This window comes from Ambystoma mexicanum, chromosome 7p (genome assembly GCF_040938575.1).
Source record: "Ambystoma mexicanum isolate Mex_15411 chromosome 7p, UKY_AmexF1_1, whole genome shotgun sequence".
NCBI lineage: Eukaryota > Metazoa > Chordata > Amphibia > Caudata > Ambystomatidae > Ambystoma > Ambystoma mexicanum.
This window is the reverse complement of record NC_090939.1, coordinates 223,253,165-223,829,880: the sequence shown is the minus strand read 5'-3', so window position 1 is coordinate 223,829,880 and position 576,716 is coordinate 223,253,165. Positions and strand designations below refer to the sequence as shown.

General features: G+C 47.2%; 1 protein-coding gene and 1 long non-coding RNA gene across 5 annotated transcripts; one reads left to right on the top strand and one right to left on the bottom strand.

Annotated features, from left to right (window-relative positions):
* The first annotated feature begins 224,512 nt into the window (after positions 1–224,512).
* On the top strand, positions 224,513–565,669 carry LOC138525845 (uncharacterized). 4 transcript variants are annotated; one of them, XR_011283454.1, is made up of 5 exons: positions 224,513–224,614; positions 317,182–317,303; positions 332,929–333,055; positions 564,624–564,819; positions 565,317–565,669. It is a non-coding gene; the product is annotated as an uncharacterized lncRNA (long non-coding RNA). The 4 variants fall into 4 exon arrangements; XR_011283451.1 differs by lacking the exon at positions 224,513–224,614 and adding an exon at positions 280,802–280,902; XR_011283452.1 differs by lacking the exons at positions 224,513–224,614; positions 332,929–333,055 and adding an exon at positions 280,802–280,902.
* Positions 326,263–536,901, bottom strand: PIGP (phosphatidylinositol glycan anchor biosynthesis class P). Its single transcript, XM_069636093.1, has 5 exons — positions 536,805–536,901; positions 492,603–492,699; positions 409,702–409,774; positions 397,792–397,910; positions 326,263–326,748 (listed from the first exon to the last, which is right to left on the bottom strand). The coding sequence occupies exons 2-5, from the start codon at positions 492,682–492,684 to the stop codon at positions 326,636–326,638; spliced, it is 387 nt and encodes a 128-aa protein (XP_069492194.1). The 5' UTR covers positions 492,685–492,699; positions 536,805–536,901; the 3' UTR covers positions 326,263–326,635.
* Positions 565,670–576,716: the final 11,047 nt, after the last annotated feature.

Genomic DNA, 576,716 nt, shown 5'->3' with positions numbered 1-576,716 from the left:
GAGCCTGACGTCACATTAAACACGGGTACACAACACATGCACACACCCCAACACACTTACATGCATGTGTGCATGTCCACCAACTGTCAGAGTGATGAGATCACCATCCATGTCACATCTGGCATTCAGCCTTCTACATGTCAGTGCCACATGCATCCATGTTGCATCACAGTTGCACATGGATTGTCAAATACACACTCATCTCATGCACATGTACACAGTGCAGATACATGCAGCTGGAACCAACATCCATGTGAGACACCACAACCATGCCAACGTACATACATAGTAATTGAAACATGTGTGCTCCCACATCTGCATTTGGCCTGCATGCTTACCCACAAATACACCATCCATGTGTCTCACACATGAGAGGACTCGCATGTGTCAGCCTCACGCCCCTGTACATACACATCCATACATGGACCCACAAAAACACATGTGCAACCTGCACACTACTGGCACACCATGACACGCACAGCGTCCAATCAGTATGCATGTACACTTACCGCTCGACTCCAGACGGGTCTGCCTCTCAAGGACCTGGATGTGGAGCGCTGGGCAAATGCGTTCCAGGACCCTCATTTGGTGGTCTGACAGGTGGCCCTGGTGCCCCTTGGCATCCGCTGCCTTCAAGAGGCGCCGGGCCTTGTCGAGGGTCCTGGACCTGAAGTCCTCCCAGCGCTTCTTGACATGTTTGATGTCGCGGACTGCCACCCCCTCCTCGTTGATGGCAGTCACGATGTCCATCCAGATCCTGGTCCGTCCTTCATAGTCGGCGCGAGAACTTCCAAAGAGGGCATTATACTGCCCCAGGACTTGCTCCACCAGGACACCAACTTCCCTGGCACTGAAGCTGGTGGCCCTCTGCCTCTCTGGCTGGGGGTTACCAGTGGTGCCAGATGGTGGTGTGCCCGACATGGCAACCCCAGAGGCAGGTGTGGGTGGGCAACTGGGTCCTGGGGCTGGGCTGTGGAGCGATGGTATCCCAGTCGGGAGTCTTCAGTTCCAGCAAGGGTGGTCACAACAACTGCACCCCTGCAGATGGATGATGTTCAGGCAGCAAATAGCAGGGCACGTGGGCAGCAGGCAGGCAGGCAGCAGCAGATGGCAGGTGGGAGTGTGCTCGGGGCTCTGGGGGGCAGTAATTCGGCCTTCTGGGCAGGAGCGTGGTCTTCCGTGTGTTGTTGCGTGGCCAGCTTGATACGGAGTGATTTGGCACGTGAAAATCTAGCATGTAATTCGAGGAAAGGCCCTTAGCGCGTAAGCGCGTCTGTGACGTTACGCACGCGGGCATTTTCCTCGTGACGTGGGCATAGTGGCTCATGGCGCGTGAAAAAACTGCACGTCTGCGTGTGAATGCGTGTAATCCGAGGAAAGGGCCTCAACACAGGTGCATGTTCATCGTACACGTCCAAACACGTCCAAAAACTGCACGTCCGAGTGTCAGCTCGTGTAATTGGAGGAAAGGGCCTTAGCGCGTGCACGCGTAAGTGATGTTGTACGTGTGGGCTGCTTTAAAAGGTACGTGTAGGACCCCATTTCCTTGTACGTGCTTTTCGTGGAAAGCGAGTGGGTGAATTCTGTACTTCTTGTCGGTTCACACACAATTACTTCACAGCGTTTCAAGTTCGTACTCCCTGTTACCTCTGACAGCGTTAATTTTTTTTGTTGGGCCTGTTTCCTCAAACAGCGTACAATTCTTCTTTTGATGGGGGTGTTGCCAACGAGCACACGCGCATCTTTTCCACATTCTTTTTCCAGGCAGACGGTGAGTCTCGCACGTATTTACCAACTGTGCTTGCCCCGTGTGTCGCGTACCCCTTCAGAGGTCATTGTAGGCTGTGTGTAACACGCGTACGCTTATTTTTGTGTTCCTGGGTGCCACAGCGTAGTCCGGGTTCATTTTTCCATGCACGTAGTCTACGAGGGGTTGCGTGCATGTTATTTTTTGTTTTTGGGGTGCCTGTGCTTTGCGTGACCTGTCATCTTCCCCCAGGGGTCACAGACAGCCTTGCTAGAGCTCTAGGGTACGATTTCCATCTAGTACCCTACCCTTTCACCCCCAATTGCCCAGGACAATCGTTTACTGCTACTCCCATACGCACAACAACATCAGTGCCATGGTTGGGAGGTGACCAAGCGGTAAGGGAGGCAAAGGTGGCAGACCTGCAAAAGGTGGGTGTGGTGGGCGCGGTAGGGGCGTGGCCAGGATTTGCAGGGTGCCCCTAGACCCCCATGTGTGGAGGACCAATCAGGGACACCCATGCCCCCCCCCCATGGTTGTGGGAAACGTAGCTGACACCATCCAAGCTCAGCCCTTGTTGGACCAGCCCATTGTGGCACCTAAACCAGCACAGGATGACTCCCAGGCTGACTTCCAGGTCAGCAAGTCTAAGCCACGTGTGGTGGTGCAAGTTGGTGTTACCAGGCCACGTGGATCTGGGGCAGCGATGTCATCTGCTGCCCCAAGTAGGCAGGGGGGGGAGGCTGCAGGGGCAGCTGCAGCTCTATCCACCCCAGCTCTGAGTCTCCCAGCCGGGACAGTGTCGGTCCAGGTCCATCAAACTGACGTTGCCCCTGCCAACATCACACTTCAGCCAATGCCTGCACCAAGACCTATGGTCATTGTGCATTCTCATACTCCTAGTACCCAGTCCACCGGCGCTTCTACCCCTACTGACCAGAGCGGCGTAAGCCACTCAGGCTCCGCTCCACCTTTGAAAAAGAGGAAGAAGGGTGCTCTGGCACTACAGGCTGAGACCCCAGACACGGCTACACACTCCGACACGTCAAGGAAGCCTAGCTTTAATGACGCCAAACTTGATGCACTTGTGGCCTATGTGTCGGCACATAGCCGCAAAATGGTGGTGACTGCAGGGTGCAAGACCACACCTGGTCAACGTAGGGCACACTGGCAGACCATCGCGGACCGCATAAGTGCCCTTGGATTTGTGAGGCGCACAGCTGATGATTGCTACAAGCGGTGGAATGACCTGAAACGCAGAGCAAAGAACACGCTGGCCTCAAATCATGCCGCTACTCTGGTGACTGGTGGTGGGTCTCCACCAAAGGACAACAAACTCACTGAACATGAGTCTGTTGCTGGGACCTTCGTCACAGAGGAACAGATCCAAGGTGTGGGAGACCTACCTGATTACGACACATTGTCCGGTGAGTGCCCATGCATGTGTGTGTAATCCATGTGTATGTTGTTTGGGTGACGGGTTCTGATTGAGTGCCAGGTGAGGGTGTGTACTCCTGAGTGTTATGGGTCACCCATGTGCTTCCTCCAATACATTCACATGCCTTTGATTTGGGTATGACAGTATCCCTTCTGCCCACAGCAGCCAATTAGCCCCACATTACTGCTGTTTCCCTTGAACTATCATCTTGCAACAACATTGTTCTGATTTTTTCTGTGTTCATTCAGGCTGATTGTTTAGATCATCCCATTTTTCATATGCTTTTTTCATCCCTAATGCCACATATGTGACATGCTTCTGTCATTGTTTACACCCCACATTGTGCCACATTAGTTACCTGGTTATGTGAATGATTTGACCATTCAGGGCGAGAGACTATTGGCCTGCTGATATTTATTTTTAGGGCCTGTTTGCATGTGGAACATGATAGTTGTTTCCTGTAATGTTGAAGTGACCAACCATTACTGTGTACATCTGCCTACAATCACTGTATTATTGTACACTGGATATGTTGCAGTGTGTGGCACATGCATATTTTGCAACACTATTCTGCATTAATCTTCTCATCATGTCCATGTGACATGGATGTGTGACAGTACTCATTCACTGACATATCGTTGTAGTCGTCTAATTTACCATGGCTATGCTACATGACATCTGTGTGCTGGCATGGGTCATGTATGTGTATTGGACATGCCACTCACAGGCTGATGTGTGATCCCAGTGCTACAGAACATGCTGCGAATGTGTTGCTTTTCCATCTTGGTGTCCTCATTGTCTGCCTTTTTGACTACCCTTCAAACTCATTGACAGTGCATGCATGCCAGGGTTATAGCCATGTGGGAAATGTGTAAACCATGTACAGGATCTCTGTCTTGTCAGGCCTATGTGTGTGCTATGGTGCTCATGCCTCTTTCCATTTCTTGTATTTCATGTTTTTGCAGGTGACGACGCACTTGATGCTGGTGAGGTTCAGGAGATGGTGCAGACCCAGGAGGATTCTCAGCCGCGACGAAGCACCAGTGAGGGACGTGGTGTGGTGGTGGGTGAAAACACTTTGGTACAGCAGACCATACTGTCGAGGGGTGTCTCTGGGTGCAGCTCCCCAGACCTCTATTCAGGTGCTGAGTCGGATGATGAGACTTATGTGCTGTCGCAGGTCAGTGCTTCTGGCAGGGATTCTGTGCTGTCCAACCCACCTGCACCAGGGGTAGAACCCTCTATGGGGATGTCAGTGTTGGTAGGTCCGCCTTTGGCGGTTACGGATGCAGGGTCACACTCCACAGCATCTGATCCTGTTCCTGGGCCAGCAGATCAGAGGGGGAATGCTGTCGTGCAGCCTCAGACAGTGCCAGCACAGCAAGGTGCAGATCGCCTTGCCCCGAACAGGTGTGGTGCCTGCCGACGCGGTAGCCGTGCGCCACCAGGCAATACTGTACGGGAAAACTCCATGTACGGTATGGCATGCCAACAGGCAGCATCAGTAGAAATGATGGCTCAGGCAATGGAGAGGGTGGCCACTTCCATTATCCCCCCTGAAAGGTAGATGGAGCAACAACAGCAGGCAACAGACTCCATTTGCCAATCACACAGGGAAGACATGTTGGCGTCCAACAGGGACCGACGGGTGGCACTGGAGACTCTGCGCGAATCCATATCAATAGAGTCACAGGGCCACAGGGAAGCCCTGAGGGTAGAACTCCATAACCCCAGGCAGAGTCTACTTGAACTTGAGGCTTCCTGAAATGTTAGGGCAGAACAGCAGCTGGAGCAGCCCACACGTTCGCTCTCGGCTGAGCTGCAGGCAACACGTGAGGAGATCCGGGCATCACGTGAGGCCATGCGTGCAGAAGTGCAGGCAACCCGTGAGGTGCTGCATGGGGATCTCCGCACTTTAATCCTCCAGAATCAGACCTTCCAGACCTGCATGCTTGCTGCCATGGAGGACCATACCAGGGCTTTGCGCGGGCTGCCTCCCATAGTGCCAGCACCTCCTGATGCAGCAGCAGAGGGTGAAGAGAGCGACAGCAGTTCTCCCACAATGGCAGAGCCGTGCAGGCCATGAGCCCATGGAGGTATTTTTTTTTTTCACAACATCCACGCAGGTGGGTGTTGGTGTGCACCCTGTCATCGAAACTCCTGGGTGGCCTCCCCCCTTCCTGGCCCCCACATGACCATTTTTGATTCTTTTTTTCTTTTTTTTTACAGTGTGTTGCCTTGTGTGGCTCCCGTGGGCATCCACTGTATTCCGGCTGGGCACATGCAGCTTGTCCTGAGTTTGGGTTAGATGCTTGGGTTCGTGACACACACACCCCTCCTGCTTCCCATTTCTATGGGCTTGCAAAGGGTGTGACCAAGTGACAGTGACTTACACAGTGACATTGGGCTCCCATGAGCTGTGTGGGCAGTCTGTAGTCAATAGTGTGTGGACATCCCTAGTGGGTATTGTTGTTGTATTGTACACTGCATGGTGTATTGATATGTGCTTGTGCATCCATGTCTTCCTCCTAATTTGCAGGTTCCTTCCTCATGTCTTCACAAGGCCGTCTCCTTTGCAGATGGAGTTCATGTTGTATGCAGTACACTGACACATTTGCATGGCAGCAACACTCTACAGTTGGAAGGGTTCGATGTGCTGGCTTATTCAGGTTGTAAGACTACCACTACTTTGACTTAGTACTGTCATGTTTTTGCAATGTTTCATGGTGTGTTGCTGTATTGTGTTGGTGGTAAGTATTTGTTCATGTGTGCTGTTTGTTATTGATTACTGGGAGCATATTGTCTGTGGGCAGTTTCCATTTGGGACAATGCACTTTGTGATACTTGTGTCAGGTCTTGTGCATTGCTTTGTTTGCTTTCACATTGCATGACATGTCATGGTGTGTTGGCTGGCGGAGCTGCGGAGGGATTGGGTGACATGGCGCTGTTTCATGTTGTATTTTGCAAGGGGGTAATCAATTTAGCAGCATAGATGTATGTCTTATAATGACACAGCATTGGTGGTGTTTCGGTAGGTAGGGATGCACACAATGTAACACTTCCAGGTGACCAATCTCAGGCTGGTATGGTTGTGACAGTTGACTGTCCCTTATGTCATCATCATTGATTGTCAGCTGGTATGTGCCAGGGCCGTGTGCACTCCACATAGGTGTGATTTTAGGTGAAGTAATTAGCCACCAGCTGCGTACGGGCTGCCTCACCACGTGCCCTTTCCCCTCCCATGCGCACCGGTCTTGCATGTGGTTGGGGATGTGGGGGCACCACCATGTCCACCCGCAGGCCCCGGCGTGTTGCAACGTTGTGCAGGACACATGCTGCCACTATGATCCTGCACACTACTGGGGGAGCGTATAGCAGCTGCCCCCCAGAGCGGTCAAGGGAGCGAAAGCGTGACTTGAGCACTCCGAATGTGTGCTCCACTATGCCCCGGGTTGCAATATGGGCTGTGTTGTATCTTACCTCGGGTGGTGTCGTGGGGTTCCGAATTGGCGTCATCATGTGGGTGCTCAGAGGGTAGGCACTGTCCCCTGGGGAGGTGGTGATGGGTATCCTTAGTGAGGTTGTAACATTACTCAATATCTGACATGCATGCATGTGCAGTGGCATTTATACTCACCAAGCAGCCATGTATCGCCATGCTGTCCAGCTTCTAGGTCCCGGTTTAGGGTTGACATTCTGTAAATGAAACTGTCATGGGTGGACCCTGGATAGTTGGCATATACTGAGGTGATGATTCCCTTGGCATCACATACTACCTGCATGTTGATGGAATGCCAGTGCTTGCGGTTTCTATAGATGTGCTCCGTTGGCCTGGGGGGACGTAGAGCCACATTGGTGCAATCAATGGCACCTAGCACTTTGGGGAATTGTGCCACCCCGTAGAAATCCTGGACGGCAGCCTGCCTTTCTGCAGGTGTTCTGGGCAGGTATATGTGCCTGCGGACTGATGGGCGTGCAGTCATGATGGCCAACACCTGGTGTAGGCAGCGTGACTACATGGCCTGTGACACCCCCCCCACTATAGCACTTGCCCGCTGAAATGATCCAGTAGCCAAGAAGTGCAGTACATTAAGCACCTTTTCCAGGGGGCTCAGTGCTTGGGAGCACAGGGTGGGTGATGTGAGGTCATCCTCCCACTCACTCACCAGGTCGAGTATTATGTGAGATGGAAACCTGTACCTCCCATACACCTGGTCATCAGGCATCCCAAAAAGGCTGGTTCTGGGTGTAAAAATTCTGGGCCTGACTACCCTCCTCCTCCTGCGGTATCCCACGACCACTGCTGCAAGGAACGGTATATTCATCTTAGCGTCTGAGTTTGTTTGTTGTTTGCGCGCACTTTTATGCTGCGCGGGTCCACGTATGCCTGCTTCCTGCTGGCGTACGTGTTTCCGGATTAGCGCGTCTTTTTTTGGCGCACGCATTAGCCCCGTTCGATTCCATGAATACGTGTTGTAGGCGCGCGTGTGGGCGTTCCGCGCATTTGCCTCCTGTACTTCCCCCGTGACGCCCACATTTTCACGCGTTGTTCCCCATTCCGCGTGTTACGCCCCGTGTTACACCTACTTTTGTTGTGTGTGCTGCGCTATGTGCGCTTTCGCTGTGCACGTAGCGCACACTGTTTGAAGACGTGCGCGCCAACGTGCGCCACGCAGGATTTTAGCGCACATCCATGGAGTTACACGCGCACAGACTTCCATGAATCGCTGTGCACGGGTTTTGCTGCGATTTTTGCACTAGCGCTGCGATTCGCACGCTTTTGCATGCTTGCGCGGAAATTGTCAGCGCACATTAATTCCATGAATCAGCCTGTAAATGTTGACACAAGTAGTACGTTTTAAAAAGTAGACGATTTTTAATTTTAAATCGTAAGTATGAACATATGTAGGTCAAAGGACTGGTTATTTGGAAACATAGGAAAAAAGCACATGTGAAAAAAAGAGTCTTTTTTCTAAGTTGAATCTTATCAATACAGGGGTATGGTGTCCTTAGTTGATTTCACTAAGTCGGTGATAAAGTCCAATCAATGCAAAAGTTATAAAGTCCTTCATTTCTTTCGCTTAGTCTTTAGTTGTTTTCACTAAATCTGTGGTGGATTCCCATCAAATGTGAAATTCTAATGCCCTTAGTTACTTTCACTAGGTCTTGAGATTAGAATCAAAGTTTCAAAAAAGAAGGTTGCAGGTTGGCTAGGGCTTGAAATATCCTTAGTTACTTTCACTAAGTCTTGGTAGTAAGATCAAAGTTTCAAAAAGAAAATTGCAGATTGGCTGTGGCCTGAATTTTTGATGATAGATCCTAGTTCTTGGTTCAAGTATAGTTGACTCTTTGTTTGGTGCGATTCCTTGAGAAAGTAGTCCTATGATGGACTCAACTTATCAATGTGATGCAAAGCAATTCCTCAACACGTGTTTCCCCGCCGCAGGGTCGCGGCGGTTCTTCAGGAGGAGTGTTGGGTAAATTGACACAAATGTTGTCTGAGAGGAAGAAGAGAGAAGGGGTAAGGTTTCGAGGAACATTAAGTCTTGTGCATAGTAATCTTATAGTAGGAACTCTGTGTAGTTTCATAATTACAGAAATGTGGTACTTACAGGTATTGTGGGGTCAAGATTTTGGTTGCTGTGTAATCTGCACACTCAGATGAGGCGTGTGTAAATTGTTGTAAATGGTCTGATCTGAAATAGTAGAAGTGTACATATTTGAAGGTGCCCATGCAGTAGGGTTCTAGAGTATCAAAATACCATATAATATGGTCTTGGATAGAAGGGCTAAAGGTGTATAATAGTTACATTAGAGTACTATGCAGGTGGCTAATGAGAACAATTCTGGGTTGAGCAGAGGGCACACAAAAGTAAATGTGGCTGTACAAAGACTGGTGATGAGCAGTTGAAATAGTGCAGGTGAAAGGCCTTGTGGGCAGTTTATAATGCAAAAAATGGCTGTACTCATCACTATTTGGGAAAATGCAAGATAGAAATGGGCCAAGGTGAAAATAGTTTAACATGATGCTGGGTAGAATGCTGCTTAGTGCTAGGAGATGAGGTCCTTCTTGTTCGATTCCTGCTGCCGTTCACATACGGGCAATCACCAATCAGGACCTAAGATCTCCGCTAGCCAACCATTTTTTGGAATCACACCAACCGACCCAGATCAATCAAATCAAATTCTATGGAATTGTTAAACTCAAACCTGCCCCCCGAGGAGGCAATATGGAACAAAAATTAAGACAACAAGAAGCACGCTGGATCTGTCTAATGGACACCTGCAACACCGGACTTAATGCCGACCAGGAGCTATGTCACTTCTTGTAAAGCCCGTGACTGGTCATATCTACCAACACCAACATCAACCCATTTCTCACAATTCAAGTAACAGCAAAACTTCGACACAATAACAATGTCATACCAGCTCTTCTATTTTTCGGTCTACCACTCATTAACCATTCTCTGTCACTGTTCACGTTCCACCTTTAGCCCTTCTATCCAAGACCATATTATATGGTATATTGATACTCTAGAACCCTACTACATGAGCACCTTCAAATATGTACACTTCTACTCTTTCAGATGAGGCTATTTACAACAACTTACACACGCCTCATCTGAGTGTGCAGATTACACAACAACCAAATTCTTGACTCCACAATACCTGTAAGTACCACATTTATGTAATTATGAAACTACACAGAGTTCCTACTATAAGATTACTATGCACAAGACTTAATGCTCGTCGAAACCTTACCCCTTCTCTCTTCTTCCTCTCAGACAACATTTGTGTCAACTTACCCAACACTCCTCCTGAAGAACCGCCGCGACCCTGCGGCGGGGAAACACGTGTTGAGGAATTGCTTTGCATCACATTGATAAGTTGAGTCCAACATAGGACTACTTACTCAAGGAACTGCACCAAACAAAGAGTCAACTATACTTGAACCAAGGAATTGCTTTGCATCGCATTGATAAGTTGAGTCCATCATAGGACTACTTTCTCAAGGAATCGCACCAAACAAAGAGTCAACTATACTTGAACCAAGAACTAGGAACTATCATCAAAAATTCAGGCCACAGCCAATCAGCAATTTTCTTTTTGAAACTTTGATCTTACTACCAAAACTTAGTGAAAGCAACTAAGGATATTTCAAGCCCTAGCCAACCTGCAATCTCCTTTTTTGAAACCTTGATTCTAATCTCAAGACCTAGTGAAAGTAACTAAGGGCATTAGAATTTCACATTTGATGGGAATCCATCACAGATTTAGTGAAAACAACTAAAGACTAAGCGAAAGCAACAAAGGACTTTATACCTTTTGCATTGATTGGACTTTATCACCGACTTAGTGAAATCAACTAAGGACACCATACCCCATGTATTGATAAGATTCAACTTTGAAAAAAGACTCTTTTTTTCAATGTGCTTTTTTCCTATGTTTCCAAATAAACAGTCCTTTGACCTACATGTGTTCATACTTACGATTTAAAATTAAAAATCGTCTATTTTTTTAAACTGACTACTTGTTTCAACATTTCATTTTGAGAAGCGCGACATGAGGGCCTTTTTTCCCCTCTACTTCATATTACAACTATGCCCAAACACGAATCAATTTTGACAGTTACATGCGCAAGATCATATTTAAAAGATTCTTCATGCTCAATCCACCAGCGAGCAAGCTCACCACCAAACCTTTGGGCAAGACAAAAGTAGCCATTGAAGATCTGAACACACTATTAGATCTGACACATCTTGAATTGGATACTCCTGGAGTTACTATAACCCCAGAATCCATGCTTGATACCTTAAAAATCAATACGGATTGGCCTATTAAAAGCAAACAAAGGAATAAGTCAAAATGTAATCCTTTTGTTCCAACCAGGCAGCCACACACATCGAAGCCTTTCAGGACTTGGTCATTCATGATCTAAAGAAAGCCAGGCTTCAGAGAAGTCGTCAGCCCAATAATCTTTCTAAAAAACAAAGAGCTACAGGCAGACACATAGAAGCCTTTCAGGACTTGGTCATTCATGATCTAAAGAAAGCCAGGCTACAGAGAAGTCGTCAGCCCAATAATCTTTCTAAAAAACAAAGAGCTACCCTGGAGGAACTACAGAATTTTTCTAATTGCATCATCAAGGCCTCTGATAAAGGCCCAAACATTGTTATCCAAAATTCAAACGGATTACATCCATCAAGCAATTGGACAACTCTCAGACACACAGTGTTATATGAAATTGGAGACCGATCTGTCTGCAGCAAAAAGTGCTAAGCTTACCACTCTCCTCAACAAATGGGCTGATATCGGTATTCTTGATGACGATGACTGCTGTTTTCTTGAAAACAAGTTCCTGGTGATGCCCAGTATTTATTTCCTCCAAAAGCTCCACAAAACCATTACTAAACCTCCGGGCAGACCTATTGTGACCCTAAATGGAGCATCCTTGGAAAATGTTTCCAAATATGTGGACGAAACCCTTCTACCCTTGGTCTTTATCCTACCCTAATTTCTTCAAGATACCAAATACTTTCTGAGCAGAATCAATGGTATAACATGGTATAACATGGGAAACAACCTTTATGCTTGCAATGCTGGATGTGGTGTCCTTGTACACTTTGATCCACCATATTGATGGTAAACAAGCATGTGAATATTTTCTTAAGACAAGATCCATGAATTAATTGTCCCATGGTAAGATGATTATTGAGATGATCGACCTATGTCTCACTAATAATGTTTTCCTTTTCAACAGCAATTTTTAAATTCAACATCAAGGAACCGTGATGGAAACGACGTTTACCCCATCCTATCCTAATCTCACCATGGGCTGGTGGGAAAAATGTATTATTTGGACCGATAAGAACAGCCACTGAGAAAATAATACTATGGTTGCACTATATTAATGACTTATTCATCCTGTGGAATGGTAATTAAAACTAATGGATAGAATTCATGCAAATTCTCAACAACAACAAACTGAATTTCAAATTCACAGAAACGCATAGCAGGGAATCAATTGTTTTGTTGAATGTGTTGGTGAAACCTGAACAGGGAGAGATCACCACTCAATTATATCGTAAACCGCCAGCTTGAATTCAGAGCTCTTTGCAAGTAGCAACCATCCGTCCATGCTTAAGTGGCGTATACCTTATGGTGAATTCATTACAATAAGGCGGAACTGCAGTAAACTAGAACGTTTTGACAGAGAATGCAGAATCACAGCCCAGAATTTCCACCATCAAAGGTATCCCAATGCGATTCTTGAACGAGCATACCTAAAAGCACGAGAAATAGATAGAAATCTCGTTCTACATGCAAATTCCAAAATCAGAAAACATGTAGGATAAAAACACCATAAGACTAATTCTTACATATTACGCCCATTCCAACGCCATTCGCCAAATATTACATTGTCATTGGCATGTTCTGGACTTAGACACTAACCTCTCTGAAAATATTGGCGAAAGAGTCAACATAACTTATTAAAATGTCCACCACTTTCAAAGACCTCCTTGTCTCCAGCTATATGTCACCTGAGTGATCTAGGGGACTGGCAATTTGGTTAGACCAGCGACCTACAGGCTTTTACAAATGCACCAAATGCAAGTCTTGTCAGTTCGCACTAAACAAAACGAATTTTGAACATCCAGTCCCTATGAAGAAGATGCAGATTCTGTCTAGAATTTCCTGCAATAAAGATTTTGTAGTGTACATTCTTACATGTTCCTGCAATATTTGGTATGTAGGCACCACTATTTGCAAGCTCAAATTGTGAATTATTCAACACATGAAAGCCATCAAAAACTGTGACCCTGCTTACCCCATGGCCCTCTATTTTAGAGACAAACTTGGCAGCACACTAGACACCTTCAGGTTTTTCGCAGTATGCAGCATCCAGAGACTATGTAGAGGAGGAAATTACAAACTTATGCTGCGGCAATTGGAAATTAAATGTATCCTAGACCTGGAAACGAAGAAACCTAGAGGACACAATCTCGATGAAGAACTTAATACTTTTCTTGGGACATATTGGTTCTCATTAGACCTCCCATTTTTTCCTGTCACCTGACTACTAGTCTCTGACCTTGTCGCATCATTTATCTTATTTTTTCATCGTTCATTCTTTGCTTCTCTGTGCTCTGTGTTTTTTTGTATACTGCCTCGATAGATTTCTATCAGGAATTACATTTAGTACTGCCTTGTTGTTTTTTTTCCCATATTTGTATTTGCATTTGGCTTATGTGTCTTTTAAGGGGAGTTTATTGTTTTTTGGTCAATTTATCTAGAATTCTATTTCTATTTTTACACATATTAACTACCTTACAAGTTTCAATCACTGTTATCAGTGACACATTCAGTCCGGTCCAGCAAGTTACTTTTAGCTGTTCCTCTTTGTGGGCAGAGCGAGTGTGGTCAACCTAATGGGGCCATTATGCTCTATCTGGAAGTGCCATAACTTTTGTTCATATGTGCCTCTTTCTTCTGCCTGCATTACTTACTTGTAGTTTAAATGTAAGCATTATACACCTGAAAGACAGTACATCCTAAAAGATCTTCGATGCATTCTCATATGCTCATTAGCTCTGTCACCTGAAGGCTCTAATCCCTTGCACTATGCACTTTAGTAACCAGCCTTATTCAATCATGTACTGAACTTGATAAAGAACAAATGTTTATGTACTGTATTCCATGAGTAATCAAATTATACTGTGATTGCATTTCTTTTTTTTATAGTTGCAATGTTGGCACTATGCACTTACATCTTATGCACCTTTCACTTTAGCAACAAGCCTCATTGAAACATGTATTGGGTTCGATAAAGGATAACCTTTATGCATTACAACCCATGAGAATTCCAATTATACTGTGGCTGCAATTATTTTCAGTTGTTGTTATGAAGGCACTATGCATTTAGATCTCATGCATCATGCACTTTAGCAACGAGCCTTATTCAATCATGTACTGGATCTGATGAAGTACAAATTCTATACATTACATTCCTTGACGAATCTCATTATTCGTTGATTGCCTCTTTTTTGTCCTTGTTGTTGTTTTGCTTGTTAACTGCAGCACTTTTTAAATTGTCCGAGGGTTGGCCTCATGCCTATTGATTGTGTCCTCTGTTGGTCTAGTCGTAGCCTGAGGAAGCTCACGCATTAGTCTTTAGGAAATTGTGTAATATATACACGAGTAGACTCATTAATGCAACCTGGTCTTAGGCAGTTTTCTGCCTCGTGATTGATCATGACTTGATAACTTGTTTTACTATTAGCGGTTGTATTCTAGAGACATTGGCTCATTACTATGCAGTGCATTATAGCTGTTATAATTATTTAGACCAACTCCTCTTCTTTTGCATTTTGCTAATCAAATTTCTCTTGCTCTCCACTGCCACCCTGTTATTTTTAAGGGTTTGTTTTAGCATTCACTTCCAAGGATTTGCTTTAGTTTCCTGCACATATTGACTGTTTGGTTTCACAGGTGTTTATAAACTTTATTTACTTTTGTCTTTGAAGATTGGCAGCCTCATGTACTTAAATCACTTTGATGAGTATATTTAAGAAATGTACCTAATGCACGCGGTTCATTTTGTCGAAGAGATGAGGCTATATTTAATCCCACGGGTGCTATTGTGCATTGGGCACGCATAAACTAATAAACCAACAAACAGTTTGGTTATCCAACAGTTTACCGCGTTTGGCAACCAATTTTCCCGAATGGCCGTCCCGTTTTCCTAACCCCGTTACAGTCCCATCTGGCAACAACTAACTCCTGGACACTATTTAAAGACCACGCCCATTAGAGTCATAGAATTTCTGCTGCATAGCTTTCGTTTTGTTATTAAATCCGACTTTTACACTGGATGACCCATACGTGAGCAAGCAACCGACTGGTTGTTTTCATTTTTATTCTGTCTTTCATAACGCCTAATAAATTGGCATTTTAAAACTTTAAGGAGCGTCCCCAGTGAGTTTACTTTCCTACATCACACAGGGAGCCTTTTTTGGAGTGCAAATCGCCAGCGCTTGCTTTGGCGTTGTTGCTTTGTTTCTTTTTATATATATATATATATATATATATATATATATATATATATATATATATATATATATATTTATATTCAATGAAAAAACGTTGTTAAAGAGACCTTATGGTTACAAGTAAAACCAAAAAACCTCAGAAATTTGCCAGCTATGGTAAGCTAAGCAACCATTACTCGTGCCACCACCGTGCACTGCTAAGACTAACACCCAGGACATCAAAAATGACATCACAAATGTCATTGATGACAGCACTGATGACATCGCATGTGAAATTAATTTTGATGAAAATTCCCTACAAGGGGTTGTGTTTATAATGTTGGTAACAAGATGTCAGGGGTGATCGGGAGACCTATCATGAACTACTTCATTAATTAAAGAATGTACTAATCTAAACATTGTATTTAAGTGTTGTTAATACAGGAACCTAATCATATATGAACATAGGCAATGACTGCGGCATGCATCATAGAAGTGCAATATTTATAATCTTGTAATTTTGGAAAGTACAATAATGAATGCTACCTTATGCGAGTTCTGAGCAATGTTAAACATATTAGCTAACAATTCAAGACTTACAACACTTTTGCTAGTACAAACAATACATATGAAGAACCACAATGCATACAAATCAAAGGCACATACAGGGAAACTATAGTAAGGCAGAAAGAAACAGCATCATCAGAAAATGTTAATAACATGAAAGTTTATTTTCATGTATACAAATGAAATGTGTGTTTGGGGCCTGTTTATTTGCCCATGTATGTGCACCATCAGCTAAGACTAAACCATATGGACCGTACTTTAAGAACATATGACAAGGTTAACGTCTAGATACAAAACCACCTGGCCTAGATATGTCAGTGAACAAAAACAAGTGGCCCAGCTATGTGATGTCATCAGTGATGTCATCAATGACATTTGTGATGTCATCTTTGATGTCCTGGGTGTTAGTCTTACCAGTGCACGGTGGTGGCGTGAGTTGTGGTTGCTTAGCTTACCATAACCCGTGCATTTCTGAGGTTTTTCGGTTTTACTTGTAACCATAACATCCCTTTAACAAAGTTTTCTCATTGAATTTCATAGGTTTTTATTAGTGCAACTTAACCATAACGTCCCTTTAACAAAGTTTTTTCATTGAATTTCAAAGGTTTTTATCAGTGCAAACTTAACCATAACGTCCCTTTAACAAAGTTTTTTCACTGAATTTCATGGGTTTTTACCAGTGCATGCTATTTTCCTACAACTTACTAATATCATACTTATCCCAATATAGCAACACTTCTGTCCAATTTACAATGTTTCACCTTAAAACTCTGCCATTTCCCACCTTCTAGCATCATTTTTAACTCTTCTATAAATTTATTGCAACCTTCTCCACTGTTTTTGCCTCTGTCGACATCCGCAAATGTCTGATATCATCACAGACCTTCCGGACAGTGCCACGTGACCATGCGCTCGCACGCAGCATGATGACGTGTCTGCTAAGGCATCCGCACTTCGTAATCGGGTCCATGCTTGGAAGACTGTTTGGTACTGCATTTCTCGACTGATCTAGGAACTTTTAAGCTCAAACCGTACACTTGCACAGCTCCTATACCTATACTTACTCATTATCCATTAACAATCTAGTGCAAAGCACATGCTTGGAAGAATATCAGTAAAACTGCTATTTCTCTTAAAAATGGCATCAGATATTACCCTTCCTCCTCCCCAAGAGCAACCACCACCACCACCAGCTGGAGGACGTACACAACAGAAAAAGCGCAGTACTTCCAAAGATAATGAAGAGGACCAAGAAGATGAGGTAGAGGACATGCCTGCCTCTAGCACCCAAAGGTGTGGCAGTTCTTTACCACTGTTGGAAGTGTACCAAAGGCTTAAGATACCAAAGTGAAATGCACAAAGCGGGAACCTGCAGTGCTAAAACATTTTCTTCCTACAGCGGGACGCCTGCGGCATCCCGCTGTAGGAAGGAATTATTTTCCTTCCTACAGCGGGACACCTTGGGCGTCCCGCTGTAGGAAGGACAATCCTTTTCCAAGATTGTCACCATGGAAAGAGTAGGCGGTGCTCCGTACAGAGCACCTCTTCCCTTTTTATGGCTGCCTGCAGAACCCTGTGACCATATTACCATGAACACATTTTCTTTCCCTTTCAAACCTATCCTACTTTCGAATAACTTTACCACATAGCCGGTCCCAGGTGGCCATGGCCACTTTAACACCACACAGGCACATTTGCAAAACCAAGCTTTAATGTCCTTGCCAATGCTCCTCACGAGTTGCTCGAAATCCGCCCATGTTTTGTTTTTTCAAAAGTGTCAAAATGTGTGTACATACAATAGTCATATAACTTAGCCCCCACTTGACAAAATCCAATCAGTCTTTACCCAAACATTGAAGGTTGGGTCAATAATCTTTCTAAAAACCTTTGTCCACATTCGTCAAATAGCAACAAAGTTATAAGCCATCTAAAAATGTTTAGACCCCCCTCTAATTTCGCCCCCTCTTGAGAAAATCCCACCAAACATTAGAAAACCATTTATATCTAGATCCAAAATCGTTTTGCCAAATGTGCAGATTCATCAAATGACACCACATTTATATGCCTTTACAATATTTTGGGCCCCCCCTATAATTTTGCCCCCTCTTGACAGAATCCCACAAAACGTTGCGAAACCATTCAGGATTAGGTCTAGAATAAAATTACATGCAGTTTCATTGAGTGGCGCTAAAGTTATAAGCCATCCAAAAACTGCTTTTCCCCCACCCTGTAATGCAGAAATAGGTACAGATGTCCTAGGACATCTGAAGTGTCCGCGGACATCACAGGACTGCCCCAGGACATCTAGAGTGTTTGCAGACTTTAAGGGTGAAACAACCTGTTTTTTGGCTTCTTATGGCCATATCCCATCCCATCCTCATCCCCACCTCCCCAGAGATTGTTTGTTGAGTTTGACAAGTGCAATGTTGCTTTTTTTTTAATGTTTTGCTGCGCTGTCCGCGGTCCCCAAAAAAGTCAGTGTATCCAACAGGGCAGGCGTTTTCGCAGAAACCGACGCATTTCATGTTTTCTCAGTGGCCTTGATGTCCGTGGACCACGCAAAAGTCAGCAAATTTTTCGGGCCAATCAGAGGCCAGTCCTACGGGCCGATCAGGGAAGTGAGTCCGCGGACCGGACATAGATAGCATTTTTTTGCCTTACGTTTTGGTTGTCTAAAAAGAAACTACTGGATGGATTTACACCAAATTAACAAAAGCACGCTTTCAGGACCAAGCCGCCACTCCTGGCGTATATTTGGTGAAAATCCGTCGAGCGGTTTGGGCTGTAGGCATGAGCAATGTTTTTCCCATTATGTCTATGGGAAAAAAATACATTTTGGGAATACTCCTATAACTTTGCCCCCCCCCCCGGACCAAACCTCACCAAACTCTGCAAAGTAATTCAGAGTGGGCCATATACGTATTTAGCAAAGTTTGGTGAGGATTCGTCTAGGGGGAGCGAAGTTATAAGCCACCCAAAAAGTGCTCTTCCTACGGATTTAGCCACTTAACCAACTTAACCGCGGTAACACTTTTTTGGCGGCTTATAACTACGCTCCCCATGGACGAATTCTCACCAAACTTTGCAATATATGGGGATAAGGGAAGTCCCACAATTTCTTTTTTTCTCATAGACTGAATGGAGAAAAAGATTTGCTCACACCTACAGCCCAAACCGCTGGACGGATTTTCACCAAATTTGCGGCAGGAGCGGCGGCTTGGTCACGAAAGCGTGCTATTGTAAATTTGGTGAAAATCTGTCCAGTAGTTGTTTTAAAAATGACCAAAAAGTGGGTCTAAAAAATTAGTGATATCCGCGGACAGGACACCTATTGGATAATCGGCTAGCGTCATGTCCGCGGACACGCAACGTGTTCGCTGATTGGTTGGGGTGAAGTGTGAGGTGCTTCACATTGTTTCAATGCGCCCGCCATATTGGATCTGTGGCCAGCGCGGCGTGGAAGAGAGTATAAATCCAATTGTGGGGAGTGTGTTGGTGTGTAGGAGTGCTTGGAGAGGGTGGGGAGTAAGAGATGGGTCAAATTATGTATTTGTTTAGGTGTTAGAAGGCCGTGATGTGTTTGCGGTGTCCGCGGTCACCGGGGTTGTCTGCGGACATACTAAACACTGGGCGCACTACTGGCTATTTTACTTTACTATGATTTTGTTTTTTGGTCGTTAGTAGAGCATTGGGTGAAGAGGGTATGTATTGAAGAGTTTGTGCGTGGGTTGTAATTATTATTTTAGAATGTTAATTGAAGTGGATAGGTTTTGAGGTGGATGTGTTATGTTTTTGGGTTGTGGTCATTCGGTAGATGTTTGTTTCTATGGGTGTATTATGCTGCAGTGGTTGTGGCCAGGGCCTAGAGTCTTGGGTGCATGGCCGAAGGCTCATGCTCTTGGGTGCATGGCCGAAGGCTTATGCCTTCGGCCATGCACCCAAGACTCTAGGCCCTGGCCACAACCACTGCAGCATAATACGCCAATGTTGCCAAACATTTTGACTGTGGTATGTGGGCTGCTTAGTGGATATGTTTTAAAAAATGTGAGTACTGATTGGAACTAGTGTAATAGTGTTTATAGGGTAGTGAGATGATGTGTGTTAGTTTGTTTGTTGGATTGTGTTCAGAATGTTGGTATTGAAGACTGTAGGCATTTTGGGTTCTATTTATTGGTAGGTGTTCCTTTGCATGGTTGTTATGTTGCAGTGTTTGAGAGTCCAATCATTATATACTTACTGTTTGACTTTTTGTGGTTGTATGCAGTTTTTTCATGACATGGGTAGTTGGAGCAGACATTGTTTTTCAATCACTGTGATAAAAGAAAAACATTGCATGTTAGTGTAGGTAGTTTATAATGAGTATTGCTTTGGATAGTGGACATTTCTGTAGTTTGTCGACCCTTATAGTGTGTACTTTAGAAGTACTATAGTTCAAACCAGTGTACTGTGCAATTTGCTCAGTTCCTGTGTTTGTTTGTTTATGAAATCATTGGGTCTGTGGGAAAAAAATCCATGCTGGATTAAAAAGAAACCTTTCTACGTTGTGGTACAATATATTTCTTTCATTGATTTCAGTAGGAGGAATTGAATAGGTGTATGGTTTTTGATTTGAGCGTGGTGGCAGTATTGTTGCAATTAGATAGCAGTTGGTGTATTCTATTTGTTTATTTCTTGTTTCATTTTAGTGGTATTCATTTATCTGTTTGCTTGTTACAGAATCTTGGGCAGTTAGATACCTGTTGGCGTATTCTAACTATTCACAGTTTTTAAGTTGAAGTTTTGTTTATGTTCATACTCAGATTAGTTATTACATTTTGGTTTTAAGAATATTAAGTAAGCATTTACAAGATTTGCTGGTAATCTCTGTTTTGGAGTAATGGTAGCATCATTACATTCGAACCACGCACAATTCATTTTTATATATGCAGTGTAGTGACCTGCATTGGTTGTGGCTGCTGCATGGTAGATTATACCTATTGTTGTGAAGGTTTTCTTACCAAGTGATACTTGACCATGTGTGAATCCAGCCAGCGTGCAGTTTTTTTGGTACCATCTGCATTGTAGCGTAAAAGCATTACTATTACATATTTACTATGGGCCTCATTACAAGGATGGCGGAGAACCATGGCGCTATTAGCGCCATGGTTCATGCCGGTAAAATACTGGCACCGCCTTGGCAGAAAGGGGAATTACCGCCCCATTCCAAGGTTGGCGGGGCGGTAATTCCCCCTTCCACCATTGCCCTTCCCCATTCCCATTTCTGCCCCATAGGGCTCAATGGGAATGGGGAAGGTGCTAATTACGGTACTGCAAATTGCGGTACCGTAATTAGCTCCCAGGGTCCCTTTGCGGGTTGGTTTTTAACGCCTGCAAAAAGCAGGCATTAAATCCCCCAACCCGCAATGGGACCTCGTAGTAAGGCGGTAAGGATTTACCGGTACCAGTATTTTACCGGTACCGGTAAATCCTTACCGCCATCCATGTAATGAGGCCCTATGTGTCTGTATTTGTAAGGTGGAGCGATTATCTGAATTGCAGGTAGTACATAATCTGCATTGTTTTGCATTTTGTACAGGTTGCTGAAATGGAATGGATTCACAGTTAGGTATGGATATATATACGAAGCGTTCATTAGGAACTTCTTCTTGTGCTAAATGGCTGCAAAGAGTACATGTATGGTTCCACATGTATGAAATTCTTGTGGATCTTCTTGTGTGTTTATAGTGAATTTGATCATTCCAGCACAGTAGTCCAATTTTGTAAGTGTTGTCAGGATTGTTGGTTGCATTTCTGTGAAGGACTAACATTTGCAAACACAATTGGTATGTCCCGTGTAAGTAAATTTTGTCAATAATTGGTGACAATTGGAATAGAATATTGATTGCGACATTTGCGTAGCAATTTACAGCAGTTGTATTTGAAAATTTGAATGGACCTGACAGTTCTGTGTCCACGCCATCTGTTCAGAGTGCGCGTTGTTTCTTTGAAGAGGTAGTTGAGTTTGTTTGAGCAGTAGATTCTTCTTTCGTTGTGGTCCTTGATGAAGGATTAGCTTCTTTGTTCTTTCTTTGGAGGAATTGCTGTGAGATCCTGCATAATTTGAATCCAAAGTCGTTTTCTTTTACAAAGTTTTGCTTTTTGCGGAACAGGGTAGGTTTTTAGATGGGGGTGTAGAGTGAATGCAGTATATTGTATTCTAGAATGCAAGGAATATCAGCATTTACTTTACTTGCATCAAAGTTGAAATAGTCTGTCAAGTGTACGTAAGCGTGATAGTTCTACATAGCTCATGCCTTCTTTAAAGACTGTGCTACCAATATCTATCAATGCTTTATCTTCTAGGGTAAGACCTTGTGATTTGTGAATGGTGACTGCATATGCTAGAGTTAGAGAATATTGTTCTCTGTGTACATACATGTCTTTGAAAAGAAGGAAGCGGGCTGTTGAGCGTCCTATCCTTTTAACTTCTGATAGTTTGTCAAAGAGAATAATGACAAACTGAATGTTGTCACGTGGGTATGTTTGAAAGCCAACAAGTGTACCAAGTGCTCCATTAACTAGTCTTTGGTCCATGTTAAGGTTACTTTTAAGCAATACTCTAGAGTTTAAAGATCGTTTTAATACTTTCTCCAAACCAGCTGTGTTAGAGATAGAGTTTTCTAAGGTATTTAGCCTTGTTGTGGCTTGTTGAGACATGGGTAGTGTCATACCATGTACGTCCAGTTTGTCTGTGGAGCAAATTTGAAGTATTGGTTGCATTTCTTTTTTTAACATAGTTTCATTAAATTTTGAACAGTTTGCAAGAGTTATTGATATTGATTGATATTGATATTGATATTTTATTTCTATTGCGCTCGTACACAAGTGTTTCAGAGCGCGACAAGGCAAGGGAGGGGAACAGGGGAGAACAAAACAGTGATCTTACTAGGCCCAGTGACATTGAGAACGCGCAAGTGCATGGGAGAGGGGGAGGGGAAAAGTGCATGGAAGGAGGGAGAAGTGGAAAGTGCGAAGCAGAGGAGAAACAGATAAATAACAATAATTAAATAATAAAGGCAACAAACAGTGGTAATGCAGCCAGCAATTTGCAAGTGCTAGGTTTAAGGCAGCAGACAGGGTAGGTCTGATAAGTGCAGGAAGAAAAAGGGGGGGCTGTATGGGTACAGATACAGACCCCAGTACAAGGGGCGGCCCGGAGGCAGTGCGGGAATGTGGCAGGTGAGCAGGTACCTGGACCCGAAGGACAGAGTGTGGCCAGGTGCACAGAGCCAAGAGAGAACAGATCAGCAGGGGAGAGGGGGGGTGAAGGCAGAAGAAAAGAGGAAGGTCTTGAGGTGCTTCCAGAACCGGAGATGGTTCTCCTCAAGTTTTAGAGTGGCAGGAAGGCTATTCCAGAGGGAGGCCCCAGCCGAAGACAGAGATCTACCCCCAGCTCATTTCTTTGAAAAACGACTGACCCTGAGGGAGTTGGCAGTAGAGGAGCGAAGAGCTCAAGAGGGGAGGTATTTGCAGGGGAATAGCTGAAGGTATTTTGTACCCAGGCCCCAGAAAGCCTTGTGGACAATGCAGAGGGTTTTGAATGTAATCATTGCATCCACTGGGAGCCAGTGGGGAGATTTCAGAGCTGGAGAGATACGATCCCAGGGCTTGAGGCCAAGGACAAGTCTTGCAGTCCTGTTCTGGATTAGTTGCAGAGGGCGGAGAGTAGAGGCAGGTAGATTTAGAAAGAGGCTGTTACAATAGTCCAAGCTAGAGAGAACCAGAGCTTGGGATACCATGAGCTCTGGGGGAAGGAGAGGAAAGGCAGAGTGCCTCTGAGGAGGTGCAGTCGGAAATTTGACTTTTTAGAGACCTCCGAGATCTGGGCGGAGAAGGAAAGGATGGAGTCAAAGATGACCCAGAGGTTGGCATCAAGGACATACAGTTTACATTTTTGTGTTCTAATTGTTCCATGACATCAGTAGCACATGAGTTATGGCCGTAGAGTGCATGGATGTGCCGGGTTTTTAATATAGATTGTGCTTCTTGAGAGTACACCAACTCTAATACTTTTTAAAATGTTGGTGTATGTGAGGTCTGCAGACAGACGCATGTTTTTAGTTAATTCTCTGTATTGGAAATGTTGCCAAAGGTTGACATTTCCTATGCTGCCAAGAGTTTTACGGAATCGTTTGTGCCCTAAGGTTTTAAAAATAGGTTCACATTTAACTGGTGTTAATTGAAGAAAATCTCTGAAAACTATAATGTGTTTTCCTCCAAACAGTTCTTCATAGTCTGTTTTCAGTACCTCTTGTAATCTGAGGTGAATGAAGGCCAACATTAGATTGGAAACCATGCTTACGTCATCTATTAGCAGCATTTTCATTTGTTTGAAAACTCTGCGTAGTTCCATTGCAGCTTCTGGAGAAAGTTTGTAATAGTCTAATTTGTTTTGGTGTTCTACTGGAAGGAGTAGGGGGGAGTTACAACAGCGGACAGTTTATTGTTTGTCAATTTTTGGAGGAACTTGCTGATGATTTTGATTAAGAACGTTTTGCCTGAACCAGCTTGACCACTCACGTATAGCAGTATAGGTTTGTAGTCTTGGCAGGTACAATTTTTACTTTCATGTTGCACGCCATGTTCAATTTGTTTTGCTACTTCTTGGGAAATGTTATGCTGCTCATTGTTTAGTTGTGATTTTAGTAGAGCAAAGTCTTCTGTAGATTGCTCATACTGACACATGGCATTTTCTACTTCTGTCATGGCTAATTCTGCATCATTTGCTATTAGTGCTGTGCAAGTGGTTCTTGGCTTCCTGTTACAGGAGGTTGACTACTGTCAGGAGTGTCCACATCTAGTTACGCCTGGAGTTCTTCTTCGTGTTGCTGTTCATTGTGCAACATTGTTTTGTACTGTGTAAAGTTTAGATCTGTTATAGTGCTTTCATTTGCTTTGAAAGAGTCTTCATAGGCGTCATAGGTATCTAGTAAATCTTCTTCTTTTCTCCATGGTTTAAAAAGTTGTAGCAGGCACATGTAATACAGTTCTTTATGTTGAGGAGTTTTTAATGACAATTTGATATGATTAATTAAACTTCATTTGGTAAGTTTCACTAAGCTGCCTTCATCATTTTCCAGTCTGTATCTACCTTTCTTTTCATCTGGTTTAATATTATTTTTGTATGTGAAGTTTTGGGCTTCGTGGTATAGACACATGGTTTCCAAAGTGGTATCCTGTTTGAGTCGTATATGTCTAGTAAATTGTTTTTCAAAATGTCTTGGCTGCTGGGATCATTTGTGGCTATTGTTTCTATGTCTTCATATGATTTGAGAACTCTTTTTCTAGATTTAGCAGGACTAAGATTTAGCCATACTATATTTTCAGATATTCCATACAAGGCAGTACTGGTTAAACGGTCTGCAGCTTCATAGCAGCCACATTCTCTATGGCAGAGCATTTTTATGCCTAAACTGTACAATTTCTGTGATAGTGTTTTGTCATATGATATGTCATCCCAGAGGGCTTGAAGCTCTGTTTGTTCTGCTTTGGTTAAGTAGGCTGTGACATATCGTGCAACTGCATTGGAATTGTCTGCAATGCACTTTATTTGCATTCCATAGGAGGGCAATGATTGCATTGTAATCATTGATGTATTTTGATCCTTCTGTTCTTTCTATGTAATATGTGTTCTTAGGTGATTTACCTTTGACACTATGTCTAACAGAAGACATGAAGTTGTTTACTTGACCTGTTGTTGAAACTGGTCTACGGAAACCAAAGCGGCATTTGGTGTAGTATTTCACCTCATTTTTGTATTTGCGATGACAATACTTCCCACATTTGTGTCTTTGAAATTGTAAAATATGTGCATGAAGGTCAGTATGTGTCGTTTGTGAAGTTATTTCACAAATGACATATTTTTGCATGAACTGCAAAACCATGCCATCACTGTTCTGACCAAATTTAGGAGCATCTTTAATCCACAAAAGCACGTAGATGTGTGGTGCTCCTCTGGATTGGTATTCTTTCTCCAAAAGAAGTGTTCCACTTCTCAGAGGGGAGGAACAGTTTTAATACAAATGAAGTGTAGCATAGCAATGAAGCGATGATGGAAATATCTTGATACATTTACAGGATCTAGAGAGCAGAATTCTCCTGGTGTTTTTATATCTATATTTGTTTTGTTTTTGTTTGCTATGCGTAGGAAATCGTGTAAATCTTTCCATGCATATTCTGTTCAACTTGATGTTACTAACCAAGTGGGTGGACCAAGGTTTATTATCATACAGCGTACATCTCTGTGACGTCGGAACCAGTATTCTTTTGTACCACACATGTTTGCTAAAAGATTTGTAATGCTTGACTGTAAAACCTCATCTTTTTCTTGCACTTTTTGTAGTAATTGCGTAGCTGACATATTTTAAAAATGGGTACCTGATTTCAATGTGTTTGCAACTCTGTAGCATAGAGTTGCTAGTTCACTTTCAAAGAGAAGGTGGAATATGTATTCCACATTTTGAATGAATCTGGGGTCTTCAGAATACATTCGTAAAGAGCGGTATTCTGATGCTGTTATTTGTGTGGGTCTATCATCGTACCTTCCTCCTTTACCAGTAGGAAAGAGTAGAGGAAAGGCACGTGCTTCTATACTTTTTTCCCATATGCTGATTGGAGATCCTTTGGCTGGTCGCATTTGGTAAGTTTCCAGTGCACCATCTATGGTGTCTTTAGAGTGTAATGGGTGAATTGTATAATGGTCTAAAATATTAGATTCTGTAGCAGGATCTAGAAGCTGACCAGTTTCTGATGAGTCTTCAATTATTTCAGTGGTTTCCCTAAGGTTTTCTTCAATATTTATTTCTTTGTAGCATTCATTGTTGTTTTTTAGATATTGCAGGGCTTGTCTAACTTCGTGTAAATCGACTAGTTGCTGCCAATTCAAAAATTTCCAAAAAGTATGCAGATCGTTAGGGACATGGTCGGGGACATGTGCAAGGGTGAACTTTCACAGGAAAATACCTTGGATTGCTAAAAAAGCACTTTTTTAATGTCCGGGGCCCCGGACTGTGTTTGCGAACAAGGACCCATGCTTAGCGTGGGTGCGGTCACATGATGACGTCGCGGACGTGTTTGCGAATGGGACGGGTGTCCGTAGGACACCAAATGCGCGGGGTCGGGTGTATGCATGTTTACGGGGGTTCTACGGATAGTGTTCATGTCCCCGAACTAATTAAAAGTGCGACACACGTGCAGCGGACAGTTACGGACAGGTGCAATGTTCGCAGGACCCATAGGTGTAATACGCATGCGTGCGGGTGTTCTACAAACAGTGTTCAGGTACCCAAACAAATTAAATGTGCGTCACAAATTTGCGGACAAGCGGATGGGCTATGTGTTTTATGGACATATTAATTCTGGTTGTGGACAATGCGAACAGGGGGTATGTTCTTAGGACACCTTATTTTGAATAGTTGGGGACATGTGGATGGATTTAGTGTCCTGCGAACACCCCCATTTTGATTGCGGTCAGTGCAAACAGGTATAGTGTCCTTAGGACACCCCCATTTTGGTTAATTGCGGACATGCAGACATCTTATGTGCCCTAAGGAGACCTCCATTTTGATTGCGGACATTGCGAACAGGCATAGTGTCCTTAGGACACCCCCATTTTGGTTAATTATGGACATCCCGGAAACCCACGCTTTCTGCGGACACCCTCACTGCCTTTTTCTAAAAATAAGACACCGAGAAATATAGTAACAGCACAAATAATATTTTATTATTGTATAAAACTATAAAAATTATGAAAGAGAGGGGGAAGCAGAAATGTATACAAATACAGGGGAATTAAGAGTTTGTACATGTTGGATGGTAGGGGAGGAAGGGATTGACGTCTCATCATAACGTTTTTCTTGCTGGCACGTTTTTGGGGATGGTGGCTGGCACATGGTGAAGGGGTACAGGTACATGTGGGACAGTGATATTTATTTTTTTTCCCTTTATATGGTCCTCCACAAAGTTTTTTAAAAGAATTAAATTTGTCATTAATAGATCAATTTTCTGCTCTACACGCTGCAGATGATTTTCCAAGGTGTCTGTTTCTGTATTATTTTTATTGTCTGTATGGTCTGTTAAAAAAAATGTATATGTTAACTACACATAAAGTAATGGTTATTAATTGGTTTATTTAGAGAAGTGTAGTATCTACCATTAGTATCACTGTTTTCACTCATTTCGTCCCAAGGAAAATGTTCTTCTAGCCATTCCAAAGTACTAGACCTGTCTGTGTAAAAAATTACTTTTAGTGTACCCTAATACAGAAAGTTTATAAATATATGAAATTAATGTAGTGTACTTACCGGTTTCTTTTTAGGTTTTGCTGCTACTGCTGCGTAGGTGTGCTGTTGATTTTTGCTGTGCAGTTTCTGTGAGGTAATTCTGCTGGAGGCATATTTATTTTCTTTTGGTATGTTCCAATATGTTGCATATGCTATGTAATTGGACTGTTGGTGTCTTACATATACAGTCCGCGGACATCCAAATCACTAGCTTGGGACAGGGGGTTCAGTATGTTCTATGTTACATGTATATATAAAGTTAGGAAATCCTACTAAACACCTATCAAATTCATGCTATCTATATCTATATTCAGTGAAAAAACTTTGTTAAAGGGACATTATGGTTAAGTTGTGCTACTAAAAACCTATGAAAATCAGTGAAAAAACTTTGTTAAAGGGACAGTTATGGTAAACTAAGCAACCATAACTCACGCCAACACCGTGCACTGCTAAGACTAACACCCAGGACATTAAAGATGACATCACAAATGTCATTGATGACATCACTGATGACATCACAAGTGCATTTACCTTTCATGAAAAGTCTGTACAAGGGATTCTTATTGTAATGTTGATTAAAAAGAAATTTGTTAAGGATCATTGGAATAAATATCATGAGGTACGTAGTGCATTAAGCACTGCATTGATACAAATAGCATTCTATTATGAAGTTCTTTCCAGTATACTAAGCTACTCATGTAGAAACATAGGCATTGTGTGCAGCAGACATGATAGAGGTGCAATATTAATAATCTTGCCATGTTGAATAGTAAAATGATAAATGCTTTCTTAGTAGAGTTTTGCGTACTGTGAAACATTTAATAAGTAGCTAATAAAACCCACTTACTACATACTTGCATTATTACAGACAAAACACAAAGAGACAACAACACATACAAATAGGAGCATATACAGGGAAAGTGTAGTAAGCAGACATGTTCATAACCTAACTGATTATCTTGATACATAGAAATGATTGCTCTGCTTCAAAGCTTCTACTTCCCTTATGTATAAATATAACATGATGTGACTGGACCCTAAGGAAAGTAGTGTGAGTACAATGTATACAAATATGAGCATATCAAGAGAAAGTACAGTAATAAAAAACAGCAGAACTATCAAAGTGTTGATAACCTTACTGATTATCATCATGCACAGAAAGGATTGCTGTCTTTCAAGCCTGTGTCTTCCCCTATGTATATGTTTTAAATGCTGTGAGCGGACCCTAAGGGAATTACTGTACGAACATATTTGAAGGATAAGTCTACAAATATAGTGCCTTTTGAATTTTTAGTTCTTGACTGTTACTGAAGAAAAACATGTGGCCTAGATATGTCAGTAAAGAAAAAAGAGGGAGCCAGACATGTGATGTCATCAGTGATGTCATCAATGACATTTGTGATGTCATCTTTAATGTCCTGGGTGTTAGTCTTAGCAGTGCATGGTGGTGGCGCGAGTAATGAATGCTTAGCTTACCATAACTGGCGAATTTCTGGGGGTTTTCGGTTTTACTTGTAACCATAACATCCCTTTAACAAAGTTTTTTACTGAATATTGAATATGCCGGACCTAATGAAACATCTCTCGTCTCGGCACGATGTTGCAGGTTTGAAGTTTGAATTCCGTTTTTTCCTGAATTCTGCAAAAATGATAAAAGTCAGTATCACAACATTTTACACACAGTTCTTTACTTCCATAATCTACTATATTCCAACATTTCTGCTCATGACATTTTCTGGGAAGATACCATCACATTTCAGATTATAACTTTAGTTCCCAAAATTGAATGTTTAGGGGAGTAGTCTCAGCAAATCGAGCAATTCATAAGCTTTTCAATGATATTTGGGTTATTTTTCTGCGATGTACGATCTCACGAAAATTTACAATATATGATCCTCAATGTAAATCTATGCCAAAATAATCACATGCCTATGATTATTACCATCAAACAGCACATTTCTCTCCCCATGACTTGTATGCAGGTCTGGCCTCTGGCTTTGCTGACCCAATCCTGCAATTAAGTCAATCAGCATTCTTGCACAGTCAAAGGCCGGGCTAATGGATGATCTGTTTGCTTATCTTGAAAAGCAGAGAAGATTGTCCCACCTCCATGCTCATGGGAAATCCCTTTGGAACAGGCATGTGATCAGTATCTCTGAGCTGACCACAATTTTGGATTTTCGTTTCAAGAATTGTTTAAAGTTGAACCCATTAGGGGCTGGCTCTATGTTGACTCAGCTGTGTACTCTACCACAATAACTCCTCTGTCATGCATAAATACAGTCTCATCTCTGGCCCTGAAACTTCAAAGAGATTGGGCCTCATTATAAGTGTGCCAGTCCGGAAACAACGGTGCTGGTAAGCTTACTGGCACCGTTGTTTCCGGACTGGCGCACTACAATTCTGCGGGCGGGTGCCATCCCGCCCTGCAGGGTCAGACCTGCTGGGCGGGACGGTACCCGACCGCAGAGTTTTCATAGGAGCACTGGCACCGTTAGCAATGGTGACGGTGCTCCTGTGTCCCCATTCCCATAGAGTCCTATTTGTCTCTATGAGAATGGGGGCTAGCAAAATTGCTGGTGCCTGTCTTTCCAGCCGCCGGACTTGGAATATCAGGAAAAGTCAGGTGCTGGTAATTCATTCTGAGTCCAGCGGCAACCCACCGGTAGCACTGGCAGGGTTACCGCCAGACTCGGAATGAGGCCCATTGTCTTTCAGATTGAGAGTAGAGCAGATGCCTGGCATCCATTGAGGGAAGGTGGCTTTGAAGCTCTAATGAAAAGAAACCTGTACTTTACTTTAAATGTCACAATTTAATTCTTTAGATATGAGGTCTGCATAGATATTTGACCTCATTGCATATGCAGTTTTTTCCTGAACCATGCCATCAGTGGAATATAAAATGGGTGATTCACAATTTTTTGGTAAAGGGGATTAGAATCTTTTTGTGAGATTAAAGCAAAAACAAGCACAAAGTGAGCCCAATTTCCTCTCTATCTCCGCTAACAGAGACTGCAGTATTCTGTGTATCAGTTGTAAGCTACAATTAGTCTACACAACACAGCCCATGTCGACTCAGTCTTCTCAATTTGTTAAAACAAAATGTATTCTTTCATCAATTTATCCACATTCATAAAAAACATATTAATCACCTTTATCTTGTCCATATTCCAAATAGCACAACCAAAAAACCTATACCATGTTTAGGAATTTCTCTCTTTCACTTTGAATACGATGGTGGGGTTAGTATGTGACATATATTTATATATACACTGATTGACTATTGAATTGATCCACTATGTATTGATTTGTCAATCATTTTCATTCAATTATTTAATGGAAAAAACAGTCAAAGCTATTTTGTATGACATTTGAGAACACTTATTGTCTTTCTCTGGGATATGTCTACATATGTTTCGGCTGAGTAGATCTATTAGGCACCCTCCCTGGTGTCTATTACTCTTTTTAGCCATCTTCAGGACAGGATATTACTTGTGTGTTGTGTGAAGTCATCACATATGCCCCACTAAGTCTTGCATCGTGGTCACTCTGCTCTATTTGTAAAGTCGGAAATTAGCTTCTGAGTTTATATCGAAGAGATTTTGTCTTTTAGTTTTAGAATGGCTTATTACGCGAAATGCGCTGTTAATTTCTTCATTTGGAAATAAAGCATTTATCCTCCTTTGTCTTTATTTGATCCCACTGGTAGATTATGTGGGTCTGTTAATGTAGGAAAATCGCAGCTGTAGATGGCTGCGCAGGGTGTCTCTCCTTTACACTGATGGCTTTTCGTTAGATTTTTTATTCATCTGGCTTCATCTCCTTGCTTTGTTCGGTTCTTTCTGAACCTGCACGTAGCTCTATCTCGTTTGTCCAAGCTTACGTCTGGACTTCCTGTTTTGCTTACAGCGTTCATCTTTACATCCTGGTATATATATTTCACATAATTCTGTCAATGGAAATTTGTTTTCCCATGTGTTCATTGTTCTAATCGGCAAATGCACCCATTTCTCCATGGCATCTTTCTTTTGGGAAAAGTGCACTTTGGGGAATCAGTCACTTGTATTCAACGTAGGTCTTTAGTTTTGGGCTTTGTCAATCGCATGCAGGGCCCAGTTTGTACTCTTTGTTTTCTATGTAACCAGCATTTTGATGTGTGGCAGTTACGAGTGAAATGCTGCCCTTTTGTCTGCCCCCAGTGTGTTTTCCAATTACAAAAAGGATTCTGCACTCTTATGCCCAACGTGGCTAGAGGCAGTTTATTTGATCCTGGGGCAACTTTAAACCTCATATTTCCCCCTCTGCACTTTTGTTATGGTTACTCATGGGAAAGAACAAGGAAGAGCGGGGTTTTAAATTGTCAATTCTGACGGTAGTCCAGCAGTTTTGGTCAGGCTTCCCTCCATCTTTGGAGTTTCGTTGGTATGAAGGAGCCTCCTTCCTCCTTTCTCTCCTTTTGCCCCCTTTCCTTCATGGTTTCCTGGGTCCTTCTTGGACTCCTCTTCTCCTGTTCCCTGGGCTGGAAGGGAAAGCATTCATGTTTTTAAAGAGAGGAATAAAAAGAGTTGTAAAGTATTTTTGTTTGAATCTTGTTTCCCCGGATAATATTTCAGAACAAACATTGCTTTTTCAGTCACAGACAATATTCACTGACAATCATGAATCATAAATTATCACTTGAATTTAATGACTATTATTTATTTTAGTTCCCATCTGGGGTTTTGATCTTCCCTTTCGTTCCTCAGATGGTTCATTGGCTCTAACTTCAGTGGGCTTGTCAATCACCCTTAAAGCTAGTCTGCGATTAGAGCGTTTTATCGGATTGATATGGACCCATTTCTCTTCTGTCTGTTCTCCTTTTGGGATGCAGGTCCTTTAGGCAACAGGTGAGTTTTTGTCCACAATTTCAAAACGACCACGCCAAGACCGAAGAAATTTCCGTTCCTTGGTCTGGTTTCTCTGGAAATGGTACAGGTAAACCTTGTCACCTGCCTCATATTCCTCTTTTTTGTGGTCTTTAGCCATGGTACGATTTCATTCCTTCAGCTGATTTCTCTAAGTCGCATTAATCATAAGCAAAAGCATGCTGGAGGTGTTTCAATGTACTATCAGTAGTAGACATGTTGATCAGCGTCTGCTCCTGAGTTCTATAGAGCAGATGCTGAGGTAACAGACATTTTATTTGCAGAAGATGGTGTAGACCTAATAGCCATCAGGACAAACGTTGAATATCTCAACTGGGTCCAGAGTCAGCCACAACATCTTCAGTATACTTGCAATTGTCTTATTGTATCTCTCAACCACTCTGCTCGACACCAGGCGGTAGGCGATGTGGAGTTTTTGTTTGACCCCTAATATCTCCCACATCTTGGTCATCACCTCATTGGTAAAATGACTTCCTCTGTCTGACTTAATCCTTTGCGAGAGGCCGAAATGAGAAAAGATGTGGTTGATCACTAGCGCGGCAGCTTTCTCCGCCTTACAATTTGGGGCCGGAACACATTCTACTCACTTTGTAAACAAGCATCTTACAGTCAACATGTACTTGTTTCCTCTAGAGGAGCTGTCAGGAATCAGGGTTGGCAAAGGCGTGGAGTGGGTAAATACGCCTATTGAGACATTATGGGCTGAATTGGATGTGGAAACTACAATTTCCAGCATCCTTGGCGGTTCTGGGTAGTTTGGCTTGTGCACGCCTTGTCAGCTGTAATGCATTGAGAATCAACACAGCTTAAAGGCAGGCAACGGCTACCGGCAGGTGTGGCTTATTGTTTTCATTGTGCGGCGGAAGGCAGACGGCCGCGTTCGACATCAGGAGGTGGAATTTGCGTGCTACAAGAGGCAAGGCACGCTCGTGAGCTTATGCGTTCACTGTGCAGCATGGAGCAGGAGGGGCGCTGAGTCACCGGCAAGACAACGCTTGCAGTTCTTCGTCTGGGAAATCCCTTGGGGCTTCCCAGACTCAAGATAAGTACTCATGAGGGTAATACTGGGCAATATTTGCAAAAACGGCTTGAAGTGATTGTACAGCTATTCCATTTTTGTCTGGGAGGTCCCGAGGGGCCCCCAGATCTAAGATAAGCAACGCCCTCAGTTTCTTGTGTTTAACACGTTGGGAACAAAACTAAGTGTCCTTGTTACGCATGTGGTACACGAACATTCTAAAGCGTGTATTTGGGTCATTCAGGACGTATTGCAGATGGACAAGAACTTTTCACTAGTGAATGAAACTAAGGGAAGTTCCTTCATGTTGTACGTTGCTAACGCTGCCCTACGGGCCATGTGTACTGTTTAATCATTCCAGGACGTTTTCCCTTATGTGTTCATATTGCTTGCTTATGTGTTGTTTCAGTCAGAGTCTGGTGTAAGCATGGTATAGTACACATATTAAGGTGTGCTATTCTGGAGCTAAGTACATGTCAGGAGTACTGGTGAGAAGTAATGTTTGTTAAATGTTAAACAGAGTAGGGTTTTTCCTGGTGCTTCCCTGATCCCATCCACAACAGGAGTTCCTCACCCTCTTTCCGGTTTTCCTAATTTACCCTCCCTATCTACAACCTCTCCCTAACCCCTCTTCCCCCCATTGGCTGCCGTGTGGCGACCTGTTATCTGAATCAGGCGCCTGTGCCAACCACGGTGGGAGGGTCGAGTTCATTCGGCTTCCGTGGTTCGGTGGAGAGTGTCGATCTCTCTTCCATCCAGTGACTGTGACAGGAGCAAATCACTGGCCTGATGAAATCAACTTGCAAATCTGACCAATGTCATTCCCCTTTTTGTAGAGGAGCCCTCTGTGTGGATGAACTTGGCTGAAATGTACACACATGAGACACTCCGTTAGATATATATTGAGGTCCTGGCGCATTTGTGGCCAGTATGCAACCTCTCACAAGATTTCCAATGTTGTGTGAAAACCACTTTAACCAGCAGTGTCCGCGTCATGAGCGTGATTCAACATCAGGCTCTGGAATGCGGTTGGTACCACCCACTGGTCGCATCCAGATAGGGATCTCTGTACCAACAAACCGTCTTGGATTTGAAATATTTTGGAAAACGTAATCAACACCCAGAGATCCTCTTTACCAGTATAATCCGATTCTGTTAAAGGAAAACTCACAGGGTCTTCAATGTGTCGATAGTATTTTCCAAAGATAGGGTCCTCTTTTTGTGCAGTGATCAAATCTGCATCCGGGGAATCTTTACTCCACTGAGCACTTGAGAGTTCACTGTTGGGACAAATTTGAGACCTGGTTACAGTTTTGACTTGGATTTTACCCAGCAGGGATTCCGTATCTATGAAGTCCCCCTGCAGGGCTCCAGTTCTATCCAACAGGTCCGCCAGGTCATTCCCAGCTTTATCCGGATCCTCTATTTTGGAATGGCCTCTTATCTTTTTCCAATGTATGGTCATCCCATTAGAGGTCACCAGATCATCAATCGACTGGATTCGTTTTCCATGCTTTAAGGGTTTGTTAGCACAAAGCATGCCCTAATTCTTCCAGTTTATCAGGTGTTCCACGAACCCATTCCTGACATAGTCTAAGTCAGTGATTATCACCAGTTCTTTGAGTTGGTGGTGTACCGCAGTGAGGATGGCTTGATGAAAGGCCTTTAACTCTGCCACCTGTATACTTCTGGGTCCTATTTTGTAACCGGCAGAGGGCTCCGGGGTATTATTCACCGAGGCATTCCCAATGCCAGCCACTAGTTCTTTTTCCCCGTTATTTCCAACATAAACTGTGATTATCCCCTGACAAGTGTCTTCTTCATACACCTTGTGTGGGGAAGTTAGGTACGCCTCCATATTGTCTTTGGTCCTTAGACTTTCATCCTCGAGACAGTTTTCTTGAGCACAATCATGCATGTCAGCCAATCCTTGCGCTAGAGGGCTCTTGTTGTTTTGGCCATACCTGACCTCCACAGGAAAGCCTTGCATGGACAGAATCCTGGACTTAATTCTGGAATTACTTAAATTCCCTGCCCATATACTCTCCCTTTGTAAATACTGCAAGAATTGATGAGGAGTCTCTAGGATAATGCGCTCCCCATAGATGAACGGTTGGTAGTTTTTCAATGTACATACTGTTGCCAAGGGTGCCTTTTCATAGTCGTTGAATTTTTTTCTCCACAGTGGCTCTTGTGAGAGATAACTTTGTTTGACCTTGTTGTGCTTTTGGTACAACACCGCTGTCAGGCAGGGATCTGAAAACCCTGGCTCTAAGAAGAACTCCTTATTCTTAATGGGGTAAGCCAAACAAGGATCTTGAGAAAGGCTTATTTTCAGTTGTTTAACTGCCTCAGATTGCTCTGGCCCTCACTCCCACTTCACTCCAGCCTTTAATAAATGGACCACGGGTTGAGTGACCTCTGCGTAGTGTTCAATAAACTTTCAACTATAATTAGTGAGTTCAAGAAGGCTTCTCAATTCTCGCAGAGCAGTAAGGTCTTTTAATTTCAATAAGGCTTCCACTTTCTTCGCCTGGGGGTTTAGACCCTCAGGGGGGATTTCGTGCCCTACAAGGTTCACCCTGGTCTTACACCACTGTGCGTTCTGAAAGGACAATTTTGCTCTGTCCTTTTTCAACTGGTCCAAAACATAGTGAATCTCTGCAATATGTTCTTCCACAGTTGAGCTCTTGATCAATACATCATCTACATCGGCCAGGTTTACTCTTTCGCCCCAAATTGGGCATGGCCTTATGCAGGAAGATATTGAACTAATTTCCAGAGTTTATATATTTGAAGGGTGTTCCGGTCCATGTATATTCCTGCCCCCCAAAGGTAAAGGCAAACTTGTATTGGTCTTCTCTATTCACAGGTACCGTTCAGTATCTATTGATCAAATCAATGGCTGTGTACAATTTTGATCCTTGGATCTGTGCCAGCCCTTGATCGATGTAGGGAAGGGGTCATTTTGACATGTGGACCCGTTTGTTCAACTCGCTCAGGTCTGCACTTAGTCTCCATTGCCCATTGGTTTTAGTATTCCCAGTAGTGGGTTGTTAAAGGTACTGTGGATCAGGCGAATTATCCCCCGGGATTCCAAATTCTTAATCTCTGTGAGTGACTCCATGGACGCGTGAGGTAACCAGTATTGTTTTACGAATGCTGGAGCCATCTATGGGGCTGTGGGTATGGTGGTGTCATGCCCGCGCCACTGGCGCACGCATTGGCAACCATCATGGACCACTTGGTACTCATTTATCCTCCTAATCCTCTTTGAACAACTCCTATTCACGCTATTCGGTTGTCTTAATGCTTCCCCTGTAACTACTAACCACGATAACTTTAAGGTCAGTCTTCAGATGGTAGCACCTGGCTTTTCTGCTACACCAGATTCCGAAGTTGTAGAACTGGCTAATGGAACATACCAGTTTCAGGAACAGCTCTTGCGCCTTAAAAGACAAACCCAAGACCTCTATGATGAATTTGTCTATCTGCATTATAAGAATCTAGCAAAGGGACACAATTTACCAGACCATCTGACACTATGTCCAACACCCGACATTCTGTCTTTAGCGTTTAACAGATTAGGGCCTGTACTGGTAACACAGAAAAGGATACAGACTTATACAGAGCAGATGAAAGACCTGAACTTGGCATATACATACCAGTTAAAGCTTGACACCGCTCATTCACTTACTAGCCACAGTAACTCAGGCTGTCCTTCAGATAATGAAGAATGGACTCCTCCAGTGGGCCAGATCGCTCACACGGCCATTACACCAAAGATCAAGTGTAATCATCTGACTGGAGATTCCGCTGAGTCAAAGGATTGTTCCGTTCTTGCCCTTGATGTCGGTCCTTTACTCCCACTTACAGCCTCTACTGAAGTGACCAGATCAGAGATGTACTCTACTTCTATGAACATTGGTACTCCTGACCATGAGTCAGATCCTGAAACATACCCAGTACCTGTCTGGAATCCAACTTTGCCTACTCTCAATACCCCAGATCCATGTATCAACTTGGGCACACAAGACTTTGCAGGCCAGCCTTCGGAAGTTTACCCTTTCCTGGTCCTACATCCACCATGCTACTTGTTACAAGATCTGCAAGCCCAATCTCTGCTGCTCCCCCTGCTAGTACTCCTGAATCTGCTACTGATGCATCATCTCAGATCACTCCTACTGCAGTCGAAGCACCCCCTTCCTCTCTGCCTGCAAGGACAGTACCTGTTGCAAAGCCAGTTAAAAGTTCTCCTATTAAGACTAGAGCTCCAGTAGATCCTGTTGGTGCCTCTGCAGCACCTAAACTACCAGTCACGACGCCATCAGTCTCAGTTGCGTCCCTGTCCGCTGGTGCTCATGTGACACCAATTCTTCCAGATGGTAAAGCATCTGAACTTCCTACTGCCATTCCTGATCTCCCTGCAACTCATGGAGTTCCTGCAACATTTGTTACTCCTGAAGTCTCTGTCGCAAATCTTCATGTTGCTATTGCTGCTTCTGACTATTTGGACGACCGTCCTAGAGCAACCAATTCAGCTGAATCTCTGGTTCCACCTTTCAGCACTGTATCGTTGCCAGTCCTAAGGAAGACCACTTCTTTCAAAGCAATATATGCCATGGAGCCTGCAGCACATCTCCACAGTTCCTCCGTTCATGAACGCACTGTTGGGTTTTGGGTCCCTAAGTAGTTGTCTTTTCTGAATTCTACCTCAAAGGTTCGAAACATTGGTAATGTCTCCTCCCTTCAAGACTCTCACCTTGTAGCATTAAACAGTTTTTGGTGCTTCACGATGTGCCTTTTTGGTATAAGACTCTCTTGCGGTGTGACAGTCCTTGGACGTGCTCTTCTTGTTGGTCAGTCTTCAGGGGGCCTGGAGAGGGGCATGGAGAGGGGCATACTGTCATGCCCGCGCCGCTGGCGCACGCATTGGCAACCATCATGGACCACTTGTTACTCATTTATCCTCCTAATCCTCTTTGAACAACTCCTATTCACGCTTTGGTCTTTTATTTCCATTTACTCAACTTTGGTTCTTTCTTGTTTTATTCAATTAACTACATTTCCCATAATGCACCTGGCTACAGTCCTCAATTCCTGGCTATTGTCATTCATCGTTATTGGGACCACAATCCCCAGAAGCCCTAGCGGTCAGTGCTGCTTCCACCTGCTCAGGACCAAAGAGGGAGGAGGCAGATTGTCTTCAGGTGTGCTGCTCCAGGTGCTGTCAATTAGCCTGCCTCAGAACAAGGCAGGGCTGTATATAAGCAGCTGCCTGCAGGAGCACAGTGTCTTGCATCTTGAGATCTCCCCGCTCCTGTTTTCCTTGACCCTTTACTTTGTATGCTGTTCTGGTTGCTGCATTATCCTGTTTTGATCCAGTGCCCTTTCCGGGCTCCCTGCCTTGCAGCCGATCACGCTCCGCTGCCTTCTACCTACAGCCCTTGTCCTCTGGGCTTCCTACCTTGCAGCCTATTACAGTCTTCTGCAGCCCTCTACAGTCAGCGGCCCTGCTCCTCTGGGCTCACTCCTTGCTGCCCTGCTCTTCTGGGCTCCTTGCCTTGCAGCCTGCCTCACTCCGGCTGCCTACGGTCCTTGTCCTCTGGGCTCCCTGCCCTGCAGCCTGCCTCAATACGGCTGCCTACAGCCGTTTGTCCTCTGGGCTCCCTGCCCTGCAGCCTGCCTCACTCCGGCTGCCTACAGCCCTTGTCCTCTGGGCTCCCTACCTTGCAGCCTGCTCCTCTTTGCTTCCTACAGCCCTTGTCCTCTGGGCTCCTTCCTTGCAGCCTGCTCCCTCTGCTGCCTACAGCCCGTGTCCTCTGGGCTTCTTCCTTGCAGCCTGTCTCCCTCCGCTGCCTACAGCCCTTGTCCTCTGGGATCCCTGCCTTGCGGCTTGTTACACTCCTCTGCCTTACAGCCTGTTTTACACTTATCTGCCTACAGCCCTGCTCCTCTGGGCTCCCTACCTCACGGCCCTATTCTTTTGGACTCCCTGTCTGTCGACTACTACTAATCTCTCTCTGTCCTGTTCTTCTAGACTCCCTGCCTTGCAGCCTACTACAGTCCTCCGCAGTCCACTACAGTTTGCCTGCACCTAGTGCCACTCTTGACTGCAGACCTGCTTCCTAATTTGCAGCCCTTCTGTTTTCCTGACTGCTGCTCCCTTGTTCTCTTCCTTGAGTCCTCTGTACTCCACCTTAGGTTATCTACTTCAGTCTAACTGCCTTTCCTTCATTAACTTCTGCTATATAGCTCATTGACTTCCTTTTCGCTGGATATTTCTGTTCTTGTCTTCTCATGTGTCTTATGTAATACCTTTGTACAGAGCTTGCCTGTTGGTTTCCGGCAGGCAACCTCTGCCCCTTCCCTTGTCGCGTTTTCAGTGTTACAGACACCCACTGCTGTTGTTCCCAGCCATGAGCATACAGTGTGGGCCTCTGTTATAGCAATCTGTGCAGAAGGCTGGAGTTTCCTAAGGTTCGTGGAACACTCTTTCCCATTTCAGCATACACCCCAAGAGGGAATCCAGTTTGTTTGTACCTTTGTATCTTTTGCCCCTTTTGGCTCACAGCTACAGTTTCCTACTCTTCTTTCTTGTTGAACTTCCTGCTGTGTGTGCTTATCTGCTACCTTACTTCAGCACAGCCACCCAACACCTACCTGGGTACCCAGTGCCACTCTTGACAGACTGCCATTCTTGACAGGTGGTTAAATGAACAGATGTACGTCCACATTAATATGAATCTATTGAAAAGATATCCTGAAAGTCCAGGAACACATGTTTCAGCTTCTGTCTTTGTTCCTCAGTCTCACAGGCATCAGTGAGATAAATCCGTCCCTTGACCATCTGCCTGATACCTAGAAAGACCATGGGCTTGGCAATTTCAGTGATATCCTCTAGTTGGGTGGAGAGATCTCTTTTTAGGGTGTTCACCTGGACATGAGGTTCTACGGATTCGAGGAAGTTGTTGTTGACTCTCAATACCATCTCATCTTTCCTGATGTCACACGTTACCTCTTCCACCCCATAAGGGCATGAAGACGGGTAAAGATCTTTTCTGGAGGAATACCGTCACTGAAGTCAAAACAGTTGTTTGGGATTGGTCAGAGTATTTCATTCCCTAAATCAACCGAATAATGTTGGGCATCAACTGCCATTCCAATAGAGGAGTCCGTGCCCAACGTGATACTTTGAGGGGCGCTGTTATCCACCAATATTCTAATGGGGTCGTGTTTTGGATCCACTAAAGGGGTTGGATGTAAATATAAACCTTGTTGTTGGAAGTAAGAGTTCAAGTTTTTATAGGCGTCCTTATATTTGAGGTTCTGTCCCCGCTTAATTTGGAGGGGAATGGTGAATTGTCGAACGTATCCTGGGATGGTGACCTCGTCTCCCACTTGAACTTCAGCCACTTAAGGCAGGAATTGAGCTGACCAGAATGTTCCTTTGGGTTTGTCAAAGCCCATGTGGTTACCCGTCAGTTGTGACAATACTTGCAAATTGATTTAGAATGTCACTACCAAAATAAAAGTCAGAAGGGACATCTCCAAAGACGCAACAATTGTGTTGTCTAATTATGTTGCCAATGGGAATTTGAAGCATAAATTTGATATTTCCAGACCCATTTCTCATTTTTCAATCAATTTAAATGTGGGAATGGTATGATCTTTTTGGGGTTTCCTGAATAACACTTTACTGATGAAGCCCTTTCCATTATGCAGGCATAATCGGGCCCGTACTGGCTCCTCCCCCTCATTTATCTGAATGGGGAAAGACAAGTGTTCACCCTTTTTCTGAATGTTGGTCAGATTTTTGGCTGTTTTTTTAGCTTCCTCTTTCAAGGGATACAGTGCTTCTTCTCATTTTCAACTTGTATACAATGTCACAGTGTTCCTTTGCAGTGTGGACTGCCACTTGGAACTGGGAGGAAGGTTGATTTTAAAGAGTTGAGAAGAGTTCCTTTAAAGACTGGAGGGGGGTATCTGTACTTCTGCCCTCTGTATAGTTGGAGTAGAGGCACAGAGCACCACAGCCAAGGTTCTCTATATGGTAGCGATGGACAAGCAGCCATGGCTTAAGCTGCTCAGGAGGTGATGCAGGCTGGTTCTGAAGTACTCACAGGACTATTTTTGGTCTCACCTCACTCCATTGCCCAAATACTTTTCTTTCCTAATAATTATTTTTACAAATTGAAACACTAGTTGGTTGAGGATGACACAGATCACAAACACTTTAGCCCCACAACATGTACAGTCAAAACACTTTGCCTGGGGTTCACTTTTAATAGCATCTAGCAACTTGGAACATGATAAGATCGTAAGCTCGACACTCTACTTTATATGAAGTTTAATTTAAATAATATGCACCACTTTGCTATTTGCAAAAACACTTTCACACATGCAGCGATCTGTATTTTTATCTCAATGCGCGCTTAGCAATGCTTTACAGTATTGTTTAACTTAATCACATGTAAAAACAGTTTTCACTGGTGCTGTGCTCTTAGCAAAGCTGGCAGTCTATAGCACAACAAACCTTTCAGAACAAAACATTTTATTTGTATTTGGAAACCTTTCTTCCTTCGCCACTATGCAATGCACAATCTCCCTTCTCCCATAGCCACTTTCTTACTTACTGCTGAGATGTACCTTTAAACCACACAAGTATTGAGTTGATCATTTGGAACCCCTCTTCTTTAAGGCAGGCTTCAGGAGAATGAAAAGCAGTAGGCAATTTAATTGTAATGCACCTTTCCCTTTAGGAAATTTTGGGGTTGGCAATGAGAAATAGTCCCCAATTATTTTAACAGACTATGGGCCTCATTCCGAGGTGGGCGGTAAGGGGTTAACGGTGCCGTTAAGGGAGCTGGTGCCGTTAACCCCTTACCGCCGCATTACGAGGTTCTTTAGCGGGTACTGCTAAGGGCAGCTGGTTCTACCAGGTGCCCTTAGTGGGAGCCGCTAATGGACCAGCATGCTAACAATGGACCAGTTATTAACGGGACTTTGTTTTCATGGTCCCCATTCCCATTGAGCCCTATGGGGGCTCGAATGGGAATGGGGATGAATTCCCTGAATGGGGAAATACTGGGTCCTCCAAGGTTGGAATGGCCCGGTAATTCCCCATTCAGGGAACCCGGACCCGGTATGCGGTAAGAGGGTAGCCAGGGCTCTAATACCACCATGGCTACCTCCAACCTCCGGAGGCCCTATGTTTTTTATTCAAACTTGCAGCGCTATTGTTGATTTTGAATTTCAACAAAATCATCCCATGTTAGTTGGCTATATGGGAGTTAATTTAATTATTAGGTAAGAAAATGCTAAGTGTCTGCTTTGTCTGCCCACCCAAACAATAATGGGAAGATGTTAAATCAAACAGATCCCCACAAGACTCGGTTTGGTTGAATTACATAAATATCTCTGGGCTTGCGCTCATGAAAAATGACGTCAAGGCTCAGGTCATCTTTCAGGTACAGGACAAGGACCATCAGAATACATCATCAGTCATGGATATTCTCCAGGCTCATTCCCTCTATTTTGCTGCTGAGAGACAGTCCTCTGGGGCAAGGTAGGAGGTCAACCACCCCAATCTGTCTTTTAAATTACCCATGTCATGTAAACACACCCATCAACCAAATATTTAACAATCACAGACTGATTCTCTAATTGGGACAACATCAGCATGTTCTAATTGCCACGCTTGGAGTGTGACAAATCGCACAGGGTGGTCTAAACCGAGCAAGGCCTGAACTGTGGCAGGGTAAGAATTATCGCACCCGAACATGTAGGTTTTTAGGAGATATGTCAAACAAAAGGCAGCACTTTACAGGACCCCAAAGAGGAAATTGTAAATGTGTACCATAAAACGCCACTACAGGGAATTGGGGAACAGGGAGAGGTTTAAATAAAATCTGATTAGGCTATTCTTTTAATGTGTCATTATTTCCACCCACTCAGAGCCTGTCAGCCTGGCAGATGTCACTAAAACAAGAAGATGTCATGGCATGTTGCCATAAATTGGTCGTAATGAGTAAAAAAACACAGTTGTGACATCGCCTGCTATGTAGCTTTTTCCCTCCACTGGTGCAGCTTGTATGGGACTGACTTGTTTTGTGCATGCCTCTAAAACGTGCTATTTCCTGAAAGCTCAAATACAATAATCAAAATTATGGCCCGAACGTCAATAATACAGGCTACTGTGAAATTTTGTCTGATATATTTTCAGGCCCCTTAATGGTGCAGCATTTTCAGTTCATGGACTCTTTCAGTCTTCGTTCCTGAATTCCCATTCCATGTCCTGCCTGACCGCACAACGTGTAAAACGTGAATGCTTCAGGCAGCCTATACATAGGCGTTCGGGAGATTTGGGGTGCAGAAACTCAGCCGAAAGGACCCCTGAATGCTCACAGTTTCAAAACGTAAGCCATATCCAATTCTGGCACTCTAGAGCCCAATTCCACCAAGGTTTTCAGAATATCCACAAAAGAAGCGTTTACACACAGCGAATATAAACGTTCATCATTTACAAATGCAGTGGTTTTCTTGAACAGTTGGCATGACTGACCATACATGCCAACCTTTTGTAGCACCTGGCAGGGAGATTCTCTCAGAGAAATCGGGAGAATTGAACTTCCCCATTGTTAGACATTTTTTAGGCGGGTGTGATGTCCCGTCCCGGCTCTGCAGCGGCCGGGGACAGGGCGTGTGAGGCCGCTGAGGTAGGCCTCAGTGACGGAGATCCAGCGGGAGCTAAAGAAACACAGACACGCGTAGTTGGGTTCTCTGCGCCGGAACTGCCTCCACTCTGAGGGGGCGGGGCTTTTATTAGATGCCTTGCGTCACTGCATAGCGGGACACAAGGCGGATACAACATTCCTCCTTTATTATAACTTGAACCAAAACAGAACATATAGCATACATTTTTTATTCTCAACAACTACAAACAGGGTGCCCCCCTTTCTTAGGTCATTATGGGGCTCTCTATCACACTTAGTCCTTGAGCCGGGCTGGCAGCTTTGTGGCTTTTCTCAACTCGTATCCCCCAACCCTGGAACTGGGCCCCACTGTTTCTTTGGGTGTCTCACCTTCAGTGTCTGGCTCACCCATTTCTGGTTCACTCCACAGCTCCAAGGTTCTGTCACCTGCTTCGTCTCTGCCATGCGGGCGCTCAGATTCTACGTCACTCGGCAGGCGGTCGTCGTCTTCTTGGGGACAGTCCCCGTCAGTCCACAGGTTTCTTGGCGTGGCCTTGATCCATGACGCATTTCATGTCACATGTCGGTGTACTCTTTGTACTGTTATCATGGTTCCTTGTCTCTTGCTGACGGTCCATGGGGCTGCCTCATAGCGAGTGTCCAACTTGGATTTCGACGGATTCCACAGCATGACCACCTGGTCACCCACACGGTGGTTGGATTGTTTCGCCCTTCTCTTAGCACTCATGTGTGTGTTGGCTCCAGTTCTCTTTTATTCTGTTCGCTCATTGTCAATCCTGTCAGGGCTTCTGCTGGGGTGGTGTGTTATAGATGAATTTATGACTGTGCCGAACATCAGGTCTGCCGGCGGGATGCCAGTCGTGCTGTGAGGTGTGACCCTATAGTTTCGCAGAAAACGATATAGATCGACTTGCCAGGGACTAGCATTGGCCCTTGATAGCCACAGGACCTTATTGAGTGTCCTCATGAAACGTTCCATATCCCCATTTGCCTGTGGCCACCTTGGCATGATGTAGTGGTAGCGTATGTTTAGCTCTTGCAGGTATTACTTGAACTCCTCCCCTTGGAATGGTGGTCCGTTGTCGCTCTTGATTCTTGTGGGCAGTCCATGCATCGCAAACATTTTCTCAATCGTGGAGTTTACAATCTCGACCTCTGGGTATCGTGAATGGTCATCTATGGCCACTAGGAGGTGGAGGCCTTCTTGTAGCTTACAAAAGTCGATGCTTATTGCGTCCCATCTGCCAAGTCCTCGTGCAGCCGATTGGATCGGTTCTGGGTCAGGTGGAGCTCCGGTTATTTGGCATGGTAGACAGATGTTGATCAGTCTTTCAACTTTGTCATCTATCTGTGGGAACCACACTCGATGCCTGATACGAGCTTTTGTCCGTACCATTCCTTGGTGGCCCTCATAGGCTAGTGCCACTATTCTGTCCTGGAGGCTTGGTGGGATGATGATTCGATTTCCCCTGAGTAGTAGCCCCTGTTCCGTGATGGAGAGGTCCTGTCGTATAGTGAACATCCCTGTGAGGAAGTTCTTTGCCTCTGCTGTCCTGTTGTGGGTGTTCCTCAGGAATGACCTCCATTCACCTGATATAATAGTGTCCTTTATCAGGTTGCAAGACGGGTCTTTGTATGTTTCTTCCACAATGTCGTCCAGGCTGACGGCCCTAGGCCTCATGGTTCATACCACCTGGCAGATATGCTCCTCTGTCTCTTCTGCTACCTGAATTTCCTGTGGTGTTGCTGCTCGTGGGTGCCGCGACAGAAAATCTGCCGGATTACCACTTCCCAGATGATATGCCAGTTCAAAATTGTATTGTTGGAGGTGCAATAGCCATTTGGCGATCCTAGCTGGTGGGTGGGAGGATGTGCCCATGAAGATGGGCAGCAATGTTTTGTGATCCGTATATGTTGTGAATTTTCTGCCATACAGGTAGAGATGGAAATGGCGACACCCCCATAGTACGGCTATCGCCTCCTTTTCAATGTGAGAATACCGTTGCTCTGTCAGTGTAAGTGCTCTGGACAAGTATGCGATTGGCCTTTGCTCACCCGCTTTTGTCACCTGTGTGAGAATGGCCCCTAGGCCCACGGGGCTAGCGTCCACATACAGTTCCGTTGGGAGCATGGTGTCATAGTACGCCATTGTGGTGTCTGCAGACAGTGATGCTTTGATGTGTTCGAAAGCTTCTTGGCAAACCTGCCACATTCCCACTTTATGTTGGCCTTGGTAAGTTCTCGAAGGGGTTCCGACAGTGTGGCCAGATTCCGGATAAATCTCCCACAGTACGTGGCCATCCCCAAAAAACTGCGCACTTCAGTTGGCGTGGTGGGTGGATGGGCGGCCTGGATGTCTGCGACCTTCTGGGGGTACGGTGAGATTCCTGTACTGCTGAAAGTGTAGCCAAAGAAGGATATCTTGGTTTTTAAGAATTCACATTTTTCCTTGTGAATGGTTAGTCCTGCCCCTTCTAGTCCATTGAGGAGCATGTGAAGCCTTTTCATGTGTTCTTCTTTGTTCTCACCATGGATCAGGATGTCATCACTGACATTTATCAATATTTGCTGGTTTTGGATTGTGACCTGGCATTTGTGTCTCCTGAGTCTTTTCCTTGGCGTGGCATGTCCGTGATTGAGGGCTGACACAAGGTAGACTTTCCTCCCTTTTTTCCACTGGTCATTAACAGGCTCATGTTGGGCCAGGGTCGTGTCATCACCTTCCTCCTCAGTCGAAGAATTTGTGGTCTCCACTCGTCGGGCACTAGCCTGTTTCTTTTTCTTACCCCCACTCTTTTCTTGGACCATTTGCAGTGTTTGTTGTTGGGCACCTGACGACGGGCACACTTTGGCATAATGGTCCTTCCTGCCACGTGCGCCACATGTGGTCCCCTGTGCCGGGCAATTCCGACGTCCATGTTGCAGTCCTCCGCACCATCCACACTCCATGGGCCCCGGGATTCGAGGCTGCCATCTGGCATGCGTGTAGTTTCCACCAGTCTCATCCCTTGCTGATTGTCGATTGGTGATCTGGGCTACTGTGGCTGTCATGAGGGCTGGCTGTAGGTTTTGGAGTGTGGTGCCCATGTGAGCTGCCCTGGCGTGTGCTAGTTCCCTCTGACGACCCAATTCAAGAATGCATGTTAATGAGATACCTTTTTCACTCAGTACCATCCTTCTCAGTTTCTCTGATTGGATGCCGTTGATGAGCCGCCTCCGAATTTCCATCTCAATGTCAGTGAACTCGGATGATATTGCCAGTTTTCTGATTCGGGTGTGGTAGGCATCTAAGGTCTCCTCTTCCGCTTGAATGGTGGTGCAGAAGATAAATGTCTCGTAATCAGGGTTGAGTTGTGGGAGAAAGTGGGCCGTTAGGGCATCCTTTGCTTGCTGGTAAATGTCCTGGCCATCATCAATGGTTAACGAGGTGAAGATGCGTAGCCCTTCATCCCCCACATTCAACAAAAGGTGCAATCTTATTTTTCTAGCAGTAGTGATGTCCTTACATTCCATCGCCATTTCAAACTTTTGAATCCATTGTTGCCATCTGGGACCAACCGACAACGGATCAGTGTATGGGTCAAAGGGATGTATCATAATTTTTTTTGATCAAAGATTTTATTGGTTTTCAAGGTTAAAACAACATTACATTCATCTCTCTACATTCCAGGGAGGGGTCACGGGAGGGGGAGAGAGGGAGAGGGGGAAGAGAGGGAAGAGGGAGGGGGGAGCAAATGCCAGGGAAAGGTAGTGGTGGGGTGAGAGCAAAACAATCAAAAGAAGAAACAATAGCAATGTCAAACTCAGCTTCATGGACCATGGTCCGACAGACCGTCAAATTTGACATAGGATGACTTCATGACACAGGGTTCTCTTAACAGAGTCAATATTTCCCTTTCGGCTGGTCTCACACAGTCTCAGCGGCTACAGGGTCGCCCTTGGCCTTCAGCTATCCTCCTCCCATCTTCTCCATATTTTCCCCGCCTTTTGCGGGTAACCTTTTGCTTTGTAGACCCGGTGCTCCATTACAGCACATATGTCCATGTCCGTGACCCACTGGTCATAGCTGGGTGTGTGCTCCGAGCCCCACAGTTGTGCAATGTTCCGCCTAAGGACTGCAAACGCAGTTGACCACAGCAGTTTCTCATAGCGGGATAAGTCAGATTCTCCGGAGACCCCCAGAAGCAATTGTTTCGGGCACCTCTATATCGTCTTTCCCAGAACGCTAAACAGTTTATCACAGCATTTCTGCCAGAGCAACTGAATATTACTACACTCCCACAGGATATGAAAAAAGGTACCTTCCTCTTGCTTGCAGCGTAGGCACTTTGTGTCCGCGGCCCTGCCCCAACGGAAGAGTGCCACTCTCGGGTAGTAGGTGCGATGCAGGATCTTCAACTGGACGAGTCGGAGCCTCGAGGAGATGGTGGTTTCACGCGGGTACATCAGGGCCTCCGTCCAGTCCTCCGGAAGGAGTGGACCCACGTCTCGTTCCCACTTTGATTTCAGACTGGATAGTTCCGGTGTCGCGAAGGAAGTTATCACAGTTTACATGGTGGAGATGACCTTCCGCTCTACCCGATCCAGGACTATGTTTTGTTCAAGCAGGGAGCTTTCCGGCAGGTCTTGTGTGATCTGTCGATGGATCGTCCAAGCATGATTCAGCTGCATGTGGTGGAACCTCTCTGTGTCCGGCAGGGAGAACCTCTATTGCATCATCTCGAATGTTGCCAGGTTGTCCTCATGTACCACATCCCCAACGCTAGAAATTCCACACTGGGTCCACTCGGGCCATCTCGGTAGTTTTTGTATTTCGGGAAGGTTGCAATTGTTCCACAACGGTTGGGCCAGTGTTATTTTCCCACCCCACCCCAAGTATCAAAGCGCTTCCTTCCAAACTCTTGTTGTGGGATGCCATATCAGATTTCGGAGGGCGATCCAAGTCTCTGTAGAGGTGCTCTATTGGCTTATTTGAAGTGTTACAGTGGAAGCCCTTGGTGTGTGGGAGGCTCCCGTCGCCATGAAGCATATCGTTTACCACCTCCATCTGGCTGGCCCAGTAGTATCATTGCAGCCTGGGCAGCCCGATCCCCCCTTCCCAGTTTCCGGAGGGTGCATTTGATTTTGTGGAAGTCCCGGTGGTGGATGTACAATGGTGCGTTTTGCAGGATGTATAGGAATTTAGGGAGGGCAATAATTTTGAACAAAGCTGCCCTACCCATCAGCGTCAGTGGCAAGGAGATCCAGTGGCGAGTGTCATCTGCAAATCTTGCTACCAAGGGGGAGAGGTTTAAGGCTGTATATTCAGTAAGGTGCGTTGTGATGTGTATCCCCAGGTATTTGAACTGTTCCTTCTCGATCTGGTAGGGGCCGGTCGCCAGATTCACCAATGAGGTGTCCCCTATAGGGAAGAGGATGGATTTGGACCAGTTCACGCGTAATCCACAGAATGCCTCATATTGGCCCAGCAGTTGCATAACTCTGGGGCAGGAAGTGTTTGGGTCCTTCAGGTAGATGAGTAGGTCATCGGCATAGAGGGATATTCTGTCTTCCCAAGTCTTGAACAACCGAAAGCCCTCCCAGGTCAGATCGTTTTGCAGCAGGATCGCCAGGGGTTCCATCGCAATAGCGAAAATCATGGCCGATAGTGGGCAGCCCTGCCTTTAACCCCTTCCCAGACCGAACAGTTCTGATCGCCAGCCGTTGACCCTGGCCTAGCAACCGGGGATTCATACAGCAGCCTCACCCAACTCATGAAGTTCTCACCGAAGCCCATGCAAAGCATTATGGTCCAGACAGCCTCCCATCTCACCGAATCAAAGGCCTTTTCAAAGTCAATTGCTAACAGGGCTAGTGGCCCCTGTATGCTGTTGGCTCCTTCCAAAGCTAAGATTAGTCTGCGGAGGTTCATGCGAGTTGATCTTTGTTGCATGAAACCGCACTGGTCCGGATGAATCAGGGAGGGAATTACCTCTTGTAGGCAGTCCGCTAAAAGCTTTGCCAGTATTTTAGTCTCAGAGTTGATGAGTGAAATTGGCCTGTACGAGCTACATCTTTCCGGGGGCTTGTCCGGCTTGGGTATCACTACTATCGTTGCTTCTTGGAGATCTGGAGGGAGAATGCCCTTTTCACGTGCATGGAGGTACATTTGTAGTAGCTGAGGGGCTATCACGTTGGTACACACCCTTCTCCATAGCTCCACCGGGAAGCCATTTGGACCAGGGGTTTTACCGGTCTGGAGGCCAGAAATGGCAGCTAGGATCTCATCCTCAGTGATCTCCCGCTCCAACCGTTGCCGCTGCGCCTCATTTAGGGTAGGGGTTTCAATACCGGCCATAAATCGTAGCGTCCATCGGGGCTGTGGATTCACTGTATAACTGCGTAATATTCCACAAAGCCCTGGGTTATTTCCTGGTCCATCACCCTTGCGTTTGATCCGTCTGCTCCGAGTCTCCAGACATGGCTGTGTCCCTGCTCCTTCCTTTCGAGCCATGCCAGCATCTTGCCGGCCTTGTCGCCTGTTTCATGGATCCTTGCTCTCATAGCAGTGTGCGCTTGGCGAGCGTTGTCCATCGCTATGCTTTGCAATCTTTTTTGTGCTAGTAGCAACGTCTGATTAGAGGCCGGCGTAATTTCGTTTACAAGCCCCTCCTCTGCCTGTTTGACATGAAGCTCCGCTTCAAGAATCTTGCTCATGTGCTGCCTCTTTTTTGGCCGCCGTCCATGATATTAGTTTGCCTCTTAGCACCGTTTTATAGGCTTCCCATAGCATTTCAGGGTTTGTTGCCGTCTGTGTGTTTAGCTCAAAGTATGTGTTGGTGGTCTCCTGTAGTCTGTCCACCAGCTCAGGATCTCCCAGATAGTAACTGTTCAGGCGCCAACATGGCGGTGGGATCTTCCGGGACGTTATGAGTAACATTTCCAGCGGAGAGTGGTCAGAGATGCCTCTAGGCAGCATGTTTATTTCCTGTGCCCTAAATAGGTAAGTTGCGGGAGTGAAGAAGTAATCTAATCTGGAGAGCGAGGCATGGGCCCCCGAGTGGAAAGAGTACGCTTTAGTGTTTGGGTGAAGTTCCCTCCATACATCGCACAGGCCGAGTGCGTTGGCGAACGTAGCAAGCCTAGTGGGGACATTGGGGTTCCTGTTCCGTATGGGAGATCTATCCAGGGTTACATTCATGACTTCATTGAAGTCACCACCTAGTATCATGCAGTTGGAGGTACCATTAGCGATTAGCGGGGTAATGTCCTTGAGCAGTGGTTCTAGAAGGGTCGGTGGTGGATAGATAGCTATCAGTGCTTAGGATTGCCCCCATAAGTCGCCCGTCACATATATGTATCAGCCGCCTGTATCATGGGTCACCGTGTAGAGGTGGAGGGGGAGGCTTTTGTGTACTAAGATCATGATGCCTCTTGAGCCCATCGTGAAGCCCGAGTGGAATGTCAGCTTATAATGTGTACGCCTTAATAGGGTACATTCTTTACCTGCGAGATGTGTCTCGGATAGGAACACTATATCAGTCCCCCGTCTGTTCAGAAATTGGCGCACCAGGCGGCGCTTCATTGCATTGCCCAGGCCATTGACGTTCCACGACATGAGCCTCAGTGTTCTGAGAGAATCGGAATTACTACGATACTCTGCCATGTGAGCATGTGTTGGTGGCTGCCCTGATTGTCATCGGCAGCGTTATGCGCCTGTTGGAAATATGCCCGTGGTGTACTGACATCCTTTCTGGCCATGTTCCTCTATTAGTTTGACTGGTCCCTAATGAAGCTGTGCTTAACAAACCCAAAACCCCCCACCCCATACTCGTCCCAACTAGAAGCATCGGTCGCCCGAACAAAGAATCTATGGTGTCAACTGGACACCTAACATGCACTGAACTTGATATCAAATAAAAGTGGCCTTCCCCTAGGTGGGACCGGGGGGAAGGTAATACTCCTCTAAAGGTGGTCCCCGAGGGAGTCTATGCGTATACTACGCTTGGAATTTGTTGCACTCTCGGGGGGGTTCTCCTTTTACAGTAGGGCTTGGGGCATACCGCGGCCGTTACAGGTGGGTATGTGCTGCCTATCATTGTGGGTGTGTGTGTACTGTAGGAAGATCTATGGTCTGACTTGGGTATCTCAGCGTGGCCACAGGATATTGACAGCCATGGTGAAGGGGGGGTTTATTGCCCCCCCCAAGTCTTCCGGTGGGTCCTGCGGTGGTGGTCGTCGGGATTCTCGCTGTTGGTCTGGCAGAGGTCTTCGATTTCTTCCCCTATTTTCGCGGGGGGCAGACCAATCTCCCTCTATGTTTTGCTCGGCCCAGCACTAAGCCTCCTTAGGATCACTAAAATGGACTGTTGTGCCTTTGTGATAAATCTTGAGTTGTGCAGGGAATAGCAGACCGTATTTCACTCCCATCGTGTGTAGTTGCCTTTTCAGGGAGTCGAAGGATTGCCTTGCCCTTTGCACTTCCCTCGTGTAATCCGGGAAAAAGGCGATTTTGGAGCCAATGAACGTGACAGCTCCTTTGGCACGCGCATGTTGCAGTAGGGCGTTGCGGTCTCTGTAATTTAATAATCTTGCTATTACAGTTCATGGGGGGGCGCCAGGCGGTGGTCTGCCCGTGGGTACCTTGTGTGCCCTCTCTATGGAAAAAAACTTGGAAAAGGCATCGGGCTTGTACAGGTCGGAAAGCCATTGTTCTAGAAAAAGTTCCATGCAGGCGTCCTCTGCCTTTTCGGGTATACCCAGGATGCGCATATTGTTGCGTCTGGACCTGCCCTCTGCCTCTTCAATTCTGTCTTCCAGCACCTTCAATTTGGATATCGTGTTATGGAGCTGCTGTTGCATGGGGTTCATCCTGTCCTCCGTGTTGGAAATGCGCTGCTCAGCCTCCCCGGTGCGTGCCGTTCGTTTTTGGAGGTCGTGCCTGAGGAGGGAAACATCCATATTTATTCCATCCATTTTCTGCTCCATGGACGTGCGAGAGTTGGTTATGGCGGCCATGATGTCTTTCAGTGAGATTCCTTGGTCCGTCTCCATGTCATCCGAGGATTGCGGGTGGTGGTCAGTGGGCTGGGATGGAGGAATGGTGTACTGATTCATTCTGCTCTGGGCATGAAGCTTCCTCGGCCAATCCTTCCCCATGGCGCCAAGTCCACCTTATACGCTATATGGGCTGATGTGGGTGCCCGTCCAGCCAGCTTTTGCCTGAGCACCACGCTTCCCGGTGTGCCTTTTGTCTCTTTTACCTTGTTGGTAAGTCACTCCCTTTGTTACCGCTGCGCTCCGGGGGTATGTCCTTGCTGTGCCTCTACTCCTGGGCCGGCGCAGCTCTGTGCCTCTAGGGATCCTTCCTCAGAGCCCTTTGCCGTCGGGTGTGCCCAAGGATGTTCGCCGTCACATCGGGGTATTTCCAGCTCTTGTTACCCCTGAAAACAGGCTTTTTTATAACAGGATGTTAGTGCGGCTGCGGGAGCCGAGCAGACGCACGTCTACTGCATCCCGCGGTTAGCCACGCCCCCGGATGTATCATTATTGATGAGCCACCTTGTGGGCGGGCTTGCGGTGTGGACAGAGACAGGTTTGCGGCAAGTCTAGATGGTGTGCCGGTCCTGGGGGTGGATGTGCCGGTGGCCATGACAGGGCCTCACTTTGCCACTAGCAGGGTCTTCTGCCTCACCTTGGTGTGTTTCTGCGGGGGTCTGTAGACTCCCTTGCGCGTGAGCTCACGTGACGGGCATAGATGGATTCGCCTCCTCCTTCTCAGGTGCTTGAGATGCAGGGTTGCTTAGTCCAGTTGTGACTGCCACGTGTCGGGGCCTTTCAAGCTTAGTGCAGCGTGTCTCTTCTGACCCCACGTTGTCAGGGGATCAATTAGCAGTACTTGTGTCCACGTGTTGGAGATGGCACCTTCTCTCACCAAAAGCGATGAGAAGAAAATGTATTTATTTATTTATTTTTTGGGGTGGGTGGGGTTTTGTGTGACCCCCCCCACCGGGTTTCCAAAAATTGTTTGTTTCGCCGAACGTGGGAAATCAGCTGATGGTGCCTAGTACCCGTACCGTGGTTCTCGCGTCCCTCGTCGCCAGTGTGATGTCCCGTCCCGGCTCTGGGTTCTCTCCCCTGGAACTGCCTCCACTCCTCGGGGTTGGGGCTTTTTTTAGACGCCTTGCGTCATCGCGTAGCGGGATGCAAGACGGATACAACAGCGGGAGGCAATACATTTTACCAACTTTTTTGTTACCAAAATCAAGAGCCTCCCGCCTAAATCGGGAGGGTTGGCATGCATGCGATTGACACCCCGGATTACCACAACCCGAGGTAAATCAAAAACAATCCAATTTCAGAAGGATTACACCTTTGTTGGGTCATTTTATATGTTTGGTTTTCAGCTTCCATGGCCAGATTGGATCCAGGTGCCCACCATATTTTTCGCCTGACCATCCACTTTTCCATGTTACTTTTTTTTTAATTTATTAAAAGAGTTCACTAAGAATCCATGATTGGTGCTCACTGTTGCTGAGGCCTCCACCACTCACTGTATTTAGAATACTTTCTATACGGCACGGGTATTATAGCTCAGCGGCAACGTACTTGTGGACGTCAACCCTGAAGACGACGGAGAGCAACACAGGCTCGAATCGCGGGGCCGCGCTTTGGTATTTAGTGTTTTATAAAAATACAGGAGATGCCTTCTGATGTCGCACCACCAATAGCAGTCCCTTCTGTTTCCCCTGTTCCTGTTCATATCCCTGCAATAGGATCTCACTGCAATACTCCCGGGGCACGCCATCAATACATATGGGTGAACTCGAGGAAATAGTCCTGGTGATATTGTTTTTCTCTAAATACTGTCTCCATGTAAAGAAAACAAACTGGAATGGACACATGGGAATCCGGTTACCAGTCCAGGCCATTAGAATTCACTTGGTGCCACAGTTGTCGCCTCTGATGCTTATAGTGCGTGGGAGGGCTGGGGGTCTCGGTGTTGTGTGAAATTCGGTGCACAAAAGCAGATATGAAAGATGCGTTTATGTCCAGCAACAAGGGTGCAGCCTTGGTGTGGCGACTGCTCATACGGGGTCAACCCGTGGCCTAATGTAACTAATTTGCGTGCCTGCAGTTCTAGCGATTTAAGACTGCTTGCACACAGGTGTTGTTTTTCAAGCAAAGTCAATGTACTCTGTAATATGGGGAACAGAAAATGTAGAGGGAAAATCTAAAAGCTGTGACCATGTTCTACGTACACATGCACCTTGCTTTATTCGATTTGAAACTGCAAGCCGGCCCCTAGGCAGTAAAATACTGAAACATTAATAGCGATGGTGCCACATTTACCTAAATCCTGCTGCCTATTGTTTGCAAATTCAAGATGCCTTGGGCATCTGGTGTTCCAACGATCCCTATAAATGTGATGAAAGACTGAGGTCCGATTCATGGAATTATTTGTGTGGGAAATAGTGGACTTGCCCGCCAAACTGCATTCAAATCTGTGTTGGTTGATACATGGAACCGACTTCATGGGACTTTCTTGGGACTTGCGTGGATTTCGCACAGGCCTGGAACGCCTGTGCGACCTGTCGAGCGCCTTTGGTCGAGACACCACACAGAGCGTGGGCGTGGCTTGCGTAGAGGGCTGGGAAGGGGGTGGGAATCCGAAAATGGCGAAGAAAATGCAAAAAAGTGGGCGTTACGAAGGACGGCCCGCAGGCAGTCACTTGCATGCCCAAATTTGCATCAAACGACACGTATTCATGGAAACACCATAGCAGCCTCTCGGCATAGGAATTGCAGCCCCATACTCATGTCGGGGGCACCCGACGAAATCCAACAGGGGCGGCGATCACGCCGCGGACACAAAGGGTGGGGGTCACCCCACCCGATCCGGATCACCGGATCTCTGCACATGGCCGGGTGTCAACCGGTTTACCACAGCCCCGGCTCTGGGGGCACCCAGGCCAGGGTCGCATTCCCAACCCGCCTCACATGGTTGGGGACCCACTGGGACGGCGTTGCCCGGCAGGGGCACCGTCCAGACGGCGTTGCCCGGCAGGGGCACCATCCTCAAGCTGGGCCCCGTCCTTGGGCCCAGCACACGTGGCGAGGCGCCATCCTGGCGCCAGCACAACACACACACGCAGAGTCAGGTTCACTCTTGACTGCCGAGCCGGAAGCGGCTCGGACCTTTTATTAGGTTGGTCACATGGGTAACCATGTGACCACACAACACCGTGGAATGTACCATGGCTCCTTGCAGGGGTGCCATGCAACAGGAATGGCCATGCAAATCCCTCGATCACTACGCCACCCGAGGGCAGGCGTAAGTACACTTGCGCATAGGGTTCGCAGCCTGGAGGTGGGTTTGCATGTCGAATTTAGGGGTGCGTGTACGGGGTTCCGATCTAACTTAGTGGTGCGCATATGCAGTGTAGCAGGCTGCAGGAACGGTTTAAAGGGGTTCGCATGCAGATTTTCTGAGTTTAGACCAAGTTTTTCATACGCATGTTATCGGGGTGCAGGCAACAGTTACGGGGGACCCTGCACATGGTCACTGAGATCAAATGCAGGCCTGCTTGCGGGGAACTCCACACACTGTTTGAAGGGTGCATGTATGCACTCCCAGGGGAGTGCGCAAAGGTAGATGTTCTGTCTGTTGATGCTTTGCGTGTGGCCGTGTCTGGGGCATTCAGGAGGCCGTGACTTGGGAATACGGTTACTTTGTGCAGTAAATTCCATGAATACACAAGATGCGCATTTTTTATTCTGCACTCATGCTCATGCAGTGTACTTCTCTGAGTACGGCCCTTGGGGGATTTCTGCACACGTTTCCATGAATCGGGCCCTCAGTTGGCTCTGTTGAGATTTTCAAATTTGTGACTACCAGGCCGTACACCGGTCCTCTCAGGGCGTGCATCAACTCAATGAGCTACTTGCTGGATGAAAGGTCCCTGCATGTGCCTCTTTCATAGCCTGCTGAGCAGAGGCCAGTGTCGACTTTCCATGTTAGTTCCACACGAATGTTGGGAAGGAAGCCGGCCGTGATCAACTTTCTTCAAGAACTTTGCTAAGTGGCATAGAAGAACGCTAGAACATTTGATTTTGACGTATGAAAATAAAAATGTGAACATTACAACAGCAAAAAAAGAACGCGAGAACATATCGCCGTGGCCTATACGTCTGCCGCCATCATCAGAGGGCTGCTTCGGCCTCTGATGTGGTTAAGGGTGAATAATGGCCCCCAGCCCCGAAGCTCCCCTTTCCTGCAGCCCTGCCTAGGAGAGAAATATGGAAAAGGGGATTTAAAAACCCCTCGTCAATCACACTGCATAGCACAGTGGCCGTTTCGGGGATAGCTCAAACGTACATGGGGTGGAGTGAACCGTGAAAATTAAATGTGTGGGTTCATGACGGGATAAATGATTTACTGCGGCTGTTTAAAAGGGAGTTCACTGCAGATAGGTCTTTGGGATTTGCAACTCGCAAAGAGCTAAAATGCAAGATTGGTGGTCCTGGAGCAAATGACCCGGTGCTGATGGCAACGTAAAAATACATTTTGGAAGACTCTTCCCACTCCGAGCAGAATGCGTTTAGAGAGCAAACATTATTTCATTAATGTGAAAATAAGTTTGCCGCAAACAAAATAAGAGAGGGAGCTCTTTCTAAAAAGAATACATTTTTGTGTATTTTTTCAGAGGGGCAATGTTTTGCTCTGCAATACTTCAATCATCTGGGGGTGGGGGTCCAGTTCCAAGGTCCTAGCAGATTTAACAAGCCAAATTGTTTTTTTCTGTTTGCATTGGGACGTGATGTTGAAAGCAGAGTATTATCCAGGAGTAAATATCCATGTCACGATAGGGTTTTTTCCCAGACTTCTCCGGGACAGGAGCAACTGGATGTTGGTCAGGACTCTCTCTTTGCCAAGATTTTGTATCTTTGGGTTCGGATTAAGTGATTGTTTTTCCTCATGACGTATATGCTAAGTTTGCCTGGCTCTACATTTGGAGTATGGATCCCAGTGCACTGCCTTCCGACTCTTTCCTCCAGGATTGGTCGGGTTCCCCCCTTTTCGTATGTGTTTCTCCTTTGCCTGGATAGCGAGAGGCCTGATTTCGGTACGCAGGCAGTCGACAACGCTAGTGTTGGCCTTTTTTCGAGGGTGTTTTTCCTAGCCCTCCTGGTGCTGACAGTGGATATTACTCGTTTTGTCGCTCTCACCTGTGGCCTCTCTCCGTCCCGACAAGTTTTTTCTCTTTCAAGCTGACCCTTCAGGGTCTCCTCTCCCTTAGTTATTACAACGTTCATATCTTTCTGGTGCTTCCGGGTGTTTTTTCTCACAACTTCATCTGTGTCATCAAGGACTTCTGGGCAATCTCTGATAAATCAGGGTACCCTTCAGCTCGGAACCGCTGGGTTAGTTGGTGTGTGGCTCAAATTTCAGTTCCGTTTCTCCCTTACAGTAGAGATAGGTAACTTCTGGTGGAGTTGTTTAGAAAGCAACATTACATGTCGCTGAATTCATTTCACTGCCATTATCTCAACGAGACAAGTTGTCGTTAAGGGTGAAGTCAGTGGATAGGAAGTCCTTGGTGCACAGGGCCTTCTAGTACATTGGCAGTAGGGTCCCACTTAAGCTAGGTGTTTTCCCTCTAGGGGGATTAGTCTGTTTTGTCCTTTCTAATGAAGGTTGTCTATGCTATAACTGTTTTCCGAGTAATCTATGTGGGTTTTGTTCCTGTTAAGATATTCTTTCTGGTATCAGAGCATTATATATGGACTATAAAAGGGTCTCTCCTCAGGAGGTAACTTTCTTTATTGCCAGGAGGTGTAGGTGTTTGGTTTCCTCCATCTCTTATCCACGTTTTTTCCAGAGATTTTGATGTATGAGTAATTGAGTGTTTAAAAGATTGTGAATTGAAGTAGAGGCTCTTAGCCTCTTAATACCTCTCAGCTGCTTTTCTTGTGGGAACATTACTGTGGGGTCCCTTGTCCCCCTTTGACTAGATAGAGTAAGTAAATAATGCGAAAAGAGGAATTTAGTTACTCCTTTGGTTCTTCAGTTAAGGTGCTATGGTGTTTAGGACGTTCTCCTGGGGGTGGCCTGGGGGGAAAAATTATCAAAGCAGCTGATTGGTCAAAGGAATCATCATTAAAAGCATTTTATTTTATCACAAATGTATTGATCATGTTGGAGTTAATGTGATGCAAGGGCTTTAAACTGGCATAATATGAAGCCTCCTGTCATGCCATAGAATGGTCAATCCGCCTCACTAACGTGACAGGGGGTTTAGATTCTATTAAAGACAGGAGGCGAGTATTAGCGCACCCACCCACCCTTTTTCTGTTTCTTATTCCACCCACCCTGTTCTATTTCATATTGTTTCAGCTTTCGGGTGAGAGGTCCTATCCAGACGAGTTTCGTCGTAGCTTCAGGTTGCAGAGAGGTTGAGATCCCTCCAGTTTCGATGGATCCTTTTCTCGGCGCTACGCAGTTGGATTGTTGCAATGGGCGTCTGGTGCAAGACAGCTGCAGAAAGAGGAGTTGGGATTAGAGTAAAGGACATATATAGAGAAGGGTCCCTGCTCATTGGTCTCCTGCAGGGCATGACCTGTCCTCCATGATGGATTGGGGAGCTCCCCTTACATTGACATTGAACTCTATTTAGTTCTGTTATTGAAACTTTTTGTTTGTAAACATGTTTTCTTTGCTGCTGTGGTTTCAGAAGTAAAGATTGTAATGCATAATACTCACCTCCTGTCTTTAATAGAATCTAAAGCCCCTGTCACGTTAGTGAGGGGGATTAACCATTCTGTTATCTGAAAATGAAAGAGGACAGTGCAATAAAAGGACAGTGTAGTAGGTCAAGATATCATGCCTCACCACAAGCTGGCACTCCTGTTTCACACTTAGGTGTCAGTAGACCACATCTTTTGGTCACTTGCCAATAGTGCACCCCGATCTCAAGAAGTAATGGATGTGTACAGACAGATTGAGAAGCAGTATGAAAAATAATGTTTGATGTACAAGGCAGATTATTCTGGAGGGACATCATTTTATTTAAGATGAGAAAGGGTGAGCGAGTCCATAGAGAATTAAGGAGCAGCTCTCAGAATAATAGTTACCCAGGGCTCTAAAGTGGGCCAGTGTTTACGGGAAGGCACCATGGAGGGCCTCCAAAAACCAACCCAGAGCTGGAATCTTTTTAATCCTCCACTTATAAACACAGAACAAGTTCAGCCCCTTATGCTAGTAGTTGAGAATTGAAGCCACCTAATGATTTACAAGCTGTGAGGGTAAATCATTCAGAGAAATAAGAAGTAATTTAGTGGAGCTGCTGCTTACACTTTAACATAAAAAACCCTGCAATTACTCAACACATCCTCTAACAGGTCCCCTATGTCTCCCATCTAACAAAACGAAATGGGGGTTACTCCCCAAATAAGCAAAACAGAAAGGTGATGGCTGGAAGATTTCAAATCATTCTCTGGTTGGACTTGTGTTGGTCAGTTGCTGTTTCCAGTCTGTGGCCAGACACTTGCCAGGCACTGGATGTCTACACTTTGGGGTTTAGGACTCGTTCAGATGCTCTGTCTTTTTACAGTTTAGCCCGAGTGATGTATAATAATCCAAGTTGTTGTGTTGGACATCTGCTTACATTCACAGTCATTTGGTAATATGGGCATATACACTGATATTAATGCTACCTGTATTGATCCTTTCTTGTATTAAATGTTTATCATATCACAGTGATATTGTAAGCATATTTTTCTTAGTGTACTGAGGAACAATGCTATGTGATGCCACTTTCTGTTTTGTCAAGGGGGGGAGGCTGTGTGCCATCACTTTCCGTGATGTCACTTGGGGGGGTGGTCAAATGACATCACGGTCATCAGAGGTCAAGTGTCATGGGATGTCACTTCCGCTACCCCTGACATTTTGGTGAAATTACATCTCTGTTCTTCCTCCAAGCTCAGCAGTGGCTCCTCAGTGGCTTCCTGCTTTCAGGCGGCACATTCCAGGCAGACCACGTGCTCTCGACCAGCAGGTGATTCCTTCTCCTGCTTCCAGGCATGGCCCGACCACAGCAGACCTCTTAGGAACGTCTCTCTGACTGCTTTTTTCTGCTTCTGCCGACTGGCTTTACAACTCTCGGGTCCTCCAGGGATGATCTCTATCTCTATCCTGACGTTTCCCTCCTCTTTTAAATGGGTCCTGCCCGATCAAACGTCAGAAAAGACTACACTGTTTGTTCAGGTCTTCATCAGTGCTTTCTATGCTTCTGCACTGCTTCCTCCTCCCAGTACTGATCTTGAGGACTCCTAGTGAGTGAGGTGGTATCTCCCTCATCTCGTTATATAAGGGATGTAGGCCCCTTGAGGAGTCCACACTCTTCCTCGCCCCAGTACTTCCTACCTTACTGGTTTTAAGGCAACAGATAGGAACACTAGGGATGGTGTTGTAGGGGGTTGGTTTAAGGTAAGGTAGGCCATAGGGATACTGCGTTCTCCCCAGGTCTTCACTAATGCCATAGGGGGCGTCCCTCCCCATGAGATCCACCCAATGAGTACCAGCCCCAGGGGTACTATCGGGTAGCGGCCTCACCTCCCTGACCTCATGGGAAGGAGAAAGGGCTCCCTCTTGGGGAGAAGTGACGACTTCCAGGGATTTGTCACAGTGCGTAATACGTTCCGGCAAATTTGTATTGAATTGTATGGTAGTGCGGACACCTGGAGGGGAATTATCGTTTCTGCCAACCAGGGGTCAAGTCCTAAAAATTAAAGTGGGGGACTCATCAACAAATGCAATGGGTTGTGACGTCGCCAGAAATTAGCATATCAAGGTGAAACATGCACATTTCATTAAATTGGCTTTGCATAACCACACAAATTGCACAGGACGAATGACATTTGCCTTTCATAAAATCAACACACACACAAAACCAACAGATGTGTTTTTGAAAACGTTAAAGGGTGTGCATGTTTTAAACTCCAAAAATCAATACAAATGTTTTCCCTGGAACTTGCAGCACCGAAAGGGGACATTTTACCTTTAGTTGATTGTTATTTTCCATCAGGTTATATAGTGCAGCAGTGAAGTGTCTGGCCTACAAATCTGAGGACTGTGGTTGGCTTTAATGCATACATTCAAAGAGGACATTCAATGTTTCTCATTTTAGCTCTGGGGGACTGAGTCCACCCTCTGAAAAAAGTGGGTGGACTCCATCACCCCGCGTGTGCCCTCGACTTGAGCCCTGCTGCCAATCCCATCCTCTCAAGCATATAAATCCACCTGCTTTTTTGCCAACATCTTATTTTGGTGCTAGCGGTAATTGGATTCATATGGAATCCACCCATCTTTAGGACGTGATAAAAGCAGGCGGCTAATTTAGGAATCCATTGTAAATGCTGCCTGCCGTGCGTAAATGACAGGCGGCATATACACTATTTGCACTGCAAAGTGCAAAAAGGAAGTGTGAAGTTTATTTTGACGTTTTTGCACCTCTTTTTTGCAAGTGATGAAAAGTGCATGGAGGAGTCCTAGAGCATCATCGACAATATATCAGTGACAGAGCATAAATCCCTGCCCCTCCAGCCTGCTGCTAGTCTTATGCAACAAGCAGGTTTACACAGGAAACATGTAGTGCATATGATATAGAGGAAAGCACCATGCACACCCAATCCATTAAACGTTGCCAGCAAGGGCCTAGGACAGGTGCTGGGAGGTGAGGCATTGCCAAACGGCTGGTAGTGTAAACACACTGAATTCAGTCCCACTGGCAGTCAAGCTGCTAAGAAGACCACTTGATGACAACATGTCATACCCCGCTGCTCATTCATCCCCCCGAGAGCGCAATTATCCAATCCTTTAATTAACAAATCTCATTGGGGCTCGTTATAAGTTTGGCGGTATTAACAGTGGAAATACCACTGAACAGAATTCCCTTTACTGGTAATTCACCACCTGATTATGGGTGCTTGTTACTCCCCATTTTAACGTCCCATGGAACTCCAGTGAGGAGTGGCAGCTTTACTGCATATTGTAATATCACCAGCATCACGACCACCGAAGTGGAGGTTATTCTTCCACTCCGAAGCAGGTCATTTTCTTGCACTTGGAATCCAAAACCCATAATCAGATGGAGTGGTAAAACTGGCCTCTATGCCGTCTCTGCCTGCTTTTACCACTACCGCCAGACTCGGAATGAAGCCCATTGTTTGCCTTGTTGAAAGAAACGTTTCTTGTTTGAATCAGCTTGTCGGGCCCGAGCCTACTGCCCATTTTCACAGACAAGGAAATAGCACCATAAGACCAGACGCTACTTTTAGTAACCATCCTGTGATCTCTGAATTGTAGGATAATCACTACACTGAGAACCTCTTCTGTAGGGAGCAGTCGACGTTGAGGGGCCGTCCGACACCGCATGTGAGCACAACATAATGTCCTCACCATGGGCAGGAAGAATCATAAAATACGCCATGTGGGGGTCATCACGAGTTTCCCGGTATACTGTCGGTAATTCTGGCGGGGATACCAGGAAACTGACCCTACCATTACTGATGCCTGATATCCCGATATTACTGGGATATTCCGGGTGCCAGCAACAGCTCTAAATCCCAGTGCCAGAAATACCAGCTGTTTTTTGCCAGTGGGGGCCTGATTTACCTGCAGCTAATGGTTGGAAGTAAATCAGCGAACCCCCATCAACAAACATGTAGTTTGCCGGTACGGGGAAATTGCCTGTCACGGAATTACCAGCAATTTTACCAGCAATATTTCTGGACCGGCAAACTTGTAATGAGGGCCGTGGTCTTTGTTTCCTGACCAGTTGGAGAGGTTTCCTAGCCCCATCAAAAGGAGAGCTGTGAAATGGGGTTTCAGGTCCACCCAGGCCAGGTATACAGGGGGCCATTTCAACAAGATGGTTGGGCCCCTCCCTTCTTTCCTACAGTGGAAAACAGTCTGAGGCATACAGTGACAAGGAAATACAGTCATGGGCTGATAGCTGCTGATTATCACGAGTCAGTCAGCCAGCAGGGAGATGAAACACTAAATGCCCATTGAAAAACTATAAATCCTTCTTTGTCAGCGAGTGGCTGATGTGGAAGAACCAGTGTGAAAAGGTAATGAGGTGATAACACTTTTGTATAGCAGGAGGGAAGTGACAGCCCTTGTTAAGACAATCGCTTCAAAAAGCACCCATTTAAAGCCCCAGAACGAAAGTGATATAGACATTAATATATTGCCATGTTATAAAACTGCTGACTGGCAACATGGGGGCAGTTACTGGGGTCCCCACGAGGCTCGAGGCCCCTTTCAATAGAAAAGGTTGAAAGGCACTGGCACAGTCCCTGGGGCCACTTCAATATTCAGCAATGGTTTTTGAGTAAGAGACCAATAAGTTGCTTGTTAGGTCGTTATGGACAATCTCCCAGGTTGTTTTTAACCCCCTATTCTATAGAATGGTGCTGGGCAATCTTCCGGGCCCCGCCTACCAGGTAGCCCCGCCCTCCAACACCCTTGTCATTGCGAATGCCTGAGGAAATAAAAGCAGGTTATCGTAGATCATCGGCCCTGCTCTTCATCACAGTCAAAGTTAACCTGGCAGGTTACTGAGGTGAAACATGACACGGGCTTTTGTGTAATTTATTCAGAACAGATGATGACGTGGAGTCACCTAAATGCGCCGCTTAGGACCCCTGCAACAATGGCTGTAATTACCAGATCAATCCTTGAAGGAAAACAAACGATAAATCGCGTGTCGCAGCATTGATGAAATGCCTGCAAGGCAAAGCTGGCGCAGGTCATTGACGTCAGGTCTCAACACCTGGCATAGCTCAGCTGGACAATACATTGATATACTACCTGGGTGCAGATTTTGACAGTGTGCAACCATTATGCATTTTGGACCCAGCTCCTACAGCAATCCTTTTCCTCCTCCATTTTTCCCACCTCCAGTGTCACTGGAGGTGGAGACAGGATCAGCAGGCATTCGCGGGGGCTTAGCAAAGCCTGTCACCGGTTCACTGACCCAGCAATTATTAATGTGGGAGGCAAACAGGGCATGGAGCCGAGTCCTTTATCCGTTTAGATTACCCCTCGTTCTGTGGGAGAGACACACGGGGGTCCATATGGGAATAGAAACGCCCATGGGTTGATCTAAGGGAACATATTTCCCTAAACCCCTAATTTATAATAAGGAGGAAAGCTGGCGGATTAGCAGGGCTTGACATAACAGAAACTCGACCTGTGGCCTACACATTGACTAAACATTGGCCGCGGAATGACAGATACCCGGGGTTGTGTTTGGGTGAGATCGTGACCTCAGATTCTGGACAGCAGTGCACTCCGATATTTCATGGACCATTCCCGGGGCCACCCCCGGTTTAAATTCGGTGATTTACAGGGCCGTCCAGGCGTCCACGCACATCTCTGGGGGATTAACGTCCGTCTGTACCTGTCGGTCGTTCGCATTACTTATTTGAAGTTGTGTACGTCAGAAGTCAGACCATCCAGTTTGCCCTTTTCATCAGTTTTGCCCAGCCTGCACGCGCTTAAAAATTCCAGACGGCACACAACAGCCATATACGCCAAAGGGAACGGAGTTTTGAGAACGTGTATACGAGCGTCCAAGTGCGACACATGCAAAAGCTACTTATATTTGTATTAAAGGCATGTAATACATTTATAGGGAAAAAAATGGAATAATCTCGGAACACAATGAACACTTTTAATTGACAATTTTATTACGAAGGGTTACAAGAAGAGATAAACAAATTACAACACTCTAACAACGCAGTAAATAGAGTGGCATTATTAGTAGCCCGTCTATTTAGAAAGTGCAGGAATTCGATGTCAAGTTAAGAGACTGATAAACGGAAACTCCTAGGGCCTGATGCACAGAAGTGTTTTATAATGGTGCCATCCCATCGGCAATGCTCTGTGAATCAGGCCCTTAGCCGGTAGCTATAGATGGCAGCAGATGAAGGAATACAGAGGAAGTAAAACAAATCTGCATCACGCATTTGCCACACCCCACAGTCTACAGATCACTCAGGGCCCGATTCATGGAATTTTATGCCCTGTTCAAAGTGACTTTGCACTGCTGAAAGGTGACTTTGCACTTCACACACCCTGATTCATGGAACTGTGCAAAGTGTATTTGTGCAGTGAAAAGTCAGTTTGTGGCCTAATGCCTGAGGCCCCAATGCAGTAAGGGCCATTGCGCAACCGCAAATGATGGTGCGCGTATGCATGTGCACCACATGCAGGAGAACATGGTCATTTGAGATGGAGGGGGGGGGGGGGGTTCCTGATTTACAAAGGAATTTGCTTTCATCTGCAATCCAGGCTGTACAGGCCTTGTCCTGCAGCTGGCCCCATGAACTGAAGAGGAAGGCTCACATCAGGCCAATATAACTGACTCCTGTGTTTATTATCATTAGTATTATTGGGGTATTATTACCAGTATTGGGGTAGCTATTGAGCGCAGATTTGGGAAGCAAAAGAGTGCTTTAGAAATCACAGGGGCAAGGACACAGTGAGGAAAGCAGAGATACAAGGAAGCAGGGAGCTAACATTGGGGGTGGGAGGAGGCAGGCAATTTGGTAGCAAGGGGAGTTTAAACAATGGGGGGCAGATCAGCCGGTCTCAGGTTGGGTGGGGAGAGGAGGGTGTGTGGACCTAGGTGTTAGGGAAGAGCTATTCCTTGAAGAGGACGGTCTTGTGTTCCTTCCTGAAATGTTGAAGCCAGAGGGGCTAGTTGGGTATTGACAGGGAGGAGGTTCCAGAGTCTGGAGGCATTGCCTGAGAAGGCCTGTCTTCTGGTTCTTTCCTTCTTGGGCCGGTGATGTGCGTGGCGCTTACTGGGTGTTCAGTACAAACCTGACTGTGAAGCAACAGAATGGTGCACAAGAAGGAATACAGCTATAGGGTACAATACTATGGATAAATGCATACTTTTAATTAATTTTATTAAAGCGTTTTAATATGTCACGAGCCACGCCACGAGTGGCTGACGAAGCGTTGTTCTAAGATAGATGTGCATAGTAAGGATGATTGTACAGTACAACACATTAACTGGATAAAAAAACAGGCCAGAAAAGCTAAAAGACTAAAAATCACCCAACATTTTCAGAGAAAAGCAATGTCTTCTGTTGCACCCCAAAATGAAGACGAGAAGAGCCAAGCGGGAGGGACACAGGAAAGAAATTAGAAGAGCGAGGAACCGCCACAGAAAATGCCGGTTTAGAAGCCAGTGATGTCCTGACCAGGCAGATCTCTAAATGGCCGAACGCCCTTTGTCGTAGATGGCAAGTCGCCCAGGGGCGCCGTTTCCTCAGCGATATTATGGGGCCGATACCAACTCAAGGCTTGTAAAACTAGACAGACAAGCGTACACGCACTCATGAGCAAAGCATGAACATTGCTGTAATTCTTTTATTTATAACCTTACATAAAGGTTAGAAATTCATTTTCGGCATATCAGGAAGATGTGACTAAGGTCCCACCCACAAAGATATGAACCTGGTTGGTGCTCCACACCGTCAAAGTGTGGGGCACATTCAATATCAAAAGTGAAATTAGGTGCAATGAAGATAAAAATTGGTCGCAATAGGAAAATGATGAAGGATGAAGTCAAACATCTTCGTGTAGAGGGGCATTCATAGAATCTGCCACGAAAGACCGAGACTGCTGTCCTGAATACTCGCAAAATCCCCAAATCAGCACAATAATTCCCAGCAAAGGCGGACCAGCCTGCAGGAATTAGCACGCTGCTGGTGGAGCACTGAGCATCAGAAGAATTACTACTGATTAAAATAACAAATGTTTATTGATAACCGTAGGAAGCCATATCTGTGACATCAAAAGGTGGAAAACATACATTAAGACAATCACTGCAAGCCATGCATCCCATACACGCCTGAATACTGGGACAAAGTCCCATCCATTTGGCTAGAGGATGGGGCTCAGGAGACCATGGTAACCAGGGACCAGCAACTGTCCCATGATCTAGGCCCAGAGGATGGTTCATGCAGAATCACTCAGGCTCCCCAGTCTATCCCTAGATGTTGTAAAGTAATATAGTGTCTTCATAGATGACGCAGAAACCTGGCATGCTACAAAGAGAGGAAGGCGTTATTCTTCGGTTACCGGAGACGTTTCTTCGGAGGCCTTCAGCTTACATAAAGGGCAGGAGAAATCTCCCTCCTGCTGGCTCAGCCGCAAACTGACATACACGTGGAACATTCATTCAAATCCCTCACCCAACCGTCTCTGAGCTCACATGCACACAGCATTCACCAACATTCTATCTCTCACTCCTGATGGCCCGAAGGACAAGCAGAAGGGGACATAGCATCAGCACCTTAGAGAGTCCTCTTCTTGGGGTGAGAAAGGCCCTCAAGTAAATCAAGGAGGCTTTACTATTTTTTACCATTCAGATAGAACTTGTTAATTTTCCTGGAAGGAATGCCACTTAATCCATTCTAAGAACTTTTACAGTTAATGCAGGAGAGAAGGGTATATCCGTCAAACTTAGATTTCAGACAGTGAGCCCCGCACACCATGGGACCGCTACTGCGTGTTTTAGTGTGACACAAGACACAGTGATGGAATGGTTCCAAAAAAGAAAGAAAAATGAATCCAAAATAATAACGTGCACCACAGAGTTATTGGGTTGTGGAGCCACACACAGTCCTGCACAACAATCGCTTACAGCTGTTAAGTTCATAGTCCTGTGGTTAGTGCGCTTATCACATCACTCACACACTAGGGGAACACAAGTGAAATCCCCCAATAATTAAGAGATAGAATGGAAAACTCGCTAAACTTCAAAGAGGAGAGGGTGGAAGACAGAAGATGAGAACAGTACGTGGAGGAGTAGCAAAGAGGAGAAGATCAGAAAGGAGGAGGAAGGGATAACACCAGTGAAGAATGAGGAGTGAAGGTAAAGGAGGATGCGGGAAGCAGAAAGGCAGAGGAAGGGAGAACCCCAGTGATGGGATTAGTTGAGTTGTAGGAGATGAAGAGGGGCAAAGAGCAGGAGGGCGGATAACACCAGTGGTAGGAGGAAGAGTGGAAGTAAAATAAGTACAGAGGCACACAGAGGAGGAGGAGAGGAGCAGAAAGAGGGAAGCAGGAGAACACAAGTGATAAGAGAAGTGGAAATGGAGGCAGTAAAGAGGGGTAGATAGTAATTGAAGAGGAGCTGGAAAAGGAGGGGGGATATCAGAGGAAATTGAGTGCAAGGGAAGGCGCAGTATAAAGGAGGCATAAGGTCCAGAATAATCCAGAGCCTTAATGAGAGAAAGCATTGAACACCAGAAAGGAGGAGGGCGTAAGGGGGCACGATTATAGGAGGAGAGAGTGATGACATCAGAAAAGGAGGAGGAAACAGGGGTGGACTGGGAACCAAAAGAGGCCCTGGAAATAATTTTCAAAGTCGCTTCACACATTTTCAGCAAGGCCAAACCTTTTCCTATGAAAACATTTGGAAATACCACACAAAAGGTGCAGAGGGTGCAGAGTCCTACCGGGTAATCTCCAGGGTTCTCTATAGGTCAGTCCACTCATGGGAGGAAGTGAAGACAAGAGCAGGAAGTTACTATTGTTGCAGGAGAGAAGTACATTTCTGACAAACACCAGAGATTTCAAGCACTGGGCCCCACAATCTGCGGGACCGGTGCCAAAAGTTTTCTTTCCCTGCCCAACAAGCTAACTGGCAAACCTTTGGAATACAGTAAGGGGCCCGCACCACCTTGCCCCCTATTTTGATGTCAACCTCTTCAGTGTATGGAACCGTGGCGGCAGCCCCAGAGAAGCCCTGCCTGTCAAGAGTTTTGCCCAAAAGTGGAAAATCCCCCTCACTGATGCCTGATTTTGTGACACTCGAGTCAACCATGAAAATGAATTGTTTGTTTTCCTATCTCTGCGCCCATCAAGGGTTCCTTGTCAGGGTGAACTGTCATAGATAGAACTGGGCACGCAAGCACTCTCTTTGGGCTGTCCTAGTCTGGATAGGTGTTTGACCCGGGAATGTGAACGGGTTTGTACCCATTATGCTCACCCCTCTGTATGGTACTAAAGTGTCATTCAGAACTTTGCTGGCTGTGTGCATATTGCTGTTTCCATGTTGGGGCTTAAACTGTTGTGTGTATTGTTTCTGCTGGGGCTGTATCTGCTGTGCTTGCGCTCCTGCAAGCTAGGGCCACAGTTGCATATAAGCTTGGTGTATCTCATAGGGGATGGAGGTGATCCTTGGTGCCGGCATCTGTGCAGCCTGCTGAGGTGGGTGGTAGGTGTTATACATGGTATATCCACCCCCTTTGCCTGCTTCCGCCCTCCCTCGCAAAGTGTCCCCACTTCCCGCAATTCCAACACTGGGAGGGAACCATGCCCGCTACACTTGGCCCCATCCCTCCAAAGCCTCCTCGACCTGCCCTAAACCTACCCCTCCCGTGCTGCCTTGTTGTCACTCCTTGGTGGGGTACTATTGTCCTCCTACCCACTGCCCTTGTCCTCTTCTGGCCACATCGCTGCCATCTGGAGCTCCGCGGAAACTTGTGTGCCCCCTGTTACCTCTGTCTATGCCAGCACGGACACCGCCCCTTCTGCAGCTACCTTAGCCAGCTTCTTCTGCAATAGTTTCATCTCATATGCCTGTAGTTGCTGGGCTGCTTCCCTTTCGCGCTTCTTCATTCGCTTGCAATGGTGTATTATTATCGTTTGTATTTCCACCCACCCGTTCACCTCAATGCCTATAATTTTGTCTAGGGCCTTCTGCACTTCCTTCGGTAAACCCTTTTTGACGATGAAATAGATGGTACTGCCAAGAGGCACGCTGCTCCCTTCTCACGACCTTGCTGGACGCATGCTTTCCTGTGTGCGAGGGCCTGTGACTCTTTGGAACAATGGAGGATTTCATAGGCTGTGTGGGACCTGGCTGGAGTGGGGAGAGTTGTTTGCGAGGGACCAAATATTCACGCATCTAATAATATTCGTCTTGCTAGGGCCTACATTCTAAGATGGCTGCCATTTTCCTAAAATGGCGTATGTGTTCCATAGCTCTTCCTAATACATGCATTACAGAGATCGTCCACCCTCCCTTTGTGTGTGCCCACCTCCCCCCTTGATCCCCGAATATGTCTTCTATTGTTTGTGCCTTATTCGGTATTGCCTGGTGGGGTGGGGACACCCTGTCTCCTCCTGAACAACAGTTAGCACCCCGAGTGTCATACCGCACAAAGCCAGACTGCCAGTCGTCGCTGGCCCAAGACATGCAAGCCTGTGATTGCCCACAGCTTACACAAATGAGCTCTGATTCCAGAAAGGGGGGCAAGATCATTATGACAGCAAATATTCATCCAAGATGGTACACCACACCAAAGAGCTCTCAGTTTGCAGAGCCACTCACTGGTCCGCATGAGTCACTTACACCTGGGAAGTTTATTGTTCCAAGTGCACCAATCATAGTGTTCGCTCGCCATGGGAACACAAGTGAAATCTATCCAACAATTAGGAGATCCACAACTAAGCCTGCCAGACTTTATAGAGGAGTGGGGAAGAGGGAGGTTTGTGAGTCAGGAGTTAGAGCAAAGAGGTGAAGGATAGTGTGTGGAGAAGCAACGAGGATGAGAGGAGCAAAAAGGAGCAGGTGGGGGAAAGAACACCAGCTGGTAGATTGGGAGGACTCCAGTGATAGAAGGTGGAGTGGACGTGAAGGAGGTAATGAGCAGCGAAGAAGACGAGATAACAAAAGTGAAAGGATTAGGAGTGGAATTGGAGGTATAAAGAGGGGACGAAATGAAGTAAAGAAGGGCTGTAAAGGAGGCAGACAGAACACCAAAGAGAGTGAAAGGAATGCGTGGTGATTAGGTGTCAGGAAGGCACAAGGCGAGGAGCAAGATTAGTACATCAGAAAGGGGGAGAGGAGGAAAAGGGACATAGATTAGATGAGGCAAGAGTGATAACACCAGAGTAGGAGGAAGAGAAAACACGAGAAAGAGAGGACTGGAGCAGGAGCTCGTTAGAGTGCTGTGCATTGTAAAGAAGGAAAGGAGGTGAGAGGCCAGAGCAGAAAGAGGACGAGGAAAGAGGCACAGCAAATACCTAGCAAGCCCAGGCCCCAGAGATGAGGCACATGCAGAGGGCTTGGCAAAGTGGGGATGTGGGTCTTAGCGGGCGTGGGAGGAACAGGAGATGTGCAGCTCTTGGCTGGCGTGAGAGTGGTTTGAGGAACGCTAAAGGAGACGGCAGTCGAGCAGTTTTGGGAACAGGCTGAGAAGCAGGACCAGCGAGTTTGGTCCTGACACACCTAGATCCAAAAGCGATCTATGGCCAGTCCACCAGAGATACACATTACTGAAACTTTACAGTTGGAAGACATTGGCAGTCTGACAGGCATCAGCAGGTTTCAAACTGGAAATTGTCATGTTGTAATAAGGGCATGTAGCCCTCCCTCATCCTTATGAGGGGAAGGTCCACGTTTGGGTCAGGACAGGGGAAGTGACGTTGGGCTATGGAGGGGGTTGTAAGAAAGGGGAGTTAGTAACGGCTATGCACGCGTGTAATAAAGATTAGTATGTTTCGTACCGGCCTGCGTCCGTGGGATTTGTAAAAGAAGGCCAAAGCCCTGAGCGGTCCTCGGGCTGTGAGGGAAGACTAGACCTTAGGTCTCCCAGAAATCATCACAATTTGATCTGCAAAATTGAGCTTGACAAGTAATGTCACGGTTTATATTTGGCAGAGTAGCTCAGCAAGTTTAGGGCTCTGCACAGACATCTGTGATTGGCCAGCAGGGCACAGATTTGAATCCTACCAGGGCTGATTCTACTTTCTTCATTCAAGGTTGATAAATTGTGCAGCATTAAATTGGGTAAGAATAGAAGCGGTATGCATTTTGGTATTATTATTATTATTGTTAATGAATAAGAACTGGCCCCAGAAGATACTCAATTAGGAAAGGCATCTGCATAGTATCGCACAACATTTGTACAATTATTCTTTGTTGACAGATCATATGTGACTCTCTTTGGTATAGTGATGACATCAGGTAACAGACTCCATCCCCCTGCTGAGAGGGGACACTGCAGTACTGGAAAGTCAGGCTTGCAGTGGCTTTCCCAGAGCCATGAGCTACATGGAGCCGGTACAGGGTGGGAGCCGCAGATTGCCCCTTGAAAGCCAGGCATGTGCCAGAATCTGAGTGATCACACCTGCGAAGTAGAAGTTTCAGAATAAAGTATTACGCCATTGCTCTATTGTGAATACCCGGTCCTTGGTTGCTTGCTACATGCATGAGCAAGAAGAGGCCATCCCATGTGAGAGCACTGTAAGCTTTGGCAATACTTGTGTCATGCAAAATTTGGTGACACATGTCATGGCTGGGGCATCAACAGACAAATTGAGACTCAGGAAATGTGACTTAGACAGGTTTACTTATGGCCAGGGTTTAGGGTGGACTGAACATAAGTGTGGAGGATTTTCAAAGTATCCAGACAGGAACAGTTGCCTCTTGCTTAAGGAGTATAATCTATCCGTCCTTCCCTTGGGCCCCACCCTCCTGACAGGCACAGGAATTCATTTTCAGTCTGTGTGCTTTCAACTATCCCTTTAACTACTTTCTTGTCGTTGCCGAGTAGTTAGTGCCCCAATGTCGGCTGGCACGGGTGTTGGTTTCACAGGTGTCAGTTCCATTCTTCAGACATCAAAAAGCCCTGGGCTCACTGATCGGGGTGTCACGCTCAAGTGAGGCTGCACCAGACCTCCTTAAGCCTGTGTATGGTGGGACACAGGTACCACAATTCTCTTGGCGCATCCTTACACAGTGTTTGCAAGCACTGAGTAGGTTGGGGCCATAGCAGGTGGGTGCCTTTGGTCTCGGTCACCTTCTGTCTCCTGGCCTCCCTTCAGCTGTCCCCTCTCCTCAGCTAGTAACCTTTCCTCTACCACCTCCTCAACAATCTGCAACACTCAGATTATCTCACCCCCCTCATTGCTTCCAGCTCTTTCTTTACATGTCCTCTGTTTTAGGCTCCCTTCTCATTACTTGCCTCTTCCTCTCCTCCTCCTTTCTAGAAGGTACTCTTCTCTTATCCTCCTCCATTCGTTCTGTTTTCACTTCTTTCTCCTTCCTTGCACCTCAATATCTTCACAATCTCCTGCTGAAGTAGAGTTTACCCCACGGGACCCTGTTTGTCAGGGTGGGGGTCCCAGCAGTGACGAGTGAAGCAAACCAGGGACGCAGTGTGCGGAAATCAATAAGCAGAGAGCGGACACACAAGGTCATGAGTTCCCACTCAAGTACCGGGAACCCCAAAAGCTCACATGCAAAATCCTTCTAGCAATAAGGAGTGCAGAGTCCGTTGAAATGCCACAGAGAGATGCCACAGGGTGCAGGGACTGAACAACGTGGAGCAGAGGGTCTGGGTTCAATAAAGAATGTGCGTTCACAAACAGTCACTGGGTTTCATGCTCCCCATTACAAAGATCCCTTCAAGTTCATGGTGATATTCTCCCTTCTCAATCACTCACAGACTTGCGTGTTTGAGTAACCATGCACTTCTTTCTTGGATCTTGAGTCTGTAGGGGAAGGTCCGCCATTCCTCGTCAATGACTCCTGGGAGACCTCTTTGCGTAGGGCCCTGAAGACCTGTGTGCACCCATGCATTAGGCCTCAATAGTGGCAGTGGTAGGGCTGGTTGAGGTGCAAGTGAGCACCAAAGCTTCTACCACAAGGCTGGCCACCTGAGCCTACCCTACTGGTCAGGTTAGTTAGATTTCTCCATCTCATTGTCTTTGGTACTGGTTCTAGTCCATAATAGCCTGTACTCATTTACATCGTCAACTCCTTGCAGTAGTCTCATACCTAAGGGGACCTCTCATACAGTCCCTGACTGTCCTACATCTTTTTCTTCTGAAGTCTTCCCATCCCCCCTCAAGCACTCCCTTGTGCACCCCCTTCTTAAGAAACCCTCTTCCGACCCCTCCTGCCCAGCTAACTATCCCCCAATCTCTATCACTCCCTTCCTGGTCAAGCTCCTGGAGAAACTGGCCATCTCCCAGCTTAATCTCCATGCTGAATCTGTTGGTAGTCTTCATGACCATCAGTCTGGCTTCAGAGCTGCCAGAAGCACGGAAACTGCTCTCCAGAACGTCTGTGAGGACCTGCTCTCAAACTTTGACTCTAACACCCCTTGTGTTCTACTTTTGCTCGACCTCTCTTCTGCCTTTGACACTGTCAACCACACCATCCTGCTCAACCGTCTCCGTGATAACCTGGGTATCACTGGTCAGGCTCTGGCGTGGCTGACCTCCTTCCTCTCCAATCGACCCTCCCAGGTCCAACTCGGTTCCTTCCTCTCTGACATCTTTTTCTCTACCTGTGGTGTCCCCCAGGGATCTAACCTCTCCACCTGGCTGTTCAACCAGTCCCTGGCACTTCTTGCTCACCGCATCGCCGCTCTCTGTCCCAACTTTCAGTGCTATGCGGATGATACCCAGCTCATTTTCAGGCTACCCTCGGCCTCCTCCTCCCCTTCCCTCATCTCCAAATGTCTTTCTGCTATCCAGGAATGGTGTGCCGCCAACGACCTCTGCCTTAATGCCAGTAAGACTGAGATTCTACTTATCGGCACACCCACTCCCTCCTTCCCTGCAGCTCTCTGGCCGGCCTCCCTTGCCCCTCTTCCTGCTCCTACCTGCAATGCAAAAAACCTTGGGATCATCTTCGACTCCACACTCTCCTTCTCTCCTCACATATCTGACGTCTCTATGAAATCACACTACCAGCTACACCTCCTCAGAGATATCCTTCCTTTCCTCTCCTTCCCCCAGAAGCTCACTGTCTCCAGAGCCCTGGTTCTCTCGAAGCTGGACTACTGTAACAGCCTCTATCTAAATCTTCCTGCCTCTAATCTCCGGACTTTGCAACTCATCCAGAACAGGACTGCAAGACTTGTCCTTGGCCTCAAGGCCAGGGACTGTATCTCTCCAGGACTGAAATCGCTACACTGGCTCCCAGTGGCTGCGAGGATTAAGTTCAAAACCCTCTGCATTGTCCACAAGGCCTTCTGGGGCCTTGGGCCAAAATACCTTCAACTCTCTCTTCCTAAATATCTTCCTTCCCGAGCTCTTCGCTCATCCACCTCCAACTACCTCAGGGTCAGCCGCTTCTCCAAGCAATGAGTTGGGGGTAGATCTCTCTTCACAGCAGGGGCCTCCCTCTGGAACAGCCTTCCTGCCTCCCTGAAACTTGAGGAGAACCATCTCCGGTTCCGGAATCACCGCAAAACCTTCCTCTTTGCCTCCGCTTTCTCTCCCTCCCTCCCCTGCTAAAATCACTGAACCTGCACTGAATCTGCAACTGGCCACTCACCGATCTCAGTCCATGGCTCAGCCACTCTTCCCTGCACTGCCTACCTGCACTACGGGACTGTCTCTGTATCCTACAGCCCCTTCTCCCGGCACTTACCTTGCACTTGCCACCAGCTGGCCCTATTATTTATCTTGTATTCTACTAACCATTTACTGCACTCTCCTTGCACTTGCCACCAGCTCGCCCTATTACTTATCTTGTATTCTACTAACCATGTACTGCCCTTCCCCTCTCCCCTTCCCCTTGCACTTTTCCCAGTCCCCCTGCCCTTGCACTTGCACGATCTGAATGACACCTGGCCTAGTAGGATCGCTGTCTGTTCTCCCCTTGTTCCCCCCCTGCCTCGTCGCGCCTTGAAACACTTGTGTATAGGCGCGTTACAAATGCCATATCATATCATATCATTCCTCTATGCTTTGCCACATGTTCAAACCTATACCCCTCATCCACTCACACCAGTCAATTTTAGGATTGGTCAGCTCCTTCCTAACTACGCACCACTGTTTAGCCTCAATTTCTTCCTCCTTTCCTCTTCTTTTCTCTCCTCCCCTAATGTCCTTACTGGCCACCTCCTCGATAACATTCTCCTTTCGTCCATTGAAGTCTTCTCTGGCCCCCTTCTAACTCTTCACATTCTCCTCACTCCTCCTCAAGTTTCTCATCTCCTCTTTTTTCACCTTCACCAGCTCCTCACTCCTTCATTCCTCATGTCAGTCTCCTTATCTGCCTTCGTATACTCCTCCTGGTGTTCTTCTGCACCACCTTCCTGTTCATCTTCACCTCCTCCCAACTTCCTCCTGCTGTTCCTCCTTTCTATCTCTTTTCTTACCTTCACATCTTCTGCACCCCTCATGATATTTCTTCTATCCATCTTCTTGTTCTTCACCTCTGCCTCACCCCTCCTGACAGTGCTAATCTCCTACCCCTTTTCTTTCACCTCCTCCTCATACTTCCTGACACTCCCCTTCTCCACCTCCTTGTTCTTCTTCAACTCCACTCTCTGGCCACTTCTCCCCAACCTCCTTCATCCAGCTCCAACACCGCCCACTCGCAACTTCAACACTCTCCTGTGCCATTCCTATTCCACCACCAAACACAGACTCTCTCTAAAACAGATGTCGTTTTCATACCAGTCAAACACCTTAGTGAAATGTGACATGTATGAAACCACAATTCAAACAACCTTTCCCGAAAACAAGGGCAAGACAATGGGCCTTATTACACGTTTGACCGTAAATTGGTGGTAAATCTGCTGATTCACTGCCAAAATCACTTACCGTTACAACCACTAGGTCCCACGGGGATTTTTGGCTGTTTTACTACTAGCAGTAATTTCCTGTGGTAAATCTGCCGATTATTGGAGGTAAAGAGAAGGATTCACTCCCACTTTACCTTCACACTCCGAATTCGGTGTAGCAGTAAAAGTGGCTGTAATTCCATTAGGGCCAAAAAAGTGGTGCTAACGGAATGACCATTCTTTTTTTATACCCCACACAGCAGAACTCGTAATAAAGCCCAATATATGGAATTGTTTACTTGCCAAAGAATGAGGGAACATTAGGAGTCTGCGATAATAGCGCCACAATTGTTAGTCACATTGCCTGTCCACTTCACATGAAGGGACAGAAGACCTGTATGCTCCTGTGGGAACATGGAAGACACAGGATTTTGAGTAAAAGAATGTGAACGTCCATGTGCAATGGCACATACCTCTCTACTGTACAACAACAGTTTGATATGTGGGTTATCGAGAACTGCGCTTCCGAAACAACGTAGACACATGTATTTGTATTTTGTATTTATTTTATTTATAACGCGCAATCCATCAGGCCCGGAGGCATCAGGGCGCAATTTGTACAAGGTTACAGAAATGCAAATATACAGAAAACATTACATAAATTTACACAGAGGATCTATATACATATATTACAGTGGTTTTGGTGCCGCTAAGTAATAGCATAGGTCAGCAGGTCAGAGTATGTCAGACAGAGGCGCAGAGCCGGCCTTAAAGCTGGTCGAAGAGCCAAGATCTAGTATTGGCTTTGAAAGTGTTAAATGAGTCTTCAGCTCTGATTGTAGAAAGGGAGGGAGTTCCATAACTTGGAGGCTAGGACAGGGAAACTTGAACCCCCTGCCTTTTTCAGTTTAAATCTAGGGATCGCTAGACAGTGGCACTGGGCAGTTCTAAGAGGTCGGGAGGATGAGTGGCGCGACAGCCGACTACCGAGGTTGATCGGGGCTTTATTGGCCAGGCATTTATGCGTAAGGGGGAGTGTTTTGAGTGAAATTCTCTGCTTAACAGGTAGCCACTTTAAATTAGTTCTGGCTTCTGTGATGTGGTGGTTGCGGGAAATGTTTAGGGCGGCACGAATGGCATTGTTTTGGGTGGTTTGGAGTTTATTCAGGTTCTCTTGGCCAGTGCCTAGGTAAAGAGCACTACAGTAATCAATTTTTGCCATGATAAGTGTTCTCGCTAGAGTGACACTGTTAGCCGTGGTGAGGAATGGTCTGCAAGCTGCAATGAGTTTGCACGTGTATGCAGGCGCAGATCTGACAGCATTTGTTTGTCGGGTTAGTGATAGGGTGGCGTCAAGGTAGAAACCTAACGTTTTAGTATGTTTTGAGACTCGAATGTTATTACCGTCTATAGTGAATGACTGATAGGACGGTTCCAGTCTGCTCAGGCATTGTGCAGTGCCCAAGATCAGGAGCTCCGTCTTGTCGTCATTTAGACACAACTGGTGTTGGGCCATCCTGTCAGGACCGGCGGGTGGAAACTATGGAATTGCTGGCGGCATTAATCTATTCAGGGTAGCGCTCTAGTCCTCAACTAACATGGCGGCCTGCACTATAACTTCCGGCTCCACCCCTTCTGCCGGTGCGTTGTATCTGTTTCCTCTTGCTACTTCGCTCGCACTCCTGTGCCTATTCTTGCGTATTTTCTTGTTATTACTCCCGTTCTCTGCATCCCGGGCCTCCGGGATCCCTCTCATCCTGTATCTGTGTTTTCTGTCCTTTCTTACTTATACGGTATCCTGCCGTTATACCGCTGCCCAGTTTCTGTTTGCCTTCTCTCGCTATCTACGCTTTCGTCCTCCTTGCTTGCATTCACGGCGCCTTGCCAGATAAACCCTGCCACTTTAATTTTACACGCGAGCGGCAGTGTTTCTTTTTTTTGTACACGAGCAGCTCTCGCGACTTCCATTTCCATACTTTACTTGCACCCGGCGCCTGTCCGTTCCTACTTGACTTTAGCTTCCTTTTCTTTCGGTGTTTGAGGTTTCTTTACCACAGGTTTTTTCTATTGCATTTCCTGTCAGCTCCAGTGCCTTTCTCCCTGAATTTCTGTTCATACTATCCTTTCCGGTTCCATCATCACTATTGAGTCCTTCTCATCTTGCAGTACTCTAATCATTGCTGGACATTGGTCTTTGGAAGCTACTTTTCATTACCTCCGCAACACACCAGAACCAGCGTTTTTTCTGCCTTCCGGCTTTTTCCCTGGGGCGAGGCTGCCCCCCCTGGGGGTCTCCCTGGGCAGTTTCTCATCTCTGTCACGGTGGCCTCTGGAGGGGCCAGACCTTATTTGCACGAAAGAAAAGGTCGGAAACTAAAGGACAACCAACCCAAGGAAAGGAAGAAGGATAATAAGAAGCTTGAAGCTGCACTTAAGGATCGCACCTCCGAGGATTCAGGTGAGGAGAAGGGGGAGTTTGAACCTGACCCTGACAGCATACAACGCCCAACTCACATTATGGCTTCGTTGGAGCAATACCAAGAACTGGTTGCTGCGATGCCGAATTTAACCGTGGAGGTTCAAGCCTTGAGAACAGAGAATATTGCACTCCGACAACAGGTAGTTCTATGTCGGGATGATTATGGCGACTTGCCAACTATGCCACTCTCCTTTGGAAAGTACAACGGGTGCCCTGGAGGCCTTAAGGACTTTCTAGATGCCTGTAAGGTGTACTTTGTCTTCAGGACCCATGCTTATGATACGGCCAGATCAAGGGTCGGTTTCATCATCGCTAACCTTTCCGGAAACGCATTATCCTGGGTCACACCGTTAGTTACTAATAATGACCCGTCCCTAAATGATTATGACCGTTTTGTTGAGCTGTTCAAGGAAAGGTTTGACAGACCTGAGGTGTTCTACTCCTCCTTGGAAGCCATTCTGGATGTTTGTCAGGGAGACTCTGATCTTCAAACCTACGTTTCCCGCTTCCAGAGACTAGCAGCATGTATCCTTCGGACGCATGTATCCTTTATCGCTTCCGGAACGGGATGCCCTTCGGGACTACTTGAATGCAAATCTACAGAATGGCCTTATCCGAGAATCAAAGTCTTCCTGTAGAGCTTTGTTATTTTTTATCCCCAAAAAGGATTCCGCAGAGTTACGTCCTTGTATAGACTATCGAGGCTTGAATAAGGTTACCATCTGTGACAGATATCCCATGCCACTGATACGGGATATATTAGAAGCCGTACAAGGAGCGGTCTACTTCACGAAGCTCGACCTAAGAGGTGCCTATCACCTATTGCGTATAAGACAAGGAGACGAGTGGAAGACGGCATTCCGCACCCCATTTGGCCTATATGAATATAGAGTGATGCCATTTGGCCTTGTAAACGCTCCAGCAGTATTCCAAAGATACATGGATAAGGTTTTTTCCGATATGTTGTTCATAACGGTGGTGGTTTACCTTGATGACATCTTGATATTTTCCAAGACGCTTTCAGAGCACAGAAGACTCGTCGTGCAGGTGTTGCAGCGCCTTAAGTCCCATCAGCTGCTGATCAAACCGGAAAAGTGTCATTTTGAAGCTACATCAGTATCCTACTTAGGATTCATCCTATCCAAGGAGGGTATAGAGATGGATCCGATCAAGATCAAGGCTATCAGAAGCTGGAAGGAACCTACCAATATAAGGGAGCTACAGAGTTTCCTGGGTTTAGCAAACTTTTATCGAAGATTTATACCCAATTTCTCTAACACTGTGCTTCCATTCACTTCCCTGTTGAAGAAGGGTGTAAGGTCCGTCTTTGATGAGGAACCCAGAAGAGCCTTTATAACCCTCAAGGAATGCTTTTCTAAGGCACCCATAATGGTCCAGCCGGATCCGACTAAATCGTACATTTTGGAAACGGATGCTTCCTTAGGTGCAGTCGGGGCCATCCTACTACAGAAGTCAGAGGACGAGGTGGAACATCCTGTGGCCTATTATTCCAAGACCCTTACTACTAGTGAGCGCAATTATTCAGTACTTGAAAGGGAACTTTTGGCAATCAAGTTGGCATGTCAAGAGTGGCGTCATCTATTGCAAGGGGCCGCTCACAGCTTTGACATCAGAACAGACCATCGTAACCTTCGGGTCTTACAACAAATGGAATGCACTAACGCACGCCACGCCAGGTGGGCCTATTCTTTCCTGCAATATGACTTTAACATCACCTACATTCCGGGAACAGAAAATATGAAGGCAGATGCCTTGTCTCGCAGTCTAGGGGAAAGCTCCGGAACCTACATGGGACACGAATTGGTCTTCCCAGGGCTCAGGATTGTTGCATCCACTCTCTCCTTTCTTCAAGATTTGATACCTCAATATCAAACAGGCTTAGATCTCCCTTCCTCTATCATCCAAGGCAAGGATGGGTTATATTATCATGGAGATGCTTTGTTCATTCCCACCAAAAGACTTCAGACTCTAGTCCTGTCTTGGTGCCACGACTCCCCTTTAACAGGACACCCAGGAGTCAGAAAGACTTACAACCTGCTACGCAGGGGCTTTTGGTGGCCTGCCCTTCGGAACGATGTTTGCCGGTATGCATCTACCTGTTCGGTTTGTGCCTCCAACAAACATCGAACGGGAAGACCGCTAGGACTACTACAGCAAAACTCCTTACCTGAACGCCCCTGGGAACATATTTCCACCGATTTTATCGTGAATCTTCCTCCTTCTGAAGACATGACCGTGATCATGGTAACTGTCGATTCTTTCAGTAAGTTAGCTCACTTCTCCGCTTTCAAGCATGTTCCTTCAGCCTCGAGACAGCGGCAGTATTCCTCCGAGATATAGTCCGCTTACATGGTTTGCCTCGGACAGTGGTTTCAGATCGAGGACCTCAATTTACTTCGAAAGTTTGGGCTTCTCTTTGCCAGTCACTGGGGATTCACAGGGCTCTTTCTTCGGGTTACCATCCTCAGAGTAATGGACAAACCGAGAGATTGAATGCCAGTCTGGAACAGTATCTAAGGTGTTTTGTAGCCCTCAGCAGGGGAATTGGTATCGCTTCCTTCCGCAAGCAGAGTTCGCCTACAACAATGCCCTTCATACATCTATCCAGATGAGTCCTTTTTTTTGTACCTATGGGTATAATCCCCAACATTTGCCCTGGCTCAGTGCCCCTTCCACCAAGATTCCTGCTGTGGACGGAGTTCTGAAGGACTTACATGAGGTACATGAACTTGCGCAGAAAGCGCACCTGGTCAGCCAACAAGCACAAAAGAGATGGGCAGACAAGGGTAGAAGCCCCAACTCTATGTGGCAGGTTGGACAATTGGTCTGGTTGCCTACCCGTTTCCTGCCCAGGTGGGTCCATTCTGGTAAGTTCTCCCCACGGTTCCTCGGGCCTTTCCCCATTGTGCAACAGATCAATCCAGTAGCCTTTAAGCTCAGACTCTCGGACTACCTCAAGAAGGTGCATCCGGTCTTCCATGCCTCCTTACTCAAGGAATATAAGGAGGATCCTTTCCAAAGACCTGTCCACAGGGTACGTGCTCAAGTTAACCCAGCACCTGAAGAATACGAAGTGGCCTATTTGGTTGATTTCCGGTACCGCCGGGGTAGGTTGCAATACCTAGTACATTGGAAGGGTTATCCGTTGGATGAGAGGTCCTGGGAACCAGTGAGCCATATTCATGCACCCCAATTGATAAGGAGATTTCACCACTTTCACCCGAGCAAACCTGGGGGACCCCCGAGGAGAAGGGGATATACTGTCAGGACCGGCGGGTGTAAACTATGGAATTGCTGGCAGCATTAATCTATTCAGGGTAACGCTCTAATCCTCAACTAACATGGCGGCCTGCACTATAACTTCCGGCTCCACCCCTTCTGCCGGTGGGTTGTATCTGTTTCCTCTTGCTACTTCGCTTGCACTCCTGTGCCTATTCTTGCGTATTTTCTTGTTATTACTCCCGTTCTCTGCATCCCGGGCCTCCGGGATCCCTCTCATCCTGTATCTGTGTTTTCGGTCCTTTCTTACTTATACGGTATCCTGCCGTTATACCGTGCCCAGTTTCTGTTTGCCTTCTCTCGCTATCTACGATTTCGTCCTCCTTGCTTGCATTCACGGCGCCTTGCCAGATAAACCCTGCCACTTTAATTTTACACGCGAGCGGCAGTGTTTCTTTTTTTTGTATGCAAGCAGCTCTCGCGACTTCCATTTCCATACTTTACTTGCACCCGGCGCCTGTCCGTTCTTACTTGACTTTAGCTTCCTTTTCTTTCGGTGTTTGAGGTTTCTTTACCACAGGTTTTTTCTATTGCATTTCCTGTTAGCTCCAGTGCCTTTCTCCCTGAATTTCTGTTCATACTATCCTTTCCGGTTCCATCATCACTATTGAGCCCTTCTCATCTTGCAGTACTCTAATCATTGCTGGACATTGATCTTTGGAAGCTACTTTTCATTACCTCCGCAACACACCAGAACCAGGGTTTTTTCTGCCTTCCGGCTTTTTCCCTGGGGCGAGGCTGGCCCCCCTGGGGGTCTCCCTGGGCAGTTTCTCATCTCTGTCACGGTGGCCTCTAGAGGGGCCAGACCTTATTTACACGAAAGAAAAGGTCGGAAACTAAAGGACAACCAACCCAAGGAAAGGAAGAAGGATAATAAGAAGCTTGAAGCTGCAATTAAGGATCGCACCTCCGAGGATTCAGGTGAGGAGAAGGGGGAGTTTGAACCTGACCCTGACACATCCAAGCTTGGATGACCAGGTAGACGTCATTAAGGGCCTTGATGTCAGCTAGATAATCACCAGTGATGGGAATGAGTATCTGGGTGTCGTCCGCATAGTTAGTGTAGGAAACAGTGGTTTCGTGAAAATGTTATAGAGTGTAGGTGACACACAGGATCCCTGAAGTACGCCACAGTGAATTGGGGAAGGGTCAGCGGCTGTGGATGGGGCAAAGACTCTCATCGATCTATTGCTCAAAAAAGATTTGATCCAGGCCGCAGCCGAGGATGAAAAGTTGGCAGCGGAGTGGAGGTGCTTGCAAAAGATCTGGTGGTTGACCAAATCAAATGAGGCTGAAAGGCCGAGAAGTAGTAGCATTGCTAGTTTACCCTGATCCTTTAATACCTCAATTTGGGTTTTAAGGTCAATTAAAGCAGTCTCCGTCCCGTGTCTGGGGCGGAATCCGGATTGTCGTAGACCTAGCAAGTTGTTGGTTTCCAAATAGTTTTGGATCTGATGGTATGCAGCACGGTTTAAGATCTTAAGCAGAAATAGGACAGTGGTGATAGGTCGGAAGTTAGTGGGTATGCTTGGGTCTAGGGATGGTTTTTTAAGCAATGGGATCACCCAAGCGTCCTTCAGATTGTCCGGGACAATACCTGTTTTAAAGGAAGAGTTGATGAAGGCCGTGATGAATGGGGCCAACTCATGCGCTGAGTCCTTGATAATAGGGGCTGGGCACGGGTCACCTTGGCAGGTGGCTGGCTTAATTCTCAGAATTATATTTTCTACCTCTGCAACGGTAAGCGGAGAGAATACAAATGGCATGGTATTGGCAGTGTCTAGAAGGGGGGCCTTGGCAGGGGAATGAGCGCGGTTGTCACGCTTCAGGCTATCCTGCTTATCTTTAATTTTTGCTTGTAGTGTAGATATTTTATTTAGTAAGGCTGCTTGGATGTTGGCACACCATTTACTATCTTTCAAGCACGTGTCTGGGGGGGCAGTTGGAGTTTCAAGCTCTTTTAGGATTTTGAAGAGTTCCTTTGAGTTCGAGTCAGCTTGCATAATACGGTTGTTAAGAGATTCCTTTTTTGCAGTGATGATAGCATCTTTATAAGAGAGTGAGGCTAGAAGGAAACCATCTTTATGCTCATCCGAAGGGTGGCTTTTCCATCGATTTTCGGCACAACGTTTAGCTTTGCAGAGCATTCTTAACTGTGGGGTGAACCATGAATTAAGATGAGCTTGTGGTTTAGCCTTCCTGAGTTTGATAGGTGCTATGGAGTCAATGGCCGTTAGCATTGTTTGGTTGTACGTGTCTGCTAAGGAAGTCGGATCAGAGCATGTGTTGGTGGCTGCATTAAGGGTCGGGAGTAACAATGGGAGGAGTTTTTCCTTAGTTATGTCTTTTTTGCTTCTAGCCGGGAGTGCTGGGGCTAATGGTGACGGAATTCGTGGGGTTGCTTCAATGTTGAAGGTTATGATGTGATGGTCAGACCATAAACAGGGGGTATTGTTAATAACCTTAATATTGCAATTGGAGCCAGCTAACCAGTCAAGTGCTCTACCTTTGATATGTATCTGGACTTTGCTGGTAACCGTGAAGTTGCTCCGTACAATTGTCTACTGCACTTCTGACACTTAAGTCACAGAGCAACACAAATCATGATAGTGGTACAACAGGGCTGTCTGGTCACCACATAGAGGAGTCTGCATTCATAGGATCTATCAATTTACAGGTCACAGATCACTGACATCTCCACAGGATTTTAAATTAGGAACGACTCTCAAAGAGGTCTTGTCTTTTCTTTCTTTCTTTCAATTATCGGAGGCGTGGGCGGACTCACGCAGGCGCTTCCCCATCCTAAAGGATGATGTGCACCAGACCCACCAATCAATACTTAGCTTACATAAACTCACAACACCTCCCACCGCCCCGTCTGCCTCACAAAATCCAACATCACACTGCTCCTCCTCCTGCCTCTCACCCCATCACCTCCCAGCAAAGTCCTCCCACTCAGCTCAGCCACACCTAGCGCAGTCAACCGAACCCTCATCAATTCTCTCTGTTCAACATGTCTCTCACACCTAAGCAAAAAATGTCCCACAGTCTCAGGCACCCCACACACCGCACAGTCCCTCGACTCACGCTTCCCCACTCGAAACAGTCATTCAGCCCCACATGCCCTATCCTCAACCGATTCAGCATCACCTCCTACCCCCTCCTCCATTCCAGACTCCCCGCATCCACCTTCACCGACACTTTTCCACGAACACCAAACATCCACCTGCCCTTCACCCCATTCACCCACCTCTCCTGCCACTCATCCATGACCCGTCTCACCATCACAGCCTTCACCTCATCCACACTCAAAGGCAACCTCACATCAACCGCTCCCCTCCTCATACCCTCACCTGCCGTCAGATCCACCAACTCATTACCCAAAATGCAACTGTGACTGGGGACCCACGCCAACTCCAAATCCATTCCCCCATGCACACACGGATCAATCTTCCTCCTGATATCCAAAATCACATCCTTCCTATCACCATCCCCTGCGACAATCGCCTGCAACCCACTCAATGAATCCGAGAACACCACCACCTTCTCATACCCCAACTCGCACACCCTATCAATCGCCAATGCAATCGCCACCAATTCAGCCGTACAAATAGACACAACATTCGTCAGTCGCCCCACTTTATACTCCCCAGTGTTTTCCAAATAATACGCCATACCCACTCTCCTAGACACAGGATCTTTCGAACCGTCCGTGAACACCTTGCATCCTTCCTTCCCTGCCACATACGCCTGACCCAACGCCTTGATCTCACCGCGCAAACCTCGCTTCTTCGACACCACACTCGCCAATTCTAAACACACCTTTGGAGACCCCATCATCCACCTCGGCCATCTCACCAAATCCATACCCGTCACAGCCAACAACTCGCCTACACCCCACTTCACCCCTTTCTCCCACATATTTAATGCCAAAGTGCCCCCCCTTCCTCCTCCACCGGTCCCTATAGTGGTCAAACCTCCAATTATACTTCAAACATTCACGCACCGGATGAGCCACACTCTTCGCACTGCACTTCACCCACCACCTCATATTCAACGCATCCCTCCTCAACCCCAACGGCATCTCCCCCACAAGCACCTGCACCGCATTCAGTGGCGAGGACCTCATCACACCCGAACACACCCTCAATGCCCTTGCCTGCACCATATCCAACCGCAACTTCTGACTCGCTGTGAAACCCACTGCCACCTGACATCCAAAATCCATCACACTCAAAATCAACCCCAAGCACAAGTCCAAGCAACTCTACCCACACAATAGTGCAGAAAGAATCATCAGCAGAAAACGTGAGCATGTTGGTGCAGCACTTCAGTGTTGTTAAGTTCTGTGGTTATTGTTAACAGGGCTGCAAGGCCTCTTGCAGCGGTAGCCCCATCCCCCCCACAGAGGACACAGAGACACTAGTTGCTCGTCCGGGCTCCACACATGCACTGACGTGCAACCACGGTTACGCCCCGTTTATTGGCGCAGCGGAGTTCCATTACTCTGTCGCGCCTGTCTTAAAGCGTCTGCACCACACTCCTCCTTTTTCATAACAACAACAAAGAGTAATGTGGAACACAATTAAACAGTTCTTTCTTCTTCTTATCCCCTCTGAAAAATAAACACAACTAAACATATCCATAATATCACTGGTGAACATCTTGACATAGCCCTTGCCTCTATGTGTCCAGCACACAGCCATTTAGACAGGAGCGCCTACTTCGGATCATGCATTGAGGGTATCTCCTTCCCCCTCCTCAGCTTGGCCTTCCATCACAAGCTACGCCTAGAACATCTGGTTCTCGGTGGGCACTGTCACCTGCTCCTTCCTCTGGTTCTTCGGCGTTCACATTCCAAGCGTGGCCTTCACCTGGCCACCCTCACCAACTTTTTTCAATAGAATCAAGTTCCTCGTCATTGTGGCGTTCCCATCTGACACGGTCACCATGGACCCCTACACTTCCAACACATCCTTGGGTCGAGGTTAATAGGTCAAAGAAAGTTTCCCTTGCAGATGTCTGTTCCTCACCAGTACCGCATCTCCAGGTGCCAAACGATGTGGTTGTAGGCCCCTAAGGAGGTTTTCATTTTCATTCCTGGCTCTCCTTTTTCTGGAGACCCTCTCATCATCAATTTCCACAGGTGCACCCCTCCCCAGGTCTGGCAACAGACCCCAAAGGACATCTCTTGTACAGCATCTCCAAGGGGCGACACCCATCTAGCAATGGGGCGTCGCTCGGTATTCCCTAAAGAACTAATATAAGGCCCTTCTCAGACACTGGCCCTGTCCATGGGCATTGAGAAATACTTTGTTGAGAGTTTGCATGAAGCGTTCGGCCTCCCCATTTTCCGTTGGCCACACCAGTGATATTTTCCTGTGCTGAATTCTGCTCTCCAGCATGAACTGTCCGAAACTCTCCCCTTGAAATGGCGCTCCATTGTCTGAGCCGATTTCCATCGGGAAACCATATGAGGTGAATTCCTTTTCTAGCACTGGTACAATGTGGTCAAACGCTGTGGATTCCACAAATTCGACTTCCGGATATCTTGTCCACTAATCAATGAACACCATGAAGTGTGTGTCCTTACCAGCAGTTCCAAAGTCAATGTGCATTGTCTCCCATCGGTGGCAACTTCTCGTCATAGATTCGATCCATGGTTCATGTTGCACTGGGGCAACCGCTTGGCACCACACACACCCTGCCATAAATTAGCCAACACATCTTTCCGAATTCGGGAACCACACCTTATGCCTCAGGCATGCCTTAGTTTTGGCTGCACCCTAGTGGCCTTGATGTGCCAATGCAATGACTTGCTGAACTTTGCACGAAGCAATCACCATCTTCGGTCGCCTCAGCAGGAAACCTGAGTCGGAGAAATGTAATTCCTCCCCGACCTTCCACAGTTGCGAGAGCATTGTGCAAGCTTCATGAGTCTTTTTGCTCAGACCTTCCAGGCTTCCCTTCGACTCCCCCTTTTGCAACGCAGCTTGGAGGAGGCGGAAACACTGGTCCTCTTCGGATGCGGTGGCCAGCTCCTGAATGGACATTGCATTTGGAGTAGATGATTCAAGGAGGACTTGACCAAATTCCTCTGCCTCTGCCTCTCCAGTGTAGATGACTTTGTGTCCCCTTATTGGATGCCATGATAGATATTTAGAAGCATTGTTAGCCCCTGGTCTGTAAAGCAGACACACTCCATACTCCAGTAGGGCAAGCATCCATCTCTCGATCCAGGCAAATGGTTTCCATGATGGAACCGTCATAATTGGAACAAGGGGCTTGTGCTCAGTGACTACAGTTACTGGTCTTCCCAGAATGTATAAACAGAAATGTTGGCATCCCCGAAAAACCGCCAGAGCCTCTTGCTCAATTTGAGAGTATCATAGCTCCATCTCCGACAGGGCTCGGCTATCAAACGTCACCGGCTTCATGTTCCCACTTGCATCCTGCTGAGTCAGTACAGCACCCAGACCAAATGGGATTGCATCGACCACAATCTCTGACACCAAAGATGGATCAAAGAATGCCATTCTATTATTTGCTGGAAGGTCCTCCTTCACCTCGTCAAACACAGCCTGTTCCAGCGGGCCCCACTAACATACTGTGTTTTTCTTCGTCAGATTCCTTAGTGGCTCTGACAGGATGGCAAGGTTCCTGATGAATCATCCACAATAAGTCACCATCCACAGGAAGCTGCGTACCTCTGACACTGTCTGTGGAGGTTTTGCCTCTTTAATGTCTTTCACCGTTCCAGCGTCTGGCGACACACCCCCTTTTTGGAAAAAAGAAACCCAAAGAAGTCCATGCTGGTCTTCAAGAACTCGCATTTATCTTTGTGTAGAGTAAGCTCTAGTGATTCTATCCTTTCTAGGGTATAGAACACTTGCCCATGTGTTCCACTTCTGAGCTCACAAACATGAGGATGTTGTCACTAATGTTCAGGACACCATCCAGATCTGCCAAGACTCCTCTGATGATGTTTTGAAAGACTTCTGCCGCAGACTATACCGTAAGACTAAGTTGCTTATAGCGATATAACCCTTTGTGTGTGGTGAACGTGGTAATGTACCTCGAGTCAGGATGGAGCACGACCTGATGATATCCTACCCTCAAGTAAAGCTTGGGGAAAAATGTGGCCCTTGAAGCTCCGCAACAATATAATCGATGGTGGGTGTTACGCTCACCTGGTGTCCACGGGGGCGTTGATCTGAACCGGCCTGATGTTACTTCTTCCAGTGATACACGGAGCGCCGAGATGACGGAGTGGACCGGGCCACCCAGCTAGGTCTGTGTGGCTCGTATGAATACTCTTCTGTAATGCAGAAATGGGGAATTAACCACCTGTGAGGTTTAAGCTTAACCCCACCTTCTCCCCATGAATTACTTTGGGACTCCTTAGATTCTCACCTGATAATCTGGAAAGATGAACTCTCCATCCTGCTTCAAGTGCAGGGGCACGTAGATGACCAGTTGCCTCACTGGTGTGGGAAGTTGGCGAGTTGCAGACGGTGTTGACTCCGTAGAGGTAATAGTTATAAAGAGTTCAAAACGCCTGGAATTCACTCTGTCCAATTCCCCTAGGTTGCCCTTATGGATCTGGAAAGAGCTCACGTGGCAACCAGAGATGTGCAGGTAAGTGTTTATAAAAGCTGTTTCGGAATAAAGAGGGAAGCTTGCTCTAACCTGTGGTCTTTTCCTTTTCAGGCATCCATTCGGAGGAAGATCCGTGGATTGAAGCGTTTACCGCAACCGGGTAAGTCTGTAGCGGAATGTTTCCCCATAGGGGCCGGGGTGCGGCGGAGATGCGGAGGAGGTCGCGCCGACCCGAGATTAGGTGAGTGTCCCCGGTGATCTCAAGTAAGTCTTAATATTTGCCTTTGTTGTCTTAGATAACTCCCTGTTGCTCACCTTATTGTTATTATGTCCATAGGTGATGAAGAGCGGCCGCGAACTGAAGATGCGCGTGATGGAATGCTGAAAATGGCAACAGGTGAGTTCAGCGCGCCGTTGCAGGAGGCGCGGCAAGAGCGTCTAATGGATTCTTTCTTCCAGGTCCAAGTCGGGAAGATGCAGGATTCAGGTGAGTATGAATAAAACTCTTGCTCTAACCTTTCCTTCTGCTTTCTTTGCAGGGTTCAGGAGCTCCGGAGTGTAGACGGGCGTGGCTGAAGACTGGAAGCTGCTACAGGCACGGTGAGCGTTACGCTGCTACTGCAGAATAACGCGAAGCACGTGTGGCTGTCCGGGCGTGGCTTAAATAGCTTTGGAAGAAGTCCCAGGTAAGTATTCTTCCACTGCCCCACCCAGGTAAGAAAATAGTCCCTCATTTGGCTTAGGTCTTCATGCAGCATGGTCTGCATCAGGTGAGTAAGCAGCATGGTCTGCTTTAGGTAAGTTATCATTAATGAGCCTGGCCTATGGCGCCAGGACTGACTTTGTCCTTATGAGCCTGGCGCCAAAGGCGCCAGGACTGCACCCAAACAGCCCCTAACTGGGGCTTTTGGGCATGTTCCAAATGGCGTGATGCCTGCTTCCGGGGCTGCTGGGCCTGGTCTGGTTTCCCGGGGGCAGGCATCATGACAGCACTCCCCCTCAAGGCCCCTCCCAAAGTCGCTCCTCTCCTTGGCCGTGGTTTGTCTGGAAATTCCTGGTGGAACCTCTTCACCAAACGAGGTGCATGCACGTGGTCACTAGGTTCCCAAGACCTTTCCTGCGGACCATAACCTTTCCAGTCAATTAGGTAAAAGAGTTTAGATCTCACTCTTTTTGAGTCCAAAATATTCTTGATTTCGTATTCGGGTTCTCCGTCTATGAGGATAGGTTCAGGTGGGTCGGTTAGCCTAGTTCCCGGTTGCACTGGTTTCAAAAGAGACACGTGGAAGACGGGATGGATTCACATATGAACAGGTAGTTCCAACTCGACAGCCGCCGGGTTAATAATGGCCTTGATGGAGTAAGGCCCCAAATACCTGGGATTAAAGGTCTGTTTTCCTTTGAGAGGAATGTGCTTAGTAGATAACCACACTTGGTCCCCTATCTGGTAGTGTGGTGCTTCTCTTCTAAGCTTATCAGCGTTTTTCTTGTATTTTTCCTTGGCTTTTCGTAAATGTTCTGTTGCTTCCTTAAAGGTTTGAGTAATGACTGTGTGAAGATGATCTACTGCGGGCATCTCTAAATGCTGGGGTGAATCCAAATCCGAGGTTCGAGGATGATGTCCGTATATGGTAAAAAAGGGACTGTGCCCAATTCCTGAGTGTACTGAATTATTGTACGCATATTCAGCGATCCATAGGGTGTCCTTCCAATTGCCTTCAGACTGATGTAGCATACAACGTAAATATTGTTCGAGAGTCTGATTAGTTCTCTCTGTTTGGCCGTCGGTCTGGGGGTGGTGGCTAGTGGAAAGCCTGACATCTATTTGTGCCAGTTGGCAGCATTTTTTCCAGAAATGCGAGATGAATTGACTTCCTTGGTCTGAAATTAACACAGATGGAAAGCCGTGTAGACGAACAATGTTTTCAAGGAATTCCTTGGCCAGGGTTGAGGCTGAGGGTATCCCTTTTAAGGGAATAAAGTGGGCCATTTTAGAAAAAAGGTCCACTATTACTAGGATAGTATTGAAACCGTTACATGGGGGTAGATCCGTGATAAAGTCTAATGACAAGGTGTGCCAAGGAATCGGTGGGATGTCCATAGGCTGTAATAGCCCAGCTGGTTTTCTTTTTTGACTTTTGTTTTGGGCGCAGATGCCACAAGATAGGACAAATGACTTAATATCTTTTCGCCAGGTGGGCCACCAGAATTGTTTCTTGATTTTAGCTTCGGTCTTTGTAATACCGGGGTGTCCCTCTAGTAACGTATCGTGATAATGAGAGATGACTGGTTCTTGTAGTTCTTTTTGTGGCAGAAATAGACGTCCTCGGTAATATGGTAGTTCATTGGTGATGCAGAAATCTGGGCCTTTCTTGGCCCAATCTTGTAAGGCTTGAGGATCAAAGAGCTGCCGGACAATCCCTTGAATGTCTTCCAGTGTCTGTACTGAAGTTATACCAATAATTCTCTGGTCAGGGATTATGGGTACAGGTTTCAGGGTCACTTCAGTCTCTCCTATTCCTATTCGGGATAAGGCGTCCGCTTTACCATTTTTACAACCGGGCCGATAAGTTATTACAAAATCAAATTCGGCAAAAAACAATACCCAACGGAGTTGACGTGAAGACTGGGCTTTGGCTGTTTTTAGATATTGCAAATTTCAATGATCAGTGATAACCGTGATGGTGTGCCTGGCTCCGAGTAGATAGTGTCGCCAAGCTTTGAAGGCGGACTTGATAGCTAACAGCTCCTTATCAGTAATGGCATAGTTTAATTCAGGAGCCGAGAACTTTTTTGACCAAAAGGCCACTGGGTGAATCTGGTTTGTTTCGGGAACTTTTTGAGAAAGGACGGCTCCCATTGCTAAACTGGATGCATCAGTCTCCACTATGTACGGGAGTTCAGGACGTGGGTGTCTTAGGACCGGTGCAGATGTGAATATGGCCTTTAATTCTTGAAAGGCGCTTTCAGCTTCGTCTGTCCATATAAAGCGTTTGTTTTTTCTCAAGAGTGCTGTGATGGGATGAACAATCTGTGAAAAGTCTGGAATAAACCTGCGGTAGAAGTTGGCAAAACCAAGCATGCTCTGTACCCCTTTGACAGAGCTTGGCGAAGGCCATTTGAGAATTGCGTCCACTTTTCTTGTATCCATCCTGATTCCTCCCGGGGTTAAAATGAATCCTAGAAATTCCACTTCAGTGGTGTGGAAAACGCATTTCTCCAATTTGGCATATAGTTTGTACTGGCGTAGCTTTTCTAACACTGCTCGGACGTGCTTGATATGATCAGATTCTGATGAGGAGTATACTAAGATGTCATCAATATAAACGACGACACAAACATCGATAAGTTCTCTGAGGACATCGTTCATGAAGAACTGGAAGGCTGCCGGCGCGTTGCATAATCCAAAAGGCATCACTTGGTACTCAAATAATCCATACTTCGTGCGAAAAGCAGTTTTCCACTCGTCGCCTTCTTTGACACGTACCAAATGATACGCCCCCGGAGGTCTAGTTTAGTATATATGCGGGCTTCTTTTACTTGGTCAAGTAATTCCGGAATTAAAGGCAACGGATACCGATTCTTAATGGTTATTTGGTTCAGTGCGCGATAGTCTATGCACGTTCTGAGGTCGCCTTCCTTTTTTGGTCTGAAGAACAAAGCGGAAGATGCTGGGGATTTAGATGGGCGAATAAAACCGTTAGCAAGGTATTGGTCCAGGTATTGACGTAAATGAAGATTTTCGGGCTCCGTAAGGGCATAGATCCTGCTGCAGGGAGGTTGTGCGCCTGGTATGAGGTCTATTTGACAGTCATATGATCTGTGTGGGGGCAAGGTATATGCCTGTTCTTTTTGGAAGACGTCTTGAAACTCTAGATACTCTGTAGGTAGTTGTATGGTAGCTGGAGTTACTGAAGCCAGGACCGTGTTCTGAGATTTTCTTGGGTACCAGGTGTGCGCACATTCTGGGAAGGTAATTTTCTTCTCTCGCCAATCGATGCTAGGATTATGTTTTTCCAACCAAGGTATCCCCAGTATTACTTGAAACTGCAGAGCCTTGATTAAATCAAACACCAAAGTCTCTCGGTGCCCATCCTGCACCAGCAATGTCATTTCTGTAGTGGAGTGAGTTACGGGGCCTGAGGCAATTTCCGTTCCATCAACTGTGGTAATGACATCTAGAGTGGGTTTCTGGGCGAGAGGCAGGTTCATCCTGGAAGCCAGTTCACTGTCCACGTAGTTTCCTATGGCTCCGCTATCTACGTACGCTTTTACCGCGTGCATCCGAGATGGCTGTTCCGGATCTACGAGGATCATTGGAATGGTGAAATGCGAGGTCTGAGTGTCCTTCTTCGAGCTCGGCAAGCGGACCTCTACGTTTGCCGGGCGGGATCGTTTCCCGAGTCAGAGTTTTTATCCGCAGCCCCCACCACCTTTTTGGGCGGTTTTATGGGGCAGTTCAGCAAAAAATGACCGGAATTCCCGCAATATAGGCATAGCTGCATTTGTCACCTTCTATCTCTTTCTTTCTGAGTTAAGGGTCCTCTCACCCCTCCGATTTGCATGGGTTCTGAAGTCTCTGCCCCCTTGGGGCTGATATGAGTTCTGACCAAGACTCTGTTTTCAAACCTGGCTTTATCAGCCTTCCTATTTTGAAGTCTATGATCAAGTTGGACCACCAAATTTATATATTCCGTACAATCTTGAGGCGGGATCACGATCTGGGCCAAGACATCTTTGAGTTCTCCTCGAAGCCCTCGATGGAACAATGTGATTCTTTTTACTTCTGGCCATTCAGTTTCCACTATTAATCTGTTAAAGGTTGCAATGTAGGAAAGAAGATCCTGATTCCCCTGTCGTAGGGATAAGAGTTCGTTATCCAGGGCCTGACCCTGGGAGTGTCGAGCAAATAGTCTTTCCATGCTTGTTTGAAATCCCTGGAAATCCCGAAGAATGGGGTCATCTTGATTAACTAGAGGAATGGACCAGTCTGCTGCGCTGCCGCTGAGGTATGACAGCACAAAGGCTACCTTGGCTTGATCATTCGGAAAGGCTGCAGGTCTGCATAAGAAGTGTAAGCGGCACTGATTCATGAATACGGCAAACCTTTTTGGGTCTCCGGTAAAACAGGGTTGCTCGATGACACAGGAGCTGGACCTGCCCCGAGGCCAGGCAGTGGCGTTTGCCCAGCTTGGTTTTGCAATAACTGTCTGGCTAGATCATCCGTTCGTTCTTTCGAAACTATCAGCTCCCTCCTAAGGGCATTAGTTTCCTGGCGGGCGGCATGCACTTCAGCCCTTAGCTCCCCTAATAATTGGGCTAATTGATCCGTCTCTGAGGTCTCCATAACGCCCAGGTGGCTTGTTGTGGGTAGGCTTTGCATTCTGTTACGCTCACCTGGTGTCCACGGGGGCGTTCATCTGAACCGGCCTGATGTTACTTCTTCCAGTGATACACGGAGCGCCGAGATGACGGAGTGGACCGGGCCACCGAGCTTGGTCTGTGTGGCTCGTATGAATACTCTTCTGTAATGCAGAAAGGGGGAATTAACCACCTGTGAGGTTTAAGCTTAACCCCACCTTCTCCCCATGAATTACTTTGGGACTCCTTTAGATTCTCACCTGATAATCTGGAAAGATGAACTCTCCATCCTGCTTCAAGTGCAGGGGCGCGCAGATGACCAGTTGCCTCACTGGTGTGGGAAGTTGGCGAGTTGCAGACGGTGTTGACTCCGTAGAGGTAATAGTTATAAAGAGTTCAAAACGTCTGGAATTCACTCTGTCCAATTCCCCTAGGTTGCCCTTATGGATCTGGAAAGAGTTCACGTGGCAACCAGAGATGCACAGGTAAGTGTTTATAAAAGCTGTTTCGGAATAAAGAGGGAAGCTTGCTCTAACCTGTGGTCTTTTCCTTTTCAGGCATCCATTCGGAGGAAGATCCGTGGATTGAAGCGTTTACCGCAACCGGGTAAGTCTGTAGCGGAATGTTTCCCCATAGGGGCCGGGGTGCAGCGGAGATGCGGAGGAGGTCGCGCCGACCCGAGATTAGGTGAGTGTCCCCGGTGATCTCAAGTAAGTCTTAATATTTGCCTTTGTTGTCTTAGATAACTCTCTGTTGCTCACCTTATTGTTATTATGTCCATAGGTGATGAAGAGCGGCCGCGAACTGAAGATGCGCGTGATGGAATGCTGAAAATGGCAACAGGTGAGTTCAGCGCGGCGTTGCAGGAGGCGCGGCAAGAGCGTCTAATGGATTCTTTCTTCCAGGTCCAAGTCGGGAAGATGCAGGATTCAGGTGAGTATGAATAAAACTCTTGCTCTAACCTTTCCTTCTGCTTTCCTTGCAGGGTTCAGGAGCTCCGGAAGTGTAGAAGGGTGTGGCTGAAGACTGGAAGCTGCTGCAGGCACGGTGAGCGTTACGCTGCTACTGCAGAATAACGCGAAGCACGTGTGGCTGTCCGGGCGTGGCTTAAATAGCTTTGGAAGAAGTCCCAGGTAAGTATTCTTCCACTGCCCCACCCAGGTAAGAAAATAGTCCCTGCATTAAAATAGTCCCTCCTAAGCATCATTTGGCTTAGGTCTTCATGCAGCATGGTCTGCATCAGGTGAGTAAGCAGCATGGTCTGCTTTAGGTAAGTTATCAGTAATGAGCCTGGCCTACGGCGCCAGGACTGACCTTGTCCTTATGAGCCTGGCGCCAAAGGCGCCAGGACTGCACCCAAACAGCCCCTAACTGGGGCTTTTGGGCATGCTCCAAATGGCGTGATGCCTGCTTCCGGGGCTGCTGGGCCTGGTCTGGTTTCCCGGGGGCAGGCATCATGACAGTGGGTGTTAGATGTCGTTCCTTTTTGATGGTTTTGTTTGACAAGAGCATTTCAACACAAATCCTGAGTCTGGCTGTTTGGATTTTCTTGCCACCACAATTGGAGACACCCATGGTGTTGGGCTCTCCACCTCACCTTCTCAATGATGTCCAGCTGAACCAACTGATCCAGATCCATGTCCACCTGTTCCCTCAGATGGAATGGGATTCTCCTGTGTTTGAGGGTCACTCGGCGAATCGAGTTGTCAATGTGGAGTCTGTCAGGTTCACCCACCAGTTTTCCAATACCAACAAAGACATCAGAAATCTCTCCAAAACCTTGTGGACATTGTCAACGTAGACGCCATAGGCAAAACTCAAAATGTGCAATGCTTCCACTGCGGCATAGTTCAGTAAGCTTCATCTTCCAGTTCTCGCTCACTCTGTCCTCTTCCTGATGCATCAGAATCACATTTTGAGGACACCTCTGCACAGATGTAGCCATTCTGACTGGACCCCTCTGTACCAACACCGGGACGGGTGCACAACACATACGTGCAAAATGGTTGGGGTTGCCACACCTATCACATGTCCGGCCCTTGGCTGGAAACTCAGTTGCATGAGGAAGACCGTACCCACATTGCAGACATGGTGCAGACGGTTCCAGACCTTTCTCTTTCAGCGGAGTCGTGCTATTTTGCGCCCCTCTAGCACCTTTTGGACACCCTACAGCACATACCTTGTCAATCGTCCATGTTTGTATTGCCGCAACCATTTTGGACACATCTGTGTCTGCCAGCTCATGTGAGCAGCCCATTTCCAGGATTCGCGCCAGGGTTAACCCTGGCTCTCTCAACACATGGCGTCAGATTTTCCAAGAGGCGCACCCCGGAATGAGCGGCTGGCGTATTGTGATCTTTCATTGTCCCATGCACATGTGGATGCTAGCTGTCACAGCCTGCCATGAAATGTGTCCCAAGCCTCATCATCCTTCTGTTTGGCGTTGCACATAACAAACCTCTCATTGTCCAGATTGACGAGCGGCATGAAGTATTCCCCTCAAGGCATTTTTGTCTGCCACATAGGAGTCATTAACTGGTTGTAAAGTCTTGAATATTTTATGAACTGCTGCTCCTGCCGCATGAATTAGAGTCGTCATCTTTGCCTCGTCATTCACCTCCCCAGTCGCTCTGAAATACATCTCCAGACGTTCAATCCACAGGTTCTATCTCGGGTCCAGGCTTGACAGTGCACCAGATACATCAAACTCTGGCATCGGAGGGACCCTTGTTGATGGGGCATCTGTACGCCAACTGGGGCAGCCGTAGCAACTGTTGGAGCATTACCCTGACCCTATCCATGATATTGAATTAGTTCCCCACACAGATGGCCGCAACCCAGCACTACGTGCCGTCACCTATTGGCAGTGGATGATGGGACGCTGCTAGTTATTGAGCCCCCACATTGCTGGCAGACTCCAACGGGTTACAAAAGTCAGAAATGAAGAATCCCCTTTCTTATGTAGGGGCACATGGAAGAGGTAATGTCCCACCACAAGAAAAAAACTCACTCCTCTCCAACACACACCAGAGAGAAGTGTTCGAGATTTTTTCTATTTTTTCTTCTTTTTTTAAATCAAAGATAAATGCACCCAGGGGTGCTCCAAAAATTCCAGAGAAGAGGCGCACGCGCAATCTATAGGGGAGCTGCAACCTCATCTTGTCAGGTTGACTAGGGTGCGTCTCACTGTTGTGCATGCATCGTCTTGGCGGCCAGCAAGTGCTCTGCGTGAGCATCCAAAATCACTGCTGCATGGCCCGAGTACATGGTCTGCCCCAGCGAACTCCTCATTGCCATTGTTATCAGGGCTGCAATGGCTGTCACAGCTGTAGAGCCAGAAACCCCACAGAGGATACAGAGACACTTGTTGGCCGCCGGGGCTCCGCACACGCACCAACGTGCAACCGCAGTTACACCAAATATATTAGCGCAACAGAGTTCCATCACTCCGTGGCGCCCATCCTGGTTGGAATAAACAGGGACCGCATGCGCAGCATACCTGAACGGAAAAAGATGGTGTGAATGAGGTCGTTGTGCCTTCTCTCACTAGATTACAAGGTGGGCCACCATCAGGGCCCAGGTCCTGCCATGCTCCAAAGTCTGATCACATTGCTGTGGGTGACTACCTGGGGGATTCCTGAGGGTGGTGCAACCTTCATGCAAAAGCTCTGTTGCAGTGCACGTCGACGTCAGGTGGAGGTTCACCTCTGGAGTCCTTTTCAACCCTGTGGGATGCTCTACCGGATGCTGAGTTTTTTGGAAGTTTCCTTGGTGCTGCTAAAAGTCAGTGTTGCAGCTCACATGTGCAAAGGTTTGTGCACCCCTTCTGAATACTGCATTGCAAGAGAGACTGGTGCATTTGGCCGAAAGGGGTCCTCAGCAATGGTGCCGTCCGAAATCAGACAATATATTTATTTAATTATTTTATTTAGATTTGTAGAGCGCACTGCAGCCCTTAGGCATCGAGGCGCTATAAGAGGAGCTTCAGAAGGCTTGATTCTGGGTTACATTAATGCTGCCCATGGAAGGTTCTTAGACAGGGTACAAGGTAATACAACATATTTGTGACAGGGTTACATAGTCACTAGCGCTTCAGTAGTCAAAGCAGGTTTAGTACAGACATATCAGTCAAAGAGCAGAGTTTTGATAGCCTTATTGAAGGCCGCATGAGAGTCAATCAGTCTGATGTGCGGTGGTAAGGAGTTCCAGTTGTGAGCAGCCTGAGTAGGGAAGCTGCTTCCGCCTGCACGAATTTTGAGAGTTTTGGGAACAGTGATCATGTTGGTGTAGGGAGTTCTGGATGCCTGGAGGAGAGGTGTTTGGTACACCCTAAATCCTGTGGAGACACCAAAGTATGATCATTCATGAGTGAGAGGGGCACTGGTCTGCCTGATTCATCTTTATGGTTGCCTCAAATAAGAAAAGGCATGGCCCATAGGATTAACGTGCACCTCTCGACCATGGAAGAATGTGATGTGTTAGTTGTTCCATCTAGTCTTGGTCCTCACGGAGCCGTCTGGGTGTAAACTATACTTTGCAGCAACTCGGGAAGAGGATGACAAACAAAAACACCACTCTCCAGTATAAAACTGGTTAAGTCATTTATAAGATATTCACCAGCAGGCAAACCATACAAAGGGTCAACCGAGGCGGTATTAGCTTACTTTAATCCACTACTAAATTGTATTGTATTGTATTTGTTATTTATATAGCGTTCTTTCCCCATTTGTATGGCCTTAATGCGCTTTGTGGCTGGAACTCCCTCGGTGCCCAGAGTCAATGTGTAGGAAGTTCTAAGAGTTTAGATTAAGAGATGCTTGTGTGCATTTGTCACTGTCCTAGGACTTAGGTGGCTGGCTAGGCTCCAGGAAGCAGCCCAGAGGTCAGGCAAATGGGTGGGCGCTGTTGGTGGCTTAGGATAGAGTGATATTGCTGAAGATTCAATGTTTGCCCAGCTTTACCAAATTTTATTTTCATTGGTAGTCGCTGTATGCTAGTGGCAATGGTGCTGAGGTACGGTTTATAGTCATAATGTCGAAAAAAAAATGTCGACAGACAAAAATGTCGAAAAAAAAATGTCGAAAATAATAATGTCGACATCCTATACTTATAATGTAAAAAGTCATTTTTTCGAAAAATAAATGTTGACATTTTTTTTTTGACATTATGACTATAAACCCTTAAAACTATCAACACCTCACCCAACACCCCCTGCCACCCCTCACCCAACACCCCCCTGCCACCCCCCCCACACCCCCCAACCACCCTTTCACCCCTCATACTCAACACATACCAATTATTTATTTATTTATTTATTTATTTATTCAATAAATAAATAACCTAAAAAAGGATCATTTACTATGGGGGGGTCCCCCCCCAACCCCCCCTCACCCCCCTGCCACCCCCCCACACCCCCCCAACCACCCTTTCACCCCTCATACTCAACACATACCAATTATGTATTTATTTATTTATTTATTTATTCAATAACTAAATAAATAAAAATTGTATTTACTATGGGGGGGGGTCCCCCCCCAACCCCCCCTCACCCAACACCCCCCTGCCACCCCCCCACACACCCCCAACCACCCCTCATACTCAACACATCATATATATATTTATTTATTTATTTATGCATACACTAAATTAAATTTCGAAAAAATATCGAAAAATGTCGACATTTTTGTTTGTCGACATTATTGTTTTTCGACATTAATTTGTCGACATTTTGACTGTCGACATTATTGATGTCGACATTATGACTGCACACCCTGAGGTACGTCAGGGTTTTTTGTGTGGACGGCTATGTGCGCAGCTAGACCGGTATGGCATAGCCATAGCTGCATTCTATGGTGCATGGATGGATGGCCATGCCTGCGGCCTGTGTCCACAAATGTGGTGGAAGGAATACATACCGTATGCTTTGATGTAGTTTGGCTGCAGCGTTCTTTTTCTTTGTCCAGTGTGGATGGCATGGTCTCGTTATTCGTGGTCTCTCTGGAGCGAAAGTCTGAGACTTGCCTGGCACAATCTTACAAAAATCAGGCTAAATACGAGGTATGGCTATCTGGTACAATCAGTCTGAATACGAGGTATGGCTATCTGGCACAATCAGGCTAAATACGAGGTATGGCTGTCTGGCACAGTCATGCTAAATGGTATTGGAGACAGGAGATCTGGCACAATCAGGCTGAATACTAGTTATAGCTATCTGGCACAATCAGGCTAAATGCTATTGGAGACAGGAGATATGATAGGGTCAGACAGCCTAATCGGGGACAGTGATTGCTGGTCACTATGTTCAGACCTAATATTCACAATTCTGTCTAGATGTGACACAAGCTAGTATTACAATTGTCTGGATGTGATGCAATGCTAATCTTCACAATTCTATCTAGATGTGACACAAGCTAGTATTACAATTGTCTGGATGTGATGCAATGCTAATCTTCACAATTCTGTCTAGATGTGACACAAGCTAGTATTACAATTGTCTGGATGTGATGCAATGCTAATCTTTACAATTCTGTCTACATGTGACGCAATGCTAATTCTCGCAATTTTGTCTAGATGTGACGCAAGCTAGTATTACAGTTGTCTGGATGTGATGCTTTGCTAATCTTTACAATTCTGTCTACATGTGACGCAATGCTAATCCTCATAATTCTGTCTAGATGTGATGCAAGCTAGTATTACAGTTGTCTGGATGTGACACAATCTAATCTTCACAATTCGGTCTAAATGTGACGCAATTCTAATCTTCACAATTCTTTCTAGATGTGATGCAAGCTAGTTTTACAGTTGTCTGGACGTGATGCAATGCTAATCTTCACAATTCTGTCTAGATGTGACGCAATGCTAATCCTTACAATTCTGTCTAGATGTGACACAAGCTAGTGTTACAGTTGTCTAGATGTGATGCAATGCTAATCGTCACAATTCGCTTATCTGGGTATGACGCATGGCTAAACTTCACCAGGACATAATGTGAATGTCTATATTGAAGGCAGAGCAGAAGTACAAACACCTAGATTGGAGATATGTCAATAGATGGAGAATGCCTAAGTATGGGACACAATAGTGAATAATACCACTGAGCGTTTGTTACACAGCAGTGAAGGGCTATTTTTTACTAGCTGGCTGATTTTGGTATGCTTATGTAGTGTAGGTAATAAGAGAGGCAGGGCTTTTTTTGGAATACCGTGATTGCTGTACACTCCCACCCAGATCACACTTATCTTGTCAGTCGCCGCTGGTTGACGGCTGGCTACTGGCTTCTCAGTCAAACATGGGCAAACATGGTCTGGAGCTGTTGCTTTGGGAGCTGCCCTTTGCCTTGGGGCCCTTAGCCGAAGGGGCTGCATGGGCAGTGGGCTGCCCTAGGGGATGTGGTTAAGAGACTACCTCCTGGAGGGAAACAGCTAATCACGGACACTGGGCAAGAGAGAGGTCACACAGGTGCTGCAGAGAAATGGTAAAAAGTCCAGAAGGCAAGTGGAAATGGCTGCCAGGAACAGGCCAAAAACGGATCACGGTCAATGTACAACTACTCACTGAGCATCATCCAGTCCCTAATGCTGCTTTCCAAGTGGTTTCCTTAAAGGATCCTTCTAGATTGCAGTCCAGAAGACAAGTAGAAATGGCTGTAGGAACAAAGGCAGATACACACCTAACTGTTCCAACCAATTGTAAGAGTGAGGGTGGGTACACAAAGTATCCCAGAAGCAAACAAAACAAAGAATAGATCCCTGGGATTGCACACTCTAGATGCAGGTCAGCTTAGAAAAACTGATTGGGAAGCCACAGAAATACAAGAGAAACCCACCAGAATAGCACACACAAGTCAAAATATTATTGCAAAAAACACACAAACCCCTCCACAGGAGCACATGAAATAGGCCATAAACGGTTTACAATCAATGTAGAACTACGCACTGAGCATCAACCAGCCACTAAGGGTGTGCTCCAAGTGGTTTCCTTAAAGGATCCTTCTAGATTGCAGTCCAGTAGGCAAGTGGATCATTCATTCTGGGAGAAGCCCACCAAGCGGAAGTGGAGTCATTGGATGCACCTTGTTGGATGGAGAAAATATTGTACATGCTCAACTCATCCAGGGATGTTTTTTGGTGAAGCTGAGGAGGCAAATCATCATAGAACCAGGTATAGCCCTAGACAACTTTCTTGGCTGATCCCTTGAACTGGCCAACAAATCTGTGTCACACCAGGATAAAGCTCTAAGACATCTCAATCTGGCAAAGTTAAGGCGTTGGTAAGATCCATGTGAAAGACATCTGTGCAGCCTGGTTGCACACCCCGACCTGTGCAAGCAGAGGATTTGCGCTACTCCTCTGGTGGAACCTTACCCCACTCAGGACGAAACCCACCAGTGAAGGTGCATAATACAACTACAAGTCCAGGATTTTCCAATGGTGTCTGACAAAAAAGCATCAGTAAAAGCCATGGCAGATGCCCACTTCAGGATACTGCACACATGCTGGCCACTGAAACCAAAAAACATCCCTATATTCACCTTTGTAAGTCCCAAACCCACACCCCTGCAAGGGATATTTGTAGCAGGTGTACATCATAGACACAAAACGGTTTAAGCGCAATTCATCATGACCAAAATAAGTATAGATACTCGGCTGGGCTGCAACATAGCAGAGGAACTGCCTGTGGTGAATGCTGCATTTGGAGTGTACTAGGAGGATGTCACCAGCCTCCTCAACCAGCACAAAAGCATGTTCCAAGAAGTAGATGCCTAAAGGTCGAACCTGTAAGCCTGCATATCAACAGCACGATCAATCAGACTGAAACACAGGGAGCATTACATTTTACCTTAGGAGAAATGTTGAACAGGAATTAGACAAGTTAGTATGTGTGGATATCATTGAACGAGTGCCAGGTCCTACACTGTGGGTGTCCCCCATGGTAATTGCCACTAAATTCAAGCAGCTAGGGTCAGTACAAATATGTGTAGAGATGTGATTGCCCAATGGAGTGGTATCCCAGAATGAATAAGACGATATAGTGGCTGACCTATGGGGGTGACGTTCTTTTTAAAACTTGATTTTTAAAATCGATGGAGCGTCACCAAGTAGTGCTATACCCTGCACATAGATAACAATATTTTCTACACATTAAGACCTTTGGCAATACCAGAGCCTCCATCTTTGTATATCTTTGGCTGCCAAAGTGTTTCAGTAGTCCATTAGAAGTGTGCTTGCTGGCCTCACTGGGGTGTTGAAAGTGATGATATCCTTATATGCCCAGTTACAGATGTAGAAATGCCCTTCCAATGTGCTTCAGAGACTATAATATCAGGGTCGGACTCTAAACAGTTCAAAGAGTCAGTTCCTACAGGCTAAGGCTGACTTTTTTAAATATTTGTTACCCTATCCGAACCAAAGCATGGTGCATGGAAATAGACTGCCCTGCATGAAATGGCATGTAAAGACCTGAAGACAACACTCACTGCCAATATCATCATGGCATTCTTCAGCCCTGACTGCACAAATGAACTTGTTGTCAATTCCAGCCTGTTTAGCTTTAGAGTAGTTCTGACTCTGTCAGACCGTAAAACAAATCTGCCTAATATACCATTGGCCTACCCCTAGTGGGCAACCATGCATCAGTCTTAGACAAACTCCTAGGGGGGTGTGGATCACTATGCCCGCCCTGCTTGTGTATCAGAGGGCCTTTGTGCACTGTGTTACTTCTAGATTACTCCTAACAACATACTCCTATCTTACTCCTATGGACACATTAACATAATACACAAAGAAAACACATGAATCGATTAATCATACATAACAATGCATGATGCAAGCACTACTTTTATGCTTTTGGTGCAAATCTACCATGTAATAACTATAAGCCTTACAAGCTTCTAATGCAATCGATCTAATTGCCACACCATTCCTCTCCATTCCACACCATACTTCAATCTCTCTCTCTAAGACAATCCCCCTCAGATTTCCCCTTCTATAGCTTTGTGTGAGTGTCTGCCCTAATTCCCCCATGCACGTGTCTTTTTCAGCAATACTCCCCTTTCCAGCTCTGTGTCTCTCCTTTCCCGCTAACTTCTGCAACAAGTTAGTCAGTGTCAGGGCCAGAGCCAGGCCTCTCTATCAAGATCTGGTCATTCGAACTGCCTAAAGCCTCTGCCAAGCTCATCGATCTCTGCTCCCATCAGAACGTTTCCCCACGCTTCCTCTCTCAAAGTCATCCAAACGTCTCTCCTATGCCACCGCCAAACATCTCTCTCCCATCGAACTCCATCTACATCTAAAAACTTCAATCTCCTCACCTCTGGTTATACTATTAAATGACGTATATATATCCATGGTTACATTAAGCATTCCTTTGTTTCTCTGTGTGTCAGCATTGTATATTTGAGCCGTGCCTAAATGTCTGTGTTGCATGTACTTTACTTTGCAAACACTCCGTGTTCTGGTCAATCACTGCGTGTTCTGTCATCGTGACATTTGTCATCATATCTACTAGCATATCTCCTTCTGTCTGCGAAGCATCCTACCATCTATTTCTCCATTCATATCCATGAAATCCCTCTCTCCTCAGAGAACAGGCCATCTCTCCTCTCCATGCAAAAGCACTCCCTGAAAAGCTCCTCTCCATCTCCAGTGGCTATGCCCCCACCTTTTCTCTCTCCACGAAGCACAGCCAGCCATGCTGATAAGCCTCCTTCACCTTCCCCACTCGGACAAAGTTCATGTTATCTGTCTCTGCTAAGGACATTTTTACGAATATTTGTATACTAACTCATAACAATCTTCGCACTTGCGGCGCGCTTCTGTGTTTCCATTCAGTGGAATGGCTTCATGCTTTCTCTATTCTCGAATGTAGTGCCTAATCCACACTCATTCATACCAAGCACTATACTTAAAGCTCAATGCATATTCTAAGTGCCCACTCAATGCGTACATAATACATAACAACATATATGGATGTGTCTCTACATGGCTCTACATGGTACTTCAAATATAACAGGTCTCATTCTATAAGCAAATGCAAATGGCTACATATATGTGGCAGTCTAATGTGGATAGTCTAATGATGTCACCACTTCAGTACTAATCAGAACTAAACAGGATGCAATGATCGAATGATGGGTAATGATTCCATAACAATGAGTAATGATTCCATAATAATAACAACCCAGGCTTCTCCATTCTATCAGGTTTCACAACTCAACCAGACAAGGCAGGTATAGCTCTCCCCAATGCCTACGAGCACAGACCCTTTACGGCCACTGATCAGAGATAGTCTCAGATTGTGCATGATGCTCTCTCTTTTCTGTGAGGATGCCACCACCAGCATGTATACATCAATGGACAACCAGTAGTAGTGGCTTCTGACCAAAACCACTTGTCCTCGTCATGTTGGGTTCAGCACATTGTCCAACATCCAGTCTTGAGACGTGGCTACTTCAACTACAGGAGTAAAGTGTCACATTGGTGTACAGGTTTGGAACAATTAACCCAGCAGATTTCTTCTCAGGTCTGATGAGCAGGGCAGTTGTGATTTTAGTGCATAGGAACACATTGCTTGCATCACATTAACGGCTATTCAAATATCCACCATGGTAGAACTGGTCAAAGCCTCCTGTCAAGGTGACTGTTTCCAGCTGGTGGCAGCTACAATAAAATGTATGTATATATTTATTTATTTATCGCTTGTTAGGCGCTTATACAGGAAGCAAATACTGTTTCAAAGTGCCCACGGGGCAACAGGAAGGCAACAGGGGATGATAGACAATGTAATTACAAAAATGTTAAATAATTAAATACAACAATATAAGAAGAGACAACGGGGAGGGGAAGATGAACCTACTATGTTTTGTGAGTGTTCAGAACTTGCAAGTGCAGAGGGGAGAGGGGCATGGGATAGGTGATGTGGTGCTCATGTAGAGCAGCATGTGAAGTGCTAGGAAAAACGGTAAGTGCAACATCCAGTAGTGGAGGGTGAGCCGAAGCAAGTGCAGAGGATAGACAGCAGCTGGGATGATAAGAGGTGGGAGGTCAGGGCCCCGAGGATGCATAAGGTCCGTGCACACCAATTTAGCTACTGTGTGACTAGCAGGGGAGAGAGGGAAGGAAGAGGTAAAGAGGAAGGTCTTGAGGCTTTTCAGACCACACAGAGGAACTGCTCAAGACGAAGAGGCAGGGGGAGGCTGGTCCAAAGAAGGGAGCACACTGAGGAAAGCGATCAACCACCTGCCCTCTGTTTAGCAAACCGCTTTACACACAAGGGGTTGGAGCCAGAGGAATGCAGGTGTCTAGAAGGGGAATATTTAGTCAGAAAGAGTTGCAGATAGAGTGGTCCCCAGCCCCAGACAGCCTTGTGGATGATGCAGAGGGATTTGAATTTAGTCCATGCTGCGACCTGGGGGCAGTAAAGACTTTGTAGGGCAGGAGTGATGCGGTCCTTGGGATTGAGGCCAAGGTTAAGTCTTGCTGCCCTATTGTGGATTAGCTGGAGGGGTTGCAGAGTGGACGAAGGTAGATTAAGGAGGAGGCTATTGCAATAGTCAAGCCTAGAGAGAACCAGAGCCTGGGAAACATTGAGTCTCTGGGGGAAGTTGATGAAAGGTAGAATTTCTATCAAAAGGAAAAGCTGAAAGTGGGACTTCTTGGCAATGTCCTGAATGTGAGGGTGGAAGGAGAGAGAGGTGTCGAAGATGACTCAGAGGTTTCTGGCTTCAGAGGAAGGGGGCAGGGGGAGAGCCCATGGAAGAAGGCCAGAGTGAAGGGAAGAGGTTGGGTGCTGGGGTCCCAATAGGAAGGATCTCTGTTTTGCAGGCATTGAGACAGAGATCATTAGAAGTACAACGGGCCTGGATGGCTGAGAGGCAAGGGTGTCTGCAGGAAGTTTGAAGAAGAGTTGTGTGTTATCAGCATAGCACTGGAAGTTGGGGGAGAAGGAGGAAATGAGGCATGCCAGCAGAGTAAGGTAGATGTTAAAGAGCTAAGGTGAAAGAATGGAGCCCTGGGGGATGCCACAGGAGGAGAAGGAAGTAGGTGAGGAGAAGGTGTCCAGTATGACTTTGGAAGAGCGATCCGCTAGGAAGGAGGTCAGCCAGTCCAGTGCCTGCTCCAAGATACCAACAGTGTCATGAAGCCTTTTTATGAGGATGGAATGGTTCACTGTGTCAAATGCAGAAGAGTGATCAAGGAGGATGAGGACAGCAGGGGAGTTGGAATCAAGGGATGCAAGCAGTTCTTCACGGGTGTTCAGAAGAGCAGTTTCTGTGCCTCAGGATGCTCGGAATCCAGATTGATGGTCATGGAGACCGCCAACAAGGTCAGTGTGAAAGTTAAGTTGGGGCAGGGCCAACTTCTCAAGCAGTTTCCCCAGGAAAGGGGTGATGGAGATGGGGCGATAGTTGGCTGGGCAGGAAGGGTCTGCTTAAGTTTATTTAAGGAGGGAGCGCACAAGGGAGTGCTTGAGGGAGAATGGAAAAGACCCAGTAGCAAAGGAGTGGTTACAAAGATCAACAAGAGCAGGGGCGAGAGAGGAAATGTTGTCCTTGATGGTTCTGAATGAGCAAGGGGCAACCTGTTTGAAGGAGACCTTCATGGAGTTGACAACTCTGGTGACTTCTTCCGGAGAGACAGAGGCAAAGGAGGAAAAGGAGGAAGGAGGAGGGCGAGTGGTCGGGGAGGCAGGGGGGAGGGATGGGTTGGAAGAGGGTGTGACAAGGCTGTTCAGTATGTCCTGGGTTTTGGAGGTGAAGTGAGTGGCGAGTGCATTGAAAAGAGTCTGGGAAGGAGTAGGGGCAGAGGATTTTCTTGGCACAAATAGAGTGTGTAATGCCTTTGGATCAGGCGGCATGCTAGTTTGTCAGAGGGTGAACATGAGGTTTACCACTTCCGTTATGCAGCCCTGCACCTACATTTCAGTTCTGACTCGTACCACGTGTTACACTTGGAGGCAGGCTTCAGGCAGATCCTCATGACTGAGGCAAGGATGGGAAGAGTGTTGGTAATGGAGAGATAGAGGTTGCTGAGAGCAGCGTCAGAGGTAGCGTCTGAGTTGGATGGGCAATGGGGAATGAAGGTGGAATTGAAGGCAGCAGCTGACACTTGTTTCTTCGGATGTATGTTTGTGAACGAGGTTGGCAGGGCTTTTGGAGGAGTTGGCACAAGGCCATAGAGACCCAGCTGGGAGGAGATGAGAGTGTGATCAGACCAAGAGAGAGCGGTGACCAGGGGAGATAAGAGAGGGAGGTCGGAGTGGATGATGGCATCTAGCGTGTGTCCGGCAGAGTGGGTTGGACCAAAAAGAAGAATGGAGAGGGATAGAGGGGTCCAGAGGTCAATGAAGAGGGTGAATGCTGTGCACATGTAGTCTAACTGGATGTTAAAGTTATACAGGTATACAGGAGTAGAAGGTTGGAGACGGTTGAGAGTAAGGAGGAATAGAAATCAGACCACTCAGAGAGCATCAGAGAGGAAGCTCCTGGAGCCTGTGAAGCAGCAGTTTGCCGCGGGAAAAGAAATAAAGAAGGTTCAAGTTGCCAGAGGCTCCTGTCGTTATTGCAGGCCTGTGTCTGTTTGTATGCATTTGTGTGCCTGCATTCCCTCTGCATGCTACCCTCTAATGAGGGATACAGTTGAAAGAACCCAGAACAATCGGACAATGGCGACGAAGGTGGGATTTCTCCTTCAAAAATAAGAAGATAAGAAAGCCCTCACAGTGACGCATGTTGCAGATGAGGTTGTGAAGTGGCAGCATAGTCTTTTGGCTTTAGGATTATTCCTGGCATGGCAACAGTTCATTGGTTGACTTTCAGTAAATTGGTTCTTAACAGTGGCAAGGGCTAGGTAATGTTGGTGAGTGACAACATTAAATGGGCTGTATCCCAGGTGATCGTCCTTGTCCGCACAGGGGGAGTCCCTCCCCATGAGGTCCTCCTGAATTAAAACACCTCTAGAGGTTCTATTGGATAGAGGCCTCACTTCCCTATCCTCATGGGAAAGGGCTCCCCCTGGGGTTAAGTGTCAACACCTTGTGAACCATCACATACCCTTCCACTAATGCTGCTAGCTTCCGCCTCTCCCTCTAAAGGGAATCAGGAAAGGAAATCGACATTTTCCTGTTCTTTGCACTGACTGTGCTCTACATGAAAACAAAAAGGCTGGAGATCAAGGAACCAGCGCATTATCCTTGGGGTTGTCTCGTTCCTCAGACTGAGCCATGTGACTGGAGAGTGGTTGGTTATTAATTTGAATTTTCTACCTGTCAGGTAATACTTTAAATAACCCTCCTCCACCCCCACACTTGATTTCTAGGGCTTCAAGTTCGATGGTAGCATAATTTGTTTCCTTTAGGAAGCGTTTCCGATTGATGTATAAAACTGGATGCTCTATCCCGTCTTATTCTTGGGATGAAACGGCTCCTATTCCTACTTTGGAGGCATCCGTCTGAAGGATGAACTCTTTATTGAAATTGAGAACTTTCAGAACAGGCTCGTTGCATAAGATGTATTTCACTGTATTAAAACTAGACTGATCTACCTTTTGCCATTGCAGTTTTTGTGGTTTCAGCTTTTTTCAATTTGTCAGTGAGCAAGATGTTATGGCCGAATAGTTAGGAATAAACCTCTGGTAATACCCAGTAATCCCCGAAAAAACACCCTTAGGTCTCTTTTGGTGTTTGTGGGAGGTGTTTCCTGCCCAGCCCTGATGTTTTCGAATTGGGGTTGGACTAGCCAATTTCCCATGAAAAAGCCTAGATATTTTACTGCAGTCTGTGCTAGATGGCACTTTTTGGGATTAGCGGTAAGGCCGGCTTGCCTTAAAGCGCAGGTGATTTCATACAAGTGAAACAGGTGCTCCCCCCGGGTTTTGCTGTGGATCACAAAATTGTCCAGGTACGCGCCACAGAAGTGGGAAAAGGACTGCAGTATCTGTTAAATCAGCCACTGACAAGTTGCTGTTGCCCCATGAAGGGAAGGACTTTCAAATCAAACATTCCTCTGGAGGTGGAGAAAGACATATTTTGTTTGTCCCAAGAGTGCAGCGGCACCTGCCAATAGCCCTTGGTTAGATGTCTAGATCAATTGTGGAAATATAGACAGCAGGTCCCAGTCTGTTGATGAGGTCATCGATCCGAGGCCTCAGATAGTTGTCAAAATGGGACAGGGTATTCAACTTCTGGAAGTCTATACAAAACCTCCATGACTTATCTGGTTTGGCCACAAGGACTATTGGAGATGACCATGGACTCTGCGATGGTTCAATTATATCAGCGGCTAGCATTCCCCCCCCTCCTCCTGGAGGACAATTTCCTTTCTTGCTTCCAGAATCCAATAAGGCCTCAGACTAATTACTTTGCCTGGGGGTGTGCAAATATAGTGTTTGATGCCTTTCACTCACCCGCGTTCGCTATTAAAGACATTCAATTCCACAATGCAAGAGAGGAAACCGGGGGCGAACAGGTGCAGGGGTCCAAGGTAAGAGGGGAACCAATCAGAGGACTGGTATATGGGGTTTCAGAGGCTGTAACAATGCCCCTGACCTTGTTGCTGTTCCTTCAAAATTCCACTGGATGGATAGATAATGATGTAATTGTTACGCTCACTTGGTATCCACGGGGATGCCACCCAGACCTGGTTGGATGATTTGCACTCTCGAACCCTCTCCCGGTCCCTTGGTAAGGCCTCTGGTTAAAGATGGGTCTGCAATATAGGAGAGCTGGATTCAATACCAGGATACTGTTCCAGGTAAGTTTCGTAGTGTTCTTTCTCTCTCTGCAGGTCCTTGGTTTCAGGTAAGCTTACATCAAAGAACTGGACACGGTGAGTGTTACACTGCCCACATCAGAATAACGCAAAGCATGTTCTGCTGGTTGGGTGCGGTTTAAATAGTCTCAGGTAAAGTAGTCCAGGTAAAATAGTTCCAGACCTGCCTCACCCAAGGTAGTCCACGTAAAGTAGTCCCAGGCCTGCCATACCCAAAAGACTAGACCGCATAGCTCAGTTCCTTGTAACTGAGCTGTGTGTGTGCCTCCATGTTGGCTGAACCCCCCAAGTTAAATAGTCCCAAGTAAATAGTCCCATTCTAATGTTGGTCTTCATGATGGTTATGAGCCTGTCCCCAAAGGCGCCAGGACTGACTCCAAGAGAGTCTTGGATGAGGTTTTAAGGCCTTTGACCTGGCTCTAACTGGAAGGCTGACTTGCCAGTGAGGGCCATGGGCCAGGGTCATGACAGTAATTGAGGGGAGGGACACTTAACGGTCATTATGTTGAGGGTGATGTTCCAGGAAATGTTTTTATCCAATCAGGACATGTAATGCATATGGACCTTTAGGTGACCTATGACAACCCACCAATCATGTATGAGCACATCCTCAAAATGCTAACGACTGACAAATGATGCTAATATGAGATTTCCTTGAATAAATATTACAGCTTTTCTGGGCGGAGTTGAGAATATATTACAGTTCAGGTCCACAGAATTTTTTTTTTTCTCCAAGTCAATTGTTCAATAAAGCTGGGGGGTGTCTTGCACAGTGTGCTCTTCTTTTGGATTACTTGTGTATTTTTCTTGGATCGTCCCTGGTGACTCCATGTCTATATCTGGAGGCCCCAGCGAGATATCCAGTCTTCTCAGGGGAGCGGTGTGGACCGTCGAGACCAGATAAAGTGCACTCATGAGGAGGCCCACCAGATGACTGAGATCCAGAGTTGACTGTCTGATCCTGGGGGGCCAACCGATGGGGGAAGTTCAGGCCGGTGGGGCAAGTGAAAGCTGGTGAGGAGAGACTAAGCACAGAGAGGATTCAGATGTACTAGAGCACATGAGCGAACCAGTGCAGGAAAATAGCAGCAGATTGTCAGTGTTGTTGGTTTTGAAATTATAGATTATTGTATTGAGGTTGAGTTTGATGTAATTTCGGATTTATTAGGAGACCCAAAGCCATAGGAGTGTTGCAAGGAATCTTCTCGTAAGAGGAAATGTGGCGTTGTTTCTTAATTATTTTTTATTTTTTATAAGTGATATGAACGTCATAGTAGTGTTTAAGGGAGCTCTTAATCTTTGCTTTTTTTAATTGAGGAAAGATGAGGTAATTTGTATTTAAAGTGCTGTGAAAATATCTCTCAAGAGAAAAGGCTGTACGCTGTGTAGAGATAAACATGGGGATCTCCTTGGTAGAGGAAGGACAGCAAGACATAGATTTAGAGATATTGGGGGTCATTACGAGTATGCTGGTCTGGAATGAACATGCTGGTAATTCTGTTTACTGGCATGTTTCTGGACCGGCATACTCCATGTTTGTCAATGAAGAGGCCAAAAGCTGGAGGTAACTCAGGCACCCCACTGGCAAAAACCTGCTGGGATTACTGGCGCTGATATTACCGGTGCCTGTAATACCAGCAAACAACCCCACCCCCATTTAGTTCTATGGGTCTCTGCGGAATGGGGCTTAACCAGCCCTTACTGGCACCTGTAATATTCCAGTAATTCCGGCAGATCAGTGCCGGTACAGTAATTCTGTATGCTGGTATCCCACCATATCTACCGGTGGGATACCACCAGACGTGTAATGAGGCACATTGTGTCAGCCCAATGAGTGCGAGCCAAAACCTGTATATAATATTGAAGTGTATGTAAGAATTAGTTGTGGAAGAAGAATATTGTGTTTAGGCGCTTGGATGTAGGGTTGTGTATGAGAGGATGATGTGGGTTAGAAGTGTGGAGTTGGGAGGATACAAAGTGAGTGCATGATGTGTTGAGGTGTTGATGTGTTTTATATTTGTGTCATATTAGTAATATTTTTTGAGCCTTGTACAAGTGAAAAGAATTACGATTGACATTTTTGCCAAAGGTGGGGTCTAAATTGACAACGGGGAGTACACAACTCTGTTAGAGAACTGTTGGAGGACAGCAAAAGGGAGGGGATGGGTATAATTGGAATAATGGAGACTCTTTGGAATTCCTCTGTACTAACCTGCCACAATATCGAGATAGAATAATTAAATATGATTTTGAATGGGTGCAGCACAAAGCAGGGCAATGTTTTAAAGCGTGGCTCAGGGAAGACATATTTGAGAGTGAAATAGTTGAGCACATGAATTCCTAATTATTATCCAAACACAAGGGGAAGACATTACAGAGTAGACAGAGCATTTTGGCCCTGTGGAACATGTTTGAGGAAGAGAATATGCCACCTCCCACCGAAACAAGCACACGTGTAGACCCAGGTGCGGTCCCATCAACCCCGCCCCCATGCCAGCTGTATCGCACTTTCCAACCAGCAGCAGAATATACTAACCCGGGGCGAGTACCTCCAGCGGAGGAGACCGAAAGGGGAATAAGGAAAAGAATGGGAGGTAGTAACACGAGGACCACAGCTATTAAGCCACACAGTCCGGCAGACTTAGTCAAAACCATGTGACTATTAGAAATAGAAGCAGGTGCGCGCCGACAGATAGAGGACATGTTAAAAGAAGCAGAGGAGATAGAAAAGGCAGTGCAGAAAAGGAGGAGGAGGACGCATTGACGTCTGGGAATATTTTGTTTAAATTGTACAGTAAAAAAGTTTCCAGATGCTGACCTCCCATGAGGAGGACCAGCAGATAGTGAAAGGAAAGGAAAGATAGAGGGAGAAGGAACACAATAGCATAAGGGTTTGGTCCCAGACACTCCAGAGTAGGATTGGGATGTTGGCAATCATGAGTACCGCAAAAAGGGGAAAAGGCGTCACAGCCACAGGCACAGTTGCCCCTGTTGCAGAAGGGTCGAGGAGGACCCTAGTATATACCTTGGGCCAGCATGCACAGGCATAATTTGATGCAGAGCTTGCCGTCCCTCACAACAGGGATGGTCAAGCGGATCAATGCTTTAGAAAAGGAAACAGCAGGGATTACTCTGACAGTAGGCGATATGAAGAGTTTATTCGCTGCCATGATGGGCGAACAGGTAGACAAAATTTGGGTGCAGTCAGGATATGATGGGGTAACCCTAAATAGCAATGCACACAGTGGCGTGTCGTTTAATAATTACAGAGCTCACGTGTGGAAGGTATTGCAGACAACGTACCAAGACACTTCAGACATGCAGACAATTTTGACATGCACAATGAAGCACAACAAAGATCCTGTAATATACATCCAACAAATACAAGAGATGTGAACACTAGAACACTAGAAACATGATAATATTTCTGCTTTTTACCACATTTTGATTAGGGAACTTCCCGCAGACGGACAGAAAGCATTGGGGAAGGTGGTAGGGATAGAATAAAAAGGGTGGCCTGAGATACAAGCGCACGTAGGGCACTTTTGTAAAGCCCAGCAAGACAAAGATAAGGGCTCCACAGATAATGCAGTAAAATCTGAAACAAAATTAGTACAGAAAAAGTTGGCTAAACTTAGCCCGGAAGGAGCAGTTAATGAATGTCACACCAGGTCAGCCAGAGCCCACTCAGCAGGTAGGGGGAGCACACATGGGTACAGTGAAGCCACACACATCTATAGGGATTGCCCAGCTACCAATACCTGTAGGATATTGCCAGCCACAAGGTTATTATCCACAGGGGGCAGAGTATGCTCAACCAGGAGGGTTTCCCCATTATGCACAAGGGGGGTATGGTCAGCAGAGTGGAATTTATCAATATGGGAGGGAGTATTCACTGAGAGGAAGGGGGGTGGGATACAGCTATGGAGGAACTAGACCAAGGAGTATATGGCCATGTTTTCTTTGTGTCAGATGGGACACTATACATGGGAATGTAGGAGCATGTCACAGACACCATACAGCCAGGGTGGGCCCCTAGTGTAAGAGACCTCATGCAGACCTCACAGGCACAGATGCAAACACCACAGCAACAGATAAAGCCCATGCAGATACCATATTTTTGAATGTCACAGCAAAGTGTAGTTTCTTAGGTACCGGAGATAGCTACACAAACACAGCAGGGACCCCAGCAGTCACAACCCAATGCCCTACAGGCCCAGGCACAATCACACACCAATACAGTAGGGGGTCATCAATTTGCTAGCACAGAATGTAGTACCCCGCTACACAGGGTTGGCAGTGTTCCTAGGGAACCCCTTTCCATTCCCAGGGTCAACTACGAATACACAATAGGCCAGCCCACAGGGAGCCCTGATGTGCCCAGTCCTTTCGGTAGCTGCAGACGCTGAGGAGGAACCTGAGGTAGCAGTGAAGATAGGCCATTTCTAGTTTTTAGTTGCCCCAGGGGCTACCAAGTCCTGTATTAAGCAGGGTAACATTCCCCTGTCGCACAAAGTAATGGACACGCAGGGATTCTCTGGGGCTATAGCAATGGTTCCTATAACAGAAGAGTTGCTTTTTACCAAAGGCACACAACATATTGTAGCACCCTTGTTATATTCAAAGGACACACCAATCAACATATTAGGCAGAGACATTATGAGCAAATTGAACATGACTATTTCCTTCACAGAGAAGGGCATTGTGTGCGCCACACCAGGTATTTGTTACAAGTGGGTTGCAGCACTCATACAAGCATTTTGTGCACACACCACTCTGTGAGGTGGACCATTGCACCCACAACAATTTTTGTATGGGATACAAGTTTTGCTGGGATGGGTGCCACGGATCAAGGATCACATGTTTCGACTGCCAATAGAATTTTTATTTCGATCAGCAGTACAGAGGGAAATAGTGTCAGTTACCGACATCACCATACACTTAGAAGCAGCACTCACGAGGGAAGACATGGTACTCATACAAGGGACAGATGACAAGGTAACGGAGTGGCACACGGTTTTGTGTATTGACCCAACACAATGTTTGACAGACTTGACAGATGACAAACGTTTTGCGGACTATGAGGAGGAGCGGGAGCTCATATTTCAAATATGCATACCATGCCAGCTGACTGTAGAATACAGAGATGTCTCCCAGAAGACACAAATTATGGGTATCATATCGACACACACACACACACACACATACAAGCAGATTTGAGCAAGGTGCCAGTGAAAATATGGACGAGTGGCCCCCCATGATGTAGGTTTGCTGAAAGGGGAAGGGGCAGTCTGCATAAAGTTAAAAGAAGGAGCAATATTACCCTGGGTAAAACAGCACCCCTTTTGAGAGAGGCAGACGAGGGAATATATGAAATTATATTGGCCCTGTGGCGACAGGATATTATCAAGACTTCAGAATCCCCATGTAAGATGCCCAGCTACCCTTTCAAAAAAGCAAAGGGGGTGTGGAGGATGATCGAGGATCTCTGCCCATTGAAAAACATAGTTGAGGCGGAGTTTCAGGTGGTACCAAATCCATCCACCATCTTGTATAACATCCCCACTGGAGCAGGCGTTTTACAGTGATTGACTAAAAAAACACCTTCTTTCGATTCCATTACCTCCACATTCACAGTATCTCACAGCATTTACCTACTGCGGCACCATGTTCCAACACACCCGTTTACCACAAGAGCATTGCGAATACCAGAGTGTTTTTAGCAGGGTGCTACAAATGGACTTAAATAACTTACAGATGCATAGTACAATGATACAATATGTTGATGATCTTTTGGTGTGCAGAATCCTCCCTACATTGTGTGGCAATGTAGGGAGGATTCGATTACACTTCTCACATTATTGGCAGAAAAGGGATACAAGGTGGACAAGGACAAGCTGCAGTATTGTCAAAAGGAAGAAGTGTATTTAGGACAGATAATATCAGCACAGGGTAGGAGGGACACCCCAGAAAGTACAGCAGCAATACAACACAACCAAACACAGTAAAGGAAATGCAGCAATTCCTAGGATTGGGCAACTATTGTAGGTCGTGGATATTTGATTATTCCACCTACACTAAACCCCTTCTTCAGGGATTGAAGGAAGCACAGAAAGCAAAAGGCCCATTGGTCTGGACCCAGGTGATGATTGATTAATTCAGGGAATTAAAAGAAGCACTTAGCAATGCCCCCGTTCTGGCAACACCAGATTATAAAAAGATGTTTTATTTGCTGGGGCACTTTCAATGTGAACAGTCGCTCGCAGTAGCAGCATTCACAATTCAGAAATCAGCCACAATTACAATGGGATGCACAGTGTTTGCCATATTGAACAAATCAAAATGTACCCTGACCACCCAATGAGCTTCACGGTATGAGGTGTGAGAAACCTGAAGGTGTCTCCCTAGCTAGCCCCAGGGATCTGTCATCCAGGTGGCCAGGACACGGCCATCGCTATTGGATCCAGTTCCTGGGGGTGGACTAGTGAGGAAGGATCACCTGGATGGGGGCGTCCTCTGGGAGTGGGAGTGGGAGACCGATGTGTGAGAAGCGGTATCCCCCTTCCTTCAATACTTCTTCCCCATTTTACCATACACAGGAGTTTTACTTATTTGATGAACGTCTCATGCATTGATGGAAGGAGACATACTATATGTTGATGGGTCATCAATAATTGACCAGGAGACGGGACGGAGGCACACAAGGGTGGTAGTGGTGCACAGTAAAGGGGGAGAGAAATAGTGACCACCCCTGTAGAAAGCGAGACCACAGTTCCAGACACATCATTGTCCATATTACAACTGGACCCTTATTACCTGGGGAGCTGATCAGCCCCAGGTTTCAAGGTCCTTATAAGGTGGTGTTCTGTACTCCTCTCACCATCCGTGTGAAGGAGTTAAGATATTGGGTGCATTTCTCGGATGTCCAAAGAGCACCTGAGACAAGGCAAAGCTCAATCAACAGAGTAAGATAAAGGACCCATGCCAGGGTGGTGTGCAGTGGCACATGCCTGATTTATCTTTTTTATTTCTTTTTTCATTTCTTCATTTTCTATTGTTCTTTAATTTTTTTATCTTTTTTCAATTTTTCATTTTTTGAAGTTCCAGAATCCGGCCAGCCATGGTGGGAAAAGGGTCTCTCCCTCTCTCCTTCCTCTTTCTCTCTCTCACTCTCTCTGTCCCTCTCTTTCACTCGCTTTCTCTCTCTCTTCCTCTCTCTTTATATCTCTCTCTCTCTCTCTTTCTTGATAACCTTTTTTCTCCTCTCTAGGAATAGCAAGGAAGCCTGGCCGACGTGTTCAAACCTCTCTGTCAGGTAGGGATCATGTTAAAAAGAATGTTGTTTGTTCTAGGAATGATATATTATGCTTTTTAAGTATTATATTGTGTTTTGTGTGACACTGGTCATGGTTGTTGGAGTGGATGAAGGTATGTCTGTTATATGGGGTGGCCATATATGGACAGTTGGAAAATAATACTAGTATGACTATGCCTATGATGAAAAAGAATCATAAAATGTCTCACTTTTTGCCGGCCACCCCTGCAAGTTTTCTTAGACGAATAAAACGGGAAGTACGAATGACGTATGATTTATATAAGGGGTTGAGCATTGGCATCATTTCTGTCATTGAGTACCCAGAACCCTCCAATAGCTGGTACTCCGATATGCGCACTGCAGGAAGGAATGTAATCAAACTAATATTGCTGGGGTTGTAGATATGTCAGGTAGGGATGAGTGTGTTACTGTAGAAGTAATGAAAGGGGGGAATGTTGGGAAGGAGTTAGTCCCTACCTGCGTCCCCAGCACTTTAGAATTAGGCAAGACTTCTTTTGACTGCTTCTAGGCACTACAAGGAACCAGGGGGAAGAGGGGTACTGGGACCCCCTTTTCATGCAAATATAATCACACACACAGACAGGGGTAGGCACTAAAAGAAGCCAGTTATTATTTACATACAAGGTGCAAATAACTATTAGCTGAATACATTTGTAAATGTTAAATCATATGTAGTTCTAAACATATGCAAGCAGGCTCTCTGCCGGAAAGAATGCATCGCATGCTAAAATTGGACTGCAGGCTTCGTGGTGTTCGTGCCAGCACTAGCAGCACGACTTCACAGCCGCCTGCTGTCTGTCAAAAGCCCATGCATGCTAAAAGGTGACTTTAACATGCTGAATGCACACAATGCAGAATTATGGAAAAACAAGGTTTTAAGGAGATTTTAAGACCAGATACAAATATGAGTATATTGAGTGGAGTATGAATGAAAATTAGTTATAGAAATGTTTAGTTTTTCCTGGGGCTAGGCCTCAAGGTTTGTAAAAGTCTGCAGGGCTGCAGTGTGCGTCTATGTAAGGTAGCAATATGTAAAGTAGCATGGCCTGACAGAAATCGCTGACAATGAAGAAAGGAAGAATTTGCAGCATCCTTTGTATGGAAGCGGGACGATTTGGGATGAAGCCATGCCCTTATCCAGTGACAGAACTGCAGCAAGCAATAAGTATAAAAGCTCCTGCCTGTCATCATTTAGGCAGGAGAAAGGAACAGAAGAGGGACAGAAGGCCGCTCGGAGAGCAGAGTTTTTTTGCTCCATCCTCATTTCTGTAAATAATAAATTTGTTATCTTTGCAAGATAGACTCTTGGCCTTACTTCCCTAGAGGGGTGTATTTATTCTGGTGTGAGCGTAATTAAGGGATAAACTTATAATTAGGGGTACCCTTATAATTAGGGCTACCTTACACCATGTAGGACATTCGAAAACGCTCCCCCCTTTTCCAACACAAATACTTTTGCAGAACACGAAAGACAACGGAGTAACACCAGAGCCGTTTACCTGACATGTCCCAATACAAAGGTCAGGCAAAGTCAGGCAATTGACGAGAATCACATACACCTGATGACCCTTTCCCTGCCCCACAGGGATAAAAGATAGAGCAAGAGAGCACAGTACGAGCAAGGCAGCCCGCACGACGAGACAGTTCTCCAGACCCAGCAATTCAAGAGGAGGAGAAAGGCGGCGAATATCGAGAGGCTGGCGAGGAGAGAAATGACCTTGCCCTTCTCCACAAAACCCTGCGAAACCTCTGCAGAAGGTATCGTAAGACCGAGGACAGTAGCCCAAGTGTCCTGCAGCAGATGTCAATGGTACACAGAGCATATTGACGCCGATAAGCCGGAGCGAGGGAGGCTCCTGCTTCCATGGTACTGGCCTTGACTCCAGTAGTTAAGAGGAAAGACAAGTGATTCATCACAGTGGTGATTCGAGGGGAGAGCCGATAAGAACCAGGCTGTGATGAATGAAAATTGCAAAGTGGCAAAGAGAGAAAAGTTCAAAGAATTGTAAAATTGTAAAAGGGAGACCAGCTGCAGAAGGGGATCGGCACCAAGTGGGTGCTGCTCCGAGAAACTCTGGTCGATCCCCATCTGAGTGAAACTACAGATACCAGAAGGCCGTAGGAGAATAGCCAAGATAGATAAAAGTGGTCATACAGGAGGTCAAGCAAAATCCCCATACAGTCGAAAGCCTTTTACCTAAGAACTATAAATAAAGCAAGGGAAGTGAATCCTGCCAAATGAGAAAGCAAGGGAAGTGAATTCCGTGAATATTGAAAGTAAAATGTGAATGTGAAGTTGGCAAGAGTGAACCCAGAAGATGGATGCTGACGAGAACGGGGCATGTCTAAAGTCCCAAGAAACAGTCTGTTGACAAGAGTGAACCTGGCTGAGGGATGTCCGCAGCAACTGCTCAAAAAGACATTAAGATTTCTAATTAAAGGAAAAGCCATAGTGAATCCAGAGGTGTCATCCCTCGAAAGAATGCAACCCAGGGGTGAAGAATCCTCAGCCCAAATAAAACCAGTACACAAACTTTCCTTTTGTTGAAGGAACTTTTGTTTTGTTATTTGAATACGTCAGGCCCTCGAAGGCAAGAGACTATCAAGAGAAACAAGAATTGGCCATCGACCAACCTGATAGCTGCAAGCAGAACTGTCATCTCGTGCTGGCAAAGCTCGAGACTGTACTGTGCTCCAAGATCCCACCTTATCCCGTGCTCAAAACGTGAGGAAGGGAGAACCAAGCTACCATATCCTGACATATTATTTGTGAAACCTCCTTTCATTTTCTTGAAAACTATCCCACACCCATTTTGTATTAGTTCTAAGGTTTGGCAATAGATTTCTTAGTATATGCCCTTTTTATTTGACACAATACCACTAGGATTGCCTTATTTTCATTTGATGGTCGACGCTTGCTCCCATCTTAGATTTAGGTTTAGATTAGGCATTTTTCCAACCTGCATACAGTTTAATAAACACCCTTGAACTGTGATCACTTGTGTCTGTCTTTACTGTTGCCACCATGGGTTGTTCACAGAGGTCACTTTGACAAATCCCACTACCCAAATTGTGAAGTGTCATCTTGTGAATCCAGCAACATTCAAAGCACTACCACTGAATGCAGGAGACTACGCGCATGATTGCGCTACATAGATGGGCAAAACGGAAGGGGGCACAGTGGTTCCGAAAGAGCACCTAGAGGAGGGAGATATTGGGCGTCATTACGAGTTTCAAGGCAGCCATGGTGCTCGTAGCACCATGGCTGCCTCCAAATCGGGCTCCTTTACCGGGTTCCCTGAATGGGGAATTACCGGGCCATTCCGAGTTGGGAGGGCCCGGCAATTTCTCCCTCAGGGAACCCGGGCCTGGACCTTTCCCATTCCCATTTGAGCCCCCATAGGGCTCAATGGGAATGGGAGAGGGAGCTAACAACGGGCCGATTACGATTGGCCCGTTGTTAGCTCCCTGGTCCCCTCGCGGGACCTGGTAACGACGCCTGGGTTTACCAGGCGTCCTTACCGGGTCTGCGAGGGGACCTTGTAATCATGCAGAATGGTGTTAACGGGTCCGCATCCATTAGCGGAACCCGTTAACCGATTCCGCACGGGTCGTAATGAGGCCCATACTCTTCATTGATGGGTTGTCAATAATAGATCAGAACACAGGGTGTCGACCTATGGTTGCAGCGATAGTGCTTTACCACAAGGGATAATTTAAGATTGCAGCGCAAATGAGGATGCCAATGCAGTTTTCGGCCCAAGCATCAGAGCTCGTGGCACTAATAACCACAGAGGAAATGTCAGAGGGTCACTGTGTGACCATTTACTCTGACTCTGCGTAGGTCCCGTCCACTGTGCATTCAGGACTAACAAGGTGGAAAAGGAGGGGCTTCAGGAGGAGTGATGGCTCCCAGTACAACATGAATTATTGTCAAGACTGATAGAGGCATTGCCTCTCCTCGCAGCATTAGCAGTGGTGAAATGCACCGCCCATAATAACGGGACAGACATAATTTCCAAAGGGAACGACAGCGCAGATGCTGCGGCCAAAGAAGCAGCGTATATGCCATTGGACACAAGAGAATATATGCCTCACAGCACAAACATAATACCCATGCTTGCACACATGACACGCCCACCCACACCACACACAGAACACTACAACTCTTTGTCCGTGACCCAACTAATATATGTGCAGGGGGGTGCTTCTCCAGAGGAACATGAGCTGTGAACCAGGACAGGTGCTCCTTATCGGCCAAGGTTTTGATATGGCATCAGAATAGCACAGGGAAACCAGTGATGCCCCTGGCACTGCTCCAGATAGCACTGGAACAATTGCATTCCCCAGTGCACACCTTTAAGGAATATGTTGCTGCAGCGATACAAGAGCAATGGTTCACACCCAATATACAGGAGCACGTGACTCAATTTGTGAACAATTGTCTGACGTGTTAGCATTATAATGCGGGTCACACTCTCAAGACAATAAAAGCTACATTACCTCATCCATCAGGACCGGTTAGACATTTGCACATAGTCAATATAGAAATGAAGCCCAGGTCTAATTCTTATTGTGATGTCATTGTAGTTTCACGCCCATTTTCACGCTGACTAGAGGGGGGTTCATGCACTAACAACAATGCCAAATTTGCAGCCACATTTTTAGTGCATGAAGTATTTCCATAGTGGGGAGTATGTAAAGAACTAAGATCCGATAACGGACCACACTTCGCCAATGATTTGTTCAGGGAAATTACATCTTTATTGGGCATCAAACACAAGTTGTGTTCCACGTACCACCGAACAGTGTTGCATAGAGGGCTTTAATGGCCTACTCAATGAGCATGTCGCAAACCTTTGTGACACCTTTGTGACACACTTCACAAAGGCTGGCTTCATTGTTTGCTGCTCGCTTTATTTGCATTATGTAACACGCCTGGCTCTGACCACCATCTCACCCAGCATGAAATAGTTACAGGCAGGAGAATGCATGCGCCTTTCACTCATGCATGTACTATTTCTGATCAGCCCAGCTCTGCGCAGGTTCTGGGGGATGCTTACTGTGAGACAGGCATGGTATGAAGAGATGACACAGACAAGTGAAACACAGTTTGATAACCTTTATTCTCAATGGTCAGGATGGTGTAATGCCTAACTTGCCATAACTCTAAGATGGGAATGTTCCCTAATGGAAAGAAAGGGAAGTCTAAGTCTGTCAGTCCAAAACAAAATTACTGTCTGTGGGCCACATTACAAGTCTGGCGGTAACCCTGCCGGTGCTACCAGCGAGTTGCTAGCAGACTTGTAAAGTTTTAATGGTGCCTGACTTCCCGGTGCCACCGGAAGATTTCAAGTCCAGCAGCCCGGGAAGTCAAGTACCGGTAAAAGGTAAGTCCCCATTCCAATAGAGTCCCATAGGACTCTATGTGAGTGGGGACACGGAAGCACCAGCAGCATTGCTAACAGTGCTGGTGCTTCCGCGACCAGTCTGTCTAACGTGGCCACTGTGCCCGGCAGGGTCAGGCCAGTCAGGTACAGTGACTCTGGCAGGCAGACTCATAGTTTGCTGGTCCGGAAACAAGGGTGCCGGTGAGCTTACTGTCACCCTTCCTTCCAGACGGGCAAACGTATAATGAGGCTCTGTGTCAAAACCTATGCTTTTCCTCACTTCTACAGAATAATAGGGTTAATGGGATTTGGCCAACTCAATATTGTTCAAACTAAAGTTAATGTGACAATGGAGCCTTTCTGCAGCTCCCTTGCCCAAGTTTACGGCACTCAGGATTATAAAGTTCCACAAGTCTCTCAGGTTTCACTTGGCAAAGAAAAGTTAACTTGGCACAAAGTTCACTCTACCTTTTCCTGGAAAGTTCTTTAGGCTTCTCCAGGTCTCCTTTGTGTGAACCCAGAAGCCCTTCAGATCATGCATCTCATTGCTTTCAATTGGGCTCCCCTGGTCGTGGCACAGTTGTCGGACAGCACGGTCAACCCACTACAGGTCACGCAACCAGGTGCCTTACCCTTAGTATAGTTCTCTTTTCCTTATACTGGGGTCTCTGCAGCCACCCTGGATCAATCTCCCGCCTGGTAGCCACCCCAATGCTTATTCTAGGGTCTCTGCGGCCAGCCTCGATAAATCTCCCACCTGGTGGCCACCCCAAACCTTTTCCAATATACTTTGTTTGTTGTCAACACTTTTCTACCAGTTTGGGGGATGTTGCTCCCACTTAATTTTTCACACAGCGCCTGCTTTTAGGATCTCTATTTCGCTCACTTCCCGTGTCTGCGCACAGCTCCACTTTTTACAGACCCTTTCTTTACACAGAGGCATTCCAGAACGTGTAATCATACACGCAACCACTCTGCCACTATGTATCCTTGTAATTCCATTTGTCAATTTCACCCGACACATTTCCAGTCTTACGCCTTTGGGCTGCAATGTTGTATCTTGCTTTCTTACTTCAAGGGATCAGCACGCCTCCTGGCTCCCTTCTTTGGACTTCTCTTCTTTGCTGGAAACGGGCGTTGTTAGCCACGCTTCTCCATGGTGCTTCCTCACACAGACATGAGTCGTCTCTGTGTCCCTGTTTCTTCCAGCTGGTCCTGGGCAGCCAAGGCTCCTCAGCTCTCCTCCGAACTCGCTCTCTTTGCTGATTGCTAGTGTTCCTTTTATACTCCCCTGAAGACTTGATAGGCTGCAGGTGGGCATTGGTTGATTTCAATTGCCTGACCCTTCCTGGCCTTGTTAGTGGGACATGGCCTATGAAGATTTTGATGTGCCTCTATCTGCATCTTCTTCATCCCAGTACCATATTGATGTTTCTCATAGGAAATCTGTACTCGTCTTGATTTCCTCTTCTTCTTCACAGTACTTGAGTGATACTTGGGAAAAAGAAGATTGTGTGTCTTAATATGGTATGCAGTGATGTTATTGAATAGAAAACAAAGAATGCATTTTTAAACTAACACAAAACATCTAAAAAGAAAATAACACATTTTAGAAAACTATATATGTGGTTGGCAATGGGAATAGTAGTTTTAAGGGGTGAGGGAAAAGTATTTTTTAAAAAGGGGGGTTGGGGAGTTCCCCCCAAAAACATAAAAACGAAGTGTTTTTTTAAAAAGATTTCTTTTCTTTGTTCAAAATTCATTCTTTGTTTTATCATTTGATAAAATCACATGTAAACACTTAATACATTCTATGAAGACAGGGGGAGGTTGGGTAGGTCATTGACAAGGAAGGGGGGATACCATGTCTCTGGTCTAGGGGTGTTCTTAGGATAGGAAATTGGTATGGGTCTTTCACTCTGCTACCCTCAGCAAATGAGGTTAACAGGAAAGGAAAAGATTGGTTCTAACAGTAGTTTATGATGTTACAGTTATAGTTAGAAAAAGGGGTTTTATATTCTCTTGCTTTCCTCTGAGAGTGAGTGTTCAACAGAAGATCTTGGAGTAGGGTAGGACATGTGTGATTATGTCCTATGACAGTAGATGGGAGGTACGATGGATCAGGATTAGGAAAAGGAGGATGCCAGATCTCATCTTCAGGCATCCCACTTCCGTTCTTCAAAGACCCTCCATCCCAGTAGTACCCCTTCGCAGACTCAGCCTCGGGGTCGGGATCTGGCAATGTTGCAGACTCAGCCTTGGTTACCTGGGCGGGGGGGTATTAAAGGGGCTAAATGTGAGACGGCATAAGATTTCTCACATTACTAACTCCCTCAAATATATTTCATGACAGTTACAGCCTCGTTAAACTGGCCCACTGCCTCCTCAGGAGAAATAATATCCTCACAGGAGGAAGAGGACTTATTATCACAGCCTCCCCTATGAATTTGCCGGTCCGGAAAGAAGGTGATGGGAACAACATGTACCGGCACCTTTCTGGACCGGCCAACTCCAAGTCTGCTGGTAGGGGCTGTGATCTGCGGTAGGCCTGACCTGCTGATAGGTCAGGCCCCTACCGGCCGACAATTGCTGTAATCAACAGCACTGGTAATACCAGTGATTGCAGCATTCACCATCCCAAGGAGTCCTTTTGGACTCCAATCGGAATGGGAATTTACCAGCGTCCCTGCCGACCTGTAATATCCCAGTAATACCGGGATAGTGGGAGGCGGAGACAGTACGGTAGTCCCCCAGTATCCCGAGGGAATTACTGGCATGATACCGGGGGACTTGTAATGACCTCCCAATTCTTCATAAAGAACTGCACGAGGAAATGGTCTGACCCTAGGTTTGAGGGTCCCTTCACAGTAACCTACTGCACCCCATCCACTGTGAAGGTAAAGGACACATGAGCATGGTTCCATTCATCCGACACCCACAAAGACAAGAGCAACGGCCCCCTCCCAGGAGATGAAGGGAGGAGCGAGACAAGGGGTGTATTGCTGAAATTTCATTGACTTTTTCATCCTCTTGTCGCTTGTTTCAGAGACCTAACATTTCTTTTGCAGCAACACAGAGTGGAGAACTTGCATCAGTACAGAATAGATATAGCAATGTATGTTGGTTAGAATGCATAGACATTTTTCTATTTTGTGTTTTTCCTTTCCTTTGGTTTAAAGTAGAAGGGAGGTCTTTTACCCCCTTTCAGAGTAACAGTAGAGTAACAGGAAATGAAAATATATCAGTATTACGGACAAAGAGGGAAGCATTTAATCCAGGCCAGTTTGTAGACAGCGTGGGGAAGCAGTGTTCCACTGACTCTGATAACGTTTGGTATAAACATATGAGGGCAGTGGGCTGATATACAGCAAATGACACATGTTACGTGTGTTCTCTCATCCCACCCACCACAGGGATCCCGAAGTTCTTCCTCCCACAGGAAGTGCCAGTAGAAATGGCACATTGCCTTATACACCTGGCATTTTGCAAGGTTTGAGGGTTGCTTCAGGGACACAGGGTACAAGCAAAATGGGTGGAGGGGGTAGACCCAATCTATGAGGACAATTTTATAAAGATTAAAAAGATGGCAGAGATAGAAAAAAAAAACATATTGTCCTAGAATATCAAACAGAAGGCCAGAGAAGGGGGAGAAGCTATTTACCACCCAGGGCACTCTATCATGTGTGAATGATATAGGATACCCGTTACCATGGTGCAGGATGCGTCCCCAGCTGCACATAGCGGGCTCAGTGTTCCTCAACCAGCAGTGGATGGAAAGGCTAATATGGTGAAGGGCAGAGGAATTGGAAGGGTTTGCTGAAGAAGTAACAGTGATGATGAATGATAAATGTCACACTATTTGGAATGATCACATCCAGGCCCTCACCTGGATAGATGATGGACAGCAGCCATTACAAATAAAGACACTCACACGATATTCTTTATGTTTCAGATACACGAGAACAAAAGGTTAGATCAAATTGGGAACCAATATTGCCTGCCATAGGACACTTGAGCTGCTGTATATGCGGGCGGAACCGTGGCCCTTTTTTACTATTTCTGGGCCTGTGGATCCCAAGCATATGCCTAATTACCACCGAACTGGAGTAGCCGGTGCTCCTTGGTCATTCAGCTCTACAAAAGGGGTCTATCACCCGTTTTAAGAGTTCTATGAAAGCTGCAGATTTTAGGTCTATGGACACTGCAAATATTGAAGAAGAGATGAATTCATGCTTCACTGCAAATATTGAAGAGGAAAGGCATCCACGCGCCAGACGATTGATGAATTTGCAGAGGAGGAGAAGAAACAATTATTACTGGTCTACAACCACATCAAACTACCCTCATCTGTTTAAATGCGAACCCTAATGCATAGTTTATTGGGAAAAGTTAATAATACTTAAATGCACTATAAGACTAATACATTATAGTCAACTTGTAAAAAGTGTTCAAATACAATTTATTCTGGTCAATCAAAAAACTATAAAACATGTATCACAATGAAGCAGCCCAGGTACCACAATACATACATTTCAAAAAGTGCTGTGCAAGACAATGCTGTGCAATAATGCAAATCTGTGCAAATCAAGTAAGTCAATCAATTATTGAACAATTACAACAGTGTCACATTGTGACATATATGAAAACTGGTGAAAAAGACATTCAACACTTTCTTTCGTAAGGGTCCTATGTATATTGTTATTTCCTGTGTTAATTGACTTGAAACAAATGATGCTGCCCTACATGTTTTCATGTTTTGATCCTTCCTTGTGAGTGCAGGGATCTTCGTCAGGGGCTGAAATCTTTAGCGAGGTGAAAGGAACCTGGAGAAATACCAGTATGCAAGATTAAGGTGAGGCTATTGTATGTACAAAGAATATTACATTTAATGTTCATGAATATAGGAAAGACCTAGAAATGTGTCTTACCTACAATCAGTTTACGTACCGACGCCCATGTAGGGAGCACTTACACTATTATTGTGTGTTGTGTATAACTGGTTATTCAGGCATCATAAAAGAAGGGGGAACAACTGAAAATTGATTTTGTATACAAAATGGAGAAATGAGTGTTAAGATGACACCAGGAAAAGAGTATTCATACTCTCCCTCCAGCCATTTCTAAAATGGATTCCCCTATGTTTCGGCTTTACCTTATGTTTAAGTCTACATGGGAGAAAGAAATAAACAGACGGAACATACTCAGTGTTTGATGGTAATGTAGGGACAAAGTGTCCAAATGTCTGTGAAAAAACAGACTGGAAATTGTTACAATAAATATATGCCCAGTTGTGAGGGCCAATTTTATACTTAATAACACAGGAAAGATGACTGCTATAGAGGTGTCTGGCCGCAGCCAACTCAAGGTATAAGGAGTGCATGTGTGCAGCGGATATTTATAGCAAAGAATTCTTAACCACGGAATCGTGATTGGGAGAGGAAAGCTTGTTAAACCATGGCAGCCATCTTGTTTAAAGAAAGACATTGTTTTATCTGTCACAAGTGGGTGCAATGTTGGACTGGAGCCAAAGTTGTACTAAAGAGACACTGAATGTATGCAAGATGGAGTGCAGAAGCAGTAATGATATTCAAAGTATATATTTAGTGGAGCAAAGGAAAACACTTTAAACATTGAGACTTTAAATAATCCAAATATGCACAAGATTACAATACCATTTTTCCTTATTTTCTTATTTTCTTTTTTGCTAAATGGCCAAGAAAATGCTTGTGAATTTACACAGCAGTTATTGTGCAACAAATTGTAGAAAAACACAGAAGCCAGTACTTTACTTGACACAACTTTCTATATGATTTAAAAAGAAATCACACAAATGTTGTAAATGTGTCATACCTATGGAAATACAACCCCTTCATTGAGCCCATTAGCATGAGATTTAGTTCTATGGTTTAGTCTCTGTTCCAGTCTAAACAGGTGTTGTTCAATGTTATTGCCCTTAAGGTTGGATACAAGAACTGTCTAGGTGAAATCAGTTCCGTTATGTTTGTTTCCAAAAAATTTGACACCAAAGGTAATGTAATGTTTCTATTTTTTATACAACTCTTATGCTCACACATCTTAGTTTTATCCTTGATATAATATAAGTCATTTATATCGCACCTGTACACAAGTGTTTCTAGGCGTGATAGACATCCCTATATACAATACATTGCAGGGGCACACAATAGCATATATTATTCTTGTGTTACAATGCTTTTTGTTGCCAAAGCTTGCTAAGACCCGAGTCAAAGGTAGTGCTGTAATTTGTTTATGAGCCCATAGAGCATTGGTCACATGGAAAATTACAGGTGCAGACTGACTGGACGATATCCCGATGTAATTTTGGCTATTTAATATGACAGCCATATTTATTTACCTCGTTGGTCGCCCCTAGTGTTAAGACTGTTAAGACTGCAGCCAACAGCAAAAGGCTTAAAATAACAAGATATTAACTGTTACAATTGGCAAAAGGGACAAAGAAAGGTCTGAATGCAGTAAAGGAGGAATTAAGGCCATCAAGGTTGGTCGCTCTGCAGAACCGGTACATATTAGATTTATTAACTACCATAGAGGGTGGCGTTTGCACCAAAACAGGGAGCAGCTGCTGCATGTATGTGCCTGCAAATGAAGCCACAAACAGCAGACTGTCAGAAGAAATAGGTGCCTTACATGCCCTCGACGAGACTATGGTGCATGAAACTATCAGAGTGACCAAACACAAATGGTTTGAGAGAATGTTCGCTTTGTATCCACATAGATGTCAGTGCTCATGAAAATGGCAATTTCGATGTTCATATTGGCTCTCGGTGCCTTTTGTGCATGTCAGTTGGGATTGAGGTAGTGTCAAGGGGGCGGGAACAGGGAGAAATACATGATGACAATGGGGACAGACAAACTTAGGGAAGCAATACCATCGACCAGACACATTCAAACATAAACGATTCCCTAAAGTAATATGGTACTGGGGAAGGGCGTTGTGGCCTCAGGGTATACTTTCCATGCCACATTCTGATTTAAAAAATTATGCCGCCCACTAGGTCAATTGTTATGGAAATGGAGGGTACTGGTTCTTGGAATGCACTATGGAAGAATATGCTGCTGCGGGAGGGAGCTTGTGGGAGGGTGTCTCTAGAATTTGGATACCACAAAAGTTGGGCGGGAAGGACACAGAAGTGTCGATCAATACATTGATCAAAGGGGAGAATGTGAATATGCAAATGCGATGCTCCCAAGGGGGCACACATAAAAGATAAAGAAGTAACACAGTAATGGCAAAAATAACTTGAAGGGTGACATTGTGACGCACATATATCACACCTATATTACACCTAGTGTTGCCACGTTAGGGAAAAGGGTGCTACGCAGGGAAGTGCATTGTGTGAACACACAGAACTTATATGTATTTTTAACTAGCAGGTAACTAGGGATAGGTAAGCATGGCTGCCGTAATGAAAAGTACACATGCCGCAATTACAATCTTTTTATATTTAGTGTAAGCGTAACTTAGAAGTGTAAGGAGTTTATGGGTTAGGTATATCAAAAAATACCAGTTTGACCATATTTTAGTAGGCCAAGACCAGACTAGACGGAAGCAATTTTTTAGTGGTTTTGAAAGGGCACAGCTCACAATAGAATTGAAGTTTTGCTGACACTCGCAGAAAATGCTAGATCAGCTAACCAAGGGTGTGACACCAAGAAGTCCACAGTATGTAATTAATTGTTGCAGAAGGAAAGGTTTATCAAGGGAAGCAAACTGCAGCTGAATACCAGGTGCAGTCCCACACAATAATTTGAAAGTCATTGGGCTGGTAGCAAGGGCCACACAGCGAATACAATAGCAAAAGAGAATTAAATAGGGGAAATTCGGTTTCACCAACAGTGTCCTGCACAGTTTTTTGTATCTTGAGCTGGCACGATGCAAGAGAGGGGACAGGGAGTGAACAGGTACAGGTGGTGAGGGAAGAGGGGAACCAATCAGGGGATTTGGGTATGGGATTTCAGTGGCTGTAACAATGGCCCTGGCCTTCTTACTGGTCACTCATAATTCCATAGGGTAGATTCAGTGGGATGCTGTGGCTCACGCTGTCTCCAACAAAGGGGTCCAATCCGCATTGAGGGATTGATCAACTTGTACCTTAGAGGATGCCAATAGCATGTCAGAGTTTCTGCAGGTCAGCAGATAATTGAGGGGAGGGATGCTTAAGAGTCATGACCTCATGAAGAGGTGTTGAGGGTGATGTTCCAGAAAATGTTTTTATCCATTCAGGACATGTGATGTTTATGAACCTATAGGGGTCCCTTAACGACCCACCAATTATGTATTAGCACAACCCCAAAATTGTAACGATTGACAAATTATGCTAATACGAGATTTCTTTGTATACATATTACAGTCCTACAGATAAGGTCCAAGGAGCTGTTTGTTCTCCCAGTCGACTGTTCAATAAAGCTGGGTTTTTTCTTGCACAGTGTGCTCTTCTTTTGGATTACTTTTGTATTTTATTGGGATAGCCGCTGGACGACCCCTGGGCTAGAAGGTTGATGTAGTAGATCTGTGTTTTAAGTCTTCTGTCTCGCTGAGCGACCTTGTAGTTATAGGGACATGTCCTCTCTAATATTTCATAAGGTCCATACCATAGTGAAAACATTTTGTGCTCTGAGGTGGCTGAGAGGACTAACACTTTTTGTTGGATGGAAAAGGATAGTGACACTGCCTTCTTATAATGGATCTTTTGTCTTCCTTGGGCCTTTCCTAGATGTGTTTGGACTACGTCCCTCGTGTGCTCTTTAAGCCTTTGTGCTTTTTGAGCCATAAATAACACTGCCTCTTCCCTTTCTTCCGAGGTCTACCGGGGCAAATCCAGTATATCTCTGGGGTCCGGTCTGTAAAGGAACTCAAAAGGAGAAAACACTAAGGAGGCCTGGTGAGGTTTCTCGTGGCTAAAAGGGCCCAACGGATCATTATGCCCCACTTGCGTCCATTTGCTTCCATCCATTTTTTTCGGAATGTTTTTTAAGGTTGTATTAAAATACTCTACTAAACTGTCTGTCTGAGGATGGTAAACAAAGGTGCATTGGGTTTTTGTCTGCAAGATCTCCTTAACTGCCGCCATCAACTTTGACAAGAATACTGACTTGATCAGTCAATATTTCTCTTGGGAAAAGGTCTCCTGTGACAGAAAAGGGATTAGGTGTTTAAGAATCTGTTGTAAGGTGTTTTTTTAAAATGGGAAGTCTTCCGGATACCGGATTGCATAATCTCGAATTACTAGAATATATGTAGTCCTTAGTTTGGATGTTTCTAATGTTCCCTCTATATCCATGCCAATTCTAGAGAACGGTACCTCTATTATAGGGAGGGGTTGTAATGGTGCAGGTGGAGGGGAGTGTGGAGCTATTTCCTGGCAAAGGGCTATGAAGTTCTTAATGTAAGCGTGAACCCCTGGCCAGTAAAACCTGTTGATAATCTGCCCCTGTGTTTTTGCTGTTCCCAAGTGTCCTGAAGTTAAATGGGCATGCGCCATTTCCAGTGAAATCCTCCTATGACTTCTAGGAACGATAACTGGTGGTTCTCCCCTATAAAGTAGTCCTTGTTTTAGAAAAAAAGTCCAGTTCTTAGAACTTTTTCTCTTCGGGGACTACTTTTAGGAAAAGCTTCTGACACAATAGGAACAGAATAGGAACATTTTGCTGAGCAAAAGCTAGATTGTGAATTATTTCTGTCTCTTCCACAGTGGCTCTCGGGGTTACTGGGGTTACATAGAATAGAAGGAGGTTCTTCATAAGCCTCTCCAAAGCCCTTAGTGCCTCTTTCTGTGAGTTATTGTTCCTCAACCTCTACCGGTTTAGGAAAGAGGGCTGCTTCTAAGATTCCCTGGGCAATTTTCTCCCCGGTTTTCACATGCTAGGTCTGCTTCCCATTATTCTGCATTAATATCTGTGTCGCCTCTATAGTCTTGGTCTGTTACTCCAGCCATTACGTTCAAGCCATATTAAGAGGCTAGACCAGAGTTGGACACTAGGCGGATGTAAGTACCCTTAGGAGGTGACAGAATTAGTTGTGTGGGGTTCAACTGGCATTCTCCTACTTCTATAGAGATATCCTGACTACTGTGCAAATCAAAACCTATATATTCACTAGTAGCTACAATGGCTACAGTGGCACTAGTGGCCTGACTGGTCAGTTTGGAGTCAATTGGAAACACAACAGAGGATCTTGCTTCTTCTTTTCAACCACACTCTGGAATTCAAAGAACAAATGAGTACACACATAGAAAATTCACCTGGCCTCCAGAAACTCCCTGAAAACCTGGCTTTTCAAATAACATCAGCGAGAGAGCACAACATTCTCAGCCAACAGATGCCCACTCTCGGAAGCATTGATCGGACAGAACCCAACTCAGCATTAAATCACACAAACATGCCACAATTCTACACACACCTTTGAAGCCTAGGGCAGTAGGAGGTAGGACTCTTATCAGGTCTGCCTCCCAGCAAACAGCAAAATAGAATCAAACAGGCAATCTCAAGAATGTGCAGTGGGCCAGCACACAAGGCATCTGTCGAGACATACAGGACATTACACTCATTCGATTCGGTCTCCCCTCACCCTTCAACCAAACAGGAACAGCAAGAAGCATTGCTAGTGGAGATAACCAAAGACTTCAACAACACTGGACCAACAGTCCTGAACCAAAAGAGTTCCTCCCCTTCCAACCAACGTTCTTCTTCATCTCTCTCCATCTTACATCATTCACACGGTCAACCCTTGCACACAGCAGCAACTGCCTACAAACACACTACAGTAACTAAGCAATAGACCACTCACTTCTCTAGCACTATCATCCCCCATGCCTGTGGCTAACTAGTCTGGCAGGGCTGACTTCAACTGATCGACCTAAGGCTTCTGGATGAAACACACTCATGGTTCTCTCGGCCAATGCCAACCTAGAATCACACTTGCACTTACGACTCAGGGTATCCCCAGCTTTCAAGTATCACAAAGCTGGATTCGCATCTATCTCTCCCTCTCCCTCTATCTCATGAACTCCCCTCCTCCCCCTTTCATGGAGTGCCACACCCAGTGAGGCCGCCAAAATGCCAGAGGAGTGCTAAACAAAACTCGTAGACATTACATTTGCATAACCATTGGCTAACCAAATAACTCAATTAGATTCAAAGGGCCCAATTCACAAATAAACCAGAAGTCAGTCAGACATACACCTGGAGAGGGATGTTCTATTTACAAATGAAGTTACCCTGGATACCTCGGACTTAAATCTCTTAAATCAGAGTAAGTTAGGCGTATGTCAGAATTACTCTTATGACTTGACTATACCTCTCCAGGTATAAGTGAAGGATAATTAAGACCTACACCCAGCAACTTCTTTCTGAAACAAATCCATTGGAGCTCAATTTCATTAGGGGCTTAGCGCTAATTTTTAAGGCTTTTACCCCTTTCATTAACATCACGCTCCATTTTCGTCCATTTGTATGGCGGAGAGGAGGGGAGGAATGCAAGGCGAGTTTCTACTACCTCCCTTCCTCACTGCCATACAGATGCCCCAACATTTGCACCGGCATGCATTTTGATGCCAGTGCAAATGCTGGGGAACGCGTCGGAGCCTGCCAGCTTTTTGCACCGCATAAAGCAGGCAGACTCCATGGCAGGCAGCGTTTACACTTAAACGCTGCTTACTATGCGTGCATGGCAGGCAGCGTTTACTCATTTGCAAAAACATGTACGCCTTCTTTTGCCCTGCACATTTGCATGGCCACAATTTAGCAGCGGGGAGCCCCCATATGTATGTCTACACCTAACGGCTCCCGGCTCCCAAATACCACACTGGAGCAAAATTAGCTCCAATGTGTTTTTCTTTACAACTGGGTGCAATTAGATGCAACGTAACCTTTCAGACATCTTGAGAGTGGCTGTATGTTAGTTACCGTGCTGTTTGTAAACAAATAAATAAAGAAACGATGTGCTTCTTATACCAACGTGTCTACATAAATTCAAAGTAAGAGTGCGTCCAAACTGTAAGAAAACCCGGAGATGATGTTCATAGTGTATCAGCCACCCTTGGATGACGGACCCCTCGTACCCTCTTTCTTCGCTTTCCATAATGTGACACTCTGAAAAGATGTCCCATGTGTGCCCCGGACCCTAGAGCTGCGCAATGGGCTCCTGCGGGAGGTCAGGTTGGCTGCAATGCGGCTGTTATCTCAAGTTGTTTTGAAGATAGCGTCATCACTCATTCCTCCTCACACAAAATGTGCAAGGTCTGTAAGAAGAGGAGAAACTCGAGGGTAAACTTTAACTTGGAAAGATTCTTTGCTAATTCCAAGCTGGTGAAACAGCAAGCCAGTGTCCTGTAAGGTCGTTCGGGTCGTCTTTCTTTCCAGCATAAAGATGGTGTTGAGGTAATGATAAGCGTGGTACTGTAGTACACCTCCTGACCCCTACAGTTCTTGATGGATCATCCGGAGGTCAGCGCGAGTGCCCGTGGGCCAGGTACCTCAGAGTTCATCTAGGCTCGGACAGGCGCTGAAACAAAGAAACATATGAACTGCTTTTTCTTGGGCTCACCCACATGCATGATAACATTTGAGACCAAAAGGGAGATTTTGAGACGGAAGAAGGGTACATTAAATGTGCCGCTTAAATACAATTCGGGCGAGGACGGATAGAACCTACTAGGCCCATTTCACGCAGTCTCCTGGAAGGGAAGCAGACGACTGGAGCAGAATGCAGATCGCCCATACAGACCTGCTTCCCTAGGATCTGCGTGTGATGGAAGGGGCAGGTTGGGAGCCGGGACAGTCTGATTAGTATAAGAGATCTGGGTGCCGCAATGGTAGGACTACTGGGCTGTGCAGTCCAGTCCTCCATAGAAGACCCGAGCTCCTAACCCAGACAGGTGCTGGGATTGCATTTCATTTTAATATCATAAGGACCAGTGTTCCTCAAGCAAGTACATTTTAACGAGATTATAAGACACCAAGTGGCCCAGTGCCATATAAAGCTCACACGTGGCACAACTCCTTGGTGACCTAAATAGTCTGATTTTATTTTTTTAATTACTGTTGATTTGTAACGAGCCAAGCATGTAAAACAACTCACTTCAGAGGTGGCGGTGAGAAGCAATGAGTGAAGGGGTAGAGCTGGAAAAGGGGCAATAGTTCTGTCACAAGTAGACCCAGGTCTATAACTTAGTTCTTGAATTCCTGCAGTGCTTTATAGTGCAACATGGTTAAGGCTAGAAAACAACATGTCAGGGGGACTAAGGATAAGTATTGGGAGCGTGAAAATTGTGAACAAGGTGGTGGCCTTTCTACTTGAGTTAGTAGATGGTCCATTGGTAGCTTATTCCACAAGCAAGGGTCTTCTGTCCACAGCAGTCTAGTCCTGGCTGGGTTCTGTACTTGCTGTGCCCTACCAACTATTTTGAGAAACACAACGCTTTTTTTAGGTTTAATAAAACCCTGCTAAAGACTCATCTATTCAGCTCAAGTTAAGCCATTGTCTCTTCCTTGACTTAAACTTGAACTCAACCCATGGTTACAGGCACTGAGCACCATGCGGCCCCTAGCATGGCTGTAGTGCACTTTATACATTTCCAAACATAACATAGTAATCTGTGTACAGCAGCATGCCAGGAGGTAGTGGATTGAAAGTGATAATGGCGATATCGCCCATTGTGACAGATTGTACAGGTTTCTAACAGCAGCGCCAAACCTCACTAAAGGGCCTTACTTTGCACCGCCATATTAACTTGGGGAGGGGGCTGTTAGCAACAAATATAGCCCACCATCATGTGTGTTCTCGCCAAATTCTTCGAAGTCTTCTCTTTTCTCCTCCCTTTCTGCGACTCTTGACTCCTTATATACAGTAAACCCATTTTTTCCTACTCAGAAGTCTCCCGAGGCTTGGCTCACCTTCCGAATTCTCGCTCTGTGGCGTAATCTTCGCCGTGCCGAGCGTAACTGGTGCCCTTTTACGGACTCTGTCTCCGGTACCCTCTTCTCTCTTCATTCTGCCGTTGACACTGCTTTTCCCTCTGCCAACAAATCTTACCACACTGACCTTCTTCATCCTTTTTCTTCACATCCTCGTCCTCTCTTCCAAGCTCTTTTCTCATATTCTCTCCCCCCACCCTTCTCCTGATCCCAATCTCTCCTCGTCCCTCTCTTCCAACTACCTGGCCCTGTATTTCTCTTGTAAGGTCACTCTTATCCGTAATACTATTCCACTGCCTTCTTCTTCTCCCTCTTCCTCTTCTCTGCCAATATCTGTGGTGTCTCTGTCCTCCTTCACACCTCTCTCTGATTTCGGCACTGCAGTTTTGTTGGCTAAGGCACACCCTCCTTCTGCCCACACTACTCTTACTCTTAAAATATATCCACTTGTTCTTCCCTTTTTTACTGCTCTCTTTAGTACCACTCTCTCCACTTCTGTTTTTCCTTCCCCATTCAAACATCCCATTACCCTTCCTATCCCTAAAAACCCTCCCTGAATCCCTCTTCACCTTCTAATTTCCATCCATTCTTCCTTTTTCCCTATCTTTCTGAGCTCCTTGAACGTGCTGTGTATTCTCAAATCTCATCTTTCATTTCCGCAACCTCTCTGCTTCCCTACTTTCAATCTGGCTTTCACCCTCACCACTCAGCCAAGACTGCTCTAGTCTCGGTCTGTGACTCTCTCCTCTCTGCATGCTACACTAAACCCTTTTCTCTTCTAATTCTCCTTGATCTATCAGCAGCCTTGATACTGCTGATCACTCTATTCATCTTTCATCTCTTTTCTCTCTGGGTTTCTCTGGTCCTGTACTTACCTGGTTTAAATCCTATCTGGCTAAATGCACTTATTCTGTCCCCTGGGCTGGTAATGTTTCTCCATCTCTCACTCTCTCTCACAGGGTTCCCCCAGGCTGTGCCCTTGCTCCCCTCCTTTTCTCACTCTACATTTGTCCTCTTCCTGCCATCATCCCTTCTTTCAGTCTTTCCCACCACTTCTACGCAGATGAAAGTCAACTCTTTCTATCCGTCACATCCCAGATTCACACTGCTATTTCTTCCTGTCTATTGGCCATTGAGCAGTGGATGGCCGATCACTACTTGGTTTTAAAATCCTCCAAAACAGAGTTTTTTTTCTTTCCTGCCTCTTCTAGTCACCCCCAGTTTCTATCTCCTTTCCTCCATCTCAACTTCCAGGCTCCTGTGCTGCTTGTAGTCTTGGTGTTTACTTGGACTCCACTCTTTCCTTACAACACCTCCTCTCTCTCGTTCCTGCAGATCACACCTTTTTAATATTCGTAAAGTGAGAACTTTCCCTTCCTTTGATGCTACCGACTCCTAATTTCCTCCCTAATTTTCTCTGTACTCTTCTATTGCTCTTCCTTCCTCTTTGGTCTTCCTGCCTCCTGTCTATAACCACTCAAATGTATATATAACTCTTGAACCCATCTTTTAAATTCTTTGTCCACCCATGACTCTATCTTCCACGCCTGCGCTTTCCTCTCTGTGCTGGCTTTCTTTTCACTCTCGGCTCAAGTTTAATCTCCTGTGCCTCATCTTCAAATCTCTCTATAATCTTTCCCCCATCTCGCACCACTTGTATCTTTCTACTCTCTTACTCGTTCTCTTCGGTCACAATAACTTTTTCTTCTTACTGTCCCTCGTCTCCCCTGTGCTCATTCCTGCTTCATATCCTTTACTCTCCAAGTCCCCCTCCACTGGAATGCACTCACATTGGCTCTATGCTCTCTCCCCTCCTACCCTCTCTTCCAAACTCAACTTACAGAACATCTTCCTTCTTTCTAGTCTTTATTGGTTTTCTCTCATGCTGGCATTTGTTGTATCATTTGTAATGTTGGGCAGTGTTTTTGGCATAAAGCGCTATATAAATATAAATAAAATACAGATAAAAAAATACAAATTATTATTTTTACATCTAAATGCCTTCCCTTGATACAGATGAGCTATCTTCCAATCACAACACACCACTCATTGAAATCAGTGGTTGTGGCATTGCTCCTTTAACCCAAGCCATGGGTCTGACTTCAACTGCCTGACCTAAAAATGCCCACCTCATGAATACTCCTTCACAACTTTCAAGTGCTGCCACCTGTTGCATGGATGCGCCACTGAGGCTTAGGCAGGACCTGTTTGATGGGAAGACAATAATAGACAGTCATTGCGAGCACCAAAAGCATGTTAGGGTTGGAGGGGTCAATACTTATCTTGCAAGCAGCAAATCTAGTGCATTGTGAGGTTAGAGACAAAATGTTACGTTGCCTAATGTTCAGATGCATGCTCAGATCACTGTCCCTCCCAAATGATTTAGATTGCGGAAAATGTATTAAAACATAGAGAATGTGCAAAGGGTCAAAGGGTGGTGTAGGGGACAGGGGAGAACCTTATTAGTGGAAGCAACTGGCGAGTGCCACGTATTTTGGGAGGTTATACAGGGGAAAACTAACCATTTGCTTTGCGATAGCGTTACGTAGAATACATTGCATGTGTGTGACAGTTATAATATGAACTAATGCTGCATTTAAGAGTAGGCCTAAATTCTCGCAGACCGTGTTGGAGACACAGAACAGCGAGGCCTCATCTCTTGCTTGATTACCACATTCCAATTCCCAGGCATTGCAAGGCACAATTTGGTCCGAGCCCGGCGGAGGGAGACCATTTGAAGATTTTGTGTTGAAGTGAGTCTGAGCCCAGTGGAGGGGGATCTGGGTTGAACAATAAATCACCCGAGAAGTTGTATATGTGAAATCCTCAGAAGAAAGTAACTTTAATGTTTGTCGTGTTGCATCAGGCCCTCTGGAATAAAAGACTTTGAATGGCAAAGAGACTTTGGCACAGAAAGCCCTGATGTGGAGGTTTTGAACTGCATCCTCGTGCTAGAGAAGCCAGAGAGTGTGCTAAGCTCGAGTGTGCTACCTTGTCCCATGCTGAAAACGTGGGAAAGGGAAGCCAACAGCTTGAATATCCTGACACATCATTTCTTGAACACTTTTCTTTTGCATTACATTGTTTCCCACACTAGTTGTATTTAGAAGTAAGGATTGGCAATAGGTTTATTAGTATAGGCCTTTTATTTTGACAGATTTGACTAGGACTGCGTTATTATTATTTGATGGTCGTAGCTTGCTCCCATCTGTAGAGTTAGGATTAGATAGGCGTTTTTCAAACCCAATTGAAGTTCAATAAACACCCTTGAACTGTGATCACTTATGTCTGTTTGACTGTTTGATAACATGCCTTCCTTACAGGTCTGACATCTCATATCGAGTACATTAAAAGCAAAGCATCATGGCATCTTGCAAAGATGATACCTTTATTAGGCCAACTCTACACTTTTTCCGTCTCTTTTTCAGGCAGGGTCACCGAGTCATTCCACTGTTTCATTGGTGGTCCTGTCTAACACCTAGTGGGGCCATCTACAGACAAAAAAAGCAGATCGATTGGCCTTCTATCTGACCAGAGTGTGTGCCCAAAAGGTCTAGTTTCCTTATGCCATTCGACATTCATTCATCAACAGTGTCTGATGAAGTTTTTTGAAAATCTATTCCAGTGGATGGTGAGCATGGAACGTAATTGTTTTTTATTACAATGAGTTATATGTTTCCCTATTGCCATCCATTGTCATTTTCGTGTGTTCCACTGTTGAAAAGCCTTGACTAATGGGGAGGTCTTTACTATATTTTTGAAACAGCTCTTACATGAATGATCTTAGTTTGGAGAGTCTGAATTGCTTTTGCTATGTACAATCTACCACATGGGCATTGTTACAAAGTCAGATTTCTGAATCCGTCCCATCTCCATGAGAGAACTTTGCAGCTCAGCAAAGCCGACACACCAGGGCATTGCCAGGGCGCTCCAAACCTATGGGGCCTCATTACGACCCTGGCGTTAAGGGTTTAACGGCGCTGTAAAAGGTGTCGGCGCCGTTAAACCCTTAACACCTGATTACGAGGTCCTTTTGCGGGACCCGACCTTAACGGCTGGTTTTACCCCTATGGGGCAAAAATGGGAATGGGGAAGGGCCCATGGTGAATGGGGAATTACCGCCCTGCCAACCTTGGAATGGGGCGGTAATTCCCCCATTCACCATGGCGGACCCCGGCATGGACCATGGTGCTAATAGCACCATGGTCTAGCGCCGGGGTCATAATGAGGCCCATGGACATGACTTGATCCAAGTGATGTAACCTCTGAGTATAGTACAAAACCTCAGTAGCAAGAAAGAGTCTGCTGGACAACAAACTTTCTGCCTGGGCATTCGAAAGCTTGGAGCACTGCAGCCCAGGAACAAGATGGCGAACAAGGCATATCGATGAATTAGCCAATTCTAAGGTCCTAGAAGAAAAAGACAGACAGTAAATCAGTGAAAAGCAGGGTGGCAAATAGAGTCAGAAGATACGGACTAAATAAAGCCAGTAGAGAGAGCACTAAGGAGCAACTCAGGCTGAAGAGATAAAAGCTGGTATCACCCCATATACATGCAGTGAAATGTGGGTAAAACAAAAAGAAAAATTGTCATTTTGGTGATGCACAGTAAAAGATTTGCAGTGATCACATGGCTTCTCAAAGCCAGAGGGCAAAGCCACAAACTCTCAGGAGCACAGCAGGCAAGTGAACAGAAGGAGAAGCAGTCTCATGCGAGCTATGTGCACCAAAAGAGGGGGAAAGCCAGAGGCCTGAGCAAATAGCCCAAGACTGGACTTTAGATCTGCTGGGAGAAAGGTCTTGGAGGTCATCACTTTTCAGGGCAGGTAGACTGAGGTGGGTTCCTAGAATCTGGACCCATGAAGTCACCTCCAGGGGAGGAAACTACTTGCAGTGGAACGGGCACCATATACATTACTGAGAGTGAGAAGGAAGGACACTATATCTCCTGTGGAATGAGTGAGAAGGGCACCATTAAACGTCCAGCGAGTAAGAATGGACGCCTTAGTAAGGTATGGTGAACGGCACCATATCTCTTGCTGGGGTACATGGGCATGATAATGCACAATCAGGAAGAAGTGGGACAGGCACTGTCCTCTTTATTGTATTGCAAATAGCGATCCGGGTGCTACATCCTTGTGAAGAGAAAGCAAAAAGAAGATGTAGTGGACGCAATATCCATGTGGTTATAACTTAAACAAAGAAGCAGCCAGGCATTATATCCTGAGCACTATAACCTGAGCAAAGAAGAGTTGGGTGCTTTATCCCTGTGAGTGAGTTTGAACCGAGAAGTAGCTGGGCGCTATACCCATGAGACAGTAATTTGTTTAGAGAACCTGGGGGGGACCAGTATCCTCAGTAGATAAAAATTGTTGGCACTTCATAGTTTGTCCAACCCTCAACACACTTTTACTTAAGATAATCCCAGAGGGAAAAAACGTTCTTTAGTCAGAAAATAAAGACCCCTATGTCTCCTAGGTACTTCTCGAAATCACCTTTCCTTTTAACTAGTTAAAGCAAATTAATACTCCTGAAGATGTCCATCAAGGAGACCTAGAAACATTGTGCTACGGATCATGCCACTATATTATTTGACCCATCCTGGCACTATTCATTTATTAAATCATTACCAGACAGAGATTTCCAGTTGTGTTATAGAGGAAAATGTAGCCCTTATAGGACTCATTACCAACCAACCTTTGTGTTTGACTAGTGTAACGAAGTGGCCTGTTTGGCTTTGAGAGCCAGCAGCATGGTGACCACAGGGGCTGAGGCACCCCTGGGGCTTCAGGATGGTGGCCCCAGAGGATCGTATTGCATCCTCACTACTTAGCAGGGGCCAGCTACATGGTTACTACAGCTCACATAATGCCCCGGGACCTAATTTAGTCTCAGCGACTGGCCTTACCTGTCTCAGAGGATGATGGTAATGACAAGAGCTAAGGTTGGTTCTCCCTGGCAACCAGCCTGCCCCTGAGCTATTGTAAATTCAGTTAACAATCTGCAAAAGCATGAACCTCCAATGAGAAGGGAAGGGCCACAGGCAGAAAATACTCTCTAAGCATTGGTGAGTCAAGTAGTAAGGCTGGATGAAATGCCAAGGCAGGAGCTGAGGAATCCAAACAACAACCATGAGAGGCATGAGGGAACAAACACCAGCAAGCGATCCCTCAAACTGGTTAAACACCTTAAATTATCAAACAACAAAACGCTTGTGGCCACAGTGCCTGTTATTGGAGGAAGATACTTGATACTCCGGCCCTGTCTGAGCAATTAATCAGACTAGATTCAGAAAATTACATATTTTAATATAATTATAACATGATTAAAATCATAACAATACTTGAAAATACAAGTTCCGTTAGTGTTGTCACGGTGAAGAAAAAACAGATAGTACAAGACACAGGAAAAACAAAACCTTTTGGATTTCCTAACCAGTAAAGTGACTAGTGCTGTGCAAGCTTCTAAATTGATTGACTCAAAACCCTACTCATCTCTCACACCATTCATACCACTCTCATCATACAAAATGTATGACAAATTCATAAAAAAACCCTCTAAAACCCCAACATGTTTCTTTTCTAATACTTTTGATTTAGTTAATGTATGGAAATTCATCAGGGGCTATCAGTTTTGTCAAAACACTGTTCAACTATCAAGATTCAATTCAAATTTCAATTTTGGTTATGAGTATTAAACAATGTAATTTAGTTTCGCATCTGAAAGCTTCGGTCTTCAGACATATCTTTTGCTTGCTAGAGTACAAGTATCTTCCCCGTTATTGTGGGCTGTCGGTGCATTCGTCAAGTGTCCCTCTACGTCTGCGAGCAATGAACCACTAAATTACATAAGGAAGTCCCTTAAGTTCATTACTGTATGGAAGACGGGGACGGTCAGGTCACGTAGTTAGTGGGTGATGTTCCTTTGTTATGTAACCGTCAGGCTGGTCTGCCATCCAAACTTCATTACGGTTCTAGAAATATTGGTCAGTGACAAGTTTCAGCTGAGGATGCCTATATAGGCGGCAGGAAAATAGCTCCAGGATCTTATTCCCTTGGTTAGCGGAAGACAAGTATCCGCAGTTACGAGCTCGTATTCAAACTCTGTAAACTCGCGGTAAAACTTTTCCATGTACATGAGCACCCAAACCTCCTGAGGATGGATTCACAGTGTGGCCACCTCTCATGGAGCGGTCTTTCTCACAAACTTCATCGGTGAACGACTGGGTATTCCCTATTGGATACAAAGATATGAGGAATCCAAATCAGAGAAACTGCAGGAAAGGAACAAGGACTGGTAAGGATAGAAATAAGGTATGTGGAGGAATCGAGAACTAGTAGAAGAAACAGCTCAACAAGAAACACTGGGAAATAAGGGAGAACGCCCCTAGAGCAGAGAAACACCTGAGGATAGCATTGGCTTACGCCTCTAGATGTAAGGCTGAGGACCAAAATCTACAGAAGACAAAATATGGGGGTCAGGGAGGTACAAATGCCTGAGCTAAGGGGCTTGCTCCGAGCATTAGCTTGTAACCCCTTAATTCCTGATCCAACTGCCAGTAACTAGTACACCTCTGCTAGGGAAAACCTGCATAAAATGTGGGAACCAACTATAAAAGTCCCTGAGGACCTGAACCTCCCTGTGAGGTTCTGAGATCAGCAACAGATGGTGGTACCCTGTTGCAGAGGCCACAAAGAGTACCCCCAAAGGGTACAAGACAGGAATTGCAACATCAGGAAGAAGGTACAAACCGGGTTGGCTCTCACCTGAGTCTGATGAGTTGAATCCTTTCGGAGAGGTTTTATATTTTTCCTTCTTGGTCTTCTTCTTGTCACAAAGTCGCTCTTCGTAGATGAAGGGCTTATCCTGACCTGACACCACTGTGGCCTGCCGCCGATGACTGGAAAGAGGACAAAGCGGCGAGCAGGAAGGATAGGTATACATAGAATAGAGGGAAAAGCCTGAAGGCAGAAAATCCCTCTCCAGGTGGATGGAATGCGCAATGGATGGCACTGGAGAACAAAGTTACAGGAGCGATCCAAAGAGACGGTCCACAACAGAACTGGCAAAAGTACAGGAAAAGGGAGAACCCCCAAAGAATGCACAAGAGAGCCAGGGGAGAGGCTAGTAAACAGGACCAGGAGAAGGAGCAAGGCAGGCACAACAACCGGGAAAGGTGGGATCCAGGAGGAGAGACCAAAGGTTAAACCAAGCAAAGGGAGGCACAGTAGAAGGTAGGTAAGCAAAAGAAAATCTAGCGTCTTACTCAAAAGACAGAGTGAGGAGAGTCGCAACACGGGGAGCTCCGCGGCATACCGGCTAATAAGGGAAAGCTGCAGTTACGAGCGGCCATCTTGGAAAAGAACTAGACAGCTCAAAGTACAACGTGACGGAACACAAGCTGCTTCAGGAAAAACAACCACGTTGTGAGTTGTTAGCCTCCCCTTGCGTCACCGATGCCACAGCGACCAACGGGCAGCTGTGAGAGTATGCCCCCTCTTTACCCAACTGGGTCCCGGTTACCAGGGAAGCCGCTTATGGAATTTACAAACCAACCTGGGAGCATGTATATGGGAAACCGGTTCCCATTTGCGCTTAGATAAGGTAAACCCTTTCCAATGGACTAGATATTGCAGAGAAGCTCGGTAATAACATGAGTTCCTTGAAACTTTGTATTCTGCAGGTTAAGAAGCAGGGGGTTCTTGTCTTGGCGATCTTATAGGACGTTTAAATGAATCAGGTTGGTAGTCCTTGAGTAGGATAACCGGGTGTATGCGTTTCCATGAGGATGGTAACTTGAGGTTAAAGGCCACTGGGTTGATTTATGCAGTGATTGAAAAAGGTCCAACATTAACGGGGAGAAAACTTGGATTGTTGTATCCATCTTGATAGATATCTTGTAGATAGCAATACTGTAGGTGCACTGACTAGGCTGAAAGGCATCACTTGACATTCAAAGTGTCCGAATGGAGTGCGGAAGCCGTTTTCCATTGATCTCCCTCCCTTATGCAAAACAAATGGTAGGCTCCTCGTAGATCGAGTTTAGTAAACACTACAGCAGAATGTACAACTTCTAAGATGCCATTTATAAGGGGCATAGAGTATCGGTCCTTAACAGTGATCTGATAAAGACTTTGATAGTCAATGAAAGGTCTAAGTTCACTGGTATCTTTCTTGGGGATGAAGAATAATCAGACCCCTGCAGATGACTTAGATTCCCTGATAAGACCATTTGCCAAATTGTCATCAAGGTATTGACACAATGCATTTCATTACAACACTGAGAGGGAATACATTCTTCCGAAAGGAACCGCAGAGTCAGGTTTAAGAACGATGGCACAATCCTCTGGCCGATGAGGAGGGAGTTCTCGTGGAAGTAGGTCTTCAAATACCGCTAGGTATTCATGGTAAGCGGATGGGATCTTAGAAATTTCTTGTACCAGAGGGCAGGGAGGATCAGGTCCTGGACTGAATCAAGTCCCAAACCAATGGTGCCTTGAGATTGGTAACATTTCTACTTGCACAGGGGAGAAATTAGCAGCACTGTATTGCTTGTCCACTTTATCAGCGGATTGTGATGTTATTCCTTCACACCCCTGCGCATCTCGCAACTTTTTGCTAGCCACGGAAGCCAAATGCAGTTGACCCCTCCCACCTTGGTTGGCATGGGCTCCTGATTCTAATATCCACAGGTACCCTCGAGGCAGCCAATGGGGGGGAAGAGGATTAGGGATAAGTTGTGGATAGGTAAGGGGTTTTTCAGGGTAACCGGGAAAAGATTTAGGGTTCTCAAATTGGATGGGTATGGGGAGTAAAGGGGAAAATCATTCTCATCATGAAATACAGTCGGGTACATGAAAAACCTCCTGCACCTACTCCTTATATCAGTACAACATTCTTCTTGATTAGGACATTGCCATTAGTACCTGTATCACACACCCTTCATTCATTTTTCAGAAACTAACATAAGCACAAGAAGTGTCATCAGACTAACCTCCTGATAACAGCTATAGCATACAACATGAAGAATGACATACGCAAGGAAACATCATATATATTTGCATCTAGTAATTAGCAACCCACTGATCTTCCTGGTCCCCCTTGCCTTACCACCGGGCAGAGGTGATTTCCATAGGATGCTCCTTGGACTCGTAATGTGAATTGAACATACTTTTCCCCCGTACGAGATTGACAAGAGCTAGCAGCCACAAACATTACATTGCATCCCTCACACTTCAGTTCACACATAACAAACGTTCACCATCTAAATTCCTGTTTCTGCGGCTTGCACTGTTGCGAGTTCAGAGGTTATGCTAGAGCGTAGTGCACGTGGCATCAAATTAACTCCCCAAAGCCACTGTGCTTCATGGCATGCACCAATTAGCATTCATGCAGAGAATAGTGTTGAGACTCTTGTAACGTTAGGTTAATTCCTAGCCTTCCCCGGAGCTCCTCACCCCCTCCTCGGTCACCCGTGAGCACTTAACTGAGGCCTGGGGGGGGGCCTGACGTCACCTCTCCAGGCAATAGATCTCCTGCGTTGAGTGGTCACATGGCATCACCGACAGGATGCTTCGCACCTCTGAGAGGAACTGAGGTGAAGCCAAGCCTCCCCTGACTCGTTCGTTGGGTCCTGCACACTTCCTCACCACCGGGCTTTAACACCTGCTCTCCTGCGGCCCGTGCCTGCAACACCAAACAATCACCGACAAGCAGCACGGGCCAGGGGGGTGGGGTTTTAAATAACATGCTGAAGCTTGCGCATGCGTACATCCTCCAACACTCCCATGTCCTCATGGGAAATGTAGTCTCCTGCCTCTCCCAGTCCGCAGATAGACCAGCCGTGCTCTTAAAAAGCCCTTTTCCTCACAGAGTAAAATGGCCTGCTCGAATGATATCAAAGACCAGTTCTTCTTGGTGGTGGTTAATGTCCATCTGAAGGGGAATGGTCTGTTTAGTGATGGGACCAAACTGGTTGGGTTTCTTTCCTGTCCACTAAGGAAATACTGTGAGCAGATGCCCATTCGCTGTCCATATATATGCCAGCACACCACAATCCAACAATGCCAGAACACTTAGAGGGTTTTTATTAGGTTCTTGAAGGACCACCTGAAGGACCATCAGACGATCATCCAATAATTCCTTGAAATCACAATATGAATGTAGAGACTAACAACAACACCCTGGTCACCTGTCCCGACGAGGGCCGGGGTCTGGAGTTTCCCTGTTTCCTAGGAGGAACTTCAGGGCAGTCTCATAGGAGATGACCCTTGGAACCACAATACAAGCAAAGACCTTGATCCCTTCGTCTTTGTGTTTCGGTAGGTGTTAGTGGTCCTCTGGCTGATCCTAGCTGCATTGGTTCTTCGGGATTAGGGGAGTCCCTAGCGATGGGTGATGGGTTTTGACGAGGGATGAGGGAAGAACCTTGATTCTTCTTTCTTTCTTTTCTTCTTTCATGTTGTCAAAATTCAATTTGTAACACTGCTGGGATAAGCTCGGCCAAAGGAGGAGGACGTGGGATTTGTGACAATTCATCCTTAATCTCTTCAGTTAAACCTCTATGGAAAATGGTATATTGGGCTAACTGAGGCCATCTGGCCTTTGATGCCAGACGCTTGAATTTCGATAAGTAGGTCAAAAACCTCCATGTTCCCTTTTCGAACATCCAGGAGGGATTCGTAAGCATTGAAAGTCAACTTTTACCTCTCAAACATGTAATTGAGGGCCTGAACGAAAGCTGCACAAGAGGCTACTGAAGGACTTGCAGATATAACCATGGATGTAGCCCATGACAAAGCATTGCTCAACATGTTTGAAAGCATGCAACCAATCTTCGCCTTGTCAGTGGCAAAGGTAGTATCCTGGAAAAGAAAATGAACAGTGCAAGAATTCAGGAACTCTTTCAAACGTCCTGGAGTCCCATCGAATGAATCGAAATTGAGCCCACAAATAGGTGCATCAGGGTACAAGGAATCTCTTGCAGTCATCAGATGTCGTAAAATGGTGTTCTCTGCCTTAATATTCTGCACTTCAGCAGAAAGGCCTCAACCAGCATAGATTAGTTCCATTTGAGCCTTCGTGACAGAATCCTCTTGGCGTTGCGTGAGGATGAGTCAGATCCTTTCCGAGAGGTTTTAGATTTGTCCATTTTGATATTCTTCTTGTCACAAAGTCGCTCTTCGTAGAGGGAGGGCCTATCCTGACCTGCCGCCACTATGGTGGAAGACTGGACAGGGGACAAAACGGCGATCAGGAAGCATAGGTCTAAATAGAATAGAGGGAAAAGCCCGAAGGCAGAAAAACCCTCTTGAGGCAGATGAAATGTGCAATGGATGGCACCGGAGAACAAAGTTCCAAGAATGATCCAAAGAGACAGTCCACAACAGAACTGGCAAAAGTACAGGAAAAGGGTGAACCCCCAAGGAATGCCAAGAGAGCCAGGGGAAAGGTGAGCAAACAGGACCAGGAGAAAGAGCAAAGCAGGCAGAACAACCGGGAAAGGGGGGATGCAAGGGGAAACACCAAAGGTTAAATGGAGAAAAGGGAGGCACAGTAGAAGGTAGGTAAGGAAAAGGAAAACTAGTGTCTTACTCAAAAGCCGGAGTAAGGAGAGTTGCAACCCGAGGAGCTCCGCTGCATACCGGCTAATGAGGAAAGCTGCTGTTGCGAGTGGCCATCTTGGAAAAGAACTAAACCGCTCACAGTAGAACGTGACGGAACACACGCTGCTTCGTAGAAACAACTGCATTGTGAGTTGTTCGCTTCCCCTTGCGCCACTGATGCCACAGCAACCAACGGGCAGCTGTGACACCGGCAACCTACAGCGGATCGCCCCACCACCGATACAGATATGGATAGGAGGTTATAGGGTTTCCAATTACCATTGGAACACAGAGAGACTCAGGTCCTGGGACGAGACCCAACCTGTCCCACCAATTCTACCAGGTCAGCTCATCATCCAAGGCAAGGCTAGAAGATGGGAAACTGCCACTGAACTATGAAATCCAGCCAATGGGGGGATGGGAATCAACCCAGAGGACCAGGGGGGTGTGGCCAGCTGCGATGTGAGGAAGACGAGTTTTTCCCAAGCTCCCTAAAGGACCCTTAAATGGAAGGTGCCCCAACAACAAGCTTGCAGCGTCATGAGACGGTGAGGGGGCTGTCAGATCACGAAACAACCGCAAAGGCACTGACATAGAGTTGGAATCAGAGCAAAGTGTTCAAGAGTTGTTTCCAAAATGGCGGGAGCATCCTGGAGAGCGAGGAGATTGATGTGTGATCCACTTTGGAGAAACTAGGGACTAGCCAGGAGGTCTGTGGCAGCCCTGCGCTTTAGACATCAGGTGGGGTGAACAGGGGCTGGGATAATAAGTATGTGGGCATAGAATTGAGGAGCGTGATAGAAACCAGCAAGGCAGTTTGCCGCAGGGCACATCGGAGCACTCTGTGAGACACAGTGGGAGTGAAACAGTCAGTGCGCAGGTGGAGACTCCGGGAAGCAGGACAACAGGCGACCTAGGGTGTCGGATACCGGCAAGTACGCCAGGGTGCACAGTGCAGCACCGGGAGTGAGGATTTGTACAGGCAGGGAGCTGGAGACTGAGGAAGACACCGGCTGCAAAGTGTGTCAGAGAATGCACTGGAGCGCACCATTGGACACAGTGGTTACAGGACATTCAGTGCGCAGGTGGAGGTGCCAGAACAAGGACAGCAGAAGATCAGGGAGAGCAGGTATCACAGTAGTGACTTGGGAGAGACTACCCCCTTCCTTATTTGCACACTGGAATCGCTGGGAGGCTGGGAGGTCGGGTGTTGATGGACACGGGGCTGAAATTCACCCGGAAAGTATAGACTGTTCAGCAGCCTGGAGGCACAGTGGCCATGACCTCGATAGTGGCAGAGCAGCTTGGGGACACAGTGAGGTGATACAGACAGGGACGTAGGTCCTTGTAGCGAGAGAGGGGTGGGCATCTCAGTGGAGAAGAAGAGGTGCTTGCTGGGCTGACATAATAAGGACTGGGCTGTACAGGCTTCTGCAAAAGTTGAAGTGTGGGGCCTTGAGAAGAGTGCAACGGGCAGGGGCCTGAAGTGTGTATGGAGGACATATGCCGGAAGGGGGGAACAACGAAAAAGCCCACCAAAACCAAATCAGACAAAGATGGATGTGCTTGCCAGAAAAGGGGACCAGCAACAGGAATCTAAGAATGCTGAGAGGAGAGCCCTGGGCTCTCTGCTGATGGGGCAGAAGCTAGAATACTGGAGGCAGCCTTGAGAACGTGAATGGAGTCTAATAATGGGGAGATAAAATGTGACGTTGGTCTCCTGCGACAGGATGTGTGCAATCTGGTGGGCAGAGGGGGGCAGACTGAAGAGGGAGTGGAGGAAGTGTCAGCTACCACAAAGGAACTGCTGGAGTGAGTCCAGGAGTTAACAACAAAGGTACGAATGCTGTAAGACCGAACGGAAGATGCAGAAGGGAGAGTAATGAGAAGCAACATTAGGATCCTGGCGTTGCCCGAGGGAGAGGAAGGTAGAGATACCACCACATATGTTGAAAATATGCTGCTCCCGGAGATCGGGCCGTGTGTGCTGTCACAGGGATTTACAGTGGAGAGAGCTCACAGGGCGTTGGTGAGAACCCCCCCCCCCGACCATCATTGCTAAAATACTGATCTTTAGGGACAATGAGAAGATCTTGGCCTTCTCCAGAGAGGGTGGAGAGAAGCGTTGTTGATCGGCAATGCTAGCGATTTACCCAGACTATACTCTGCAAGTCCAGGGACGGAGAAGCAAATTTGGCATACGAAAGAAAGACTGCGAAAACAGGGCATACATGTGCTCCTGAACCCAGCAAAGTTGAAAGTGATACACAGAGGAAGGGCGCTGTTTTTCAATGCTCCTGAGTAGGTGAATGCTTGGATGGAAACTAACCGGATGAAGCCGATGGTGGAGGTAAACAGCAACATTTTAAATGCTGCCAGGTGGACGGTTGTTGCAACGCACGTGAGGCTTAGGATGCATGGACATCTAATGGCGCTATAGTTTAGGGGCTGGGTTGGGCAATACGTTTGGTGGGTTGTGTATCCTCTTTCTGGCCATAGTAGTTTGGGGACCAGTGGCTATGAGGATCTGACCCATATGTTCAGCCACCCCCTTTCCTTTCTTTTAAGAGAATTTGTAACGCTTACCTCTGGTGCCCTCCAGGAGTGCCAGGTCCAGACTGTCAGAAGTAGATTACCCAGGCGCTGGGCGCAGAACCTTTGAGATGGGATGCTGGACCCAAAACACTCTCTCCCCTCTGTGCCGCTGTATGGCAGTTGCCCAGCGTGCAGTATGGTTGGGAGTTATTTGGTGGGACCCTCAACGCGGTGGTGGTCTGATGGTTCACCGTCAAGGAATGGGTCTGCAAGTAAACAAGAGGGGGACGTCAGTATACACTCTGTGAACTATTCCTCCCACTACCCCGTGTTTCCCAAGTGCACTGGTGTAGGCTGGCTGATGGTCGGCTCAACTTATTGGTAAGTTGGCACGAGGCTTGAGGACCTGCATCCGGGTAGAGTTACATCACTGGTGGTGGGCCAGACCTGCTGCGGCACACTGGATGCAGTTGGTAAGTGTCTTTATATATGTCCATGATGAGCAGCGTGTCCTGCTGTAGATATGTCCTTTTGTATAGTCTTTCTGCGGTTGCAGTATCCTTCTACAATGTCTATAGAAATCCTTGTAGTGTCTGTGATTGCAGTGTACGTATAGTAAATGTCTAACAACCCGTGTGATGTCCGGTTGCTAACTGTTGCTTTTCTTCCTTTGTAGATGCAGCAAAATGACAGGCTACTGCGGCGGAATGGAATGCTGATGCAGCGAAACGGAACAACCTCCGGAAGAGTGGAGCGAGCCTCACAGTTGAGTGGGTTGTGATAGCAGCAGCATGCAGGCTTTGGAAGTGCTGCCGGATAATGCTCATGGTGTTCCTTGTCTCTCTTCTCAGGTCCGGTATGCCGTGTGTCGGAGGAATTCCAGATGGGGTTGCTGTAAGTATGAAGAGCCCCCGAGGACTTCAGGACGCAGATCGGATAGACCCAACGGCGGACGGGTTGTGATTAGCTGGAGCTGTTAAAGCTGACAAGTGAGTCCTTACGGCGTGCAGATGACAAGGCACGTGGAATCCTGGAACTTGCAGGGATAAGTGTTATGCTGCCTGCTTTGCAGCTGGAGAAAACGCAAAGCGTTGGGTGTGGCACAGGGCAGGGTTTAAAAAGACCTCGGCTCCACCCAGCACCACAAGACCACCATGGAATCTTGGAGCATAGATATCTGGGGGCCATCTTGGGTCCTAGATGGCATCCTGATCTGTGGGCCATCTTGGTGTGAGCTGCAGTGGCCATAAGATGTTGCCTTCACAGCCAGCCATTTGTTAGGTCCAAATCCTGCCTACTGTGTGTGCTTGAGCCGGGATCATATTGTCAGAATGTGTTTGTGGTGGGTTCATGACAGAATTAGAGGGTTCCAGGTGGAACTCAGCCACCAAGTTCCGGAAGTATGGGTGAAATAAATGGTGGTTATGCCTCTACAGACGGGTTCTGGTGGGTGGTTAGTTGAAGTTCAAGGTAGTTTGTTTTGGTTGCAACACGGCCTAGTTCAACGGAATAGTAGACACCAGGTGCTCACCCGGGAGATGGAGGAGCTGGGAGGAAGGGTCTTTGAGCGCTTAAAAGGGGATGGAAGGGTTGGGAAAAGACAGGAAAGGACCAGATGGTGGAAGTGCTGAAAATGTCCTCCTGGAATGTCAGGGGTTTGAACAACTATGTCAAAAGAGTCAGGGTGGCGGCATATATAAACCGTAAGGGGAACAAGATAGCACTAGTACAACAGGCACACCTCACAGCTGAGAAACAAAACCAGGTTCTACGGAAATAGGGGTGGAAGGGATTCTGGTCTCTAATTAAGCAAGGGGAGGGGAGTCCTTATTGGGGTTGCTCCAACTGTGCCCTTTCGGAAGGTAGAAGTCTGCACAGATGATGAGGGTAGAATGGTGCTAGTGCACTGGTTCTTGGATAGGAAAGAGGTCTGCGTGATAAAAACATACACCCCCAATCAGGATGCGTCTACTTTCTTTCGCCCCCTCTATGCGAGGCTGACCCCTTTCCGAGGGATGACGTGGATCTGGGGTGGAGATTTTAATTGCACGCTAGACCCAATGTTAGACCAGTCAGATTGCAAATATGTGTTGCCGTCCCCTCCGGCAAAGGTCTTGTTGGCATTAATGAGGGAACTGGAATTGCGGGAGATCTGGCGGTGGCTGATGGGACCTAAGAGAGAATTCTCATTCTGTTCGGGAGTACACAGAGTTTACATGCGTATAGATTATTTCTTCATGGGGATAGTCCACCTATGGGAGTTTGTGGGAGAACACTTTCGGATCATTCACCCCTAACCATAAAATGGGTACTTATAATTGGCCCGCCCCAATACCCACATGGAGTCTGCAAGCAGACACCGTGTGGGATGGGCCCTTCCGGGATGATATAGCACAGTAAATAGAGGAATATTTCTGTATTAATGAGGGAAGTGTCAGGCATGGGGAGACCTTAAGGAACACTTTTAAAGTTGTGATACGGGGGCTGCCATAGCAAAGGCTGGAGGGATCCGGACGGTTCTGGAGTGGAAGATAGTGGACACAGAGGTGTAAATTAAACAGGTGGAGAGTGCTGGCCTGAGTGGAGAGAGGGCTCAAAGTAAGCTCATCGAACTTAGGCAAGAATGTTTGGAACACTGGGAGAGATTGGGAAGGTAAAGCTTTGCAAAATATTCAGAGAAGCTATATGGGCAAGGGGACAAGCCTGGTATACTATTAGCATGGTTGTGCCGGTGGGCCGGACAATCAGGATGGGATTACTGAAATAGAGGACATGTGTGGGGAATTATGGTGGTCGCAGGGAGAAATTAATGAGGATGTTTGGAGTTTTACCAGGACCTGCATGGCGAAGTGGGGGTACTAAGGTGCAGGAGATTGAGGAGATCTTGTCTCAGATAGTATGGAGCAGGCGGAGGCATTAGAAGCACCACTCACATTAGAAGAGCCTCTGGCGGTGAGTAGCACGCTGCCCACGGGCAAGACACCAGGAGGAGACGGTCTACCGGCCGAGTTCTATAAGGAGTTCATTGAAGAGGTAGCCCCGAGACTGCTGCAGGCCTTTGAGGAGGCGTATGATGTGGGAAGACTACCCCATAGCATGGAAGAGTCTATTATGATCCCAATCCTGAAGCCAGGGAAAGTGGAGAGGTATTGCGAATTATATTGTCCGATATTATTCATTTAGCAAGATAGCAAGATCCTCACAGCAGTTCTGGCAGAAAGAAAGAGAAGTGTGATTGGGACATTGATTCACCAGGAACCGACAGGATATGTTCCGGGGAGGGTGTCATCGACGGGACACAAGGGTGGTCGGAAGGGTGTGTGGTGGTGGCAATGGATGCCATGAAAGCGTTTGACTCCGTTTGGTGAGAATTGTTCGCCTCCCTGGGGAGCTTTAGAATAGGAGAGAAGTTTATGAGATGGGTTTGGATGCTCTACTTCATGCCAGTAGGGAGAATGCCGACTGGCAAACATGTGTCTTGGCAGTTCTCTATACAGAGGGGCACAAAACAGGGATGCCCACTATCCCCTATGCTTTACATCTTCGCCCTAAAGCCTTTAGCAGTGTTTTTGAGGAGGAAATTCAGGGATACTGGGCTCCTTGAGGATGGAGCATACCATGTGGTCCTGCTATTGTACATGCAGAGCCGGAAGATAATCTGGCGTCCTACCTAGAGGTACTAGATAACTTCACAACACTGTCGAGACCATCGGTTAGCAGGACAACGTCCTGCATATTTCCGTTGGCAGGATGGGTTGGGGTGGAGGGATCGCGACTTTCGCGCTTGCAGCTGCAGTGGAGGGTTAAAACATTTAGATACCTAGGAGTTGAAATTTACTATGATACAAAGGAGACTGGTCGGCAAAATACGCTGAGGGCAAAAACTGGGCCAGTGAGCTCAATCAAGTTCTGGGAAAAACTACCTCTCTCAGTGATGGGCAGGACTGCGCTGCTGGAAATGGTCGCCCTCCAGTGCCTGCTGTATCATTTCATGAATGTCCTGGATTTCATACCAAGGCCCTTCTTCAGGTAGTTGAATTCAACATTAGGAGGTTTTGTATGGGAATCGGGAAGGCACAGGGTGGCCCTTGACAAATTATGTAGGGACTATGCAGAGGGGGGTGCGACTTCCGCACTTCGAGTTATATTATCCGGCGGGACAGCTGCATCATGTGGCAGTGTGGATGGCGGATATAGAGACAGTAGAACACAGTCTGCTGGCTGTGAACATAGTTCCCTTTCTGCTGAAAGAGGTGCTGTGGTTGGGAAAGGATTGGATTAGGGATCCCGCTCGCCTCTTAAAATTGGACAGGAAGATATGGGCCAGAACCAAGGCGCTACTAAAATTGACGGAACCCTACTCTCCCCACATACCCTTAGCAGCAATATATGGTGGGAATACTGCAGATTTAGTGCAGATTAGTTAACAATGGGAAAGTACAGGGCTAGTGACGGATGGAGACCTGCACTCATCGGATGGGCTCTTGGAATTCCAAGAGTTAGAAGATGGGTTTGGAGTATAAAGAGGGCAGTTCCTAACTTATTCCAGAATAATATATGAAGTAAAAAGGAGATGACTGGGTTTCCTGAGTCTCCTGGAGGAGGACTGTATACTTGGGTTGTTATGTGATCTGTCAGAGGGAGGACACAGGGTGTCCAGATTGTATCAGGGGTTACTGGAGACAGCACTCAAAGATAACACCGGAGGGGGGAGCAATTGAGAGTCAGATGTGGGCAGAGAGGTATCAGAATCAGAATGGACTAGGGCACTGTTACACTTGTATAGGGTGTGCCAACCCTTCCCCCTCAACTGAATATAGATAACATGATAGGCAGATCAAATAAGTTCTATCATTGAAGAAATCAGGATTAGATTGCCTTTATTAAAAGTAAAAAGTACACATGGCACTGCACACATCTGAGTTGGGATCGCCCAGGAAATGAAGGGTACTTTTAATTTTACACACACTCCATAAGTGCACAAGGATACTAAGTGAGAGATGCTTAATTAAATGAAGAATATAGCTCCCTGAAGAAAGGTACAGTGTTAGACAAAAATATATTTTAGAAAGAATATTCAAATGCAAAATGGTTTCCAGACCTAAGCCAGGTGTGGAGGACTATAACTCTTGACTATAACTCATGCCAAGAGCTTTCAGACTGATGCATTTGGAGACAGTCTTTGGCAGCACCTCACAGTGAGATAATGAGGTTTGTTAGGTTAAAAATGGAAATTTGCCGGGACTGTCCCACAGGGGGGGCAGAGACAAGCATGCTCTCTGCGTGAGCTCCGCTGCTAGGGCACCTCAAAGTGGACTGACCCCCACATGTGGACCCCCCCACGGATGAAAATTAAGTGACCAATGGGCGAAATCCCGAGCAAAATCAGGGAAGAGTGTCAGCAGAAAACGAAAGCACACGCGAGCCGCCGAACACCGGCGGGCTCTCAAGAAATAACTGAGTGGCGCGGTCGCCAATAGCAGAGGAATCGGAGAAGCCTCCAGTGACTGAGCGAGCAGAAGAGGTAGGTGTCGCTTGCTGAGGGGCACCCAGCCCACCACTGCCCGTGTCCGACACCGTGAACTGGGACGATGCCTCAAGTGAGAGCCCGACCGCCCGCAGCTCCGCTAAGGCCTGTAGCGTAGAGCGTGGGGCGGAACGGCGCAGCGGTCGTGACTGGTGGCCACCCACCCCCACGCCCGACGATGAGGACTGATACCTAAGTGGAGCCCCCAGAGTCTCCGTGCACTCGTCGGCACCTCCTGCAGCCCCAACCATATGGAGCACACCGGCGAGGAGACCTTGTGATCACGTGAAAGAGAGGAGAAGGTAGACATGAGACAGTGAGTTGTGCCACCGGAGCCCTCTCTGACACCATAAACATTAAAACAAGCATGAGGACACCATGAGTGCTCACACCCCATCACCCTGCGACGTGCAACATACACGGAGGGCCCTGAAATCACTGCGTGGCACTCAAAGCTGGTGGACAAAGTGAGGGACCAAAGAAGGTACGGTGACTATGCAAATACGAGTGAGGGGCAGGGCCCTGAAAGTACACCCAGAAGGAAATCATAGTGCCTGATTACAGAGGTTATCAACTTAATCACGCGGGGAAAGGTGTAACCCAACTTCCCTACAATACCAGCCCGGGGAGTCCAGACAGACCCCAGCCTAACCAATTGTTTGGAGAATAGAAAGTTGACCACCCCCCTACGGCAGGTGAAGTGGAGTCACCACACTGCGACCCCCACGCCCAGCTTGTGTCAATAGACAGGAGTTGGAGAGGGCACACTTCAGGAGCCAATACTTTATTGCGCCCGGACTCCCCCAGAGCGGACAACAAACCACAACTCCACCATACAAACAAGCAAATCGAACCTGATAAAGCCTCACTATCTGCATCCAAGTCCTGGAACCATTCTGAAATCATCCTCTAACTCAGGTACCCACCGTGATCCCATGGCTCATCCTCCCCTCGAGCAGGTACAAAAAGGAAAAGACCTCGCCATATAAAAGACTAAAAAAGGAAAAAAAGCATCAAAGGGATTTGGGGCACTGAAAGAACAGGCTACAGAGACAGTGAAGAATCACCCAAGTCACTAAGCATTCACCTGCACGATGGAACATCTCCCTAAATGACGCCGGAGTATTCCTGGAAGGAGCAGGACTAAGTGCCCAATCCCTCTCAGCGTAGGGGAACACGTCAATATCACACCAGAATTTCTGCCAGATAAGCAGTCCCGCTGACACCTTGGGACCACCACACAACACCAACGCTGCCCCCCAAGGCCACATGAGCGCGAAGCAGAAATTAGCCCCATTCACTTACACCTCCACACCGACCAGAACCAGCAAACCCAACATGGCGGCCAATAACACCACCGGAAGCAAATCAGCAGCCACAAAGGGTGACATCGCAGCCCTACTAGGAGAAATAAAGAACATGGGGGCCAAAATAGGGGTAAAATAGATAAAATTACACAACACCTGGACAATATGGAGGAAAGGCTCAGCGGAGTGGAGAACAACCAAGCATCTATAGATACTCTGGAGGCACAGCTCGATCAGAGGATGACGGAATTGGAACAGCGTGAAGAAGACTTCAAGCTCAAGCTCGATGACGTGTAAAACCGAGAAAGACGGAACAACCTACAAATATTTGGAATTCCGGAATGAGAAGGTGAAACTGAAAGAGATCTTAGGAAAACCCTTCATGACATTATCAAACTCCTGGTTGTCGATGATGCAATAGATGAACCCATAACAGAACGGATGCATAGGGCCGGAGGCCCCCCGGGTGCACCGAGATCGGTCCTAGTCTGATTCCATCGCTTTCAGGATAAGGCTGGGGTGCTCAAAAAAGCAAGTGGTGGCGATGCGATCACTCTAGGGGGCACCCAGATCTCAATTTATCAAGACCTATCCTCCTTGACGATGGCTCTGAGGAGATGTGCAGACCTCTCACAAAGCATCTTAAGGAAAGAATGTATGATATAGGTGGGGCTACTCCTCCTCCCTCTCCTTCGAATACGAGGGCACCAAGGTGAAATTGCGATGAGAAAAAGAAATCAAGACATGCATCTCTGAGCTCATCGGGCCGTGCGAAGAAGAAGGCAACCGGGATGAGCCGTGACAAGAAGATCGAAGTTGGCGAATCCAGGGCCCAAGGAGGAAACGTGTGAAAGGCTCGAGGAAATACCGGAGAGGTAACGTCTTACCGGAGGGAGAAGACTGATCTCCCACACAGCTGGTAAGATGAAACCAATTCCGCTATACTGAAAGTGGCCCGCTCTGGAAATCAAGTTTAGAACTATACTATGGTCACAAGATGAACACAAGGGGGGTATACGGGAGGGGCTCAATTAAGACTGAGGTACCACATTAAGTCAAGGGGCATGAAGCAACGGCCCCCACAGGTGGTTCGATGCAGGACCAGTGCTATCAACCAGGTTTGGTCGGACTCCATCAACTGGGAAAGAGAGAGAGAGGGGGGAAAGACAAAGGGAAGGGGTCGAAGCAACATCCATAGTGGTTCAAAATATTGGAAACAGTGTGTCACTCAATGGGCAAACAATCTACTGGTCAATGGAACATAAGCTATCTCCCAATGAGAAGGAGCTGTGGGATCGACTGCTGATACACGGAGAAGGGACTCTCTAAGGGTGGGAACACTTAATGTAGAAGGCCTTAGCTCACCAAACAAGAGGTCACTTGTAGCCAGAGAGCTCCGCAGATCCAAAATAGATGTCCTCCTGCTACAGGAGAAGAAGTACGCTAAGGGGGAAGAACGGTAGATCCTTGGAAAATGGGCAGGAAAGGAGTTCTGGGGATCTGGTCCATTTAGAAAAGGAGGAGTGGGTATCTTTATCAGAACCGGTATAGACTTTGTGGTGGATAAGACCTGGTGTGATGTACAAGGGTACACCCTACTGGTAGCAGGGAAAATTGCGAAAGTAAATTTAACGATTGCCACAATCTACTCCCCCAACACAGGGCAGATCAGATTCCTTGCTAAAACAATTCCTAAACTAATTCTGGAAGCCTCAGGGCATATCATCTTGGGGATGACTTTAATCAGTGGGCAGACCCAGCAAAAGATTGGAAACCTGGCAACCCTGAAGCGAAAAACCAGATCAGAGATGATCGTACAGTAATGGCAGACATGATGGACATATACAAAATGAAAGATATGTGGAGGGTCATGCCCCCAAATGACCCAGGCTACACTTTCTACTCCAACCCACACAACACATTCACCCAAATTGACTATATATACCCATCCAAAGATCTCAATGATACCACTACGCACTTGGAGATAGTCCCGATCACATGGTCAGACCACGATATGGTGATGGTGGACATGGGGTAGGAAAATATACCAAGCACGAGAGGGAAATGGTGGTGTAATGAAAGTCTCTGGAATGATGCAGTTTTTAGGACAGAAATGGAGACCGAAATAGAAGAATACCTTAAAATGAACAATACCGGTGAGGTATCTAAGCAAGTTGTCTGGGAGGTGGGGAAAGCTACTTGGAGGGGCATCCTAATAAGGGAAGGGTCTTCTAAGAAGAGGGAACAAAAGATCATTGAACATAGACTCAGAACTGAAATCTATCAACTGGAGTGGACATCAGGAAAGATGAACAGATTGACCCCGAAAAAATTTGCGAAACAAAAAGGAAAAGGGAGGAAAAGGGAGGAACTGAAACTATTGGAACATGAACAAATAGCCCATAAGCTTTGTCTCCTAAAACAGAAATTCTACAAAAAGGGACACAAGGCGACGCATTGAGTGAAAAGTAGCAGAAATACTCAAGGATAGCCCCAACAGGTCCCACACTCCCCCCACCATCCCACAGTGTTTCCCCAACTTCTATGAGGGCCTGTACACCTCTGAAACAAATCCTGACCAATCAGAAACAGAATCTTACCTCTTCTCAATCGAAATGCCCAAGATATCAAGCTCCAACGCAGACCTGTTGGAATCCCCTATATCCGAACAAGAAGTCAAAGACGCAATAAAAAGACTAACCATAGGCAAATCCCCAGGTGAAGATGGCTACATGGCGGGATTCTACAAATCCTTCAGTGCGCAACTAATGCGCAACTAATTCCATTTATGACTGAGCTCTTTAACGAGATATTGGAATCAGGAAAAGCCCCAGACTCATTCACGCAAGCATTAATCACGATAATCCCCAAAGAAAGGAGGAATCCCAAAAAATGTGGCTCATCTCCCTACTCAACCTAGATGCAAAAATGTACACGCGAGTCCTGGATGCTAGATTACAAACACTAATGCCCCAATTAATACATCCTGACAAGGTCGGATTTATACTGGAAAGGCAAGGAGCAGACACAATGCGCAAGACACTCCACCTCATTCACACATCGCAGACCGCACCGGGTGACCCTGTTCTTCTCTCAATCGATGCAGAGAAAGCATTCGACAGGGTAGCGTGGGGATTCCTGAGAGTTGTCCATAGGCCTGAGGTTCAGGAAAGGGATACAGGCGGTATACACATCCCCCAAAGCATCCATATTTGTAAACGGAGACTACTCCAGGTGGTTTGAACTAGAATGTGGAACCCAATAGGGATGCCCTCTCTCCGCTATCCTTTTTGCACTCTCCCTAAAACCCCTGGTACAGTAAATTAGAACCAACACCATAGTAGAAGGCATTCGGCTCGGAGCAATTGAATACAAGATAGCAGTGTATGCCGATTGTTACTCACCGGCCGGTGAGTGGTTCGGGCAAGCGACCTGGAAGGTTGTACTGGATGTTGCTTGAAGAGCTCGAGATGGAGCCTCCACCTGAGCCTCCTCTCTGTTGAGGGAATAAGCTCTTTTTGATGATATGACTCTCAGCTGCACTAAATTACAGACTGAGAGACCGATCACCCAAAAGAGCGTGGAGAACACACCGCCACAGACCCAGCTAAAAGAAAAAGACAATTGGTAAATATCTGGGAAGAGCAAAGATCACCACAAGAAAAAAACCTCTCAAAAGCAGAAAGTACCTGGGTCACCCACTCCCCTTATCATCGAAAAGGAACAGAAATGGAATTTCCCCTGTAAGTACAGAAAAGAGATTAACTTCTATTTTGAGGATTCAGATAGGAATTAATAAAGAAAGTTAAGGAAGTCTTACCAGAACAGGAATTGAAATAACCTAAACAATCCAGGTTAGGACAACGGAGGTACAAAACAATAAAAAGGATGGTTAGTAGGGATGCTATACCTGGGCGGCACGAGGGGCGCACTAGATACGGGTAGGTGCACACGTTTCAGCAAGGCGTCCCTGTGTGCACTTTCAGAAATGAGTCTTTGAGTATAATCAGCAAAGCGTCCTTGCGTACACTTGAAGGAGCAAATCCAAAACAACGGAATGGAGTCGGAATCCACAAAAGAACACTGGAATTGAAGAAGGAAACAGTACCCAGTACTTGGAGTCAGTTGGGAAGGTGAGGAAAACCAGTTGAAGGCGGTGGTAGGTAAATCAGGACAGAAAGAAGGCAATCCAGTAAACAGGCAGCGAGATCTGATACACAGGCGGGCTAAGGACGGTACAGAATCAGGAAGTAAGCAATCCGTAGGACAGGCAAAAGAAGAATTTGAGAAGTCTCAAAGCAGACTGTAATTGGAAGAACAGGAATTGGTACACGGGAAGGCAGTGATTGGGAAGGCACAGAAGACGAAACTTCGGATGCCGGTTGCAACTTTAATCAGAAGCAGCGTCCTTCCCGCTGCAGTGCCTAATATACCCAGGAGGCGGAGCGTCGTAAGCCCGTCAGAGCTCACGTTCCGAATAGTCGGAACTACACGCAAAAAGTAGGTTTCCTGGGAGTTGTAGGCAAAGGCTGGGTTGTCGATACCTTTGATGTTGTTGAGCCCAATCTCCAGGGTAACCGCCACCGAGAAAAGTAAGGGGCTGAGAAACGTCAGATATTGTGGCGAAGCGTCACGACTTTGGTGGGTACCTTGAAAGTAGTCTGTTTCACGTGGCGTGATGAGGAGGCGCGCGGGTCATTCGGACCCCGATGTGTGACACCGATGATATACTTCTGCTCATGACTAACGCCATGACATCCATCCCCCAAGCCCTTCACCTATTAGAGGGATATGGTCAACTCTTTGGGTTTAAGGTGAACAGGACAAAATCCACACTGTTCCCCTTACAGAGATCGAAAGAAGAGAATGGAACCAGGTTCCTCCCACTTAACCTCCAGATTGAACACACTAAATTAAAATACCTGGGCATACAGATCACCAGAGCCCTGACTGACCTATACGAAGCTAATTTCCCCCCTTTTCTTCAACGATTCTCCACCGACCTAAGGAAATGGAACAGGCTAACGATCTCCTGGTTAGGGCGACTCAACACCATTAAAATGGTATGCCTCCCCCGGTTCTTGTACCCCTTTCAAATGCTGCCTATTGAAATGCCAAGATGTTTCTTTCTTGAGGCCAAGAAAATGATAGTGAAATTCCTCTGGCAGGGGAAGAAGGTGAGAATCTCATATGACACCATAAACGCTTCCCAACGACAAAGGCGGTGTGGGACTACCTGACCTGGGAAAATATCATGAAACGACACAACTGCGCATCCTGATCCCCCACCTACGTTACCATAAAGACCCCCAATGGACTCACATGGACAATCACTAGTTATCACCAGCCACGGTGTCGGAATGGCTATGGGCCCCCCAAAGGAAACTTTAACAGAATCAAACACCACCCAATATTGAGTACCATATGGAACATTTGGAGAAAAGGAAAGGGGATGCATAGGATCACCACATGGCCATCCCCACTGAGCCACCTATGGTCACCGGGAATCAATGACCACATCCCCAATGTAGTGAGATTCCAATCATGGTATGAAGCTGGCCTAGAAAGGGTGGGACAACTACAGAAAAAGCACTCTTATTTCGCTCCCAGCCCTGACGGAAAACCTCGGAATAGGACCACTGTCCACCTTTCAATTCATACAGATAAAAGGCATCCTATCCAAACCTGCATGGAAAGATAAACTGAGGAGGGACCTTATTCCCTTTGAAAGGTTATTGGACTCCAGGACAGAAATGAAGGGACTGATATCAGCAATGTATAAAGAACTGATAGAGGCAAAGGAGGGGTCCACAGAACCATTGAGATACAGACAGGAGAGAGATCTGGGGGAACAGATAAGTTCAGACTTGTGGGAACGTACATATAAAACGACATCACACACATCCATAACAATCCAATACAAACTACATGCAATCAAACTATTAGACAGGTGGCAGTATGATCCATTCAGACTCTCAAAAATGTTTCAGCCGACCCAAGATGCTGGCGGGAATGTGGGGCGGTGGCTGACTACTGGCACATGTGGTGGGGCTGTCCCCGAATACGAGTATTTTGGGAGGAGGTCCTGGGCTGGATCAAAGACATAGACGGTATCCAAAGGGTGGCTGATCCCCACCTTGTACTATTTGGCCTTGAGAAAAATGAAGACGAATGGAAGAGAATTCAAGGGCTGGCCCCCCACCTACTACTAGCCGCTCGTGCCACGCTAGTAATAAAATGGAAGTCCACAACAGTCCAGAGTAAAAATTAATGGATCAATATAGCCTCTAACATATGTACAACGGAAATCATAACAGCATCACTACACTGGAAATCATTGCAAAGTGAGGCACTATGGATGGATTTTACAAATACACATCTCTCAAGCGTACTAAAGCGTTAACCTGACCGATGCTCAGAACAGTAATGCAACCGAGAGAAACTGAGGGGTTACAAACCAAGTTAATAAAGACCCACCCAACGGGAGAACCCTTTAACAATAAAACTGTGAACACCTATTGACACACACAGAAATTTTTTCTGGGATGTACGCTTGACCAAAAGGGGGGAGGAGGGAGGGTGGAGAGAAAGTCATATTAATCGGTCAAGCGAGAGAGCAGAAGCACGTATAGAATCCATGAACATAGCACAGTACTAATATGCTCTGATCTCGCTTTGTAAACATGTTTGTAATTTTTCAGTATGTAATGTGACTGGCAATGAACAAAACTTAATAAAATCAAATAAAAAAATGGAAATTAGCAAACAAATGAGACAAGATTGAGATAAGGCAGACAAGTAATAGAAGCTTAGATACATTTATCTATGTTCTTATGGAAGAGGGTACAACAAGTGTCATGCAAACTATTCTGAGAGACCAGCTGTATTATTTTGGCAACCATAAGATAGAGCATATATACTCTCCAATAATGTTACACACTGAACTAACCTGTCAGAACCTCAGCAAATAGATAAGGAGCAGACATTGATGCCTTGGGAATGTTTTTGGCAGGAGTTGAACACTGTCATAGTTGTGTCCAGCCAAGTCTAAAATAGGCGTATCGGTTTCATGCGCCAGAGAAAATTGTGGATTGCAGTTATGCTAATGTTGACTTGTTGTACACATGAAATAAGTTATCCAATGATACTCAAGGAATATTTTTCTCTGACTAAAGTGGTCTATCAGAAGCATACAATTTTCCAAGGTGCTAATTAGCATATCATTGTTGCGTAGTCTTAAAAGGCTATAAAAATGGGTTGGAGGCAAAAATGCCTTTGAGTGTGATCTGTTATTCCAGTAATAAAGATGATGATGAAACCCTCCCAGGTGCCCGATTTTTCCTGCCTCTGTCTGATGAGAGCTTATGGATGCCTGATGCTTGATACCTGATGGAATGGGAAGCAGGACCCCCTGTTAATTCGAGAAAAAGTCTCAAGAAATGCCAGGCTAAAGTGAACTCATTTTTACGTACTCCATAGGGCGTACATGACGCCGCAACTTTTGTCACACTTCCCAGGTTTGGGGGAGAGGAGGTGTCCACAGTGTGGGGAGAGGAGGGTGGGAATGAAGCGCATGTTCTGGACGTGTTCGGTGATTAAGGGATATTGTAGGTCTAAATTACCTGTTATTTGGGAAGGTACCCACTGGAGAGTCCGCAGCCACACTTTAGCTCACTGTACCTTTTTACAGAAGGGAAATATCCATGGCTGTGGATTCTCGAATGGGTACCTTCCCAAAGAACAGGTCATTTAGCTGTGTTCGTTCATGCAGAGGGGCACCTATGACTATTTTTAGATTGTTTAAGGGACTTCTGTCTACTCACCCTACGTTTCCTAGGTTCATCCAGACGTGGACCCCTTGCTCACTGTGCTCAGAAAGGCACAGCTACACCTCACCGATGAGGCCCAACAAGGCTGAAACATGTGTCTTGGGTGGCTATTGGTACTCTTGTTCAGAAGAGAATTGCCATAGCATTTCGGTTCTGGACTGCCTGTGTGGTTAGGGCAAAGACTAATATTCACATGGATATTTTCCTTCTGTGAAAGCTACATTGAGCTAAAGTAGACCCTGGAGTGGGTACCTTCCCAAAGAGAAAGTCATTTAGCCGTGTTCGGTCTTAGAAAGGGGTGTCTATGAATATTATTTTAGGGCTTTCTTCTACATATATGGCATCCACCTGCGTTGGCTACCTTGAAATTTCTAAACAAAGCACCAATTTTTGGTGTGTAGAAGAAATGGCACAAGAGTTGCAACGAACATATAAAAGGGCTGAAGAATACCTCCAGAATACTCATTGATCTGCTAAATATTTTGATGCTCCTCTTTATAAAGTTGGTGACCGTGTGTGGCTGTCTGCAAAACATCTTCCTGCCCGACTGAAGGCTACTAAATTTTCACCTCAGTATTACGGTCCTTTCAAGATCATGAAAGTCATTAACCCAGTGGCATTTCGTCTGCACCTGCCCATTGGCTGGAAAAGGATCCATCCAGTTTTCCATGCATCCTTACTTAAGCCTTATGCCACTGCTCTGGATTTGTGTAAAGTTGATGCTCCTCCTGCACCTGTGCTCCTTGATTCTGTACCGGAATGTGAAATTGACGGCATTTGTGATTCACGTTTTCATCATGGACACACACAGCATAATCTCAACTGGAACGGATATCCCATCAGTTAACGTTCAAGGGAACCCCTTTGTAACATTCATGCCCATCTCCTTCTTCGTCGCTTTCACCAGTCATTCCCCTGGAAACCTGGAGGGACATGGCTCGGGAAGGGGCCTGGTGTTAAGATTCACCACCACAGCCCCGGGCTCGCGACATGGTCGCTATGGCAACGTTGGTGAGGCTCCCCTTCCAGTCATGGAGGGTTGTGTGACGGAGGCACGTTACGTCGAGCAGTGATGTCATTCGTCCATCATCCGGGAAGACGATGGTTGCCTATTTCAGGGTCAAATGCGAGTTAAGCCTTGCATCGCAATAATATTGCCCAGACGCTGTTGTTTTCCTCCTTCCTTGCTTCGTTGTCCACCCTGCTTCTGCTTATTCTAAGATTCTTGCCTTCCTTGCTGCTTTTTCCCCGTTCTGCTCTCCCTGGCGCGCCAACTTACTTCGCTCCTCCTCATCTGCCATCTTTTGCCTGCTCATTGCTGCCATTCTGCTTTCCTGTAATTATTGCCACCTAGAGCCATCTCTACAGAAACCCATTTCTACCAAGTGGATCCAGCCAGCATTTCAACTAAGTGGGTCCAGTCAGGACCTTCTGCTCCACTGCTTTGGATATTTTCCCTGTTAGGGTTTTGCCGCATTTAGTTGGCTCCATATGCCTTGGGCAGAGCCTATACTCCTTTTCCTAGTCCAGGGTAACGGTGGCTGTCCATGGGACAGGAAGTCACCCACATTACCAGGTGTAGTTGCTAAGTCCTAAGGTAAGACGCAATCTTGACAATAGTACTGGCACTTACTGTTCTCCATGAATAGCGGACCCCAGTTGACATAGTACACAAGGCAAGGAGCCTGAGCTGAAATATGAAGGACGGCTGGCTTCTTGAGCACCTGGTTTGGAGTGGAAAAATTCAGAGGACCAGTAAACCCTAATTGGGAGTGGGTATCCTAATTGCAACATGAGTGGTCTGGGGACCAGGTAACTAGTTTGAGGCCTAGGCAGACATCGCCCCGTTGGAAGGGAAGGGGGCCATGGGAAACCTGGAGGGTAAGTCATGAGGTAGGTGCGCACATTCCCAACAGTTAGTAATGTTAAAGATTCAGGCATGCAGCCAGGTGAGTTGCCGGGTTCTCACTGTGTATCAAGGGATGGGCAGATGACCATCGTTCTCAAAACAGGTGGTACAGAAAGCAGCAGTCACAGTTAGATGGTGATAAATCAACTAACTAATAATAACATCAGTGGTCAAATAACCAGACATCGTGTATCCCCGGGGCTTGAGCCTGAGTGTGAAGTTCCTGGTTGCCTGCCCACTACCACGCCCCCGACATTGGGTCGATGAGTAAGAGTCTGTTCACGGGGTGTTAGTGATGTGCAGATGCCCACTGTTAGGAGCTCGACAGTCCACAGCTCTTAGGGAGGAGGTTCTGTAGGCGGGCGAAAGTCAGAGTTCCAAAGTTCCCGAGGGGTCCATAGTTAAGCAAAGTTCTATAGTTCACAGTTCGTGGTTGTGCATTCTTTGCTATAAGTTAAATTAAAAATATTCACAGTATCAGAGCTAACAATTTTAACCAGCATGTGGCAGTACTCAAGCACAGTGTCATCAAGTGCAGGCTCTGAAGCTGCAGAGCTGCGTGGGGTGACCTGTTTGTATCTCATGTGTGGGCAGTTTATGCTTATGTTGCATATTATTACACCTGGCAAACAGGGCTAGGGGCAATGCCTTGGGCCATTTTAGACTGGTTTCTTGACACACTTTAGATAGTTTGGGGTTGACCCCCAGTCAAGCGTTCTACATGAATGCTTGACTGGGGGTGGCAGGCTCAATGGAATTGCTGAGCTATTCCTAATGCCTTTCAGACTTCCTTAATGATCTGACCAGTAAATTGGGTGCCTCATCGATGTCTATGACCAGGTGCAGACCGAATCGGGGTATGAATTCTGCCAATAGTTTCTTGCCCATGGTGACTGCATCTGCCCTTCTACATGGGTAGGCTTACACCCACCTAGGTAAACACATCTACCATCACAAGGCAGCATGAAAAATGCATGCAAGTGAGGCGCTGCATAAAATCTGTCTGCACATTTAAGAAGGAATCCCCCGGTACTGGATGTGCAGACAGCATTGTGGGCACCGCTCTCCCAACGTTGTAAGTTAAACATATGGAACAGTAGTCTTGCGCTATGGTGGCGAGACCAGGAGCGATCCAGTCTCGACTTACAGTGACATTCATCGCAGTTGGACCTAAGTGCACAATGCTGTGAGCCTCACTGACCAGGTGGGGGTAGGAGTACCTTGGGTGCCACCAGGTGGCCGTCTGCGGAATGACAAAGGGAGTCAACCGCCAACTTATATTTTTTCTGAGTCCAAGTCACCTTTTCTGCTATGTGGGCTTGGTCCTAGAGTATGGCCAGGCTGGAAAGGGAGGCAATCGGTGAAAGTTGGACTACAAAACAAGCACGAGTTTCATTAGGAGCCAAGGGCCTGTTTAAGGCTGCAAATGAGCAGCATTGTCCACTAGGGCATTTCTGTGGGCAGTGAAGGACTGAGAGGGATTGTGCCCCTTGCATTTAATGATGGCTAAGGCAGCAGGGCGTAGCAATGCATTCAGTAGAGCTGACACATTTTCCATTCAATGTAGGTGTGCTGGTGGAAGCCAAGTGCCAAAGCTCCTTCAAAACCATGTAGGACCCCATACCGGGAGTCAGTGTAGATCATAGCTGATCTATCACAAGCCAGGATACATGTCCTGTTCAGGGCCACGAGTTCGGCAACGTGGGCAGATTTAGCCATGGGCAATCAGTACACTTCTAGTGCTGCATGGGGGGTGCATACAGAATATCCTGAGACTAATTCCCCAGTTTCTGGTACTGGGAGACATGAACCGCCATCAAACAGAATCAGGTCTGGGTTTTGCAAGGGGGTGTCAGACAAATCAGCGTGGGGAGAAATAAGGGTTTCAACAACAGTGATTCAGTCATGCAGTTCCTCATCCTACAGGGAAGCAACAGAGAAGCAGCGTTCAAGAGAGGGCATCGGTTCAAAGTTACATTGAGCCTCATTATGTGTCCGACGGTGAGCCTGCCAGTGCTACCGGTGGTTTGGCAACGAACTCGTAATATTTTACCGCGCCTGACTCCGCGGTGCAGCCGGGACCTTACAAGTCCGGCTGCCCGGGAAGTCAGGCGCCGGTAAAATGTTAGTCCCCATTCCCATAGAGTCCTATAGGACTTGGGGGTGGGGACTCGGAGGCACTGGCAATGTTGCTAACCGTGCCAGCGCTTCCGTGAAGAGTCTGCCTACCATGGATGCTGTGCCCGGCAGGCTCAGACCTGTCAGGCGCAGCAGCCCCGGGAGGCAAACTCATAGTTAGCCGGTCCGGAAACATGGGTGCCAGTGAGCTTACCAGCACCCTTGTTTCCAGACCGAAAAAATTGTAATGAGGCCCAATGTTTGCTGAGATAAGCAATTTTTCATACCAGGTGAGCCCAGAGTTGTATACATGCTGGGTCTACCCTTTGAGCAGTAAGGACAGCATGGCATGTGGGAATGCGATTGTGAAAGGGTGGCCTTGTACCAGGAAGTGGTCTTCTCTATCAACAGGGCAACAGCGGCCACCGCTTGTAGGCAAGCTGAAAGTCCAACTGCAACTGGGTCTAGGGCTACACTGTGGTACGATACGGCCAGTGCTTATCACTGTGCAGCTGTGTTAACACTCCTTGGGCAAACCCATTGCATTTGTTGCAGTATATCACAAATGGCTTGCTGTAATCTGGCAAACCTAAACCTGGGGCCGTAGTGAGTGCCTGCTTTATAGTGACAAAGGCATCTTCAGCTTAGTGGCACCATGGTAGGGGCAGGGGTCAAATCATGCGTGAGGGTCTGAAACGGCTTAACTATGGTAACATACCCAGGGACCCACCATCTGCAGTAACTGACCATCCTGAGGAACTCTCTCATTCACTTCCTGGTTTGGAGCTTGGGAACGTTCTGAATCAATGTGATCCGTTCATGGGATAGGTGTCTTTACCCAGCTGAAATCTCATGGCCTGGGTATCGCACACAGGGCAGACATAGCTGTAGCTTGTCTTTAGAAGCCTTGTGAGCCTTGCCAGCAAGCGCTGTTAACAGGGTGAGGAAGACTAGCTCACAGGCTTCCAAAGAGGGGGAGGCCAGGAGTAGACCGTCTACGTTCTGCACCAGCGTAGACCCTCCTAGGAACACTAGTGAGTCTAGATCCTTTTTCAGGATTTGGGAAAACAGAGTGGGGGTCCCTACTTACCAAATAGGAAGATGAGTGAACGTGTACTGCATGGATGTATCGGTAAATGCAAACATATACGGACTGTCGGGGTGAATGAGTGCTAGGGAGAATTCTCAGAAATGTGCTAATTCCCTTCTACCTTAGAGACCCCCAGCTCTTTTTTCTGGATTTTAGGACTTTTAATCTATAACCTGGAGAGAGTGAGACCTTTTTCCCACTCTCTCATGTATTTTTCTGTGATTTTAACTCTTTTTCTTTTGATTTTGGAGTCTGACAAACTCCATAGGCATCATCTTTTTTACATTGTGGCACACAGCACCTTCAGTGCAGTGACACAGGGAAGTCTTCCAGATTTCCCAAAGGTTTAAATACCTTCTCTTGGATAACTACTGTTTCCACGAACAGTGAAGTGAAATTGACTTTACCTACATTTGTAACTTTCTAGACCCAGCACACACTATCTTACAATAGGGTGCTGGACGGGTTATCTAGTATCCCCTTTGTCTCGTTTCTCATGTAACATTTTTATGTTTCCCTTTCTACAATTAATGGCTGGTGTCAGTGGTTTACTTTTTCCTACCATTGTGGGTTTTTACCACGAGCTGCGTTCACAGCTGCAGTAATGCACCCATGGGTGCTCATTTTGTCAAAATGGCCCCTGTCTTCTTTTTTTGCCATTTCTTGTTAGAAAGGTCCTTTCTGAGATTTACTCTGTGCGTCAAACCAGGTTTGGTCCCTTAGTTCATTTTGTCTTTGGTGGGATTCACTGGTGAAGCCCACCTCTGGCTCCTGCATGTCTGGCAGGGGCAGGAAATGAGGGAGGTGCCAGAAACTCTCTGTGTTGAATCCCCCTGGTTACAGGAATGCACCCAAAGGTGATTGGCCGGCTGGCTGTCCTTGGAGGACAGTCACCCTGCTGTGAGATTGACAGCTAGGCTGCGTATGAAGGGGAGAAATCTGCATAAAAGGTGAGGCTTTTTGCTTGGAAGGCAGAGTCGACCACTGGATGAAGGAATCCGAAGAAGAACTTGGAAGAGATGCCTGCTGCAACTCTTGGACCATTGGTTTGCCCGGTGAAGCCCTGCTGCAGTGCTGAAGCTACAAATTCGCCTCGACTAGAGAAGCCCTGCAAAGGACGACTTCTCCCCTTGGGTTGGTGGGACCAATCGACCCCAAGACAAGCTCATCTGGACATCCTCTCTGAGCTGGCTGTACTTCCATTGCTGCTGCAGGAACTGATTACCAGGGAGAGGAAGACCAGAATGGAGTGAGTGGGCCTCATTAAGAGTTTGGAGGTAGCCATGCCGTTTTTAGCGGCATGGCTACCCCCAAACTCAGTTATGGGTCCCGAAAAATGGGACTTACCGGGCCATTCCAACCTTTGCGGGCCCGGTAATTCCCATTCACGGGTCCCGGACCCGGTACGTCCCCATTCCCATTTGAGCTCCGATAGGGCTCAAATGGGAATGGGAAGGATGCTAACAACGGTCCCGTTAATGCCGGGGCTGTTGTTAGCCTCCTGTTCAGCTAGCGGGTGCCGCTCTGCACGTCTGGCCTGACCAGGCGTACACGATGGCCCCGCGAGCAGAACTGGTAATGAGGCAACAACGGTGCTGGTAGCACTCCCGGCGCCGTTGTTGCCTTACTGCCAGGGTCATAATGAGGCCCAGTGTCTTTAAGGCGGACCCGAGCTCCAGGAAGATCCTCCGGACTCCCTTGAAGCAGGACTGACCAAGCCTGAGCCACCTCAACAGAGTGCTGGACCCCAGATGCGAGGAAAGTCCATAGTGCTATCGGAGAACCGTGGTGGTGCTATAAGTGAGGGTCGCGAGGAGCTGAAACCACGAAGTGCCAGTGATCTGAAGTCTGCCCATTTCTGCCGCCGACCTTCCATTCGTAGTGCAGGAGTCCCCAGACGTCCTCCCTCTTGTCCCCATGACTGAGGCCTAGGAACACAGGATCTGCATACCTACACAGGAACAGAAGCAAGCTGGAACCAATTTCTTCAAACCAAAGGTACTATACTGTAAAACTAAGGGGACTTACCTCTTGTTGTGAAGCCTTACTAGCTCTCAGTTGAGACTGGTCTTGGTTGCTTTTGCAGTTTCTTGCAGCTTTGAGCCTCACAAGCCTCCCAGCTTGTGGTCCTACAGTGATTTCATTTTCTACAAAGACTTCTAAAAACATTGTGCAAGATTTTTACTTACCTGCAAGAAGTGCTTCAGCTCATCTAGACTTTTGCTTAATTAAAATTGGCTGTCCTGGCTCCCTGAAAGATTGTTCTTATCTCTGACTTTGTGCTTTACCTTTCCCCTGGGAAAGGGTTAATTTACTTTTCATTGGAGGGTTATAAGGAAGACAGTTCTGTCCTGCCTAGAAAAAAAAACTCACTGCCACTAGACAAACGGAAGCCACAATATACCCAAACTGGAAACTAACAAAGGCCAGAAGGAAAGAACCAGTAAACCCGGCCTCTGGAATAATGTAACGATGCACATCAGATTGGCCCCATCTCTTAAGCACTTCAAAAAGGAACTGAATACCCTGCTCTTGAAAAAACACATTCTCGCCCATTAACCCCGAATAGCACCTCTACCCCTCACACTCGCCTCCCCTTGCCACTCCCTAGTCTCCAGGGGTGGACTGGCCTATACGGAACTCTGGAGATTTCCCAGTGGGCCTCTGCACCCTGGGCCTCTTTTCTGTGGTATTTCCAAATTTTCTCATAGGAAAAGCATTGGGCTTGCTGAAAATGTGTCATTTGGGGCCACTTTGAACTTTATTGCCAGGGCCTCTTTTAGTTCCCAGTCCAGCCCTGCTAGTCTCCTCTTTTTCCTACAGCGCTCTGTTGCTTTCTAGATAGGTTTGTGCAAAACAACTCTCAAGCATATTTACATATCACTATTACCCAACTCACAAGCACTTAAAGGATAGTTCCGGGACTTTTTTTTATTGTTCCTATGGTTCGGCCATGTGTTTTTAAGCATAAATCAGTAGATCGTAGAAAACTTTCCTATGGACCTTACCCGACTTTTCGTCCATTAACGCACTCGAAAACATCCGCCATTTTATGATAATCCTATCATTTCCCCCCATCGCCCTGGCTCACCTGCTTTTGCGGCACTAAATCAAATCCCCCGCCCCTGAGCCTGACATCAGCAGACGCGTACCGCCCATTTCCCGTTTCGTGTCAACAATCGCTGCGCCTCAGCTAATGAAGTGTCGCCATGGAAATGGCAGGACGCCTCTTTCCTCAATAAGTATAAACAGACCGTTTCACAACACACAGCAGCAGATTTTCGAATCCATTCCTCTCTCTGTGTTACTTTGAGTATTCTGTGACTCGTTTCTGTGCTCTGGTCAGCTACCTTTGTTGATTGTAGCCCGTGTGAACAGATACCAGTACCACCGCTATAAATTATTTTACTTTCTTTACCACATAATGGCTACAATAATGCCGTATATGTACGAGCCCGAGTACACCGAGGAAGAACTACTGGAAAGGCAAGCACGCGAAAACGATGGGGATTCGGACGGCAGTTGGGAGGACCAGTCAACGGATGAAGAGCCTGGACCATGTCGCATGGACGGCGTCTCCACCTGGTGCACGTGCAATCGGTGCGAGCTAATGCCAACTGAGGAGGAGAACTGCTGCTGCCGAGAAAACTCGGGATGCCTGGCCTACATTTCGGAAGGCGAGCTAAGTCCGCAATGCATCACTGAGCTGCCAGAGTTTAGGGAAGCCTGCCTCTCACGGACCGTGTTGAGGATGATGATGGTGCTTATGCACGAACTTCGCGGCACTGTTCGTCCGCGTAATCCGAGTAACGAGTAAGTATACTCTGGTTGTGATGTCAGTGATGCCACTACTATGTCATGGTCGTCTCCCACATATAAAATTACATCTACATATCATTCGAAAGCATGTAAATTGGTTCCATATTGTGCATTTTCTAGATAGAATTTTTTTCAAAGCAGAATGACATTTTTTACCTGAATCGACAGTGATAAGAAAGTTTTGTCATTTTAATACAGTTTGCATCTTTCATTTTCACAGGTGGTACAGGCTGGTGGCCTATCGTTGCTTCACTTGGTGGCTTCACGGGAGGCTCGGACACCGCGTTCGGAGAGTAATACCTGCCTGTGCGGTACTTGCCATTAGACAACATTTCCCCAGCGACAGTGGACAATACCGCGGATTTTCCCTGGATGTGCTGCAACCGCAAATTTACAATGTGTAATGTTTATTATTTATGTTCAATTGAAATTAAGATCCAAAATAAAATCCAATATATATTTTAACAATGGTTGTTTTGATTTGTTCAAGCGTTGGCAATAAAAGGAAGGCCGTTGTATTTTATTGATACAAAACATGGTTATAGGTAAATATGGTTGATCATAATAAATCATCCTTTTGGGCACCGGGTACAGAGATGACCACCTCTGGCCCGTGCCGCCTTGCCACCACAGGCCAGCCTGCTGCTGACTAACTGCCTAGGCATCCAGGGTCTCCAGGGTGAACTGCACCCATATATTCTCCTGGGAGGGTGAGGTATTTATAAACTCACCCCCCTGCCTTCCATGTACTAGATCCTGCAGCCAGCCTCTTACATGCAGTTAGATGGCCTCTCCTTGGTGAGGCCCTGCGGCAAACGAGTCTTGTCTGCACGACCACCGCCCCAATCCACCCCCCGCCCTATCAAAGGCAGTTCGCACCGGGGTACTTGTGCTGGCAACTGGAGCAGTCAGGGAGCGATAAAGGCCAAGAGGTGCCAAAGACCATGTACACTTCAAAGTGGTCTACAGAGCATGGGTTGTTGTTCCCATGTCTACCTCCAGACCCCGTGTCTCCTGCCAAGCATCCCCCCTCACGCTGGACGGCCCCCTGCAATCCACATAAGTGTGTCTCCATTCACGAGTCTTCCTGTGTCTTGTCTGCACGACCACCGCCCCAATCCACCCCCCGCCCTATCAAAGGCAGTTCGCACCGGGGTACTTGTGCTGGCAACTAAGACCCTGTGTACAGCAAAGGAAAATCGTGTGCCTCGAAACGAACTTTTTGGAACGTGAGCAAATAAAAATGCTAATCGCTGAATATTCTCAAAACATTTGATGTCAAATAAATGTACTTTACCAAATTTACAATCTTGCGGTTTAATTTAAAAGTACAGTTTCATATTCCCAATTGTGGCGCGCTGTGTTGTTTGAGCTCATCTGTGTTGATTTCCTGGTTCTGTGTGGAGTCGCGTAGAAGACGCCTGGGCGCGTTTGCCTACGCAGCTCAGTCACGTCACGGATAGAGGCGGGGAATATGAATGTTTTGATCAAGTCTGTTTCAGGGGCGGGGGATTTGATTTAGTGCCGCAAAAGCAGGTGAGCCAGGGCGATGCGGCAAGTGAGAGGATTATCATAAAATGGCGGATGTTTTCGAGTGCGTTAATGGACGAAAAGTCGGGTAAGGTCCATAGGAAAGTTTTCTACGATCTACCGATTTATGCTTAAAAACACATGGCCGAACCATAGGAACAATAAAAAAAAAGTCCCGGAACTATCCTTTAATAGCCATTTGCAGGGAGATCTAAGATGTGCTGCTCAGTGAGATGTGACATTTTAGGGCGTGGGCAGCGAGAGGGGTAAGATTTAGTTTCTACTTGTATGTTAAGAACATTAAATAATCGCACATCTTAAACGTGAAAGGCCCACCTCTACATTATTCAGAGAACAGGTGGCAAATCATTCAAAGAATAGTATTAATGTACATGTGCGAGGGCACTTTTTAGAGTTGCTTTTTCCCTACTGTGCAATGTTTTTTTTTTTAAAGACATACTCGGCCACCAGCATGCACCTTACTCTGCATGAGTTAGACAGAAAGCCAATTAGGGGCCATCCACCATATTGTAATCTTGATGCTGTCTAGCAGCCGCTGATAAGGCCAGGTCGAGAGGTGAACAGCAGGGCAAGTTTAGGAGCGGGCCCTCCCCACCCCCTGCTCTGTTTGGACGAGCAGCCATTTGATATCTTGTAGTTTACTCAGGGTCCCAGGTAAATCATTGCACAGGTAGGCCGATGGGAGCCGTGGGGCCAGAGCCAGCAGCAGCGGCAGCCTTGTTTGATGTCATCACAGTGTGTGCACTTTATCTGAAGAGTTGCCGATGATAGGCTCCGCCCTTCTCGAGGCACTGAAAGATCAATGTGGCTGAGAGGGAGCTGGTGACAACGGCCTTTCACGGCGCGAGTGGCTAGTGAAAAGTTATAGGGGCCGCTTCACTTTTGTCATTCATTTACAGAACCGTACCTCCTGAGGTGCTTAGCAGAGCGCCAAGCCTGAAACGTGGCGCCCATTTCAGTTGTGAAATGATGAGAGGCTCGTCATTTCACAATTGCTGATCTAATGCAGTGGGATTTGTGCTTCGAAGTATCTCCTCGAAGCACAAATCCCACTGCATTAAATCAGCAATGAATACAAATGCCCACTGCTCAGTGTAGTGCTCCAATTATATTTATTATGCATGAACATTAATGGCAAGCACTGCTCTCCTGAAATTGAACAGTATCCAAAACAGGCCGAACACAGTGGATTTGATGTGAGAGCAGAATTGCAACATCTCTGGAAAACGACGAGCAATATGTTGCCATTAGATTCCGATAGGGGTGTTTGGCGGTTACGTTGCCATGTTATTTGGGATGTGGTACAACTCTCGCGAGGCCAACTCGTCGCTGCCGTTAACCCACATTTTTGGCAGCATTTTTAGGGGTGGAATACCCCATATCGGCCTACGTGCCAACACCTTCGCCAAGCCCCAAAATGAAAGTACCCTATCCCAGAAACCCTCTAAACATTCTGTGTAAAAATGCGGCAAATCAGCCGCGAAGAGTTGGCCTCTGTGGATAGTTGCTGGTGCGCGCCTCCGGTCCTGTGAGCCCACACAGCATATGGAACAAGCACGATCCGTGGCACGCCCAGTTTATGATGTGCACACATGGTGGAGATGTGTCACTCCTCCGCATGTGTGGTACAGGCACCACACTCCTCCTCTTTCATAACAAATACAATAGGCGGCACACATATATAGTTTCAACATTTCACAGCAAACTAAACAACACCCCTTTATTTACTTCCCTCCCAGGCCCACAAGTTTATACGCAGCCCGTGGACCGGGCACACCAGTTCAGGGGTCCAACACATAGTCACCGAGATGGGCAGGCTTCACCATCACTGCCCTCTGGGGATACGGCTCCTGCCCGCCTCCCGGATCGGGCACTCTTCACCTGCATCCATACCTCTCAACTCACACGCTTTTGGCGGGTGTCACCCGCCTTGTAAACAGCTGACTCACCCGCCAAGCCTCCTGCAAGCTCATTCGTTTCAATGGGCCTCTCACCCGCCAAAAATTAAATCGGGTGTTTTCACCCGCCTTTGCGACCCAAATGGTTGAGAGCTATGCCTGCGTCCTCTCGTCAACAGATGGGCCAGACCACCGCCCTCGTCCGGTACCTCATCACAGTCTCTTTGCAGGGTTGCCTCCAGCCTGGTCTCCCGCACCTTGTTAAAGAAACCGGCATTTCGGGTGACAGTGGCATTTCCATCCGACGCAGTCACCATAGAGCCACGCGTAGGTACCACGTCCATGGGACTACGCTCATAAATCAGTGACAGTTTGCCTTGTGGATGCTGGTTCCTCACTAACACTTCAGTGGTCGGAGTCCTCTTCTAATGTTTTCTCCTTCTGTCCTCAATCTCCTTTCTCGCTCCACCCGAGCATCGTCGATCACTGCTGGTTCTCGCTCCCTCACTTCAGGTATTAACCCCCTTTGACACCGTTGAAACATTTCTTCTGCTGGCGCCACTCCAATTGACGCATGAGGGGTGGCCCTGTACTCCCTGAGAAACTGGTAAAACGCTCGTTGTAGGCATTGGCCCTGTCCAATGAGCAATCTGGAACACCTTATTGAGGGTCCTCATGAACCGCTCGGCCTCCCTGTTGAAACGGGGCCAGACTGGTGGAATCTTTCTGTGACGTATACCATACTCTTCCTTCAACTGAGCAAAACTGTTCCCCTGAAACAGCGGTCCATTATCAGAGCACAGGGTCTGAGGCAACCCATGCATGGCAAAGATCTTTTCCAGGGCAACTGCCACTTATCAAATGACGCCGACTGAATGAACTCTACCTCGGGGTACCGTGACCACTCGTCCACCACCAAGAAGTGAGTGTCTCTGCCGGTGGACCCAAAGTCTGCATGCACATTTTCCTAGGGCCTTTTTTCCTCTGGGCATCGTTTCAATGAGGGGCTCCTCTGTGCCGGGGCAGCCACCTGAAACCACACACAGGCCAACACAAAGTCTCCCACTGTGGAAATCGATATAATATTGTGACCCCAATTGCATTGTTTGAATGTATGTTGGCCTACGCCAAGTTGTCTAAAGAATACCATGTACATAGGTTCCGCGGCAAGGTCTTGACCTTATAGTATTGTGTAAGCCGCCATCTTGGATCTAGCCGCCATTTTAGGTACTCTTGCAGTGTGGAAGTCACCCTGAATCACAAAATGGAGACCGAATGACATTTCGAATAAGATTCCGGCCATGGTGACCTCCGCACACGTGAATAAGTAATATGTCCGCAGGCCACTTGTTAGGGTCACGAACTAAGACCTTGTCCTCTCTTTAACCTGTGTGTAGATATGTAACTGTATCAGCGGAACTGATCAAATTATGTAAATTGTGTGTTCGACCTGGCTACGAACCCTAGCCACAGTTCAAAGAATGGTTAACTTGCGAGACGGCTGGCCAATGCAGGACAAAACGTATAAAAACCCAAGCATCCCGATGATCGGTCTCTCCCACTTTCAGTGCGAACCTAACGTTGAAGGTTCGTGTGTTAGTCAGAGGGCCGAATAGCTATTCGTATGTCAATTGACTTTGGTAACTTTGTAACTTTGAAATAAAGCGCTTTGTATGTCCTTTGTAACCTGTGTTGGTGTGTTTCCTCTTGGGCTTCCCGGCCTCATATCAATTTCTTTGTTTCCACAGTTGGCGCCCGAATAGGGACCCTCAAGATTGATGCCGGATCATTGAAGTTTGACCAGACTATCGAATCGGGATCGGACGGTGTGATTCTGCGGGCCCGACCGATCGAGACGCGATACCTCGGCAGCGCTGCACGATCCGATCCTTGGGCGATAGTCGTGCGGTCTGACACGGCATCTTGACGAGGGTCCAAATCCGAGGCGGGCAGATTTGCCGAAACCACCGAACGCAGGTAAAATTTGTTAGTTGAAGTCCTTTGTAAACCGTACGGTCCTCCTTAGGTTTGGTCAGGTGCAGTCGTGACCCGGCTCTTAATTTAACCCTGACAATTTGAATTTGGCGTATTGTATCTGCAGACACAATTATTGGACCAGGTAGCACCAATTCTTTGAGAAATGCCTGGGAAATTGTCTAGCTGTTTTAGGGCTCTGTTCCGCAGCGATCGACAATCTTTGGAATTTAGCCGTCCGGCACCACAGGAGGGGTCGCCGGCGTGTACTATGTACTGTAAGTATGGCATTGGTAGTATTGTATTTAATGACATTTGGCACAGACAGACCAGAAATGCCTCCGAATTTCAGTGGCCAATCAATGGTAGTTTTGAGATCCCCCGTATTGAATACTTAGAATCGATCTTGCTTAAGAAAAAGGCTAGGCCAGCAGCCTTTGATGTATTACAAAATTGGAAAAAGGAAGCATTGCAGCAGCTTAAAAGTAGGGATAAACATGCACGTCGTCATAAAACAAATGCCGAAAAAGCATTGTTGTATGACAAGGAAAAACGATTAGAAGAAGCCCAGAAAAAGGATAGAGCTTTCTCGCTCGAGGTCCAGAAAATTTACCCCTCTAAAGATTTCCATGTTTCCGAGGAGTTTATTGAGAAAATATTGAACGAACGGAGGCCTGATTCTTCAGCGCCACCTCTGTATGCTCCTGTTGTGGGCACCTTGCCCGTTCCTGCTATTGTTCCCGTTGCTATTCCTACTCCCCCTGCACAGCCTACTGCTCCTAGTTCTTTGGTTGTCGCTCCTTTGTCTATTACTCTGCCTCTCTCCCCTGCACCCTTGTTAAGTCCACCTACACTTTCGATTCCGGGGAGCCCCGTGTTCGTTAAAACAGATCCCGGTGCAGGGTCAACAATTGTGACTCGTAGTACTGTTCCTGCGGGCAGGAAACAGGAACTATTTGCTTGGGCTAAGCATTGCATGGAAAAAGGTGATCAAACTGATGCATTTTCAACATTATCTAATTTGCTCGATTTTCCCGAGAAAAATGTTTTTATTGAAGGACTGGGGATTCACTTAGGGGTAATGTGGGGTAGATTGCAGACTTCGGATCTCCCACAAGGGGTGAGAGATCTGAATGCTTTGGCACTTTCGAGGGACACAGAGCAGAAAGTATATGGACATGTTGATAGGTTGTTTGAGTTTAGGAGGGATTTTGAAAGATTACAAAACGAGGATGATGAGGACGATAGGATATATGTACAGAAACGGTTCCTTTCGTGCCGAAGATCAGCACCTGAGGAAGTACGAATTTGTACCAAAGACGCGATTCGATGGATCTCGGATTCATCGATACCGCCAGATGAGGTGTATGACACATACAGTCAATACACAGTAGAGATGCAAAGAAAGGTAATCCAAGTGATGGTACAACACTTACAGGAGGAATGTATAAGGAAGAAGGTTGGTTGCCCCATAGAGTTATTAGTTATTTGTAAAAGAGCTTTTTCACCCGACACTTCTACAGCTGCTTTAGCGCTCGATTTGGCCCTATTGCTCAGTAAGCGGTCGGAGGTCCCTATATCTCAGTTGCCTATGAGAGAGGTCCCTCCAACCCTTGTCCCAAAAGCAGAAATCCCTGCCGACGCGGCGGCTGGAAATCCCGCGGTGGATATCCCTGCACATTACGTATCGCAGTTTGTTCACGTCCCGTTCTCTCGACAGGAAGTGAACACGATTAGACAATCAGTCCCTGATATTAGGAAAAACCCGACAGGGTTTTATAAAGAGATAGAATCCGTCCTACAGTCTTCTGTGTTCACCTTAAGTGACATGGACTTATTGTTTCCAGTGCTTTTACCAGTTGATATATGGAAACAGATACGGACAGTAGATGATGTGCCGGGGCTAGGGGATACATGGGTAAATCTGATTAGAATAGATGGGGAACGGCCAGCTGGTGAGAAACCACCCCAGGTAATACTTACCTTACCCGATAGAATAGTTGCTAAACTAAAAACTATAATCCCAGAAAAAAGGATTATTTGGGACAAGCTTACGGCCTGCGTCCAAGGGAAAACTGAAGGTACTACTGAATTCTTTAATAGATTTGAACAGGTGTTCTCTGACTTCAGTGGACAGGATTTAGGCACAGAGTCGGGGAAGAGGTTGTTTGTGGACAAATTTGTACGTGGATTGTTGCCCGACATCCAGTCACAAATTATGTCCTCAGAGAGCGCTTGGCAGGCAAAATCTCAGTCAGAAGTTTTGCATATGGCTCAGTATTATGAGAATCGGGTTAATAATGAAAAAGAGAAAATCGAAAAAAGAAGGGGCGACTTAAAGACTAAGGTATTGTTGCAGCAAATTGTCAGACACCCCAGAGGAGGTACGACACAGACTAGAGGTCAGTACATTCCAAGAGGAAATACTCCTCTGAATTCTATAAATATTAATCAGTGTGCTTATTGCCGCCAGGAAGGTCACTGGCGAGCACAGTGCCCTGCCCTTCGTCAGAGGTCAGGAGGCACATTTGGAGGTATGGGTAGGCGACCAAGGGGCCGCCCCGGAGCAGGGGGCCCTGATAGGGGTCAGCTTCTACAAGATCCACAGCAACCTTTTTCACGGGAAAATCAGACTCCGAGTATGGACTCGAGAAATATATTTGATCACCCTTCTGCTGCCTATCTTTCTGAAGAACTTCCCTTTGACGAAGTTCTGCCTTACTAGGATTGCCCGAAGCAGCGTTTGGAACCTTTACCTATTCCCGTTATTCAGAAGGGCCCCTACGTTGAATTATTGGTGGGGAATAGGAAACACCAGTTCTTGATTGACACTGGAGCACAAAAGTGCTCCATTGACCATTCTAGGGTTCCAAACATCCCACTGTCAGGGCAAACAAACGTTTCTATAGGGTTCTCTGGTATACCAACTGTTTGTCCGGTTTCTGCGCCGGTATCTGTTTCTTTGGGTCCTTTCACAGACCAGTGCCCTTTTCTTCTTACTTCAAACTGCGGAGAAAATTTGCTAGGGTTGAATTTGTTAAAGAAACTAAATGCAGTGATTCATTGTTCCCCTGACGGAATAAGATTAACAGTTTCACCACAGCAACCCTTTAACTCCCAGTACTTGACCCGATCTCTACCTCCCGAGTTTGACATTGTCCCGGAATGTTTGTGGGCAATAGACGACAATGATGTCGGGATATTACACATCGAGCCTGTTAAGATAGTCTTGAAACATGGGGTTAAGCTACCGCGCATTCCGCAATATAAAATTTCAATTGAAGGTGAGCGTGCTCTGAAATGCATTGTCTCCGATTTTGTACATCGTGGAGTGATCGAAGAGATAACAGGTAGCTTATGTAATAGTCCGATCTTGCCAGTATATAAGAAAGGCGACAATGCAATTCCGTACCGGTTTATAATAGATCTTCGTGCCATTAACCAGGTGGTAGCCCCACAATTTCCAATCGTGCCTGATGTAACAACGATCTTAACAATGATCCCTGCTACGGCTACACACTTTAGTGTAGTAGATTTGAAAAATGCCTTCTTTAGTATTCCGATACATGAGGAGAGCAGGTATTTGTTCGCGTTCACCTTGGGGGGACGCTCGTTTACATTCACAAGAGCACCTCAAGGGTATACTGAAAGTCCTAGTATCTATAGTAGAGCCTTAAAGGAGCAGCTCGACACCCTTGAATTGCCACCTACTTGCACGCTGCTTCAATATGTAGACGATTTGCTCTTGGCTGCAGACTCTGAGAAAGCTTGTAAGGAAGGCACTATATTGTTGCTTGTTCATTTAGCTGAAAATGGTCACAAAGCTTCACTTAAAAAATTTCAATATTGTTGCCAGGAGGTTGCCTATTTAGGCTACCTCCTGTCAAAGGAGGGGAGAAGATTGACACCTGAACGAATAAAACACATTTCTGGCATGTCTGTCCCAAAAACACAGAAGGAAGTCAGAGCCCTGATAGGGATGGCATCCTACTGTAGACTGTGGATCCCGAATTTTGCCCTAGTGGTAAAACCGATGTTGGCTTTGACGAAGAAGGGCATTTCTCTGCCACTGCCATGGGAATCGGAACATCAACGATCATTTGAGCTTCTCAAAACCGCGCTGTGTTCAGCACCGGTTCTGGGTACACCAAATTACGATAAGGCCTTTGTGTTGTTTGTGCATGAATGTGATGGATGTGCTTTGTCTGTGTTAACACAGGAACATGGAGGGAAGAATAGGCCGTGCGGCTATTATTCCTCCGCCCTCGATCCTGTTGCATGCGCTTTGCCGCGATGTCTGCGCGCTGTTGCTGCTGCCGCTGCGTCTGTAAAACAGAGTGAGGGGATGGTCTTAGGCCACGATTTAATTTTGATGGTACCTCACTCTGTTGATATTCTATTGAATAAAACTCAAACGCAACACCTTACCTCTGCCCGGTTGACAAGGTACGAATTAGTCCTATTTGCTCCTCATATCCAAATTAAAAGGTGTTGTGTTCTCAATCCGGCTGAACTCTTACCTCTCCCGCAAAATATTGTTTGCGGTGATGAAGGATCACATGACTGCCTGTATGCCACCGAACAAGAAACGAAGGGCAGGATAGACCTCTCAGATACTCCTTTAGCGAATGCGGAAGGGGAGCTGTTTTGCGATGGCTCCTGCTTCAAACTTCCGAATGGCACATCTACAGCTGCTTATGCAGTTACTACTTTGAACAAGATTGTTGAAACTAAAAGGATTCCGCATAACTCCGCGCAGGCCGCGGAGATTATAGCATTGACCCGCGCTTGTGAGCTCTCCCAAGGGCATAGAGTCAATATTTATACGGATAGCCAGTACGCCTTTGGGGTGGCTCACAACTTCGGAAAACTGTGGTCGGAAAGAGGGTTTCTGACCTCACATGGGACCAAGATTCAGCATGGTCCCTTAATAGTATAACTACTTTCAGCGCTCTCACTCCCTGAACAATTAGCGATCATGAAATGTGCAGCACATCGCAAGGTCATAGACAATGTGGGCAGAGGAAATGCTTTTGCAGATTTGATAGCTAGACAAACAGCCACAGACCTTAGCACAGACATGTACACCTCGAGGGAAGTGAGAGATGTTTGTATAATAGATGAAGGCATTGGGTCTGTGCGAGACATGCAGACTGATGCCTCAGTTGAAGAGTCTAGGAAGTGGGATGAAGGCATGGGAAAATTGGATGACGAAGGGTGTTGGGTGGACGCATCCAACGGGAAATGGTTGCTTCCTGATTCTTATGTGTTAGCAATGGTTACAATGGCACACGGTCCAACGCATGTGTGTGCCCAGCAAATTACGAAGATATTACAGCAGGTTTGGGTGAATGATAAAATTTTGGAAACTGCAAAAAGACATGTTCAGAATTGCATGATTTGCCTGCAGCACAATGTGGGTAAAGGGACAGTGACTCCAAGGGGAAGTTTCGGGCCCCCCTCTGTCCCCTTTGAAACCATTCACCTTGATTTTATTGAAATGGAGCGATGTAATAACTTGAAATATGTTCTTGTCATCATTTGTGCTTTTAGCAAATGGGTCGAGGCCTTCCCTGTCAAAGATGCTACCGCTATGACCACCGCAAAGATCCTGGTGAAAGAGTACTTCCCTCGATTTGGGCTCCCGAGGATAATTTGGTCGGACAACGGCCCCCATTTCATCGCAGCCGTAATGTTGCAAATATGTATTGCCCTAGGGATTGAGAAACGTTTTCATTCAGCTAGGCACCCTCAAAGTGCGGGGTTGGTAGAGAGACACAACGGTATTTTGAAAAACAAACTTGCAAAAACATGTGCCGACACTAAGCTAAAATGGCCCGACGCTTTACCTATTGTGTTGTTAGCTATGCGCACCACACCCCAGACTAGAACTGGGCTCTCTCCGTTCGAGGTGGTATTGGGAAGGCCTGCTAATATTTGGGGTCTCCCTAAACCTAAAGCCCTGAGGGATGTGGATAATGTATTGCTCATAGATTACTGTAATCAATTGACTAAAAATCTGTATTTCATTTACCACCAGGTGAATGCCGCCTTACCTGTACGGTTTACGGGCCCAGGACACGATATACTACCCGGTAGCTGGATCCTGGTGAAGGCCTACGAAAGGTCTTCCTGTCTTGCGCCTCGCTGGCGCGGACCCTACCAGGTATTATTGGTCACCAGGACGGCAGTGCGGGTGGCAGGAAAGAAGAACTGGATACATGCAACACACGTTAAGAAGATCCCTCACCCGACGCCACACGCTACAGAAGAAACAGAACCCTTCGCTGGTGCTACAATCTCTGATCTCGGAGTAGCAGGCAGCATTGTGAGTGCGTCGGAGAAATTCTCTGAGCCTGAGGAGCTCGGGGAGCCGTCCATTTTGTCTCCGCACTCTCTTGATCAATCACTTCCGGAAAATCTTGTTTCGAGCTCTGCGACTTCCGTCGCCACCGACACGACGCTCCCCTCAGGGAGCGACGATACTTTGCTTTTGAATTCAACAAACTTGGGTACCATCAGGTACAACCTTCGACCACGGAAATCGGACTACGGCACGAGTATCGTGCATCTGGAAGGAAAAAAAAGTGATTGAAGTACTGTTGTCTTTCCTTTTTTCGAACGAAGAAAAGGAGGGTTCTGTTGGCTAGGGTTGGGAAGGACTAAGAAATCGCGCGGCCGAAGTGCCGCCAGCAACGAACATTGGGGCCGTCGATCGGGATGACCATGATGCCTGCCGCCTTCACCGCTGCTCCCCGTATTGAACTATTAGATAAGGAGGTGACCAAATTGAACAATGAACAATGTGCCTGGGCCCCGAAAACGTACTGTTGTGTTCTCGTTCTGATTATTGTTACTTTTGCAACTGCTGCAGTGGGGCTTTGGTATTTTGAAGAAATTTATCCTTTGAAGCCTCACTTACCGACCAAAATCGTACCAACTGTTTTTGACTCCCTGTGTACAACTTCACACTCTGTCCCCTAGAGACTCTCGGCATAGACAGAAATATCATAATAACACTTTGATGATAGTGATGAATGCTACGCATGCTATTTTGAATAAGAGTAATTGTTGGATCTGCACCCACTTACCACAACATGGGAACAAGGGACTGGGATGGTATATACATCCCTTACCTTTAACAACTTCTTGCTATGCCTCTCTTAGAGCACTCTTCTTTGGCCGATGGAATGATAGCATCTCAGGGAATTTCGATGGGACTAATTTGAATGAATTTGAAAAACGTGAATTGACTCCCCTGGGATGCTCGCTTTTCGCAAATAGAAGTAAACCTAACGTCGCTTCGATTAGGCCGTCTGATAAACTATCCTTTCCTTTCCAAAATCTAGTTTCTTTTAAGATGGCTCCGATAGGCAATAAGGATGCCATGCCTCCTTCTCATTCTGTGAATCATAGTCCTGATTCAGTTCCCTTCTGTGTACAAAGAAATGGCACTAGGCCAATGGGAGACTTCGAGCCTTGTGTAAATACTGTAAACTTGACTGGGGAAAATAGGCCTTTGTATGTAGGGGGACCCGTTTATTTTGTTTGTAGTTTAGCTTTTCCCTGGTTGCCCAAGGATTGGCAGGGGACTTGTTATTTAGGGATATTGTTACCAGGTGTATTTATAGTCAGTACCTTAGAGGTATCTAAGGCTCGCCCGCGACGGGATAGTAATGGAGATACCCCCGGACAAGTGTTCGGGGATATAGCCAAATCAGTAGTGCCCTTTTGGGGACAAATAGCAAATTCAGAAAACATTAGGGGATTAGCGAGGGTGTTGGAGAAAACGATCAACCGGACCATGGACATACTTTACAATATGACCTTAGAGCAAAAAGCGATAAGATTGGTAGCACTTCAAAATCGAATGGCATTAGATGTCATTTTAGCTGAACGAGGTGGAGTATGTAAATTAGTGGGGTCCGCTTGTTGTGTTTTCGTACCAGATTCTTCGCCTACAATTTTTAAAGCAATTCAGAATTTACACACTCTCAGTTCTGAAGTCCATATCCCTGTAGGAGACTGGAACCTTAGTACTTGGTTTTGGGATTCTTTACGATCTTGGGGGGTGGAAGGTGCTTTCTGTCATTTTAGGTATTTTAGGGATTCTGTTAGTTCTTTGTTGTTGTTTTCAATGCCTCCCGAGTATATGTGGAATGATGGGGGGATGTTGTGCTCAGGTAATGAGCGCAATAGGGCATAAGATATACACCCCGAAGACAGCATCTAAAGAGTTCATGTTGCAAGAAGTTCTTATGAACAACTTTATGGCTATTGACATTTCGGACAATGATGCGGAACCTATGGATGATAATGCCTTCAGTTATTTTCGAAAGCATTAGGAAATGATGTATTAGCACTTGGCATAGGCCAAAAAGGAGGGTCTGTGGAAATCGATATAATATTGTGACCCCAATTGCATTGTTTGAATGTATGTTGGCCTACGCCAAGCTGTCTAAAGAATACCATGTACATAGGTTCCGCGGCAAGGTCTTGACCTTATTGTATTGTGTAAGCCGCCATCTTGGATCTAGCCGCCATTTTAGGTACTCTTGCAGTGTGGAAGTCACCCTGAATCACAAAATGGAGACCGAATGACATTTCGAATATGATTCCGGCCATGGTGACCTCCGCACACGTGAATAAGTAATATGTCCGCAGGCCACTTGTTAGGGTCACGAACTAAGACCTTGTCCTCTCTTTAACCTGTGTGTAGATATGTAACTGTATCAGCGGAACTGATCAAATTATGTAAATTGTGTGTTCGACCTGGCTACGAACCCTAGCCACAGTTCAAAGAATGGTTAACTTGCGAGAGGGCTGGCCAATACAGGACAAAACGTATAAAAACCCAAGCATCCCGATGATCGGTCTCTCGCACTTTCAGTGCGAACCTAACGTTGAAGGTTCGTGTGTTAGTCAGAGGGCCGAATAGCTATTCGTATGTCAATTGACTTTGGTAACTTTGTAACTTTGAAATAAAGCGCTTTGTATGTCCTTTGTAACCTGTGTTGGTGTGTTTCCTCTTGGGCTTCCCGGCCTCATATCAATTTCTTTGTTTCCACACCACCTGTTTCTCAAGGTTAGGGAACCACACTTTCTGGCGTAATCTTGCTTTCATTTTCACTGTCCCTTGATGACCCTGATGTGCCAGTTCGATGACTTGCAGGATTTTACACATCAGCACCACAATGTGGTGTCCCCCGAGTAGCCCTGCCTCGACAAACGTCAGATCCTCCTTCACCCGCCACAATTGTTCTAGCGCCAGCCGCTCCTCTTGGGTTCTTTGTGCCAGGGTGTCAAACCACTACCTTCCACAACCCCTGCTGAAGGACAGCCTTCAGTATCAGGAAGCACTCATCCTCTGCCGCTGCCTTTTGAAGCTCTTGGAGCGGCACTGAGTTCAGGGTTGCCAATTCCACAATTATCTGCACATGCTCGTCGGCCTCCTCACCACTGATGTCTTCAGGCTCTTCCATCCTACCTCTTGAGTGCCTTGACAGATAATTAGCTGCGTTTGAAGTTTAGTTTATTTGTAAAGCGCAGCCAGGCCCCTGGGCAACCGGGCGCATATTCTTAGATAAAGGTTACAGTATATACAATATACGCAAATTGCAATTTACAAATTATAATACAAGTACATTATAACGTATGTACACAGGTGAGATACATTACAAGTCAGTAGCAAATCTTAAGTGAAGGAGCTTCATAGGTTCTGCGTGAACAGCCAAGATTTGGTATTATTCTTGAAAGTTGGGAAAGAAGGCTCAGTTCTGATGGAGGTAGGCAGAGAGTTCCAGAGTTTTGAAGCTAGGACAGGGAAGCTTACACCACCCACTTTTTGAAGTTTAAATCTAGGCAGAATTAGGCTGTGAGTTTGAGCTGATCTAGTGGGTCGAGAGGAGGTGTGGAGTGTAAGACGAGAGGAGAGGTAAGGTGGGGCATTGTTGTCCAAGCATTTATGAGTCAGGGCTAGTGTTTTCAGGGCAATTCTTTGTTTTACCAGGAGCCAATGTAGATCAGCTCTGACGTTAGAAATATGAGACCGACTAGGGATATTGAGAGCTGCCCTTATGGCATTATTTTGGATAGTTTGCAGTTTATTGAGGTTAGACTGGCTAGTCCCCAAGTAGAGGGCACTGCAGTAATCGATTTTGGATATAATGAGTGTCCTTGCAAAGGTAATGCAGTTATGAGGGTTCAGAAAAGGTCTGCAGGCGGTGATGAGTTTGCAAGTAGAGGCCGATGCCGACCTTACTGCATTTATTTGTCTGTTCAGGGAAAGGGTGGAGTCCAGATAGACGCCTAGAGTTTTAGTGTCTTTAGAGACCTTGATGTCATTACCGTCAATGATGAAAGACTTGTAGGCTTGGTCTAATTTATTGAGACGTTGAGTTGATCCTAGTAATAGGAGCTTTGTCTTGTCGTCGTTAAGGCATAATTCGTGTTGCGCCATCCAGGCCTGGATGACCAGATAGACATCATTCAAGGATTTGTTATCGGCTGTGTAATCACCAGTGATGGGAATGAGTATCTGGGTGTCATCCGCGTAGTTGGTATAGGAGACACCCAGATAATCAAGCACATCGAAAAGGGGTTTGGTGAACACGTTGTAGAGCGTGGGCGATACACATGAGCCTTGAGGGACGCCGCAGTGAATAGGAGAGGGGTTTGCCGATGCTGTGGGTGAGAAGACCCGCATAGACCTGTTGCTAAGGCAGGAGTGGATCCAGGTATTGGCAGACTCTGAGAAGTGGGCCGCTGATTTAAGATGTTGGCAAAGTATTTGGTGGTTAACCAAATCGAATGCCGCGGAGAGGTCAAGGAGGAGGAGTAACGCTAGCTTCCCATTGTCCTTTAGTGTCTCCATCTGAGTTTTCAGATCAATAAGAGGTGTTTCAGTGCCATGTTTGGGGTGGAAGCCTGATTGTCTTAGCCCCAGGAGATTGTTGGATTCAAGGTAGTCTTGGATCTGCATGTATGCTGCACGATCTAGGATCATGAGCAGGAATGGGACAGTAGCGATCGGTCTAAAGTTGGTCGGTATGTTGGGGTCAAGGGATGGTTTTTTAAGTAGTGGGATCACCCAGGCGTCCTTGAGGTTGTCAGGGACTACACCCGTTTTGAAGGAGGCGTTTATGAAGGCTGTGATAAAGAGGGCTAGGTCATGAGAGACTTACTTGATGAAAGGTGCCGGGTAAGGGTCACCTTGGCAGTTAGAAGGCTAGAAGTTGTTTATGATTCCTTCTACTTCAAGGATAGTGAGACGGGAGAAGGCGACTGGTTTATAGGACGGGTTGGCTTCGCAGGTACTGGATGTGGGAGCAGTCAGAGAATGGTCTGACTGTAGGGACTTTTGTTAGTCTCTAATTTTGGTTTGGAAGGTGGCAATTTTACCCAGGAGTGCTGTCTGTTTATTAGTACACCAATTGCTATCTTTAGTGCAGGAGTCAGGGGGGGCTGCAGGCGTCTCGAGTTCCTTGAGAATTATTTTAGCTGGAGTATAGCTTCTTTATAATTGAGAGTGGCTAAGAAGAGGCTGTCCTTGTGGGCATCAGAAGGGGGACTTTTCCAGCATGACTCAGCGCTGCGTTTCTCTTTACGCAGCACTCTGAGATGTGTGAACCACGAGTTGAGGTGGACATGTTGTTTGGGTCTCCTAAATTTGAGCGGGGCGATGGAGTTTATGGCTGAAAGCACTGTCTGGTTATAGGTGTCGGCTAAGATAGTGGGGTCCGAGCAAAAGTCAGTGGCATTATTAAGGGTAGGAAGGATGAGGGGGAGTAACTTTTCAGTGGTTATATTCTTTTTATTTCTGGTAGGGATGGCTGGAGCGACGGGAGGAGTAGGTAGAGGAGCTGCTTCAATGTTGAAGAAGATGATATGGTGATCAGACCAGGCGCAAGGGGCGTTCGAGAGCAGACTGATGTTGCAGTTGGTGTCGCTTAGCCAATCTAAAGACCGCCCTTTGATGTGGGTAGGTTCTTGTATATGATGTGAAAAACCTAGATCTGTTAGGGTGTTGGCAAAGTCAAGGGCCGCAGAGTCATTGGGGTCTTGGTGGCCTAGATTAAGGTCTCCAAGGACGATGGTTTGAGAGTTTGTTTTCGCTTTGTCAAGTAATAAGGAGGTGATGTCACCCAGAAAGGATGTGGGGGGGACCAGGGGGTCTGTATATTAAATGAATGGTGGCCGTTGTTGTTGCCCAGCCAATACACCAGCGAGACTCCATACTCCAGGAGCGCTAGCATCCACTGTTCAATCCAGGCTGGGGGCTTTGATGACGAGCCGGCCATGATCGGCAGCAGAGGCTTGTGGTCAGTCACCACTGTCACCGGCCGGCCGAGCACGTAGAGTCAAAAGGGCCCACACCCCCACAAGACTACCATGGCCTCCCGATCAATCTGCGAATAGTGCTGCTCTGTTTCAGACAGTGCCCTGCTTACATAGGCGATCGGTCTGATCTCTCCTTGTGTGTCTGTCTGGGTAAGGACTGCACCCAGACCAAACGGGCAGGCATCCACCACCACCTCCGATGGCAACGACAGACAGAAGAACGCCATGGTGTCTTCTGTTGTTAGCGCCCCTTTCACATCCTCAAAAGAAGTTTGCTTTAGCGGGCCCCACTGCCACTTCACATCTTTTCTGGTGAGGCTTCTCAGGGGCTCCGACCTGGAGGCTAGGTTCTGGATGAAATGGCCACAATTGGTGACCGTACCCAGGAAGCTTTGGACTTTGGTTGTGTTCTCTGAGGGTCTTGCCTCCACAATGTCCTTGACCTTCCTGGGGTCGGGTGACATACCTCCTTCCTTGAAGACAAATCTGAAAAACTCAATCTTTCTCTTCAGGAATTCGCACTTCTCTTTGTGCAAAGTCAGCCCGAGCGCCTGCAGTCACTCCAGAGTCTTTACCAACCATTCCATGTGTTCAGCCTCCGTCTACTACTTATTAAGACCCTGGGCACCACTGGCAATTACCATCACCTCACTTTCCGTGAGCATCATGACTAAACCCTCCACACACAAATCCCTCCAACATGCATTACTTTCTTTTCTTCAGCTGACCCTCATTGCACACCATTTATTCAGAACCTTTTTTTATCTCACTCTTTAATGAAGGCGAATAATCTCTGGCCCGTTACAATGGTTAAAATACATAACACTTGCAATAAAGTTCACAATGTATTAAAACAGTGCTGGCATATGGAGAATTGAAAGGATGCATAAATAAATCCCACCAATGTATGATAACAGCTTGTTTGTACAATTCAATGCTCTGTGCCAATAAAAGGCTAGCACCAATAGTAAGCGTTCTGGCTACTTTGTGGCTAGTCTGCACCACATGATATGATGAGTCATTTATAACGCGCCAGTACACAAGTGTTTCTAGGTGCGACAAGAGAGGGAAGACAGAGGAAGGACAAGACAAACGATCTTACTGGGCCTTGTGTCATTCAGATCGTGCAAGTGTGAGAACGAGAAATGCAAGGGCGAGGAGAGGGGCAAACAGGGCATGATGTATATGACTGATAATCTTGTCCACACAAGCCTCCAATAGTGGGGATGCGTAGCATAATTCACATAAGGGCCCCGTTGTTTTCGGAGACTCGCCATTAAATGCTGCTCGAGTTTTACTATCAGGCCTGGCTCCAGGTAGAGCGCACTGCTCTGATGGAATTAGAGGACAGTCTCGATGCCAACAGTAGCCTCAGGGTAATCCTGAAGGTAAATTGTCATGGTGACTATTCAATACTTCTTGGAAGTGTGTCTGAAAGGAACATATACCTATCCTGTCATTATTGCTGTGAAGTTAAACAACAGCTACACAAATACACTATTTTGAACCTTCTGCGGCAATCAATATCTGGAGTCCAAGTAGCAGTTCTGACCCATACCATAATCTGAAGTCATTGGCAGAAAGAGGAATTGTTTAATTCCCAGTTATACGAGTGCTGGGATATGACAACAGGCTTGCCTGCCGCTGTGGTAATAAGATCATGATTGAGACAGAATGACAGTGGTTTAGGCAGTCAGTGGAAAGTAACACCAGCTGTACGTCCTTGTCCTGGAGCCATTGGTCCAGGGCTCTCATAGCCAGCAATGTATCGAGCTTGCATCAACTGTCTCTCTGCAGTCGGTTAGCTACTTCAGTCTTCAGTCTAACGTGCGGTGCATCATTAAGACTCACTTAAGACATTTATTCATTTCTGTTGTACCATCTGCAATGGCATGCTCTAGATCTGTTCTATGTAATGTCTGATCGGTTTCCAGAATATTCTTGGCGTTTTCTTGGAAAGCATTCTGCACAAGATCACGCTGGTCAAGCGTGAGCTGATTAGCTTTTAGATGCTTACCAGGATCCAGCTGTATGTCATAGGCCAAATTATAAATCCTCTCACAGAGCTTGGCGATGTCGAGGCTGAACACATCATCACTACTATTTACCGCACTTCATACAACTACACAGACTTTCCATGACGTCCACCCTCAAACCTTCCCTTTATTAACACCCCCAGTGCCATCCGCCAAACCTTTGATAACCTGCTTCATTCACCTGCGTCTGTGACTTAGGGTAAATCAATGGTGAATTGAGCATGCATCCTCACCATATCACACAGCATCAAGATGTCATCAGGAACTGTGATTTGACCATGGAGAGACCGTGTATCAATGTGATAAGCATAATTAGGTATCTCCCATTCATCTTGGCCGATTTCACCATCAGGAATGCCTTGCAAACATGATAATTCACATTCAAATTCGGTCATGTTTTACTACAGTTGACGGGAGTCCAGTACTTCTTTAGATGTACTCCGGGTATTCCATCTCAGGTCATATAGTTATAATCTCACGATAGCCATGGCAAAGTGGTTTCCTTCCTTAATGTATCTTTTGCCATAAAAGCCTCCATTTGTATCAATTTCCATTAAATTGGCTGGGGCTTAAACATTAAAGGGTGTGGATGCTCCGAATGGAAACCCATAAAAATGACTGCCGCCTCTTGACACCTCTCATTAAAATACATCATCAAGATTTTATATGCAAGTATGATGTCAGAAGAGAGATGTGGCCATTTAGACTGAGGTACGTATGAATCTTCAAAATGATTACACATTTTCCTATGAATTCTTACTGGCTCCATCCCTTGTCCGCCTTACCCCTTGATACTCTGATGAAAAACAGGAAAAACCAATTATTCTAAAGAAAAATGCCACTCCTAATCCCCTACAGTGGGGATGATCATTAGGGCTCGTGATGTCATTGTTCCTCCATCTCAGCGACTACATCCTGCACAAACGAATGATTTTTCCATTGTCTAATCACCCTCAGCGTTACGCTCTTCAAGATGGAGTGCACCTGAGTCTGGATCTTATTTTGAAGGGCTTTGACTTTGCTATGGAATGGGATTCTACCATTTGTCTTCTGATGCTTGGTAGTAAAATCCCTGTGGGTGCCCATCTTCGAGCAGATTCGGTTGGCTGATATGAGGCTCTGTGTTCCGCAATACAAGTGCCACATCGTGTTGTCTGAACCTGGAGATTGATTTTAGTACCCACATTTTCTCTTGCATGCTCACTACCGTCTGCCTCCCACCATTTTGCTGAAACAAATCCATCTGAAAAACCCATGTGGGGGTGGGGGAAGGGGCTAAAAGGTGATGTCCATAAAATTATCGAATGGAAAAAATCGGAGGAGAAATGACAGAATAGTTTTTTTCTAATAATTTGGGGGGAGCCCCCCACAATCCCCTTCACTCCCCTATCCTAACTAATACCCTTGCGCACCCCACCCCTATATTTTTACCCAAACGACCCAACATTTCCAAAGATTTAGGTAAAGCAATTCGGTCATTTCGCCTTACGATTTTTCCTATTTGATCATTTACACTGGTACCAATAAAAGGGTCAGGGTTAGGGGTAGGGTTTAAAATATAGGGAGCGGTTGGGAGGTATCCCCCTCCCTCAAATAGACCCCCCCAATAGAAAAAATAATGTGATGCATTTTTTTGTAAAAAATTACATCGAACAAAAAACCGTCAGCAAACGGACATAGAACCCAATTGTTTAATGAACCAGGAAATGAACTCCTGAAGGTGGTCGAGGCTGTTGCTCTTCTGTAAATTGCACTCTCTCAGCTTTTCTCATATATAACTAAAACTAGATGACAACAGTTTGGTGTACCTAATAAACTATGTTACAACCTTCTACATGACTTGATTACATTTTCTTCACTACTCATTAAGGTCATGTCCACTTCTGGGAATTACCACCAGATTACTATTTTCCAGCATCAGTGACATCCTGCGACACCACTTGGGCCTTTTTAGACCGTCCTTTGGTAAAAGGTCTTTGGGCGTGTGACCTTTTGAGACTGGCTTGGAGGCCATGGTTTTGGTACGGTATACCCCACTCTTGCCGACATACACTTTCAACTAATTAAATCACTTTTACCAATGTTTTTTCACTTTTTTTGCCACAAAATGCAGATGGTGGGGTGTACATATGGGGGTAAGTTGGGGAAAGGTATATATGGGGGATGGCGCGGAGGTACCGGACCCACATTTTGTGCTAACAAAAGTGAAAACATTGGAGAAAAACCATTTGCTGTAACTGTAGGTCTGCAATCGTTCATAGAACCTTTGGCACTGGATTCTTTGTATCATAGTCTTGTTTGACAGGAAGGTACAGTGTGCAAGTAGAAGAGAGAAGGCATGAACAACCTAAGGAAACAACATGAATGCTGGGCTGGGGGCACAATTTACAGGTGTGTTTGAGATCAGTCATCACACAAAGTGCTCATCTGTAGTCTGTAGCCAGTATCACTCACACACTCTAGCTATGTTTTTGCAACCATGCCCCATGGACGTAAACCTTAAAACGTCACCTCTACGGCACTGAATTCCAGCTATTTTGTTAATTTCAAGAAGGTTTGTACGTAGGTCATATGGGACTAGCCCTGGTGGATAGGCAATGCGCCACAGGGCCTGGAGACAGAAGAATGAAAAAAGATGAGAAACCCATTTCACAACTCTATTATGATCAAGGTGATACTCAGAATCTCCTCCCACTTTCTGGGGATTACGGCGAGGGTTTGGCCTTGGTGAATAGGGTTTACCTCATCATCCAGGCATGGGTGGCTACTCACGGTCTATGCCTGAATGATGACAAAACAGAGCTCGTTATCTTGGGTACCCCCACTCATCTCAAAACACTTGGCCATGAATACACATAATTCATAATTGATGGCAAGTTGCCAGGATTCTATCTCATCTCCACTCTTACCTTCTCTAAAATGCCTTGGCCTCAGCAATCACTTATTCTTGTAAACCTATCAGAACCGGCAAACCATTCTCTCCAACAACAGCTGCATTATCCTGGCCAGAGCCCTCATCCTGTCTAGGTTGGACTATTGTAATGCTCTCTACATCGGCTCCAACCAATACATCAGGAAAATCCAAACCCTCCAAAATAACGCCCTCAGAGTGGCACTGGGCGTAGCCAAGAGAGAACATATATCTGAGATTAGGTGACAAAACAACTGGCTTTCTACTAAGGACAAAATCCAGCTGAAAACCGCCTCGCTTATTCATAAATCACTGAGTAACGCTGCACCTAGCTATCTATCTGAGCGATTCCACAGAAGGCCCTCTACTAGACCATCTAGACTAATCAACGTTAGCTGCCTCTCTATTCCCAGGTTTAAACTTCCAAAAGTCGGGGGCAGCAGCTTTCCTGTCAAAGCACCCCAGCTTTGGAATTCCCTGCCGCCCTCACTCCGAGCATATCAACCATACCTGAACTTTAGACCCAACTGCATTAACTGGCTCAAGTCCACAGACCTCTAAGGCCCGCCACCTTCACACTGCTCCTGCCCAACCTTTCATTTCTGCTTGTTGACACCCAATTACCACCCTCTATTGGCCTCTCCTCTGCTTTGTGTAAATTATTTTTGTAACCTTTCTTGTTTCATATTGGCTACCCATGCCCGACTTTGTGCCTTTTTCGTCTTTGTAACTTATTTCTGTAACCTAAGCTGTGTATTGTCTTGTAACTTTTTCTGCGCCCTGCTACCCACGGGTCTGGTGCGCAATACAAATAAAAAAACAAATAAAAGAAACAAATGTCGTTACTGTCCATACATAAATATGATTGGTATCGAGAGGTAAATCAAGTTAGTGAAAGGGGGGAAATATAATAGGGGGAGCAGTGAAAGGGGCTTAGGAAAGGTGGAACCCCCATTAAGAAATAAATGAGTAAACCAACAATAAAGGAGTGCGCGGGTACTGCTACTGAAAGAGACAGAAAGCAACACAAATTCTGGAAGTGACCACTGTGTGACTCATACTTTTAACTGAGTCTCATCAGGGGTGGCTCAGGTGAAAGTATGCATAGGGGCATGCATGGCAGTATTTACTCCAATGAAGTAAACCACCACAGGAACACACCTTGTAGCACATACAGTGCTTCTGGTTGGTCCATATTTGCACAGGTGAAAAGAAATACGTCACATAAAAATAAACACTTTGCAGACATTTCCCCCAAAAATAATAAGCATTTTCTACTCAAAAATTGCAAAAGGGGGTTGGAGGTGTACATCCATAACATAGCAAGTATAACAGATGGATTAAAAAAAAAGTATTTGCATATAATTGAAACAATTTTTTAGCAAAAAGAAAACAATGGGCCTCATTACGACCCTGGCGGAATGGGTTAACGGGTGCCGCAAAAGGATGCGGCCCCGTTAAACCCGTTCCGCCACATTACGAGGTCCCCTTGCGGGACACGGTAAGCACGCCTGGTAAAACCAGGTAAAACCAGGCGTGCTTACCGGGTCCCGCGAGGGGAAGAGGGAGCAAACAACGGGCCAACTTGTAATCGGCCCGTTGCTTGCTCCCTCTCCCATTCCCATTCAGCCCTCTGGGGGCTGAAATGGGAATGGGGAAGGTCCGGGTCCTTGGAGGGAGGAATTACCGGGCCCTCCGGACTCGGAATGGCCTGGTAATTCTTCATTCTGGGAACCCGGACCCGGAGGCGATTTCGGCAGCAGCTGTGTCGCCAATAGCAGCATGGCTACCGACAAGGTCGTAATGAGGCTCAATATGTTGTATTTGAGTGCGTGTTCATCCAACAGTGGTATCTTGGCGCGATTGACCGCTAATAGATCTTTGTTTTCCAACTCAATGGTACTCATTTTATTCACTTCGGAAGGATTAAGAGATGTGTGGTCCTGCCAGGATTCGAGCCTGCTACCATGATGTCAAACAGAGCTCTTGTAGGGGATGCATTAGTCCATTGAGCCACAGACCGGGCCATCACTGATATAATGTGTATTTAAGTTCACAGGTTAGACAAGGGCTACAGGACACTCCCTGCTCTTCCTCCAGTCCCTACATCGCTTAGCATGTAGGGCCACCACCACCTGGCCACCACGGTCGTCCCAGTTTCATCTGCTTACCTAAATCACCTGAAGGACATCATGATGGTTTTGCCCAAATCACTGAACTTCCACAAGACGACCCACCGATAATGTGGCGAGTTCGAGGCACTCCCAATCCTTTGTTATGAGGGGCCCAGCCACAGAGGACTGGGATGGTCTGGCCGTTACCCGATGTGCCTCCCAGAGGATGGATGGAGTGGGACTTTATAGGCTTGTAATCCCTCCAAGATGCAATATTCCATTTCCTCATTTGAGGTCATCAGCGCTTCGAACGTTGCAAGGAGACTACATGTCAAGCAGTTCATGTCCCTAACCACGGCAAACCACAGAGCAGCACTAAAGTCTAACCACAGGTGTTCATCAGAACCAACAGCATACGCATGTCTGCAAAGCAAAGGCAGATTCCCCGACAGCTCTGAGGCCATGGGATCAGATGGCGGTAGCGCTCTCACTTACCCAGCAATTGCAAGGAGTTCTAAGATGGCACTAAGGAAACAGAACTTATTTAAAACCGTGGAGCAGGCAACTGTGGATAATGGAGTCAATTTGCCTCCTACTGAAGTCTAGGAGAGTAATAAAAAAAGAAATTGACAACACAATTAAAGAACCAATGGAGGGACATGGCCCTGTCACTAGGGTTTGGGGACCCATTTCAACCTGGGTCAGAGGTCTACCAGGGTTTTTACCAGAGCTGGTCCTGCCCAAGAGGTGGGGTGAAGGAGTTAGGGGGGCCCCAGTCTTTGTCCCTTCTACCTGTGCCTGGCTGAATGAACTGACTACCACCTTATCTTGCCCCATACCTGTATGGCCCAATGCTGGCCAATTACTATCTGTCCCGTAGGACTATATCATCCAGAAGGCTTGGCAGTGGAGGAAAGAGCAAGCAACCCAACCGGGAGAGAGGCAGCGAGGAACTGCAGGACTGCTGAGCCATCCTCGCAGCTAACCGGCAATCCCAGCAGGGTACGTGGCCCAAACAGTGACAGTTATCTTACCTGCAGCCGAAGAGTGGAGCAGTCTACATATTCATCTGGCAATACAGACTCCCAACACAAACTAACAGTATTCTTACCTCTGTTAGCACTGCAGAGGAGGGTCCCAGGTCAATCTGGCACTTCAGATGACCTATTCGCCTCTAACAAGAAATGGGACATTGATTGAGGCAGAACTGCATACGACAATGGGGCGGGGCCTAAACCACCCTTTAATGTGTTTACTATGCAGTAACAGTTCCCTTCTGGAAAAGATAGCCAGAGGTTGGCCCAGGGAACCAGCTGAGGCAGATCACCAATGGATGGGGGTGAGGGCAGATAAAAAGGGGCACAGGAAACAGGAAGGTGCGAGTTGTTCCAGTGAGGCAAAGGGAGCAGAAGGAGGAACAAAAGACCAAGCAGAGAAAGGACGGTGCAAAGGAGCATGAAGAAGGATTTCGGAAGAAGAGTGCAACGTGAGGTATTGGTTGCTGGAGAAAGTGGTACTTGGGTGTGAGACTGTGCATGCAAGATGTGTGATTGAGGCTAATGGTTGGTGAGTAGAGGGTGAATAAGAGCGACTGGAAGATGAGTGAAAGGAGGGTGGCTGGGAAGAAGGTGTGAGTGGGGTATAAAGGAGTAGAGTGTAGAGGGAAGAGTAGAGGGGGGAAAACAAATTAAATTGGTTTCTTATATTGCGCTTCTTGCTGGGCTCCAGCTTCTAAGTGCTGAGTGCAGGAGAGTGTAGAGAGGAGACTAGTAGTATTGGAGCAGGGAAGAATAGTAGAAGGGGAAAGTAGTAGTAGTGGAGAGGGGAGAGCAGTAGTAATGGAGTGGGCAGAGCAGTAGTAGATCCATAGAAAAAACAAAGACTGTAGGCGGTTGGAGTTAAGGGTGAGGTCAGAATCACAAGTATTCCCCAAAGGGAAACGCCTAGGAATCATCCTGTGTGTTTTGTTTATAGATTAGGGGTGGACTTTCACAGACTGTATTTAGGAACACTTTTGTTGGCCTTGAATTGAAGTACATTTCTTTTGGAAACAGAGTTAGCCCGGGGGCTGAAGGATTTATTAAGCATTGGGTTGGACCGTTATGTTGGTGTTCCCCGTTGGACTTTTGTTAATAGAAAATGGTGGCCCTCTAGGGAAAAGGAACTATTAAGATTAGGTTTAAGACTGTTATTGTTTGTGGAACTCAACATCCTATGGTGCCGGGAACACAGAGAAAACCCCACTTTGTGTTGTAAGAAGGATAATATCGAAGGGACAGAGGGGAAGATAGAGAGAGGGATAGTCAAAGGAGAGTGGGACGAGCGTAGAAGTAAGGAGGGATAGAACATATGGGCAAGGAGTACAAGAGCATGTAAGGAAGAGACTATGTGAACCCTTAGTGTTTGGAAGGCACCCCTTTTTGTATTAATTGTATTGTGGACCTTAGGTTAGGATTTACCTAGATTGTTCCCAGAGGGAGTGACGGTCAGAGACCGTGTTTTCCGTTAGGTTATTACTACCATGCAGTGAGATATTAGACAGTAGGGGGTTGTCGATCTCTAGTAACCATCTTGGGGCTTAGGGCATATGGGCTAGGGAGCAAACTGCCAAGGGTAGACTCGGGCAAGAGGGCAGACCTTAGGGAGCCCCTACCAAAGTATTTCAATAAAAACCCTTGAACTGTCTTCAAGAGTTTGCATGTTCTTGAGGCCACCTTGACACCAGGGACCCAAATGGGGCGCCCCAGGTATAGAAAATTGAGGTTAGGGTTTACCATTATACACACTGCCCTAACTATACAAAAGGGGCTTGGGAAATACAGAAGTTCACCTTACCCGGGGAGAAGGGGAGATCTTTACCTGGCCCGGAGTAACCTACCGACTTGCGGTAGCCAAGAAGAGGCACTGCCGGATCCAAGGCAAGGACCACACGGCCAGGAACCATTATGCCCTGTAGTTGAGGACCACAGCAGGGTGCCGCCCCAGAAACTGGAAAGGAGATGAAAAGGTTACAATTCAGACCACAACAAGACAAAGACCCGGACAAAGAGGCGGGACAAATGCTCTTTACATACAGCGAAGGCAACTGTCAAGTAGTGGAAGAAAGAGCCACCACACAAAGGCAGGGTCAGTTCCTTGGCCTGTCAGAGAATCGTAAGCCAAGAAGGAGATAAGAAACTGTGGAGAGGTCCGGAGAAAGACCGTAGGGGGGTTTGGAGAAAAGAGACTGTAGAGAGCGGTCAGAATCACGATTATTCCATGGAGGGAATTGCTTAGGAATCATCCTGTGTGTTTTGTTTATAGATTAGGGGTGGACTTTCACAGACTCTACTTAGGAACACTTTGGCCGAGAAGTGAAGTACATTTCTTTTGGAAACAGAGTTAGCCAGGGGGCTGAAGGATTTATTAAGTACATGGTTGGACCGTTATGTTGGTCTTCCCCGTTGGACTTTGTTTAATAGAATATAGTGTCCCTCTAGGGAACGGGAATCATTAAGATTAGGTTTAAGACTTTTATGTTTGTGGAAATCAATATCCTAAGGAGCGCAGGAACATAGAGGAAACCCCACTTTGTGTTGTCTCACCCCTGACACTGTTCTACACATGGTCTCCTTATTAGTTCTAGGTTATTTATTCCCTTAGCTCCTGTAGGCATTTCGCCACCCCAAACTTGAAACTATTACTACTTAATTAAGAAAACGAGTTAAACTTAAAACCTTTCCTCCTAGGAATCATTGCTCAGTCTCCAGCAGCCAAGTAAGGTCGAATTACATAGCACCAAGAAGATAACTAATATATATATATATATATATATATTTATATATATATATATATATATATATGTATATATATTATTGATATGATTCCAACTGCCTAACATCTAGCTAGGAACCATGACATGGGGCTTGAACTACTAGATGGACACAATCCAGGATCTTTCACAGGGCATATTCTGAATCTAGACTACAGTAGTAAGGTAATTTAACGAGACTAAGCACGGCTGCTGTGCAAGATGCCCAGCATTAGATGGATGGTGCAGTTGAGCACATGGGCTCAGGGTCGGATTGGCCCCTTGGGCCTTTCGGCCGTGGCCTGGTCGAAATCGTCCCTGGGGAGTGGGTTTTTTTTTTCCTTCAAAAAGCCTTTCATCCTTCTTAGGTCGATAAATGAGTACCAACACAGGTTGGGTGATATTGTATGCATATTTGTTGTATAAAAAAAAGAGCTTAAAAAAGAGCTTAAGCTAAGTGCTATACAATAACATATTATCATTTGGCCTTGGACGTCTGCTTGCATTCACAGTAATTTGACAATATGGATCTATACACACTGATATTAATGATACATATGGTGATCCATTCTTGTATTAAATGTATATCACATTAGTGAAATAACAATATTTTTCGTAGAGTACTTAGGAACAATGCCATTTGATGCCACTTCCTGTTTTGTCAAGGGGTTAAAGTTTGTGTTTCATCGCTTCCCGGGATGTCACTTTGCGGTGGGGTCAAATGACATCACTTCCGGTGATGTCACCAAAGGTCAAGGGTCGTGAGGCGCGGGGTCGGCCACTTTTTTGAGGCGAGGGTTGGGCCACTTTTTTTGGGTGACCGGCCTATTTCTTGTCCCAGTCCGACCCTGCATGGACTTGGATTATCCATTACTATTGCCAGGGGCTGAGATGGGAAATGAGTGGTTTCATAAGAGGCGATGTATCTGATGAGACCAGTGACTGTGTGCTGGGTCGTGTTCCGATGTCCATGGACTTTACACAACTGGCTCTGTTGGGGTACCTACGCGCACCCTAGCCATGGAATGGATGGCACTACAACCACCGCAGGTCAAACGCTACATAGCAGATATGGTGTTAAATGCCCCAACTGCAAACCTGCGTTTGATTGACATACAGCACAAATGTGCGTATTAGAAGCGAATGTCAGACACTGAGGAGTCAGTTAAGAAGATGGGGGTTGACTGGGGTTATATCTGAGGTAAAGAGGTATCTGTGGAGTGAGTGATGCAAATGGGTGGGGTTAAGGGAATCTTGTTTTGGTATTATGCGGAAAAAGATGCACACAAAAAAAACAAATTGTTTCTTTAAAGAAAAAAACTCCCCACAGCCATGCTATTTTTCAAAGATTGCGCTCTGTCCGAAAATCATCAGAAATTCAGGAAACTGGAACTAATTACATACTTTGGGCCTGGTGATAGCTCAAACCCCCGACCTGAGTGTTGGCATAAGTGACTGAATGGGCAGCAGGACTCAATCCGGAAGCGTAAAGAGGATAGATGGTAACTTCCCGCGATAATGAACCTGTGAGCTGCGAAGTGATGCCGTCACTGATGTGCAGACCGAGTGAACTTGTGGTCTGACACAGGTTGGTTAACAGCTGCCCCAGCAGCTTGACTGAGGATCGGTGTGATGACCACTAGAAGAAATTAATGTGCGTTTTTCAGGGTCCTGAAGAAGGCGACGGACTGTGTCAAGTCACCGAAACCAGTCGAACGGTACTACGGATATCCTTTCGACGAAGCATTGCCGATACCATATTAGTTGTGGTTTTAATGGGCATTGCTGCTTGTGGTTGAATATATTTGGCACGGTTTGGATAAATCACACTTGTGTACACTTGAGGGTGGGTGGAATACATTTAAAAATCCCCTCTTAAATGCCTGGTGGGTTGGTTCAATGGCCCTGGTTTTTATTTAGGTTTTTTTGCCAACATTTGGCTGCGTCGGTTCGGCAAGGTTTTGCTCGCTGCTCTGCTGGGGCCTAGGTTGCAGGAGATGAGCACAGTGGGCGGATTTGCAGACAGCCTTGGAAGTGCTACACGGTGTACCTCTGATTGATTCATTCCTGAGTTTAGTGGAGGGACATTTTTCTCCCTCTATCCCTGTTATATAGGCGGCGCAACACCATACCGTAGGGTTATGTTTCACTAAGGGACAGCGTAGTACTTCTTTTTAGAGCCAGTGCTAGTTTAGCTGTTTTGGATTCATAAACATTGTGTTTCCTCGTTTCACCCTTGTGTGTTAAAAACGTAGTTATTTGGGGATTGAGATGTTAGCATTTCGCTGAACAGGTTTTCCCTCGTTGCGATTGTTATAAGCGTTTAATGCACGCTCGGGACAAGTGACACCTATAGTGAGAAATGGAGTTACAGAGGAATCGGTAAATATATTTACTGGCCATGCACGTTTACGGATTATTTTTTTTTTATTTAGGCGAACAGACATAATATTAGTATGCGTTGACAACGCACAAGGTTTCAGGCTAAAATATTGATTGGCAGTTCACTCCCCCCCCATAAAGAAACCGTTTGGTGGGAGGTAACATTTACTTTTCAGCCGACGTGGGACTGTTGCTGTTTAAATCCACTTGAACACCCAGCTTCTGAATACATACAAACCACTTAAAGTGGCTCGGCTCAATGCTTTGTAGTCCCAAAATGAAAGGTTGGACATCCAAGCCGGAGATGAGATCAGTGATGAATCTGCCATTTCATGTGGCTCCTGGTCCTGCAGCGGGGTGGGAAAAACTAACAGAAGGCAGTCTGATGACCAGACAAATCAAAGCCATTCGTCTTCAGAGGGAAATCTGCAGGCACCAAACGCAGTCTCACCTTTCCATCACTGCTAAGTGGCAGCGCTGGCGTGACACTGCCACGACCTTTTCTTCTCCTCGAGGAAAATGGCTGCTGTACCAGAGGATTCTCTTCCGGGTCAGAGGCACTGACAGAGCCCCAGGCAATCTACAGCATGGAGGGAGTCAGGCGGACCTTTTTCGTGGAGGCCACAGGTCGAGATTGATCAGAAGCCTGCCCCTGATCAAAGCCAGACTGGCCTTGGGGGGGGTACAGGGGTTGGGCGGTGTTGGGGGCTGTCCCGGTCCACCGGGCAGCCCCATATTCGTGTCGGGTTGCACCCGACACGACACACTTCAGTGCGGCGATCACGCCGCATACTCAGGGGTGGGGGTCCCGCCCACCCCGCTCCAGATCACCGGAGCGCCTCGCACAGCCGGCTGGCCACCGGCTTGCCGCGGCCCCGGCTCTGGGGGCACCCAGGCCGGGGTCGCCTCCCCAACCCGCCTCACATGGTTGGGGGACTCACAGGGACGGCGTTGCCCGGCAGGGGCACCGTCCGGACGGCGTTGCCCGGCAGGGGCACCGTCCTCCAGCTGGGCCCCGACCTTGGGCCCAGCACACGTGGCGAGGCACCCCCCAGGCACCAACACAACACACCACGCGGAGTCAGGTTCACTCGTGACTGCCGAGCCGGAAGCGGCTCGGACCTTTTATTAGGTTGGTCACATGGGTAACCATGTGACCACATCCCTCCATGGAACGTACCATGGCCCCTCACAGGGGTGCCATGCAACACTCCTCCTTTTTCATAACACAATGCAAAAACTCCAAAATTCCACCACGACTACCACTACTACTACTGGAGCCACTCGACTACTTTACACACCCTTTATTAACCTGGGTGAGTGGCTCTCATGTCACTAAACGGCACCAGTGAGGGCTACTGGCACCACATAAAGCACTCGGAGCCGGAAGGTGGGCACCACACAACATTGCCCACTAACTGGACCATTTTAAGCAAGTCCATGTCTGCCGGCTCACAGTCTTCCGGGGGAATGTCACTCATGAGGTCCACCTTCCGTATGGAGTCACCGGAAACCAGCTCGCACCCTCACCAGAGTTCATTTAGGACAGTTACTACACAATTACACAAAACACCGGCAAAGCCGCACCTGGGGAGGCCCAGGGGCCACATCGGCTAAGTCCACTTGCACGGAGAGGAGATCGTGGCAGGGTGGCAGAAAACCCTGTTCCTCCTTGCCGGGGCCTGGTACAATTATCAGTTGTCATGCATAATGAGGTATCTGTTTTTTAATTTAGTTTAAACGTTTGAAAGTAGGATAGTCCATTTGTGCCAAGTCACACATTCCACAAAACCACCTAGTAGCCTTCGCTGGAAGGTCACCTCCAGTTCTGACCCGCATCAGGAAGGCATTGTGGGTATGCAAATTAGCTCAAATGCAAGCCTTTTTCTCCAGGAAATTGTCTTTGTCTTAGAGGGCAGTGATACTTTATACATCCCTTAATCATCCCAAGACAGACATGTTGTTAAACGTTTGAAAGATTAAAGTATTAAAAAAAGTTTGGAAATCCAAAAAGTTTGAAAACCAAAAGTAAGTCTGTATTAAAAGCAATTAGAACAGAGGGGTCAAGTAGCTGTGGGCGGTGAGGGGTGTCATGGGGGTGGGGGGGGGGTGGGAGTTCAGGGGGAAGAAGGGCCAACTAATTTTGCTACTGAGCAAAGAAGCCTGTCTGTCCCACCTAGAAAATGTTCAACGCACTTGGTAGGCTTGAGGGTAGCTTGGCTTTTTCTTCCGCGCAGACGATCAGATAACACAGCGACATCAAAGATAAACTCCATCTGAGATAAGAAAGTATGTATAAACGCAACACTTCAATTTACTAAATTTCGCATGGATGGCGCCTTTAAAGAGAAACAGCCCAGCGGATTCTAATGGCACCACACCCACAGAGCGACCCTCATCCCGCCTGATAAATTCCAGGAGCCCCAAGCCTATGGAAGACGTCATTCTGGGCCCCATCGCTGATCCGCTCCTACATTCCCGTGAGAAATTACCCCTTTTCCCACAGTTTCAACATTGTGACGTTCCATTTTTCCTCTTCGGGGCTCCATTCCCCCAAAGCGCCCTTCCCTTGGTCCCCAAAATCCACCTCTTCCTCGCTGTTGTCCTCCTTGCTGCCACTGGTGGTTGGGGTATTGTGGACCCCCACCCACTGTCCTTGCCCTCCTTCTGAACAAATGGCAGCTATTCTAGTGGTTGCAAAGTCTTGGGCATTGATTGCTCCCTCAGTATGTGCTGGCGTTGATACGGACGTCTCCACAGCTACCTTACCTAATTTGTTTTGTATAAGTTTTGCTTCTTCTGCTTGTCACCTCTGGGCCGTTTCCTTGTCATGCTCTTTTATTCTCCTACAGCGATGTATGATTATGCTCTGTATTTCAGCTCATCCCTTCGCTTCAATGCCCACTATTTTATCTAGCGTCTTTTGCACTTCTTTAGGCAAGCCCCTTTTTGATGATTAAGTAGAAACAGGGTATCGATTTGTCCCACAAGCTACCTGCCTATGCTCTCCACATCTTCTAAACCTTGAGAATAAACTAGGCATGGTTTTCATCATCATCCATTGTGCATTGCATTATCGACTGTAGGTCAGGTGTGTCTCAGACAGCTCGTCGTAGCGCGTCCCATATTTTTGCCCGAATTTTGTTAAATGATGCTCCATCATGTGCATCGTTCCCCAAAGTGACTCCCGGGTATAATGTTTTTACCCACACATCCTCAGCTTGATCTCTGATAGTCGCTAATAATAGGTTTTTTACGTCGCTGACTGCCAGGGGTACTCCAGCCTTCTGCTTTTCGAATGCACAGATCCATTTATCTGCGTCCACCCATAGGGGCGGGAGCACTTTTATCACATTATTTGTATACATCTGTGCTCATGGCACATAGTTGCAGCCTACTGGGTCGCTTATGTATCAGAAGCATCTGCATTGTTTTCCTCCCCCGTCATTTCTCTTTCCACTCCCCTTCTTCCTTGCTACGGCCATTCGGCCGAATCCTCAACCTGTCATCCCATAAACTCTCCACTCGGCAGTCTTTCCGGGCACCTGCTCTGCCTCCTTGTCCTCATCCTCCTCATACTCATCAAATGTACTCCACCTGTCTTTCTCTTCTCAACGATATCCAAAGTTCTCGTACCCTAAACTGTCCGTCTGCCGGTCCTCTTCTCCTTCCCTTTCTATGTGTATGTTACTTATGGCTTTGTTATCTATCCTGAACAAAAAGTCCCCTGCTTCCACCCATCTATTCCATGCTCTGTCGGCTTGTTGGGTTTCACTTCCGACGGTGCTGCTCGCAATCTGTTTAATTATGCACGTTCCACTGCAAGTGCCACTTCTAAGTCTCGCTTTTTAACATCGGCATGCTCTAGGACATCCATAGGGGATGCATACAGGGGTGTTGGGGCTGTCGCTGTGGTAGACGCATGGGTTGGCTTGGTAAACCTACTGCGGGGAGAGCTGCCAATGGGTATATTCCCACGCGTTCCACTTGTGCCCTACCCTGCTTCCGTGTACAATCGCCTTTGCTGTCTTTCTGTGCTCCTCCTCCCTCACAATCTTCTATGTCTTCGAACATTCTGCTTTCCCTTATATTTGGACTGTCAAAAATATGGACATGTATTCTAGAATACTTTTATTATGGGAGCCCTGCTCTGGCCACGAGTGAAGCATCCCTCCTCCTTTCGTTTCTATGACCCACTGCTTGTGTTATTTTTCAATTCTGACACAATATAATGGCAGGGCATTATACTCTATGGGTGTTTCTCCTACCATTATGTGATCGTTGCGCCTCACTGTCTCTACACCTGTACTAGTACGCTGGGCACACTGCCTCTGCCCGTCACAAAAAGTTAGTCCTTCACCCACCTTTCCATTAAAAAAATCAAAAATACTTTCCCCCGACCCTTTTTCATCTCACACATTACACCCACTCTCACACTCCACAATTTCAAAACACACTTCACTAGTCACCCAACGCCCCTCCTCGGGCCTTCTTCCTACACAATAAAAATCCAAACAAAACAAGCTAAAATAACAACCTAAAGTAAGAACAACTACTATTCCCAAGCTCACAAATTATGCAGTGGTCCTACTTATTTTCTTTATCCCCCATTATACAACGGCTGTGGTACCACCTTCCCCCCTCACTCGGGGGGGGGGGCTTCCTACCATTCCATTTTCTTCTCCTTAATTTTCTCCTTAAAAACGAATGCCAAAAAATAAAACAAACCACATCCATATCACACCAACAATCTCACTCTCCACACGTTCACACGCTTTACACCTTCCCATACATTCATCCCCTATTTGTTATCACTTGCAAGGTTATGCTCATGTGCACGTGTTCACCCAAACTCCTCCGTCACTGGGTCCCAATAACACCAGCCCGCACTCTCCCTGGAGTCGCTCGTCGCTTCAAAGAGCAGACAGGAATTCTGTAAAGACGGCTCCTGTAAAACCACTTAAGGAATGCACGTTTTTTTCGGGAGTGGTCTCTATAGGTGGGTGCGGATCCTCCGGAGATGCAGCCTGGACACTTCAGAAGGTACGGGGGTGCTGGGATCATGTCGGGATCACCAATTGAAGGCACTCTTCTGCTAAACGCACACATCAGAAAAAATGCAACCCGCTAAGGAAAACGGTCCAAGAAACTCTTGCAAGGATAACACGTTTTATTTCTACAAAAATAGGTGTGCCAATTAAGAACTCTGCTACCACCAAACATTCTGAAGGAAATGAATGCAAGCAAATGCTTAAAAGGGGGAACAGCCTCACAGAGTGTGTCATTACATATAGTGAAAACCCGGGTGGCTGGTTCGTGCAAACCTATACATGGTCAGCATTCTCCATAGGGGATGACAGGCCATTCATCCCAGCCCAGTCCGTCTATCTTCCATCACGTGGGGTCTACTGGGCTCATCGTCATCAGGAAACAAGATCGAAAAACTAATTATGCTACAATGTTCTATCAATACTACTCTATTATTATACAGTGCAGCTGGTATCTTTGCAGATGGGCAAACGGGTAGTCTCGAGGTCTCACTGACCCGTGCACACACACACACACACACACATATTTCACTCTTCCCAATTGCATCATTGGCTTCCAAGGCTTCCCCCTCGCTTTGAATGATAATATATCCCTCCCTGTACCTCGCATTACAAATCATGTCATTATGAAATAACGGTGGGGTGATCATGCTTTTTTAGATCTTGCATGGTGGATTGGTTTATGCTTGCTGGCCTGGGGTCAACAGGTATTTTGGAATTCAGGGGTCCTGGGACTAGGGCAGTCGTGGGGCTATAACTCGCTGTGGACTAGGTGGGGGTTGGAGGCCTGTTCTGGCCGGTTTGTGATAACGTGTACACCTGTAAATACTCACAGAAACCGGAATCGCCCAAAAGTCCACAGGAAAATCAGAGGATGTGTTACAGAATGGTAATGGATTAGCCCACTTTGGGCAACCTCTGAGAGGATGACCTTACTTATGAAATACCACCCTGTCCGAGCTAAGAAGATACGGATGGGATAGAAGTTCAGCTGCAAGAGCAAAATACCACCAAGTATTCACAAGTCTGAAAGAAATGAGGGACAGTTTTAGTACAAGAGAAGTACAGTAAAATGAAACAATAATCATGTCAAGAGGGACTAACCTGAGTTTGCTGGGAATCAACTTTAAATGGAAAGATAAAAGTAGGTGGTAGGAACTCTCTTTTTCGTGATGTTTATTGATGGGACTCCGGGATTGGGTTAGTAGCACAAGAATTAGGAGGTTGGAATGAGGTAGGGTAAAAGGGAAGGGTAGTTAACAAGGTTAGTTAGGAACTGTTTTCAAGTACAGAACGAGGGCGCTCTAATGGGAACAGAAGTACAATGATAAACAGCAAGGCGTCCAAAGTTCAAAGCCCTCGGTAATTGAAAGGACACTTCATCAGATGATGGAAAATCCAGTAGGAATCAGTTTTTACAAAACGTGTCAAAAACCAGGTAAGGTTTCAGCAAACAGTACAAAAATGTGATCCAGAAAGCAGGGTCGTATTACCAGAGCCGAGGTCGGAACACAGGATGATCACTTGATAGGCGACAAGTTAGCAGAAAGGGATTAGTCAGTAACCAGGCAGCAAAACAGTGAACAAGAAGCAAAGGATCAAGGAAGCAGGGAGCTAGCTTTAATCGAACCGCCTGAGTGGTGAAATGCAAGCCTTTTTGTACTTCTGGGCTGGGTGTGTTCCCGGATGACATGTGTGTGTGCAACCATGGCAACAGGAGCGGAACGCAATGGGCTAAGAAGGCTGGGCTGGCTGAGGACATGTCGTTCCCCGAGGCGCCATGGCAACCGACAGGAGCGCCAGAGAAGGACCTCGGCCCCCTCTGCCTCAGGAAACAACAGCGATGAAAGCTGGGAGCCGGAGCCATTCCAACACTGCTGCGTCCAGCACCATCTCATGGCCTTGCAGGGCGCATTCCTCCTGAGAAGAACATATTGGCAATAACTCTAGAACAAAGGAGGGTTTCTATACAAGTTAGCAGCGTGGGCGCCCCTCATCAGCGCTCAGGCCTATTCAGATCTTTCTACAGGCTCAAGGCCTGTGTATAATACACTACATACTACATGCCATGCAGGCCCCATGCTTCGGTTCTGGTTACAAAATGGCATCTGCTTTTATGCGCGCGCTATGTCTACCCATCTACATTACATATAATATGGTCGTTTTGAGGCCCTCTGAACACTCCCCTCCCTCCTGGACTATTACAGTTCTCCTAATGGGGCTTGCCTCAACCTAAAGTGCCTAGGGGGTGGGATGGGTTTGTTCCCTTCACAACATTGGTCTACAGTTTTAAAGGCTGAATAGAGATCAGGTAGTGCAAGAATGGAGGAGGGGTAAGCAGTGTTTAGAATGTTTAAGACATGGGTGAGGGCTATTTCGGTGGAGTGGTTGCTCCGGAAATCCTGTTTCGAGGGTGTTACAAAGTGAGTGATCCTGGAGGTATTTGACAATGCAGTTAAAGACACATTGCTGAAGGGCTTTACAGTGGTGGGGCAGAAGATAGGCAGGTCTATACAAAGAAGGATTGTACGAGTCAGTAATTGGTTTCTTAATTATTTCAGTGATATTGCATGTTTTCTAACAGGCAGGGAAGATGCTTGTGGTGAGCAAGAGGTTGAACAGGAAGAAAAGATGAGAGGTGAAAGGAAGTGGCAGGTGGAAGCTCTTTAATTTAATGCAAGAGGTCAATAGGACATTACGATAGGTTAGGTGAGCAGAGGATGGAACAAGGATCAGTGAAGGTGTGAGGGGGTAAAAGAGCAATCAGAGCAATGGCAGTCGAAGGAGGTAGCAAGTGCTTCATTGATCTCAGTGAAGGTGAGTTCAATGAAGTGGGTGAGATGAGAATTGAAGAGAATTCAAGGAAAGGCTTGACTTGGTCCAGGAATGTGGCCATAGAGTCAGGTTTAAATGTCCTGGAAGAGGGGTACGCATGAGTGTAGTGGGATAGAAATGATGAAGTTACTAAGTGAGTGATCAGAGAGGGGCAATATAGTACAGGTGAGAGGGGGAATAGGAAGAGAAGATCAAGGGTGTTCTCAGGTATTGAGTAGTAAGGTTGTTGGAGCGGTTGAACTGAGTAAAGTCTAGCTGTAAATAATGGGCCTTGGTAGTGTCAGAGAGGGTACCATCGCCCGTTATATCGATGGGGGTTCATCTTGGAGAGACTCAAGGAGTAGGTCTAGTTTTGAGAAAAAGAAATAGAGGGTCACAGGAGTGTGAAAGAGGAGGATAATAAGAGGGGTGAGAGGGAGGAATTGGACAGAGATATGTTCGAAGGTCGGTAAAGAAGGGGGGGGTGGGCTGATGGTGTGTTCTTACCCGTCTTTAGGCCAACATCTGTTTTACTAAGTGATGGGATTGAGAAAAGATCCCAAAGGCAGTTGGAAGAGCAATAAAGGTGACAGTTTCATGAGTGGTGATGCAGAATCCAGAAAGACCATCACAGAGCATTTGGGTGATGCAGGTTGAAGTGGACTGTGATGAAAAAAGTTGTACTGAAGAGATATTGGGCATTCCAGTGGCTCAGCGTGCAGTCAATAGGGTGGACAAGGGCTCAACAGGTAAATAGAGGGGGTGACTGTGGGAAGGCAGATAGGGTAGATGAAGTTGGAGTGGGTAGTCGGTGAGGGAGTGGATCAGGTAGTGAATAGGCTAGATGGGGAGTGGAGGACATGGAGAGTGTATGAGAGAGAGAAAGGGAGTGGAGGGACAAAGCATATGTGTGGATACCTGCCCTGTGAGTGGTAGAGATGATAAGAAGTAGGATAGGAGCATGGTGAAGTGGGGGCAGCAGGAGTATGGCAGAGGACATAATAATGAGTCATAAGAAATACAGAGAATGATGACAACCTTGCTGTTCCATCAATCAGCTAGCAGTGACAAAACAATGAAAAAATGAAGGCCTGTACAGACCAAAATACATATTTTCCAGACTGTTAGCAATCTAAATACAGATGTTACAGGCAAGGAGCAACCAAAATGCACAATAAATAGTAAGTGACCAAAGCGCAAACCTAGCAGGTTGGCAGTGAACAAAATACAGAATAAATGTACCTATTCCTTTTCGAGCTCTCTGCTCATCCACTTCCAACTCTGAGGGTCAGACGCTTCTCCAAGCAGAGAGTTGGGGGCAGATCGCTCTCCTCGGCTTGGGCCTCCCACTGGAACAGCCTTCCTTCTTCTCTCATACTTGAGCAGAACCACCTCTGGTTCCGGAAGCTACTCAAGACCTTCCTTTTCGCTTCTGCTTTCTCTTTTCCTATACCCTGCTGACGTACCTAACTTCTCAGCGCACTGGTCACCTAGATACCCTCTGAACTGGGGCCCAGGCTCCTGCATGTCCAGTTGCCCTTGCACTGCCTCGGGCTCCCCCAGCACTTCAGGGTCTGTACCTGCAACCCTACAGTGCCTTCTCTCTGCACGTATGAACTACCTGCTGGCTGCATTTATTGAGTTACCTGCACTTCTCCCCCACCTCACCGACTGGCACTTCTCCCCTTCACTCTTCCCCGCACTTGCACGATCTGAATGACACAAGGCTTAGTAACATCATTGTTTGTCCTCCCTTTCTTTCCCCCTCCTTGTCTTGTCACGCCTAGAAACACTTGTGTACAGGCGCGTTATAAATGCCATATCATATCATGTAGCGACCAAGAAGTACAATGGGCTTCATTATGAGTTTGGCGGTATTCCGGTAGTAAATCTGCCGGAATACCCCCAAATGCAATTACCATTACCGCCACTTGGTTGTGTGGGTTTACCACGGGATTACAAGTAGTGGTAGGCGGTGTAAATCCCCATTTGATAGACACCATTGGGGATTATTGGCGGAATTACAATTCCACAGATTTCTGGAGATTAAGTGAAGGATACACCTCCAGCATGAAGGTGGAGGTAGATTCTCCAACTTTACCTCCAAAACTTGGCAGAATTCCGACTCAGTAATTCCGCCGGTGGTAATTTCGCCAAATTTGTAGTTTGGTGGTGCGGGAAAAATGGAGTTAGCAGAAGTATTTCAAATTTGTTCCTGCACCGCCAAACTTGTAATGAGGCCCACTGTACAGGCAATGTTGTTTATCAAAGTCGCCATCTTGCAGTATGGATGGAGTCCATGTGGAGTGGAGGGTGAGTTTAAGGAAGGGTCTGAGGGGCGTTAGCATTTGCTAAGCCTCCCCGTCGCTGGGCTGCCCAGGTGAGTCCGCCCCGGTAGGATGGTTTTCCTGGGGTCATGAGGCCTGTCAACTTGACCCACTGTGGGGAAACTGGTGGCAATCAGGAGTCTCGGGAGGCATATAAAGTGAAAGGTGTGTAGAAAACGCTACCAATCATGTTGATTTTTTGTAAACAATGATGATCCCTTCAATTAACCTTAGCTAAAAAATCAAATAACTACCTGTGCTTCAACGTATTTCCCATGTGTATGTTGGGAACCTTCTTATATCCCTGCTGAATAAATCATTGTCATCCTGTGGCTTACCGACTCTTACTTGTAGGGATAAACTGAAAACCTTCCTCTTGGTCTGGCACTTTCCATCCAAACCTTCCCTGAAAGGTCCCATGACAGCTTCAGCACTCAAACTGTAACAGAAAGAAGAGAAATGTCAACACCTTTAATTTGGTACCTTGGAGAGAGGAGTTGGAGGAAGGCCTATTGGATGGAGAACCAACTCAGACAGAGATCTTCTAAGGCAAGAGTGAGAGGAATAGGGGATACAAAACGGCGGTGATACGGTCTGCTCTAAAAAAGAAAAAGAAAAAGACAGCCCACTGTCACGTTCCTAAACTAAGTCACCAGTTTTGGGATGTCTATACCCAGTAACCGTAACCTTCAGATCACACTCAATCCTGTAATTGACAAATACACATCGCAACTGCTAATTATCATCCAAAACATGCCGATGAATCAACCCCACTCACCTCCTCAATTTAATGAACTTTAATGTATATAAATAAATTGTCCTGTACTTGGAGCTTGTAGACTGGTGAACTTACCACTTGGTCAATATCAAACAATGTGTAAACAATGAGCCTGGCTGGGCAGGAGAATCCCCTCCTTTTATCTTTCATGATGTCCAAAAGGAGATTCACCTTTTCCCAAATTCCTTATCCAATCGCCTTAAACTAGCTGTCAGTTTCTCCACTGTCAGGAATTACCATGCTTTAGGATGGCAAGGGTTGATCATTGAGGGGAATATGTGCCCCGCAGGGATGTAATCGCCAGCTTAGCTGTTAATAGGACTTGGATGGCTAGCACCCCCACGGCTCCCATTGTCAAGGGGAAGTGAACTTTGTTAGGCATCCTCAGTCCTCAAAAGGTATTTACAGTGCAATATGCAATATATCCAACCCAGTTATCTCCTTTGCCACAGACATGCCTGCCAACCAGAAGCCTCTTAATTTTGGACAATCTCCAAACACATGCAGAAGTGTGTCTCTAAAGGAGAACAGCAGTGAGAAGCGGCTAAACCGCCTACTCAGCCCCACACTGCTACTACTAAACAGGAAACGATCCCCATCATAGAGGCGAAATAGCACAGCCCAACAATTATACCTCTTTCGCCTCTTTTGGTAACGTGTGCTTAGGGCAGGCTATATCTTCAGGATAGGTGTGAGGTGATAACAGTAGCAACCCAGCCAGCGTCAACCCAGGCTTGTAGGTGCTTTTATTGCTATCAAGCCAATGTTACAATATTAGAGTAGTGCAGTCCCACTGGTGAGTCGGCATCAAGGTGGATTAATGTGTGTTCTCCAGTCGGGTTGAGTTGACGTTCAAGATCAGTTTCCTCGAACGATGTGAAACAACATTTGGGTTGATTGATGCCGTCCACTGCAGTAGATCGAGGCAGCATCTGGATAACTCCAAAGGTAGGCAAGCAGTTTGAATATGGATACAGTGCCAAAAGCAGCACTGTTGTTCCTGAAGTGGCATTTAGTGCATAGAGTGCAGTTGAGCTGGCTTGCAGACATCTCGAGGAGATAAAACAGGGTCCAAGCTGCTTCTTGACTCTTCAGTTGCTGGGAGGCCCAATCCAGGGTCTCTAGAGACAAGGCAAGTCCTCAGTTCCGTATTTCCAGCCAAGAAAGATGTCCGTCCCCCACATTGAGCATGAGCCTGTTTTTAACGTACAGCCAGCAGAGAGGCCTTGGTCCACAACAACAGTGGCATCCCCACTGTTCCTTGGGGGTGGTTAGGGAGCAGAGCTTGTCTCTGATTTGGAGGCAAACTGCCCTTACCTCTAAGGCACAGGACTTTGGAATAAACTGTATTCCCAACAGAGGTCCAGTGAATACTCGTTCTTGGAGTCCAAAGATGAATCCACTACAGAGAAGATACCCTCAACTTATAAAGGCATAATTTGTCACAGGTAATTGGTCCAATCTAGGCCGTGGTTTGCCTACTGGCATAATAAACAGAGTGCCTTGTCTGATGGAAATGGGTAGGACAGGAAGTTGTAGAGAGCCCTTGCAGAAACCACGATAGTTGAACCCATCTTCCCGCCTACCTTCCCATCCCTTTGGCTACTTTCACTCTGCCCCTTCCCATGTCTGCTGACTTCAAAGGGACTCCTGTGGTCAGCACGTGTGGCGTTATTCCTGAGCAACCTTTGAAGCACTGGTTCCCACAGGACCTCATGCAGAAGGTTCCTGTGCCCTGGGAGGAAGGTGTTGGCCTTCTTTAAAGAGATCAAAGAAGTAGCTTCCTGGGCATCCTCCCACATGGCAATTGTAGAGACATCCAGACCAGACAGGTAATACACATCACCCTGTCACAGCAGAGCCATGCTGACCTAGCTGATACTATCATGAGATAAAACTGCTGTGGCTGCATAATTGTGTGCCCCTAGCAGACACCATGCCACAACCAGGCATAGCTTATATGTACAGTTTAATATGCTACACGGCTGAGTTGGATACACAATTATTATAATTTTAGTCAGAGGAGCAGACAACTAAAAAGCCACGTCTGCCTCCTGTAACTTTATTTTCTAGCCACTGTCAAGAATGTATCTTTGAACCTGCCCTGCTGCTGCTAGTGCTGGGTTGGATCTGTAGGCTTTACGAGACTGCTCATGAATGCACCGTGCTTTTGACATGGAGCTTTATGAAAGTGGAGTCTGTTTCGCAGGCCTCACAGAATTCCCTGCATCATTTTGTTACTGAAAATCAAAAAAGCAAAGACTTTCAAACCTTGCAGATGGCAATTCATCACAATGTGTGCCTAACTCTCCACGCCCCCTCCAGCGCCTAGGAGTATGGTCAACAGAAATAAGAGGGAGTTGAGCCAACGTGTGGTACCACCTTTAGGTTATCTTCAATTGTGTCTCTGTGTGCAGGAGGGACACTGACGTCCCAGTCATCCTCTAATGAAAATGATTCCAGAGATCCTCATCAATGTCTAACCCCAGTTCTTCCAGGCATTCATTTTTATGAACCCAGTTCTCAATTCCCCATAGGCAATTTAGAATTTTGTAGATTTTCAAAATCAAAGCTCTTCCTGATATTGCATAATCGTTTTTACGCTCCTTGAAAGATTGTATTTCTCTTTTAATGAAGTCACCACCTTTGGTGTATATTCCCCTGTGCGATGCCTCAAAGCCCTTAGCTGTCATTGACGCGGAGAACATGCTTTTACATCTCACTGGCGTGAAGAAGAAAAGAAACAAATGTTACCCCTGGCAAGCTTACCATGCATCCCCAGCTTCCAATCTAGCTCTTGTGATGGGACTCCTATAAAGATTTTGAGCTTTTTGTTGGTTTTTGTAGCCAAGTCTGTGCACAAGTGGCTACAGTCGCCCCAGAGATGCCGGGATGTAGAGGTAAGCTCCAGGCATATTACCAGCTGCCTTAGAGCCCCTCTTAACATCGCGGATCGTCATCGCCGAAACTCCTTCTAAATTTGAAATCATCTTGAAGTACGTTGCCAGTAACAATCTGGCAAGCTACCTTTCTCATCTACCTGTTGATTCCACATGCACTTTGCCCGTGTGCAGCTCATAATTACCGAATTTCGACTGTTTGAGTATTCCAAGATGGCCCCTGTGCTTTGTGCTGGCCGCGCCTGACAATGTCCTGAGTGTATGCCTGACTGCATACAAGCTACTGCTGCCCTCGGATTGGTTGCAATTAGCAACATAGCCTGCCACCTATCACCGACAGGCGAGAGCCGGCCAATGCGAGGTAAGGCCATCCCCTGACTGAGTTGACTGAGCGTCACCGGCGTGTCGGCGTGTTGTGCTGGAACTAGAGAATCCTTTCCGAGATGTGGATCATCTAACTGACTTAAGGTACTACTGTACTTGTACAGCTCACCCGAACTATGCACACAACTATATTGCAATACCTGCATAGACTCGCCCTATACATGTGCTGCCAACTCCCATTGCCTTCATACAGGTATCCTATGATCTGCTGCACGCCAGATCATATGCTCTATACGACCGCGACTCCCGCAGAAACTGCTGCCGTTGCGATCAGTGAATGATTAACTGCAACTGCTCAGCCGCACTGTATTTAACCTAGACCTACTATTCACTCCGTATTGCGAACGGCTGCTGATGTTTACATCATTAGTACTCTAGCCTGCCTACTCACCCCACACTTGTATCTGCGCACTGCGCACTTCGATAACTTCTATGCATTTGTACGCAACATGGCAGATCTGCATAAACCCACTTAGCCCTGCCTGCATTTAGCCATCAATACTCTCGCCTACTCTATTGGGGGTAATCTAAATATAAGGTGCATCGACAAATAGTCATTAGTCCCCTTACTTTACTTGGCACCACTATTACCGAGTGACTCCATCTCAACCTGTGCGAATCCCGAGCCAGCTGTCACTGCTGCATTATACCTTATCATTACTTTTTCCGAGTGATCTACTAGGCAGTAGCCCCATGCTGTATGTTACTTGATATTATTTCAGCTTGTGTGATTATTAGTCATCAACTCTTCGTTGCACTGTACATGCCATATTTGTGATTTGCCAGACATCAGTTCACATAGCATTTTATTTTGCTATTATTTTAGCCTATGCAAACTTGAGTCATTAGCTCTTCATTGCACTGTACATGCCATATTTGTGATTTGCCAGACATCAGTTCACACGGCATTTTATTTTGCTATTATTCTAGCCTATGCAAACTTGAGTCATTAGCCTTTCGTAGCTTCTGACCTGCCATCACTCTAACCCATGCAACCTGCCATACAGCAGCCCACGATCCTCCTCACTGAGCATCACTCTACTCTGTGCACCCTTGCTCAAATCCCGAAATTGCAGATTTGCACACCCACAGGTCTCTATGTATGACCCGAACTCAAGGTCCCACCTTGGACCTTAGCATACTAGCACACAGACATCACTGTCTACCCAACACACATAGCCCCACGCATACGCCATGTACTTACCACCGTTCTATACGATTCTACTAAGGGTTCTCCTTTATATAATTACATTACAAGATCTCAATATGATACAATTCCCCCCACTACCATCACCTGCACACAACCCCTCCAAGCAGTCTAACATGATTACTAGACCTTGCACTTTAATTCAGAGGAACCTTAAACTACGCGCAAGACTCCCTAGACTGTATGACCCCTTACCTAAAAAAATGCCCAATAATGCCACCACCGATCCTTGCAAAACTAGTCGATACCACCTTCAACTCAATAGTAGACTCTTCCGAGAAACTACAATAGCCCCGAAATGCACTCATAAGGAACTGCCCCAATCAGTTCAGCCGACGATAAAAGGCGCACTAATAAATGCACGCTCTATGGTCGCCCACGCAATAGAGATTGCAGACCTAATACAAAATGAAAACAGATTTCTTAGCCATTACAGAATCTTGGCTCCATCCCGCAGCTGGTCCAGCTATTATGCTAGCCATCCCAGATGACTATACCCTCCTAAGACTAGATCGTACCACCTCTAGAGGCGGAGGTCTTGCCATAATATATAAAACCAACCTCACATTGAAACTTAACTTGCTCCACCTCGCAGTACAGATGCCTGTGAAGCCCTTACCGCCAAACTAACTATAACTAACACACAGTCTGTAACTATCCACCTTATTTACCGACCTCCAGGCCCCCTAGGACTTTTTGAAGAGGAACTTACAAACATCTTATCCAACAACCTGAAAAGCTCGTCCCAGCGACTTGTACTAGGAGATTTTTAACTTGGGACTCAATGACCCCCTAGACCTTAATGCCACTCAAACCAACAATTCCTTAGAGGAATTAGGATTCACTCAAAAGATTACATGTCCTACCCATACGAAAGGTAGAACTCTTGACTGGATTGCCGAGCACAATTGACCAATCACGGTCCTATCCATAACGCCCCAGCCTTGGTCTGACCATCATCTGATTATGTTCTCACTAGAGGTCTCACATCCTTTGCATACCGACAGCGTAGCCCCAGAAGTCCCCACCAGAAATAAAAGAAACATTACCTCTGAATACCTCATCCCCCTGATCTTACCTACTCTTAATTCTATCCCAGATCACACAGAACCATTCACTATGGTTGATTCGTATAACAAAGTGATGCTATCATCCCTTGATGTCATAGCACCCCTAAAGATGAGAAAGCGCAAACCCTGCAAACACATGAATACCTGGTTCTCTCCACAATTAAAAGCAATTAGACTTGAGAAACGTTGTTGTGAGAAAATATGGAGACTTGATCCATCAGAGACTAATAAGAATAACCTAAGCAAGCAATCGTCCCTCTACAAAAAAGAAATTATCTCCGCCAAACAAACCTCATACAACCTCCGAATTACGCACGCTAAGTCGAATACTAAAGAGCTTTTTGCAATTTTGAAAGAGGTAGAATCTCCCATCCAAACTCCAGACTCCTGCCTTAAGGATAAACATTGGTGCACAAGCATCCAAAATGCCCTGGCTAACAAAATCACTACCTTGCAAACAAAGATTAACCACAACAAGGACACCCTTCTCACTACTTCTAAACTTAGCAACAGCAATGTGACAGTGACACATTCCACCATGATGCTCCCACATGAGTCCACCCCACACTTCAACTTCCGCAAAGTTTCTATCAAAGAGGTTGAGAAAGTTATCCTCACCCTCAAACCATCGAACTGCCATGGTGACTTATGCCCAGCGCAATTTATAAAAGATGCAGCTCGCAAACTCTCACCTTTTATCACGAAATTAATTAATGCATCCTTCAACTCAGGCATGATACCCAGCAATCTGAAACAGTCTTGGGTCCTCCCACTCCTTAAAAAACAAAACTTAGACCCGTCCATTCCCACAAACTACGTCCTATTACCACAGTGCCATTCCTGCTTAAAATCCTTGACAAAATGGCATACCTACAAATTCAACATTATTTAGAACATAATCACCTCCTAGGAATCCGGCAGTCAGGTTTCAGACCTCAACACGGAACCGAAACCGCTCTGGTCGCCCTCAAGACACAGACAGATGAGTTGAGAGATGAGGGCAAGACAGCACTTCTGCTTCTCCTTGATCTCTCAGCAGCATTTGACTTAGTCGACCATGAGATCCTCTGCAATCACCTTGAATCAGCCGCGCACTTCTTCCAAGAGGCAATAGACTGGATTCAGTCCTTCCTCAGTAATAGAACTATGCAGGTCTTCTCCCCTCTTGCAGCCGCTGACCCTACGTCCATCACCTGTGGCATGCCACAGGGCTCATGCGTCTCTCCCACCTTGTACAACATTTTTACGAACCCTTTTTCGATGATCTCGATGGTCTGGGTATCACCTATACGAACTACGCAGATGATACCCAGATCCTCATCCAGTTGACGGGGGATTATGACAAGGATTTGGCCTTTGTAAACAGAGTTTACCTCATCATCCAGGCATGGATGGCCTCACACGGACTATGCCTGAATGATGACAAAACAGAACTCCTCATTCTCGGCACTACAGCTAATATTAACAAACTTGACCAAAACTACTCATCATTTGAAATTGACAACAACATTATCAATGTGGCCAAGGAGGTAAAAACTCTGGGTTTCTACCTAGATTCTACATTATCATTCATAAAACAGGTAAATGCAATGGCCTCCGCCACCTCCTATACCTGCAAACTTATCAGAGCAGCCAAACCATTCCTATCTTCCAACAACTGCATCGCTCTGGCTAGAGCGCTGATCCTATCCAAATTAGATTATTGCAACTCCCTATATGTAGGTAGCAACAAATATATCACAAACAAGATTCAAATCTTGCAAAATAACGCTCTAAGAGCAGCCCTAAGTCTCCCGAAGAAAGCCCACATCTCAGACACTAGAAGATCTGTCAACTGGCACTCCACGAAAGATAGGATCTTCCTCAAATCTGTCTCTTTGATTCACAAATGCCTTCACGACTCGGCCCCTCAATATCTTATAACGAGATTTACTAGACAGTCATCCCGCCGCCCCTCCATAAAGGCCAATGCCAACCTACTATTAGTACCAAGATTCAAACGCACTATGACCGGAGGGAGCAGCTTCCCCGTCAAAGCAGCTTTACATTGGAACTCACTACCACCCTCCCTCAGAGAAGTCCTTCCTCACCTACAACTCAGGACAAGTCTTATTCAATGGATTAAGGATCACAATAATTAATACACTGGCACTCCTTTCGCCCTGCGAATTTGCTACAACTCAAACTTGTAAACTGTAAATTGTAAAATTGTGTATGTTTCTACTTGTACTATTGTAATTACTATATCGATATGCCAACTGTCTTGGATAACCTCAGGTCGACACCTGCTCCCCATGTTGTCTATGTGTCGTCTATTGTAAACCTATGGGACGCTATCAAATATGTTCTATTTAACCTAAGCTATACAATCCTCTTGTTACTCCTGCGCCTTGTTACCCTTGGGTTATGTGCGCATTACAAATAATAAAAACAAACAAACAAACAAGTGCACAGGTCCACTGTGGAATGCTCCATGTATAGCCATAGCTCTGCGAGTATTTGGGCGGACTCTGCAATTATCTGTTCTTGTGCTGCCATTTAGTACCTACCTAAGACAAGAACAATCCTCCCCAACGTTTAAGTGCAAAGAGAATGTGTCTTTGTATTAAGAAGGAATTCTCCATCCATGTTAACTGCATCATCTTGGCCGGTAGTTTCAATCTAGGGTGAGCAATGGTTACCGCCTAGAAGAGATAAAGTAGTCTTGGCAAAATGATTATTTTTGCCAACAACATTTTGACCAAACAAGGCAGTAATAGCCCACACCATTTAGAAATATCTGCTTGAGTATTGGTTTGTTGGTGTTTTAGAGATCAGCAATTCTGAATCCAGAAGTATTTAATAGATTTCTTTCCCAGTGAAAGAAACCGGTCCTCAATTATCCTCTTGTATTTCTCTGGGACAGTTAATTTAAGAATGACTGACTTAGTGAAGTTCCCTTTAAAACCAGACAGTTTCTAACAGAATGTCCATCAGGGAAGTGGCAGGTTGTGAGATGGGTAGATCACGTCTGAGAACAAAATGATCTTGTGTGTTGTTTACCCATTGATGATCTTTATCAGGGACTCCTCCTGATCCATTCCAAAAAATGTTCAATTGTGAGGGCAAAAATAATGGGCGATGGGTCAGTCCTGACATTAAGCCCTCCCAAAGGGGCTGACACCCATTTGGGCAGAGGGGGGTTTATTATTTGCCAAAATCATGTTCTGTAGCAGGTGTCCAAACCTACATTTCTTGAGTGTGGCCTCCAGATATCCCCAATAATGTAGCGTATAGCGCTACTGGAATGGCTAGTTCGGGATTCCTGTTGGCTTCGTCTGCAAAGAGTAGAATTTTCCAAATACTATTGAAGGAAAGTGTAAGTGTTTCTTTGAATGAACAACCCTGACTGGTCAAGATCTATAAGATGAGGCATAATGCTTTCCATCTATTGGCTACAACGTGCATGTAAATCTTTGCATTTAAGCTGATAATAGATATTGGCCATTTAGAGGCACACATCCTTCGGTACTTGCCAGGTTTGGGGGTTATCGTTAGATGTGCGCCCCGCATGAACTCTGACAAGTCCTTTCTTGGAATGAGTTTAGTAAATTCATCAGGATTCTGGTCAGTATCAGAGAATCATTTTATAGAAAGGCAAGGCTTTTAGGTATCTTAAAATTGTTAATCATGTTTAGTATTTTCTTTACGTAGATGGACACTTCCAACCATGCACACCTTGATTTAGACAGTTTGGGTAACACAATCCAATTAGGACAGGTCTTTTGTATGGAAGTATCCAACAGCTCTGCCTAGATTAATTTCTTATAGTGGCCTTAAAGTTTTTGTTTATCCCCTTCATCTCTGTGAGGAGCCCGGAATGAGGAAGCGGACACAGAAGATTTGTGGTTTTGGTTATACACTTTTATTCAAAATAATAAGGAGTTGGAAAATGCCTCATTATCCTTAATCTAGGAGGCATTTCCCTTCCTCAACCCAAAACCAAGGGGTCTGTCCTTTGTCAAGATGTCCAAAGTAAAAATATGTCCTGTGTTCAAAATCCTATTCTGGACCTGACACTCTAAAAACAAACTCTAAAGTGCAAAGGATAGTGTCTCTGAATCTCAAGGTGCACAAATGTTCGACTTCAACAGAAATATGTAAATCCAACTCAAAAGTTCAAGTGGTTAATATTCACAGTTACAGCCAATGGCTCCCTTCTCCTGGTTTCCTTTACCAATATGAAAAGTTCTAAAAAAATAATCAAGTTCTATAGAACCCTAGGGATAGCTCCCTCCTCTTGGCGCATTCACAGTTCTCAGGGAAATAGCACATTTGCTCAGGTTTCTCTTCATGTTTAAAATAATTGACAATCCTAAGGGCATGCAACTACAATCTCAAGGGCATGGATTTTCCTTGGAATACTTTGCTCTTCCTTCTGCAACTTAATACACACACTTAACATTGCCTGGTATACTGTTCTTCCAGGGCTTTTACACAATGGGCCTTATCACGAGTTGGGCGCTAACCCCGGCGGTATTACCCTACCGCCAAACCCTCAGCACTATTAGCGCCGGATCTCGGGTTTGGCCGAACGAGTCCCCATTCCCCATTGGGCACATTCAGGAATTTCCCATTCCCCATTGGGCCCAATGGGGAATGTTCGGCACTAATACCGCCTGTGGTAAAAGCACAGAAAATCAGCAAAATTGCGGCAGATTTGCCCCCATCTCAGAGCTGGGGGAAAATCCACCAAGCCCGTGATTTGGCGGACCCTTAAATGCAGCAGTAATAGCGTTACCGCTGCATTTAAGGGTTACCGCCAAACTCATGATGAGGCCCAATGAGTTTTCCTTTTTATCCATGAAACGATATTTGCCCACTCTTGGCGTATTGTTCCTTGTTTAACCATGTTTGGTTCAATAATACATCTTTCTTTCATACAATGGGCCTCTACCCCATTCCCCAGTGCCTTCACTTTTACTTGGCTTTCTTTCCCAATTTGTTTTCTCTTTTAAGGTGCAGGTTCAACAACCCCTTTGTAGCACAGTTTATAGGTATGTTAGCTTCTTCACAGATTTCACTTTGCTCGCATGTTGCTTCCATGAAGTGGCATACACTCCCTGGCAAATCAGTAACCCTTCCGTTTTCCCTGGGTTTACTGTGTGCTTTTAGTGTCCTTCACGCTTCTTTGCTTTGGTTCCCTTTGGGTTGCTGGCTCGGCGTGCATTCCGTAACCGCTGCGCCTTTGTCGTGTCCGTGTACGATCCCTACTGCCTGGCACTCTCAGGCGTTGAGATGTCTGCACTCCAGTGTCCTCTTCTGCCGTCTGCATCAGCCTTGACACTGTTTCCCGTGGCGTTCTCTCCCTCAGAGTCCTGGTTGGTGTCCGTGCAGGGCGCCATGCAGCTCAGCGTCTGCAGCTCTCTCTGCTTGCCGCCAGCTGTGCTGGTTGTAAAATTCCTGACATGATTGAATAGTTTCCAAAGACTAGACCGCTGTGTGGGCTTACCAGTCTTAGTGATCTTCGTTGTTCTATCCCTCGTTCTCGTCTCAGTTATCACGTCATTCCTCATGTGATGTTGAGGAAACTGGTGTGTAAACCTTATGGGAGTGATACTTACTGCTACCTGCCTCTCCCTCATCTCAGTGGTTGATATATTGTTATTTGTGCCATGCTGAGGATTACTTACAGTAGATCTGGTACGTGGTTGAGGGAGAGTGTTGCAATATGTAATAATTAAGGCATGGGGATGTCCCTGAGTGGGGTTTGGTGGGAATGTGACTTTCTCCTATGTTTTTTGTTTATTGTGTCATCTCCTTGGTTGGGATGCCTCTCCCCAGGTGGTTGTCTCTCATATAGCAGCCCCCAGGGCCAGGACAGGACCAGGAGACAGCTGCCATTCCCTGGCCACAGATGCTACCTTAGGTAAATGAGTGATGAAATCATCAGATTCATCACATCTCCTTCCAAAAACCCTGGTTCATCTTAGACACTCTTAAAGAAGGTTTTGCCTTATTGCCATGTGTGACAAGGCCTGTAACTCAGTATTGTCAAAGGAAAACAGGCACTGTTTTCTTTAGGAGGTTGGTGGAGGAGAGAGGAATCTAGAATCAGACCTAGTCTTAAGGCCTGGTTCAGTAGAGAGGGCCGCAACTGCTGCCTTCTGCCACTTGGGCCAAAATGTTGGTTTGCAGACTACTGGTAACTCAAACTACACCTCTTGTAAAAGATACCTGCCAGTCTTTCTCTTTTTCTGTCCTACAGAAGAGACAGAGATGTTTTGAGCCCACAATATAGAGAACCAGATTGGCCTGCGACGCACCAGAGAATCATCCCAATGACAGAGAGAGAGCACCACCACTATACATCAGTGCTGCAGATACGCAGCAGAGAGAGGGCGAGTGGCAGAGAGGAGGTAAAGTCTTCCGCAGCAGATGGCCGAGCTGTGCGCCATTGTCAGGAAACAGTGACTCCATGCTGGAACAGACGGACCCCCTAGATGACTGTGGGAAGGAGAGAGAAGCAGACTCTGTTCCCTCTAAGAGACATATCAGGATACTCAAAGCATTAGAGTCCTGGAATACAAACGTGGAGACTAGGCATCCCGAGCCGCCATCCCCGGGATGCAGCAAGCCCGCACAGAAAAAGTGGGTGGGGTTAAGCTCCCTTTTCAATGTTTCCCCCTCACACTTACACGCTCCATCCGGGAAAGACATGGCCAGATTGGAGAGGGAATTGTGACCAATCGCCACAGTAGTAGGGGGATTTAAACTCGGTACAGGAACCAGGATGTGTTTGCTTTTCATGTGAGAAATAATTAAAAGGAAAGGCACACACAACTAGTTGACTCAAGTAATGAGTATATTTGTATTTCTAATGATAAAATTAATGTTGATTCCCAGGAGCTGACTGGTTGAGAAGATCCAAAGACACCTGGATCCGAACAATGACAAACCAAAAAAGCTGCGTGGGAACCACACAGCTAACCAGCTGCTCTCAAGATGTACTCTCAGCACTGTTACTCACAGATTGGAAACAGATAAATAAAGTTGATGTCCTCTCTTTATGGTTCTCAAGAGTAAGTGCTTGAATTAAAGGCTGACTTTCAAACAAACGATCCTGAGATTTCTTTAGTGCAAAAAAATAGAAATGTAATGTCCAACAGTGAGGGAGGCCAGCTGTTGCCTAGGGTAGAGCTCTAAAGCCAATGCGTTTCGGAGCAAAGACTCCTTCATCAGGGCAGAGCCCTACAGAATGTTAAATATTGATTGATTGATATTGATTGATATTTTATTTCTATCACCCTCGTACACAAGTGTTTCAGAGCATGACAAGGCAAGGGAGGGGAACAGGGGAGAACAAAACAGCGATCTTACTAGGCCAAGTGACATTGAGAAAGCGCAAGTGCACGGGAGAGGGGGGAGGGGAAAAGTGCATGGGAGGGGGAGAAGTGGAAAGTGCGAAGCAGAGGAGAAACCGATAAATAAATAATAAAGGCAACAAACAGTGGTAATGCAGCCAGCACTTTGCAAGTGCTAGGTTTAAGGCAGCAGACAGGGTAGGTCTGATAAGTGCAGGAAGAAAAAGGTGGGCAAATACAGTGAATTACACAAAATTACACAAATTGATGAGCATGTTACATATTAGTGAAATTATCATTGTGAATAAACCGTAAAATGTGAAGATACATACCGATTGTCAAACATGATGAAAAGGAGGAAAGAGACAAAAACAGATTCTCATGTCAGTGTACAACATTACAAACCTATTTTACTGAAGGCATGTGAAAAAAATACAAATGTAAATGGGAGGTACCTTAATGGTTGGGCAAAAGGGATCAATTCCAATTCTCTCTCAGAAGAGAAGCTGTTGAGTGCTAAGTGCTAAGAGTCCGCGAGCTGAAACCAGATCAAAGTCGACTATAACTAAATGTGTGTGTAATATGTAAGTTTCAAGACACAGCGTGCAGGGCAGCCGCTTACCTGCTGCAGGCAAAGGTGAATACAGTCAATGGAGGTGGCGCGAGGGTGCGCGCCTCTAATGCTTATATCAGGTAGTCATGGAGACTGCTAGGACGCTGCCGCACCAGTGTTGGAGAGATCGGGACGCATCAGTCTCACCTAAATACACGAAAACAAGAGTGGGAATGAAAGCCGGGTGATATTTGGATGGATAGAGATATAATAAATCTCCTCGTACGGGAGCTTAATTGAGTAACACAGTGCGATGTGGACGGCGACTGGACACGCCCACACTGTCACGTACGCCAGTCTCTCCATGGTAAAGGGAAGATCAGTTTCACCTTAACAGGTAAATGAAGGTGAGGCTGTATAGCGGTGAATTATGTAAAAATGAAAACACACCCTCTAGGGTAGCCCAATGCCACTTGATCGTTGGTGTGGCCATACCGTGACCTATATCGGTCTCTCAGTAGAGATAGGGAGATTGTATGGTGTAAATCTATAGACAGAAGCATATTGTTAACACAAGGTTAACAGGGGTGTAACTGCAAAAAGAGATGCCAAAGAAATGCTCATGAAAATCAGAGATCCAAATATCAGCAAGTACTAATGAAAAATAAACGAGAATAATGGTAATAGAACCTGTTATGTCTGTGGGGCACAACTGTTAGTTATGTGGACCCAGCTGAACCACTGGAGGTAACAATATCTGTAGCAAACGGAAAAATATGTGGCGGGTGAATCAGAATGTCCTGGTATTGGAATGTAGTCAGTGTCCTTAAATATAAAACCCAGCTAAACTGCTGGAGATGACAGTATCTGTAGCAAACGAAAAAAGATGTACAAAGCAATACTAGGTGGGTGAATCAGAATATCCTGGTATTAGAACATGGTCGGTGTCCTCAAATGTACACAAGACCTTAAGTCAATGTCCCCTGTTAAAGCAAGGTTAGATGTAGTAAAAAGCTGATTTCTTCATTCATCCCGTTAGGGGCGAAGGAAACCAGACGGTCTTTCCAGAAGGTCTCTCTTTTGTCCAGTTTAATGTTCATATCCTCATGGGGATTCAATTTTTGAACGACTTCAACAATCTGAAACCTAATTTGTGACAAGTCATGTCTTTTCTCCTGCCAGTGTCTAGCCACCGCTGAGTTGGTGTTGCGGTTCCTAATGCACGACCTGTGCTCATTCCACCTTATTTTGGCAGTGCGTTTTGATTTCCCAATGTAATACAGGCCGCATGGGCATTTGATAGCATAGATGATATTATTGCTATCGGATGTTGCGTAACGTTTCAGCCTGATGATTTCACCTGTACGTGGATGGTTTATTGAATTGCCTTTTTTGATAAAACCACAATTAGAACAGTTACGGTAAGGGAAGGTGCTAAGCTTCTTTGTCATTGGTTCTTTAATCAGTGATTTGGTAGAGACTAATTCACCCCTAAGGTTTCTGCTCCTCTGGTATGCAAATACCAGAGATGTCTTGAACAAATGTTGCACTCTGATGTCGCATGTGAGAATCTCCCCGTTCTTCTTCTGATGTTCTTAATAAGGTTGCTTTGTGTTGAAAACGTAGACACGTATACTAATGGAAGTGCGCTTTTACCTTCCTTCTTCTGAGTCAACAAGCTGTCCCGATCGATAATCCTAGTAGTGGCAGCTTCTATGTTCGTGTTTTTGTACCCTCGTGCCATGAATTTCTTACCCATCGATGAATGTTCTCTGATGTAGTCTTCAGGGTTGCTCACTATCCGTTTCATGCATAGCATTTGACTATAGGGTAGATTCTGAATTAGGCTTGGTTGATGGAAGCTTAAGGGATGGAGGAGATTGTTACTATCTGTGTCTTTGCGCTATACGCAGGCACTGTATCCATTAGTGCTTGTTCTGATATTGACGTCTAGGAAGTGTATCTCTGTGTTAGAGATCTCAGAGGTGAACTGATTCCTCGGTTTTATATCGTTATAATGATATGATATGGCATTTATAACGCGCCTATACATAAGTGTTTCAAGGCACGACGAGACAAGGGAGGGGGAACAGAGGAAAGACAAAGACAACAATCTAACTAGGCCAGGTGACATTGAGATTGTGCAAGTGCAGGGGAGGAGGAAAGGGAAAGTGTGGGGGGTAAGGAGGAGGGGGCAGTGCAATACATAGGATCAACAGTAAGAATACATTAAATAAAACAATTAGTGAAAGTGCGGCCAGCTAGTTGCAAGTAAGGGGTAAGTGCAGACATCAAGTGTCAAGAGCTGGGGGTCTGTAGGGATACAGAAACAGCCCCCAAGGGCAGGGATTGCTCGGGAGGCTGTGCAGGTGTGCAGCTGGCGGGGAGGGTACCTGGGTCCGAGATCAAAGGCCCAGAGTGCAGTATCAGTCAGGAGTTCAGCAGTGGAGAGGAGGAATGAAAGCAGAAGCAAAGAGGAAGGTTTTGAGATGCTTCTGTAACCGGGGATGGTTCTCCTCAAGTTTCAGGGAGGCTGCTCCAGAGGGAGGCCCCAGCCGAAGAAAGAGATCTACTACCAACTTGTTGCTTGGAGAAGCGACTGACCCTGAGGGAGTTGGATGCGGATGAGCGAAGAGCTTGAGGGGGAAGATATTTAGCAAGAGAGAGTTGGAGGTATTGAGGCCCCAGGCCCCAGAAGGCCTTGTGGACAATGCAGAGGGTTTTTAACTTAATCCTCACAGCCACTGGGAGCCAGTGCAGAGATTTCAGTCCTGGAGAGATACGATCCCTGGGCTTGAGGCCAAGGACAACTCTTGCAGGCCTGTTCTGGATGAGTTAAGTAGATGAAAAAATCCCTCAGTTCAGATTCTGTGCCAGACCAGATACCAAAAATGCCATCTCTATACCTGATGCAGAGGTGGATTTATTATTCCAAGTAGGTGTGATTGTACATAATCTGTTTCAAACTTAAACATAAAACAATTTGCAGAAGGGGGGCCATGTTCGCCCCCATGGATGTTCTGGAAACCTGGGACATTCTGATTCACCCGCCACATATTTTTCCGTTTGCTACAGATAATGTTACCTCCAGCGGTTCAGCTGGGCCCACATAACTAACAGTTGTACCCCAAAGACAAAACAGGTTCTATTACCATTATTCTAATTTTTTTTTCATTAGTACTTGCTTATATTTGGATCTCTGGTTTTCATGAGCATTTCATTGGCATCTCTTTTTGCAGTTACACCCCTGTTACCCTTGTGTTAACAATACGCTTCTGTCTATAGATTTAGACCATACAATCTCCCTGTCTCTATTGAGAGACCGATATACGTCATGGTATGGCCACACCAACGATCAAGTCGCATTGGGCTACCCTAGAGGGTGTATTTTCATTTTTACATAATTCACCGCTACACTGCCTCACCTTCCTTTACCTATTAAGGTGCAACCAATCTCCCCGTTACCATGGAGAGACCGGCGTACATGACAGTGTGGGCATGTCCAGCCACCATCCACATTGCACTGTGTTACTCAATTAAGCTTCCACACAAGGATTTTTATGGAGATTTATTATATCTCTATCCATCCGAATATCACCTGGCTTTTCATTTCCACTCTTGTTTTGGTGTATTTAGGTGAGACAGACGCGTCCCGATCTCTCCAACACTAGGCCCATCTAAACATGCACGTTGTTGGCCCAACAGGTGGGGAGGCACACAGAAATACACCAGCAGAATCAGCTGCAGAATCAGTTTGTAGTCCCTCGGGATGAAGAAAGGAATATCTGTAAACCAAAGGAACTGACACGGACAGAATCATTAGACGGTATAGGTTTCTCGTAGCGAGATTCAATTCTATCCGACAAGGGAAGTATGCTCTTTAAAGGTAATCGTGGATTTCAAATACCAGACCAATTGTTGTTAGAAAGCACCTCTCAGGTAGAGTTAGGAGGTGCCTATTCCACAAAGAGTAATACTCTTGAACAGTTGTCACGTGATTTGTCGATAAATGCCACTGTGACCCCTTTTATTCACTCCAAGAGTGTTACCCTGCAACTCCCCCAAGAGGAGGGAGCTCCTACATACATGTTCATGGCCTCAAACAGAAGGCTATGTGATGGCAATTTCAAAACAAATAGTTTGGATACGTGTGAAGAATAAAGAGTGTGAGGGAACCCCACACATATACTTGTTGATAAAGGAACTAATACTTTAAAACAAGTTCAAGGAGATACGGGTGGGGTCACAGACTTCACAACCATTACAACACTGACTTCCATACTGGCTCCTTTCATTAAGCTTTATGAGCAGATGAGTGATCAGCTAAAGGACCAAACAACGATGTTGGCCATGTTACATTCCAAGATGGTTTTCGTGGAGGGCTTTGTAACTGCCATTCAGAAAGACTTGGATACCAGCAGATCGAAAGTAGCAGTATTGATGCATACAATATTGGACCCTCTGATTAAAGAAAAACAAAACCGACGAACGGCTAGACTGTTTGATATACAAGATCTCTGGGATGCTACCTCCCCGAACGCAAACTCTATCCATTTACCATCAAAAGGGCCCAACCCCAGCATGACAGATCTTCTGGGAGAGTCATGTGGTAACGCAGACTTAACATCTGCAAACAAAGGAGTTTTAGGAACAACCAGTGTTGATACTCCCACAAAGGCAATCGGGGGAGACCCCCTCCAAATGACATCTGAAAAGTCGGTGAATAATTCAAGAACGGACCCATCAGCTCAGGATCCTTTGAACCCTGATGAACCTTCACATGAAATGACATCTTTGAAACCAGGTGAACTCCAGTCGGATGCCAAACAAGGAGAGGTTGGGGAGAGCTTACCGAAACGCCCAAATCAGCTATGCCCAATATTCAATAAATCGAGAACAATTCAAAAATCAACTACGAATAAGGTAGCCCTTACCGCCAAAACTGGCCTTAAACAGAAGAGTCCACAAGCAACACTGGTGGGGGACAAGATGTAAAATCTACAGAAGTCACAACACTTAAAATTGCCCCCAAAACAAAGAGCTAATGGAACCCGAAAATTCATAAAAAGCATCACAATACCTACAAAAACAATTTAACCTAGCTTATGAGGTAACGCAAAGTTACTGCCGGAAAATGTATTGACATCAGACACAAGCAAGCACCTTTCAGCGAGGGTACAGGAAACAGTACAGAGGGAAGATAAGTCGAACGAAAGTCCTTCCATCGATTTGATGGATGTATCCACATTCTCAATCTCAGATCAGAGTATGATCGACGACCAGTCTCAAGAGATTGATGACCAAGATAATGAGGAAGTAGACAAAGGTCTTGAAGATGAACGTACAAACATAAATCAAATACCAGAGTGGAACAAAAGACAATCAGGCCCGACTCTCATTAACTCTCGAGCTCTTTCAGCAACAGATAATGTAGTAGAGGCGGGTGAACATCGGAAAAATTCTTGTGTAGCCTGGCAGACAGATGGAATATCACAGCTTGAAGAGGGCTTAGAAACAAGGATTTGCCCAAAAATAAGAGAAAACATAGATCAAACGAAGAAGTGTGAAGAATTACAAGTCGGTTCCATTACAAAAAGTGAAAACAAGGAGGCTCTCCCCCCTATCTCTTACGAAGTTGAGAATGCACCCCCGGCAGACATTGGAAAAACATACGTAATTTCCCCACTGAAATTAACATGACCAATGTTAAGAATAAGTCGGGAAAGGAATCCTAAAATGAATCCTCACTCAAAAGAGAATCGGGAGAGATCCGATCGATAAGACTCCTACAGACGTCATAATACTTATCATCAAGATGGTCACCTACTTGACAGAATTACAAAATCATCAGATGGTCTGATCTTAAACAGAGCAAATGTATTAAGATTATTCTATCATGTACCATCTTTGGGACTCTTGGCCTGAGATGACTTGGCAATAATTGAATTCTCCGTCAAATTTCGAACAGACACTGTGACTATTTATCTGACCACACCTCTGATTACACAACTATTAAAAGAGGAAGCTAGTCGTTTAAGAGCACTGAGATTTGATTTGACTGAGCAAAAGCCTCTAAACAAAGAGAAAATTACAACTACCCTCATACTCAAAAATCTGGCAGTCACAATGAGAGGGTAAATTCGAGGGAGCGCATACAGGGCCAGAACGTTTGGAGAGATTATCGAAATATATCTGATCCTAGAAAGGAAGCTCAAAGGTCAGAGATTAAAGGAACAGAAGACAACTGGAAGTGGTTGATGGGTCTGGTGATGGAAAAAATCAAAATGTCGTAGACTCCCCAACCCATTGAAACCAAACCCTTGACAGTGGCAAGTTGGAACACTAGGGGACACTCCCACCTGTTCACCAAAGGGGTTACTAAAGAAACAAAGGGCAGATACCAGGTCAGGTCTTGCGATATTAATAAGGGACTAGCTGCTATTCACATTAGTGGAAGAAATAATGCTGAACCCACTTATTCAAATACTTGTAGGGAAAATAAATCTGGAATACAATAAGAAGGATAACACAGTAGATTTCATGAATCTATCTTGGAACCCAGTAAGTATGGCTAGCCATAATTTTCCAACTCGGACCAGATAGACAGCTGTCGAACCAAATGGAAAGATCATTGGTTTATATTATGTTGTGACTTAAATTGTGTATGTTTGGACAAAAATGGTGAATGCGTTGGTATTGAGTCTAGGAATTCTACGCTACCTGAAAAAAGAGGATAATTGTGGAAGAAGGCCATAGATCTGAAAGACTTGATTATTCTTAATGGCAACATTCGTGGACATACACCAGTGAAAATCACCAGGAACGGAAAGAACGGCGGACAGATCCTTGACGATCTGTATTTCCAGAACTATGGCATCAGCTGCAGAACTGTGATAGTCGAACCAATGATGGTCAGCGATCACAATCTATTAAGTCTGTCTCTCTCCCCTGTCACTGAACACAATGGTCAAATTTATTCATCAGACTCGGAAGTCACCCAGGGGCGAAACAGACTGAGAATCGCCACACAACACCTGAAAGATTCATCAGAACATCTAAAATCTGTTATCACTCAGTGCGAACTGAAAGAGGAAACCCAGAGACTAGACTATCTAGGGAGGTCATTACAACCTTGGTGCTAAGTGCACCAACTTTACCACCATGGTGTAAACTCCATTTACACCATGGTGGATGGCGGATATACCGCCCCATTCCAAGGTGAGTGGGGCGGTAAATCCCCATTTCCCATTTTCCCTTCCCCATTCCCATTTTTGCCCCATAGGGCATAATGGGAGTGGGGAAGGCGCTAATTACACCGCCGTAAATTACGGCGGCGTAATTAGCACCATGGCGGGTTAGCGCCATGGACTTTAACGCCTGCCAAAAGCAGGCGTTAAAGTGGGAATCCGGCGTTAAGGGTTAACGGCGTCGTTCACCCTTAACGCCGGGGTTGTAATGACCTCCTAGGTCTCTTTACCGCATTTGAAGTGAAGGAGGGGAGGATGAAACGACCTTGAATCACCACTGTCAGGTCTATGCCCCTGTGGTGGCTTCTAAAAAGAAGATTCTGAAACAGAAAATTGATGGCCTCAATAAAGAGAACTCTCCCCAAGTTGGTCTATTAAAGCAAAAAACCTGTCAACTCTATAAGAAAAATCTGCTACAAAAAGATGCTGAAGACATACTAACCAAACTAAAAGCAAGAAATACGGCGGGGCTGTGAGTCATAATTAGATACACCACAGGACGCTTTAAAATTGACTTCTATACCAGTGACTGCCTGGGTAACGCATTTTGTGAAATTCTATGACCAAGACCACGAGACTGATCCTTCTATTTCTACTATATTCTTTAAAGGTGGACAGTGGGACTCTGTCGAGACTCATTTAGACACTATCCTTGAGATTATTCAATAATCATCTAATTCTCGTGCTCCAGGGCCAGATGGCTTGAGTAACACCACCTTAAAGCAAGACAAGCCCCAATGGGCAAAATTTCTGTCCATTATGTTCGAACATATTGTAAAATCTCAAAGGATCCCCAGTTCTTGGAAAGCTTTGATTATTGTTCCAATCTACAAAAAGGCCCAAGATCTAACCCGTCAAACTACTGTCCCATTGCCTTGCTGGACCTCCCAGGGAAAATGTTTGCTTCTTTGATTCTTAAATCCTTGGTTAAATGGTCAACAACATTAGGCCATTGAGACGTATGGCAGGCGGGCTTAGTGAAGGGGGTTGGCACTACACTGAATACCTTCATCATAAATCTACTGAAAGCCCGAACTGACAGGGATAAATACAAGCAGATCTATCTTGCGTTTATAGATCTAATGCAGGTTTTCGACACGGTAACAAGCCTAGAGCTGTGGAAAAGGTCACATCATTGGGGCTGCCCCAAAAATCTACTGGCACCAATAAAAGATCTTTACTCAGAAACTAATCTGAAAGTTAGACTGAATACCGCAGGCCTCTTGACCAAAGCTCTCCGTACTAATAAAGGCCTAAAGCAAGGCTGTCCGTTGACCTCCAAGCTCTTCAATCTTTTTATTTCTGACATTGACCAAGCCTTCAAGAACATTAGATGCTTTCCACCAGTCTAGCCAATACCAACATTGGGAGCCTTCTGTATATGGAAGATGTGGTCTTGGTGGATCAGACCCCAACCGGGTTAGAGAGACAACTTGAAGCACTTCAATTTTATATTGAGTCAAACAGTCTCTCCATTAACCCAAAAAAATCCAGGATACTGCCGCTGGGACACCGAAAGGTGCGAGGAGGGAAGAAACCGATGGAATGGCACCCACAGGGCAAAACAAAATCCTTTGACGAATTCACTCACTTACCTAGGAGTCTGTATGAATACCAGCGCTACTGATGCTCCTAGATTGGAGAAGAAAAGCACAGAACCTGGCTGGACAAGGGAGAATACTCGTAAAAAGATATGGCAGATTTTCCACGATCCCAGTGATTTCATTTTACCGCTTGAAAGTGAACCTCCTTCACCTTTAAGGTGGAAAATTGGTCAAAAATCAAAGGGTTATTTTGGAAGAAAGTACTGGGGCTACCAAAATCTACCCCTATACAGGCGATCCGCATGGAATTAGGGTTGACGTCACTGAAGGTGATAGTCACTTGGAAGTCCCTTTCCTTTCTCAGAAAGTGTATAGAAGAGAAACTGAAGGGAGGCTTCGCAATTTTGAAAAAGGCCTTATATGAAAATACAGAGACTACTTTGAAGGAATGGGAGCTAATCTGCAAAGAGGTACTATCAAATCTAGGAGAATCTGAACAAACTCTCATCCTTAATCCAGATAAAATCAAATGAAAACTGCACATCCAGGATTGGATTCTTACACAGGATGAAAGATGCAAATACTAATTTTACGGGAAACCACTTGAGGAATCGCGAAGTTTAAACACTTTACCAAAATATCTACAAACCTTCCCCAGCTGGTTCTTCAGAAAACAGTTCATGCGATTCCGACTAAACATATTCCCAACCAGGGATGTATTAAGGTTGAGGCAAAGTGAAGGAAATTCGGCACTATGTAGATTGTGTCAAGAACCGGGCTCAATTGGAACCCTGAAGCATCTTGTAATCATCTGCTCTGCAATCAACATTCAGAGAGTAAAATTAATGACAGAGGTGATTGGCAAATTTGGACATAGACCAGCAGACAAATGGTGGAAGATTCTTCTGGCTGGTGAAAAAGTAGCCATAACATTGGCATTGGTCAAAGTGTTAATAACGATCTTTGAGAGAATTGTTGCTACCACCGCAGATGCTTTGGATATACTGAACTAAGTACTAGCTGCCGGTGGATGACTCTTTTTTTTATTATTCTCTCTTTCCTCCCTTTTCTTCTTGTTCCTCGGTTTTTTATCAACTCTATGTTTAACTTTGTTAAATTGTATTTTCATTTGGATGTAACAGTGGCTAAAGGTTGTCTATTATGTAAAACCATATATGAGCCAATAAATAATTAAAACAATAATAACTTAATGAAGAGACTGAAATACGACCAAGCTTCAAAGTAAAGGACCTACATTCTGTTGGTCAGGAAGTCTTAGATTAAAAAGCAGGGGTGCAAGGCAGAGCCAAGATGTTGGATGAGTGTGAACAACATCCATGAGATCAGTGCTTCTGGGCCCTGGTCACCCCAAATCAGTGCAACCCCTTCGACTCCCTTGAAGCCTCTTTGGGCGCCAGGGGCTGTACTGCCCCAGGAGACATAGCTGGTGAGGTTTATAAGGGCAGACACCTGCAGGAGAGATCGAAGTGTGCCTAATGCCAGAGCTTGGCACCCAGCCCCCTGTGAAATGGCGACTAAGCTGGTGCAAAGTTGGACTCTACAGAGGCTTGTCCTCTAGGGGGATGCCAAGTGGCACCAACACCTGGAAGGATGGACAATCCCTCCTTGCGCACATTGGGATTTGACCCTTACAGGCAGCATATGGAGAGACAGCTAGTGAAGGAGTGTCTGCACAAAGGATGAGTCTGGGGTGAGCTGAGCACTCACACTGGCAGGAATGAAGCCTGTGGAGCATGAAGCAGGCCACATGCTTGCAGAGAGAGTCCATCCCTCCATGAGGAGTGTATTCAGGCTGGTGATGGGTCCACGGAGGGCCCGGGCACCCCAGTAGAGCTCTGAATTAAAAAAATACCATGAAATGGCAATGGAAGGCAGTACTGGTGGTTGGCAGATAATGATGGAATTGAACAGGCCCAAAGGCATGATCTCCTTACATATGTTAGTGACATCCTCAAAGAGCTACAATGGTAGCGCTATAATCAACTGCTTAAAAGCTAAACAAGCTCAGAGGACACGTATCATAGCATTGTCTGTAGAGTGTTGTTCTTCATGAGCTAATTGAGGGCCTCCTGTGCAGGAGATCTGAGTTAATGCCACCCAAATGAAATAAACAGAACACTGCAAGAGATCTCCAAAAACCTTGGGGAAAGCAAGAGTACAATAAAAGTTCCAGTCTCACGCAATTAAAGAATACACTACAGTAGACAGTGATTATGGCAAGGGTAAATTCTCTTAAGGTAGGGGTCTTTGAATATGCCATGCAACAGATAAAGAAATACTGGAAAGAGACCTTTTGTTTAGAGATGTCCAGCCTAAGGGAAGGAATTTCAGCAGCTTTCAATGACACCAGAAAAGAATTGGAAGCCCTGGGCACGCGTGTGAGCAAAAATGAGAATGGTATAACTGACAAACGCATAACCGCAGCAACAGCGGTTTCTGCCATTGCAGAGGTCAGCAAAGTGGTACAGGAAATTCAAGACAAATGCGATAGTCTAGAGAACCAATCCATGCCGGAAAATATATGAATCAAACTCCTAAAGGAATGCGTTGAGCTCCAAAATCCAGTGGCTTGTGCACAAAGTTGGTTTGCTCAGATCTTAGGCAGTGATCTAACAGCCCTGGAGACAGTGTGAGAAACCTCAAGGCTTCGCACTTACTAGTCCCCCAGGGATCTGTCATCCAGGTGGTCAGGACATGGCCATTGCTACAGTTCCTGGGAGAGGACTAGTGGGGGAGGATCACCTGTATGAGGGGTCTTCGGGGAGTGGAAGTGGGACGCCGAAGTTTGAGTCGCGGTACCACCCTTCCTTGTAACACCTTTTCCCCATCTTACCCTGTAAGATATTTAGAATCTCTAGCCCCCCTCCTTTATGACACAAACACTTTCTTACACTGTAACAGACAAAGGACTAACACCAGAGCCGTTTACCTAACATGTCCCGACACAAGGGTCAGGCAGAGTCAGGCAGTTGACAATCACGCACGCCTCTTTCCTCTCTGATCGACCCTCCCAGGTCCAACTTGGGGCCTTCCTTTCTTCAATCTCACTTTCTACCTATGGTGTTCCCCAGGGGTCTAACCACTCTCGCTGGCTTTTCAACCAATACCTGGCACCCCTTGCCCACCCTATTGCCTCTCTCTGCTCCAACTTTCAGTGCTATGCGGATGGTACTCAGCTCGTTTTCAGGCTTCCCTCTGCCACCTCTTCTCCTTCTCTCATCTCTGACTGTCTGTCTGCTATCCAGGAGTGGTGTGCCAACAATGATCTCTGCCTTAATGCCAGCAAGACGGAGATTCTGCTCATCGGCACACCTGCACCCTCCTTTCCTGTCACTCTCTGGCCAGCCTCCCTTGGCCCTCTTCCTGCTCCCACCTATGAGGCTAAGGACCTCGGCGTAATCTTCGACTCCAGACTCTCCTTTTCTCCTCACATCTCTGAAGTATCTAAGAAATCAAACTGCCAACTCTTCCTCCTCAGAGGTATTCTTCCTTTCCTCTCCTTCCCCCAGTACATGGGTCTGGTAGTTTCTGGTTTGAATGATATTGGTGATATGTGATATGTACGGATGTTCTCCTTGAATGGTTGGACAGAGCTCACTGTCTCTAGAGCTCTGGTTCTCTCTAGGCTGGACTACTGCAACAACCTCTTTCTAAATCTGTAATGTTGAAGCACTCCTTCGTACAAATGCGCCAAACTGAGTTAAATAGTATCTCCAAAATTGAGATTTATTGGTGAACGCCCTTCATGGTAACACGTGTTTCGGCAACACAAAAAAGTGCCTTTTTCAAACCAGGGCTATTGAACATGTTGATAAATTTTACATGATACATTGTCAAGCACACAAGGAATAATCAAACAGTAAATAATAACGATTTGGCATGAATTTCCACATTTTGCCAACAGAATTAATGTACATGTCACAGATTTGTTAATAGACAGAGAAGAGAAGGGATGGGTGAAGGGGAGGATATTTGTGATAAAGAATATACACAGAAAAAAGGAAACTTAAAATAAACCATAATAATGAGTGAAAATTATAATTATGATTGAACCTTGTTACTTATACATTTGCACTCATATTTCTGAGCTATTCACCATTTTATGAAACTCTTGTAAGAGATGTCTCACTTTAATGATATCACAAAATTCTACCGTGATTTCGATGCAAACTTTCTTTGCAACTATTCACCTAAATTTCACGTGATAATATCTGAATTATTCCCATATTATTTTTAGATGTTTAAATGGACCCTCGGTACCAATAAAAAATGCCAATACTTAAATATAGACAATGAAACATCCAACACCATTCTCAATTTGGTTATAATGATGTTACCTGTTAACTTGATACAACCTGATGATAAATTGCCGTCTGTTCTCGGTGAATTGATCGGGTTAAATCCCTGAAAGGGAGATGATTCTTATTACTCTTTTGTATGACTCCTTTGTTGCTGGCTATTGATAATTACTACATGGCTTTTTTGTTTTTTGATATTGATTATATGTTGGTTCTTTTCCCTGAAATAGGTTGCAGTACATGGGCGCTTTCTCTTTATCTTTAAAGCCCAATGCTCTTGCCTCGTAAAGATATTCTTGATGTACGAGCACTATATACTTCAATCCAACACCATTTAGCTATCCAAACTATTGACTATGTGTACAAAGATACCAGCGCATCGCATTTTCAGCAAATTCACATGTTAAAGGAAATGTTGAAAGCAACACTTGAATTGAATGTGTTCATGTTTGATGGCAATTACTACCATCAACATCAGGGAGTGGCAATGGGTACAAAATATGCACCGGAATTTGCCAATCTATTTATGGGGATGCTGGAGGACGACATAATATACAGTGGCAGTCAATATAGCGAGCATGTGGTTGTGTGGGCCCGCTATATTGATGATTTCTACTTATCTGGAGAGGTGAGAAGGAACTACTAGAAAAGTTCATAGAACAGATTAACATTAACAAATATGGAATCCAGTTCACCTCAGAAATGGACAACATATCAATCAATTTCCTGGATCTCACAATCTACATAAAGGACAATCAAATATACACCAAAACATTTCGGAAACCTATGGAAGTAAATTCAACATTGAGTGCAACTAGTTGTCATTTACAAAGGGTCAAGGATAACATCCCGGCAGGAGAATTTATACGTGCAAGATGGTATTGCAAAGAGCAGGTGCAATATCAAAGGGAATGTGAGTTACTTTCAGCTAGATTCAAGCAAAGAGGCTACAAGATCAAGCACATCAAAACAGCAGCTGATAAAGCTTCGGCGATGAAACAGTCGGAAACCCTGTGCAAAAAAACAGGCCAGAGAGAGTCAATCTGAAAATGTTAGATTCATCACTACCTATTCGAATGACCACTCCAGGATCAGGCAAATATTAAATCGCAATTGGCATTTATTACAATTAGACCCTGACTTGACGTCTGTTACGTAAAAGAAACCCCAAACTGTGTTTACTACAGCCAAAACATAGAGGAACATTGTCAGCCCCTCACTGCTCCCAAGCATCAGCGACAGCCAGCCATCGAACTGGCTCACACCAGACATTTTTGGGTTTAGGAAATGTGGGACATGTTCCATGTGTCCATATGCTCATGCACCGGCAATAAAATTTCAAGATGATCATGGAAGGTATTTGAACATCAAACAGAACATCAATTGACGAACCAAGCATGTAGTATATGCCATAATATTAATATGTATTTGCCAAAAAGTACATATCGGAAGTACGATTCGCCAACTCCGAACACGAATTTGTGAACATTTAGCAGGTATTGGCAGACAAAATCAGAACTTACCACTAGCCGTACATTGGCAACAAGAGCACCAAATGGCAGACAAAAAAGGGATCAGATTCATCGGTATGAAACAAGAAAAGCTTGGCAGAAGAGGAGGAAACCTCGAGCTAGCATTACGACAATCACAAGCCAGACTTATTTGTCATTTTCAGCCATTGAAATTTGGTTTGAACACGGACAATGAAATGTACTGTTTCTTATGAGCATATGTTATATTGTGAATTAATGACAATGTTAATACATCCCATCTTGTAAAAGCAAAATGGGCAATGGAGATACATGCCCACATAAATCATAAGAGATCATTTTTCACCCAGGGTAAATGACTGACCATGTATTGGGTTCGATCATGCTAATAATTTTCTATTGTACTATGAGTAAACATTAAAACATGTCAATGAGACCACAGAAATAAGGTACACATTTAAATGCACTAAATGCACAATGCTATGCTTACCGGTCTCTTGACCGTGTATTTCACATTTTAGCTTCATTTGGGTATTCTGAATAGACAACAGAAATACGGTACTCATTTAAATGCACCAAATGCAATATGCAATGCTTACTGGTATCCTGACCTTGTATTTTACATCTCAGCCTTAATTAGGTATTCCCTTGATAACCGTGTTTTATTACAAAAACACGTACATAGTTGCAAGGCTAACATAGTTAATGTACACACAAGGTATCCCAAAAGATGGCCGACACGCTCATGGCAATCAAGGAAGGACTACCTTGTTGCCATGACGCCGGCCGACAACACGAACGCCTAGACTTCATAAAAGTAGCAGCGCAGAATGGATGCAGGTTTACTCATATGGCTCAGATACCTCGACCGGCACAGTAAACAGATTTTCTTTTCTTTTTGTAAGGGTCTGACATGCAATATCTAGTATGCGAGCGTTTGCCGTAGCAGACGGCCTCTCTGTATCACACGCGAGTGACATGGCATAACGCGAGTAAGCGTTTAGACATTATACGATCAGCAAGCCTGCAACAATGTCCGTTAGAAACGCTAGAAAAGCATATCTTTACGAGGCAAGAGCATTGGGCTTTAAGGATAAAGAGAAAGCGCCCACGTACTGCAACCTATTTCAGGGAAAAGAACCAACATATAATCAATAACAAAAAAGACATGTAGTAATTATCAATAGCCAGCAACAAAGGAGTCATACAAAAGAGTAATAAGAATCATCTCCCTTTCAGGGATTTAACCCGATCAATTCACCGAGAACAGACGGCAATTTATCATCACGTTGTATCAAGTTAACAGGTAACATCATTATAACCAGAGTGAGAATGGTGTTGGATGTTTCATTGTCTATATTTAAGTATTGGCATTTTTTATTGGTACCCAGGGTCCATTTAGACATCTAAAAATAATATGGGAATAATTCGGATATTATCACGTGAATAGTTGCAAAGAAAGTTTGCATCGAAATCACGGTAGAATTTTGTGATATCATTAAAGTGAGATATCTCTTACAAGAGTTTCAGAAAATGGTGAATAGCTCAGAAATACGAGTGCAAATGTATAAGTAACAAGGTTCAATCATAATTATAATTTTCACTCATTATTATGGTTTATTTTAATTTTTCCTTTTTTTCTGTGCATATTCTTTATCACAAATATCCTCCCCTTCCCCCATCCCTTCTCTTCTCTGTCTATTAACAAATCTGTGACATGTACATTAATACTGTTGGCAAAATGTGGAAATTCATGCCAAATCGTTATTATTTACTGTTTGATTATTCCTTGTGTGCTTGACAATGTATCATGTCAAATTTATCAACATGTTCAATAGCCCTGGTTTGAAAAAGGCACTTTTTTTGTGTTGCCGAAACACGTGTTACCATGAAGGGCATTCACCAATAAATCTCAATTTTGGAGATACTATTTGACTCAGTTGGTGCATTTGTACGAAGGAGAGCTTCAACGTTACATTTTTTCACTATAGAGGTTGGAGTGTGTACCTCTATCTCTCCTGCCAAATGCGACATTCCCATTGATGTATGCATGTATGTAAACTTATCATTGGGTTGCAGAATGTGAAGGTCGGCGTGAAACCACTCCATTTCGTGTGTTCCTCTTTCTAAATCTGCCTTCTACTCTCATGATAGTACAATGTAGTAACACAAAAGAAAGGCCTTCAGAGAACACATTTTACAGTGGAGGCACAGGCCCTCTTGTAGTTACATAGAATACATAACAAACAGACTGTCCCTATAATGAAGAACACCATGTCCCTTTCCCCATGAATTTCTCCCTAGGGATCAGATGATGCACCGCCTATCTAAAAAGGGATAGCCGGAAGACTCTCCCTATCCAACAAGTGTGTACGCTTCACTTCTAAAAAAAAAAGAGTCAGATTCAAGTCATCAAATACATATTAAAGACAGAAAACATTAGATAATGGGCCTCATAACGACCCTGCCGGTTCCGGAAAAAATGGTGGCGGTAAAACCACAGCCACTGTTGTTTCCGGACCGGTGGATTCAGAGTCCTGCAGGCGGCAGGTGTCACTCCCGCCAGGTCTGACCTGGCAGGATTAACACCACCCGCCGGTGATTACGGCAATCACGGAGGCAGAATGGTATTACGGGTCCGGCAGCAGACTGCCTGTTTTTCCACCTCGGCTACCGGCGGACTTGTAATGAGGCCCAATGTCTTTTTCAGAATGGCATGGACCTTTTCTACTTTCTGGAATTTCTCTCTGTATTTTATTCACCAGTTTATAGTGGTAGTCCTTTCATTTACAGACTTGTTCTGATCATATAAAAGCACTTAAGCTCCTCAAAAAGGAGAGCAAAACACCTAGACGCTGTAAAGCTATCTAGTGGTAAAAAACATAATTTGTGACGTGTTCATATTTCTTAAGTTGGACATCGCCATCTGCATGAGCAACCTCATGCATAGTTGGGTCGACCGGTTTCGATGACCACAAATCGTAATGTCATCTTCTTCAGGACCAAGCGTAGTTGTAATAGGGTTCACTCCCCTTTTGACATTTTCTTAGAGAAACCGAGGTATATTTAGCATTCTACCTCCTTATGGTCTGGGTGTGGGCAGTAGAGGCATTGTAGGTGCTTGTCGCCATTCACCATCTGTCCGGTGTCTCCTCTTGCATCCAGGGAAAGCTGAGGAGGCCAGTAATTGTTTGTTGCTGCACAGTGGCCGTTTTTGATAGTAGCCCTTATGGGTGATGTGCCTATCTCAAAGATGTTTGATAAATCACAGATGTGTTCCCCATGGCCTCCCCCCCTACCCCCAATTGGGGCTTGTCACAAGTGAAAAGCAAATCTCTCTCCTGAGGCAATTTTAAAACTAAATACACCATACCTATTCAATGTTGTTCATATGAGCATTTTCATTCTGGGCAACTGAGTGTAAATGGAAAGCGTGGGTTTACACTTGAGAGTTGTAGCCTATGTATTAAGGGTGAGCTATGTTTTTCTGAGAAAAGAACACCTGCTTCTTTCCCTTATAATTTGTAATTGACCTATCAGCAGAGGTTCCACAACATGCACACAAATTACTCCATAGGGCCAAACAGTGTGACTCTGTTGACACTGCCGTTTAATCATTATTGTTACGAATATTCTTGATCGGGTATTTATTGAGCGTAAAGCTAGGTTGGGGAAGAAACAGAGCACTGTAACACTGGAAGGGGTAAGGAAATGGTGAGGGAAGCAGAGATACAAAGGAGTGGGGTGTGAACAATGGGGAGGGAGTGGAAGGGCAATGTAGCAGCAAGTGATCTACAAGCATCCTTGGCTGGAAACCAGGCATTTGGGGGAGCAGATCAACCAGTCTCAGGTTAGGTGAGGAGTGGAGGGTGTGTGGACTTGCTTGTTAGAGAGGAGCCATTCCTTGAAGAGGAGGGTCTCAAATTCCTTCCTGAAATGTAGAAGCAAGTGTAAGAGTCATGGTGTGGACAGGGAGGAGGTTCCAGAGTCAAGATCATACAAGAGAATTAGATGCCTCACGCAAATATATTGAAAAAGGTGATCCACTATGATTTAAGGATATGTTGGCTATGAGTTTCAAATCGTTACATTTTTCATTCGTAATGAAAACATTTATATTCTCACAATCAAAACTAACATATTAGATTTGTATTTAATATCTCATGTTTCATGGTGCCTTAAATGAAATCATTTGACTGAAAAGGGCTACACTTCAAATATTTAAGCACATAAAATTTACATTGCACCATACAGTCCCAATGTAATTACATGGATGCCTATTCAGCCATGTCTTTATTTGTATTTTGGAACTTGCAGTTCTAGTTTTATAATGCCATGTGGGATGTATGCTGTAAATTCAATTCTATCCCTCAGGTTGCACTTCGAAGGACAAGAAAGTGGTGGGAAGGAATCTGGGTTGTATGAAAAGTGTTGGTGGTATGCCACACTCGCACAATATGCAATGTCTGTATCTTTCTCACTTTCAACATTATGTCCGATCTGAGTTCCTTGTGAAGGCATGCATGGCTGTCTAGAGGTAACTCTTATTACATTACCTGAAAATGTCACAAGTGCTGTAGTCTGGTTTCCTGTGGTACCATATGTGGACTACATTGCACTGTGGCCTTCTGGCAACAGAATATCACAGTGTGGTCTCTGAGCAGTGCACAGTCAGAGCCCTGAGACAGAGTCCCTTAACTCCACACTGGAGTGTGCACTCTTGTGAAAGAGACCTCATTGCACCTATCCATATGAGGAGATCTACTGCTGCTGAAGCCCATGCTACACCTTTTCAAGTGGGCAAACATTGCACTACTCTGGTCTAAGCTGCACCCTAATAAGCTAAAGCAGCATGGACAAACAAGGCAGGAAGGCATTTGTCTGGTTCAAATGAGTCTTTATTTGTGTGCAGGGACACCAGCAAGCCACTCCTTCAACTTGCCAACATCAACAGCGACAGGCTGTTTTGGATAGCAATTTGTATGTTGGATGTTAACACCCTATTAAATCTCTCAACCATTCCATTTCTCTGTGGATGGTAGACAGAGGTGGTGGGTGCAATGTGTGACGTTGCAGGATCTGAGAAAGGTCTTTATGGGTTTCAATGTGAGCTAGACCCCCATCGTCTGATATGCCGCCCTCAGGAAGGCCCTCCCTACAGAATAGTTCTTCAAGAATTCTGACAGTCAGTGATGAGCGTCTCTGCAAACTTTGCATCAGGCCACTTGGAGAAGTGGTCAATGACCATCGCAAATCTGCGGGGAAAGGGAAGAGTATTGTACAGACCAACTATGTTGAGAGCCAGGGTGCGCCACAGCCTCTAAGGAATAGGAATGAGAGTGAGGGCGGGTCTGGTGGCAAGTGTTTTGTCTGAGTCAGCACAAATGGGACATTTCCTTAAATACTGCTCAATATCTACATCTAAAGCCAGCCACCAATAATTCCTGTTCAGTTCTTTTTTAGTGTAGGCAATGCCCAGATCATCTTATTGGGCAGCATACAATAGATTAGATGTAACCCTTGAAGAGGGAACTACCCTGTAGGCTCTATAGTGAAGATTGTCATACAGGGATTGTTCATCTTGGACCCGATAGAGGAGAGAGCTTTCCAAAGTTTTCCCCTTCTTCACAAAATCCCTGATGCCTTGCAAGAACAAGTCCTTGCTATGAGCCAAGAGCAAGTCTTCCTTAGTATACAGCTCTGTGTTAGACTATCCATCTCATCAGTACTCGCAATGACATCAAACAGTGGCAGGAGATTCAATGTCCCTCAGCGATAAGCGAAAGAGGCAGTCAGTGGCCAGCTTGCTCCTACCTGGCTTGTATTCCATCCGATAGGTGTGCTCTTGGACAAGGGCAGAGAATCCGGCCAGACTTGAATAAACTCTTGATGGATATGCTGTCGACAGTACCTGTAGTAGTGGCCTATCATTAAAACTAAGTGCGCGTATGAAAGGCACATTCCACAGGTATTGCCTTAAGTGAATGGCCCAGAGACAAGCCAGCTCCTCCCTTTCAATTATGGAATAGTTGGGACTCTGCTGGCCAAAGTGATCTGGAGACAAACGCTATTGTGTACACCCTACCATTTCAAGTTTATAATAGGACTAACCCCAACACTTTAGTGCTCTGTCCAACGTGAATACAGAGCTATCCTGTATTGAAACAGGGTGGAGGGTGGGTGATTTAGTTTTAAGTTACTTGGCCTGTTGAAATTTGACTTCTTGCTCTCTGGACCAAACAAAGTATGTTACACTATTGACAAGTTGTCGTGGAGTCACCACCGCAGCAAAGTTGAGTGCAAACTTCATCATTGGTGAAAGTGAGGGTGTCCTTTTTGGCTTCTTATGAGCTCAGTTTAAGCCAAACACCATGGGACGAACAGATGTGCACCAAATAGTCCACTTCTGGAATAAGCAATAAACATTTGCTTGCTTTGAGGGAGAGCTGTGAACTTGGAGCATTGCCACATGATTTTCCATAGTACAGATAAAGTAATCTAACAAGGTGACTACCCCTTCAATGCGCTTAAATGGCTTAACCATGAGGTGCTGGGACACTGCAGCCAGAGAGGCCAATCTGAGGGGCATCCACATAAACTGGTAGAATTCAAATGGGTGGTGTGCTCTTTGGAATTATCCGTCAACTCCATTTGGTGATAAGTAGAGCATAGGTCTGTGGAGGTCTTGAGAAGGACATTGCACCACTTATCCTGCAAACCATTTCTGATATGTTGAGGAGAAGATGAGTGCCCACCTTAATGTTGCGGTTTAAGCGGTGGAGGTTAACGCACATCCTGTCTGCTTTGTATGATGCCAGTCTGTTTCATTTCGATAAGTAGCTTTTCCAGTTAATCTTGTAGGTAAAAGAGGACTTTACAGAATTGATATTTGACAGGCTATTCCCCCTGCTGGAGTACGATGCAGAGGCTGAAGTGCATCATCCTCCTGGCCCCCTTTCACTCCTTCCTTGTCTCGTCACGCCTAGAAACACTCGTGTACAGGAGCATTACAAATGACTTGACATATGATAACTTGACAATAGAGGTTAGGAAATCAGTAGGAAATTGCTGTGCAAGTTGGTGAAGTAAAAGATGGGCTTTAGCAGTGCCGGGTAATGTTTGCCTCCATTTGGTGGACTGATCATAGAGATCTTTGTTTGATGTACAATGGCCTAGTAGGAGTATTTGTTGGCTTTCCCTGGACTGCAAGGTATTGTCAGGCCTCTTGTCGCCAATATAGATGTTAGTAATGATAGACCCCTGTTCATAGGTGATCGGTGCCTGGAAGTACCCAAGAATTTTCAGCAAAATGCAATTCGGCAAAAACAATGCATGGGATATTTATAGAGCCCAACGTAGGCCGCGGGTGTCTTCTGAGTGGAAGACTCCAGAGCTGTGGACGGTGTCATGCTTCCGAGATAGTGGGCCTCATTATGAGGCTGGCGGTAAGGGGTTAACGGCACCGGTAAGGATGCCGGTGCCGTTAACCCCCTACCGCCGCATTCCGAGGTCCCTTAGCGGGTCCCTCTAAGGCTGGCTGGTTTTACCAGCCGCCCTTAGTGGGAGCCGCTAAGGGACCAGGGAGCTTATAATGGGCCCGCTATTTGCGGGCCTGTTATTAGCTCCTTCCCCATTCCCATTGAGCCCTATGGGGGCTCGAATGGGAATGGGGAATGGTTTTCAGAATGGGGACTTACCGGGTCCTCCAAGGTTTCTTCCCTTTTACAAATGCGAAATCATTGAGTGGGGCGTGGTCATCAAGTGCTAATCTTATCCGTTGCAGCATCACCCTAAATTCCACTTCCCCCGCGGCACTAAATCATATCACCCGCCCCTGAAGCTGACATTACTATTCCTAGCGATATTCTCCACCTATTTTCATGACGTTAGTGAGCAGCCTGGCGAAATGCGCCCAGCCATCACCTATGTCTTAACGTAAGTTGACTCAGAACCCGGAATATCAACACACACATCCTCTCACAGCACAACGCGTCCCAAATCAAGATAGAAAACACTATTTTTACAGGAAACATCAATACTCTGCAATTTACAATGTGCTTTTATTTCACAAAAAACGCTCTGAGAACATCCAGTGATTTCAATTTACCACCAATTATTGAAAGTCCTTGGGTTATAGTATCAACACTTTATCATAAGGCACAGAGTGTTTTTCGGGGCAAGATGCGCATTCAATGCACCTTAAATCGCAAGGCTTCAGCATCAGCTTCTTGCTAGACCACCGTAAATGATAACAGATTGCTCCTTGTTGCTGGTACCGCCAAGGGGCATATCGGTCCCAGGTGATCGCCCCACATCAGCGTAATCGAAATCCATCCATTTAGGTGTATCTGCCACTGCTGGCTGAAAAATTCATCTGTTGGAATCTGGATAATATGGCATTCGCAGAACGGCAAAATATAGCTGTGTGGAAAACATAATAAAAATATATTTTAGTAGCTGTTCTTTATTCAAATGTATCCATTGACCCTTTAATTCTGCACAGGGTGTAACTTAATAACAAACACAAACCACAAACAATGGGAACACACAGAAAATATTGGGTAAAGTTGGAGTCTACGATGTGCTTGAGAGGTTAGCGCTGTGGGGTATGTTTACCTCTCAATGGGATGCGGAAGCTGACTGAAAAATTCGAACAACACATAGACGGCATTATAACGGAATATTAGCAAGGAACTTGGGTTGGTGGAACCTGGGGGAACCCAGATGTGGACTCCATGCTCACTGTGCTCAGAGAGGCACAGCTCCACCTCACTGATGAGGCACAACAAGGCTGAAATGTGTATGGGGTTGCTGTAGATACTCTAGTTCAGAAGGGAATTGCCATAGTATTTCGGTGCTGGACTGCCCATGTGGGCGGGACAATGCCTGATATGCAAACAGATCTTTCCCATCTGTAAAAGGTACAGTGAGCTAAAAGCAATGGCTGCGGACTATCAAAGTGGGAAAAAACCACAGGACCGGTATCATGCCATATTCTTTCTAGAAAGGGGCGCCTGCTACCTTTTTAAAAAATGTAACAGAACTGGCAACATAAAATTTTGACAAGCGAACCACATCCCCTTGGAAAATGTTCTGCACCCGGCTCTCCCAATAATACAACGTTGATAGCACACACTGATATGCCATGGGACGAAGTGGTTTAGATATCACTAGCCTGCATACAGGTTGTGTTTGCGTATCCTCACAATATGCCCCAAACAACAACCCATAACATTGTAAGCAAGTAATAGCAGTCAGAAAATCAAACATTTACTCGTTCGTCTATAAAGTCATCTTCATTCAAACTTACATTACATTTGGTATTTTCATTATCTTGGCGTAACGCAGAGTGTCCGCTCAGAACAATGGTTTTCATAGAATGAAAATAATTGTTCCAAAATCAAGTTTGAAAATAGTGAACCTTATCATTTTTGCAGGTATGCGACACCTTCCGTCCTTCAATCCATAGCGTATCCTCCCTTTCTTTTTTTCCAAGGTCGAACAACAAATTAACCTTGTTTTGAGAGTGTATGCCTGGTAACATGTTTTTGTGAAGGAAAGCCAGAAATTAAAAACATACTGTACAAGACGCGTTGGTGTGAACTCCCCACAAGCAACATCAAACAAAGTGACCTTCACTCCATGGGAGCAATTAGCCTGGCCGACCAACGTGGCAGTTGAAATATGTTTGAAAAATAAACAAATTGTTTGCTGGCATCCACCAATGCCGTGCTATCGTGAACACTTTTTTACCCATCAATAGTGCAAGTGATTTAGATATTTTTGGACAACAGTTACAGTTAGGGTAAGTAAAACAGATAAGGAACAAGTTACTTACCTGTAACTGTTGTTCTCCAGCATGGGTCTGGTATGGATTCACATGCTCATGAATATTCCCCGTTGTCAGGCTGGGAATCCTCGGTAAAGAAAAAATCAGTTTCAGTTTAGTTTCTGAACTGTCTTTCTACTAGTAACCAATCACTGGTCTCTGGGTCATACTTCCCCAGCCAATGACTGCCCTCTACCTAAGCCCCTCCTCTGGCAGCCATCTTCAGATTTGGTAGCACGTAAAGTGGAAGTAGGACCAACAGAAGAGCCGCAGATGGGTAGGAGGGAGGGTTCGCATGTGAATCCATGCCAGAACCATGCTGGAAAACAACAGTTACAGGTAAGTAACTTTTTCCTTCTCCAGCATGGGGTTTGATATGGATTCACATGCTCATGAATACAAGAATACATAGCAGTATACACATGCACAACCACGGGCAGTGGCAAGGCTCAACATTAAGCATATCAACAACTCAACATTAAGCATCTCTTACCTCCTCACCAGGCCCACTATCAGGCGAACAGGTTGCGCAGCACTGCTTGGCCGACTCTGGACTCCTCCCTGGAATCCCGGTCAATGCAGTAGAATCTCTTGAAGGTGTGAGTCAACCTCCACGTAGCAGCCTTGCAGATGTGCATCAGGGGAACACCAGACAAGAACTCTGTGGTAGCGGTGATCGCTCTGGTTGAATGGGCTCTCGGACGGCCGGGCAATGGTCGGTTTGCCAACCGGTGACAGTGCATGATGCAGCCGGAGAGCCATCTGGAAATGGAAGCTTTCGAGAGGGCCTTCCCTTAGTTCACAGGTCCAAAATTCACAAACAGCTGTGATGTCTTCCGAAGGGCCTTCGTGCAGTCCACGTAGAACTTCAGCGCTCTAGCCATATCCAGCGAGTGCAAAGTCATCTCAGCCGGCGACGAAGGCGACGGGAAGAAAACAGGTAGCACCAAGGGCTCGTTGAGATGGAAGTCCGACGGCACCTTGGGCATGAAGGAGGGGTGCATCCTCAGCACTACCCTCGTCTCGTGGAATGTCAGGTATGGAGGTTTACAGGAGAGGGCCTGGATCTCTCCCACTCGTCGTGCGGAGGTGATGGCTACAAGAAATGCTGTCTTCCACGACAGGAACCTCAATGGTGCCGAATGCAGAGGCCCGAATGGTGGCCCCATTAGCCTGGTCAGCACCACGTTGAGCTCCCATGCCGGGGCTGGAGCCTTCACCGGCGGGAACAATCTGAACAGTCCTTTCATTAACTCCTTCACCAGGCGATGAGACCATAGGGATGACCGCCCTGGAGTTCTGGTGTAGCGAGAGATAGCCGCCAGATGGATCGTGATGGAGGCATGTGCCAGCCCCGCCTTGGCCAGCTATAGAAAGTATGGCAGCACTTGAGGGGCCGTAATCCGCAGAGGGTTAATCTTCTGTGCGCGGCACCAGACAGAGAACCTCTTCCATTTGTGTCCATAGCACGAGAGTCGAGGACACCCTGTCCTTTGCAAGCACCTCCTTGCAGTCCTCTGGGATATCGTATCCTCTGAACTCTAGTGCTGCAGGAGCCAGGGTTGCAGGTTCAGTGACCCTCGTGGTGGAGGATGGCGCCTCCTTCTCTGGCGAGAAGATTTGCGTCCGTCGGCAGTTTGACTGGGGTGGGGGGCGCTGACATGTCCAGAAGGTCCGGGAACCAAATCTGCCTAGGCCACGCCGGTGCAACGAGGATCATCCTGCACCGGGACCATCCGAGTTGACTGATGAGTCGCAGTAGCAACGGCAACAGTGGGAATGCATACAAGAACAAGCCATCCCAGGGGAATGAGAAGGCATCACCCATGCTCCCTGGCTAGGGAAACCTGCTGGCGAACCTCCGGCACTTGACGTTCGTCGCCGTCACGAATAGGTCGATCTGGGGATTGCCCCATCGTCGGAATAGGCGATCCACTTGATCCTGCCGCAGCTCCCACTCGTGGCACGAGCGCAGTTCCCTGCTGAGTGAGTCGGTGATGATGTTCTTTATTCCTGCTAGGTGGAAGGGTACCAGAAACATCCCTTGGGCGACTGCCCAGTGCCACAGATACTGCGCTTCCTTGGATAGGGCTGGGGATCTGGTGCCCCCTGCTTCCGGATGTAGAACATCATGGTGGTGTGGTCAGTGAAGACCCTCACCACCCTGCCCTTGAGGGATGGAAGGAACGACCTGAGGGCCCAGAACACGGGAGCTCCAGGACATTGATGTGTAGTGACCTCTCCTCCGGGAGCCAAAGGCCTCTTGCGTGGAGATCTCTGGTGTGCGCTCCCCATCCCTCTAGGGAGGCGTCCGTCGTCACCGTTTCCTGATGTGCCGGCGTCTAGAAGTCCATACCCGCCACAAGGTGCGCACGGGTGACCCACCACCGGATCGCTTGGCGGAAAGTCTCGTTGAGGGAAATCCTGTCTTCAAAACTGCCTGCCGCTTGCATCCAACGGGCATTGAGGAACTCTTGCAGTGGTCGCATCCGTAGCCTGCATAGGCGCATGAGGTAGATGCACAAGGACATCATGCCGAGTAGTGACTTGATGGACCTCACCCTAGCCGCCTCCATGGTCAAGAGCCATTGTACCTTGCTTAGGATGGCCTTCGTCCTTTCCTCCGACGCTGCAGCCAATTGCGCCACTGTGTCGAGTCTGGCTCCCAGGAACAGGGCGACTTGCGACGGTACCAAGTGGGATTTCGCTAAGTTGATAGAGAATCCCAGATCCGTGAGCAACTGGACGGTCTTCACTGTTTGATCGACGGCGAGTTCCCTTGACTTTGCTCGGATGAGCCAATCGTCCAGGTAGGGGTAGACATGGATCCCCTGCAGGCGCAGCCGTGCTGCCACTGGAGCCAGGCACTTTGTGAACACCCTGGGCGCCGACTTCAATCCGAAGGGAAGGGCCTTGAACTGATAGTGCCGCCCCTGGACCACGAATCATAGGAATTTGCGGTGTCCCTTTAGAATGGCGATGTGGAAGTAGGCATCCTCCAAGTCCAGCGAGGATAGGAAATCGCCTTCCTCCAGCTGTCCCAGAAGTGCTGGTGGGTGACCATCCGGAATTTCTGAGACTTTATGTACTTGTTTAGACGCCGAAGGTCCAGGACGGGTCGGCAACCGCCGGTCTTCTTCCGGATGAGGAAGCGCAAGTACACTCCGGAGCCCCGGAGCCTTCTTGGGACGAGTTCCATGGCTCTTTTTCTTAGCATCGCTCGTACCTCCAGGAGTAGTTGTGGGACGTGATTTTCCTTCCTGGCCGTGGTATGCGGGGACACCTTTTCTGAAATTCCAGGGTGTGCCCACGGGCCAGGGTGTCCAGCACCCAACGGTCAGTGGAGATGGACTCCCACACGCTGACGTATTTCGCCAGCCAGCCTCCCACCGGGGTGCTCGGGTGGGGGCCCGATGCCACAGCCGGTTCAGTCCTGTTACGTCACGGCCTTGCCGCCTCGGCTTCCCTGGCGATGACACGATCCTTCTGTCTTGCCGCGTCCTCTGTAGGCTTCCTGCGACAAGGAGCGGGCCGCTTGGCGGTATGACAAGGAACCGCTGCCGATTCCTTTGGAGGCACCTTGCACGCCTCCGGAATTCCGAAAGGATGGCCGTCGCTGTTGAAGAACACCCAAGGCCCGAGCCGTCTCGGTGTCCGCCTTGATGGCCTGCAGTGACTCATCCACTGTCTTGCCGAACAGGTTGTTTCCGTCGAAAGGCATGTCCAGAACCCTGGTCTGCACGTCCTGGCGGAAGTCGGTGGCCTTAAGACAACCGTGCTGGGGAATGCAAACGCCGTTGCCCATCTGACAAAAGCCGGTGTCGGCGATGTCCGTGGCCACGGTAATGGCGTGGTCCGACGCCACCTCGCCTTCTTGTAGGATCTCTAGGGCCTCAGCCCTCTTGTCGTCCAGGAGGAAGTCCAGCAGAGGAGCGATCTTGAAGTACAGCTCCCTGTCGTAGCGTGCCACGATCGCGAGGGCATTGGCCGCTTTAAAAGTCGCCGCCGACGAGATGACCCGTCGTCACATGGCATCCTCACCGTCCGGAGGGGATGTCGAAGTTGAAGCCGTCACCCCCGCCGCTTTCTTCTTGGCCGCCACAGAGACCACTGAATCCGGGGGCGGCTGTGCCCTGAGGCACATAGGGGCAGAGTCCGGGACCCAGAACTTCTTCTCGTACCAGTCTCTCTTAGCAGGGGCCGTGGACGGGTTCAGATGCTCTGGCGATCATGCCATGGAAGGAGCCAATTTCGTCCGGGGGGGAGGCCCGAGTGGGTGGGGATGGGAGGTCCAGTCCGTCGTCACCACCGTCGTCCGTCCCCGTCGTCGCCGTTTCCGTTCCTGTCTCATCCCTCGGTGGAGGGGAAGGAGGTGAAGGCTGAGAAGGTTGTGAAGGCTGTGAAGGCTGGACAGGAGGAGGGGGATGGATTCGCCTCTGCTTGCTCGGTGGGCTTCCCGACGGTCCAGGCTCTACTGGATCGTCCGCTGGGGGTAAGGGCAACCTTGTCCTTATCTCCGTACACAAGGCCTAAATAGCCATCAAGATCGCTCCTGAGTTGTCTTGTGGCATAGGCACCGGTTGCGACGGGAGCGACGGTTGGGGAGTAGGATCCTCTGTCTCTCCCACGGGCCGAGGCTCCTCGTCGGCACCACCGTCGCTTTCTTCGTCTGCCTCGTCGGATCCCTCCCATAGGACCGGACCTCCTCGAAATTCTTGTCCAGGATCTTTGTGACGCCAGCCAGCTCATCTTCAGAGGTGGTATCTGTGTCCGTAATGTCTACTGTGCCCCCCCTCTTTCTCTGCCCGGGGTTTCACAGGGGTCTTATCGATAGGCTGAAAAGAGGATTCCCTCCATGGTGGCAGGGAAACTCTAGGCCCGGAGGATGCCTCCACTGGGATAGCCTCTGCAGGCTTCGCCAGGGCTGCCACGACTCCCTCGATCGAGGCCTTAGCCGGATTAATCAGGGCTTTCGCGACTTTGGGCGTGCCCGAGGCCTTCACCTTGGGGGGAGGGTCGCCGCCTCACACCCCCTCGGCTGCCGTCGGGATCGACCGGGACTTCTCCCGAAGCTTACCCAGGTTCTCCGACTTCCTTTTCCCTGAGCCAGAGTGTTGGCTCGTGGTTGATGGCGTCGGTGACAAAGAGCCCGACCCATCTGCGCTCCCGGTGCCAGCGGACTCGCAGTGCTTTGCCTTCTGTTGGGCCCCCGTTGCCAGAGCCCCCTCAAAGGTCTTAGCAGACCACTCTGACTTCTTCTTCTTCTAACCTGCTGCTGGGCTCTTCCGTTCCAGCCAGTTGGTGAGTTGAGTATGGCGGTCCCTCATTATCCGTTCGGACATATTCTTACAAAACGCACAGTCCTTTTCCACGTGCGATTTGTCGTTGTGAAGGCAATAGAGGCACCGAGATTGCTCATCTTCCTTGAAGACATTATGTAATCCGCATCCAGGGCAGCTCCTGGAAAGCTTGGATCCGGGTGTCGTGTTTCCTTTGTCCTGGGCCATGTCCACGCGGGGTAGGCCTCAAAGATCTTCCGGAATCCTCCAAGAAGCGAAACTGGACAAAAACTCGCCCTTTTGGGGTGTAGGAAAATCCGAAACGGGTCCCAGATGATCAGAAGTAGAAACGGTGGAGCTTGAGGCTCGATTGACTGAAAAAAAGTAAACAAAGAGTAAACTCTATGAAAAATCGCAAAACGCAGTAAAAGCTCGAGAGCTATAGCACGTGGACTCCCAACACTTGAATGTGCAGTAAAAATCTGAAGATTGCTGCCAGAGGAGGGGCTTAGGTAGAGGGCAGTCATTGGCTGGGGGTAGTATGACCCAGAGGCCAGTGATTGGTTACTAGTAGAAAGACAGTTCAGAAACGAAACTGAAACTGATTTTTTCTTTACCGAGGATTCCCAGCCTGACGATGGGGAATATTCATGAGCATGTGAATCCATGCCAGACCCCATGCTGGAGAATTAGGAAACCATTTTCAAATAGGCCAAATGACATCTTTTCTACTAGGCCTGAAAATCCATCTCTCTGTACAAATGCAGCTCTCACATACCCCAACGCCTAGCTCAGCCAGCCCACACCATCTACTCCCCATTGCCACGTCTGCGCGCGCCCTGTTCTCGTGGATGAATGTGCTCGGAGGATAACTTGAGACACTGACAAGTCATAAATCCAAGTGCCCATTCATCTCCACTGAAATTCCCGTGCACTCACAGCCTCCACCCCACCAGGCCTGAGCTCACCAGCTCAGACCCTTCAGTTCCTTTCATGCTGATATCCATCTGACCCTCCAGTGCCCTGATCATTCAAGGACCTACAAGAGCGGGGCAAAAGCAGGAGGGGGCAAAACAGAGACTTACACTGTATGACATCCTACAACAGGCACTTCTGTAAAAAAAAAAGATGACAAAGAGGATACACTTGAAAAGACAATTTGGACGATATGGCCACCTATGTCGAGCTTTACAGAATTCAAGCAAACACAGAGATGTATGTTATCGTTCGAGATATATATTAATGAATCATAAACCGGATTAAATCTGCATAATAGGATACTTCTTAATACTTTTAATAGCTTTGAAATTCGAGTTTAATAGCATTCCATTGTTCATGTACAAACATTGGGGAACATATCCCAAAAGTTATAGTGAGCACATTAAGAACACCGCTGCAAATCATTTATACTGGGAAGACAACTGTCCAATGAGTTCTGCTCTAGGTGGACAGGGCTCATTTGCAATGTTTTGTGGCAATGTACGTGTCCAAGGAACAAAATCAGGAACTAATCCATGCGTATGCATGGCCAACATAGTCAAAGTGAGATCTTTCACAAAATCGAATTCCATTTCCTGGTATATTGGCTCGGCCAGCCATTTCTTGGTTTGTTTTGCAAAGGAACAGGTGTAACGAAGCATCCCAAAGTTTCCTGCAGTTCTCGATTGTTCTCTCCCTACATTCTCGTTATGCGCTAATACGACTAGTAATGTCCTAGCTTGCATCGCGTCTATGCTGAAATGATTGTGGATCACCTCCAAATCTCCGGTGTGACAGAATTCTGTGAGTCCTGTTAGGTCTCTTGAAATAGTTTTATCAAACACGATCTTCTCAAGAGCTTTGTGTGGAGGTGAAGATGGAACCAACCACTACTTCTTATGTTCCTGCTCATCCGATAAAGGTCCATATGCACATTCATGAAAATGTTGGTTTTCTGTCCATGCGTGAACGCTGGAACAGTAGTGCATCGATGAGCTCCATTTTTCAAGTAGAATTTGCACAGACACATCACATGTTTTGGAGCTCCACCAAAGATGGTTGCTGAAAGACTGAGACCACTGTAAAATATTTTCCGAACGCTTTTTTTGCCAGCAGCTGTAATTTTTGTACTGACTGATTTGGCAACGTGCCATACATTAAATTGATGGCAAATGTTTGGAAACTGCTCTTGCATGGCCTTGGCTATTGAAACATGTCTGTGAGTGGCTATGAGGTCTATTTGCGTTCTCCTCGATTGAAGGTGTTCGAGGGATTTTATGAGGCCAGGTTTCTCCATGGCCACCAAGGATTTACATTGGGACACCTGCACAATCTCCGAACTCACAATTTTTTTAGTTTGCATGTCTTGAAAGTGGTATGTGGAGTACTTTGCCGGGGCTTTCACACTTTCCGTCGCCAGCTAGCCTGAACCGTTTGCCAGGAAATGCACTTTTAATTGACATTTGTTCACTTTTCCAGGATTGACTAATAGCAGGGAATAAGAATTCTCTTTGACATTTCTAGTACTGTGTTTTAGCAAGGAACTGAACTCCCACAAATTGACAGAAACTGGACAATTTACTAAAAGTAGAGCCACTGAAGAGTAAAGCTGCTGAACATAGTAGATTTCCAGCTGGCACTTTGCCCAGGATTGGTTGAGCAGACCATGAAAATGTTTCACGGAGGTGGGAACAGCTGGCTTGGATTTTCAGGTTAGTGCCTTGTAATACACGAGACACATGTGCCAATGGCTGCCCGCATATCCCCCCCCCCCAATGTATGGACACATTTCAGCATCAGTATAATCTCTACCAGGCAGCTGTCGAATACAATATATTTCTGCTACTTTATTAGCAAATCGTCCTGCATGATTGTGGTTTGTGAGTCAACTGTAGTGGACAAATCGCCCAAACTAGACAAACTGTAGTCAAGATCTTTGGCAAGTTCCTCGGTCAGTTGCGTTGAAGCCTCAGTCTCTGAGTTCAGCTTGTGTTATTTGCACACAAATTGAGAAACCATGAACGTCGAATGTTTATTAGGTGGCCCTTTTTAGCAGGTGTAGATTGTGCCAAGTGGTCAGCGAGGAATTCAAAAGCATCAGTATATTCAGTTTCATCTTGTCGAGTTCTCACATTGTAGCAACGGTCCAAGAACACTTTGCTGGCTTCGCCGGTCACATTCAATTCAGTTTGAGGCCATTGGACATAAACATCTCGAGTCTGCTTATTGACAGGACCACGCTCAAATAGTAGTTGCTCCATGGTGAAATCTGTCTGGCAAGCGGCATCTTTGGTTTCATTTGTTGTCTGTGTCTTTATACTTATTTTCCTTCTGGGCCACTAGGAGATGGGTTGTAAAAACATGTTCAATGTATAGAACACATACAGTAGATAGCAATTTAAATACAAAAACATGTTATGAAGAAAACACCAGCCCAAAACACTTCTAGAAAACAAAATTGTTTGTTAGTTACCCTTGTTTTCTTGATTTTCTGTGAAACTGTGGTCTTCTCTGTAACGACCGCACCAGCAAGCTGATCCACCACTTCTGATCCATATGCCTCCACTTCTAATTCCACACCTTGTGTACATTCCTTGAACAGAATATTAATTTAAAAAAAGGAAAAGTCAATCGTATTGCAAATTAAAATCTTTCATCGCACACAATGCTTACATACATATCCTTGTAAACAGTGTACGTCATTAAGTCAAAATAAACATTTAAAATTTCACCCCAATTGATGGCAGGTCTACTTAATCAGAGATCACCGTGCAAAACATATTGATTGTAATGTTGCCCTCAAAGATTTTGCAATGTATTCTGCATTAGGGAGGAAGTGTAACGTTAGAACTGAAATCAGAAAGGTTTGAAACACTGCACATTTATATATATGTCACTGTCTAATAGTATCCTATGTAGGATTTACTTTCTCTCATTCAAGGGAACTGTAAGTACGAATACCTCATACTCTGGACCAGCTGCAAAGGATAATGCAATTGTAGTTGAAGTACCAGCATCCCCCTGTAACAAAGTACTTGTTTTAGTACGGATGAAAACAGCGAAACAGAACTGAGACAATGGCAGGTAGACAATGGCACATATAAAGAGAAACATATAAATGACACCTAGTGTAAACAACCAACCAGATACATACACGCTTTCATATTATTTGAAATTCCAAGCATGATACATTCTCATGATTGAAAAGTGAAATAAAATTACCTGATAGGCGCTTGAAGAAGTTGTTGACTCCTGAAAATAAATGGATGCAGAATCGTATTCCTTCATTTTCAGTGCAAGTGGTAAAAGGGAAAATTAGATTTGCATTAGATATGTGGTAAAATCCAACTGTTGGGAATATAAACTTCTGCAAGTCTGTAGTGCTCACTGTTGGTATACTAGACATGTCGGTGGTTTCGTCACTTGTGAGGATCTGTGCTTCCGTCAGAATGCTTTCCTAAAAAAAAATGGACATGTCAAGCAAACGATTACGAAAACATTATGCTTGGGAACGGCACTATGGCATTGTTTTCCATGGTCATAATTACTTCATTTGAGGCTCCATCAACCAGGAACAGATGTATAGTGAAATGTGGTATGGTTAAAATTTAATACAATCTGGTGCATATGTATACTTTAGTAAGACACATTTACAACGAAAGCACCATTGCGTTCATGGAGTTAGCTGTTCAGTACCCCACCGCCTACAGTTCATTCATCATCCGGGACTCACCCGAGGCAGCGTGTGCATCAATAGAGTTGGAATTGCATTTGGAAGCAATTTACGAAACATTCTGGCTCAACGCTTTTTTGTGTACTTCGATTGGTCGTACATATTGGGCCTCATTACGACCCTGGCGGAAATCGAAAAACGATGGCGGAAATGCAATACCGCCATCGAATAGCGCTCGGTGCGATCATGACCCGTCACCGCAAAGTACGATGCCATTAGCGACACCGTAGTGAACGCCAACGCTAACTGCACCAAGTACGCGCGCGCGCGCCATGCCAAACCGTAATTACCACCATGGCGCAACGGTACGCGAATTCTGACCCTAGCGGACATGCACCTAACGCCATCAAGCACGGCGGAAAGTACCATTCCGCCATGGTGAGAAGTACGGCATCGCGAACCAACCGTAAACGGCCCTACTGAGTGCCTGTACACCGCTCCCTGGCCACATTGTACAACTCCCCGTAGGTGCAATGAAGTCACACAATGCAACCAGTGAAATGTACTAGTCATCCATGCCTGCCAAAGAACAAATGAATCTCAAGAGGGGCCAATGGGAGCTGCAGGGCACAGATGGCACGAATACAGAAGCTATACAAATGGACATGACCTCAGTCTCCCACCAAGAAACGCACGCAAACACAGGCACCTGTGACCAGCCATATTCCGATAATCACATCATTCCACCAATCCAACTGGCTGACCGGCATCTGTTACACAAAAGCTAATCCCCCGCCCCTGAGCATGACATCATCAAAACAGTCATATTGGCAGCCCTTATCCCTGACCTCACTGGGCTTCGTAGGCAAACGCGCCCAGCACAGTACCACGCAACTATACTCCGAAGTTGGAACCCAATGCAGATCTCCTCACAATACATCGCTCCCCAAATAGGAATATGCCACATCACTTGCAAAGAAGAACGCTACACGGTTCATATCAGAATAGAAATTTAATGCACAACAAATTCACCAAGCCCATACAGCCATTAGGCCATGAACTCCAAAATACATTTCACCATTGTGGGCTGCATCCGCAATAAATGACCAGCTACTTCTTGTGTAACGCCCTGTTCCTTCATGGTACACAGGGGCTACATTCTCGTACGAAAAGGCAACATGGAAGCGCCTAGAACCGCAGGGCCGTCCCAATAGGGAGGCACTAGTCCAGCTGAAAGGCCGAAATGTTGCTCCTAGCCACTAGTACTGCGTAAGGGCATGTGGCCCATTGGCGATCGTCCCATAAGATCGTAATGCTGCTCCACTGATTAACACGAAGCAGCAGTTGTCGGGAGTAAAATCCATCTGCAGGAGTGGCATACAGATGGCAGTGGCAAAAGGGGAGGAGATACCTGTCACCCAAATGAAATGAAAAAGAATAGTATGGCCATCAGAACTACATTTGAATTACTCACTTCAATGATCACACCAAATCCACAGCCATATGCATGCTAGCCCACTCCAAAGGATCATCACCACCCAAAAACCACTTGCGAATCATAACTATCTATATCGAGGTGAAAACACTATCACAAACGAGTGTTCCTGTGCATGCGTCTGTTAAAACAGAATCCATCAGATGGGATTGGTAACGTGCATAGACACAAGTGTCTGAAGGCGCGTCGAGACAGGGAGGGCTCAACAAGGCCAGATAGACGATGGTCCCACTATGGCAGCCCTGCATCACATAGCGCAGGGGAGGTGGATAGATTCCAAGAAGCCCTGTACATGGCAAACTCTGTATCAAATCATCTGTCCATGCATCCATACATCATTCCCTCATCCCGTAATGAAAACGCCTGTTTCCATACTCACATAACATGTGAAATTTCCATTGAGTCTGTGCGTTATGCAGCCTGCAAAATCCACTGTGCCCCAGCCCGTAATTCCAGTGTTGTGAAGTAACATGTATTTGGGAACGTCCAGCCTTATCGCCCACTTCGCTATTGCGCATCCCAAACTATTCATATCAATCATTGCATCCTCGACATGGCCCCTGTCCCAAGGACATTGAACAATAGAACGTTATATTTGCAGTCAGACCTGTGGGCCTCTCCTCGCCGCTAGCTGAAAACCGAAAGCGCCACCCTTCGAATTCCTCATTTGCAACATCACGTCGAAAAGGCATCTGTGGCCGCTTGAAATCACAAATTAATCCATCTAGTGCGGCTGTGTGTGAAAATGGCAACTGCCTTCACTCACAAATGGGACGCCCCGCCCGTCGGTGAACCTCGGTACAGTGTTGCATGAGGGTCCACCGTTACTCGAGTACTACGTTCCACTGACCCTTCACAAGTCTGTTCGCGACTGCAAAGATAGTATGTGAAACAATGGGACCATAGCAGAATGAACATATCAACCAATGTTACACTGCCATCGGGTACAAATACATGATTGTAATAGCAAGATGCCATTCGTCGAATTGCAGCGTTGTGTGCGGGACGTGCTCGCCCAAAGGGGAGAGCAGCTTGCACAGGTGGAATGAATCACCACAGGTGGAGGCCATACAGCCTGAAAACACATAAATTGCACACCCAGCCTCCTCCCACAACCACACCCACTCCGAAATGCTACCGGCAGGACTAGCTATGTTGGCCCTGGGGGACCTGATAGCACTGCAAGTACTCCAACTTCAAGAAGAAGACGAACACCAACTACAACCGGCCGCACGGAGGAGACGCAGGAGGAGGAGGAGGGCAAGGCAGGGCCAGCAAGGGCCGCCAGCACAGCCACTACCACCACGCAGGCAGCCCGCAATCCCACGCCTCCGAGCACATCCGTTCAACCTCACTGATGAGCAGATCCACACCCTCTACCGTTTGGACCGGGACACCATAACCGCCATTGTGGACATGACACAGGCTGACCTTGTCAGCATGATAGATAGCCCAACCGCCATCCCACCCCTACTGAAGGTGGTGTCTGTACTCCACTTCCTGGCCACAGGCACCTACCAGCACACAGTCGGACAGTTGCATGGCATATCACAGCCACTGTTCTCACGGACACTATTGCAAGTGCTCGATGCCCTCCTGCAGCACGCAGACGACTACATCTCTCTACCACGCTCGGAGCAGGAAATTACCAACACAAAAGTGGGATTCCATGCACTTGCCGGCATACCGGGTTGCATTGGTGCCATCGACTGCACCCATGTGGAATTGGTCGTCCCACATGCCATGGAGGCCCAGTACCGCAACCGAAAACAATTTCATTCTCTGAATGTAGAAATGGTGTGTGACTCCAACAGGATCATTACACATTGTTGTGCCCGATTCCCTGGATCAACCCATGATTCTATGGTCTTGAGGAACTCTACAATACCACGCTACATGGAGCGACACGCAGGGAACAGATCCTGGCTACTCGGTGAGTCTCATTTCATGCATGATGATGTGGGGTATGTGATGCGGCAATGACCTGGCAGGAAGGGGGGGGGTGCGTACGTAGCAATGGCATTCCTCAAAATTCCTTTATTGTCCACATACAGGTGATGCCGGGTATCCACTGAAGAGATGGCTCCTCACACCAGTCCGGAACCCACGGGACCAGCATGAGGAGGACTACAACCATGCCCACTCACGTACCCGTGTAGTCATAGAACAGGCATTCGGCCTACTGAAGACTCGTTTCCGCTGCCTCAGCAGGTCTGGCGGGGCACTCCTGTACCGCCATGTGAAGGTTGCAAAGATGGTCATGGCATGTGTCATGCTCCACAACATGTGCGTACGTAGAAATGTGCCCATGCCCCCTGACGCAGAACTGCAAGCACCTGAAGATGGTCATGATGAGGGTGGGGATGTGGCAGCACCTCAAGGAGTCTGCGAGGCACAGGAGGGCCGTGACATTCGTCAGCATCTCATAGATGCATGCTTCTAGCACTCACGCCTGGTGGCTGATACATGGACACGGGACTCGTGGCACTGTGTGTGTCTGGAACATGCACAATATGGACTGTACGCCTATAATGGCCTCGTACACAAAGATCAATGTCCACACATCTCATTGGATGATCGTGCATTGTTTATGGCATATGTGATATCATGTTAAACACCCTATCGACCCGCCACCCAAGTGAGCCCAACACACCCCCTCCACCCTCCTACCTCCCCCCCGAACACCAGTGTCCAAAGATGCTCATTGTCAGTGGGCAGTCGCTATTGCAAGCCCCCTCTCCGGGTATCAGGGGCACCCCTGCCTGTGGAGCGCAGGTTCCTCCCAGATCTACGTTGGGGGCTGCCCTGGACGGAACTTGCAACGGATGATGTCTCTGCCTGCTCACGTCCATGCATGTCCCTAAGGGTTTGTGAGAGCTCAGTGAGCACACGGCGCACTGCGGCAAGTTCGGCACATACGTCTTTGGACGTCGCATGCAGTTCCCCCCTCAGGCTCTCGGTGCTTCTCTCCATTTGTACTCTCAGGCTCTCGGTGCTTCTCTCCATTTCTACTCTCAGGCTCTCGGTGCTACTCTCCATTTGTGCCCTTAGTGTCTCTGTACTTCTCTCCATTTCTGCCCTAAGTGTCTCAGTTGATGTTTCTATGTCTGCCTTAGTGCCCCCACATTCATCGGCATGGTCCTTGAGGAGCGTGGCCAGTTGCTGCTGTTGCACGATTACCTGGTCGAGGGACTGTTGCCTCTGCTGGGCCATGGCCATTTGCGGTGGTGTCACAGAGTGGCTGATCACCTCATGTTGCCTTGCCACAGGGCTTGTGGGGGATGGCCAGTCGTCGTCTTGTGGGTGCCCCTGCGTGGTATCCTCATGGTGTACGGGATGGAACAGACAGGGGGATTGAGACAGGTCATGGATGGATCTAACTTCGACATCCCCGTTTTCTGTGTCGGAGCATGCTGCCATTAATGCAGTGTCACCTATGGTGCTGCTGCCACCAGAAGCAGTGCCTACTGTGGCATCCATTGGGGGGACCTGTGGTGGTGCTGTTGTGGGCATGCTGGCTGCTGGGGTGCCTGTTGGAGTTCCCTCCTCTGTGCTGCCACTTGATTTGTGCTGCTTCCGTGTGTCATGATCACAGCAAAGGTTCCTACAATTGCGTCCAAAAAGAGTTGGTCTTCAATCTACCATTCGTGGAGTTTAAGAAAAAGCAACTCAGGGCAGTATTAGGCATGGGCGGTACTTCCCAACTCTCAACAGGGCTGCCTGGTTTATGCTGGTAGAATGCGCAGCGTAGGTCTAGTTGTTTTCTCTCTCCTCCTATTTAGGCTCCTCCCCTCGAGCATTCCCTGCTTCGCGTTCGGAAGAATCCAGTCAACGCTTGCCGCTGTCCCGCTTTAGGTCCTGTCACGTTTTAGCACCACCTGTTACTCTTTCCCTTCTGTCATTCCAGTCCCCTTTTTGGCCCGTTCCAGTTTCCCTGAGCTCCCTGCAATTCCTACAATTTCCAGTCATAGTATTTTCCACAGTCGGTGTTTTGGAACTCCTGTCACAGACTTCATTTCGGTCACTCCTTTAGCCCCGTCATTTTTCCAGTCACGGAACGACTTCCATAATTCAAGAGTTTCCTGTCAGAAAAGTTTTCGCAAGTATCTTTGCTCTATCCTGTGAAGCAGCATAAGTCTTTTCATGATATAGTGAAATTTAACGTTGCATTGTAATTGGTTTCTGAACATTGTTTGCGCGTAACGTATGGAGCTGAGTTGCGCTTCATAACTACTGAGTGTTCCTCAGTGAAGGATCTTAGCTTGGCGTGTGTTCTTTACATATGGTTGTGAGTGCGTTTCCTGACGTAAATTCGTTTTCCGGTTGTGGTGCCCATGAATGCGTGGGTGTAGAAATTCCTCACACACTCTAGGCACTCCTACATTTCCCAGTCCTAATTCCAGTCACTTTAGTCCGGCCCAGTTATCCTGGTTCCATCTCCCCTCTTCAGAACTAGCGCCCCTGCACAGACGCAGGATGGAGAGCTAACAACATTAATTCCTAAGGTAATTAAAGAAGGGGCTGTAGTGTCATATGAGAGTGTAGAATTAGTCAAACTCCATAGAAGTGCTAATCAAAATTCTTAGAAATCTCTTGTGTTTGTCCTAGGAACTGACATTCGCATGGTTGAAGGGGGAACTGGGAGCCACACCAATTGAGAAGAACAGAGTCACGTAGTTCCATCGTGAGTGTCCCCGCAGAGTCCAGGTAAGCGTTACAGAACGCGAAGCCATTGAAACATACTCTGCCTGGACATCATGGGAACTCCTGAGGTTGATCTGTTGGCCCAATTGTTGGGGGAATTGAGAGCGGAAGTGCATGCAGCACGTTCCGAAACTAATGCTCTGAGGAAAGAGTTAGTGGTAAACCGGGATAGAACTGAGGAGTTGGCCCGCCAATTATTGCAGTCACAAGCTGGTCAGGTTCCGTTGCCTCCTGGTAACCCCCAAGTTTCAGCCCCAATTGCACCATCAGTTCCTGTCCAAGTAATCGTACCAGGAAATATTCCCTTGGCCCCCCCAGAACGCTTTTTCGGAGACCCAAAAAAGTTTGCAGTGTTTCTGAATCAATGCAGGCTACATTTCTTATGCAGGCCGGGAACGTTTCCCACAGACCAATCTAAGGTGGCCTTTGTGTTGTCTTAACTGGGTGGGTATGCTGCTGACTGGGCAGTTCCTCTTGTCAATAGAGATGATCCAGTGTTGAGAAACTTTCAAAACTTCCAATGCGAACTAGAAAAACTTTTTGCCCGCCACACCCAAGGACAAGCATTAGATAATGAATTATTGTCACTTCGACAGGGTAATCAAGATTTGCTAGCATATGTAGCCACCTTCAATAGACTTGTTGCAGAAACCAATTGGCCTTCAGAGAAAAGAACTACCTTGTTTTACCGTGGGTTGCGGGGTGAGCTGAAGGATGTCCTAGCACAAGTGGTGAATCCCCCAGAAGGAATTGCCGAATTCATAGACTTAACCATCCAGTTGGATCACCGACTTCAAGATCGGAGAATGGATCGAGGTCGCCCAGAGAGTCGGGCATATTTTGTTCGCCCCAAGGAAACTTCTGGAAGGGTGTCATCAGAGAACCATGCCGAACCTATGCAACTAGGTGTCATTCGTGGACCTATCTCCCAAGCTGAGAGAGAAAAGAGGCGGCAGCAACAGCTCTGTTTGTACTGCGGGAAGGCTGGTCATTTCCTGAAGGACTGTCCTGTGAAACCTTCACGAAAACCACTGGGCGGTGTTAGTCAGGAAAACAAGGAGCAAACTCCGGAAAACTTAAGTGCCCGACAAGCATAGAGGTCAGCTTGTCGAGCGTGAAGAAGGTTTCGGCGACCTCACACTTTGTGATTCCAGTTATCCTATTCAGTCAGGATTGTTCTACTAAAAGATTCATGCTAAACGCTTACATTGATTGTGGGGCCATCGGCAACTATATGGATTTAAACCTGGCAAGCAGATTGGGCATTCCGTTAACTGATAAGTTGGAAGTAGAAAATGTTTCTGGAGTGGATGGCACTCCCCTTGTGTCAGGTCCAGTTACACAACGCACTAACGATATCATAATGCTCTGCCTGGGGGAACACAAGGAGGAGATTTCCTTTGACCTTATTCAGGCGCCACAATTCCAGATCATCCTAGGAATTCCTTGGCTAGAAAGACATAATCCTGTCATTGATTGGCGTGCAAGAACTGTGGTGTTTGGTTCAGAGTGTAAAGAAACTTGTAATGGGACAGAACATGCTCAGGAAAAGAAACTACAGCCGAACACTCCAGAAGTCACGCTGGGTCTCATTGGGTTGTTGCCCTATGAATATCAACGGTTCCAGGATGTTTTTCAGGAGGAGAAGCAAGCTGAGGTCCTGCCCCCTCATAGACCTTATGATTGCCAGATAGATCTGGTTCCAGGAGCCCAACTTCCGTGCCATCGAATTTATGCATTAACTGAAAAGGAAAACCTCCATTTGAAAACGTATCTGGATCAGTATTTAGCCAACGGATTTATTCGACCATCCAAGTCCCCAGCAGCATCGCCTTTGTTCTTCGTGCCTAAAAAGGAAGGAGACCTAAGAACCTGCATCGATTACAGGGCCCTAAATCAAATCACTATAAAGAACCGATACCCCTTGCCTCTGATTTCCACGTTGCTGGACCAGGTGAAAGGAGCCAGGATCTTCACCAAACTAGACCTTCGTGGAGCATACCATCTCGTTCGTATTAAACCTGGAGATGAATGGAAGACTGCCTTTCGCACACGTTATGAACTCTTCGAATATCAGGTTATGCCTTTTGGGTTATGTAACGCTCCAGCAGCCTTTCAGTCATTCATGAATGACATTTTTCGGGAGCTTCTGGATATCTGTGTTGTGATATATGTGGATGACATCCTGATTTTTTCTGCCGACCCCCGGGAACATGTCAAACATGTAACTTCTGTTCTTCAAATCCTCGAGGAAAACTTCTTGTATGTAAAATTGGAGAAATGTCATTTCCATGTTCCAGAGGTGGAATTTTTGGGATTCATATTGTCTTCGGAAGGAGTGAAAATGGACAACAGAAAGGTTGACGCAATTCTATCCTGGCCAGCTCCAACATCAGTTAAAGGAGTCCAAAGTTTTTTGGGGTTCGCTAACTTTTATCGACGATTTGTGTCTGATTTTTCTCAGCTGGTTCATCCTATCACGTCGTTGCTGCGAAAGAATAAGACCTTTGTTTGGACAAATGAGGCTGGTGAGGCCTTCCAGAAACTTAAAGAGAAATTCACTGCAGCTCCTGTCCTTCAACATCCTAAGTTGGATCTTCCCTTTGTGGTAGAGACCGACGCATCCAACGTCGCCATGGGCGCAGTCTTGTCGCAGCGTGACCCTATCTCGCACGAATTACACCCAGTGGCCTTTTGGTCAAAAAAGTTCTCAGCAGCGGAATTGAATTATACAGTCACTGATAAGGAGTTGTTGGCGATCAAGTGTGCATTGAAGGAATGGAGACATTATCTGCTTGGGGCTAGGCACACAGTTACCATTTTCACAGATCATCGGAATCTGCAGTACTTGCGTTCAGCAAAGGCACAATCTTCGCGTCAGTTGAGATGGGCTCTTTTCTTTGCTGAGTACGACTTTGTTATCACATTTCGGCCTGGTATCCGTAATGGAAAGGCCGACGCGCTGTCCCGAATTGGTAAGGGAGAAGAAGCTTACAGTGCCACAACTCCGGTGGAGATAATTCCAGTTGAAAAGGTGCTTGGAGTCATGGATGTTACAGATCCATTATTTGAAAAATTGAGAGTTGAAATCAAAGCCAATATCAATACTGCAGAATTGCAAAAATGGGAATCCGAAAAGGAACAATGTTATGTACAGGACGAATTGCCCTTTTATAAGGGGCGACTATTCTTGCCCACTCAAAAGCTACGAGAGCAAGTGATCACAGACTACCATAGTGCACTGATGGAAGGACATCCGGGAGTCACTAAAACATTAGAAAGAATCAAGAGATCGTATTGGTGGCCAACTTGGCGTAAGGATGTAATTCAATTCATCAAGACCTGTGGAGTTTGTGCTCAAAATAAATCACAGAAAATGAAACCTGCCGGTCTTCTCAAACCATTGGAAGTTCCGCCTCTTCCTTGGCATACACTCTCCCTAGATTTTATTACAGACTTACCCAACCGTGGAGGATTTGACACCATACTGGTGGTGGTGGTGGATCTATTTTCTAAGATGGCACACTTTGTGGCATTGAAAGGATTGCCTACTGCATCGGTCCTAGCCAAGGTATTTTTGGAGAACATTGTAAGGCTGCATGGCTTTCCTTCCATTGTGGTGTCTGATCGGGGAAGTCAATTTGTCTCTGAATTCTGGAAAAGATGCTGCAAGATGGCTCAGATGGAGATACGTTTGTCCACTAGTTATCACCCACAAACTGATGGGCAAACAGAACGCACAAATCAAACGTTGGAACAGTACCTCAGGTGCATGCTTCATCAAACTGACGACTCTTGGCAGAAAATATTGTGGATTGCAGAATATGCCTACAATAATTCCGTACACTCCTCGACTGGATTAAGTCCATTCTTCACTGTTTATGGGCGACATCCACGAACCTCAGTTCATGATCCACCTGAATCTCTGGAAATGCCTGCTATTAAGACACTGCATGACAACATTATAACCGCTGTTCACCTCGCCAGAAAACAGTTGTACTTGGCGAAGACTGCTCAGAAGTTTGCTGATCAAAGGCGAAGAGACTCCCCAGAATACAAGGTGGGAGACTCAGTTTGGTTGGCCACAAGGAATCTGAGGTTGAGAGGATCCAGGAAATTTCTTCCAAGATTCTTGGGTCCTTTTACCATTGAGAAGATCATCAACCCGGTGGCCATGAAATTAACGCTCCCCAAAAACATGAAAATTCATTCAGTGTTCCATGTGTCTTTGTTGAAGGCTGTAAGTCCAAATACCCGAATCCAGGGTCCACCGGCTCCTGTAATTGTGGAAGGTGACCAGCCAGAGTACGAGGTAAAGGCTATCTTGGACTCTAAGGTTGTTCGCAGAAAATTGCATTACTTGGTGGACTGGAAGGGTTATTGGCCGCAGGATAGAACTTGGGAACCCCTCGAAAACATTCACGCTCCTCGATTAATTAAATCCTTTCATCTGAATAACCCCAGCAAGCCAGGGGGAGAAGGGTTCACCGTAGGAGGGGCCTTGGGGGGGAATACTGTCATGATCACAGCAAAGGTTCCTACAATTGCGTCCAAAAAGAGTTGGTCTTCAATCTACCATTCGTGGAGTTTAAGAAAAAGCAACTCAGGGCAGTATTAGGCATGGGCGGTACTTCCCAACTCTCAACAGGGCTGCCTGGTTTATGCTGGTAGAATGCGCAGCGTAGGTCTAGTTGTTTTCTCTCTCCTCCTATTTAAGCCCCTCCCCTCGAGCATTCCCTGCTTCGCGTTCGGAAGAATCCAGTCAACGCTTGCCGCTGTCCCGCTTTAGGTCCTGTCACGTTTTAGCGCCACCTGTTACTCTTTCCCTTCTGTCATTCCGGTCCCCTTTTTGGCCCGTTCCAGTTTCCCTGAGCTCCCTGCAATTCCTACAATTTCCAGTCATAGTATTTTCCACAGTCGGTGTTTTGGAACTCCTGTCACAGACTTCATTTCGGTCACTCCTTTAGCCCCGTCATTTTTCCAGTCACGGAACGACTTCCATAATTCAAGAGTTTCCTGTCAGAAAAGTTTTCGCAAGTATCTTTGCTCTATCCTGTGAAGCAGCATAAGTCTTTTCATGATATAGTGAAATTTAATGTTGCATTGTAATTGGTTTCTGAACATTGTTTGCGCGTAACGTATGGAGCTGAGTTGCGCTTCATAACTACTGAGTGTTCCTCAGTGAAGGATCTTAGCTTGGCGTGTGTTCTTTACATATGGTTGTGAGTGCGTTTCCTGAAGTAAATTCGTTTTCCGGTTGTGGTGCCCATGAATGCGTGGGTGTAGAAATTCCTCACACACTCTAGGCACTCCTACATTTCCCAGTCCTAATTCCAGTCACTTTAGTCCGGCCCAGTTATCCTGGTTCCATCTCCCCTCTTCAGAACTAGCGCCCCTGCACAGACGCAGGATGGAGAGCTAACAACATTAATTCCTAAGGTAATTAAAGAAGGGGCTGTAGTGGCATATGAGAGTGTAGAATTAGTCAAACTCCATAGAAGTGCTAATCAAAATTCTTAGAAATCTCTTGTGTTTGTCCTAGGAACTGACATTCGCATGGTTGAAGGGGGAACTGGGAGCCACACCAATTGAGAAGAACAGAGTCACGTAGTTCCATCGTGAGTGTCCCCGCAGAGTCCAGGTAAGCGTTACACCGTGTCTTGATGCGTGCAGCTGAGGTGGAGGGTCTTTGGCCGTTGGTCTTGGCCCTCTTTGCAGGTGTGCTGGTAGGGGTGTCCTGGAGCTCGTCGTTTGGATCGGACCCTGTGGTGGAGTAAAGGAGGGCGAGCGTTATTAATGGGTCTGTGGGAATTGGAATGGCAATGTATCACATGCATTGGGGTGGTACCTGAGGGTGATTTGGGTCGGGACCTTGGAGGTGGTTTCATTTGTGTGTGGAGTGAGGGTGCAGTTGTTTTGCAGCCTGCAGTTAGGGTGTGCCTGCTGCACGTGTAGAGGGTGTTTTTAGGATTTTTAATTATTTATGTATTTGATGTGAGTTTTAAAGTGTGCTATCAGGCCTATGTATGTGGACGTTCTCCTGGACATGTGTTACTGTTGCACTATGTGGACACGTGGTACTTCACATGATTGGACATTGTGGTTTTGGCATTGTTTTATTTGGGACACCTACCTGATTCTTCGGATGTCTGCACTCCTTTCTCCATCCCTCCGACTCCCTCTATGCTCTCCATTCCAATGGTGGAGGCACGGATTTCTTCCCAGGGGGTCAACTTGATGGGTGATTCCGATCCTCCCCCGGTAGCTGTGGCAATGTTGCGGTTGGCAGAAAGTATGCTACGGACGCGTATCCGCAGGTCGTCCCATCGCTTTCTGCATTGCTGTGGGTTGCGGTCCCCACCGCACTTACCCGCTGTGCCACCAGGGCCCATATGGCCTTCTTGTTCGCAAGTGCCGTCCTGGTCATTTGCGTGGAGAAGACGGCGGCAGCATTCTCCTGGAGGGTCTCTGTGAGCACGGTGAGTTCCTCACGGGAGAAGTGGACCTGCCGCTTGCGGTCGCACGCTTTCTTCGCTACTTTTCCCATTTTTCTTGGTTTCACTAGGGTGAATGACGGGTTGGGATGTGTCTCAGGGTAGTATTTTTAATGGTTGTGTGGAATTTGTGGTTTTATAGGTGTACGGCGTAATGTTTACCGTTCCGGGACCATGCTTTTACTTCCGTTTCCGTATATTTCCGGTCACCGTACTTTCCGGTTGGCGCTCACTGCTGTGTCCGCTAAGATGGGTGGCGGTATTGCACCTAGGGCGCCGTACGGCGGCGGTGTGGGCCGTTTTGGGGTCATTTCCGCCATCGCGGACTTTGCACTTCCGCCATGGCGTGGTGCTCGTGCCCGATGGGTCGGAATGAGCCGCACTTTGCTCCGTCGTGCAATGGCGGAAACGCTATTTACGCTATGGCGGTCCGGTCGGTTGATTTCCGCCAGGGTCGTAATGAGGGCCATTGTCTGTAAAGTGCAGGCTGCAGATGCAGAATCGATTGGTCCTAAAGTCTCCACAGCCTGGGCTCTACTTTCAATCTCGTCCATCACAAAACCACAATATCGAACCCATCTTCTTATCAAATCAATATCCTTTGGGAATGTATGCAGGATTGTGCCCATACTTTTGACATGGCTCCCAGAACGGCAACCCAAAACCATACAAGCAGACATTCTTTAAAAATCTATAAGATCTGTATAAAAATGTATACATAATTACAAAAAAATGGTACTGAATGCATGATATTGATGGAATTATATCACAGTTTTCTATGCAATGTTTGATTTGGTCAAAGAAGCAAAACCTGTGTAGTGTAGTCAAATATTTACTGAGCTAACTATCACACAGAATTAATTGATGTGACACAAATCGTAACGTGTTACTCGTCCATTGAATGTACTTTCATGCATCAAAAGGAAACATGCCTATAGACATGATCCGAGAAAGATGCGATTCTATTACAATTGGCACTGATGAAATTTGCTATATATCGAGATCAGAACACTTGAAACATTAGACAATGGTAAAGTCATTGAGATGAATGAACATTCCACTACTAGGTACATTGGGCCTCATTACGACCCTGGCGCTAAGCGAAAAACGATGGCGGTAAATGGTTACCGCCATCGTTTTCCGCCAGGTCCGATCATGACCCGTGACCGTTAACTACGATGCCATTAGCAGCATCGTAGTTAACGCTGCCGCTAACTGCGCTAAGGGTGCACGCACGCGACCGGCCACACCGTACTTAGCGCCATGGCGGAAAGGTACGCAAATGCCGACCCAAGCGTACATGCACCTTAAGCCATCACTCAACCCGTTAAGTATCTTACCGCCATGGTGCTAATTACGCCATCGCGAACCAACCGTAAAGGGCCATGTAAAGTGAATGCAGCTGCCACAGGTGCACAGAAACAGCACAGGTGAAGGCAATACAGACTCAGGAAGTACAAAAAGAGCACACCCCACCCCTTCCCACACCCAGTCACACTCCACAATGATACCAATACGACTAGCAATGTTGGGGCTGGAGGACCTGATAGCAATGCATGTGCTACAACAGCAACAACAACAACAGGCAGCACAGAGGAGACGCAGGAGGAGAAGGAGGGCAAGGCAGGCCCAGCAAGCCCCACCAGCACAGCCAGTGCCACCACGCAGGCAGCCCCCAATCCCACGCATCAGAGCCAATCCATTCAACCTCACTGCTGAGCAGATCCACACCCTGTACCGTTTGGACCAGGACACCATCACCGCCATCGTAGACATGATACACAACGACATCGTCAGCATGATAGAAACTCCAACCGCCACCCCCCCCCCCCCTACTGAAGGTAGTGTCTGTACTCGACTTCCTGGCCACAGGCACCTACCAGCACACAGTGGGGTACTTGCATGGCATTTCACAACCATTATTCTCACAAACACTCATCCAAGTGCTCGATGCCCTCCTCAAGCACACAGACGACCACATCTCATTACCACGGACTGCCCAGGACATTGCAAACACCAAAGTGGGTTTCCATGCACTAGCCGGCATACCCGGTTGCATTGGTGCCATCGACTGCACCCATGTGGAATTGGTGGTTCCACGTGCCATGGAGGTACCGTACCGCAACCGGAAACAGTTCCACTCAATCAACGTGCAAATGGTCTGTGACTCCAACAAGATCATCACACATTGTTGTGCCCGATTCCCCGGATCAACCCATGATTCTATGGTCCTGAGGAACTCCACAATACCACGCTACATGGAGCGACATGCAGGCCCAAGATCCTGGCTACTCGGTGAGTCCAATGTCATGGAAGTGGGCAGGTGAATGACGCACCGATGCATACTCCACCTGGCTGAACGGGGGGGGGGGGAATGATGCATACTCCACCTGGCTGAAAGGGGGGGGGGAATGATGCATACTCCACCTGGCTGAAAGTGGGGGGAATGATGCATACTCCACCTGGCTGAAAGGGGGGGGTGATGCATACTCCACCTGGCTGATAGGGGTGGGAATGATGCATACTCCACCTGGCTGAAAGGGGGGGGAATGATGCATACTCCACCTGGCTGAAAGTGGGGGGGAATGATGCATACTCCACCTGGCTGAAAGGGGGGGGATGATGCATACTCCACCTGGCTGATAGGGCGAGGGGTGATGATGCATACTCCACCTGGCTGATAGGGGGGGAATGATGCATACTCCACCTGGCTGTGAGTAACACAGAGAACGGAGACAGAGGATGGGCACTCACAATGCACTCAACCCCTCTGCATACATTAGGTGATGGCATGCAAAACAGGCCATGGGAGCCATGAGCATATACTGGTTGCATTGTGTGAATCAATTAGTGCATGTAGAAGTGAGCCGAAGTAACAGTTGGATGCAAGCCATGGTGGCACATCATGTTCTTGATCAGACGACATGACTGACACATACATTCTCGCCTACATACAGGTGATGCAGGCTATCCCCTGAAGAGGTGGCTCCTTACACCAGTCCGGAACCCGCAGAACCAGCACGAGGAGGACTTCAACCGTGCACATACACGTACTCGTGTGGTCATAGAGCAGACATTCGGCCTATTGAAGGCACGGTTCCGAAGCCTCAGCAGGTCTGGTGGGGCACTCCTGTACCACCATGAGAAGGTGGCAAAGATCGTCATGGCATGTGTCATGCTACACAATATGTCGTCAGACGGAATGTGCCCCTGCCCCCTGACGCAGAACTGCAACCACCTGACGATGAGGATGAGGAGGGTGCAGATGAGGCGGCACCCCATGGAGGAGGCGACGCACAGGAGGGGCGTGCAATGCGCCAAAGTATCATCGGCCACTGCTTCTAGCACACACGGCTGGTGTGAATCACATGGAGACTGCACTTGGGGCACTGTGTGTCTCTGGGACATGCACACTGTGGACTGTACACCAATAAAGCACACATACGCAATGAAAATGTCCACACATTTCATTTTGGGAAAGAAAAAAGTGTATTTAAACTATGAAACGTCGTGACACCCCCCCTCCCCCTGCACACCCCAACACACCCCCTTCCCCCTCCCCCCTGCACACCACAACACACCCCCTCCCCCCTCCCCCCTGCACACCCCAACACACCCCATGTAGGTGTCAACAGATGCCTGTGACAGTGGCCACAGGCTGTTACAAGCCCCCTCTCCCGGCCCCCGGGGCACCCCTGGCTGTGGAGCGCAGGTTACGTCCGGAACGTCGGACGGGGCTGCTCTGTGCAGAACTGGCAGTGGAGGATGTCCCTGCCTGCCCCCGTGCATGCACGTCCTGTAGGGTGTGGGTGAGCTCAGTGAGCGCACAACGCAAGCCGGCAAGTTCAGCACAGATGTCCCTGGACATGGCCTGCATGGCATCCCTCAGGGTGGCAGTGCTCTGCGCTACTTCGGCCCTTAGGGTCTCCGTGGCCTGTTCAATGGTTGCCCTAGCCCCCACACATTCCGCGGCATGCTCAGCCAGCATCGTGGACAGTTGTTGCTGCCGTTCTGTGATGTCCTCGAGGGACTGCTGCCCCTGCTGGCCCATGGCCAGTGCTGGTGGTGTGATGGAGGGGCTGCTCCCCTCCTGTGGACTGAGGACTGGGCATGGGGTAAAAGGCCACTCCTCTACCTCTGTGTGCCCCTGTGTGTGATCCTCATGGGGGCTGGCGTCTGACAAACAGGGGGAATGTAGTAGGTCAGTGGGGCTTCTGACTTCGTGCTCCTCAATGTCTGAGTCTGAACATGCAGCTATTGCAGCTGTCTCACCCATGTTGCTGCTGGCCGCTGACCCGGTGCCTTCTGTGGCAGGCAATGTTGGTAGAGGTGGAGCAGCTGCTGCTGGCCTGCTGACTACAGGGGCGCTTGCCGGTGGGACGTCCGGTATGCTTGCAGTGGGTCCTGCTTGTTGTGGGGTCTGCCTCACTGCAGCTGAGGTTGAGGGTGCAGGGACGGTATTATTGGCCTTCTTGGCTCTCTTCGTCGCAGGGGTGTCCTGGTCCTCGGGGTGTGAATCTGTGCCTGTGGTGGAGCAAAGGAGGGAGGGCGTTATTGATGGGTCTGCGGACTTTGGAATGACAATGATAGACATTATTCTGGTCAGTAGATGAGGCAGATTTCAGGCAGGGCCATGCAGGTTGTCTCCTTTTAGTGTGGAATGTGGATGCAGGTATGCGGGTGCCAGCAGTGTATGCAGGTATGGTGCTCGCATGTGGCTATGGGCAGTGTGGAAATGTGTTGCATTTACACTCTAGGGCATCCTTGTGCTACACATGAATAGACTGCAGTGACTATGGCATGTCTTGTTTGAGGCACCTACCTTCATCGCCTGATGTCGGAGCTCCCCTTTCCATCCCTCCGACGCCTTCAATGGCTTCCATGCCAATCGTGGTTGCACAAATCTCCTCCCACGGTTGGAGTTTTAGTGGGGATTCCGACCCTCCACCGGTACCCAGGGCAAGGTTGCGGTTCGCAGAGATGACGGCTCTGACCCGTATGCGAAGGTCGTCCCAGCGCTTCCTGCACTGCTGTGGGGTGCGGGGTATGGTCCCCACCGCGCTGACGCGCTCGGCCACCAGGGCCCAGATGGCCTTCTTTTTCCCTATCGCTGTCCTGGTCATTTCCGGGGAGAAAACGACAGCTGCGTTGTCTTGCAGGGTCTCCGCAAGCATGCAGAGTTCCTCCCGGCTGAATCTTTCCTGGCGCTGGCGGTCACATGCCTTCTTAACAGCTTTAGGCATTTTTGGGAAGTTGGATGGGTGGGTGATTGGTTGGGACAGGTGTCAGGGTTGGATCTGGTGTTGTTCGGTAGGATGGCAATGGATTGTGTTTTTAAAGATGGCCGACGTGCTGTTTCCCGTTCCGGCGCGATGACGCTATTTCCGGTTCTGCTTTTTACGGCCACCGCAAATTACGGTGGCCGCTAATTACGGTGGCCGCTACTTACGGTGGCGGAAGTGCACCTTGCTCGCTTTACGATGCCGGTAGGGGCCTTTTCCGCCATGGCGTTAATTGCATTACCGCCATGGCGTAATGCTTGTGCGCGATGGGTCGTAATGTGGCGCTCTTTACGCCATCGGCCCACGGCGTGAACGCTCATTACGCAATGGCGGTAATGACGGAAGATTACCGCCTGGGTCGTAATGAGGCCCATTAGGTCAAAATAGAAATTTTGAGATCAGAAAGAGATGAATATAGTGAAGTTAATTGTGAACTGCCCTTACCTTGACTAACAAACAACTAGATTCAGCAAGCAAGGGAGTTAGTAGCAGGAGAGCAGGTAGCATGATCAAGAGTTGACTTGCAGTGCTCACAGATGTTCACAGGTAGCACGATCAAGAGTTGACTTCCATTGCTCCAAGATGTTCTCCGGATAAATATCAAGGGGTTTATAAAGGATTAGAAAAGTGGTTGTGTATGTGAATTTTTGACATGTTACTGGCGGGGTCTGCAAGAGGGGAGCCTGGAGACACAGGGTCTGGGGAGGCTGTGTGTACATTGGTGTAACGCTCACCTGATTCCCGTAGAGGCGCCGGTCTTGACTGGGCGTATACTGTATCTTCAAAGGTGATGTGTAACACACGGCTGGCTCTTTGGGCTGGACCTCTGTGCACTGTATGTCTGACTCGAAGGGTAAGATGTCTGCAGATAGAAAATATGGGATTAAGGAACTGAGTTATTGAATGTCTCTCTCTTCTCCCCTTTCTCTTCTCCTGTAGAACCCCAAAGGTTAACGCTCTCACCTTAGGTAAGTGAATGATGTGCTCTCCATCTGCCTCGGGGCAGGGTGCTGTAACCAGTTTCTTCACTGGATAAGGGGAGCAGGCCTCTTGACTTCAGAGGACTGCTGTCCGTCGTTTACTGCACGAACGGTAAGTTTCGAGTAATTCTAATGTCTTTAAAGTCTTTAGTAATGATGTCTCTTGTTTTGCAGGGTTCCGGCGATGGCGGATGACGGGCTGAAGTGAGTTGAAGATGGAGCCCGTGTGATGAATAGAAGCGCCTGGAAGCACGTAAGTAAGCGCTTGTTGCCTGCTTCACGATGCGCTCTAACTGTCTTTTTATTTTGCAGGTACAAGTTCGGAGCGGCTGCAGGGTGCCGGAATACCCACTGGGTTAGATGTGGAAAGGAGTAATGGCACGTGAGTATTAAAGTTCCCCAATGTCTTTAAACGCACCTTGTTTTGTCTTTCAGATGCGGGATGCAGCGCCGAAGGCCTCCGGAGCGTGCGAAGAGTTGGTAAGATTTTGTCTTTCAGATGCCGGAATGCAGTGTGAAGACCTCCGGAGCGCACGAAGAGTAGGTAAGCCTTTGTCTTTCAGATGCCGGAATGCAGCGCGAGGCGTTGGTGACAGCCGATGGACCAGGTAAGTGAAGAGCTGTCACTGAAGACCGTAATGCTAACCTGTTCTTTCTTGTCTTTATAGGTGTTGCTGAAGACTGGATTCAGGATGGTAAGCCTTTTTCCTTAGGCCCAGGATCAGATGCAGAAGACACGATGAGCGTTCTGCTGCAGAGGATGCAGAATAACGCAAAGCAAGATTCATCCATCGGGTGTGGTTTAAATAGCCTCCTGTAGTGCTTAGGTGTCTCCTTCCACAGCCACGCCTAGGTAAGAAAAGAGTTCCTGCTTTCCAGAAGAGTTCCAGTGTTCTGAATCTAGGGAGTGGCTCCTGCCCCACCCAACAGGAAAAGTAGTTCCAAACAGAAGAGGATCAGAGGCTCAACTGGCAGGCAAGTAAGCAGCATGGTCTGCTGCAGGTAAGTCCACCCAAGCATTATGAGCCCGGCGCTTCCAGCACTGGGACTGGGCATATTTATGAGCCTGGTGCCACTGGCGCCAGGACTGGGTCCAAAAGGTCCCAATTGGGACTGGTTGGCACTCGGAACCTGGGTTATGGATCTGCTTCCAAGGGAGTTGGGAAAACCCTGACCTTTTGGAAGCAGAGATCATGACAGTACCCCCCCTCAAGGCCCCTCCCAAACCGGGCTTCTCCGGGGGTTTTGGCTTGTCAGGAAATGTTCGGTGAAATCTTTTGATTAGGCGAGGAGCGTGGACATATTCAGCAGGTTCCCAGGATCTCTCTTGGGGGCCATAGCCTTTCCAGTCAATTATGTAAAATAGTTTAGATTTGGAGATCTTGGAGTCCAGAATGCTTTTGACTTCAAACTCGAGTTCTCCATCAACTAGGATAGGTTTTGGAGATTTAGTTAGTCGGGTTTGAGGTTGCACGGGTTTTAATAGAGAGACGTGGAAGACTGGATGTATCTTCATGTGCGGAGGCAAGTCCAACTTGACCGCTACTGGGTTTACTATGGTAGTGATGGAATAGGGACCAAGGTATCTTGGGTTGAATGTGCGTGGCCCTTTTAGTGGTAGATATTTGGTGGATAACCAGACTTGATCCCCTACTTGATAGTGAGGGGCTTCCTTCCGATGTTGATCTGCTCCTTTCTTGTATTGTTCTTTAGCCCTTTGAAGGTGAGAAACAGCTTCCTTAAAGGCTTGGGTGATTGTAGAATGCAGGTAGTCTACTGCTGGTGTTTCAAGATCTTGGAGAGGATCCAACTCCGAGGTTCGAGGGTGACTGCCGTACAAAAGAAAAAACAGGGTTTTCCCAGTTCCCGAATGGACAGAGTTATTGTAGGCATATTCGGCTATCCAAAGGATGTCTTTCCAAGTTTTTTCAGTTTGTTGCAGCATGCAGCGTAAATACTGTTCCAGAGTTTGATTGGTCCTCTCGGTTTGTCCGTCGGTCTGAGGGTGGTGACTGGTCGATAGTCTCACATCAATTTGAGCCGACCGACAGCAACTTCGCCAAAAATGAGAAATAAATTGACTACCTCGATCCGAAATTAGAACCGAAGGAAAACCGTGCAGTCGGACGATGTTTTCGAGAAATTCTCGGGCCAGAGTTGCTGCTGTTGGCAAGCCTTTGAGCGGAATGAAATGCGCCATCTTGGAGAATAAGTCCACGATTACTAGAATCGTATTGTATCCGGAGCATGGAGGTAGATCGGTGATGAAGTCCATAGAAAGCGTATGCCAAGGGCGAGGTGGGATGTCAATAGGGCGTAAGAGGCCTGCTGGTCTTTCCTTTTGACTCTTGTTTTGGGCGCATACTCCACAGGACATTATAAAGTCTCTGATATCTTTTTTCCAAGACGGCCACCAGAAGTAGCGCTTGATCTTTTCTGAGGTCTTGGCCATACCGGGATGTCCTTCCATTAAAGAATCGTGATAACAAGAGATTACTTTTTTCTGTAAATCTGTGCTGGGTAGGTATAATCGTTCTTGGAAATACAATAAGTTGTCCTTTACTGCAAAGTCCTTTCCCTGCAGATGCCAATTCTGTATGTCTGCTGGAGTTACAAGTTGCCTGGCTTTATCCTTAACTTCCTCTATGGATTCTGTGGCGATTACACCCAGAATTCTTTGTTCGGGAATGATTGGTACAGGTTTAGGGTTGATCAAGTGTTCTTCCACTCCCATCCGAGAAAGGGCATCAGCTTTACCGTTCTTTGTACCAGGTCGATAGGTAATTATGAAGTCAAACTCGGCAAAGAATAATGCCCAACGGAGTTGTCTAGAGGATTGGGCTTTTGCGGTTTTCAAATATTGCAGGTTTCGGTGATCCGTAATCACAGTAACGGTGTGTCGGGCCCCCAGCAGATAATGCCGCCAAGCCTTAAAGGCAGACTTGATAGCCAGAAGTTCCTTGTCAGTAATCGTGTAATTGATTTCAGGAGGCGAGAATTTGCGGGACCAAAATGCCACGGGATGCAACTGATTGGTTACCGGGTCCTTTTGTGATAGAACTGCCCCCGTGGCAAGGCTTGAAGCATCAGTTTCCACGATGTAGGGGAGTTCGGGGCGAGGGTGTTTTAAGATTGGTGCAGAGATAAATTTAGTCTTCAAATCCTGGAAAGCTTGATCCGCCTCGGTAGACCATTCAAAACGTTTGTTTTTCTTTAACAAGGCAGTGATGGGCTGGACTATTCGAGAGAATTCGGGGATAAACCTGCGGTAAAAGTTAGCGAAGCCTAACATGCTTTGCACACCTTTTACGGAGGATGGTGATGGCCATTTGAGAACTGCATCGACCTTCTTTGAATCCATACGCACTCCGCCAGGTGATAATATGAATCCCAAGAATTCAACTTCAGTCACGTTGAAAACACATTTTTCCAACTTAGCGAAAAGTTTGTGTTGACGCAATCTTTCGAGGACCATTTTCACGTGTTTCCGATGTTCAGATTCCGATGAAGAATAAACGAGGATGTCGTCAATGTAAACAACAACACACACGTCTATGAGCTCTCTGAGGACATCGTTCATAAAATATTGAAAGGCGGCCGGGGCATTGCAAAGTCCGAAGGGCATGACCTGATATTCAAATAGCCCATACTTGGTGCGGAAGGCCGTCTTCCATTCATCGCCCTCTTTTACTCGTACCAAGTGGTAAGCTCCTCTAAGATCCAGCTTTGTATATATGCATGCTTTTCTGACTTGGTCCAGGAGTTCAGGGATCAAAGGAAACGGATATCTATTCTTAACGGTGATCTGGTTCAGGGAGCGATAATCTATACAAGTTCTAAGGTCTCCTTCCTTTTTTGGAACGAAGAACAAAGCTGAAGAAGCAGGGGACTTGGAAGGACGAATAAACCCATTTGCCAGGTATTGATCCAGGTATTGTCGAAGGTGAAGGTTCTCAGGCTCGGTGAGGGCATAAATTCTACTACAAGGAGGAGTAGATCCAGGTATCAGGTCTATCTGGCAGTCATAAGACCTATGAGGAGGTAGTGAGTTAGCCTGATCCTTCCGGAAAACATCTTGGTATTCTAGGTATTCGGAAGGTAACTGGGGAGTCTCTGAAGAAATTGCTTCCAGTGCAACACCAGGTGGAGGGTGACAAGTAGAGACACATTCTGGAAACTGGACCGTTCTTGCTCGCCAATCGATCAGAGGATTGTGTTTCTCTAACCAAGGTATTCCTAGAATAATCTGAAACTGAGGGGCCTTGATCACATCGAACACGATCTTCTCATGGTGTCCATCTTGACTTACTAGCGTCACCTCTTGAGTGGTATGCGTTACTGGCCCGGAGGCTATCTCCGTACCATCCACCGTAGTAATGACGTCCTTTACAGCCTTGGGACAAAGAGTTAGATTCATCCTCAAAACCATTTCATGATCCACATAATTGCCGATGGCACCGCTGTCGACGTAAGCTTCAATTGCATGTAATCGATCCGGATTATCAGGGCTAATGAGGACCATAGGTATCACGAAATGCGAGGTAACGGAACTGGTTTTCACGCTCGGCAAGAGGACCTCTATTCTTGTCGGGCGAGGTCGTTTCCCTGCTCAGAGTTTGTAACTTTGGTAACTGCAGCTCCTACTGCCTTCTTGGCAGGTTTCACCGGACAGTCTCGAAGAAAGTGCCCTGAGTTTCCGCAATAGAGGCATAATTGCAACTGTTTTCTCCTTTCCCGCTCCTTTTGTGTTAGAGGACCTTTCAGACCCCCTATTTGCATGGGTTCCCCGGAGTCTACTCCTTTGGAAGGAGTTGGCGGTTTGGAAAATACTCGAGCATCAAACTTGGAACGATCGGCCTTCCTGTTCTGCAGTCTGTGATCTATTTGAACGAAGTTTATATAGTCCGAACATTCTTGTGGGGATTCACTACTTGGGCTAACACATCTTTGAGCTCTCCACGTAGACCTCTATAAAACAGCGTAATCCTTTTGTCCTCAGGCCATTGAGTTTCCACTATCAGTCTGTTGAAAGACGCAATATAAACCAAAAGGTCTTGATTACCTTGTCGCAACGAAAGAAGCTCATTGTCCAAGGCCTGCCCCTGTGAATGTCTTGCGAACAGTTTTTCCATACTGAGCTGAAAAGCTTGAAAATCATGGAGGACCGGATCATCTTGATTTACTAGAGGGATCGACCAGTCTGCCGCATTGCCACTAAGGTACGAAAGCACGAAAGCTACTTTAGCTTGATCAGTTGGAAAGGCTGCTGGCCGGCATAAGAAATGCAACCGGCACTGATTGATAAATACTGCAAACCTCTTTGGGTCACCAGAAAATCGTTCGGGCGGAGCCAGAGGTACATTCCCAGGTAGGTTGATCTGCACTGGATTCATAGAGGATGTAGAAAGAAGATTTCCCCCAGATGCGGGTAACGGGGTCTGTCCGGCTTGTGACTGTATCAATTGTCTAGCGAGATCATCTGTTCGCTCCTTGGAAATAATCAGTTCCCTTCTTAGAGCGTTCGTTTCCTGACGGGCTGCATGCACTTCTGCCCTTAGTTCCCCAAGTAACTGGGCTAGCTGGTCGGTATCCGAGGTTTCCATAGCGCCTGGATGGGAGTTTTGTGGTAGGCTTTGCGTTCTGTAACGCTCACCTGATTCCCGTAGAGGCGCCGGTCTTGACTGGGCGTATACTGTATCTTCAAAGGTGATGTGTAACACACGGCTGGCTCTTTGGACTGGACCTCTGTGCACTGTATGTCTGACTCGAAGGGTAAGATGTCTGCAGATAGAAAATATGGGATTAAGGAACTGGGTTATTGAATGTCTCTCTCTTCTTCCCTTTCTCTTCTCCTGTAGAACCCCAAAGGTTAACGCTCTCACCTTAGGTAAGTGAACGCTGTGCTCTCCATCTGCCTCGGGGCAGGGTGCTGTAACCAGTTTCTTCACTGGATAAGGGGAGCAGGCCTCTTGACTTCAGAGGACTGCTGTCCGTCGTTTACTGCACGAACGGTAAGTTTCGAGTAATTCTAATGTCTTTAAAGTCTTAAGTAATGATGTCTCTTGTTTTGCAGGGTTCCGGCGATGGCGGATGACGGGCTGAAGTGAGTTGAAGATGGAGCCCGTGTGATGAATAGAAGCGCCTGGAAGCACGTAAGTAAGCGCTTGTTGCCTGCTTCACGATGCGCTCTAACTGTCTTTTTATTTTGCAGGTACAAGTTCGGAGCGGCTGCAGGGTGCCGGAATACCCACTGGGTTAGATGTGGAAAGGAGTAATGGCACGTGAGTATTAAAGTTCCCCAATGTCTTTAAACGCACCTTGTTTTGTCTTTCAGATGCGGGATGCAGCGCCGAAGGCCTCCGGAGCGTGCGAAGAGTTGGTAAGCTTTTGTCTTTCAGATGCCGGAATGCAGTGCGAAGGCCTCCGGAGCGTGCGAAGAGTTGGTAAGCTTTTGTCTTTCAGATGCCGGAATGCAGCGCGAGGCGTTGGTGACAGCCGATGGACCAGGTAAGTGAAGAGCTGTCACTGAAGACCGTAATGCTAACCTGTTCTTTCTTGTCTTTATAGGTGTTGCTGAAGACTGGATTCAGGATGGTAAGCCTTTTTCCTTAGGCCCAGGATCAGATGCAGAAGACACGATGAGCGTTCTGCTGCAGAGGATGCAGAATAACGCAAAGCAAGATTCATCCATCGGGTGTGGTTTAAATAGCCTCCTGTAGTGCTTAGGTGTCTCCTTCCACAGCCACGCCTAGGTAAGAAAAGAGTTCCTGCTTTCCAGAAGAGTTCCAGTGTTCTGAATCTAGGGAGTGGCTCCTGCCCCACCCAACAGGAAAAGTAGTTCCAAACAGAAGAGGATCAGAGGCTCAACTGGCAGGCAAGTAAGCAGCATGGTCTGCTGCAGGTAAGTCCACCCAAGCATTATGAGCCCGGCGCTTCCAGCGCTGGGACTGGGCATATTTATGAGCCTGGTGCCACTGGCGCCAGGACTGGGTCCAAAAGGTCCCAATTGGGACTGGTTGGCACTCGGAACCTGGGTTATGGATCTGCTTCCAAGGGAGTTGGGAAAACCCTGACCTTTTGGAAGCAGAGATCATGACAATTGGCCCCAGTGCGGAAGATACCTTTGCAGTGTACATGGTGTTTGGCACCTCGGACGTTCCAACCCTGACAGCCCCCTTGGGAGGGCACGGTCAAAGGTGCGAACTGCCATTGATAGTTGAGGGGGGCTGGATGGGCATGAGGCGTGCAGAAAAGGCCGGGAACACTGCTGAAGGGAGACACACTTATGTGGATTACAGGGGGCGGGGTCTGCAAGAGGGGAGTCGGGAGACACAGGTCTGGGGGGGCCATGTGTGCAATGGCCCCTGTGCAGAAGATACCTCTGAAGTGTGCATGGTGTTTGGCACCTTGGCCGTTCCCACCCTGCCAGCCCCCTTGGGAGGGCACGGGCAAAGGTGCAAACTGCCATTGATAGTGGAGGGGGGATGGATGGGCATGAGGCGTGCAGAAAAGGCCCGGAACACTGCTGAAGGGAGGCACACTTATGTGGATTGCAGAGGTGGGGTCTGCAAGAGGGGAGCCTGGAGACACAGGGTCTGGGGAGGACGTGGGTACAATGGCCCCTGTGCGGAAGATACTTTTGAAGTGTACATGGTGTTTGGCACCTTGGCTGTTTATAATGGAGGGGGGATGGATTGTTGCAGAGGAGGTGAGCGTAAAAGGGCACCAACCGTTCTTTCACGTCCCTCAGACAAGTGAGCGTGTCCTTGATTCACTGAAAAATTGAAACAACTATTCATAAAAGCTCTTTTGTATTTTATTTTGTTGCTGATTGTCATGATGCATACTCCCGGAGAGCCAGTCCAAGACCGGCAGCCCCGGAAGCACACATCAGGTACCAAAGGGAAGGTCCAGCAACCCCAAATAGGGGCCCTTTGGACACAGTCCTGGCGCCTTTGGCGCCAGGCTCCTTTTGGACATCAGTCCTAGCACCGTAGGCGCCAGGCTCATAAAGGGAGTGCTTTTGGTGGACTTACCTGATGCAGACCATGCTGCCAGATCCAGACCTCTTTGAGGCCTGAAAGGAACTACTTTACCTGTGGGACTATTTTGCCACTCGGGCGTGGTCAGGGAAGGATACATACCTGATTGGGGAAGGATACATACTGGGACTTCTTTGGAGGCTATTTAAGCCATGCCCAGACAGCAGCTCACGCTTCGCGTTGCTCTGCTCCTAGCAGATGGACGCTCACTGTGTCTGCTCCTGCATCCTGACTCCAGCCACACCTGCTTCAGTCCTGGAAAACCTAAAAGGAAGAAGAGAAGAAGAGAAGGTGAATAAAGGACATTACCTGATATTGCATGGGATCCGGTGCCAACACGCCGACGATCCTAAAGGAAAAGATATTATTTTTGGATTCCTCGCGTTGCTCGTTGCAGCGCTGCGCTCAACTCACCTGTCCACAAGGAATTCCGTACTCCTACGACCATCCGCACATTCCGCTGCATTCTAGCACCTAGGAAGGAAAAGAGAAGAACAAAAGGTGAGCCAGAGAAAACATTGGGAAAAAACTGATTTGCCAGAAGGCTTACCTGGCGATTGGTGGGGGAGAATCCTTCCTCATCTCGGGTCGGCACGCCTTTTGGCAGTACCGCGCCCCGGCCCCTATGGGGCAAAAAGAACACGCGCATTAGTGGGTGAACATACAGACATTAGAAAAACCACCCCAACAAAATCTCACCTGAATTATCCACAGCAAATTGTCTTCTCTACGTGGAATCTTCGCTCTGCACCTGCGCTAAAAGACTAAAAGCAGTCCATTGAAAATAAAGGCAAAAAAAGGAAGGGAGAACAACCCTTGAACTTAATAAGTCATATACTTACGAAAGCGCCTTATTCATCCAAAAAACCTGTGAAGCAACTGGACTTGAATGCCCGCCCAATAACCAGTGAAGTAACTGGATTCTACCGCACCCCTGCACCAGAAGCAGGATGGAGAGCTCATCATTTCAAATCTTAAGGTGAGAATTAACGGGAAGGTTCAGAGGTGGTTTGAAGAGAGAGTAAAAGGGGAAAGGTGGGGTTCGACTCATCACTCCGCAGGTGATTAAAATCCTTTTCCCCATCTACAGAAAGATCTTCCTACGCATCAGACAGGCGAGGTTTAGGGGTCCGGCCCAGTTGGTGTTCCGAGTCCTGCGCATCACCTTAGAAGAGGCCGCAGCAGCCCAGACCTGGTCAGCGTCTCCGTGGGAGTCAGGTGAGCGTTACAGAACGCAAAGCCTTCCTACAATTTCCCACCCGGACGCTATGGAGACTTCCGAAACCGATCAGCTGGCCCACCTATTGGGGGAATTACGGGCCGAAGTGCATTCCGCACGTCAGGAGACAAACGCTCTCAGGAGGGAACTAATTGTATCTAAGGAACGAATTGATGACCTTGCCAGGCAGTTGTTGCAAGGTCAAGCTGGACAAACTCCTCTACCAGGTTCGGGGGGTATTCCCCCCCCCAATGGTTTCAAGCAACCCTGTGCAAATTAATCTACCGGGCAATATGCCATTGGCCCCACCTGAATGTTTTGCGTGGGACCCCAGAAGATTTGCTGTATTCATGAATCAATGCCGATTACACTTCCTTTGCAGACCGGGGGCATTTCCTAACGACCAAACCAAAGTAGCCTTCGTATTATCATATCTCAGCGGCTGCGCTGCAGATTGGTCGGTTCCACTGGTCACTTAAGACGACCCGATACTCTGAGACTTTCAAGGTTTTCAGACACGCATGGAAAGATTATTTGCTCGGCACTCTCAGGGACAGGCCCTGGACAACGAACTTCTGTCCTTACGACAAGGTAACCAGGATCTATTAGCCTATATCGCAACCTTCAATAGGTTGATAGTGAAGACTGGGTGACCAGAGGATAAGAGAATCACGTTATTTCATCGAGGTCTACGTGGGGAACTTAAAGATGTTCTAGCCCAAGTTGTAAATCCACCCCAAGACTGTATGGAATATATAGACTTAGTGGTCCAATTAGACCATAGGCTTCAAAATAGAAAAGCAGATCAGTCCAAGTTTGAGACTCGCGTGTTAGTCAAGACCCAAGTTAACCCCAAGAATGCCGATGTTACTGAACCTATGCAAATTGGAGGGGTTAAAGGACCGTTATCTCAAAAGGAACGTGAAAGAAGACGACAGATGCAATTGTGTCTTTATTGTGGGACTTCTGGATACTTTTTACGAGATTGCCCGGTGAAACCACCCAAAAAACCGGTAGGATCCGCGGATAAGAATCATAAGGAACCGGATTCGGGAAAAGACCACGCCCGACAAGCGTAGAGGTCCACTTGTCGAGCCTGAAAACTGACTCTCAGACCTTGCACTTCATCATGCCAATGATCCTTGTGAATCCGGAACAGCCTGGACAGTTGCATGCTATAAAGGCATACATCGACAGTGGAGCTATTGGGAACTATGTGGATCATGAATTGGCTTCTAGGATCAACCTCCCTCTTCGTCCAAAAACCACTAAAGAAGTCATCACCACAGTCGATGGATCCGAAATTGCTTCTGGGCCAGTAACACATTTCACTGCAGAGGTGACACTAGTAGGTCAGGACGGGCATCGGGAGGATGTTGTGTTTGACGTAATCAAGGCCCCGCAGTTTCAAGTAATTCTAGGAATCCCTTGGTTAGAAACACACAATCCTCGAATTGATTGGCGGGCGAAGAGGATAACCTTTCCTGATTGCGCACAAACCTGTTATCCAAAGATAGGCCTGGCTACAGTAACCCCTGTCACTTTACAGCTACCGCCGGAGTACATGGAGTTTCAAGACGTCTTCCAGAAGGAACAGGCCAACACGCTACCCCCTCACAGGCCATACGATTGCCGAATTGATCTGATACCGGGTGCGCAACCCCCGTGTAGCAGAATTTATGCTCTTACTGAACCTGAAAATCTTCATTTGCGACAATATTTAGATCAGTACCTAGCCAATGGTTTCATTCGCCCAATGGTTTCATTCGCCCGTCAAAGTCTCCTGCATCCTCGGCCCTGTTCTTCGTGCCAAAAAAAGAAGGCGACCTCAGAACTTGTATCGACTATCGCGCATTGAACCAGATAACTGTTAAAAACCGTTACCCTCTGCCCCTGATCTCCGAACTTCTTGACCAAGTAAAGGACGCCTGCATATATACCAAGTTAGATCTCCGGGGGGCTTACCATCTGGTGCGAATAAAAGAAGGCGATGAATGGAAGACCGCCTTCTGTACCAAATATGGACTATTCGAGTACCAAGTAATGCCTTTCGGATTGTGCAACGCCCCTGCTGCCTTCCAAAACTTCATGAACGATGTCCTTCGAGAACTCCTAGATGTTTGTGTCGTCGTATATATCGATGACATTCTGATATACTACTCTTCGGAATCTGAACATATAAGGCATGTTAAGGCAGTTCTCGAGAAACTGCGCCAACAAAAACTATTTGCGAAAATTGAAAAGTGTGTTTTCCATACCACAGAAGTCGAGTTTCTTGGTTTCATCCTGACACCTAAAGGAGTCCGAATGGATTCACGAAAAGTGGATGCCATCCTCCAATGGCCATAGCCTAGCTCTGTGAAAGGCGTACAAAGCATGCTTGGCTTTGCCAACTTTAACCGCAGATTTATCCCGGAATTTTCACGGATCGTTCAACCCATCACTGCACTCTTGAAGAAAAATAAACGCTTCGAATGGTCTGGGGAAGCCGAACAGGCTTTTCAGGAGCTGAAAGCCAAATTTACCTCGGCACCAGTACTGAAACACCCGCGCCCGGATCTTCCATACATACTTGAGACCGACGCATCTAGTTTAGCCATGGGAGCTGTTCTGTCTCAAAGAGATCCTGAATCTAATCAACTACACCCCGTAGCCTTTTGGTCCAGAAAATTCTCAGCACCTGAAGTTAACTATGCAATCACCGATAAGGAGTTATTGGCCATTAAATCCGCTTTTAAGGCTTGGAGGCACTATCTTCTTGGCGCTAGACATACCATCACGGTGATCACAGACCACCGGAACTTGCAATATTTGAAAACTGCCAAAGCTCAGTCATCACGTCAGCTCCGATGGGCTTTGTTCTTTGCTGAATTCGATTTTGTAATCACCTATCGTCCTGGCAGCAAGAACGGTAAAGCTGATGCCCTTTCCCGAATAGGAATGGGTGAAATAGATACAAGCGCAGAACCAGTACCAATAATTCCCGAACAAAAAATTCTGGGTATGATTACCTTACAAACTCTGGAGGACATTCAAACTAGAGTTAAGCAACTCCTGGACTCTACAGCCTTGCAAGATTGGATTTTAAAGGGATCTAACTTTACTGTTAAGGATGACCTACCTTACTTCCAAGGGCAGCTATTTTTGCCACACAAAGAACTACAAGAACTAGTTATTTCTCGTTATCATGATATCCTGGTAGAAGGACACCCAGGGATTGCCAAAACGGAAGAAAAGGTAAAATGACAATTCTGGTGGCCCTCTTGGCGAAAGGACATTAAATCCTTTGTGATGTCATGTGGTATTTGCAAAAGAGACAAAGGACAAAAGAGGAGACCAGCTGGTCTTCTTTAACCCTTAGACATTCCACCAGCACCTTGGCACACCTTGTCACTGGATTTTATTACGGACCTGCCTCCTTGCTGTGGATATAACTCCATCCTTGTTATAGTGGATTTATTTTCTAAAATGGCCCACTTCATTCCATTAAAAGGCTTGCCTTCAGCTTCAGTCCTAGCTAAGGAATTTCTGGAAAACATTGTTCGCTTACATGGATTCCCATCCATACTAGTCTCTGACCGAGGAAGCCAATTAATTTCCCATTTTTGGAGAAAGTGCTGTCAGCTGGCGCAAATTGACGTAAGATTGTCGACCAGTCACCATCCTCAGACCGACGGTCAAACTGAGAGAACATATCAGACCCTTGAACAATATCTACGGTATATGTTGCATCAATCAGAAAGTAATTGGAAAGATATCCTTTGGATTGCTGAATACGCATACAATAATTCGATACACTCAGGAACTGGACAAAGCCCTTTTTATACCATATATGGACATCATCCTCGGACCTCAGACCTTGATTCACCTCAATGCCTCGAAATGCCCGCCGTAAACCATCTACATTCTACAATAACTCAAGCCTTCAAGGAAGCAACTGCGCATTTACTGCAAGCCAAGAGAAAGTACAAGCAGAATGCTGATCTACATTGAAGTGAAGCACCTCAATACCAAGTAGGAGACCAAGTATGGTTAGCTACCAGACACTTATCGCTCTAGGGACCTCGAACTTTTAACCCAAGATATGTGGGGCCCTACTCAGTTACGGCCATCATCAACCCGGTGGCCATCAAACTCGACCTACTAGCTAATATGCGTATTCATCCTGTTTTTCATGTATCACTTTTGAAACCGGTGCAACCTGGAACCCGATTAATCAAGCCACCAGAACCTATCCGAATAAATGGAGAACCCGAGTTCGAGGTGAAGAACATTTTGGATTCCAAGGTGTCAAAGTCCAAATTGTACTATTTAATAGATTGGAAAGGATACGGGCCTCAAGAAAGATCCTGGGAGCCTAGTGACCATGTGCACGCACCTCGGTTAGTCAAAAGGTTCCACCGGAATTTCCCGAACAAACCGAGACCCCCGGAGAGAACGATCTTGGGAGGGGCCTTGGGGAGGGGGGAGTGCTGTCATGATGCATACTCCCGGAGAGCCGGCAGCCCCGGAAGCACACATCAGGTACCAAAGGGAAGGTCCAGCAACCCCAAATAGGAGCCCTTTGGACACAGTCCTGGCGCCTTTGGCGCCAGGCTCATTTTGGACATCAGTCCTGGCGCCTTAGGCGCCAGGCTCATAAAGGGAGTGTTTTTGGTGGACTTACCTGATGCAGACCATGCTGCTAGATCCAGACCTCTTTGAGGCCTGAAAGGAACTACTTTACCTGTGGGACTATTTTGCCAATTGGGCGTGGTCAGGGAAGGATACATACCTGATTGGGGAAGGATACATACTGGGACTTCTTTGGAGGCTATTTAAGCCACGCCCAGACAGCAGCTCACGCTTCGCGTTGCTCTGCTCCTAGCAGCTGGACGCTCACCGTGTATGCTCCTGCATCCTGACTCCAGCCACGCCTGCTTCAGTCCTGGAACACCTAAAAGGAAGAAGAGAAGAAGAGAAGGTGAATAAAGGACATTACCTGATATTGCATGGGATCCGGAGCCAACACGCCGACGATCCTAAAGGAAAAGACATTATTTTTGGATTCCTCGCGTTGCTCGTTGCAGCGCTGCGCTCAACTCACCTGTCCACAAGGAATTCCGTACTCCTACGACCATCCGCACGTTCCGCTGCATTCTAGCACCTAGGAAGGAAAAGAGAAGAACATAAGGTGAGCCAGAGAAAACATTGGGGAAAAACTGATTTGCCAGAAGGCTTACCTGGCGATTGGTGGGGGAGAATCCTTCCTCATCTCGGGTCGGCACGCCTTTTGGCAGTACCGTGCCCCGGCCCCTATGGGGAAAAAAGAACACGCGCATTAGTGGGTGAACATACAGACATTAGAAAAACCACCCCAACATAATCTCACCTGAATTATCCACAGCGAATTGTCTTCTCTACGTGGAATCTTCGCTCTGCACCTGCACTAAAAGACTAAAAGCAGTCCATTGAAAATAAAGGCCAAAAAGGAAGGGAGAACAACCCTTGAACTTAATAAGTCATATACTTACGAAAGCGCCTTATTCATCCAAAAAACCAGTGAAGCAACTGGACCTGAATACCCGTCCAATAACCAGTGAAGTAACTGGATTCTACCGCACCCCTGCACCAGAAGCAGGATGGAGAGCTCATCATTTCAAATCTTAAGGTGAGAATCAACGGGAAGGTTCAGAGGTGGTTTGAAGAGAGAGTAAAAGGGGAAAGGAGGGGTTCGACTCGTCACTCCGCAGGTGATTAAAATCCTTTTCCCCATCTACAGAAAGATCTTCCTACGCATTAGACAGGCGAGGTTTAGGGGTCCGGCCCAGTCAGTGTTCTGAGTCCTGCGCATCACCTTAGAAGAGGCCGCAGCAGCCCAGACCTGGTCAGCGTCTCCGTGGGAGTCAGGTGATCGTTACACTGATGTTGATGGCACAAATATACTACACATTGTACACTTCGGGTTGCAGCACAGTGTGGGAAAATCTCCGGTTCTGTCCGCTGTCACTGGGGAATTTGGCACGAATGGCTCCAACGACACAGGCGGGTATTAGTCGTCGAATGCGGTATCCAAGCCTCCCATGAAGCCACCATGTAAAGGAATGATAGGCCACCAGCCTGTACCACCTGTGGAAGAGAAACATACATACTGTATTTAAATGAACCTGATAAGTGTACATTCCTTACTTGAAAATGCATCATTTATCCTATGGCATAGTTGCCCGTACAAATGTTACTTCATGGATCAATCAACTTGGGCTTTAAAGTGTAAACACATTACAAAAGTGAACCCCCATGCAATCCATAACGTTTGAGGCACAGAGAAATATGGTTTCTTAGTTGAAATTGAAAGACACCTAAGATGATCAATACGATTTCCCCATAGCGCGAGAGATGTATTGAATGGCCAGACTACATTCATTTGGCAGTGATAGATCAAAGTTACGACAATATAGGAGACAAACAAGAAATGTTAGTGGCCTCGGTGGTCAAAGTGACATCACATCTAGAGTACACTTACTCGTTACTTGGATTGCAAGGGCGAATTGTTGCGAAGTTCGTGCATAAGCACCATCATAATCCTTAACACGGACCATGTGAGGCAGGCTGCCCTGAAGTCATGCAGCTTGGTAACGCATAGCGAAGGTGTGTCTTCTTCCGATATGTAGGCCATGCATCCAGAGTTATCTCTGCAGCAGCAGTTCTCCTCCTCGGTTGGCATGACCTTGCATCGATTGCAGGTACACCAGCTGGAAAGGTCTTCCATGAGACTAGGCTCTGGCTCAGGATCCAGTGATTCGTCTTCCCAACTGTCATCCGATGCCCCATTGTTTCCGCATCTTTCTCTCTCAACTAATTCCGCCTTGGAATACTCTGGCTCGTACTGGTAGGGCTGTATTGTTGCCATTGTATGACAAAATTAGAATCGATAGTAATGCTAGTACAAGTATCTCTTTGCATGACCTCCGATCAACGAAGATAGCTGAACAGAGGTGAAACGAGTCACAGGCTATACAAAAAAGCAGTGAAACGATTGAAAAAGCAACTCTGATGTTGTCTGATGAGAAGCGGTCTGTTTATACTTGTTGAGGAAAGAGCCGTCCTGCCATTTCCATGGAGACACATCATTAGCTGGCATACAGAGAACGTTGACATGAGACGTGCATTCGCGTTGTGAAATGGGCTGTACAAGTCTAGGGATGTCAGCTTCAGGGATGGGTGATATGATTTAGTGCTGCAAGGGTAGTTGAACTTTGGGCGATGCGGCAACAGATAAGAGTAGCACAAGATGGCCGCACCCCGCTCGTTCATTTCACATGTGTAAAAGTGAGGAAAACTAAGGTAAGGTGTATAGGAAATGTCTTTACGATCGATCACAGTTTGCTTAAAACCACATGCCGGAACGCTCAGGACAATAACATATTTGAGCGCACTATTCCTTTAATGGGGGAAGAGAAGGGATACATCTGAAATATGGCGACTAAGTTTCTGTTTCTGACAATGGGCCTCATTACACGGACGGCGGTAAGGGTTAACGGTCACCGTTAATGGCAACGGTGACCGTTAACCCTTACCGCCGTACTACGAGGTCCCTTTGCGGGTTGGAGGTATTAACGCCTGCTTCTTGCAGGCGTTAAGTACCAACCCGCTAAGGGACCTCGGAGCTAATTACGGCACCGCAAAATTGCGGTGCCGTAATTAGCGCCTTCCCCATTCCCATAGAGCCCTATGGGGCAGAAATGGGAATGGGGAAGGGCAATGGCGGAAAGGGGATTTACCGCCCCTCCAACCTTGGAATGGGGCGGTAAATCCCCTTTCCGCCAAGGCGGTGCCGGTAATTTACCGGCATGGTCCAGGGTGCTAATAGCACCCTGGATTACCGCCTTCCGTGTAATGAGGCCCAATGTATCTTAGCTGCCATCTTGTCTCTTTTGGCCATCTTGGTTAAATGGGCACTATTTTGATTTTTGTCTAGTCTCTCTTCTAATGCGAACATCCATTTTGTATAGAGGATCAGGTTAATGATTGTGGGTTGGGGAAGGGCGACATAAGGTCTAGCTTTGGGGTGCTCACCTGTGTTTGGTATAGTTACTAAATCAAGGGAAGTCCTTCCTGACAAGGACATGCAAACGGAAAAGTGTACCTACGATTGTTACGTTACTCTTTACTGATCATAAACCATTGTAAAGTAGGTTCTGTCTATGTGCACCCCTATGCAAGGAATTACTAACAAGCCCTCTTTTTTCTGTATATAAAAGCTGCTGCCTTTGACTAAAGTGGGGAACCGTAGGTTGTCCTCAGCTCTTTTTCCCCCTGAACTCCTCCTCTCAGATGGCCAGGGAAAAGCCATTGCTCTTGGATCCCGACCCTGGGGGTGGATTTGTGTGGAAGATCACCTGAGTGGAGTGAACTTGGGGACTGGGGAGAGGATGTCTTTAGGTGAGACACGGTGTCCCCCCCCTTTCCCAATGAGCCCTCTATCCCTAAAGCCTTTGTGGGATATTGTCAACCCCTTCCCTTCTCCTTTCAATCTGTTCCCGTGGCACAACATTTTAACACTGGGACGAGGAAGAGACTAACAAGGAGGACACATCCTCATTTCACAGACACACACATACATCAGAGGCAAAACACAGATGAAAAGGCTTTATTAAATAAGACAATTTTAAACCCCACTCTGGTACTGAGATGAGGAATAGGCCTATGGAGGTGTACCAGAGAAACAACCAGGCATGTCTGCATAATGGAGTCCTCCAAAGTCAGGCAAGAGAACTCAACGACCCACACCTCGGGTCACCTAACACACCTGAATAATAAAAATGCCCGACGTTCAGAAGCTAGGGGAACAGGCTAGAGGAAAAAAAGCTGGACACCCAAGAGGAAGGGTACGGTTATGTCTCATGGTCACCGATGGTCACTGTGGCACCATTGGCGTCGGATTGGATTAATATCTAGGACCCCTTCCAAGATGGCGCATTCAATACTGTGAAGCATTCTAGCCTCCGACACTGTTTCCACATGGTTGGTGTTAAGATGTAGGTTTAGGGTTGAAATAACCACTCAGGAACCTTGTTTAGTTTAGGTAGCTTTAGTGAGTTCGTAGGAACACAGGTCAGTACATTAGGAATAATACAGGATAAGTTCATAGGATAGAAGCATCCACCGGTCCCCTTTCTCTTAGACTTCAGTTCTCAACTGACTCTCTGTGGAATCAGAGCAGCTTCACACAATAACATTCTACAGCCAACACTCCATATTCAACACTCCAAGCCCACACACACTATTAGGGGATGACCAGAATAAGTAAAACCCAACAGTTGGCTCCACCCCCAGTGTCTCTGCATGGATATCCAGCAGTGAAGCTTGTTCTCCTTTGTGTTGCTACGCTCCCCGTAGATCATACTCTTAAATTCGCTATCCAGGGTCAGCCCTTTTCCATTCCTACTGTCTTTCTATCCTTCTCCTATTAACATTGTGCTTCCTCTCTGCAGTCACCGGACCGCTCACATGCAATCCTAACTCCAGCGACAAACTACATGCTATATCCTTTCCCTCTCCAACATCCTTCCAACTAGGTGAACACTAGGGGTCGGATCTTAGGCGAATCATTAACTATCACACATCGTAGTCTTCTCGCTTACCTTTCGCATTGCACTCTGCAGAATATCACAAACGAGCAAAGGTTTCCATGGCAACCACGGCAGTGCTCGGTCATCGCCGAATTACACTAACAGTAAGCTCCCAGCATCGGACTCCTCTCACACGGGTAAGATAGAATTCGTGCACTGAAGTTATTAGGGGTTAGTGTATTGTACGGCTCCACAAATCTGCCTCCATTCGCCTCTGACACATTCTTTAACAACCACGCTTCCCAAGTATTTAGGCAACCGCTTCAGCTTTCTCCAGCCCAGGAAGTCTGCCATCGCCGAGCTGTTGTCCGGAGATACTCCGAGGCGTTCTATCAGTTCCCACCAGTAAGAGAAGTTAGCATAAACATTTCCTATTTTTCTTTCCACTACCATTCATCTAATCCCCCTCTTCTTCATTTGAGACCCCTTCCATTGAGAACTCTCCCATCTTACTAAAAGAGAAGAGTATCTTCAGGAAGCAATCCCACATACGCCCTTAGCAAAGGTAAGGGGCAGTCTGACAGCTCAGTGACAGGGCAATTACCAAATTTACCAATTCCCTCTCTTGTCTTTACAGGGCCTCTGTAATATCCAAGAAGGCCTGTTCAGTACAGAAGGACATCTTGAGATCTGAAGTAGACCCTGAAGGTCTAGAAGGAAGCGAGCTTGCCTTTCACATCCAGGGTTTTATTCTCCAGAGGATTTCCCTGGAATCCCACGACCTACTAGCGTTTACCGCTGGAGGGTTGAGGGAGACCAGGAGGATTCTCAGTGCTTCACCCTCTGCCATAGCCGTGGTTGGCTTGTGGGTAACCCGAGGACATTCTCACTACATTCTCCTCAACATCCTTTACTCAGGTGGCCAGGGAAGGGCCATCGTTTTGGATCCTGACCCTGGGGGTGGAGAGGCGAGGGAGGACCACCTGGGTAGGGGGATGCCCTTAGGTGAGACGCGGTATCCCCCATTTCCATACAGTAATAAACCCTGTGACACAGGCATGGTTTCAAGAGAGACACAGGCTCAAAGGTGTTAGTTTTAAAACCTTTATTTACTAAGGTTCCTGGGTTGGTGTAATGCCTGACTGGCCCGAACTCTAAACAGATGGTTCCGTTAACTGATGTTTCTAATGGCTGTCACTGTCTAATAGTCAAAAATAAAAGTCTGTCTGTGTCTAAACCTATGCTTGCCCTCACTCCTTACAAAAATGTGATAGGATGTCTTTTTAAAAAGGAAAATAGGAATTCAACAAAAAGTGGCAAACCAAGGTTGGTTTCAGGTGGCCTTCTCAGCAGGTGCAGTTTGGTAATGTCACAAAAATGAGTTCAATCAACAAGGCTGTTCGCAAGACCTTCTCCACAGGGCCCTTGCAGCAATTTCAAATGCCTTCAGTGTCTGAGTTCCTTGGGGTTCCCTTCCCCAAGCTTCACTCCTTTCAACAATGTAAAGACAACCAATAAGTCTCCAACTTAGTTGGGCCTCTCAGGGTTCCCTTCCCAAGCTCAGGCCTCTCCCAGCTTTCAACACAAAACAAACTATATTACAGTTCAGTTTAATCAAGATTCACTTTGCTTTCTCCGATAGGCCTCTCAGGGGTCCCTTCCCCAAGCTCAGGCCTCTTTCCAGCTTTAAACAAAAATTCAATAGCTCAATTCAAGTTGTCAGGATGAACCTTGCCTTTTGCGTACAGTTCTTTGCACATATTCACTTACGTGGTGAAGTCAGAGACTTTAGAAAACGCCAGGGTATTGGCTCTTCCTCAGCGCCACTCCCACCTATGACCCCTCTCTGTATTTCTTTCTTCTCTTTCTGTCACTTCGGGCACTCCCTGCACCCTTTTACTTTTTATTTCCTCTCTGTGCACACTTGCCTTTCCTTTTATTGTGTCTCTGGCACTTTTCCTTCATTACTCTTGTGCCATCTTTACACCCCCTTTTTTGTTACGGGTCACTTGCACCCTTGTGCACAATTGCACTGTTGCTTTTCTTTACGTTCACCTACTTTCTGCTCCAATCTGTCTTTTGCTCGCTTTCTGCTCCGTTCTGCCTTTAGCTTTACATTCTGCTCTGTTCTGTCAACCTTACACTTTCTGCTTCGCTCTTGCTTTCAGCTTTTCTATACTTTTCTTTCCTTTCAATTCATTGCCTCTTTTACTGTCCGCGCCCTTCTCCCGCTCCGCTCTCACCTAAATGCATGCTCCCGAGTTTCTCTCACATTCTTCCCAAAACACACCAGGCAGTGTTGCGTTGAGATGCGGCCCCTCCAGGATATGCAGGGCTGAGGTCAGGGTCTCACCACCTGCCCCTCAGACACCCTTTGACCCAGCACACGGCCCAAGGGAACGAGCAATGGCGTGGTCCCAGCTGCCTCGCTCCGGCTCTCAGGAGAACAACCTCACCACCTTATCCTGGAGAAACCCAACCGCCCTGCCGTAGTTGTCCCGAAGCAGCTTCTTGTGGTCGCGTGACAAATCAACTGACGCCCCACACCCCCTCCCCCACCGGGAACCTTACCCCGGAAGATTACCAATGAAGGCCAAACTCATCAGTGAACTCTCCTGGTCCCGTCCATGAGAGGAAAGATCGCTGATTTGCTGTGATCAATCCTCAGGCCGGAAAATGTCCCAGACTTAATCACCTCCTGCATCACTGGGCCCAGATTGCACTCGGAGTCAGTGAGAAAGAGGGCCACATCATCTACATATAGAGAATCAGCCCATGCGTCCCAACTACAGTCCCCGCTGTATGTGTCGCTCCCTCAGCATGGCAGCCAACGGCTCCATCGCCAGAGCAAAAAGGAGCGGGGACAGTGGGCACACCTACCGTGTCCCCCGCCCCATGTCAAAGCTCTTGGCCATCAACAACCCACCATAATTCTCGCCATCAGGTTAACGTACAGAAGAGAGACCTGGCAGATAAACCAGGCGCCGAGCCTGAGCGGGGGACCGCATATAAGAATTTGTCGTCCAAAGAAATCGCGGCCGCCGCTGCTTTGGCTCCAGTGTGGCCAAGACCCCAAAGAAGCAACGCAAGCCATATGCCATATTCCTACTGGGCATGAAGCCTGCTTAGTCAGCCAGCACAAGACTTGGCATCAAGGGGAGAAACCGATTGGCCAGCACCCTGGCAAAGATCTTATTGTCTAGATGATCAAAGAGATTGGCTGGTAGGTTGCGCACTCTTCGGCCGGCTTCCCCATCTTGTGTAATAAAACTATATCCGCCTCCCGTAGCGAAGGGGGAAGTGTCCCCGAGATGAGCGACTCACTATATACCCGGAGCAAAACAGGAGCCACAATGGGGCGTACACCTTATTAAACTCTCCAGAAAGGCCTGGAGACTTGCACCCAGGGAGCTCCCTAATCACTGCTAAAATCTCCTCCAAGGAAAGCTTGCGATTAGGCGCCTCATGGAGCGGGGGTACACCCAATACAACTCTAATCTAATGGGTAACGCTGCAGGTCCTCCGTGTTCTGGGGGTCGCGAATGCATTCGACGTGCGGGGGCCTCCTTTATGCCACCAGAAACTGGGCCAGCAGGGCACAGGCTTTCAGTCCCTGACCGTACAGCCGAACCATGTGGCCTCCGCCAAGAAACAATCTCCTGGTCCACATTCTCCCGGAGTGCATCCAACTCCCACCGCAGCTCAGCCCGCACCTTAGGGTCCGCCGTGGACTCGCCCTCCAGTCCCTCCAAGTTGTAAGTTATGCAGAACGGTCATACCTCGCCCTGAACAGGGAGCCCCGGCCAGCTACAGACCTATCCAGCAGGGGGTCCATTACCAGATTCAAATCCCCAGCCCATACTATGGTCACGTCCTGACAGTGCATCAGCTGAACCATCACTCAATCGAAGGAGTTGGCATTGTCCACATTCGGCCCCTACGATTTACAAGACCAACCTTCACCCCCTGCAGGATGCCAGAGACTAGCAGGGCCCCCTCATCATCCCGCGCCACCGAGCCCAAGCCGAGCTCAAGCAAAACTTAGTCCCTTTTGTGATCAGTATAGCCACACCCCTCGCATAAGATGAATAGGATGAGAAATACCTGTGGCCTCCCCAATGGGACACCCAAAGGGTTTCTGAGGCGGGGGCAAGATGACTGTTGAACAAAGGCCACCTCCATGATGTGCCTGCAGAGACGATGCACAACCCTCCTAACCTTAGAGGGCTGTTCCCCCTGCTCCCTGATGTTCCAGGTAGCTACTCTAAGGGGCATCCCAACAAGCCAAAGCTAGCCATGTGTACATACTGTTGTAGGCCAGCGGGTCACCTTGCAGGATACGAACTCCAAACAGATCAACTACACAGACCCGCCCATCCTACCGCACCACCCTAGCCCCCCACTCCCACCCACCACCTCCATGTGCAACTCCCCACCCACTCCAAGTACCTCCATCCAGATCCAGCATAACACCACCCCCAACCAGAGCAAGACCACAACTGTCCTGCAACCCACCTTCAGAGCCCACCATCCTCCCACACCACTCCTGGACATCCCCAACCCACCCATTGTTGCCCCACCCCAACAGAACACAACCAGTAGCCATGCTGAGTCTGGGCGCTAGTGCCAGCCCAAGATGAGCCGGCCCGCTCCAAAAAGATACATCAACCACCTGAGTTGAAACTCCCGTCTGCATAGACTAAAGGATAACCACGCAGATACCCCACCATGGCCGTGAGCCAGCCCTTCAGGCTGAGCCCAGGCTAACCCAGGGCTCATCCGAGTTCAGGGGTCCTTCTGGTCCTCTGTGCCGTGATTCCTGGTGCCGTTCCGGGGACGCTGATGGTTCAGCCAATGTGCCCCGCCAATCCCACCCAGAAAGGAGCTGGCGGACTCCAGGGACAGAAAGAATTGAGTCTTCCCTGCGTGCTGAATGTTCAGCTTCGCCGGGAACAACATGGACTACTGTATATAATTGTCTCGGAGTCTGCGCTAGATCCCATGAAGGACCTCTTGGACGCCTGCACCGCCGCAGAAAAGTCATGAAACACATGGAATTTGTCCCGATCGAATTGTAGATCTCCTTTCAGCCTAGCCAGCGGTACGATAGTATGACGCTCCCAATAATTTAACAGACGGGCTATAATGGGGTGCGGAGGGCCCCCCGGCAACGGACTAGAGGCTGGTATGCCGTGCACCTTCTCAACCACAAACAATGAGGAGAGTTCTGTGTCTTGGAAGACCGCTCTGGACAGGGATTAAAAAACTTCCTCCATCTTAAACTGACTCTGATGCTCCCGAATCCCAAACAGTCAGATGTTATTTCTGCAGGCCCGGCCCTCCAAATCCTCATTCTTGGCACAAACTGCCTTGAGCTGCCCCACCAAGGCCAAGACCCTGGCCGTGAGGATCACTGCACTGTCCTCAACACCAGACATCCTATACTCCACCTCATCAAGTCGGTCGCTGTGCTTATCCAATTTATGTTCCAGCATGTCCACCTTAGATGAGAGTGAGTATAGTTTGGCATCCAACCCACCAATCCCAGACTTGAGGTCCAGAAGAATTGCCTCGATATCCACCTCCGGCTCCCGGGCCACTGCCTCATGAGCAGTCTTCACCAGCTGTGGGGCCCCAGGTTGAGACATGACCCAGGGAGTTCAAGATGAGGAGCATCCCTCAAAGTTCAGTTTTTTCTGCAACTTGTCAGTCTTCCCCATCATGGGTCTCAATGCACCAACAGCAGACCAGGAAGGGAGCAGACTCTGGCCGCCAGAGACCCCCAGCAATTCCAATTCATTAGAAGACAATTCCAGCTACTGTAAAGGCCATCGCCCAGCACTCTGCTGTTGTCCACTACCAACAGAGCATCCCCAGGCCAGACTATGCAGGGGGGGCGCCGGACCTCCCCTGCACGTCACCAGCAGCACCAACAATTCCCCTGCCAGTCTAGATTACACAATCAAACAATCTGGTGCAGCCCCCAGGCACCATCTCAACTAAGCCCAGGCTAGGAACGACCGGCAGGCCCCCACACTGCCTCCGACCACCACCTGCTGCCCAAGGACCAGGTCAGCGTACACCACAATCTCGAGGGAGCCGCCCTCCACCGGGCCAGCCAGAGCACAATGGGGGAGCCGCATGTAAGCCTCAAGGTGCCGCCACCTTCCGGTGGTATGCTGTCTCGTGGGTCGGGGGACCCTTGCACCATTGCAATCTCCAGACCAGTCAACACAGTAGCAGGTGGCCTCCAAACGTCTGCTGCCTGCCACCTGGCATGCCTTGCTGTTCCTCGGAGGCTTAAGCACTCTCTGTAGTGGCAGCAGGTGGGCTCCAAACTGCCTTTGCCCGCTACCCACTATACCTCGCTATTGCTCCTCAGGCCAGGGTTCCAGACCGGGAGGATCACTGGTTGTGGTGCACATCACCGACCCGCTGCTCCCTGCAGCGCTACAGGCCCTCAACAAGATCCAGGAGCACCCCTGATTAATAACGGATGCAGCGTACGGTGCTGGAAGGCTCCCAATGCTGCCACCCACGCCATCTGTGCTCTGCAGCGTCACTCCCACTGCCCAGCCCCTTTTCTGGGCCCTGTCCATCGGGGGGCCGTCCCCACTGCTGCCTCTCACCAGCGCCCAGGGGCTACTTCAAGCCTGGGGCTCCCTTCTCATTCTGGTTCTCCTAGGGCAGAGGTCTTCAAACCTTTTTGGCCTGGGTCCCCCTGAGCAAAATTTGGGCAGGGCGCCCCCCCACCCCCCAAATGGCCAAATGGACAGTATGTACAATCGGCTATGAACTATTTTGCGCTGTCACCTCACCCTTCTCCCAGTATAGTCCCTGGGCTCCCCCACCTGCTCCCATCACAGTTGCTGGGCTCCCTCATACCACTACTACCCAGTCCCTGGGCTCTCTCCACCCCATCACAGACCCTGGGCTCCCCCCAACATGTTCCCAACACAGTCCAAGGGCCAGTGGAAGCTGGTGAATTTTTTAAGTGGAGGGGAATACATTTTTCCCACAAAAATGCCATAGCGACTGAGCGCAGCGAGGCAGTGGGGTTCGGGGGGTTTTCCACAGTGATTATTTTTTTAAAATAATGGGTTAAAATGTTTACAATTGGCGCTGGGGGGGCGAAGGGGGAAAGCATGGCATTTTTGACTGGACATTTATGATAGATAAAGAAAATCAGCTCAACGGACCAAAATAAACACAAACACCTTCACACAGCAATCACTATCATTCATACGAGCACCCATCACCATACACTCATAACACAAGCATGCATGCATCCATACACTATTTAAATAAAAAATAAATGAACATAAACATACCTTCTGCAGGGACCTGCGCGTGGGTGCTGAAATGCCCCACTCCAGGTTGCTCTGTCTGTATGTGCGAGGAGGTGCAGGAGCTCCCCCTCACACATACAGACATGAAGTGCCCCAGCCAGCATTTCCAATGAGCTATGTAAGGCTGGCAAAGCAAAACGCCCCCAGCCTTGCATAGCTCAGTGAGCATGTGCGGCTGGGGTACTGTGCTGTCAATGGGAAACAGTGTTTCCCTTTGACAGTTCAGCCAGCCCAGGAGCACTCCCTCAGCTGGAAAAAGCAGCTGAGGGTGTACTCAGGGTTTCACTGGGATGGCTCCTCGGCTCCTCCATAATGGGTGAGTGGGCCACTGGGTTGACAAGCCCATTATGGATGAGCTGCCAGGCTCGGACTGGCCTATAGGGTATTAGGGCAACGCCCGTACCAAAAACACAAAATGCTAGTGTAGGACAGTCAAAACGGGTCACTCTTTTTGGCCAATGTAGGCCAGTTTGATGAGTTACTTCACTACGCAGCTAGTAGTTTTGACCATTGTTGCTGAATAAATATTCTTTAATATCACAATTTGCTTACCTTTTAACAAAAAACACCCCCTTAGCTACTATTCAAACATTCTGTGCCTAAAGGAATGAATATTCATTTGCAACTGCGGGACACATTTTCATTGGTGCCTGAGCTGTTTTATGGTCCAGTCTTACCATGTGAGCCGCCCCTGCCCATATCCTGCAAACTAAAAAAAAAAAAATAATAATAATAAATGTTTGTAATTTTTTGTTTTTTTTGTTTTGCGTCCCACAGTTTGAAGACCTCTGTCCTAGGGGCTTCCAGGTCTCCACTCCACCCGCCGGAAGATCAAATGGGCCGGGTGGCCTCCTCTCCACTTCACATCCATGCAAAGACTGTCCCCACACCAGCAGACGCGGTCTGTCTTCGCAGCTGCCTCCAGTTAGCATGGCTTGGTCCCCCACAGTCCGCCGACACCGTCCGCCTGCAACACTGCCTCCTCTTTCTTCCCCAAAGTGCTCCTCGCATCAGCCACACACTGCGGGCACACTTGCTACCACTCGGGCAGCCCTGAGGTCTATGTATTCAGGATTAATAGGAGCCGGTGAGCAGAGCTCACAAGGAGTCCGACATTCCTGGTCAGCTCGCTTGCGCAACCCCAAACTGTGTTGCACTTGGGGAAGGGAACCCTGAGACCCTTTGGTTGGAACTGTCTTGGACTTGGGGAGGGAAGCCAAGAGTAAGCCTGGAGCTGGAAGCAGCTCAGAACTTTCATTTGAACACTGTTACTTTGGTTGCCGACATCCCTACACATTGCTTAGCTTTAGTTGTGAGGGAAAGAACAGGTTTTGGACACAAACAGATTTTTAAGTTGAACTTACTGACTCAGACTATCCTTCGTTTATTTAGGTAGGGAAATCTCACCTTAGTATAGGGAACGTTAGGCCCTAAACCATCCTGACATTTAAGTAAATAAAGACTTTCTTATTTGAACTTTGAATCTGTTGTCTGTGTCTTGCTTTATGATGCCTTCACAGCTGTGCGAGGGTCTGGAGGTCCTGCCATCCGCCGAAGCGGGTCTGGAGTGGAGAAGCAGTGGAGCTTCCCATGACCGCAGCCGAGAAAAGTCAGGAAAGCGGGTGGTACGTGCGGTGCATAACGTGAGAGAAAGGCAGAGTTTGAAGAAGCAGAAGTCTGCAGAAGCCTGCTGCGAAGAACGCCGAACGGGAGAATGCTGGTGTGTGCGACCACTGAGTGTAGAGCGAATATACACTCTGACCGGGGCGCTTCAGTAATGTTTAAGAAAGTCCTATGCTTCTGCAGAGTGAAAGGTGAAATAAGTTAAAGTACTGTTGAATGCCAGAACGAACATTATTGCAAATCGAATGAAGAGCAACAGATTGAAGGCACTTCTGAATACCGCACAGAGCGAAGAAATGTTGAAAGCTGTTGTGAATACAGTGCAGAGTAAAAAGGTGTTAAAAACACTTGTGAATGCAGTCAGTTAAATGTTCATGAATGAAACAAGAGTCAAGCAGTACTAAGTGTGAAACAAGTAAAGAGAATATTAAGGAGGTACGAAGATGGAAACTTAGAGGGGCCTACGCATCGCAAATTAAGAGAAAGTTGTGTTGGCATGAACCAGAGAAGTACAACCAAGAACAAAGTGCATGGTGGCTAAAGCCGCCACAGAACAGTGTCTGGATCCTATGCTACTGAGGAATCAACAAAGTATCACTGTCAGATGGAACTAGTGGCTAAATGTTCATGAAAGCAGGAAGGTTGCGTGACCTGTAATGGGTGGACCGTGTGGTCCGACAACCGTGCCTACACCGAGTGCCCTATATGTGAAAAGCTAATGAAAGCATATTTGAAGTCAAGTTCATGTGTTGCTACATCTTGGTTTGAGAAACTGAAATTGAGAAAAATAACTGTTGATTTTGAAAGCTGGAAGTTTGAACTCTCAGGGAAAGAAACCCCAGACTTGGAAAGCGTTGGAAGGAACTGTGCTACTTTGGAAGCCAGAAGGTTTGAGCTCTTGGGGAAGGGAGTCAAAAGACTTTTGAGAACTATTTTTTTTAACTTGAGGAAGGGAAAGCTGATCCTAACCCAGGAACTGGAAGAAGCTCAAAACCTTTTGTTCAACACTATTCTTTTGAGACCGACATCCCTACACTTTGTATACAGTTAGTTGTGAGGGCAAGTATAGGTTTTAGCACAGACAGACTTAAGTTGGACATTCTGACACAGACTACCCTTACTTTTCTTTAGGTAGGGAAATCCCACCTTAGCATAGGGCAAGTGAAGCCTAATTCCACCCTGCCTTTTAAATTAAATAAAACGAAGTATAAAGTTGAATCTGTTGTCTGTGTCTTGCTTCATGATGTCTTCATACTACCTTGAGTCATTTGTGTTAACCACACAGTTAAGCAAATCCTCCTGGCCGAAATGAAATGCAATAAAACTTCTTTGAAGCACAGGCCTCCGTCTCATAGTATTGTGTTTTCTTTAATATTCCAGTACAAATTTGATCAGCCAGGTAGGAGGCCAGGATTCCTGCATCTTCCTGTGGCAACCTTCGCTTCCCGGATACCCGCCGCTGGTGTTCTGCCCTCCGAGTTCTGGTGCGCATGAAATTAAAGGTAAGCCAGACACCAAGATTTTGCTAAAAGCCTGAGAACTCCAAATTTTGGGAGACCTGGGGTTTGGGAAAAGAAGGGTGTGGAGCACACAGGAGGTGGGAACCTGGGTTTCGATATAATCAGAGAGACGGAGAACGTGTTTCAAAGGGAATGAAAGGTGTCAATTCTGCAAGTAATGCGTGGCTGATGACAATTCGAAATACGGGACCCACCAAACTCTCCTATGCTTAAGTGGAGATCAGGGAGCCGCCACACGTTTTTTTGCTTAGGCAAAGAATAAGGGAGCTGTATGAACTTTTTCTCCCGCAAAGTACGGTCCCAGGAATTCAAAATGGTACCATTAGAAAGGCAGTGTAAATTCACATGACGAATAAAAGTAAAATACGAAAATATTGTGCAGCAAGGGAAAAACGATTGCGCATTTTAAAATTATATTATATAATTATAATTGTTTTTACAATGTGCTTCATACCAGAGATTGGTTTCTAAGCGTGGGATCGGGATTCGAACTTGTGTGGCACAGCGTTGTAGTGCTTCCAAGACAAATGCGTTTCTCTTGAGCTACCCCCCCCCTCATCCTTATGGGAGGAGCATAGGGATGATACGCTATGTCATGCACACAACACTGAAATACATAGTATCATAGAACCCACTGCTTCCCCTCCATATGACATTGGGGAAGATACATCTTTAGGTTCTATGTATCCTGCTACTGAAAAAGTAGCTACAGGATATAAAATACCAGGCAGGAAGAGGGACGGGTAGAGAAACGCATGGGAGTTACTTTCCTAATCCAGGCATACAATCACAGCAGCCACAAGTGTATCAATGAGGGAGGAATATGTCTAGGCTGCATTTGGAATTTTGGCACTGCCACAAGCTGGGTCATTTTGCTAGAGAGTGTCGTACCCGACTGTCGCAGACGAGACAAGGGGAGCAGGTTCCCTATGGAACCCCCAGGCTCCCCCGCGTCAGCGAGATCAGTGAATGCCTTCCGTGGGAGGAGGCAATCTCTTTGCACAGATGACATAGGACAGCACACGGGGAGGCCTTTAGGACAGTTAGCACGAATCTGAAGAAAGAACTGATAGTTTAGCTTTCAGTAAATGGACAAATGTGTTCATTTCTAACAGACAAGCAGGTACTCGCTCCTGTGTGAGGGAGGGTGGGTTTCCGCTGTCTTCTAATGTGATGGATACACAGGTTTCTCTGAGGCTATACATTCATTTCCGGTCACACAACCAGAAGTTGCTTTGGGTGATAATTCTGTCACAGCTCCTTTACTGTATGCTCCTCTGTCACAAGGAATCTATTTGGAAGCGATTTACTAGGGAAGTTGAACATGACAATTACTTGCACAGAAGAAGGGTTGATTTGTGAAACCCCAGAACTATATGGTTTGCAGGCAAGGATGGGATTTGTAGAGACTCAGGTAGTTGGTGTTCCTCAATCAGTTGGAATTCTTTTTCATATGTAGTCTTTAATAATATCGAAGATTGAGAAAGCAGGATGTATTGTGGAGGCGATGACTCGGGTACCTGCGCAAATCATTTTTGTTCCGTTGATTTCGGTCGAAGAACATGAGAATGGTACAAATGGAATGGTGATTCTTTCTCAGTTGTGTGTTACTTCGTGGGTGTCGGTGCAAGGGACAGAGGAAAATAATATGTTGTAGGTTGCAGTTCTTCAAATGCAGCCTAATGTTGGATTGAGAGAACTTGAAGCATCACAGATATTACAACCTGAAGAGTCTTGAGTCTTCATTTTGAAGACTATGTGACAGTAGAAGATGAGCAATGTAGCAAAGTGTTGCAAGTGCATTGTCAAATTACACTCCAGACGATTGTTAGATCAAGCACAGGAAGTCAGATGAATTGTCATGAGAAACAGAAATGTTCGCAGATTCTTGCACAGGTACCACAACATCTGCGGACTACATATCCAGATGAAGTGGGTCTGTGGAAGGGAATAGGACCAGGGAAGATTACTTTGAATTAAGAGGCTCACTTGCCCAGAGTTAGACAATATCCAATGTCTAGGGAAGTGGAAGAGGGAATTGCGGATACCATAAGAAATTTACAAAAGCAGGAAGTGATATATCAGACTTCCTCTCCATGCAATCCTGTGATATTCCAGTAAAGAAAAAGAAAGGCACAGCTTACTTTTTGGAAGATGGTGGAAGATCTCAGGCCTATTAATTTGATTGAGGAAGCACAATTTCATGTCATTTCGAATCGAGCTACTATTTTGGCAGACATCCCATCAGATTCAAAGTACTTTTCGACTATTGATTGCTGTGCAGCATTTTTCAGCATTCCGTTGCATGTTGATTCACAGTATTTGTTTGCATTTACATTTAAAGGGGAGCACTTACACTTGTTTGCCCGAAGGGTACTGAGTCACCAAGTACATTTAATAGGGCAATCCGTATGGATTTAGCTAATATTCCATTATCAAGTGTTCTCTTGCAATATGTTGATGATTTGCTGTTGTGCAGCGTTGATGAAGAAACCTGCATGAAAGACAGACTCATTGTTTTATGTGCCGTGGCAGAAAGGGATCATAAATTTAACAAAGTGAAATTACAGTTTTGACAATCTGAAGTGGTATACCTTGGTCAGCAGATTTCTGTGATAGGCAGAGCTGTGACATCAGACAGAATAGAGACTGTTCACAAAACTCCTAAACCTAGTACGATAGAGATGTAGCAATACTTGAGGCTTTGTAATTATTGTAGGCTCTGCGTTTTTGACTATGCTACATTCATCAAGACTTTGTTAAGTATTTTGAAGCAGCTCAGATGGGTCAGCCTTTGGTCTGCTCAGAGGAAGGAACTCAGGCATTTTGTGTGCTGCAACAGGCTATTGTGCCATCTCCAGTATTCGTTTTTTCCGATTATACGAAAATGTTTTACTTGTTTTCCCATGCGAAAGGAAAAGTTATGACAGCAGTACTGACTCAGAAAACTACCTTAGGCCACAAGCCTTTGGCATTTTACAGCGGTACATTGAATCAGGTTTTGCAGCGGTCATTCCCATGTGAACAATCTCTAGCGGCAGCAGGATTTGCGTTCGATAAATCAGCTTTGGTGGCATTAAGTCATCCAGTTATGATCAGGGATCAGGTATACTGGAGCTGCAGTAATTGAAGAAAAAGATACACAATATTTTGTAGTTCAGCATTTTTCGCTTCCATCACATTTGTTTGCCCAAGCAGCAGAATTAGCTGGAATAATTCTAGCGCTTGCTCATGCATGTAGACAACGTGTTAGGATTTATTTGGATTCTGCTTATGTTGTGTCAACAGTACATTCAGGAATTCAAAGATGGGAAAGGAGAGGTTTTGTTAAGGCAGACGACTCTCTGGTAATGCATGCAAAACTACTTCACTTATTGAGTCACTTGAGCTACTTGATGAAGTTGCGGTGGTCAAATGTAAATTGCATACTCAAGGTAAGGACCATATTTCTGTAGGAAATGTGCTAGCAGATCAAGCAGCCAAAATACATAGCTACAATGAATTCAGAAATACGATTGGATAAGAGAAGGCATTTTACACCCATTCCAGGTTGCGTTCTGGCCCATTGGAAAGCACCTCGAACTTAACCTGCAATCAAGACTTTTCGGAAGTGATCCTGGACCGCCAAGTGAACTGACCAGCTTGTACGGGACCTTTGTCCTGGAACCGCCGCCGTCTCGAGTTTCCGAGTCGCGCCGAGTTTCATATACCTGGCATTCCTAGGTCTGGTATTAGGAGAGTATGCCTGAACCCGAGCATACACGGTCACCGTGTCGCATAGCTGGAGTGACGAACTTCGTGGATGCCTTGCTGCTGTGCCCTCAGACTGACTGCAGCAGAACTGGCCTGATCCCTTCCACAAGAGCTGAAAATTTGTCACTGTCCCTCCACAGAATAATTCCTGAAATGCAGCCCCTGAAAGCCGCAGAGCCACGCAACTGCAGGATTTGAACCTGCGACCAAAGTGGATTCGACTGCTGAAGTTTGGTTTGGAGTGTGCCGAGGGTCGGTGAGTACTTGCAACCCTCAGTGGTGGCCCCTGGTGCATCATTGCATTTTGTACGCACAAGTGTTCCCGGAGGGCCACTCTTCTTTATCGAGGTAGCCTGCGCTACTGAGCTATTCCCCACTCTTGGATACTGTGCTGCCCTCTTGGGGAGACCCTCCTCGAATAGTGGAACTTATTCTTCACTGCCTCACCCACCTTCCTGAGTTGCTACAGCCCCTTGAAGAGACCCCATTTTGACTTAACCACACGATTGTGTGCGGCAGCATAGAAAGTACTTTTGAGCTCAAGGCTCCACTAATCTTAGGGACTCGACTGCCGGTTAGCTAGGGTGTGAATTGTGAAGGACTGGCACAGAGATATTCTCACTGTATATCCGCTTTCTTTGCAGGTTGTGGAACTGTACTCAGTAATATCCCTGTTGGCCACTGGTTACTGTATACATGCTTGCTAGATTAGTGTTGTGTTGGTTTTGTTAATACTGCTGAATAATTACTTTGCATAAATGTATATATATATTTGATATACACCTGACATAATCTGTGGTTTCGCTTACTGTGTGCTCATTGTGGGCTTTTTATCACCCTCACCCCCTCCGAGACCTAATTTTGACCACCACCAGTGCTACCTTGATTGGTCTGGCTTGTCCAGAACGTTACCCCTTTCCAAAAAACTAGGCTGGCCTTCTGAACCTCTGCTCACGAGGTCAGAGTTCAGAAATCCATTTTAACAAGCATTCCCAGTTTTTTGCAGAGAAATGAGTATGTGGGTAAATTATGTTAATGTTTCTATTACTTTCTTTGAAACCTGCTGTTTGGACTAAATACGCTTCTTTACTTACTTGGATGGCTCCCACTACACCTCCTATACTTTCTTTGAAGCTTCATACACCCCAGCTGTTTTACATGGGTAATGGAACATTGGCAAAAGGTACAAATGTTGGATGTGCAACTATCTTGGACATTGCAGACTTGCAGCTGGGCACCGCAGTCATCATGGAAGTTTTCTGGTTGTGGGGGAAGAGGGTTGGCATATGACCAGCTGCAGCCTTCCTGGTCAGGCTTGTGTTCTTTGGTTGCTTTAGATGCTCCTGTTTTCATTGTGCCATGTCAAGTTCTTCTTACTGTCTTTGAAAGAAGTGGTGCTGGTATGCTGTTGCATCGGCATAAAAGTAGTAACTACTATGCTTCTGGCGTGGAGATTCCTGATGCTCATTGAATCTTTAGCAAGACAATCATTCTTTGCGGCCATTTTAGCTCCAAGTCTTCAGATCGTAGCAAATGCTAAATGGCTTGAAAAGACAATACACAATGATGCAGTTCATTAATGCTGAAGATGGTCTTAATGCCATTAGAGAGGATCTCATGGGCATTCGTGTTACAGTTCTTCAGAACCGGTATACGTTGATTTGCTTACTGCATCATCAGGAGGTATTTGACAAATTATTGGCAGCACCTTTTGCACTTTCATCCCTCAAAATGATGCTATGAACGGCTCACTTACTCAGGCTATTATAGTTCTTCATAATCTACAGAAAGGTCTATCTGAAGAAGAAGGCATCACTGTAGACTGGCTTGCTAGATGGTCTCTGAACTTGCTTACCCACTACTGAAGATACTTTTGAAATCCATCATTGGTTTTTGGCTTTTATATAATTTTGTACAGGTTTTAATGATGTCTATTAGGAAATGCTCCTCCCCCGCAGTTTCAATGATTTCTACCCAAGTACCTGAATCTATGCCATCCTGTTCTGCCTCCACTTCCGCCTTTACCTTCGTGTCCTTGTGCTGAGATGGCGCATGGCCATTAATGGTGTGGTGATGGGTATCACCAAAAGGGGGGAAATGAAAGGAGACATCCGAAATAATACAACTAAGTTTCTGTTTGCAACAATTGAGCTTAGTGGCCATCTTGTCTCTTTTGGCCAGCTTGGTTAAATGGGTGCCATTTTGACGATTTCCTACTGCCTGCTATAATGTGGACATCCATTTTGTGCAGAGCATAAGGTTAATGTTTGTGGGTTGGGGAAGGGAGACATAAGGGCTAAGTTTCGTGTGTTCACCCGTGTTTGGTTTAGTTATGAATTCAAGGGAAGTCCTTCATGACAAGGATATGTAAACAGAAAAGTGTACCTACGATTTTCCGGTTAGTCTTCACTGATCAAAACCATAGTGAAGTGGGTTCTGCCTATGTGCACTCCTATAGAATGAATTACTAACCATCCCTCTTATTTCTGTATATAGGTGCTGCTGCCTTTGACTACCTCGTGTCATTTGTGTTAACCACACAGTTAAGCAAATCCTCCCGGACGAAATGCAATAAAAAGGGAACTACCTTTGAAGCACATGCCCATGTCTCGGATTATTGTTTTTTTTTCTTTAATATTGCAGTACAGAAGGAGGCTTGGTGTTCACGCTGCACAAAAAGGTTAGGATATGACATGCTCCCATGCCAATCCCCCCCAGGTTCACAAGAGTCTGTGAAATAAGGTCTTTTTGCTAGGGTAGCAAAAATCCTTGCATCAGTCCTGCGTTTAGAACGGCCACAGGCAGATCCACAACCACTTTCTGTGATGTGTTTCATGCTACTGACGAGGGGTCCTACTTATTAACATTTGCTGTCCCACCCTCCACGTGTGTTGGAACAAAGTCTTTGCTACTATACTGGCATGTTTTAGGAATGGTGTAATCCTCCGCTTTAGACCCAAGCCTGGTCATTAGAAATGCAGAAAGATCATAGTAGACTCAAGTAGTTGTGGTTTTTTGGATCTAATCTGCCTTGGACCCTTGATCGCCACATGTTGGCTACTATCATAATTGTAGCTTGATTATCTGGGTACTCGAGGATTTCCGATTTTTGTGTTTAGTAGAGGACAGGGTCATTTAAGCAGGACATATTGTGCTGATTATTGGAGGTCATCGATATTAGTAGCATGTTAATAGGCATTACAAATATCTTGATCATTCACATACTTGTCACTGTATATTCATTAATCGCTACCTTGTGTGAGAAAGCCGATGGTGTTCTCCCACCTACTCCCCCGGGATCCTCTATTCAGGTGGCTAGGGAAGGGCCATCGCTTTTGGATCCCGACCCTAGGGGTAGGCAAGCGAGGGAGCATCACCTGAGTGGAGGGTCACAGGGGACTGGGAATACAACATCAAAGGCCGAGACATGGTATTCCCCTTTTCCCATTCCACCTCAAAACCCCTTCCCTCAGCTTTCATGGGGTATTTCCAACCTATTCCATCTCCCCCTCCACACTTCGAACAAATACTGGGACGAAGAAGAGGCAACCGGGAGTAGTGAAGATTTCCCATAGGAATAACATTGGGAATTGGTAAGGAAACCAGCTGTAGAAAGAACTTAAGTTGTCCCATTGAGAGTCAGGCATTTACTAATTATCACTCACACCTGACTCCATTGTTTTCCCCAACTATAAAAGGTGTGGTTCTACACAGGTGAGAGAGCGAGCTGGGAACATTGTTTGGACCAAAGAAGCTAAGAAGCAGAGAGCAGATCTACGGGCCAGAGGAGAACCTGTGCTGAGACACTGCAGTGTGGCTAGGGAGCCATTTCTCCAGAGAGCCAGAGCGAAGCACCCTGCTGTTGGCGGTCGGAACATTGCTCGTTCCATTGGGACCTGTGCCAGTCCCAAGGGTGTCAGAGGGGCAGGTGGTGAGACCCTGACCTCAGGCCCTCACAAACAGAAGGGACCGCTTGAAAACATGCTGCGGCCAGGTGGGGAGGAGAGAGGGATAGGTAGAGGGAGAGGGAGAGGGAGAGAGAGAGAGAGAAGCATGCGGCTGCCCGAAGCAGAGCGGGCGAACGGAATGTATAAAGCGGCACAGAGAAGGAGAGAAATGAAAGGAAACCAGTAAAGCAATACAGATTGAAAGAAGAGTGACAAGATCAAGAGAAAGGAAGAGAAAGCAGAGTGCACCGAGTGAAAGAACTATAATAAAGAGGGTGTGGGGGACCTGAAACCAGAGAGAAGGGAGCAAGCGACCCAGCTGAGTGCAAAGTATGCACAGAAAACTGGAAAAGTTGCCAGTGGGCACGAAAAGGTAAAGAGAGTGCAAGTGTGCAAAAGAAAGAAGCTCAAGAAGATGCCAGTGGGCACAAGAAGAAGGTGCAAGTGTGTAGAAGAAGGAAAGAAAGGTGCCCGTGGGCACGAGAAAGAAGTCAATTAAACAGAGGGGAACAAGAAGTTGTGCAGAAAACCCCTGAATGCAAAATGTTAAAGAGAAGGAAGAGCATGAATAAAAGAGTGGTTAAAGCTTGGAGTGGTCGTGGTTAGGAGGTGCAAATAACCTGGCTTTTTTAAAAGTCCCTGATGCTACCCCTTTGAAAGAACTGTGTATGAAAGAAAGGTACATCCTGAAAAACTGAACTTGGGGCAGGGAACCATGAGAGGCTTATCAAAGTGGACTCTTGATTATTTCGTGTTACTGAAGGCATTGAAGCTTGGGGAAGGGAACCCCGAGACGCTTAAAGAAGAACTGTGTTTTTTTTGGTTATGCTTTGATCTTGGAAGGACTAAAGCTTGGGTAAGGGAACCAAGGCATTAAAGACAATGACCTTATTTGAACTATAGAGAAGGTCCCATGAAGAGTGCCTTTTTGATTGGTCAGCTTCAAAAGGATGAGTTTAATCTACAGCTGGTGAGAAGACCACCTGAAACCAATCCTGGTTTTTCCCATTTTTGTTGAACCACCACTTTTTGCTTTTGAAAGACTTCCAGACTTCGACGGCCCTTAGAACCATCAGTCAAGGGAACAATCCCTCTACTGTTTGGGCCAGTTAGGCATTACACCAACCCAGGAAATTAGTAAATAAAGGTTTTGAAATGATCATCTTTGAGTCTGTCTCTCTTGATACCATGCCTGTCTCACACTTGCCAGGATTTAAAAAAAAGAACACTGTAATTCATGATTTTCAAATCTGTCAATTACCTACTTTAATAGAATCACTTTATGACACCACATGATTTCAATTATTTTATAAAAAAAAATAGTCAGTTTGAGAACATCTTTCCACCCCTTTAACAACCAAAAGACTCGACCTCTGATCCTTGGGAAAGGTGCATGGTATTGCTACAAATATATATTTTTTCAGCACTTAGAATTTTATTTATGGAACAAGATCAGAAAGCATTAAAAGTGGGCACCAACTGTTCCTTACACAAAGTTTATTGTTTCTACTTTTCAGTCCATCAGGCAAACAAGTTGGATACATCTCGATGAAGATGTTTCAGCTCACACCACTGTCCTGTTTCTGAATATTCCATTGTCGGGTGCTGTCCCTGTCACCTTGTGGAACGGAAGAACATCTGGTTGACTTCACTGATAGGAATATCTTTCAGCGCAGGAATGGCATCTTCTTGATCCAGCTTGTTCCCCTGATTCTTGGCATAGCTATCTGTAGGATAAACATGATGCAACACATTAAGTGCGAGCTAGAACATTTTACCTTGAACCGTGCTTAAGTGAAAGCATGAATGTTTATTTTATTTTGACTTATCAAAGCACTATTCAGAATGCTTAATACATTAAATGAAATAGTATTTACATCTTTTACACTTCTGCCATACCATGATTTTAGAAAGCTACATATGAAGGAGGCCTTGAAGATAATACAAGTCAGAGATATGGCAATTGAGAGCAAAAGAACCAAGATGGAGTAAAATGTAACCAAACAACTGGGTCTAGATTGCTCTCAAAGACTGGCATTTTTGATGGTGATAAAACACATGGCCAAGAGACTACGTTCTTAGACTGGTACCACACTTCGCCCAACCTGACCAGTCTAAAATACATCTCGGAATACAGGGATAAATATGGCTATATTACAATAATGTGTTATCATTTCTGGAGAAGGTTGTTGCCAGCTCCTTCACTGGCGCTCTACCCCAGTCCTGCAGTGTCTTGAGAAACAGCCTTGTTGTGGGGCAATGTTTATGCAGTTCAGTGTTGAGATTCAGCTTCTGCTGCATGGAGCAAGGAACAAGTTACTTACCTGTAACTGTTGTTCTCCAGCATGGGTCTGGCATGGATTCACACGCTCATGAATATTCTGTCGTCAGGCTGGGAATCCTCGGTAAAAGAAAAAATCAGGTTCAGTTTTCATTTCTGAAATGTCTTTCTCCTAACAACCAATCACTGGTCTCTGGGCCATACTGCCTCCAGCCAATGACTGCCCTCTACCTAAGCCCCTCCTCTGGCAGCCATCTTCAGATTTGGTAGCATGTAAAGCGGCAGTAGGACCAAGAGAAGAGCCACAGAGGGGTAGGCGGGAGGGTTCGCATGTGAATCCATGCCAGACCCATGCTGGAGAACAACAGTTACAGGTAAATAACTTGTTCCTTCTCCATCATGGGGTCTGCCATGGATTCACATGCTCATGAATACAAGAATACATAGCAGTACACATGCACAACCACAGGAGGTGGCAAGGCTCAACATTAAGCATTTCAACAACTCAACATTAAGCATCTCTTACCTCCTCACCAGGCTCACCTTCAAGCGAACAGGCAGCGCAGCACTGCTTGGCCGACTCTGGACTCCTCCCATGAATCCCAGTCAATGCAGTAGAATTTAGTGAAGGTGTGCATCAACCTCCATGTAGCAGCCCTGCAGATGTCCAGCAGGGGCACACCAGACAGGAACGCCATAGTAGCAGCGATCGCTCTGGTTGAATGGGCTCTCGGACGGCCGGGCAACGGTTGGTTTGCCAAACTGTGACAGTGCATGATGCAGCCGGAGGGCCATCTGGAAATGGAAGCCTTGGAAAGGGCCTTCCCTTGGTTCACAGGGCCAAAGTTCACAAACAGCTGTGATGTCTTCCGAAAACTCTTTGTGCGGTCCATGTAGAACTTCAGCGCTCTAGCCACATCCAGCGAGTGCAAAGTCCTCTCAGCCGGCGACGAGAAGAAAACAGGCAACAGCCAGGGCTCATTGAGATGGAAGTCCGACAGCACCTTGGGCATGAAGGAGGGGTGCGTCCTCAGCACTACCCTCGTCTCGTGGAATCTCGGGTATGGAGGTTTACAGGAGAGGGCCTGGATCTCTTCCACTCATTGTGCAGAGGTGATGACCACAAGAAACGCTGTCTTCCACAATAGAAATGTCAGCGGCGCCAAATGCAAAGGCTCGAATGGAGGACCAATGAGCCTGGTCAGCACCACGTTGAGTTCCCACACTGGGGCCGGATCCTTCACCGGCGGGAACGAGCGGAACAGTCCTTTCATGAACTCCTTCACCAGGCGGTGAGACGACAGCGACGACCGCCTCAGAGTTCTGGTGTAGCAGGAGATTGCCGCCAGATGAATTTTGATGGAGGCATGCGCCAGCCCCGCCTTGGCCAGCGACAGTAAGTACGGCAGCACTTGAGGGACCGTAATCCGTAGAGGGTTGATCTTCTGTGCACGGCACCAGACAGAGAACCTCTTCCATTTATATCCATAGCGCTTAAGAGTCGAGGAAGCCCTGGCAAGTACCTCCTTGCAGTCCGCTGGGTTACGTAGCCTCCGAACTCTAGTGCTGCAGCAGCCAGGCCTGCAGGTTCAGCTATACTGAGTCATGATGCAGGATCGTGCCTCTTTCCCTGGCGAGAAGATCTGCGTCCGTCGGCAGCTTGACTGGAGGGGACGCTGACATGTCCAGAAGGTCTGGGTACTATATTTGTCTCGGCCACGCCGGTATGACGAGGATCATCCTGCACCGGGACCGTCTGAGTTGACTGATGAGTCGCAGAAGCAACAGTAACGGTGGGAACGCATAGAGGAACAGGCCGTCCCAGGGGAAGGAGAACGCATCCCCCATGCTCCTCAGCTGGGGAAGCCTGCTGGCGAACCTCCGGCACTTGGGCGTTCGTCGCTGTCGTGAACAGATCGATCTGGGGATTGCCCCATCGTCAGAATAGGAGATCTACTTGATCTTGCCGAAGCTCGCACTCGTGGCAAGAGCGCAGCTCCCTGCTGAGTGAGTCGGCGACAGTGTTCTTCACTCCTGCCAGGTGAAAGGGTACCAGGAACATCCCTTGGGCGACAACCCAGTACCACAGATCCTGCTCTTCCTTGGAGAGCCGGGGATCTGGTGCCCCCATACTTCCGGATGTAGAACATCGTGGTGGTGTTGTCGGTGAAGACTCATACCACCTTGCCCTTGAGGGACGGAAGGAAGGACCTGAGAGCCCAGAATACGTCCCGGAGCTCCAGGACGTGGATGTGCAGCTCCCTCTCCTCCGGGAGCCAAAGGCCCCTTGCGTGCAGATCTCTGGTGTGCGCGCCCCATCCCTCCAGAGAGGCGTCCGTCGTCACCGTTTCCTGATGTGTTGGGATCTGGAAGTCCAAGCCCGCCGCGAGATGAGCACGGGTGCCCCACCACCGGTTCGCTTGTCGGAAAGTCTTGTTGAGGGCGATCTTGTCCTCAAAGCTTCCCGCCACTTGTATCCGCAACCTGCACAGCCGCATGAGGTAGACGCATGACGACATCATGCCAAGCAGAAAATTGATGGACCTCATCCTGGCAACTTCCATGGTCAACAGCCGTTGTACCTTGCCCAGGATGGCATTTATCCTCTCCTCCGACGGTGAAGCCAGCCGCGCCACCGTGTCGAGCCTAGCTCCTAGGAACAGAGCATCCTGCGATGGCACCAAGCAGGACTTTGCATAGTTTATCGAGAACCCCAGTTCTGCGAGCAGGCGGATGGTCCTCGCTGTGTGGTCGACGGCGAGTTCCCTTGACTTCGCTCAGATGAGCCAATCGTCCAGATAGGGGAAGACATGGATCCCCTGCAGATGCAGCCGTGCCACCAACAGCGCCAGGCACTTAGTGAAGACCCTTGGCGCCGACTTCAACCGAAGGGCAGTACCTTGAACTGATAGTGCCACCCTTGCACCACGAAGCGCAGACATTTTTAATGTCCCTTATGTATGGGGATGTGGAAGTATGCATCCTCCAGGTCCAGTGACAACAGGAAGTTCCCTTCTTTCAGCTGTCCTAGCACGTGCTGAAGGGTGACCATCCGGAATCTCTGGGATTTTATGTATTTGTTGAGGTGGCGGACATCTAGGATGGGCCGCCAGCCGCCGGTCTTCTTTTGGACGAGGAAGTACTGCGAGTATACTCCAGAGCCCCGGAGCTTCTTCGGGACGAGCTCTATCGTGCCCTTTTCCAGCATCGATCGTACCTCCAGAAGTAGCTGCGGAATGTGGTTTTCTTTCCTGGCCACTGGTGGAAAGTGAGGACACCTCCTTTGGAACTCCAGAGTGTGTCCGTGGGCTGGGGCATCCAACACCCAACGGTCGGTGGAGATGGATTGCCACACGCCGACAGTGTTTGCCAGCCGGCCTCCCACCAGAGTGCGAGGGTGGGGGCCAGACATCACGGCCGGTTCAGTCCTGCTTCGCCGAGGCCTTGCCACCTTGGGCCCCCTGGCGAAGAACAGGCCGCCTGACGGTACGACGAAGAGCTGCCGCCGAATCCTTTGGAGGCACCTTGAAACTTGCCTCTGGAGGTCCGAAAGGGCGGCCGTCGCTGATGGAGCATGCCTAAGGCACGGGCCGTCTCGGTGTCCGCCTTGATGGTCTGCAGTGACTCGTCCACTGCCTTGCCGAAGAGGTTGTTCCCGTTGAAGGGCATGTCCAGTACCCTGGTCTGTATGTCCTGATGGAAATCGGTGGCCCTGACCGAACTGCGCCGGCGAAGGCAAACGCTGTTGCCCATCTGGCCAGAACCGGTGTCGGTGATGTCTGTGGCTACCGTGATGGCGTGGTCAGAAGCCACCTCGCCCACCTGCAGGTTTTCACGGGCCTCTGTTCTCTTGTTGTCTGCGAGAGAGTCCAGGAGGGGGCGATTTTAAACCACAGCTCCCTATCGTAGCGGGCCACGAAAGCAAGAGTGTTGGCCGCCTTAATGGTCGTCGCTGCCGACGAGATGACACGACGTCCCATGGCGTCCAGCTTCTTCCCCTCGCCGTCAAGCGGGGAAGTGGAAGTCGATGCCGCCGCCCCTGCTGATTTCTTCTTGGCCGCCGCAGAGACTGAGCCCAGGGACGGCTGGGCCCTGAGGCACATAGGAGCAGAATCTGGGACCCGGTACTTCTTCTCGTACCGGTCTCTCTTCGCAGGGGCCGTGGACAGGTTCTTCAGAAGGGACGGTCCCTCATCCCAGATGTCATCTTTGATAAAGGAATGCCTCCTTCTGCTCTTTGGGGAATAGCTGGAAGAGCTCTGAGGCCCTGGCGATCATGGCGTGAAATGAGCCAATTTCGTCGGGAGGGGGCGACGGGAGATCTGTTCCACCGTCGCCACCGTCGTCTGTCCCCGTCGTCGCCTTCTCTGTCACCGTCTCGTCCCTCGGTGGAGGGGATGGAGGTGAAGGATGAAAGGGCGGGGGAGGATGGATCCGACAGTCCAGGTGCCGCTGGGTCATCTGCCGGAGGCACGGGCAACCTTGTCCTTATTTCTGTGCACAGCGTGTGCAAGTCTAACAAGATGTCCTCCGACCTGTCCACCGGTGGAGGCAGCGGTTGCGACGGTAGCGTCGACAGCGGTGTAGAGTCCTCCGGCTCTTCGTCGATCTGCCGTTCCTCACCTTCTCCCCCGTCGCTTTCCACGTCTGCCTCGTCGGGGTCCTTCCCGTAGGCCCTGACCTCAGCAAATCGCTTGTCAAGAACCGTCTTGAGTCCTGAAACTGAAAGCTCATCCTCGGAGGAGATATCCGAGTCCGGTAGGACTATCATGCCCCCCCTTTTCTCATCCAGGGGCTTCACGTGGGTCTTATCGATGGGCGTGAAAGAGGATTCCCTCCGGCTGGGTAGGGAAACTCTAGGCTTGAGGGTCATTTCCACTGGGGCCGCATCCGAGAAGTGAAATTCGATGAAAATTTGCCTTGATGGGCATAGAGATTTCCGAAACGGGTCCCCGTTGATCGAAAGATGAATCAGTGGAGTTTGAGGCTCGATTTGACCAAAAAAATAAGAGTAAACTCTTTGAAAAAACGCAATACGCAGTAAAAGCTCGAGAGCTAAGCACAAGGACTCCCAACACTTGAACGTGCAGTAAAAATCTGAAAATGGCTGCCAGAGGCAGGGCTTAGGTAGAGGGCAGTCATTGGCTGGGGGCAGTATGACCCAGAGACCAGTAATTGGTTGTTAGTAGAAAGACCATTCAGAAACTAAACTGAAACTGATTTTTTCTTTTACCGAGAGTTCCCAGCCTGACGACGGGGAATATTCATGAGCATGTGAATCCATGCCAGACCCCATGCTGGAGAACTTGCAATAGTCTTGTTTGTTTGTGGAATATGAGCGCTGAAGAGCGCGAGATATAGGCTGCACTTTCTGTGCCGGTTCCCTACTGCGAGGAGGAGCAAGAGGATCTTCTTTAAAAAGCACATGTTGCTAAAGTAAGTTCGTTTCTTCAAAAATGAGCGCAGTGGTGTGCGACTTGCTGGTACTGCATGCGCGGTATAACAGCAGCGTGGTCTGCAGTTTTTTCATTGATTGTTTTTGTTTGCATATGCACGCGTTGGCAGTGCAGCGAGTTGTGCTGTCCTTATATAATTGTTCTCTGATACCTTCTTTCCTTTCTTGCAGGTCTGGGAGAGTAACCGCTGTAGTGCCATGGAAAGGAGAGCACTGGAGCAACTGGAGTGACTTGAAGTGGAGAGCGCTGAAGCCGTGAAGCAATGAAAACTGCACTGGAGGATTCGTAATTTAGCTGGTAATTGATGATTCAGATGTGTTCCACTGAAAATGCTGGTAATATTCTAACATGCATTTCTTTTGCAGGAGCATCGGTAAGCGTTGCGCTGCGATCAGCAGTAAACACGAAGCGCAAGTGAAATTCTGGTCATGGCTTAAGTAGGCAGCCACGCCCAGAGACTAGACCTTCCCTGAATGAGAGCTACGGCTCACTGAGCGGCCATTTTGAGAGACCAAGGAAGTCCGGCTCTTCCTTAAGAGTTTCAATGACAGTATGTGTCTGCAATTGTGAAGAGTGTCTGGAACGCCAGGCAAGAACCTGCAAGGTCCTGTTTGGACCTGTTCGGACCAGGAGGACCCAGGGCCAGACCCCCTGCTCAGACAGCAGGTAAGCATGCACCACCATGTGTTACTCCCTCTGTCCCCACAGGCCATCCCCACACCCTCTGTTCCCCCTGTGATGTTCCCTTGTGCCCCCACCATTCTCAAACACAGGTGCTGCCTGTTTGGCTTGATTCTTCTACCCTGCTCCCCTCTCACCTCCCACAAGCCTACTTCTGCAGGAGTCTGTCCTGATAAATTCTGGTTTCACCATCACCGTCTTGTGGCCAATGCTGGATTTGACTTTTATGGACTTCATTGATTAACGGTGCGTCACCCTTTCTAAACTCTCATGCTGGACTTCCTTTGCATCTTGTACTCATGGTGGCCCTGAATCATGCTGATCCCATCTTCATCTTGTATCCTGGCTTGCAACATTATGTGTTACTACTGACTTCTGCAATTGTATTCACTCTCCCCTCTTGCTTCTCCACTCTTTTAACTGCTAACTCTCTGTTCTCTCCTCCTTTCCCTTCTCCCTTTTCCCATTTCTTCCCCTTACTTTCTTCTATGCAATTACTCTATCAGAATTGTCCCTGGACCTAGTTTGATAGAAACCTTGTCTGTCTCCTCCCCTTCCCCTTACTGTTTTTTCCTCCCCAGACCCCACCCCCAGCACTATCTGAAATGTCGTCAGGCCTAGTATGATAGTCACTTGTTTTGTTCCTCCCCTACCTTTCTGCACCCCTCTCCCTCACCTCTTGTTTTTCTCCTGCTCTACCAGAAATGTCGTCAGGCCTAGTATGGTAGTCGCCTGTCTGTTTCCATTTCCTTCCCACTCTCCCCCTCCCTTCCTTATCTATGTTTTAGCTCTTGCACTATCTGAAATGTCGTCAGGCCGAGTACGATAGTTAATTTCACATCCTTACTATTCATGGCCTGTAGGAATGTCATTGTATTTTCCCTTGTTCCCTCCCTTGCCTTGAAGCGCTTTGAAACACATTGTGTATAGGCGCTATATAAATAAACTATCATATCATAACCCACCTAGCCCCCATGTGGGTAGCACATCTCATGCCATGCGAGGGGTGATTAACAATGGTAGTCCCTTAGTGATCATGACAGGGAGGCAGCCTGCGGGTTCCATGGAACGCTGGCTGAGATTAGTGGTTTCAACCTGCGTTTCATGGAACCTGGGGGGGGGGGGGTTCTAAAAGGCACCATTACTACTCAACTTTATGCTAATCATTTTTACGATCCTGGAAAAGTATGCAATCTCTTACCTGCAAGTTGGATGCATTTAGGACCGGATGGAAAATGCCAACTATTTCAGCACCACAACAAAGGGCTTCATAACGAGTTGGGTGGATATTTGTGCAGGATAAGCGCTGCAGTTAATTACCATGAGCTGTGATTTCCTTCTCATCATAGTACTTACTTTTGAGGCCCCACATCCCCCAACACGAATCATTTTCCAACCTTTCCATCCGACCCCACCTTCCTTATCTGGAGATATATACCTCCACTTACAATCCTTAATTAAAATTGAGCCACCAGGGAGTGCAGCTTCTCCATCTTCATCTCTCCACTGCTAGACTATATGGGAGAAACAATCTGAGCCTTGCCCAGATCGTATTCCGTGGGGTGAAAGAGGGAGAAAGGGAAAGCAATTCCCATGAGAAATTAGGGTACTCGATTGACCCCTTGTGTTCCCCTGTGCAACAAGGGGGTTAAATTCAACAGAAACGCTAGGCCCCCACAAGGATGAGGGCAGCAGAGCGCAGCAAGTTGATTCCCGGGCAGATATCAGTTGGTAAGTGAGGGGAAGGGGATCCTAGAAACACTTGCGTACAGGTGCGTTATAAATGCCATATCATATCATATTGTATCATAACCTATGTGGTGGTCTGTCGCAGCCTCCTACATGTAGTGCAGGAATCCGGCTGAGGAGGAGACATTGGTTATATGGATATGACACCCCTGGTGTGCACGGAGGGGGCTACCATCTGGGTGTGTGCCCTGGAGGTGAAGCAGAGTGGTGCACTTGTGCAGACTCCGCATCTGACTAGGATGCGGCAGCCAGGTGTGTTTTCATGGTTACTGGGCTTCCAGGTCTAGTGAAGAGACGTTGCAAGAGGGAAATGGAGAAAAGGAAGAAGCAAACATGTAGAGGACGAGGAGTTCTCAGAACTTGACAGGAGTGTGCAAAATAAAAATAGAGAAGATTGTGATAGGGGCACGGATATGGCCCCGGCAGAGGGGCCAAGGGGCTTCTCTCAACCTGGAGTAGACAGCCAATGAGGTCAACACCAGAGCCCAACATACCCAAACAATAGTATGAGAAGTAGTATCGGCAACATGTATCCATATTGGTACACCTGGCCCTATACAGGTCTCTTTCTCTTCTCTTTTAGATGGATCCCAGCCAGCAGGACCATCCAAAAACGAAAAGTATCACAATGCACTTCAGCCCAATGGACAAGACATGGCTTAGAACACCTGCTCAGGCATGCAGATGAGGAGCAGGGAAGCAGCGGCGGCAGTGGAGCTGGAACCACCATTGCATGAACCATCCCCAAAGCAATTGTGCACATAAACATGTTGGAGCCGGGAGGGGGAACAGAGAGCGAGAAAGCATAGCTGGCCGAAAATGGAAAGTGGAAAAGGGGATGGGTCCAAAGGCCCTTATGAAGACTTCCTGAGGAAGTCTTGGCCCACAAAGGGAGGAGTTGGGATCGGAAAATCTAGAGAATGGAACAGGGAAGCAGCTGACTCAGGTAGCCAATAAGAGCAGAGAAAGGTTTCTAGACAGGAATAGGAGTGCTATAAAAAGCCAACAGAATCGGTCTGCGATGAGATGGTTTGGTTGGGGTTGAAGGAAGATTCAGAGACAACCAGGCAGTGTGCGCAGGAAGTGGAAGAGTACTTGCAAGAGACAATTAGCGTGCTTGGAGAGAATGAAGGTAAGATGTTGGCATTGGGAGTTGTATTTTCTTGTTTAGCCCTGTGTATATACATATCAGGAAGAGAACTCTGATGCCTAGTCTGAGGAAATTTCGACTCACACAATATCGCCATGCAATGTATTGTTTAGTGCTGGCTAACAACTTTGGTAGACTGAGCTGTTCAGCACTGAAGATTGGAAGTATTTTATTGACAAACACTTAATGATGTGTATTGCTTGTTTTTTAGCACAGTGGAACATGTTAAACTCTACATCTGGAGAAAAGTATGATGCCACTGCTTTTAAATCATGTCCGTTCTTATTTTAATGCAAACTGTGCAGTTTTATAGACACTTTCTTCCGAAATAAACTTATGATGATGAGGGTGGTACTAATTTGGTTGTTTGTGTGTGAGGGTGATGAGTGATTGAAGATCATTTTGGAAGATAATTAAAATTAATTAATCTTGTACTACGCGCTTAATACTCGAGACCAGTCTAAGCACAGGACCGGGATTCAAACCTGGTTGCTCTGCGTTGTCTTGCTTCCAAGACAAACACTGCTTGAGCTATCCTCCCGTCCAGTAGGAGGCAGTTAAAAGTGGAAGGGGCAAGGAAGGAGAAATCAGGAGGAAGTGAGAGGCAGGAGAGTGGGGCAAGAGTACAGGCAGCAGAAGTTTGGGGAGGAGTTAGATGAGAATTGAGCTGGAAGGGTGGAGAGAAGAGGCAGAAAGAGGGGCAAGACCAGGAGGCAGACTAGGTTGAGGAAATGGTTGCGAAACTCATCTGAAGGAAGGGCACCAGGCCAAACAGACTTCCTCACTAGGTCATGCCGGAAATCCTGGAGGGTGTCAGACATGCACATTTTTATATTTGTGTCGTGCAGCAAATGGCCCAGAGGCATATGGGCACTAAAAGATGTAAGAAGGCAACATACAAAAAGACAAATATCCAACTGCGGCAACCAACAATCACTAGTAATACAGGTGTGCAATTATCTAAATAAGTGAGTCTTAAGTTCCTTTTAAACTTTTTAAGCTCATTAAGGGTTTTTATTTCCCTCAGGTCTGGTGGGATAGAATTCTATGCTCTGTGTGCCGTTACATAAAATGCACCTTTGCTGACCAGGGTAAGCTTATATCTGGGCACCACCTGCAAATTCATATTGTTTGATCAGAGAGATATTTCAGAACAGGCTTTCATGCTATGGTTTTCCCCAAGACATTGAGGATTAAGTTGAATGAAGAATTTAAAAGTTATCAGTAGGCGAAATTCTATTCTGGCCTCTATAGGAAACCAATGGAGTTTTTTTTTCTGGTTTCTGATATGTGATAAGATTTATTTAATCCGACAACTGCCCGGACTGAACTTTTCTGGATTATTTGGAGTCCAGCGCAGTCGCCCTTCGTGATCCCAACTATGAGACTGCTGAAGTAGTCGATCTTGGAGGCAACAATGGCCCTAGCAACTGTCTTGCAGCATTCGGCCATTGTTAGGGGCAAATCTGCACTAGCAGCCTAATGTTATAGGCTGCAGATGACAAGGCCATTAACCTGGGTTTGCATGCATAGATTCCGATTGAGATAGACATTGATGATTCAGGTATCTTCTTCATGGGTGCCCGATAGGGGGATGACACACTGTGTGTCATCTGCGTAGTTGGTAAAACAGATTCCCCATCTGGAATAATGGAACCGTAAAGATGTTGTATAAGGATGGCGAGAGGCATGCTCCCCGAGGGACGCCATATTGCAGTCGCTCTAGGCTAGCTTCTGCAATTAGTCTGTTCTCTAGAAAAGATTGTACCCATGCTGCTGCATTATGACTTAAATTTCCCACACTCTTACGTTTTATGAGAAGTAGTGTGTGTTCCACCAGATCAGATGCGTCAGACATGTCCAGCAGCATGAGTAAGACTGGCTGTCCCTTGTCTATATTCTGCAGTATGCTGGACTTGAGATCTAATAGGGCAGTCTCTGTCCTGTATCCTGGTCTAAAGCATGATTGTCATTTGTTCAATATATAAGTGGTCAATAATCTGTTTGTATGCCACTCTCCAGTATTTTTAGGAGGAAGTGGGTAGTCATAGTTGGTCGGTATATCGGGATCCAGTCTGGGTTCTTTGAGCAGTGGTGTGATCCACGCCCCTCCCCCTGTTCCTCTGGTACTTGATTTTCCTGAAATGAAGCAAACAAATTTCAGGAGAATGCCCATCAGTGAAAATGAGCATGCATTCACAGTAATGGCCAGGCATATATCCCCTTTACAGTTAGTGGGTTTAAGCTTACTGATAAAAGCAGCCAATTTGTCTTCCATAATAGGTCTAAAACTAAAGCATTGATCTGTATCAGTTAGTTCGTTTTCATTAATGCCCAATGTGCTCTTTTCTAGATTATCTACCATAGCATCCCTATTCCTTTGGAGCAATATGCTTTGTTTAATCTCATCAAGTTTGCCAAACATGGCCTCTTGTATGCTTGTACACCAAGTGGTATTCTTTAATGGTTCCTTATTATTGGGACTAGGATTTTCCAGTTCCTTAAAGTTTGGCAGCGAGGGTTTCCTCTCAGTTCTACAGGGCACCAGACCCCCACCCCACCCAGTCCAGCCTTCTCCTCGCATTTAGCATGTGGACACTCATGCCCTTGTAATCCCTGGCACTTGCCCTCCTGGCTTCCCCTTAGCACTCGCCTAGCCCCTGTTACCTGCTCCCGTCTTGTCTCCACTTGCATTCTCTCATCTTTACCCTGCACTTCCCTTACAACCATAGCACTTCTCATTTTCTGCAGTCTGGCACTCCCCCCCTGCCTCCCTCCCTCACAGTTTGTTACTGCACTTGCACAATCAGAATGCCACAAGACCTAGTAGGACTGCTATTGTTATCGTCTCCCCTCTCCCCTTTTTTTGTCTTGTGGCATCTTGAAACACCATTTGTTGTATAGGTGCCTTACAAATATCCAATAAATAAAATCTTGAAGAGTTCTTTCGAATCAGGTTGAGCATCAGCTATACGTGCATCATACATGGATATTTTGCCCTTTTTAACTTCTAATTTATAGTTTTTTGCCACAGGGCTATACACCTGAAGAGGGACAGTCAGAATATGCCTCCCGTCCCGAAAGACACTCCAACAGGAAGAAGCAGCAGAGACAATATGGCCACCATTCATATGAACTCCATTTCCCACTGCTCCTACGATGGACAACTATCACAAGAGGTACCCTCCCGGCAGGCCCTACAACCCTTCAGCAGTACAGACCTTACCCAGAGTGGAGGAAGAAGCACAAGACAGAGCTGGAGACATGGACAGAGTCGACTAAAGGACCAAGACTCCATGCCGCGAGTCGTTAGAGACATCATAATGACATAGCCTTGTTATACATGGAGCACAGGTGCGGACACCTGGACACACACACCTAACTGCACGAAGAACACAGGTATACAGCTCTATGAGGTTAGAGGACAGTGACATAAACATACTGTCTGCACGTCTATTATTTTGCATTAGGTTTGCTACAGCACCGCGGTAACGCAAGAAGCAAGAAGGGCTTGTGTAAATGCTTGCAGATGCTTACATGCAAATAACCCCATTGTACGACAGGAGCACTCAAGGGGCCTGTCAGCTATGACACACTAACCTATGGACACTATGGACGATGCATATAGTAGAAGCCAGGCTATGGTTTAGGAACTCTAGTAGGCCACGACGGTTCCCGTGAGACCCCGAGCCTCACCGAATGCTATGCAAGCAGAACTACTGTGGCAGGAACAAAGCCATTGCCAAAGTCGCAATGTTGCAAAAGACATTCCTCACATTGAACCAAAGTAACACTGGCTGAAGGAGAGGCGCGCTCTCCGATAAAATACAGAATAATTCAGAGACCTGAGCTCACAAACGTGGTCTCCAAGCATGTGATCTGGCCAAGCTGAGGAGCTGCAAAGATTTGGTGGCTGAGAAGAGCAACCTGTCTCACCGACTAGACAATGGCTGCAACAAAGTTGATACATGCACGTCGCAGTTCTGCGTTGGGAAAAGGAACGCTCTCTTGGCACCTATGGCTTACAGACGGTTACGATGCTGACACATAGTTGCACCTTGCAGACACATAATTACACATGTACCAATCCCAGGTGGCCAGCGGGCTGGGAACAACAGTTGTCCCAGGCTTGGGGGCTTTCGGGTCAACCATTCAAAAAGAAGGACCCCAGGGGTGGATGATAGGGGTCACTGGCCGATCATGGGGCCTGCTCACTGTAACATTTTCCAAGTAAGTTTTCGGGGATGGTCCAAGCATAACACCTGACACAGCCTTGTCCAGTAACATCATGTCTCTATAGGCTCCTATTTGGGACCTACCACTCAGCGACCTATCCCGATTGGAGGTAGGTTTTCGGGGAAGGTTCCAGAGACTGACGCCAATTGTGACGTCACATGTCATCAAAACTGGCCTGTGAGCCAGAGTTCTCTGAGAGATGCATGAAGTTTCCTTCACGCATGTGAATCCTGTGGTTTACTGGCTGTAATAAACCTCAGTAGTACATTGACTCTTGTGTTGACCTGGTATTCTTGTTTGGGCTAAGGGAAGGAGTTAGGCCTTCCACGTGTTCGCACCTGTGGGCTCCCGGCATGGTTCGGCCTGCCTGAGGGGCCCCTCTTAACAAGTTGGAGGCACTGCTGAGATCGCTTGTGATGTCAGCCCGGCCAGAAGCTGCCTCCTTAGCCGTAGGACTGGGAAGGCTGCAGAACTCTCGTGGGAAATGCGAGATAACTGGACATCGCAAACAGAGCTAGGCCGTCGGGAGCCGCCTTGAGAAATCTATCCCGCCCGCAGTCGGTGAGGTGTCCACGCAGTCCAGAGGGGGGAGAGTGGTTAGCGGGGAGCCAGCGGCCGAGCAGCCTTGACGGATACAGAAGAACATACGTTGCAGTCCACATAACAGGCAATGTGTTGTGTGGGAGGGTTTAATGTGTACGGGAGGAGGGAGATGTAATTTGTGATTCATATTGGTATTGAAGTTGTGTTAGCACACGCACGGTGGCAGGGATGGGAGCGGAGGTTGAAGTCCCTTTTCTATGCCTAGAAAGCTTTCGAGTTACAAGGCAAAAGGCTCTGGTGATCAGCAGGGACCTTAGACTTGGACTGTGAAAATATGTATATATGTGGTATTTCTAAGAGTTGGACATTCTAGTTCGGAGCATAGATGACGGATTCCCATAAGGGCTAGCTGGAGCCATCCTAGATTGCGGAAGGTGTTTAGCTGGTTAAGCCTCCTGGAGAGAGTTGTATCTCACGCCAGGTGATGCGGCGGGAGCAGTTAATCACAAGCATAAGGAGTTTACTCCACCCTGGAGAGGTGGGAAAACAGCTGTGGGGATTTTGGATTTGTGGGTGGGGTTCAAGCAACAGGTCATTGTTTTGTGCACACACATTGTCTATTCATCTGTTTGAACTTTAGCTTGGTGACGTCACCCATAGGTTGCTGCATAGGACAGTGTTTTGTGACTGTGAGGAGCCAGAATTGTGGAAGAGGGATTGGAGGCAAGGTGAAAAAGCGGCAGTGCGTGGATGTTATGATGTTATGATAGGTTATTTATAACGCGCTTAATACCCAGAGGTTTCTAAGCGCGGACCCAGGGATCGAACCCATGTTGCTCCGTGTCATCTTGCTTTCAAGGCAAGCACGTTGCCGTTGAGCTATCCTCCTGGGACTGGATGGTGCCTCCGCATGTTTGAGGTGGTGTGCCGGACAACGGCAGTGCTGGTGAAGGCAGGGCTGTGTGCAAAGCCGCTGTGTAAGGTGCAGAGCCTCGGAGGCTCGTAGCGAAAGTACAGTAACAAAAGATTGTACCATAACCCCCTTTTCCTTCCTTGACAGCGGAATATCGAAACCCTCGACTAGAGGTCAGCTAACAGAGAAACGTTGCTATGTATTCATATGGCGGACGGGATCATGTATAGCGGGGCAGTAACACCTACACAACATCTTTGCAAAACCCTGCCCCCGTATAAAGACAAGATAGTGAAATATAGGTTACAGTGGTCTAAGAGTACAGAAGGGAACATAGAAAGGCCATGGCCACCTAACGGCAGTTTCTCCAAAGACATGCTGCAGTCACTATTGACCCACTTACAGAGTACATACAAGGGTAAGAAATTAGCTAACCGCATGGAAATATTTGAACTGTCCCGTATGTTCCAGGAGGACAGTCCATGGATGATGAGCCTGCAGGAGGTGAAGGAAGAGGGATCGGATCCTTCTGCTCCACCACCCGCACCGCCTAGTGTAATATCCGACAAGGAATATTGTCGGATATTACACTAGGAAGAGGAACAGGGCATATACCCATTAAGGGAATTAAAAGCAGCAGAAGGGTACAAAAACCCTACATACAAACCACCCCCATACACCCAAAGTGAAAAACAGGGAGGAATAGGGCAGCCAGATGGCGGCTCTGACCGCGATGAGCAGGGGCTGCGGCGCGTGAAAAATGAATTCGAAGGAATAGGACTAGAAGAATGGATAGCTGCACAGATACTATTAAAACTAAAAGGAGCCACAGAGGGGGAAGCTGAAGGTACAACAAAAGCCATAAAAGTTTGGAGCTAGAGCAAGGGTGCCTTGGAAGGGCTGCACAGGCAGGGGAGGAGGAGAAGGAGCACCCTCAAGGGGACGAGGAAGCAAGACTAGTAAGGGAGGACCTGGAACAGAAGCGAGAATTAGCAAAGGAACTGGAGTTGCGGGAGCAGGGATGGAGAGAGCATTTGGCAACATTAGATCAGCAGGGACCTTAGACTTGGACTGTGAAAATATGTATATATGTGGTATTTCTAAGAGTTGGACATTCTAGTTCGGAGCATAGATGACGGATTCCCATAAGGGCTAGCTGGAGCCATCCTAGATTGCGGAAGGTGTTTAGCTGGTTAAGCCTCCTGGAGAGAGTTGTATCTCACGCCAGGTGATGCGGCGGGAGCAGTTAATCACAAGCATAAGGAGTTTACTCCACCCTGGAGAGGTGGGAAAACAGCTGTGGGGATTTTGGATTTGTGGGTGGGGTTCAAGCAACAGGTCATTGTTTTGTGCACACACATTGTCTATTCATCTGTTTGAACTTTAGCTTGGTGACGTCACCCATAGGTTGCTGCATAGGACAGTGTTTTGTGACTGTGAGGAGCCAGAATTGTGGAAGAGGGATTGGAGGCAAGGTGAAAAAGCGGCAGTGCGTGGATGTTATGATGTTATGATAGGTTATTTATAACGCGCTTAATACCCAGAGGTTTCTAAGCGCGGACCCAGGGATCGAACCCATGTTGCTCCGTGTCATCTTGCTTTCAAGGCAAGCACGTTGCCGTTGAGCTATCCTCCTGGGACTGGATGGTGCCTCCGCATGTTTGAGGTGGTGTGCCGGACAACGGCAGTGCTGGTGAAGGCAGGGCTGTGTGCAAAGCCGCTGTGTAAGGTGCAGAGCCTCGGAGGCTCGTAGCGAAAGTACAGTAACAAAAGATTGTACCATAACCCCCTTTTCCTTCCTTGACAGCGGAATATCGAAACCCTCGACTAGAGGTCAGCTAACAGAGAAACGTTGCTATGTATTCATATGGCGGACGGGATCATGTATAGCGGGGCAGTAACACCTACACAACATCTTTGCAAAACCCTGCCCCCGTATAAAGACAAGATAGTGAAATATAGGTTACAGTGGTCTAAGAGTACAGAAGGGAACATAGAAAGGCCATGGCCACCTAACGGCAGTTTCTCCAAAGACATGCTGCAGTCACTATTGACCCACTTACAGAGTACATACAAGGGTAAGAAATTAGCTAACCGCATGGAAATATTTGAACTGTCCCGTATGTTCCAGGAGGACAGTCCATGGATGATGAGCCTGCAGGAGGTGAAGGAAGAGGGATCGGATCCTTCTGCTCCACCACCCGCACCGCCTAGTGTAATATCCGACAAGGAATATTGTCGGATATTACACTAGGAAGAGGAACAGGGCATATACCCATTAAGGGAATTAAAAGCAGCAGAAGGGTACAAAAACCCTACATACAAACCACCCCCATACACCCAAAGTGAAAAACAGGGAGGAATAGGGCAGCCAGATGGCGGCTCTGACCGCGATGAGCAGGGGCTGCGGCGCGTGAAAAATGAATTCGAAGGAATAGGACTAGAAGAATGGATAGCTGCACAGATACTATTAAAACTAAAAGGAGCCACAGAGGGGGAAGCTGAAGGTACAACAAAAGCCATAAAAGTTTGGAGCTAGAGCAAGGGTGCCTTGGAAGGGCTGCACAGGCAGGGGAGGAGGAGAAGGAGCACCCTCAAGGGGACGAGGAAGCAAGACTAGTAAGGGAGGACCTGGAACAGAAGCGAGAATTAGCAAAGGAACTGGAGTTGCGGGAGCAGGGATGGAGAGAGCATTTGGCAACATTAGAAAGAGAGCGAACAGATACTGTAGACAGAGAGACGAAGGAGGAAAGACAACGGATGGAGAAGAGGAAGGAGGAAATAGAGAAGATGGGAAAAGAGGAAAGGGAGATGGAAATGGCATTATGAAGGAAGAAAATATTATTGGAGGCATCACGTAAGTATGAAGAAAAGCGTCTGAAGCACTTAAGGTTGGAAAGATGGAGAAGGGAACAATATAGGGAGGGTGAAGACGTGAGGGTATTGGAACGGGTAAGTGATGCAATAAAAGTGGAATTGGAAAGGAAAAGGCGAGGTGAGGAGAAATGAAGAGAAAAGGAGAGCGCAGGTGCGCACAAGGGAACAGTAGTAGTACAAGGCCCAGCACGCCTGGGAGTACGGGAGGAGGAGAATACATGCAAATTAACAGATAGTGATCTCAATGCAGCACATAAACACAACAATCACACGGAAACTAAGCTTTTGAAATGGTTTCTGTAGTGACGTGGACAATGACTGATCATGACGATGGCAATAGTGAAGAGGAAAGGGAGGGACCCAACAAACTCTACCTAACAAGTACTGGTAAAGGGACCTTCTGGGAGTGCAGGACATACGAACAGAGGGGTGGGGGGCACAACACAAACAAACCAACACACAACATGGCAGAGAGGGTAGCCCCCCAGATGCCATACAACAGCCAACTCAGGGTCCTCCCAGGGCGCAGCAGGGATGTGGCACCGATTGCACAATCCAGGGGACATCTCTGCTCCGGGGGGGCGACTGTCAGGGGCAAAGAAGATACTATCACAGAGTCACACAATAGAGCCAATAGACATAGGCGCAGCCATTGAGGACGAGAGAGGGCCCGTGCAGATCAGACAGTACAGACGGACGCCGAAGGAAAGGGCTGCAAATTCACAGATGCCGTTACTGGAAAGGGGAGGGACGAGACCACAGTACGTTCCCTGGAAACACACGGATAAGGAAAATATTAAGTGTAGGTTACCCTCGCTAAGTGGAGGGGCTGGGAAATGGATCTATGAGATGAAAAAATTAACTGCGCGGCACAGGCTGGCAGTGGGCGACGTCAAGGGTTTGTTGGTCTCCATACTGGGTGATGCAGCCAATGACATCTGGAAGAGAGAGGGGTTCCCAGGGGCGACTACCCAAAACACATCACATGATGGGTCACCATTCGCAAATCGCAGAGCCGCGTCATGGCAGGCACCGCGGACACAATATCCTGACACATCAGAAATAGGAGCTATTACGTTGCGCAAGATGCGTGATACAGTCAATTACATTCAAGACATTCGGATTATGTAATTACTGCAGAGCATGGGGGTTTTGACTACAGCTCTTACACATGTCCACTTCTAACAGCTCTTAAGGAAGCACAAAAGGGAGCAAAACCACTGGTTTGGACAAGAGAAATGACTGAGGCATTCAGTGAGCTAAAGGAAGCAATAAGCACAGCCCCAGTGTTAGCGACCCCAGACTACAATAAGGAATTCTTCTTATTTTCACACACCGACGCCGTGGTCATGAAAGCAGTACTGATCCAAAAGACAAGCATGGGCCATAAGCCAAATGCTTATTACAGTGGACAACTTGACCCAGTAATGAAAAGGACCCTTTCCGTGCGAACAGCACTTGGCTGCTGCAGCCTTCACAGTAGAAAGGGATTCATCCATAACAATGGGGTGCACAACAACCCTTTATGTGGAACAGCCCTCTTTGCAATAGTGCATACACCAAAGAGCACACTGACAACACAAAGAGCATCAGGGTGTGAGATTATATCATCCAGACCAGAATTGAAGATAATGTAACATGTTAACCCAGCTCAATTCATAGCAGATGTTCTCCAACTAGGAGAATGGGCTCACAATTGTACAGAAAACATCGAGTTCTTCAATGAAACCCGCAAGGTAGAGGAAGATGCACTTGAGGGGGGGAGAGGTACTGTACATTGACGGGTCGTCAACTATCGATCAAACTGATGGTATTAGGAGAACTGGAGCAGCTGTGGTAAGATTAAAGGAAGATTGAACAAGTGAGGTAGTACAGAGTGCTCGCCTACCTCCTCATTATTCAGCACAAGCTGCAGAACTAGTAGCACTTATAATAGCACTACAAAATAGTGTAGGGAAGAGGGTGACAATTTATTCAGATAGTGTATGTCACCTCCACAGTACGTTCAGGGTTGGTAAAACGGCTCAGAAGACGGTTCAGAAGGGCAGACGGGACCCCAGTACAGCATGTGCTGCTACTAGGAGAACAAATAGAAGTAATAACATACCCAGAAGACTTAGCATTGGTGAAGTGCCAAGCACATACAAACGGGGAAGACCCAATCTCAACGGGTAATGGAGCCGCAGATTATCAGGCAAAATGTGCATCATATTTTGGAGAGTTGTGGGACTTGAAGGAGAAGCAAAAGCAAAAGGGAGGGGTGAGACAGATGTTACTAAGGGATGGATACACTCATCTACCAGAAACACAGATAATGGAGCTGCAAACAGCTGCACCCGAAAGATTAAGAGGAACTTTGGGTAAAGAGAGGATGTTCAATGTCCTATGGTGGCAAAACAATACAGGGAAAGTGTTCATGCCACTTGTGTTACTGAAAACAGCCCTAGAGCAATTGCATTACCACATGCACACAGGGAAAGAGGTCATTGCAGCACGCATTGGAAAATCCTTGCTCTGACCCGATCTGAACGACCTTGTAGCATACTTTATTAGGAACTGTTTGACGTGCCAGCAGTTTACTGCTGGCCACACGTTGATAGTAGTGACAGGAACAATACCAAGACCTCAAGGCCCGTTTCTACACCTCCATGTTGACGACGTGGACATGATCCAGGTATGTCAAGGCTACCGCTACATGACTGTAGTGGTATGCCCCTTCGAGACGGATAGAGGCTGGACCATGTTCCCATGCTGATGCCCTCCGAGCTGCAAAATTCCTGGTTCGATAAGTATTCCCAAGGTGGGGCGTTTGTGAGGTCCTGCGGTTCGCCAATGAAATGTTCCCGCACATCACTTCCCTGTGAGGAATCAAACACAAATTTGCCTCTGCGTACCACCCGCATGCAAACAGGATGTGTGAACGCCTCAATGGCCTCCTGAAGGAGTGCATTGCCAAAACTCAGCAGAGCACCAAGAAGAATTGGCTCCACTGCTTGCCCTAAGTATGGTTCGAATTGCGCAAAAAATTTAACACCCCACAGGACGAAGAAATCACCTTCCATTGGCTCCACCCACAAAGCAGATGTGTTAGGACAGGAAAGTATGACTATGTAACTTCACTTCTTTTATCTCTGGCCAGATACAACAGACAAAGGGGTGTGAAAACAAAATCAAAATATCGAGGCAGAGTACCCCAAAAGGAAATACACCGAACACGGGTTACAAAGAAACATACAAAGATCTTTAATTTATACTGAATCAGTTACAAAGAACAAAGCAAAATCAGATAGCTATCGGCCCTCAGTGCAACACAGCGAATTCCAGCATGGTTCGGTGTATTCAGTGAGAGACGTTGTACATTAGAATTTGTTGCTCTTTTCTACCATTTGCGAACACTATGTCCAACCCTCCTTCGGGTTAATATTCCTCTAATACATTACTGATCTAGGGTTCATGCCGAGTTCGGATATCCACATGTAACTAGTTTGCCTTTAATACATACGTCAACAAGCCTACTTGGCAACTGTGTGTTTTGGGATTTCCCATGCAGGTCTTCTCAAACATTAATACAATGTAGTTAAACAAGTGTTCTCAGTTCAGTATTTGAATACATTGTTCTTAACATATGCTCGCGGATTAGTTTCATTGACGCGAGTAATCTTTTACACACAGGTCAACGAAGGACAAGGTCTCAGTTCACGACCTCAACAAGTGGACTGCAGGCAAGTTACATATTAATTACACACAGAGGTCAAGACGGCCATGTTGTATTTCGGAATGACATTGTCCACCATTTTAACTCACAGGGTGACTTTACAAAGCAAACCTAAAATGGCGGATTGACCTAAAATGGCGGCTTACATTGATTTTAAGGTCAGGACCTTACAACAAGGATTTCTTCCAAGTGACTTACAAGCAGCTTGGCGTAGGCCAATATACATATATTCATTGCAATAGGAGGCACAATATCATTTCTCATTTGACAGGGGAGGCCGGAAGACAACACACAAGAAGACGCCAGCAACCAGGAGGCACACAAGGAACCACCGATTAAAAGAGGGGACTATGTGATATTAGAAAATGTTACTCGGTGCTGGAACGCGCCCCGTTTCACCGGCCCTCACCTTGTAGATGCCGTAACTGACCGGACAGTGAAGCTGCAAGGCAGCGTGTCTGGAATCCCCAGCAGGACGTCAAGCCCTATAAAGCATCGGCCTCACCCCAGCGCGCAGCTGCAGAAATCGACAGGGCCAATGTTGCATCAACAAGACAGCACAAATATCCCAAAGCCCAATGAACTAGAGACTACTGGCCATCCTATGGTCAGACGCTCCCAAGTGCCTGAAATTCCCACAGCAACGCTGGTGCAACTAGATCAGTGAAAAACGATTGCCTCTATCCTGCCCTGCCCAAATCACCTCCCTTGATCTAGATCATTGTATTGTAGCAATATGATTTAACTTGCCATACCGCACGCACAGCTCGTACTACAGACTACAAGTAAAACTGTCTTAACATTTTTTCCTTCATTGCACATGCAGGGTTCTGCGACTGTTGGTGTAAATTGTTAGAAAAAGTGCAAGTGCTAGAAATTCCTTGTTGTTGCCCCCATTTGATCATCCTGAAGCACTCTCCAACCAATTTGTCGATGCCATAAGAAGACCCAGGCATTTTAGAGCACGGTCACCAGAAACTTACTACCTCGGGTTCATAGCATACATAGCCCAAGTAAACCCACAACTGGAGCAGAGCGCATATCCTGTCCTGCCAACACTCCGACATCTCTCTATACAGAAGATTTGGGAACAGATATTTGCCTGGGCACTTAATGATTATTTAGTGCGCAGAGCTTAATAATACTTACAAATACTAACATAATAATGCATTTTAAATCTCGATTTTCAGGCGGGCAACTTTATCATCTCAACAGCTGCACAACAGCAGCGCAAGTAATAATGGTGAACGTGATAAAAATAGTTATGTCTCATGTGTGGTTACTGCCATCTACTGGACTCTTGGCCACTGCCCTCTGGCAGCTATGTCTTGCTTTGCATGCCTCAGCTGTATCCCAAAATAACACTTCCCCGACCCAAGCTGCACTGTGTCAGGTGGTATGGACGACACTGCTGAAAAGGTAAGGAGAGGTAAGTGCAGTGTTGGCACAGATATGTAGGGGGTAGAAACATATACTACTGACACTGCATACATAACAAACATCTGGTATAAGCACATGCACAAAATTGGTAGGGATACAACCGGGGTTAGGGGACAGAAATGTCAGCTCATTGATCCCCTATACCATGAGTGCTTCCAGGACCTTCGTAGCAACAGACATTCCTGCAGCAACAGCAGAATGCCTGATGTATCTAGCAATGTTCCAAACACGAGGAAGATTCCAAGGGAAATCTGTGACATTAAGATGGATGTCCAAGACAACCTTCAAGTATGAAGACAATTATATTAAAACCTTACCCATGATGAACAACTACTGGCAACTCGGCGAGGGGCTGCAGTACGTAACCGAAGGACCTGAGAAAGGAGAAACTAAAACAATAACCTTGCAATACCTACCATGCAAGTGGAGAGGGAGAGAAGTAGGAGCAGAACCAGGACGCTGGGAAAGACCACAAATATTGATCTATGGACAAGTATATACAGATGATGGCTGGGTAGATGGAGTAGTGGGAAGCAAAGCAATAACATTAGCGAAAGCAGCCGTGAATAGGGTACAAGAGGAAAATGACAAATGACCCAAGGAGTGGGACAGAAGCGCGAAACTTGTGACATGGGTAGATAAAGCTGGACCTATGCCAATAATTGCACTCACCACACCAGCTCTCTGTTACCAACACAACGGCAAAGAAGTAAGAGAAAACGTCAGATGCAAAAGAATAGAAATGATCACCGAAATGGGAACAGGAACAGCTGTGCTGATGGATCACTATTGGGTCTGTGGAACAAAGGCATACGACAAGCTGCCACCAAACTGGGGAGGAATATGCTCCCTCGCACGCATGAACATGCCCTCCTTAGTGGTACCAAGGAAAGACATTCAGCTCGATGAATTCCTGAAAATGCAATCAACACAAAGGAAGAAAAGATCGCTCAACGCTCCCGTAACAGGCAAAACACAGAATGGCAACAAGGATGAGATTCCCAGTAGGGTTAAAAGAGAGGGAAATTACTTATGGGGAAGGTCAGAAGCAGCACTAGACAAAGTACCTGCCTCACACAGACTGTTCAGCAGGACACAAATGTTCTTTGCCTCACTATTTTCTGGAGTACAGGCATATGCAAATGCCAAATGGCTGCAAATTACCCGCTGGGAACTGATGGTCATCATAAATTCGACGGTCAACGGGTTCAATGCAATAAAAGAAGAGCTCAGAGCGATAAGGTTGGTGGACCTCCACACAGCGATGGAAGGAGGTGTTTGCGTGGAAATAGGAAGCTCCTGTTGCACGTTCATTCCTACCAACAATGATGAGAACGGAACACTGTCAGATGCAGTCGCCCAGTTGGCACACATGCATGCAAAAATGGAAGAAGCAAAGGGGACGGGAAAGGAGCTGGTTCGCGTACCTCTGGCCATTAATGCCCTCCTGGCTGGCTGATGGCTTGAAAGTACTGGCTGGAGGACTCATACTGGGAAAAGCATCACTAGCTGGAGAAGGGAGGGCAAATGTTAATGTTAAAGGATATTTGTACCGCGCGTTATCACCACAGGAGTGGTCCTCTGGCGCTATGGTGGCTCTGAAAAAGGGAGCGGGGGGGTGAGTTAGTGGGAATGAGCTGGACAAGTGCAAGAAAGCAGTGATGTGCTGTTGGCAGCCTCAGCCCGGTGGGTCTGGCTAAGCTTGGGGTGTTTTACAGTCGGTAGTCGTCATGTACTGTTGTGCAAGTCTATGTGCAGTTTGTTTTGTTGTTGCAGTGTAGTGAAGTTTGTGCGGTTTGCTGCGTTTAAGGCTTGTGGTTGTGTTTGGTTAGAGTTTGCAAGGTGTATGCAGAGGGATGAAATTGTTAGTGGATTTGTTAGTTGGCATCATTCACCATTCCATCTAAGTGTGGCGCATGCTAACATTCACAATTCTATCTAGGTATGACGCAAGCAAATATTCACAGTTCTATCCAGACGTGACGCAAGCTAACATTCACAGTTTGATCTAAATGTGACGCAAGCTGAGGTTAAGGCTTTCAAATGAGTGTTATCACAGAAAGAGAGCATATACATATAGCAGCATCTGATATATTCCCGCCAGGAATGAAGGTAGAAAACCTGCGCAACCAGAAGAAGTACGTAGGGAAGTGGGTATACTGCAAATACGAAGGCGGATGTGTATTCATGTACTGGTCATTTGAAGATCAGGTCAACTACTATGGACACCTGGCTGGGATAACGAAGGTGTAGCGTTTGATAGACGATGGAACAGACAATGGTGGTGTGGTCAACAAGTCGACCAGAGGGGGTACTGAAGAGGGAAAGTCAGAATATGCCTCCTGTCCCGAAAGACCCTCTAGGAAGAAGCACCAGAGACAATATGGCCGCCATTCATTTGAACTCAGACAAATTCCCACTGCTCTTACGATAGACAGCTATCACGAAAGGTACCCTCCCAGCAGGCCCTACAACCCAGCAGCAGTACGGCCCTTACCCAGAGAGGACAAAGAAGCACAAAAATAGAGCTGGAGACAGTTACATGGACAGAATCGACTAATGCCCCAAGATGCCATGCCGCGAGTCGTTAGAGACATCACAACGACATAGCCTTGTTAGACATGAAGCACACGTGCTACCCGCACACTCTGGACACTCACACACCTAACTACACGAAGAACACAGGTATACAGTTCTATGAGGTTAGAGGACAGTGACATAAACATACTGTCTGCACGTCTATTATTTAGCCATTAGGTTTGCTACAGCACCACGGTAACGCAAGAAGAAGGGCTTGTGTAAATGCTTTCAGATACTTACATGTAAATAACCCCATGGTACAACAGGAGCACTCAAGGGACCTGTCAGCTATGACGCACTAACCTATGGACACTATGGAAGACTCATAGTAGAAGCCAGGCTATGACTTAGGAATTCTAGTAGGCCACAACAGACCCACAGAGACCCCCAGCCTCACTGAATGCTATGCAAGCAGAACTACTGTGGCAGGAACAAAGCCACTGCCAAGGTTGCAATGTTGCAAACGACATTCCTCACATTGAACCAAAGTAACACCGGCTGCAGGAGAGGCGCGCTCTCTGACAAAATACAGAATAATTCAGAGACGCAAGCTCACAAACGTGGTATCCAAGCACGTGATCTGGCCGAGCTGAGGAGCTGCCAAAATTTGGTGACCGAGAAGAGCAACCTGTCTCACCGACTAGACAATGGCTGCAACAAAGTTGATACATGCACGTCACAGTTCTGCGTTAGGAAACTGAATGCTTTCATGGCAGCTATGGCTTACACACGGCTATGATGCTGACACATAATTGCACCTTGCAGACAGATAAATACACATGTACCAATCGCAGATGGCCAGCGGGCTGGGAACAACGGTTGTTCCAGGCTTGGGGGCTTGCGGGTCAACCAATCTGAACCAAGGACCCCAGGGGTGGATGCCGGGGGTCACTGGCCGATCATGGGACCCGCTCACTATAACATTTTCCAAGTAACAGTTTTTCAGGGATGGTCCAAGCAGAACACCTGGCACAGCCTTTTTCAGTAACATGTCTCTATAGGCTCCTATATGGGACCTAACACTCAGCGACATATCCCGAGTGGAGGTAGGTTTTCAGGGAAGGTTCCAGAGACTGATGCCAATTGTGATGTCACATGTCAACAAAACTGGCCTGCGAGCCAGAGTTCTCTGAGAGATGCATGAACTCCCCTTCACACATGTGATCCCTGTGGTTTACTGGCTGTAATAAAACTCAGTAGTACCTTGCCTCTTATGTGGACCTGGCGTTCTTGATTGGGCTAAGGGAAAGTGTAAGGCCTTCCATGAGTTCGCACCTGCGGGCTCCCAGCACGGCTCGGCATGCCTGCGGAGGCCCCTCTAACACACCTCTTTATCTAAGTCAGTTTGTGTTCTTCCAATATAAACAAGTTTCCCTTTGTGTACCTTGAGCCTCAGGTGAGAACCACACATTACTTTTTTTGTCTGGCATCTATCTAGTCTTCAATGGGGCAATGCTGTTAATTTGTCTCTTGATAGGTTTTTATTATTTGATCCAATGTTTGTAAATTAACTAGATTTGAGGGCAGGGCGAACCATGCCTCAGTTTACAGTCTATGGTTTCTTTTGCAAGTAATACTTCAAAGTAAATTTAAAAAGGTAAAACCAAGGACATGATGAGATATTGGGTTTGGTAGTGGCAATGTTGTGAATAACTTCCCAGCCAAGTGTGTTGCTCTTTATATGTGTAGCCTCATTAATTAGTTGGGAGAAACTCAGGCTGGTAAATGCCTTCTCCAGTTCTTTGGCTGTCTGGTCGGAGCCATTTCCTAGCCAACAATTCAAATCTCCTAAAACAATAAACTTAGTTGCCGATTTTAACAAGGGAAGCAAAATGTTACCCATCTGGGTGGTCAAGTCTGGCATTGATGTGGGAGGGCGATAAACTAGAGTTAGGTTAACCTTTATGGTTGGCTCTGTCTGTATCTTGATCACAACCCATTGGTTCTATAATCTCTATTTCCCAAACCTCTGTGCTTGTTCTGTGAATCATCGCCACAACTCCATCAATCTGATTTTATCAATCCCTCTGCAGGATATTATATCCTGTAGGAAAAGCCAAACCCAGTGTAGGTCCAGCTGCCTAATGAAGCTATGCCTCTGTGACAGCACATATGTCCAGGTCATGTTCAAGGATGTAATCTGCCACCTCCGAGGACTGTTTAGTCAAAGATCTAGTATTCAATAGTAGCACTTTGAGTTTAGATAATCCTTCCACTTCAGAGCTTTTGTCTCTGTGTGTTTCCTTATTCTTATTGTGTGTTTGTCTTTTACTATCAGGACACTGAGTTGGCACTAATAACCCCATGACTAGGTATTGGCTCTGGGTCAGGTTATTAGTTTCTTTATACTCACCTATCCCCCTTTCCTTAGTTGGGATAAGGTTATGACCTTTAGGCCCTCCCTGGGAAAAGGATATACCAGTAAGTGGGGCAGCCTGGACATATTGAAGGCACTGAATTAAGACCTGGTTGAGTAGGGTGCCTGGGCTGTGGTGGTGGGGAGGGAGGAAAAGGTTACAGGCACCAACTCTAGTCTTGAAGCCCCTATTGCCGTTTTTGGTATATATTGTTATAATGAAATAAAAAAACATATTCTTTTCGTTTTGTGATCCATTGACCATGTTTTCGTAGGATAAGACGAAGAACTGTTTACACTAATATTCAGAGTCCCAAAATGAAATTACAAACATTGTTAAGCAGGCTATTCATGATCATAAAAGCAAGAAAAAGGTGGCGACAAGCCAAAGGTCGCCCACATTTTAATCTTCCTCATCGCCTCCATGGATAGTTCATCTTCCTTAGTGATGACACTGCTTTCTGTATCTGGGGATGAAGAGGATCCCAGAGGCAAATAGAGAAGATCTTGGGGTGAAGAATACTTAAGTCTAGAGATGGTGTCAGCAACTTCAACAGAAGAAAACGTGCAAAAGGCCGACCAGTTAGCAACAGACAGAGATCATAGGGACAGCCGTGAAAAGAGTAGGGGCCAAGAGGGGAGCATTGTTGGACCTAATCATGTTAATTTTACCAACCAAAAAAGAAGATAAGGAGTCGCAGAGAGCCTGAGGGGGAGGAACAGGACCGGCAGCCAGGAAAGAGAGGCTACGGACCATCTTAAATAGCTCCTTAGGCTAGTTAAGGGAGGTCACAATTAAAGAGGCATAACATAACTGCTTGGTTTTAACAACACCATGATGATACAGCAGAGTATCCTGGGTCAAAGCAAGCATAGCCAGGGGAGCATAAGAAAGTCTCCACTTGCGCTCTAGCTGTCGGCGCTGCAAACGCAGTGCCCGCAAATCCTCTGAACCATGGTTGCGGAGGCATTGTAGATGGTTTCAATTTTTTAAGAGGAGCTAGTAGGTCGGCAGTGGCCAAGAAGCTATTACACAATAATCCAAAATTTGCTAGAGCGGTAAGTATGAAGGGCAAGGATTTGCGCCGCAATAGTCTCCGGCTGAGCAGAACGCCACCGCCTCTAAAGAGTGGCGGGCAGGCTAGGACTCACCTTTGGGGTCTTTAGTACCCAAAATAAAGGAACAACAAGGTGGTCGGACCAAGCCACAGCGAAGGCAGGGTACACCGAAGCGGAGGCCTACGGCGAGAAGATTAGATCTAACCTGTTACCCAACCTGTGCGTGGGGCAAGATACCTGTTGGATAAAAGCGATTTCTTTCATGGAGGAAAGAAAATTCAGGACTCTAGCATTGCCAGCATTGTTAACCTTGAGGTTAAAATCCCCTAAGACAAGAAGGTGGGCATGGTGCAGCTGAATGCCGGCCACAAAATCTAAAAAGGCAGCGGCAAACAGAGTGTCATTACCCCGAGGATGATAGACTATCAGTAGATGAAAACAGACACTAGAGTGAAGGGAGAAACGGTCTACCATGGCTTCCATACTAAGGAGTTGATCCATAAATGACACAGACACTGGCTCATAACTGACTTGCAGAGGCAATTTCTCACTATAAAAGACACTATTCTACCGACTATGTATTTTTTACCCAAAATATACAAACAATACCAATATATTTCTGAGGCAAGACCTATACTAAGCAGTATAGGATGGGCGACAGAGCCACTTTCCAAATACCTGGATAACATCCCACGTCCTTTGGTGATCAAACTACCTGCCTACTTTAAAGACACTACAAGTGTTCTTAAGAAGATTAAAGACATAATATGGGTACCTCCTTACTTCCTGGTCACACTTGAAAAACCTCAGAATACACCTTCAGAGAATGTTCAGCGTCATACTATCAGCATGTTGAAACGCTCAAAGAAACGTTGCAAGCTACTTTGGATCATAACAAAATCATCTTCAACAAAACTTATTATCAGCAAACTAAAGGAGTGGCCATGGGCACTAAATATACACCAGCGCTAGGCAACCTGTTCATGGGTTTACCTGTTCATGGGTTTATCTGAAGACACTTTCATCTATACTTATCAGGATTTCCTAGAGAAGGTTTTCCTATGGTCTAGATACATTGATGATGTTTTATTAATATGGAAAGGATTGAAGATAGAACTGGATTCATTCATCCGAAGACTCAACGTAAATGAATTTGAAATAGCCTTTACAAGCAACTCCAGTAAGCAAATAAAAAATGATTTTCTAGATCCAACTATGTACGTATCAGGTTACAAGTTATTAACAAGGACGTACAGAAAACCCACATAAGTTCTCTACTCTCCTAGCAACTAGTTGCCATCATAGCTCAGTCATTCTGAATATACCAACTGGGGAGTTTATAAGAGCAAGGTGTAAATGTGTAGATTCTGAACAGTTTGAGGAGGAACGTAACCTGCTAATGGATAGATTTTGCTAATGTATAGATTTTGAATAAGAGGGTACCCATTAACCACTATTCAGAACACCCATAAGAGAGCATAAGCCATGAATATGAGCAAAACTCTGAAATAGAAAACCTTTAAGAACAGACTGATTCCATCATACCTAACAAGCACGAGTGCAGAATCAACAGTAATAGGGCTACAACCGACAATAAAAGGATTTTACAAATGTGGCCTACGTACTATGTGCACATTTCGAAATACGAATACTGAGGAATTTATTGACCCAAGAGGAATCAGATTAAGGATTCAAGAAACTATCAACTGCAAATCTAAGTTTGTAGTATACGCTATAATATGAATCTGGAAAATGCTATATAGGAAGCACAATCTGTGCATTAAGGATAAGAATTAGGGAGCATTTTGCGACCATTGGAAGTCAAGATCCTAAAGTACCATTGACACAGCATTGGCAGAATTTACATCAATTTAAAAATAAGAAGGACCAGAGATTTATAGGGCTGAAGAAAATCTCTGGGCAAAAGGGGAGGTAATAATGAACTAATATTGGGACGAATGGAAGCATGAATGATATGCAAATTATGGGCAACAGAATTTGATCTGAATACAGACCATGAGATGAGCACATTTCTAAAATGGTCTTGACATATGACCTGCAGATGTGTTGGAATTATATAAGTAACTAAATTGGTGATTCATTGATGTACTTAACATTCAATGGTTCCATGTGTTAATATCCCCGCAAAAATATCGCCATACAAGAATGGCACCTTTTTTCTGAAGCAATATTAACCCATGGAACTTGGGGGGTTAATAGAACACAGAGATACTATGACACCATTCGGTATAACTGTTCTCATACCAACATCTGCCTCATACTCACCATCACTCTAACTAAACACTGCTGGTTACTCACCCCCAGCCAGGTGTTCTCCTCAGGCCAAACGCAGCCACAATCGGTCTGGATAAATCCTACCAGAACGGACACATACTCTTCATACCTCTCAACCACCAAACCTACCACTAAGAAGCAGCTATCACACGAATGACGCACCAGCTACACACATATCCGGTGCTCACACACACCTTTGACTCTCTACTGACCTGAACTTCGGTTCCCAAGGGCGTTCCACCTACCAGCGCCTTCAGACCATACCAATGGTATATAAGGCGCTAAATAAATGCAAAGTAACATAACATTTACTCTGGGTTACCCAACCCAGGCGTGTTTATAATAGAATTGGGACACAATTGCACAAAACTGATTGTAATATTTTACACCATTGAGTTGACAATTTGGCTTACCTAATCCTCTACTAGCCCAAAACATGGGCACCAACGTAAGGGGAGTCTCGCATGTAGTGTGTGCATCAGGACCTAACAGGATGGCGTTGCACGCACTGCGTGTGAGATTGCCCAATCAGCAAGTAGCTTAAATAACCATTTGTTAATGGCGACTGCAACAAGGATTAACAGTGTGGAACACTGATTCAATTCCCTGCAATGTGGGAAACCATGCAGGTAATAATTTTTAGAGTAACTGACCCTGGTGGGGGATACATAATTAACAAGCACGCGACACATACCTAAGAGTAGACCAACATAATTTGTATTTTTCAGGGACTAGGGATCGAACCCTGACTATACCTCTCAGACGCAAAGTCTAGTAGAAATGTAATTTTATGCTTAGAATATAAACTCAATGGTTAGTAATGAATTATTGGTATCAGATATGAATATGCACTCTGCAATGCTTGTAAATCACTTAAGAGGACCTAGGTATCACCTTCAGAGATGACAAGTCTCTAGATGATGAGGAGTATTTTAGATATGATCAAAATCTATAATCAGCATCCAGTCACGATTAATCATGAAGGGAGACCACTGTATTTAATTATCAGCCTAAGCTTAGTTTACCGAGCTTATGTGTTGATGGAAGTAGTCAAATTTGTAATGTTAAGAACTGAACTAGACAATTAGCTCATATAAAATATTAAAGTACATGTCCACATGAGTTGAAGAGGTAACTCATTTGTTTTGATGCCTTTTTCTCTCTTACCCTACCAATCCGACCCAATACCACTCCTTACTCTCCGTCTGATTACATAATGGGTTATATATGTTTATGTCATATGTATCTGCGTTTCAGTGTATGAGATTTTGTTCTGAAAAGAGTCAACTAGACCGGTTATTATTTTCACTTAGCCTGGTTTTTGAGAAAGGCCTTAGTGGCCGAAACACGTGTCAAATCAAAATGGGCACAAATCAACATGGGTGCACACATTTATTTGCAATTGGACTGATAAGACCACACCTATTCATTACTACCTTTCAATTAAAGAAAAACTCCTAAAAATAATTGATTCATTTGCTTGGCGCAACCTATGAGTATACCATTTATATTGATTAGGGAGGACGTTTGGCTAGCATTAGAGGGGCTTTTTTAGAAACAGGTACTTTGTCTGCCTCGTAGCCAACCGATGAGCATAATAAGACATGAGTTGGGTCTCCTCTCATTGAAAATGTCGTACACTTGGAAATTGTGTCATTTGTATATAAAGTGTTTACTGGCTGATGACCCGCACTGCTTGTTGTTTGCCTTGGCATTTTATATGAATTCTTCTAAAAATCAGTTCATGATAAATTGGAAGAAGGGATTTACTAATGACGGCTGCGGACGTCTCGGTTTCTCTTCCTAAAACCAATCCAGTATAATCAAAAATCAAACTATGGTGCCATGATTGGATCTCACACAAGAACAGTGTATGAGCTATCAAACATTGAAGTCTCAAAGTTTCAGGATCAAGAGCCTCCATGCAACTGAAGCATATCTAGTGAAGTTCCCCTGCCCTATTTATAGGAACCTATTTCTCGGTCTTCGATTCAACTTGTGGTCAACGAGAGAAATATTGTTCAAACTGAAGCAAATCACTAAATCGGGCATCACCTGTAGATTTTGTCACAACTTGGCCGAATTTGAGACTTTAAAGCACTTGTTTGCATTTTGCCCATCTTTGCTGCTAAGGAGAACATTTTTCCTGCACTCATTATAAAAGGATTACACAAGCTTAACCTGCGATTTATTATGGTTAACTATCTTTCATGGTGAGCGAATAAGTGTTAGCATTGCAGCCATCAAGATTTATTATCTCTTAATCTAGACTAGCTAAATTCAGTATGAGAACGAGGATAATTATACCTTTTTTAAATTATTTCTTTTTTGCAAAACTGTTGCTGCGCTGCTATGAGATTTTCACTATTTATTTTTATGTATAAAGGTTCTGCTATACGAGATGGGTTTACAATATTACAGTGTGAAGAACATTTTCAGGAGAAATGTGCACAACCTCACACACACATCTTGTATTTTATTTTTATGTAAAATGCTATTAACATTTCTACCCTGTTGTGATTTTTAACAATTTGTAATTGTAGTTTTTAACTTGTTGTTAAACAATTACAAGGTTGATCTTTTTCAACCATAACAAAAAAATGATAATAATAATATTGATTATTTTCAGATTTAAGGTGTGGGTATACATTAGGTACTCATTTTTGGTGCGACAAGCACGACTTTGACGCCTCTGGCATTTTGAGTTTGAGATGAACAAGTTACTCTCTTACCTGGTAACGTTCTTTCGATGGGATGGTCCGACGAGGAATTCCATATCTATGACAGTAATCACCACAGCTGTGCTGCTTTGGAAAATCTGTCGGCGTCTGCGTCCTGCGTCGATACGCCGCCCTCGAGGACCTCCTCCGATGGCCGACGTCACTGGATGTTATAAGTAGGACGCACAACGCCCGTAGCCTCAGTTGTAGTTTTTTCCCCAGACGTGTGGCACCAGTCTTCTGCCAGTCTGACCACACAAAGCCTTGCGGTAACGTAAGCTGCAATCGCATAAGAAATTCTGTAGCTGGGAAGGCAGGGAGGGAGCGATATGGAATACGTCATCGGACCATCCCATCGAAAGAACGTTACCAGGTAAGAGAGTAACTTGTTCTTCGAGGGGATTGGGTCCTCCGACGTATTCCATATCTATGACAGACTCCCAAAGCAGTACCAATGCAAAGAAGGTGGGAAAAGAATTTAGAAAACAGAAATTTAGAATGCCCAATCAAATTGCGGAGTAAAGGACCGCCTTGCCAAAGGCCAGATCCTGCCTCCGCATGGAATGGAGGGAGTAGTGACGTACAAAATTATGTACCGAAGCCCAGGTGGCTGCATCACAGATGTTCCGAGTAGGAACAACCCTCTGTAGGGCAGTAGAGGCAGCCATACCCCTGGTAGAATGGGCCCGTAAACCGACTGGTGGGTCCTTACCCGCCAAGCGGTAACACTCCGAGATAGCCAAAATAATCCAGCAAGACAAAGTCTGTTTCGTCACAGCTTGTTCCAAACGCTTTCCAGCGTAACCAATGAAGAGTTGATCGTCCACTCTGACCCGGGACATGCGTGAAATATAAAAGCTTAACACTCTCGTAGGATCAAGCCTATGGAGACTCTCCTCTTCCTTACCAGGATGTGGAGGAGGATAAAACGCCGGAAGAACAACCTTCTGGCCTAAATGAAATTCCGACACCACCTTCGGAAGAAAGGAAGGACAAACTCTAAGGACAACCCTGTCCTTATGAAACACAGTGAAGGGTGGCTTAACTGAAAGTGCCTGTAACTCGCTCACTCTGCGAGCGGAAGTGACCGCAACCAAAAACACAGTTTTAAGAGTTAACAGTCTCAAAGGGCATGAATGCAAAGGCTCAAACGGAGCACCTATCAGAAACTTGAGAACTAGGTACAAATCCAACCGGGCACCTGGAAAGGTGACGGAGGGAACACATTAGTGAGCCCTTTCAGAAACTGAGAAATTAAAGGAATTTTAAAATGGGAACACTCTTCAGACGAGCGCTTAAATATGGACAGCGCCGCCAGGTAACCTTTACTGGTACCCACTTGAAGGCCCCTGTGGACCAAAGAAAGCAAAAAAGACAGAACCATGGGAAAGTCACATGCAAAAGGATCCACATTCTTAACCCTGCACCAGTCGCAGAACTTACACAACGGCAACGGTATAGGGACTTTGTTGCTGGCCGTCTGGCCGAGAGCAACACCTCCATCACGTCTTCAGGGAGGTCCCAATCCTTATACCTCAACCTTTCAGAAACCAAGCGTGAAGGTTGAGGGATCTGACCTCTGGATGGATAACCTGACCCCCCCTCCCGTAAGAGCAGATTGTCTCGGCAGGGAAGACGACGTGGAGGGCAGATGGACAAGCCGAGAAGGTCCGGGTACCACGTCCTCCGGGCCCACGCCGGAGCAATGAGGATCATCCGGGAATCGAACCTCCGTTACCTCCACAGCACTTGCGGAATGACGGGGACTGGAGGAAACGCGTACAGCAGTGGGAATGACCACTCCACCACAAATGCGTCTCCTAAGGCTCCTTTCGGAGGAAATTCCTGTGAGCAGAACCTCTCGCACTTCCGGTTGACACTGGAGGCGAAGAGATCCACTTGAGGGGTCCCCCAAAGGGCAAAGATCTCCAGGAGAATCTCCTGAGCCAACTCCCACTCGTGAGAGATCGCGCTCTGCTTGCTCAGAGCATCCGGCGTCTCGTTTTCGTCTCCGGCCAGATGAGCTGTCGAGATCGAAACTTCCTGCTGGATTGCCCAGAACCAGAGCTGCATCGCCTCCCTGCACAGAGGTAGTGACCCTGCCCTCCCCTTTTTGTTGAGGTAGTGCATGGCCACTGCGTTGTCTGTCAGGATCAGGATATTCTTCCCTCGCATAGTCGGCAGAAAAGCCTTCAGGGCTAGCCTGCCGGCCCTCAGCTCCAACAGAATGATATGGAGTCTGGACTCCGACGGAGACCAACAACCGTTGACTGTCAAATCATTGGCATGAGCTCCCCATCCCATGAGGGATGAGTCCGTCACGATCGTCACCTCCGGGCAGGGTAGCCAAAATGGAGCCCCCTTCATCAGATTGTCTTCGATGGCCCACACAGAAGGTCCTGGGCGACCGAGGACAGCCCCTGAACAGTGTCCGACATCCTGCCGGAGGACTGAGACCACTGGAGCTTGAGTGCCCATTGCAACGATCTCATCCACAACCTGGCCTCCGGCACCAGAAGAATGCACGATGCCATGAGGCCGAGCAATCTCAAGAACTCGAACGCTGGCGAACTCTGGGCTAGCTGAAACTTGTGCACCATCTGCTGAATGTGATGAGCCCTCACCTGGGGAGGAAAACACTGCCCCAGGGACGTGTCGAGCACCGCTCCGATGTATTGCAGCCTCTGAGTTGGCGTCAAGTGGGACTTCTTTAAGTTGAGGGAGAAGCCCAGCTTGTGGAGGGAGTGGCAGGTGACTGACAGATGATCCAGGACTTGCTCGGGAGAGCGCGCCCTGATCAACCAATCGTCCAGGTAGGGGTAGACGTGAATCCCCCCTTTCCTGAGGTACGCTGCCACCACTACCATGAGCTTGGTGAAAACCCTCGGGGAGAAGGTCAATCCGAACGGCAGGACCAAACTGAAAGTGCGAGTCGCCAACCACGAACCTCAGGTACTTCTTGTGCTTTGGTTGTATCGGCACATGAAAATAAGCATCCTTGAGGTCGAGAGACCCAACCAGTCCTGAAGTTGAAGGGCCTGGAGGACTTGAGAGTAACCATCTTGAACTTGTCCTTCCTGAGGAGTTTGTTCAAACCGCGCAAGTCCATGATGGGTCTCAAGCCCCAGTCTTTCTTGGAAATCAAAAAATAAGGGGAATACCATCCCTTGTTCCTCTCCGCTACAGGCACCAGTTCTATGGCGCCTTTCTACAGCAGGGATTGAATTTCCTGTGCAAGGAGCGGATCCGGACTCTTCAAAAGAGAGATTCCCCGATGGATTGTCTTGAGGCCTCTGCCGGAAAGGAAGACAGTATCCGTGGGTTATGATCTCCAGAACCCACACATCTGAAGTAATGGCGCACCACTCTGCAAGATGCTGCGCCAGCCTTCCCCCAACCGGCGAACCATGGGACATGGCCTCATGACTAAGCTGAAGCAGCTGCGGCGTTGCCGGAGGGCAAAGAGGCAACAGCCCGAGCGGCCTTGGCACCTCGAGTACCTTGTTTTTCCACCTCTGGCACTCCTACGGTGGCCCCTTTGACTGGCAGCTCCTCTCGCTTTACCAAAGGATGAGTAATAACGAAAGGAACCTCCCCTCCATTGCTGTCCCCTAGGACGAAAAGGCAGAGGTTGTCGAACTGTCTATTCCAGTGTCATCTGCTCCTTTCAGTGCCTTTTCCAGTTCCATTTCTGCCTCATGTAGATCAGCTAGGATTCCTCCTAGTAGGCCTTTAGATTTCGCTATGGCTAGCTCCCCGTATTTACCTCAAAGTACTTTATGATCTCCTCCCTTATGTCTTCCGTGAAAAGGGGGTCTTTAAGTGCTTCTGCCCGGAGACGCCACGTCGGAATCCTCGCTCTTGCGGGGCAGTATTGCCAGCCTATTACCAGCGGCGAGTGGTCCGAAAGGACCCGCGCCTTATATTCTGCCTGCACCATCTCCGTCATTATCTCTGATGTGACGAAGACATAGTCTAGCCGCGTATGCAACTGCTGTGGAGCAGAATAATGCGAGTACTGCCTTTCATAGGGGTGTTTTATTCTCCACAAATCCACCAGACCAAAGTCGTTTAGCAGCGCCTGTACCGCCTTTGCCGCTGGAGCAGGTCTATCAAACTTCCAATCTGATCTGTCCGTCTTAGGGTTTAGTACACAGTTAAAATCACCTCCCCAGATCACCACGCTTCCCATACACATGCTTAGAGAGGTACTCAGGGTTCTGAAATAAGTAGCCGTATTTTGATTGGGGGCGTAGGTGTTCACAATGCATACCTCCTTGTTCTCCACTAGTCCCCTTAGTATAACCATTCTCCCGTCCGCTTCCGCAGATTCCTGCAACTTGTGAAATGGGACATGTGGCGCCACCCAAATAAGCACCCCTCTAGCATAGGCAGAGTATGTCAAACCCTCCACTACCCCTTTCCATTTTTTCACCACTGTTCCCAACGTATCCCGCGTCAGATGAGTCTCCTGTAATAGTGCGATATCTATTTCTTGTCTGCGCAGGTATAACATCACCTTGTTCCTTTTCAAATAACTATTAAGGCCCCTGACATTCCATGTAATAATTTTAAGGTCCCCCATGGCATATTAGATTAGAATTCCCATTCCCCTCCCACCAGTGCAGATCAGTTCCTCCTTCCGTTTTTGTCTATGTAGGCTCATACCCCAGTTCAAACTTTCCCCAACTAAAAACACCCCACACAACCCTCCCTTTCTCCCTCCCTTCCCCAACTCCCCATTCTCCCCCCACCCTCCTCCCCTCCCATCCTCAACATCACCCGCCCCAACTGTTACCCAGCTCCATCCCTGGATCTCAGGCCCCCCAGCATCTAGCTCTTTCTTGCTCGCGCCTGTACTCGAAGCTCTGCAGGGGGAGGTCGCCCTAGTGACTGACCTGCTACAACAACTATTATCACTCGGGGGAGAGTAGGGTGCTAGCACCCAGCCGCTCCTATTTGCAACAGTCCAACTACGCCTAGCTATTCAATCTGTGCATGCATGCGCACGACTATATTCCAGTCTCTTAAATTCGACACAGTCTGAGGTATCCCAGCAGAATGTAACCTTTACTCAATCGCATCCCTTAATCTTAAGCACTATCATAATCTCTGCTGGGACACTCGCCCTGCATCCCCTCAATATACATGCATGGTCCCCATCACTTATCGTGTTCCTCTCGAGCCTGCTCCATGTCTCGTTCCGGACAGCCCTGAAGGTCCAGCCCTGTCGTTGCTTCTTCCGGGCTGTCGGAAAAGTACATCTTGCCCTTGTGCTGCACTTTCAATTTTGCAGGGTACAGAAGCATGTATTTTATATCCGCCATGCGTAGCCTCCTTTTGATTGCCACATAACTGTACCGTTGCCTCTGGACCAGCATTGTATAGTCAGGATACGCTGTAATAGTACTTGAAGCCCTTTCGATTTTTCCGCCCTTGTGAAAATACTCCAATATCTTTATAGTTAAGTATTTTTGCGATTATCGCTCGGGGGGGGGGGGGAGCCCCAGGCTTCGGCCTCCTCATAAGGGCTCTGTGCGCCCGCTCCACTACAAATCCTTGCGAAAGTTTTCCGGCCCCTATTTCTTGTAAGAGTAGATTCTCAACGTACTCTGTAGGGTCTTGGCCTTCCTCCCCCTCCGGCAGACCGACCATGCGGATGTTGTTCCTCCTTGCTCTCCCTTCCGCCTCCTCCGCACGATTCTCCAGGTTAGCCACCTGTTGCTTCAGAATATGGACCTCCTTTGCATTGTTGCTACTAGTATCTGTGTTGGTTTTCACCGCACTCTCCAGGCTGCATGTCCTCTCAGCCAACGCCCTAACATCCTGTATCAGCAGGGTGACATCGATGCCTACTGCATCTATCATGGCCTCCAGGGAAGTGCGCAAGTCCGCCATAGCTAATCCCCACGAGTCTTTCAGTTCTGTGATAGCCGCCAGAATCTGGTGATTTTCCGTCGCTACAGTGCTCTCCACCAGTGCCGTCGCGCCCCTAGGCGCCGCGGTCGCAGGAGATAGCTGCGTTTTAGCAAAGGCTTCCATTGTGGATTGTTTGTTCTTATTCTTGCTCATGGCACCTCGCCCTGACATCTTGTAGACGCAGTTATGTGTCTGGGGCTGCTTGGTCTCTGACGTATCGAACCTGCACTTCTACTTTGAAGCAAACCCAGTGTGGCACTTCAGATCCTAGATAGTTGTCCAGAAAAATTCCTGTATAGGCTTGAGTTAGTTGGGCTCTTTCCCAGAATGGGTTGTGCTCTCCCACGTATTAACTTAACCTATTGCATCGTAGGGATCACTTTTTCTCTTGCCTTAATCCTCCGGTGTTTGGGCTCTGTGCACAATGTGCACCGTTGCATATATCTACAGCAGTCTTTCTTACACACTCTCCAAGTGCCGCGCTTCTCTTTGATGTTTTATATTTTTAGGCTCTGTGGCATCTTCAGGGTAATCTGCTGGTTTTTGGTCTCCCAGCATGCCCCCAGCTCCCAGTGTTGCGCACCCCTTTGCCCCAATGAGTGCAGAACCATCTCCATCAGTGTCAGCCCACCAGCGCAAAACGGTGTCCTCTAGTAGCTATTTATTGTTGAGTGCTCGATTCCACTGTTCTGGCTGCTTAAACTAATGGTGAGCAGCTGCCCTGTACATCAGCTGCCCCTTCTGCTGAAGCACAATGCTCTGTTCACCAGCTCAGCGGCAAGGAAGCAGGGCGTGCACGTCGTCCAATATGTTTTCTTTCCGTTCATGTATCCGCAGTCCTTGTTGTATGCAGTCTATTGACAACTATATGCCACAATGTATCCGCTTCGTGTCACTCCCTCGCCTTTGTTACAATTAATCATTGTATTGCGGCAGGAGACGCCCTGTTCCTTTGTGTAATGCGGGTCTCCCACAAACCTTGTGCGGCGGCTCGAGGCGCCACCCAAAGCTCCCGTTGGCCTCGCCCGCATCGCACAGTTTATAACAAAGCCGGGCTACAGGAAGTCCTTGTGTGTTCTTGTGGGCCTTGTTGCCAAATATCCTTTCCCCACCTCGTGGGCCGCCGGAGCGCTTCGCATGCATCTGCCATGCGCTTATTTGCCGTCTGTTCTCTCAAAGGCAGTGCGGGGCGGGCGCATCCAATGTTTTATTCCGCGGCCCCTCCCGCTCTACATCACCCCACGGGGAGCGCTCAGCTTATTGTTGCCCGGGCGCGCACTCCACATCCAAGCTGAGTCTCCTGCGCCTGGTCCGAATTCGCCTCACGCAGCGCACACATCGGGTGTTCGGCACACGTAGGCAGGGAATACCCGGCCCCACGCGCCCGTCCTCTTATCCGAGCGTGGCTGTTTCTGGGCACTTGGTCTCCGGGGGCGGTCCGCCTTTGTTGTTGTCAGTGTCCAGGGCCAACGCTGCATCGCGCAAACCTGCGGCTTAACAGGCAGAGATCTCGTTGTTTCACCGCCCGCTTCCTTCCTTATAACAAAACGGCTGCCACTTTCATACTTCTGCTACGGCACTCTAGTTTCGATTCCTTTGTTCGCCGGCCATTTTGGGGAAACATTGTATCCGCTGCGGCCGCCCTCGTTGGGCGTTTCCTTTGAAGTGCAGCTCACTTCTCACTCGATCTCAGCGCAATGCACAGCGCTCACGTTCCCATGCATATGCTGCCCTTCTTGGACTTGATAGCACGTTTTAGAAGGTAGTTATTGTTGGATCATCCGTCGGATCGTACGGAGCTGCACCAGATGCATGTCCTGCTCCATGGCTGCTCAATCCACGCCCCGGATCACACTTGAGGGGATGATTCTTCACCCCTGGGTCCCCCTCTTCTGGGCTCAGACCGCTCTCGAATTACAGCCTCTCTCTTGGGTTCACTACGGCCTGTATTCCAATACTTTCCTCCAGTATATTCACGTGTCGGTGGGTGTTAGCTTTTCACCCTTGGATCCCCCCTCTTCCGGGCTCGGAACCCTCTCGAATGTCAGCCTTCCTCCGTCGGGTTCACTATTTGTCCTCACACTATTCATTGGGCATCATGCTTTGCCCTGTTCCTTAGGCATCCCTCTGTCGGGTTCACTCACCTATATTACAGTTCCTTAGCTTCCCTTAGTTTCTAAACGTTTGCTGGTCAAAGACTTTTGACTGTACAGAGGATTTTGCACGACCCCTGTATGACCACTTTGATCTTTCTTTTGCAGCTCTCTTACAGCCTTCTGGTTTCAGTAGTTTCAACAAACACGGGATTTAACCAGTCTCCCTCGAGTGAGCAGCCATGTGGTGCCAGACCCCACTGCAGCAGATTTTCCCTCAATATTAACAGTTCTTTTAACTTTTCTTAATTTGCCACTTTGCGACTTTAATCCAACACAGTTCACTTTCTTTATTGGCTCTCCCCTCGGCTCACCGGCTGGGAGGAGCTGCTTGGCTTTTCTTGCATCTGGAGTCCAGGTCGGAACCACGGTAGCAGGTGTCTTTCTCTGTCCTGCTTGTCAGTGTAGGCATGCTCTGTGTACCGTTGACATCTGCTGCAACACACGCTGGCTATTGTTCGCGGTCTTGCGATTCCTTCCGCAGAGGCTTTGCGGGTTTCGGATCTCACTGCTTTTATCCTCCTCTTGAACATCTGTGCTTGGATAGCTGTTTTGTCATGCAGTCTCCCTTGCTCTTCATGTTGTGCTCTCATGCTCCACCTTTTATCCCTGTGGGGAAGAGAAAGGGCAGTCAGGTGTGTGTGATTCTGGTCAATTGCCTGACCCTTGTGTCGGGACATGTCAGGTAAATGGCTCTAGGGCTAACCAGTGATTTTCCATGGTAGGAGAAAGTGTTTGTGTCGGAAAAAGGGTGTGGTGGGGGCGGGTGGTGTCATGAGGAATTATATTCCTCGTCGGTAAATTCAGAAGGGCGAGATTGGTAGGGTTTATGAAACAAAAAGGAATGACCAGGATTATTATCATGAAATGAACAGGGGGGATTGTGGGAACGGTAGGGCTTTGTCAAAGAAGACTGGGAATATGGGAAAGAATAATCAGAGAGACGTGGAGTAGAATGATTGGAAGTATTTGGGTAGGAAATAGGAACCAGGGATAGTGGGATTTATGGTTTTGGAGTGCAACAGGGTTTCTAATGGATTCACCAGATGCGGAAGGGATGTTGGATTCTGGTAAAGAAGGTTCATTGGGTGGAAGGGAGGTTGAGCTGGTACATCCAATAAAAGCCTCAAGGACCTTGTCTTCCCCGTCCGTTTCTCCAGTATAATAATGCGCATCACCTGGGCCATTCCCCTGAGCATAGCCCTGGGCTCCCCTACCCAGGCGATCCTCCCTCGCTCGTCCACCCCCATGGTTGGGATCAGAGAGCGCCAGCCCTTCCCTGGCCACCTGAATAAGGGATTCTTAGGGGGTACACGGGCGAATACCTTCAAGTTTCTCACAGTGCATATGTGGGTGTGTGTGGGTGTGTGTCCCCCAGTGGATCCCCTAAAGGGAGTGGTGGTGGCTGGCGTAATGGCATTCTCTTTTGCTTTACCCTTGATGCACAGGACTGTGCATCAAGGGTAAAGCAAAACTGGTATGTGAAGTGTTATTACCTGGCTAGAGTGTCCTACATTAGTGGTGCCAGTCTGAATACATTTTCTTATTGCAGCATGGTATTTTTACTTGGCATCAAGGGTAATGCAGACATGCGTGTTGTTCCTGGCTAGATTGGGCTACATTCAATGTAGGTCAGTCTAGCCAGGTAATAACTTCTGTTTGCATTACTCTTGCATGAAAATAAAATATTCCATGCCACATTAAGAAAGTATATGCAGACTGGCACTACTAGTGTCAGTCAGCATTTTTAATGTGGCATGGCATTTTTTTTACTTGGCTCTCCCTCCCCTGATTGGCCAGTTGGACTTCTGTTGATTTTACTTGGCATCAAGGGAAAAGCAAAGTTTTATTACATGGCTAGGCTGACCTACATTAGAAGTGCCCGTCTGCATTTACTTTCTTTATGTGGCATGACTTCTCTTGACATCAAGGGTAAAGTAAACATGGTAAGTGGTATTACGTGGCAGGTAAGACTTATGGTGTCCGGGTGCACTTACATTTTTACTGTGGCATGACATGTGTTACCTTTTACTTGACATGAAAGGAAAACAAAGCATGATGAGTACTATTATGTGGCTAAACTGGCTTACATTAGTGGCTCCAGTCTAGCTATATATTCTTTGTGTGTCATAGCATTTTTGTACTTTGCAGCAAGGGCAAAAACAAATATGTGTGATTACTTGTGCATTGGCCTATTTTGGTATAGCCAGTCTGGATAAAACCTATTTCTGTTGCATGGCATTGTTAACTGGCTGGGAGTTCTTGTATGGTAATGTTGCTATATACTGGTGCAGCATGCAAGGACACGTATTGGCACAGCCAGCATGAAAAGGTTTTATATACTGGCATATGTTGGGGGCAAATGCATAATGAAAATGTGCTAGAAAATGGTCCTGTGCACTGTTGGTAACTTGTAACTATCATTTTATTTGTGGTACCATACACAATTGATTGCAAACTGTGGCTTTTTATGACATTTGTCATAGAAAGTGCAGTAAAATGCACCATTTTAACCAGTTATTTAAAAAGATTTCTGGGGGGAAGAACACTCTCAAACCGCCCTGGTTTGGTTTGGGCTCCCTGGGTGCACTCGGTTGCACCTGCATACTAAACTTTTATGCCCATCTAGTACAAAACCTCATCTGCCACCACTGGTAGTATCACTCCGTTTATTAATGATAAGTTATTCTCACTTCTGAAATGCCCTCAAGGTATGCAAAGGAGGAAACCAATTACACTCACAGATCCCAGGAGATGTGTAAGGGTTTTTTCTAAAGAAACTGTCTAACCTTGAAAAATTATACAAGTAACGTCCAAACAGGATACACATTTGGAGATTGGTGGCAGTGAGGAGGAGCCAATTGAACATTTTGTGCACAAAAAAAAAAAACAACAACACACCTTTCTTAAACTAAACCTGAAGTTTTAAGAGCAGAAAAACAAGGCAGGCTCAATGTTGGTAAACTACCACAAAGTGAACCTAGGATATACTTTAATACAAACTATTGACATATGGGGAAGGAATTTAAGGCTTTCTATCAGACCCCATACGTGGCAGAAGTATTTGATGAAAGTGAGCAAACAGTTTCTCAAGTGAAAAGCACTTCCAAAATAATCTGTCAATGGGTCATCACACCGCCATAATTAAACAAGAGGTAATGGACGCTACAAAACGACTGAAACCGAACAGGGCTGGATGGACTATAAAGTTATATAAAGTGCTGTCCCCACTGTTAGCCCAATCATTAAAAGATGTATACAATTCCAGTAGAACGTAGAGGACCTGGCCCAATCGATGATGTATTACAATATTACTATAATTCCTAACGAAGCAAAATCCGTGTGTTGAGCATCTTTCAGACTCATAAGGCTCATTAATTAAATGCTACAATCTTGACACACATTGCCGCTAATAGATTGAGACTCATGCCATACCTGGTTGACCCGGATCACACTGGGTTTTGTCAATGAACTGCATTTGACAAATGAGGAGGATGCTCCATTTAGTAAATAAGACTAATAGTGCCCCTAATGCAGCCTTGTTGTTCGCACTGGACACCAAAAAGGCATTTGAAGGGATGATTATGGGTTCTTTGAAAAGGTATTAGGACTTTTAACTTCGACCCTTTCATGACTGACAGGATTCTTACTATTTATATGAAACCTCAGCGAGAAAGAGTATGATGGGGAGTAAGAGGAGGATCGTGTGGTCAACCAGAAGAAGTAGTGAGACTAGGACTTACCATGTTCAAAAGGTTTTATTTGAAAAAAAGGAAAACACCAATATAACCCGATTGCTACAAGTGTATTTCCCTACCTAACTCACTAAACTAAGGGAGCTCGTCAAATGTCCAAATTAATATAGTCCGCCGTCCAAAACCTACCCTTTGAGGTGCTTACTTCAGCTGGGTTTCTCTTGGGCGCAGGCCAGTGTCCAGTATTTGGGTTTCTCGGGTTCCCATAACCCTTTTGGTTTCTGCAGCCCCAAAAGGTAAATGTCACTTCATTTTCTATGGCTCTCCAAAGCCCTCTGGTCCCCGATATAGTTAATGCAACGGGACCTTGATTGAGCGGCTGCCCGTGTTCAGCGTTAGGGTTTCTCAGCCTCCCGTAACCCTTCTGGCTTCTTCAACACTCAGGGATACAGCCGCTTGCCCCTCTCCCCGGTGTTACCTTCTCGGGAGTGTCCACTTCCCTTTTCCTACCCAGCTCGGCAGTTGGCACACTTCTCTGTGGCGGTCTGGTCTCAACGTCGATTAATGGCCTTCAGGCCCACCACAGCTCCAGTGGGGCGCATTACCAGGCAAGATGGCCACTCTACCGCCTCAGTCTCGTTCTCACCTTTGTTTCTACTCGGGACGCCAGCCTTCCGGCATCTTGCTAACGATCTGTTCGCTCGCCACGCTACCGCCGGCTCCGCGGCCTAGTGTGGTTCCACCCCTCCAGGACGCCTTCTCATCAGAGGCTTGCCACTGCCTAGTATACGCTCTCCTCCATTCAAGGTTCCTTGTCTTTTTATGTTCGTTACCAATAACGAAAGGGGTGTGCCGCTCCTCCTTGACTGTTGGGTTCAGGTAGAATTCAGAATTACCCGAAGCCAAAAAGATTGGAGTGAAGTAACAGCTAAGTGAATCCAAAACAGAAGTAACGTCAGTCCTTTTGATTTCCATATATGGAGACAACGTACTGTTGGTAGCCAGTACCTCATAGGAATGGGAGTGCCTGACCCCTAGAGGGGAGTCACTCCCAGTGAGATCCGACTTTACCGGACCCCAAGGGAGGCTCTTGCTTAGCAGGCTCACCTCCCTAGCCTTAAAGGGTGCGGCTCCCCTATGGGGAAAAGGGACAAAGAGTCCAGATTCATCACAGTTGGGATAGGGCAGTGTTCCCCTCCTCCCTTTTACTAGTTACCACTATGAAGCCCTTAATTGAAAGAATCCACAGAAGAGCTCTGATACGAGGAATACATACTGCAACATAATCTATCAAATCTTCCAGTTGACAGATTAGAGTGATGGTGCTCACCAACCCTTAATTGTCGTTAAGAGCAGTAAATCTATAATTGAAAAATGCTGAATGGTCTCTGGGTTGAAGACCAACACTAGCAAAACATTTCAATTAAATTTCAGGAAACACGTTTGAGGGTGCTACTACCTAAAAGGTCACACAGCGCTCAGGATTTACCAGGAGTATTTATTAGAGAAAAGCAGGACAAGAATTAAAATGCTTCAGAGAAGGGGAATGTCACGCTTGTTTTCCTAAAGAGACAAAGATCTGTAGTGAACATCTTAAAGCAATGGTCCTCAAGTGGGAGGTGGGAGACTGCAGGAAACAATCCTCTTTGACTGGGCAGACAAATATTTAAAAAAAAATCATGTGGGGGTTCAGGTAACCCCCACATTTTCCTCGGTATATGGTGCCAACTATCCAAAGCTACTCCATTCAACCAACTCAGATTTGGCTAAATGGAAGGGGCTTTTACGTGTCATAGCTGAGCAGAATTTCTGTGGCGTAAGTGAACATTCTTCAACAGTTGGTATACCTACCTCAACCACATGTCCTATGACTGCATTAGGTAAAGTTCTTGCGAGATCTCATGCCTAGGAGATGAGATTCATATGTAGGCAAATGAGGGCCACAGTTCAAATAAACCTATTATTTTGACCCATGGCTAAATGGGCCATAGCCTATCCAGATCTGCACACAAATTAGGTTTATGGTTCACCTCGAAGTAGCTGAAAAATGGACAGACAAATACTGGGCTATTATTGAGCAATCCATAGCAGAACAATAAATATGGCAAAGTGCAAAATTTGCAGTAGCCTCTGCACTAAAATGGACAAATCTTTTCCTTAAGGAAGGGGTAAAGTCCTTTGAGCAATGCAAAATTAAATATGGAGTGGGAAAAAGTGGAGACTCCACTACCGTTTGATGCAAAACTAGGAGCTACGTAAAGAAGTTAGAGATTTTGTGACCATAACATTTGTTGCCTTTCTGGTTCCTATTGAGGCAGCTATAAAATATTAAGCTAGCCAAGACTTGCAAGGTGATCATCCAGGAGGAAAGATGGCAAGCGGAAAGAGCAAAGACACAGACAATCACTGGTGGCAGTGAGTGATGAGAAGGATGCTTCCCCATGTGCAATTTCTAGCTGGAGGGGAGATCGGCTGGTGCCCTCACATTGACTAAAGCACATCTTACCACATTACCAACAATTTATTTTCTTGTTTCGGGCATCGTCTATTTGATGACCCATATTCTACAGTCAACAAAACTAGGGGTCACTGCCCTATGGGCTTCATAGATCTCCACAATATTCCTGATGTGTTATTACAGCGTTTGGCAAATTCTCGCTATAGAAAAGCTGATGGCTACTGTAAGTGACTCAAAGGGCAGGTTTTGGAGGACATGGTAACCTTTGCAGATTATATTATTCTAAATATATATTTGTCCAGTGAGGCTCAGTGCTATGAATCTGTTAGACTTAAACCAAACGTATTAAAATGGTACTTTTGTGAATAACCATTTTAAAAAAAAGCTAACGAACAACTTCACAATTGTTGATGAGCGTTAGAGAATATATAAGGGAAAGAATAAGTATGGTCTTACATTTTGCTTTTGGTTGCATCTGTAGTATTCTATATAAGCAATAGAAATAATGTTTAAAAATCTGCATAGTGGATACATGATTTTATCAAACAGAACTAGCAAAGGGGTCAGGAGGTCATAACGGGCAACATTCTACAGGGACATATTCCACATCATCTATAGATACCTCATGAATTGGTTATGGAAATAAACATGCATGTGCACACTTATATGAACGTGGTATAGTAGTAGACTCTTCAGAGTCAAAGAAACCAATCGTTGGTACTTTCTAGGACAATCTTTGAGAAACCAGTCAGGCAATCGACATTTCATAAACTAACTAGTACACAAGATGCATTGCAAGGAAGGCATGGTATCAACAGAAGACAGACACAAGTGACCACAGTTCAAGGGTGTTTTATTGAACATCAACAATGGTGTGATAAACACCCATCTAATCCTAAATCCACAGATGGGAGCAAGCTACGGCCATCAAATAATAAAAATGTAGTCCTAGTGGAGTCTCTTCAAAGCAAAAAGGACCTATACTAAAAAAAAAAACATTGCCAATCCTTACTGCTAAACACAAATAGTGTGGGGTAGTGTTCATAAAAAAGAAAGAAGTGTTCACAAAATGATATGTCAGGACGTTCAGGCCATTGGCCTCCCTTCCCCACGTTTTCAGGATGGGACAAGGCGGTTCACTGGAGCAAAGCATGCACTCTGGCTTCTTCGACACGAGGATACAGTTTCATTACCAGCATCAGGGCATTCTGTGCCCAAGTCTCTTTACTTATCAAAGTGTCTTGATTCAGCGGGCCTGATGCACCAAAACATAACAAAAAGTTCCTTTTCTCTTATACATACTCAATTCATGTGATTCACCCTTGACCCCCCCTCAGCTGAGCTCAGATCCCTCTTTTTACAATGTTCAGAGAATACTCTCTTGGGGGACTCACGGTTCACCCCGGATCCCCCTCAGCGAGGCTCAGATCCTTCCTTTTTCACAATTAGTCTCCCTCAGCCGGGCTCGGACCAATTTCAGTTTGCATTAAACTATCAAAGGCTTTCGAATGTGCACAGGGTTTAGCTTGACCTGTTGCTGGACCACTTCAGTCTCACAAATTCCCTTTCCACAGTTGCCAACCAGTTGGATACCCAACAGCGTCCTTCGAATGAGCACCCACATGCCGCCGGACCTCCGTCTACGGTATCTTTCTCGTCCTCCAAAGTTCAATTACTCCTCTGGTTTTCAATTATATTTGTGTCGCTCGTTACATACTTTTCACACACTGCTCTCTTTAGATTTCTTCATACAGTGGTGCCGCTTGCAACCTTGGTTCGAACGCAGGCTGATTTGGTATCAGTCTCTCCGACTCACAGCCTGTGGTGTGTTTACTGGCACTGCTTTGTTGTAGGAGCCAAGGACAGTACCACAGTGGCAATCATTCCTTCCCGCCTTGGTTATCGGCACAGGAGAGCCCAGTGTACCTCCGACACACAATGCAGGTTTCTTCAGCTTTTGTCCCTGGTCTTAGGTTTCTTATTTTCCAAGGTTCACAAAAGTAACGGTCCGAAAGGTTCAAGGGCACTTCCCTCCTTGCAACCCTCTCTGGTCTTGCTGTCCTTTCTCCTCATATTAAACTGCCATCTTGGAACTGCTGCTTCCTTGTGTGCTTTGCCATGCTCACAGTGTGCTTTTGTGCTTCGCCTTTTATCCATGTGGGGAAGAATGATGGAAGTCGGGTGTGTGTAAAGATCAGTAATTGCCTGACCATAGTATTGGGATATGTCAGGTATACGGCTCTGGTGTTAGTCCGTTTTCGCTCATGGTGAGCTGTCTGTGAGGAAGTGTTCATGTCGGGAAAGGGAGGCAGGGGGTTGAGCTCCTACGTATTCTACCTGGTAGGATGGGGGAAAAGATACTACAGGGAAGGGGATACCGCATTTCACTGTCCAGTGTCCAACTACCACAAGGCCCCCCACCCCCATGCAGGTGATCCTCCCGCAATGATCCACCCAGAGTAACTGGATCCAAAGACGATGGCCGTGTCCTGGCCACCTGGATGACAGATCCCCGGGGACTAGCCAATGAGACGGTTTCTCATAGCATTCATTTAGTTGACAATACCGTTTTATCCCCTTCCCGCATATTGAACTCTTATTTTACATCCTTGTGTTTCATGTGTGTTTCTATGACACTTTTGGAATGGTGTTCTTGCATTCTAAACAGGCTGCTAGACAAAATATTGATAAAGAACATAATCACAACGTTTTTTTAAAAAAAATGCTCAAAAAAGCACTGCGGACCAGACTGCAGTGGTAAGTGTCCGAGTTTTGAATCCAGCATCCTCGGGTCATAAATGCAGCGCTAAAGGTGGGTGCACTTTTGAATGTCTGGTAATCTAGTTCAGAGCACAGAGGTACATAGTACTATAACCATGTTCACCCACAGTGACAACCAAAATATTTTAAACAAAAGCGACTGGGCATTAAGTTACATGCCGATTTGAAATGTGTATATTTGTGTACAAGGGAATTTAATTTCATTTGATTTGTATTTACGTTTTTAAAATTTATTTTGCATTTTTTTAAAGCGCTCACACAGCCCACGGGCATCGAGGCGCTGTTACAGGATTTTTTTTTCTTTTTTTGGTTGCATAATTGTTTTTGTCTTCGTTGCGTATTTATAACGCACTTAAACACCCAGAGGTTTCTAAGCACAGACCCGGGGATCGAACCTGTGTTGCTTCGTGTCGCCTTGCTTCCAAGGTGCGCACGTTGCCGCCGAGCTATCCTCGCGGGACAGGATTTGTCATAATATAAATTCATTAATATAGGCAAACATCCGCTTCTGCAAAAGGTTTGGTGCTTACTATGTGAGGTTATGAAAGGGCAAACATAATAGTATTCAGTACTGTTATTGTGTTGAAAACATTATCTCCACAGCTCCCCAAGAAAAATTCCTTCTTCCTGCCAGCCTCTAATGTTAACAGCGCTCTCCCTTTTCTCATGTTCTTGATCTTCTCACCATCACCCACGGCTCGCAAACTTGGATACCGACTGTAAACCATCAGTTCACACTGGCCACTGCCACTGCACAACTTAAGCTTCCCAACATATGAAAGAGCCACAAGTACCTCACGCACCACTCAGTAAAAAAAAACATTGATCAGTACACTGGGGGCTCAGACAAATTGACTACTGCTAGAGACTGCTCCTAGGTCTTCCCCCTCAACTTCTTCATTAGCCTGATTTGATATATGATATGCCATTTATAACGCGCCTGTACACAAGTGTTTCAAGGTGTGACGAAGAAAGGGGGAGGGGGGAGACAGAGGAAGGACAAAACAAGCGATATTACTAGGCCTCATTCAGATTGTGCAAGTGCAATACAATGCAAAGTGCAGGGGGAGGGGAAAAGGGGGAAGCGCTAGGGAGAGAGAAGGGGCCAGTGCCATCAGGGCAGCATTGCTCTGCGGACCAGCAGCCAGTGAAATGTGGCTCTGGGCAAGTGCAAGGAGGCGGTGGACTGTAGGGTTACAGTTACAGCCCATAAGTGCGCGGTACACTTGCAGGCGGTGCAGGGGAGACTGGTCATAGATGGAGCCTGGTACCCAGTGAGTCTCGGAGGGTAGCCAGGCAACCAGTCAGCTCAGCAGCCAGGAAGGTCAGTAGGGGAGCGAGGGAGAGAAGGCAGAGGCGAACAGGAAGGTCTTGAGCTGCTTCCATAACTTCAGGTGGTCCAGCTCAAGTTTGAGAGGGGCAGGGAGGCCATTCCAGAGGGAGGCCCCTGCAGAGAGAGATCTACCCCGACTCTCTGCCTGGAGAATCGTCTGATGCTCAGAGAGTTGGAGGTGGCTGAGCGAAGGGCTCGAGAAGGAAGGTGTTTTGGAAGAGAAAGTTGGATGTAGTGTGGGCCACAGAAAGCCTTGTGGACGATGGAGGGTCTTGAACTTGATCCTTCAAGCCACCGGGAGCCAGTGGAGGGATTTCAGGGCTGGAGAGATACGATCCCTGGGCTTAAGGCCAAGGACAAGTCTCGCAGTACTGTTCTGGATTAGTTGCAGAGGGCATAGAGTAGAGGAAGGCAGATTGAGAAAGAGGCTGTTGCAGTAGTCCAGCCTAGAGAGAACCGGGGCTCTGGAGACAGTGAGCTTCTGAAGGAAAGTGAGAAATGGAAGAATTCCTCCGAGGAGGTACAGCTGGTAGTGGGTCTTCTTGGCAAGGCATGTGATGTGACGCTGAGAACGCGCAAGTGCAGGGTAGAGGGAAGGGGTAAGTGCAAGGGGCAGGGGAGGAGTGGAAAGTGCTGAACACGTGATCAAAACAACAGGTAGTGTGGCCAGCAGGTGGCAAGTGCAAGAATTAAGCGCAGACAACAGGTGTCTAATAAGTGCAGATAAGGGGACTGTACAGTTGCAGATACAGACCAAAGTGCAAGGGATGCCAGGAGGCAGTGCAGGTATGCAGCTGGGTGGGCAGGGATCTGGGCGTGAATTCAGAGGGTGGACACATGCCCAGTGCAGAAACAGACAGATCGGGAGGGGAGAGGATGAGAGAAGGGAGAAGCAAAGAGGAAGGTCTTTAGGTGCTTCCGGATCTTGAACTTAGTTCCTGCAGCCACTTGGAGCCAATGAAGAGATTTCAGGGCTGAAGTGATATGATCCCTGGGCTTGAGGGCAAGGACTAGTCTTGCAGTCCTGTCCTGGATGAGTTGCAGAGGGCAAAGAGTAGTAGCAGGCAGATTTTGAAAGAGGTTGTTGCAGTAGTCCAGCCTAGAGAGAACCTGAGCTCTATAGACAGTGAGCTTCTGGGGAAAGGAGAGGAAAGGAAGAATACCTCTGAGGAGGTGCAGTTGGTAGTTCGACTTCTTGGAAATGTCCCAGATGTGTGGAGAAAAGGAAAGCATGGAATCGAAGATGCACCCGAGGTTCTTCGCCTCACAGGTGGGAGTAGGAAGAGGGCCAAGGGAGGCCAGCCAGAGAGTGACAGGAAAGGAAGGTGCAGGAGTGCCGATGAGGAGGATCTCTGTCTTACTGGCATTAAGGCAGAGGTCGCTGGCGGCACACCACTCCTGGATTGCAGACAGACAATCAGAGAGGGAGATGAGATGGCAGAGGGGAGCCTGAACACGAGCTGAGTGTCATCCGCATAGCACTGAAAGTTGGAGCACAGAGAAGCAATGTGGTGGGCGAGGGGTGCCAGGTATTGGTTGAAAAGCCAGGGAGAGTTTAGACCCCTGGGGAACACCACAGGTAGAGACTGAGGTAGAGGTAAGGAAGGACCCAGGTTGGACCTGCGAGGGTCGGTTGGAGAGGAAAGAGGTCAGCCAGGCCAGGGCCTGATCAGTGATACCCAGGTTATCCTGGAGGCGGTTGAGCAGGATGGCATGGTTGACCGTGTCAAAGGCAGAAGAGAGATTGAGTAGGATGAGGACAGAAGGGAGATTAGAATCAAGGTTGGAGAGCAGGTCTTCACGGATGTTCAGAAGAGCAGTTTCCGTGCTTCTGGCTGCTCTGAAGCCAGAATGATGGCCATGGAGACAACCAACAGAATCAGTGTGGAGGTTAAGCTGGGAGATGGCCAGTTTTTCCAGGAGTATGCCCAGGAAAGGAGTGATCGAGATCGGGAGATAGTTAGCCAGGCAGGAGGGGTCCGCTGAGGGTTTCTTGAGAAGAGGGTGCACAAGAGTGCTTCTGTGGGGAGGGGAAGGCTCCATTGGCAAAGGAGTGGTTGCAGAAGTCAGCCAGAGCAGGAGCGAGGGTGACATATGGTCCTTGATGGTTTTGGATGAACAGGGAAGAACCTCTTTTGACTAGACTTTCAAAGGTCGGACTTGTCTAGAAAGCTTGTCAGGGGAGAACAGAGGAAAGGAACAGCAGGAGGGAGGAGAGGCGGCTGCAGGGGGGGCTGGAGGTAGCGGAGAGAGAAGCAGGAAGAGGAGGAGAGGACGAGAGGGTGGACAGGATGTCCTAGGTATAAGGGATGAAATGAGAAGCCAGGGCCATGCAGAGGGCAGAGAAGGGACAGGGGAAGTAGAGACTGCAGCAGGATGGAACAAGTTACTTACCTGTAACTGTTGTTCTCCAGCATGGGTCTGGCATGGATTCACATGCTCATGAATATTCCCCGTCGTCAGGCTGGGAATCCTCGTTAAAGAAAAAACCAGTATCAGTTTCGTTTCTGATCTGTCTTTCGTAGTAATAACCAATCACTGGTCTCTGCGTCATACTGACCACAGCCAATGACTGCCCTCTACCTAAGCACCGCCTCTGGCAGCCATCTTCAGATTTGGAAGCACGTGAAGTGGCAGTATGACCAAGTGAAGAGCCGCAGAGGGGTAGGCGGGAGGGTTCGCATGTGAATCCATGCCAGACCCATGCTGGAGAACAACAGTTACAGGTAAGTAACTTGTTCCTTCTCCAGCATGGGGTCTGGCATGGATTCACATGCTCATGAATAAAGAATACATAGCAGTACACACATGCACAACCACGGGAGGTGGCAAAGGCTCAACATTAAGCATCACATCAACTCAACATTAAGCATCTTACCTCCTCACCAGGCTCACCTCAGGCGAACAGGTTGCGCAGCACTGCTTGGCCGACCCTGGACTCCTCCCTGGAATCCCGGTCGACGCAGTAGAATTTCGTGAAGGTGTGCGTCGACCTCCACGTAGCAGCCCTGCATATGTCCAGCAGGGGCACACCAGATAGGAACGCCGTGGTAGCTGCGATCGCTCTGGTGGAATGGGCTCTCGGACGGCCCGGCAGCGGTCGGTTTGCCAACCGGTGACAGCACATGATACAGCCGGAGAGCCATCTGGAGATGGAAGCCTTCGAGAGAGCCTTCCCCTGATTGACAGGTCCAAAGTTCACAAAGAGTTGTGACGTCTTCCGAAAACCCTTCGTGCGGTCCACGTAGAACTTCAGCGCTCTAGCTACATCCAGCGAGTGCAAAGTCCTCTCAGCCGGCGACGAAGGCGACGGGAAGAACACAGGTAACACCAAGGGTTCGTTGAGATGGAAGTCCGACGGTACCTTGGGCATGAAGGAGGGGTGCGTCCTGAGCACTACCCTCGTGTCGTGGAAAGTCAAGTACGGGGCCTTGCAGGAAAGGGCCTGGATCTCTCCCACTCGTCGTGCGGAGGTGATGGCCACAAGAAAAGCTGTTTTCCACGATAGAAACTTCAACGGGGCCGAGTGCAGAGGCTCGAACGGAGGCCCCATGAGCTTGGTCAGCACCACGTTGAGCTCCCACGCCGGGGCCGGAGCCTTCACCGGCGGGAACGATCTGAACAGTCCCTTCATGAACTCTTTCACCAGACGATGAGACCACAAGGACGCCCGCCCCGTGGTTCTGGTGTATCGGGAGATCGCAGCAAGATGAATCTTGATGGACGCGTGTGCCAGACCAGCTTTGGCCAGCGTCAGCAGGTACGGCAGTACTTGGGGAGCCGTAATCCGTAGAGGGTTAATCTTCTGTGCGTGGCACCAGACAGAGAACCTCTTCCATTTGTGTCCGTAGCATTTAAGAGTCGAGGACGCCCTGGCCTTTGCAAGAACCTCTCTGCAATCGGCCGGTATGTCGTATCCTCCAAACTCTAGCGCTGCAGGAGCCAGGCCTGCAAGTTCAGCGACTTCGGGTCGTGGTGGAGGATGGCGCCTCCTTCCCTGGAGAGTAGATCCGCGTCCGCCGGCAGCTTGATCGGCGGGGACGCTGACAAGTCCAGAAGGTCCGGGAACCATATCTGCCTCGGCCACGCAGGTGCGACGAGGATCATCCTGCACCGTGACCTCTTGAGCTGGTTGACGAGCCGGATTAGCAGAGGCAAGGGAGGGAACGCGTAGAGGAACAGGCCCTCCCAGGGGAACGAGAAAGCATCGCCCATGCTCCTCGTCTGGGGAAACCTGCTGGCGAACCTCCGGCACTTGGTGTTCGTCGCCGTCGCGAACAGGTCGATCTGGGGTGTGCCCCACCGTCGGAAGAGGCGATCCACCAGATCCTGCCGTAGTTCCCTCCTCACCACCTTGCCCTTGAGGGACGGAAGGAAGGACCTGAGGGCCCAAAACACTGCACGGAGCTCCAGGACGTTGATATGCAGGGACTTCTCCGTCGGGAGCCAGAGTCCCCTTGCGTGCAGATTTTCGGTGTGCGCTCCCCACCCTTCCAGGGAGGCATCCGTGGTCACAGTCTCCTGGTGGGCTGGGGTCTGGAAGTCCATGCCCGCCGTCAGATGCGCGCGGGTGCCCCACCACCGTATCGCTCGTCGGAAACTCTCGTCGAGCTTGATCCTTTCCTCGAAGCTGCCCGTCGTCTGGATCCAGCGCGCATTCAGGAATTCTTGCAACGGGCGCATCCGGAGCCTGCACATGGGAATGAGGTAGATGCAGGAAGACATCATCCCGAGGAGGGACTTGATGGACCTCACTTTGGCCGCGTCGGCCACCAACATCCGTTGCACCTTGCCCAAGATGGTCCTGGTCCTCTCCTCCGACGGGGAGGCCAGAAGGGACACTGTGTCGAGCCTCGCTCCCAGAAACAGTGCGACTTGCGCGGGCACCAGGTGGGATTTGGCGTAGTTCAGGAGAATCCCAGGTCCGTGAGGAGTTGGACGGTCCTTGCCGTGTGGACCACGGCGAGCTCCCTCGTCTTGGCGCGGATGAGCCAGTCGTCCAGGTAGGGGTAGATGTGAATCCCCTCGCGGCGCAGCTGCGCCGCCACCGGTGCGAGGCACTTGGTGAATACCCTGGGTGCCGACCGTAGTCCGAAGGGAAGGGCTTTGAACTGGTAATGACGCCCTTGGACCACGAATCTGAGGAATTTTCGGTGCCCCTTTAGGATGGGAATGTGGAAGTAGGCATCCTCCAAATCCAACGACGATAGGAAGTCTCCTTCCTCCAGCTGACCCAGGACGTGCTGGAGGGTGACCATCCGGAACTTCTGCGCCTTGATGAACTTGTTCAGACGTCGCAGGTCTAGGATGGGGCGCCATCCTCCCGTCTTCTTCTTCACGAGGAAGTATCTCGAGTAGACTCCGGAGCCCCGAAGCCTCTTTGGGACGAGTTCGATGGCGCCCTTTCTGAGCATCGCCTTTACCTCCAGGAGAAGTTGAGGGACGTGAAGTTCTTTCCTGGCCACGGGGGGGACGCGCGGGCACCTTCTTTGAAACTCGAGCGCGTGGCCCCGGGCCAGGGCGTCCAGCACCCAACGGTCGGTGGAGATGGACTCCCACACGCTGACGAAGCCCGCCAGCCGGCCTCACACCGGGGTGCTTCGGTGGGGGCCCGACCCCACGGCCGGTTCAATCCTGCTTGGACGCGGCCTTGCCGCCTTGACCTCCTTTGCGACGACGGCGGGGTCCGCTAGACTTGCCTCGTCCTCTGTAGGCCTCTTGCGACGACGAGCGGGCCGCTTGACGGTAGGAAGCGAAACCGCCGCCGGAACCTTTGGAGGCGCCCTTGCCTCCGCCGCTCCGAAAGGGCGTCCGTCGTTGCTGCAGGACTCCAAGGGCCCGGGCCGTCTCAGTATCCGCCTTGATGGCCTGAAGGGAATCGTCCACTGTCTTCCCAAACAGGTTGTTCCCGTCGAAGGGCATGTCCAGGACTCTGGTCTGGACGTCCTGCCGGAAGTCCGTAGCTTTGAGCCATCCACGACGTCGAAGGCAAACGCCGTTGCCCAGCTGGCGGAACCCAGTGTCGGCGATGTCCGTCGCCACGGTGATGGCGTGGTCCGAGGCCACCTCACCTTCCTGCAGGATCTCCAGGGCCTCCGCCCTCTTGTCGTCCGGCAGAAAATCCAGCAGGGGAGCTATCTTGTACCAGAGCTCCCTGTCGTAGCGGGCCACGATAGCCAAGGCGTTGGCCGCTTTAATCGTCGTCGCTGCCGACGAGATGACTCTACGTCCCATAGCATCCAATTTCTTTCCCTCGCCGTCCGGCGGGGAAGTCGATGTGGAGGCCGCACCCCCCCCGCTTTCTTCCTGGCTGCCGCGGAGACGACGGAATCCGGGGTAGGCTGCGCCCGGAGGCATAGGGGGGCCGTGTCCGGGACCCGGTACTTTTTCTCGTACCGGTCTCTTCTAGCTGGCGTCGTGGAAGGGTTCTTGAGGAGGGAAAGGCCCTCATCCCAAATGTCGTCCAACAGAGGCACTGCGAGGACCGTCTTCCTCTTGGCCTCGCGCCGCTGATAAAGGAAGCCTTCCTTTTTCTTCTCCTCAGGGCAGAGTTGGAAAAGCTCGGAAGCCCTGGAGATCATGGAGTGGAAAGATCCGATCTCGTCGGGCGAAGAAGCCCTGGTGGGAGGCGACGACGGAATATCCTCGTCGTATGCCTCGTCGTCCGTACCCGTCGCTGCCGTGTCAGTCCCCGTATCATCCCCTCGGGTGGACGGGGAGGAGGGCTGGACGGGGCGCGACGGTTGAAAAGGAGGTGGTGGATGGATCCTTCTTTTCTTGGTAGGGGGAACACCAGAAGGTCCCGGTTCTGGATCCCCCGACGGGAGAGGTTCCTCCGTCGGTAACGGTAGCCTCGTCCTTATCTCGGAGCATAAGGACTGTATGGCCAACAAAATGGCCGCCGAGTTGTCTTGCGGCGCTGGCAGAGGGGAATCCGACGGGCGAGCAGGGGCCCCGTCGGTATCCTCGACGATGTCGTCGTCGTCACCTGCGTCGGGGTCCATTCCGACGGGCTGGCCTTCTTCCACGCCTAGGCTGTGGCTTAAGACCTCGATCAGCTCCTCTTCTGAGGTTGAGGCCGAATCTACGACGACGCCCTGCCCCCCCTTCTTCTTCCCCACGGAGGGTTTCACGGGGGTCCTATCGATGGGCACAAAAGAAGACTCCCTCCGAGGAGGCAGGGAGATTCTGGGCCCTGAGGTCGCCACCACTGGTGCAGCCTCCACAGGCTGAGCCAGGGCCGCCGCGACCGTTTCGATAGAGGGCTTGGTCGGATGGATCAAGGCCTTCACCACCTTAGGTGCGCTCACCGCCTTATCCTTGAGGGAGGGGGCACTGCCACGCTCCTCCTCTGCCTTAGAGCTCGACCGGGGCCTCTCCAGGAGCTTCGCCGGGTGCTCGGCCTTCCTCTTACCCGACCCAGAGCGTTGGCTCGTGGTTGATGGTGCCGGGGAGGGTGCGCCCTGCCTGGCGCCCGTAGAGCCCGACCGTTCAGCGCTCCCGGTGCCAGCGGACCCGCGGTGCTTGGCCTTATGTTGGGCCCCCGTCGCCGGGGCGCCCTCAAAGGTCTTAGAAGACCGCTCGGATTTCTTCTTCTTCTCGCCAGACGGGCTCTTACCCTCCAGCCAGTTGGCGAGACGTTGATGGCGGTCCTTCATGGTCCGTTCCGACATGTTGCCGCAAAACGCACAGTCCTTCTCCACGTGCGTCTTGTCCTCATGAAGGCAGTAAAGGCAGAAGAGTGTTCGTCCTCCTTAAAGACGTTCTGCAGCTGGCATCCAGGGCAGACCCTGAACAGCTTTCCGGGCGTCGAGCTTCCCTTCTCCTGGGCCATCTCCGAGACCGGGCCTGAGAAGCTTCTGGAGTCCTCCGAAGTGTAGCTCGACGAAATCTTCACCCTTGAGGGGCACAGATGAATCCGACACGGGTCCCCGTTGATCGGATGTAGGATCGGTGGAGCTTGAGGCTCTTTTGACCGAAAGAATCGAAGTTTTTTGTGAAAAAGCGCGAAAAATAGCACTAACGCTCGAGAGCAATAGCACGAGGATCCCAACACATGAACGTGCGGTAAAAATCTGAAGATGGCTGCCAGAGGCGCTGCTTAGGTAGAGGGCAGTCATTGGCTGTGGTCAGTATGACGCAGAGACCAATGATTGGTTATTACTACGAAAGACAGATCAGAAACGAAACTGATACTGGTTTTTTCTTTACCGAGGATTCCCAGCCTGACGACGGGGAATATTCATGAGCATGTGAATCCATGCCAGACCCCATGCTGGAGAATGGCCAGTTCCCGGCAGATTTTAAAAAGTTCGGCCGAGTTGTTAGATCCTGCAGAGACGCAAGCTTGGATGTGGGCTCTCTTCTTAGTGCGGACAGAGAGCCGTTATTGCCTTTGGAGCAGGAGGCAGGCCAGTTTGTCAGAGGATGCACAAGATGCCCGCCATTTCCTCTCAGCCAGCCTACACTTACGTTTAGGGGGGACGAGGTCAGAGTCGTAGCAAGAGTTGCACTTGGCTTTGGGCTTCAAGCGGATCCTCAGGACAGGGGCAAGAACATTGAGAGTATCAGAGATAGCAGAGTGGAGCTTGGACAGGGCTGTGTCAAGATGAGTCAGCCAGAGGTGGAGGAGGGGGAGAGAAAGTGGCAGCGAAGGCCTCAACTGACACACGCTTCATGGGCCGGATGACTGAGAAGGGGGGTGGCAGTGCTGGAGTTGGCTTGGCCTGCGGGGTAGAGAGGGAGAGATGGGAGGGAAGGCGAAAGTGATCACTCCAGGAGAGTGGAATGGTGAGAGGTTTAGAGAGAGGGAGGTCAGAGGAGATGAGAATATCCAGAGTGTGCCCTGCAGAGTGAGTCGGGCCAGAGGGAAGAATAGAAAGAGTCACAGAGGTCGCAAAAGAGTCCAGAGGAGGGACAGGAAGCACCCAGGAGGATGTTGAGGTGTCCAAGGAGGAGGAGTTGAGGGGTTGAGGCCAGGAGGGAGGAGGAGAGATCAGCCCACTTGGAGAGGAAAGATGTAGTATGACCAGGTGGCTGATAGATAGTAGCAATGGTGAGAGTGGCCAGGAGAGAGAGAAAGCCTGCAGACGAAGCATTGAAAGAGGAGCAGGCCTGCATAGGAATCCACTCCGGGAAGATCAAGCTTACAACCCTCCCAGGACGGTTGAATCTGGGTGCGGAGAGGCTAGCTCATGGGCAACATGCTCGCCTTGGAAACAAGATGATGCGGAGCACCACAGGTTCGATCACCGGGTCCACAAATAGAAACCTCTGGGTATTAAGCGTGTTATAAATAACCTATCATATCATATTGTAGCCATTAGGGGGGCAAGGTGTCAAAGATCGCAACAGAGCCGACCGTGCACCATGTCTCGGTGAGACCGAGGACATTGAGATCTTCTAGGAGGCAGCAGATGTCAGAGGAGTGTTTGACAGTCGAGCGAGAGTTGAGAGTGGCAATATAGAGAAGGTTGCCAATCTTGAATGACTTCCGGGGAGGGATACAAATGAGGAGGTACGCCCTGCTGAGGTGTAGAAGGAGCACGAGGGGGGCAGAAGAAGGAGAGGACAACGTAGCCAAGGAGGAGGCAGAGGTGGGAAGCAAGGAAGCCAGAGATGAGAGAGAAGGCACAGCAGGAGAAGGAAGGAAATTGATGAGGCACAGGAAGTGTCTATCAAAGAGGAGAAGGTTGGCCTGATGGCCTTGGCCCAGGACGGTGCCATTCATGTAGACATTCATGATTACCTTAGAGGAGTGGAAGGGGACGAAGGAACGACAAAGAGGATGTCGGTGAGGGTCTGTCTGGAGGATGCGCTGGTGTAGGTGTCAGCGATAGGGAGACCAGGGTTAGAGACCAAGATATCCTTTTTGAACTTCTTCCTACCAGACTTAGTGAGAAGGGTAGGATAGTCAATGGAGAAACAGTTAGAGAAGATAGGAGAAACAAAGAGCGTCATGGGTGAGGTTGAGGAGGGGGGCAGAGGAGAGAGAGAGGGGTGGGTGGGAAGGGGGTGAAATAGGAGGGAAGGGAGTCAAAGAAGTCAAAGGGAGTCGTAGAAGGAAGCTGAAACAAGTGTGGCATGTTGGTTGCTATAAAAATGTATTTATAGTAAAAGAAAACTTCACAATCCCTATCACACAAGAGGGGGTTCACTGTCTCAAACTAATACTAAAGGATCTGTCAAAATGTCAGTCAAAATCAAACTCCACCATCCTGGAGAATTCTCTCTTTAGGCTGAATTTCCTAACCTAGTGAGTCCCCCAGCAGCTTTGCTGGATTTCTGGAGTTTGTTTTTTTCTCCTGCAAAGAGTGAGACTCTTTCTCCCACTCTTGGACATGATTTATGGTGTTCCTTTGACTGCTAATGTGTTTTATGGGCTATGGGGTCCTTTACTCCATAGGGCCTCATGTGTTTTTACTATATGTGTTATACAGCACCCTCCGTGCAGTGACACAGGGGTGTCATAGTGACACCCCACCATAGACTCCATACCCTGGGACTGACTACTGTCTCCCAGGGCATGTAAAGTCACCATTGGCTTTACTAGTCCCAAATTATTAACAGAAACCGGTACAAACCATCATATTGTGGACGTACTGGTCGGGGCAATTCGATTGCCCCGGGGTCTGTTAGTCGAGGGGGCACGTCTCCATCCCCCCTGATCGAGTTTTGGCTGGTGGCAGTGGATACTACTTTTTATATTCAACCGCGAATATATCCCTATGGGATTTTCCCATTGTTCGAGGCTACCAACTTGAATTATTTAATTCTCATAGCCTCGAACATACCGCTGGTTTATTTATTTAATATTAATTCGCCGGTTGTTTTTTTTGCCAGGACTCGATTCTAAAATGGCGTTTGTTTTCTCTTCTGTGACGCCAACCCAAGTCGAGCCCTTTGTTCCACTTTTTGGCGGGCTTCTCCACAGAAGCCTCCAAAAGTGGTGCCACAGGGGGTGTGGGAGGGGGTTTAGGCACCCTGGACTGAGTTACCTTGGTAACTCAAGTCGCACTCTTGTGTGATTGGCCCAAGTGGTGAGCCGGCCGGCTCACCACTTAGCATGTTTGATTGACAGCTAGGCTGAGTGAATGGGGGTGTGCTGCATAAAAGCAGGGCTTTGGGGACTGGAACTTCAGAAGTCGCCACAGGACCTGAGAATCCGATGAGGGAGTAGCTGAGCCGACCTACCACGACGACACCACCGGTGGAGCCCTGCGGAACCGACTCACCACTTCCCGACGACAGAGAAGATCTCCCGGCTGGAGGGGCTTCTTCCCCTGACTGGTGGGCACAACCAGTTTACCTTCTTTTCCTCGCATCCCAGGATGCCTTGTGGTCGAATTGCCCGTGCCAAGCACCCCGGCAACCGGATAGCCACTTACCACTGGACCGCGAATAAAAGGACCACTCCCTTTACCCGAGAACTCGCGGATGGTTTCTTCCCTGGCAGTGCAACAGACTCCTGTCTTCCTCCCCGACGAGATCCTCTCTTCCCCCGGACAAAGCACCGACTTGCATCCGCTGCCAGGAACAACTGCCCCCGCTGGAGTATTCTCACCACTTTAAGGTACCGTGTCCGCCAAGCCTCCCTTTCTAAAGATTGCTACAAGGTAATAATAATTCCTTAACCTTCTGGACTGGGCTGGCCGCCTTGACCATCTAACTGGTCCCTTTCTTTGGTCCAACTCTTTCTGAACCTTTTCAAGACTTTTGTGCACTTCAACCGTGTGACCTTGGACACATTTCGTTCTGATCCTCTTAAAGTGGATCCGGCCTTCTGAACTCTAACTTCACGGTTTTACTTTGCCTTCCTCTCTTGTTGTGTTCTTGTGAAAGTGTTGGGATCTGTTTCAAATTATACTCTGCTTTTCTCTCCCTTTTTAAAACGAATTATTAGAGTGCCATCTGCGTTAAGCGCTCACCGCTGTCTGAAAATAAATGGGGCTTTACTTAAGAATTGTCTAATATTCTTTTAAGGGAGTGTATATCTTTTAGTGACCGTGTTTTTGAACTGCTTAACATTAGTGCCGGTGTGTTTTACTAGATGTGGTTTTAAATAAATAATTATATCTCTTTTACACCAAGCTCTGGTCAGTGTTTACTTGTTCTACTGTGTTCTGTTGACCTATTGTGAATACTCTGTATACTGCCTAACTCTTCTTGAGGGAAGTCTGACTGCTCAGCCACAGCTACCAAGTGAATATGTGTGGTACAGACTGCTATCAAGTGGGTTTACTGCCAAACACATGTAGTCTTAAATCTTTTGCAGTGGTCCCAGAGGGAACTGCACAGGTTTCTGCCTAACAGTATCACAACATACATCTATCCCTTACACTACAACTAAAGAATAATATATAGATCAGAAAGTTCCTTCTCCATGAGAATGCCTCCCTTCTCCTGGTATTCGGGTGTTGTTCCGAAAATGTTCTCTTGCAAATTAATGCCAGGGTGAAGGCCACTCTTCCCCTGGCTTGTAGTTCCAACAAACCTTGCACAAAAGTGTATATACCATGAGAATTACTCCCTTCTCCTGGTAGTCGGGTGTCAGTCCCAAAATATTGTCTTGTAAAAGGGTGCCGGGGGAGGACTCCCTTCCCCTAGCTTGTGGTTCCAACAAAACCTTGTCCAATGCATGTTTCTGGACCAGGATAATGATTCCCTCCTCCTGGTATTGGTCTGCACACTCCAATATAGTTCACACCAAGTCCAGGGGGAATTACCCCCTGCCACTCGTGTTCGAGAGTTCTTTTCTGTATTCTTCAAACTTGGGTTTACCTTGCCACTCTCTCACGGTAACAGCAAAGTTCCAAGTCCTTTTCTGGGTTTCAGTGCACTTATGTCTGCCGCTGTGCCACTGTGATGAGGAAGAATTCCTTGGATGCCTGATTTACTGGTGTTAAGGTCCCAGACCCTTCTCTGGTCATCAGTGGGGTTATCTCTGCCACTGCTGTGAGGATGATTTCCTTGGATGCTTATTTTACCCGTGTTGGGATCCCAGACCCTTCTCTGGTGATCAGTGGGGTTATCTCCGCCACTACTGTAAGGATGACTTCCTCAAATGTCTAGTTCTCTTGGGTTGAGGTCCCAGCCTCTTCTGTGGTGGTCAGTGGGCTCATCTCTGCCACGGGGAAGATTAGTTTTCATATATGGCTGACCCTTCTGTGGCCCAACAGCCATATTATTGCTAGTGAGCCGAGCGAGAGCCACCCGAGCCTGCCCAGCTTGCATCGCTGTGGCCCCTCCAGGTCTCCCATGCCCATATTTCGAAGACAATAACATAACCGCGTTTAGTCCATGGAGCCTTTCCTTGCCCCGCCCCCCCAACAAATCATACACCTGCTTTGTGACTATTTGGTAGCTGCATAAGTAGCCTTGTGCCATGCATCACACCTCAAGCCAGTTAGTTTTTCATTGTAAGCTGGGACTTGTAGGCCAATACCTGGGGCCTCATCACTAGGTTGGCGGTATCCCAGCGGTAATTGCGCTGGGATACCACCAATGCAAATAGTGTTACTGCTACTCGGTCCGGTGCTTATCGCGAGTAGCGGTAAGGCGGTAAATTGTCATTCCCTGCTGGTCTCCCATGCCACCCGTTACCTTCACTAGGGCTTCGCTACGTCATCGGGGCTTCCTGGGACTGAGCTTCATCTCTGCTCTCCTCTGCTCTTGCTGCACCGTGGCATCTCAGCGTGCAAGTCTGCTTCTCCTCAGTCTCATGCCTGGGTCCGTTCCAGCGAGACCCCAGGAGAACTCTCAGCTGCTTGCCAGCGTCCTTAGTTATTCACTACCTCGGACCGACACCCAGGTTTGAAACTCCCTCGCAGGACAGTCTCCACAGCTGCTGCTTCTCCCAACTGGGCTTAACAAGTTCTTTAGTCCATCATCTCTTCTTATGCATTGTTGCCAGTTCCTCCCTTGCGGATTGTCAAAGTCCTTTGTATCTTTTGACACCTTCATCTTATGCCCCCTTGGGCCACGTTGTACCAGTACTAGCACAGCCAGTAATCGGTCTTCTGTGCTCTGCTTCACCCTGGTATTTTCTGTCTTGGTTGTATCCCAAGTACAACAGTAATACACTGGTCTACTCAAGGAAGCGACTTGGAATGGAAGGGGTGCTTGGGGTGTGACATTATTCAATGGGCTGTACCCAGTGCTCCAGATAAGATTTAGATTTGCTATTAAAGTTGGGAGTAAAATTATTTTTTAGGGAGTACAAATTTAAGTCCAATTCCCTATGGAAGTATTTTATAAGCGAGATGTTTTAACTGTAAAACGGGAATCTTTTTTTATAATTATTCCTCTTCACCTAGTTATTCATACACATTAAAAGATACAGGTTTACCTCTAACGATCAGTCAGCAATAATGGTAGTTTCTTCCTGTGGTACTATGTGCACTACTAGTCCAAACATTTCCATGGAGCGGTCTGGGCGAAAAGAAGGGGCACAACGTGTTTGTTTCCCATTTTCTGTTGGCAGTATTTTGACTCCCTATTTCCTGGGAGTATTTGCCTATTTTTAGGGAGTAAAAGTGGCCAATATACCCCTTATCTGTGGGGCTGGCTGTACCCTAGGCGACTGTCCTTGTCCCCACAATGGGAGTCCCTCTGCATGAGATCCCCCCCCCCCCGCATTAAACCACGCTAAGGGAACTATTCGGTAGCGGCTGCAACTCTGTAGCATCATGGGAAAGGGCTCGCCCTTGGGGAGAAGTGACGATACCTGGCGAATCGTCACAGTAGCCAAGATCATTTTCAAAAAAAGGCAACATGACCATCTGATATCAATGGTCAAGGCAATGGAAAGCCAAGATCTTCAAAGCGGATTTAGACCGCGTGCTGAACTATGCCCCAAAACATTGCACACAAAGAACACCCTCCTAGGTCTGCCACTGTGGACCAAATTAGTAGCAGATTTCAATTAATAGGTCATGTGCCATTTGTCAAATTTGAATATGCTGTTGTCTCCATTAAAGACTCAATTCGTTAACCAATCCTCCAATGTGTATACTGTATAAAATAAAGTTTGTGTATTCACTAAAAGGAACAATGTTGTCTTTTTATAGATCACTAGCTAACATGTTGTGATTATATTATAATTCCCTTTTTATCCATATTAATGATAAGTGAATGCAAATATGTTGGAGCAAATTGCTCTGTGGGTGAACCACACTACCTTCTGAGATGAAGAGTGGTTATATGGAAGACTCCTGCTTTGTTTTCTGTTTTTCTACAAAGTGTGTATCAGCAACCTATAGTAATGTCTTGTGGCTATTGCACTGAATCTTTCTGTGTATGAGTGAAAAAATAGCACATGCCTTGGGCACAGACCTTGAAATGTCCACCACATGCCTGCCTGCTTCAAAATGAGTGCCACACATTTTGTCGCCAAAAATACTATATGTCATGATTACTTACCTGGCAGTGCTGGGGCTATCGGCTCAGAGACTGCAGCAAGGCCTATTTTTGACAAGTACGTTTCAGTCTGAACTATTTATCCTGTATTGTATTGTGAAAAAGACATGCCTCTAGTCCATTCACTTTATTAGCGAGAGAACAATCACAACACACATGAACAGGCATTTGCAGAAATTAGAACTGTATGGTATTGCAGTGTGCTGTATCCTTGTCTGATATGAGATCCGATTATTAGGCAGAGAAGAATGGTCATTGCAGTAGTAGGTCTGGATTGGACCTTCTAACTGTACAGTCCTTGTCTAAACAGGCAGATCCTGTTTTATGGGCACATATACCAATTCTAAATCCTAGTTTGTAATCTATTACATTCATGAAGAATATTTTGTACTTGACCAGAACAGAAAGAAACAGATGGTACCCCATAAGTGTGCTGTAATATTTCCTGTTTGTTATATTACTCCTACATGGAGATTTACAAATCACACCATAGAGACAACTTAGTTATTACTGGTAGACTGTGCGTAGGTTATTTTTATGTATGCAAACGTCTATCAAACTTGTTGCATTACATAATTCAAAATTACAATAAATATAATATGGTAAATGTAATAAGCGTATGACTTTGGCAAACCCAGGCTCTCAATGCCACCCGTTGTTACTTTTGAAGGATTGATTTATTATAATGAAATGCTGATAGTTACGTTTTTTTAATAGGACCCAAATAAAGGTTGAAGTGAACAATGTATTCTTATTTCTTGCTGGTCAATAGCAGGTGTTGATATTTGCGGTTGCAAGAAAGAGGTTACATTGGAGAAAACGGGAAGTTCTTTATATCAGTGGTGTTCTTGGGATTCAAAGCGATAAGCAAACTAAATACGAAAGTTGCGAGAGGGTTTATAAAGATTTGATTATTCACAATGTGCGACAGGCATGGTATCAAGATGACACAGACAACAATGTGAATTCAACAATATTACTTTTTATTAATTATCAGGATGGATGCAATGCCTAACTTGAACTATAGCCATGGTGGGAGTTTCCCTACCTAAAAGAAACTAAGTAGGTATACGTCAGTAAGTCCAAATCAAAGGCCTGTGCGTCATCACTTATGCTTGCCCTCACATCCAATACAAAAATGTAGTGTAGGGTTATTCTAAGACACAACATTCAACAAAGTCTGGACAGTCTCTAGCTCCCTTCCCCAAGTTCAGGATACAGTTCCAACAGTTATAGGCCTCAACTGTTCTTTCAGGACTTCAGTGTTTCTCCCCATAACACACTTGGTTTCAATATACACTTCCCCAAGCTTCAAGTACAGATGCAGCAAAAGTTCAAACATTTGGCATTAAGTTTTCTTCAGCAACTTCCATACACATGGTTGGGGCTCTCTGGTCTGGGCGTAGTTGTCATTATACTGCATATACCCATTATAGGTTGTGCAACAAGGGGCCCTTGGTGTTATGTTTGGGCTTGAGACCTTGTCCAAGCGTCTTCTTTGGCAGTACTGGACTCTTTGTACTTTCAATTGTTAACTTTATATTCAGTCTGTTTCTTCCTTCACTGGGGTTTGCAGGGTTTAGGTTCTCTTTTGCTCCCACTTAACTGCTCCCCCTTCTGCTGTTCGCCCAACCACTTTTAACCACTTTCTCTTCACTCATAGTGCTTTAAATACATTTTATGCCTCATCGGATAGCCAGAAACGTTCGAAACGGTGCCTATTGCCTTCACCTGACCACTCTAATATCCTGTTTCAAGATATTCTCTTGCCAGCATGTCAGTCTTTCTCCATCACTTGAAAGGCTTTCAAAACCTTGCAAATCTTCTATATGCGATCACTCTGATACACAGTATCTTTGTACAGCCTCGTTAGCATAGCATTCGATTGTTCATACAGTTCAGAAGCACTCACAAGGTTATTGGCGACACGTGCCCGCTCTGCCACAATGTATCTTCTTTTCCTCTCGTTCACGCACCGGGTTTCTTTACACACAAACTCACTGGTCGCTTTACTTGATGCTGCGTCTCCTCCGCTCTCAAGGCTTCTCATGAACTGAGGTCAGGGTCTCACCACCTGCCCCTCAGGCACTGCTGGGCCAGCTCCTCCGCCCGGGAGAACAAGCATTTGCAGAACCAAATGGGAATATGCCATGGTTTTCTACTACTACTCGATGTGTTCTTCAGGAACCTGTCAAAGACATGCCTTCTGAATGGTCAACTGCTGTTAATGACGATGATTGACCAGCAAACTGCAGACTGCCTACACATAGTTACCGTTATTTAGAGCACCGCAAGACTAACTCCACTGTGAAAAATACCACTGTGAAACGAAGATAAAGAATTGGCCATTGGCTGAAGACAGACATTTTAAAAAAACACATTGCCATTACAGTTGCATACTAAAGAATGAACATTTATTTTTTGTGTCCCTCAGGTTTGTGGATAACCTAATTTTGATCTTGCTTCGAAAGGCCACATAGTACACCACCATGACTGACACCTGGGATACAAAACTAACTTGTTCCGAGACCTTGCTACAAACACACCAAACACTGACTTGGTTTCCCCGCAGCAATGCGGTTTCAGAATTGAAAGGATGATCCATAAACAATGTCATGTTTTGTTGATGTGCGGCATTTTCACTGTTCGGACAGATTTTTAATAACAGCGGTGCATTTCTTCCATTAGATGTTAAAACAACTCCTTAAATTAATGTCGATTGCTTGATTTATTTTAGTAATCATTATTGAAAAAAGGGTGTGCAAGTCAAACATTTCTACTTTTCCCCACCTTCGGACCCAATAAAATAAAAGGAATTTTTAATTTTGTCCCCATCTTTCAGTTATTTGATTAAAGTACATTAACTTTTAATATCTATACTAAACCACTGCTGGGCAGAGCCGTGATCAATCTATTAAAAAGTTATGAAAACATTTAAAGATTTACATGTGAAATATACTTACCGGTGATTGTATCTATGGAGTTCAGAGGAGCGGTGCACATCATATTAATCCCAAATAACATTATTAAAGCAATTACAAGACTGACGAGGAGATATACCGGCAAAGCAACTGCCCAGTACCTGAAATGAAGAGATCAATTATAAAAAGGTATTGTACAAGTCACACCAAAAACCTTCCAAAAGGTAACATGTAATTTATCTTACATTTTCTTTCCAGTTATTTGACACAGCATACATCCAAGTACAAGAAACTGTGGAGTGCTTTATATGAGACACTTGAAGCTGGAGCATCCCAAGAACAAGATGCAGTACTAGAACAGCATGGAATAGAGAAAAAGACGGGGAGGTGAAACATGTTCTCCAGACAGTACTAGATTGAGCAATGATATGCTTATATGTTCAAGATCCGCGTTGCAAGATCACTTTTTGGTAACTCTTTTTTTCAATTAAATGTTCATACTTCTGGGACTAGATGCCTAAAGCTGCAGTTTTTAGGCACTCTACCTGCATGTGTCGAAGTACAAATACATAAATCGTAAACAAGTACCCACAATGAGCTTAGGATTTCGACATCACCACTATTTTATTAGTATTCCATACATTTGGTATTACTCTTTTAAAAACAATTGCGGTTTATATTTCTTTTATTTCCTTATCCAAGGACAACATCCATTTCCTTGGTTATAGCACTGATATGTAATAAAATGAAAATAATCACATAATCTGTTCCATATGCCAACCCGTATTTTACTTCATAGGTCCCAATCTATTTTTTTTACCTACTGTGAGCTTCTTCAGCCCTTGGTCAATTCATACGGAGTGTATTTAGTCTATAGTTTACCCTGATGTGCTTAATATTCCCTTGCATAGTTAGAAAACAGCCACGAACTCCAGGAACCGCCCATCCACGCGGCCTCGTTTACGAGTTTCACTTAATAGGAGGTAAGCCCCTTTGATTCCTTCCGCCTTCTAGACTGTTGGTCTCCTTTGTCCCCCGTTTAGGGATTTTTAAATTCTGCCGTTCATATACATTACCTCCACTAATGATGGGAACCTACCACAATCCTGAGAATGTATGCCCATGACCCCCCCTGGAGACTCCAAGTATTGTCTCCTTTGTGTTTTGGTTAGCAAGCAGGTACAGATTGGCCACATTGCAGAAAGACAATCAATGTGTTATTTTCTGCATTGTTTGGTTGTTAGGTTCATTCAGCGACTTCTTATAGCCATTAAAGCCTGTGCACTTCAGAAAGTTTCAGTTAAAGGGTGGCTATGTTTTTTCTTTAGTATATATTACACCTGAATGCTTTTTTCGCTCAGAGATAATCTTGTTGCGATTTTAACACATGATTACTTTGCAGTAGCTTTTCATCAGTTTTTTTTTTACAGATAGAGGCAGCATGTCCTGAAGAAAGCAGTCCCACAATATCATTGGGAGATTAAGGAAACTAGGAAGAAGGAACGTCGATACACCCTCCTATAGAGCTCAGAAAACACTTTGAAGACAACTACATTATGATAGAATGTCTCACCTAGTAGACTTTTTTACATAATGAAAACAAATGCTTTATGACTGCTAGCCTTTCTAAACTGCTTGATTTTTATCAACTGTATGTTTTAGATTGTGAATCAATTTGGAGCCCTTCTTATCCTCATTGATCAGGAGTTGATGGCTATTTGTGCACTTTAGAATTTACCAATTTTTCTCCATTTGGAGATGCACTCTTTGCACCTTTTGCACACTGCACTTGACATATTTATTATGTATTCTTGAAATGTGTTTTATGTTTACAAATTTATATCATCTTTGCAAAAGCCAGCAGAATACGGCTACAAAAACTAAAGATTAATTAAATAAACTTGTTTGAACTTTGCCTTCATTCCATCCCGTGTTATGATGTTAGGATTAGCCCATGGAATTAGGGGTTATGGGCATGCCTAGCTTTTGTGTGTGTTGCATATGGTAGAGCAGGTTGGGCTAAGTAGGTAGAGTTATACACTCTGTTTTTTATTGATCTGTGTCCTAATTTGCTTCACCACTTCCTCAGTTGGAGTCAAGGTCATGGATGTGTTTTCATTTACAGAAGAGCAACTGGCAGAGACCATAAGTGGGCCATCTTTCTTGATATAGAGCCCTCTGGCTCTCTGGATACAACTAAAATCACAACTGATTCCTTACTAAGACTCAAACAGAAACATTTCCATACTTTAACGCACATTCTATTGTTGAAAGAATACCTTAGAGGAAACATTATTCCTCTGGGGTTACAAGTAAGGAACGAACCATGCCTGTTTTTAGATGAGGAGTACATGGCTTCCTCCTCACATGTAGCTACAAAATGCAGTAGGGATTGGATTGTCTTGACTATAAACAAAGCAATAAAAGCTAATGAACAAAATCAAACGTTTCTAAATGATGCCACTATACAACATGGCAAAGATAAGTTACAGGTGATTCAGAGATAACAAGACAAATTCACGAAATCACCAACTAGCAGATAAATGGATAAAAAATAAAATAATTGCCACATTTTGACAAAGTCAATCTGTATTTCCAAGCAGATTGCATCAGCCAGACATATTGTACTCCACCTTCTTCCCAAGGAGGAGCGAGAGGGGGCTATTGAAAAAAAAAATGGTCAATTTGTCTGATCCCTCTTAACCTTCTGTATTGGAGTCAGATCATTACTCGGATAGGGGTAACCAGATGGGAAGGAGTAATAGGCAATTTTGTTTAGGGTAAGACCGGCAGAGAAAGGGGTAGAGGGGAATTTCAACTTCAACACTTTTTGCTACCCCCGAAGACATACATGCCTCCTACGCCTCAAATACCCCCTTTAAACCAGCCTCATTTCATGGAGACAAGGAGCAGAGTATATATCGGAGGTAGGCATGCCCTCCCCCGTGTAAAATATATCTCAAAGAATTTTGACAAAGGAAGATGAGGCAGTGCTTGAACTAGGCCTCTCATATGTTCACATGTGTAGCACCTCCAAAATGGGTTTGGAAATTGAAATTGCAACAATTGTTTTGTAAAATTCCCCTCTGATATTTTTTGGACAGCAAAGAAAGACTGGAGGCTGGACACACTCCCATCCATCCTAAATCCTAATGTACCCCATCCAACAATATGGTTTCGAAGGAAGTCCTTACTTTTGAAAAAATCATTTTTGAAAGATTGAGAATTTTTTTCAAGATAATACCCACATGCGCGATTTCAATTTTGGACATAGATGTAAGGACATTCTCTTCTCCCTACAGAACGACACCAGTATTGGGATCAAAAGTGCAGATAAAGGTGGAGGTGTGGTCATCATGGATAGCACCTTCTATGATAGCAAGGCCCTCAAAATCCTCAACCAAGTTGACACCTATGGTCTATTACAGGGAGACCCCACTCCATCTATCCAAGCACCGATTGCTGATATTACCAAGTCTGGATTAGAAGCTGGATTCCTTACCACCGAGGAACTAGAGTTTCTAAATCCCACCAGTCCCCAGAAGTCATTTGTTTTACATTTTACCCAAGGTGCATAAGGATGTGGTGAAACCACTGGGCAGAACCATTGTCCTTGTGCAGCACAGTGTTGGAACCCTCGGGCAAATGTATTGATTTTATTCTGAAACCCTTGGCTGCAGAGACCACTTCTTTTCTGGCAGACACCACATATGTCATCAATATCATTGAAGGGCTCCCTTTTGAGTCTAACCATGACCTTTCGGGTTATCTTGGATGTGGAGTCCCTTTATTCCAACATTCCGTAGGCTGAGGCCCTGCGAGTTTGTAGAGACTACCTTAATGGGAGGGTCCAACCACACAATGTTCTTACAGAATTTATTTTGGAGCTTTTGGAAGAGGCACGCAAAAACATTTTTTGTTTCAAATGCTAGTTCAACATACAAATCAAAGGGACAGCAATGGGGGCTTCTGCTGCCCCCAACTTGACTACATTGTATATGGCCAAATTTGAAGAGTTTATTTATTTTTATCTCGTCCAATCCTTTTCTTGCTGCCTTGCATCTATACAAGAAATACATTGATGACATCTTGAACGTTTGGCAAACTAGCGTGGCCAATATTGATTAGTTATTTTTGTTTTTCACTGAGAAGGAGTCATCATGCGCCTGTGAGCCCGTGAGGGGTGCCCTGTCTCCATCCCGGATGGGCCCTGGCATCATGGCCACTGGGATGCATAGTCTCTTAGCTGGTCTCTTCCGAGGTCGGAAGCCCATCACCAAGCCTTTGCAATTGGCTGGTGCCCCATACAACAAGGAAGATGGCCTGGGAGCCGGCTGGCAACGCCGCCCCCTTCAAGACCCACATTTAAGGGCTGTTCCCTGTCTGGCCTGTCTGCCCGTGGCCGGAGTGCTGTGCCTGCTATCCCACCTCATCCTCCCTTGTTATGCCTGGTTCGGTCGAGCTGCAATCACTAATCCCCACCTCCAGATTCCCCCCACCCCACTTCGTACCATGAGGTGTGGCTTTGCTAGCCCAGTGCTTGCACCTGTTTTGTCTGTAATCATATATGTGTTAATGCACTTCACTAAAGAACTATGCATTTTCTGTAACTAGCGCCTCAATGCAAAAAAAAGAAAAATGTTAATAAATAAAAATAAAAAGGTTCCATAATTGGGTCAATAGCCTCAATTTAAACTTGAGATTCACCATGGTCAAAAATGCTGTATGTATCCCTTTCTTAGATTAGGTCATAAAAGAAAATAGATGGCTCCCTTGGTTCCAGCCTTTACAGAAAGCCTACGGATTGCAACACAATCCTCCACCATCAAGGTTATCATCTTAAGGCCCTCAGGGAAAACATTTTTTGTGGGCAGTTTCTCTGCAGCAAGAGAAACTGCGTTCTAGTGCATGACTTCAAAAAGGGATCAGATATTGCATTTGATAGGTTCCTTAATAGAGGTTATCCCCGACACTCTCTCAGAAAATCCAATAAGAGCCAGGAATGTGGTTAGAGCCAATCCCCTGGTGAAATCCGAAAACAAGAAAGATTTCCAGGGTGGTGAGTGTTACATCATTCAGCCCACACAGTAATGATCTTAAAAACCGGGCATATTTTGCAACTTAACAACCCAGAGATGGACCCCCCATTGTTTGCATTTAAAGACAGCATTTGGTTGATACCTGAACTTCACTGTGGCGCAGTAACAGATGGGCGCAGAAACCCATTTTCACTTTTTGCAAACGGAGAGGGGGAACTCTAGGTCTCCGTTCTCTGCTCCCACCGGTGCAACACTGCAACACTTATGCTGTATCAAGTCGCGGAGGTCCAAGAGTGACTGCACAAAAAGTTCCCCGAGCTTCATTTAGCATTTGGTTAGTGCCGACAGAATCAGGGTAAAACCACAGATGAATCGGAGATCATTTGTGGGGTTACCGCCTGTCAAAGGACATTATCCATGAGGAGGCTGTACTGAGTGTAAATTCATCATGGTCCAATTGAAAAGAGTGGCATTTTAAGTTCCATAGTACTTGCAAAAGTGCTAATGTAATTTACATGATCTGTGCCCTTGCATAAAGATGCACGTTGGCAAGACCATCAGACAAATAAGGGTCAGAATTACAGATCATCAGCCCAAAATCAGAATGAAAACACTGTCAGCACCACTAGTGAAAAATGTGTTGACATTGGGCCACAGTGAAGATGACATTAAATGGTGGGTCGCCGACAAAGTGATTGGAAGAGGCATAAGAGATATAGAACAAGTACAAGCAAGGAAGGAACAGTTTTGGATAGATAAGTTAGATAGTTATCAATCTGGACTGAATCAGCAGGAAAAATGGCAGCCCTTGGGTCTATAATGAACCCACTTTGACCCTGCTAATTCCTTTTGTTTGACTTCTGGGTTTGCTATAGATGTCTAGAATATACAATTTTCCTGTAAAGCCAATTCTTCTTGAATGGGTAGTGAATAAGGTTCAAGTTACTTACCTGTAACTATTGTTCTCCTGCATGGGTCTGGCATGGATTTGCATGCTCATGAATATTCCCTGTCGTCAGGCTAGGAATCCTCGATAAAAGAAAAAACAGTTTCATTTTCACTTTAAAACTGTATTTCTTCTCTAAACCAATCACTGTCCTCTAGGTCATCCTGCTGTAAGAAACTCATGGTGGCAATAGTAAAGACAGACACACGTGATCACAGTTCCAGGGATTTTATTAAACTGCAAAGGTAGGTTGGAAAAACACCTAATCTAAACCTAAATCCAAGATGGGAGCCAGCTTCGATCATCAAATAATAATAAGGCAGTCCAAGTGGTTTTGTGTCAAATGAAGGGGCCTATACTAAGAAAAACCTATTGCCAATCCTTAAGCTAAATACAAAAAAGAATTGTGAGATAATGTTCTTAAGAAAGAAGGAAGTGTTCACACATGATAAGTCAGGATGCAATACTTGGTCTCCCTTCCCTACGTTTTCGGCACGGGACCAGGGTGGACTTTGGAGCACAGCATACAATCGAGCTTTCCCAGCACAAACTAACAGTTCCGCCTTCAGCAAATAGGGCATTCAGTGGTTAAATCTCTTGCCGCTGTGGCCCTGATGTATTCAAATAACGAACAAAGAGTTCCTTTTCACATGTACATCGGGTGATGTCTTTCACCTCTGGATGCCCCTCTTCTGGGCGCAGATTCTTAGCAAGTTCTTTAATGATATTAGATCCCCTGCTTTCGAGGGTCTGATAGGTTCAAAATATCTAAACAAAAGTTAAACTAAAAGTTCTTCTCTGTATAAGGGTGATAGTTCTTCACCCCTGGATTCCCCCTCATCTGGGCGCAGACCCCTCTCGAATATCCCTTCTCTTTATTGGGTTCCTCTGACATGTCATGCATTCAAAAGGCTTTCCCTATTATATTTTGAATTGTTGCACTCACAGGTCGGCGAGTGCTTGCTTTTCACCCTTGGATCCCCCTCTTTCGGACTCAGATTGGACTTGACTGTTTGCCTCCCTCGATCGGGTTCACTATGGCTTTCAATGCAAATGATTCGGTAACTTTGATAAAATGTCTTTTCTAACAGTTCACTGTGGACATCCCTCGGCCAGGTTCACTCTGGTCAACACTGTATTTCGGGACTTTAGACTTCGGCCCCCTTTGTCGGCATCCCTACTTCGGGTTCACGCTTGCCAATCTGTCAATCGTACCTTCTCATTAAACTCTTACGATGCAGGATTCAATTCCCTTACCTACACAATCATCTGTCGGTCAAAGACTTTCGACTGTAAAGAGGATTTTACGAAACCCCTGTATGACCACTTCGACCTGTCTTCTCGCTTTTCCCAATGCCTTCTGGTCTTGATAGTTTCAATAATTGGGTAATCACCCGGAGTTTCCTGAGTGAGCAACCACGTGGTGCCGGACTCCTGTGTTGCTGGTTTTCCTCCTTTTACATCAATTGCTCTTTATGCTTTCAAAAGTTCAATACAGTTCTGTTATGAACCGCTTGGTTTCTCTCGTCTCTGGAGTCAAGGCCGGTACCATAGGGCTGAGCGTTTCTGCCAGGCCTGGTTGTCAGCGGAGAAGGACCCTGTGTACCGTTGACATCTGCTGCAACACACGCTGGCTATTGTTCACTGTCTTACGATTCCTTCTGCAGAGGTCTCATGGCCTTAGTCGGAAAGGGCAATGCCGATTCCCTCCTTGTCACCCTCTCGGTATGGCCCGTCTTTCTCCTCCTCTTGAACTGCAGTGCTGGGTTATCTCCCTGGACGTTTGGTCTGCCTTGCTTGTATTGCACTCTTGTGCTCCACCATTTTTCCGTATGGGGAAGAGAAAGTGCCGTCAGGTGTGTGTAATCCTGGTCAATTGCCCGACTCAGACTGACCTTTGTGTCGGGACATGTCAGGTGAACAGTTCTGGTGCGAGTCCATTGTTTATCATGATGTATGTATGAAACGTATTTGTGTCGGAAAAGTGAGGTGGTAGAGATTCCAGGTATCCTACGTGATAGGAGGTAGAAGAGGTGTTATATGAAATTATAGCCCTCGTACAGGGGGGGTTTGTTAAATTCAGAAGGGCAAGATTTACAGGGATTATGGAACAAACGGGAATGACAAGGTTTATTGTCAGAAAATAAACAGGGGGGGATTGTGGGAAAGGTAGTGTTTGGTCCAAATAGATTGGGAGTGTGAAAAACCATAATCAGAGGGACGTGGAGAAGAATGACTGGCAGTGTTTGGATAAGAAACAGAAACACAGGGATTCTGGGAGTTGTGGTTTTTGAGTGTAACAGGGTTTGGGTCCCTAGGTGATTTGCCAGATATGGAGGGGTTGTTGGATTTGGGTAAGGGAAATTCTTTGGGTGGAAGAGAGGTACACGTGTAACAACCTATGAAGGCCACGGGAACTTCGTCCTCCTCGCCTTTATCCCTGATGTGATACTGCATCTCACCTGGGGCACTCCCCCGAACATAACCCCAGGTTCCCCCATCCAGGTGACCGCTTCCCGCTCTTTCGCCCCCAGAGTGGGATCTGAGCATGTTAGCCCTTCCTTGGGCACCTGAATAGGGGTGTTGTGAGGTCTGCTTGGGAGGATACCGCCAGGTTTCTCGCACTGCACGCATCCAATGACAGTCCTCTCCCTAAGCCTTGCCTCTGGCAGCCATCTGCAGATTTGGTAAGCACGTAAAAAGTGACAGTATGACCAAGAAGTGCCACGGAGGTGCCAGATGAACGGTTCGCATGTGAATCCATGCCAGACCGATGCCAGGGAACAATAGTTACAGGTAAGTAACTTAAACCTGCATGGGGTCTGGCATGGATTCACATGCTCATGAATAACGAATACACAGCAGTACAACATTACACAACCACGGGAGGTCGCAAGGCTCAACAGAAGCAATTAACGCTTACCTCTAGAGCAGACTCACCTCAAGCGAACATGTTGCGTAGCACTGCTTGGCCGACTCTGGACACCTCCCTGGAATCCCTGTTGACGCAGTAGAATTTCATGAAGGTGTGCGTGGACCTCCACGTAGCAGTCCTGCACATGTTTAGCAGGGGCACACTAAACAGGAACGCCGTCGTCACAGCACTCGCTCCAGAGGAGAGGGCTTTCAGACGGCCCAGCAGCGGTTGGTTCGCCAACCGATGGCAGGGCATGATGCAGCCGGAGAGCCATCTTGCAATGGAGGCTTTGGACAAGGCCTTCCCATGGTTCACAGGACCAATGTTCACAAACAATTGTAAAGTCTTCTGAAAACTCTTTGTGCACGTCACGTAGAACTTCAAGGCACGAGCAACGTCCAGCGAGTGCAAGGCTTTCTCTGCGGCAACAAAGGAGGAAAACGGGTAACACGAAAGGATCGATGAGGTGGAATTGCAACAGAACTTTGGAATGGAAGAGGGGTGCGTACACAGTACCACCCTTGATTTGTGTAAAGTCAAGTACGGTTGCTTGCCGGATAGGGTCTGGATCTCACCTACACGTCTGGCAGAGGTGATGGCCACAAGGAAAGCCGTCTTCCACAAGAGAAACTGGAGTGGAGTCTGATGCATAGGCTCAAAGCGGGCCCCCCCCCCATGAGCTTGGTCAGAGCCACGTTGAGTTCCCACACCGGGGCGGGAGCCTTCACCAGCGGGAAGGATCAGAAAAGGCCTGTTGTACCGAGAGAAAATTCTGAAACCTTTAATGCCACGGGTAGAGTATGTAATCTGTACTATTTACTCGTCATAGACCATTTTAAATCTCCAGCAGTTGCCTCTGTACTAATTATTGTCTTAACACATTGCAATAAATGCATTTCCATGTCATTCAGCACCTTAAATTATTAGTATTGCAGTGGATGTAATAAATGAGAACATTATTTTCAGCTTTGTTGGCTTCTATTTTGTGAATGGCAGTACGCCATTCAAAAGCTGAACAACAGGGATGCATCTCATCCCACTTAGTACAAATTCTCAATTTTCTGGGGTGCTAAGGGCAGGTGACTTTCTACATTGGCAGAAAGCTTAGGCTGAGCACTAGATCCATTCACAGAATAGAAGCCAACGAAGCTGAAAACAATTCTCAAATATTAAATAGACTGTAAAATTATTAATAATTGAAGGTGCTGAGTAACATGGAAAGGGATTTATTGCCTTAATGAAGCCCAGATGGTCAAAACACGTGTCATCAACTTTCAGAGGTTTGAAATGTGCTAGGACAATAATAAGTTCAAAGGTAACTCTTGGAGATTTTAAATGTGCTTTGAAAAATAAACTGTACAGGTTACGTACTCTACTTAAGACTTTGACGGTTTCAGAATTTTTCAATTTTTGTGCTAGATAAACGTTTTGTGGAGTTAACGCACACCAGCACCAAACTTGTTAAGTACTGAAGACACTTATTTGTTGATTGTTACAAGTCAAGGAACTTGTGGATTAGTCATTTTAAAATGTACATTCTCGGAACAATCAAACTGTATCAGTAGTGAGAATTTGGAACACGCTTAAAGGCACGCTTTGAGGGAAATATCGAGGTTATGAATGCTGTCATTTTAAGAGATATAAATTGATGATTATTATGTCAGGCAAAACACGTGCTAATTCCTGTCTTTATATATAAACCCTATTGCTATGATCAAATGTTGATTTTAAAGTGCGATATAAAATATAACAAAAATAAAAAATGTGTTATACAATGTATTTATGACTTGTGCGTGTTCTGTTAAACCTGTGTCACCCTAGGCTGCTCAGGGACAGACTATTTACTCCTGTCAAAATGGAGCCACCGAAAATAAAATATATGTGGGGCTCAGGAGATGGATCTCATACACCAACATGTCCTCAGCTGAAATAAACCTTTGATCAACAAACCTATATCATGGTGACGCATCCAACTACGGTGGACAGTACTGTACAGTATGTGCTACCTCACACCTCAGAGGGGTGAAGGGCCTTCCTGAGGCCAGTCCAACCTGCGGGAAAACCCTCTTGGATCACTTCGATTTGGAGCAAAAACTTCCAGTTAGTTGTATGTTCTGCTGGCAAGTGATAGACCCACAGGACTAAACCTACCTTATATTTGTGAGGAGGTCCCACCTCTCTCAGTAACGGGAAAGGTCTAAAGAGGAAAGACTGATGCATACCCCACACCCCCTTCTTATCTTCCCCACAAACCAAACAATCCATGAAAAACGTAGGACAGTTTCCACAATCCCAACCAACCTTACTTCGAGGGTTACTATGCCCATGAACCAAGTATTTGGAGTAGAGAGGTCTGGATGAATGGTGGGGAAGAAGCAGTAAAAGGGCGTGAAATACAGTAATAACATGTGAAAATTGTAGAGGAACATTGTTACGGTTTGCAAATGTAAATGTATGCATGTGATAAACATCTCTTTAGCCTCAGAATTTGTATGAAACATGACAAAAAAATAAATCTAAAAAATGTGTCAAACATAATTCGAGTATCAAACACTATTTGGTTTGGGGATCACCAATACAAACAGTAAGGTGCTAAAAGGGACTATCTTCACCCAAACGTGGGCACAATATATAATATCCCATCAGACAAGCTCCAATGCCGGGAGACCACACCAGTGGTAATCGGTGCAGTAGAACCTTCAATCACATTATAGTATCTTTGGTTCAATACTAATGTATCCGGTTCAAGCAAAACCAGCCATCTGAGAGATCACAAATGTTTAATATGTTATACAAACAAAATGCTTAGCACATTGCAGGTTAATACCCGTTTAAAGGCACACTGTGCTTTCACTTTGCAGTAGATTCTCTCAGAATTGTTCCGACCATATTTATATATACATTTGTAATCATATTGTGGGAATCAACTTCTATCATCGGAGAAAAATAAAGCCAATTCCCTTTGCATTTTAAGGAGGAAATGCAGCATTTTCTTGAAACGGTCATGCATTTGTAATGCCACGTTACTGTTCAAGGTGCTTTACACTTACTTCTGAGGCCAGTACGTGAGTCCTAGAGAGTGCAGCCATGATTCGGGAACAAACGCCCACATTAAATAAAGAACTGTCAAACAATCGAAATAAAAGAAAATATTAGAAACCAACACAATGAATTACTGCTTTTATTTCATCTACAAAATAGAAGATACAGATTCTTATGAATGGTATACAAAAAATAACTCAAATGCATATTTAAAGACGCACTCGACCACTAACAACGTTGAGAGAAAGCCCCAACCTAAAACAATACAACGGCTTCATTTAACCATGACCAACGTCCACTTTAAGACTATTTATTAACGTCAGGCAAAACCTCACTTTTGTAGTTTATCAACGTCATCAGTAGCGATCAAAATATAGCCTTGTAAGCTGAGGGTGGGGTCATTATTGCGGGTTTGGGAAAGGGTTACTATCCAAAGCGATAATGACCACCCTCAGTCTATGATCATACTTGCCAACCCTACAGATTTAGGCAGTAGGCTACTGCTTTTGAAGCAGCCCTACCGCCTACAGAATTCAGTGACAGACCCTACTGCTTTTTACAATGGCAAGTAATTTATGTGATTCCAAGGCAGGCTCTAGGGCAGAGCATGCAACACATTAATCAGTCGGTCTATACAGTGGACTGGTAGGTGATTACTTTGATTGGGCTCAGACCAATCCACTGACCTGACAGCTGCGTGACTCTGTCCTGCACTCTTGCCGGTACAACCCTTAGGTGAACCAGCAGTGAAAGCAGGTGGCAGAGTGTAACACAGCATCTGCCGACAATTTGGTGTTAGCATTCAGAATTATACATTTTTAACATTTCAACATCTTTCCATGTTGTGCTGTTCGTATGTTTTGTATTTTCCTGTTATGTCATAGTAATGGGAATTATAATTTTTCAAACTTGAAAAATCCTACATCTTTTTGGTCACAGAATGCTGGCAAGTATGTATGATGTTAGCACATAGTACTGGTAGCAAAATACGTTTTGAAGTTATGGTGGTGAAGTAAAACAGGTTTGTTGAATAATGAGTAAACTACACAAAACATGTTAGTACATTAAGTGTGGTCTCATTTAGTAATATCTAAATAAGTCGTTTTCTTTTAGAAGGTAAGCAGTTAAATTATAAACTTGATTGAACTTAAGAAATATTAGCATGAGCTTGCTTTAAATGCAATGTTACAGTGAATGATTTTTCTTTGCAAAAGCGAAAGCATTGTACGTTTAGCTTTCACTTTCTTGTGTTAAATTAGGTTGTAGTATATTGTTGGAAAACATCTTACTGGAAAATTACATTTCTGTTTCTTGAATGCTGAGAAATGCTTAACGTTATTTTCCATACTGCTTCTGAAGTGATATCTTAAATGCAGTCAATATCAGTTGTTATTGACTGCATTCCAAATATACAGAGTGGCTAAGAGGAGGTCACTAATGACTTCCATGTGCTAACGGAATTTACAGGGTAATTCATGGAATAAATGTGCGCCGAAAATCGTGGCGCAAGCCGGCGCAAGCGTGAAAAAGCAAGTGCACGTGCACGTGTGCGATTCATGGAAGGCCCTGCGCGTGTTTCACCCGGGATGTGCGCCAAATCTGTGCGTGGCGCACACGGGTGCACACGTCATTGCAACAACCTGAACGCTGTGTGCCATGTGCACAGCGAAAGCGCACAACGATAGTGCACACACCAAAAAGGGGGCGGAACACGGGGCGTAACATGCGGAATGGGGAACAACGCATGAAAAAGAAGGCGTAACTGGGTAGTATTGCAGGGAAATACATGGAACGCCCACAAGCACGCGAATACGTATTCATGGAATTGAAAATGGTAAACCCTCGCACAGCAAAAGACGCGCACAGGCCTAAACAAGTCCGCCACATGAAGGCAGACGGTAGCGTCCCTGCGCATTACAAAAGCGTGCGCTAACAACGAACACGTATATACAGCCAAGATGAACGTCCCATTCCGTGTCCCCCTAGGAGAAATGACATGTCACGCAACGCACAGGCATCCCATAAAAGCAAGAAAAAGAGATAAGCGCCCCAGTAGCCCACGTCCGTGTAAAATAAATAAATAAATAAAAACACACGCAGTACGCTGTGCCAGCCAGGAACCCAAAAAATACATACATGATCAACACGCAGGCTAGTATGGGTGGAAAAAAAGGGGTATGCGACAAACAGGGACACCTCAGTGTGAAAAATAGCGTGTGCAACTCACCGTCTGCCTTGCGTGTAGAAGAAGAACACGTAGCCAACACCCACCCGCTGTGAAGTAATCGTGTGTGAACCCCAACGCCTGGAAAACACACACCGCTTTCCACGAAAAGCACGCACAGAGCGATGGAAACCAACGTGGGACCCTCAACCCATGCCAGGGAAACGCCCGCACGTGTTACATCACATACGCACTGATGCGCTAAGGGCCTTTCCTCGAAATACATGCTGACGTGCAGTTTTTTCACGTGCCAAATCACTCCGTATCAAGCTGGCCAAGTGACAACACATGAAAGACCACGCTCCTGCCCAGAAGGCCATTTTCCTGCCCCCTAGAGCCCCGAGCAGCCTCCCATGAGCCAACTGCTGCTGCGTGCCTGCCTGCTGCCACCGTGCCCTGCCATTTGGTGCCTGCACATCTGCCATCTGCAGGGGTCCAGCTGCTGTGAACACCCCTGCTGGAACATAAGACTCGCGACCGGTGTTCCATCACCCCACAGCCCAGCCCCAGGACCCAGTTGCCCACCCACACCTGCCTCGGGGGTCGCCATGTCGGGGGGAAAAACACCATCAGAGACCACTGGTGACCCCCAGCCAGAGAGGCAGATGTCATGATGCCTACCCCCGGGCATCCGGATCGTGTCCATCAGCCCCAGGAGCAGGCATCCAGATACTCATTAAAACCCCAACAGCCACGGCTGGGGGCTGTTTAGATTCAGTCCTGGCGCCTTAGATGCCAGGCTCATCATAGAAAACAGTCCTGGCGCCAGGCTCATAAACTTTACTTACCTTATGCAGACCATGCTGCAAATGAGTCAAAGCCAACGTGAGGCCTGGATGGGACTATTTTATTACAGGGACTATTTTTCACTTGGGCGTGGTTCTGGGGAACTTCTTACCTGGGACTACTTTGCAGGCCATTTAAACCACGCCCGAACAGCAGCCCATGCTTCGCGTTATTCTGCATCCAGCAGCGTGACGCTCACTGTGTCTGCAAGTCAGCATCCAGTCTTCTGCCACGCCCGCCTCGAATCCGGAGCTCCTAGACAAAAGGAAAAGAAAGGAGAAGAGGTTAGATCACAGACATTATTTGATTCCTTACCTGATTCCGGACCCAGCACATCTCTGAGCCTGGAAAGGACATTATTTCAGCACGCGTCGCTTCGCCAGCAGCAGCGCCGCGTTATACTCACCAGTCCACCGCATCTTTCGACTCGGCGCTGCCTCCATCATTTTCTTCGTCGAAATCCAGCACCTGGGGGGAAAACAAAAGGAATAACAAGATGAGCCGAGAAAACCGACAAAGACAATCTCTTTGCCACCATAGGCTTATCTGCTTTACCACCGGAGGTATTATTCTTTAATTTGCCACATCTTCCTATGCCGCACCTAAAAAGGGAGAGAAAACAGCAAGTTAAACTCATGCAACTTTTACCGGACAGCGTTTGGTAATACAGACTCTTACCTGAACGCCATCAGCTGCCTCCAGGCAATATTCTTTTGGACCAAGCTGCAACCTAACGAGGGAATGGAACAAGAGTGAACATCGGACATATTGAACTCTTTGAACTTTATAGACACTGGAGTTAATATTCCTCCGGAACTCCTCCAGTACCTTCAACCCAGTGAAGTAACTGGTATCTACTCGCCCCTGCATGCCATGCAGGATAGAGAGCACATCATTTAAAAACATAAGGTGAGATTACCAAAAGGGGATATCAGAGGTGATTAGTGGGGAGAACGAGAACTGTTGGGGGGGCCATCACTAAAGTCCATGTGTGGCTAAATCCCTTTCTCCACTTGCAGGAGAATACTTCTACGAGTCCATCAGACAAGATTAGGCGGGCCAGTCCAGACTATCATTTCTTCACTACGCATCACGTTGGTGGAGACCACAGCTGTCCGGTCCGGGAGTACATAGTGGGAGTACATAGTGGGTGCCATCCACGCGGAGGGGGTGGCTCCCCGCGACATCAAACATGTCCGGAAGCGCTGGGAGGACTACAAATCCAGGACCGTCAAGAAGGTCCGGTGTCTCTTGGAGGCAGTGGATGCAGTGGGGCACCGGGCCCAGCTTACCACCCAGCAGATGAGGGTCCTGGAGCGCATTTGCCCAGTGCTTCACCACCAGATCCTGAGGATGCAGGCCCGCCTGGAGTCGAGCGGTAAGTGCCCATGCATTTACGTTTGAAACAGTGCATGTTGAAGCATGGCGGTAGTTAGGTACTCGGCTGCATGTCTGACATGGGTCATGTATGGATGTGTGTGTGCAGGGAAATGATGGTGCTGCATGCAAGTCTAGTCAGGCGTGACCCACATGGATGGTGTATGTGTTACAATGCATCATGCTGAAAAGCATGCGGAATGCACACATGTATGCATGCCTGTGTCTGTACCATGACATGTTTGTGGTGTGATAGATGTGTGCTGCTGTCATGGACATGCATGAAGTACATGTCCGTGTGTCAGAGTAGTGTGCGCGCCATGGATGCATGACATGTCCGTGACGATGTGTTGAATCACTGATACAGCATACTCATCCTTGTATCCACTGTGTCTGTGGGCATACGGTGCCAGATGCATGACCCTCTGGTGATGCGTGTGCATTTGATCAGCATGTCCCATGATGCATGCGAGTTTCAGGTCACCATGGATGTATGTACGGTGCAGTGGACATGGATGCACATTTTTGTTGCATGTGCCATGCCGGTTCCTGCATGTGTGTTGCCTGCACTGACCCATGTGTTGTTGGGAGACATGATGGAAGTGACGATTGACAGTGCCACTCATCTGCTATTGCTTCCTGTCTAGGGGACTATTGTACAGTACTCTGATGCTTGTGTTCAATGTCTCCCTTTACACAGCGACGAGTGAAGAAGAGGGCGGAGACAGCACTGTGGAGGATAGTGGCAATGATGCCTCCACCGGCCGGCGACGCAAGGCCCAGTCACCCTCCCAGGAAATTCCATCATCCGGGAGCGAGGGGACTGGTGCCGAGTCTGCCACTACGGCTGCAGCGGAAGGGGCGGGTGAGCCCCCACAGGGGCTTGCTACGGCGGAAGACTGTGTGGAGCCATCCACGTTGGTGGTGTGTATAGAGGAGGAGGAGGCTGCTACAGAGCCGGACATGCGGCCTGGTGGGGGTGGTACCACTGGTGCAAGTGATGCAGTCCAGGGGCCGGGGCAGGAGGCAGCACAGGTCGCCGCGGAGGTGCCTGTGCATGTCTCTCTCCCCGACACTGTGACTGCATCACCATGCACCAGCAGGGATGCCCCGTCAGAGGCCCGTCCGCAGTTAGGGGGGAGGTCCACGTTATCTGGCACTCCTCTACCTGCGGACAAGGGGACACGTGACTGGATGGAGTCTGTCCTGATTGGTGTCACGTTGCGCACACATGACATTTGTGATGACGTGCGTGGTTCCTGGGGGGACCACGCACGTCATCACGAAGAGCTGTGTGCCAACATGACCCAGTTGGGAGGGGCCATGGTCGGGGGTTTCCTCCATGTGTTGGCCAGTCTTGCGGCCCTCTCCTCCTCTGTGCACACTATACGCCAGTCGTTCTCCCTGCCGTCTTTCGACTCAGATGCCACCAGAGTCCCCTGTGGATCGGCCCCAACCAACGCAGCCAGCCAGGTGGAGATCCACCACCGCAGTCGGGAGTCGGAGGTCCAGCAGGGGTGGCCACCCCACCAACTGGACCCCAGCGGATGGAGGCTGTGCCAGCATCATCGGGCAGGGCACGTGCACACCAGCGCCAGTGGATTCCATCAGTCCGGATGCCGTCGTGCTGGCAGAGGCAGTTGCGTCGGAGGCAGCGGCATGCTCAGCGTGGGAGGCATCATGGCTCGGGCCATCAACATCAGAGGGGCAGGCATCGGCCGGAGGGCAGGAGGACCCTGGAATGGGAGTGTCTTCCGTGTGGCAGCGGTTGGGCCAGCGGATAGATGCGGAGCGGCAGCGGGCGGAGGAGGCACGGCTCACTATGGTCCCGGTGGAGAACTCAATGCGCAGGGCATTGAGGCGGGCGGAGGGCCTCGAGGAAACTCGCAGGGAGTTGGAACAAGCCATGACTGCATCCCTGCAAGACCTCGAGGACAGGGAAGAGGCCCGCCTCCGGGACATCGACGTGGAGTTCGATGATGCCCTGGCCGGGAACATCACAGAGTGAGCCGTAGGATTTGCCCGCTGATATTGTATATAGTTCATTAGTCTTAGGTTTCCTTTCTATTTTTCTTTCATTTGGGGCGCATGGACTATGCCCCACCTTTTTGTATATAGTTATTTATTAGGTAGTGTTATTTTGTAGGTTTCCTTTGGAATGTTGGGCTCATGGACCCTGGATTTTCACATTGTATATAGTTCCGGACTGGACATGAGTCGGGACTCCCAAGTGCATGGTGCCATGTGGCCTGCCTGCGGGGCATTGCCAGGGTGGATGGGCTGCCTTCGGGGCATGGCCAGGGGTGTGGGGTGGTCCCCTGTGGTGTGGGTTGCGTGCGGGGCATGGGGAGGCCCACACCCAGGAGGGCACACACTACCTAATTGTGTGTAAAACTCCACACGCACCCCCGGAATACACATACTCAGGCCAATCGCATGTAAAAATCCATGCGCACCCCTGGAATAAACGTACCCCGCTCTCGCATGGAGTATCGCATTCGAAACTTCCTGCGCACCCCCCAAATTCGCACAGGCTGTCCATCCACCCTCTCCATGCCCCACAGGCAGCCCTTTACCCCAGTTCATAGCCCGCAGGCAGCCCTTCACCCCAGTCCATAGCCCACAGGCAGCCTACTCCACCCTGGGCATGGCCCGCAGGTAGGCCACTCCACCGGGGGGACTTTTCCCACGTTTTACAAACGTTTTCACTGGCGCGAGCGGGGAACATGTATTCCCAGGAGTGCGTGTGAAGTTTTACACGCAATTGGCCTGGGTACGTGTATTTCGGGGGTGCGGGTGGAGTTTTACACGCTATTGGCCTAGCGCTAGCGGGGTACGTGTATTCTGGAGTGTACGCAGGGAGTTTTACACGCGTTTTCGTGGTTGGGGAGCTGTATACTGGCCTTTGCGCCATGTATTGGATTTGTGCGCTGTTCATGGCGCACGGGGCAGGGTTGGGGGCGTAACTGGCGCTGCTGCAGGGTCACTGCGCCACGGCTGGTTATGGATGTTGAAATCCATGAATACGCTGTGCGCTGAAATGGGTTTTGGCGCACGCGGCTGGCGCAGACTGCTGCAGACGCACACTGTGCGCCAGCTGCATGCGTCACTTGTGCGCTGATTTCTATGAATTACCCCCTTAATTTCTAGCAAGCTCTGTTTATAACCCAGCCTGAAGGACCACTTTTTAAATATTTTTAGCAACATGAACTAGGTAACATCAAGACCATAGAATGAGGGCCTCTTGGGCACTACTGCAAAACTGGTTCAAAAGGGCATGTTGCCTATAGAAAACAAAGATACTGGCCATCTCCCAAAAAATTCAGTTATCCTTTTTTTTTTAAGAGCGTAGTGGATAACAATCTGTAAAACCGTATTGAAGAGCAGTTATTATGTAATAGTCCGCTGTATAAATCAACATAACATAATTTATATACCGATCTCAGAAATCTGAAGCAAAGGACTTGTTGAATTGGGACTGATCACAGCAACTACTGACGAGCAATAGCAAGGGTCTTCAATGGTCTGCGCTTCAGGCCAGTAACCCCTGCTTTTATGAAGGTAAAGGGATCAGCAGCGAAGAAGGAGCATTCTCAAAAACAGGCAGTTTCGAACTGTTGGAAACTACTGCAAAACATCGTAGGAGGGATGTGAAGTAGGAAGAGCTGTCCGTGAGGAGCACCCACTATACGCAGGGCTTGCTTGAACCAGCTTCCAAACATGGCTACAGTTCTTTCCATGAACCAGACGATTGATCCATAGAGCAGCGCACGAGGATGCTGAAGGGATCACAGAGGACATAATTTCCAGCGGGCAGATCAAAGATGCCTGCATCTTCATAATAATCAGCACGACAGTATCTTGATCTTGAATCTCTGGGCTCACCCCTACTTTTGTCTTTTCTGGAAACCTCCCATGTTTTTAGACCTGGCAGAGGTACGAAGAGTGTGCTGTTCTCTGTCCAGGATGACACATCCAGGCTGGTGGACTCAGGTGGGGTGGGTGCCCTGATTTTATTAGCTCTATCAGCAGCATTCGACACGGTCAACCACCCCATCCTGTTGTCTCATCTTGCCCAGATAGGAATGTCTGGTCAGGTACTATCCTGGTACACCTAATTCCTGGCAGATCGCACGCAGACTTGCTCTATGCTATTTCCTATCTGCACCCTGCCACCTCACTAGCGATGTCCCTCAGGGCTCATCTTTGTCTCCGCTTCTATTTAACATCTACATTTGGGCCTTGGTGCATCTCATCCGCTCCCACGGCCTCAAGTGCTACTCGTATGCCGACGACATCCAAATCCTGATCAAGATCGGGCGAAGGTGTCGCCGTGCCTACAGAGTTGCCTGGCTGATGTTGGTGAGTGGATGGAGCACAATTGGCTCAAATTGAACGGAGACAAGACGGAGGTCCTGGTCATAGGGTGTCCTCCTGATCCTTCACTCTGGTTGTCCTCTTTCTGGCCTTCCATTCTTGGCCCCCTTCCCATCCCAGTTAGCAAAATGAAAAACTTAGGGGTAATTCTCTCAGCCTCACCATCTATAGCTAGCCAAGTTGCGGCTGTCTGCCAAGTAGGCCACTTCCGGTTGAAGGTTCTGAAGAAGGTGATCCCTTTGATTCCTGAGCATCTTCGCCCCTCGGTAGTTGCAGCTCTGGTCTTATCCCACTTAGATTATAGCAACTCGCTTTATCTGGCCCAGCCTAAGGGTCTCACGCAGCGATTACAACATCTGCAAAATCTTGCAGCACAGATGGCAACTGGTACTCCTTACGGAGCCCATATCTCTCTGGTTTTACGATATCTGCACTGGCTACCTGTTAGCCAGCGCATTAGATTCAAAGCTCTGTGCATAGTTCATCGGGCTCTCCATGACCAGGGTGCTGAATTTCTTCAAGCAAAATATGTGCGCTACTATCCCAAGCGCACGTGGTGATCCTCTTCTGCCGATCTACTTTTTGTACCCATGTTTCGACGTGCAAGGATGGGGGGCCGTGCTTTTTCCATCATGGCTGCCAATTTATGGAATGAGCTGCCTCCCTCAATAAAGAAATTATCAAACCATTTGGTTTTTTAGAAAAGCGCTTAAAACAGTACTTTAGGCATTTTTTAACCTTATCTTCTGGCTTCCTGCTTGAATATTGCCCATTTCTCTAGCGCCAAGATACTCTCGGGTAGCCGTGCGCTCAAGAAATTTACCTAACATAACATAACAGGAAGGAGTCTTTGTTTCTGGAGCATCAGTGTCAAATCCAGCCTTAACCTATGGTGCCTTTCAGGACATTTCCCAATGTGCACAAGGTCTGCAATCCAATGTTCAGTCTAGGTAGAAACTGTGTATCCATTTCTGTTCTAGAAGTAGTTTCCCCTGGGGTGCAAGGGGAAACGAGAGTGGTGTGAATCTAACCATTCCATCTATGACCAGGATGAGGGCAATAAGGGTCTGACACTTTGCAGCTGCCTTGCTGCCGCTCTTTGTCCATCTGCTCCTTGGATCTTTGTTGCAATAATTGACCACCGTTTGACTGGTGAGGTTATTGTATGTCTGCATGTTCAGTCTACTTTCCACCAACTGTCAGTAACTAGCCTGACAAAAGCAAAGAACAATACCACGTGGACCAGTTACTGACAAAAGTAACCTTTCCTTGGCTGTGGGAATTCAGGTTGACAGTCTGGCCCATTTGACACTGCCTTACTTCTCAAGATCCCAGACATTGTGCTGATCGTATGTCTTTGCTTAGTCAGCTCTCTTTGATGAAGATGACAGCCTAGATCTGAATCTGTCTGAAAGCTGCACTCTCTTGGGTGTTTTTCTTGTACCAACGATTAATGGCACCATGAGGAGACCCACTACTGTTGGAGGTTTGTTGTTTTGTCATGCTAGAGTAGTACCTTTATTTGAGTAAAGGTTCCGTGGCGTGTTCGGCCTTTTCTGAATATTGTGGACATATTTAAAAAGCTTAACCGGATGTTGATTTGTGTTGCGATTGTCTATTTGTAGTACTGATTGCTATGAACAGGTATTTAGGCAAATATTTCGCTGGTTCACTTTGACATATTTGCGAAACACTTTAAAGCATTCATGGTAATGGTGCAGATGGGTATTTTGTAACCATAGCAGGAATGGGACACATTGGTTAGTGGCTCAGCTTTTGGATCCGAGTAAGTTGTATAGTGTGCAGATGGCACAGTGGAGTACTTTGTTTAGAAGAAGGAGTAGAGAGGAAAGACAAGGAGCAAGCACGAGCAGTAGTCGGGTTTGCTGAGCACAAAGGTAGAGATCAGAGTTTTCGGAGAGTGAGGAGTTGAAAAATGTACGAGAAGATTAATTCGAGAAGCAGTGGTAGTGATCAATTGTTGCAGTCATCGGCCACTATCAGAGATGACCCCCAGCTTGTGAGCATTGGGCAAGGGAGCAAGACGTTCAGGCAGGAATGAAATCGAATGAGGGGAAGGCAGGGTTGGTAATGATAGCTGGTAGAAAGAGGACTTTTTTTTTTTAAAAAGAGTACAGCATGACGCACCAGAGAGCCATTCACTGACAGATTAGTTAAGACAGTTTGTAATCTGTTTCGAAATGGCTGGGAAGAAGGGAAAGGAGAAAAAGATTTGAATGTTGTCAGCAAAGAGTTGATAGTACAAGCCAAAGGACAAGTTAAGTCTTCCTAGGGCAGAGATATAGAGGGTGAAGAGTAGAGGTCCAGAGATTGATGCTTGGGGTCACTGATGGGGTAAAGATCACATCATGTATCTCCCCCCAGCCCTCTAAAATGTGAACTTGATAAGGGAGCCGACTTAAATCAATTGTTTTAGGCCTTGTATCCACCTGGATTGTTCTCAAGAAGCCCGAATACGGGGGGGTGCGGCCAGAGACGGAGCAATGCAGACTTGAATGTGCTGAGCTCCGAGGTCGGCCCAATGAAATTCTAACTATATCCTTTCAAATTGCAACAGACAGCATTGAGGACAGATCTAGCACAGGTGGCAGAACTGTGGGAAAGCAAGCTAACACAGCGGGTAAACGTCCAGAGCTTGGCAGCAGGGCCCACGTTTGCATCTGAGGACGGGGTGGAGGGTTTGCACTATCATTGAAGGAGAAATAACCCACCAAACAGGGCAGAGTGGGATCAAGGGTGGAATAGAATTCAGTTGTGCACCAAGGGCAAAAGGGTTGCACTGCTCCAGTGAGAACCAATTCTACAGGTTGAGCCCATAAAGGTAGGAGCAGGCAAAGAGAGACATATAGGAAGTCTCACGGACACGATCTGGACCAATTGACTGGAGAGATCACCAGTAAGTGGAGAGGGCACCCCCAAAAGAAGAAGGGATGGTGAAAGGACAACAATAAATTGAGGTGTATGTGATGGTTAAGCCCAAAAAGCATAATCTGGCCATGGATCGACAGGAGGAAGGAACAGGAGCGGAACCTGCGGTCACTATGGATAGCCTCATGGCAGCAATACAAGATTCGAGAAAGGCACTGGAAACCAAGATACAGGAAGTGGGGGTGGACGTATCCTTGGTACAAGCAGATCTAAAAGAGGTCAATGTCAGAGGAAGAACAACGGATCATTGATTCAGAGGATGTGGTGGCGCTATTGCAAAATCAAGTCAAGGGTCTCATAGCGGTGACGAGGGTCCTAGAAGTTAGAGAGGAGGACGCAGAAGGACGCTCCAGGAGATATAATATAAGATTAGTGGGGATGCCAGAAAGAGAAGAGAAAAACTGTACAGAACTATTAGTGGAGAAATTAATACTGGACGTATTTGCATCCACGAGGCCTCTCGAAATTGTTCACTGTGGAGAGAGCACACAGGGTGCCGGTCCGGCCACCGCAGCCAGCGCGCCCCCCTAGGGCAATAGTAGCCAAACTCATACATTTCTGGGGTCGGGATGTGATCCTGCAGGAAGCGAGAAGAGTCTACAGCATACAACATGGCCATGCAAGGATTCTCATCTTCCAGGACTTCACCCAAGAGGTGCAAAAGCAGAGACAGTTGTTTGATGCTGTGAAACGAAAGCTCTGGTAAAGCAATTTAAAGTCCATGGTGTTCTTTCTGGCTGGCAAAATGAAAGGTGCTGGTTGATGGGACCTCGTATTTTTTTCTTTCGGCATCAGAAACCTAGTCCTGGCTGTAGTCTAGGAAGGCAGCAGTAGGAAGCTCAGAAGAGAGGCAAGACTGAGAGGACCCACAAGGATGACAGGAACAACCCACAGCGGAACCGACTCGAAGAATAGTAAGGGAGGCGGACTGATTTTACAGAATGAACCACACTGTTGGGAGGGATGCTAGAGTGAAATTGTTTGGGGGGCTGGACTGAAGTGAGACCACACCCCTAACCACCACAGTCACACCTACCCTGGAAGATAGTGAAGGGGCGGGTGGACTGGATGGTTCTACTACGAACCGCAAGAATGACTAGCAGCAAGGGTCAGCCGCGGTGGAGAGAAGGTTTCCGTTGCATATGTTACTTGGGGAAGTTACTGACGGGAGGGGAGGAGGTGGGGAGGACAGGGGGCAGGGAGCAGTCGGAGGATTTATCGCAACAAAGGGCCTAAGAGATTGGGTGTGTGGATGGGGAGGGAAGGTGGTATTGGGGGTGAATAAGGAGCTACATAGCTGAGCAAAATGTACCCATTTATGACAGAGTTATGGTATCTGTCCAGGGAGGGGGACGACACTTCTTGGAATTGTATGGAACTTGGGGTCAGACAGATGTAATGAAGAGCAATGATGGCGATTAAGATTGGAACGTGGAATATTAGGAGCTTGGGCAATAGAGCAAAAAGAGCAAAAGGCTGTACGTTTTTGCAAAGACACAGAATCCAAATAGCGCTTTTACAGGACACACATTTACTAGGCACTGATTTGGAAAAGGGTTGCAGAAAATGGGGACAGGGGGAGGAGGCACTGTAGTGGGGTCGACTTACTCATCATACTCTAGAGCGGTTCTGATTTGGATAGAGGGGAGGGTCCCACTGCAGATCGTAACAACCAAAGGGAATGTGGAAGGATTGACATTTCTGGTGCAACTGAGGTTAGAGCGACAAAACATTTGTATAGCAAACACATATGTGCCTAATACAGACAGTGAGGATTATTTTCAATCAGGGCAGGCACTGTCCAGAGGGGACAGAGCAGATAACTTTATTTGGGGCGGTGACTTTAACTGCTATTTAGACTCGGACAAGGACCGGTCGGGCACAGAGTCAATAACCAGGGGGAAGTCGACAGACTAATTGAACAGAGTTGTGTCTGGGATGGACTTGGTGGAGCTTTGGAGAGGGACACATGGGGACGATAAGAGTGAATTCTTTCTATTCACCAGTAGATAAATCATACTCCCTACTAGATTACCCATTTGTGAGTAGGGAGCATACACAGATTTGAACACACAGAATATCTGGGGAAGATTCTATCGGACAAAGCCCCACTCGTGACACCTTTCAAGGGAACAGCTACACAGACAGCAATTCCAACTTGGAGACTAAGGGTAGATTCACTGCAATATGGTGTGTTTAAAGCTACCATACGGGAAGAACTCATTACATTCCTAGCACATAACGAACAGTCAGTGGCAGAGGTGGGGCCATGTGGGAAGCCCTCAAAGTGACAATAAGAGGGGTCTGTATTTCGAAGATGGTGGGGATATGTAGTACACTGGCAGACTCCCTGAAGGAATTCGAAAGACAGGTCAGAAAAATGGAGAATGTATGGGGGCAGGGCATACGGTAGTGCTAGAGTGGGCAGCCGCCCTTCAGGACCATCACGAACGTCAAGAAAGGTTGGCCAGGTTTGATAGGTTCCAATATACGAAGAGGGTACACAGAGAGGGGATAAGGAGGTTGCTTGTTAGCCTCGTTGATTCGGAAGGAATCCCCGCCGGGTGCCATTACGCAGATATTTGATGTCCATGGCAGCAAAAGGGCGCAGCAGTTCGACTCTCGCCTGCCTGTTCCGAGGAGCACTCGTTTTGGTCCTCGGCCTCGCCAACAAAACCGCCAGCAGTCTCCCGCAGGGCCGAAGCCCACGGGAGCAAAATAGTGCAGGAGTTCGACCTGCCTGTTCCGAGGAACACTCTTTTTGGGCCACACCCCCACCAACAAAACCGCCAGCAGTCTCCCGCAGAGCCAAAACCCAGGGGAGCAAAAGGGTGCGGGAGTTCAACTCTCGTCTGGGAGTTCCAGGAGTGCCAGTCTACGGTCCTGGCAGTTTTGCTTCTGGAGATGAGGAAAGGTAGCCTTTGTTGCCCGCCTGATTCTTTCAATTTTCATTGTCCAACAGGGCTTCCAGCCTTACATTTTACGCGGCTCAGTTTCTGTATTTAATCCCCCACCGACTAAAACCTTTCAGTGTCAGAAATTGTTTGTTCTCATAAGTGCTTTGGGGATCGATTGATTGATTGCACAAATTACTGCAAATACTGTGTGCTGTGACCTGAGTGACCACAAAAGTGATGGGTGGAAGGTTTTGAATTAATCTAAACCACTGCAATTGCTCTGGACAACCTTCCACACCACCGTTTTTTAGCCCGTCTGCGCCATTACAAAAGGGGACCAGCCATGTGCAAATCAGTCAGCAGCTGCCGCCACCAAAGGTAGCAGCCCAGCCCGAACTGCTAGGCCAGGTCCCCTCTGCACAGAAAACCAAGCAACCCCAGACATGTTTCGGCCTTGTTGGACCTCCTCAGTGAGGTGCAGCCTGGTTCCCTGTGGTGCAGCGAGCAAGGGACCCACGTCTGGGCATACCCTCTCTCACAAGGAGAAACAAACTGACCACAAAAGTGATGGGTGGAAGGTTTTGAATTAATCTAAACCACTGGCAATTGCTCTGGACAATCTTCCACACCACCGTTTTTTAGCCCGTCTGCGCCATTACAAAAGGGGACCAGCCATGTGCAAATCAGTCAGCAGCTGCCGCCACCGAAGGTAGCAGCCCAGCCCGAACTGCTAGGCCAGGTCCCCTCTACACAGAAAACCAAGCAACCCCAGACATGTTTTGGCCTTGTTGGACCTCCTCAGTGAGGTGCAGCCTGGTTCCCTGTGGTGCAGCGAGCAAGGGACCCACGTCTGGGCATACCCTCTCTCACAAGGAGAAAAACTGACCACAAAACTGATGGGTGGAAGGTTTCGAATTAATCTAAACCACTGGCAATTGCCCTGGACAACCTTCCACACCACCGTTTTGTAGCCCGTCTGCGCCATTACAAAAGGGGACCAGCCATGTGCAAATCAGTCAGCAGCTGCCGCCACCAAAGGTAGCAGCCCAGCCCAAACTGCTAGGACAGGTCCCCTCTGCACAGAAAACCAAGCAACCTGAAAAACGATGGTCTAGAGGGTTGCCCAGAGCTTTGCCCGTGGTTATGATTAATTCAAAACCTTCCAGCCATCACCTTTCTGTTTTGCTAAAGTCACCCCGAGTGGGACGGATATGCCCAGACATGGGTCCAGAGTCTGCCAGGCCTAGAGACCCAAGCTACTCCTCACTGATGACGCCCAACAAGGCTGAAATATGTCTGGGGATGCTTGTGGTCTTGTGCAGAAGGGATGTGACCTAGCATTTCAGGCTGGACTGCCCCTTTTGGGGTAGGACCAAGCCTGATTTGCATATGGTTTTTCCTCTTCTGTAATGGCTTGGCAGGCTGAAAAACGATGGTCTGGAGGGTTGCCCAGAGCTTTGCCCCTGGTTATGATTAATTCAAAACCTTCCAGCCATCACCTTTCTGTTTTGCTGCTGTGACCTGAGGGCAGTTGTGTGCTTTTGTGAGATGTCTGGAAGCCTGTTTAGAGGGGAGCACGGGAGCGAGGAAGGGGAGACAGACTAAGGCGGCCCATTTAGCCACCGGGCGTGCCTCGCTCGGTGTCTCTCCTCTCCCATCACATTTGGCCTCTGTTTTTTTTTTAACTATTTACAGCAGTTGAGGCCAAGGGTCATTTTCCCCTGAGAGTGCCTAGAGAACCAGGCAATACTGGCAGGTAGATAACAGGGGGAGTAGGAGCTGGAGCCTGCTGAGTGTTGAGTTTTGGCTTCACTTACTGGATTCAAAGAGAGGTTGAAATACATTTAAGGATTATCACCAAGTGGATTGATTTAACAGCTCAATCATTTTTAACATTTTTTTCCCTTAGCATTGCTTTTTATTCACGTCTTGAGATCTATAAGCTCTATGTTTCTGAAGCATTTTATACGTTTTTAAATCTAAATTGGACAGGATAATGGATGCACTGTGAGGTTAACTGTGATTTTAACTGCTATTTGTGACCTGTGAGTGGGACCCGTGCGTGGGACCGCCCTTTCAATGTATGTTATTTTCTGCTACTTGGTATTGCAAGTTATTTGTTTTTCTTTTTTTTCCTTGTGCTGCGAACTTTTACAGTGGTGGCTCGTAGCATTTACTGTGGGTGTGCATTTGCATGTTACTATAGTTTAGAATTATGTCCAAAAGGAAGGCTCAGAGCCCCCCTTTTAATAGGAAACACACCTCTAAATTCCTAGGAAGAATAGATGAAGCAAACGCCATGATAAACTAAATAGCAGGGTTTCTGAATGAGATTGACCTCAGCAACAATAGTTGGAAAGAGGTCAAAAAATCCAAAAGAAAGGGTCCTAATGGCATAAGTGCTCCCTCCAACGGTACAACACTGGGCATGGAGAATATAGAAACAATTAGTATGGACAGCTCTTGGGGGTTAGAGGCGCCAAAGAGGGTGAGACCTAAGACCAAATTGAGTCTAGATGAGATGCGAGACTTGGCAAAGGATACTTTGGGGCGACCTAAGGTTAGCTTCAATGCCCTTGTTGATGTGGGTAGGATTCTCCTGGGCTACCAGGTCCAAAGCACTGTGGGAGGATCGGAAGGGCTCCCAGTGGTGGACCCAGAGGAGGCCGAAAAGAAAGGGAATATTCCCGGTTACCCAGTGGGTGTTGATGTAATAGGTTTGAGACCTTAGTTAATCTCGGACCAGGCATGAACTCAGCCCTGCCCTCAAGCCCATTGTTTTGAAGGATGATGGGCAGTCATCTATAGTGATATCTTACGTTGTAAGAGGCTTGCGGTTTCAAGAGAAAAGGATGCAATAAAGATCACAATGAAAGATCCATTGCTTGTTCAGGGAATTCTGGAAATGGAACAGCAATCTTTTCTCCCGGATGAGTTAAGAATTTTTATTAAAATGTCCCCACCTCTATGGCGTCACGGCTATGATGTGAGAAGCCTAGAAGATAGCGCCCCTCCGGTAGCATCCTCCTTGTCCCTGGGTTATCTTGGGCTGGGTTTTGTTGGTACTAGTTCATGGGTGTGGGGAGATGTGATGGTTGTAAGTGTGCCTTCAAAGTGTTACCTCATGAACGAGCCAAAGAGGTTGGAGAGTGGATGTGAACAGGGGGACAGCCTGCACAATAAGGTCATCCATTGGCTGAGGGCAAGAGAGGCTGTTTGGCAGTCATCCATAGTGATATCTTGCGTTGTAAGAGGCTTGTGGTTTCAAGAGAAAACATGCAATAAAGATCACAATGAAAGATCCATTGCTTGTTCAGGGAATGGAACAGCAATCCTTTCTCCCGGATGAGTTAAGAATTTTTATTAAAATGTCCCCACCTCTATGGCATCATGGCTATGATGTGAGAAGCATAGGGAGTTCTTGGGCAGTGGGAGGAAGGTTCGGTGGGATGGTAGGCACCCTGCCCCAGATCAGGTGTAATCTTGAAATAGGAGCAAACCTGATAGCAGGCGTTGATCATTACACAGGAGGTTGGGGGTACAACAGCTTAGGGAGGATGGGATCCAATAAAGATTGATCCAGCCCAGGGGGAGCCACAAGTAGGTGACCAGGAAATGATGGACCGGGCCCCCTGGGCGAGGAGTGAGCCCCGTTCGACCTGCTCTCACCTTGGACCAGGATTCCACGGTGCCGCAAGCTATTCAGGGTTTTCAAACAGGGGACGGGTTGACTCAGACCACACTTGGGGTGCGGGTCCTTTCTTGGAATATTGCAAGGGTTACAAAATACCCATATGATAACGATTGTCTTAACATCACTAGGGATTGTGGGGTGATCTGTTTGCAGGAAACCTGGGCCCTTGAACCTCCACATATTCAAGGATTTGCTACCTTCTTTTCCCCAGCCAACAAGGGGGTGAGGGGTTGTCCGAGCAGAGGTCTGTTGACATGGGTAAATGTGGCCTTGTTCTAGTCTGTGACAAGGATTGAAACAGCATGCCTTGATTCATATTAAACTACAGGATGATTATTTTTTTTTAACATGTTTTTATTGTTTTCACATATATAAGCAATGAACAAAACATCCCTCAAGCCCTCCCTCCCTCGCCTCCCCCCCCCTCCGAAGACATGGACCGCGTTCCATTAGGTCTCAGGAAAGTCTATGAGCTGTATATGTCTGTTATTTTGATATTGTGCGGGCACCATTGTTCCATATAGTCTGACTGTAAGTATTCCAGAACCCCCCCATTCCTTCATGAAGGATTTGTTCGAGCGCTGTAAGTAGTGCGTAATCTTTTCCATGGTCATTTGTGACCAGACCTTCTGCAGCCATGTGTATACCAGAGGTGGGTCTTGCTTTTTCCAGTTTTGGGCAATTGTTGCCCACGCCGCAATGACCAGGCCCATAAAACTCCTCCAATGTGGTTTGTGAAAGCTCTTGGCCTGTTGATCCTTGATTCCGCATAGCCACACTTTCTCCCCCAGCTGATCCACCTCTGGAAACATCTTTTTCATTTCCATTTTCACTTTCATCCAGAATCCATTGACCCCTTGACAGTCCCACCAAATGTGCCGCCACGTACCAGGTTCTGATTACCCCCCTCCAGCAGCGATCAGACCTTTCCGGATACATAGTGCTGAGCCGCTCTGGTGTGTAGTGCCATTGGGTAATTATTTTTAACCACATTTCCCTGGTTTGCACTGCTCGAGTTTTGGGATACCAGCCCACAGTTCCGTCCATTGCTGTTTTGGTTTCTCTTCCGCAAGCGTTCTTTCCCATCTTCTCATGTATGCCCATTTGATTTCTTCACCCTGTGTGTTGATAAAGGTATGGAGGGGAGACCAATTTCTTGGCTCCAGACTTGGTTATTAGGTACTTTTCGAATGGAGTTAGGTCCCTTATGGCCGCTTGAGTGACCTCTGGGGTAGCTAGCCAATGTCTGAGCTGCTCATATTTATACCTGTCCGCCTCCGTTAGGTTCCACATATTTTTACATTCGGTAAATGATCTTATTTCTTTGTCTTGGAACATTTCCCCAATTTTTTTGCACCCTGCAGCTTCCCATTTCTCAAAGGCCCCACTTTCTAGTCCCGGTGGGAATTGAGGGTTCCGATACATGGGCGTGAAAGGAGCTAGCGGTGTGGTCATGGTACCCTTCTGTGTTTGTTCGTCCCAAGCATCCAATGAGGTTTTCATGACCTTGCTGATGCGGAGATTTGGGTGTCTGTTGTTTGTGCCTCCATAGTAGGTCCTGCAAGGGAGTTCTGGCGACCGCCCCATCTTGGGTTACCCAAATCGTTTGTTGATCGTTCCCCAGCCATTCCTTCAGCACCCATAGTTGCGCTGCTTGATAATATTTTCTAAAGTGTGGAAGTGACATTCCCCCTGCTCTGATATGTGCCGGGAGGATTGCTCTGGCGACCCTTCGGGGTTTCCTGTTCCAGATATAGGACGAGACTGCCTTTGACAGTGCCTTAAAGAATGAATTTGGGACTGTTATAGGGAGTGCATGGAAGTAGTACAACATCTGGGGGAGTATTTTCATTTTCACCGATTGAATTCTACCCCACCAAGAGACCTGTAGCGGGCACCATCGATCCAAGTCCCTCTTCACTCGAGCTAAGAGCGGGGGATAATTACCCTTATATAGCATGTCCACTTTGTGTGTGAGTATTATACTGAGATACTGGATACCCTCCTCGGCTATTTTTAGACCTAACAAACTTGCCTTCTTTTCCAGTGTCCCTCTCTCCCCTGCTAAATGCAATATCTCTGATTTTTTTCCTGTTTATTTTTAGGCCAGAGATCTCCCCAAAAGCCGCCAGTTCTTTTAAGGTTTGTCGTAAGGTCCTCCCCGGTTAAAGGTCTTCAAGGGCCAACAGCATATCATCTGCATAGGCTATTACTTTGTGCTGTCTGCCTGCCATCTCGATCCCCCTTATCCGGGTAGATTCCCTGATTTTAATTAGTAGTGGCTCCAGGAAGATGGCATACAGGAGGAGGGATAGGGGGCATCCCTGTTTGGTTCCCCTGGTTATCTCTACCCTGTCCGAGACTTCCCTGTATATTGCTATTCTTATAGATGGGGAGTTGTAGTTGGCTTTGACCATGTTTATGTAGTGATCTCCAGATCCCATGTTCTTTAGTGTTTTAAAAAGAATGGACCACTCAACCCGTGTGAGCAGAATTGCTGGTGTGTGAGTGTTGCCAATTTTTTCTACCAAATGAATTAGTTTCTTAAATTGTCATGCGTTTGCCTGCCCGGAATGAAGCCCGATTGATCAGAGTTTATTAAGGTGGGCAGAAGCGGGGATAACCTAGCGGCCAGGATTTTGGTATATTTCTTAGCGTCCAAATTTATCAAGGCTATAGGACGATATGAGCCAGGGAGGGAGGGATCCTTAGCTGATTTATGGAACACCAGAACCTTTGCCTCATTCATACAGGGCGTTACGTTTCCGCTTTCCTTAAAGGTGTTTATTAATCTTATTAAAACTGGGGTGAGGAAGTCCGCATATTTTTTGTAGAAGGTAGTGGTAAAGCCATCAGGGCCTGGTGCTTTGCTATTTGGGAGTCCTGCTATTGCCCTCTTCACTTCTTCTTCAGTAATCCGGGTTTCCAACGCCAATTTGTCTTCCTCAGATATTTTTGGAATGGGGAGAGATTATAGGAACCTGTCTTGGTTGCTCTCATCCGGGCACTCTGTCGCGTATAACTTTTGATAGAATACTTTAAATGCCTCCCCTATTTCTTTGGTGCGTGTTAGTGTCTCTCCTTGTGCATTTTGATGTTTAGGAAGGTCATTGATTTTTGCTTTGCACGGAGTTGTCTTGCTAGGTATCGGTCTGCCTCATTGGCTTTGATATAGTATCTTTGCTTGAGATAGAGGAGGGATTTCTCTGCCTTTTTATTGCGAAGCATATCCAGCTGCCCTTGTGCATGTCTCAACGCCTTCTTGAGACCTCTGGTGGAGTGAGTCACCAGCTCCCCTCGAATGTCTGTTACTTTCTTTTCCAGTGCTCTTTCCCAGTCATACCTCTGCTTGTCCTTGATGGTCTTCAGAGCTATCATATGTCCCCGGATCACTGCCTTGAAAGCTTCCCATTCTGTTCCCAATGGGACATCCCCTGTATCGTTTTGTTCAAAATATTCTTTGATTGTGTCCCTTATTGCTTCTCCCGTCACTAGGTCTGAGAGAAGATCTTGTGGTAACTTCCACCGCCAGAGGCCTCCCCCCTTCCCTGGGGTCTGAACATCCAACCATAGCGAGGCATGATCCGACAGTGCTCCAGGGCCTATTTCCATTCCTTGAATTTTGCCCATCAGTCCCACCGACACCCAGAAATAGTCAATTCTCGACATGGTGTTGTGCACATGCAAGTAGTTTGTGAAGCCGCTAGCTTGACCCTTCTGTTCCCTCCATGCATCGCACAGCGCCATCTGATCCATCTGTTGCTTGAGATGCTTGGACGGAGCACCCTGGCTTTGGATTCCCCCCGCACTCCTATCCAAACGTGGTTTCCAGGCCATATTCAGATCTCCCCCCAGTACTACCTCTCCTTTCGCAAACCCCTCTAGTTTCCCCATGATGTCCCGCAGAAATCCGTCTTGCCCCGAATTAGGTGCATATATTGTCGCCAGGTTGAGCCGGAAACCACCTAACATAACGTTTGCAAACGTAAACCTCCCTTCCCGATCTATCTGCTTGTCTGAGTGTTACATCCATTCCCCCTTTTACTGCTATCAATACTCCCGCTCAGGGTCGGATTGGACCCTCTGCCTTTCGGACCGTAGCTGGGCCAAAATCGTCCCTGGGGAGTGGGGGCCGGTTTTGGGCCATGCCTGGGCCGTTTTGGGAGAAAAAGAAATGGAAAAGAAATATTTTTTTTTTCATTTGTTTCTTTTTCAAAAATCCTTTCATCCTTCTTAGGTCGATAAATGAGTACCAACACAGGTTGGGTGATATTGTATGCATATTTGTTATATAAAAAAGAGCTTAAGCTTAAGTGCTATACAATAACATTATCATTTGGCCTTGGACATCTGCTTGGATTCCCAGTAATTTAGTGTACTTAGGAACAATGCTATATGAAGCCACTTCCTGTTTTGTCAAGGGGTGAAAGGTTGTGTTTCATCGGTTCCCGGGATGTCACTTTGGGGTGGGGTCCAATGACATCACTTCCAGTGATGTCATCAGTGGTCAAGGGCCTGAGGCGAGGGGTGGCACACTTATTTTTGGGTGACCGGGCCTATTTCTTGACCCAGTCCGACACTGCTCCCGCTCTTTTTTCCGTAGCATTCGATTGCGCCCAGACATTGTACCCTCCGAGGCATACCTTTCTTTTATCCTGGGCTCTTATGTGTGTTTCTTGGAGCAGCAGGATGTCTGCCTTCTCCCTCCTAAGCATAGTCTCTACCTTTTTCCTCTTCACAGGAGAGTTCAGACCCCTTACATTATATGATAGAATTCTGAGCATCCCCATCTCGTCTAGTCCAAAATGGCTACCCTAAGATTCTGAGTGCTGTGATCCCATCTATCTTCTGGAGTACCCCACCCTGTCCTCCCCCAAACCCCCCCTCAACTGATAACACTAACCCAACTTTGGTCCCGAGGAGGGCCCGGGTACCCAAGGATGCTAGGGCGTTGCGCCCGTCGCTCCCTGCCCTCGGAAAGCTCGGGATGAGCTTTGCGGGGAGTCCTAAACCCCGCTTCATCCTCCTACCTTGCTAAGTGTCCGTTCCTGGTCCCCTGCCGGGCCGCTGGGTATCACGCTCTCGAGTATCCTTCAATGATTACCACTCCAGCCTTCTATATTCGGAAACTGTCAGTTACCGATCCTTTTGTCTGAGTTTCTCCTCTACTCCACTGCTGTCTGCCTAGTGTTTCCTCTTCCATTTTGTTACTTTTTTTGCCGAACTTCTTCCCATCCTCTCGGCCTCTTATGCTGTTCCCCCTTAGCCTTGGTGCCCCTGGTTACTGCCTCCTCTACTTGCAGGTCCATTATGTGGAGCCCTTTTCACAGGTAGTCACTCTTCTTTGTTTGCCTTCCCACTCGAACAGCAGTCCGAATGGAAACGTCCATTTGTACCTTATTCCTTCCGCCACAAGCTCCCTTACCAGTGGGGCCATCTCTCTCCTTTTTAATAGTGTCACCGATGCCAGGTCCTGGTATAACTGAATGTCCACCCGTTCATCCTTATGTGGTCTACCTGCCTCACTCTCCTTAAGAGTTGTTCTTTTTGCGGGTATGAGGAGAGGGCCACCAGTACATCTCTAGGTCTTTCCCCGGGGGCGCCAGTTCTTTTAGGACCCACTCTGTGCACTCTATCGATCCCAATGATGTCCGCTTCTTGCGCCTCTATAATGTCTCTAAACACTTCCTGAACCGCACTCTTGTCCAACACAGACTCGGGCATATACTTTTTTTTTAAAAAACAATTTTTATTATTGTTAACAACACTCCAAACATTACAAACATTGAGGACATTCACATTTAAGCTTCACATCATTGTGATTACATGTTGAACGTTTCTGTCCTCCCCCCTCCGACCCCCTTAACTCGAGCCCCTACTTCCAGGTCACTGTCTTACTTATCTCCAGGCGTATCTACCACAATCATCTATCCCATGTTATCTTCACGATGGTCGGCCTGGGAGGGTCCCACCATCGAGGCCACCAATTGTCTCCATGCTATAAGGGGTCCTACTTCCTCCTCCCCACCCCCTGCTAATTGCTTCGTACCAGGATGCCATTTCTGCATCTGTCCACTTCATGAGGCCCACCACATCTCAATTCTAGGTCGTTGGGCTGCCTTCCAACACATTGCAATTCTCTGCTTAGCCAGGATGTAGGCAAGGTCTTTCATCTTGCTGATATGCTTCAGGTTGCACGGTCTGGCAAAATCCCCCAGCATGCATGCCCAAACTGATTCCACTTCCAGTGTCATCCCCTTTTCCGCTAGGCGTGTCTTCACCTCTGTCCAGAATCTACCCACCTCCGGGCAAGCCCAAAACATGTGTAGCATCCCAGCTTCCACCTCCCCGCACCTCGGGCATTTCTGTGCCACCGAGCCTCCAAACCTGGCGATTTTCTTGGGGGTCAAGTATGCCCTATGAGTAACATAACTGAATCTGCTGTAACCGCGCGTTACGGAACACATTCTTATGGTACTTTTGTGCTCTATCCCATTGTCCGTCCAACATGGGTTCTCCCACCTCCTCCTCCCAGTCTCGCCTCAATTGGAGCAGCTCCTTGCCCACTCTAGTCCCCAGTAACTCTTATATTCGACATATTTCGTGCCCACCCTCCGAAATATCATACATTGTCTCAATGGGCGCATCAGGTTGTTTCACTAGCACTTCCACCCCCTCCTGCCATACATCTCCGAGGCTCGCTAGGCCCATCGGTTCCCAGTATCTACGAATCCCTTTTATCATTTGTGAGTCCTCCCCTCATAGCGCCACTAGCGGCACATGCAGGGAGAATGGAGTTGGGTTTCCCACTAATTGCCATGCTTTGCTCCATATTTCCCAGCCCAGCACCAGCAATCTCGCCATTTCTGACACCTTTGATTTAGGCAACCACACAGTTTCTCTAAGAAAGAAAGGGGCGGTGTCCCTGTACAATAGCCTGGCTTCAGCCGTTTCCTCTTCGGACAACCACCTGGACACGTATTGAAGCTGCCCAGCTAAGTAGTATAACTCAAAGTTCGGTAGGTTTATACCCCCCCCTGTCACATGAGTTTGTAATTTCCAGAGGGCCACCCTGTTCCTTGAGTTGTACCATATAAAGCCCCTACACAGACTGGAGTTTCACAAAAAAGCATTTGGGGGATCATATACGGGATATTCGCAAAAAAATGTAACAGTCTGGGCAAAACCACCATCTTGATCAAAGCCGCTCTGCCCATCCGTATTGTGGCTGTGTTCCTCTTCTGTCGTGTGGTATATATCGATTCCCAAGTTTCGGAATGTCTCGGTCCGCCAGGGTATCGGCAAGACCGGTAGATTCCTTAGCCGGGTCCGTCTGTATCTCCCCAGGGGGAACAAGCTTGATTTCTTGGGGTTTACTGATATGCCCGAGAGGGCAGCGTAATGCTCCATCACCTCCAGGACATACTGTAGATTTTCCTCTGGGAAGCGCAGGTATAGGAGCATGTCATCGGCGTACAATGATATGAGATGCGATCCCCCCGCGTTGTGTGGATCCCTATCTCCCCGTACTGTTGTCTGAGGCAGATTGCCAGTGGTTCCAACGCTAGGATATACAGCATGGGCGACCAGGGGCAGCTCTGTCTAGTGCCCCTACTGAGTTGCCATTTGTCTGAGATTGTTGAGCCAGTTTTGACCCTGGCAATTGGGGAGCTATATATCATTTTGACCCACCTCAAGTACCCGTGCCCCATCCCATATTATGTCAGAGCCGCTAGCAACCAAGGCCATCTCACAGAGTCGAAGGCCTTAATAGCATCCAGCGAGACTATTACCATTTCACCGGAGTCCTTCTCTGTTTGATCAATAATGTGGTGGAGTCTCCTATGATTGTCGGTTATGTTCCTGCCAGGAACGTAGCCTGTTTGGTCAGGGTGTATCAATTTGCCAATGACTTGTTTGAGCCTGTTTGCCAGCGCTGCTGTAAGGATTTTACTGTCCTGATTGAGCATTGATAGGGGTCTATGACCCACAGTCTGTGCTTGGCTTGCCGGGTTTTAGGAGCGGGATGACCACTGCCTCTCGTAGGGACTCTGGCAGCCTTCCTTGTTCAAACGCCTCATTCAGCATAGCCAGCAACGGGGGAGCACCTCCTGCTTGTATGTCTTATAAAATTCACTGGGGAGCCCGTCCGACCCCAGGGCTTTGCACGTGGGTAGGTGCTGGATTACTGTCTCTAATTCTACTAATGTAATTGGGGCGTCCAGGTCCTCCCGTTCCTGATCGTCTAATTTAGGCAATCCTATGTCTTCTAATGTTTCCTGTATCTCTTGACACATCTCTTCCTCTACATCCCCGTAAAGGCGTTTATAGTATCTAAGGAACCCCTCATTGACTCCCTCTGGGGTGTCCCAGGTCTGGCCTTCATCCCCTCTGATCTCCCTGATCACTGGTCGAGGTGTCTCACTTTTGTACAGCCAAGCCAGCAGCCTGCCCGGTTTGTCCCCCCCCCCGCATGTTGCCTTTCAGCGTATTTCTTATGGCTCAGTTTGCATAACCTGTCCCAGTGCTCTCTGCTAGTATGTTGTAGCAGTTTCACCCGTTCATCCCATTCTTGTGAGGTGCACCCCTTCCGCATTATACCTTCCAGCTCCTTCTCGGTTTCTTGTAGCTCCCGCTCTATGCCCCCTTGGAGCCCCCTGGATTTAGATATGGCTGCGCCCCGTACTACCTCTTTGAATGCCTCCCATAAGGTACCTTCCAATTGTACACTTCCCGTGTTAATGTTGAAATACTCAATGATCGCCTCCCTAAAGTCCTTGCGGAATCCCGAGTCCTGCAGGGACTCCGCTCTATGCTTCCACGTCAGGATTCTCACTCTAGGGGGGCTGGTGTCTCCACTCCAGGACCAAGGGGGAGTGGTCCAAGAGCACTCTGGCCTTGTATTCTGCGCCTGTCATCTCTCCAACCAACTATGAGGCGGCAAATATGTAATCCAGCCTCGTGTGCAGATTATGTGGGGCCGCGTAGTGTGAGTACTGCCTATCTGCTGGGTGTAGCTGCCTCCAGATATCTTCGAGTCAAAGTCTCTCAGCAGAGCCTGTAATGCCTTTGCAGCCAGGGTGGATCTATCTAGTTTACCATCTGATCTATCCAGTCTGGGGTTTAAAGTGCAATTAAAGTCCCCTCCCCATAAAATTGCGCCACCCAGTAGGGGGCCGATTTTGCCATATGGGGCCCTAAAGTAGGCCGCTGTGTCTTGGTTGGGGGCATATAAGTTTATAATGCTCACTTCCCTGTTTTCCAGCATCCCCCTCACCACTGTCATTCTACCCTCTGGGTCTATCGTGGTCTGAAGTAACTGAAATGGTACGTGCAGTGCCACCCACGTGATGACCCCCCCCCCCGCATATGCAGAGTATGTAGCCCCGGTGGTAATCCCCCTCCACTTTCTCTTAACCACCTCCAGCTTATCCCTGGTGAGGTGGGTTTCCTGTAATAATGCTCTATAAATCCTCAGCCTTCTCAAATACATTGTTACTTTATTTCTCTTCAGATAGCTGTTGAGGCCCCGCACATTCCAGGTCACCACTCTGAGGCTACCCAACGCCATCCGTGGGTTGTCCCTCCTCCCACCCAGGTTCACTCTCTCGCCTGGTTTGACATAAGATGGGGCTCGTACCCCTCCCGTATCCGACAAAAACTCCCCCAACTAACCCTCCCTCTCCTCCCTGCTCAACTATAAACCACTGCACACAACCCCTTCCCTCCCCCCACCCTACCCAGCCCCAACTGGTGCCCAGCTCCATCCCTGGAACTCAGGCTCCCCCGCGTTTGGTCCTGCCTCGGAGAGCCGAGATCAGGAACCCGGCAGGGTCTCACCGGTCTACCGGTGGCCTAACTAGTCTATTCGTCGTGGGGGTATGAGGTCTGGTTCCATCAGGCTCCTATGCTTTCCACTAAGTTCCTGTGCTCGAGGATCATGCATACATATATATATATATATATACATATATATATATATATATATATATCCCTGCTCGCACACCTCTAGCAGGCTATAGCCTGTTCTATAATCAAGTCCCAATGTCTTAGACCGCGACATCCTGGGTGCCACTGTCACATGTTACTTATCTGCGCTGTCTTCCTTCTGGATACCCGATTCTTGGGGACAGCTCTGCATGTCCAGCCATTCTGTAGCATCCTCCGGGGTTTCAAAAAACAATGTTCTGCTCTTGTGGAACACTAGTTTTGCCGGGTAGATCAGCATATACTTGTGACCTGCTTCCCGCAGTCTTCTCTTCACAGACGCGGGCATATACTTAATGCGGATATTTGATCTGTGGGATCGGTTTTCCAAATCTTCACATTGGATTTCTAAGTTATGGGTTAACCGTACCAGGTGTTCCTGCGTTTCACTGTTCTGTCGTGCTTCATCTTCTGCGTTTTGTACTATTCTCTCTAGGGTATCTGTCCTTTCTTCCAACTTGGCAACATCTAGCTTTAATTCTTGGACTACCTGCTTCATGTCGTTCCTCATTGTAGTGAATTGGTCCTGCACCATTGACATGAACTTGTCCTGCAGCTCCACAAACCAAGCATGCATGTCATCTCTTGATTGGGGGGGGGGTGGGGAATATTGCACGAGTTGGGGGGAATGCTGTCAGCTGTGGGGGCTTCCAATGACCTTCCATTGGTGTTTATCGAGGTATCAGACGACCACATTTGCAGCAAATTCGAGTCTTGTTTGGCATATTGTGGGATTGATTGGCTTGCACCCCCTCTCCCCTTTGCCTTGGACATTGCCCCCTTGTTGTGGTGATCCTGCAGCGTTTGAGGACCTATGGGGGACGACTGTGCTGTGTCCACGAAGTGTTGCCTTTGTGGTCCTCCTCCTGCTGGTGAGAAGGGATGGAGCTATGGAGAGGCAAACCCGGTAGCTATGTGTCACTGAGGTATATTGTCTCTCCTGCCCCCTAGGAGCACCAGGCCTGAGCTTATCTAATGGCAATGTTCAGTCTGGCTCCTCCACTCTTATCTGCCCTGCCCCCCCCTATGCATATAGTTTTAGTGATGGGAATGGGGGGGGCGGAGGGGGGTTTCTCCCCAGATCAGGGTCAGAGCCTTGTGTGATACTTGGAGGGGTGGGCGTCCCCCACTTGGACTAGGTACCCCTCTGTCCCCTTTGCGATTTGGGGAGGGGCGGCCAGGGGGAGCCGCTCACCTTATGTTCCCTAGCGCCTGTCGCCGGTGCCTCACCGTATTCGTGCGGGATGCACTGCCTCCTCCTCCTGCTGTGCTCCTCCGCGTTCCCCGCCCAGTCAGGCAGCACCGGAGCGTGAGCGGGGTCTCCGTAGCTTCTATGTGCGGTGTTTCGGGCCTTGCGGGTGTTACGCTCACCTGGCTCCCACAGAGGCATCGATCTGAACTGGAGAGCTGCGGTCTCCACCAATGTGACGCGTAGGGCCGAGATGACGGACTGGACCTGCCCATCTAGCTCCGTTTGCTTGGCCTGTAGGAATATTCTTCTGCAAATGGAGAAAGGGAATTAACCACCCATGGAGTTGAGCGTAGATTCCCCCACCCCCGCTGTTCTCCCCACAGATCACCTTTGATGTCTCACCTGATGGTTTGAAAAGATGAGCTCTCCATCCTGCATTGAGCGCAGGGGCACGTTGATTTTTTCTTCTTTGCTATTTTTTTTTTAAACGTATTTTATTGTCATTTGTATTAAATGCACACAAATACAAGAAAATTAACTAAAACAATAAAGATAAACAACAACAGTCTTCAAGGGAACAGTTCCTCTTACTTGGGTGGGCATGGGTGCAGATGGGGGTTCCGACATCTCAGGAAGTGGGAGGGATCACCATGTCCGGGCGAGTGTGAGGGATCTTTTATGGTAGAGTGATGGGTTTATCAGGGGGGGTTTATGGTCTGCACTGAAGTGTATATCTCTCAGGAGGGCCTTCCAAGAGTCCAGGGTGCCACTCGCAAAGTCTCCGTCAGAGGCGATTCCATCTTGCCAGGCTCTGGTTTCGGCTGCAGTTCATCTCTCTAGTTCTTTTAACCAGCGTTTATGTCTAGGGCCCCCTGGGGACTTCCATGCCATGGCTATAGTTCTTTTTGCAAGGATACATGAAATGTCCATCAACTTAACGACATGTTTGTATTTGCTTGATCTGGGGTAGGCCCCTAATAAGCATTCCCCGGGTGTCCATTCGTATCTGCTTACCCCGGCGTCAGTGCAGGTTTGTTTGACTTTGGACCACAGCGCCATTGTCCTGGTGCAAGTCCAGAACATGTGGATCAGATCAGCTTTGTCGTTTCCGCACCACGGGCAAGCCGGGGAGGCCTGTTTGTTGAAGGAGGCCACCCTGTGTGGGGTCATATACGTCCGATAAAGGACGTTTAGTTGTATCTGACCGAATCTGGAGTTTCTCGACACCTTCTTAGGGTATAGTAGCGTTCTTTCCCATTCCTTGTCTGTAAGCATAGTTTCAAGATCCGTTTCCCATTTCGCCTTCAGTGTCGCACTTTTGGGGTTGGGTTTATCGATGAGTCTCCTATAGAGTCGAGAGACTGGTTTCCAGCCATCCGTGAGGTCGTGCATCTCTTGTAACAGTGGGTCTGGGATGGGTTTGCTTGAGCCGATGATACCAGAGGAACTGGCCGCTTGATAGCCTCTCATTAGCCCGCAGCGATTCCAAATCCCTGAATTCGCCCTCCTCAAACATGTCTCCCCATGTGTAGATTCTGGAGTCCTCCCACCTCCTGGATGTGGAGAGATCCGATTCTGTTTTGCATACGTCAACCAGAATGGGGTTGTCTGGGGAGTAAGGGTGTTTCACCGGTCTGATGTGGCAGGTTCTGGTCCAGATCTGCCTGCCAAGTTCGACGATCAGGGAGGCATCTGGGGATTGTCGTAGAGGGTTCCAAAGAGTTTCCCTGGGGAATATTCTGGAGGGAGATCATTTCAATAGTCCCAGCTCGGCTGATGGTTCGTCAGAAAGCCACTTCGCCACATGGCTAAGCTGTGCCGCAAGATAATACAACTGGAGGTCTGGGAGTTGTATTCCCCCCTCCTTATATGGGAGGGATAGGGTAGCCAAAGTCAATTTATGCCTGGTAGGTCCCCATAGGAAGTCCCTGATAAGTGCCTCCAATTTCTTAAAGAAGGGCGGTCTGACGTAGTGGCATATGTTGATGAAGAAGTACAGAAATCGGGGGAGGACTATCATCTTGACGAAAGCTGCCCTGCCCACCATCGCAAGTGGGAGTCCAGACCAAAACTTCATGGATCTGCAAAGGCTGGTTATTGCTACCTCCGTGTTGTGCTCGTGTGTGAGCATCGGGGTGTGACTCACATTAATTCCTAGGTACTGGAACGTGTCGAGTTGCCACTTTATCCCAATGTCCGGGAGGTCAGTTTCTTCTAAGCCTCTCAGGCTGGCCAAGGGAAAGGCAGAGGATTTCAGTCTACTGAATTTGATCCTGGAGTATTTCGCATAGTGGTCTAGTACATCCAATGTGATTGGTGCGTTGACCTGGGGATCTTTCAAGTATAAAAGGACATCGTCCGCGTACAGGGATATTATGTTATGTTCGTTGCCCACTTTGATGCCAGCGTCAAAGAATTGATTCCTAAAGTATATGGAAATCGGCTCAAGGCCCAATATGTATAGCATGAGCGACAGTGGGCACCCTTGTCTGGTGCCCCTTTGTATTTTCCAGGATTCAGACACCGTTCTGCCAGTTTTTACTCTTGCCATAGGAGAATTATAGAGTACTGTGATCCATCTGACAAAGCCCTTGCCAAACCCGAACCCCCTCAGCACCTCAATGAGCCACTCCCAGAAGATGGACTCAAAGGCCTTGATGGCATCGAGTGATAGTACTGCCAGGTCTTCCTCATTCTCATAGATTTCGGACATAATATGTTGAAGCCTTCTCAGGTTGGCCGCAGTGTTGCATCCTGGGACAAAGCCATTCTGGTCTTCGTGGATTAGGGACCCTACCACCCTAGCGAGTCTGCTGGCCAGTATAGTGGTGAGGATCTTACTATCATAATTTAACATGGCCAGAGGGTGATAAGAGTCAAAGTCAGTGGGTGGTTTGTTTGGTTTGAGCATGGGAATAATTATTGTCTCTTTCATAGTGTTAGGTAAGACCCCGTTTTCGTAGGCCTCCAGGTAGACCTCGTGGAGGATTGGGGTGAGGATGGATTTGTAGGTTTTGTAAAATTCAGGCGGGAGGCCGTCACTTTCGGGAGCCTTACAGAGGGCTAGCGATCGGATTGCACCCGTCACGTCTTCTGCTGTGATTTCCATCTCGAGTGCCTCTCTCTGTTCGCTGGATATTTTGGGTAGGCCTATCTCATCTAGTGTTTCTTTGATTTCGTCTCTCTGTCTATTTGTGTTTCGTGGGAGTACAATCTGGAGTAGAATTTGGCAAACGCTTCATTAATTTCCAGTTGTGTCTTATGACTTGTCGCATTCTCGTCTAGTATCTCCGTTGGGAGGTGCCTTGGACTTTCACGCTTACACAGCCAGGCCAGCAGTCTGCCGGGTTTGTCGGATTCCTTATGTGACCTGGTAGTGTATGTCGCGAAGTCACACTTCTCCAATCTGTCCCAGGAAGATTGGCACTTCTCGCAGGCTTCCTTCAACTTCGTTTCAAATTCCGGAGTAATATTTGAGGTGGATTCTAGACGGGAGATCTCTTTTTCATGTGCTTCGAGTTCAGACCTCTATTGCCTACGAGTGCCTCCAGCTTTTGATATTATTTCTCCTCTGGTCACCACCTTCATGGCTTCCCAGAGTGTGCTCCAGGTAGATACGGAGCCTTTGTTAATGTCAATGTATTCTTCTAGTTTTTCAGCGAGGTCTTCCCTGAATTCCGGCTCAGCGAGGGCTGCAGTGGGCATTCTCCACATGGGGATTGGTGGTCTAGGCCCTGTTAATTGCCATTGCATAATCAGTGGGGAGTGATCTGAGATTGATCTTCCTAAATATGCCGTGGTTTCTGCCAATGAGATTTGTTCCCTGTCGATGAACAGATAGTCGATTCTCGTGTGGATCTTATGCGGGGCAGAATAATAGGAATAGATCTTTTCAACAGGATGTTGTTCCCTCCAAATATCCACCAAGTCGAGTTGTTGCAGTGTTTCTGTCAGAGCCCATGTTGCGGGGTTACTTGGATGGGGGGGTGGTGCAGACCTGTCCATAGAGCCATCCATGACGCAGTTGAAGTCCCCCCCCCCAAATAAAGGTCCTATTTCGGTGGTGTGCTATCTTTGAGCATATTGCCCCTGAGGTGAGATGGTATCCCGTGTTGCGGGAAGTACGAATTAACTAGGCAGATTGGAGTCTGTTTGATGGTGCCCCACATGATCACAAACCTTCCTTCTTTATCGGACTCGAATCCTTGCAATTGGAAGGGCACATTCGGGTTCACCCATGTGAACACTCCCCTTGAGTATTTGGGGTAGGGGGAACCTCTCCCGGTCCCAGCCCATCGCTCTATTATTTTGTACATGGTGTCTTCCGTAAAATGAGTCTCTTGCAACATTGCAATTGGGACCTTTTTCCTGCGGAGATAGGATTGTATTCGATTTCGTCTCAGGTATGAGCCCATCCCTCACATTCCACGTCATGACCTTGAGTTGTGACGCCATCGGATCAATGTTTTGAGGCTGGCTAGCAGCTCATCCTCTGGAGCCTGTAGTGATGGCAATCTTAGGTTATTAGGCCGTTGACAGGAGTAATCGGGTTCTTCTCCCCCCAAGTTGTGGCATGCACCCATCCTGTGTTTCTTCGGCGATAGTGGTATGAAGACTGTGTAGCTAACAAAACGGTTAACAAAACTCAAACTGGTGTGCCCAGTGACTACATCTTCGTTGTGGTGCTCGGGCGCTCTCGAGCTGTCCAGACCCATCCGGGTGTCGGGCGCGAGCTGGGTCGGGCAGGTGGCTGTCCCGACCCGGATTGTCTGCGGGGGATAGGGCTGGTGTCTGGCGGAGAGGCCGAACGAGGGCCGTTTCTATGTAGCCATCTGTTAGTTGGATTACCTTCTGGGGTCCGGTTTATTGTGCTTGTTGTGGTCATTTATGGCAGCGTGTGTCGTGTGCCGACGGTCTGAAAGATTCCTTCTTCCATCTGGGGAGCATCTTTACCATCTGCAAGGTTGTTGTCTTCCAGCCACATGTTGGCGGCCGTTGGGTTTTCTAGGAATATGGCTCGTCCGTTGAAGATGACTTTCAGGCGTGATGGGTAGAGCAGCCTGTATTTCAGGTTCAGTTGTCGGAGTCTTGCTTTTACCGGGACAAAAAAAAGAGTTCCTCTCCCTCTGCACTTTGAGTGTAATCGGGATACATGGGTATTTTAGAGTCGCCACGTTCGATGGGGCCTTCTTCCCTGGAGTGGCGAAGGATAATCTCCCTACCTTGAAAATTTAGGATTTTAGCAATTATTGGCCGTGGAAATGATCCAGGTGGGGGCCGCTTCTGGAGTGACCTGTGGGCCCTTTCGACCGCAAATCCTTGCGACAATTTCCCGGCCCCAATCTCCTGTTGTAGCAAGGATTCTATATAGGCTGTAGTGTTCAGGACTTCGTTTCCCTCTGGTACTCCTAGGATCCTAATATTGCCCCGTCTAGCTCAACCTTCGGCTCCTCGGATCTCTCCTCTAGGATCGCCACTTTTCTTCTCTACGCCTGCAACCTTGGACTTCAAGACTGCCGTGGCTCCTGCCGTTTCTTCTAATGAAGTCTCAGTGTTTGTCACCCTTTCGGTTAATTTGCGGGCGTCCTGACGCATGCGTTGAATGCCCATTTTAAATTCGTCGATCCTAGAGTCTATGTGTGTCCTCAATGAAGCAATAGCCTCCAATATTTGGGAGTGGTTATCCGTGGTTTCCCCCTCTTTCGTGTGGGTAATCTCTGGAGCACAAGAGCGAGCCCGTGTGGGGGTTTTTGGCTTGGCGGATACAAATGAGTCCATGGTGGCTGTTTTCGCTTTGTTCCTGGCAGCCATTTTGGAGTCTCGGTGATGCTGCCCCTGGGACACTTTAGATTAGTTACCGGTGGGGGAATCAGCCGTCTCTCCGTGTATAGAGTAATGAGTGACGTTCCCAAGGTGTCAAAAGTCAATAAATCCGAATCCGCAGGGGGGTAGGGGTGCTATATCTGTGAAGTCGCCGAACTGCCCCTGCCTCTTAGCGAGAGATTATGTGGGCGCCGCAGTCACGCTCTTGCAGCTGGTTCTCGATGTCCTGTGCCCCGGGGCGACGCTGGGGAGGAACCTCCGGTGGTAGTGTGCGCCCTCAGTGGGCCGTCCCCAGCGACGGATGAGCCTGCGTAGTGTACCACGGGTGTAGAGGTGCCGCTGTGGCGGGCCTCGCCCAGTGGTGAGAAGCAGGATGGGGGCTCTCCCTTCCGATGTTCTGCATGCGATCGTGCTCCGTCGTGGTGTCTCTGCTCGATCTGGCCACCTTAGTCCCCGGATGCCGTTCGATGGCGGCTTCCTTCTCGGAGTTTCCGCTAAATGGCGCCGGACACCATCTTGGATGCGTATGGGAGTGGGGGAGGGTCTATGATTCGAGGACAATTTCGCCGACCAGAGGGTCCGATTTCCCGGTTGGTCAAGCAGGTTGCGTCCGGGTCGGCTTCTCCCATCTCTGCATCAGCTTTTTCGCGGTCGTAGGCACTTCTTATACCGGCAAAAAGGATCAAGAAACGGCGTCTCGGCCGGAGCTCGGCTATTCAGCCTCTGTACGCCATCGGCTCCCGCAGGGGCGCGTTGATAACCAGTTGCTTCACTGGCTCGAAGGAATTGGTGAGTTCCAGAACAATATTGACTCCAAGATTCCCAGCAAGACGCCATAAGTATGTAGTTCGTAAGAGTTCAAATGCCTGACTTTCACTCTTGTCCGATTCCTTGCAGGTTGCAGCTTGACCATAGTGAAGAGTTCTTCGTGGCAACAGGTAATATTCTGGTAAGGATTTGTATTTTCCAACACAGTTCGATAAAATAATGTCAATATGTAACCTGTTGCTTTCTCCCTTATTCAGGCGCTGAGAGAAAGTATGAAGTCTCGGGGAATAATACCTCCAGCGGTAAAATCAGGTAAGTCTATTGTGGTGAGGAGGGTTCCCCTCGTTTGTCCCTTTGTTTCACCTTGCTGTCTTTTTGTTTCCCCTTAGGGGCCGGGGTTCGGCGAAGATGCAGTGGAAGCTGCGCTGAACCGTGAAGAGGAATAGTACCCCCGGTGGTAAAATCAGGTAAGTCTATGGGGGGGGTAACTAATATTCCTCTGTGTATTCCCTTGGCTCACCTTGCTGTTCTTGTCTTCGGTGGTCGGTCAAAATGTCGAAAATAAAATGTAGAATGACAATAATGTAGAATTAAAAAAATTTCGAATTCCCTTTTTTTAATTATATATTTATTATCTAATAAAAACGTCGTAAAATAAGATTCGACATTTTTTTTTTCGACATTTTGACTTTCTACATTTTGTCTTTCTACATTTTCACTATAAACCCTTGTCTTCTCCTTAGGTGCCGGAGTGCGGCGGGAACATGCAGGAGGATGCAGTGGAATGTGAAGATGCTGCGAAGGCCGTTGAGTTCAGCGCGGCGCTGCAGCAGGCGAGGCGACGCGCATAACATATCTTCTTTCTTCCAGCTCGAAGGTGCAATTGATCAGGAATTCAGGTAAGGATCAAAGGTATTGCTCTTGTTCTAACCTTTTCTCCTTCTTTCTCCCTTTTTCTAGGAGCTCGAAACTCGAGGCGGGCGAGGCAGAAGACTGGATACAGACTTGCAGGCACGGTGAGCGTTACGCTGCTGGATGCAGAATAACGCGAAGCGTGTGCTGCTCTTCGGGCGTGGTTTAAATAGCCTCCAAAGTAGTCCCAGTTAAGTATTCCTCCCCAGCCCCACCCGAGTAAAAAATAGTCCCTAGGTAAAGTAGTCCCGTCCAAGCCTCTTTTGGCTTGGAGCTCTTGCAGCATGGACTGCATCAGGTAAGTTTTAATATATGAGCCTGGTGCCTATGGCGCCAGGACTGACTCTCCATATGAGCCTGGCGCCATAGACGCCAAGACTGCACCCAAATAGCCCCTAGCAGGGGTTTTTGGGCTTGCTTGGGATAACTTGATGCCTGCTTCCGGGGTTGCTGGACTTGGTCTGGGTCCCCGGGGGTAGGCATCATGACAGCGGGTGCCGAGAAACATGTTGTTGGGAGTCCCTTCTTGGGGCTCTCCTCCGCCACCTGTCTCTCCTCTGCACGGCACAATTCCATTCATTCCTCAGGGGTGAAGGGGAGGGGGAAGAGGGGCGGCCCGTGCCTTGCAGCCTCTGCGCTTTCCCCCGTGGTGCCCGCACGGCCTCCCAGCCCTAATGGGGGAGTGGGGGTACCGTGGAGGCTGCGGGGGGTCCCACTGGCCGCTTCACTCAGGAGGCGATCCGCAAGTTCTTTGCTTCTAGGCTCCCCATCCGCGTCTCCTCCTCTGCCCCCTGCTGCTTCACCTCACTGCGTGGCTGGCTTCAACAGCAGTTCTCGGAGGGGTAGGGGCGCCCGTGTCTCGTTGGTGCGGCCTCTCCTCCGGTGACTCCACAGGGGTAATCTCCCCTTCCTTCTGCGCCGGCAGCCTCTGGGGGTAATCGGCTGAATTTCTAAAGCAGGCTTTCTCGGAATCTGCTCAGTGAAGTGCTTTTCTTCAGCGGCCCGGCGGGAGAGCGATTCAGACGCAACTGCCGGCACATGCGGCCATCTTGGAAAATTCTACAGGATGATTCTAAGATCCTGTTGATTAACTTTTACAATAAGGCTCCAGCTGCAATGGGTATGGACTTAATAGATAGTATCACAGGCATTGTAACAGACTGGAGATTTCGCTCCCAACGGCCTCTCAAGATCTTGGTCATGGGGGATCTCAATCTACAATTTGAGCCACTGTATGAGTGAGATCATGGATGAGCAGGAAAGCCACTGAGACAGCATAGGCATGCGGAAGAAACAGCTAGTCGGTTTAGGTCCATTAACCTGAGAGCGTGTTATGGGCGTTTCCCAGGCGATTCACCAGCAGCCTTTACTTTTAATAATCTGGTTATAAGTAACACTGATTATCTCCTGGTTAACCTAGAGGCTTGGAGCCTTGTAAAAGCATTCTCAGTGCTCAAGAGGGCCGAGAGTGACCACCACCCCCTATGCTTAGAGATGAGCCAACACCTATGGGGCACCCAAGCTGGTAGACCCAAATGCCCGGGGGAGGTGGGGGTTCCCTTGGAAATTGTGGGGCAAAGTAGGAGGAATGTGACGAGGGGTAAGGTGGACCTCAAGGCAGTGTTACCCCCGGCCTATGAGGATATCATCCAACTGCTGAAGGACTTTGCAAGGGCACCCACCGGAGATGTGGCCCAGGTAATTTCCCTGCATGAGAAAATGATGGAGCCAGTGGGCAAGCGTTTTTCTAAGCCACAGAAAGTGGTATGTAGATATACTGAGACAGCTACCCCGTGGTACTATAAAGAATGCAAATTGTCCAAGGGCCGGCTGGTAGTGGCGGCTAAGCTTCCTCTCCCAAGTAGGGGGGTAGAATTGAGGTCTACTAGGCTGGCGTATAGCAGATTACTGAATGAAAAGAAGAGGGGTTGGTATGAGGGCACCTCAGAGTCACTACTGGAAGCCATAGGAAGAGGGGACGCAAAGGGTTTCTGGGCATTGATTGGGAAAGGCTGTGGATCTGGTGCCAATATTTTGCAGGGAAGCATACCAAAGCAGACCTGGGTTGACCACTATGGTAGTTTGTACCGTGCAGAGGGGACATCATGCGCTGGGGCATCATGTGCTGGGGCCAACTGCATGGAAACTTAGGCAAGAAAGGATGAGGATGATGGCACTGCTCCGTTGGTATTATCCAGTAAATAGGTGCACAAGGATCTTTCAGGCCAGAAATTAGGCATGGTACCAGGCCGAATAGGGTTCCCATTGATTTTTATAGGAACAAGCTTGCGGTTTGGGTCCCTTACTTGACATGGGATGGTACTGGGATCTTGGAGGAGTGCTGAATAGGTCTAAATCCACAAAAAGGGGTCACGTGATGATCAGGCTAATTTCAGACCGATCGCTCTACTAGATGCTGGAGGAAAAACGGTTGCATCTATACCATCTGGCTGAATGGGAAAACAACAATAAGATCATTGGCTACCGCCAGGCGGGCGTCCACGAAGGGCTGAGCACATCCGACCAAAGCCTTCGGCTGCGGTTATGGTTAGTGTGCGATAAATTTGCTATTCTTAGGAAAACTAGTGTCTACACAGTCTTTGTAGATTTACGAACTGCTTTTCACAATGTTACTAGAGAGCGGCTATGGGAGGTCCTTAGGAACTATGGTATTCCGGGTGCACTTCTGTCCACCATCCTAAATATTTATTCAGACAACACCGCAGTGGTCCGGTGGGGAACTGATGGTAGTACCTCGGGTAGCAAAGGCATCAAGAAGGGTGTCCGCCAAGGGTGTGTTCTGGCACCGATACTGTTCTGCCTGTTCATCAATGGTGTTATAAGTGAGCTCTTGGGTCCCCATACTGACGCCCCATCCCTGGCTGCCCAAAAGATCCCAGTCTTGCTGTTTGGGGATGATGCAGTCTTACTTTAACTAAAACCTTCGGGCGTCGGCAAGCAGCTGGAGATCTTCGTCTCCATCTGCAGGGAAAATGGGCTATCGCTTAATAGTAGAAAAAACAAGTTTATGATCTTTGATACGATGGCTAGAAGGAGACAGAAGGGTATTAGGTTGGCACTGGCAAAGGAAAGATTGAGCAGGTAGCAAGTTACGATTACCTGGGGGTGCGAGTTATGGAGTCATGTGGGGGGGGGGGGGCGTTGCATCTGGAGAAGGCAAAAATAACCCTGGCGATGTATAGTGGGGCCATTACCAGATTTACTAGAGAACATGGTAATGGGGCTGTACGTGTCTCTCTTGAGGCATTTACAGCCCAAGCAAGGCAGGCTGCAGTGTATGGCGCCCAACTGTGGGGCTAGGTGAATTCCCACCCTCTAGTAGGTGTGGAGAATACATTTTTGAAAACTATATTGGGGCTCCCAGTTAGCGCACCACGCATCCCAGTCCTCCTAGACACAGGCATGCAAGTAATTGCTTCGATTTGTAAATAGCGACAAGTACTTTATTGGGTCTGCTTGTGGACCAATGAAAATCTCTTGGTATTCAGAGAGACACTACGAGATGTTCTCGCCCAACAAGGGGGCTGCTCATTAAGATGGTTCAAGCATGTCAAGACCCTGTTGGGGATCTGGGACTCGAAGAATACTGGCCTAACCCTAGTGCTCTAACTTTTGCCTCTAGCGCAGTGGTAAATAGGGTGGCTTTGGTTAAGGTGGAGCATGATAATGTGCCGAGTTCCCCAGCGGTCAATCACCTGGGGTGTGGCTGTCTTCCAGGACAGCCAGCCGACCCAGTTAGAATTGGTTTCAGCCAGGCATTCCTACAGACAAAGGCATCAAAGTTTTGGGCTCCTCCCTTACTTCCTGCCTTCCCAGACACACTGGAGCCTGGGTGGGCTTCAGGGCTGGGGCCTGCCAAAGGCAAAACACACAAAGGACTCAAACCTAGTCTAAATGATAAAGTAAAAGCCCAGAAGGAACTGACAAAAGAAAAAGTGGCGAGAAAAGAAGAGTGGCCATTTTGGAAAAATTGTCACCCATGGGTGTTGTACTGCAACTGAGAAATCAGCCTGCTTGTACCCTGCACAAAAGATAGTAAAAAGAAACCGCTGCCACCAGCCATTTAAGTAAGTGAGCGTAACAGGTTACATGAGAAGTAGGATAAGGAGTTACAATGTAAGCCCCCCAGCACCACACATAGGGTGTGTGCTGGACCCACAAAAGAACAGGTAAGTAAGACAGCAGTCATCCTACTATTCTTGGGAACTGTAGTTCTCATAAGAAAGGGTATTTAACCCTTGAGAAGTCCAAAGGACTTCTCAGTGGCACTGCAAAGAGGGTGCTGTGTGTCACTAAGCAAAAAGCAGATGCCTATGGAGTTTACCAAACTCCATAAAACAGTAGAATCCGAACATTCCTAGTCAGAAAAAATACACAAGAGTGGTAAAAAGTCGCATTCACTCAGGAGGTGAAAAATTAAAAAGTCCAGAGTCCGGCAAAAGAGCTGGGGGTCTCTAGTGTTAAAGGGAATTAGCACAGAACTGAAAATACTCCCTAACACCTCATACACCCGAACCAGTGTGGATTTGTGGGAGTGAGGAACACCTCAATGAATATCAGGAGGTTGCATTATATAATGGAACAGATGCAGGATTCGAAGAAGAGCTCACGCTAACGGCCGTGGATGCCACCAAATGGCATTGGCTATTCTGAGTAATGCAGGCATTTGGATTGGGACCCTGTATTCAGAGATGGATTCATTTATTGTATAGAGAACTAATGGCACGAGTTAAAAAAGGGGGATGGATCTCATCACACTGGATACTGGAAAGGGGAGCCAGGCAGGGGTGCCCAGTACCACCGTTGTGGTGTGCCATGGCTCTGGAACCTCTGACTGGGTACTTTAGACACAATATATCGGATACAAGGATCAGAGCCCAGGGCATTACTCATAACATTTCTTTGTATGTAGATTACAAATTATTGTAAGTCAGTAACCCAAGGGAGAATATAACAATAATATTGGAGGTACTGGGCAATTTTAGGCGGTTGTCTGGTTTTTTGGCAAACAAGGAAAAGTCCCTGCTGTTCCCGTTCGCAGCTTTGCAGAGACAGCTGAAGGAACCGCTTCCTCAAGGGGAGATACGTTGGGAACTCAAGTCATTCCGATATCTAGACATTACAATTTTCCATGAGATGGAAGAAACTTCTGTTTGGAACACGGCAAGGGCTTTGTCCGGAATCGGCTACTCAGTGGATTTTTGTAATACCCTGCCGTTGGCGCTAATGGAAAGGATTGCTTTATGTAAGATGGTAATATTACATAGTCTGCTTTATTGCTTTATAAACATTCCATATAAGATCAAAAGGGTGTTTTTCAAAATGCTAGATGTGAAAATAGGGGAACTATTATGGAGGAACCGGCCGAAGATGGATGGCTTTAGAGATGTTACGCAATTCGCATCAAGACGGGGGGGGCTCAAACGCCCAGATTCTGAGACCTACTTTGCAGCAGCTCAGTTGCAAACAGTGATCAATTGGAATGGTTCTCTGGGGGGGGGGAACCAAAGGAGGTTCCAGTTGGGGCTCCCGAGCAAAAGGGAAGGGGTGGAGTTACTGTGGGACCCAATGGGCACGTTGAGCACAACCCCGTTATATACTGTCCCAGGGGAAATATGGCAGAGACTCCCGAGGAAATTAAGTACCTCAGGAACGTATAGTCCAGACCTGTCGTTGGGGTTCGACTAAATCATACAAGAGATCTTGACCACCTTTGATACTGTCAAACTACGCAGGAATGGCTGTAATAGGACAGGTGATCTCTATATTGCAGGGAAGCTTCTATTGTTCAAGCAATGTAGACAACTGTATGCAATGCCTCAGGGAACTTTTCTGGATTATGCACGGTTGGTTAAGAGACTGGCTGACTTGTGGGGCGAGACTCCTGAGGAACGGGAGACGAACCCCTCGTTACAGCAGATGTTGGATATGGGAGGAATCAGAGGAGCCATCACTAGGGAGCATAAGGTGATTGGAGAGCAAAAACAGAGGCCCCCGCTAGCGGTTGTGGGTAAGTGGGAGAGGGACATGGGGTACGAGATTATGGATGCTCAATGGCTGCGTATTTGAGAACAAGTGACAAAGGTATCCAGGAAAGCAAGGTTTCACCTAATCCAATATCATTTCCAGCACAGGATGTACATGACTCCATCTAGACTCCACGCGAATGACCTGCAACACCCACACAGATGGCCTAGATGTGGAGTAGCATTAGCAGGGTTTTGGCACATGATTTGGGGCTGCAGGGTGATCCAGGCACATGGACACATAGTACGTATGAGTGCACTCCGGAGATATGTTTGTGTGGTTTGGTGCCAGTTGGGAAAAAGGAAGAAAGCAGTGAAATTCCTGCTTATATTGGCAAAACCTAGGTTACCGATAACCTGGAAATGCCAGAAGGACCTACAGTACAATCTTGGGCCGGGGATCCACAATGTTGGGGGATGGCTGAGGTAGAGATCCTGAGAGGGAGGGCGAAGAGGGGACCATGGATTGGGGACAAATGCTTAATGAACTAAAGTCGACGCCGGACTTACGCCGACCTTGAACAAGGACAGCTGGAGGTCAGCAAAGTTACAAACAAATATTGAGGGGGTGAGCAGAGGGGGTTAACAGTGAAGAATGGAGGGGGGGGGGGGGAGTTTGTTGGGAGAATTTTTATTTACTGCAAGCCTGGTTGATATGGGGATTGGGGTCAGGAGAATGCATACTGTTGAAATGTTTTAACTACTGTATGATGATATTTATTTGGAAAAATACATATTTAAAAAAAGAAGCCTGAATACAAGCAATAAACTAACACAAGTAGAATAGGCACACAATGTTGCAGTTAAAAAATAAACACAAGTAGAATAGAATTAGTCTGCAACACTAAAGGTAGTTGTGCCACATTGAGGCAGTTAGATTGCAGTGTACACTGAGAAGATCACTAAGAAATATAGGGTGCTGAATACACTGAGGAGATTACTAAGAGATATGAAGAAACAGTATTCCTGATGAACTATAAATGTAGCATTGAGCAGATGTGCTGCCATTTTGCAGCAAACGCCCCATTAGAAACTGCACATGGTGTTATTTAGAGCTGCTGCTCGGCAGTGCTTAGATTTGTCCATCTTTATGAAAAGCTCATTCTCATCTGAAATTGTGAGGCAGCCATGGTTACAGTGTAAGCGAGTACAAGATAGTGCTCAGAGTGATAAAGAGATGTTATTCACATGACACAAGAGTACTCATGTAGCAATTAGGTCTTGTCCAAACGATAATTGAATAAACACACAGAAGCCTTGAACGCCAGTTGCAGGGTGCCCCGAGAAGAAATATTGCCAAAGACACTAATCTAAGTTGTATACACAGTGCCCCCTATGGCCAATTGGTGCCACTACATCCTGTACTAAATGCAGTAAAATACAAGAAATTATCCCTGTCAGACAGAGCCCCATAAAGACTGTTATACATCCTGTGATCCAATTGGTGAACAAGGTGTACCTCATCATCCAGGCATGGATGGCATCCCACAGTCTATGCCTGAATGATGACAAGACTGAACTCATCATACTTGGTTCCACCGCAAATCTAAACAAATTGGACCACAACTACACCAGTTTCATTATAGACGGGAACCGATCAAAGTAGCTAAGGAAGTGAAAACCGTAGGAATATATATTGACTCCTCCCTCTCCTTCCACAAACAGGTTAGCTCCATGGCATCCTCCACGGCCTACACATGTAAGCTTATAAGAGCAGCCAAACCCTTCTTATCCACCCAGAGCTGCATTACATTAGCCAGAGCCCTTGTATTATCAAAACTGGACTATTGTAACACCCTCTACGTAGGAACTAACAAACAGGTTACTAACAAAATCCAGACGCTACAAAACAACGCTCTCAGAGCAGCGCTCAGCATCCCCAAGAGAGGACACATCTCTAACTTTAGGAGAGCCCATAACTGGCTCAACATTACAGATAAAATCCTGCTCAAAGTAGCTTTACTAACACAAAAATGCCTCAACGCTGACCCCCGCTACTTAGTCGATAGAATAAGTAAACACACTTCTATTAGATCTACTAGAACCTCCAACGCCAATCTACTCACAGTTCCCAGATTCAAACGCACCAAAATGGGTGGCAACAGCTTCCAGGTGAAAGCAGCCCAACATTGGAACTCCCTACAAGCATCTCTAAGGACCCCCAAACTTACACACACTTTAGACACAACTACATACACTGGATAAAAATGACCACTAAGATCATACAACCCACCACCGCTACCCAATATGTAAATATGTATACTTGTAAATCTGCAAACTTTTGCCTTTATCGTGACTGCTGTAACCATCTTTGATCCCATTGTAATTACTGTAATGCATTGTAACGTGTAACTAAGCTGTGAATAACCTTGTTACTCCTGCGCCCTCATACCCTCGGGTCTGGTGCGCAATACAAATGAATAAACTAAACTAAAAGATGATACACCTGCTTCGGTAGCGAGCATCGAGACAACAGTTGCTAAATAGAATATGCAAGATTGGGGGAGTTGTCTGGGACGAGGAGGCCCTGGCATGGGAGATGGGAGTATCATTTTGTTCTTGAAAGTAGGGGTCTGATCTCTATTCACAGTGTGAAATAGGCATGGTTTCAGAGGGTAGACACAGACGCAAATGAACAGTTTCAAAAACCTTTTTTTAATGTGTTTTATTAATTTTCAAACACCACAAAACAGACTACACACCACATAATCAATGCAAGATTTTCCATCGACATTTTCATACCTCACTATAATCACACACCCCACCCCCTCCGTTCCCTCCCTCCTTCCCTCAACTCCCTCTCCAACTCGCCTGCATCCGCCATACATTATAAGCACTCTACATTCCCCAGTTCGGAGCCACCATTAGAACCTGTTCAGGTCATTCTGCCCCAAACGTCTTCCGTGGCTGTCCTAGTAAACCGAGATCGCATTAACCCTTCCCATTCCCCTATTCCTACCCCGCCCCCTCATGATCCTGCTGCGCTACCGCTCTCTATACAGCAGTTTCTGCCATTCCCCAGTTGTATAGGTCCTTCCACCACTCCTCCACATTAGGGCCCTTAAACGATTTCCATGTCATAGAATTTCTACGTTTAGCCAGTATGCATGCCAGGTCCTTTAATTTGGTAACATTCCTTCTGCGTTTGGAATGTGAAAAGCAACCCAGCAGGCACGCACTCAGGGAAAGCACATCCAGTTCCACCCCTCCTTTTTGAAGTCTTTGTGCCAACTCGCGCCAATAACACCCCACCACTGGGCATGCCCAAAACATATGGAGCATTCCTGCATCAAGTGCATTACACCTAAGGTCCTTGAGGTGCCGCCCCTGGGAACTTAGATATCCGCTGAGGTGCCATATACGCCCTATGCGTCACCAGAAGTATCCCAGTATCCTTTCCCATTGCGCCTCCGTGAAGTTTGTCCCCAAGTCTGCTTCCCATTTATTTTTTTATCACCGGGGTGAGGGTGCGGCCAATTAATAAGTAGAAGGTTGTATATTCTAGATATGGTATGTCCCCCTTCAGCAATGTCATATAGGGGGTCTACTACCGAATGTTTCTCCCATACCTCTCCATATGCCGGCCACCTCCATACAATTCCCTTCTTTTTTTTATTTTAACTTTTATTTATGTTGGTTACAGCATAACAATCATGATATTCATTATGGGACAACTCCCGTCATTAGCAATGTGCATGAAATATATTCAATCCCCCTCCTCTGTGGCTCCTATAATGCTCCCCGCCATGTCTATTGCGCTCTGACGGTCTGGAGATCTATCAAGGTTCTGGGGTCCCAAAAAGTTTGTTACAAGGCGCGGTTGGAAAGTCAATGCTGGGAATCTTCTATGATACTCCAACACTGGATCCCAGCAGTCAGTGAATCGGTGGAAGGCCCCCTCTTTTGCTGCTGTGACTTTCTCGGCCCCTGTTATTTCCCAGACTTTTATCCACCAGAGGGGCAGTATGGGGCTTTCTTGCATTTTCCATTTGCGTGCTACTGTGATCCTGGCTGCCAACAGTACCTGTGTCACCAGTTTAGCAGCACGTCCTGTCTTGGGGTAGGAGTCCGGGTCTGCTACACCTAAGAGGATCACTCCGGATCCATCGGCAGCTTGCGTTGGATGATGTCCTCAATGGCTTGTACAATCCCCCTCCAGAAGGACTGCACCATTGGGCAACTCCACCACATATGGAAGAAGGATCCCCATTCACCACAGTGTCTACAACAGCCTGGATCTATGGATGGGTTGCAATGGTGTAAGCGGGTCGGGGAGAGCTACTAGCGGTGGAGGAGCTTAAGAGCGCATTCTTTGTTTGTGACACATCTGGAGGCCGAGTTATTCCTGGTCCATATCTCCACCCATGTCTGGTCTTTGACGGGGTGTCCCAGGTCTGTCTCCCATCCGGCCACGTATGGGGGTCTGACCTGCAATATATTCTTGGAGGAGGCGGTATAGCTTAGAGATCCGTCCTTGTTGTGGGCTTTCCTCCAATGCGTGTTCAAGGGGGTGCACTGTGCACTGGCGAACTGTTGGTTGCGTGATCCAGTGGCGTAGTTGAACATATGCAAACCTTTCCCTCTCCGATATCTGCAGGCGACCCTTGCATTCTTCGAAGCTGAGCGGAGAGCTGCCTTCGTAGAGTTGCGAGAGGGATCGAAGGCCTCCTGCGGTCCATCGGCTGAAGTTCATCGGCTCCATACCTGGGGATATGTCGTGGTTCCAGATGATCGGGGAGAGTGGGCCCAAGCCTTTGGGTAGCTTTTTCCTTGTCTGGCCCACGCCCACACCTCTAGGGTTGCCTTGGTGGTTAGGAGCATCCGTGGTCCATGACTCTAATTTACCGCATATAGCTTTTTGGGGTCTGCTGTGAGGCGAATTCCTAGGTAGTCTGAGGAGTTAGAGTTCCACATCAGTGGGCAGAGCGTTTGAAGGGTAGTTAGGAGTGGGTTGTCCAGGGTGACGCGCAGTGCTTCCGATTTGGAGTAGTTGACCTGGAATCCCGCTACTTGTTCAGATGTCTCCAGTTCGATAAGAACGGCGGCAGCAAGGTCTGGCAGTTGGTGATGAAGAGCATCACATCGTCGGCATATAGTGATATTTTGAACTGCTCCCCGTTTATGTCCAGCCCAGAGATTTTGTCATTAGCTCGTATCCTTTGGGCGAAAGGTTCCAAGAACAGGGCAAATATCAATGGGGAAAGTGGGCAGCCCTGTCTTGTTCCACAGGAGAGCGGGATCAGGGTGGAGGTTGTTCGATTAAGCCGTAATGATGTTTTCCGGGCTTTGTAGTTTGTTAACAGCATTGTTTGGAACAGGGGGCCAAATCGGAATGCCTCCAATGTGAGCCGCATAAAGATCCAGTCCACCCTGTCGAAGGCTTTGGTGGCATCCAGGGTCAGGACCGCCAAGCCCTGTTGGTTTTGGGTCACCACTTCGATGAGATTAAGTGCTTGGTGGATGTTGTCCGCAGTGCTCCTGCCTCTGATGAATCCTGCCTGGTCCTGGTCAATGATGGATGGTAGGACTGGGCCAGCCTATTCGCCAAGACCTTAGAATATGCGTTTGCGTCCACATTGAGAAGTGAAATCGGCCTGTACGATGAGCATTCAGTTGGGTCTTTGCCTGGTTTCAGGAGCATGATTGTGGTGGATTCTTGCATGGATGGGGCTATTGAACCTGTGTCATGGAAGGAGTTGAAAAGCTCCGTCAGTGGGTTCAGAAGCAAGGGGCAAAAGACTTTGTAGAATTTAGGCAGGAATCCGTCCGGCCCTGGGACTCAGTGATTTGAAGGTTTCTTCTACTTCCTCGGCTGTGATTGGGGTCTCAAGGGTGGATATGACTGTTTCGGAGAGGTGTGGCAGTCTGGCGTCTGCTATGAATTGTTCCTGGAGGGCCTGTGGGTGAGGGTCGGAGGATAGAGTGTTGGCCAGGTGGGCCGCTGCTATTTGGAGTTTAGCTTCTTCTCCATATCGGACTCTGCCCTTCGGGTCTTTCAGGGCAGTGATGTGGTTTCGTCAGCGGGTTCTGGCTAGTTTGCACAGTAGGTATCTGTTGGCTTTATTGCTGTTCATGTACTAGGACTGTTTCGTCCTAATCAGGGACTGTGCCGTGTCCTCAGCATAATGAGCCTCCAGCTTCGTACGGGCCAGTCTTGCCAGTTTGACCACTTTGGGCGACCATTTTCTTTTCAGAATCGAGTCTGCCTCTGCCATTTCCTTTTCTAGCTGGTCCTATTTGCGGCTCGCCTCTTCCTGTATGCGGCTCCCTGAGCTATTAATTCTCCTCTGATTACGGCTTTCATGGCCTCCCATCTCGTAGCTGTAGAGGTGAGGTTGGGGGGGGTTCTCGTTGAAATAGCATGTGATCACTTTGGATATAGCATCACGGACCGCCATGTCGTGCAACATCGGCTCGTATAGGGTCCATCGGCGCCTTTCAGGGGGGTCCGGTTCAAAGACCCTTGCAGTAAGGAGGATTGGGGAGTGGTCAGACAGGGCCCTTGTGCTAATTACCACTTCATCTGTGAACAGTAGGAGTTGTGAGCTTGCTCGGATCAAGTCAATTCGGGATAAAGAGCGATGGACATGGGAGAAAAAGGAGCATTCTGTTGTGTCCGGATGAAGGACCTTCCAGGTGTCCACCAGGCCCAGAGTTCTGAACAGATGGCAAAGGCTCAGGGCAATCTTGAAATCCCTGGGTGATGGGGAGCCTGTTCTGTCCATCAGGGGGTTGGGGGCTCCATTGAAGTCCCCGCCTAGGACCACCTCGCCCTCCAGGAAGGGGAGAAGAGAGGACGCCAGCTCTGCAATGAAGGTCTGACCATCGTTTGGCGCATAGACCGCGATCAATGTGTGAAGCTGGCCATAGATGTCCCCTTTGATCATCGCTACGAATCTGCCATCTGGGCTCCGCAGGATTCCTTTCTCTTTAAAGGGATTGCCCTTTGCTAGGAGAATCGCTGTATCTCCTTGTTTGTTGGGTCCTGAAGCCAAGTATTGAGTTGGGAATGCCCGGGATCGTAGCCTAGGGAAGTCCTCCGCTAGGAGGTGCGTTTCCTGGAGGAACGCTACCGAGGCTTAGTTAGGCAGAATCCTGTGCCGTTCCCTTAGGGAGCACTACAGAAGATTAGGGCTACAGGTGAGAGCAATAAATCCCCTTTGGTATCAGTCTGTACCACAAAGATTTAGTTGGTAGCTGTGGCTGAGGAGTCAGACTTATCTCAAGAGGAAGATGAGCAGTATTCAGGGTTTACACATTAGACGCTCAGTACTATGGAACAAGGAAACACTGACCAAAGCTTTGTAGTAAAAAGAATGTATATATTTATTTTATACACTTCTAGTTAAACTCATCTATCACAGTTCTTAAGCAAGTTAAATTCGGTCAAAGAAAGTATACACAACTCCCTAGTTAAATTGTACACAGGTTTGAGCAAGAGTGAAAACTGAGCAAAACGGCACAGTGAAAACCAAACACAAATGGCACTCTAGCAATTTCTCACAAGGGAGGGAAAGCACAAGTTATACAGAAATATCTTCTTACACACCCTAGCAACACTTCCCTTAGTTTGTGAATCAGATCGGATTAAGCAAGGTAGTACATCAGTATAGAAAATACTGAAATGAAAACTGAGCAAAATGGCACTTCACAAGGTTTAAAAGGGGGGAGAAAAGGGTGGTTACAAGAAGTAGGTGCACCAACAAAGTTCTAGTTGAGAAGCAAACTAGCAAAGGCAGTTCTAACAAATTTAGCCAGAGTCAGTAGGCCTGTGCCAGAGTCAGTGGTACAGGGCAAGGGCCCAAGAGCAAAATGTTCTTTTAGCTGCATTGAAGTCTTTGGTTAACTATTTTGAAAAAGTGGATGCAGAAGGTGAAAGACAATGTTAAGAGAGAGGGGCGGCCAACACAACAGATAGGTAAAGGATTTAAAACACTTTTAGCTCTACCACGCAGAAAGGGCGGCCTGGCAGAACAATGTACCTTTAAAATGAAGAAGTGGCTCCTGCGGTGGCGGTTGTTCCTGGTAGTTCCTGCAGTTCGGGGGATCCAGCAGAGGAAGAGAGCCTCTTGTCGTGGAGGAAGGTTCGAGTTACTGGACTACCCAGGGATGAAACCAGCCGCGGTGCTGCCCGACGAATAAAAGGTACACTCCTTTAAATCGCGGTCCGGGTGGTCTGGTGCCTGGCTATCCGGCCTCCGAGTACAGGGTATTGGCGATTCGACCAAGGCAGGTCCGGGAAGGCGATTGGCAAACTGGTTGGCCCAACCAGCTCAAGGAAGAAGGCTCTTTCAGATGAAGATCTTCTCTCGTCGTGTGGAGAAAAGTAGTGAGACGCTGCAGCAGGGCTTCACCGGTGGTTCAGTCGTTGCAGATGTCTTTGGCTTTTCTCCTCTTCGGCTTCTTAGTTCCAATGGCGACATCTTGCTCTTCCAGTCCTCAGGACCCTGCTTTTATGCAAAAAGATCCCCATTCATACAGCTTAGCTGTCACTCACACAGTGGAGTGGTCATCTTGGCGGGAAACCCTCCAGCCTATCAGGATAGAGTGTGACATGGGTTGCTGAGGCAACCCTGTCCAGGGGTCCTACTCCCCCTCCCACACAACGGACCCACCCCAGACTCAGTGGCACCAAAAGGAGGGCTTCTTGGCAGAAGCCAGCCAAAAGGACGAACAAAGGATCCCCGACCTGGGTTAGGAGTTTAGAGAAAAACACGAGAAAGAAGTTATATTAAAGTTCTGGCAAATAAAACCTACCGGAGTAAAGTTAATATTAAAATACACCGGCGGTACGTTAGAGGCTGTCAGAAAATGTGGTAGTATCGAACAATGGGAAAATCCCATAGAAAAATATTTGCGGTCGAATATTTACGGTAGTAACCACTGCCACCAGCCAGAAACTTTTGATAGAGGGACTTTACGGTAGCCTCTCGAAAATGAACATAAGGGAAAAACTATTAACCCTTTCCAGTACCTACATAGTAAGATGGGTTGTACTGGTTTAGTTCATAAAAATTGACTAGTATGGTCAATTGGGACTTTACATGCCCTAGGAGAGAGTAGTCAGTCCCAGGGTACGGAGTCTATGTTTGGGGGTCGCTACGACACCCCTGTGTCACTGCACAGAGGGTGCTGTGTAACACATGTGAATAAAGATGGAGATGAGAAAAACCCCATAGATATTAAACACAAAAATAGCCTAAAACACACATAGCAAAAACGCCTAAGAGTGGGAAAAAGAGTCTCACTCTTAGCAAGAGAAAAAAACAAACCCTGCAAATCCAGCAAACCTGCTGGGGGGACTCCATAGGTAAGGGAAATTAGCCATAGAATGAGAATTCTCCCTAACAGGCTTGGAGGTCTTGTAGGCGGCGTAGGATGGATTTGCGTTTTACGGGGGAGTTCAGGCCCCAGACATTCAGGGAGAAGCTTAGTATGTGGTGGGGGAGAGGAGTGCTGGTCATTTTCAGTGGTCAGGCACGCAGTGGAGGTGGGGGTTAATCGGTCGCTGGCGGGAGACTTCCAGTAGAGGGCTGTAGTTGCCGGTCTGCTGTAACCAAGTTTTAACAGTAAACCAACCAGGGCCAAACGTAGCCTGGTAACTTAAAGGGCCGGAAAAGGGCCAACAACCAGGAGAGCTGAGGGGGGTCCCAGCCCGAGAAAAGGGATCAAACCAAAAATTAGTCAGTTGGGGCCTGAGAGGCCTCGGGCCGGAGTGATTGTCCATCCACTCGGCTGGGGCATTACGTGGGACACCCGGATGCCGAGAATGCAGGTTCCGGCATGGAGAGACGACGGTCGGTTATATTTTGTGTGCAGCGGGGGGTTTCCCTCCTTTCGGGACTTTCATCCAGCGGCTGTGCTGAGGCTTCGGTGTCGAGCTCCGCATGTGGTCCGACGGGGAGGTGGAGGAGTCCTCCTCAGGGGTAGAGGGCTCGGCTCCCATGTCGCCACCGGCTTCTTCGAGGGTGTGGATCACCCTTGTTTGACCCTTAAATGCGAACTGGAGCGAGGCCAGGTAAAGCCACCAATATTTTACTTTTTTGAACTTGCAAGAGAGTTGTTAGTGGCCAGAAGGCTCTCTGCCGTTGGACTGTGGGGGTGGCCAGGTCTTGGAAAAGCTGAATTGTGGCTCCCTAGTACATAAGGTCACCTTGTGTGCGGCTTGCCACCATTATTTCCCGTTTTGTGGTGGAAAAGTGGACTCTGGTGATCACCTCAGAGGTGGCAGATGTTGGGGTATTTCTGCGACCTCGTAGTCTATCGGTGTAGTCCAGTAGGAGCAATGATTTATCACAGTCCGGGAGGAGGGTTTGGAAGAGATCCCCGACGTAGGTAGGAAGGGCTCGATCCGGTATCGAGGCGGGGACCCCTCTGATGCGGGTAGTGTTCCTGCAGGCAATGTTTTCAAGATCTTCTTGCTTGGGATGCATGCTTTCAGAGATATCCTCTAGAGACTGGAGTTTCCGTTGCAGCTCTGCAATCACCGCCGAATGTTCCATGACTTGATCTTCTGCGTCTCCAACCCTGTGTTCTACCTCCAACCCTGTGTTCTACCTCCTCCACGCGTTTGTCCTGGCCCTCCATCTTGGTCATGACCTCTGCCATACAGTTGCGGAATTCCACCTTGACGTCAGCTAGTAGGTATTGGATATCGTCTTTTGTGGCCCATTGTCCCTGGGGTCTAGAGGGCAGGGAGGGTTGGGTTGAGGGGGCAGCGGGGTCCTGCTGTTTGGGTTTCTCCTTCAGTTGCATTAGGTTCGCTATGTCCGCAGATTTTGGAACTTTGTGTTTGGACATTTTGGTGCCGGGGCCGGTAGGTGTAGTCCGTAGGCTGTTGCTGAAGGAGGTTCACCGGACAGTGGGGGGCAGGTGCTGGCTGGGTGACCAGTATCCCCTTGGGCAGATCCACAGGTCTTTGCCAAGTGCTCTGAGAGGGGGGGCCCCACCTTGGCGGGGAGCAACCAGTTGTTACTGGTGGGAGTGTTTTGTCCTCTGGGGTTGACCGCCGTGTGGGTCAGGGGCTGCTCCGTTGAGTGACTGTGCGGGTAGCAGGGTCTAGATTGACTCTGGGGATAAGCCGGTCCCAGACGGGGTGGCGAGTTAGGGCCGATGCCAAGCCGCTGCAGGTTCCGGGTGAGGTGCGTCGGGGGCTCAGCTGGGTCCGAGGCGGGACGGATTCGGTGGCCCGTCCTGTAGGTGGAGGGGTTCCCCGGGCGGATTGTGTCAGGCCTCTGCCAGCTTCTGTTGGGGCGGCGGGTTTGTCGCCTGTGGATGGTATCTGAGTCAGCCGGTGGGCCGGTCCTGGCTATTGTTGGGCCTGTGGTATGGGGGCAGGCAGGTTGGGGGCCCTCCGCAGCACCTCAGAATCCTGGGGTCCGCTGTCAGATGAGAGTTGCCCACGTCGTGTAGACGATGAATTCTTCCTCCCGATGTACCCCTCTGGTTCCAGAAATAGACAACCAGAGCGATCAATCAGAGGAAAGAAAGGATGCCGGATGAGACCCAGATAATCCAGATGACGACACGTGCCGCAGGAGTTGGTACAGGTGAAGCCAGAGTTGATGCGATTGGCAGAGGACAGGCGCTGGACCTGCAAGTGAATTGAGTGGTTAACACAATACAGAATGCAGAACCAACCGCCCTTCTGACAAGACCAAAAGCACTTGGCCAGCCAATTATAGCCAGCTCAGGTATTTGATAATTTCCAGGTTCTCACAAGTTTTCAATAACCCCCTCCTCCTCCTAGTGTAAGTTATACGATGAAACATTATGGCTTACCGTGTACAATCCTTATCACAGCCGAGGAGAAAGTCAGGTAGAAGGAAGCAGGAAAGCACAGTCCAAAATCCAATGGGAGAACCAGCCACCTATCCCAACGGCATGAGGACGCCTAGTACACGCTGGCAGTCTTTAGTTCCTGTACGGAGCAAACAAGGAAGTCAAAGTTCCAAAAGTCAATAATCCAAAGCGTTCAAAACAGTTCCAAAAACGAATACCCACAAGCGGTCCAGGTGAGTGAAGATCCAGCAGGCAGACGAAGACAGGACTCCGTCGAAGACGAAAAGCAGCCAAAGACAAATGGGCGAAGGCAAAGAGGTCTGTAAGCAATCCGAGGTCAGAGCACAATTCAGGCAGCAGACAAGAACAAAGGCAGTCCGGAAATCAAAGCCAGGTAGCGGTCCGGATCGAGGGAACAAGGCAAATCAAGGGAACAGGTGGGTTAGGGAGGAGGGAAGGGTACAGCAACAGGGATTCAAGGGAGTAGGTCACAGAACACAAGGTTTACGTAGCGCCACCAATTCTCAATCAGAAGCACCGGTAAAAGGTGAGGGAGGTGCTTAAAAAAAGAACAGGTCACATGACAATGCTATACGGATTCCGGCGTCGGCCGTAGGAGGGATAGAGAGGATGCCAGCGTTGCCATGCCAACTTCCAGGCACCTGGCTGCAGCGTCCTTAAAGGGCTACGTACCCGTGTTTTAACACTGCTCATACGCCCGTACATGACATCTGCCGGTTGAAGCTAAGGCCTGGTTCCGTGTTCTGCTGGATCTGCTGGCGTGAGGAGGAGAGGAGGGAGACTCCTGCCGATTCAATGTTCCGCTGGGCAGTGAGATAAGAGGGGCCCCGTGGGGCCGTCACTGTGGCTGGGGAGCCCTGGCAGGAGTTGGGGCCCAGGGGCTCGCAGTCTAGAGGGAGGTAGGGTGCGGCATGGCCCAGACCCGAGAGTTGCTAGGCCCACCGTAGGATGTGGTAGGATGAGGGGCCCAGGTGCAGGGGCCACCGCGGCGTCCTGGAGCTTCACCTCTCCGGATACGATTTTCCTCCTGCTGCTAGCTGTATGGTAGGGGGGCCAATCGGGTCTGGTGGCAGCTCTGCTGATTTTGCTGCGGCCCACAGGCTCCGGCTGCCGTGGTTTGGCTGGTCTCACCACCCCGGATCCGCACCTCCGCTCTTCCAAGAGATGAGGACCGGGACCCCGAACAGCAGGATGCGGGCAGACCGGAGACCCCTACAGGCACCCCACCGCTCAGCGGACTGACAACAGGGGAAGGGCTTGGTGCTGGCTGCGTCGTGTCGGGGGCCGATCAGGCACAGCAGCAGCCCCGGCAGGTGTTGGGGCCAACGGGCCCGTTGCTGAGGGGGAGGCGGGGTATAGTGCGGTCCGGACCCAGATCATGCTGGGTCTGTAGTGGGCTGGAGATGGGCCGGGGAACCGCCGCAGCCCCTCACAGCCCCGGAGCCCAAAGTCTGCCTGAGTGTGGCTTTCCCCGTTGGCGTTGCTGCGGCCGACAGGCTCCAGCCGCCGCGATGTAGGCGATCCCATCACCTCGGGCCCACACCCCTCCTCAGCTGCTCCCTCGCAGGCGGGATGGGCCAGGCGTGGGCTGCAGGGTGCCGGAGTCGATCAGGTGCAGTGGTTCCCACCTGCTGCTAACGATGCTGCGGTCTGTGTTGTTGGGCCAGGTGGGGGGGGGGGGTTCAGTGCTGGGTTGCTATGGCCGACCCTGCCACATCGGGTCCGCAACCCCCTGCGGCCGCCATCTTGGGGAGACGATCCAGGTCCCGGGTCGGGTCTCCTCGAGCTGTGGAAAGGGGGTTTCCCCGCTCAGATTTAAGCTGCAGCTTCCTCTGAGGTTATGTTGCTCAGTCGGGACCCTCCATGCGGGATTTAAATTATTTAGTGGGCCTTTAGTGGCAGAGAGCCGGGTGTACCACAGAGCTTTCACTGAGGGGTCCGCATCGTCGGCGCCTCAAGCCACGCCCCCCCACAATCCCCTTCTTAATGGTGCAGTGTAGCATATATTGTCCTGTGTGTATACCCATCTGCCTCATCAATTCCTCAAAAGGAATAAAATCCATAGCTATTATGGTGGCCACCCGGCAGACTTCCCAATACTTGCCTATACCCATTCTTGGCTGATTCGACGATGGCAGTATCGAAACCAGGGGTCTGCACAGAAATTGGGTCCATCAGCCCCATCTCTGCCAGGGCCCTGTCCCACATTTTCACCCATAGGGACACTAAATGGGACCATCCACCCACTCGATGTTTCTTGCACCTCAATACTTCCTTCAGATAATATCGTTGCCCCGTAGGCTGTAACATCAATGTGTCCGTGGTAGGGTCATCAGCAAAACAATCTACCACAAATTGCAGTTGCCCTGCTAAGTAATAGAATTCAAAATGCGGGCCCCTAATACCACCCCCTGTTTGCAGCTTGTACAATGAGGACAACGCTATACTATTCTTCCCATTTTGCCACAAAAGCTTCTACTTATACCCTCTAATACCTTGAAGAAAGGCCTGGACACATATTTTGTAAAAATGTAGTAGTCTGGGCAATACCACCATCTTCAGTAATGCCACCCTCCCCATCATTGAAAGAGGTAATTTGGCTTCATGCAGCTCTTGATACCTTCCAAGGCGTGTGGTGTATTGTGTACGTGTTCGTCCGCCTGGTCATGATACACAATAACTCCCAGATACCATAACGTGCACTCTTTCCACTGCAGGGCAAGCACTGGCAACGCCTTCTGTCATAGCTTGCGCATTCCTGCTAAAGGGAATAGAGCCGATAGGTCTATACTAATTTTGATCCCAGAAAGATTCGCATATAATGCCAAGGCTTCCAGCAGCAGCTCTAGATTATCTTCCGGGTTCTGGATATATAATAGCGTGTCATCCGCGTATAGGGATATGAGATATCTGACCCCATCTATTTCAATCCCTGCATCTCTATATTCTGTCCTAAGGTACTGGGCTATTGGCTCAAGAGCCAAGACGTAAAACAGTGGTGATAAGGGGCAGCCCTGCCTTGTGCCCTTCTCCAATTCCCATGCATCCGAGATAGGTTTGCCCGTCTTAACCCTAGCCATCACCTTAGTGTACACTAGTTGAACCCATTTGATGTACGTTTGACCAAATCCAAATCTGCGCAGAGTTGCATAGTTTCAAAAACCTCTAACTTTAAAGGGGTGGTCAAATACTTCCTAACTGGCACTCTCTCTATATAATGGGAGTAGTCTAGACCATCAAATTAAACTAAAAGATGTCAAAGTCAGACTGTCAAAATAATAAAGATGTCAGTGTCAAACCTAATCTTGTCCTCACTCAATTCTACAAAGATAATGTGTTAAGTCAAAAGAAAAGAGTGAGTCAAATAATATCAGCATGGCACAGGAGCTTGTTCCACAGCTCCCTTCCCAAAGCATGAGTAATAAGAGTTTGGTATGAGCTTGAGTGGCTAGTTCACACCGTTCAATGTGGCACAGTTCTTCCAGACTTCCCTCGCCTGGCTTGGAATTCACACAGTTCAACAGACTACAGTTCACTCAGGTGAGGGCACTCAGGCCTCCCTCGCCTGGTTCGGCAGCAACTCAAAATGTTTCACACGGGCGTTCCCTTCCCCAACAGTTCAACAATCCTTCAATAATTTACATGACAGAGACCTTCACAAACATACAGTATTCGCTAGCTCTGTGCGGAACCACTCTGTCAGTGAGGCTTTTACACAATCGTGCCCCTGGCACTTCTTTACTTCATAGCACAAGAAAAGAGACTTCACACATGCACAGTATCTTGCTCTGTCCTGTTGGGGACCACTTGTTACTAAGGCCGTCTAAAACAGTTTTTCACAAATTAACTTTCTTTATCAAATTCAAGAGAGTCTTTCACCAACACTTTGGGGGGATTTCGCTCCCACTTCTTTTCAAATTTTATCTCATCCCCCCCCCCCATGTTCTCCTTAGTGGTCTTCCTTATAATTTTCACTTTGTATTGTTGCAGATCAGAGACCTTTGAGAATGCAAAGCTTTTGATTTTCTCCTCTGCACGACCATGCTGCTCTGTCCTTCACTTCTGTAGGTATTTTTCTGTGCCGCTTGCATGTTCAGTTTCATTCTCTTTCTTTCTTAGCTTGGCGCCTCTTGCACGCTTTGTTTCTACCCGTCTGTTCAGGTCATTCTGATCCTCTTGGTTCGGGTTGCTCTTACCCTCTTGTCCGTCCTTCCTTCCTTCCTTCCTTCCTTGAAACACTCCAGTCTCCCTGTTGGCTCAGGCAATGCTGGTTTTTCATGAATTTCTTCTGTAACATTGGTCCCAGACAGCTTTGGCTTTTTCTTGTGTGGGTCCCAGATCCCTTTAGCTTTTCCGTATGATTTCTCTCTCCACTGCAAGTAGCACAATGCCCCTCATTCTAGGGACAATAATGGACTTTTCTCTCTTTTACTTTCATGCCTGTGTCAGCAATTGTTCCCTCGCTCCAGCCACCCACGCGCTACAGAGTTTCTCTTCCTGAAATTCACTGGTACGCGCAGTGCTGGTGAGTGGTCTTTGGGATGCTTGGGTCAAGGCCAGGGTCTCACCACCTGCCCCTCTAATACCCTGGGGACTGGCACAAGTCCCGAGGGAACAAGCATTCCACTGGACATGGCTAGCAGGATGTAGTCTGCCTTACTCCGGCTCTGACGGCACGCCTTCCTAGACATGCTGCAGCCCCTTAAAAACATTGGGACAGCATCTGGGCACTCGGCTCTCCTCTGGATTCTCCAGGCCACTTCTGCTGCTTCTTCCGGCTTTCTGGCTCTCCTGGCCCACTCTGCACCCTAGCAAACTTACTTGGCACTGTGCAGGGATCCCCTGCTGGACTCTGCCATGCAGCCGCCCACCTGCTCTCCAAACTGCTGCCCTTTGTGCTTGCTCAGCAGCCTCCTTTTTTACTGGGCTGGTATGTCAATGGGCTGCAGATGTGTGGTCAGAGCTGGGTTTGCCTGACCTCCAATTTCCCTGCCTGTCCTTTAGCCTTAAACAGAGTCAGGGGCGTCAGGTGTGAATAGTCAGTGGAAAATGCCTGACCCTGCCTGACTCTATTAATGGGACAACTTGATGTTAGTGGGTGGCAGTCTTCCCTCCGTTTCTAAGGTGTTTCCAGCAGGTGATCCTCACTACTCCTGGTTGCCTCTTCCTCTTCCCAGTATTAGTCAGAGGGATAATGAGGAAAGGGGGAGATGTCATGCATTTGAAAATACCCCCTAAAAGCAGGGGCGGGGGGTTATATGATTGGGGGTAATTGAAAGAAGGGGGATACCACCTAGGATACTCCCATGAGAACAATTCCAGACTCCCCTACCCAGATGATTCTCCCTTGCTCGTCCACCCCCAGGGTTGGGATCCGAGAGAGTCTACCTCTATGTTTCTCACAACAGCCACAGTAAATAAAATCATAATTGGACTATCTAGGATGGTTGCAACATTGAAGGCCACCTTAAGAGGTGCCATCCAATGGAAGAAAAGTATTCTCATCACTGTCAGTATGTAGCGTGCCAATCAACCAGATTGTGTGGTAGTGATGTTCTACAGCATTGGTTCTTAAATGGATTCACATGCTCATGAATATTTCCCGCCGTCAGGCTGGGAATTCTCAGTAACATTAAAGCAGTTTTGCTTTAAAAGCTGGAAACGGATAGGCTGTAAAAACGACAATTGCTGTCAGTTTGGGTCATACTGGCCAAGCCAATCACATTCGGCTCCCTTAGCTCCACCCCTGATTTTTTTACTGCAAGTTTACGTTTTGGGAGTCCTTGTGGATTTGCTCCTCAAACTCTTGACTATTTTGTTCTATTTTTGTGACAATTCTTCACCTTTCTTCATCTACTCACAATTGTGACTACCATTGGCTGGGACCCATTGCCAGTTAAGATCCACTCTACCGTCAGATCTTTTTTCGTCGTGTTCTGGGCCTTTACCAGGAAGCATGGCAGATGCCAGAAAGATGAGTCTCTTCAGGTCCCGTTCTAAGTGCAACCTGAAGAACTTTTGTAGAAGACCGGCATGACCAATGCCTCTACTGCCGCCATCGGACCACTTGCTCCATCTGCCAGTTCTTTTGTGATCATCGCAGAAGGTTTGTGATTTGGCTAGCGGAAGGCGTTAGGACTTCTGACGCTGCCCCAGTGTGTACCCATGTCCCTGCATGATTCAGAAGGTCAGTGGCGCAAACTCCCTCTTCTAAGAGGTTGAGATCTGTTGAGGACACTGGCATGTGGAAGACGCCTGAAAAAGGGACAAAAGGTCCCCCGCTCCAAAGGCCACATCTTCTAAAGCTCAGTTGACACGACCATCCACGACCAGTCGCTCCATGAGCCAAGTTCTGTCATCAAAACCTAAGTCTTCATCAGCATCGACGACTCATTGACAAAAATCATCATATACGGCTCTGCCGTTTACTATCTTGTCAACAACCTCATCCACAACACCACCTACTTCAGCTACAAATGATTATGACAACCACCGGCTCCAGAATTGCTCTGCCTCCACAGCCGTCCAGCCCACTGGCAGGTCCATTGACAGCACCACAAGCTCCTGTCATCGCCCCATCTCCCAGAGGACCCATTGTGGACAAGTAGATGACACCAGCTCTCTCTTTCCTCCCAAAGCCAACCAAGTTCAAACCACACCTCAATGTCATCACTCAGGAAAAGACGATGAGCCCCCAGAGGCCTTCAACTCTGATCTAGAAGGGGGCCACGATGACCCAGACCCCATTCTTCCTTTGCCTCATCACTCTCCACAGCCACTGCTACAACATGGGCCGGCAAGGCGTCCTTCTCCGCAGCCAGTGCTAGCACCTGGGCTCCGAAAATAGCGGAATGCTTCGCTCAATGCCATAAAACATATCACTCCCCTATGCGAGGCGAGCATATTGAGCATGGCCCTCTCCAGGACATTACCCTCCCTCAAATCTGTTCGTCAAGCCATTAGGCCTAGATGAAGAGATTACCGTGGAGGAGATCACGGAGGCTATCTCTCAACTTCAATCTGGGAAAGCCCCGGGCACCAACGGGTTCCAGGTCGAAGTGTGGACAAGACAAGGCAACCAGACGTCCTGCACTTGCTCAATTTATTTCTGCACAGCAGAGGTGGCAACCCTGCCATTGGATCTGCAGCAGGCCACTATAATGGTAATTCTGAAAAAGGGCAAACCCCGCCAAATAGGTGTTCCTCCTATACTCCTACATCTCTTAGAAATAGAGAGGCGAAGGTACTGGCTAAGGTGCTTGCCAGCCGTCCCCGCCTGCTCTCCTCTGGAAACCAATATCGTGGCACAGCAAATAGACAGGAAGGTCACCTCAACCATGTACCAATGCATATGCTCCTTTTTGTCACGATAACTGACTGGACTACAGCATAGGTGGGAGGCAGATGTGGGGGTTACTGACCGTGAAGACTAGACAGATGCCCTGATGTCCACGAGAGAGGTGGCGATTTCCTCCCGATTTTGCTGGATTCAGCTTACAATATTACATACAACTTATTACTCGTGTACACTACTCTTTAAATGTGGTCAGGCGACTCACAAACAGTGCCTCAGATCCGACAGAGCAGATGGTACTTTATTACATATTCTTTGGGAATGCCCAATGATACACCGCTTTTGTGAAAGGGTTTTTGGAAAAGTTGACGAGGGTGGTGGGGGAACCATTGCCCATGGAACCAAAGATGATGTTGTTGGGAATCTGGGTGGGCTCACTCCTACGGCCGCTTCAGCAAGCTGTTGATATCTATTGCGGGCATCCTAGCTAAGAGGAACATAGCTATGATGTGGGGTACGCCAGATGTGCCCAAGTATAGCAAATGGGTATCAGATATGGATGTATGTATGTCATATGAAAGAAGGATTTATAATGCTCGGAGATGCCAGACTAAATTCCAGAAAATATAGCACATGTGGGAGGAGGCTGGGCGATTGTGTTTGCAGGGGGATGGGACGTGTTATTCGATTTGTCCATGTTTATGCTTTGGCCCACTCTTTCATTCCCTCCTCCTCCTCCTCCTCCTCCTCCTCCTCCTCCTTTCCTCAACCCCCCCACCCCTATTTTTTCATTTTTACACCTGGAACCTCTCATATTATGTATATGATGCTGCTATTTGGTTTTGTTTGCTGTATGTTTTTAAAATCACAAAATGTGTACTTAAAAAAATAAAAATGTCATCTGTATGTCCTTTGAGAGCATGGATCTGTTTGGCAAGACTGTAGATGTCACCCTACAGTCCATAAACATGGACATACGGATGGCACTCTCACCGAGTATGATCGCAGTCCTTTCGTTCACCCAACGGCTTGTTCTCCAGCTCCTCAAAGGATTACAGACAAGTATATCAGCAGACTTCACGCCTTGGCATGCAAGAGGCATATAAAGCCTGTTAGCAACCCTACAAGGGTGGAGCTCAGCACTGATGTGGAACTTCCTCCAAGGCGCTAACGGCCAAACAACCCTGACCAGTAGCTGGGCCGGGCCCCCACTTCAGCACCCCAGTGGGGGGCGGTCTAACGCAATTTGTTGACTAGTGGCGCAACATCTCCAAAGATAAATGTGTGCTAAGCTTTATCCAAGATGGTCATACCCTCGAGTTCCTGTACAAATGCCCCTCCATTCCCCCATCAGGAAGAAAGAACAACACCTGCCATTACTCGTACAAGATGTGCAGGCACTGTTAAGAATGGGGGCAATAGAGCCACTGCCATCTCACCTCCGGAACTCCGGAATGTACTCCAGGTACTTCCTAGTGCAAACGAGGTCGAGACCTGAGGCAGCTGAACAAGTTTCTCAAGTCCCATAAGTTCTGGTGCCTGACTTCACTGGTGCATCTTCATAAACTTTCCAAAGTCATCTATTGTACCATCTCAGAATGCCTTTTCTGCGTGCATGTCTCAATAGAGTCGCGTGTCTAGCGGCCCCCTTGGAGGAGAGAGTCACTTCCATCCTGACCAAGGTTCAACAGCTCTACAGGCTGCACATGACAACAGTCTGCACCATCAAATCTCTGCTGGGAATGATTTCCTTGTGCATACTTGTCCTTAATCTACACATGAGACCTCTCCTGGAGTTGCTAGATGCTAGGTGGCAACAGGTGACAAGCTCGTGGTACGACAAGATAACACTTACTGCAGCGTTCCGGCGGACCCTGCACTGGTGGTCCATTCATCTACACCTCACACAGGGCATTTTTGCCTTCCAACACATCATGCCATAGTCACCACGGATGCCTCTTTAGAAGGGTGGGGAGCGTATACAGAGCACCTGCACACCAGAGGACTGCAGCAACCAGAGGAAAAGGAGTTGCACATCAACGTTTTGAAGCTATGAGCAGTCTTCTGGGCTCTGAAGTCCTTCCAACCTAGGCTGCAGGGCAAGATGGTCAACGTCTTCACAGACAACATGACCACCATGTTATACATCAGAATGCAGGGAGGACCTGCTCTCCCATTCTATCCAAGGAGGTACAAGCTCTGTGGGATGGGTTGATAGCGCAACAGATGTTTCTCATCCCATTTCACCTGCAAGGAATTCACACCATTGCAGATTAGATTCAGCAGAGAACTGTGTCCCTTCCACAAGTGGGAAATCCACCTCAAGTAACCTCCCTCTTGGACAAGTGGGGTCAACCACAGATCGACCCGTTTGCTACAGTGGACAACACAAAGTGTCCCCAGTTTGCCAGCAGGTTTCCTCAACTAAGGAGCCTGGGGGACACCTTCTCCTTTCCTTGGGACGGCCTGTTCCTCTACGTATTCCCTCCGATCCTGCTGCTTCTACGTGTGCTCAAGTCACTCAAACAAGCCTGTTGCATGATGATGCTCATTAATCTGGTAGTCAAACCTTCTCCACCTGTCTGTGGCTCGCTCCATCAAGCTTCCTCCTCTCCCAGACCTGCTCTCCAGGGAAGGAGGGGTGGTCCTACACCACGATTCAGCGTCCCTGAAGCCGGCGGCCTGGCTCCTGCAGTCCTAGAGTTTGCCACTACTCATTGTCATCAGAATGTAGAGATGTCCTAGTGAGAGCCAAGGCACCGTCTACTACTGTGTGCTCTAAGTGTTACGCTCACCTGGCTCCCACAGGGGCGTCGATCTGAACTGAACAGCTGCGGTCTCCACCAATGTGACGCGTAGTGCCAAGATGACGGACTGGACTGGCCCACCTAGCTTCGTTGGCTTGGCCCATAGGAGTATTCTTCTGCAAATGTACAAAGGGAATTAACCACCCGTGGAGTTGAGCGTAAACCCCCCCCACCCCCGCTGTTCTCCCCACTGATCACCTTTAATGTCCCCTCTTATAGTCTCACCTGATGGTTTGGAAAGATGAGCTCTCCATCCTGCATTGAGCGCAGGGGCGCGTAGATAACCAGTTGCTTCACTGGTTCGAAGGAATTGGTGAGTTCCAGAAAAATATTGACTCTGAGATTTCCGGCAAGAAGCCATAAGTATATAGTTTGTAAGAGTTCAAATGTCTGACTTTCACTCTTGTCCGATTCCTTGCAGGTTGCAGCTTGACCCTAGCGATGAGTTCCTCGTGGCAACCGGTAACATTCAGGTAAGGATTTGTATTCAACACAGTTCGATAAAATAATGTCAGTATGAAACCTGTAGCTTTCTCCCTTATTCAGGTGCTGAAAGTATGAAGTCTCTGGGAATAATGCCTCCGGCGGTAAAATTGGGTAAGTCTATTGTGGAGAGGAGGTTACCCCTTGTTTGTCCCTTTGTTTCACCTTGCTGTCCTTTTGTTCTCCTTAGGGGCCGGGGTACGGCGAAGATGCGGTGGAGGCTGCGCCGACCTGTGAAGAGGAATAGTACCCCCGGTGGTAAAATCAGGTAAGTCTATGGGGGGGTAACTAATATTGCCTCTGTTTATTCCCTTGGCTCACCTTGCTGTTCTTGTGTTTCCCTTAGGTGCCGGAGTGTGACGGGAACATGCACAAGGATGCAGTGGATAGTGAAGATGCTGCGAATGACGGTGAGTTCAGCGCGGCGCTGCAGCAGGCAAGGCGATGCGTATAAAATAACTTCTTTCTTCCAGCTCAAAGGCGCGGTGGATCGGGAATTCAGGTAAGGATCAAAGGTATTGCTCTTGTTCTAACCTTTTCTCCCTTTTCCTAGGAGCTCCAGACTCGAGGCGGGCGTGGCAGAAGACAGGATGCAGACTTGCAGGCACGGTGAGCGTTACGCTGCTGGATGCAGAATAATGCGAAGCGTGTGCTGCTCTTCGGGCGTGGTTTAAATAGCCCCCAAAGTAGTCCCAGGTAAGAATTCCTCCCCGACCCCACCCGAGTAAAAAAAAATAGTCCCAAGGTAAAGTAGTCCCTTCCAAGCCTCTTTTGGCTTGGAGCTCTTGCAGCATGGTCTGCATCAAGTAAATTTTATTCTATGAGCCTGGCGCCTACGGTGCCAGGACTGACTCTCCATATGTGCCTGGCGCCATAGACGCCAGGACTGCACCCAAATGGCCCCTAGCAGGGGTTGTTTGGCTTGCTTGGAATAACTTGATGCCTGCTTCCGGGGCTGCTGGACTTGATCTGGATCCCCGGGGGTAGGCATCATGACACCAAGTACCAATGGACACATTTCTCTGTGTGGTGTAATTCAAAAGGGATTCCTCCTCATCGCATAAATCCTCCTAAAAGCAGGCATGGCAGAATTTCTCTGGCAAAAGTAGGGCTTGCTCATACTATCAAGGTTCATCTTGTGGTGATCTCTAGGTACACTCGAACGCCGGGCAAGCCTTCCTTGTGGTCCCACAGGCTTGTTAAGGAATTCTTAAAGGGTCTCTTTAGGTCTTTTCGTCCAGTGAAGGCTTCTGCCCCCGCATGGGAGCTCAACATAGTGCTATCCAAATTGATGAGTCCTCCTTTTGAGCCCATTCACTGTATTCCATTAAAGTCTCTGTCTTGGAAGACACTGTTTCTAGTGGCCATCACCTCTGCTAGAGGGATGGGGGAGATACAAGCTCTCTCTCATAAAACATAGATGGCTTTCCATTAGTCCTCAGTGATACTGCATACTCATCCTTCTTCCATGCCGAACATTCCTTCAGACTCTCATTAGAATGAACCCTTGATTCTGCCTGTTTTCTTCGCCAAGCCGACCTCTCCTGCAGAGCAGGCTTTGCATCCATTGCACGTTGCTCGTGCATTGAAATTCGATGTCTCACGCGCGAAAGCTCTTTGCAATACTGCTCAGCTATTTGTGGATTTTGGACCTGTGGGTCAAGGAAAGGCCCTATCAAAAGCATCAGTTTCCAGGTGGCTCTCTAACTGTATCTCTTATTGCCATCGGCTAGCAAACAGGCCGTTGCCAGGACAGCCGAAAGCCCCTTCCACCAGAGCTGTGGCAGCTATCACAGCGTTCTTGTTTGTGTTCCCCTGCTGGACATTTGTGGGGCGGTTATTTGGAGGTCCACTCATACCTTCACCCAATTCAACTGTATCGACAGAGATTCCAGGGGAGAGTTCTGTGTCGGGCAGTGCTATGGAACCTGTTTGTTTGAAGTGAGTGTTCCAGAGGTATGTTGCTATTGCTTCTTGTGAGACAAGCATGGTATCAAGAGAGACACAGACTCTAAGATGCTAGTTTCAAAATCTTTATTTAATTAGGGTCCTGGGTTTGTGTAATGCCTAACCTGCCCCCAACACTACAGGGATGGTCCCCTTAACTGATGTTTCTAAACGCAGTCGATATCCGATAGTCCAAAATAAAAGTCTGTCTGTGTCTAAATCTATGCTTGCCCTTGCTATTTACAAAAATGTGATAGGAAGCATTTAAAAAGGAAAAAAAGAGAGTGGTTCAACAGAAAATAGGAAACCAAGGTTGGCTTCAGGTGGTCTTCTCATCGGGTATAGTTTGGTTAATGTCACAAGAATGAGGACAATCAAAAAGGGCTGTTGTAAGTTTTAGGCAAGAATTGATGTAGTAACCCTGTGGGTGACTACACAACACTTGTCCTCTTGGTATTAGGTAACCCACCTATTGGTATAGGCATTTACTACACAAGTTGGTAGTGTGACTGAGCAGCCAGACTTATCTCAAGGGGGTACATGTGAGCTGTAGAGCTGTAGCAATGAAATCCACCAATACAAGTAGCCAAATAACACTTATACTCAAGGTTTTTAGTTAAAACTATTATTTATTTAACGGTTATTTTTAAATAAGCATTCTTTAAAAAGGGCAATGTGTAACAATCAGAATACACTTCAAAATGCTTTCTCAGAATCACCACAAAGCAAGTAGATACTCTAGAGATGCCTCATACACACTTCCTACACCCTGAGGTGAATTCATCAACTAGGCCAGTAATGTCATTTATATATCACTTGTACACTTTTGGTTTCTGAGGTTTTGTAGAAAGGAAAGATTAGAGGAAGGAAAAAGGTTAAACAGGTTCTCTGAGCATGGGAGTACTTTAAATCTTCCAATGTAGCAGCACCTCGCGGTTTCAGCGTTCGGTAAACAGCACCACCGCACATGTTGGACACTGATCGAGTCCTGCACTCTGGGGAGGTGACTCGAGCTTGGGTCGTCCTGCTTCTGGAGGGTCCTGGGGAGACTCCTGTAGCTTCTGGCCGGCTTACAGACGTTGCACTGGACTACAGATTTTTCGACTCCTGGCACTCTGTTCCTGCAGCAGCAAAGTACAGCCAGTCGGGGAAGGTCTTCCAGCAAAGTTCGTCTCGGGGTTAGTTGGTCCCATTAACCCAAGGGAAGAAGTCGTCTCTTCCGGAGCTTCTCTTGTCGATTAGAAAAAGGAGTTTCAGCACAGCAGTAGGGCTTCACCAGGCAGTTCAACGGTCCAGGAGATGCAGCAAGCTTTGTTCACAGTTTCTTTGTCGTGTTTTTCTTCCCAGTGGTCGACTCTGTCTTCAGTCCCAAAACCTTTGCCTTTTAAGCAGGTTTCTCCCATTCATGCACAGCCTAGCTGTCACTCAAACTGCAAGGACAGCCAGCCATCCAAACAGGACTGGGTGCATTCAGGTTTCCCTGGTGACAAAGGACAGGGGAGTTTCGGGCACCTCCCTCACTTCCAGACACACTGGCGCCAGGGGCGGGTTTCAGTACTGAAGCCAACCATAGGCAAAATGAACAAAGGGCTCAAACCTGGTTTGGCGTGCAGAGTTAAACCCAAGAAAGACCTCACAAACAAGAAATGGCGAAAAAGGATGACTGGGTAATTTTGACACAATGGTCACCCATGGGTGCTATACTGCCACTGTGGATTCAGCCTGCGGTAGAAAAGCACAATGGTAGGAAAATTAAACCACTGCCACCAGCCATTTAAAGTAGTGAGGGTAAGAAAAGGGGCTACTAAGTAACCCCCCCAGCACTCCACATAAAATGGTGTGTGCTGGACCTACAAAGAGAAAAAGTAAGTAAAGTCAATTTCACTTTACTATTCTTGGGAACTGTAGTTCACCCAAGAAAAGGCATTTAAACCTTATAAGAAATCTAAAGGATTTCTCTGTGACACTGCACCGAAGGTGCTGTGTGTCACCATACAAAAAGTAAATGCCTATTGAGTTTGTCAGACTCCAAAAACAAAAGGAAAAACAATAAAAAGTCCTAAAGTCCAGCAAAAGAGCTGGGGGTTTTCTAAGGGGGGTGGGGGGGGGGGGGATTAAGCACTAAAAATTAAAATTCTCCACAACAGTAAGACCCCCAGCACTTACGGCCTGTATAGGCAACCCTACAGTCCCTTCTCTCTGCACTTATGAGCCACCCACTGGCTGCACTTATTGAGTTACCTGCACTTCTCTCCCCCCCCCCCTCCTTGGCACATCTCCTCTTCCACTTCCCTGCACTTGCGCAATCTGACTGACACAAGGCCTAGTAAGATCGTTGTTTTGTCCTCCCTGTTTCCCCCTCATTGTCTTGTCGCGCCAAGAAACACTTGGGTACAGGCGCGTTATAAATGCAATATCATATATCATACCTTCTCCACAGAGCCCTTGCAATATTCTCAAATACTTTCAGCATCTTTGGTTCCTTGGCATTCCCTTCCTCAAGCTTCAATCCTTTCAATACTGCAAAACAATAAGTCTCCAACTTGGTTAGGCCTCTCAGTATTACCTTCCCCAAGGTTAGGCCTCATTTTGGTTTCAAACACAAGTTCAGCTTGTCTCGATGTCTCTTTCCCTTTAGATACAGTTCTTCCGCACACACTTCACTTGTGGGGTACAATCAGAGACTTTCAAAACCGCCTGGTTCATTGCTCCTCCTAGGTGTAACCACTCGGATCTATAACCCCTCCCTTTATTCTTTGCTCTTCCTTTCAAACCCTTCACCTTCAGGTGCTTCCTGCACCCCTTCTTATTCTCCTTTGTCGTTTCGTTTTTTCACTGTGCACTCCTGCACTTTCCTTTGCTTTCTTATTGTGCCTCTTACGAAACTTACATACTTTCTTTTCCCTTAAGGTGCACCACTGCACTTGTCTGTTTCTTTCTCGTGCTTCCTGCACACCTAACACACTGTCCTCTCTTTACCATGTACACTTTGCACTTTTTATTCCACTTATCCTTCTTTGCACTGTTCAAAAGCATTTTTTTCACTTTACTTTTCTTCCGTGCCGCTCGCACAACTTCCTTCTCTCCCTTCCGCGCCGCTAGTGCAACTTCCTTCTTTCCATTTCTCTTATTCTAATTATTTCTTACACTTTATTTCACTTTCCGCTCTGTGCTGCTTTAAACTGTTTTTCTTCTGCTCCTCTTCAGTGAAACACACACTCCAGTGCGTTTCTCTCACTCACCGGGCAGCGTCGCGTTGACAAGCAGTCCCTCTGGATAAGTCAGGGTCTAAGCACCTGCCCCTGAGACACCCTTGGGACTAGGACACGTCCCAAGGGAACGGGCATTCTGCTGAATGCCACCAGCAGGATACAGGCTGCCTTACTCCGGTTCCTTGGAGGCACGGATCTTTAGCCACGCTGCAGCCCCTCACAAACACTGGCCCAGCGTCTCTGCACACTGTGCTCCTCCAGGCTTCCACTCCTGCTGCTCTCTGCTCCTTGGCTTCTCGGGTCCAGACAGCATCCCCAGCTTGCTCTCCTCCTTGTGAAAAACCACACTATTTATATATTTTTTTCAAAACAAGAAAAAAAAACAGTCAAGTGGAGTTCGGTGTGAGTGGTCATTATTAAATGCCTCGCCCTGCCTGACTATTAGGACAACTGGAGTCTTTCTACAGTAGATTTCCCTTACTTTCCCCCATGTTGTTTCTATGAGCAATCTTCACTCCTCCCGGTTGGTATCCCTACATATTATCCCCACCATAGGTGATATTTTTTTGGGGGGGGGGAATAATTTGTGGGAGCGTGGGTTGCGGGGGTGTCCCCCGCAGGGTCCATGGCTCAATATCAGCGCAAAAATATGGCGATATTTTTGTATCGCGATATTCTTGCGGGGATATTAACAAATGAAACTTCCCGGTTGTCTCTTTCTCGTCCCAGTATTGGTTGAAAATGGGGAGGGGGTGATGGGAAGGTTTTGGAGGATAGATCCATTTCCCGCTACTCTATCAGGGAATCGACAATGGACATAGGGAAAATCCTCTAGCCTGGTTTTACCTCAAGGGGTGGTTGCCCAGTCCATATTCCTCATGGCCGATTATACAAACATGAGTCTTAATGGTATTCCCTGTGATCTAGATGGGTAGAGGATGAATGGATATTAATATCAGATTTCTGTCTTTGTTTTAGTTCCCACTGTGGGCAATTTACTCTTTCCTTCCTCCCCCTTGGGTCATGGATGATGGGATTGGAATCAGGGAAAATGTGACCGGGATTAGGGTGATGGGAATCAATGTATCCTACAAAGGCGTCCTGGACTTCCTCCTCCTCTTCCATGGCCCGTCAGAATAACACATCTCGCCTGGAGAATTCCTACAAAGGCAACCCCGGATTTCCCTACGCACGTGATCCTCCCTCGCTCGTCCACCCCCAGGGTTGGGATCTAAGAGCAATGGCAATCCCCAGGCCACCTGAATAGAGGGTTCTCTGGGTTTGCATGGGAGAATACCCTTAGGTTTCTCACATTCTGTATAGCCTGTTCCACCTCCTGTGGTTATGTATATGTACTGCTATTATAATCATATTCATGAGCATGTGAATCCACGTAAGATCCAAAGCTGGAGAAGGAGCAAGTTACTTACCTGTAACTCCTGTCCTTCAGCATTGGTATCTTACATGGATTCATATGTGACCCTCCCTTCAACCCTTCTATGGCTCGTCTGGTTACTACTGCTACTTTTCATGTGCACACCAAATATAAAGATGCCACCCAGGGGTGGGGCTAAGGGAGACAAATGTCATTGACTTGGGCACTATGACCCAAAGTGGCAGTAATAGGATGTATAAACGAAAAGCAGTTTCAGCCTTTTAAAGCATAACTGATTTAATGTTACCAAGGATTCCTAGCCCAACGATGGGGAATATTCATGAGCATGTGAAACCATGTAAGATACCAATGATGAAGAACAGGAGTTAGGGAAGTAACTTGTTCCTTATTTGTTACGCTCACCTGACTCCCACGGAGGCGCTGGCCTGGTTCGCGCTGCTGTGACCTCTTCTAAGGTGATGCGCAGGGTTCGGAAGACGGACTGGACCGGGCCCCCAAATCTGGCTTGTCTGGCTCGCAGAAGTATCCTTCTGTAGGCGAAAATAGGGTATTAACTGTCTGCGGGGTAATGCAATCGGCCTCCCACTTTCCCCTCTCACCCTCCTCGAAACCCTTCTGTGATTTCTCGTAGCGTCTCACCTTAGGGTCTGGAAGGACGAGCTCTCCATCCTGCTTCTGATGCAGGGGCGCGTTGGTATCCAGTTACTTCACTGGATTTTCGGATTGGTGAGAACCGAACTTGCTTGGCTTCCAGGTAAGTTTTTTGATAAGAGGTTCCCCTTGTGTCCATGCATTATTGTACTAATGCTAGTGTCTTTTTCCCCATAGGGGCCGGGGTACGGAATGCCGGGGAACAGGCACCGACCCGAGATGAGAGGTGAAATCCTTGTAGAAATCAGGTAAGTCTTTAATGAGCGTTTTTTGGTAATGTCTTTTCATTCGCTCATTAACGCTGATGTCTCTTTTTCCCCTTAGGGGCCGGGGTCCGGAAATGCCAGGATGCGGCGCGGACCCGAAATGAAGAGGGAATGAATCAACAGGTAAGTCTTAACATGGAGATTTAGCTTTCCTTATTCCCTTCTCTCTCTCACCTTTTGTTCTGGTCTTTTTCTCCCTAGGCGCTGGGGCGTGACTGCGAATCCGGGTGATCGCTGCTGAACATGGAGGCGCCCTGTAAAGGTGAGTGGAATGCGGCGCTGCAGCGATCGACGCGATGAGCTTTTAAATACAAGTCTTCCTTTTCAGGATTGTCGGCGAGATGTCTCCGGGATGCGGATTTAGCAGGTAAGGACTTTTCCTTCTTCTGTTCTCTTCTTCTCTTCCTTTGCAGGTGATCCAGGATGCTGCCAGGCGTGGCAGAAGTCAGGATGCAGGAGCAGACACGGTGAGCGTCCAGCTGCTAGATGCAGAACAACGCGAAGCACGTGTGGCTGTTCGGGTGGGGTTTAAATAGCCTTGGAAGAAGTTCCAGGTATGTATCCTTCCTCCAATCAGGTATGTATCCTTCCCCGACCACGCCCGGATGGTAAATTAGTCCCACAGGTAAAGTAGTTCCTTTCAGGCCTCAAGGAGGCCGGGATCCTGCAGCATGGTCTGCATCAGGTAAGTGTACCCAAGCACTCCCATAATGAGCCTGGCGCCTACGGCGCCAGGACTGATGTCTTTTATGAGCCTGGCGCCATAGGCGCCAGGACACTGTCCAAAGGGCCCCTATATGGGGTTGCTGGCTCCTTCCTTGGGGACTGGATGTCCGCTTTCGGGGACGCAGGGCTTGAACCGGCTCCCCGGGAGCGGGCATCATGATATTATTGTAATGATGACTATGTGTGAGAGGTTGGACCTGGGTGGGATTGTAGATAATGGATTACCCAATGGTAGACTCCAATATATAGGGGTTTTGATTAGTATAGCCAATTATTATGTATTATGTTTTGTAACTATGCATATCTTGTTGTTTCGCACCTTCTATTCCTCAGCCTGATGTGGGCTTGTTGAGTTTTTTTGTATCTGGCTTGCTCCAAGCGGACACGTTTTTTTAAAATAAAGGAAATAAAGCTTTTTTTATTGCACTTGGCATGCTTGCTTATTTATTGTTAATTTTCTGGTCTTGTGTGCATTAATACAACACCGTCAGAGAGAGGGGTGGGGACAGAGTTTTGCGAGTACCAAGTAATTTTGATTGAGTGAACCTACAGATGGGAAGCAATATATCTGAGAGACGATTTGTGAAACCCAAGATCTTGGAGAGAGGAGTAGTCAACAGTGCTGAAAGTGGCAGAGGGGTGGAAAAGGATGACTATAGAAGGGAGTTTGGAGTGTTAAGCATCAGAGAGAAAGCTGGAGACATGCACGAGTCCAGTCTGTTGGAGTGTTTACTATGGATGCCAGATTGAAGTGCATCTCCAAGTCCATTATCCTCAAGGTACTTGCCAATCCAGTTAAGACCACCTGCTTAAAAATCTTTGAATATTGAGAAAGGAAGGAAACTGGGTGATAGTTCACTGTGGTATTTGGGTCAGCAAAGAAGGGGTGTGGCAGTGATGATTACAGCGGAGAGTTAAAGAGCTCAGACAAGGGCAGGTGATTGGGAAAAAGGTTGATAGGAGCTCAAGGTGGGTTAGCAAAGCGAAGTATGGCTGCTAATTCAGTAGGAGAGGTAGGGGAGAAGTAGTAGCGAGTAGGAGTAAGCGGGACAGGTAGTGGGCAGAAGGCCACTATTGCAATGTGACTGTCTCGTATAATTTAGGATGGCAGCTGAGAATAAACAGTGCAGCAATAACACTTTGTGTAAAGCTGTATGGCAGGATCAATGCCTATGCTCAAGGTCATGCTGGAACCCCAAAATATGCACTAGGACCTGGAAGACACCTGATGATACGTAGCACACATAGTAACAAGATGTAGTTTTGTCGATAAATTGGTGAACATAAACTGAAAACATGGGTTTGTAACTCAACCCAAAAAAAAAGTCTCCCTCTCCCACGCAATGGGTTTGTTGCAAAATGCATCGTTGTGAGGCCGCAATATCTTGGCTACATTTGAGGGTTTTAAGATTCTATGTAACAATAAAGATGAAATGTTTACATCACTATCCGGACTCTGAAGAATTCATGTGCAAGTGAGCCTATTGGGAGTGCGACTCAATCGCCAGTGGTATCACCAATTGGAAGGAGAATATTATATATGTAAAATAAAGTCGTGTTTGTTTGTGGGTTTACATGCATCATTCTTGGGGAACTAACTCCTCATGAACCATAAGGTCTGGCGTCATGATTTTTGCATAGAAAATTCTTTATTTCATTGTCAAATTAATGCAACTATTTCTGTCTCGATAGGTCATGTAGTTCGAAAGAGAATGAATCATTGTTTTTTCAGCATTACGTTTAGTGGTGTTACCCCGTAATCTACAGGTCATTTGTAGAAACTGCTTATAATCGTGCATGGAAGCTGAAACATAATCAACACCTGATTATTTCTATTGCAAAATTTTGTTAAGGAAAAGTGCTTCACCCTCATGACATCAAATGGAGTTTTGCTACAATTTGAAGATGACCTAGTTGAATCATTTGATTTGAATCTGGTTCCATGTTTAACAAAAAGACTTTTCTTCTGTATTTCTTTCCTTTCATTAATGCTTTAATCCCACAAATATATTTTTACGGAAATGCCACGAAAAAAAAAAGAGCAGTATTTAATCCCACTCGAATCAAAACAAAACATCGAAAGCTGAAACATGATCAACATTCTGAAGAAGGAAGATAAAGACCATGAAGCTGATAGAATTCAACATGCTTTCAGACAGAACAATGAAAGTGCTCAAGAACCTGAAGCAAAACTTACTAATCAGAGAATCAGCCATCCTAATATATAGATTTGGAGAAAGGTATCCAAGGCATTGTTCAAAGCTATTGTGCTGATCGAATTACTGCAATTATAACCGGCAGAGGTACAGAATGAAACACTGAGGTAAATTTGAAATTGATGAAGAATGCATAGACTGTGGCATAGAAAAGCTTGTCTAGGGCTATCCTGTTCCCAGACATACTATCCTTGTTCAATTGCACACTTCCAGCATTAGGTATTAATTCTAGGAGAGGGGTTTAAGGACACAAATTCAAAGAAGTTGGTTGGAAATGTTCAGGTTAACTAATCGGGCAGCAACATAAGTGGTCTATTCTAGGGGTTTGCATGCATAGCAAGAGGCGGGGCTTTGTGCAGGACAAGCGTACACCATAAGCTGGATGCGCCTACTAAACACCCTCAGATTTTTTCCAATTGTGACCAAATCAGCGTGGGATAAACAGACTGAGCCTTTTTTATTTTTAATATAAAATAATCCAGGAAGGTCAGTTTCTGAAAGTGAACTCAGCTAATCACACTCCCTTTTCATAATGCTCCATGATAAAAGGATAGTGCAAACATGCATCTCTGCTGACCTGTCTATTGACACTTCTAAGTAACTGCATTCTAGTCCTGCAACATGGCAGTACAAAGTGGCATGTGCATTTCAGCCAACAGACTTGCCGGAAGCCAAAGCTCTAGCAGCCAGGGACTGCCTTTTATTCAGAGGTAGCCTTGATCCAAAATCAGTTATATGCTCCCAGTACCTGGTAGCAGATCAAACTCTAAATATAAGCTAGTCTGGTTATGACAGGGTGGTCTCTGGAATTCCACAATTATAGTGGCTAAAACCTTGTTGGTCAGCTTGGTTCAGAATACTTTTCTGTCAGGAATTCCTCTGTATTCAAAGTCGGACTACTGTGGTGGCTCAGAAGAAGGACAGACATTTTTTACTGTGCGGTTTATTGAAAGTAAAATAAGGCCCATCGTTCCCTATGATGATGGGGTGTTCCCTACCTATTTTACTAACTAAGGTACTCGTCAGTCAGTTTTCTTTTTCTCTCTAATTATCTTAGTTTGATTCTCTAATTAGCTTAGTTTGATTCAAGTTGGTTCTCGTTCTCTCTCTCTCTCTCTCTGTCTCTGTCTCTGTGTCTCTCTTGCAGGGTTCTGGGAGCCCTGGTTTCTTGTTCTCCTCTCATATACTTACTTTGAATACTCCATTTCCAATTACAATTCACCCTTTCCCAGAGTGCTGTCTCATGTATGAGGTTTATCTTCTTGCTGTCAGAAGACTATTTCCCCCCAAGTGTCTTTTCCTTTTATATGTACCTTTCTACCCTCGGGATATGGGTTGTCTTTTGCCTACATGAGAAGTTTACAACTTTTCCTCCCTCCCACTTTGTAGTAAATGTGTTTCTTTCCATTTCATTAACACAGTTCTGTTTTCTTACTTCATTTCCAATTTCCTTCACACCAATACCAAGGTCGAGTTTAGTTTGCTTTACATTGAGTCCCTCTTGCCCTTCCGGTATTCCCATTCCCCGTATTACCTTCTGCGTTCAAGGGCAACGGTGCCGGTACTTGGTGGATATCGGATTCAGCTTTGTCTGCTTCATAGCTCTGCGGCTTACTTTCCGTGGTGTATTTCTTCTGTGTCATACTCTCGTCTTCTAAAGATCACTGATGCTGTGTTTCTGATCGGGAGTGACTTTCTCCCACTAATGGTGTTGGCGTTGTTGTACGGGCGGACTATACACCACGACTGCTTTGTGGTCATGTCACTACCGGACTTGGATTTCCTTTGCTCCGAAATGCTGGTCCCTCAGCATTTCTTGCTCCACGCCGGAGTTGCTCTATCTTGCGTTGTGTGATGAATCATAGGAAGTCGTCCCTTCCCAAGGGGGAGTCCCGCCTGTGAGGAACTCCCTAAAGCAGAGCGCATTATGGCCTTCATGGCATGCTCTCCAATAGCAGAAACTGCTAAACATCAAAACTGTGACAACACTCCGAGATCCCATGATCTTATAAGGAAAGGATATGTCCCTTTAAATCAGTCACCAGTCCACTGGGACGACGACGTTGATTGACATACACTCAAAGAGCCAGGGGACGAACGGAGAAGAACACAGACCTCAACCTGGGGAAGCTCCGAGCTGCGTGACACCTGCAGGAAACAGAAATCAGGAAACCCACGAGATTCAAACTCACTCAAGATTATCAGACGGGACGCCAGAGCTACGGCGAATCTGAAGCATGAGAAGCCAGCAGAGCAGGAGCCCAGGAATAGGCGATGGCAAGGCCATGTAAGAGGATTTGAGGTGGACCGCAGGTCCACAGATCTTTGTGGCTCAACGCTGTTGACGGTATTAGCAGAGTGTTTGGTTACTCATCCAAGCATTAGAACCCTGCAAAGACACAATAAACTGTAAGGAGAAGAGACACTGAGGAAGCAGATGCCAACTAAGAGAAGGTGCCGGCAGTCCAAAACAAACAAGGATTCCAATGAACCCAACTCAAGAAGTTATTCTCCTTCAAAACCAAAGCTAACTGGGAGGATGGGCGTTACAAGGGGGAATCATTATAGTGTACCCACCTAGTCTCAGTAATTAGTTATGAAACAAAGTTAACCAGGAAGCAAGCTTAAAAAGTGATAATACGACAGAGCATTATTGAAAAGCTGAATAAAGGAATACCAGAACCAGCTATCATAATACCCTGGGAAAATAATACAGTAGGTATAAGGTCAAATAGACCAAAGTGAACTGAGCTATAATAGTCCAGGCAGGATAGCCCACAAAGTGTATGCAGGGATATGTTGAGAATCACAAACATGAGTATAAAACCTGTAAGAAAGCCCTAAAGAGGCGGGGTCCCCAAGGTAGAAGGAACATTCATCAGCCTATTTGAAGAGTTACTGAGACTGATCCAAATAAATTACAAGAGGTTATAAAAGGAATCTGTACTAATCCAGACTGATACTAGAAATACAAAAGGAGTGTGGGAGCCCCTCTACTGAGAACGAACATGGGTCAAATACCCTGTTCTATTGAATTGCTTCCACTCAGGAGGGTCTACACTCTTGTAATTTTGTAATACTTGGGGCTTCACCCCGAGTAACCTAGGGTAATCCAGATGTGGACCACTTGCTCACTGTGCCTTTGAGATTCTCAGCTTCACCTCACTGAGGAGGCCCAAAAAGCCCAAAACACGTGTCTGTGGTTGCTGATGTTACTCTTGTTTAGAGGAGAATTGGCCTAGCATTTTGGTGCTAGACTGCCCTTGTGGGTGGGACAAAGACTGATATGCAACTGGTTATTTCTTTTCTGTGAAGGGTGCAGTGAGCTAAAATGTGGTTGGAGACCCTCCCGAGTGGAAGAAACTCCATAGAACAGGGTATTTGACCCATGTTCTTTCTCAGAAGAAGGGCTCCCACCCGCCTGTGCAATATTTTAATACTAAAAGTATTGTAAGGACAAGGGAGCCATTCTTCGAGCCCAAGTTTATATAGTGGTAGGGTCAGTTAGGCTCATTTTGACGGTGGACTTTGGATTCTCATGACAGATGGACCAGCAACATAGTGAGTAAGATAGGTAGGGACCACCGATAGAGATAGGGAAAGTTAGCCTTTATTATCCTTACTTTAATAAAATATTGTGAACCATGTCCTCTAATGGTTGTATTACTAAGGCTGATACACTTTTTTGGAAACACTTTTTGGGAAACTTACCATATATGATACCGAAACATTTTTTTAGTAAACTCCAGAGCATATACAGAGGCTTTATTTGGAACAACACCAAGAATAAGATAGCCCTGTGGAAACTACAAAACACATATGACAAAGGAGGCATAATACTCCCCCCAATTATGAGATATATCACTGGGATAATCCGCTACAAATGGCTATCGGAAAACCCAAAGGCAGAGTCCAGACTGCTGAGGTCTGAGTGCTCCCCGTTCTTCTTGAAGGAATGGATATGGTTGCCCAAATTGGAGATAAAGGAGGGTCGGAGAATGTTGAAATTGGGATGGCAAATGTGGCGGAAGGTTTGTCAGGCTATGGGGAACCCGACCATGTGCTCCCCGCAGATACCACTAGTAGCACTAACTAAAGGGGACGTGCAACTGAGGAAAACAATATGCATGCACTGGGAATCAGTGGGCATTGCAACAATGGGAGACATGGCAAGGTGGGAAAATACTGGAGTTTGACGCATTGTTAGAGGAAACCGGCCTACATCAAGAGCAATACATCACATATACTAGACCGGTGCGACAAGCCAAAGAAACATGGTCCAAGATAGTGCTGGAAGAACAGCCAGACAACCATTGAAACAATCTATGATGTCAGAGGGCGGGCAAGAGGTTTCCCGAATTTATGAACTATTGATGAGCAAGGTTGGGAAAGAGGTAACAGGTCAGACGGGAGTGGGAGGAGGAAGGGGGGGGGGGGAGGGGAGTGCATGAATGACGGGTTTTGGGAGAGAGCTCAACAGTATCATAAGAAGGTGCAAGGCTACAACAGATCCAGCTATATGTAACTCAGAGCATACATGACCCCTCAGAGGATAGGCCGATTTAAAAACGCAAGTATACAATCATGTCCCAAATGTGGAGAAGTGAGTGTGGGAATGACCCATATGTTCTGGACATGCCCGGGAATCAATAAATTCTGGAGAGAAGTGGCCCACCGTCTGACAGAAAAGGGGATCACGCTAGATGTGGAGTCGGTGTGGGCATGTAGTCTGGGGGGGGGGTTCCCCAGGCCACACAAGCTAAAGCATGTGAGCAAACTTAAACACCTGGCTTATATACTGGCTAAGCGTAGGATTGCTATGAGCTGGAAAGCATGTAATAGGCCAAAGTTAGAGGTTGTTACACATATTGGCCGTTGGTCCCTTTGGTCCCGTAGCCGCTTTTCAGGTCCCGCAGATTGATCAGATTGTGTACTTCCAAGATGGAGGGCCGTTGTACAGCCTGGGCGGAGAGCAGCGGTTCAGTCTCTGCACGTCTGCAAGAGATGCCGAGGATCGCTCATGTGATTCCTTTCTACGGAACAGAGATCGAACGTCCTTCGCGTCACTACTGTTGTTTCAGGCACTCCGTCGTCTCAGCGGGTTTTCCTCTTCGCCCAAACTCCTCGATTGCTTGCTCCAGACGACCGGGTTCTTTTGCACCCCTCTAGTTCAACCTCGTCCTTCCGCGTATTGCTTCTCTCCTTATACAGTCTAAAGAGGATCCAGTCTCCCATATACTCTGGTTCCTGTCTACAGGAATTGCCTCCGATTCTTAATTAGAGCCATATCAAGAGGTGAGGGACTCCTTTCCTTATCGCACTATCATTCAGTCCTATTTCCCTTCTATCTTAAGAAGTCTCTTCTCAACCCCTTTGTTTCTCTGTTACTAGAAGAAGCCTTCCCGCATCCAGTTCCACTTCAGTCCTTGGTGAGAACCATCTGCACGACTATCCAGATTCGCCGGCATCCAAACACTTCCAGGGTTTTCTTCCCCAGAGGGTTTCCCTGACGGTCGTGTCCTTTCCCCCTGGTTTTCCTCTCCCGGGCAGGGAGGGACAGGTTGGTCGGGGGAGCCTTCACCTACGGCATTGGCTCTTCTGTTTGGTATTCAGGTGTCTGCCAAGGTGAGATCTTAATTGTATCTAAATTGTATGATTACCAGTTTACTGAGAAGGTAACAGAGGTGTGGTGGAATGACCTCAAGAAGTGGGCTGAAACCGAAACTGCGGTATGGACCGAAGCAGCCAGTAGAGGGGAGGGAGTGGGGGGGGGGGGGAAGAGGCAGATACACTGACGGCCTTGAGGCATTTAGTGGCTACGGTGGTTAGGTCCACCCAAGTATGTTTAAGCAAGGATGAGATCTCCCAGAAGACAGAAGAGGGAACATCCCAAGAAGATTTAACAGCGGAAGGCGAAATGGAGTAAGCTCAAGTTAAGGGGGGGGGGAAGGGTAGGTAGATGTTATAGTTTAATGAGACTCAAAATGTTTAATAATGTATAACACGCACCGATAAGTTTGTTTTATGTATTATGTTTGGTGGTTATAAAAATTCATTAAAATTGTTTAAACAAAATAATTAAAAAAGAAAACAAGTCCTCTAAGAGTTCGTGTCCTCCTGACTCGCCACAGTGGGCTCCGTGTTCTACGACAGCCCCACTATCTTCCATGGAACTACCCCTGGTTCTGTCGGCTTTCAGCTCTCTTGGCTCTCCACCCTCTCACTGGTTCTCTGGCACATCATCGCTTATCAGCTTCCTCGGCATAGTCCATTGCAGAGTCTGATTTAAAGTGCTATCCTCAGTATCTTGCTGCTGATGATATTGGTTCACGTTGTCTTCATGAAACTGATAACACTCTTGTGTATTATACAAGTCCATATAAGACATCACATGGAGGGCCTCAGTGAGTTCCTCGTGGCAACAGGAGTCCTTGTCCCCAAACTTTGTATTAGTTGTAAGGTTTGGCAATAGGCATCTTAATATAGGCCCTTTTTATTTGACACAACACCACTAGGACTGCCTTATTTTTATTTGATGGTCGATGCTTGCTCCCATCTTAAATTTAAGTTTAGTTTAGGAGTTTTTCCACCCTGCATTTATAGTTCAATAAACACCCTTGAACTGTGATCACTTTTGCCCGCCTTTACTGTTGCCATCATGAGTTCCTTACATGCCACAGTACTATTGTTGTTTGGTCTGCTTCTGTGCTAGTTCACATCCCCTTTAAGGGCTGAAGGAGGGTTATCGGTCGGGCTGTGCGCGTTTCACTTTATGATTGGGATCACTGCCAGTTTAGTAGTAGTGCGAGTCGGAGTAGGGGTTTATTCCACTACTAATTCCTGTACTTCTACAAACAGGAGTATTTTGTTACACCAATACTTACAATTACATCTTATTTGCATGTAAAATTCGAAGTTATACCGTGAGGGCGTTAACTGTTTTGTGAAAAAGAAATTAGACACAAAAGTAACTTTTCCAAAAACATTACCAACTTGTTCCTGAAAACAAAGCACACATCAGTCTAGAAAATGAATTTTAATTTTCACTATTTCATATACTATCTAAATAAACTTACTGAAGCCAAACTGTGAGCCTAAGTAGAGGACAAAGCCATAAATTGCTCTTTCGGGCAACGGTGACGGAGAGTTTACAACCATGCTGTTCTCTGCAACCTAGAGAAAAATATAAACATTGAACAATCAGCACTATTTAACAGTTTTTAACATGCCAACATTTTGCCCTGGCCACTTCACATTGCTTGAAACCATTTGGATCTGGACTACACATGTGGCCATAGTTGAAAAGGTAATTCCACTCAAACTATTTGCTGGATGTACCCTACTCAAAATAAACAAAGAATGGTTTCTTATCCACAGCTGCTATGTAGGCCCCCCTTTTCACTGGGGCACAAAATGGCCTGGATGTAGTGAAACATACATTGACAAGCTCTCCACGTATCCCCGCATATGTGTGTCTTTTTCAAAAGGTTTACCTAGTGCGAGGGTCTAGGAGTGAGAGATGGACTGAAGACATCATGAAGTAAGACACAGACAACAGATTCAACTTTTTAAGTAGAGGTTTTATTTTTCTTAAATATCAGGATGGAGTAAGGACTAACGTGCCCTATGATAAGGTGGGATTTTCCTAGCTAAAGAAAACTAAGGCTAGCCTGTGTCAGTAGGTTCAACTTAAAAGTCTGCCTGCATCCAAAACCTATACTTGCCATCATAACTAAACATATATAACGTGTAGGGATGTCAGAATCAAAAGAAATGGTTGTCAAAACAAAGTTCTAAGTACCTTCCAGCTTGTGGCTCAAGTTCAGCTTCCCTTCCCCAAGTTCAGAAAAATGCTAAAAAGGCCTTGGGGTTCCCTTCCCCAAGAGGTCAGCTCTTCCAGGTTTCGAAACAACAATCAGTTCAAGTCTCACAAAGGTCCCTTTTCTCTCTGTATTTCTCATGCACAAATAACTGTGGCAGAATGCAAGCTTCTTCGCATTTGCTTTACTTGGCTCTTTTCAAAATAGGGGTCACTCGGTCTAGGCCAAGTTCGACGGACCACACGTGGCACCCATTACAGTTCATGCAACAGATTTGCTATACTTCCTTTCTTCAGATATATCAATCAACAATTATTTCAGGTTCTCCTAGGAATTTATTTGGCTTTGCCACAACGTTTATTTCACATAGCTCATTCTGTGGTATTCACCTTTTATACCACCTTACTTACCTTACACCTGTCCCCGACAACACCCCGTTCACTATACTGTAGTGAGCGGGGTGTTGCGGGGGAAAACCCTACGAGGAAGGCGAGTACAGCACAGCGAGACGGCTACCACGAGGCAGTTCAAAAGAAGGAGAAAGACGGCAGGAATCAAGAGGGTGCCAAGGAGAGCAGTGACCTTGCACTCTTCGTCCCAGACCCGCAGAGCCTTCGTGAAAGAGAGCGCAAGACCACGAACAATCGCACAAATGTCCTGCAGCAGATGTCATTGGTAAACAGGGCAAACCTATGCCAATAAGCAGGAGCGAGGAAAGGTCCTTCACCCGTGGGACTGGCCTGGACTCCAAAAAGGCAACAGCCAAGTGGTTCATCACAGCCGGTGAGTCTAGGGGAGAACCGATAAGAACCGGGCTATGTTGAGTAAGAATCTTAAAGTAGCAGATTTTGAACCAAAGCTGATGACTTTGAATGAGCTGTAAAAAGTGTGAAGGGGAGACGAGCTGCAGAAGGAAACCGGCACCACATGGGTGCTAAAGCAAAACATGCTCTCTGTGCCACTAGTAAAAAGAGTAAAAGCGGGCAGATCCAGCTTCCCTTATCTCGCGCCCACTCACTGGAATGCCCTACCACCCACTATCCGAGGTGAGGCCTCCCTCACCACCTTCCGCAAACACAGAAAACTACCCTCTTCACACATCAGCACGAATACTTTTCATGTATGTTGTATTATATGACCAAATGCAATATCTGTAACAACAGTAAGATGTCTTGTTGTATTCATAATGTGTCAACAATCGCTACCATGCCTGTACCATGTAACTAAGTTATTGCAAATAACAGCGTCTCAATGCCCCTGGGCTGCTTGCGCGCTATATAAATAAATACATAAAAAAGACTCTGGTCGAGCCCCATATGAGAGAAACTACAAATACCAGAAGGCCGTAGGAGGGCCAGCGAAATAGGTCAAGGCAGTCATAAAGTGGTTCAAGCTAAATCCCTGTAAAATCAAAAAAGACTTTGATCTACAAGCACTGTGAGAGAAAGGGAAGTGAATCCCAGAGTAAAAGTGAACATTGAGAAACCATGGGAATTGAATTGCGTTAAAGTCAAGAGAGGTCTGAGCTCGGTTGAGGGAGATCCAGGGGTAAAGCCGTCACCCAAAGTTGATAAAGAACTGATATATTTGGGAATACGATTTAGAAGGGTCAGCGCCCAGAAGAGGGAGCCCGAGGGGTGAACACATCACCCAGTGACCATTGGAAAAGAACTTTCATTTGTTAAAGGAACTTTTGTTTTGTTGTTTGAACACATCAGGTCCTCGAAGGCAAGAGACTTTCAAGTGAAACAAGACTTGGCCATAGACGGCCCTGATAACTGAAAGCTCAAGGGTTAAAAGCTGAACTATCATCCCGTGCTAGAAAGGCCCAAAAGCGTGTCTTGAGAGCTGCCATTGGCACTGTCTCGTACTCGAGAAGCCCAAGACTGTACTGTGCTTCAAGCTCCCATCTTACCCAGTGTTCAAAACGTCGGGAAGGGAGACCCAGAGGGAGAACCATGCTACTGCATCCTGACATATTATTTAAGAACACTTTTCTTTTCTTGAGAACTATCCCACACCCCTTTTTTATCAGTTGTGAGGTTTGTCAATAGGATTTTTAGCATAGGGCCTTTTTGTTTGGACACAACGACACTACAACTGCCTTATTTTTCATTTGATGGTTGTTGCTTGCTCCCATCTTAGACTTGGGTTTAGATTAGGCATTTTTCCAACCTTGTTAGGAAAGATGTCCATATATGGGTGATTTTCCCTCCAGTTGTGAACCCCCCAATATTTTGCTTTTGTAGGGCCATCCTATCCTGACTTGTGCCAGTGGAGCCCAGCCTTCTGCTGACTGGGCTTTTGCTCATTTTATTATAGGGAAATTGACATGCCCTTAGGACAGTCAGTACTGGGAGACTTTGTTTCCCTTAGTCTTTCACTTTGTTGCTAGTTCTAAGCAACATTTTATCAGTCCACAATGTACCTTACAGTACAGTGCGCTGGGGTCTCTTTCATTTTTAAGGCCCTAGACACCCTCAAAGGATTTCTTCATGAATGTACAAGTGTGCCTTGGGCAGAACTGGTGTCAGCTCTTACTTTTTATGTATTTACAACTCTTTTCAATGGTCCATACTGAAAGGGGCCCTTCCCTCGCGATATGGAAACAAGGCAATAACCATACACGAAAGGATGTGCCAGACACGAGGTTCAAATTCCCAATGCTAGGGTTTATTGCAAGCAAAATAGTCCCAATTGGCCAACTGTGGTCTCACGCCCCGCGACGTGTATTCTCTAGACCTCGAGGGACGCAAGAGCGCGAATTACGTACATTAGTTACATATATACAAAATGCATATCATACAATCAGCTATGTCATGTTTAACACCCCCCTTTCATTAAGTTTCTTTGAACTCGGCATGATGTACATTTCCGACGAGTACGACAATTATGACACTTTCGATGTCTATTCTAGTAACAATGTGTAATTTAGAAAGTGCGGAGGCATCTTCTAGTTGTTGAACAGAACACGGTGCTTCTGTTCTTGGAAGCAAGCTGCACACGGGGGAGGAGCCACATTCCAAGCTTTGCTATCTATGAGGTGCTATTCGTGTCCTGGGAGCCGACACGCACTAAAGGGTTTTGTGAGGGGGGGGGGGTGCGTAAGAAGAGCATAATTCAAGCCTTTAGCTGCTTTATTCTAACATATTCTAACAGTACGAGACTGGCTGGCAGCTGTGAAATGATTAAATGCCCTGCAGCTCTCCCTCAAGGCTACAGAGAGGGAGCGTGGGCATTCCTTTCTGGGCTACTCATGAGGAGTTTCAATGAACTCCTCAGTCCCGCGACCTTGCCCTTTCATATTCAGACAACAATGTTAACAGTTGAGCAGAGTAAGCAGAATTCGCAAGAATTTCAAGCTGCAAAGCAGTTTTAGACAGAAAGCAATGAGCAATGGTTAACAAGCAAAATGGCGATTCTTGCTACGTTTAAAATGGCTGCTTGTTCGTCAAGCATAGCAGTCTGTATTTCTATAATTCTGTGCATAAGACGGTTGGCCTTCGGCCATCAAGATCCATCTATCATTCAAATGAAGGGTATTCACTTTTCCAGATTGACAAACCCTCCTTTTGGCCATATGCCAAACGTCTTATTCATTCATTGTATCCTCCTCTGATGAGGATAAGTCTGGGGTATCTATGTCTGAACTTTTCATGCTATCATGAGCATCATCTTCATCATTAATGTCTATAGCCATGAATTGTTTTACTTTTTTTGTTTCATCAGTGTCTCTGTTATTTCGGCCAGGCGTTTGTTTTCCTCTCGACACCATGTGCCATATCCTTTAGTATATCCCTCAGTTGTCTCAGTGCAAACTATTGGTAGGCATTGTATGCAACAGCAACATGTTATGAATATACCAAGTACCACCATTAGTATCGAAATTAGCTTCCATCCCCAGGACCGCAATAGTCCCCACAACCAGGATCCTATCCCCGAACCCCCTTCTTGAGTAGAGTGTGTGGAACTTAGGACATGTAATTTCCGGATTGCTTTAAATATCGTAGGGGAGTAATCATCTATAAACACACAGCATGCAGTTTTTACGAGTTTGCAAACTCGCCCACGATCAACTAATATTATGTAAAGAGCCATTCTGTTTTGTAGTGCCATTAGTCTTATTCCTTTCTCTTCTAACGTCATGTTCAATAAAATATCCGTTGTTGAATCTATTGTATTTTTTAATATTCTAGACAGTTTTCTTATATTATAGGAATTTTCTATTTGGGCCAAGAATGGTATGAACGATTTGGCTACATCATTCCATCTTCACTACTCCTTTGAGTTCTACCTTTTGTTTGTCTGGCTACTTCTGCTGTCTCCAAGAGGAACACTCCTGGAAACAGTAGACCTAAGTAGCATGTACCTCCCCAGTTCTTAGGTAACCATGGATATGCTTTTTCCCCACATGTAAAGCAAACAGGGTCCCCTACGTAGATGGGTTCTATTTCGTGCTTTAAAACCACTGTGTTCAGGCAGCTTCTAAACGTTCCTACTTTATAGGAACCTTTTTTCTTTAAACATAGGGGAGCAGTTTTGGGGCTGTGATCCACTGTATAGGCAGGAGGCACAGCATCTTTATTCCATTCATCCCTCATTCGAAATGTCATTACTGATGTTTCTTCTGTTGGCGGGGTCGGTCTATTCTGCCTATGTAATCTATCTACTCTTGTTATCTTTCGTGTATTTTTACTCATGGGATCTGGTGAAAACACGTGAGATTTGTGGAATATGGAACAACCCACAGGTCTCATGATCACTTCCTCAAATTCATTCATATTGGTCTCATCTAGCTGACCCGTTTTACTCTTGTTCCATTTCCCAAAGAACATTGCACTCAACGATACTTCACATGAATAAACCAATGATAACGGTTGTACATACCAGCCTATCCCTTTCCCATCGTGCTGTGGTAAATGGGCACAAACCCAGCAATGTCTTTTCTTTAAAACCGCATGGGTCATGTTCATGATGAGCAACAATGTATTGTTGCCATATCCTTCTCTATGTCTTTCTTCCATTGGGGACAAAGTACCAGTGATTACATGAACCAGGCTTTCAGTAGCTGCTTTTGGCAAAAGTGTTTCTAATGGGTGCGTGGACTCCAGGAACCATAGTGTAATAGCGGTTATTGTTGGGACTACCATACTTAAGAAACACAGGACCAATGTCCAAATCAGTACCTTATTCCTTTTACCATGCTTTTCCCCTAAATTTACAGTCTCTAAAACTATCATCTTTTCAGCAGGGGTGCAGGAGGAGGCTGAAACCGGTCTTGATTTGTTCTTCATCATCCTTCTTCTTGCTGGCAAAGTCCGTCGCAAATGTCTCTCGTTCTTGATGCCAGAAAAGTTCAACGAAAATGTCACAGTTCAATTCTGCAAACCCTTTCACAGCCTAGATCACTTATCCACTCCGAGCAAGATTAGTTGTTCTTTCTCCCACTGCTCAGACGATTTCTGAACAATTCTTTATTGATAGAGTACTATGTGCATCTAGCTTGTCCTGCTCTGGCTCCTGACACTCTGACTTTATTATAAGCGCACCGAGGAGCCGGGAGTCTTGAATTGTCCGACATGAACAACTCTCACACTTCTCTCCTCTACACCCCTGGCTCCTATTCCGTCCGTGAGTGGAACCAAAGGCAAAAGAAAAGCACCAAAGATCTGTGGATCACTTTGCCTGTCGAAGCCGCAAATTATACCGTTTCACTCCTGGTATTGTATGATCCGTGAATAGTGCCGTTGCACTTCCAGTATCAGGCTCAGTGTCAGGCTCAGTGTCAGCCTGCGGCACAATGATGGGTAGCGATGAGCGCCGTGGCAATGATGTAGTTTCTTTCTTTGGCTTTGGTGCGTTTGCAGAAACTGGTGGGCGCCAAAGGGGTACACGCAGTGTTTCTGCTGGTGTTTGCAATGCAGAGTTTGTGTCGCTCGGCAGTGATGTTGTTTCTGCTGAGCAACGTTGGGGCACTTTTCGCCCTTTCCCCTTTCTGACAGCCTCCTCGGGCTCAGTTTCGAGTTTCACTTCTCGCGTAGGCTTTGTTTCAACTTTTACTTCTCGCTCAGGCTGATGCTGTGGCAGTGGACTGGCAACAGTTTCTTTCGTTTCCGAGACCGTTTCCTTTCTCTGGTCGTCGGAAGTTGTCAACAGTCCTGGGAATCTTTTGGCATGTGTCGCATGGATCCATGCCTTCCGTCCGTCCACTCGAATGGCCGTTTGCGTCGCCAAAAGTACTTGGTAGGGGCCGCGCATCACCTGGCTGCTAATGCTGTCTTCCGCTCAAAGTTCTTAATCAGGACCCAGCTTCCAGGCTCCAGCGAGTGCCCCGGTCTGGTGTATCGCACTGTTAATGCCTCCTGCACCTGCTGATGAATCAAACGCAACTTCTGCATTAAAAGGCCACAGTAAGTGCTTAACACAGGATGCTCGACCTCACATAATCTTTTGGGCTGCGGTGCGCACCATACATTTGCCGGTCTCCCCATTATAATTTCATAGGGGGAGAGCCCAGTTTTAGCCTGCACAGACGTGCGCATGCACAATAGCGCTAGGGGTAATGCATCCACCCAACTCAACTTGCTCCCAGCACAGATTTTAGCTATCTTTGACTTTAAGATACGTTATGTCTCTCAACAAGCCCGGCAGAACTGGGATGCCTGGAACTGTGGAATCGTTTCTCTATCAGTAGACCTGCACAGATCTGTAGTACTACTTCGCCCACAAAGTGTGGGCCGTTATCTGACCACAGGACAGCCCGAACCGGGAGAAATACTCTTTCAACATTACGTTTGCCGTTGACATGGCAGTACAGTCTTTTAAAGGATATGCCTCCACCCACTTGCTAAATACACAAATCACCACTAACACATATTTGTAGTTCTGGCACCTTTCCATTTCTATGAAATCAAAATGGATCACCTCGAATGGCATAGAGGCTGGGCCAAAAACGACCTACTGGAGTTACGGTTCCCTTCCCTACATTGTGTTGCAGGCACGTAATACAATTCTGCACTAGCCTTTCTGCATTCTTTTTTATGTGCTCATTTTTCCATACTGTGGATTCAAGCCTTTAGCTGCTTTATTCTAACATATTCTAACACAGTACGAGACTGGCTGGCAGCTGTGAAATGATTAAATGCCCTGCAGCTCTCCCTCAAGGCTACAGAGAGGGAGCGTAAATATGGGTAGGGCAATGCGCCATTGTAACCATTGCGGTTACATAACAATTTGGCAACATCCAGTTCTTGGTCTCTTTGTCCACCCAACATCCTTCCAAATCTAACTCAGCAGAGCCCTCAGCCCACCCCTGAATCTCTTCAGTCGTGGCCTCAGCCTGCATTTTTTTTACTGTGGCAACTCCATTCTCTATCATACAAGGTACTTCCTCTGTTTGTACTGTCATCATTCTAGTACTCAAATCAGTGGCTGTTTGTTTCGCAATCCTGTCTGCAAATGCGTTCCCTCCCCCACTTTACATTTACTATAGCTAAGCGCTTTGGAAACGTGAGTGCAGACAAGAATCGTACAATCAAAGGGCCATGCTGAATCCTGGCCCCAGGTGATGTCAAGAAACCCCTCTCAGCCCAGAGTCTGCCAAAGTTATGAACCACGCCAAAGGCGTACTGGCTGTCAGTATAAATATTCACGTTCAAATTCTCAGAGAGTTCACAATCTCTAGTCAAGGCTATAATTTCTGTGGCTTGTGCAGAATTGTAGGGGATTCTTCTGCTTTCCACAACCCTTTCTAGAGTAGTAATTGCATATGCGGCCGTTGATGTGCCATCAGGTAATTTAAAACAAGAGCCGTCACAAAACAACTCCCCATCTGGCTCTATCTGTGGGATGTCGCTCAAGTCAACTCTTCCCTTTGTTTCTTCTTCAGTGACCATTAAACAATCATGGGGTGGTGATTCGTTGTCACCAATTTCTGCTATGGCCAGTGGCATTAATTCTGCAGGATTTAATGCGCTACACCTCATAATTTGGATGTGGGGTGCAAACAAGATGAGCTCATATCTTGTTAGTCTAGCAGAGGTGAGATGTTGCATCTGTGTTCTGTTTAATAGAACGTCTATGGCATGTGGCACCATCAGAATTAAAGTATGCCCCAATACCATTCCTTCCGTTTGTTTCACTGACGCAGCAGCCGCTGCAACAGATCGCAAACATCGTGGTAGTGCGAGCACTACAGGGTCCAGCGCGGAAGAATAATAGCCGCACGGCCTATTTCGTCCACCTTGTTCCTGTGTCAAAACCGCCAATGCACATCCTTCACTCTAACTCACAAATAGTCTAAAGATCTTTTTATAGTTAGGAGTGCCTAAAACTGGCGCAGCACACAATGCAGCTTTCAATTTCCCAAACGCTTTCTGACATTCCTCATCCCACTGTAAAGGCATCACTGCATCCTTTTTAGTTAATTTTATCATCGGCTTCACAATCAACGCAAAATTACTAATCCACTGCCGACAATAAGAGGCCATGCCTATTACAGCTCTCACTCCTTTTTGAGTTTTTGGAATAGGCATACTAGAAATACTTTCTATGCGTTCTGGTGTTAATTTTCTCCCTTCTTTCGAAAGTAGGTAACCCAAATAAGACACCTCCTTTTGATTATACTGGAATTTCTTCAAACTCGCCTTGTGACCATGGGTCGCTAGGTGTGTCAATAGTAATATAGTACTTTCTTTGCAGATATCTTTTGTGTCTGCAGCTAGTAATATGTCATCTATGTACTGCAAGAGTGCGCAACCTGTTGGTAGTTCTAGCATATCTAGCTGTTCTTTTAGTGCCCTGCTGTAAATGCGCGGGCTTTCTGTGTATCCTTGTGGAATGCGTGTGAATGTGAATGATCGACCTCCTAGAGTGAACGCGAACAGATCTCTACTGCTTTTATCCGCGAACAGACATCTACTGCTTTTATCCACTGGAATGCTAAAGAATGCGTTCTTCAAATCAACTACACTAAAGTATTCTGCAGTGGCCGGTATCATTGTCAGTATTGTTGTGACATCTGGGACCAAAGGGAATTGTGGGTCTACCACTTTGTTCAATGCGCGCAGATCAATTATGAAACGATATGGTACTTCATTGCCTCCTTTCTTGTAAACTGGAAGAATCGGGCTGTTGCACGTGCTACCTGCAATTTCTTCAACCACCCCCAATCTCACTAAGTCAGTAACAATACTCTTTAATCCCTTCTCACCTTCAACAGAAATGTTATACTGGGGAATTTGTGGTAATGTAACACCTTCTTTTCAAAGTTATTTTTGCTGGCTCTATTTTCAAGCATCCTACATCGTTATCATGCATTGCCCACAGACAGGTTGGTACTCTTAGCTCTTCTGGTAACGCTTTTGACATAAATTCCGTCACCGGTGCATCTTGAGGCCAAATCGTGAGGAACACCCCATCTGCCGTACAATGTATAACTGCCCCCAATTTTCTCAACAAATTTAATCCTAGCAAGTTCTCCCCACAAATTTCTGTCAGAAGAAATGGACACTGTTCCGTAAATGGTCCTATTGTAATTGGGACAGCTTTGGACACAGGGTTAATTACTGGTGTACCTGCAAACCCTACAGAAACATTCTTTTGCCCCGACAGTGGGATCTCCGGAACCAAGTGGTGGTCTATCGAACACCTCTGTGCCCCTGTATCTACAAGGAAACGGTGCTCCTTATTCCCGACTCTCATTTCTACGTAGGATCCTCTCTGATTCACGGGAATAGACACTGGTTCTGACCCCTGCCGTGGGCTGTCCTATTGCGAAAATAACACATCGTCCGATGTGTAGTCACCGCTGCTGCTATAATACGTGTTTGGCTGTGTATCAAAAATATTCCCATTTCCCCCTCGGTGTCCTCCACTCTGATAATTTCTCTGTTGGCCCTGCCCGCCCTGATTTTCGTTTGGAACACTTTGGTTCAATGCCTGGTTCTGTTGAGCTTGGTTTTGACCATAGGATTGGTTTTGATTACCTCCATTGGTATATCCCTGTTGCTGCTGCATGCTATTTCTGCTTGGGCCATTTGACCCCTGATGTCCTCTATGAGGCCTTCTCTGGCCAAACCCACCTCTATTCTGTAGGTGCGGGCATTGCGCTCGCCAGTGTCCTTCCTCTTTACAGTACGCACATTGAATTAATCCCAATGACACCCTGTGCATATTATTCAAATTTCCCCTACCTTGTGCATTTCCTCTACCTCTATTGTATCCAATTACCTGCTGCAGTAACACTCCGACTATCGTTCGCATCACTTCTTTTCTCATCTCCAATGGGTACCCATTACATATCTCACTTACTTCCTTCACTGACGTTCTTTTGTTTGACATCCATCGCATTGTTTCCCCCACCCATGCCTCCAATCTTTGTTTATCACCTATTTGTCCCGGTGCCGGCAAATGCTTTGCACCACTTGGAAAAACTGTCGGCCACGATTTTTGCATATACAACCTCGACGCCTCCTTCCTACCGTTCTTAATACACTCCTGACTATATTCAGGTGTAGCAAACATTTCAGCATATCTATCTTCCATTTCATTTTTCAGTTCAATGAGTTTGTACACATGTTTTCTTACATCCTCATCTCTTTGCTCACTCCGTGCTAACTTATTCAAATCTAACAATCGTTGTGGCGGTAAATTCCCAAGTATCTTTTTCCATTCTCCCACCAAAAATTTCCCCATGCATTCCAACACTACCTGTCTCTCGTTGCTTCTTCGGTACCCATATAATGAGGCCAATGCTGCCGTCCCATTTCCTTCTCTGTACATTTCTGCCTCTTGCTGTAATTCAATCCTTGTTTCTTTGCTGATCGCGCTGCAAGTTACCCGTCCAAATCCTGTTCCTTCAGCCCCGCCTCTCGCCTCCCCGGTCTCAATTTCGACTTCAGGAGGGGCGGATGGTGCTGAATCTGTTTCTGGAGTGGGAGGTGCGGATGGGACAAGTGACACAGGTGGCATCTGTGAAGGGTCTTCCTGGGTTCTGGGAAATTGTGCGTCTGCGGTCTGCGCTTGTGGGAGGGCTCGAGCTGTGGTTGGGGCGTGGGTTAATGCTTGCGTGAGGGGAAGTGCTTGGGCTTTTGGAGGGGGTATGAGAGCTACTGGTTGGGCCTGTGCAGTCACTACTGGCGTGTTTGGTTTCGATCCTGGTTTTGGGCCTCGGCCCGTATGGGTTAGCAAATGTTCCATTAATGTGTCTGCTATGTGTAGTTTCTGCTGCGGGTATATTCCTTCTACGTTCATTTGCTCACATCTCCCTTCCCGTCTTAGACTTGCCATCCATTCCTCCTCCTCTTTTTCTTCTGCTACCTCAAGCTTCGATTTGTGCCTACACGCATGCTTCTCTCTACTCCCAAGTCGGAGCATTGCTTCCCTCCTCCAATCTTTGATAGTCTGAAAAAAGCTGCGGGTCGCGCTTTTTTCCTTATCAACACCTTTTCTAGGTTATCTATCCTCGCAATCTCAAAGCTACCATTAATCGGCCACTGATGGTCCTGCTGCTTTCTAGTTTGCCTATGCCAAATGTCACAAAATATTAAATCGCACCCACACCATATTTTGCATACATGTCATAAGCCGGCGTTCCCCCAGGCGGTGCACTTTGGCCATTTTCCAAGGACTGTCTACCGCAGCGGAAAAGCCCCGCTAAAGTGGACAGTACTCCAGGCATGTTTTTAACCTTCTCCTTGGTTAACTAACCTTAACCTGGACGTTTGAATTTGCAAAATCAACACTCTACCAAAAATCAGGTTTTCGTTTGAATCGGGGAATGACACCTGATAAAACAAGTCGCCTGTCTTGACGCAACCTCTCCCAACGTCGTGTCTGCACTTCTCTGGCCTCTGTCTCGTTTCGGGACCCTCGCCTGTTTTGCCCTCTGGCCCGGTACGTCGATCAGGGATCAGATGTGTGCAGATCTGCGAAGGAATCTCTCCTCACTTCTATAGGGCACCCCGTACACCACCTGATCCCGGCTCGATCGTCCCGTCCTCGCCGTTCTTCCGCCTTTACTCCGTTACAACGTCTACGAAGAGGCAAGTGGGGGAGGGTCCCTATTCGGGCGCCATCTTGAAAGGGGCCCTTAGGGGTCCCTCGCGATATGGAAACAATGCAATAACCATACACGAAAGGATGCGCCAGACACAAGGTTCAAATTCCCAATGCTAGGGTTTATTGCAAGCAAAATAGTCCCAATTGGCCAACTGTGGTCTCACGCCCCGCGATGTGTATTCTCTAGACCTCGAGGGACGCAAGAGCGCGAATTACGTACATTAGTTACATATATACAAAATGCATATCATACAATCAGCTATGTCATGTTTAACACCCCCCTTTTTTTAAGTTTCTTTGAACTCAGGATGATGATGGACATTTCCGACGAGTATGACAATTATGACACTTTCGACGTCTATTCTAGTAACAAGTGTAATTTAGAAAGTGCGGAGGCATCTTCTAGTTGTTGAACAGAACATGGTGCTTCTGTTCTTGGAAGCAAGCTGCACACGGGGGAAGAGCCACATTCCAAGCTTTGCTATCTATGTGGTGCTATTCGTGTCCTGGGAGCCGACACACTCTAAAGGGTTTTGTGAGGGGGGGCCGTAAGAAGAGCATAATTCAAGCCTTTAGCTGCTTTATTCTAACATATTCTACCACAGTACGAGACTGGCTGGCAGCTGTGAAATGATTAAATGCCCTGCAGCTCTCCCTCAAGGCTACAGAGAGGGAGCGTGGGCATTCCTTTCTGGGCTACTCATGAGGAGTTTCAACGAACTCCTCAGTCCCGCGACCTTGCCCTTTCATATTCAGACAACAATGTTAACAGTTGAGCAGAGTAAGCAGAATTCGCAAGAATTGCAAGCTGCAAAGCAGTTTAGACAGAAAGCAATGAGCAATGGTTAACAAGCAAAATGGCGATTCTTGCTACGTTTAAAATGGCCGCTTGTTCGTCAAGCATAGCAGTCTGTATTTCTATAATTCTGTGCATAAGACGGTTGGCCTTCGGCCATCAAGATACGTCTATCATTCAAATGAAAGGTATTCACTTTTCCAGATTGACAATACCGCATTTGTCCCAGGACAGTGGCCAGTGCCTATAATGGCCATGCCACGAGTTCCTTTGTTCTGTTTGCCCATCTTGTCCCTTTGCCTTCCCCAGGTCGAGCAGACCTGGGAAATTCCTTAGTTGGTCATGCAGAGCCCGGCGCAAACCGAAGCTGTCGCAGGCTTCTGCATGCCTTGTGTGTGAGCCTCCAGGATGTGGGCTGGAACGGTCTAGTTCTAATACGCATCCTGGGTGCCAGGATGTCTGGTGTGCTGGGATGACTGGGGCCACCGTGGTCCGTGATTGGTCCATGTCTGGGATGGCTGTATGTGAGCAGATCTCTTTGGTTTCTCTTCATTCTGGCGCAAAGGAGATTTTGGATAAGAGAAGGCATTTTACACCCATTACAGGTCGATCTGAGTTCACAACTTTTTAAAGGAGGCAAGTATCCTGAAACGAAGAAGCAGAGGCATGGAACTGCTGGTGATCCCCTGGAAGGTTTGGCACCCCGAGCCTACTGTTGTCCTGTCGGACCCCCTGTTTGGATCGAACATAGAAGGCCTGCAATGGCGCTTTGACCCATTGGAATAGTGGGGCCAACTATTCTTGGCACCTCCAACTTAGCCTGCAAACGAGCCTGCTCAGAAGTGTTCCTGGACCACCCAATGCACTCACTAGCTCGTATGGGACCTTTGCTCTGGAACCACTGGTGTCGAGTTTCGACTGGAGCCTTTGGAGACTCTACGCTCTGAGTAAAAGGCACTCTCCCGCCGAGTTGCGTGCACCTAGCATTCCTAGGTCTGGATTTAGGAGAGTACGCCTAACCCCTAGTATACACGGTCACCGTGTTGCCCAGCTGTGGTGACAAACTTCGTGGGTGCCTGGCTGCTGTGCACTCAGACTCGCTGCAGCAGGACTGGCCTGATCCCTTCACCCGGAGCGGAGAAATCGCCACTGTCCCGCCACAAATCATTCCTGGAACGCAGCCCCTGAAAGCCGCGCAACTGCAGGATTTGAACCTGCGACCAAAGTGGACTCAACTAAGTTTGGTACAGAGTGCTCCGAGGGTTGGTGAGTACTTGCAACCCTTACCAGTGGCCCCTGGTGCATCCATTTTACAAACGAGTGTCCCCTGAGGGCCTCTCTTCTTTGTCGAGGTAGCCTGTGCTACTGAGCTATTCCCAATTCAAGGATCCTGTTCTGCCTTCTTGGGGAGAACCTCCTCGAATAGTGGGAACTTATTCTTCACTGCCTTTACCAACTTCCTGAGTCGCTACAGCCCCTTGAAGAAACCCTGTTTTGACTCTACCACAAGATCGCGTGCATCAGCATGGAAAGTACTTTTGAGCTCAAGGATCCACTCATCTTAGGGACTGGACTGCCTCTTAGGGTTTGAACTGTGAAGGTCTACCTGAATGATATTTGCACTGTGTGACCCCTTTCTTTGCAGGTTGTGTATCTCTACTGTGCAATATTCCTTTAGGTCAACTGTCATTGTATATATGTTTGCTAGTTAGGATTGTGTTTGTTTGGTTACTATTGCTTTGCTTCTATTGTGTGTTTTACTTAAAAGGTCTTTAATAAAAAGGTATATGTATTTTTGATATATACACCTGACTGAGAATAATTTGTAGTGTTTACTGTGTGTGCTCAGTGTGGGCTTTCGATCACCCTTACCCCTCCTGAGACCTAGTCTTGACCGCCGCAAATGCTACCTTGATTGGTCTGGCTTGTCCAGGAGGTTACCCTGTTCCAGGCAACTAGGCTGGCCTTCTGAACCTGGTCTCACCAAGTCAGAGTTCAGAATTCCATCTTAACAAACCTGCATACAGAATTTCACTGTTCAATAAACACCCTTGAACTGTGATCACTTGTATCCATCTTACTTGTTGTCACAATGAGTTTCTCACATTCCCCAGCCCGGGTCCTAGACCCCCTTCACATGATGGTTCACAATGGTCTCTCGGTTTAATCTCTGTTTCCTCCACAGCCTTGGTTTACTCTTCTGCCAAGGTCTGTGTGGGTCATTGAGGTTTGCCCAATTTGTATTACCCTTTATTTCTAGTCGGGGTATGCTTTCCTTATGGGAGTCCCAGACCCCCTTCATTTCCTTATTATACCACGTTCGCTTGGCTTTTTCTCCCCTTGATCCACAGCCCTGGTTTACCCTCCTTCCAAGGGCTGTGTGTGCCACTTACAGTTTGTGTTCCCCTCATTTACTGGTAGGGGTATACCTTCATTGTATGGGTCCCAGAGCCCCTTCGCTAGGTTATTCTGCATTAGTGGATGTTGCATTCCTGATCGACTTTGGGCCCCTCTCACTCTGTGGGTCTCCCCATCCCTGTGACCAGCTATCCCTGTAATTGTAGGGTCCGGCCTGTCACCTTCCGGGTGTTTGTTGGTCTCCCAGGAGCTTCAGCAGCTTTCTTGGCCTCATGACTTCCCTCGTTCTTCCACGTCCCTTCCCTGCAATTCCCTGGCATTTTTGTTGCACGCCAGCCGCTTCAGTTACTGGCGAGTGTCCTGCTTCCCCTCCGGTCTGCCTCTGCGTTGTGTTGCGTGCTTTCTTGCGAGTGCTTCGCAAGCGTGCTGCCTTCCAGGACACCATCTGCCATTCTGGACTCTGGGTCTGGATGTGCCGCGCCCAGTTCTCGCTACGTGCTGGACCGAAGTTGAAGATGCCATTGTTCTCTTCCCTCTGACAGCGGACCAATAGGAGTGTCTAGGAGACTAGAATGTGTGTACTCCTTCTGGCTAGTGATCATCATTCCTCGTGGACTCTTCCTTGTCTCTGTGGTTCCCATTGGGGCTATTCAACAACAGCACATGGAAGTAATAGGTACTGTGGAATAGGAAGGGTCTTGAGAGAAGGTGGGAGGGTAAAGGGGATACTGCATTCTCCAGTGGTCACTGCTCCCTCCTCATAAAATCCTCCTGCTGAGTACCACCCACGGGAGGACTATTGTGTAGCGGCCTCAAAACCCTACTCACTGAAATGGGCTTCCCCATCTAAAGCAGTGATGACACCTCGGGATTCGTCACACCTGGCACAGAGTGGGAAAACTTTTCCATAAGTAAAATTTTGCCATTTGAGTAGTAGAGAGCGTCTCAGCCCACATCTGATTTTGGGCGAAGAGGAAGGAATGCCTATAGATTCTACCTGATTTATTATTGTTTTTAACATGAAAAAAGCAGCCTGGACATGTAAGCATTCCTTTCCATTACTTGCTTTGGTGGCCGCCATCAATGATCCAGTGACCAACTGAATTTTCCCCTGGAGATGGAAAATGACACCGGAACCCAGGGACCACCTGGATTCCTGATCCCATTCCCGTCCCAGCCAGAAAATAAAGTGGTCTGCTCTGCCAGATTTACTGGGGCATCATGCGGTTCTAAACATTCGGTGTAGAAAAGAAAACTTAATAACTTAATATATTCTGGGTTATGCCTCAAGACGGGAAGTCCGCTGACTAGGCTTCCAATATACCAAACATGCAAATACTTTTGGTTTATTTATTCAACAAGTAAAATCATTTGATATAAAAACATACATTTGCAATTACTGTTTCAACATTTAAGATATACTCAACAAATCGGACAAACAAGCACCACATTAAAAAAAAAAGAAATCCTCTACACCATCCTGATGAGCTGAATTCTGTCCATTACATAGTGAAATGAAATACGGATCCCACATACGACAGATGTTAAAGGACAACATGTTATAAACCGGTGCACTGAGATAAAAGGTTTGTACATTTGTCCAAAGGAATTGAATTAAGGTTTAGGAAGTATTCAGCACCACAGGATTAAATTGTTGTAAAAGAAATTTTTTTTTGATGATTCTTATTTTTTGGTCCGATTTTGTGGAGTAGGTCATATATGTGGAAACATTTAATGCGGCTGTATGTGTTTATATCAAATGATGGTACTTATTATTGAATAAAACAAACCAAAAGTCGTTGCATATTTTGTGTAAATAGAAGCCTAGTCAGCAGATTTCCCATCTCGCATAGCCCAGATTATATTAAACGTTGTTTTTTGAGTCTGGTAGGATTGTAAAGCCTCGGTAGAATAAGTCAGGGGTTCTCCAATTTATTTTTCAAGCAGAAATTAAAAGCCTGTCAACTTGGTTGGTCTTTCAGAACGTCCAAAATGCAACATGTCAATCGATAAACTGGTGCCTGAAATATTTCCCACAGGCCACATTTGACAACACTCTGTTTCCTGGGTCTGGTTTTAGCCCTACAGGCAGTTTTCTACCATGCCCTGTGACGAATCGCAGGGTTCAGTCACTTCTCCCCAGGAGGGAGCCTTTCACTGTGGGGCTAGGGAGATGAGCCCGATACACGATACCCTTCCTAGGGGTAGAGGGAAGCAGGACTTCACCGGGAAAGACTCCCCCCCCCCCCCTGCCCACCACCTTGGGGATAAGGACTCCCGTTCTGATGAGGAACTCCCTAACCCAATCACACTTAACCCATCACTAACACCTCCTACCCAAACAAGACGTGAGGAACAAGCTGAGGTCTGTTACTGTCATACAGAAACCTTAAATCAACATGAAAAGAAATACTGGTCTAATACTAGGAAGAAGATCATGTGAGTAATACAGAGTACTCATACAAAAAAGAAGAAGGGCTTTGACCCTCTGCTAGGGAAGACGCAGCAACGTGTCATAAATGAAGGAGGAGGAGCCCTGATCGGGACAGAAACCAGGCAGTTTCAAATTAGCTGTGCAAGGAGAGCTGAAGGAGACCGGGACGTGCAGCTTCCGCGCTCGCAAGGAAGCTGGCATGTAAACCTTAAACAGGCCAGACCCAAAGCGAGAGAAACTGAACGAAGGAAATCTCAAACAAGGAACGTAAACCAAGGTGAGGCATGACCGCGAGTTGGTGAACTGCGGAGTCCAATAACATTTCCGAGACTGCATTCCCGACCAAAACACACAGAACAGGTATGTCGACAGAGAGAAGGAAACTGAAGACAAATTGAGGAAAGGAGCCACTCCTGAGCGCAAGCCTGGTGATGCTAACCCTGAGAGAAAAAGGTAACGGGGAAAGCAGCAAATCCTAGACCAGAAAAATGTGGGGCGCGGCCACATCCCTGTGAGGGCGCGAGATCCCAGCATAAAATGTAAAAAATAAGTTTTTTTTTTTTTTTTTTTTTAGGTGGAGGAAATGAGCAGGGGTGGTTTACATGGTGGGACTGGGGCATAAAACCGTCTCAGGCACCAATGAAAAGTGGCACGCAGTTGCAAATGGATATTCATTCTTTTAGTCACAGACTGATTGAAAAGTACCCAATGGGTTTTTTTGTAAAAATGCAAGCAAACTGGGATATTTAAAGAATATTTATTCAGCAACAATGGTCAAATCTACTAGCTGCACAGTGAAGTAACTCATACTGGCCCACATTGGCCAAAAAAGTGGACCATTTTGACTGGTCCACGCTAGCATTTTGCATGTTTTGGTACAGGCAAAACCCTATAGGCCAGTCCGAGCCTGGCAGCTCATCCATTATGGGCAAGGGGGTGTCCAACAATGGCCCTGTCACCCATTATGGAGGAGTCTAGGAGCCAGACCAGTGAAACACCGAGCACTTCCTCAGCTACTTTTTCCAGCTGAAGGAGTGCTCCTGAGCTGGCTGAACTGTCAAAGGGAAACATAGTTTCCCTTTGACAGTTCAGTTCCCCAGTTGCACATGCTCACTGAACCATGCAAGGCTGGGGGCGTTTTGCTTCGCCAGCCTTGCATTGCTCATTGGAAATGCTGGCTGGGGCACTGCATGTCCACATGTGCGAGGGGGAGCTCCTGCGCCCCCCCGCAAATACGGACAGAGCAGCCTGGAGCAGGTAGTTTCAACACCCACGCGCAGGCTCCTGTTTATGTTCATTTATTTTTTATTTAATTAGGTGTATGGATGCGTATATGTTTGTGTTATGAGCGAATGTATGGTGATGGGTGCTTGTGTGAATTATAGTGTGCTTACTGTGTGAATATATGTGTGTGTGGGTGTTTGTTTTGGTCCGTTGAGCTGATTTTGGCGAATGGAGAGTTGTACAACAAAGGCATTTTGAAAATGCCTTTTTTGCACAATCCCCCTACCCACCTGCCAAAATCGGCTCCCTTTCTGAGGTGCTGTGGAGTGCAGGGAACAAGAACGGTACTTTTTTTTACTGGATATCATAGATGTCCAGTCAAAAATACCATGCTTTCCCCCTTGGCCCTCCTAGCGCCTTGCATACATACATAATCATGTTGATAGTGTTAGGTAGGCACTGTGGGGCCCAGGGGATTGGGCACTTTAAAAAAAAATATTAATAAAATGCAATAACTTCAGAATAAATCATTGGGATCGGCGCTAGGTATAAAAAAAAAAAACACTCCTCAGAAGAGACGCACACTGGCTTCCTACCCAAACAAGGATAATTCATAAAACACTTGCTCTTACACACAAATGTGTCACAGGCCTTGCCCCTATCTACCTTAATAAATGTCTCAACCAGAAAGAATCCCGACATCTACTGCCAAACTACATCTGCACATACCACGATTCAAAAACACCAGAATGGGTAACACCAGTTTCCCGGTAGCAGCCCCCGGAACCTGAACTCCTTACCGGCTAATATCATCAATGAGCCCGCCCTGACTATTTTAAAGAAACTCCTCAATACCTGGCTCTTTAATAAATACTAATGTAATTGTCCATTCTCCACTGTAAATATCCTGTAGCTACCAAGCCAAACACACTATGTACTATATGATCTGTAACCACAATATAGTATACTGTTGCAATCGTAACACTTTCTTCCAAGTTTGAAATATGCCTGTAGAGAACATTGTAATCTAGGTTTAAGCATTCTTGTAATGCGCTGTGGTACCCGAGGGTTTGGGCGTACTATACATTTAATAAATAAATAAAATTAAATATCTGTTTACTGGACATCTATCATAGATGTCCAGTAAAAAATACCATGCCTGCCACCTCGGCCCTCCAGCGCCGATTGCAAACTGTTTGGCTTTTTATCAATTTTCTTTTAAAGTACGCTCTAAAATGTAACATTTTAACCCATTATTTTAACAAAATTCACGGGCGGCAAACCCTCCCCCCCCCCCCCCCCCCCCCCCCCCCCGAGTTCCCCATGATTGGTTCGGGCTCCCTCGTTGCGCTCGGTCACTATGGCATATCTGGTGAAAATATTTATGCCCTTCCACTTAAAATATTTCACCAGCCACCACTGGCCCTGGGACTGTGTTGGGAGCAGGGTGGGGGAGCCCAGGGACTTCGGTGGGAGCAGGGTGGGCGGGGGCCATGGGATAGTGGTGGGAGCAGGGTTTGGAGAGCCCAGGGGCTTTGGTAGGGTGGGCAGAGCACAGGGGCTGGGCTAGGTGTGGGATGACGGAGTCCAGAGAGCTGTGATGGGAGCAGGTCGGTGAGCCCAGGGACTATATTGGGAGTAGGGTGCAGTGACAGCACACAATAGTTCATAGCCATTTGGCCTTCCTGTACATTTGGCATTGTACGGGGGGGCAGCTGCAGCTTGCCCACATTTTGCTCGGGGGTGGGGCCCAGGCCTAAAATGTTTGAACACCACTGCCCTAGAGGGATACCGAGAATAATGAAGGAAAGTATCAGATGCGTCCCAGTGGGGACCTAATGTTAAAGTTACCGAAAAAGAGTGAGAATCTATTTAAGAGCACTCATACTTGTCTCAACAAAGATAGAATAGCACAAACAGCTAAGAATCATTTCTGGAACACTCATCCTTGTCCCCTTAAAACCACTGTGGTGGAAGAGAGTGAGAAGTATTACTGGAAGACTCACACGTGTTCCAGTAAGAATAAAGTGGGGCAGAAGAATATGAATCATTACTGGAAGACACATGCTCGTCCCAGTAAGAATAAAGTGACAGAGATGAATACAAATCATTCCTCGAAGACTTCTACTCGTCACAGTAAGAATAAGGTGGTGGAGAAGAATATGAATAATTACCGGAGCATTCATGCTTGTCCCAGTACAACCAAAGAGGTGGAGCCAAGTGAGAATCGTTACTGGAACCCACATACTCATCCCAGCAATTATCAAGTGGTGGAGGAGAGTGAGAATCATTTTGGGAACATTTCTACCTGGTCTAGCCAGGATAAAGAAGGACATTGAGTAGAGAACAAGTGGCAAGTTTAAAAAACAAGGAGAGAGAGAAGAACAATATTGGAAGGGGAAAACAAAGTGTAATGGACATGGCAGAGAAATTGAAGAGTCGCATATCTGACCTACATGAACTGATCAAAGTAGTTACCAAGAACTACCTACGAATAAGTTACTAAAGTGACATCGCTGAAAAGCAGACCACAAGAGAAGGGAGTAATTCTCCTATGCCTTAGTTGGTTTTGATAGTGGCAGGGGCAAGTCAGATTAGTTTTGGACAAAGGGCATATCTTCCTTTTGGACTCACTAAGCATCCTAGATAGTTTGTACTAGGTAGGGAAAACCCATAGCTTGGGGAAAGTTAGGAGTTTTTACCTTTTCGTTTAATAAATACATTTCCAAAATGGAAGATACGAGTCCCTGTCCTTCTGACACACCATAGCCCCCACCCATTGGCCGATATGACCACACACCATCCCTTCTGTTGTGCTGCGTCTTCCCTATCCATCTCTACTCACATCTCCTGTATTTCTCGTTCCTGTAGCTACCAACTTTTTTATATTAAAAAAGCCCGTTGGTTGCTCACTTTTTTTTCTGCTTAGCTTCTTATCTCCTCTGTAGCTTTTTCTCGGCTGTTAAATTGTTCTCTTATTTTTGGTCTGCCTGCTCCTCATCTAGCTTTCCTTTGCTCTATTTATCATTCTTCTGTTCGAGTTCTCTGTACTCTGGCTCCTCGAGATTCAATTACTTCTGCTTTGCATTGGCTTTCCTTTGAACATCGTTTTCTTTTTAAAACACTTATAGGCGCGTTATGATGCCATATCATATCTTTGTATTAAAGTTTAAGTCCCCTTATGGTCGTGCCACTTATCTCTCTTCTTTAGTTACTTTCTACTCTACAACCCGTTCACTTCGTCCTGAATCTCTTTCTGTTGGCTGTTACTTGTGCTTCATGTGCCCCATCACATTTATGTTAATTTTTGCTTCTTGCCCCTAAGACCTGGAATACTCTTCCACTTTCTTTGCGTTCCATCTCTTCTTTTTCTCTTTTTAAGTCCTGTTTAAATGTACATCTTTTAATCTCTTGATCTGCTGGTTTCCGCATTACTTGCTCATGAAAATTGTACCGTTCATAACATTTACAGCGCTTAAATCGCTATAGAAATTCAATAAAATATAAACACAATCTCGCTAGGCCCCAGTCTCCATTGACATGAACCTTCTATCCGATGAAATGTTCACCCTTCTCTCTAGGCGATATAGAATACCCCCTTTCACCAAACATCCCCAGTCAATCAAATTCCACCCAGATCATGGGCCTTACCATCCTCCACTGGGAAGGAGAGGCAGGTCGATACTACTGTGACGGGGAACAGTATCACTAGGAGTAATGAGGATTACCTGTAGCTAATTATGCATTTCCTCCATGCCCCGCTTCCTCATTCCAGTACTTAATTTTGAGGATTAACAAATAGAGACAATAGGGCCTATGAAAAACCACACTCACCAATATATTATACAACACATCCCATAGCATCTTTATTGACAGACAACTGACACTCACTATGCTTAGCACATGCCAACACCCATAAAACCGCTAATAAAAGAAAATGCCTCTGGGTGAAGGCACGATTTGTGTTGGCCCACGTAGCCTCCGTATAAATGTCCTGCTGACAGACTCCCTGTCCATCCATGGCCATGCCCTTGCCATGCCTTTAAGGGACCTCCACCGAATCGTCTCAAGCAGCGGAATCCCCATTGCCCCTTAAACCATGTTAGAAGGCTGTCCAAATCTGTCAACTGGTAGAAATCACTGAGGCTCTCCTACCAGCCCTGGCGGTGCCAAATGTAACAAATTGTCCACTCAAAATTAGATAAATCTCGCCCACATCCAGCAAATATGCTTCCTCCCCTCTAAAAGGATACAGTTTAGCCATAACACATGGCAGGGAGATCCGTTCACGGACCTTCCATTCCGATAACAATTTGTCCTTTTTTATCAGATTTATTGAGCAACCATAGCTTGGTGGGGTGGGCGTTAGTGGAATCCTCGGAACCTAGGGTCTCCCGAAGGCCTCGATACCTTCTGAGCCGGGAACCTCATCCCATCTGCCACCTGCTGCAGTACGCTCCCCAGCACTTCCTTGTGCAGATACTTGCCCCCAAGGTCACAGTCCTCCTTCAATGACTCAGAACCACTATACAAGAAAGAATCCACACAAGAGGATGACTGAAAAGAGGACACCATCGCCTTCTGGGATCTCTTTCGATGTCCCAAAGCTTCCCTTAAAGTCGGGAGGATTACTCTATGCACCCTCTTTTCAGAAACAGAAAACCTCTTACCAAGCTTCAGCCTCACGCACCAGGGCAGAGGAACCAGACGCCTCCTCAGAAACCAGCACTACACGCTTGCACTTGCTAGAATACTTCCTCATAGCCGAGCTCATGACTCAGGATACAGACAACCAGGCACGGAAATATCCAGCCACAGCAAGGCCCTACCAACTGTTCTCCAATCAATCCAGCCACAAACTAACGGCTCTACAGAATCCATTTAAGTAGCATGGGCCCTAAACACCTGAAATTAGTTAGAAATCAAGTCTTCCGCTGCCTAAGCCAATCACAGTCCTGGACACACTGAACGCATACCAACAGGACCTGCGTCTCATTAGAGAGTACTAAAACTAGTCCCAATGGGGATCCCCCACCCCTGCACACCTGCTTCGGATGCCCCTCATCTCTAAAAGAGCCTGGCAGTCGAACAAAACTATGTGCCGCCAACTCAGGTGGACTCACCCAAAGAAATGCATAAGTGGCACACCTGCGTAGGCCAGGCAGAGCCCAACCTCCAGTCCCATCGAACCACACCCTACTCTGGCCATGGTCAAATGACTGACCTATCCCCACGAAGCTACTGCAGCAGGGATGCGTGAGCTTCGTGGGGATAGGTCAGACATCAGACTGAGCGGGGCTGCTGCCATGCTAACTCTGCCTGCGACACTGCACTGTGCAAAGCAGCAAAGAACAGAAACTAGGCAGACTGAGGACCAGCGAACAGGCAATCAACCCCTTTACCTGCACTTGGGCGCAGGGCTAGTTCCTGCCACAGCCCAGCCACCAGATGCTCCCACCACGCAGCACAAATAGTGTGAGAACACTGCCCTGTCAAACACTGCCAGGGAAAACCCTAGCTCTCAACTCACAAGCATGGGGCGCGTGTCAACTAAATTGGACATAGTTCAATCACCCGCCAAGCCCCTTACCTGCCCATATAATTCAATGGGCTCTCACTGCCCAAAACAAAAGCATGCGCTTTTACCCACCCAGGGGCCATAGAAGGTTGAGAGGTGGGAAATACAGGTCACCTGTGCCGATGTCCAGGGCGACTGTCTGTCCTTGGCCCAATGTCCCATGCACCTACCTTGCAGAGCAATAGAAAGGGTTGCATCGTCAACCGGGGTCCCAGGCTAAGCACAGAGTATTGACCACAAATGCTTTCTCCGTCCCCTCACTCATGTGCAGGGAAGCATATGCACAAAGGCCACCAACCTTGCCCCTTAAAGCATGAAACAATGGTCCCTGTAATTTATAGGGATTCATTGGAGGAAGGGGGCAGGGGAGTATCTAGCATGGCAAGAGTGGGGGGTGGGGGTGGTGAACTACGTGAAAAGTCCTAATTTTGTTTGTACGGCGGAAATAAGCGTTCTCCCCATGTGTGGTCAAATAGGATAAAAACATACCTAGCCATCTTCACTGGCTTCTGTAGCCAAGTCCTATGATTCCACTACAGTCTAGAGGAGTTCCAGCTGGTACATTTGCAAAATTGGGGCGTGTAAATGCTTTCCTTGAATTGAACGAAGCAAGCACGCCTAAACTTAACGTAGCAAGGTATTGGCTGGTGCTTCCCCTCAGAAATTGTTTTAAATAAAGGGTTACAACCATTCATTGTACAGCAAATAATTCAGTAAAAATTAGGAAACGATCTAGATTTACACTACATTCTGCAAGGCAATACATGAAAAACTCCAGCAATACAGAGGAGAATTACGTAACAGGTGTTGGTGGGGTCTGTCCCCAAAGAAAAAACAATATATGCCACCATTGAACCACTTTCAAGCAACTCTTGGCCCAAACCAAGAGGTTTGGCACCCCCTTAATGCGTTTTGTGTCCAAAGAAAGTAATTAGACTTGTCTTGAATAAACACATGCCATCTTTGCCCCTGTGAAATACATGGTCACAATGCTAGTGCAATAAAAAGGCGTCCCAACACTATATGCCCTTGCAGTCCAACTTTCATGCTGCTAGTTCCTTAACTCTAATCCTACAGTCCGTCTCATTATATGCCACTGTTGCCGCCTATTGAGCATCATGTGGGTCTCAGTGGCCACAAACTTCACCTTTGCCCAGACACATAGAAACGTATAGATATATACATGCATAAAAACACATTCATGTAAAAAAACCTTTTTTTTTAGCATATGTTTTTTCTTTTTTATGAGCGTAAAAGCCAGGAATGGTTACTTATTTCAAAAATGATATTGGAAAACTTGAAAGCTCATTTAAGGGATCTGCAACCTGCGGCTCTCCAGATGTTTTGGACTATGACTGCCGGAATCCCTCATTATTGAATATGCTACTAAGGGTGAATTGTAGTTGTAGTCTAAAACATCTGGAGAGCCAAAGGTTACAGGCCCCTGCCTTAAACTGTCCAACACGTCTTAATAAGTGCAATACACCCACTGAAGAGCCTTTGTGATAAACCCACTTGCTTGTAGTCATCATTTCACAAAGGCATTCATCATGCACAAAACTTTGAACATCAAACGAGCATCTGTAACACTTCAGGAGAGCTGAGATTTGTTTTAAAGCAATGGGCTACCCCTGTATTGTTTGCCATGCCTTGTGTCAGGGGCACAGCCACATCAGAACTTCAGTGGGTGGGGAGCCGAATAATGCTTCAAATAGTGACTTTGTCAGTTGATAGTCTATGGTGCATGTCCATCTGCTTTTTACTATAATCTCTTGTAAGACTGAGGAACATTACAGCTGGAGTGTCCTTGAGGTGTCAGTGGCCAGTCAGAACGGAGGTCCTGGGCAACAGTAATTCAACTGTGGGCCCTGAAAATGTGGCATGGCATAGCGTCTCCTAACGTAGCATCACATAACCTAAAATCATGCATTATGGCAAAAGAAGACAAAGCTGGAGAAAGAAGGTTTTGCAAAGATATAAACAATAATATGTGACCAACTGTGATGTTTCCACAATGAAAAGAAAAAAAAGCTGGCTGAGTAATTGGATGGTTTGCTAGGCAAGATATGATAACAATAACCGCCTCAAAATCCTTCTATCTCCCACCCCAACTGACAACCCATCTTGACACAACTCCAGCACCAAAACATCACAAGTTACACAATGGAAAGTATGCCACTTGACGACACACGTCTATTTTAAATGTCCCTATGTATGCAGCACACTAACTCATCACAGATAGACCAATGCAACTGTCCACAATTCTTTAACACCACTCTGGCAGAACCCACACATTACCACACAAACAATTTACATTAGCAACCTGGAGCATACATCAACCACTGCTTCAGACAATTTACAAAATATCCAAAACATTGACACCACAGACGGCCCTATATTTTCAGATCTGCACAGATATCAACATTGCAACAAATCAACCTTACCCTGCTCATGAAGCCCCAAGAATCAGAGACAACAGCAGAAGGGGAGCCATTCAAGACTAAATAACATAACATTACAGGGCATATTACAGTGTTTCACTCATTCGCCTGTGGGGGGAAGTTCTCCGGACAGCCAAGGCAACTTCAGTGATTGGCAGCAACAGGGGAGGAAATGAACGTTGTTCTACCGCAATCAATCTGCTATACTGGAGTCTCTGGTGAACGCAATGGCAGGTGAATATATCTGCCTGTAAAATAAATTCTTATGAGACAGAGGGAGAGCCAGCAGAACAATAACCTAATTCTAGGTGATGGTCTCAGGGGTCACTAACAGAGGAGAACGAGGGGACAATTGTGTACCTAAATATTTTCACCTGCTCCATTGTAAGGAAGATATTTATCCAACAGTGTGAACTTAATCGTTTGTAAGGACTCCAAATTGTGTGGCTAATTCACAGTGAGATTAAATGATGTGTCCATGATGACCCACTTTGGTTAAGTGGTGAAGACGGGATTTTAGCCCACCCTGCAATTTAGGCACATGTTTTCTGAGGTTTACTTCGTACAAATATTCAAGTTTTGTCTTTCATTGACTCCAATAATACTGTCTTTTAGTGATTACTTACAAAATACATCACATACTAATGAAACATGGCAATATATAAATCCGTATAGAAACAAGTTAAGGCAAACTAATATTGTGGCCATGTTTCCACATTCTGAGTGGAAAACTACAAGTCCCAGAATGCAAACTAATGCAAGTTCAAACTTTTCAACACTTTAGGTTTAGCACTTTTTGTAGTAAGGTCACCTGAGTATAGAGATTGAATTTGTCTCAAACGGCCAGCTTGCTATTACACTAATGTTAAGAACATTTTATTATCCCCATTAAAAGCAACCCCTTTTTTTGCATATCAAGCTAGTAGACATAATGGATACAAATTTATATTTAAAAGGAATTTTATTACGTAGCTCAATTGAATTATTTTGGTAGCGAGGGACAGATCTGGTAGGTAAGGGGAATGGTGTGGGATCATTTACTTGGTCGGTACGCTACTGGAAGGAGGTATTATACATCCTGGTAGGAGGGGCAGAACATTTTATTGCTTTTATCCAATTATGTAGGCCAGACCACCATTGTGCATTATTACATGTTCTTCTTTAGGCCACGCCCATCAAGTGTTAGACCACGACCATTGGGCAAGCCACACCCCCAAATGAGGGCCTCTCCCTCAATTTCTTACCCCACTTAAAGCACTGGATAGAAGGATCCTGTGACAGCATCCCTGGTGTAAAAGGATAACTTTAGAGACCATCCTGGAGTCATCTGATGATCATCGGACTAGACTAGAAGTAATTTCCACATCAGCAGACGTCATCACACTGGTAAAGTCCTCAGCAAATGTCTCAGAATGGTGGGTGATGATTTGGGGGGGGGGGGGGTGTGCTTAGGATGACTTAATGATTATGCCAACATCATCTCCATTTTAGAAAACTCTTTGTTGCTGATGATGTTAGGATGACTTGCTGATCACTTCAAGAGATTGCATGTTTGTCCCTAATGATTTGGGAATGATTCTGGGATGACCTGCTGATTAATTCAAGAGCATCGCCATGAAACATGTTTGTTCTTGATGATTTGGGGATGACTTACTGTGAGTACTTCAGAACATCAGGGTTTGTAGCATTATTTGCAGGCTAATACAGATTGTCATTCATCTTTTGCTTAGTTGTACTTGTGCTGAATGACCGCCAATGTGGCCCAGTCAACAGCGGGCACCCAACACCCTCAGAATCCACAATGTGGCAAGGGTAAAGCTCGAGACTATATTGGGCCAAAGTGGAAGACCGGGGCCTAAACATAGCATGCACCCCCTGGGTGAGAATCCTTTGCCATCCCAGTCAAAAGCAGGCGCCCAGCACGCTCACAATCCCCAATGTGGACAGGGTAAAGCTTGAGACTATGTTGGCCCAAAGTTGAAGGCAGAGACCTAAACATAGCATGCACCCCCTCGGTGAGAATTTTTTGCCATCCCAGTCAAAAGCAGGAACCCAGCCCCCTCACAATGAATACATTTCCATGCTGGCTGCACATATATATGCCAGTATTCACATATATTAATTCACACAGTATTCATGTTTGCTTTGCGCATAATGCTATTCATGATATTATAAGAAAACATGCTCTGCCTCACACTACTGTTGGCGTTGCCTTTAAAAATATCTTGTCACAACAAGAAAACATGTCCAAACTGGCTGCACAATGCAGGCGAGTCTAGATGGTAATAACACTTATCATGTTTGCTTTACCCTTGATGCCTGATGAAAAAAGCCACACCACAGTAAGAAATGGCTTAGCTGGCTGCCCTTAATGCCAGTCTAGGCACATAACACATATCATGCTTTCTTGGTCATAGAATCCCAGTAAAAAAATAAATGTCATGTCACAGAAAAGAATGGCTAGACTGGGTGCCCCAAAATGCCAGTTCAGCCAAATAAAAGCACATATCATCCTTTCTAAATTTGTACTGGCATCTATGATGGATACCCATTAAAAAAGTGATTCGTGATTGGGATTCCAAGAAGGCAGCTGAGGGGAGAGCAGCGTGTTCGTGGAGCGCTCACACCCGGGGCCAAGGACAATAAAGATATATTAAAAGAGCCTTCCCAAGGTGGGGATTTATCGATGTAGGCTGCAGTTGTGGAATTGCTCAGGGACTTCGGCAGGAGGGTGTGCAGCCTTCGTCTCTGCATTGTCTGTGGTGTGGAAGCACTGCACCCGGGGCTGTGCAGGCCGAGCCCAAAGACACACTCGTTGACCGCGTGCTGGAAGAACCACTCAGGGAGACCCAGAGCGGCCGAGGACACAGTGCGGCTGCAAGGCGGGTGGTGGAGAGCAGCCGCTGCCGGAAGGCAGAGGAGCCCGTCAGGAAGGAGCGGCCTGCGATATTGGAGGCCCATCAGGGCTGGATTCGTGGAGCGGGGGCTCCCCTGCTGGCCGGCAGGAAGATCGAGGCTGGACTGAGCCACCCCGGCGCCTGGAGAAACAGCGTCTCAACTGAGAGATCAGGAGGATCCGGAGGGGCCATACCTGTAGCGCACTGCTGAGAGCTGCACAGCAGAGAAGAAAATAGCACCCGTAACGGGCAAGAGGCCTGGGAGTGTCCGCACAGTGAAAGTCAAGAGGCAGGAAGGCAGCAACCCTAAGGGGCACGATGGCGCAGCAAGTGCTCGCAGACCTGCTGAAGATGAAAGACTGGTCAGGGATAGAGCTGGAGGGCATACACAGAGTGGAGCCAAAGAGGAGAGAGCCAGGGGCCAGTCCCAGAGATGTATTGGTGGCCTTACACAAGTACTGGCGGCTGCCAAGCAGGCCATATCAAACAGCTACAATGGCTCGGAACTTATGCTATTCCACGACCTAGTCAGGACCACCCCGGTGGTGCGCGCCCTAATGCGGGTGGACATACGCTATAAATGGACCTTTCTCTTTAGACTACTGTTCGAATGGGAAGAGAAACAGCACCAGGTCACCAAGGCAAGAACAAAGACAGTCGAGATAACCGCCCAAGATGTATATGTGGGAATGGATGACGTTTTCGACAAGGGGCTTAAAAAAACAGGGCTTAAGGGGTGCAGTTAAACCACCCCCAACCCCCGACGAGGTGGCAGGAGTGGAAGGTGCCCACACACCCATCGACACAGGAGGGCCACGCTGAGGGAAAAGGGGGGTTACAGGAAGGAGCCCGCCTTGGGGAGGTAGTTAGGGGAAAGGTACCGGGGAAGGTGGGTGGTACAGGATGTCTTGGTTTATCTACATGGGTCTAGTGGGAACAGCACACGTTTACTCTGGGTTGTTACAAGGGCCAGATTTGGAGGGTCAGGTTGAGCTAGAGGCTGGTTGATCCCGCCAAGAGGGGGGTTGGAAGATGAAGGGAGATCCCAACGGCAACCACTTATTAGTGCGTGTTGCACAGTAAGACAACCATGGGAAAGCGGGAAGTGGTTCGGTGACCTCCCTAAACATCAGGGGGCTTAATTCCCTGGTTAAGAGAGTGAAGGTGGAACCATTCTTGGGGTGGGGGAAGCCAGGAACTGTAGCCCTCCAAGAGAAACACGTTCGGAGGAGAGACAGGCATAAGCTGAAAATCAAGGGTGACCGCCATCTGTTCCACTCCAATGCCCCAGGGAAGACAGGAGGGGGTGTTGATAACTATTCGGGACATCCCAGGTTTCCAGGTCATCACTATAGAGAGGGACACAGAGGGTGGGTATCTGGCGGTCTCTTTCAAATGGGAGAGGGGGTCATATACAGTGGCAGGAATCTACACCCACAATACAGGGCAAGATGTGTTCGTGCAGGCGACACTGACCAAATTGGAGACTTTTGACAAAGGGCAGATAATATTGGTATGCAACTTTAATCAGGCATGGGGCCCAAGTGAAGACAGGAGCGCAAGGGTGTTCCACAAACAGGGGGCGCCATCTGCCTGCTTGAAGAAACACATGGCCCAATAGGCGTTGGTAGATGGCTGGAGGGAACTGAAGGGGTGGGACGGGAAGAGCTACACATTTTATTCCTGCGCTCATAGATCATTATCAAGGATTGATTATGGCTGGATTTCGAGGTCACTATTGGGTAGTGGTGCAGGGATAGAGCTAGGAGTGATCGCCCTGTCCGACCATGCGCCCATAACGATTACCTTAAATATGGGGCAGAACGAACCAGGCCTCCGATGGTGGAAGTTCCCTAGCCACATCCTGGACGAAGGAGTCCTGTGTGAGGACAAAGAATAAAATCTTGGATTACTTTGCACTTAACGCAACAGAGGGTGTACGCGACCAGGTGGTCTGGGACACGTTTAAGACTACATTGAGGGGGGGAGCTCACTGCGATGCAGTGCCAGAGGGACAAACAACTCGGCCTCTTACAGGAGGAATTGGAAGCTAAACTTAAAACAAATAAGGCTGAAATGGCAATTAATGTACGGAGTATGCTACGAAGGGAATATAGGCTGATTAGGGGGCAAGATGTCTTGCAGACTAGAGCTGCAGAGCGTCATTGCTCTACCTTCAACAGAGGAATTATGTCAAAGCCAATAAGGCCGATCGTCTGTTAGCAAGATTGATTAGGAAAAAAGAAGCATCAAGGACAATCCTTAAAATAAAAACAGGGGGTGGCAAGAAAGCACTGCTCTACCTGACATAATTTTGGTGTTCACTGAATATTATTCAGCCCTGTACACATCAGATTTTCCTGAGGAGGAAGCCCAAAGGGAATACCTGTCCCGGTGCCCTCTCCCTAATATCACTCTTAAAGAAATTGGTAGAACTTGAGGGAGACATTGCTCACGAAGAGATAAGGGTGGCTATAGCTAAAACCAAATATGAGGTCAGACTTTTGCCGGGCATAGGAGACCTACAATCAACGTCTCCTCCAATTGCACTTTCACCCTGTGTTTTTTGCACCTAACCACATGGCATATTCCACTTACTAGCAAGTTGTCTGTTAAATATATAAGTGGATGATTTACATCTTATGACATCTGTAAACATGTTATATAGGATTTCTAAAATAACCATGTGTTTGTTCATTACAATGGTCATCATGTACTGTGATGTATATATAAATACTTAAATATTTTGCAAAAGAAAAAGCATCAGCCAATTAATAATAAAAAGCTGAAATGTTCATATGAGTAATAGATATGTGTTTAATGGTTGCCCGAGTTGTATGGGCATTCAAAAGGGTCTCAAACCAGTTTGCACTTTATGAATCAAAGGAATGCAAAAATAATTAGAGGATAGGACAACCCCCTAGTTATAGCTATAGCTGCCTTGCCATCAGGAAAGGCCCTGGGCCCAGACGGCTTCCCAGCGTGTTTCTATTAAACTTTTAGAGGGGCGCTGATACTGTGCTTAGTCCAGCTCTGCAACTCTTTTGGGGGGGTAGGGTGCATCACCCTGACAGTGGAAGAAGCCAAGGTTGTGCTACTTCCAAAGCCGGTAAGTATGTCACTATGTGGGTTTGTAATTATTAATCTAGCCACAAATATTTACACCAAGGTTCTGGCATCACACCTGGATAAGCTTCTCCCCAATCTGATTGATCCTGACCTATGCAGACGTCGGATAACATTTGGCAGGTCTGTTATCTGATTGAAAAAGTAAACAGATCTAGAAACCCTGCACTAATACTAGTGTTGGATGCCGAGAAGGGTCTAATGGCCATTCCTCTTCCATACCATGGAGGTTATGGGATTCAGTTCTAAATTCCTTTCAATGGTAAGAGCCAACAACCAAACGACCTCCTCAATCAATGGGCAACTTTCCCAGAGGATCAAGGTCTCACAAGGCACTAAGCAGGGTTGCCCGCTCCCCCCACTCTTATACCATCCACCAGGAGCCGCTCTTGGCCAGCATTAGGGCCTCCCCGAATATTAGGGAGATTCCCTTTGGGGGTTAGGATCAAACTCGCAGTATTTGCTGATGACATGCTCCTCTTAATCACAGAATCAGAAACTTAATTCCCAGGGATCTCGCCGGAACTTCTTCTCTTTGGGGAGGTGGCTGGGTTAAAAAATAAATGTCCACAAGTCAGAGTTATTAAACTTGACCGTCCTCTCAGAAAAGGCTCTGGAATTGCAGGGTATAGTACCCTATAGATGGGCAGAAACCGACATTAAATATTTGGAGGTCAGATTACTGGTTCTCTGGGTGCTATTTACCGTGCAAACTACCCACCTTTAGCGGAAAAGCTGCGCCGGCTGCATGCAGGATGGGCGCCCTTATCAATGCCCTTAAAATGGCGATTTTGCCAATAATCCTGTACTATTTCACGGCCCTGCCAGTGGGGTTTTCCCAAGGTTTCTTCAGGACCCTTCAAAAACATGTGCTGTCATTTATTTGGAACAATTTATAGAAGGAGGAAGCCCGGTATACAAAAGACTAAGGGTAGTTAGCAATGCATACTTTGTCTGTGCCCGGGAGGACAATGATCCATATTAATAGAATGAGACAAAGCTATAATATAGATGCCAGAAAACACAGAACGCCCAGGATTGGAGTACCACAAGGGGACCAGTCACAGTTAAAAGATAAGTTTTTGGTTTATTAGGTCACAAAAGGTAAAAACTAATTAAATAATGCGGTCCACAGTACAAACAATTTATAACAAAGAACAAAGTCGAACAGAAGTTACGTGACAAGCTTGGCTAGCTAGTTAACAGTGTATCAAAACAAACACACAAAACACAGAACGGTACATATCAAATCAAGGGTGTAGTACCCTCCAATTGTTAGAGTCTATCTGTCATAAATTTGTATCTCTGGTTAAAATACAGAGAGATATCTCGACTTGTTTCTGTTCCTAGAATTAGTATGGAACATTCATCAGGAGGTACATAGATGACAACGTAACCAAGTTAACAGTGAAAGACAAATATTAACAATGAAGATTTCATAGCATCTGTAAAGTAAAAACACAAAAAGGGCAAAAAGTGAGCTCATGAATAGCAATTTGAATTGCAAGGTTCAAAATACATGAACTATGGCATTAAAAAAGAGGGGACAAGTACCTCCAATGATGCATGTGGGTGCTCTCTACTGGAAGGTAGTAGGAGGTAGAAGACCGGGGGTCAATCCTACATGAGATAAAAATATCTATTAAGCGCCAGTGATCGCTTAGAGAAGCAGGAAATGTGCCCATAGCATAGCAGAGGGAGAGACAATAGGAGCGACCACCCTGTAGAAAACGTGCATAGAATGTCCTGTGAAGAGATAACCCAGTGTCGGTAAGAAACTCAGGGGGAACAGAAACAGAGAAAGCAAGTGTGCAGTAGGCTCTGGGAAAAGAACCCCGAAAGGCGAAATGTAGCAAGAATCCTAGCCCAGGTATAAAGAGCCCGGAGTGCGCATGGTAGGCACGACACGTAATAGCACTAGAGAGAATTGACCAAGTCTCTAAGAGGAGGTGGTAAACAATAAATACCAGGATAGTCAGACCCATATTAAACCCAACTAAGTGTCGCCAAGAAATGCACTGAGTCAAGCTGTACCTACAGAGGCCGTCGATCCTACACGTCGGGCGGCAAATACTGGAGGAAATCCTTTGATTAGCGCTAATGCTGTAAACAGTCCGCTGGAGTGAGAAAGCTCCGTGTAAGTCAGGGACGGTACCGTGAATGGAATGGAAGGCTCTCCACGGCCGATGCTACATCGGTAGTCATGGAGACTCAGAAGTCCTTTTACTATGTCTGGTGGATGAAGAGCAGCCAAGGAGGAGGTAAACACGGTGGCCATCTTAGAATGACAGAAGACCGTCGTGAACACAGTAAAAGTTTTAAACACAGAGCAGGTTTGCCGCGGCAGAGGCCCGGAAGGGCAAATAGCGGTCCCTAAGATAGACCGAAGAATTCTGTGCCTCTGACACATCACTTTCGACTTTTTCGGGCCAGCTAACCTTTGTCTACATTAGAGACTCTTAGGGACCGCTATTTGCCGTTCCGGGCCTCTGCCGCGGCAAACCTGTTCTGTGTTTACATCTTTGATTGACTGTGTTCACGACGGTCTTCTGTCATTCTAAGATGGCCACCGGGTTTACCTCCTCCTTGGCTGCTCTTCATCCACCAGACATAGTAAAAGGACTTCTGAGTCTCCATGACTACCGATGTAGCATCGGCCGTGGAGAGCCTTCCATTCCATTCACGGTACCGTCCCTGACTTACACGGAGCTTTCTCACTCCAGCGGACTGTTTACAGCATTAGCGCTGATCGAAGGATTTCCTCCAGTATTTGCCGCCCGACGTGTAGGATCGACGGCCTCCGTAGGTACAGCTCGACTCTTAGTTGGGTTTAATATGGGTCTGACTATCCTGGTATTTATTGTTTACCACCTCCTCTTAGAGACTTGGTCAATTCTCTCTAGTGCCATTACGTGTCGTGCCTACCATGCGCACTCCGGGCTTTTTATACCCGGGCTAGGATTCTTGCTACATTTCACCTTTCGGGGTTCTTTTTCCAGAGCCTACTGCACACTCGCTTTCTCTGTTTCTGTTCCCCCTGAGTTTCTTACCGACACTGGGTTATCTCTTCACAGGCCATTCTATGCACGTTTTCTACAGGGTGGTCACTCCTATTGTCTCTCCCTCTGCTATGCTCTGGGCACATTTCCTTACTCTCTAAGCGATCACTGGCGCTTAATGGATATTTTTATCTCATGTAGGATTGACCCCCGGTCTTCTACCTCCTACTACCTTCCAGTAGAGAGCCACAGGTATCATTGGAGGTACTTGTCCCCTCTTTTTTAATGCCATAGTTCATGTATTTTGAACCTTGCAATTCAAATTTCTATTCATGAGCTCACTTTTTGCCCTTTTTGTGTTTTTACTTTACAGATGCTATGAAATCTTCATTGTTAATATTTGTCTTTCACTGTTAACTTGGTTACGTTGTCATCTATGTACCTCCTGATGAATGTTCCATACTAATTCTAGGAACAGAAACATGTCGAGATATCCCTCTGTATTTTAACCAGAGATACAAATTTATGACACATTGACTAACTATTGTAGGGTACTACACCCTCGATTTATGATATATGATATATGATAAGGCATTTGTAACGCGCCTATACACAGGTGTTTCAAGGCGCGACGAGGCAGGGAGGGGGGAACAAGGGGAAGACAGACAACGATCCTACTAGGCCAGGTGTCATTCAGATCGCGCAAGTGCAGGGGGAGGGGGAGGGGAGAGGTGCATGGGGAAGGGGAGGGGGGAAGTGCAGTACAAGGTAAGTAGAATAAATAAATAAAAGGGCCAGCTGGTGGCAAGTGCAAGGTAAGTGCAGAACAAGTGCTGGGAAGGGGGGGCTGTAGGGATACAGAGACAGTCCCGCAGTGCAGGGGTTGCCAGGGAGGCAGTGCAAGTGGAGAGTGGCTGGGCCCAGGACCGAGGTCGGTGAGAGTGGCCCAGTTGCAGATTCAGTGCAGTTTCAGCGAAGAATTAGCAGGGGAGAGGGAGAGAGAAAGCAGAACCAAAGAGGAAGGTTTTGAGGTGCTTCCGGAACCGGAGATGGTTCTCCTCAAGTTTCAGGGGGGCAGGAAGGCTGTTCCAGAGGGAGGCCCCTGCCGCGGAGAGAGATCTACCCCCAGCTCGTTGCTTCGAGAAGCGGCTGACCCTGAGGGAGTTGGAGACGGATGAGCGAAGGGCTCGGGAAGGAAGATATTTAGGAAGAGAGAGTTGAAGGTATTTAGGCCCCAGGCCCCAGAAGGCCTTGTGGACAATGCAGAGGGTTTTGAACTTTATCCTCGCAGCCACTGGGAGCCAGTGTAGAGATTTCAGTCCTGGAGAGATATGGTCCCTGGGCTTGAGGCCAAGGACAAGTCTCGCAGTTCTGCTCTGGATGAGTTGCAGAGGGCGGAGTGTGGAGGCAGGCAGATTAAGATAAAGGCTGTTACAGTAGTCCAGTTTTGAGAGAACCAGGGCTCAGGAGACAGCAAGCTTCTGGGGGAAGGAGAGGAAGGGAAGAATACCTCTGAGGAGGTGCAGCTGGTAGTGTGACTTCTTAGAGACGTCAGATATATGAGGCGAGAAGGAGAGTGTGGAGTCGAAGATAACCCCAAGGTTTTTTGCCTTGCAGGTAGGAGCAGGAAGAGGGCCAAGAGAGGCCGGCCAGAGAGCTGCAGGGAAGGAGGGAGTGGGTGTGCCGATGAGCAGAATCTCAGTCTTACTGGCATTAAGGCAGAGGTCATTGGCGGCACACCATTCCTGGATAGCAGACAGACAGTCAGAGATGAGGGAGGGAGAGGAGGAGGCCGAGGGTAGCCTGAAAATGAGCTGGGTATCGTCCGCATAGCACTGAAAGTTGGGGCAGAGAGCGGCTATGCGGTGGGCAAGGAGTGCCAGATACTGGTTGAACAGCCAGGGGGAGAGGTTAGATCCCTGGGGGACACCACAAGTGGAGAAAAAGATGTCAGAGAGGAAGGACCCGAGTTGGACCTGGGAGGGTCGATTGGAGAGGAAAGAGGTCAGCCACGCCAGAGCCTGACCAGTGATACACAGGTTATCACGGAGACGGTTGAGCAGGATGGCATGGTTGACAGTGTCAAAGGCAGAAGAGAGATCGAGCAGAATGAGAACACACGGAGTGTTGGAGTCGAGGTTCAAAAGCAGGTCCTCACGGATGTTCAGGAGAGCAGTTTCCGTGCTTCTGGCAGCTCTGAAGCCAGATTGATGGTCATGAAGACTGCCAACAGATTCAGCATGGAGGTTAAGCTGGGAGATGGCCAGTTTCTCCAGGAGCTTGCCCAGGAAGGGAGTGATGGAGATTGGGCGATAGTTAGCCGGGCAGGAGGGGTCAGAAGAGGGTTTCTTAAGAAGAGGGTGCACAAGGGAGTGCTTAAGGGGGGATGGGAAAACTCCAGAGGCGAAGGAGTGGTTGCAAAAGTCAGCCAGGGCAGGGGCTATGTATATTAGATAAGAAATATGGGCGTTTTGCATGGATCCCTATCATCAAATTATTCAATCAGGTTATTGTTCCAAGGTTGACGTATGGGGTTGAAACCAAGGTGGCTAAATTAAATGGGACGAGGAGGAGGGGGCGTTTCTAGGTAAACTCCTTTTGAAGCTTACAGGTGGCACCCCCCTCCCCATGATGAAACAAGTGTTGTGCAGTATAATGTACCCTCCTGCATTTACATTAAGGAACTTAACCTCATGTTTACTCAGTTTAACTGCCGTTTTTGAGCATTGGGTGAATTCTGTACTCCTGCTGTTGGTTGACAAACCCCTGGAAGAGTTGGAAAGTAACCCAAGCAAGGTCAAGAAGGTGCACTTTGAGACTGAATAGGGAGAAGCTTGTGTCAAGATATCAACATTTTCTGATGGACGTCACACCTTGTAATGCCCCACGGCAATGTTTGATTAGACATGCTTCCCCTTTCCTCAGAACGCTACGGTTGCGGATTAAATCTTCTGCCAACCAACGATGTTATAGCAAGACATTCTGGGGTTCCTCGAGCCGACCACATATGCTATGGCTGTAGGCGGATCTAAATAGTTGTTGATTGCCTACATCTATCAGATCTTCGCGAAGAGGGTCAAGGAATATTTTAGTATTCACCCATTTTTATCTTGGTATGATTTGTGGTGTATTTTGCTGAATAATCCCAATGATAAATTGCTAATCGATGTTTTTAACTTTAAATTGCTTTCATCTTTATATGATATTAATTTAATGTGGCTGAATGTTCTTGAACTGATCAAATGTGTGTAAAGTTTCATTTTAACCCTGTCACACAAAGCACAAGGGATCATAAATTGACAAATGTATATGTGTGTGTGGGACATTTTGTACTAACTCCTCATTCCCCAGTGGTAGCTGCCGGTCCCTGGTAAATGATATACCCAGGATCTGCTTTTAGCTCCTCCTTCGCCAATCTTAACCCCTAGCACTGGTATTGGTGCTGTATATTTTCCATCCATTCACTTCCTATCCTTTTCCCTGTTGATGAACCATTGCTATTACCTAGGCTTGCTTCGTTGGCCATGGTGTGTTGACATGTCATCCTTGCTCTAACCTCCTGATCTCGCCATTATCAGTCTTTAGTATGAATCCAACTTAATGTATAAACGTTGCAGTCCCAATCAAATCTGTATATCCACAGGAAGCACTAAAAGCTCCTCACTGTATGGAGGCACCTGAAATGCTCTCGATAAGGCCACCTACATCACTAACACGATAAATTGGCCCTTCCGAACTGTACGCATCAGAACACACAAACCCACCAACTCCTCTGTCAGAGGACAAAGTCTCCCAGACCAGAACAGCTACACCAATAAATTGCAGCGCCTCGATGCTTGCGGGCTATGTGAGCGTACCGTTCTGTGTTTTGTGTGTTTATTTTGATACATGTTAACTAGCTAGCCAAGCTTGTCACGTAACTTCTGTTCGAGTTTGTTCTTTGTTATAAATTGTTTGTACTGTGGACTGCATTATTTAATTAGTTTTTACCTTTGTGACCTAATAAACCTGATACTTATCTTTTAACTGTGACTGGTCCCCTAGAGGTACTCCAATCCTGGGAGTTCTGTGTTTTCTGGCATCTATATTATAGCTTTGCCTCATTCTATAAATATGGGTCATTTATTTGGAACCACAAGAGACCAGGGCAGCTATGCTGATGCTAATGTCTCCCAGGAGCAAAGGAGGGCTGGGAGCACCAAACTTCTGCCTCTATTTCCCTGTGGCCTTAAATCAGAGTGATCCATGATTGGTTATGGAGCGATCATGCAAAGGTCTGGTGTCGAATGGTAAAAGCGCGATGGGCTCGCCGCTGCACGAGGTGTTGTAGCGACCCAAGGGGGATAGACCTGCAAACATGTACCGTAGCAGGATAGGGGCCCTGGTGGGAGACTAATGGGAAGAGCTGGTGCAGAGGGTGAACGTAACCACCTTCTCCTCCCCACTGACGTTGCTGTTTTGGAATTCACAGTTCACACCGGGTATGGAAAGGGGTGCCTTCAATGGGTGGGAGGCAGCCGGGTGCCACAAACTATGTGACATGTTCTCAGGTCAGGACATTAAATCATTTGCACAGTGCAAGTAGGACTTTGGGCTAGATGAGGGGGAGAGGTATCACTACTCTCAACTGAGGCACTGGCTTACAAACCCAATGGTCAGGTCAGCGGCCACCAGGGATCTCAGTTGATTTGAATGGTTTGTAACGACGGACACGGGGCAGGAATTTGGTAGGAGCATTATGGATTATAGCAGAAGGGGCAAGGAGCCGGGCATGGCACTACAATGGAGCAGTGGGAAACTGCTGTGGGGCAGCCGCTGAAGGGGGAAGTTTGGCCTCAGTTATGGGCAGTAATCCCCCATTCTCACGCGGGCCATCCAGATTCAGGAGATGTGGGTTACGATAATGGTCCAATGGCATCTCACCCCAGAAAAACTACATAAATTCTACCCAACTGCGTCAGCGCTCTGCTGGATGGGATGTGGGGAACTGGGATTGTGGAAGCATATCTGGTGGGTATGCCCAGTCATACATATTTACTCGGACATGGTCCGTGCAGCAATGAATAGTATTTTTGGGAGTCAGATGCCGGACAACATAGGGATGGCCATCCTGGGAATGGACGGGGTTCTGGAAAATCTACCCTCGAAAGCTCAAAGAAAGACATACGTCATCATGATAGGGCAGCCACGCTTGTGGTGGCACACAAATGAAACAAAAAGCTGCCCCCACAGAACACAAATGGGTTAATAAAATCTGGAACTTTGTGGCACACTGGAGTGGGTGGCCTATTCGATTCAAGAGGATTGCCAAAGATTTCTCTCGGATTGGGACATTGTCCTGCATCACCTGCAGCGGGACTCGGGGGCTGCATTGTGCCCGAGGAAAAGGAAATTGCTGGGGCTGGTGTGAGTACTCGCTTCACTTGGGGAGGACACATTCACAGGAAGCTGGGAGGAGATATGGCTGAAGTTTCTAAGGGAGGCGAGGACTATATTTATTTATTTGCACTTTTTAAAGTGCTCCCACAGCCCGCGGGCATCAAGGCGCTGTTACAGGAATTGTTTTTTTAGTTGTGTAATTGTTTTGTTTTTTTGTCTTAGTTGCAGATTTATAATGCGCTTAAATACCCAAAGGTTTCTAAGCACGACCCAGGGATCGAACCTGCATGGCTTTGTGTCGTCTTGCTTCCAAGGTGAACACATTGCCGCTGAACTATGCTCCCGGGACTATGGGTGGGGGGGTTCTCAAACGATGCAAGGGCCCGTACACCAGCTGGCGAGAGAGCTGGCCACTCACAGAAACTTGGGACCGGGAGCCATCTACAGAGTTTATGGAGTTGGGGGGAGGGGTGGGAACAGGGCTGCGTGCGTTGTTGGTTACAAGTGTTGGGATCGAAGGGGGCAGGGGAGAGGTGTTATATGTGTTCTTACTGTTGAAAATGGCAATAAAATCAAAGAAATGTGAAAGTGTATTGTTACTGTGCTGCCCTCACCAGCCAAAATCAGCTCTTTGGCCCAGCACACGCACACACACATTCTTTGACTCAACATTCACTCGCTTATTCACACACATCATTCACTCATTGCATTAAAGGATCAGAAGTGGCCTTCCCATACATTTTATATCCCACTGCACTTGTTCCAAATAGGCACAGGGAAATGTCCCCCCCCCCCGGGCACCCCCCCCTAGTGCACCACTTTTGTCAGGATTTACTTGCGCATGCCCAGAACCCCCTTTCCATCCTCTGCCTTGCACAGTTGTGCATTTGGTGGGAAAAGAGCACCTCAAAGTGCACAACTAAGATGCACACATTTAAACGTCCCTGGTGCATGGTTCACCACCTTTTTGACAAAAGCGAAGTGAATGCACATCCCATCAGTTGCACCAAACACGTTTTGAAAATCGTGGCACGATGTTTTATCCCTACTGATCACTTCTTTAGCTGTACGTTCATTTCAGAGAGTGGTTTGAGGTGTCAAAGGGGAATTAGGAATGGGAAAGAGCAGGTATTGTGTTAAATACCATTAGCTCCATAACAGACACTGACTGGCTGAAATCGTAGCCCCAGACTACGTACTGTGCATGCCATCATTGTCTCAGAGCAGGTACTGTGTCTGTAGTAATAAGCGCATGGCAGGGATTCCGTCATATGTAACTGATTAGCAGATACTGTATCAAACGTCATTAATTCCAGGACAGGTACTGTCTGGAATCAGTGTCCCAAGTCCGGTACGGTGTCTGTAATTATTTGCCCCAGTGCAGGCATTGTCAGATGTAGCTGATGAGCAGGCATGTACTGTATCAGAAGCCATTAGCTCCAGAGCAGGTATGGTGTCTGCACTCATTCGCTCCAGCCAGAGGAAGGATGTGCCTTTGCCATTAGCACTAGAGAAGGTAGTGTCTGCTGCAATTAATCGTGGTGCTGTTACTGAGTCTACATCCATTAGACCTAGAACACACTCATAGCTCCCAACTCACACGCTTTTGGCGGGTGTCACCCGCCTTGTAAACGGCTGACTCACCCGCCAAACCTCATGCACGCCCATTCATTTCAATGGGCCTCTCACCCGCCAAAAGTAAAATCGGGTGGTTTCACCCGCTTTTGCGACATAAATGGTTGAGAGCTATGGACACTGTGCCTGCAATTATCAACCGAAAAGGGTCGTTAGACCCAGAGAAAGTAGCGGATCTGCAGCCATCAACCGGCGCAGATATATTATTTATGGTGACAGTACTGCGCCTGAGAGCATTCCAGAGCCTGAACTGTACCGTAAATGAGCTTCGGAGCAGCTACTGTGTCTAAAATACCAACAACAGCCTGCCCTGTGTAATTTCAAAACCAGATGTTTAGGTACTTAAAATTTCTACATGTGATGAGTACAGTACAACGAATTGCAGCTTGAGCTGCAGCCTCTTACTTCAACGTGTATTCCCAGAGGTTGCACAAGGGCAACATAAAAAAGGGGTGAGTATGAACTGAGTAAGCGGATGCTAAAAGAAATGCATATACAATGCATTACAAGAGATGGATCGCATGCACTCACCTGATGCTGCCTGGAAACAGGAAAACAGCGTTTGGTAAAGGGAGGTCTTATGTTGCTTCATCATCACTTTAACACAAATATTTAAAGTCCCTATGAGACCCTACTGCATTGTGTTTGTTTAAAAGTTTACCGACACTTTTACAAATGCCTTTAAGTTGTCATGAAATATGAACGTTTTCACGTAGGACATTCACGTGCTTTGGAAGAGCATCATGGGGGAAGGAGGAGTCCATGCCGTGCACAGGCATCTATGTGTTTATTTGTATTTTATAAGGCGCGTATACAACTCGGAAGTGTTTCGAGGCGTCAGCTATATTTAGGTGCCGGTCTGTTTTTCCTATTTTGATTTTGGTTGCCGCAGCAGCAGGTTTGTGTGCGTCTTCTTGGCTGGTAACTAGCATCATTATCTCCCTCTTTCCTCACCCTAAAGTTCCTAAACAGAAGTGATTTACGGCCGCAGCGCACGGCCAGGGTATTTCAGGGCAGATGTTTTTTTGCAAATTCGGTTGCCAAGAAGTCGGATTGTTTTCGTAACCATACTTTTGGGGGCAAGCGCTAAAGCATTTACCCTTGCCATGATTTCTGTAACTTTACCGCCTTTACTGTGTGATGGGTTCTGATTTGATCATTGCAGAGTGATGTGCCCAACTTTACCGCTCAGGTCTGACGGGCAGTCTATTGCACTGTACCGTTCAGAGCCTCTGTGCCACAAGATATCTTTCTTAATTTCTCCCCTGCTTGCTTTCTCTCTCCCACAAAGGCGACCACGTGGGGAGAGGAGGCGAGCAGGGGAGCTGGATCATTGCAATGCCTGTCCCCCTACGCCACTCTCCCTCTGTGTCCCCACCTTGGGGGCCACAGGGAAGAGGAGGCGAGTGGGGACCAAAGTTCACATTGCCGGTGTTGTATGATATCTGGCTCCCCCACTGCAGATTGATGGAGCCAGTCTGCTGTGGGAAGCTGATATCATACAACACCGGTCGGTCCCCATGCTTTGGCTGCCCCTCTGCCTGGTCACCCCTCCATAGGAAATGGAGCCGGTGTTAAGATTTTCATATTAATTATAAATCTACCTGACCTGTGTCAACCTTAGAGCCTTTTGCTTTACAGGTGGATTATTTTTCCTTATACCTCAGTGTGTGGGAATCTTTTTCTACACTCTCAAATTTGTTTACTCCTTTTTATGACTCTCCATAGTGTCTTTTAACAAGTATCCTCTTTGACAACTTTTTGACAATAAGTGGGGTTGCCCTAGAGATCCCCTTTTAACTTTCTCTGGCTAAACTTGAGAACTACAGTTCTAAAGGGTAGAAAGGATCTTTGGATCCCTTTTACATTTTATTAGGTGAGACCATCAGCCCTACCCTATGTGGGATGCTGCGAAGTTACTGAGTATCCCCTTTCTCATTTTAAATGTAACTTTTATGTTACAAGGACAAACTTACCTTTAATGGCTGGTGGCAGTGAACCTTTTTATCAAACGGTGCACCTTTACCGCTGGCTTTTTCCAGAGCCATGGGAAAGTTACCAACAGGTGCTCATTTTACCAACATGGACCCCGTCTTCTTTTTTTTCACGATTTTTAGCGTCTCTTGTTCCTTTCCCTGACATCCACAGCGGGAAATTCCTTTGTGTTAATTTTATCTTCGGCAGGAATCCTGTGGATTCCCTACCCATGCTTCAGACTGTGAAGGCAGGAAGCGAGGGAGGTGGCCCGACTACGCGAATCCAGTTCACACTGGAAGGTTAGCTGTCCTGGAAGGACTGCCAACCCCCAAGTTTGAATGTTGCATGGCTGTTTGATTCTTCTGGATTCTTCATAAAAGTCCGATCCTGGAAGCTGAAGCGATAGGCGACCACTGGAACCAAAGAAGAAGATGGAGAAACCACAGCTGAGAGAATTTCCAGCGAGCGGAGAGCATGCTGTGTAACCAGGGCCTGCTGTAGCCCTTCCATCCAATCTACTTGTGGACTCCGAAAATGACGACCCAGAGCCTGATGGGGCCCACTAGACTCAAGAAGTCTATGGCTCCATTTTGAGCCATTACACGTTGTGCTGTGACCTTGAGCCATTGTGCGTTGCTCATTCTTCCGAATATGGCTGAAACTTCGTGGGCATCCTGTTGGTTCTCCAGAGGCACAATTTAGGTCTGAAAAGTCCCCACATCAGAGTGCTGGACCTTGCAAATGACGAGAATTCAACTGGCGATATTCTGTCTTGTGTGCTCCTGAAAAGGCACCAAATCCAAAGAGCTGCATCCAGCCACGAGGAAACACTTCCTGGAGCCTTCTCCTGTGATTCCTGCTGCAAAATTCCTGCCTTCCGTCTTATTGACAAAGGAATCCATCAACCAGGTTTTTGGCCGTAGATCCTGAAGTCTTCCTGCTGCAACTCCTTTTCTGTGCTGAATTACCGTGTTGGCTGAGGTATTTTATCTACCTTAAGCCTTTGTGATTTCTCTACAGCTTTGGGAGTCCACTCATACAGTGCACCCAGGCCCACTGAGGAATCCTTGTAGGGTGTCTTATCTGAAGTCCCCGGACCCTTAACTAACTTTAAAGTGAAATTCTTACTCATGCTATAGAATAAGGGAAGGACTGGATAAGAAAAGTGTTATGCCTTGAAAAGATTAGGAAGTGCTCAAAAGTTCATTACTTGTAAAATAAGTTGGTTGGTAACTATAACTCTGAGAGCGAACAGTTAAAAAGAAAAAGTTCTTACTTACCTTGAATGTGTGTTGCGCTATTCTGAAAAGTGTATATAAAAGGTTCATTTACTCACCTGTGAATTGGTTGTGCCTCTTCCCCAAAAATAATGCTGTTGGTTTCACTTTACTATTTGTTGTATCTTGCATAAGATGAATGAGGTCTGAGTCAGTGTGATAGCTGTGTTGGAATGCTAGGGGAGCCTGGAGTGTTGGGGCACCTGGGGATTCGAAAGGTGACGGTTAGGGACTTGGATCTGGGCAGGGAACCAGGGAAGAAGCTACTGATGATCTCTCTCTCCTATATTCTATACTGAACCTGTAACCAAGACAATAAAGCGTGTTTCCTTTTCAACATACCTGGGTCAGCCTGGTTCCTGCTCCTTGTTCTTACCGGCCCAGGGTAAATCCTGCAGGAAGCAGGATACATCACTATTCCTGTCAGAACAGATGTATGAGTTTCCCCAATTGGGTCTTGCTTCCCCTGATTTGCTGTTAGCCTGTCCAGAATAAGTCTACCTAAGGTTATACTTACCTTTTAAGTTGCTGATAGTCCCTTTTGAGTTGGCTATGTGTCATCCTAAAACAAGTTAGTTATTGCTTACCTTAATCCGTGTTGAACTGATCTGAAAAGCTAACTGTAATTGAATATTACATAAAGTTTGACCTTCCTAGAATAGCTGCCATTCCTGAAAAGTGTTCCTTTAGGTGTAGCTTACCTTGTGTTGCCTGGAGCACCCACAAATAGTGTAAGAGTTCTTGCTTATCGTAGACTGAGCTGAAAAGCAACTGTAATTCTATATTGCACCAAAAAGGTCTTACTCACCTAGTATAACTGTGTGTTATCAGAAAAGTAGTAGAGGCATATACTGTTCCTGGAATCTGTGCACCACTATTCAGAAATATATATTTGCAAGTTGGTTGACTATGTAATTTCCTTGTTGTCACTGCATAACTTACAGGGTCTACTACCCTTGTATTACTGAAAGTAATCAATGGTCTTACCCCTCTAGAAAACAGTGTTGGGGGTTCTGAATAAGACCTGTGCTTTGATCTTTGTGTTTAAAACATACTGTTGTGTTTTTAAAATGTGTTTTTATATGCTTTACGATGGTACTTACCCAAGACTCTCTTGTTCTGCTTGTATATAAAATAAACCCTTTATTATTACAATACATAGGTTGTCAGTGTTTCTTTGGACCATATGTATAATACAATTTCTTTGTACTGATTCTACAGCCCTCTCTCCCTCCTAAGATAAGCCTGCCTGCTCTGTCTACGCTGCCATGAACTCTGGTGGTACAGCCTTATGCTAAGAGTGGAGTCTTGTACTGGCTTAGTTGAATGCTTTTACTAAGCCCTACTTCAGAAAAAGTGTCCTAACAGCCGGCTCTTGACGCTTCCGAGATCCAGCCAGACATCTGATGCCGGATCTCGGGACCCAGCCTGCCTCAACCCTGACCAGGCTTTACCAAGCCCCTAGCTTTGCCGAGGGAAGCTGGTGGTTCGGTGACCTAATCTTCGCTGTGCTCCTTTCCCCAGCTGTCAATCGTGCATTTCCTGGCTATGTTTGCTCGTCTTGTTTTCTTTCTTCTGTCTGTCCTGAAAGGGACACCACAGGAACCGCTGGGTTTGGGGGTGTGTGGGGATATCACAGTTGAAAGCAAACATTTTACATGCTGGGCACATTATTGTTGTCCAAATGTGCATTTTAAACGGTCATAGGAAAAAAGTAATTTCCAAACTCAATAATGCTGCTGAAATTTGCGTTCACTAGTAAACAAGTTTTCTTTGAAAATGTTTTTGTCAGAGCACCACACCAATACGCTAATTTGTGTGCCCTTTGCTTGGTATTTTATCACAAGTTATATTTATAAAGCTGTTATGTTTGTCAAACTGTTAATCACAAAGAAATGCTTCCGTTCTGACAGCAGTTATTAGGAAATTAAACTATGGGTCCATGGGTGCCAACTTTTGATTTTCACTGTTAAGGATTTCAATCGGGCAACACACACTTTGGTCTCGGCCTAGTATACACCACTTGTATCACACCCCCTTTTCAAATACCCCAGGTCACAATGGACCATGAACCAGGCTGATTGGTAAAATATAATATTTATTTAAAAATTCAAAAGAAATCATACACTTTTTAATATGGGGCAGCAATCACCAATGGGTTGATAATTACAATGAGAATGTGAGCAATGCAAAGGGTTTAACCTTCTAGTGGAAAATATACACAGCACACAGGAATAGGAGCACTTTTTGGTTTAGCACCTATGTTAGAATTTCCACCTGCAATGTTCCCTCAAACCACAAATAATTCTGACAGCAGCAGGTAATCGGGGAATAAGAAACAGAAAACGGAATCCAAATCTGACCTTCCCTCCCCAAATAAGGGAGAAAAACGGATTTTAAACCCCTTGCAATGTTATGAAATGACACTCGGAAATGGACAAATAAATAATGAATGTGTGCTAAAAACCTTGAAGCAAATATCAATTCCTCACTAAAGCAACAATGCAAAGACACTAATAATCACAAAGAATGGATTACCAAAAGCATACAGTTCGAACATGAGTGTTATGTTTAAAACCGATTGCAGCAAAATGACACGTTGGAAACTTTGCGAATTTTTCAATTTCCACCTGAAATTACCCAAACGGTTTTTAATAAAAACGGGTGAAATACATTGATTTGGAGTGCAGGTAAATTGCATGAGTTATGCAAGATATAAAAAGGTGCGCTTTGAGTAAAATGAAGCTGTGAAATAGGAAAGGAAATCAGTTGTGCCAAGAACAGTTTTACTTTGAACTAGAGTATTCAGGCTAGTCCACCAAAGAGGGACACAGTAAGATATAGGGTCTGATTCACAATTTCAACCCTGTCACCTCAGCACCCAACCCTGGCGGAAACCAGTCCGATCACTCGAAATAGGACTCATTTCTTAGGATTGCACAAGACAAAATTACTAAAGAGATGGTACTAGTACTAGAAATCAAGGGCAGGGTGGCAAGAATGAGTCTGACCATTTCAACAAGTTATCAGAATAAGGATAGGGTGTCTTGGAGAGTGCATTAAGGACCAAGGCAAGACAAGGTATACTATGGATTTCTATGGGGTGGTGATTTATACTCGCAGACCACCTTTTAGTTTGTGGATTGTTGGACCGTCAATAGGTTACCACACAGCGGCGCGCCTGGCAAACAGCTGGGCATTTCTGGTCACTGGATGGCACTGGACTGGAATGGCATTCTGGATACCATGGGGGTAATTCATAGAATTCAGCGCACAAGTGGCGCATGCGGCTGGCGCACAGTGTGCGCGTGCGAATCCCTGCGCCAGCCGCGTGCGCTAAAATCCATTTCCGCGCACAGCGTATTCATGTATTCCAGCCCACAAAACCAGCCGTGGTGCACAGTGGCGCAGCGACCCTGCAGCAGTGCCAGTTACGCCCCCAAGAACGCTTCTCGCGCAGGGAAAAGCCATCAATATACCCAATCCAGCGCAAAGGGCTGCGCTAACCCTGTACCCGCAAGGCAAGCGGGCTACGTGTATCACTGGGTTGCGGGGGAAGTACCTCACGCGATTGGCCCCGTGCGAGCAGGGTACGCGTATTTCAGGGGTGCGCGGGAAGTTCCACACGCGATTTCCGCAGGGTACGCGTATCTCAGGGGTGCGCGGGAAGTGCCACACGTGATTTCAGCAGGGTACGTGTATTTCGGGGTGCGGGGCAAGTTTCACATGCGATCTCAGCAGGGTACGTGTATTTCAGGGGTGCGCAGGAATTTCCACACGCGATTTCATCATGGTACGTGTATTTTGGGGTGCGGGGGAAGTTTCACACGTGACATCAGCAGGGCACGTGTATTTCAGGGGTGCGCAGGAAGTTCCACACGCAATTTCATCAGGGTACGTGTATTTCGTGGTGCGGGGGAAGTTTCACACGCAACATCAGCAGGGTACGTGTATTCCAGGGGTGCGCGGGAAGTTCCACACGCGATTCCATCAGGGTATGTGTATTTTAGGGGTGCGCGGGAAGTTCCACACGCGATTCCATCAGGGTACGCGCATTTAAGGGGTGCGCGGGAAGTTCCACACGCGATTCCATCAGGGTACGTGTATTACAGGGGTGCGCGGGGAGCACCACACGTGAATTGCACGTGTGGGTCCTCCCAGGTGTTCCCTCTACACCCTCCACGGCCCCTGCAGGTGGCTCACACCACAGGGGCCTACCCTGCACATGTCCTGCAGGCACACCATCCACCATGGCCATGACCCCCAGCCAACCCACATGTCCACTTGCACTACTGCCCACCAACGCATGTCCCCCTTTACCCCCAGCCACCAGGGGCACCCTCCACCAGGCCCCCACCCATGTCTCCCACCACCCCCACCCCCCAGCAGTTCAGGGGCACCCTCCACCAGGCCCCCACCCATGTCTCCCACCACCCCCCAGCACTGTGGGGCACCCTCCAGCAGGCCCCCACCCATGTCTCCCACCACCTCCCAGCACTGTGGGGCACCTGCCAGCAGGCCCCCACCCATGTCTCCCACCACCCCCAGCACTGTGGGGCACCTGCCAGCAGGCCCCCACCCATGTCCAACTCATGTCTCCCACCACCCCCACCCCACAGCACTGTGGGCCACCTGCCAGCAGGCCCCCACCCATGTCTCCCAGCACCCCCACCCCCCAGCAGTGCAGGGGCCCCCACCACCAGGCCCCCACCCATGTCTCCCAGCACCCCCACCCCCCAGCCACCAGGGGCAGCCTCCACCAGGCCCCCACCCATGTCTCCCAGCACCCCCACCCCCCAGCCACCAGGGGCAGCCTCCACCAGGCCCCCACCCATGTCTCCCACCACCCCCACCCCCCAGCAGTGCATGGGCAGCCTCCACCAGGACCCCACCCATGTCTCCCACCCCCAGGCACTGTGGGGCACCTGCCAGCAGGCCCACACCCATGTCCAACTCATGTTCCCCACCACCCCCACCCCCAGCACTGTGGGGCATCTGCCAGCAGGCCCACACCCATGTCTCCCAGCACCCCCACCCCCCAGCAGTGCAGGGGCACCCACCACCAGGCCCCCACCCATGTCTCCCAGCACCCCCAGCCACCAGGGGCAGCCTCCACCAGGCCCCCACCCATGTCTCCCACCACCCCCACCCCCCAGCAGTGCAGGGGCAGCCTCCACCAGGCCCCCACCCATGTCTCCCAGCACCCCCACCCCCCAGCCACCAGGGGCAGCCTCCACCAGGCCCCCACCCATGTCTACCACCACCCCCACCCCCCAGCAGTGCAGGGGCAGCCTCCACCAGGACCCCACCCATGTCTCCCAGCACCCCCACCCCCCAGCCACCAGGGGCAGCCTCCACCAGGCCCCCACCCATGTATCCCACCCCCCAGCAGTGCAGGAGCACCCTCCACCAGGCCCCCACCCATGTCTCCCACCCCCCAGCACTGTGGGGCACCTGCCAGCAGGCCCACACCCATGTCGAACTCATGTTCCCCCACCCCCCAGCACTGTGGGGCACCTGCCAGCAGGCCCTCACCCATGTCTCTCAGCACCCCCACCCACCAGCAATGCAGGGGCACCCACCACCAGGCCCCCACCCATGTCTCCCAGCACCCCCACCCCCCAGCAGTGCAGGGGCACCCACCACCAGGCCCCCACCCATGTCTCCCAGCACCCCCACCCCCCAGCCACCAGGGGCAGCCTCCACCATGCCCCCACCCATGTCTCCCACCACCCCCACCCCCCAGCAGTGCAGGGGCAGCCTCCACCAGGACCCCACCCATGCCTCCCACCCCCCAGCACTGTGGGGCACCTGCCAGCAGGCCCACACCCATGTCCAACTCATGTTCCCCACCACCCCCGCCCCCCAGCACTGTGGGGCACCTGCCAGCAGGCCCACACCCATGTCCAACTCATGTTCCCCACCACCCAGCACTGTGGGGCACCTGCCAGCAGGCCCCCACCCATGTCCAACTCATGTTCCCCACCACCGCCACCCCCCAGCACTGTGGGGCACCTGCCAGCAGGCCATCCATGTGCAACTCATGTTCCCCAGCCAACATGTCATCACAATCTAGATCCCTGGTCCCTATGGTCAGCCTCCAAATGCAAAACACCCACCCGAGTATTGCATCCACCCACTCATAATTTGCAATTACATCACAGAACACCAATTGCAAGTTCCGAAACAAACACATTTCCCTCACATACACCCAATGGGTGTCAGTGAATCTCAAAACCCATATCATGAAAAGCATGAAACCAATGAGATACCACACATTGAAGTTCACCAAAAAAAATATGTATTAAAGGAAACATAAATAGAATCAAAAATGAAGAAACAGAAATGTGAATGTACAAAAATTAAAAGAAGCATGTCCGTGAAAAAAAGCAAAACCAAAAATAAAATTCCAGGTGTCCAAAGTCAATGTCCACAAAACGAAATCCAATGGGAAATAAAAAAGAAAGCCATTGCTCCATGGTTAAAATGTGAAAAAAAATACAATCCAGCAGTGAACTATGTACATGGGAACAAGCTAGTGTCCAAAGAAAGGAAACCTATCTAACTACACTAACTAATAAAATAAACTATATACAAAAATGTGGCCAATGTCCGAAAGGTCCAAATAAAATCAAAACCAAAATGAAACCTAACACTACCTAGATAACTATGTACAAGGGCAGAGGGCTAGTTTCACGGCTCACTTGTGGATGTCCCAGGCCAGGGCATCATCGAACTCCTCCTCAATGTCCCGGAGGCGGTCCTCCTCCATGGCCCAGAGGGTCCGCAGGGCCGTCGATGTGTCCACCTCCAAACCCCTGCGGATTGCCTCGAGGCACTCGGCCTGCCTCAGGGCCCTCCGCATGCAGTTCTCCGCCCTGACCATTGTGAGCCGTGCCTCTTCCGCACGCTGCCGCTCCGCATCTATGGCGTGGCCCAACCGCTGCCACACGGAAGACACTCTCTGTCCTGGGTCCTCCTGCCCTCCGGCCGATGCCTGCCCCTCCGATGTTGAAGGCCCCGAGCCTTCATGGCTCCCACCACGTTGCTGCTGCTGCGCCTCTGCCCGTGCACTGCCTCCTGCTGCCTGCACATCCTCCGCAGGTTGGGGTGCGGTCGTAGATGTGGCCACCCCTGCTGGATGTCCGACTCCCGACTGTGGCAGGGATGCCTCCTCCACCAGCCTGGCCGCACCGTCAGAGGCAGCTCCACAGGGCACCCAGGTGACTGATGGGTGGGAAGATGGCACGGAGGACGACTGGCGCGTAGGGGGTCCAGTTGAGGAGGGGGTCGTAGCAAGCCCCATCAAACGGAGGAATCCGGCCTGGGTGACCTGTCCCAGCAGGCTGACATGGTCAACGAGCCATTCGAGATGACGTGCAGTCTCCTCATGAAAAGACTGCAGGTCACCTCGCATGGCCTGTTGACGCAACGCCACACCAGTCAGGACAGGCTCAACCCGGACCCGGATAGCCACGTCCGCTGGCAGTGGAAGGCCAGTTGACGTGAGCTCATCCCCTGCCTGAAAACGGGTCTGGACGTAGGCATCCCTGCTGGTGCAAGATGATGCAGGGACAGGATTGCACACAGGCACCTCTGCGGCGGCCTGTGCTGCCTCCTGTCCCTGGTCCTGCACTGCACCACTAGCACCAGTGGGATCCCCACCTCCAGACCCCGTCTCTGGTGCTTGCACGGCCTCCTCCTCCACCAAACCCCCCACCAACCTGGTTGACTCCGTGCCATCTTCCCCTGTTGGGCCCTGTGGGGTCCCAGCTGCCCTTTCTGCTGCCGAGGAGTCCAACTCCAACCTCCGCCTCTTGGACCTCCCCCCGGCAGCTGAGGCCTGGCACGCGGCACCGGACTCCTCACTCCCCGACGAGATGACAACATGGGAGGGGAGCCGGGCCTTGTGTCTCCGGCTGGCGGTGGGATCCCCGCCGCTGTGCTCCACAGCACCTTCTCCGCCCTCTTCATCAGTTGACGCTGCAGACAGGGAGAAACAAAACACAGGCATCAGGGCACTGTACAATGGACACATACACATATGACAGTTGTACATGAGTGGCATTGTCAAACCTCAGACATGTCATCACAATCCCCAACACGCATGTCATTTCAACTCGCACACATGAGCCATACCACAGCCATATCGCAACTGCCAGCACCATCCATACACATACAACAGCATGAGCAGCCAAAGGTGAGCCAGACATCACATGCAACACAGGAAGTGCACCACACATGTACACGCACCACCACACTTGCATGCATGTGTACACCTCTGCCAAGTGTTGCAGTGTTCAGATGGGCATCCATGTCACATCTGCCAATCAGGCTTCCACATACCGCTGTCACATGCATCCATGTTGCATCACTGTTGCACCCTTGTCAAATACACACACATGCACATGTACACAGTGCTGAAACATGTAGCCGAAAACATGCGTGACATCGCGGACATGTCTTCTTACATACACATTCATCCAAACATGTGTGCCCACACAACTGCATTTGGCATGCAAGCCTACACACACAAGCACCATCCATGTCTCACACATTCTAGCCCTCGCATGTGTTAGCCCCACGGCCCTGTACACCCCCACCCATACTCGACCCCATACAAACAGATGTGCAGCCTGCACACTACTGAAAAATCACCACACGCACTGCTCACAATCAGGATGCATTTACACTTACCGCTCGACTCCAGACGGGTCTGCCTCTCAAGGACCTGGACGTGGAGCGCTGGGGCTCCACGTCCAGGATGCGTTCCAGGACCCTCATCTGTTCTTCCGACAAGTGGCCCCGGCGCCCCTTGGCATCCGCTGCCTTCAAGAGGCGCCGGGCCTTGTTCAGGGTCCTGGACCTGAAGTCCTCCCAGCGCTTCTTGACATGTTGTAAGTCGCGGACTGCCACCCAATCCGCGTGGATGGCAGTCACGATGTCAGTCCAGATCCGAGTCCGTCCTTCCTTGTCGGCGCAGGAACTTCCGAAGAGGGCATCATACTGCCCCAGGACTTGCTCCACCAGGACACCAACTTCGGTGGCACTGAAGCTGGTGCCCCTCTGCCTCTCTGGCCGGGGGTTGTCAGTGGTCTCAGATGGTGTTTGCCCTGACATGACAACCCCAGAGGCAGGAGTGGGTGTGCAACTGGGTACTGGGGCTGGGCTGTGGAGCGATGGAATCCCAGTCGGGAGTCTTCGGTTCCAGCAGGGGTGGTCACAGCAACAGCACCCCTGGCTGATGTGCAGGCAGCAAATGGCAAGGCACGTGGGCAGCTGGCAGTCAGGCAGCAGCAGGTGGGAGCGTGCCCGGGGATCTGGGGGGCAGTAGTTCGGCCTTCTGGGCAGGAGCGTGGTCTTCCATGTGCTTACGCGTGGCCAGCTTGATACGGAGTGATTTGGCATGTGAAAAATCTGCACGTCAGCGCGTAATTCGAGGAAAGGCCCTTAGCGCGTAAGTGCGTCTCCACGCATATGCGATTTCATTGGACCAAAGGCCCTTAGCGCGTGAGCGCATCTGTGACGTGACGCGCGTGGTTGTTTCCCTCATTGCACGTGATGACAGAACACACATGGATTTCCACCAATCGCGTGTGAAAGTTCCCGGCACCCCGAAACACACGTACCCAGGCTAATCGCGTGTGGAACTTCCCGCGCACCCCGAAACACACGTACCCAGGCCAATCGCGTGTACGCTCACTCCCCTCGATCACACGCGGACGTGCAGTTTTTCACGCGCGCTGAAATGCCCATGCACGTCTGTACCCGTCACGTCACAGGGGCGCTTGCACTTGAGGGGCCTTCTATCCAATGAAAATGCGTATGCGTGCAGACGCGCTTACGCGCTAAGGGCCTTTGCTCAAATTACACACTGACGTGCAGATTTTTCACGTGCCAAATCACTCCGTATCAAGCTGGCCACGCGTAAGCACACATAAGACCACGCTCCTGCCCAGAAGGCCAAACTACTGCCCCCCAGAGCCCTGAGCACGCTCCCACCTGCCATCTGCTGCTGCCTGCTGCCCACGTGCCCTGCCATTTGCTGCCTGCACATCAGCCAGGGGTGCTGTTGCTGTGACCACCCCTGCTGGAACCGAAGACTCCCGACTGGGATTCCATCGCTCCACAGCCCAGGCCCAGGACCCAGTTGCACACCCACTCCTGCCTCTGGGGTTGTCATGTCGGGGCAAACACCATCTGAGACCACTGACAACCCCAGCCAGAGAGGCAGAGGGGCACCAGCTTCAGTGCCACCGAAGTTGGTGTCCTGGTGGAGCAAGTCCTGGGGCAGTAGGATGCCCTCTTCAGAAGTTCCTGCGCCGACAAGGAAGGACGGACTCGGATCTGGACTGACATCATGACTGCCATCAACGCGGAAGGGGTGGCAGTCCGCGACTTACAACATGTCAAGAAGCGATGGGAGGACTTCAGGTCCAGGACCCTGAACAAGGCCGGCGCCTCTTGAAGGCAGCGGATGCCAAGGGGCGCCGGGGCCACTTGTCGGAAGAACAGATGAGGGTCCTGGAACGCATATCCCCAGCGCTCCACGTCCAGGTCCTTGAGAGGCAGACCCGTCTGGAATCGAGCGGTAAGTGTACATGCATCCTGATTGTGAGCAGTGCATGTAGTGATTTTTCAGTAGTGTGCAGGTTGCACATCTGTTTGTATGGGGTTGAGTATGAGTATGGGTGGGGGTGTACAGGGCCGTGGGGCTAACACATGCGAGGGCTAGAATGTGTGAGACATGGATGGTGCTTGTGTGTGAAGGCTTGCATGCCAAATGCAGTTGTGTGGGCACACATGCTTGGATGAATGTGTATGTAAGAAGACATGTCCGCGATGTCACGCATGTTTTCGGCTGCATGTTTCAGCACTGTGTACATGTGCATGTGTGTGTATTTGACAAGGGTGCAACAGTGATGCAACATGGATGCATGTGACAGCGGTATGTGGAAGCCTGATTGGCAGATGTGACATGGATGCCCGTCTGAACACTGCGACACTTGGCAGAGGTGTACACATGCATGCAAGTGTGGTGGTGTGTGTACATGTGTGGTGCACTTCCTGTGTTGCATGTGATGTCTGGCTCACCTTTGGCTGCTCATGCTGTTGTATGTGTATGGATGGTGCTGGCAGTTGCGATATGGCTGTGGTATGGCTCATGTGTGCGAGTTGAAATGACATGTGTGTTGGGGATTGTGATGACATGTCTGAGGCTTGCCAATGCCACTCATGTACAACTGTCATGTGTGTATGTGTCCATTGTACAGTGCCCTGATGCCTGTGTTTTGTTTCTCCCTGTCTGCAGCGTCAACTGATGAAGAGGGCGGAGAAGGTGCTGTGGAGCACAGCGGCAGGGATCCCACCGCCAGCCGGAGACGCAAGGCCCGGCTCCCCTCCCATGTTGTCATCTCGTCGGGGAGTGAGGAGTCTGGTGCCGTGTCCCAGGCCGCAGCTGCCGGGGGGGGGTCCAAGAGGCGGAGGTTGGAGTTGGACTCCTCGGCAGCAGAAGAGGCAGCTGGGACCCCACAGGGCCCAACAGGGGAAGATGGCACAGAGTCATCCAGGTTGGTGGGGGGTTTGGTGGAGGAGGAGGCCGTGCAAGCACCAGAGACGGGGTCTGGAGGTGGGGATCCCACTGGTGCTAGTGGTGCAGTGCAGGACCAGGGACAGGAGGCAGCACAGGCCGCCGCAGAGGTGCCTGTGTGCAATCCTGTCCCTGCATCATCTTGCACCAGCAGGGATGCCTACGTCCAGACCCGTTTTCAGGCAGGGGATGAGCTCACGTCAACTGGCCTTCCTCTGCCTGCGGACGTGGCTATCCGGGTCCGGGTTGAGCCTGTCCTGACTGGTGTGGCGTTGCGTCAACAGGCCATGCGAGGTAACCTGCAGTCTTTTCATGAGGAGACTGCACGTCATCTCGAATGGCTCGTTGACCACGTCAGCCTGCTGGGACAGGTCACCCAGGCCGGATTCCTCCGTCTGATGGGGCTTGCTAGGACCCCCTCCTCAACTGGACCCCCTACGCGCCAGTCGTCCTCCGTGCCATCTTCCCACCCATCAGTCACCTGGGTGCCCTGTGGAGCTGTCTCTGACGGTGCGGCCAGGCTGGTGGAGGAAACATCCCTGCCACAGCTGGGAGTCGGACGTCCAGCAGGGGTGGCCACATCTACGACTGCACCCCAGCCGGCTGAGGATGTGCAGGCAGCAGGAGGCAGTGCACGGGCAGAGGCACAGCAGCAGCAGCAACGTGGTGGGAGCCATGAAGGCTCGGGGCCTTCAACATCGGAGGGGCAGGCATCGGCCGGAGGGCAGGAGGACCCAGGACAGAGAGTGTCTTCCGTGTGGCAGCGGTTGGGCCACGCCATAGATGCGGAGCGGCAGCGGGCGGAAGAGGCACGGCTCACAATGGTCAGGGCGGAGAACTCCATCCGGAGGGCCCTGAGGCGGGCCGAGTGCCTCGAGGCAATCCGCAGGGGTTTGGAGGTGGACACGTCGACGGCCCTGCGGACCCTCGGGGCCATGGAGGAGGACCGCCTCCGGGACATTGAGGAGGAGTTCGATGATGCCCTGGCCCGGGACATCCACAAGTGAGCCGTGAAACTAGCCCGCTGCCCTTGTACGTAGTTATGTAGGTAGTGTTAGGTTTCATTTTTGTTTTGATTTTATTTGGACCCTTCGGACATTGGCCACATTTTTGTATATAGTTTATTTTATTAGTTAGTGTAGTTAGATAGGTTTCCTTTCTTTTGTTGGGATAATGGACCCTGGCTTGTTCCCATGTACATAGTTCACTGTTGGATTGTATTTTTTTTTTCACATTTTAATCATGGAGCAATGGCTTTCTTTTTTATTTCCCATTGGATTTTGTTTTGTGGACATTGACTTTGGACACCATTACTTTGGAATTTTATTTTTGGTTTTGCTTTTTTTCACGGACATGCTTCTTTTAATTTTTGTACATTCACATTTCTGTTTCTTCATTTTTGATTCTATTTATGTTTCCTTTAATACATATTTTTTTTGGTGAACTTCAATGTGTGGTATCTCATTGGTTTCATGCTTTTCATGATATGGGTTTTGAGATTCACTGACACCCATTGGGTGTATGTGAGGGAAATGTGTTTGTTTTGGAACTTGCAATTGGTGTTCTGTGATGTAATTGCAAATTATGAGTGGGTGGATGCAATACTCTGGTGGGTGTTTTGCATTTGGAGGCTGACCATAGGGACCAGGGATCTAGATTGTGATGACATGTTGGCTGGGGAACATGAGTTGCACATGGGTGGGGGCCTGCTGGCAGGTGCCCCACAGTGCTGGGGGGTGGGGGTGGTGGGGAACATGAGTTGGACATGGGTGGGGGCCTGCTGGCAGGTGCCCCACAGTGCTGGGGGGTGGGGGCGGTCGGAGACATGGGTGGGGGCCTGGTGGAGGCTGCCCCTGCACTACTGTGGGGTGGGGGTGGTGGGAGACATGGGTGGGGGCCTGGTGGAGGGTGCCCCTGGTGGCTGGGGGTGGGGGTGCTGGGAGACATGGGTGGGGGCCTGGTGGTGGGTGCCCCTGGTGGCTGGGGGGGTGGGGGTGCTGGGAGACATGGGTGGGGGCCTGGTGGAGGCTGCCCCTGGTGGCTGGGGGGTGGGGGTGCTGGGAGACATGGGTGGGGGCCTGGTGGTGGGTGCCCCTGCACTGCTGGGGGGTGGGGGTGCTGGGAGACATGGGTGGGGGCCTGCTGGCAGGTGCCCCACAGTGCTGGGGGGTGGGGGTGGTGGGGAACATGAGTTGGACATGGGTGGGGGCCTGCTGGCAGGCGCCCTACAGTGCTGGGGGGTGGGGGTGCTGGGAGACATGGGTGGGGGCCTGGTGGAGGCTGCCCCTGGGAGGTGGGGGTGCTGGGAGACATGGGTGGGGGCCTGGTGGAGGCTGCCCCTGCACTGCTGGGGTGGTGGGGGGGAGGGGAGACATGGGTGGGGGCCTGGTGGAGGCTGCCCCTGGTGGCTGGGGGTGCTGGGAGACATGGGTGGGGGCCTGGTGGAGGCTGCCCCTGCACTGCTGGGGGTGGGGGTGGTGGGAGACATGGGTGGGGGCCTGGTAGAGGCTGCCCCTGGTGGCTGGGGGGTGGGGGTGCTGGGAGACATGGGTGGGGGCCTGGTGGTGGGTGCCCTGGTGGCTGGGGGGTGGGGGTTCTGGGAGACATGGGTGGAGGCTGCCACTGGTGGCTGGGGGGTGGGGGTGCTGGGAGACAAGGGTGAGGGCCTGGTAGTGGTTGCCCCTGCACTGCTGGGGGGTGGGGGTGCTGGGAGACATGGGTGGGGGCCTGCTGGCAGGTGCCCCACAGTGCTGGGGCGTGGGGGTGGTGGGGAACATGAGTTGGACATGGGTGGGGGCCTGCTGGCAGGTGCCCCACAGTGCTGGGGGGTGGGGAACATGAGTTGGACATGGGTGGGGGCCTGCTGGCAGGTGCCCCACAGTGCTGGGGGGTGGGGGTGGTGGGAGACATGGGTGGGGGCCTGGTGGAGGCTGCCCCTGCACTGCTGGGGGTGGGGGTGGTGGGAGACATGGGTGGGGGCCTGGTGGAGGGTGCCCCTGCACTGCTGGGGGTGGTGGGAGACATGGGTGGGGGCCTGGTGGAGGGTGCCCCTGGCGGCTGGGGGTGCAGGGGGACATGCGTTGGTGGGCAGTAGTGCAAGTTGACATGTGGGTTGGCTGGGGGGCATGGCCATGGTGGATGGGGTGCCTGCAGGACATGTGCAGGGTAGGCCCCTGTGGTGTGAGCCACCTGCAGGGGCCGTGGAGGGTGTAGAGGGAACACCTGGGAGGACCCACACATGCAATTCACGTGTGGTGCTCCCCGCGCACCCCTGTAATACACGTACCCTGATGGAATTGCGTGTGGAACTTCCCGCGCACCCCTGGAATACACGTACCCTGCTGATGTTGCGTGTGATACTTCCCCCGCACCCTGAAATACACGTACCCTGATGAGATCGCGTGTGTAACTTCCCACAAACCCCCGAAATACATGTACCCTGATGTGATCGCGTGTAACTTCCCGCGCACCCCCGAAATACACGTACCCCACTCAATCGCGTGTGTAACTTCCCGCGCACCCCCGAAATACACATACCCCGCTCGATCGCGTATGTTACTTCCCGCGCAGCCCCGCAATACACGTGCCCCGCTCGCACCGGCCCAATTGCTGTATGTTGCCACTTTTGTGATGCGCTGGGACTCTACCGCCTGCCTTCGTGTGGCGGACGTGTTTCAGCTTGTGCGTTTCTTTGGCTGTGTGTGGCTTTGCCCTATTCGATTCCATGAATACGTGTGGTTCGAGTGCGTGTGGGCGTTCCGTCTGCTTCCCTGCAGTACATCCCCAGTTACGCCCTTATTTTTGCGTGTTGTTCCCCATTCCGCGCGTTACGCCCAGTGTCCCGCCCACTTTCTGGTGTATGCGCCGAGGTTGTGCGCTTTCACTGTGCGCGTTGCGCACGCCTTTCAGGATGTTGCAGTGACTTGTGCGCCATGCACAGGTTTGGCGCACATCCCAAGGTAAACATGCCCAGGGACTTCCATGAATCGCACGCGTGCGCCTGTTTTTTTGCGCTTGCGCCTGCTTGCACAAAGATTTTCGGCGCACGTTTGTTCCATGAATCGGCCCCCATATATCAGCTGGATGGCAGGATTGTGGCGGGCATACAGTTAGGGTGCAGCAAGCCAGCGTGGTTCAGGATGCAAAAAGGACCACAGCTCTCCCCTTTTTCATGTGAGATTAGTAGGTTTCCAATTGAGGCCTTGCTGGGAATAGGATCAGCACTGCTTGGGGTTTGCAGTGGGCCCTGAAGTATGATTAGCAATGCATTGGCCTTGTAGTTGAGATCTGGAATCTAGATGATGAATGGGAACAGGACGCCGGCGCAGGAAGAGTGTGTGTCTAGGGTCTTGTCGGGGACTCTTATTTATAATGCATAGTGACATCATCAAAGTATATGGCTGGGCCGGCTTAGCTAAGCAAGCCTCTAAACAACTGGATTGGACAATCAATGTTGGTTGCCTCCCCTGGGATGTGACTCAGTTCAGGAGGTTGCATTTTATGATGTAGAAACACTTCCCACAAACCTTTTTGCCAAAAATCTGTCATTCCAGAATGTACACATTTGTACAGTTGTGGCACCTTAATGACATAATCACGCTACATATTTTATGTAGAGCACAGCCACCCAATCCTGCAATCTGTGACATTGTTTTGTCCTTTTATACTTTTTTGATCATTTTCAGTATGAAATATTCGGCCTAAAATTCCATAACTTTATACATATGTGTGGATCATCATAAGGGATGTAAGAATAAACATTCACATTGGCAACATGGATACTTTTCTTGTAATCCGCAATACTTTGCCATTTCTGTCCCCAAAGTGTCAGTGAATTCTACCATGTCTTCAATGAAAGCCCATAAAATCATATTTAAACTCCTTAAAGATTATTTATGAAATGGTCTCTGGAAGCAAATGGCAATCCTCTGTCACTGGACCTTTTTTTTTCTTTCTCTTCAGTAGCCACCAACTGTCACTTCAGCCCTGTGTGGGGTGGGGGTTCCTAGTTTGATTTGAAGGTTTTATGGCCCCCTCCACTTCACAGGTTATTGTCCCGGAACTCAAAAGTTGGTTTGACAGGGCCTGTCATTCAGATATCATGCCTGGTTTTGCTGAGGCACGATGAGATACTTACTGGGCATAGCAGGGACTTAATGATCACCGTGATTTAAGGAAGAACAGGTGGAAAAAACATCAGTAGCATTATTTTAAAGGTGAAAAGTTTCCTTTTTAATGGAGATCTTGGGCTATCATCAAAGCAGTGTTGTCTTTTCACTCCATTTCTTTTTTACAGGTAATAACACACTGACACGCTCACTTAGTGTGTCCTTTGTTCCATCCTGCCCCATGTGTGCTTGGCAAAATGGTGCAGCCATCTTTTTGTTGCTGCAAAATACAGTTTTGAGGCCATGGTGCTCACAGGAGCCAGCGTATCCATTGTTTCTGCGTAAATGCAGCTTGGTGATGTGGGGAATACTGTTGAGTGGGTCAATATATCCCACATCACTACAGGGGCAGAGGCAGAAATGTCCTCACCTCTGCCTCGAAAATGAGCAGCCCATCCCCTGGCTAAATACATTTGATTGCACTCCTATTTTAAAAGGAATTGCAAAAAGTCATACAATTAAGTTTTGGGTATATAACATCTCAGCAACGGTCTGTCAACCTGCTGAGCTACCCCAATAGCCATCTACTATAGAGCGAGTCTATGCATCTTTTGATGTGCCGATAATCACTGCATTACCAAAAGTACTTTGGCTGCACCACAACCATAGAAGTGATGTAAAGTGGAATTCATGTAGATCTATCTGCTGTGGGTGCCAGGCCTTCGCCTGCATCGGGCACCATATGCTGCAGAGAAGCCAGGGGCCCTTTTGTCTGGCATGGCAGCCGCAGCAGAGTCTGCTGCTACTTCAGCGCTGTCGCCGAACTGCAGTAAAAGCTAAATGGCTATTGCTTGCTGTTTTTCCCGAACGTTAGCTCAGTGGGTTAAGCACTACCTTGTCAGATTCTCTGTAAGATATGTAGATCAATGACTGGAATGCCAGCAGGCTGGACTACTATTCTAGGCAGGGAATAGAAAGGGTAACATTTTACAAGCTGATGCACTCTGTTTCTCTGGCTCTCTATCATTAATTTTGTCTGTGTGTGAGTCACGTTTTCAGGTATGTGCTCTGACTGCTCTCTTTTGTCTCTGCCAGCTGGGGTGGACTGGCCTGTAGGGAACTTGGGCGATTTCCCGTTGGGACTCTGAAACCTAGGCCCCTTTTGTGTGCAGGGGCGGATGTGTGCTGACTGCAGAGTGGGCAGAGTGTAGTGCGCAAATATTGGTAAGGTCAATCTGTTAGGTCTATAATTAATATTTTTTTATTGTACTTTTTCAATTGCAGGAACACAAATTTGGCTCCATCATCCCATCTAGGACAGCAAAGTCCCCAGCAGCAGTGGCACCATCAAAAATCCTGACATCTGTAGTAGGACTTTCCCCAGCTAAGGATGCCTTTTTTTTAAAAACTCTTTTTGCTTTGGGTGAAGGTGGGGCAATTTTAAAGTTATAGTAGTGTTAGGAAAGATTTCTCTTTACTGCACCTTTCCTGCACATTTCCTTCCATTTCTATGGACCCCCCCAAACTTTTTGCTTTTATTTTTGTATCTGAGCTCCTCTGTTTTTCAGTGAAGACTTAAGATTCACTACACTGTATTTTTCTCATCTGTTATGGGCAAACTGACATGTCCTTCAGGTTGTTGGTACTGGGAAACGTTTTTTCCCTTACTTTACTACTTTTAGTAACTTGTTATCACTTGTGGTAACTTTTATCATTGTACAAAGCATATTACAATGGTGTACACTTTTTGTTTTACCCTAAACTTGCACTCAGCAGATAAATGGACAAGCTGGTGGCAGCAGTGACTTTTAACATTTTTTTTGGGTACTTTTCGTTTTAACATTACCACGTTTGGCTACTAACTGTGGCTACTGGTCAAACAAGGCCATGCCACAAGATTTCTCGCTTGTCCTTTGGCAATCTTGTCTTTTAGCCTTCTTCCTGGCCTATAAAGCCAGGAAAATCCTTCTGTGGACTTCCAGTGCCCAGGAAAGCAGAAGCTTTTGGGGGGCTACTGGAGGGCTATGTGTGTTTGCTGCCAGGAAGTGGGCTGGGACTGTCTGATCCCAATCCACATATGGGTGCCAGTGTGTCTGGGTGGAATTAATCGGTTTTGCTGCCAGTGGTCCTGATTGGACCACGGATGGTGTGTGTGGGGCAGATCTACAATTGGCTAGTGGGGGCTGCTGCTCTTATCTGGCTTTTAGGATAAGAGGAGGACCCCTGCACCCACTCTAGACAGATCCTGGAAGAAACTGAAAGAGCCAAGACTCCTGTCCAGCTGCAGGAACATCTGCTGTCCTGGGAGAACACTGTCTTGAAGGTGATCTCCAGCAGTCCTGCAAACGGAGCTGCGACCCTTGGAGTGGAGGGAACATCCATACTCAACGTTGGCTCTGAGTCCTGTGATGAAGTACCCCAGGACTTCCCTGTGGCTGGCCAGCTCTGATTTAGGGTTACCGTGCTAACGACGTTGGTTTTCCGAGTTGAGGCCTGCAACTTGGGAGACCCTCAGCTTGTTCTACAAGACTTAACTCTGTGGATTTTGTGGTCCTAGCATCAAGGGGACCCGAGATGGGAGGGAAAGTCTGACCACGACTAGTGAGTCCCTTTGCGTCACCGTGCTGCAGTTTCCGACATCTGAAATTGCGTACCTACACCCCTGGGGATCAAGGTCTGAGGCTGACAGCGGGAAAAGCGACATGATACTCTCTCTAACCGACCTGCCAAGCCTTATGAAGCCTCTGAGTACAAGGGGTAAATTGTTATAGCGATACCTACCTGCTCCCCTAAACACCCCTTAAAAGCCTGCTAACTTTTGGAAAACTTTTATAACACTGTTGGATTTGCCATAGCTTGTTCACACAAGCACACCAAAAGTTGGGAACAGGTTTATTAGTTGGATTAACTTGTCCGCTAACACTTGGCACTGTTGACTGGACCCTAGAGACCCTTCCTTCATTTTTTTCCAGCTTCAAAGAACTGTAAGAAAGTAACTTTTGGGCACAAGACCCCAGACAACTTGGGGCTGGACTTCTGAAGTTGGGGATTATTCTTTGTGGTCCATTGCAAATACTAATCTGTGCCTTTCCTTTCAGGGGGTTTTGATCTGTACTTTTCCCTAATCCAGTAACTGTACGTATGTATCTTTAGGATTGTGTGATCGTATTACTGGTTAGTGAAGTATTTTTGTACCTGATTGTCTAAGTGTTATCATTGACTACTACACTGTGTGTACTCATTGTGGACCCCTTACAGGCTCACCACCTCTTGAGATTGTGCCTAGACCTCTCGTCACTGCTACCTTGAACTGGTTTGGCTACAGCTCTCTGAGTTGTCCCTGTTACAATATAGGATTGCCTTCTATACATCTGTCCACCAGGCCATAGTATAGAAAATTAGTCCTAATGGTTAGGAGTCCCAATCAGGGATTTCTAACATATATTGTTGAGGCTGTTCCTTTCTTATGTCCAGTTTGGCGGATCAGGGTGGGTTACGGAAAGTTCACGTCTCATGTGGGAGTTGCATCGATATGTTTCCCAGCGTTCAGTTCTGCTTACTAGCTGATGCCTAACACACAAGAGCTGATTTTAGCTCCTGCTCATCTAAACATAATTTTTAAGTCTCAGGTATACCATGTATCCTTGACTAACTGTTTCTTTTCATTGCATCGGCATCGCTCCAAGAGTCAGTGTATCAACCTAACCACCTGTGTCCCAGCAAGAGGATTCCAGTGAAGCACTTCATGCAGGCAGCTAAGGATTTATTTTCCCTATGTACCATTGGTTGAGTAGGAGTGCTGAAGGTTTATATTGTCAATGTGCATCCAGGTGTGGTTTTCGCCGCCAATCTGTGGCCTAGTCCTGGACCACACTTTAAAAAGAAATTCGAGCTTGAACTTCACGATCTGAACAGGGCGTCTTCTGAGACTTGTATCAATGTGGTGGGTTTTTTTTCCCCACCCATTATTTCTGACCCATTTCTGCATGGGCGGTTTTTCCCCCGAACCTTTTCACATGGTTCATTTTAAATGTTTGCATGTGGTGTTTGGCATTTTCACTCTTTCTTTTTTTTTTTTGGGGGGGGGGAGGCATTTTTTAAAACTTTGAAATAGTTTTAAAAAACTAACGTAATATGGTTTGAAATGTTTTTTCACAGATTCAGGCTCCTTTTTGAGATGGATCGTTTCCTAGTTCCCAAAGATGGCAGGAATCTCAAATGAAAAACAGGAGGAGTGGTGCAAACAGGCAAAAGAAATGCTAAAACATGGAAATATGACTCTTACTTGGACTTTGATTTCACATGGATTGCAGTTGCTGTAGAATTTAAGCCGAGGTGTGTAGTTTGTGATGCTACATTAGCAAATGGCAGCCTGAAGGCAACAAAACATTCCAGTTTAGCAAAAAAGACAAGGGATTTCTTTGTATGGCAGCTGCAAGGCATTCAAAACCAAAAAGACATAGTTAAAAATGTGGCCTCAATACCTGCAAATGCATTGAAAGCTTTCAATCTGAGCAAAAACAAAAAGCTTTTTACAGATGCTGAGAAAGTGATTCTGCCAACCATTCTCGCCGTCAACCGGGTAATGCTTGGTGACTATGCAGCAGAGAAATGTAAAAGTATCCCCATATCTGACACCACAGTTTGCAGCCGCATCACTGACCTGTCCTCTGATAGCAGTACATAATTGATATCGCACTAGAAACAGTTTGCCCTACAGTTGAATGAGGCCACTGATATTTCAAAAGAAGCTAATTTGATTGCTTATGTGAGGTACTGCCATGGAAAAGAAATATTGGAGGATTTCTTGTTTTGTAATCAAATTCAGGGACGAGCACCTGCATCTGAACTCTTTGACATTAACAACTTCCTAAATTCACACTGCCTAAAGTGGGAGGCCTGTGTTCGTATTTGCACGGATGGTGCTCTTTCAATATGTGGTTTTAGAGCTGGGTTAAAAGCAAAAGTGGTGGCAGTAGCTCCACCTATTGTGTGGACACACTACATGATACACAGGGAAGCTTTGGCTGTGCGCAATATGGAGAATGAGCTCACAGAGGTGCTGACTTCTGTTGTAAGGATTGTACATTTTATTAAGATGCACCCCATAAGAGCACATCTGAACATGATGCTTTGCTGCTTCACACAGGTCAGGTGTCTATTCAGGGGAAAGGTTTTAAATCTCATTTATGAACTCCGGAACACACCCTATCCTGGGTTTAGATCAGACAAAAGCAGATCCTCTGTGTGATCCATGCTGGCTTGTGCTGTTAGCGTACCTTGGCGACATCTTTGAAAAGCTACATTTTCTAATCCTCTCCCTTCAAGGCACAGAAACTCCATAATTTGCTATGAACGCACAAATATCAGCATTCAAGAATAAGCTGGAGGTTTGGAGGAGGGTTGATGTCAGCATTACTAATGCATTTTTATTATTAGTAGATGCTCTCGAGACGGAGTATGATCTTTCCTGTGTTGCTGAACTAAGCTGAACTAATAGGAAACCATTTAAATACTCTAGGAACCATGCTCAAAGTACTTTCCAGAGGACAATTGTAACATCAATGACTGTATGGTTCCGCCTTTCCTAGTAGATGTAGGGGCCCACCTCCCAATATGCCTCAAGGAGGAACTAATTGAGCTTCAAAGTGATTGCCTACTGGAGAGCCAATTCAAGAAATTGTCTTTGGGTGGATTTTGGCAAAATGCGTCTTGAGAATTTCCAACTTTATCCAACAGTGCAGTCACTGTAATGTTACATTTCTGCACCTCATACCTTTGCGAGATTGGATTCTCAGCACTGGCAGCCCTAAGACTAAATATTGGTCAGAGGTGGAAGAAAACCTGCCGCACACACTACCAGGTGTAGTCTGAGGCTGGAAATTGATGAAATGCCCTGATGAATGTGCTCTTTGGTGCCTGCCTTCCTGCTTCTTGTGGTACAGGGCACTCTGGGGTTGGATGAACAATGAAAATGAATTTGACATTTACTTTACAAAAACTCCAAATTAGATAATGCTGTTGTTTCTGTGCACAGAGAATGGTTGCAGATATTGGCCATCCAAGCTCTCATTCAGAAGAGAGAAAAAAAGCCTTCTCTAACCAACAGTAGACAGACTCCCCTCCATCTAATTATTTCTATTAAACATTGCTGGCCTGATTGTTGCTTTCATTTAAGTCATTGCTTTTGCTTAAGTGCTTTCGCTTAAGTCATTGAACACCAGCCAACTGAAAAAAGTAAAAACGCAGAATGCCACTCTCTAGGTGGCCTCCATTAATTGTCCAGCAACAAGAGGTTTGCATTAAAGTAGAGCATTGATTTCCCCCCCACCCCCCCGCTCTCTCACCCCTCCCCTTCAAGCTGGGGAAGATTGTTTACAATATATGCATTAGTTGTATAATGTGATAAGTGTACAGGACTGGTACTCTGTTCTTAAGTTCAAGGTCAATGCACCCCTAAAGAGGTTCTGTAAAGCTATTCTCCCACACCCCCATAAAAAGCCAACGTTCTGGCATTCAAAACCTGTAATTTTGTATTGTAATGCTTTTGATTTATTATTTTTTCACTACTGGAAGTTACGGATGCTGTACCAGTGAGGCAGAGCTGTTGTATTATAGAAAGCTTGGTTACCCAAGTTGATTTTTCCACTGTCTTTTCAGTTCACAGTAGGACTACTTGTGCCAGCGTTTAGGCGCTGGGGACGTGTTCTAATTCCCTCCATGACTCGTGCTGTCCTCCATCTATGTTTAGTTTATGTTCAACACTTTGGGGAAATCGCTACATGGTTAAATAAATACAAATACATGTTTCAAGGACTCTGTCAGATTACTGTATGGTCTTGTTATACTTATGCCCCATTCTCTGTATAGGTTGATGAGGTCCCTGGAGGGTTTTTATTGCCCTTTCCATGCAGTTTGTTGTTTTCCATCATTGCACCTCAGCAGTTAATTGAAGATAGCTTGCCTGTTAACTTTATAGTTGTGATCGCTGTCATTGATTTGAAAAGTTTTGATAATAGTTTATGATCTGGGGTGAATGCTTTTTATGATGATGGTTGGGGGATCCATTTTGACTTTTTTTTTTTTGGTCTCTAATGATGGGACCAGTTCATTCTCATTTGATGTTGTGGAGATTGGAGCTAATTTCTTGCTTTTCCCGATTTTTCAGCAGCCTTGTGTAACGGAGGACTGGTGCGGTAACAGTAGTTTTCTGACCTTGGCGTTAAAGGAGTGTTGTTAATTGCTTTGATATTTGAAAGTGGGAGGTCACTTTATTCCCCTAAGGCAGTGATCTTCAAACCTTTTTATGCTGAGACCCCCCGTTGAGTAAAAATATAGTTTGCCCCCCCAAGCCACAAATGCTTATATTCTTTTATTGACAAGTTGACATAATCCTGTTTTTAAGACCTTCAAGCCCCCCCAGCATCCTTCGGGCCCCCCCCCCCAGTTTGAAGCCCACTGCTTAAGGCACCCTAGCCGTTCAGCATACATAGGCCCCCTTTTTGTGGGTGGGGCGATTCGTTCCCTTCCCCTTTCTACACAATGACTGTTCCACTGATCAGTCTGATTGCTTTCAAACTGCTGCCAAGTCGGGGATAATTGCTTCTACTGGCTGCCCCGCTCTGGCTATAACGCTGTTGCTGCTTCAATGCCCCCACACTGTTCAACATGAATAGGTACATGCTTTCCCCAGATGTGATTTGTCTTAACTACGTGTATCAGGCTGTGGCGAATGTGTGTGAAACCATGCATCTGCAACATTTACTCATGGCTTGGTTTAAATTTTGCAAGATATTTCCACTGCTCATGAGCGCTGCACTATTTCAGCTGTAGTGCCTATTTTATGGCACAGTAGCAATACTTATGGGGGGGCTTCCATTATGGAGGATAGTGCCTGGCTCATATTAGCAAAGGTATGCCTGCTAAGGTGTAATATTTACTTTATGTTCCCCCAGTAATGATCACTTTGGTTATGGGTTCTGTCCCTGCATACCCTCCTATTTACGGTCCCTATAATTTCCTGAACATGTTGCTGTCCGCAAGCTCAGACTCTCTAAGGTTGATATTTCCATTTAAGAAACTGAAACGGGTGCTTGTCTTTCAAAGGACATACAAAATAACTCTGCAGCATTTTAGGCTAAGAGATCTGCAGTTAAGAACGTATTGCCTCTCCAGAACTCCCACTTCTAATTTTGTCAGCGAGAAGATAGAACTAGTTGAAGCCACAATGGGTGACTCGTGGAGGAAGTTACCAAGAGACGCTTCACTCACAAATAGGGGCACTTAAGGCAGGAACATCCATAGCAAGCCCACTATAAATTACTGGTTTTCGGTACAGAAACCTTTCACAAATACTTGGAACATACTAAATTTGCTTATTCTTTTTTTCTTCTTTTAGGCAATAATTCAAATCATGGCACTCTTATGCTTTTCTTTTAATTCCAACATTCTCTATTTGAATGAATGGGGAATTTGAGCCATTGGCAATTCTTGGTGATGCTATTGTAAATGGCTGATAGAGGGTCTTGAAGAAAGTAGAAGAGAAATACGTGAAGAAAAGGATTTCAAAGCAGTAGTGTTTTTCTAGTCAGCAGGTAAGCAATGTATATATTTTTTTTGTCCATCTGTTTGATGTTTGGAGGAGGCGGGTACATCTGATGTCCCTACATGGAAGCATTCCCTTTTTCACACATACAGATGAGTGCTGCACAATGCCCACCACTCTTTTACAGCATCTATATATCCTCTAGAGTAAATCTCTAAAGTATAGATGGCCTGCATGATTTCTCTTTATTGAACATTTGTAGAGCGCCTTTTCCCATTGGTATGATCTCAAAGTGCTATGGTTTTTATACCCTCAGGGACCGTAGTCCAGGTCAGAGTATGTGTGCAGCTAGACAGAGCTGTGGGTAGCTGCATGGGGAGGGAGGGAAAGCGCCAAGGAGCGCAAGATTAAATAAAAATGAAATCAAGTGGACGGATGGGATCGTGCTCAAGGGGAGTCACTTAACCCAGTGTACAGCTCAAGAAAAAGTCTGTTGTATTGATAGTCACGTTTTGAAGTTTGAACTTGCCTTTTTCATACCCACAGCCAAGAAACAGTGTGTTAAGACACAGAAAACATTTGAAGAAATAATTAAAACCTGTTGTGTTGATGCAGCGGGACTAATTCAGGCTTTAAAAAGAAAGGCAGAGGAGGAAAAGTAGCTACTGGTGGAATCCAGCAATCAGGGAAGCGCTGGAAAACATGTTGTGTGAACTACAAGAAGAAGATGCAGTGAAGAAAACAAAGAGAATTATATAATGAAAGCTGATGGGCTTAAGTTGTCTTTACTGAACTATGATTATCGTACATGTAAACATGCTGAAATGATAATGCAAATAATGGAAAGCGTAGCTCTGTGTATATAAGCCAATAAAAAGACATTATAAAAATAAATGAAAGCTGATGGGTGGAAACTGACTATTGCTAAACTTAGGTTTTCCAGCTTTTGTGACCCTAACTGGGAGTCTTTTGGCAGGGATGCCTAGTGTTCTTCATTTCTCCTACATTCCTTCCTCAGAACCCACCTCTGTTACTTCACCTGGACAATTTGAAGACACAGCAATACATTGGCAGATGTCACTGTGTAATGTTGCAGTTCTCAAAGATATAGCTATGCAACAACTACAAAATATCGGACTATCAAGTAACAGTCAATTGTCTGCTACAAAGGTTTTGTCTAACAGATTTAATTTGACAAGCTCAACTCTATCTCCAAGTCTTCTCAAAAGTGTCCTTGTTACAGTATGACAGCCATGCCTGTTTAGACAGTGAAGTGACACCTACACACCTGCTCAATCATTCAGAGTACAGTCTTTAAAAACAATGGAATTTGATCATCCCCACAACAGAGTTTGGTTGATACGTCAGCCCCTTCTACCCTTCTACTAATCGCCAATGTAATGTACTACAATGTCCAACTTTTAAAGATTGCCCCAAAGTTACTGATTACTGTGGTGAAACCATAAATGTGTGGATTAAGCGTTTATTGAACCATTGCTGTTTGAGTCAACGTGTGTGTATAGCTCACATGCTGCTGTGTGAAACGGAAGATGCAAGTGCTCTTGTGTGTAGAACTATATAGTTGATCTGGTGAATTTGTAGGTTGGTGCTAACTTGTAAATGATACATGTTTTTGTGATATTGGGTATTGTCTATGATTTCTGTTCGGGCCAGCAAGTGTTTTCTTGGGTGTGCTGAATGGTTAAACTAATTGTTAGCTGCTCATAGTGATATTGGGTGAAGTGACTGTCGTCAGTCTGCCATGCAGGTCGACCTTTAACAGATTCTGTCTGACACTGAAGGTGTTTATTTTACTGCAGTGTTTTGTAATTGTGGGAGTTTTTTGGGGTTTGATGCCATGTTAGCTAGAGGTGAGAACTGAAATGTGGGAGTTTACAGGTTGGTTCATAACATTGTGGGGTGGATTTGTAGTTTTGTATGCTAAATCGGCGAACTTAGTTAATGACATTTGAGTGCTCTGGAATAGAAGGCAAACATGAAAAGTGACGGCTAAAAATTCCTTTGAGGTTTTCCAGTACACTATCCATAAGTCTAACTAGACTCGCCCTATAGTAATACCACCCGTTTTACTCACAAGGGATACATCCAGGGGCAATCAAAACCCTTATTAAATCTTTTGGAAGCATCATGAAATAACTCCTCCCAGAGCTGTTTGCAATAATCATTCACAATTCCAAACCCATCCTAAAGATGACATGGGGTCTTCCTGGAGTAACTCCCCCCCCACCCCCTCCTTAAGTTGTCATGGGATCATCCTGGATCAATCTCCACCCATCCTGAAGTTGTCATGGGGTGATCCTGGAGTAATTCAAGATCATCACTGGAAGTAATTAGAACTCTTCCAGGAGTTGTTTCTGTGATGACTCTAGAGTCATCTCATTAAAATATTTTGGCCTATACACATACTTCAGGATGGGTTTGGATGATCTCCCTAAACTAGCCATGGATGACCTCACTTGATGACTCAAGGAAGATCTTCCTTTTTGACTTGGGATTCTGGCCCACATAAACAAATACTAAGACGAGGGCAGGGACGGCATGGGGGCCTTTTAGATGAAAGGGGCCCGAACATCAGGGGTGCCTGCAACAACTGCCCCTAATGCCCATGTTAGATGTCAGCATTCTTTTGACACAGCAATATATTACTTTTAATTGTGGACTTTTAAGGTGCAATTTTAGCATGTGTGTGTGTGTATGTGTGTATATATGCCAACTCTCCCGATTTTGCAATGAAAGATGTTGCTTTTTTATGACTTACTTCTTTCTCAAATAATTCTAACCCCAATGGGAAAATTCAATTTTCAGTGACAATTTCTTCCTCACAGTTGCTCCAGAATGATGGCATATATGTGTGTGCGTTACCAGTTTCAGGCTGTCTTCTCACTCTGGATATACAGAAGTGTCCGTTATCACGTCATTGCCCTTTTACACCATTTGTCTACATAAGCCACTTGTTGATCAAGAAGGATTAATAGTTTTTCAGTGAACGTTTTGTGATTGAGCCTCCTGCTGGTTGACCGTCTCGTGATAATCACACGATTATCATTCTTGTTCTATTTCTTTATCTCCATTGTAATGTGTGCACCTCACGCTGTTTTTCTCCATTCTAAGCGGGGGCAGGGGAAAATGCTGAAATTAGCCCCAACAAGCAGAAGTACACCTTCAACCAGCCCTGGGAGAGGGGCATGGAGGTAATTTTAACTGACTGATATTATTGGCTCCTTTGCTTCCTGGCTACCTATCTAGGTACACCCCCCCCCCTGACAAAAAGACATTTCTTTCAATTATGTGTATCATTCCATTTATTAACACTAGTGTGCATTCTGCGAGAACACTGCTTTCTTTGTCGAAGACGTACGCAAGATAAATAAATAGGCAAAAAAGGCTGATTTTTGTTGTTGTTTTTTTAAACTATAAAGGGGCTAGTTGAGCAGATGCCAATCGGGGAGAATGCAATTCTGTTGTACAAGTCTTCCGCACCTAACCATTTGTAAGCATTACTTCCCATTAGAGGAGCAGATCTACCAACACATTCTCATTACATGACTCATGGTCTGAACGTCCTTTAGTATGTAGTGAAATAGCTATGTCACGGTAGTTTGCACAGTCAGTTACCTCCTCGACTTCCTAAGACTGGAAAGGGAAGTTCCAGAGTAAGAATATTGCATATTGGCTGAGAGCTGACATTCCCGTACACTTGTATGCTAACAAGGTCGAAAGGTCCGCGGTCCACGTCCAGTGGCTTGCAAACTTTCCAAGTGAGTTTTTTTATTTTCTCTAGATAAGGTATATTTCACTTGTGGTAAGTGCCAGTGTTATGGAATATTTGTAATCCCATACCTTTCTGGTAACCCGTGGTCTACAGCTGTTCTCGTAGCCGAAATTAGAAACAGATTGAAGCAGCTGCAAAAAGAGCCGCAATCCTTCATTTACCAGCTGTCAGTGTGCAGGGTAGGATGCAACACCGGCAAATATGTCTTTCTCAGATGCCTGGAGATCTCCCCCTTCGCAGCTTCTGTCAGCTCTGCTCCTGCTCTCACTGCACTTGTAATCACAGCAGAGCAAGATCTGATTCGGGAGAAAAGCTTAGTTGTAACGCTTGTTATGTACGCCTTACATCCCGCAAGCGCGGTGACCTAAGGTGCCTGTAAATAAAGGGCTCGCCCCACCACGAGCGAGGCAGTTCCGGGCACGACCACCACTACGCGTGTTTGTGTGCATTATTGCTCTTCCCTGTCGGGCCGTCCACGTGGGGTCTCACGCATTCTCTCTTCCGCCAGTGCACCGGCAAGAGAGAATCTAACACTGGGGACGAGGGACGAACTGAACAAGCATCATGTGCGTAAGTCACAACTCAGCGTACAAGCCCTTGACACGGGCACATTTTTGGCAAAACGGTGAGCTCTCCTCTACCTCATCGCCTCCTGCAACGCCCTGACATCTGAAGACTGCTAAACATCACACATTCTGGACAGGTGTGAACCTGTGGCCTGCCCACAGACCTATCATCAGGCCAGGCAACACAGAAGATGACACTGCACCACATACAGCGACGAAGAACAGCCACTGGGTACCTCGACGCCCCATCAATGAAAAGTTCATGCAGGTGAGGAGTATTCACCGCACACGCACGTCAACTGTGGCAACCCCGACATCATAACAACATGGCGACTGGCCTGTCCACTCCCAGATCCGGCACGTCGTCGATAATTGCAGTCTCATTATCACCCGCAGCACCATCCCCTCGACCGCATGGTGGAATGACAATGGCGTTGGGACCATTCGACCCCTACACCGACCCATCGTCAGTGGGCCCCGCTGGCTATTATGGATCCAGAAGTTCGAAATGGCGATGGACTGCAAAGAAATCACAACGCCCAGGAAGATGAGGTCCCACCTTCTGCTCAACGTGGGTAACAACGTCCTGCGAATTTTCAACTCGGAAATCAGCGATGGCTCAGGCATCTACCAACTGGCCAAAGACGCTCTCACGGCACATTTTATGCCACAACTGAATCCGGACTACGACACCTTCATTTTCTGCAGCACCATTCAAATGGAGGAGGAAACACTTGATGCTCACCACACGAGACTCAGAAAACTCGCACTCTCGTGTGAATTCGACAATGTCGAGAAGGAGATGAGATGCCAAATCATCAATGGCATGCACTCTGAAAAACTGCTCAGAATGGTGGTGAGCAAAAAGGGCATTCCCCTTGCCAGGATTCTCGAATATGGCCGTTGAAGAGAACTGTTGCACGTGAGGGCGGCACACATAGGCACCACATTGCCACTGAGATTAGCTGTTTGTGTCGTTGAGGTCGTCTGCAATCAAGGATTCCAGGGCCTACAGAATGTGGATGGTGCGGAGGCGTGCGCGATGGAAGAAGAAATTGCCCGGCACAAGGAACCGCGTGCAGAGCGTGTGGCCGGAAGGACCACTACGCGAGAGTCTGTAGATCGTCAGGGCAATTGCAAGGCCCCCAACCACAACAAGACAAAGGAATCCCCAAGAAGAAGAAACAAGTCCACACCCGCTGCATTGAAAACTGCCAACTCATCAACCGAAGCAGGTGATGATGACGGTGACGTAATGAAAGATGCAGAAAGCGGACAAATGAGAAGGGGGAGACAAGTCTACCTAGTCTCAGCATTTGAACACAGAGGCCTGAAGGCGGTGGAGAGGCGAAGGAGACGTAAATGCCTAGTAGCCATGCAAGGCCAAGAGAAGCAAATGACAATTGACACTGGAGCATCAGTAAACGTCATGCGGCAACAATGTTCCAAAACCTACATCCCCGTCCTGGCCTAAAGCCAACAGACACACTGTTATTTGCCTGTGGATGCAAAACCCCACTACCAGTGGAGGGACGTTTCAGAACAACACTCAGCAGAGGCGACCGAGTCCTACAGTCAAAGGTATACGTCGTCAACGCAGGTATCAAATGCCTATTAAGTGGGGATGCAGCGGAAGACCTGGGACTGATCCGTTTCATCTGTGATGTAACAGACTCAATAGACATCACCAGCCTCCTTGAGAAGTACCCGTGCAACCTCAAAGGCATCGGATGCCTGAAAGGAAAACGTATAAAGCTCCACATCGACAAATCAGTACAGCTCCGAGCAGTGCGTCACAGAACAACCCCATTCCACATGAGGGACAAGTCGAAAAGGAACTGCGAGAACTTGAAAAGGCAGGAATCGTAGATGAGGTAACTGGGCCGACACCGTGGGTATCACCCATGCTGGTGACAAAGAAGCCGAAGCATCCGGGTAAGGTGAGAATCTGCATCGACATGCGCCTTCCAAATGCAGCAATCAAGCGGGAACGACACCACCCCCCACACTGGACAAAATTATCACGGACCTCACGGTGTCGAAGTTATTCTCTAAAATTGACCTCAACGCTGGATACCATCAGTTAAAACTGCATTGTGACTCCAGATATATCACTACCTTTTCAACGCACCTGGACCTACGCCGGTACAAAAGTTAAGTTTCGGCATCTCAGCAGCAGAGATTTTCCAGCAGGCCATCCCCGGAGTGCTGACTGTCAGCGATGACATCCTCATCCACGCCAGCGACAGACACGAACACATGCGTCGCCTCAAGATGGTGCTCAGCAGGCTGGAGGCCGCAGGCCTGACCATCAACTGGGAAAAGCACGAATTTAGGAAGGAGATCATGTTTTTCGGATACGTGTTCAACAGTGCAGGGTTATCAGGTGACCCACAAAAGGTTGCGGACATCAAGGAAGCCTCTCCCCAACAACACCTACAGAGGTATGCAGCTTCTTGGGGATGGCGATCTACTGCGGGAGGTTCATCCCCAACCTGGAAACAATGTCCGAGCTGCTTAGAGAACTCACCAAATCCAACACTAAATGGGCCTGGAGCCCCAACTGCCAGGAGGCATTCGAGCAGATCAAAACATCCCTCAGCCGAGACGACAATGGCTTCCTATGACCCCACACTGTCAACAGAACTATATGTCGACGCCAGCCCCGTCGGCCTCGGGGCCATCCTCGTTCAATTTGCTCGAACAGGGGAGACGAAGCAAATTGCCTACGTGTCCCGTGCCCTAACTACAACTGAACAACAATACTCGCACATAGAGAAAGAAGCCATTGTAGTGCTGTGGGGATGCCACCATTTCCACATCTATCTCTATGGACAGAAGTTCAGGGCTTACACGGACCACAAGCACCTCATCCCCATATTCACAGGGTCTTCCTCACGCCCCCCAGCCAAAATAGGGAAGTGGCTGCTACACCTGCAGCAATACGCATTTGAGTTGATCTACCAAGCAGGCACCAACAAGCCTGCAGACTTTCTATCCAGGCACCCGAGGGCAGCCACCCCAGGGGAAGTGAATGAGGCAGAAGAAACTGAGGAGCATATATGCCAGGTCGTGCACACCATGAAACCCAAAGCGGTCAGCATCGAGGACATCGTAGAAGCCACCCAAACTGACCCCTGTTGTGACCTAATCAAAGACACCATCATACCATGCGAGTGGAAATCCTCCGCAATGTACACAACCACACACCCAAAGCCAGAGACTTCCTCGCAGGCATGATCCTGATACTACAAGACCTGTCGGTCACCAGTGAAGGATTAATCCTGAGAGGGGCCCGGATCGTGATCCCCAACAGTCTGCAGGACAGAATCATAGTGCTGGCCCATGAAGGCCACCAAGAAATGGTCAGGACTAAAGCTAGAAACCGACACCGAGTGTGGTTCCCACACATCAACACCAAGGTGGAACAACTCATAGCAGCCTGCCTCCCTTGCCAGATCACAAGTGCACTGCCGAACCCATACAGTTGGCAGAGCGGGGGTCCTCAAGATGGGATGCAATCAGCATCGACTTTTGCACAGTTCATGAAGGAACGTATCTGTTAGTAGCTATCGATGACCATTCAAGATGGAGATCACGTCATCCACATCAGCAGAAATGGTGCTACCGGCTCTTGAAAAGATGTTTGCCACCCATGGCCTGCCATTACACATTAAAAGTGACAATGGACCGCCATTAAAGGGTACGGAGATGAAGAAGTACCTGGATGATCTGCACATCCAATACCACCACATCACGCCGCGATGGCCACAAGCTAACGGCGATGGTAATGGTTCACATGAACCTCTCTACAAGGTGCTATGCCTATTCAGGGCACATTCCAGTCCCCGGAGAGTGGATTTGTACCGATTCCTACGGAACTATCGGGTGACTCCCCATAGCTCCACGGGGCTACCAATGGCAGACATCATGTATGGAACAGTGATAAACTCGTCCATTCCACATCACCCAAGTTGGGGCATAAATACCTATGACAACAATTGCACTCAACGTAGGAGAATGAAAGCAAATGAACGCATGAGCATCAGGAGGCATGCACGGAACTCGGAACACCAAGTCGGTGAACAAGTGTTGGTGGTGCGCAACACCACGAAGACCAAGCTTGAAACACAGTATGACCTGGTCCCCTGGACTGTAACCCGAAAACAAGGGACAATGGTGACGGCAGCACGAGGGCACCGCCTGATCACCAGAATGCCTCGTGGTTCAAGAGGGTGCCCCGACAAATGTGGACTGATGGGGACCAGCAGCTCCCGGAGGAAACGGAGCTGCCGCTGGAGGATGCAAACCATCAACCCGAGGGAGAGTCAACCTTGAGGCACCAGTCAGACGAACCACTGGATAAGGCGTCTCCAAATGAGGAATGCGAGCCTGAACAGGAAACGGGTCCGGGGACGGCCCCTAGACTAGGGCATTATGCTTTAAGAACAGCACTGAGGGCCCTGGAAAAGTTAAGACTACGAGTGATAAAGTGACATTGGAGGGAGAGCAAAACTGTGCTGGACTAGAGTGCACAGTAGAGTTAAACTGCTTTGGTTATCACAGTTACGTAGATTATGTGTTACTGTACTTTGTTGGGAAAAAGTAGGAATGTTTTGTTACGCCTTACGTCCCGCCACGAGCGGGGCCGTTCCGGGCATGACCACCACTACGTGTGTTGGTGTGCATCATTGTTCTCCCCCGCCGGTCCTCATGCATTCTCTCTTCCGCCAGCGCACCGGCAAGAGAGAATCTGAATGCTCACCATGCACCAAGTTCGATTCCCACTATAGGTCAACTCAGTTCTACATCAGTTCTACATCCTTTTGAGGTGGATAAAATGAGTACCAAATTCTTTGAGTAATAGCGATCCAGTTTGGACTGGCCAATAGGGCAATGCCTGAACCAAAACCACAAAATGCTAGTGTGGGGCACTTTTTTTTTGCTCATGTGGGCCAGTTTGATAAGTTACTTCACCATGCAGATAGTAGTTTTGATCAGTGTTAATGAATAAATATTCTTTAAAATGCACAATTTTGCATCAAAAACCTCCCACTTGGGCACTATTCAAACAGTCTGCCATTTGCAACTGTGGGACACTTTTTCATTGATACCCGAGACAATTGTATGCCCCAGTCCAACGCTGATGTGCCTACCTAAAGTGCATAGAGGTCTTCACCAAGACATGATCCGCTCTAGAGTAATGGACAATAAACAGTTGTTATTTTTATATTAGCAGTTTAATACATTTTCTCCACATCGTAGAGAAAGAAATTTGACAAAGGATGAACATCGGAGGAGTTGCTCACGTGTGCTGCGGCCTTCTTAATTCCATTCAAAAGTCCCCCCCAAAACAGTAAACGATATAACTGATTTTGTCGATTTTTATATTGCATATAAGGGTAATCAGTTCATTATTCGAAATAATAATCCACATATAGAAGTGTGTGTGTATTTGTTTTGAATAAGTAATACAAACTGAACCCTGCTCTGTTAACTGCTTATAGAAAGGGCAGATATTCTTATTTTGGATTTACGGTTTATTCTGCTTGTCTTTCTGAACAGCGTATGTGCATACCCTCTGTGTTCAGAATGGGAAGTCACCTTTAAAATACCTGATGATATATTTCAAATAAAAGGAAATATTCTTACAGCGCAGCTTTCTTCTTGTCCTAGAGGGTAGGAGTTACATTCTGGTCTGTGAAACCATTAGACTGAGGTTACTCATGTCTGTAAAAAAAGGACATCATAATAATTCCTTGCACACATTTTTTTGGTTGATACATTTCCTGTGAATAATATTCCGCACAATTGAAGGTTGTTATATTCCTCTTCAAACATACCTTCATGAGACACACTTTAAGGCTGCCATTTTAAAAGGAGCTGTGTGGAAAATGAAAGCGTAAAATTTCTTTTATGCTTTCATTTTCTGCTCCAGCTCGTTTTGCAGCATTCCTAAAGCACAAGAGGGCAGCAAAGTGGAGTTAACATCAACGCTTTGCTTTCTTCTTCTTTTCTCAGTAGAGCACTCCGTTTTACGCCCGTATATTTTCATGCAGCCGTAAAACGAATGTATTCCTAAAGAGCAAGCAGATATCATTGAATTCCATTGCAAAACTCTGTCTGCAAAGTGTATTTGCAGGCAGTGTTTTATCTGTCTCAAAACAGAGAGTAAAAGTGAAGGGTAAAGGCGATTTCACTTTTCTTTACTCTTCACTTTTACACTCAGCGTTGAGATTGATGAAAGTTGCATGCAGGGGACCAAGAACTTGTAATTGCTGGTGGTCCACTACATGCAATTAGCGTTTTTAACAAAGTGACCCTTGTGTATATTTGCTTCCAGGAGTATTAGGCCACCACATCCGGAAGCAATAGACATGTGTGTTGTGCCCGGCGGAGGCACACGAGCTGAGATGTACGTCTTCTTTCTTACGCGTACATACGGATACTGAAAATCCCTCTTGCTCCCTCAACCTTACGTGCTATGTCACTGCGCTCACGTGCCAGGGTGTCGTTCTCTTAAGGAGATACGATCACCGTAACATCACCCCCGGACAAAATGTCCTTACAACGTTCTCAACATTCCTCAACCAGGCATGCTGGTTTCTTCACAGCCCGTTGGGACCGGCTGCTGGTGCCTTCTCCTGGATCTTCGTCTGGCCTCTCTGTTCTCTTCGTTCCTGGACGAGGGGAGAGTCTTGGAGGCATCCACAGTGTGTCTCGCGGATCTATTGAAATTGGTTCGGGATCCGGAGGCTGGAGTCTCTCATTTTCCGTGGTTGTCGTACGCTTGAACTTTGAGCTGTTCCGTGTTATTTCTCGCTCTTCATTTTCAGCAGTCACCATTGTTCCTTTGATCGCCGTGACTTGTAATGGCTGTGGGGCGAATCTTGAGTCAGTTTTCTTAACTGTTGCACTAGCACCTAATCTCCTAGTTGAAAGTCTTTCGGGCGCGCTCCCCTGCCTTTCGTCTGGATGCGGGCTCGTTCCTTCCTCTCTGCGTGTCGCCTTAGTATCTCTGGATCTGTTTCTGGTTTGTTTATCGGATGTTGTATGATTCGTGTGCGAACTTGGTACTTTACCAGAAGTTCGGCTGGGGTTTTGTTTGCGGCCTCATGGGGCGTATTTCGATAATCTCGAAGCATCCTGCATAAGGCTTGGTGTGGGTTGACATTTTGTAGTCGGGCTCTTTGCAGCGTCTTTTTGATGGACGACATGAATCTCTCGGCCATTCCGTTGGCCTGTGGCCATAGGGGTGTTATTTTCTGGTGCTTGAGCCCTAAGTGCTTGGCGAATGTTGTGAAATTGTGGCCGCAGAAGGGCGGGCCGTTATCTAACTTAATGACGTCAGGTATGCCCCATTCGCTCACCACTTCGTCGAAGATAGCTGCGACTTGTGCAAAGGCTATAGATGAAGACCTCTTTACGATTGGGAACCTTGAATGTTCGTCAATAAATAAGAGTAGGTATTCTCCTGACTCTAGGGGGCCTTAAAAGTCTACCGCCACTTTTTCCCATGGATGTTCTGGTATCTGTGTCAGCTGTAGGGGTATTGGTGTTTCGGTTCTGGCCGTGCATTGACACGCC

Coding starts and splice junctions, on each gene's coding strand:
- PIGP (XM_069636093.1), bottom strand. CDS start 492,684: ATGGTTGTAAACTCTCCGTCACCGTTGCCCGAAAGAGCAATTTATGGC. Junction 409,775..492,602: donor AGGCTCACAGTTTGGCTTCA/GTAAGTTTATTT, acceptor ATTGTTTGACAG/TTCTTTATTTAATGTGGGCG. Junction 326,749..397,791: donor CTCCATAGATACAATCACCG/GTAAGTATATTT, acceptor TTTATCCTACAG/ATAGCTATGCCAAGAATCAG.